At 43.3% G+C, this 568,329-nt stretch overlaps 4 protein-coding genes and 1 long non-coding RNA gene across 12 annotated transcripts; 2 read left to right on the top strand and 3 right to left on the bottom strand.

Annotated features, from left to right (window-relative positions):
* The first annotated feature begins 16,161 nt into the window (after positions 1-16,161).
* Positions 16,162-125,201, top strand: SLC16A2 (solute carrier family 16 member 2). The gene is made up of 7 exons (XM_054039395.1): positions 16,162-17,201; positions 96,617-96,761; positions 108,600-109,062; positions 110,454-110,597; positions 113,536-113,764; positions 115,243-115,419; positions 115,837-125,201. The coding sequence occupies exons 1-7, from the start codon at positions 16,721-16,723 to the stop codon at positions 115,881-115,883; spliced, it is 1,686 nt and encodes a 561-aa protein (XP_053895370.1). The 5' UTR covers positions 16,162-16,720; the 3' UTR covers positions 115,884-125,201.
* Positions 125,202-145,906: 20,705 nt separating this feature from the next.
* RLIM (ring finger protein, LIM domain interacting) lies at positions 145,907-165,046 on the bottom strand. 6 transcript variants are annotated; one of them, XM_054040462.1, is made up of 6 exons: positions 164,807-165,046; positions 162,014-162,131; positions 158,232-158,339; positions 155,691-155,883; positions 153,941-154,024; positions 145,907-152,798 (listed from the first exon to the last, which is right to left on the bottom strand). In XM_054040462.1, the coding sequence occupies exons 4-6, from the start codon at positions 155,857-155,859 to the stop codon at positions 151,258-151,260; spliced, it is 1,794 nt and encodes a 597-aa protein (XP_053896437.1). In that variant the 5' UTR covers positions 155,860-155,883; positions 158,232-158,339; positions 162,014-162,131; positions 164,807-165,046; the 3' UTR covers positions 145,907-151,257. The 6 variants fall into 6 exon arrangements, with proteins under 6 accessions (XP_053896437.1, XP_053896438.1, XP_053896435.1 ...); XM_054040463.1 differs by having other exon boundaries at positions 162,014-162,073; XM_054040460.1 differs by lacking the exon at positions 158,232-158,339 and having other exon boundaries at positions 162,014-162,134.
* A 122-nt stretch (positions 165,047-165,168) lies between these two features.
* Positions 165,169-214,029, top strand: LOC128843552 (uncharacterized). The gene is made up of 3 exons (XR_008446289.1): positions 165,169-165,255; positions 183,122-183,258; positions 213,961-214,029. It is a non-coding gene; the product is annotated as an uncharacterized LOC128843552 (long non-coding RNA).
* Positions 210,886-457,844, bottom strand: NEXMIF (neurite extension and migration factor). 3 transcript variants are annotated; one of them, XM_054040456.1, is made up of 5 exons: positions 457,502-457,844; positions 275,422-275,560; positions 230,992-231,116; positions 217,497-221,796; positions 210,886-216,891 (listed from the first exon to the last, which is right to left on the bottom strand). In XM_054040456.1, exons 3-5 carry the CDS (start codon positions 231,065-231,067, stop codon positions 216,741-216,743), a joined length of 4,527 nt encoding a protein of 1,508 aa, XP_053896431.1. In that variant the 5' UTR covers positions 231,068-231,116; positions 275,422-275,560; positions 457,502-457,844; the 3' UTR covers positions 210,886-216,740. The 3 variants fall into 3 exon arrangements, with proteins under 3 accessions (XP_053896431.1, XP_053896432.1, XP_053896433.1); XM_054040457.1 differs by lacking the exon at positions 457,502-457,844 and adding an exon at positions 305,909-305,934; XM_054040458.1 differs by lacking the exons at positions 275,422-275,560; positions 457,502-457,844 and adding an exon at positions 234,196-234,242.
* A 33,604-nt stretch (positions 457,845-491,448) lies between these two features.
* On the bottom strand, positions 491,449-561,682 carry ABCB7 (ATP binding cassette subfamily B member 7). Its single transcript, XM_054040000.1, has 16 exons — positions 561,510-561,682; positions 541,541-541,618; positions 537,571-537,657; positions 532,172-532,291; positions 521,450-521,582; positions 520,715-520,983; positions 519,529-519,617; positions 519,350-519,437; positions 517,706-517,880; positions 510,700-510,857; positions 509,973-510,136; positions 509,676-509,805; positions 509,030-509,201; positions 501,289-501,392; positions 498,702-498,809; positions 491,449-495,972 (listed from the first exon to the last, which is right to left on the bottom strand). The coding sequence occupies exons 1-16, from the start codon at positions 561,669-561,671 to the stop codon at positions 495,754-495,756; spliced, it is 2,256 nt and encodes a 751-aa protein (XP_053895975.1). The 5' UTR covers positions 561,672-561,682; the 3' UTR covers positions 491,449-495,753.
* Positions 561,683-568,329: the final 6,647 nt, after the last annotated feature.

Genomic DNA, 568,329 nt, shown 5'->3' with positions numbered 1-568,329 from the left:
GTTGGAAGGATAATAGATTTAGGTCCAGAAGGGAACACTATGATCATCTACTCTGACCTCCTGCATAACCCAAGCCACAGAACCTCATCTGGTAATTCTTGCATCAAACCCATAACACTAGTTTGAGCTATAGCATATCTTTTTGTAAAATAGCCAGCCTTGATTTAATCCACACATTTGGAGGTAAGTTGTTCCAGTGGTTAATTAATGATCTATAATGTGTAGGGGGGAAAGCTGCATGTTCCCGGGGAGTTCGATTTGTGTGACATATACTGGAGGTCTCATACTGCCAGTACTAAAACATCCTTGGAATTTCTAAATATTATAGATGACAATCTCCTAACTCAAAAAGTGTTTCATCTAACATGGGGGGATTCTATATTAAACCTCTTCTTGACAGACAAAGAGGAATTGATCACAGAAATAAAGATTAATGGCAACTTAGGTACAAGTGATCATGGCTTGATCACATTTATAATGTGCAAACAAAATAAAACCCAAACCAGTGATATATATACTCGGTGCTTTAAAAGGGCCAGTTTCACAAAGCTGAAACAATTATGAGTTAGATCAGCTGGGCGGAAGAACTTAATAAGAAAAATGTGACTGGTAGTTGGGAATTGTTTAAGAACACTTTATTAGATGCCCCAAAATCCACAATCCCACAATTGAAGAAGGCTGATTTAGAAGTGAAGTGAAGGCCGCCAGAACATTTTTTATATATATATATATAAAACAAATGGAAGAAACGGGAAATTGAAGGTAATGAATATAAATCAGAAGCTAGGAATTGCAGAAAATTGATAAGGGAAGCAAAGGGACACAAGAGGAAATCTATAGCCAGCAGAGTTAAGGACAATAAGAAGGAATTTTTAAAGTATATTAGGAACAAAAGAATCCTAATAAGGGTATTGGTCCATTACTAGATGGAAATGGTAAAATTATCAATAATACAGAAAAGGTAGACGTGTTCAATAAAATATTTCTGTTCTGTATTTGGGAAAAACAGATGATGTAGTCATAGTATATGATAACAGTCTTTCCATTCCACTAGTATATCAGCAGCTACTAAAGTTAGATATTTTTAAAGCAGCAGGTCCAGATAACTTGTATCTAAGGCTTGGTCTACACTCACCCCCCAAATCAAACTAAGGTACGCAACTTCAGCTACGTGAATAACGTAGCTGAAGTTCAAAGTACTTTAGTTCGATCTTACCTCGGTCCACACGCGGCAGGCAGGCTCCCCCGTCGACTCCGCGGTACTCCTCTCGTCTAGCTGGAGTACCGCAGTCGACGGCGAGCACTTCCGGGTTCGACTTATCGCGTCCAGACAAGACGCGATAAGTCGAACCCAGAACTTCGATTGCCAGCCACCAAACTAGCGGCTGGGTGTAGACATACCCTAAGAGTTTTAAAAGAGCTGGCTGAGGAGCTCGCTGAACCATTAATGCTGATTTTGCACTAAGTCTTGGAACCAGGGAAGTTATAGAAGACTGGAAGAAATCTAATGTTGTGTTAATATTTTAAAAGTGTAAATGGGCTAACCTGGGTAATTATAGGCCTGTCAGTCTGACATTGATTTCAGGCAAGATAATGGAGTGGCTGATATGGGACTCGATTAACAAAGAATCAAAGGAGGGTAATATATTTAATGCAAATCAACATGGGTTTATGGAAAATAGATCCTGTCAAACTAACTTGATATCTGTTTTGATGAGATTACAAGTTTGGTTAATAACCGTAATAGTGTTGATTTAATATTAATATTGATTGATTTAAACTTTTTCAAGGCATTTGACTTGGTACCACATGCCGTTTTGATTAAAAAACTAGAAAGGTATAAAATTAACATGGCAGATATGAAATGGATTAAAAACTGGCTAAATAATAGGTCTCAAAATGTAATTGTAAATGGGGAATCAACATCAAACAGGTGTGTTACTAGTGGGACCCCACAGGAATTGGCTCTTAGCCCTATGCTATTTAAATTTTTATTAATGATTCCTTTACGGAGTGACTGGAAGAGTAAATGTAATCCCAAGTAATTAATGATTTCCATTGAAATGCCTTGAGATTATCATCATTATCTCTATAATTAGCCTATCTGGTTTTCATTGTTATTGTTATATAAAATATTAATTTGTATTTTTTCCCATGTCTCCAATGCTCTGTCATCAGAGGTCCTTCGACCTCTGGAGTAGCTGTGGTACCTAGATCTCATGGAGACACTATCTTATTATTAGAGAAATAAAATGTAGATACTTTGAATGGTTGCAGTGATGAAAGAGTGTAGGGGCAGGGGATGGAATGAAACTGACCAGACTGCTCCTGCTCTAAACAAAACTTTGCACTCATGCATCTTTGTTAAAAAAAAAAAATCAAATTTCTGAAATACTATCAGAAATTGCCCTTCCTAATGTATGGCATTGAAAATATCGCAGCACCTCTTAGAGAAGGGCTTCCTCTGGCTGATTAAGATTACATGATACCTCCACTACACACAGAGAGAGTTAATAGGCAGTTGACATATTTATTCAAGAAATACAGCCAAGTTACTTTTCATTTGCTTTAATATTTATTTATTTTTATTTACTACTTTCCATTGCTCCGACACTGGAAAAATAACATTTCCGTCCCTCCCAGGCTTTGGCCCTTTGATTTTTGAACAGTGATGTTTTCCCCCATATGTTTCTTCTAATGGAGCTCAGACAGCCTGACTCTGCTGCATTTACTTCTCTGACTGTGTGTCAGTATCCATCACTGAGGATATTAGCCTAGCTCCACCTTCTGGCTATACATAGGAGAGCAGACAATATGGTGGCCTGTCTTTTAAACGTTTCATAGTAGCAGCCGTGTTAGTCTGTATCCGCAAAAAGAACAGGAGTACTTGTGGCACCTTAGAGACTAACAAATTTATTTGAGCATAAGCTTTCATGGGTTGCATCCGAAGAAGTGGGCTGTAGCCCACAAAAGCTTATGCTCAAATAAATTTGTTAGTCTCTAAGGTGCCACAAATACTCCTGTTCTTTTTGTCTTTTAAAGGGGCCTCAACCTCATTTGATTAAAGCCAATTTAAAATTATAGCAAAATTAAAAGTTCTGTTTTGGAAATGTTGGCCCTACAAGTCCTGATGAACAGTGATTGCTTTTTCTATTTTGATTACTCAGTAATAGCTGTGGGTTAAATCTATATGAGCAAAATTCATCCTTGGGGTAACTCCATTGCCTTATGTGGGAAAGACTGAATGAACCCAAGGCTATATAGGGTGCCATTTTCCAAAGTGTTCAGCATTGGCCTAGCTGAGCGCCTATCAAAGTCCAATAGCGGAGTGCTTTTGAATGTCACACCTTTAGAATCCATAGGACATTGCTTATCAGAATCAAACACTTTTAAGTTGTCAGTTTGTTTTGGCCAGATTACTTGGCAGGCTCCCTTTAAAGTTGCCTGTTTATCTGATAGTAAAGACAGTTGCATCAAAATATTACTGTATAATCTTGTGAAACCTGAATAAAATCAGTGCCATTTAGAATTTGTCAGGAAATGTTAATGTATTAGGGTATCATTAGTACACATTTTATTTATGGTATATGGATAGGGCAATACAGCAACAAATTACCTTTCCTTTAAAAGTAAAGGCGATCTCTCGATATGTTCAGGCATTCAGAGATCTAGTGTTCTTACTGGTATTTTTATTCCTGCAGCTCTTGCTCTCTGAACTCAGTGTTCCAATGCTCCTGCCAAGGAATGCTCTATCACTGTTTCTTCCCCCTCTGCCCCTGAAATCATTTACTCTACTGAGATCATGTATTTGTCGTCTTTGTCAGGCCAGATGTCGTGGCTGTTTTAAGGACAGCTGAAATCTAAAGAGAAAAGCATTGCTAATGACAGTCACAGTGGGGGAAAAAGTAACCCCGTGCAAGCATGTAAATTTCTCTTCTGGTAGCCACTTGCTAACATAATCGGTTTCCAAATGCTGACAACTTGTGCTGCTTGACCAAATGCAACATGCTGCTTTTGATGTCTGGTCAATGCAACTCTATTGCTGGGATAAAGTCGTAGTGCCAGGTCAAAAGTCTCTGCTGCTTCAGTGAAAATGAATTCATGTGGCAAAATGCTGTTAGGCTTCCTAAGAGGTTTGCATAAGATGTTCCTATGCAGTCACTTTTCATTTCTGAAAAACAACCAACCAACCAAAGTATTTTTGTGACTGCCAGTAACTTGGTGTAAGAAGAGGTTCTAGTAACACGAGAAAAGGTGAAATTTCTGAAACCAATGACAGTGGATGCACAGCATTGCTCCACCATAGTGACTGTAGAATGACTGGAGAACTGCTTGCCTTCTGCATGCCTCTGATAGCCACGATTTGCCACCATTCTTCAGGGACTTTTCCTGGGTCCGATCCAATTCTCACTGAATGCAATGGGAGTATTTCCATTGACGCTACCATGCAGGAGGCTGGCTCTGTAGCAGAGGGGTTCTTTTTCAGCACCACCCTTTCTCAAGTGATAAAACAAAGGAATCCGGTAAGAGTCAACGTGTAGCTCCTGGGCTTGCTTGGTAAAGCCTGAGTTCTGGAAGCTGCTATCACTGGGAAATCCTAGTGAGACAATGGCTGATTTGCCTCAAGATGGTGCCGATAGGTGCCAGTACAAAAACCTGGATAGACAGACTCTCCACCAACACTTTTAGTTACATGTGGCATTTAATGATACAGCTCTTAAAGGGACACTGTCAGGCTAAAAACATGGGTAAAATCCTGGCCCCACTGAAGTCAGTGGCAATGAGGCCAGGATTTCACCCCATGTGTTTAAAACAATGTTCTTTATTTGTGTTATTCATGATATGTTATTAGATTATTAGAAGCAGAGAGCTTTCAAAGTCTCCTATCCTTTATGTAGTTCACTTAGCTTGATCAAGGAAAATGGACTAGTTGGTTTCCCTTTTGTTTTTAGTCAGTTTCATTTTGTGATTCTAGCGCACTAGCTCAAGGCTAAATACTGTAGGGGGGTATTTGAATCCAAATAAAAACAGTTTTTAATTTTTAAAAAAATCTTGGAGACATGGAACTTTGCTGAAAATATCACAGTCCTAGCTCTATGACCTGCTCTGTAGGCCCCTCCATGCCGGACACAGCCCATCACCTCACCGTCAGGTTGATGTTGATTCTGATCTTCAAAGTCTTCAGTGGGACCCAGCTATGTAAATGACTGCATTACTCTCCACCATCCACTAAGACAGCTGTCTCTGGGACAATGCCGCTCATGCCCATGAAAGCTGGAAATAAAAAATACTCCAGTGAAAGGGTTTGGCTGTGAAATGAGCTTCCAGAGAAGATGAGGTTAACCCAGTGTCTGGCCACCCATAAGGCATGCAGCAAGACCTTCCCTTTTGACAAAGCCAGAATGATTTAGACAATCAAAATATAAAACACATAACCCCCCCCTAGGCTGAATCAGAGCCTTTTATAACCAGAGAAGGCTCCATGAAGTCAACTTGGGAACCCTTTATGCAGAACTCATTCACCTGAGCAGGTGATGGGTGCTATAGAAAACTAATAGGTTATGGGTGGGTGAGTGAGGGGGTGGGATTCCAAGGACAGCCACCAGTGGAAGAATTCCTGATTCAGATCTGGGGGAAACTGCAGGGACCTGTGGAAGTTAGATTATGACCAAGGGCACTTCACAGATGCCTTGATCTTCAGCAGATCCTTCTGCAACCCCCATGCCCCTTCCCTCACAAAATAAAGAATTTGGAGGTTCTCCTCATGAAGTTTACCTTCCCCTGGGGGGGGGGGGGCTTCTCCCACACTGCTTTTTACCAAACACAATTTGGGCCTAAATTAGCCTGCCTTCAAGGTCAGTGGAAAAGAAGAGTATAATGTTACTGGACATAATACCATAATGAAGGAGAACATCTATCTGTAGGAGCAACTTTTAATTTGCAGGATTTTTTTTTTGGTTAACTTCAATTATAAAGAACTTAAGCAAATTTCCCTTTTTGCTTTGGAATCACCCGGGGAAAGAGCATGGTGGTTACTCTAGTATTGGTCTTCAGGGAACTCAATGTCACTCAGATTTATTCTTGCTTTTCGTGACATGCACTGTAGAGCTGGAAAGTTTGTAGCATTATTCTAAAAATGTGGTGAGAGAATGTAACAGAAATTTTAACATCCATGGAGAAGATAATCATTTCTCCATGGAGCTACTAAGTGTCTGTGCAGAACCTAGCACAAGGGAGCCCTGGCTGATACTGTAATAAAAAATAATAAAAATGTATTCCTAATTCAAATGAGTTGGCACCCGTTGTCTCCAGCATCATCAGCCCTTGCTTTGGGATGTTGCCTCTTTCAGGGTCTACCCTAATTTTAAAGCAACAGTATTTTTATATATAACACAATGGAAGGGATTCCAGGCACAGCAGTAACTCCTTTGATGTGATATTGGCCAAAGAAGTTCACTGGTTATTTGGAAGCTTATTGGTGCAATAACATTGGCAAACAGCCCTGGTACCACTGTGGCAGGCCTCAGGAGAAATGATTCAAAAGCAGGTTGAACCTACTTTTGAAATGTGGCACCGAAACAATGGGATTATTTGCAGCTTGAACTCTAAACAGAGCGCCTATTTTTATCATAAATTCTTTCCAGGCCAGCCACTTACAGTCAATTCTGAGCAGGTCCCATTCCATCCAGCGGAGGATGCACAAACCTTCCGTGCACAGACATGTTACAGTGCAAACATGGAGTTAAGGAACAGCAGTCTACAAGTGGGAAGGGGATAAAACTGAAGATCCTAAAGCTGGGAGCAGGGCTGGCTCCAGGCACCAGCCGACCAAGCAGGTGCTTGGGACGGCACCTGGAGGAGGGCGGTGCTCCGGCCGGTCGGGGAGAGCAGGGCCCCGGCTGGGTTCGCCGCCCTCCCCGCCGGGGGCCGGGGGCGGCGGGAGGTTTTTTTGCCTGGGGCGGCAAAAAAGCCAGAGCCGGCCCTGGCTGGTAGGCTGACAAAAGATGGGGTTCACCATGAGGATTCTACAGGGAGAAGGAATTCAGGGAAGGGAGAAGATTATCTTTGCTTTTAAATACATTTAAATATAAACTGTGGAGCAAAATGGAGTCTGCAGAAGGGCTGTACTCCTGTCCTGGATGTCAGCAACAATGCCTTGGTGTGCTCTGTTCAAACTCAGTCTGACTGTCTCACACACAAGCATGGTTCAACAGCAATGTCAGAACAGTCAGGAATCTACTTCTGACATGTGGGAGAAAGCAGTCTGTAATGGAAAGTTTATAAGATCCAATAGTCACTGATTTGCAGGCTGGTGGAATGACAGCTCAGCAAGCAAACAAACAAACAAAAAACACAGCAACAACCAGAAAGAGAAGCTCTTTAAAAACTCAAATCAAGGCAAGGTCACATAAGCAAAACAAACATTTCCCCAGCTGGGGGATCATCCCACTCCTTAGAACCCAGTTAGTGCCCCATGTCTCCTCTCTCTTCTGTGGCCCTGCCTTGGACTATGCCTCTGCCAGGGAAGGAAACAGGGAAGCAGAGCTGACTCTGTGTGCACTGCTGTGGAGCAGATAATGCCACTGCACCCTGCCCCAATTACTTTTCCAGACATCTTGATTTAGTAATCCTGGAGGTAGAGAGAGATCATTATGGGGCTTGGATAGATATAATTTTAATCTGATAGCAGTCTGATACTGACACAAAAAGTAAGGCAAAGAAAGCATAAAGCTTGGCATACATTGAAATATAAATAACTTGAGACAAGCGGGCCTGAAGACCTACTTTAATACTGACACCCTTTGTGTGTAATTATTTCATAAAGGATAGAAATGGGAGATACTTTTTAAAACCAAATAAATGTAATGCCAAGCACATCCCCAGCAGGTTTTAATCAGCTGTAATGAATCTGTGGTTGCACGCTGTGACGAAGTGGAAATTCTCTGAAATATCTGTATTATTCCTAGGCATGCCTCAGTTTCTCTCCATACTTTGCATTGCTACCCAATGGATGCAAAAGGGTTAAAAAGCTGCCCTTGAGGCAGAGCAAGAAACATGATAGGTGTTGTGTCTGGGGTGGACTGAATGGGTTGTTAAAAGACTGGCAGAAGCAGACCTATATCAAGGGAGGGTCTGCAAAATCAATGGAAGCCCCAGTTGAAACTAGTGACACTTACCCATGGGAATCTCCGGCAGGTGGAATCTAGGAACTCAGCAAAGGTCTGCAGGAGTTGGACATGGGACAGAAAGTTTCAGTTGGCCAGGATAAGCATTAGCTTTTCAAAGAGACTCAGCAGTTCTCACCTGGGACCAACAGAGAGATGGAGAGACAGAGCAAGAAATGGATTCCATGGTAGCTTGGCTAGGTGAAGCATTGGCTTGGCTGGAATGGACTATATCTCAACCTGTATATCTCCATGCTAACCTAACGACTTCCCGCTGCAGTGTCCCAGTTGAACAATAAATCCTACTCTGTACTGAAAGGCTGCAAATACTGAGGTGCATTGGTCCCTGAAGAGTGTAAAAGTCTCTGACCAAGAGTCTACCACAGTTGGGCTCACTGGGCAGAGCTCATGGTGTGAAGTAGGAATGCTGGAGCCCAGAGGCCCAGTCTCAGAGGTGATGAGACCCTTTGGATCCATGACACATGCATACGGCCATGGTAACACATCACATTGTTTGTGCTTAACAAATAAACGAATAATGTTAATAACTCAGGACCATAGGGTCCCAAAAGCGCAGACCAATACATAATTCCTCTAGCTCTGGTTAAGCCTCAGGCTCTTAACCTTGCAAGGGGCCAGCCACTAGAGGGATACATGACCACATGCACTCAGCTCATGTATTACACAAGTTCACAAAACGTTTCCATTTTAAAAGACGCTGACAAGTTAAAAATCATATTCTAAAAAACAACAAACTAAATCAACATCCTGTGTTACATTTTGCCCTCTGTTCTATTTCTTTACTTTCTGCTCTTCACTCATCTTGGACAGTGAAAATAGATGCAGAACTGCCACTTTTGTTTACCGTCAGTTTTGCTTTATGGCTCTCATCCACAGTCCAAGGCTGAAATGTTTTGGCTGCGAACACAGCAGGGGAATGCTTGAATCCAAACATAAATCTGTTTTCACTGATTTTTGTTTGTTTGTATTCTTTTCCTGGAAAATGTTTCTGGTAAGATTATGTATCCTAAAACTTTTGCCTAACAAAACATGAGTGTTTGCCTGTGTCTTATGGTGTCTCATAAAGATATGGAAAATAATGTTATATCCTAAGGATACTCACAGCTATCTGTATTGATCATGAATGCAAGTACCTCTTCACTTGGAAAACTTAGCACCACATGACTACCTTTCACTTAGGGTTGGGCTAGTTAGGCCCTGATCCTGCAAAGGGATATCCAATCCCATTGAAGCCAATGGGACTCTGCAAATGTCCATATTTGGGGATCCCTTTAAAATACTGGGATGGTAGGCCCTGATCTTGCAAATGGCTCCATGAGGGTGGACCATGTGGTACTGGGATCTGTACCTTTAAGTGGTTTAGCTTCTCAGATAGGAAGTGTGTAGGATCAGTGCTGCAGAACCCCATCTTCAGTGATACAGAGGTAACTGGAACTGCATGACAGAAGCCAGAGGATCTCTTTCAGGCTTCTTGGGCCCAGAGTGATTGCTGGGCACTACATGGTACAAGGAATAAACAGAAATTAAAGAAAATAACTGGAGTGGAAGAATGGAACTGCTAACGGCTACATCAGAGCTGAAACTCTGGAAATAGGGCAGACAACTGGAAGATAGTTAAATAGCACTTCACTCTGTATCTGCAAGCAATGGGTGCCAGTGAAAAGGAAGCCAATCAGAAGGCAGCCTTATTTCTGAGATAGCAGGTTCTGATGCATCTGATGTGTTTAAGAGTCTTCAGTTAACTCAGGAACAAGAGGCTAACCACGAAAACTTGTAGAGTACAGCACTCCAAGCAAAAATGAAACCTATTCAGAGCTGTGTTTTTAACAAAAAGGTACAAAAAGAAACTATAGACGATATTGTGACTGATCTAAGGCTAAAGACCCAAGACTACTGGGAAACCCAGATATAACTCTTGATAAGGCAATTAGAATTTGCCAAGCAATGTAAGACACCCAGTCCAGAATGAAGCTTATGGCGGGTGGACAGTGCTCTGATACTAGAGACAGGATTGAGAATCCAAGCAGCACAAGAAAAGGGACCCAAGGCACAAAGACACGTGGTGCTCAAAGGCCATGTCTACACTATCGAACTTACAGCAGCACAGCTATACTGATGTAGCTGTAAAATCGCTCGTGTAGCTGCTCTGTGCCGATGGGGGAGAGCTCTCCCGTCAACATAATAAAACCACCTAAATGAGCAGCGGTACCTATGTCAGGAGGAGAAGCTTCTTTTCACACCTCTGAGCGACTTAAGTTTTGCCAACATAAGTGGTGGTGTAATCATGGGCAAAGTCAAGGCAGCCCAGAGCGCCGCACACACTGTGACAACCAGTACTAACCAGGGCGATACCTGGCATATGAGAAAAGATGGAAGAACTGCAATAGATTACAGCACTTTACAACAGCTTGTGAGCACCCAGCAGAGCCGGCACATAGTGGACAGAGAGGATGATGACAGCAGCTCAAGCTCAGATTAATTTTTTAGAGGGGCAATGAACAGACAACATTGCAGCAGACGACTGGACTATCATGCTGAAAGCAAATGGGCCATTTATTGATTTTAAGTTGAACACAGGTGCACAAGCCAATGTGGTGCAAGAAACAGTGATATTAACACTGAAAGAAAAGTCACAGGTAGTGAAAGGTAAATGGGTAAAACTCAGGGCTTACAGTGGTGAGGTGATTCCCAGTAAAGGAATATGTGAATTCAATGGAGGGGTAAATAAACTGGAAAAGATACAATCTGTAATAGTATCAAGGAAAAGAACATCTAGTATTAGGTTAAAAGCATGTCAAGTCCTTGCTCTCGTCAAGAGAGAGCACTCATTGGTGGGGCAGGGGACCAAAACTATTGAGGAAGAGTTTGAGGACATCTTAAAGGGGATAAGGAAGCTCTCAGCAGAGTACAGAACAGAGCTGAAAGAGCCCAACCGCTCCACCTTTCACACATGTGAGAAAGTTCTTCTCATCTTAATCCATTAATTCATGTCTGAATATTAGTGTCACTGTAGTTGAATTTTTGGAAGCCTTCATGATCCATTGCTAATTTTGAGCACTCAGCAGTGATCTGCTGCACACCATCATTCATCTCCTTGCTGGTCATCTCCTACTACGAAGACTCTCCATTCCTTCCATAATAACTTTCTCAAGGTTATTTCCATCTCTACATCTAATAACAATAAAGTACATAGGTTTGCAGCTGCTGATTTCTGGCATTAGAGTCTTCTTCTCTCCAATAATATTTCTAACATAGACATTCATCTTTTTTTTCTGTCCAGAAAATATGCAAGAGTCTTTGCCAGCACCATATTTCAAAAGCTTCAGTTTTCTTCTCGTCAGCATCATTAACTTCCCGCAATTCACATCCATAAATTGCTATGGAAAAAAATTGGCTTTTCACCAGTTGCATCTTCATGCATTTTGAGATGTTTCGGTTTTCCACACTTTCCTAAGGGAAGGCCCTAGGTGAGCCAGCCATCCCTAAAAAAGAAGATGAAAAAGAGATGCCAAGTCATCTCTTTACGCTGGGAATCATAGAACCAATAGAGTGGGTATACTTGTTGGTCATTGTAAAAAAAAAAAAAAAGGCCCCCAAAGAATTAACTAATTATGTAAAAATGGAACATTTCCCACTCCCTACAAGGGGAGAAATTTAGGAGGAGACGGCTAATGCCAAATATTTTTCTATACTGGATGCTTAAGCAGGGTTCTGGGTGGCACCCTGAGAAAAACAGTGCCTACGTCCGTGCTCACTCAGCACTCCCTGTTTCCACAGACTGCCATTTGGGTTGCTTCACCAGAAAACGCGACAAATTTCTGATAGTAGAGAGGATACTGAAGTCTACACAGCTGCTGTTTTGTTCTGGAGAAAAAAAATGAAGCGCCTTACCAGAGGGTCCAGGCAGCCCTGGAAAGAGCAATAGCTGCTGGACTAAAGCTAAACAAACAAAAATGTACATTCCATTGAACAGAAATAACGTACGTGGGCGAGAAGCTAACACAGCATGGTATAAAGGTGGAGAACCGTAAGGCTGAAGCCACCACCAACACGCCTGCCCCAACAGACAAGGACGGGGTACAAAGATTCCTCTGCATGGTGAACTATGTAGGGAAATTTGTGCCTAATGTAGCTGCTCAAACCAGCAACCTGAAAGTGCTACGGTGCAAAGACGTCCAATGAACATGGACTGCAAATTTTAATAAAGGATTTGAGAAACTGAAGGACTTAATTAAAGAGGCCCCAGTCCTGAGGTACTATAATGGGAAGTGCAAAACTAAGTCGTCCACAGATTCCTCCAAGGAGGTATTAGCACAGCCCTCTTACAAACAGCATGGTCAAAACAGGAGACTAATGGGTGACGTATCACAAATGCTAACAAAAACTGAGTGTCATATGCTCAAACAGAGAAGGAGGCTTTGGTCTCAGGCCATGGGTGTAAAGACTTGAATGTCTTCATTTATGGCAGGCCTGTGTTAGCTGAAAGTGACCATCAGTTACTTATTGCCATTGTCAAAAGAATACAGAGATTTTTTCTGCTACAAATGTATGTTTTCCAAATCAAATACATATCTGGGAGAGATTAGGGGGTGCAGATAAATTCTCTAAAGCATTTGACAAAAGTTGCAAGGGTGCAAAGTCCATAGCTAGATTTTGTACAGGTCAATCTGATTAAACAACCTGTCCAGTCTCAGACAAAATGTAGTCTGTGATTGCCAAAGCAACAGCTCAGGCTAAGACCCTGCATCAAGTGATTAAGGCTCTTAGCATAGGGTAGCCCCTATCACTCATTAAGGGGGGAACTCTCAGACCTAGATGGGATTTTGTTGACGCTATCTTTGTTTAAAGATGGTGATCCCTACAGTGTTACCGAAAAGTACAATAAAAAGGATACATGAACGTCATTTAGGGAATGACAAATCTAGAAGAAAGGCTAGAAACATTGTATATTACCCCGAAATAAACAGTGACACTGAGAAACCTGTCAAGGCTTATTGCATATGCCAAAAATAAGGCCAAGTCAAGCAAAAGAGCCCATTGTGGTAACTCAGGAAAAACTGGCCCTCTGGGCAAAAGTAAATGTAGATTCGTTTACACTGATTGGAAAAAACTATATACAGTACTTATTCTAGATTATTATTCTCACTTCTCTGAGATAGCTTTACTCAAAGACACTATAGCTAAATAGGTGATTGTGCATGTCAAGTCTGTTTTTATTAGACATGGTATACCTGACATAGTTACATCTGACAATGGGCCATGGGGGGTTGCAAGCTGTCTGCCTCCACCCCAAACCCCACTTTGCATCCAGCATTTATAATGGTGTTAAATATATTAAAAAGTGGCCCAGAGGCTTGCTGTGTGAAAGGGGTCACCAGTACAAAGGTTTGAGAACCACTGGTTTAAGTAGTTTGCAGTGAGGTTTGGGTTTAGACATGTAAGGGCTAGCTTATCGTCCCCAGTCCATTGATTTGGTGGAAAGTGGTGTTAAAATAATAAAGCAACTACTGAAAATGATTGCAGAGTCAGAATATGATCTGTACTTAGCACTGTGAAATGAAACACGGTTTGTTACCTGCAGACATTTGTTTAACAGAAAACTGAGAATGAGAATGCCTGTAATGATAGATGCAGTGTAGTTGTAGCCATGTTGGTCCAGGATATTTCGGAGACAAGGTGAGTGAGGTAATATCTTTTATTGGACCAACTTCTGTTGGTGAAAGAGACAAGCTTTCAAGTTACAGAGAAGAGCTCTGTGTAAGCTTGAAAGCTTGTCTCTCTCAACAACAGAAGCTGGCCCAATAAAAGATATTACCTCACCCAACTGCTATCTGTAATGATAGACACTGATAAAACCAAACCAAAAAAGCAATATGTTTTGAAATCCTGGGCGCTGCTACCACTTCATGAACATGATGCAATATCCATGATGTCACATGAGGTTGCCCTTCAGTCTTATGATTTTCACCCCAGACAGACATATGCTGAGGGGGAATGGGCAACACCTTCTCCTGCTTCCAGAAGGGAGGGAGGGAGGGAGAGAGGGGCCCTGAGTTTTCTGTTTTGCCTGAAGGGCTCAGTTAGGCAACAACCAGGTCATGACAACAAAGCTCCAGAACATAAAACTGCCTGAACAAATGGACTGGTATTTCAAAGGAGATCCACATGTCGAAGCAACAGTGCAAAGCACTTCAGAGATCAACTGAAAATTTAGTTAGTAAATTTAGTTAGTAGGTTGGATATAAGTATTAGAAATTGTGTATTACACAAGGGTTGTTAAGTGTTACTATTATCAAGTTTTGGCTGGGAAAGGAAGCTGTAATGTATTGGGGACTGTGTCTTTAAGAGGTTTAGCTTCTCAAACAGGAAGTCCGGGGGAGGAGCACTGCAGAGGGCCATGTCTGTGATGAAACAAAGGCAGTTGGAACCGTGTCTGTCACTGTATAAGGAAAAGGCTCTCACCCAAGCACTTTGGGCCCAGAGTGCTGAACACTAGAGACCTGTACACGTGCTCTGTGTCCAATGAAGTCTGTGCTGGTTCATGGAGCCCATATTCACTTGCAGGACTGGGGGCTTAGGTTGGTAAGCTCACTGGCTCAGCCACCTGTCAATTTACAGATTTCTATGTCTACATTTGCCCTACTATCTAGGCATGGGAACGAAGATAGGGTCTGATCCTGTGAATCCTTATACTGACTGGTAATCCTGATGTGAGTAGTCCTACATCATGTGTGAAGCTGTTTGCTGTATCAGGCCTACAAGCATCTATGGATACCTCTACGGACTATGAACATCCATATGGCACCGTATGGAAACTGGCAAAATAATAACAATCACTTGCTATGAATCCAGCAGCCAGGACCTTGTGCCTCAAACCCATCTGCTGGGCTGGCCCCTAACACACCTCATTTGCCCTCAGTACTGCAGTCTCTCCACCGGCCCCATGTGCCAGGGGTGGGAACTGGGGCTCTCAGGGAGGATTCAGCTGCAGGTAGTGGGCAAGGCACAGGTCTCTTGTGGTGAGGTGGGGCATTTACCCAGCTGGCAGGAGCAGCGAGTTATATGGGCCCATGGTGCCCATGCTCCAGGAATATTCAGGGTCCAGGGGCACAGCTCCACCAATGTTTGGTGCCGGGTCTCTTCCCCGGCCCTGCCTGCCGCCCCAATGCAATTCAAAAGGGCCCCCAGGCTATGGCGGCTTCCTGCCAGTCCTCATTCCATGCCACACCTGGAAGTGGCCAGCACGTCCCTGTGGCCCCATGTGTGTGTGTCTCTCTGCATACTGTCCTCGCCCTGAGCGCCAACTCTGCAGCTCCCGTTGGCTGGGAACTGTGGCCAATGGGAGCTCTGCGGGCGGTGACTGCAGGCAGCAGCATGCAGAAACCCCTTGGCCCCACAGCCGAGGAGCTGCTGCCAGAGGGGTGTGTGGGTCGCTTTCGGGAGCTGCCGGAGATAAGCGCCACATCCCAACCCCTTGCCCCAGCCCAGAACCTGCATCCAACTCCCTCCCAGAGCCCAACCCCTCACCCCTCCCAAACTCCCTCCCCGAACCTGCACCCCACAGCCCCTCCTGCACCCCAACTCCTTGCCCCAACCCAGAGCCCGCACCCAATCTCGCTCCAACTCCCTCCCAGAGCCTGCACCCTTCCCACACCCAAACTCCCTCTCAGAGCCTTAGGCAGGTGTGTGTGTGTGGGGCGGGACTTGGGCCCCTTCTGGGCACCACCAAAAGTTATACAAACCTGCCGCCCCTGCCAGCTGGCTGCCCTGGGGTGGCGGGGGGAGTCTTGGCAGCCCGTGCGGCGGCTCCGGGCCCTACGCCGTGCAGCTCTGCGCTCCACCAACAATGCCCTGATTGACTTCCCAAGGGGGCGGCGCCGGGCGGGCGGGCGCTGCCAATGAACTGCCCTAGGCAGGGCGCTCGGTCGGAGACGTTTGCGGGCTGGGGCAGCTGAATTACACTCTTGGGGAGGAAGGGGGCGGCGGTTGTTTTTAAAGCCCGTCTCTTCCCCCGCCCCCCCAGCAGGAGGTGGGCGGGCGCAGGGCTCCCCTCTGCAGCCTGGGGGAAGGGGAGCTGGCCCCTTTGCTTTCTGCGTGGGGATTCACCCGGCGGGCTGGGAGCACGAGCGAGCAGATCCCGGGGCTCTGCGCGCGTGTGGCGGACGCAGCTCGCCCGCCGCAGGGACACGCCGACTCCTGCGTTGTTTACCGTGCGAGGGGAGGCAGGAAATCAGAGGTGGGGGAAGCTGGGTAGAAGACCCCTTCCCCCTCCCACACCACGAGAAAACCAAGGTCCAGGCGCAGGGTCGGATCCGCCCGGCGGGGGTCTGGACCCGGCTGGCCGCTGAGCCCGACCCTCTCCCCACGCTGCGAGGGCGGGGAGCGCTGCGTCCGCGGGGCCGGAGGGCTTGTGTACCGCGGCTGTCCCCGCCCCCCTCCAGTTTGGGGCCGGTCCCCTTCACGCACTAACCCGCCTTGTCTCCCTGGCCTGCGGCAGCCGCCGGTGAAGGGCGCTGCGCGGCGGCGCCCGGGAGATGGAGGAGGATACAGCTGGGGGAGGAGAGGCGGGGAGGAGGCACCAGCCGGCGGCGGCGGGCGGAGGAGGAGCAGGCGAGCCGAGGGATGACAGGGGGAGCGGAGCGGGAGGAGGAGAGGGCATGTGGGACCAGCTGCTGGACGGGCTCCGCAGCCGGGATCAAAGAGGCAACAGCGGCGGCTGCAGCCCCTGCCCTAGCCCGGCCGAGATGGCGCTGCACAAGCAGGAGCAGGCGGTGTCCGAAGCGAAGGGGTCCAAGGCGGAGGAGGATGGCGAGGCAGCCGCGGCCATGGGGCTGCAGGGGGCCGGGTCGGGCTTCCAGCCTCCCGAAGGCGGCTTCGGCTGGATCGTGGTCTTCGCCGCCACCTGGTGCAACGGGTCCATCTTCGGCATCCAGAACTCCTTCGGGATCCTCTACGTGATGCTGCAGAGCGATCTGGGCGGCGGCGAGAAGGACCCCACGCTGGAGTTCAAAACAGGTAAGAAGGCAAAGGGGTCCCCCTCCCCGAGACTGGCCTCTCCCCGGCCCCGCTGGGCTCTGAGCGGCGTCTGGGGTGGCAGAGCCGGGGAGGGGAACTGATGGAAGGTGGCTGACTGAGGGATAAGTGGCTTGCACAAAAATCACCCCGTAACCAGATCTAAGGTCTTCCTGGGCCTGGCACCGCAAAGGGAACTGTATGTAACTTTGTCTGGTGTCAGGGACACACACACACGGCAGGGGCAGGGATGCCCTAGAAACGCCACGGTGAAAGTATCTTGTTTAAATAGAAGACATCAGATTGTCTGTCTGCTGTAGGAACAAGTTCCAGTCCAGGCTGTCACTCCTGCAGTGCTTCTGCCAGCATCGGTGCATTGGGAACTCCCCTTTCTGCTGCTTGGCTTTGGTTGGTTTATATCAGAACCTGCATGCTGTTTAAATCTAGGTGTCTCCTTGCAGCCGATGTAACTTGGGGGAGAGGGAGGAAGTTTGGGTTATAACCTGTATATTGCAACAAAGAATCCTGTGGCACCTTCTAGACTAACAGATGTATTGGAGCATAAGCTTTCTTGGGTGAATACTTACTTCATCAGATGCATGTATATTAAATGTCTTCCATTCTTGCAAAGATATCCCCAGGGAGTGAATCATGAAAACCAAATTAAATAAGAAAGCTCCATTGCTGTCCAGAGTGAAACAAACATTTCCAGAAAGAGGAAAGCTTGGAAATATTTTACTGGGGGGCATAGGCAACATATGAAGGTTGCATAAGCATTTGCATTCTGACCCTTTGTTTTGTCACTGCTTTAGAACTTCCACCTTTGGACTGAATTACCAGGCTTGTTCTGTGCCCAAAAGTGAATCTTTTTGGAAAGTTTCAGTGCAAAACAAACAAAAAAAAATCCCCCAAACAGTTTAGGTTTTTTTGCAGTGTGGCAGAAATGTATATTTTCTGCATTTATATTAAAAATATTCTGACCCTGTACAGTCAAATAGTTCCATGTTATCACAGGAATTGTTACTAGCTTTCTTCTTTCTTAAAAAGGAAAACAAAAAACATAACAAAAAACCCTGCCTAGGAAGTTTTATAAAAAAACCAACTGTTAAGAGACTATAGGATTGCATTGAAGCACAAAAAGGTCAAAATGATAAAGTTAAGGTTGCACATGTAACATGCCTTGTGCATATCCACTATGTGACTGTAATTAAAGATGATTTCTCAAATATAACCGTATTTTACAATCTTATGTGCATCTGTGTAGAACAATGTGCATGCCAATTAAGAAGACTATTAAAACAGTTTATATGAAGAGTGCACCATTAACTGTTCTTACAAAACATACTACAGAGTAAAAGGGAAACTTAACTGACATATAGGCCATCTGATTTTTTTTTCCCCCCCAGCTAAATAAGCTTTTTAACTGCCTCCTCTGAATTGCACCCCAGGAAGGCTGCTGACAAACTGCCTCAGTCCTGTAAAAATGCCTGTTAGTAATTTTAGTCACTTAAATTCAATAGGGATACTGACATAAGAAAAATTAGTCGCAGGATGAAGTGTTTGCAGGGTTGTGTCTTGTAAAGATAGAAAAGAGCCTGTACCTAAGTCAATTATTTATTTGTTTGTATCAGGGTAGCAGCTACAGGCCCCAGCTGAGATTTGTGGTTGTATTGTGCTAGTGACTGTCCCTGTCCCAAAGCTTATAATCAAATAGACAGGGGGGGAGGGATAGCTCAGTGGTTTGAGCACTGGCCTGCTAAACCCAGGGTTGTGAGTTCAATCCTTGAGGTGGCCACTTAGGGATCGGGGGCAAAAATCAGTACTTGGTCCTGCTAGTGAAGGCAGGGGGCTGGACTCGATGACCTTTCAAGGTCCCTTCCAGTTCTAGGAGATGGGATATCTCCATTATTATTATTATTATTATTATAATACATACAAAGTGTGGGAGAGGAAACAGACTTAGAGAAGTGAAATGACTTGCCTGAAGTCACACAGCAGGTCAGTATCACAGCTGAGAATAGAACCAGATCTCCCGACTCCCAGTCTGATGATCTATCCTCTAGAACCAGTGTTTCTCAAACTTTTTGATACCAGGAACTCGCTTGTTGCCTTCCTAAACTGTGTCAAGGAGATCTGAGGGACCATCACTGGTCCATGGACTGGTCGTTGAGAAACTCTGCTCTACTACAGTGCACTGATGTGCTAGATAGATTGACAATGAATGTACAGGAATGAAAGGAATTACAAGATGTTACACCTCTTAGATTCTAGAATTAACAGCATGATATTGTTGAGAAATAATATAATCATGTAATTAAAGATGGTAACATAGTGCATATCCACATGGCGGTAGAGTTAAAGATGTATGGATAATCTTAGCATTGTCACTTCTAGGCTATTAACAGTATAATGTTAACATGGGTTGTCTTTTAAATTGTAAGTGGTGGAATACACAATGAATCTCTGTGTTTATTCTTCAGGAAATCAACACTTAGTTATCTGTTTCCTTCTTGTGATCCTATCAACAAAACCCAAGGCACAGTTTTAAAAGAGATGATCTAACTAAGGATATTGAAAACTGACGTGATAAAGTGAAAAAAACTCTGCCATGGGCATGCGGGAGTAGGCCCCTGTTTCTTCTAACATGTGAGGGGGGTGGGGAAACAAACACCAACAGGTATGTAGAAAGAAAGAAGCCAACATAGGCGTCCGAGTCAATCCAGTGCTTTGTAATTAAATTGCCTATGTGACAAATGTGAATTTTGGTCTGTGTGCTTAGCGAAGAGACCGTTACTAATGCATATGCTCTGACCTGCTAGCTAATGTTGCCGTTATGTGTTAGTATATCAGTTCTCACTTGCTTTCCGATCACTGGACATGTACGTGGTACACTACGTACTAAACATGTGTACGAAATTCTAGCTTTCAGGGGGAAGGGAATGACTGCCCATGTGCAATGGAGGATTATTTATTTATTTATTTATTTAATCATCAGTTTATTTAAGTCTTGGTATTTTGGCATTTAAATGTACAGGCTCAGAGAGTCCATACACCTGCAATTCCAGCAGCCTGCTGAGGTCCCTCTGTGCTCAGACCTGAAGCTGGGACTCCATGGGTCAAGGGGAGGCACGTCTGGATAGGAGTGGAGATGGAGAGCAGCTACTCTGCTTGACATGTTCTACTCTATGCTTGGATTGCTTCGATGAATTACACCTGCTATCTAATGCTGCTAGAAGCAGCACTGAGTTTGGCCCATAGCTTCACTTCCCATCCCTTCTGACAAGGGAGCTGTATGGGACTACCTCCGTACCACCCCTCCTCCTCCATTCTTGGTTTCACAGACCACCTCCGTCCCTCTGGCAACATAATCAGGAAAGAATTTGTAGCTGTTTTTGGATTGCTAAGTGTTATGGTCTTCCTGAAAAGAATCACACTATCTATTTATGCTCTGCATTTCATCTCCCTTCTCAGCTGGCATGGTGCTCTGAGCTGGTAACAGAGCCAAAAGTGTGTGACTTGACAGCTTCCCATAGACCACCAGCAAGTACTCCACAGACCACAGTGTGAGAACCCCTAATAGATTAAGTACAGAACTAACAGTAACTCCTGCACTCTAATCCAGCTCTGCCACTGTGTCACTTTGTGGCCATAAGCAAGTCACTTAACCTCTCTCCCTCAGTTTCTCCATCTGTAAAATGGGGGCTAATACATACCTATCTTGTAGGTTTTTATAAGAATGATGTAATATTTGGGGAGCACTTTTAAGATTTAAAGGCAGAATAGTATTCCAGCCAAGTTATACTCCTGAAAAATAGGGCTTATATTTATATTAAAAGGGTGCTAACTCAAACTAAGCAATAGCAGCACAGGCACATGGCTGTATTTATCGAGGTTTATTTCTTGTTTGCATTGCATTTTCTTGTTTTTGATTTCATAAAATGTAGAATCCTTGGAGCTCAAATTTAGGGTCAGGCTGTAAAAACAACCTTCTTTCAACAACACAGTGAATGCATATCTCCTTTGTTTAAAGAAATATACTGTTGAGCATTATGTAAACAAGCAATCCAATGATGATCAGCATGTACTGCTGTGAATATCCAGCACACCCCTTGGCTACGTGCAGCAGGAGACAGGACTTTATAATGAGACACATTGGAGGTTTCATTTTGTGGAGAGGGAGGAGTATTGTAGAGAAAAATTGAAGCTAGAGTAAAATCTTTACCCAAGGGAAGAGCAAAAATCAGTCACTTCTAGCAGATGTGGCCTATAAGGAAGCATGGAGCAATAGTGTACCTTTGGAATACTTGAAAATGATAACGGTGATTAGACAATCTAGTAAAAAAAAAAAAAAAAAAGCCCTGGTCCTTATTCGGTTTGTTAAAGACTCCCTAGCATGCATCATGGGAGTGACTGACTCCCATTGTGGCCTTGGCTGAGTGTCCTCTCAGTGCCTCGGTTTCTCCTCCTGTAAAAAGGGAACAGTATTCCTATGTCTCTCACAGGTATTGTGAAAAGGATTAGTGAGTGGATGAAATGGGGATTCCTTTCCCATGGAAATGGATGTTAGGGCAGTGTCTTAATGCACTAGCTTTTCCCCTCTGGGGAAGCAAACCTAACCAGAAAAGCAGTTCTTCTAAAGGGTCCGTGTGCACTGGGTCTTCAGGACCCCTGACTGACCCATTTTAGATTGGAGGCTCTTAAACAAGAAGGGAGGTGCCTAGCTTTATTTAAATCTGTGACCCATCAAAATGCGACAGCTAAGGACAATTAGGCTAAAAGCCCAGGCCAGTTCTGGATTCTGCAGGTCAGACAGGGATGCCCCACCACACTGGGCACAGTTGAGGCAGCCAAGAGTTCCCAGCTGGTGTCACCCAAGCACAAGCAGTGTCCCTGATACGTGGGGCAGCAGGGTGCATTGGGCAGGAGAGGCACCTGTTTCCATTGCGTTTAATGAACACAGAATGTCAGTTGTGCGCATTGCTTGTGATTAACTTCAGTTCAAACATCCACTGAGGATCTGTTGTGGAATAGCAGGGAACCTGCTTATCTGCCATTCTGAAAGTGTGTCTTGTTTCTATAAATCCACCATAGGTGTTGCAGTTTCAGGGATTTAACAAGAGCTGGCAAGGCAGCTAGAAGGACTGCATTGATTTTTTTTCTCCCTTTTTATTTATTAAAATAATCTAGATACAGATTAACTTTATTTGCTTTACATTTTATGTTTCATTTGCCTTGAAATAGGAACTACAAGCACTTTGATAAATGGACTGTAAAGTTTGTCTGGTTTCTCCATAGCGCTCCCATAAGTGCCTCTGTAGCCTATTCCTCACAGCAGTAGTTCCTCAGTGTGTTGTGCAGCAGTCCCCTGACTGCCTTTTTGTACAAGAGATGGGACTATTTTGCCACTTTGTCCAAGGGTGGAAGAATATCCACTGTTACACCTCTGTGCAGAGTCAGACTTCTGATTCCAGAAGGTCCTATAAAGACCAAATGGTGTCTCTGAGTAAAAATGGAATTAAATACTTAACCATAGTGGTTCTTGCTCAGAATTAAATTGATCCCTGTATTTGTGGCTGGGGAAAAGACCTCTCCTAGGATATACTAGCAGGGAACTTTGTGGGGCTTTTCGGGTACATCATTGAGTAGGGATTGCTTCTTAAAATCAAGAGTGCATTTTCTACACCGTATAGTTTCTGTGATCATGTTGGAGGAATGTCCATCCTGTCCTCATCTTTTATGTTTAAGGCAGGATAGGGAATGAACCACCCATGAACAACCCTGCTTTGGCTAACAAGATGGATAAGGTGTCCCAATGGGCTTTTTTTTGTCTGGAAGGCTATAGGGCTTGTCATTGTTAGTTTGTTGTTGTTGTTGTTAATCTGAATTCCCCATTGAGATCTATGCGGATTTCTGCTTAAAAATTGATGCTGTGTTATGTCCTCTAATTCCTAGGATAGGTAAACTAGTTTGTCTAATCTGTCCTGCTTTATCAAAACTGCTGTGTGGAAGGGACAAACCAGGTGCATGTTACTGATAAAAATGGATCAGGGCTTCATCAGAACAGAGAAACCGAGCTAAGATCCTAATTCGGAGAAAAGTTTTAGTGAGAGGAGAAAACGTAGTTCTAACAGCCAAACTGTTTCGGTACTGAGAGTAAAAGAACAAGGAGCAGAAAGTAGGAACTGACTCATCTAATACATACAGAAAAGCTTTGCATACCTCGTTGTGGGGCCCTGCTGGCTCTGTGGGCTAGAAAGGGAAAACCCTAATGATACAGTGAATTCCGGGAGGTCATTTTTGAAAATGCACCCAAGTAAATTTTAGCAATATTTCATTGCACTGATGACTTCAAACCCTCTTTCAGATCCCTCACTGTACAGGGCTGTGTAAACTGCAGGAACAGTGTCGGAGTCAAACATCTGTCATTAAAGCACTCTTTATTTGTTGTGTAAATCTAAATTTAAAAAGAGGCTTCTGTCCAAGACTCTGGGATTTAAATTCAGGATCTGTTTGGAGGGGTGCTGGGGAGGAGGTTTTGTGGACACTTCAGCCAAATAGGAAAAACTAAAGAATATTTTTATGGAGGGGTGTGTGTGTGTGTATGTATGTATGTATATGTGTGTGTGTGTGTGTGTATATATATATAACTCTGTGAAAATATTCTTTAGTTTTTCCTATTTTATTTCATTCACACACACACTCTTAATGTCTTCCTTTCTTTGCCTATAGCTTAGTCACCCATTAGGCTAGTAAACCTATGACTTACATTGGGTGACAAAGAAAATAGCTCCATTTAGGGTATTTGCTAACATTGTAATCATGACATATAAGCCATTGTTTCACTCCTCCTTAATTCTGATATGAAAAAGTAATTTAAATTTCAAACATTTGAAGTGTCCCTGTGACAGATGATGAAAAGTAAACAGACTTTTAGTAAATTTGTTAACGCAAGGGATTAAATTTGATTTTAATATCTAGGACTTCTTATTTTTGTTGTTGTCCATATATTTCAAATACATTATAGAACCTGGGCTTCAGGTTTTACATGTTGTTTCTTAAAAAGGTCTTATCTGTCCTCTCCTGAAGGTGGCACTGTAGTTGTTGATGTGGAACAGTTTTTCAGATGGGCTCATTTCAGATGGACTTGACATCTTATATTAATTGCTCTAAGGCTATTGTATAACCAGTAGACTTCTGTCTGCTTTTCACCCATGGGCCTCAGAGCACTGTACAGACTTGAACTGATTACATTTCCACATCCTATGCTATAAGGTAGTAGCATTAGTCCCATTTTACAGATGTGTAAACAGATAGGGGAAGTCGCTACCCTTAAGTCCACACACTGAATCAGTAGATAGAACCCAAGTGTCCTGATTCCCAGGATCTTCTTTAACCATCAGATTTCATGGCATCTCCTAATGATTCTCCCTAGCAATCCTATTGCCTTTCACAGTTTTCCCTATGTTTTTTGTCTTCTCCGTCTTACTAATATTTCCCAACCTCTTCCTATAACTCCCACCGGATTTTTTTTTCAACCTTCTCCTCTTCGCTCTCCCTTCTTAATCCCCCATTCTTTAATTTCAATTTTCCTGAGGTCTGTCAGTGGTTCTGGATCAGGTTGTTAGTTGATCCTGCTGCAAAAACAATTAAGTAAACTAGATTTTTAAAGTTCGGTTTTAAGAATCAGAGTTCATTAGGAATGCATGAAGAGTTCTCATTAAAAATTATTTTTAACCACAGCTGTGAGTTCTTGGTTCTTTTGAGGGGCATGGGTTAGCCTTTGGCTGTACCTTGCATTGATGCTTATCCTCCTGGAGTGTAAATGGAATGAATAGACACAAATCTTTTGAATTTGATCAGCATAAAGGAGAATATTGCCCTTTGGTTGCACTTCATTTGACGTTCCCGTGAAATAATCTTAGGTGTAACTTCATTGCAGCAATTGGAGTAAAGTGAAAAGCTTTAAAACATCCCTCTTTATTTTGCAATAGCTAAAAATGCAAATATAAAACTAAAAGAACAAGACACAGGATTAATACGAGACTTTAATGATAACAAGCAAACTTGTATGTAAAAATTAATGCATTGCAGCATGAGAGAGTGGAGGAGTAGGTTGCACAAAGACAATTCTCAATTACTAGATTAACAATTCTAATAGAGTTGTTTACTCTCAAATTACCTCCCTCAGAGAGAGAGAGATAAAAACTTCAGTGCTGATGAGAAATAGGCAATGTGTTATTTAGAAATGCATATTGCAATGCTGCCAACTCTTTCAATCTTATTGTGAGGGTCATGATATTTGGTGTTCTTCTTAAAGCCCCAGCTCTTGGAGTCAAGTGATTATGTGAGAATCTTATCTGTCATTTAAAACAATAGTTCTTAGCTATCCTGGTTGTGGAGAAAAGCTTGAGAATGTGATCTGAGTGTACCCTACAATCCTGAAACCATAAGGGAGACAAAAAGGACCCTGGTATTTAATTATTTTAAATCTCATGATTTTTGTTATGCCTGACTCACAATTTTTTAACACTTGGCAGTGTTGGTGTTACTTGTTGGCAGTACCAGTGTTGGTTCCAGTCAACAAAATATAAGCATCTCCTGCTTTTTAGTAAATCTTCCATTCCCGCCATACCCTTCCCTTTTTATATAAGCTAACTTAAAGCCTGATCAAATTGTTAGACTCTGAAAATGGTGACAGCCCACCACTGGGAGCACCCTGCCTCTGGCTTTAATACCCTCCACTCCAGTGGTGAGACTGGACTATAGATAGGAACAGAGAACCCTATGCACAAAGGACCCTGTTTTTTTGTCTTTCTCTGGAGCATGGAGCACGGGTCACTTGCAGGTTTAAACTAGTGTAAATGGTGGATTCTCTGTAATATGAAGTCTTTAAATCATGATTTAAAGGATAAGGACTTCAGTAACTCAGCCAGAGGTTAGGGGGCTATTACAGGAGTCGGTGGGTGAGGTTCTGTGGCTGCCACGTAAAAGACCTTACTCCCAAAGAGCCCAGTGAAGTTATTTAACTATCTTAGATATGTGTGGCGGTGTGGTGAACTGGCTTTTTTTATGGTGTTGCTTTCTGAGGGCAGAGAGAGAATAAGGAACCCAGACTCAGAGTATTCTCCTTTTAGATTGGGTGGTAGAAACTGGAGGGCCTGATTCTGGTCTCATTTATACTGGTGTGAATCCAGAGTAACTCTAGTGAAGTAAATGGGATTTACTGTGGTGTAACTGCGAACACTGCCTGTCTCTCTTCTTTTCTTTTGGAGTTGGCTTCCTGAGAGTGATTAATGTAATTTTGTCTACCTGCAAAATTGTTACATTGCTTTGTTCTGGATGCATCTTCCTGTTCAGTGGCCAGGAGGATTTACTGGGCCTTGTTAACCTGATTGCGCGTGGATGCAAAGCAACTAGAGAGCCTTGTGCAGAAGACTGTGATCATTGGAAAATGAGAGTTGAAAATCCCAGAAACTCCAGCCCTAAGAAGACCTTAAAGCCACATACGGGGAAAAAGAGAAGGTTTGAATTCTAAGTCAGCCAATCTTCAAGAAATAATATTTGGCACAGAATTGTTACTTGCTTCTCTTGTGTGCGGGTGGCATAAATTACTAAAGCGTGTGTGGTTTGCCTGATTAATCTCTTGCTCAATACAAGCTCTGAACTGTATATCTAGTTTAAAAAGCCCAGGGATGTTGGAAGAATTCAAAATATCTGCTAAAAAATGTTGTCTGTCTTCAAGCTTTACCAACCTAGATAGCCCTGGCCTACCCATGAAACCCTGTAACTTTGTGTTCTAGTTCTGAGTAAGTTAGTTTCTTAGTATCTCAAATAAGTACCAGCTGTTCTCTGTAACCACAGATATTGATAGAATCTGAAATTTTGATATTGGAAAATTGATTTATGAATTATAAATAATTCTCTAAAGCCCTGACATGAATTCCTAAAGGGACAGGATAACACCAAGCCCTAAATTTTGCCGCTTTTATTTTAAGTGTTGGGAGAAAAGAAAAGCTAATTAAAAATGAAAAAAAAACAAAAACCACACCTATTTTCTAAAGTTCAGTGAAAACAACTTTAACCTTTTTTAATTTTATTTAAACCTTCCTCTGAATTATTGTGAAGCTAAACACAAGTGTGATGTTCTTGTTACTGCATGAGAACTGGAAAGTGAATTTGAATAGAGCTAGCAAGTGAAAGATGAACAATGAAATTAGACCTGTTCAGTGAGAAATGTCAACAATTAAGAGGATGACTTGGGTATCAAAATGACAAGCACCTTAGAAATACCTTAAAGAATACTATTGGGGAGCTTGTATCTTGATTACTGGAGTCAGCAAGCAGTCTGGAGTCATCGTAATATAACTGTTTCACTGTGCCTCAGTTTATTCATCTTTAAAATGGATATAATCCTGATTTCACAGCGAAGCTTTGAGTATGTCTACACTGCAATAAAACACTGGCTGCCCTGTGTCAGCTGACTCAGGCTACAGGCTATAAAATTGCATTGTACACTCTCAGGCTGAAGCCTGGGCTCTGGGACCCTCCCCGCTTACTCTGTACAGGTGTGTATGCAGGGATGCTGGAACTAGGAGTGCAGTGGTTTCCATCATATCCAGGGTTTACAGTTTTGTTCAATGGCTTTCCAACCCCCACTATAAAAATTGTTCCAACACCACTGTGTATGCACTACACAAGGTGCAAAACAATAGCAAATTATTAGGCCTTGTGATGTTAAAGCTGCAGTGTTCCTTCCTTGAAGGAAAGGTGCAGAATAAGACAAAATGTTGTTATAGCATCAAATGATCTAAGAAGGTTGAGTTAGTGCCCTAACATAGCCTTGCCAGCTGGTTCTGGGCTGAAGTGCAGATGTCCCTCTCTACCTGTAAGAGAAGGCAAAACCTATTTAACCCTATTGCAGGCCCATGAGAGGAAAAAGGGTGAAGCTACTTCCAATCGAGTGAAGATGTTCACATATACCATGAGAGTGTTGTCATGTTCCTGGTAACTGGTAATTGTTTGTAGGGGGCAGCATTTCTAATGGCGACTGGCAGATTGTATTTTTTGTTTCTTCCCCATGCCTTTGATTAATACATGATTTGTAACTGCACCTGTGCTAGCAATCACTTTGTGTGTTATGCCATGTCCTTTTGGGAGACTATTGCCATGCTGCGGGCAGGAGAACAATATGAGCTAGTTTGTACACAAGTTAGGGGCCTGCTACTTCAGACCCATACTTACACAGATAGGCCTGCTGAAATAACTGAGACTTCTTGAGAAGGTAAAGGTTTGTAGGATCAGACCCTTGGGCACTAGGCCTCAGAGGGGGTAGGGGATAGGGAAATGGCCACCGTTTACATACTGGGAAACTGAGGCACAGAGCAGTAAGTGACTTGCCCAAGGTCAAACAGTGGGAGAACCAGGAGTAAACCCTAAGAATAGCAACTCCCACTCTTGTGCTCGGTGTGAGACAACGCTTCCTACAGACTAGTAGTTAAATTAAATGTTCCATATCTGAGCCCTTACAGCTGCGGTCTTTTGGCACTGAGGCCCACTTGTTGTCATCAGTTTATTTTAGCATAGAGAGCAGTTGGGAGTGGGCGCCTGCTGGTGGGGCAAGAGAGAAATGTGTGTTGCTAATCAGAGGTCACAAGCATTGCTACTCTGTCCTGAAAGCATATTTCAGGTTAAAGGCCTACTAGGAAAATGGTGAACGTGGTTTACCAGTGAAAATGTCCAGTACTACAGTGTGTTTAAAGATCTGCTCAACTAATCCTACAATGGTATAATAAATTACGGATGTGTCCTTTAAGCCTGTACCCTATTCTCTTTATTAGTCCTAAATGTTGCGCCAAGAACCCTAGATCTGTGCGCTTGGTTCCTGGGTGGTGGGGGAGGCTTATACCTAGAAGAGCTCTTATGTTTATGAGGCAGGTGCTTTCTCCAATAGGTGTTGGGCATACGAGAAATGGGATGGACTGTGCGTGGCTAGAGTGGGGGTGAATATGGGGCAGTGGACCACTTTCTAGCGTTTCATTTTCATCTTGGAAAAATAATCTGGTTTTAATTTTAATGGCTTTTGACTGCCAAGCCAGTTTAGATCATCATGTTCTGCATCTCTCATACACAGACCAGTCTAGGCCATCCCCAGGGTCTCTTCCTCTCTATCTGTTAGAGAAAATACAAAAAGAAGAACAGGAGTACTTGTGGCACCTTAGAGACTAACAAATTTATTAGAGCATAAGCTTTCGTGGACTACAGCCCACTTCTTCGGATGCATATAGAATGGAACATATAATGAGGAGATATATATACACACATACAGAGAGCATAAACAGGTGGGAGTTGTCTTACTAACTCTGAGAGGCCAATTAATTAAGAGAAAAAAAAAAAAAAAAAAAAAAAAAAAAAAAAAAAAAAAAAACTTTTGAAGTGATAATCAAGCTAGCCGAGTACAGACAGTGTGATAAGAAGTGTGAGAGTACTTACAAGGGGAGATAGTCAACGTTTGTAATGGCTCAGCCATTCCCAGTCCTTATTCAAACCGGAGTTAATTGTGTCTAGTTTGCATATCAATTCTAGCTCTGCAGTCTCTCTTTGGAGTCTGTTTTTGAAGTTTTTCTGTTGTAATATAGCCACCCGCAGGTCTGTCACTGAATGACCAGACAGGTTAAAGTGTTCTCCCACTGGTTTTTGAGTATTTTGATTCCTGATGTCAGATTTGTGTCCATTAATTCTTTTGCGTAGAGACTGTCCGGTTTGGCCAATGTACATGGCAGAGGGGCATTGCTGGCACATGATGGCATAGATCACATTGGTAGATGTGCAGGTGAACGAGCCCCTGATGGTATGGCTGATGTGATTAGGTCCTATGATGATGTCACTTGAATAGATATGTGGACAGAGTTGGCATCGGGGTTTGTTACAAGGATAGGTTCCTGGGTTAGTGGTTTTGTTCAGTGATGTGTGGTTGCTGGTGAGTATTTGCTTTAGGTTGGGGGGTTGTCTGTAAGCGAGGACAGGTCTGTCTCCCAAGATCTGTGAGAGTAAAGGATCATCTTTCAGGATAGGTTGTAGATCTCTGATGATGCGCTGGAGAGGTTTTAGTTGGGGGCTGAAGGTGACAGCTAGTGGTGTTCTGTTATTTTCTTTGTTGGGCCTGTCTTGTAGGAGGTGACTTCTGGGTACTCGTCTGGCTCTGTCAATCTGTTTTTTCACTTCAGCAGGTGGGTATTGTAGTTTTAAGAATGCTTGATAGAGATCTTGTAGGTGCTTGTCTCTATCCGAGGGATTGGAGCAAATGCGGTTATATCTTAGAGCTTGGCTGTAGACAATGGATCGTGTGGTGTGTCCTGGATGGAAGCTGGAGGCATGTAGGTAAGTGTAGCGGTCAGTAGGTTTCCGGTATAGGGTGGTATTGATGTGACCATCGCTTATTAGCACAGTAGTGTCCAGGAAATGGACCGCTTGTGTGGATTGATCTAGGCTGAGGTTGATGGTGGGATGGAAATTATTGAAATCATGGTGAAATTCCTCAAGGGCTTCTTTTCCATGGGTCCAGATGATGAAGATGTCATCAATGTAGCGCAAGTAGAGTAGGGGCGTTAGGGGACGAGAGCTAAGGAAGCGTTGTTCTAAGTCAGCCATAAAAATGTTGGCATATTGTGGGGCCATGCGGGTACCCATAGCAGTGCCGCTGACTTGAAGGTATATATTGTCCCCAAATGTGAAATAGTTGTGGGTGAGGACAAAATCACAAAGTTCAGCCACCAGGTTAGCTGTGACATTATCAGGGATACTGTTCCTGATAGCTTGTAGTCCATCTACAAAATAAGAGAAAATACAGGTCACCCAGAGCCGCTTGCATATTCTGCAGTCCCTCAAACCTGCCTCCCTCCTCTACTGCCTCTAGCCTTCTGACCTATTGTCCTCTGCAAAGAGCAGCAAACTCTCAAGTACAGAAGCATTGACTGCAGAATGGAGCCATCCTGTGGCACAATCCTGGAATTATGCAGCATCTGAACAAAGAGGAAAATTGCTTAGCATTTGGTTGCATAATCAAGTAGGGTGTAGGGCTTTGCCGCTAAGTCAGAGGTGGGCAAACTACGGCCCACGGGACCCTCCTGCCTGGCCCCTGAGCTCCTGGCCCAGGAGGCTAGCCCCAGGCCCCTCCCCCGCTGTTCCCTTAGCCCCACAGCCTCAGCTCGCTGCGCTGCCAGCGCAATGCTGTGGGTGGCAGGGCTGCAAGCTCTTGCCAGGCAGCACAGCTGAAGAGACGTGGCCTGACCCAGTGCTGCATGGTGGCATGGCTGGCTCCAGCCGGACAGCGTAGCTGCCTGTCCTGGCACTCTGGGCAGCGTGGCTGTAGCGTTGCCAGCCACTGGTGCTCCAGGCAGTGCAGTAAGGGGGCAGGGAGCAGGGGGGGTTTGGATAGAGGGCAGGGGAATTCAGAGTGGTGGTTGGGGGCAGGGGTGTGGATCGGGGTCGGAGCTGTCAGAGGGCGGGTAACGGGGGTTGAATGGGGGCAGAGTCCCAGGGGGCAGTCAGGAAGGAGAGGAGGGGTTGGATGGGGCAGTCAGGGGCAGGGGTTCTGAAGGTGGTCAGGGAGAAGGGGTGGTTGGATGGGGCAGAGGTCCCGGGGGGCAGTCAGGAATGAGAGGAGGTTGGATGGGGCAGCAGGGGGCAGTGAGGGGTTGGGGGTCCGGGGGTGGCCAGGGGACAGGGACGGGCGGATGGGGCAGGGGTCCCGAAGGGGCCGTCGGGGCGAGAAGCTTGGGGGGGTTGGCTAGGAGGTGGAGGCCGTGCCATACCTGGCTGTTTGGGGAGGCACAGCCTCCCCCAACCGGCCCTCCATACAATTTCGGAAACTCAATGTGGCCCTCAGGCCAAAAAGTTTGCCCATCCCTGATCTAAGTGATGCTCATCCCAGCAGGTGTTTTCTGACCTACCCCCAATTCTTCCTGTAGTTACCAATGACTTGATTAACCCAGAGCAGGACTGTCCAAAAGTGTGCCAGGAGCACCTTGTATTCACCAAGTGCATATTCTGCTGAGGCTGCCTTTTATGGTACATATTACCCCTTGTGTCCTCTGACTTTGGCTATGATTTTGTTGTGAACAGGCTGGCAAGCTTGGATTAGAATTGACATTTTCATGGCAACTTAATAAGATCTCCTAATCTGTTGTGTGTGGTTTAGGAAAAACAAAACAAAAAAACCCCCCTAAACTCCACCCTAAGAAATGCAGTGTAGATGAGCATCGGCACTGAGGTTTTTTTTTCCTTTTCCTTGGGGGTGCTCCACCCCCGAGGCCCCGCCCTCGCTCTGCCTTTCCCGCCCCCCTCCCCGAGGCCCCCACCTGCTTGCTCCTCTCCACCCACCCCAAAGTCCTTCCCACAGCTGCCAACCAGCTGCTTGGCAGTGCCGCCAACCAGCTGTGGCTGGTGGGTGCTGAGCACCCACTATTTTTTTTCCATGGGTGCTCCAGCCCCCAGAGTGCCCCGAGGGCAAGCTCTGGCTCAGTGGGCTTTTAACGGCTTCCTTGCCTTATGGGCATGTGATGGGCTGTAGGCAGAGGAAAATCATAGTTTGTTTACTGCCATTCACGTCACAATGATGTTACAAAGCCAATGGGGAGCTAATCCCAATAGGTGATACTTGCTGCTAGCTGGTGTATCTTGCAGAATTTTGAGTATAGGATTGAGACAGTACCCTTTTTATCAGCAGACTCTAGATTTAGTGACGTGGGAACTTTTTTTTTACCCTAGTGACTGTCTTATATATTGTTGCTGGGTAAAGATCCAAATGTCAATGGCTAGAATGACAAGGTAGGTGAGGTGCTGTCTTTGACTGGACCAACCACAGTGCATTTTTTTCATATGACTGCTCTGTATGTGTGTGTGTTATAACATAGAACGTATGTTATAATAAAATCTATATCGTTTATACAGAACAATTCTGAGGCTTATGAACCTCAAAGTTGGAAAACTCATCTTAATTAATTGCAGATTCCTTTGTTTCCTTCAACCTAAGTGAGTTATCGCTTATTTTGTTGTTTTTGCTTTTTTCTTTTGTGAATGCCTGATTTCATTACTCTTGTATTGTGGTAGCACCTCGGGGCTGCAGCTCCATTGTGCTAGGTGCTGTACAAAACATAACAAAAAAGAGTCTCTGACCCAAGGAGTTTGCAGTTATAGTTATGTCCCTTGGAAACCTTTGTGAACTTGAAGTTATATACCTATGTTTATAAATATGTAGCTGCATTTTGGGGAGGGGTGTTCTGTATACACACACACATCATCTATGTATGTGGATATAATCTATATGCAGACACACACTATGATTTTATGGAAGGGTTTAGCACCCAAAATTCCAGTTGAAGTACATGGAAGCTCTAGGTGCTCAGTACTTCTGAAAATGAAGCCGGTATAGTACATGTGTATACATAGCATGTGTGTGTAAATGTTGCACACATTTTCCCTCAACCCAGATTTTTCTTAGCGCAATCTCAGACAAACTACAGTATGTACAGTAAATCTAAATATTTTGTTAGTAGACTAGAGGGGTGACTTGCTTTGCTGAGGGTTATTTCTGTTCATCCACCCTGAGTAGGTTGGGGATGTTGCAAAACCCACATTAAGTATGTTCTGAATTGCCGTAACATGCTTTCAATTGTAAGCGTTTCAAATATCACACAGTTACCTAGTATAACAGGTCTTGCCAGGTGCTGTAAACAAGCAGCTCATTAAAGAGATAGCAGCACAATTTTCCAGCGAGGTAGCATGGAGTCTTCCTGCATGAAAACTGTGTAGATATAAACAGAGCAGTGGATCTCATTTCACTTATTTATTCTTCCTTCTTGTAAGGGCCCCTGCAGCAGAGGTGCTGTCCTAGGATTCGTAAGAATCCCTTCCCCTTTTACAATCCTCCCCCTCCAGGCTCAGTCTCCAGCAGCTCCTTTCAGAACCTGTCTGTGCCTTTCCCAATGTAGTTGTTGTACAAATGTATATAGGATGGTGCAATCCCTGCCCTGATCAGCGTACACATCTTTCAGCAGTGGTCGCTGCTGAGTAATGTGACTTGGATGATCTCCCCATCCTAGCCCTCATGGCTCACAGGCTGGTGGTAGAACATGTTACTACCACAGTGTGCTCTGCATGGGAGCAAGAGCCAGGTCTATGAATCAAACTTGTGTGTGCTGCTTATGTGGTAATGCACAGCACTGGTACCTCTAGGCCAAGCTATTTCATTGTGTTTAAATGAACTGGTGTACTGGATCAAAGCCCTTTCCTTGGGGAAAGGGGAAGGAAGGAGCGTTTTGCTGAGAAGCTGGTTCCAGGTGGTAATCTATTAAAGATGACGCACTGTTGCAAAAAGCTGCCTGCACTGCAGGGCACGGGGAAAGGAGGAACATGGCATATAACCCTTATAGCTGTTAGCTAGGTCTATGCAACTGAGTGAGCACCTCGATTGTGTTTGCATTCTGCTGCCTCGCTCCCTTATGGTAAAGTTCTATGGAGTTTTAACGTGACTGAAACAAACAGGTTTCTATAGAAATCGCTGCTTCCAGGAATGCTTGGCCAGTCCATTCTTTAGTTTGAGGTAGTTTGGTGTTCAAATAGTCTATACTGGGTGTTCTCCACATTGCATAGCTCGCTGGTGCTTGTTGGACATTTCCTGCATCTGGAACAGTGCCTTACACCGAGAAAAAGAAACAATAGCACTCTCACAATCCCTGCAATGAAATGAGCGTTTCCAAATGCCTGTGTAATACCTAGCCCAATGCTTGTTGCGTGCTATATAAATTGTACTCTGGTGATGGTATACACAATGGAAACAGAACCATCTTTTGGGGAAGCCATTTCCCCTGTCCCAGCTCCTCATAAAATTGGTTGCACAGGCAACCTTAACCCTGGCATTTCCTAACTATTGAGTGCTTGTCTTTGCAACATGAATAATGTTCTTTTAACATAGGTTTTGTGTGTGTGTGTAATTATTTATATTACAGTAACACCTAGAGTCCCACATGAGATTGAACTGTATTGTGCTAAACATGCAAATTACACATAGGAAAAGACATTCCCTGCCCCCAAAAGCTACAATCTAAATAGACAAGACAGACTGAGGAAGTAATAGTATCCCTTTTATAGATGGAGAATTGTAGAGCAGAGAGATTGAGTGACTTGTCCAAGGTCAAGCGACAAGCCTGTAGCAGAGTTAGGAACCAGGCTTAGATCGTCTGGTTCCAAGTCCAGAGCCTTAACTGCAAGACCATTCTTTCTCTTGGAGATACTAATAAAGCACAGCATTAGTTAACTAAAATGTTAATTTGCTATTGTTGATACCTACACACCCATTGTTTCTTATAAAGGTCACCTAGTCTAACCAGCCTGTGTTTTTTGTTTTTTTTCAGTCTGTCACACCCACAAGACCTTGCCCCATCCCTCGGGTTGTTGAGCTGAGTGAATGGCGCAGTAGATTGGTTGTGTAGAGGAGAATTCTCTTATGCACCCCCTAATATAACCTCATTTGTGAATTATAAAGTGACATGAGTTGTTGCATAACGAGCAATGCAAACTCTTACTATTTGTTTGGCTCCAGATGAAGAGGGAACATCAACAGTCACAATGTTCCTGATCACTGGCCAACTAGTAATCCATGTATTTTAGTAAAAGCACGTTTATTTCTTAAGCTTTATGTAAATAATGGAAGCTGTGAGCAATAGGGGTTGGGGAGAAACTGGTCTAGGGACTAAGCTTACTTTAAAGTGAAACACGCCAAGCTGCTGAGCCTGGGGAGAGCTTAATTAAAATTGAAGGAGAAAAACTTCCAAAAAAAATTAGGTACTTAAATGGGACATTTTTGTTCTGGGTTCAGAAAGTTTCCTGTTGGTATCGGCTTTAATAAAACCAAACAGTCTCCATGAAAAGCAAATTGGAACTCTTAAAGAGGCACTTCACAGATGAAAATTTGTAACACTGTTGCTAGTAACACCTTATTATTGAAACAGAATTTTAACACACTAATTTATATTCATCCTTTCACACTGTTTCTTTGCTTGGACCTTGACCTTGCAATAAGATGCACACAGCTAAGAGCCCTGTGCCAGACCTCAGTGGGTCTCCACATGGGGGTAGGGCTCCACCCACTCACCTCTCGTTGTAGGATTGGGGCCTTGGACAGGTAAGTAACACCAAACTGAGGAATTTCACTTCCTGGTTCTGGTACGCTAGCCCAGCGTTCTTGGATTTGGGTTTCCTTCAATGCTGGAAAATGTTAAATGGTCTTTTGTTCTGCAAGTGATTTTTAGTGATTATTTAAATATTACTAATGAAAGCATATCTATTAGGTATTGTAAATTTAACACACACCAAAAAAACCCTTTCATTTTGATCTGGACTATAGTGGTAGTAACTGTTTAATGTGCTCACTTCCTTGGATATTTCCAAAGAGAGAATTTGGGAGGTTTTTAAAAAAACAAAAGGCGGAGAAGGGCTCCCATAAAATCCTGCATCCTGAAATACTTTGTTTCCAGCCTACCTTTGAGTGGAAATCAGCCACAAAATCATTTTTATATTGAAATTCAATTCGAAGAAGCTCTTAAACTAATTGGATGCCATGGAAAAACCACACTGTCCATGTACAAGTAGATCAAAGATCCTTATTTCGCCTCCTCCTTATAGTTGGAGCTGTGGTTTCTCTGGAGTACACTTCCTACAGCCTGCATAGAAGTAGGGTGACCAGATGTCCTGATTTTATAGGAACAGTCCTGATTTTGGGGTCTTTTTCTTATATAGGCTCATATTACCCCCCCACCCCCACCCCCTGTCCCAACTTTTCACACTTGCTGTCTGGTCACCCTACATAGAAGGCTGTCATGATGGCCGCCCTTTATAGGCCTGTTTGCCTCTTCTCTGTGTTAAGGTACATACTTTAGCTGCAGAGGACTTAATTTCTGGACTCCAGTGGATCTTAATGTTTTAACTAGTCATTATTGATTTGTCTTAATTAGTGTGTGTAAATTGCCAGGCTACTTACCACAATGCCCTGGTACCACCTGTGCAGATTGGAAGTTGCAGAGGTTTTTTGGAGCCGCAGAAGGGGGTCCCCAGGATCTCAGGTAGGATTATCAAATCTAGCTAGTCTTTGGTCTTTGAGTTTGGGACTTCAGGGTTAAGGTTTGCACTGCCTTGTTTGGGAAAATAGCGAGGAAGTGTTGTTGGGGGTTAGATGAGGGTACAGTTGGATTCAGTGTACTTGTCTCAGGGGCTCGTTAACCATGCTCATTACAGCTCATGAATGGGGGAAATGACTATGCTCTACCAGAGCCAGCTTCTCTTAATGTAATTTATGTGAGAGTTCAGTTAATCCAGGCAGTCACTTGGAATGTACAACGCTAAAGTGAACTAATCTTATTTTAAAAAAATATACTTTGTGTATATATAGATTTTCCTTAGGAGAGTCTTCTCCTTTAAGAGGTACGGATGGCCCAGATTTCCATAGCAGCAAGGAGCTATAATTTATCTTGGCGGGAGGGAGATTGTACAGTTACTGGATTATGGATAGAGTTGGGTATTAGAAGATCACCTGGTCAGAGCCATCCCGCCACCCTTGGGGAAGGTTGCCGTGAACTCCACCATCCCCAGAACCGATAGCCAACTGCGACCATGCCTTCCATGACCTCTGAGACACAATCTTAGCCTTAGTCATGAGCTTCAAAGGGCTCTTAAACAATGTAACCCCCCCCCCCTCCCGCAGTTATGCAAATACCCAGCCTTCTGAACATAAGCAGGGCCAGACTGGGTCAGAACAATGGTCCATCTAGCCCAGTATCCTGCCTTCTGCCAGGGGTCAATGCCAGGTGCTTCAGAATGAACAGAACAGGTAATTAATGAGTGATCTTTTACTATCATCCAGTCCTAGTTTCCGTCAATCAGAGGCTAGGGACACCCAGTGCATGGGGTTGCGTCCCTGACCATCTTGGCTAATAGTCATTGATGGACCTATTCCACATGAACTTAGAATCATAGGGCTGGAAAGTGCGAGAGGTCATCTAGTCCAGTCCCCTGGACTCATGGCAGAACTAAATATTATCTAGACCATCCCTGACATGGGTTTGTTTAACCTGCTCTTAAAAATCTCCAATGACGGAGATTCCACAACCTCGCTGGGCAATTTATTCCAGTGCTTAATCACCAACGAGGACCAGAAGAAGATCGTCATGATGGACACCACAGTGCCCTTTGAGAACAGGACCCCTGGCTTTCCATGACACCCGATCTCAAAAGCTGGAGAAATATGCCCCTTTGGCTGACACCCTGAGAGCTACGGGTTACGAGGTTCAAACTCACGTGCTGATCATTCGAGCCCTGGGCGCCTGAGACCCCGGTAACGAGCGAGTGCTGAGAGAATATGGAGTCGGTCAACACTACGCTTGGCTGATGCAGCAACTCATGGTGTCAGACGCCATCAGGTGGTCGAGGGACATCTACATAGAGCACATCATCGGACATCGGCAGTACTGGGAGGAATGAGCTGGAGTGCCAATGAGAAGCGCAGTTGGGAAAGTAACTCAAATACTTTCCTGATGCACTGTTTTTTTTTTCTAAATGGACAATGAATCCTAAATTCTCAATTACTGAGGGACAGTCTTCATTCATTGCTATATTTTGCTTTCCACCACCAACTCTCGTATAACTTTTTTCATGAGTAATGTACCCGAATACTTGGATGCTAAATATCTAAACTGTGTTCTTAAATTCATTCACTTAAATTTAGGTTATTGCTGATTATGCACTATATGTATCTTATGAGTTTAAAAACAAACTTGGTATTTGTGGATAATCTAAGCGCTATACCCAGATGTACAGACACTCTTTTCTCAACCTGTATATTCTATAATTTTAACATTAGCTTTAATAAAAATTTTAAATTTGTTTGTATCAACAGTTGTGCTCAGAGGTTCAATTTGGGACCCTGTTATGCAGGGCAGCACAAGGACATGTGCTCAGAGACAGTCTCTCTCTTGGAGAACTTACAATCCAAGGCTTTGATTTAGGAAAACGTCCCTCTGCAGCAGAGTGCATAAGTCTCACTGAAGTCAGTGCAACTTATGCACATGCTTAAAGTTAAGTATGTTTTTTTACGTGTTTTCCCAAATTAGAGCCTAAATACAGGCAATACATGACAGATGGGTGTAGACCAAGGTGACAGTCATAGAAATGCAAGTCTGCATACATTGTACACAAAGGTAATTTGGAGCCTTGATAGTACTTATTCTGTTTTTAAATATGATAAGCAAACAAGATAAATGACTTGCTAGCGAGCCCACTTGCCTGTTACATCCTGTACTGGATACACACCCCAGTCAGAGTATAGTTTATGGAAATTTGCAGTGATTCTAGCATCTTTCCTGTCCCACTTTGAATGAGCCAGAACTACATTAAGGTGGGAACTAATATGCAATTAAGTCTTCTTCCAAAATAAAAACTGGCAAACTCCTGCAGTCACCCCAGTGAAATGACTTTTTTAATTGACTTTTAGATGGCTGGTGGTTTTTTTTTCTTTTTAAAGTCTCCTGGCACTGAACAATTTTCTACATTCTACTCTGTTCCTGATTTACTTTCTGAAGTCAATTTTTCCATTCCTCAGGGAAACATTTATAGGATTTTGGAGGTGTTTTTTTTAATAGATCTGCAGTTATCGTGCCCAGAGAGCTTGCAGGTTCAGGCTGTGAACAGAGGCAAGTTACAGCAGGATCTATTGTAGCCAGAGCAGAACTATGCTGTCTATCATTGTTCGTAGTAGGCATGTAAAATATTAAACAGTTAAATGATAAGTATTAGTCTTACAGTTAATACATTGCAGTTAACTTTTAAAACAGATTGGTAAAATAATTCCATGACATTGTAATACCAAATGTGCACATGAAAAATGCTGCAGCAATACCAGCAAATATGTAGCAATTGTGTTTTGAGAATTGGGTTTTAAGTGTCATTATTTTATGTGGGACTTATTTTCTTGCCTGTGTATTTTTCTACATTTCATATATTCCGCATTGTTAGAACCATTTCTTTGGAACTGATGTCATACTTTGATAGCGTTAAACCTTCAGACAACAGCAAGCAGGTTATCACAATTTTGGTAACTACTTTTCCAGAGCAGTAAGCAAAACCCATAGTTTGAAGATGGAGCGATCGAAAAGGAGTAATGCTTGGAATCATTTCACAAAAATAACAGAAAACACCATTAACTGTAAACTGTGTAATACAGAGCTGAGGTATGCAAACAGCTCTGGAGCAATGCTGAACCATTTGAAGCTGAAACGTCCCTCCGTTTCATGTGACAAAGAATGCAAAAATCAAACAACACAGACTGTTTGTTTCTGACCGTTCAAAAAAAATGCAACACACAACATGCCGAAAAACTAACGGAGTTGTTATGCACCATGATCACTACAGATATGCTGCCTGTAAGTGTCGTTGAGGGTACAGGTTTTTGTGCATCGATGAGTTTTGGAGAACCTGAATACCATGTGCCTGTGAGACAGACTGTAACCCTGCAACCAGAGAAGTGCTATGAAGACTGTGTGAAGTCTCTCTGGGAAAAATTGGAAAATGCCGTTAAAGTAGCTTTCACCACTAACTGCTGGACAGCATTAACTACAGAAAGCTACATGACTGTCACTTGCCATTGTGTTGAAAATTGGGAGCTTTGATCCGCAGTTCTACAAACCGAAAGTGTGGCAGAACAACATACAGTGGAAAACCTTGCTGAAAAATTAAACACTACCATGAAAAGATGGGGTCTGGCAGGCAGTGTCTTGGCGTGAGTACCCAATAATGAAAACAACATTGTGCTTGCCAACACACCAAGGTATGTTACATGGGAATCTGTCAATTGTTTTGCCCAGACTTTGCAGCTAGCCATAAATGAGGCTCACCTGTAGTGGAACTCATAAGGAACAGCTGTGACAGTTCCACTACCTATGCATGGCTAGGGGTGAATTCCCCCTTGGGTCACAGCTGCCGCCCAAGGTGAATGTGGTTGGATTATTTAATTGTGAAGTGATTTCACTTGTGCCATGATATATGGAAACAAAGCTGCATCATTAATTTCTTTCTGTCTACTTGTCCTTGTGGTAAATTCCAAAAATCCAGTGAAAAGGAACTTTTTTGGGTGGCAGGAAGAATGGAATGGGGCCATCCCCTCCATTTTAAAAACAAACCCCCACGACCAACAACAAAAAACTTACTTACTAGACAAATATAGTGGCCAAGTTCTGCCTTCATTTGCTCCCCTTCTGATCACTCGGGTTGTACAGGATGTAATTCAGGCAAAATTTCCCCCTATACTTGTAACTTTCTATGGAGACTGGGATGAATAAGTTGTCCACCCCATAAACCAAATCTGCACTAAAGGCCAATCAGAATGTTTGTATTAACTGTCTAGCGATCAACCTTCATGCTTCTGCTGCCTCAAACTGCATAAGATAAGATAATTACATGGTTATTTAATCCTTGAGTAGAATTAAAAAAATAAAGTAATTGGGATAGAACATTGCCAGGGGATAAATCCATCCAGCCTTTTAAAAATAAACTTGGCTGGGCCTCCCCGTTTCCAAGTCTGTTATCCCGTGGCAGTGTTCTTCCCATTGCATTCAGGCTCAGGCATGCAATGAGTGCTCGCTCATTCTTAAGGCTTCTCTGTCCTTGTCATTGCAGCCAAGTAGCTTGCAGAAAAACGAGAGACGTGCAACCTGCTCTTGGACCGGATAGATTTTTCAGAAGCACCATCAACAAAACAGGAAACTTCTCCTTGCATTCAAACAAAGTTGATCTGAAACCAGCTGAAATGAGAGGAGCTAGGAGTTAAAGGGACGTTGCTGACCCCTTTCTTTATTGCTTTTTAATTTGTTTACTTGGCTCTCCATTGTCTATAATGCCATCTGAGTAGCTTGAAAATACAGTTTCCTTCCCCTCCAGTTATTCCTGTTCCACTTGGCAGGCATTGTTGGGTTTCTCCCTCGTGTGTCTCTCTTCCCAGCTTTTCACGTAAAAGAATTGTGGTCAACTTTGTGGAGTGAAATGGAGATTAAACCACCTGCAAATGTCTGTCAATATATTTCTGCTTACTGATAAATGACCACAAGTCATCAACTTCCCTGCTCTCAAAGCATGCACAGGCACTCCACTTAGCCTAGGTCAGTGGTCGGTCTCCAACCTTTTTATACCCAAGATCACTTTTTTAATCTAAAGGCAACCCAGGATCTTCCCTGCCCCATTCACTCCATTTCCCCCCGCCCTTCTCTCCATCGCTCGCTCTCCCCCACCCTCACTCACTTTCACTGGGCTGGGGCAGAGGGTTGGTGTTCAGGGAGGGGGGGGTTGCAGTGTGGGAGGCGCCTCTGGGCTGAGCCTGAGGTAGAGGTGAGGGGTGCAAGCTCTAGGAGGGAGTTTGGGTGCAGGAGGGAGCTCCAGGCTGGGGCAATGTGTTGGGGTACAGAAGGAGGTGCATGGTGCAGGCTCTGGGAGGGAGTTTGGGTGCAGGAGGGGCTCTGGGCTGGGGCAGAGTGTTGGGGTGCAGGAGGGGGTTCAGGGTGCAGAAAGGGATATGGGGTGCTGGCTCCAGGAGGAGGCTGGGGGTTGGGGTGTAGGAGGGGGCTCAGGGTGGGACTTGGGGTGCAGGGGGGGTTCGGGGTGCAAGAGGGGGTATGGGGTGCCAACTCCAGGATAGCCTCTGGGATGAGGGTTGGGGTGTGGCCTCCTGGCGGGCAGCACATACCTCTGACGGCTCCCAGCCAGTGGTGGGCGCAGCGAGGCTAAGGCAAGCTCCCTGCCTACCCTGGCCCCACACTTCTCCTGAAAGGGGCCAATGTCAGGGTGGCGGGGGGCACATGGCTGCGCACACTTCCCCTCTCTGTTAGCACCGCCCCCACAGCTCTCACGGCCAATGGGAGCTGCAGGGACGGTGCTTGCGGGCAGGAGCAGCATGCGAAAGGATACCCCTGTCCCCCTGGGGCCATGGGGCTGTGCTGGCTGCTTCCGGGAGTGGTATGGGGCCAGGGTAGGCAGGGAGTCTGCCTTAGCTGCAGCCACACTATGCTGCTGGACATCACGATTGACTGGGAGATCCTCTAGGATCGACCAGTTGATCACGATTGACCGGTTGGTGACCACTGGCCTGGATGAAGTGAATATCGAATGGCTAGTGAAGCTGTAAAGGAAGGGAAGCTGCCAGGGGGGCAATAGATGAGCAGAGGTGCTGCCAGGCAGGAGTGGTGCATTTGGCATTGGTGGTTGGGGGATTAGAACAGCAGAGGTACCTGTGGGACACCATTGAGATTCATCTGCAAAGCCCGGGGTGGAGAGCCGAGGACTGGAAGAGCAGATCAGGACTATGGTGCACTGGCTGAGCTGTACTTAGGGAAACTTACGCAGCACCTGTCTGTGCTGTGTCTGGCACAAGCTAATCGCTGGTACTGTTAGCCCCTTGCACTCTTAAGACTTAATTCACTCCTAAATTAAGTTTAAACCTACGGGACGTTTTGGTGGTTGTCTCTGTCTAATCATTAGCATCAGACCCAATCAGCTTTCTTCGTACAAGCAGATTAGGTACATACCATGCTATGGCACACTGGAATTTCAGCTGTAACCAGGGTTTGTGAGCCGTGTGTGTTCTGCACGTGGATGTGTTGCTAAACCCTCCATAGGGGGTATGGGGAGAGCTGGCAAATGCAAGAGTCTGTGCAGAGACGTTTCCTCCCATAAACCTTCTTTGCCTAGGCAGATACTCGGACAAAGGACTCCGTTCTCCCCCACCTGTGCACATGGCTGTTACAGGAGCCCACGTGTATATGCAGGAGGAGAGGTCTCTCCCAAGCCCTCCCGCAAACAGTCATCTGTGTGCTTACTTTCCATCAGAAACCTTTGCCCAGTCAGCAGGGGATCTGCGAATATCCACCTATGCCTTGGAGCAGTAAATGTCCCTTACAAATGAAATCTCTCCTGTCAAGTACCTGCAGTGCAATAGGAATTGAGATAGAGAGAAGATCCAGTTGGCAAAATATGAGCTGCTCTCTTTTTTTTAAACCAATGCATGTTCATTCCCTCACATACACACACCCTCCCTGCATTTGTGTATGCCTGTTCCCCACCCATCAGGTGCTAGAACACACCAGAGTCAGAGGCACTGTAACTAGCATACGGTGCATTCCTTCATTCTCTGGCTGCTGGGAGGTGTCTGCAACTTCCTTTGCCAGTGTTCAGCAACTTGCAGTGAAAGAGGATGCCCTGTAAACATTTTATCACAGCTACAGTTTCTGGTTTATTCACAGAAAGGTTGGCTGGTCTGAAAGCCAGGCGCTCCAAGTGCTTAGCACTGACTTTGATTCCTCTGTGGTCCTGGATATGTCCTAGAATTGTTTGCCTTGGTTTCCCCATCTGTGAAAAAGGGGGGAATACTTGGATCCCAGAGGCATAGTGAGGCTGTTCATAGTTTGCTTTGAATATGAGAGTTAAGAATTCATATCTATTCTGGTGTAACACAAAGCAGCAAGTGCACCACCAACCTCACTAGGTAACAGAGAACTTACTGATGCCCCGGTGGAAGACTTTCTACCCGGCCAAAGGAATGATTATTTTTGAATTCTTTGGGTCATAGACTCTGGAAGCTCCCCTTTCTGAAGAGGCTCTGGTGAGCGCACTGTGAAAGTTATTGAGAGTCACTTGACGGTTCATTCCACCCCCCCCATTTTTTGTGCCTCAAGGTATTTGAGCAAATCAGACCATAGCGATCATATGTGTGGGACAGCGGTGCACATACGTTCCTGATTCCATGTGAACACCCATCAAACTCTTTGACATAAGAAATCTCATCTCCATTCTTCGTCTCCCAAGATGTCCGGTTTCTCATACAAATCCAGCAAAAATAACTTTGAGCTTTTTACTGTATATTTAGTGCTAGCCAAAGATGCTGAGTTGACAGATCTGGAGACTAAAGTTGTCTGTTCATCCACAGCATAGGTATAATGTAGGCAGAAGTCATGCACTTCGCTCCCACTTTCACTGGTCCTCCCTTAGGCCACACCTGAGTTAGAGCTGAAGGAGAAGTTAATTTTCTATAGCCCAGTATTCTTGGCTTCTCTGTGAAGACAACCAACGAGGGCTCTAATTAATAGTGCTGAATGGGTTCCTATAGTGCGGGTCATCTGAGAATCTCAAAGTGCTGAACAGAGCTGGGTAAGTGTTATCCACATTTAAAGATGGAGAAACTGAGGCACAGAGAGGCTGTCCAGGTGACACCGAGTCAGTGATGGAGCTAGGAATAGAACCCAGGTCTCTTGGCTCCCTGCCCAGTTCAGCTGCTTGACATGGGAACAGGCAGCCTAGACACTCACTCCATTGAAAATCAGGCCTTTAAAAAGCTGTTTGTTTGTTTGTATCATAGCACTGAGGGGTCCTAGTCACGGACCAGACCCCATTGCTTTAGGTGTTATACAAACATCAGTAATGTTTGAGCTCTTTGAGAAATCCAACAAGTTTGATTATACCTTGATCAGTTTTGTGTATTTCTGCTCCTATCCATGCATGTTACCCATGCATTAAATAAGAGTTTGGTGCATGTGCTGGGGTCAGACTCAGCTGTTCCTTGCACTACCTGCCTTGCAGAACGTGGCACTCAGAATGTTTTTTAATTTGTGTTCTTAAAATCCCATGTTCTCCTATGTGACCAGTTTACTGGCGTGGATCGGAAGCTGAATCTGTGGTTTAGACTGGCTGTTAATGTGACTTACCTTATTTTGCTTAGGGAAGGCCCTTCTATTGGCCTTGCCTCGTGTCTCCTTGGTGTCCATCTCCCAATCCGTTCCCCATGAGAACAGAAAGCAGCCAGCAGATTTGGAAGCGGGTGAATAGTGGCTGGCAATCTTGCTATATGGATCACTCAGGTTGTGCATCTGACACCTTGCACTTTGAAGCATCCCAGGAACTGCCAGCCAGCCTAGAATGTTAGAGGTATGAGCCAGTGTCTGGAAAGATCAGCATGGGAGTGCCTGTGCACATACGGTGTTGTACCGTTACCAAGCTGGCTGAACATTGATATTGTTAATAATCCCATTTAATGGCTTGGGGACCTAGTGCGCCAATCTGGTCAATGATCCGCTTCTGGAGCTCCTGCTTTCCGCTCAGAAAGAAGAAGAAAATTTGTTTTCTGTTGTTGTGCAGTTTGATTTCCCAGGCTATGTAGCCAGCTGGTGTTTGTTTCTGAAAGATGGGATGAGGTAGAAAGAACACAGGCCATAAAATTTCAGGGTACAATTCAAGGTGCTGATCTACATCTTGCATGATTCTGACCCTCGCTACTTTAATAACTGCCTCCATCCCCATACCTCCTTGTGACCATCAGAATCTGCTGATGTGTATAATTATTGGCATTCTCCAGATTTGAACATCTGGGGATTGCTGGCAGGATGTCCTCATTGGAGAGCCCTCCGCTCTAAAACTCACTTCCCTGCCTGGTCTGATGGCAAAGCCAGAATCTTTTGACCTTCATGGTATCGTCTATTTACTCAGGCTTTTGTCTGAAGGCTTGATTTTTGAGGGTTAAGTCATTTCTTTTGACATTGGTCCATTAATGTTCCATTGATAAAGATTCCCAAGCCCCAGGGATAAGTGTGATTCTTGCATTATAAACAAAATGTCCATTAAAGGGACAGTCCAAAGTCCTTGACGCTATAAGGGCATTCTCCGTGAAAGCCTTCTAATATTCCAGATCCATCTCTTTTTTTGTTTGTTTGTTTCCAGACATCGTTATACCTTTTCTAAAGGCAATCTTTGCAGAAGCCATAAGTTTAATTAAAATAAATCAAACCAATATTGCTTTATTCTGTGGCACACAATTGGTGTTTGTTCTAGAAATGAAATTAAATGGTCACTTCACTGTGAAAAAGATGGTGAGTCTCAATTTTTTTAAGGGCCATTAAACTCTGCCTCCCTTCGGACCAGCAATCTGTCCAAAACTTGACTCCGATTCAAACAGCCCTAAATTTGGGAAAGCCCAGCTCCTGATCTCAGCTTTGTGGATAGGCCCAGTATGTAAAGTTAAAAACAAGACAAGCTCCTGGATCTGAACACCCATTAATTTTGATTAAGTCCAGATCTTAATTATTTATTATTTTATATATTTGCATTGCAATATCACCTAAATTCCCCAGCCCCACAGCACTTGCCATTGTACAAACACATAACAAAAAATGATTCCTGCCCCAAGGAGCTTATTGTCTAAGTTTAAGAAAATGGACAACAGGTAGTTACGATAAATAGATGGGAGGGCACACAAGGTAACAGTGTGACCGTTTTAAAATGCTCTGGCTCTTGCATATATGATTATCTATTAGAAATAGCAGTGTCCCAGTAAATTGAATGTTTCCAGGTGTTTGTTTAAAACAAACTCCATTTCATTAAGTTCCTGATTTCCCCGTGCAGAGATAAATGAAGATTGAAATGGATGGGGGAAGCTCATAATCCACCAGCCAAGGAGAAGGGAAGCACTGATTGTTGTTTTTTCATAAGTTTTAAGGTCAGAAGGGACCACTATGATCACCTAGTCTGACCTCCTGTGTAACAGAGGCCTTGGAATTTCACCCAATAATTCCTGCTTCAAGCCCTTACACCAGTGGTCCCCAACGTGGTGCCCGCGGGCACCATGGCACCTATGTGCGCCTGCCTACTGGCTGCCAGACAAGCGGCAATGTCAAGAAGCGGTGTCGCCGAAATGCCACTGATTTTCGGTGGCATTTTGGCAGCGACGCCTCTTGATGATGCTGCTGCTTGGCGACATTTTGGCGGCGACGCTTCTTGGCGTTGCCGCTTCTTGGCGGGCATTTTGGTGACTGCTTGTCCGGCGGCCACACTCCTCCGGTAGCTAGTCGTCCGGTGTCCGCCACACAGAAAGGTTGGGGACCACTGCCTTGCACTCTAGCTCCACCACAAGTTATCTCTAAACATCCATTCTAAAGGATTCAGTTGATGGAGAATCCACCATCTCCCTGGATATGTTGTTGCAGGAGTTAATACCCGGACTGTTGAAAAGGTGTCTGTCTTTATTTCTAGTCTGAAATTTGTTTAGCTTCAGCTTCCAGCCATGCCAGCTGTTTATCAAGGAGAGGGAGATCTCTTCTGCTCTAGGCCGTGGACAGGAGCTGTTCTCCTCTTTACTTGCCCATATGCCCCCCTTGTTTTCTCCTTCCTTTGGCTTTTCATTCCCTGGCCATAGCTTGGTGTCTCGATAGTCTTTCCACGGCCCATGTTTTTTCTCTATTTTTTCCCCACTGTGCTTTTCATATTTTCATCGCTCTCTATTGCCAAGAGATGTACCGGAGATGCAATTCTACTGCCTCAAATGACTTCTGCATCATAAATAGTTGGTGCACAGGTATTGGTGCTCTCAGATTTCATACTTCTGCAAAGACCTATTTAAAATAAAATATGGTTGACAGCTGCCTACTACTTCTAGTTGTCAGCTTTGTTTCTAAGTACTCTGCCTCATTTGTTTTTTTTAGAAATAACTACAATGAAAATGTCCCTTTAACATGAGAAGTTGAAAGCTGCTGAGGTAGAATTTTCAAGGCAGTGACCGAGGAGGGAGTCTTGTTTGGAATCTCTCTTCTCTTTGGGGCCAGGTCCTGGTTCCTGAGAGCCTTTTCAGGTTCCAGTGCTGCTGATATGTACATCTTGGATCTATATAGGGTGACCAGAGGTCCCGATTTTATAGAGACAGTCCCAATATTTGAGGCTTTGTCTTCTATGGTGCCTATTACCTCCCACCCCCGTCCTGATTTTTCACACTTGCTCTCTGGTCATCCTAGATATATATCTTTCCCTCACAAGGCGTGAAATCCTGGCCCCATTGAAGTCAATGGCAAAATTCCCATCAACTTCACTGGAGCGAGGATTTACCCAACGACTCTTCCTCCTCCTGGCGAGGATGCTAGCTGCAGCAGAAATTGAGGAGTTCTTGCAACTGGTACGTGAGACTGGGTAAAGATGTGATTTGTTTTGTAATGCTTTCACAATGCCATTAACTAAGCCCAGGCATTGGACACAAGCAGTTTGGCATACATCAGCTGTAACTGTTCACCTGGGGTTTCACCCCATGAAAGCTGTGGTCCCTAAATACTGTCTAATTCTGCTAAAATCATTTCTGTGCTGAAAGTACGATGTTGAGAAGCATACGGGAAGTCTCTCTAGTTTCTCCTTTTTTCTTTGTCTTGCAAGTCAGAAGATAGTGTAGTGATTTTGAAGTGTGTTTGTGTACAGTACAAACAGCAGACATGCATAGATCTGTGTGGGCATTCATGTCCTAATAACACTTGAGATCATGAAAACTCACTGTATTCTAAAATTCCAGTTTACTCTTTGCCATTTATACTGTCTCATTTCTTGCATTTCTCTCAACTTGGAGTCAAATAGACAAACCAAATTCACTTTCAGGTTCTCATGTACTGCTATAGTGCAATTCTGGAGAAGTTTGTCTTAAAGAACACATATTAAGGAAGTACTTTACTGAACTCAGGTTTGGTAAATTCAGGTTTTGTAAAAGGAAATGTTGAGGGCCGATTTGATCTATCACTGACCCTGAGCCAAAAAAATGGTTTTGTGTTTGTAAAATTAGAATCTGGACCACTGTAGAAGGAAGATGAAGAAGCACTAAGTGTAGACAAGTCAAGCCAGGGTTTGCAGCCATTGAATGGATTAGTCTTTACCTAGATTACAAGAAGGGGTAAACTTCAATTAGTCCAGTCAGGATCAGTGCTGGTGTAGCTACACTGAGAACCGATAGGACTATTCCTGAATGTAGACATGGTCTAATTCCAGATTGCACTCAAAGCACAGCGCCTCTCTCTCTCTGATGCCCTTAGGTAGCTCAGCAGTTACATATGGAAATACAGTTTTTCTTCGAGTGCTGCCCCTATATGTATTCCACTGTGGGTACACATGTGCTCCAGGCACCCCTAGTTAGAGAATTCTTGACAGCAGTGTCCATGGGTCCACGCATGCGCCCTCACTCCCTGATGACGTTAGCCGAGGAAATAAAGGGCAGAGCAGATGAACTGCCTCTCCAGTTCCTTCTTACTGCCACGTGGCTTGGGTCAGAACCTCCAGCGTCTGGAGCTTTATCTTCCTTTATTCTTTGATCTGTACATATATTTTGTGAATTATTTTAGAATTTTATCCATTAGTTTTTAGCTAAGTTTGATATTGAGGTACCTTGTCACAGGTACTGGACTGTGCCCAGGAATCCAGGCTTCAAAATCTGTTCCTCTTGCCCATGCTCCTTCTCAGTCAGTGACGAGCATCAATGCTGCCTGTACTGCCTTGGAAGCTCACATCTCGGCAAGCTGCAGTATCTGCTGCTCTTTCCCCAGTCAGACCCATGAGCGGTGGGAACTTCAGATGAAGAAGCACCTAATGGAGAAGGCCATGAGACCGCAGTCAGACCCAAGGTGGGGGACACCCTGCCATACATTGACCTGACTCAGCAAGGAGTACTTGTGACACCTTAGAGACTAACACATTTATTTGAGCATAAGCTTTCATGGGCTAAAACCCACTTCATCGGATGCATGCAATGGAAAATACAGTAGGAAGATATATATACACAGAGGACATGAAAAATGGGTGTTGCCATACCAACTCTAATGAGAGTAATCAATTAAGTAAGGTGCGGTATTATCAGCAGGAGGAAAAAAAACTTTTGTAGTGATAATCAGGATAGCCCATTTCCAACAGTTGACAAGAAGGTGTGACAGGTTTCAGAGTAGCAGCCGTGTTAGTCTGTATCCGCAAAAAGAAGAACAGGAGTACTTGTGGCACCTTAGAGACTAATAATGCTCTAATAAATTTGTTAGTCTCTAAGGTGCCACAAGTACTCCTGTTCTTCTTTTTAAGAAGGTGTGAGTAACAGTAGGGGGGAAAAATTAGCATGGAGAAATAGGTTTTACTTTGAGTAATGACCCATCCACTCCCAGTCTTTATTCAAGCCTAATTTAATTGTGTCCAGTTTGCAAATTAATTCCAATTCTGCAGTTTCTCGTTGGAGTCTGTTTTTTAAGTTTTTTTTGTTGGAGTATTGCGACTTTGAGGTCTGTAATTGAGTGACCAGAGAGGTTGAAGTGTTCTCCGACTGGTTTTTGAATGTTATAATTCTTGACGTTTGATTTGTGTCCATTTATTCTTTTGTGTAGAGACTGTCCGGTTTGGCCAATGTACATGTCAGAGGGGCATTGCTGGCACATGATGGCATATATCACACTGGCAGATGTGCAGGTGAACGAGCCTCTGATAGTGTGGCTGATGTGATTAGGTCCTATGATGGTGTTCCCTGAATAGATATGTGGACGGAGTTGTCAACAAGCTTTGTTGCAAGGATAGGTTCCTGGGTTAGTGTTTTTGTTGTGTGGTGTGTGGTTGCTGGTGAGTATTTGCTTCAGGTTGGGGGGCTGTCTTTAAGCGAGGACTGGCCTGTCTCCCAAGATCTGTGAGAGTGAGGGATCGTCCTTCAGAATAGGTTGTAGATCCTTGATGATGCACTGGAGGCATCTGGTAGGGAGTCAGTCCATCCCTTCCCTCAAAGAGGACTGCCAGATCTTCCTCCTGACCCAATGGAGGAGGAAGATTATGAACCATATCCAGTGTTTCCACTGGTACCAAAGAGATGGTCGTCATCCTCTCCAGATGAAGTAGTCACTCCAGTATTTCCATCCATCTCACCACCACCTCCATGCCCATACGCTGTTCCAGGGACTGCTATGTAGGGTTGCAGATGAGCTACAGATCTCCCTGGGGAAAGTTCAGGATCCTCAGCATAAACTCCTGGACATCCTCCAATCCTCCGGCTCCATCCAAATAGCGGGTCCTGCTAATGAAGCTATGCTTGAACCAGCTAGAACAGTCTGACATGCTCCAGTCACTTGCTCCCCTACCCCAAGAGGGAAGAAAAACTTATTTTGTCCCAGCCAAGGGGGTGTAATTTCTCTTTTCTCATCCTGCTCCTAACTTTTTGGTTGTCCAAGTTGCCACCGAGTTCTAAACAGCACCATTCTAGATGTGCTCTGGTTGATAAAGAGGGTAAACGACTTGATTTATTGGGAAGGAAGATCTTCACTTCTACTAGCCTGCATTTCAGAATAGGCAATTACCAAGCACTGATGGGTAAGTATGATTATCTGAACTATTCCAAATACATGAACTTCATTGACAAGCTTCCACAACTGGATAGAGCTCATTTTCAGGCCGTCATTGGAAGGCAAGTTGGTTGCCAGGATCACTCTTCAATCAGTGATAGATGCAGCAGATACATCTTCAAGGATGATGGCTACTGCCATTCCGATGCACCGTGAATCATGGCTTCACACTTCAGAATTTCCCAGGAGGTCCAGAACACTGGAGGACCCGCTCTTTGATGAAATTCACCTTTTTAACCAAAAGACAGATGAGTCCTCATACATGCAAAAGGATTCCAGGGCCACTCTCTGCTCCTTGGGAATAAATACACGTACCCCAAAGATAAAATTCCACAGGCAGTCATACAAGCCTAGACCGGTTTAACAGTTTTACCACCAGTGGCCTTATGAGCCAATGCTTAAGAGGCAAAGGATTCAGAAGTCCTGTTTCCCTGCACCTTCTGCAATGACATCATCATCCCAACCCCAGTCCCAGCTAAACAATATTTTTTATGGGAGTTTGAGAGCTGCAAACCAATGATGCCACTAACTGCTGATTCCCATGCACCCTTTGGGGATCCTCTAGCACTATTTTCCCACATCTGGAATGCAATAACAACTGACAATTGGGTACTAAACATCATCCATTCAGGCTATTCAATAGAATTTACTTTCCTGCCCCCTCCAAAACCCCCATCCCCACTCCTTTTCAGTGGCCAGTCTCGAGAGGAGAGTCTCAAACAAGAAGTAGAAGCACTCTTACAGCGAGGAGCAATAGAGTGGTTATTTTTCAGTACAAAGGAAAGGGTTTTTAACTCAACATACTGACTAGTATCCAAAAAGAAGGGAGGCAGGAGATCCATCTTTGATCTCAGCCGCTTTATTCACAAACTGATATCTTGCATGGTCACACTGGCATCTATAATCCCATCCCTGGGAGGGGGCATGTGATTATAGCTCCTGATATGAAGGACGCATACTTTCACATGGACGTTCACCCTGCCCACAGACATTTTCTCAGATTCATGGTGGGATCCAACCATTTTCAATACAGAGTACTCCCATATGGCCTTGCTACCACCCGTAGGTCTTCACCAAAGTCTTCTCAGTAGTAGCATCTCAGGACATGGTTTTTGAATGGGTGTCAATGTCAAGTCTAGAATGTTCATGCTCTGAAGCTGTGCAAAGCATCCTTACTAATAGTAGAAAAGGCTCCAACAGAAAATGCAACTTAACCAAGTGGAAGTGTTTATCTGGGCGCAGCAAAAACTTATATCCCCAGATGCTGCAGTTATTCTCTGTATTCAAGAATGCCTTCTTTCCCTCAAAACAGTCAGTCTTTCTATCAACTTTTTATGGGTCCACTTGGCAGCAATCAGTGCATACTTCCAGCTTCACATGGTTACTCAATTGTTGCTCACCAGGTTCTGGAAGGGTCTAATCAGAACTTTTCTGTCAGTAAGGAAACATGCTCTGCAATGGGACTTAAACCTGGTTCTTTCGGTGCTCACTGAGCCTCACTTTGAACCACTCGCAACATGTTCCATGTCTCTCCTGTCCATGAAGGTTGCATGCCTGGTAGCCATCACCTCAGCCAGGAGGGTGGGTGAGCTCAGAGCATTGATGGCAGATCTGCCTTACACCATGTTCCCTACAGACAAAGTTTCATTGCGTTTACGTACTAGGTTCACCCCCAAAGTAGCTTCAGAGTTTCCCCTGAACCAGTGAATCCACCGACCTGTATTTTTTTTCCAAAACCATATGCCTCTGGAGAGGAGAGGAGAGTTCAGTCCCTTGACATGCGACAAAACTTAGCCTTTTACCCGCAAAGGACAAAGTCAATCAGAAAGTCTCCCAGACTGTTTATCGCCATAGTGGAAGGAGTTAAAAGTCAAGCTATTGCCTCTCAGAGGGATCTCAAACAGATCTCAGGCTGCTATCAGGTGTCTAATCTTCCTTCCCCTCATGGGGTGAGGGCTACAAGAGCCCCAAGTGATGTCAATGGCATCACTCCAAGAAGTGCCTCTATTTGACATTTGCAAAGCAGCTACGTGGAGTTCCCTCCGCACATTCGTGAGACGTGCTTTAGTACAGGGGTCCTTCACTGATGCATCCTTTGGGATGGCAGGACTTCAAACGTCTCTGCCACCTGCATCCTTGCACCCTCCTCCTACTTGAGTCTGGCTTGTCAGTCACCCACAGTGGAATATATGTATGGGGACCAGCACACGAAGAAGAAGAGAAAGTTATTTGCTTTATAGCAATGGTTCTCCAATTTCCCCCCCTCCCCCCTCAAGGACCCTTTTGGCATCTGGCTAGATGTCCTGGGCCCCTTTCGTTTCCAGTACAACTGGAATGCCCCCACATGGGAGGTCATGCTGTGTGCAGGATGCCATTTTGTTCTCAGTGGTGGTCTCCATGCAGCAAAAGTGTCCCCGGCTCAAGGGGCACATAACACACAGCGGGCCCCAGTGGTCTGGGTACCCCACCTGGGGAACCACTGCCTTACAGTAACTAGAGTTCTTTGAGATGCATGGCCCCTATCTATATTCCATTACCCGCCCTCCTCACCTTCTGCTTCGGGTTGTTCTTGAAATCATGGTAGAGGTGGTCCGTTCTCTCTACCCTTTATCGCCTCACTTGGAGGCTCAAGGAAAGCGAAGGCGCATGCATGGAACCTGCTTTCAAGAATTTTCTGACTGCCAATTCCTGGAGTGCATGTGTACCCACAGTGGAATATAGATAGGGACTACATATCTCAAATAACTTCCAGTTACTGTGAGGTAAGTAACTTTCTCTTCCTACTTTAGGTACAAACTCTCTGGGGCAGGCACTATCTTTTTATTCTGTTTGTTCAGCTCCCAGCAAATGAGTGGGGCTCCTAGGCACTACCGCAGTACAAATGATAAAATACTATTCATAGTAAGGGACTGTAGCGAGGCGGTCTGGCTCCCCGCCACCACAGAGGGGGACGAGCCTCCATGGACACCAAAGTGGGCAGAGCCAGCAAACCCTGTGCCCGCCCCTCAGAGGTCAAGGCGCAGGACAGGAAGTATAAAAGCCCAGAGCTCACTTGAAGCTCAGCCACTGGAGAGACCAGACGCCTGTGGTGTAGCTCTCAGTGGAGAGACCACGGCGGTCGGCGGCCAAACCGAGGACTGGCCAGACCAGCCAACGCCTGATGCTAGCCCGAGCCCAGAGACGCTACCAAGCCTACCCCTGAGGAACCACCAGGCCTACCCTTTGCCAGTTACCCCGAGGAGCTGCCAAACCAGCCACTCACCAGCTACCCCGAGGAGCTCATGGTGTGTGACCCCATGGAGGACGCCGTCCGGACCTAGGAACCTCTAGAGGGGGAGGTAGGAAGTAGCCCGGGGGCAGCCAACCCGAGCCTGGCTGCAACACTGCCAGAGCCAATGTCCGTGTTGCGGTCAGGATACCCACTGACACAGCAGCGGGTCTTCTGCCGCTGCTAGGGCCCCGGGCTGGGACACAATGGAGTGGGTGGGCCTGCGTCCCCCCTGCCACCCACCTCGCGAGTGGCAGTCTCCCTCTCTCCCCGGCTGCTCAGAGCCAGGAGCCTGGGGATTTGCTGTTGAACCTGTTTGCTCAGCCCCTGCCTGAGGGCCTGAGCTACTGACTGTTGCCCTGCTGACCCGGGGCCTGGGCTTGCTCATATTGAACTGTTTGCTCAGTCCTTGCCAGAAGGCTGGAGCTGCTGACCATTTGCCGCACAGCCAAGCTAATTCCCCGACACACCTGACCCCAGTAGCGAGGCGGTCTGGCTCCCCGCCCCCCCCGAAGGGGGACGAGCCCTGGCCGAACCTCCCCACAGGGACTTTCAGAAATTATTGCCATGCTCTGAGCTCTCCTTGCCATCCCAGCTGTCAGGGCAGAGGTTTGTTTTCAAGGCAAGAACACTTTTGTGTGTGTGATAACAAACCTTAGCCTTTTACCCTTTCGACAAGCAAACCTGCCAAAAATGACACCTGCAGTGGGGCTGGGGTAGGGTGACCAGATGTCCCGATTTTATAGGGACAGTCCCGTTTTTGGTGGCTTTTTCTTATATAGGCACCTATTACCCCCCGACCCCCGTCCTGATTTTTTTACACTTGCTGTCTGGTCACCCTATGCGGGAAGGTAGGGTGACCAGATGAGAGGAACAAAATATCAGGACACCGGGGGGGGCGCGCGGGTCCGCCAGCGGGGAGAAAAAAAAAAAAAGCCGAGTGCTGCCGGCGGAGTGAAATATCGGGACAAATTGCGTCCTGACCAGAGATCGGTCAGGACACGGGACAAACACCAAAAAATCAGGACGGTCCCGATTTTATCGGGACGTCTGGTCACCCTAGGGGAAGGTGAGAACTAGACTTTATACTCACCTGCATTCTTGCCAGAGAAAAATGGAAACAGATTAATGATGTCTTTGCGTAGTGTTTTCTTATCCAAGAATTCTTCACCAACTCTAAAACGCAGCCACCAAAGCAGCATTGGGGAGGACATTTTTTACTCTGAGCAAAACGCTGCTCATATGAAAAGTATCATACGTGTTACAGGGGATCTGCATAGTTGAGCCTACTGCTTATGCTAAGCCAAGCAATCCCCTTCTGACTTGGAAATGCACCGCACTGCAAACGTTTTAGGCTTAGAAGCCTAAACAGTATACCAGTCACAGCTGGATGAAGCTCACACAGACATTCCTTGAACTACAGAGCAACTTTCTGGCAAGCTGCAGACACTAGTTTTCTCAATCTCCTACTTTCCCATGCAGGCCCTGTAGAAGTCAATCTGATTCTTCTCTCCGCGCACTTCCATAAGACATTCCTCAGGAGGGTTATGACCTTTGTGTTGAATTGACAGCATTGTCAACCATGGGTTGCTCCATTAGCTCAAGTGTGAGAGGCATGCTTTTTTGGATCCAGAAGGCCAGAATTCTGGGCCTCTCCCCCTGTGTCTGCGTAATTCCATATATCTGCTGACTTGGATTGATTACAGGACAACATCTAGGGTCGAGCAAGGGTTTGATTGCTCTGTCTGTGGCCAGTGCAATCTATGGCCCCTGTGCCGAGACTGCCAACAAACTAGCTGCTTTGTAGCAATTGTGAAGGCATCATTTTTCTTTCATAATGTGGCCACCCACCCATCCCCTTAGGAACTGGACTGAGGCCTGGGCTACATTGAGTTTTTTAGCCACAAGTACAGCTTAACCCCTGCATCCTAAGTGTAGACGAATTGCACCAGTGCAAGTCACCACTTATGCCAGTGCAGCATATCTGTGCTTGGGGTTTGCATGAGTGCCGTTCTATCAATGTATAAAAATCCCAGCATAGGCGAATCCCTGGGAGACACCCTCTCCTGACACCCCATTCACTACATCCATAAACGAGCAGCCAGCCACGTGAAATGTTAGAAATTTCCCCAGTTCCCCAACCTCTCTTTCTGGCTAACCTTGTGTGCGCAAATGCAGTTTCTCCCGCCTAAACCGGGCTGTCAGGACCAGTCTCCGGAATGTGAGTTACAAGGTAACAGCTTCCTTTCTCTGGCTTTGTGGTGTGTGTGTGTGTGTGTGTGTGTGCATCACTGCTGCAGCTGCACAAACTGGCCATCTGGAGCCCTGTGCAAACTGAGATGTAGCTCTTGATTTTAGTGACTCAATACCGTTCCCAGTCCTCCCTCCCCTCTGGTGGACCCTTGTGTGTCTCTGTTGCTCGCCCCCGCTTCCTCTGCGGTCAGGGGGGCATCCATTTGCTCTCTTCTGGATGGGCTTTGGTTTCCTAACTGTCTCTTTCCTTGATATTGCATTTCCCTAATTTCCATCGCACATTGCTCAGCTCCCAAGAATGTAGTTGTTAAATAACTCTGCTAGCATGTGTGCATGTGCGTGTCTTCTCTCCATTTTACACAGTGCTGCCTGAAACACAGTTAGCAGTGTCGGCCATACAAACCCTTTTAAATGAAAAGTGCTCCATAAAAATGTGGCAAGGGATGACTTTTATGAGGCGTGTTTGAGGGGGCTGGTGGAGAAGGAGAACCTCTCTGAAAAGATGTTAGTCAGGAAAATAGGACAGAAAATAATGAAATTTTGTAAGCATTTTCAGTGTTTCCTTTAAACTTTTTAAAAATCCAAGACTTATTGCATTGCTCCCAACTGAAATGACATCAGCAGGGTAGCTCTGAAAATCTCAGAATGAGGTTTATCCTCCGAGTTAGCATTTTAACAATCAGGGTCCCAGTTCAACAAAGCACTTAAGCATTCAGCTTTGCTGAGTCGGAGACTAGGTGGATCTGGTGGGTTTCTTGCCTTCCTCTAAAGTAACCAGCACTGGATGCATTTCTGGGATTAGCTGGAACTTTTATCAGCTCCAGTATGGCAGGGAGGTTGGATGGTAGATTGTGTGCACTGATGATCTCCTTTGGTATGGCTGGAGAAGGGAGGTGGGGCAAGATGAGTCATTGGTCTATTGTGGTGCAATACATTATGGGGTGGGCGTTGGGGAGCAAGGGAGAATCTCACTTCACAGCAGAGTCCACTGTGATCCCGCTGGGCATTGGTTTTTATCATGACTGAAGCACGTTTATGTTCTCTGCTTCCTAAATGCAACTCCTGTGTCCGCAGTAGATAGAGGGAGCTGGAATGGCCATAGACTCTCTGGCTGTAATTGTGTTTAATGGGCGTGTAAGATCCAGCCCATGAGGAACTCTCTCGGCATCAATCAAGGAAATGAAAGAAAAGCCAAAATCAGAACTACTTATTCCACTTCCTTCTCTCTCCTGCCACCCCCGCAACCCGCCTGAACACTGGGGACTGATAAAATGGAATCCGGATCTGAGCATGTGTTGGGTTTTGCATCCCAAGTCTATGCACTTAGGATTGTATTTTACAAATGTTCTGTGAAAGACGTGCTCTCAGAAACCTTTCATCCAGCTCTGTTTTTCTGTTCCCAATATCCTGGGCACCCTTTTGAACACTGAATCCAGAGGACGGAAAGGCTGTGTAGCTTGTTGGCAGTTCCTCTGTAGCTGGGCTTATTTCACGGTTGATCATTTTTTCTTTTGAAATAAGCTCCATTTTGAGGCAAGATAATTCCAGGGCAGTTTGGTACAGGAGAAAGGAGCTAGCCTGTCGGACAGCCCTGGAGATGAAATCCTCTCTCCAGCCACAGAACTGAGACAGCCTGAGCGGGGGCACTGGCAGAGTTATCTCCATCCACCCACCTGTGCTGCTCCAGCACCATAATACTTTAGCCATTTGCTTTTAGGCTTCCCTGTTAACTGATTCCGTCATGTTTTGGCATCCATCTTCGTTCCCAGAGGCACTCGGGCGGCTCCAGGCACTAGCGCAGCAAGCGTGTGCCTGGGGCGACAAGCCGCGGGGGGCGTCCTGCCGGTTGCTGTGAGGGCGGCAAGCAGGCGGCTTTCGGTGGCATGCCTGCGGGAGGTCCGCCGGTCCCGCGGCTTCGGCGGCAATTCGGCGGCGGGGATGCCGATGGTGCGGCACCGGTGGACCTCCCGCAGGCATGCCACCGAATCCGCGTGACCAGCGGACCTCCCGCAGGCACACCACCGAAAGCCGCCTGACTGCCGTGCTTGGGGCGGCAAAAACCATAGAGCCGCCGTGGAGGCACTGGAGTCTTGTGGCCTGTGTTTATCTTAGTCACATTCTGCATGTGAGGCTGCAGGAACATTACAAATGAAGGGTTTGAGCCACATCTGTCTGAGGGCCACTGGCTCTCCTCCGTGCCCACCTGTTCTAGTCCTTCTAGCCCTTTTGCAGCACAGCACTTCAGATAGTTTTGCTTAGGACTTGGCCCATCTCCTGCCTTCATCCCTATTTTCCTGCAGCAGTGACAGATGTATCTGAAAGCTGATGTCTGAGCCCTGGGCTTCTGTTTATGGGTTAGCTGCTACGCAGAGGGCTATCCTTATTACAGTGGTCTAAGTGGTCTGCTGCATTAAGAATATTGGCTTTGGGTCTGCCTTAAAAACTGGGACCTCAGTTAGGACCATGTGTGGCCGATAGACCACATTTTACCTACCTCTTTATCTTTCTTGGAGTCATAGATGGGAAAATCTTGTGCCAGCCCACTACAGTATAGACCGTAGGGAACTCTGTGATTGGCCCCTGGCCCTTGCATTGCTCTCCTGAGCTACCTAACGTTCAAAAAACCCAGGAGTCTGGATAAATACTCTGTGCTGCAGTGAGAGTCAAAGTAAGCACCAACAACCCAGGCCTTGGAATGCACCCGTGTGGGGTATTCCTTGTACATGTATGTTGGGGGAGTGTCCGAGGAAAGGTACGTAAGAGCACCCATAAGAGTGATTTTAGAAATATGAGTAATAATTAATAATGGCCCCGTCAAGTGAGCGCTTTGGAAAATTTGGTGACGGCTCTGCTGTTGCTGTGATCCCAGTGCACAAAAGGCTGGGGAGTTAGAACTGGAGACTGTGTGTGAAGCGTCAGTGGAGTGGAAGCTTGTTGTCTGAATTTTTCTAGTGCTCCATGAACAGTGCTAGGCAACAAACACGCTGACCCACTTTTGAAGGAGGATATTTTTGAGCTCTTGTGCTGTCGCTGCTGTTTTGATTTCTGCTCCGCCTGGGAGCACGCTGCTCATGGAGGTGTAAACATCCTGCAGATGGGCTTCGTAGTATCATTGTTTGGTATGATTTTCTGGTGCCTCCTCTATTTTGATTTTGTTATTTAAAATTACCAACTTGCTACTTCCGACTGGGGTTCTGGGAGTAACTTGGAGTGAGGGATCCAGTGTAAAAGTCATAGATTTCAAGGCCCAGGACTAGCAAGGCTGAGTATCTCTGGGCCCTAAAATGTTCTCTGCTTCCTGTCCAATATTTATAGCCTGTTCAGTGTGAGTGCCATGGTGATCAAAGAGCTGGTGTGCTGTGGGGTCAATGGAAAGACTCCCACTGACCTCTGTGGGCTTTGAATCAGGCCCGTTGTACATGGTAGCCCTTTTCACAGAGACAGCAAGCTTCCTCTCCTCAGATTCACTGCTGCTACTTCCTCTGGCACACCACTGCTCTTCTGTGCAAGCCCAGCATACAGCTACACCTTCTCCTCTAGGCCAGACAGCAGAGCCACTAAAAGCAGGCCCAGATGGCTGATTGTTCCCCTGGCCTAGCTCCCCTCCTATCCACTTGCCTCTCCCAAAGCAGCACCCTTATGTAACACATTCATGTGTTGCACACACCAGACACTTACTGTAGAAATCACATGCATATGGGGAGCCAGGGCTAGACGGTGTTCTTGCACTCTGGTAAATGCAGCCTTGTTCGGAGGATGTTCAGCAGAATTGAATCAATGACTCCACGTTGCTTATGCTAATTCAGTTCTGCTGACATTTTGCAAGCTTCTGAACTACCAAAGGAAAAGTTGGAATTCCAGAGTGGATTGAATCCTTCCTGGGAGTCCCATAAGACTGTGTCCCTAGTCTTTTTTTTATTTATTTATTTACTAGTATGTCTGATCTTGAGCAAATATAGCAAGAGCAATAGGAGATGCAACAGCAATAATTCCATGTTCAGAACTCCAGCTAATCAGCCAGGTCATGACTTCAGCTTCAGCCAGCAGTAGTGTCTCCCGCCGGCCTCTTCCCCAGTTCTATATTTATGCTGGTCTTAACCCCACCCAAAATGCACACTAAAAAGTCATTTTGTGTTTGGCTGGTCGTCCTAGGTACATTCTACCTAAGCAAGGGCCTAACAAAAGGAAAGTATTTGAAAGCCACTTCGGCTTCTTAGCGACCAAAATCCTGCGCTCCATGGATTGTTGCCATAGTTGTTCCTTGCTTCTTCCAGGAGGATGAGGGAGTTGGCACACATGCGCGCACAAAAGCCTATGGTTAAATAAACCCCCTTAATCTCTGGAGATGAGCAGCATCTATTTGGAGACCTCCTGCCTCTGCACTGGCTTGAAATGACCCTGCTGGCTCTGCAGGAGCTATGCTGCTAGGAACTCCCCCTACCACAGCTACCCATTCACCACTCCCCAGAGGTTTTTCTGTGTCCCAGAAAAGAAAGTGGCATAAGTCATTGTAGACTTCATTGCAATTTAGACTAGCTTCCTCTGCCTCCAGGTTGAGGGATGGAAGATAAATCTAGTAGAACTTGGCTGGGTCACCTTCCCTTGCCTCACCTCCTCTGTGGAGATGGAACCATGCAGAGAGGTTTCTATGCCTTTGGTGGGGAAAAGTAGAAACAGTCAGCTGAAGTGGCATTGCTTCTCTCCTTCCCTTGCAGCGTAGATGCAGGGGCACAGGTTCCTTTCCACATGAGGAAGTTGAGGGGAGCCTGTGAACCAAAGATAATGTCTGGTATTTTTATTTCAATACGTTATTAGCTTTTATTTTTTACCTCTGGTACAACAATGCAATATGTTTATTGGGCCCCCCAGTCACCCAGACAGAATGTCTGGTCTTTATTGGCCTCCAGAAAACTTTCTTCTTGGTGTTTTACTCTTTCCAATTTGGAAGGGAAAAAAAAGCTGTTTGTACAGTGGAAGGCAAAGTACGTTTCTTCCAGGGAAGCGCATTAACATTTGGCACAAAACAAAACACTTCACAGGGTAATGACTTTCAATCTGCCCTTAACTCACCTCTAGGGTTACCATATTTCAATACTGCAAAAAGAGGACACTCCATGTGGCCCCACCCCAACTCCGTCCCTTCCCCAAAGTCTCTGCCCCCTAGGGTGACCAGATCACCCAGGTCAAATATCGGGACGCGGGGCGGCAGAGCAAAAAAACCCAACAATTCCCCTCTTTCCCCACCCCCCACCATTCCTCCTCCCTCCGCAAGCGCTGGAGAGAGGCCCGGGAGACGCAGGGGGAGCGCGGGGCCGCGGTGAATGAGTCCGGCCTGGCCCCGAGCACAAGCAGGACTTGGGCGGTACCTGGAGGGAGAGTAGAGGGGCGGCCCCCGGGGCCAGGCGGCGGCTGTTCTCCCCACCTGGGCAGCCGGACTCGGGAGCAGCTGCTGCTGCAGCTCCCACTGTCGCGGGGGGAGGAAGCGGCCAAGCACGTGGCGCTCGGCGGCTGCGGCTCTGGCGCCTGGGCCCGAACCCCCCAAGCCCAGGCCTGCTGCGGGGACCCAGCAGTGCGCACGCTGCGCCCAGCCCCTGGCCAGTCGCGTCTGGGCTGCTGCCCAGCTGGTGCAATCCCCCGGGCAGCCCCGGCGCGGAGGCATCGGCAGCCCCGTTCGTTCCCCTGCGGGACCCGAGCAGGACGCGGGGGGCTGGGGCCTGCTGTCTCCACTCCGGGGCCACCCGCAGGATTGCACCAGCTGGGTCCCCGCAGCAAGCCCGGGCTCAGGGGGTTCATGCCCTGGGCGCCAGAACCGCAGCCGCCGAGCGCCACATGCTTGGCCGCTTCCCCTCGCGGCAGAGGGAGCTGCAGCAGCGGCTGCTCCCAAGTCCGGCTGCCCAGGTGTGGAGAACGAACAGCCGCCGCCTGGCCCCTGCAGGGAAGTTGCTTCGGCCCCCGCCGCGGTGGAGAGCAGTGGAAGCCGGGAAAGTTGGAGCCCGGGGAGGAGGCGGACCCCTTACCATGCCTCCCTATTTTCCCGGACATGTCCTGCTTTTTGGAAATTCCTCCCAGACGGGGATTTGAGGACCGAAAAGCCAGACATGTCCGGGAAAATCTAGACGTATGGTAACCCTACCTGACCAAACATTGCAACACAAAAGCTGTTGGCTCATCCTGCCCCATCTGTGTCTGATTTTCTTTGACCGAGCCTTACCTCAAGGCTCTCTTTCCCCTGAATCCTCCCAGACTCTTCTTACACTCATACACCTCCCAAACCAGGCCCCATAGACTACAACCAGCCCAGGAGCAACAGGCACGGGTCCCCATCCAAATCCCACTCAGCTAAGGGTCAAATTCAGCCCCCGCTGCCTGGTTTGCATGGGAAAGCAAGCCACTGGGGCGGAGGAAATTGGCTGCTGCTCTGGGCAAGTCTCTGTAGTAAGGATGCAAGGGAATAATAATAAAAAGAATCATCAGAAAATATCAGCTGTCAGTAGCCTGGGTCCCAGCCAGCGTGTTTGCTAGGAGAGATCAGAAACACTTAACATCGCTGCCTCCCTTGGTTTCATCCCCCCAGTGTTCACCTAGGCTGCCTGAGCAGTTCCAGGGCCCAAAAATGGAAAAAACGTACCTGCAAGAGACACAAGGTTGCCATCGTGCAGCCTGCTAGCCCTGTAGAGTCGCACCCTGGCTTGCCGGGCAATAATGTCCTGGCTAGACCAAGTCCCAAGAAAATCAGCAGCTCCCTGCTGCATGGTCCATGCACAGACAACTCTCCCTTCTCCCTCTGCCAGCGGAGGGTGTTTAGGGCTGGCTCTGGACAATGCCCAGCCAGGCTGAAGTTGCAGCTTACATGGGAAATGGTTCTTTGTTTCAGTGCAAGGAGTTGCAGAGGCAAAAGTTCAAATCAACAAAGTTAAGCAGAACCTTTCGCTCGTGACTAGCTGGCTTCATCTGCAAAGCACTGTGCAGACACAGGCCTTGATTTATCCTCTGGTCCTGGCAGCTTCTGCCCCGAGGGACCCAGATGTGGAGCCCCCCCAAGGATGGAAAGTCCACCTGGGGATTGGGGCAGTAGTAGGACAAGGTGCTTGCAAACTTAGCAGCAGCACGGTGGATGGGGCTGATCAATGAGGAGGTACTTCTGCTCCCAGTCACTGCAGCAGCGGGGGCAGCCTGGGCTCGGGGCCTCTCCCAGCTCCAGCAAGGGGTTGGGGCAGCCCAGGCTGGGGACTTCCATCCTTCCTCCCCTGCTCCAGCTGGGACTCAGGAATTCCACACACCCCTCCCCAACAGCCCAGGCTCCGAGCAGGCTGGGAACTGACTTTCTTCCACCCCAGCTGAGGCAGCCTGGGATCGGGACTTCTGCTCTGCCCTGCAGCCCTATCCTCCTGCTGCCCCAAAGTCCTACCGCGGCTCCCCGGGCTTCCTCATCCTGCGTCCCCTGGGGGCTTCCGCTCCTGCCAGCTGCAGCCAGGGCAGCGTGGGCTCAAGAATTCCACCCCCCTCCCCCTTCTTATCCCCCTCCCAACAGCTGAGGCAGCCCAGAGGCTCCAGACTTCTGCTCCCTGCTGCTGCCCGGGTTCGTAGATTCTGCATCTTCCTCCCTGCCCAGCAAAATGCCGGACATTTTGAGCTATTTAAAAATTCCACCCAGACGGCAATTTAAGATCTAAAAAGCCGGACATGTCCCGGGAAAATCCAGACACATGGTAACCCTACTCACCTCGCTGGGTTTAGATAATGCATGGGTCTGGGAAAGTAACTTTGTGTGAGCCCTACATTTACTCTGGAGGCTGCAATTCTTGGGCATTGTAGGGTGGGCCAAGAACCTTGATTTTGATATATTTGATTTTATTGGAATGGCATTGAGAACTTTCTTCTGATCCAGTACCATATCCATTTTATTCCTCTCCTGCATTGTGACTATAATCTCCCAGAACAGCTCTAGAGGTCAGTATGTAGAAAGAATATGCTATAAACTACATACTGTGGAAATGTTCTGTTACACTTCTGTTACATACAGGGCCCAACTAAATAAATGGCTTTATAGATGACTGTCAGTGGAGATAATCAACCATTTTTAATTGTTCTATGGATGACCAGCATCCAAGGTCCGTCTGCAGCAGCTTCAGATGTCTGATGACAGAGTGTGCCATAAAGCCTTCAGTGATGCTTTAACCACCAGCCAAAATGCAGGATCCACTGCTGAAAAATTCAACTTTAGGTTTCATCAGCCTAGAAAAACAGAATCCTCTCAAATGAAATTTCTCATCTTGCATCAGATTTTAAAATGAAAGGTGGGTGGTTTCTAACACACAGAGGAATAAGGTCAATTACTTCATAATTCAGCTTCCCCATTCTAATCTCTCCACAGTTCTGTCATAAACACATGGCATCAAAGGGGCATAACCTGTTTTCTTGTTTCAGGAAATATCTTCTTTAGTTTCAGTATATTCTTTAGTTACTGGGCTTTGCTTAACAGAATGGGACACTTCCCCAGGAACCATGTTCTAAGACAGCAGTTCTCAAACTGTGGGTCAGGACCCCATTTTAATGGGATCACCAGGGCCGGCTTAGACTTGCTGGGGCCCAGGGCCGAAGCCCGAGGGTTTCAGCCCTACGTGTTGGGACTCATGTTACAGGCTCCCTGCCTGGGTCTGAAGCCCTTAGGCTTCAGCTTTGCACCCCACCGCGGCCTCCCCCACCCCCTGGGTCAGTGGGGCTCAGGCGGGCTCAGACTTCGGTCCCCTGTCCTGGGATCATGTGGTAATTTTTATTGTCAGAAGGGGGTTGTGGTGCAATGAAGTTTGAGAACCCCTGGTTTAAGATATGCATCTTAAGTAATGGAACAACAGGAGATTAAAAATCAAAGGATTATTTTGATATCCTGTGATTTCCCCTCTGGATAGAAACTTTAAGAATAATGTCTAGGTCTTGTATAGTGCTTTTCATTAGTAAATCTCAATGTGCTTTACAAAGGAATATGATTCTCTATTTTATAGATGCATGGAGGTGAAGTGACTTATCCAAGGTTACCCAGCAGGCCAATGAACAGAGCCAAGAATAAAACCCAGGTCTCTTTAAACATTTGATTATATATTGCTCCATACATACAGCAGCAATCAGACTTGGTTGATCTATGCTCCACTTCTTAATGCCAACCAGATGTCAGACTTGGAGTGGACTTGTGCAGCTTGAATTCCCAGAGTTTGGTCACCATTATGTATTGACTGTAGCAGCTTGGGGCATTTTAAAAACCTTTTCCCCCATCTGCCCCCCTTTCTAAAATGGTTTTGGTTGCCTATGATCAGAGTTCAGTTGTATCATTGCAGCAGAGCTGAGGTAGAATACCACTTCCTGTTCCAGGGAATCGACACAAGCCCATCAGCCCCCCAGACCTCCCTACAGTTGCAACCAGATTCAACTCCAAGGGTTTGTCTACACTGCAGCTGGAAGGTGTAATTTCCAGTATGCCCATGCTAGCTCTGATCAAGCTACTGTGCTAAAAATAGAAGTGTAGTCATGGTAGTGCAAGCAGTGGGAGGGGCTCGCTGCTCCAAAGATAATCCCTTCTCAGATGTTAGGAATGTGCTTGGGTGGCTAGCTCCTCCCCCTTCTAGCTTTAGTGCCCTAGCTCAATCAGATTTAGCAAACTGGAAATTACACCTTCCAGCTCCAGTGTAGACACACCCAGTGGTGAGCTGGAGCTGGTTCGCACCAGTTCGTGCGAACCGGTTGTTAAATTTTGAAGCAGTTTTAGAACCGGTTGTTAACCCACTTCCCTGCGAGGAGGGGGCGCTGCGGCTTCAATGGGCTCTGGCCGGGAAGTGATGTAATTCCTCCTCCGGCCACCGGGGGCGCTGCACTGCGGGAGCCATGTGGGCCGCCGCCTGGCCCTGGGCATGGGCCCTGTTGCTGCTGCTGCTCCCCTGGCCAGGGGGCTGCCGCTGCTGCCTGGTGGGTCCCCGGCTGCTCTGCTGGGCCTGGACTGCATCCTGCTGCTCCGAGCTGCTCTCCCCGTGAGTACCTGCCACCCTGTCTCCAGCCAGCCCCGCATCCCCTGCTTGCAGCCAGCTCCTGCCCTGCCCGCACCAGCCCCACACCCCTTGCCCTGTCTCCAGCCAGCCCCACACCCCCCTGCCCTGCCTGCAGCCAGCCCCTATCTCCAGTCAGCCCCTGCCCTGCCCACAGACAGCCCTGCACCCCCTGCCTCACGCCCCTGTCTACAGCCGGCCCCACGTCCACTGGTGCCCTGCAGTTCCCAGGGCAGTAACCCCGTACACCTGCTTCAATGAGGGGGGCAGGGAGCAGCTGGGACTCACACATGTGCACACCCTAGGGTGACCAGACAGCAAGTGTGAAAAATCGGGACACGGGGTGGGGGGTAATAGGAGCCTATATAAGAAAAAGACCCAAAAATCAGGACTGTCCCTATAAAATCGGGACATCTGGTCACCCTAGCACACCCCCCAGGAAGTGGCGGGGACCTACACATGTGAAACGGAGCTCATTTCTAGTTCAGGCCCATCTTTTTAAAAAAGAACTTTAGGTAGGGTTAACATACATCCGTATTTTCCCAGACATGTCAGGCTTTTTGGTTCTTAAATCGCCGTCCCGGGAAAATACGGACGTATGGTAACCCTGTTGGTACAAAAAATACATACTGTGGCACATCCCTTAAATCAGAACTTTTTATAGGGAACCGGTTGTTAAGATTTTGGCAGCTCATCACTGGACACACCTTATTTGGATCTCATCCTTTTCAAGCCTAAGGCTCCGTGAACCTAGTTCTTGCACGAAGAATGAGCAGCCTCCTCTCTAAATGAACTCAAAAGCTTTTGTGCGGGCCTAGGGAGCATTCCTCAGCCAGCTGCAATGCATGCACTGCTGGTGTTGCAGACGGAGCCAAGAGCCTGCGTGTAACGTATGGATACGTGCAAGTTAATGGATGTCTGTCTTGTTTGTGAAGATGTCTTATTTGCCCAGAGGCAAAGGAACTTTAAAGATAATTGACGAAGTTTGAGAAAGGTCTCGTTTGAAAGCAGGCTAAGGCAGCTGCTGTTGCTGTGTAGATTTTTCCTTTCATTATATTTTCTACGTAACTGATTGTATCTTGAGGAGAATCCGGGGCTCATTAGTCTTAAGCAAATAACTTACATAATTAAAAGATTTCAATGGAAATTATTTTTGGGGGAGGGGTGTATCTGTTTAAGAGTTTATTAGGAGGGGAGGGAAGGAAACAGAGACCACTGTGTGTCTAACCCCTTAGCGCTGGAAATTGGGATGTCCCGTTCAGATTAGCTGCAGATCTGAGAGGAGCAGAGCTAAGTTCACTTCTTACTTTAATGCTCCTTTCCCAGCAACTTCTGCACTCCCTGCAACCTGCTCTGAACTAGATTCCTCCCTTTTACACACATACCACCTCCTCCATTACCAGTTGCACTAGCCGAAATTTGCAGGAGAGGGGTGCGCAATAGGAAGAATTGTCTGAGTAGGCACTTTCTTTTCTTTCCTTTTCTAACTTTGAGATCTGAGGAATTCGTGTATAAACCCCATTCCTCTTACTGCTGTCATCCATCTTCTCTGCCCTTCAGAAGCGCCACAACATCCTTAGTTTCATATTAGAAGGGGAACAGAATTGAAAGCCTCACTCTCCACTTCTTCCTGAGAATTTTGTTTTTTATTGTACATTCAAAGTTGCTGCAGTCACACACTTGCTAGTAATCGCCCCACTATTTAATTCATGACGTTTGTTAGGAATTTCTGCTTGAGTGCGCCACCTTTTTAACCCCAGAGTCTCAGTTCAAAGTCTTGCTTCCACTGTGGTCTCGTTCTCTCAGTGTTATCTTTGTGCAAAGGGGATGTGGCCTAAGGAGCAGAATAGGCCATGGGGAGTCAGGGCTCTCTTCACACAACACACAGTCAACCTGTGAAACTCATTGCTGGGGACGCTGTGAAGGCCAAAAGTGTAACCGGGTTCAAAAAAGAATTAGGTAAATGCATGGAGGAGGGGTTCAACAGTGGCTATTAGCCAACATGGACAGGGACTTAAGCCAATGCTCTATGTGTCCCTAAACCTCTGCCGGAAGCTGGGACTTGGACGACAGGCTGGATCACTTGTTAAACGCCCTGTTCTGTTCATTCCCTCTGAAGCGTCTGCCACTGTCAACTGTTGGCAGCCCGGGTACTGAGCTAGATGGACTATTGGTCTGACCCTATATGGCCGTTCTTCTATTCTGTACCTAATTCCGCCATTCAATCAATCCCTCAGTACCTCAGTTTCCCCATCTGTAAAATGAGGGTGGTAATAACACTTTCCTAATTGACAGGACTGTTGCAAGGCTTAATTTAATGTTTGTAACACACTTTTTGAGATCTTCAGGTAAAAGGTTTTAGAAGTGTTAAGTATGTCAAAGGTAATTTAACTCCTATCTTTTCCCTTGGCCCCTTTATATAATAATAAAATAAAAAAAAAGAGCAAGCGACAGTGAGGGGACAGAGAAAGACACCCTATAGAACAGAAGTGCCCAGCAGTGACTGCTGTGGAGATAATTATTTACAAATATGTCCTGTTGCTTCATTTTTGTTTTTCAATCAAAGGGAAAGGTCCTTAGAAGGAGAATCCTCAAAGAGGTTGTGTACCTTAGCTTTGCTTTCAGTAGGTTTTTCCATCTTCGGCCGCCGTTGGGCTATCCCTGCTTCACCATAGTGTCTCTGCTTCCACCTCTCCACCTTTTACATCTTCTGCAGATACTACTTCAGTTGTAACTGCCAGAAATACCCTTCCCCCCAACTGTCCACCCCAGTAGTCTTACTGCTGGTGCTCCCAGTCCTGTCTTGCTGTTCGGTTTAATGGAGAATTTCCTGTTGGTTCTTATCTGGCACAAGCAGTCGGTCTCCTATTGCTTCTTAGCGCTCAGGGTTATTATCCTGGATTCCTCTAATGATCCTTTCCAGCACTATGTAGTAGTGCACCCAGCATCTCCAGCATTTGCTGGTATGTCACGGAACTCTTGGTATTTTATGTTCTGTCGAACGAAGGAAGCACTAGGGTCCTGCTCGGAACAATACGTGGCCCTAATCTCCTGGGAGCCGGTGACCAAGACAGCTCCAAAACAGGAAATGATATTTTCGATTCAAATGTGACCATTCAGAGGGGCGGATGTTTGGATGGAGACGGATGTTGTTTTGGGGGCAGCCCCCGCTGACAAGGGCAAAGCATGTCAGTGCAGCTGAGACAGAATTCATAAATCCTTAAAGGTATTTTCTGTAGATTGAGATGGTTTCAGGGGAGCTACTATCAGAGTTACAGAGAGAAATAATCTTGGAACGATTGTTCATAGGTCACCCCACGGCCATAGTGACAGCAGGGGTGGAATTTAGATTAGCTGGATCCAGAAGGAGAGGTTATTTGAGCTAAAGGAGGATTTTTTTAACTGTTAACAGTATAGGGTGTATGACATACAGTTGCAGTCCTAGTTCCCTCTAGTAGATGGCAATGGTGCATATACACGCTAACATTTATATAGCTTTTAATGCACCGCTACCTCGATGTAACGCGATCTGATATAACACAAATTCGGATATAACGTGGTAAAGCAATGCTCTGGGGGGGATGGGGGGGGCTGCGCACTCCGATGGATCAAAGCAAGTTCAATATAACACGGTTTCACCTATAACGCAGTAGGATTTTTTGGCTCCCGAGGACAGCGTTCTATCGAGGTAGAGGTGTATATGTGGCTTTCTTCCAAGGATCCCAGAGCACCTTGCAAAGGGGAAGTAATTCTGTGCCCATTTTGCAGAAAGGGTGTTGAGAAACAGAAATTAAGTGACTTAGCCAAGGGCAGTCAGTGGTATTGATAGAAGTAATCTAGCTGCCCTATAACTGTCCCCAGCTCTAACCACTAGACTCACTGCCTTACAACAGAGAAATAAGCACTAAATGTTGTTTTCCTTGTGACAGCATACAGGCACTTGTCAGGGATCAAGACTGTTGAGCTGGGTGCTATACATGCCTGATAAAAGTAAAGACATTTTCTGTCCCAAGGATTTTACGGTCTTTGCACAAGACAATTAGTGGATACAACAAACAAATGGGCAGGGACTGGTGAGAAGAAGGGAACAGTGAAAGGATGATGTTGAGTATAAGTACAATAATTTGCAACAGAGATGCTTCCGTCCTCTTCCTCCCATCTCAGAAACAAAAGCTTCTCTGTAGCTGGAGGAATACAGATGTTTTCAAGTGGATCTAAAGAGTCTCCCAGCAACTCCTCCCCCCCAAACGAGTGATGCTCTGGCACATTTGTGCAGCTGAGCTATCTGGGCTCCATCCTGGCAGATGCTGGGTTGTTGGCTAGGTGAATATTAATAGTTCAGCTACAGGAGCTAATCTGCTGGTCCTCTAGGAAAGAGAGAATATTAGGTTTGGGGAGGATTTGTGAAGTTCACATTTACTATTTGAGGCTTGAACTACAAGTAACTTTAAAACATGTTCCCTTCTTGCAGAGCTACACGACACTGGGAGGGTAAAGTGTTTTCAGGCAGCACAGAAGAATGTTGTTTGCCAGCTAGATGCTAATGTTGTCCCCATCTATCTACTTCAGCACTGATGTCCCCTTCCCACTGCTTGATGGTAGGCCCTTTGCAACCTGGTACAGACTCTTGCTTGGTGATCTGCTTACTCTGCATGGAAAAAGTTGGATTTTGGTTTCTTTGCCCACTCAGTCATACACCAATGTACCTGTTCAGCTTCAGAGAACTTCTGGAAACTGCTACCAAACTGCTGGACTGTTTAGCTTCCCAGACAATCCTCGAAGTGCAAAACCGATTGGTCAAAATTATTCTGGTGACGTGCTTGTTGTGGGGTGTGTATCTAAGCAGGCAGATCAACTCCCAAACAAAATCTGTTTGACATCATTGAGGGGAAAAATGCATACGGGCTTTTCTTGTTTTGGGGTGGGTGGAGCTGCACTGTTAAACCGAATTTAGATTGACAGTCTCAGCATCTGAAGTTCCTCTTTCTACGGAATCCACACAGTACAGACAGAGCAATTCCAGCTTCCCCATGCTGCTCCATCAGTTTGGCTGCACCATGTCCTAGAAAGAACTTCCTCTGAACAACCTTCCTCACCCCACGCTCTCCAAATTTGTCAGTGGAATATTGGTACATCCTGTTGGCAGTTCCAGGAAATGCTGAATGCCAGTAAAGGGGTTGGTTACCACAGAAATTCAGAGATGTTCACATCATGTAAGCAAGAAACAATCATGGGAGGGTGCAGGGAAGGGCTTGTTCCAACAGTGGCAGGGAGGAGTGATATTTTGTTTTAATTGTGCTTTCCATTGAAATCACATCTCTAATCTCATTCTACTGGCTTGTGGACATTAGCTGTGTACTTAGGCTCTGACTTAGCTGCCTTAATAGAGCCTCTTGAGATGGAGGAGAGTCATTTCTCTTTGGGCAGTCCAACTGCCCAGAGCTGCAGCTCTTCTGTATGCAAGTCTGGCTTGGTACAGGATCTCGTTTGGCGTTTCTATTGGTGGTTTCTCTCCTCTTCCTATACTTGATCCTTCCAAGTGCTCCTTCCCTTGGGGAGGAATCAGAACTTGTTGGTGAAGGAATGTCAAGTCAGATCATGCAGTATTTGGCCATTATGCTCAATAGACCTAAAAGACCTGTTTTTCTTTTACTCTCTACCAACAATAATGCACTTTGGGGATAGAAGGTGGTTTATTTTTAAGCCATCTCAACATCATATATTAGTTCCTTGCTTTTCTCATTTTGGGCAGGGTCAAGCTGCCATCAGGAACTAGCTACTAGAGCAGATCTAACTCATGAGCTCGAGAACGACCTCACTTTATCCGCATCCTAATGTGCACGTTACTGGGGCTGGGTCCATAGGTGGCTGCTCTGCTAGACGGGCTGGAAGGCAGCCTCTCCTGAAGCCAGTGAGGCACGTCATTAATCAGAGGCTTTTTGAAGTGCTTTTTTCTACAGTGCATGTATTGGAGTTTAGCACAAAATAAACTCACCTCCCTGTTTCTTTTTCTTGCCTTCAGTGCTGCTGAGAAGTGTGTTCTGGTGAGAGGAAAATAGCGAAGTTGAGAATCACGTTGTTTAGGATCACATTCTATAATATTTTTTTGAAAAGCCAAACCAGGTAGACTATTACAGAAGTGTGACATCTTTTACCCTGGTCACACAGCATTTGTCTCCTTGGCCAAATACTTCAGTAGCACATTGCTGTAGTCGTCGTATTAGTTTGTTTTGGGTAACTTTTTTAAAAAAAAGATTTCTTAAAATATTAGTTATTGGAGAGAGAAACAATCCCTGGAATGATTTGGAATAAACCTGAGTTACATTGAGAGGAAAATTCTGCATTTCTTTTTTTTAATTATCCTGACCTCTCTTGAGCCAGTCCGCTCTTTGTTGTACCACCATCAAAGTGGTGGTTCTGCTTGATGCATCATTGCACATGTTTGGTGATGGGTGGCTGATGTTAGGAGAGTGGATGCAGATGGGGTTGCAATGGATGCCAAGTTTCCAAAGAGCTTTTGTTCAAGACTAGGGTGGCCTATCAGCATGCACAAGGCTATTTTAACTTGAAAAAGGCTAGTTTATAATTACCAAGACACATCCTGCGTGGTCCTGTTCTTCTGGAATGGGCAACTCTTGAAACAAGGGGTGTTTGTTTGTCTACCCTGCAGAGTTTGAGGATCCTGTTTTCTCCGTGTGACGGTCCTTTCTCAGTGGCCTCAAGCTAGAGCTGGTCAGGAATTTTTTGACGAAACATTTTTATCAGAAAATGTTGATTTGTTGAAACCCAAACTTTCCCCAGTAATGATCAGTTTGACAGGAAGGTTTCTCAGGACCAGGATGGAATTCCTCATCCAAATAGGAGAGATCCAGTCCAGAATAGCCAATAGCCCCTCTTCACCTGGGATTTCGGAGATCCAGGTTCAAGCCCCTGCTCTGAATCAGGCTGAGCAGGGACTTGAACCTGGGTCTCCCACATGCGAAGTGAACACCCTAAACACTGAGCTGTTGGCTATTCTGGGGTGACTGTTTTTTTACAAAAAACTTCTAGAGGCCTAGTTCTCATTCTGATGCAGACTGAAAACAAATTTCTCATTTTCTAACCGGTCCCATTCAAGGCATTTATGGTCCAGGTCACTTTAATTCCACCAGTGCGTTCTGCTTCCACCCCCATCCATTCTGGACTGACCTCTAACTAAAACTCCTGTCCCACTGCATTATGGATCTCCTGGAAATTTTTGAATGGATTATTAGGGGGGATCTCTGCTTTAGCTACTCCAGAGCCACGGCTAGGAACTAGGAGAAGATCTTCTCAGGGCATTGCTGCATTCATGACTTTGGAAACACAATAAAAATATATGGGTCTGGTCTGGGCCAGCAAGCTGCCAGGTTGAAAATCAACTAGGGGAACTACATGCTCCTGGTCTACACTTAAACATTTCACTGGCATAGCTGTGTCAGTTAGGAGAGGTGATTTGTTTTTAATTGGAAGAGCTATGTCAGTGAACACCCTGTTTTAGATGTAATTAACTGTGCTTATTCCCGTATAGCACTTGTCAGTCAGGGGAACCAGAATAATCTATACCAGCATAAGCACTTTTATACCTATGTGACTCTGCTCTCCTAGAGGGATTTGCTGTAGCTGTACCAGCAAAACCTTCCTAGATTATATAAAGCCATGATCTGAAAGAAGGCTTTCACCTTCCAGGGGTCCCATTATATGTCTACGTGAAAGAAAGGATTGGCCAGTACCCGAGCAGTGGAAGAATTGTCTTCAGAAGAGACTGACCCACATGTGATTCCTTCCTTCTGTTCTGTCTGATTTTTCTCCCCTCCCTGTGGGAGAAGGGTTTTTCTCCCCCCCTCCCCACCGCCCCCTCAAAATTGATTGCCACCTTGTTGGCATATGACAGGCATAATTTATGAGTGTGAGGAGGGTTTAATGAAAAGCAAGGGCTCGCTCTTCAGTGCCCTAGATCAGAAGAGCCACCTTTCCCCCTCCTTTTCAGCATGCATTCTACTGTGCGATAGAGACTCTGGTTGTTTGGGTTTTGTGTCCCTCTTAGGATAATTTGAGTTGACGAGAGCTACAGTAGCTGTGGTGCAAAAGAATGTGGGACCTAGATGAAGGGTCTGTTCTCTCTCTTAATAGCAAGAGTTTGGCAGGGAGTGAAATCTCGCTGTCTCTTCCAATTTGGAAAAGTGTATCAGTTTGCACTCGGTCCTCTATCTGGCCTAGTTAGCACCACCAGCTAAGGCCAAGTGTCTGTTGTGCTGCTGGATTTTGTGATGGGGGCAGTTGTCTGTTAAGAACTACACAGAGGCTGTTGGTTCATTTCACGTTGGCCCCCAGTGTCACTACTGACCTGCGCTGGATTTGAACCATTGACCTAGAAGTAACTCAGGTCAATGAGAAAATGGAGCTGTGAGATGCTTCTTTGATTTTCCCTGATGTGCTTCTGGAAGGAAGCCGTGACTTTGCTTTTCTGGCAGACTGTCACAAAGAAAAAAAGGTTACTGTGCATCAAGAGAAATGCTAAGTGGCTGATTTAGGTGAGACCTCAGGCAGTAAATGGAAGGGGGAAAGTAGGTTCTGCTGTTTCTGGGTTTACATCTACTGTGTGTAAATGCGGGTCCTAGAATGGGAGGCAAGGCACAATGTAAAAATCAACAGAAAGGATTATTCCCTGTGCTTTTACATCTGAAGGTCTCAAAGCCCTTCACAAAGGGAGTAGCTATAATTTTGTCCCCATTTTACAGATGGGGAAAACTGAGCCATAGGGAGGTGAAAGGTCTTACCCAAGTTCACCCTGTGAATCAGTGGCTGAGTTGAGATTATGGCCTGGTCCTAGGCTTTAACTACTACACCAGACTGTCTTCTTGCAGGGTTTGTCATGCGTTCTAGGTGGGCTCAGCCAGAAACCACCAAGGCTAGGAGCTTGAGATCCAAAACCAATAAAGATATCAAGCTGCTTTTTAAAGACTAGCTCCCCCGCCCCGCCCTGCTCTTTCTATCTCTCTGCCTCTCGTCCCACTATCCCTGTCCTGCCCTTCCTACCATCTTCCCTTTGTTTTTGCAAATACATAACTCTGCTCCACTGCAATAGCTTTTTGGGTCCAATGGTACTTCCTTAATAAGTGGGTTACGGAAGGGGGAAATTATGCTAATAATAATAATTAATAATAGTGTTTATTTAGCATCTTTCATCTGAGGATTTCAAAATGTCTAGCAAACCTTAACTCAGCTTTGCAGCGTCATTTCATTGAAATGCAGCCACCTTTTGGGGAGGAATGCTAACCACTTAAACAGTGCACAGCAACATTACACCACACTTCAGGACAACAACTGAAGAGGGATAGGATTTAAAAATTTTATTAAGATGATGTTAAAAAAAATAGTGAACAGAGTTTGAGCATAGAAGTTTCTGGTTATCAGGGAATAACATACAGCTTATAGAGGGTGCAAAGTTTGGTATAAGATAAGGTGGCATGAGGAATACATAATCTGCAATATCCCCGATTGGGAGTAAAAGGTTGATGGGTCAAAGTACAGACATTGGGATATGAGGGTATGAAATTCATAAAGTGGCTATGTTTGGGTGTGGATTATAATGAGTGGATATGATGATGAGGATGGATTGACCCTCATTTGGTGAGATTTAATGTTTAGGGAGTTTATGGTTCCAGTTCATATGATCCAACGGAGAAGATCACTTGGTCCCTTTCTCGTAGTGGGAGAACAATGTCACTCTGGCTCACGCCTCCTGGTACTGTCGGTGGCCGGTGATGTGCTCAATGTAGATGTCCCTGGACCATCGGATGGCGTCTGAGACCATGAGGCGCTGCATGAGACGTGCGTAGCGTCGACCGATCCTGCAGGTCCGCAGCACACGTACATCCAGCTTGAAATTGCTAAGCAATGTAGGTAGACAGGAATATGTGGATAATCAGTTCTACACAATTGCACTTTGGACATGGCTGTTTACTTTTGTTTAAAGAAACAATCAAATATCAGATGCTGGAGAACAGTTAAGAGATGTGGCCAGGACTGAAGACAAATCGTGTGTTGCCCTGTTGTTTCTATGCAGCATTATTCCTGTTTTTCCAGGTCACCTCTCCTCCCTGTGTTGAAGAGGCAATCTGAGGAGTCTTGCTATTTCAGCTGCTCAATAACACCTGCTTGTGTAAGAGCTAAATGGTGCTAAGGAAGGAGCAGTAAAACAGTGGAATGTGTTCCAGAATCCCCCAGTTGTTCGCTGTTTCCTGCTCGTCTGTCTCACAGCTGTCCTTGCTCACATGCAGTCAGAACTAGATCTTTTCAGGCCAGCCGATTGCACTGCTGTGCAGTTTCCAGTGCTAGTGCTCTTACTATATAGGCTAGCGTGGGCTGGGACTCCGCGTATTCAGTTGCTGCAGAGAGCGGTACTTGTGTAACTCAACACTGCCCCTTCTGGCCTGTTCAGTAGCAGTGTGTGTGTGGGGGGGGGGGTTAAGTCTCCAAGGGTGGTGGTGAGCCTAGAATGTAACACTGGGATTAACTAACGTTAATGCATTAACCCATGGAGTTGCCCAGTAACTATTAATTGCAGCAAAGAAGGGCAATCCTGCCATCCATTTGGCATGCAAACAAAAGCAACCATAGGAGAATCTCTGGGCTCAAACTGGGAGATGGAGGACCCCCATGGAGAGGAGGGTGAATGGCAATACTCAGACATAAGTGTCAAGCTAAACCATGTCCAGCTGAACAAAGTTTATACAGAGCTTTTAGATTAAGCACAGAGATAGCAGGTTAATCATAGTCGGGGCCGGCTCTAGCTTTTTTGCTGCCAAGCAGCAAAAAAAAGCGCCGCCCCCGAGCCCCCCCGCTGAGCGCCGCGCCGGAGCCCGCCCCCCCCCCCTTGCGCCAAGCGCCGCCGGAACCCCCCTCCAGCGCCGCGCCCGCGCCACACCCCCACCGAGCGCCGAGCCCTGCGCTGCCGCCCCCTCCCCCCCGAGCGCCGCGCCGCCGGAGCCCACTCCCGCCCCCCGCCGAGCGCTGCCGGAACCCCCCTCCAGCGCCACGTCCGCGCCGCCACCTCGCCGAGCCCCGCGCAACCGGAGCCCGCCCCCCAAGCGCCACGCCGCCAGAGCGCTCCCCCCGCCGCCCCTTACCAGGTGCCGCCCCAAGCATGTGCTTGGGTGCCTGTTGCCTGGAGCTGGCCCTGATGATAGTCAAAGGATGATGAAGTCTGTACAGGTCATCACTTTTTAAAGGCTGTACCTTTAAATAATCAATAGGCCATCACCAGGGGTTATTGCTGACTTGGACTGTTGTGTAAGGATAGGGTCAGACAGCAGAGTTAATTATTACTGCAGCATGGTTGGCTCTAAGTCCTGTCTGACTTTGGCAGTGGGGGCAGCTACTCCAACGGGCACATGCTGCTGCTGAGCAAGCACACTGGCCTCTGAGGGGGACAGGTACAACCCTAAAGCTTCGAAGGGTACGTCTACACAGCAAAACGACCCCACGGCAATGAGTCTCCGAGCCTGGGTCAGCTGACTCAGGCCTCAGGTACGGGGCTAAAAATAACAGTGTAGCTGTTCGGGCTTGGGCTGAATCCTGGCCTCTGAGGCCCTCCTCCTTTGCCACGTTTCAGACCCGGTGCTCCAGCAGGAACCTGAATGTCTACACTGCTCTTTTTAGCCACATAGCACAAGCCCCTTGAGACTGAGTCAGCTGACCCAGGCTCTGAGACTCACTGTTGCGGGTCTTTTTTTGCTGTCAGCGTACCCTAAAATTCTAGCTGAACTTCAGGGCCCTTCCTGCCCTCAGGGCACATTCCACTAAATAACATTGAGTTCCTGTAAAATACCATTCCCTTCCTGCAGGACAGGTTGGCATCAGCCATAAGGCTCCATTCCTACAGGTACTATGGTCGGATATGCTAGATCTGGCAGTCCTGCTGTGTGATGTGTCGGTGTCTGATTCTCATCCTGCTGATAGTACAAAATTTACCTCTGCCGATATGCACAGCTGCCCCCATAGGATTCTAGAATGAGCTTGTCAGGTGGGGTTGAACCTTTTTAAGCAGGTGGATTTTGCAGTCACAACGCACATGGTCTAGGTGCATGTGCTGCTCTTTAGCTTCTGCTTTAGACTCTGCTCACGTAGTTCTCCTGGTGTTGGATGCCAGCTCCATTCCACAGACAGACCTTCAGAGAGGCTACGTTACTAGGACCCTGGTGAATCTGGGTACTTTGATCGCAGCTGCTAGAGAAATCATTCTTCCATAGTGGAAACAGTCATTCTAATTCATTGTTCGTTGTTGGCTCCGTTCTGTCCTTGGGGCATTCCTGCTCGGAATGTGTGCTTCCAAAAGGAAGAGGTTGGAAACATTTGGGGGGAAACATGAAACCCTGCTGATGACTTTGAGAACTGAAGCTGATGAGAAAACTGCCTTATTTCACAAATCATCAGTGATGTTTTACTGTGTGGTGGAAATGTGCTTAGTACCACGCAGGACACAAACGAAATCAGGTCCTGTCCTGTCCCCAAAATGTTACAGTATACAAGGCAGAGCCAGATCAGAGCAGGTAACAGACCTAGGAGGCTGTCTTAACTGAGAGCAATCAATATTTTTTCAGTTTTCAACACCATCCTATAACAGGGTGGAGAATTTTTCATGTTCACAGAAACTTGGGCCCATAAAATTGCAATGGAGAATTAGGGGCTGCTCTTGGAAAATCTGGCCTCAGAAATTCCTCCCTTTTCATCTGCCTCATTCTCTTGCTTGATTCGTTCTGCAGCGTTTCAGTTCAGTGCTCCTGATATCATCAGTCCATCACTGTGCAAGTGAATGATGATGTTGCCAAAGTCTGCACAGAGAGGAAGTAACTCAGTGAGTGAATTTCCTTGGGGGAGCAGTCTGCTTAGAATGGAGATGTCTACTGACTGGGTGATCAGAAATGATGGGAAAGGGAAATAGTGGTAAAGAGCATGTGATTCAAACACAGGACCAGGAACCTGGACTGTCGAATTCTGTTCCTGGTTCTGCCACTGACATGAGAGAAACTCCGGTGCCCAAACTTGTGTCTCTCGGGTCCCCATCTGCTTCACACAGGTACAGCAAGGCTGGTGAAGCTCTTTGAGATCTCTAGTTAGCTGGAGCAACAGAAGTTCCCCATATTATAACAAATAGTATATAACTCAGTGTCTTGCAAAAGACGATATTCCTGTCACTGTTCTTGACTCAGGCGGTGGTCTTGTATTTTATTCTCTCAGGATATATTTTGAAAAGGGATTTGGGAACAGTGGGAAATAACAGGCAGAGAGAGAATTAAATGCAGAGTTTAATTCTTTAAATGTATGCACATTTGAGAGTGTGGGTTTGTGCCAAGATAGACTCAATCAGGAATAAACATGATTTTACATGAAAGGCTCATTAAGGATTTGAGTTCAGCATGTGGCAGAAGGGCATTTTTACCAATTAAAGTGGAACTTTTGTGTTTTTATTAAATGTTGTCATGGAGAAATGCGGTCTAGGGCTGATGACATTATGGGATATGTTCAGCAGGACAGGCAAGTGAAGAAGCCATGCACTGTCCAGCACTAACCAGCACCCTTTATACCCCGTTTGTGTGCGGAGATTTCGGTTTTTTAGACTAAAGTCAGCGTTGGTGAAATGTGCCAGTATAACAGCCCTGAAAAGTGAAGGCCTCTAGTTACCATGAGGACAGGTACATACTGGCAGCAGCAGCACCAGAAATGTCCCAGCATCATGGCTCATTGTGCTCTGGACAAGCCACATCTAAGGGCAGAAGAGTAGTTCAGTCTGCATAGCTTGTTCGTTATTAGCCCTCTGCTGAGATTCCCAGTTGGGGGTAGGGGGGAGTTGTGATGTGTGCATGAAGGACCTGATTTCCAGGGGCAATGAGCACCCGCAATTTTGTTTGAGGTAAATAGGAGCTATATAAATCCGGTCCCAGGAGCTCAATGGAGACACCAACATACTTTGCATTTAGGCCACTGATCAGTGGTCCCTTGTTAATATGTTTGTCACTTCCACCATGGGCTGGATTCAGCCTAGATGTGGACAGTTCTGTATCCCATTAAATAATAACAAATGCATGGGTGCTGGAACTAGGGGTGCTGCTGCACCCCCTGGCTTGAAGTGGATTCCATTATATACAGGGTTTACAGTTTGATTCAGTGGCTCTCAGCACTATATCCCCCACTATACAAACTGTTCAAGCACCTCTGAACAGATGCGATTGGGAAGTGGGAGAGCACTGTTGCAAAGAGCATACATCCTTTTGTGGGAAGTGTTCCGGACTCCCAAGCCTAGAATATGTGGCTCTGGATAATGGGAGGATTTTGTGGTGCCCGGTGGATTTGAGCCATTGAGTTTTGGAAAGATTGTGCTCTAACAGTCATATGGAAATTCATGTATATGCTAGAAAACATATTTACACTCGTAACTCCTGTTTGGTTTGTCGAGTAACTTTATCAGAGCAGGTTCACCCCTCACGTACTAAAGTTGAAACCAAAGGAAAACGCAGAAAATGAAATGTCAAGTCCCTTAATGTGCAACCTCCAGACACCCCCAAAAAACACACACTGTCCAAACAAAGATCTGTTGGCTTGATACTGTGCAGAAATGTACATAATGAAAACCCAGCCCACGTGAGCAAGGAGGCTTTGCTCTGCAGAGGAATCATGCTGCTCTTCATTGGTTTTGATCAATTTCAGGGGGATTCAGTCTCCAAGATCTTTTTGAGTCTACTTAAAGCTCAGAGAGAATCCCACTGCCCAAAGCTACCAAACCTAGCTTGGTGCAAGATAGTACCTCGGGTTTCCACCCCAAGCCATAATTCAACTCAGACTTGAGCCCGAACAGTATTTTGAACTAACGTGGGTTGATTTATAGTTTTGGGTGAAAACCATACGAGCTGTGGTTTGGGCTGAATTTCTCTTTGGGGCTTTGGTCAAACCTAAAACTCGGAGAAAAATTTGATGTGTGTGAACCTCATATGAAAAGACCTCTGCACCAGCCTCTGGCCAAATGAAACCACTGAGTTGTCTACATCTTTACTTAAGGAGGCCACAGCCTTGCTAATATTGGGAATTATTTCTCACATACACCGATATCCCTTACTTAGTGGTTAACGTAGGTTGAAACAGGAGGGGGAGCTCTCATACTACAGCCAAGGAAACAGGGAGTCAAGATGGAACAGTCTTTGTCCAAGCCATGAAAAGGGAGGGAGCTCCCCCTTATTTTAATCTCTTTGATAGCTGGGCTTCACCTCAAATTCCAGATCTGGGCTGTTCAAATGCCCAGAAGTGCAGGGATTTTCACATCTGTGGGGATGATTTAGGGTTATCTCTAATTATTTCCTGCATCCTTGCGGTGGCAGAGATCAGGGGAAGAGGCAATTTGATTTCTAGAAATATAACTGAAACTAATATAGGCTTCTCGGTTCCAAATCCGTAGGCTCCTGCAGCAGTTAAACATAGACAAATGGTCCTGTGCTTGGAGGATATGTGTTGCACACTTGATATATTTCAGTTTCTGGGAAGCAGTTTAATAATTCTGTTTTTTCATAGGACCGTGTAGTGGTGGTGATAGCTAAAGTCTTTAGTGCGTTAACACCCCTTCTATGGCTTTCACATTCTTCCTTAATCTGCTGTAATTCCTCCAAGAATGGGACATTGAAAATAGTTCTTTAGTCCTTCTTGGTCTCATGCTGACTTTCAGCAAGGAGGGTTGATTTGTTTGTTTGTTTTGCTCAGGAACAAACTAACAAGCTACAAACTAACAGCACGGGATGTTTGTAGATTTGAGTCAAAACTGCAAGGAAAAAATCCAATCAAATCCATGATTAGTAAACTGGCCATAATATCCGGCACTATAATAGTGCTTGAAGGCACTATAAATGGCTTCCAGGAGTTTCTGAAAACTGGTCACCTCAATTTTGGTCCATATTTTCCCATTGAGACCTCTGGTTTTAAGATGGGGGAGTCACAATTTCAGGGCACTTGAACTTTGTTGTTGTTGGCCTGAAACTAAGTTGAAAGATTCCTTCCTGTACTTACAAGGCCTCATCAGTGTGACAGTGACATGCTGAGGTACCCCAGTGTATGGTGGGCTGGGATCTTTTGTATGGAACGTGAGTGGATTAGATCTAATGAATAAAAGGGATGTTGATGAATTACTTAGACCCAAAATGTGGGGTGTTTATAAGCTTTGTGTGCATGCCTGTCTGCTGAACTCCAAACACGACAGCATTGTAAATGGGAATCAAAAGTGAAGCTGACCAGATCATTTTCACTGGCCAACTGGAGGTCTGTGTAAAAAGTAATTAGCCAGCAGCAATAACAGAGTAAATGTTCATGCCAGTTTTAAATGGCAGATACTTACCAGTGACACATGCAAGGACATTTCTGTTTGTTAAATAGGATTATTTATCTTGTTAGTTCCCCTTGGAGACAGGGACTGTGCCTTCCTCTCTGTCCAGTGACAAGCGCCCGCACTAAGCAATGAATCAATGCCTGGCTTTAAGCTGCCACCTGTGGCACGTTGTCAGAACCAGATGGACTGTCATCCCTTCTTGCGGGTTTGTCATCCCCTTCTCACATCCAAGAGTATCAGTATGCCTCTCTTTGAGGAAAACCATGCAATGGGACCTCCTCTGCTTACTATGCTTGGGGAAGCTGGGTCACTAGCTTCAGTTGTCAGCTAAACAAATTCACATTCTCTTTGGGCATTAAATAACAATGGGAACTTCCCCAAGGTGGGACTTGGGGCTTCCCTTACTAATATGAACGCTCCCCCTAAAGAGCCTGAATCAGCTCCCACTGCAGCAGGCTTTGCATTGAGCCCTAAGCACGCTTCATGTTTTGCTTTCTGGGAAGGCAGATGATGTGCTGAAGAACATCACAGTACTGCAATAACCTTGCTATTTTTTTTTAAGGGGAACAAGATGAAATAACGATTAGAAGACTAATGCTGATGGTGATTAGTTTGACAGTTGTTAGCTAAACAAAGGCATTTTATGGTTCATTAATTTTGATGCCTCATTCTCCAGTCCAGAAGTGCCAAGTTGTATGAGATCCCAGACCCACTTTGTGCTCTGATCTCTATAAAGATACAATTAATAAGTTGCTGGAGCTCCATCTTTCTTCCTTAGAGTTCTCTGTGTTTAAACTCCAGCATAAGAGCTGGCTAATATCTCCAGAGGAAAAGTACATGGCTTAGGTAAGTGCAGGAACGAACCAGTGGTTAGACTTCATCGTGCACTGTGCAATTGCTGGGAGATAGGGTTTTTAATGGTGTTCAAGCAGAGCTGTGGGGAGGGGGCGGTCATGGGAGAGCCAGGCTAAAACATCAGTTTTGAAAGCTAAGTGAGTTTGGCTGGAATGTGATTAGAAATGCAGTGGGTTCTTTTAAAGATCCACTTTTAAGCCATGTGTGTAGCTGCTGAGTGGTGATAATGAAGGCTGCTCTATCCTCCCCAGGGCCGGTTCCAGGCACCAGGCACCTAAGCACATGCTTGGGGCGGCACCTGGTAAGGGGCGGCGGGGGGAGCGCGGCACGGCGCGGCATTCCATGCGGGGGGGAGTGGGCGCTCCAGCGGCGCGGTGCTCGGCGGGGTTCCGGCGGTGCTCGGCGGGGGGCGGGGGCGGGTTCCGGCGGTGCAGCGCTCGGCGTGGGGGTGGCGCGGGGCTCGGGGGGGGGGGGTTCCGGCGGCACTCGGCGGGTGGGGGTGGGCTCCGGTGGCGTGGCGCTCGGCGGGGGGGGCGGCGCGGGGGACGGCGCTGGGGGGAGGGGTGTTCCAGCGGCGCTCGGCAGGGGGGCGGAGCTCGGCGGGGGGCTCGGGGGCAGCGCTTTTTTTTGCTGCTTGGGGCAGCAAAAAAGTTAGAGCCGGCCCTGATCCTCCCAGAACGCTGAGATGGGAGAGGAATACGCAAGTAGGAGAGGAGGGATGGGCTTATGGTTGGGGTTCTAGGCTGGGACTTTGGAGACTCAAGTTCAGTTCCCAGCTCTGCTACAGACGACCTGCCCAAAGTTACACAGGAAACTTGGTCTCTCTATGCCTCAGATAATACCACTGCCCTACCTCACATGAGGATGAATACATTAAAGACTGTGCTTAGATACTACAGTAACAAGGCCATGTAAGTACTTTAGATAGCTGAGACCATCTATTGAGGGGATACGTTCAGACTCCAGTTATAATGGTGCCACTTGCTATGTCACACTGTGTTAGCTGATTCTGTATTAGAATAGTCTCCATGTGTGCTGCCTTCTTGACTTCTGTGGAGAAATTATTTTAAAATTTAAGTATGGGAGGCCTGTTCATCCACCTTTAACCCTTAAAAGTGCACAGGGAATATTTGGTGGGAGAGGGGAAAATGCATTAGAAAGTAGAGTTGCAAATGACATACAGCTATTCCACCATCCATGCCTCTGTAAATACAGAAGCCCTTCAATATGCAACAAGGGAGGGGATGATCCACTGTTGTACAAAGAAGGGAATTTTAACAACTGCAGAAGTACCACAACGCCCACTGCTGAAATGCAGAGGTCAGCAGAATAAAACCATCCGTGATGGGTACACAAGTGTTGGGCTCAGGAGATGACCATCATTACTAGCTGGGAGATGATGATACAATGCAGTCTCTGATGATAGCATAGGATGACCAGATGGGCATTGCACCCAGGAAGCCGTTAAGCCATGCTCATTTTTTGCCAGATATATTTGTGTTGCAGTGCTGATCACTGGATCAGTCGTCATGTGAACATGGCTAGTATAACACCATCTGAGTTTGTGTAGCTTGCACGTTTTTTCCCCTGACCATATTGTCCAAATTGTTTCTTTATTGCACATGCAATCTGTGCCATAGGTAGGGCATTCAGGTTTCAGGTGTAAAATACCAGCAATCCTTCATTTCCTCCCTTTTCCTACTGGCCCTTCAGATTTGATTGTATCCATCTGTTCCAGCAAGGCCGCAAGCTACCATACAGTGTCAGCAAGGATTCTGGTAGTTCTCCAGCAGAGTCTCTGTGTCTGTCTCTCTCTCTCTCTCTCAGTCTGTCTCTCTCTCTCTCTCTCTCTCCCCCCTCCTTCCTCTCCCTGCCCCCCTTTGTCCCACCTCCCCCCTACCCCCCCCCCCCCAGCTATGAGGAGAGAAACAGATGTGGTCAGTCATACTGAGTTAAAAATGGATCCACACCAAAACTTCAGATCTGAGCACTTCTGAACTTGGAAGAAGTTTGAATGCAGACCCAAACTTTGCACATCAGGTCCAAATAGAAAACACATAAGAACGGCAATACTTGGTCAGACCAATGGTCCATCTATCCCAGTATCCTGTCTTTCAACAATGGCCAGTGCCAGATGCTTCAGAGGGAATGAGCAGAACAGGTAGTTATCAAATGATGGGTCCCCTGTCATCCAGTCCCAACTTCTGGCAGTTGGAGGTTGAGGGACACTCAGGTTGCATCCCTGACCATCTTGACTAATAGCCATTGATGGATCTCTTCTCCATGAACATATCTGATTCTTTTCAAACCCAGTTACGCTTTTGGCCTTCACAACATCCCCTGGCAAGGAGTTCCACAGGTTGACTGTTCATTGTGTGAAGAAGTACTTCCTTATATTTGTAAAAAGCAACAGAGGGTCCTGTGGCACCTTTAAGACTAACAGAAGTATTGGGAGCATAAGCTTTCGTGGGTAAGAACCTCACTTCTTCAGATGCAATGTTGCTTTTTACAGATTCAGACTAACACGGCTACCCCTCTGATACTTCCTTATATTTGTTTTAAACCTGCTGACTATTAATTTCAGTGCGTGACCCCCAGGCTCCTGTGTTATGTGAAGGGCTAAATAATACTTCCTTATTCACTTTCTCGACACGATTCAGGATTTTATAAATCTCTTATTGCATCCCCCCCACAGTTGTCTCTTTTCTGAGATGAACATTCCCAGTCTTTTTAATTTCTCCTCGTATGGAAGCTGTTCCATACCCTTAATCATTTTTGTTGCCCTTGGTAATTTTTCCAGTTTAATATATCACTGTTGAGGTGGGGCAATCAGAACTGCATGCAGTATTCAAGGTGTGGGCGTAACAGGGAGTTACATAGTGGGATTATGATATTCTCTGTTTTATACATGCTGGGCCTTGTTACCATGGGGTGCAAAGAGATCCATCTAAGCTTTCAGGGTCCTTTCGGACCCAGGCTTTGTATGTCAGGTCCATCTCTGCATTGAGAATGCCCTGGAAGGAAAAGCCCATTCTAGTCAAGACACGGTGCTGCTGTTTCAAACTGCAGCTTTTGATTAGGGCTATATTTGGAGCCCACTTAAATGGCTTTAGTGATTTCTAGTCTAGTACCAGATTGACAGCCCTAGAGATGGAAGCCACGTAACATGTACCGCATAGGCAAGCGGGGGGCCTCTAGGACTGAGTTCACTCTGCATTGCCCATTTGATCCTTCACCTCCCTACTGAGACTGCCAACCCATACGGCCAGTTAGTGCCAAAGGGTAGGGTTGGGTTTGACGATGTCTGCTAGAAACTGGACTGATTTCCTCTAATTCAGTGGTTCACAACCCACAGGCTACTTGCGGCCCAATCCGCACCCAGCTGCAGCACACGTGACATCCTCAGGGCAATGCAGGTAGTATGTATGTTGTGTGGATGCAGCCCACATAACACACAGAGAGCTGCATATGCAGCCCACAATGGTAAATAGGTTGAGAATCACTGCTCTATTTCATTTCATAGAGAACACCGAGCAGCCAGCAGAGTGCCACTATTTTGAGTTATGACTTTCTGGGGCTTGCTACAGGTGAAAAAGTCCATCCAGATCTCATTACCAGTGCCTTGAACTGCCAGCTTTCCTTTATACATTAAAGCATGGATAACTTCATATATTGAAACCTGTGTTGACAGCAGTTTCTTTTCCCAATATTTGTTGTTGTCACCAGTTTGACTACATCAGGAGCAGCAATGATGAGCGCACCAGTGTAGGCATAATTCCAAGTGATTGTTGGCCTTTCAGCTCTGTGTCCTCCTCTTACTCTGCAGAGAGCAGGTCTACATGACACAGCACCTAAAACATTAACAGCTGCCAGCATCTTCTTAACGCAACTCTGTCTACCCAGGGTGGTTCTGCACTGGTGGAGGTAAAAGTGGGAAATTTTAGGACAAGCTTTCAAGTGTGGACAAAGCTTGGGACAGGATCTGAAGTCACCTACCAATTCTTGAGCAGTCAAACTCCCATACTGTGGTCAGCGAAGGAGGTCTCTTCCCTTTGTTTTTCTCTGGAGATTATTTTATAATGAATAAAAAGACTAGATTTAGTGCATCCCTTGGCATAGTATTAATGATGTCTTTCTGAAAGCTTTGAAAACAGTGAGCTCAATACCAGAGGGAATTTGGATCCTTGTCTGTAAATGACTACAATATTTTTCCTTTGTTTCCTGTCCTGGAAAAATCATTTAAGACTAATTTTCTATTGTGCAACTTGCTAGCCTTGCCCTGTGCCCGTTGCAGCTCCATTCCTAGAAGCAAGAGCTGTTATATTATTGAAAGCCTGATTCAATTAAGTCAGAAAATGGGGGATGTGCACCTCTTTAAAAGTGTTTTTTCCTTTTGGAATAGATGGTTAGAAAGAAATGGAGAAGAAACAGCATGCCCTCCGTATCATGTGATTTAGAAATCCCCTGCAGATTTAACCTGCGGAGCAAGGTTTGCCTTTTGCTGTAGCAAATTTCGCTTGACGTTCAGCTCCCTGTCTGCTGGAGAAGAATGGGTTTCGTGATTCCTGTTAGCAAACACTTCAAGCACAAAAATGCAGAGCCTGTTCAAAACCACCCCCTTGATCATCAGTCCCAGGAATGGATGGACCCTGGAGACTGAGCTCACCTCTCACTTTGCGAGGTGTTGACTTTAGGTCAGGATTGAGTCATGTTGGTGGGTGGGGGGGGAGCTTGCACACGAACTGCTTGTCCTGTACCTTGCCTGCTGCCATGCACCCCATTCAATTGCTCACTGCAGTTTGTCTACGTTCCCCCTGGCTCTGTGGTGATGCTCTGTTTGCACCCTGTACTGGGTCCATTTCCCACTCCATTCCTATTAGCTTCGATGTGGGAAGGAGCTTTTTGGAAGCTTTCGATGTCCTGTTGGCTGCTGCATTGCCGTTCTGTGGTTTGAAATGCAGAGGGCCGCTGGTGGGACTGTTTCCACTGCAGTGTTCTGTAATGCTGCCCATTCTCCAGATTGTTGGAGGATATCCCCGCGTGTTCCTTCTCCAGCTCCATATTCGGGAGAGATCTCATCTAGGCACGCTGTGATTTACCCACCAAACATCCTGAGCATCAATCTAAGAACATCCCACTTGCTATGGAGAAAGTTTGGGGCTGCCTGTGAGGGCAAATCACAGCACAATCAGCTATCACAGTCTTGCTGCTGTTCTCTTCCCCCTGCAGGTGATTTTTGCCAGTCATTAACCTGCAGACTTGGACAAAGCAGCAGGCATCTTTAGCAAGGTAACTTTTAAAAGAATTCAGCCTTTGGTACTCATTTTAGTGAAAGTCGCCCCCCACGTGGCTGCTGATTTATTATCCTCAGGTGGAGACTATTGAGGAGGTTGAGTAAGAGCATACAGACGCAATTTGCTTTGCATGTAATTTGATACCAGATGCATCAAACTCATAGCCAGCAATTAGAACGTGACAATATGTCGGTTGCTGACTCTACCAGCTGCAGTATTGCCAAGCCCACATGTTAAAAATGTGAGTCGGTCCCCAAAAGATCATTTCATTGGCTTAATTTTTTGAGAGAGAATTTTTGTATTGGTTGCAAAGGCATCCTTTTGACTGGGTAAGGGGCAGATTTTGACCAAAAATTTTCATCAGGAAAACACATGCTAGGCCTCGTTCTCATGCGGTGTTGGGGATCAGACTAGAAACTGTCAGGATCCTTTGTTTAATGAACTTGCATCCACGTGCACTGAACACTTGGTTTCAGCTCTTTTGTATCTATTCCATTGCATTTGAAAGGCCAAGAGACACAAATGAAAACTTCTTAATATATTGAAATTACCTTTGTATTCCCATAAAGCGTGTCCTGTGTCACACAAGGGGCATTGCAGGGACACGACAGCTTACAAGGTTCTGCCTGTCAGTAGAGCACTGTTCTCTCCACTGCCTTTGTGAGCACACTTTGGTAATATCAGTCTTGTTTTCAGATGCTCACAGCGTGTCTGTTGGACTTGGAAGATTCTGAATGCCCAGCAGTCAGGCCTTTCTTCTCTCCAAAGGCTGACTCCAAAATAAACCCATTTACCATTTATCCCAGTAAATGTTTGAGCCTGAAAGGCCTTGAGACTGATCCAGTCTTAACCTAATTCCTGTCCAGATTTTGCACAATACTTAAATAAATTCCAATCTAGCTTTAAATTGGGTTTTGTCCAATTTTTGTACAACATACTTCATGCTCCACTGGAACATGGTATGTTGTTAAGATTCCATTAGTGTCCTGAGGATTGTGTTTATTTTTTATATATATATATATAACCCGGTGGATTTTGGGGGTGGGGTAGGAACTAACGGCCTAATCCAAAACCCACTGAAGTCAAAAGCAATACTCCTATTGACTTCAGGGGGGTTTGGATCAAGTTCTAAATTCACTAAGATTCTTGAGAGCTTCCAAGTGAAATCCTGGCCTGTACAGCAGACTAATAGATCCCAGTCTAGTTCCCAGTGAAGTGCAGGATGAATTTCCTGTTAATAGTGCTGCACTGGTCCCACAGAGATCAGCATTTTTAGGCTGCGGTGACCCAGAGGACCAGAACAGCTAAGACTCCACGAGAAGCTTAATTCCATTGTGGAGAGTTAAGATGGCTTTCCAATGGTCAGTTCTGCTTTAGCTCGTGCAGTAATAACAATGGACAGATACAAACACAGCACAAGAGCTGGTCTAGTGACATACTAACAGTTATGTTACTAAACAATGTGCTGGACATTTTTTTTTTTTAACTATTTTTTTTCCATCATCTTTGACCTTTCACCATGACTATCCTCTGACCTCTTGCTGAAATTAACAAGGCAAAACCGTCTTGGTTGTTAGACCCAATAGCCATCTTCAATTCAGTTGTTGCCTATTGAAATGGAGGGCTCAGCTCTACTTCTACGCTCCTGTGCATACCAATCCTGTGACTGTAAAATATAAGTTAACTGTTAATCCACTTGTCCCTATCCTCAGTTGGTGTTAAACACAAACCAGCATTAAATAGGCCTCAAGATTGGGAGTCAGCAACTTCTCCTGTTCTACTCCCAGGGGTGTCATTGTGATCTTGGACAAGGCACTTAACCAGTCTCTCCCTCACATTCCATGCCTGTGGAATTGAGATAGCAACAACGCTTCCCTGCTTCACAGAGACGTTGTAAGCATTACCTAGTTAATATTTGTAAAGCACTTTGAAAACAAAAAGCACCCTGGACGTGTTAATTATTATTATTACCTAGTTTATCTCCCTGTTATGGCAGAACACTATTTTTTTCCCCCTCTGCTTGTGGTAAGCAGTTTCTCTAAGGTGGAGTAATAGAGTAGGGGAATTTTTTGTTACAAATCTAGTATAAATTTTAGTTAAATAATGCCCCCCTTCACAAGTTACAATTTTTAGAACCTCAGAGCTGAGGCTGCTGATTCTCCTGGTTGAGGTTTGTTTGGAACTACCCATGTGAGTCTGAATTTTGGGCAGGATTTTTATACCAGTTACGCATGTATAAATCTGGAGTAACTGAGATCAGAATCTGGCCTATTTAAATGTAATACCTGGTTTTCTGCTTGCATTTCCATGTTTCTCAGATTCATTTCCCATCATAACCACAATACTCAGCAAACTTCAAACATGATGGAACCGTCAAATGTTTTATTGGTTTGGCTTAGAGGGAACATTTCCGGAAATATATTCTCCAATTTAATGAGCCTTTTTCATTCTGGCTCTTCCCCTCTGGCCCCTCCACCCTTTTTGTTTGGATGGCTCTTTGGAATGATGCCGTCTAATCCTATTAGAAGTACATTCGTTACACTGTGCACCTTGTTTATAGCCAAGAGTATTGGCTATAGAGGGAGGTCTCTCCTTCACTCTCTCTCTCTCCCTTTTTAATTTTGTTTTGTTCCAGTGCCAGATGGGAGTATTTTCAGGCTGAAGTGAGGCTTGGGGAACTCCTGCTGTGCCTCAGTTATTCTTCCCTTAAAGGATTTTTCCTCCATCTCAATTTATTGTCAGAACACTTTTTTGAATAAAGTGGTTTTTGAAAACCTATAATTAATTTGAAAAGGCCAGCTGTTCTCAGGCCTGAGAGTGCCTCTTTGTGTCGAGCTTTTTAGGAAAGAGGAAGGTATTGTTGGGGGGGGGTGGGGGGCGCTATCTTTAACTTTCTTTTTGTAAGGGACCTGGTTATTTTCAGAAGCTCTCACAGTTAAAGAAGGGCCAGTTGTATTGTACTTCTTTGGGTTCAGTTGTATGCTGGGGTGAAAAGATTTGCAGAGCCCTCACTGCAGGTGCAAGCAAATCCTTACATGCTGAATACTTGCTGAAGTTTGGCTTGGAGTGTAAGTGGGACCACTTGTGTAGGGCAAGTTTCTTGTTCAGTGGTCAGTGTTACAGTCTTAAAAGTTGCACTGTGGAGTCTGGTGCCCAGAAGTACATGACTCTGGAAGCTGCCATAAAGAAGCTTATTTCCACCAGTGCAAACCATGGTGATTTATAAGAGATCTTTCAGTAGTTTTAAGACCTATATTGTTGCATGCTATCATGCTAATGGATTCAGATATGGGTATATAGAAGGTACTCCAAACTGTGCACTTACTGAATTCCTGTGGTGCTCAGGAAAGATCATTCTACGGCTGTTGATCAAATACTACAGTTCAGCATTGTGGAAATTATTTATTTTCTCTTAAAAACACTTAAGAAATTCCATTTAAAAGTATTAACAATACCAAGTTAAGCACGCAGAAGTCAGAAAATGCCAGTGTTGTCCGCACAACCTTAAGTTTGCACCTTTGTGCAGCTACTAGATCTCCTTAGCTGGTGTAAAATAGTGTTAAGTGCATTGAAGGAAATTCAGCTACATCAATTTACACCAGCTGAAGAGCTGGCCTGTTGTCTTTAATTACATAATTGTACATTGTATTGTCTCTTCCCCCGCCCCCCCAGGACCCTGTCTCATTCATTATACAGGTTGGCTAATGAATGAGGCGGGGGTTGGTGTAGAGACTACTGGAAAGGAGACCACATGGTCAGCAATTAAAAGTACAATTTGTTAGGTCTGTTTTGAACAGCTGTTTAGCTCATTGCACACCATCTGACCTGAATGTTGAGGTGCCGCAGAAAGAATAACATGTGATTATGTAAATAAAGACTCTCATAGTTCATATTCATAAGGTGTCCTAAATTAAAATTATTTTGCTCTTTTTGAGTGCTTTATTTCGCAGCCTTGTTGTTGTTTTATGGACTAAGACAGGGGTCGGCAACGTTCGGCACGCGGCTCGCCAGGGTAAGCACCTTGGCGGGCCGGGCCAGTTTTATTTACCTGCTGACACGGCAGGTTCGGCCGATCGCGGCCCCCACTGGCCGCGGTTTGCCGTCCCGGGCCAATGGGGGCGGCGGGAAGCAGCGCGAGCGAACGATGTGCTGTCTGCGGTTTCTCGCTGCCCCCATTGGCCCGGGACAGCGAACCGCAGCCAGTGGGGGCCGTGATCGGCCGAACCTGCCGCGTCAGCAGGTAAATAAAACTGGCCCGGCCCACCAGGATGCTTACCCTGGCGAGCCGTGTGCCGAACGTTGCCAACCCCTGGACTAAGACATGTGATACCAACCTGACTGTGACTAATTTTGTATCCCATTATACTACTTTTGATAGGTAATTCTATAAATAAGAGCAGCCGTCTGCGTTTACACTACCTAGAATAAAATGCCAACTGCTTTCAATCCTTATGCATAAGCTAATCATCAGCTGAGGTCCAGAAGAAACTCCCCTCCCCCGTTACAATCCGACCAAGGATTGTAAATATTATACAGTTTTGTGCATTATCCAGTGGCTGTTGATTTGTGCCAGAGTGGCAGTTTCTATATTCTCTTCCTTCTTTCCTCAGAACTCTGTGCTCCAGACAGGAGACCTTTTCATGTAAGGGTTAATGTATTCTGCAGTGTATTTCTTGTGTGGTTCTCCTCACCATTTGTGGATGGAGGATTTTTTTTGAATATGTTACCTTTCTATATCTTCTCTTTTAAGGAAAGAATGGGTTTAAAGAGACCTTTAAAGACATCAAGCCCGACAGGCCCAAAATCTTTTTCAGCAGCAAAACCTTTTTAAAAAAAAAAAATAGTAGTTTCCTCCAAATTTGTGTAAGGAAAGATGGAAAAGAATGTGAGGCAGTGTTAAATCCATCATGGTCTGGTCCAAAGTGTATTGAAGTCACTGGAAAAACGCCCATTGACTCCAGTGGGCTTTAGATCATACCCCTGACAAAAGTCTTTCCTATGAAATCGGGGGCGTTGGGTTTGTTTTGTGATAATGGTCACGCATCTAATGTGGTTTTGTGCAGGTACTGTATATTGCCGTGTTCAAAACAAGGTGCATTCCTTGGAACAAAACACTGGCAAGAGATTTGTCAGTGAGCACAGCCCCAGACCGTGTGTGCTCTGTTTTATTATTCTTGGACCAAGCCAACATCTCTTGGTGGGGCTCAGATCTTGTTCTCTTAAGTTTTGCCATTTTTCTGTTTTTTGTTTCTGGGTGATGTGTAATTTGAGTGTCATTTAATTATTTACGAGCTTATGTTGTTTAGAAAATTGATGTTTGCTGCAATTAATATCTCTCAGTTGTTTTATGTAGGGTACATATTGTTGCTGGAGTAGGAAAGAACATTGCAATGAAAAGCCACCCGCAATGACGTCAGAAAACCCTTATGTCCTGCAGGGAAGTTTAGAAATCTCTGGCCCTTTAGGAAAATGAGTATTGATGGATAGTAATTGTAGCTAAAATATAGGGCTGAAAGCATTCAGGAAGGTTCCTAGGAGTTGAGGGTGCTTAGTACCTCAGGATATCAAGCCCATAAGTGTCCGAGACTAGGAAGATCTCATGTTCTTTCCTGGGTCTACATGTTTTTCTTACCAGTCCAGAATATCTTACGGACAGAAATCATAGCAGTGGAGACCTCAGTATGCTGACTATAGGACAAGCTAGATAAATGGAACAGAATCTGGGTTGCCTTACTAGAATACATAAACCCAGCAGAGGTGGATATAGCATAAACCTAGGCACACTTCCCTCACACAAACACCTACTTGTTCTGTCCACACAATAGGTACAATGAGGTCCGTGACAGTGCAAAGTTCTGTACATGCCAGGCTAGCATGCCTCAGCTATGGCCAGAAGGGACCGTGTCTCTTGAGAGAGTAGTGCAAGGATTGGCTGGCTGTGCAATGGAGATGGGACACTCTACTGAGACTACCAATAAAATCCTTTCCCCCACCACCACCATCGTCATCTGCTTTGGTCTCTCTTTCATTGGCATATTGTTTCCATAGCAGTTGCTGATCTTCACCTCCCTTTGTTTCTCTCCCTAGCGCTGGTTGGAGCCCTGGCCATGGGGATGATTTTCTTCTGCTCGCCTATTGTGAGTATCTTCACTGACCGGATTGGCTGCAGGACGACAGCAGCCTCGGGGGCAGCCATCGCTTTTATTGGACTCCTTTCCAGCTCTTTTACAAAGTAAGGCTGAAACTTGCTTGAGGTGGCATGTAACTTTCTGGCAAGCTTTTGTTTTTGACAAATCCGGTGCTAGTTTATTGCTGCCTTTTGGCAAGGTCAGGTGTAGTGGAAGAGGGCACTCTCCCTGCGCTTGCCACAGCCTGCCTACATACAATGAGTTGCTGTTCAAATTTCATCCCCCTTCCTGAAGTTTTTCTTTATCTTTGTCTTAAGGAGACACACCTTATCCTGAATTTCTTTAGAACTTGGCCGTGCCCAGGGTTTCTCCCTGCAGATCTGCTCCTACATCTCTCCTCTATCAGAGTTCTCAGCCTTTTATGCTCCTGAATTGGAATTTGAGACCTTCTGGTCTGATTTGCAGAGTGTCAGCAGAACAGCTTTGCACCTCCATACACGGTGATAGAACCAGAGGTACTGTCACAATCAGTTTAAAGGGGACCCAGTCAGATTCAAAATCATATTTTAAAAAAATTGATCTTAGATACTAGAAGTGAATTAACGTTTAAAATAAAACCTGACCCAAGTATGGCTGAAGTAAATAGCTTCCAGTGGAGCATAATAAACTGGGGATGTATAGAGACTGAAGCCTGTCTTTTTATCACCTGTCACAATGGAATCACAAACTTAATTTGCATGGGTTTTTTGGCTATCTGCAGTAGAAGGAAAATCAGGAATGTAAATGTGTTTTGAAGCAGAACATATTAGTCCGTTGGAATGTCTTTGTGTCTGCAACATGCTGCTTTAAAAAATACAGTAGTGTTATTAATTTTTTCGGCGCTTTTTAACTTCTGTGGGTTTCTGTCAGGACACAATTTCATTAACATTATAAAAATGTTTAGCAGGCTTTGATGGTACATTATACTGCTTCAACATCACAGATTTTCAGTTTGTTTGTGTGTGAGAGAGAAATTGATTATATATGAAAACAAACCCATTTGAAAATTGTTTAGTTTTAATTAAAACACTCCCCGTAACTGTTTAAAACCATACTTCTGTGAAAGGAGGTGACTTGGCTGCAGCATTCCATTTCACCACTCCCCAAGTGGGAACCCTTGACAGGAGGGGGCAATGAAGATAGCTGAGTGTCAGAGCAGCTGCATTTATGCCCAACTCTTCAGTCTCCTTTCTGCTTTGGCCTGGGAAAGGGCCCCAGTGGTCTCCCCAAGGAGACCCTTGAAACAGACATTTTAAAAAGAGGAGAGAGCTCTCCATGGGAAATTATGCCCCACAATCTAAGTACATCAAGGTGCTGTTCAGCTAGACATTGAATGTATAAGTGGAGGCGTGCATTGCTGGCTTCCTAAACGGCACCAGACGATGGAGTCGAGGCACCACATGTTGTCAAAAGTTCAGTGGCTGGTTGGTCCTAGATCAGTGCATTGAGGAATTTTGGCCTGAATTTTACCCATTTGTGATATTCCCCAAATCCTGCCCATAACTTGGTTTTCTACTAGCATGCTCCTGTATGTGCATGTACCCTCTACTGTGTGGAATCGGAACTGCTTCTTAGTGTGTCATAGAGCCTGTTCTAATAGAGGCCTTGTTAGGGTGACCAGACGTCCCGATTTTATCAGGACAGTCCCGATTTTAGGGGACTTGTCCCGCGTCCCGACCTTACATCGGTCGGGACGCACTTTGTCCTGATATTGGGGGACCGTGGCAACCTGGTACTGCCGGCACCGCTCACCTCTTCTTCCGGGCCCTGGGGCAGCGCAGCTGTGTTTCCGCCGGCCGGCAGGCACCTGCAAAGTGCTGCAGCCCCACTCCCCAGGCACGCACAGAGGCAGGGGCGAGGCTTGTAGGCACCGGCAGCGCCTTCCCCCCCCCCTGCCCCTGCCAACCCGACCCGCATGCGAGCTACGTGGACAGGAGCCAGAGGGACGCTCCCTCCTCCCCCTGCCGCCAGCCCTGTGAACATGGCTGCAGCACGGCTGCGCTTCTCCCTCCTGCTCCTCGCCCTAGTTGCCCTGCTCCTGCCTGCGCAGTGGCCCCTCTGCTTGGCCACCAAGCACCTGGACTGGCACTTCGCCGAGCGCAAGTGCTGCACCGACCCGGAGTGCAGCAGTAAGTGGGTGCAGGACGCTGGGGTCCCCGGACAGGACCTGCCTGCTGGATGCTGAGGCTAGCTCTGCGGGGGTGGGCTGTGCCAGGCAGGCTCTGGGAGGGAGGGAGGGCGGGGGGTCCGATGCCGCTCTGGGTAGCCCGTGCGGGGCGGGGTGATGATGCTGCAGCAGCAGCCCACAGAGGGCGAGGGACGGGAGACCCATGGGGAGGCCAGGGTGGAGGCAGTGCTCTCAGGGTCGGCCCTTGGGCAGGGCCATGGGGCCGCACCTGTGGGCACCGCGCACGTGGGCCATGATACGGCCGTGAACCAGACCCTTCTTCAGCCCTTTAAAGGGCCAGTAGCCCGGCGTCCCATCGGGCGGGTTCTCCCATGCGTGCTGGCCCAGCCTCAGTGCGGGGTGTGAGGGGAGGCGTGTGTTTGGCCTTCGGCTCCCCACCCCCATCTGCAGCGTTGGTACGTTCTGAGCGGAGCGGGAGGGGACGAGTGGCAGTTGGCCGAGAATGGGCGGCGGGAGGGGGCCGGGGGACGTGGCCTGAGCGCACTCTCTGGCGCTGGGTGGTGGGGGTGGGGTCCAGGCACGTGCGGGGGAGGGGCCGCCCAGGGCCCCACCACAAAGTGCGGTCAGTGTGCGCGAGGCAGCAGTTGGGGGGGCTTGCTCCTTTTTTTTGCTCTGGCTTTTTTTTTTTTGGCTGCGCTCCCCCCGCCCCCGGTGTCCCGATATTTCACTTCTGTCATCTGGTCACCCAAGCCTTGTCTACGCTGGCAAGTTTCTGCGCAGTAAAGCAGCTTTGAGCGCTGTAACTCCCGAGGTGTACACACTGCCAAGCCACTTAGTGCGCAGAAATTGCGCAGTTGCAGAGCTGTGTTTAAATAAATAAAAAACCCACCTCGACAACTTTTTGCTCCGGGGCTACAGCACCACGGTGCCAGTGTAGAGACCCTGGTCGATTACAGCACTGCAGTTGGCCTCCGGGAGGTGTCCCACAATGCCTGTTCTCACCTCTCTGGTCATCGGTTTGAACTCTACAGCCCTGCCCTCAGGTGACCAGTCATGAGCCCCACTCCTTAAATTCCTTGGGAATTTTGAAAGTCCCCTTCCTGTTTGCTCGGTGACTCGTGCAGAGGTCTCAGCGCATTTTTCCAAGTGACCATGTCTGCTCCACGCACCAGGCAATCCCCCACTTGGAAAAATGCCGAGCTGCTGGACCTCATCAGCATTTGGGGAGAGGAGGCTGTCCAGTTCCAGCTGCGCTCTCGCCATAGGAATCATGATACCTACGGACAGATTTCACGATGCATGACAGAAAGGGGCCATGACCGGGACACACTGCAATGCAGGGTCAAAGTGAAGGAGCTGTGAAACACCTACCACAAGGCACAGGACGCAAACTACCCCTCCAGTGCTGCGCCCACAAGCTGCCGGTTCTACAAAGAGTTGGACATGATACTTGGTGGTGACCCCACCTCCACTGCGAAGGCCATTGTGGATACTTCAGTGGCTTGCATGTCAGTCGAGAGTGGACTGAGTCAGGAGGAGGAAAACTTGAACGAGGATGTGGAGGGGGACCCAGAGGCAGAGGACGACTCGGAGATCAGAGATGCATGCAGCCAGGATCTCTCCTCTACTCCGGAGGAGGCTAGCCAGTCACAGCGGTCAGAGCTTGGCGAAGCACAAATGGGAGAGGAGGCCCTTGGTAAGTGGCTTTGATTTGGGGAAACGCTGAAGCGAGTTGTTGGGAGCAGGAGGGTTGCAGAAAGCAGGCTTGTGTCTGTATGATGCGCGTACCACCACATGCCTAGTCTGAGCGGCGGAACAGGCTGTTGATTGACTCCCTCACTTCATGGAAATCTGCCTCAGATCTCCACTAAACTTTCATAGAGATACTGGGCAATCGCTGCCGCGCGTTCTTTGGCAGAGCTGCTTTGTTTCTTCCCCATTAAGGGTATCTTTCCCATGCTACCCTGCCGTCACTGGAGGGGGGATCATTACTGCACACAGGCGAGCCGCATAAGGGCCAGGGTAGAAGCTGCAGTCTTGGAGAAGACCCTCCTTTGATTCCCTGCTCACCCTCAGCAGCGGAATATCTTCCATGTTGAACGCAGCCTATGGAAAATGTAGGGACAGTAATGATTATAAGGCCTACAGTGCTGGCTCTCCCCAAGAGCCATGTGCCCAGTGTACAGTACGGTCCTGGAACACTGATTTCCCCTGCCCCCGTGGTTACTCACCATTTTGGGGGTCTTGTGGCTCATGTGTGCTTGCCTGGGGTCAGCCAGTTAGTGACAGGTATGTGAATACTAGCTGTGTTTTTAAATCACTGAATCTGTGGTCTGTGTGTTGCAAACAATACTGCTTCTGTAAAATGTAGCATTTTGGCTTCACAGATACGGCCTGGGGAGCCCAGCCTCCCTCTTTATTGCTGGCTGAATGGCTGCGCAAAATTAGAAAGAAGCCACAAAAAAATAAAGAAAGGAGTTTCTGCGTGAAGTCACAATGCACTCTGTGGCTGAAAAACAAGAACTGAAGAAGTGGTGATACAGCGAGAAAAGGGACCTAAAGGAGACTGTGGTGTGCCAGAACAAAGCCACGGAGCGGCTCTTAAATGTTATGGAGCACTAAGTGGACACGCTCCAGGCGCTACTAGCATTGCAAACCGAACAGCTCCGCGCCTGCCCTCCCCTGCAGCCGCTGTCACAAACTCTTTCCCATGCACCCCCCAAACACCGCCAACACACTTTTATCATCCTCCTGACTCCAGTCTGTACTCTCTGCATTCCACTCCTGCCCTGTCACAGTCCAGTCCTGCAGACTCCCAGTACCCACTGCACTCAACACCCATCGCTCTGCAGTTTAGCCCTGCTGAAGAATAGTACCCGCTGCACTGTACTCCAAAGGACAAGGTTGCATATGATACCTGGACATACACAAATCTTTAACCACCCTGGGACCCTCCCTTCCCCCATCCCCGACAGTGCTGATGTGTTTTTTTGTTTGTCTCTCCCCTCCGGTTGTTGTTTTTTAATAAAAGAATTGTTTTGATTTGAAAGCAATCTTTATTCCATTAATTGAAAGCAAACAGAACCCTGTAAAGCAAGAGGCAATTTTCTTAAACCTTCACAGTGTATCATCTGCATCAATAACAGTCACCTGCTAGCATTACAAGCACTGCACCCCCAAGCATAGCAACAAATATTAGTGGCTTTCAGCTTCAAATTGCTGCCTCAAGGCATTCCTGATCTTTATGGCCCTGTGCTGTGCCCCTCTAATAGCCCTGGCCTCTGTTCAAATTCAGCCTCCAGGCGCGGAGCCTCAACGGTCCAGCCCTGAGTGAAGCTTTCACCCTTCCCGTCACAAATTATGGAGTGTACAGCATGCGGCTATAAGCATAGGAATATTGTTGTTGGCCAGGTCCAGTCTCCCATATAGGCAGCGCCAGCGGGCCTTTAAACAGCCAAAAGCACACTCAGCAGTCATTCTGCACTTGCTCAGCCTGTTGTTGAACCGCTTCTTCCTACTGTCAAGGTTCCCCCTGTATGGCTTCATAAGCCACGGCATTAAGGGGTATGCAGGGTCTCCCACGATCACAATGGGCATTCTGACTTCCCCTATGGTGATCATCTGGTCCGTGAAGAAAGTCCCTGCTTGCAGCTTCCTCAACAGACCAGTGTTCTGAAAGATCCATGCGTCATGCACCTTTCCAGACCAGCCTGCGTTAATGTCTTTGAAATGCCCACAGTGATCCACAAGCACCTGGAGAACCATAGAGAAATACCCCTTCCGATTAAGGTACTCGGTAGCTAGGTGGTCTGGTGCCAGAATTGGAATATGCATGCCATCTGTCACCCCTCTGCAGTTAGGGAAGCCCATTTATGCAAAGCTATCCACAAAGTCCCGCACGTTGCCCAGAGTCACGGTCTTTTGGACCAGGATGCGATTAATGGCCCTGCACACTTCCATCAACACGAATCCAACGGTCGACTTTCCCACTCCAAACTGGTTAGCAACTGATCAGTAGCAGTCTGGAGTAGCCAGCTTCCACAGTGCAATCACCACACACTTCAACAACAACAACAGGACAGTTCTCATTCTCGTGTCCTTACGCTGCAGGGCTGGGGCGAGCTCATCAAACAGTCCCATGTATGTGGCTTTCCTCATCCGAAAGCTCTGCAGCCGCTGCTTGTAATCCCAGATGTGCATGACGATGTGATCCCACCACTCAGTGCTTGTTTCCCGAGCCCAGAAGTGGCGTTCCACTGTGGTCAGCACCCCCGTGAATGCCACAAGCAATCTCGTGTCGTAGCTACTACGCATAGCAAGATCAATGTTGAACTCCTCTTGCCTTTGTAGTTTAAGGAATAACTCCACTGCCACTCGTGACGTGTTAGTGAGAGCGAGCAGTATATTGATCAACAGTGTGGGATCCATTCCTGCAGACCAAAGATGCAGAGCGTGCAGTACACAAACCATTGAAAGATGGCGCCAAATGCGGATGGAAGGGGATTGCTGGGATGCGAAGAAATGCATCACGGAGCATTGGGACAGGACCCAGGATGCCCCGTCACCCCCTCCGCCTCCCCACAACTCTTAGTGGCAGAAGAGAAAGAGGTGCTCTGTGGGATAGCTGCCCAGAGTGCACCACCCCAAATACCGATGCAAGTGCAGCAAGTGTGAACACACCATTGCACAGGCAGCTGATCTTGTGAACACACAACAGCGGTTTCCCTTCAGCATTCTCTGAGCAATGATGTAACTGCCGGCGATGTAACTCTGTCAGTGTAGACATACCCAGAGATTCTCTCTGGGAACATAAGCACCTTTGCTACCCAAAACTACCTTGTGGTGGCAAAGCTAGAACTCGGGTCCTCCTGCTCTAAAAGGATGAGCTGCTGCCTCTTGATATGGAAAAAACTGAAAGACCAGCCTACAGGAAATGTTGTATTCTATTTATTTATATTCTGGTGTGTGTATGTGTACACTATTTCCAGTGTAATGTCTTCCATGTCTTGTGTTGCACCCTACACCAAGGGAGCCCTCCCCCCGCACCCCATGATCTCACTTCATGTTTAAAAAAATTTTCAAATAAAACTATGCTATTTGAGAAGAGAGCCTGATAAATCCTATGCGGAATGCTGTATATGAATTCATGGCAGTGGAATAAATAGAACTGAAGTGCGGTTGTGGATTGCTTCAGAGAGATACAGCATTTTACCCCATCATTTCTTTTCCTCCCAAGTACTTCTACAAAAGTTTCAGATTTTTTTTCCTTCGCCGATAAAATGTTCGTACAAAGCAAAGTAACTCTTCAGACTAGGCCGCTTTTAGTTTGGGGTTTTTAAAGAAAAACAGAGATTCTTTCCATTAGGAGCACTTCAAAGGTGAAATGCGTATTTCCTGCTTTCTTAGTGGTGGTTTAAATTCCTTCAAATATCTTGTAAGGATAAAATCAAAGCCTTCTACAGCTGTGTCGCAGGGAGGGGGGCCCTTTTTATTGGACTGCCTTAGGCAAAGTCTAACAGAAGTCAGGGGAAGAGTGGTGAAGTTTAGCAGTTTCCATGTGCTCCATCAGGTTTGTAAAGTCCACTTCTGAAATTTGGAACTTCCAGCTTCCTCCCATAACAAGGGGATTTTTTTAAATATAGCCACACCACACAGTTTCAGGTGACATATGTTGTAGATTATATGCACATATTGCAGTTACTACACTGAAACAGACCAATGGTCAGTCTGCTGTAGAATCACAGAAACTGGAAACAGTAAAGAGCTGCTAGACCATCTGCCTATCAGTGCAGAATTGTTCCCTATTGTGCTTTGTCCAGGCCAGTTTTAAATGCCCCAAAAAATGGGGGCGGGAGGGGGCTTCCATCACTCTCTATGGCAATGTCTTTGACTGTGGGCAGTGTCCTATGTTAGTTCAGAGAAAGGTGTTTAAAAACGCTGCAGTACTAGGGTGGTTTTCACTTTGTTTTGGTACTCACAGCAGAGAGGAGAATCAGGATTGAGTTGATTTTATAAATCCGACCCAAACCTCCCCTTTTTGCAGATCTTTGTTTTCTGCATTGAAAGAGACACCCACTCCTCTTTCCCCGTAGCAGCCCTAGGGAATGAATGTACCAGTCACTTGCTATCACACCTCCTTGCTGAACAAGCCGAAATGTTACTGGGATGAGTTTTAATTCTGTGATGTGTTTCTCGGGCTGTACAAGAGGGAAGGAGGGAGGACAGTCCTCACAGTCAGATGGTAAAGAGGGGACAGGCAGATGGATAGGATCAAAGAGCAATTGACTCAAACCTTGGTCCATCCCTCGAACCAGAACTTATTAACATTTAGGGAACATTGTGTTCCCTTTTTTTTTTCCTCCTCCCCCATTTCCATGGGCCTCTGCATTTTCTGGTTCCCACTAGTGAAATATCAGTGCTGAGATAAGAGTTTCAACATTAGGGATGGGCCTGAACTAGCATCCCAATTCTGAACACCTATGAACGTGGTAGCGGTTCACCATCTGGATCCAAAATTTCCATATGCCCTACCTGGGCTGATCTAAAATGCCAGATCCAAACATCCCTGAATTTTAAGGTGTTTGAAATCCTAGTCCCTAATTTTGCAGTCTATTTCTGTCCGGGGCCACATAGTCATGAAATATTGGGAGTTCTACATGAAAACTGTTAAATAAACAGTGATTTCAAAGAAAAGCTTTGGGAGGTTGCCTTAATTGTCAGGGTTTTTCTTCCCTGTTCTAGCCCAGTAGCTGGTATACATTGTGGCAGTAATAGTAGTGGAGACTTTCAATTTTGGCTTTCAACAAGCATTGTTGCACTATTAATTAGTGGGAGGCTGCTGCAGCTCTAATGGGCTCTCAAGACGAGATAAACATCGGCTGTGTTTAATCTTCTTTTTATTCAATCTTAGCTGGATTTTGTTAAGCAAAGGCAGGAAACAATAGAATCAGAAACATTTAATATTCCAGTCGGGCTTTTCCCTTCCATAGATCAGGCCTCACCTAGAAACCCTTCTCTCCCTAACTTCTGCCCTTCTGTGGGCTGTTTGGTTTGGAGGTGTTCTGGAAGGGACAGATTTCCCTAGAGAGAGCGACACCCTTTTTCTACCCAGCTTGTACCCCTTGTCTTCCCCTTAGGCCTACATTTCAGTGATCTTCCTTGAACAGAGGATGGGTTATCATTGCTCCTATATCAGCCGGCAGGATCTCTGCTGCTGGGCCATGTGAACTGCTCTTTCCCCACGGCTGAGCAGCCTACATAGTACCATTGCATTGCTGTGAGCCCAGGGAATGAGCAATCAACCTTCGAATCAGACCCAGATGTGTTAGCGTGGGAGCACTTTATTCCCACCAGGGTCACCAATCTCTCCCTTCTCATCCCCTCCCTCCACTACCCAGTATGTGCATTGTGAAATAATCATGCGATGTCTGCATCAAAGTCTTTCATGTCAAATTGTTTCTCCTTCACCAGTGTGTTTTAGAAATGGAGTTTTTGCCCTGTGCTGTTACTGTTTCCTTTCATCATAAATATTGATAACCCAGTGAGGGATTAAATCACGGTTGACGGTCTTTATTTTAGAGGATGTTTTTTGGGGCTTTTTTTTTTTTTTTTTTTACTGTTGCTATGGTAACTCCAGAGCATTTTCTTTCATGCTTCCAATTTTTTTGTCAAGAAATCTTCTTTTCTCTTGCTTTCTGTGGTTGCTGCTTTTCTTTCTAAAATGTTTTCTTGTTGAGCAGTTAGGCAGGTTTCTGCTACAGGGAGAATGCAAGCATCACATGTTGTCATTGAGCGGATTCTCCTCTTAATATCATTTTCCCTTTAGTGCTTTCCATCCCAAAGGACCCCAGAAGCACAGACTGTCTGTACCTGCCAAGAACCACCTGCAGAGCCAGACGCTTCTCTGCAGGAATAGAAACAGTCTTTGGCACCAAAATCCCAGGCCTCTACCACATGGGCTAAAGGAGAGCTTGTTCAGTTGGGAGTTGTAAGTCTGGGGCAGCCAGTAGAGAGCGAGGTTATTGTAAATACTAAGCTGATGAAATATACCCCACTTCTAAAATGCAGCCACCTCTGAAGAGGACAGCAGCCAGCTCACAGCAAGGAGTTGAAAAGGAAAGTCCTGGACAAGCCTCTGCTCTTACAAATCAGTCTACAGGATATTTTAACACCTATGCAGAGCAGACAGGATCTGTGGTTTTAACCTCTCCACTCCTTCCAAACATGAAACTTGCTCCAGAGCTAGAAACCATTTTATCTCAGCTAAGGCTGCTAGCAGTGGATAATTTGGGGTTATGAAAGTGGTGGGGAAACCAGATGTCCTCCTAATGTCTGTATTCCACTTTAAATGGCTCAATCCCAGACTGCAGCGGCATTTGTGTGTTTTGTCAGAGCTTTGTCCCTGAAGCAGTTGTGCGAAGGGTAAGGGAATGGCTATGAAATTATTACTCATCAGTGCACCCTACTTCTGAGGTTTCTCTGATGTGGTTTGGTTTTGGAGGAGCTTGAAATTTGGCTTTTGTGAACGGTGGTTTGTCTTTGAGTAAGTTAATGTAGCAATTACGTCTTGCTGCACTAGCCGAGGAGACTGATTTGTAATGGAATTAATGATATACTTGTAAATATTTTCTGATTTCCCGTTGCTCTGTTTCTTCTGAGCAGGAATCTCCTCCCCTGCTTTATTACTAGCAATTGGAGATCTAAAAAATTTAATAAACTTTCATCCCAAAGGACTAGACACATGGTCTATAGGGCAATCATTTCACTCCCTACTAACATGCAGTCATCTCTGGAGTGGGTTACAGCAGCTGCTTAATAGCGCACAATAAAACTTCAGGGTAGAATTGAAGAAAACAATACCAGTTGAAATTACCAGAGGATTATAGAGCACAGAACTGGAATTTGGGCAGCAATGCTCATGTTCTCTTCTTGAAGCCAGAGGTTCTTTTAACCATTAGCCGTCAGGGCCTCCTGTTTTTAAATTGGGACTGGTTGAAAATTTTCAGTTGGAACTGGGTCTTCTTATGGAAAACTGAATCTTTGGCTAAATTTAAATTTTTTGCAAAAAGTTTCTTCTTTCCGTGGAAAAAAAAATTTTTTTTTTTTTTAAATCAAAAAACCAGATGCCTGAAAATCACAATATTCCAATTCAGATATGCTGCCATAGTGCCTCGTGGGAGTTGAAGTTCAGTTGCTTCATGGGACCATTCTCCTCCGAAGCCAGACTTCATCTCCCATGAGCAGGGGCGGCTCTATGTATTTCGCCACCCCAAGCACGGCAGTCAGGCAGCCTTCGGCGGCATGCCTGCGGGAAGTCCTCTGGTAACACGGATTTGGTAGCATGCCTGCAGGAGGTCCGCCAGTCCCGCGCCTTCGACATACCCGCCGCCGAATTGCCGCCGAAACCGCGGGACCGGCGGACCTCCCGCAGGCACGCTGCCGAAAGCAGCCTGACTGCCGCCCTCACGGCGACCGGCAGCCCACCCCCTGCAGCTTGCCACCCCAGGCACGCACTTGCTGCGCTGGTGCCTGGAGCCGCCCCTGCCCATGAGATGTAATGGGCCATCTGTAAAATGGAGATAAACCTTGCTTTGTCTATCTAGGTTATAAACTCTTCAGGGCAGCAACTGTCTGTTCCTATGTATCTGTACAGTGCCCAGCACAAAATAGGATCTGACCTTAACTAGAGACTCTAGGCTCTATTGGAAGATAATACACAGCAATATCTGTTACCCTTTGCAATTTTAACCAAGGTGGTGGTGTTTTTTGCCAATAGGTCCCTTGAAGTCCGCTATTTCACCTATGGAATCCTCTTTGGATGCGGCAGTTCCTTTGCTTTCCAGCCCTCCCTGGTCATCCTCGGCCACTACTTCAAACGCCGTCTAGGCTTGGTGAATGGCATCGTGGCCGGAGGGAGCTGCCTCTTCTCAATGTCCCTTCCCTTCTTTTTGAAAACAATCGGGAGCACCATCGGGCTAGCTCATACTTTCCAAGTTCTCAGCGCCTTTATGTTCATCCAGATTCTCTTGTCTCTGACTTTCCGGCCCATCTTGCCACCTTCTTGTGACTCTCACCAGGATAGGCAAGATAAACTGGCCAGCCGGAACATGAAACAGCAGTGCGGGTCTCAGATGCGGAAGTATTTCAACATGAGGGTTTTCCGGAGACAGACGTACCGAATTTGGGCTTTTGGGATTGCGACAGCCGTCCTGGGATACTTTGTACCTTACGTGCATCTGGTGAGAACATTCTAGGGGAGATAGAGGTGACCGCATGGGGGGCGGGAGGAGGGAATTATTTGTATCTCTGTCTTTTTGCAGCAGGTCTCATCCTCAAGTGTAGGCCCTTGCCCCACCCCACATCTTGGCTGTGCTCTGAGTGCTGTTGATGGGCTTCAGTAGGAGCCTTATCTCCAGTACTCAGCAAGAGGGAGAATCACCACAATGTGGGAGAGATGCAAGGAGGTGAGGGGAGAGACTACGGATATGGCTCCTTCCTAGAGATTCTAAGGTGGTGGGTGCCAGGCTGAAGGACCATTCCACAGTTCAGACAGATGGCTCTAGAGCCCCCTGAGCTATGAACAGTCACACCCAAGCATGTTTCCAGCTAAAAAGTCCCATTGATTAAAGTGCTGTAATTGCATGTAGTGCTTCACAAAGCCTCTGACGATACATGGCCCCTACTCCAAAGAGCTTCCACTCCTCCGTAGGGAACTCCCAATAGATGGCTCAAAATGGAGCAGGAGCTCAGGCCTAGGGAGCTATGGGGAGGCATTATGAGTGAGAAGGTCAGCACAGGGAGGCTTCAGGCAAGAAATGTTTTTTTACGGAGGAGTGGGAGGACGCTTGGCACGTGAAGTGGGATGGTTTTTCAAACGTGGGAGGGATGGGCCACGCTGAGAGCAGGGAGGTGAGAGGTCAAGGAGGACACAGGTTGAGAGGAAAACAGGAAAGGGTGGAGTGCAGTGCAAAGCTTCTCTTTGAACAGAAATAGCGAGAGGCAGGAGCCAGCTTTGGGGTGTGTCACTAATAGAGCATTCTGATTGGCTGAGCCTCCCCATGGACTTCATCTGTGTAGTAAGTCGTGGAAGGTACGACAGTTACCACATGCCACTGAAGTAGACTTCGGAGTCGGGAGGCTGAGGGACTTTAACCCCTTGAGTGCCTAGGTTAGAGCACTTGCTGCAGTTTACGAGAATAGGTTACCAAACTGACCCATCCGGCTCAAGTAGAGAACCGCCTAGGAAATGTAAGAGCCACCATGTAATGCATAACTTAGGTCCATGCTGTTGCCTTCATGGAATTGAAGCCATAATAAGCGGTGAGGGAAATAGGTCAGTGCAGTGACTGGGCATTACCGATAAGGTGGGCGATGGTGGTAGCCTGTTACGTAAGGGCTGCCATTATGTTTGGTGCTCTATAGTGGATCTAGCATTATGCAGCCATTGTCTAATACCAATTAATCCCTTGAGGGGAATTTTATACATGGTTATAATTAGTACCTAGAAATAGACATTCCTCTTAGAGATTTCTGTTTTAATGTTTGACAGTCCCAGCAAGTCCATTTTTGGTGTGTGTAATTAATAGGTTTATTGAGGATTAATGTCCTTCTTTTCCTCCCTGAACCCTAGATAAAGTATGTGGAGGAGGAGTTTAAGGAAAACGAAAAGGAATGGATTCTCTTGGTTTGCCTTGGAGCCACATCAGGGCTTGGGCGCTTGGTTTCTGGCCGGATTGGTGACTGCATTCCTGGACTGAAAAAGATTTTCTTGCAGGTATGCTATGCCTAATCCTCACAAAAGTGCATGCTAAAAATGACAGTTTTACTACCATGGGATGATTTGTCCATACAAATATCAGTACTCTGCACTTAGCACCTTTCATCCAGGGATCTCAGAGTGATTTACAAACAATTAACACTTCCAACCCCTTGAGAGGTAGAGAAATAATATAGGACTAGAACTCAGGCAGTCCTGACTCCTAGTGTCTTTCCCTGACCACTAGACACACTGCCTTCCTTGAGCACACCATTGAAATCAAGAGACTGATCCATCAGATAGCTCTTCTCAAGGCTTCTTAAAAGGCCTTTCTCAAGGTTTGGGTGTAGTCGCTCTGTTTTTCCTTGGAGAGGATCCCATGGCTTCATTGGGTTGACAGTAGGGGGTAACACTGGTGTCCTGTTCTGTATTCCTTACCATAATTTAAAAAAAAAAAAAAACACCATCCTGGTTCTGATAGTGAAGGGCTTGTCTACGCCATGTGGCAATGTGCACAACAGGGGTGTGATTTCTAAAGCACACTAACAGTTGAACACTAATTGGTCTGTGTAGCCCCTGCTGGTGCTCACTTAAGGTCCTTGCTGCTCTTTAAAGTGGTACTGTCAGCAGGGTCTCCATAGACCCAGTTAGTGCACAACACATTCGTGCGCTTTAGAAATCACACCCATTACTGCACCATGTAGGCAAGCCCCGTGACTGACTGACTGAGCTGCTGCTAGGTTTGCCTTCATGGTACCTAGCTGTTTCATTGGGATAACTAGAGTACGAGACTACTCTACACAAAACTATATTCTCCTCTCTCTTTCAGTGTCAGATTCAGCCCTGGTATAAGAGGAGCAACTCCCCTGGCTTCAAAGGAATTGCTCCCACTTATACTAGGGCAGAATTGAGCCCTTCTAAGCAGCATGGGCTAGAGTCACAAAAGGAGTTAGGTGCCTAAATCCCAGAAACAGGCCCAAATGGGATTGACAAAACCCCCGCTCAGGTGCCACTGAACCCTGTAGGCACCTAAATTCACTTAGCATCTCAAATTTTGCAGTAAAAGTGCCCTGAGCGCTTATATTTCTGCCTCTGCATATGCGTGTTGCAGCCCTAAGTCCCAGAGCAATGCACGGACTTGGGAGAGAGGCATTCCTCCACCTACTTCGCCTGCAGAGCCCAATCTGGTGCACGTGCGCAGAGCCCCCCTACCAGATCGGGCCCCTATAGGCAAGCTTTCACAAAACTGCTGGGGAAATGGGGGAAGAGGAGAAGGACCTCCCTCTGAACTTCTATGCCCAGTAGTTAAAATACTCACATTGGATGTGGGAAATCCTGGTTCAAGTCACCCCTCTGTCTAAGGGGAGGAAGGACTTTGAACAGGGATCTTCCATCTCTCAGGTAAGTGCCCTAGCCAATGGGCTGAAAGTTATGTGGGGGGGGGGCCTCTCTCCCCCTCCCCCCCCCAGTTTCTTGCAAAAACAGTGTAGGCAAAAACACCAAAAGAAGATTTGCAGTTGAGAATCCCAAGCAGAGGGAGGTGCCTCCCTGTAGTCTGAATTTAGGCACTAACTCCCTGAGGGGGCGGGGCTTAGGATACATCCTTTGCCTTGGCGCCTCCCATTGGCTTGCTTAGATGGAAAGCCACCTAGCTTACTGGCTTTTGAGAATCCCATTCCTAGGAGCCTAACTCAGGCTTTGTGAATCCCAGTGATTTTCTAGGCACCTAAAAGTTAGGCAAGTCAGTGCTGAGTGTAGCACCATCTATACTCCTTTGCGAATCTAGCCTCACGTGTAATGTCAGGTAGATCTGCAATGCGGGGCTAAAACACCTTTGTTCCTTATTGCCCTGGTATAGGTGTGTTTCCTCATTTCTGTTTGATTTTCTTTCTCCAAAAGCTAAAACCCTGAGTATCATTCCTGCCTTTTCTTTCTATAGTTTAGGCAGGAAAGGAAAGTACTAGTGTTATCTTTCAAACTAGATAGCTTTACCAAGACTAGAGGCTTGCGTGCAGTTCCAAGAACCAGGAGGTCTAAATATTTATTCTTGCAGCTGTGGCAAAGATCCTACAGGCTGTAAAAAGGTAACCAAATACAATAGGCAGTAATTGCATCCTTTTAAAGTCACCTTAATGAGGGCCTTTGTGTTGGGTAACTTTATTAACACTTAATAGGTTTGCTAATATGCTGGGCTTTTCTTCTCCTGCAAGTTTTTTTCCTTTTCATTATTTCCACAGACTCTTCATTCTCTGTAGTTAAGTGTTCTCTTTAGGTTTCTGGGCCATGTTACCTCAAGCATGTGGCATAGGGGAGGCAAAGTCAGAGCCTAGAGCCAGATTTTCTAAGGTATTTAGACTCCTACTGGCATTTTCAAAAGCGTCTACGTGAGTCAGGCAACCAATTAAGTTAGGTGCTGAATCTGCTTAGGTGCCTTTGCAAATGCTGTGAGGTGCCTACCTGCATTTTTTAAGTGCCTAAATGCCTTTGGAAATCTGGCCCTTTTGGATAAGTAGTGAGTGTTCCAAGGCACGGGGCAGGTGGGATGCCTGGAAGCAACATGTCAAGGTTAGGAGAGTGGCAAGCAATTGAGCAATTTAGTTGGAAGCAAATATCTGGGGCAGTCAAGAAGGTGTGGCCATTCCGGAGAGTGTGTGGGGTCTGGAAGAGAGATGGGTTGCTTATTGGATGTAGTACTTGGCAAGGTCAGTCCAGACACTTGTAGCCAGAAGGCTAGAGAGCTGGCAATGGGTTCCTAAATTATCTGCATAATTTCTCCAACAAGCTCTCTTCTCTTAAAAGGAAATGCTCTCAAGTCACCAAGGAAACTACAGACTGGAACTATGGGGAATAATATTCTGCCTCTAATGTCCCTGCTGCCCTTGGACTTGCATTAGGAAGGCATGATTTTGTTGTCTGTCACAGTTATCTTAGTGATGTCTATACTTTGCCTCTTCAGGTTGCCTCCTTTATGCTTCTGGGCCTCATGTGCATGATGATCCCTCAGTGCCAAGCGTTTGAGGGGGTCATTGTCGTCTGCCTCTTCCTCGGACTTTGTGATGGATTCTTTATAACCATCATGGCCCCCATAGCCTTTGAACTGGTTGGACCCATGCAAGCTTCTCAAGCCATTGGCTATCTCCTGGGACTTATGGCCATTCCAATGACAGCTGGCCCACCAATAGCAGGTCAGTAACCATCAGAACGTAGGGCCCTAGGATTTAGTTAGAATTCTGTCTTAAGTTTTTTGCATTAAATTATTGGAGGGGTGATGTGTTGTTAGAGGAGTAGGATTGTCACCTTCATCTGTTCTCATATTGTGTGATGCAGTTTCTTACATTTATTTGATCCTGTATCCACTTTGACTTTGGCTGAAATACGTCTACAATTAGCCCTTTTTTCCATTATTTGATTGCCAGTAGTTTTCCCTTCTGGCAGATGAATAATTGAAAAAATGAGCAGAGGATGATTCATTTTCAAGGCAATTTAGTCAAATTTTTTAGCACAATTAATAACAAAAGTGCCCAGAGTTAGTGAACATTCCAGTAATCTGGCAGAGAGCTGGACTTAAAGTTATGTAGGTGCCACTTATGAACTGCTCTCATATGACATTTAAGGTTGGAGTTTTGCCTTATCAGCAAAGGATAAGGCCCTAAACTGAGTCAAATCTAAAGATATACGCTTGGGCCCTGATCCTAGAAAGATTTGGACACATATTTAAGCATGGGAGTAGTCTCAAAGTTCTTAAAATTGAATGTGTGTGTAAACCCTCTGCAGGACAAGAAGAGCATCTGCAGTTGCACTAGCTAAGCTAAAAAATTAATGAAGGTTGTCAATCCGTAGACAACTGGGCACAAACTGATCACCAGCTGTTTTCAGGAAGAAACTCTGGCTGTTGCAGAATTATAAGCCTTATAGCACTATTCATCAGAAGCATCCTGAACTGGGTCTATCAGACACAGGATTAGGTGTCTTTCATTTATACAATTCCTATGTAGGAAAATTCCCAGCAGCCCCTTCCTAGTGAGTTTCCAACGGCCCTAGAATGATGCTGGCAGTAAATTCATCCATCTCAGAAGCCTGGCCATCTCAGAACTCACTGAACTAATAGAAGTGCAGAGTTATGACTGGGTTTGGAGGGATTCATTTATAATTGGTCAGTAGCTGTTCATTTCGTCCCTAACCAAAAAATTAACTAAAACATGCATCAGCAAACCAAATATTACAAAGGAAGGAAGTTAAGAACGAATCAATTGCACTTATAGATTGCCGTTACCCTCTTTACTTGTCATATTTGTTTGGCAATCAAGTATTTAAGAAATTTATCTGAAATGTCTGATTATTAAATACCTTGATTTTATTTTTGGGGTGAATCTGAGATTCTACCTTCAGCTCTGATTTAAATAACAATTTAGCATTTGAGATTTTGATTCTTAAATTTCTTAGTGTGAAAATGCCATTCTGATACAATTGTTTACATACCAGTGGGGAAGATCCCACCCTGTGGAACTAAACATCGATATTATTCCATGCTTTAAATATCAAACCCCTCCAAGTCTAATTTATGATGGAGTTGGAGAGAAACTAAGTTGTCTCCTCTTTTGATTTAGGAAGCTTAGATTAGCCATCATACTGAAGCAACAACCAATGTCCTTTTGTTTTTCAGGATACCTCCATGATTATTTTGGGAATTACTACCTAGCCTTTTACTTAGCTGGAGTTCCCCCAATTATTGGGGGCTTGGTCCTGTCTGTTGTTCCTCTGATCCATCAAAGAATGCTCAAGAAGCAGCAGATGGATTCTGGCAAAGACAAGATGTTGGTTTCAGAGACTGTCATGAACGGTGAGCTTCTTCCAGGCTGTCCTGCCACTGAGGCGCACGTATAAAGCCTTTCCCCATGCAGCCATCCACACCCAGACACACACACACACGCATTATCACCACCAGCATCTTCTCGCTTGACTGAGCACAGGCCCTTTTCTAAAAGGAGCGGGACCCTCCCAGATTGCAGATGAGCGGCACCAAATACATAAAGAAGAGAGTTCTCCTAGTTCCAAGCATGAGCTAGCGGAGCCATTTTTCAGGATGTTTTGATTTGAAAGTTGTGTCTTTCACCAGCACTTTTCTAAAGAAAATTCTCACTAGAACTCTAACTCCGTTTTCCCCCCAATTTTCTGTTTGTCACAGCAATGGTTTACAGTTAATTAAATGCCTTTAAAACAGGCTGTACATGGAGCTTGTTAACCCTTTTGATTTTAGTTTCAGATCCATCCCATCACACAGCGGTGTCAGTGCTGCTTGGATGATGCCTTGGAGTGGGATTCCATTCCATGCCACCTCAGTTTAATCTGCAATTAACAAATTCTCAGACTGTTTTTTGATCCCATGTGAAGGCAAAAGAATTCCAATGGGGGTAATCTTTGTATCTTTTGTGAGAGTGCTCTGTCTCTCCCTGTCCTTCAAAGAATCTATCTTTGAAGCTGTCAGCATGCTTTTATGGACCATCAGTTAATCTCGGTAGTATGGTCTGCCAGCAGACTCGAATTCCTGCTATTCATGTTAATGTATACTTGCTGTCCCATGTTAATGTACACCAAGAAGGGAACAGCCGCTTACTATCTAATCTTCTACCCAAATTGGCTGAGGACAGTGAAGGTAAGTTAACACATTGGCTACTTCAGATGTGAGTTTCACTGGTCTCAACACTCCTGTCTTTCCATCTGTTCTTGGAGTACGCTGCATTGCAGTGGAAGAATGCTTCTGACCACTTGCTGTGACTCAGTGTATTACTGGTCCCCACCAAAGGTTTAGGGCTTTGGGTAACTGCAGGAAAAAGAGAGGGGGCTGATAAAACAGAAAGGCAGAAAAGGAAGTAAAAAAAGAATGATTGGCTTTGCGCAGCTACTATGGATGGCCAGCTCCATCCATTCAAGCTTACTGCTTTGAAAGCCAGGAATCTGTACCATTTCCCAGTGCCTCAATCTGTCATTCATCTCCGATTTCTTGACCAGTAACTAAATTAGTAGGCTTCCAAGCCATCCATTGCGAGGGAAATTAATGGGGGCTGTCTTAGGATGCTGTAATCATTAAAATACTAAATTTGCAAGGCAACAAAATTACTAGCATTGAATCCTCCAAGAGGAACAGTTAGTCGGAGCTGAGTCCTGATGTTTACACAAGTCAGCATTGGCCTGAGCCATTCCCGTTGGTTAACTCCTCTTTTAGTATTATTTTTTTAACTAAGTTGCAGTATGTGAGTTAGTTTCGCTCAGAATTCTGAATCCCCTAGTGTACCTGTAGGGCTGTCAAAACATGTGCTGTGTGAGCAGAGGGGTAATGCACTGCCGTGCAGATGAACTCACGTGTGCCTGTTCTGTATTACTCAACAATAATCAACATGTCAGTGTTACGGGAGCTGTGGGAAAAGACCGAACATTTTTTAAAAGCCACATGGCTCCTTTTTTAAAAACAAAAAGTAGTCTGCTGCAGTATTTAACTCTGTGCTCATGCAGGAGCCCTGCAGTGGACAGAGTGAGAGCGGGGTTTGGGAGGGGCAGGGATTGTGCAGAGGCCAGCAGTTGAGCTGGCTGGGTGTCCTAAGTGATTTGCATTGTGAGAGAGAAGCATTCAGTCTTAGGGCTCGTCTACACTGGGAGGGTGGGAGGGGATCGATCTAATATATGCAACTTCAGCAACGCTATTTGCGTAGCTGAAGTCGAAGTATCTTGGTTCGACTTACCTGGCCGTCCTCACGGCAGCGAGTCGACCGCCACGGTTCCCCCGTCGACTCTGCTTACTCCTCCTGCCGAGGTGGAGTATGGGTGTCGATTCGGGGATCCATTTTATCGCGTCTAGATGAGACACGATAAATCAATCCCCGATAGATCGATTACTACCTGCCGATCTGGCGGGTAGTGTAGACGTGGCCTTAGTGCCACTGATGCAATATGTGGCTTTTATTCTCTGAACATTTGTGTGCTGTGAACGGCTCTGTGCTTGATGTAGGAAGAGTAGTGTCCGCTATCCAGCTGGATCGCTGCAAATCAAAATCGCCCGCAAGGCCTTGGTGACCTCTGCCCTCCTATGAGCTTGCAGAGAGAGAGCAAATTTGGCAGAAATAGAGAACTCTGGGGTTGCATTGAATCTAGTTCATAGAATCAAAGACTTCAATACATCTTGATCTCAGAGAGAAAGCGCAATAAAAATAAATACAGCAGAAGTGAATTCACAGCATGGAATGAAGGCAAAACTCAGCACTGCACAGAAGCTAGTTATCACCAGGGCAGGGGGGGGCAAATACAATATAGGGCTGATGAGAAAGGGAGCTTCCCTAGCTCCACATTTATGAAACCAGTAAGCTGCTTGTTAACCAAGAGAAATGAGGTTCCCTGTGGATCTATCTCCAGTGGGAGCCCTGAATATCTGATAGGAAATCTGAGTCACAGATGATTTTTCTAGGTTTCTGTATTGGTGATCAGTCAGTAGAGAGAGATATTGTTGGCCAAAAACAGAGAAATTGGGTTCTAGATGTGAAGTGATTATACATCTACAAACTTTTTTTTTTTACAAGCCATGAACTTCTTAAAAAAAAAAAAATAGCTACCGTTAGAAATGTTACAGCAAAAATTTAACAGATGGATATACTATGGTAGCCTTTCTTTATTCTCATTGTGAGTGAAGAGTTCTGTAACCTTAAGACAAAACACTGAGCCATAGACTTATCCCCAGTCCATGCCTACAGGTCCTGTTGACGTTCGCATCGGTCGGAGTTTGGCATATGGATTGAGGGCTCAATATGCCCCTTTTGCTTTACCAGCGTTGCCTGTATAAGCTAAGGTCTTGTGTTCTGATCTTTTGTAAATTTCAGTCCCTGTAATATCTGGAGAACTAAATGATATTTTGTAGCACTTACAACTTAACCCAAGCAAGATGTGTGTCTTTTTTCCCCCGTCCTCAAAAGATATGCATGCTTTTCTGTGACCTTATTTACTGTTATTCGATTCACATAGTCTAACATACGAAGCAAATTTGCTAAACTGATTTCTTATTTTGTGATGTGTATACCAGGAAGCAGGCGACACAGCAAGACTGGGCACATATCAGAGCCTGGGGAGATTGCGTCACCTGCATAGATGCTTGTTGAACAGGCTTGTACTTCATATCCGTGCCTTGATATGGGCCAGACTGTGATGCCCTTGTTCTTCTAATAGTCCCATCGACTTCAGTGGGATTTCACGATGGGAATTTTTTTATTCCATTGAAGTCAAAGGGACCATTGGTAAAGTAAGAGCATCACAGTCTGACCATAAATCTCCTAGGAGAAGAAGCGAAGAGGACTTTGCATTGCAAATCCCTTCATGTCCTGTGGGGGCAAGTGTATGTATGTCCTGCTGGGGTGGGGGGTGTCTTATGGGGCGGGGTGTGTGTGTGCGCGCGCGACGTCTCTGTTAGCTGAGGGTTTTTTTAGCTTATTCTCAATTTTGGGGCTTGAAGAGGTGGAAGGGGGGTTAATTTTAAAAAGAGGATATAACTGACCTGTAAAAGTACAAGCAGTGCTGTCTCAACACCAGCTCTGAAACAGTAAACAGATGCATGTCAGGGTTCATAAGTAATTGACTACACATACTGATATCAAACAATAAGGCACTCTGTGTCATCTGCAGATTAATTCTAAATAGTAATACTTTTCTGACTCCTAGGAGACCAATTATAGATAAGTCCAGAATTGTCTCAGAATTGCATGCCCCAATACTCTCCTTACCTGTAAAGATCTCCCATTGAGCGATAATCCACTTTCTGAAAACTCTCAAAGCACATGGGTTCTTATGTGCTAGAACAGGGGTTCTCAAACGGGGGGTCGGGACCCCTCGGGGTCACGAGGTTATTACATGGAGGGGTCACGAGCTGTCAACCTCCACCCCAAACTCCGCTTTGCCGCCAGCATTTATAATGGTGTTAAATATATTAAAAGTGTTTTTAATTTATAAGGGGGGTCCACTCAGAGTCTTGCTATGTGAAAGGGGTCACCAGTAAAAAAAAAAGTTTGAGAACCACTGTGCTAGAATATAACAGCACCATGAAATTATGATCCACTTTTTAAGAAGGTTTTAGCTTTCTGTATCATCAGAGGTAGCTAGTGTTCTCTGCAGGGTAGATGGGGAGTGCCATAGTAAAGATACACAAACTTAGTTTATCTAGATTTAGGGGGAAAGGGTGGGGGTTAGCAAACAGTAGTCTAACCTCAATATCTTTTCTGATTGTAGGCGCACTCTTAATCAATAATTAAGGGACCAAATTCTTCTACGGGAGAGATGTTTATTTGAAAAATTAGGGCAAAATTCTCCCCTCTCATGATTCATACATTGAAGCTAGACACTGATATTTGGTGCTTTGGACAAAACCGATGAGGGTAAGAAAGCCAAACATTGGAGCAGCCTTATGCCAGATAAAGGCAAAATTCTCTTCCTGCATCTAACTGTAAAATAAGCCTCTCTTATAGTTTAGTAAATTGCTTAATAATGGTAATAAGGTATGTCAGGCAGCCTCTAGAAATTGCACACTATTGATATGCAGTAGAGATGAGGCTGAACGTCTGAGTGGGGTTAATCTTGTAGCAATAGCATTAAATTCCCAGAAATTCCCTGCCCTTGCTTTGTGCCCATTGGGAGTCCACTGTTGCAAAGCCAAACTATGACTGCAAGCAGCTTCTCCAGTGTAGCCAAAATAAAGTGAGATGCATGGGCTGCTTTTCCCAGTGCATTGTCTGGGGAGCTAATATGCTTGTGGTTCCTGCTAAGGACTAGGTTCTGAAATTCCTACTGGGACAGAATTCCTGTTTGAAGTCAAACTTGCCAGAGTAAAAACGATAGGATCATCCCCTGGAGTGCAGTGTGACTTGATCCTCTTGTTCAGGGTGAAGTCATACTCCAGCTGACAGCGAAGACTTAATCCTTGCTTGTCCATTGCTCTGCAATCATTGCTCTGCAAAGTGTGGCAGCCCTATTTGGTTTTTTTTTTCTCATCAGTAGATAATTTAATAAAAGTATCTTCTTTCTGAATCAAATCAAATCTATGAATTGTGTCATGTCAGTGTGAGAGCAGAGGCCACCACCATGACAGCTTGAAATGTCTGTTTCCTGTTCCGTTTCATTTGGGGTGAGGAGTTTGCTAGGTGAAGCCTCTCTAGCACCAAAGCAGTATTGACCTTGGGGTATTAAGTGATAGTGCACAGGCTGCAGTTAATGAAATTTTCTTCTCTTTCAGCGATAAAACCATGGGAAAATCAAGCAGGGAAGGGGATAGGCTGTACTGTGTGTCACAATAGAGTTAGCAGTGGATCCAGAGAGAGCTGAAGACAAATGTATAATCCTATACTACAGTATGTCAGAATAGGCCATGGTGTAGGGACACACCAGTTAATTGGATTTTCCATTCTAAACCCTTACCTGCAAGATGCTCAATGGCTGCGGCTAAAAACTTCGTATATGAGATTTAACTCCTGCCACTCTGGGAGAAAACAGGATCCTAGCAGGGATCAAAGGATAAGGTATTTTTTAAAAATCTGTTTGTTTATATGAAAGTGGGAAAATGGGGAGGGGGGGTGTTACCATTTGTCGGTGATCTGGCTGTCCTTGGTATTTGCTGCACTCCATAATTGAAAAATAATTATTTTTAGAATTGATGTGCATAAGGTTGGGACTTTCTACATAAAAGAAACCATTTCGTCATCAATGACATTGAGGTTTTATGTTCAGTCAGGTTTTTTTAAGTTTCGTTTACCCTAAACACACGTTAAGAAATGAAATTCAGTTATCCACATTCTTAAAACTGCCTGTGGGTGAAATCTACCCATTACAGGATCTGTGGAAAACCATACAGGCCATTTATATCCCATGTAAGAGCTTCAGAGCATATGGAGTCTTTCAGAGGCCTTCTGTGCTGGGATGAATTTCATCTTCAGTACACACTGGTGGGCTAGAATGTCACTACCCAGTGATCACCCATTTCTTCAAGAAGTTTTTAGACCCATCTGTATTTCAGAGCTGGCATGAACACAGACTCAATGAAGGAGTCCAAGTTAAATACATACATACTTAATCTACCATGAAGGAGTCAAATTCTGCTCTCAATTACTATTGTGGTGTTACCAAAGTAAAAGTGAGTCACTGGGGTTGCATCATAATAACAGAGCAGAAAAAGACCCAATCTGTCTGTGTAGGTGAGTGCCTAGCACGTAACTGTGCTGAGGGCTGTCAGTATCTTATACGAACCAGTCAAGTTGCCTGTGTTGTTGCTGTTCTGCATTATGCCTGACTTGGTCAGCGTGAGTGTTGCCACTGACGTGCCTCAGAATGACCATGAGCTGAGCCAAAACCTCTGAACTAGGAGATCAGAACTTCAGTTCTGATTTATAATCTCTCTTGGGCGAAATCGTAACACTAATGTAGGTAAAGTTATTAACAAACAAATTATTTGTATTGCATTGCTTGATTCTTAGCTTCACTACTTTTCAGTGGGGCAGAATAACCTTTCCTCATCTAACTGGAAATGGAAAATATGAATGGGCTTAAAAGAGCTGAGGACATTCCCCAAACAAAGCAGTTCCTCATGTCTCTCCCTCCCCCCCATCCTCTCAGCATTCATTCACTAGAGCTGATGGCCAGTATTCCTCCCTAGAGAAAAACTAGCTTTCCGAAATGTCAAATTCTGTAATTTTAGGGCAACCCCTTCTAATTTCCAGCTGTCCTTTAACCTGCTGGAGGCTTTAGAAATATGCACTATACAAGTCATCCTTAAACATTCATCTGGCTGACAAGTCTGGGCAATACCAGCATTCTAAGGTTAAACACTAGTGGCTGTGGCTCTAATGCCTACTTGGTTCCTTTTTAATTTTTTTACATAGTTCCTTGGTTTTGATCCATTGCCTTGGTAAAATTGCTTATTGGGTCCCTAAGCCAGCAGATCAGACAGCACTAGTTCATAACAATTAAACCAGATGAGGCAGTTTCACACGTTATTTCCAGGGAGACCCTTTCAGAACTTGCTTACAGGGAAACTTCATTTATAAAGGAGCAAATTGGCAATCCCAAATTGTTCCAGTGCATAACAGTGCAAACCTCCCTGTATAGTGATATTATTATGCAGTGGGGAAATGATTTGAGTATCAGAAGGTTCCACTTTAGTCAGCCAGAGCCTATAATATGGTTTGCATTCTGGCTTGGGAGTTACTTCATACACGGACATCCCAGCTCATCTTTGGGAGCAGAGCATAGTTCTATATCTACTGAATCACTAGATTTGTCTCCCATTAATCATCATCGCTGGCATGACTTCCTGATGGCATTTGTGCACTTGAGACAGCAGGTGTTATTCTCCAGTGTGTTGCATCTTGTGGGGTCACATCTGTGCCAAGTTGGTGTCAGATGCCGCTGTTTTCACCGAGTGGCATTTGTGCAAATGGCGTCACAAGTCGCAAAGCAGTGGCCCCGGTGACTTTTGTTCTAGTGACATTGAGATGGCCTCTGAACTTACTTTAGCAGAATGATCCCCATGACAGTCTCATTTTTGTAAATAATATTTAAGTCGCTTTACTGTTGCCACCATGTACTCTTAGTCTCCAAAGAGCTGGAATACCGGGGACTCTAACCACACTCTGTCCTGTTGTGTTGGAGATTTTGCAGCCTTCTAATCAGGCTTATGAATCTGAATCATCTCTGAAATAAATGTTTTAAAAACAAAACTCTGTGCTGTTTGTTTACCGTTCAGTAACCTAATAGTAGCCTGCCAGCTCCATTTACCTCTTACACACATAGAGCTTTCCGAATCAAAGTGCTTTTCCCTTCAAGGGTACACATCTGTTGACAAAACATCTGCATTACTGATTGCAAATGCAGGACCTAATGAACAGAGCATGCACAGTGTATGCACTCTAGTCCTTGTCAAATGCAAGAGGTGCATATCAAACAAAAAAAATACATGGTTTTAGTATGTGAAAAATTTGCTTTTGAATTATGTTTTTTATATCTAAAGATTTTTTTCATTTTATGATGTACTTTCCAAAGTTCATTCCCTTAGCTACTTTCAGTTCCAACTGCCAAGACAATCGTAAATGTAAAGCATTAAGCATATTGTTAGTCTCTAGAGTTAGCCATTCTGTTTAGTAAGGAATAAAACTTTGTGTACAGTTTTTTGGGGGGAGGGGAATTGTTTTTTAATAGATGTGCAGGCTGATTGTTTACTGAAGTCAGATTTCTGCTTGGATTTGACACACTCCGCTTTTCATTGATCACAGACAGACTTCAAACTGTCTTTTTTGGTAGGATTTCCAGCCTTCCCTCAATCTGTGCATGAACTTTTGATCCTGAAATGGCTTTGTGCTTTCCAGAATCATCTTTCTGGAGTTTAAATGCATTTGGGTTTGTTGTTTTGTTGGCTTTTGAGCACATCAAATAAAATTGCCCTGTACTTTCCCAGCATATCCTATTTCACCAGACCCAGGAATTTCACGTAATGGAATTCATCAAAGCTGGAGGAGGGACTTTCCTTGGGAGATGTTGGGCAATTTGGAAACAATCCATTCTCCCCACTTGAAATCCAGCCACCTGAAAAGCAACTCTGTGTGTGAACACCAGAGGCTGAGGTTTGAATTTATGCTGTTGGGTAACAGATGAGACCGGTCATTTTAAAGCTGAGTTTCCGAATCCATTATGAAGATGTTCATAATCCTATAACGAATGGTCTCCAGGGCCCTCCCTGTGAAATCCGGGGTGATTGTTTAAAGGATGGTTTGGATTCTGTGCACGGGAATGTCTTTCAGGCCCCAGTGAGGTGGTGGGAGATGAGCCCTTCAGCATGCCTGTAAGGCATTTTGGAGGCTGGGATTCGTTGCTTTAGCCAGCTTTCCATGCTGATTTGCTGGTAAAACTTGCTTTGAGGGTGATGACCAGCAGTCCCCACCAGAAAGAGAGTGGATAAAATGCTTATTTGCCCTAGGTAGGCTTTACAAATCCTCCCATTTGTCCTCTACTTGGAGATCCAGCTCATCATCTGAAGGGTGTGGCCTGCCAGGTGCTGGAGCACCCTCAGCATCCATTGAAATTGCTTCAGGTCAATGGAAGCAGAGGGCATTCAGCATTTAGACCCCAATTTGGCAAAGTACTTAAGCATGTGCTTAAGTCCATCCCAAATTAGCAGAGCTCTTGTGTATGTTCTTAACTTAAAATTGAAGTCAATTCTGTCCAGTATAGATACGTGTTCCAGAATTAGTGCTAAGCACTTTTGCTGAATGGGGCTGGATTTTAAGCACATGCTTAACGTAAAGCAAGTACTTAAGTGCTTTGTTGAATCAGAGCCATATAGTGCTTGACAAAATCAGGCCCTTATGAGATCATGAGCTTCAGATAAAGAAATCTAATTTATAAAGCTAAAGGCCAGAGTTTGATGTCTCCTCCAGATAAATGTTTTATATTCCCTGAAGTTTTGTACTTGGAAGTGAAGTATTTGGATGTGTTTAAAATATGACTGTCCTTTTCAGATGTGAACTTCTGATTGTTGATATAAAAAAGCACATTTTTGTAAATGTTAATGTTTTAAGGAAGTGTAGAATTAAAAGAGATTAAAAAATTGGGCTTTCGCTTTTTTTCTCTCATTGCCATATTTCCCTTTCCCTCCTGATCTGCGCGCACCGCCTTTTTCTGCCTTCCCATAGATCCAGTGTGCAAACCCTGAGCCAAGCGAACTTCTCTCCCTGCGACAGATAAACTGATTTCAAAACACGCCTGCATTCAGTTGTGGAATTTTCAAAGATAAGGAACTTCAGAAATTACAATATAACACAGCATTTATTTTCTAGACTCTTTCATACAAACTGAAACAGCCCAAGGCACTTTGCAGAGGTAATTTAAAAAAAAATCCTGTAGGAAACTTTTCAATCCCCATTACGTTTTCTAGGCTTTTAGAATGTCTATGGAACTCCACAGTGGTTTCATCTCTACTAAATTCTGTAGCAGTTTTCTGGAGGGGCAGACTCATTAGCAGCGTGTTTTTGGAGGTTGTTTTTAACCTAGCCAGTTACTGGGCTCTGCTTTTGGCAGATTTCACACTGCAACTGTCAAATACTGACTCAACTACCCACACCAAAAAGGGTGGGGGTTGGGGGAACTGCGATTCATGGGGTTCTGACTTCTAGCCTTTCTGAATTTCTGGCTAAAGCATCCAACAATTGTGATCTGTTTTCCTCTATCAGTTGGCAGTGTTTCCTTGATTGCACATATTATTTCCTTGATCTGTATCCGTCCAGTCCTTCAGAGCACAGAACTGAAGTTTGTACACTACCTTTCTCAGAATACTGATTGCTGTACCCTGAAAGCACCCTGTCCAGCGAAGATGTGGGCTGCTTCCACTCCCTTTTACACAGGCTGAGTGGTCCAAAGGGAATGGAACTGGCCAGAGAATTTACCTCCCTAACTACCTTTCAGAGTGACTTTTGTTGCAGGTTCTCCAAACCCTTTACACACTGTTAGCTGATTTAAGCCTTGCAACAACCCTGTTTAGTAAATAGTTCAGCTGCAGAGAGATTAAAGTGTACATGTTGAAAAGGGGCCACTCACTCTCAGTGCTAAAATTCCTGAATACTCAACTTGAGCATCTATATACTCAGGCACCTACTATGAATGGATTCTTTTAAAAACATAGGCCCGTAACTATGTGACACACCAAGTCCATGGCAGAGCAGCTGACAGGCTCCAGGCATTCTGCACTAATGGCTAAAAATTCTGCTTCATGATTTACCTGCTAAATCACTGATGAAAAATGGAGAGAGAACCTTTTAGTGCTAGGCAGTGGGAAGAGGACCAAGATTTGTTGCAAAAGTCAAGCTGGGTAGAAGCCACTATTCTGGCCATTACCACTGATGATCAGGTGGGTAAGATATGAGAATTCCTTTCCCCAACTCTACCCATGCCATACCACCAGCTCCCCCTGCTGGCACGACTGCAAGTCTGCTTGTATGACCTCTGTGGAAAATTCAAACGTGGTGGCGACACAAGGCCAAGGTAATGAAGCAATGTATATAATATTGTCCACACTAGCATTTCCCCTTTCCACAACTTTTATTTTGTGACAGCTAAACATCTGTCAACAGAATAACCCAGAGTAGAGCAAGTCTGACCAGAGTGGGGGGGAGGAAATCCTTGTAGAAGCCACAATTATAAGTAAGAAAGATGTTACCAGTTAGAGCTGTGTGGAAATGCTCTAGGAACAAACCCACTGTGTTTCTGGAGTGGGTTGAAGACTTAAAGTAGTGCAAGCGGCCTATGTCCAAAAGCCACTCCTGTCATTTAAGAACACCACATAGTAAACATGTCCCATCTCGCTACATGTGGGGTAGTGCCAGGGCCGGCTCCAGGCACCAGCCCACCAAGCATGTGCTTGGGGCGGCGCCTGGAGGGGGGCGGCGTGGCGCTCCGGCCCGAGAGCTGGGCCGTGACTGGGCTTGCCGCCCTCCCCACGGCGCTCCAGCTACCAGGGAGAGCGGAGAGCCGCGGCGGGCTCTCTGCCCTGCTCCCCAGCACTCTGGCCACCGGGGAGAGCGGAGAGCCCCGGACGGGCTCGCCGCCCTCCCCCCGGCGCTCCAGCCTGTCGGGGATTTCGGGCCCGCGGCCGAGCTCGGCGTCCTCCCCTGCCGCGGCGGCAAAAAAGCCAGAGCCGGCCCTGGGTAGTGCTCTTTTTCTGTTGGCATTAATAACATATGGTAATTCCTCCCAAGGGCTAGCATCATTGTGTTGGGTGGGGTCAGAGTGTGTGTCTGAATTACCTCCTGTCACAAACCAGATTATAGAATTTTTCCTGGGGATTGGGTGATTAAACATAGTAGAAGCTGTAGTGGACTGTTATAGCAACAGCAGAACATTAAAGTTGTATGATGCCTGAAGTTAAACTTTGAAGAGAAATATAGTAACGTGGTAATTATTCTGCTGTGTCCTGTGTTTTAATTAGCAGCAGGTGAGAGCTGGTACACAGCTTAGCACTAACGGAAATCTTCATTAGAGAGATCAGACTGGTCATTTTTTAATCTTGCACCCATGCAAACCCACCAGTTTGGGATTAGTTTTTGCATATCCACAGATCAAAAGAAGTTTCAGGAGGAGGGAGTGGTAAATGTAGCTTCAAAGGGAATCTCATAGATAAGACAATCAAAACTAGCCTTTACCTAGGACTTTGTTGTGCAGGTTCTGGGGGGGGGGGGGGAAACAAGATGCCCTAACTGGTTAATTTTGTTTTCAATTTCTATGAATGGAAACACTGTAAATGCACCGTCATTTCATTTAATAAGCACAGTCCTCTTATTTTGGCTATCAGGAGGCTGCAGGGAAAGAAAAGTTAGACGCAAGCTGGGCGCTTGTATATTTTACTCCCCATTTTTTGCACACAGTTAACGCCTCTGGGAGAGACAACTCTGAGGTTTTTTTCTGGGTGCAGTATGTGCACTCACATTTTTGTGGATGCAACTTCTATCTCTGCCTGAAAATTTAGCCCCCTGCATACATCTATAGAGTTGCTTTGGTGACTTTTTTTTAAGCAACCCCATACATCCATTGATCTACTGGGTCCCCTTTTAAGGATATATACATAGAAAATGGCTACCCATACTCCTTGAGGGGATTACACATCTCACCATTAGGCAACAGTTTGCCCCATTAATGCCCAGCAGTGAACAGGCATAGGGCACTGAAGAAATAAAGACCAGGTGAGAATTCTGTGAAAGTGTAATGACTTCAATCATCAAAGCTAGCACCTGGAGAGGTGTTAGCCACAGGGCATAGTGCCAATGATGTAGTTTATAATCCTTTCCTTTCAGCTCAGCTCTGAACATAACCTGGATCACAGTCCCCGCACAATGCAGATCATATTAATGTATTTTGTTACTGTTTTAAACTACGGTAATGCGCCGCAGCCATGACAGCCAAAGCTAACACTGTTACTTACCCTTAAGCAGATCTGAGCAGGGCCTTGATGAGGAAAAACCTCGAGACTCTCATACGCTGTAGTAGCTAGAGGCCAGTAGTAGTTTATTTGCCTGTTTACAGAACAAGGTGTGTTGTAAGGATTCCCCAACTCACAATATAAAGCACTTTGCACAAGCCCGTTTCCATTTGAGGCAGGCAGAGTCATATTACCATTTCCGCATTAAGGGCTTGAGTTTAACCCTTGGGTTGTGCCCTTGAACGTTCAGAGCCAGCTTCATCCTTGACTGGGCTATCTGTCTAAGTACTTATTACCATAGTCTCTCAGTACCGCACAATCTTCAAAGCAGGTGGGGGAGGTAGGAAAATGCTATTAGCCCCATGTTAGAGATGAGGCACAGCACCATAGAGACAGGGCCAGTGCAACCCATTAGGCGACCTAGGCGGTCGCCTAGGGCACTAGCATTTGGGGGGCGGCATTTTCTTCGGCGGCGACCACAGCAGCCGGATCTTCGGCCACCCCGGTCGTAGTCAGCATTTCGGCGGAGGGAGATGGGGCGGGGGGGGGGGCGCGGGGAGAGCCACCTGCAGCAAGTAAGGGGGAGGCAGCACACTGTGGAACTTCCCGCCCTAGTTCACCTCTGCTCCGCTGCCTCCCATGAGCACGCCGCCCCGCTCTGCTTCTCTCCCTCCCAGGCTTGCGTCACCAAACAGCTGATTGTCCCACTTCCTTGGGGCGAGCCCAAACCACTTGGCTATAGCATCACTTGCTTGCCTTTTCTCATTCCCTTGTATTCCCCCCCCCCCACACACACACACACTCACTCACTCACTAACCGGGAGGCAGACATGCAGTTGAAATAGGTGTAAGCGGCTGCTCCAGAGCAGGGGCTTTGAAAACAGGTCTCCCCCAGCCCAGATAAGTGCTGTGTCTAAGGCCCGGGGGGGCTGGGCTTTTTCTCGGTGTAGCTTTGGGGTTGGTTTTGTTTTTTTCCCCCCAAGAAAGGGTTGATCTGAATTAGGTGCCTCATTCCAGGAGCAGGTTCACAGCTGAGAATCCCGACCAGATATAGGCTCTTTTCTCTATCCTGTCAGGTAGGTGCCAAAGGCCCAGAGCAATGGGAGTTGAGTTAAATACTTTTGTGGCTCTGGCCCCTAACCTCCCCCCAGTTCCTCTGCATTTCATGCCTAACTCACTTAGGCAGCTGAATACGCAGCTTGCAAGCATCTGAGAATTCTTTTCTTAGAAGCCTCATGTTTGGCAGACAATACCTGGGGAGGGTGGGCACCTAACCAATGCCACTGGGCAGCATGTGCCTAGCGCAGGGCACCTCAGTGTGTTGCAATACTGAGCAGAACCCAATCACCACCTGGGGGTTGGACTAGATGACCTCCCGAGGTCTCTTCCAACCCTGATATTTTATGAGTCTAAATACTGTTAAAAAAAAAAAAAAACAGGCCTAAGTGACTGGCCAAACACCTGTGGCACAGCAAGAACCAGAACCTAGGTTTCTGGCTCACAGCGTAGCAACTGGCCCAACCTGCCCTTCTGTTTGATGCTCACACCACTGTCACTGAAAAAGTACTTGTCCCTGGAGCTGCATGATGAACTCAGCTAACATGCATGACCACAATGGTATATTTGCCATAGACCTGGTCTAGGCTCCAGTTTATGCCTTATTTAGGGGACTGACAGCTCGAGCCCCACTGGCATGGGGGGTGGGGCAAGAAGTGGAAGATTGGACAAATGACCAGGGAGGAGTATAAAAATATTGCTCAGGCAGGCAGGAGTGAAATGAGGAAGGCCAAATCACACTTGGAGTTGCAGCTAGCAAGAGAGTTTAAGAGTAACAAGAAGGGTTTCTTCAGGTATATTAGCAACAAGAAGAAAGTCAAGGAAAGTCTGGGCCCCTTACTGCATGAGGAAGGCAACCTAGTAACAGAGGATGTGGAAAAAGCTAATGTACTCAATGATTTTTTTTGCCTCTGTCTTCACGAACAAGGTCACCTCCCAGCCTGCTGCACTGGGCAGCACAGTACTGGGAGGAGGTGACCAGCCCTCTGTGGAGAAAGAAGTGGTTCGGGACTATTTAGAAAAACTGGACGAGCACAAGTCCATGGGGCCGGATGCGCTGCATCCGAGGGTGCTAACGGAGTTGGTGGATGAGATTGCAGAGCCATTGCCCGTTATCTTTGAAAACTCATGGCGATCGGGGGAGGTCCCGGATGACTAGAAAAAGGCTAATGTAGTGCCCATCTTTAAAAAAGGGAAGGAGGAGGAGCCGGGGAACTACAGGCCAGTCAGATTCACCTCAGTCCCTGGAAAAATCGTGGAGCAGGTCCTCAAGGAATCAATTCTGAAGCCCTTAGAGGAGAGGAAAGTGATCAGGAACAGTCAGCATGGATTCACCAAGGGCAAGTCATGCCTGACTAACCTAATTGCCTTCTATGAGGCGATAACTGACTCTGTGGATGAGGGGAAAGCAGTGGATGTGTTATTCCTTGACTTTAGCAAAGTTTTTGATACAGTCTCCCACAGTATTCTTGCCAACAAGTTAAAGAAGTATGGGCTGGATGAATGGACTATAAGGTGGATAGAAAGCTGGCTAGATCGTCGGGTTCAATGGCAGTGATCAACGTCTCCAGGTCTAGTTGGCAGCCGGTTTCAAGTGGAGTGCCCAGGGGTCGGTCCTGGGGCCGGTTTTGTTCAATATCTTCATTAATGATCTGGAGGATGGCGTGGACTGCACTCTCAGCAAGTTTGCAGATGATACTAAACTGGGAGGCGTGGTAGATATGCTGGAGGGTAGGGATAGGATACAGAGGGACCTAGACAAATTAAAGGATTGGGCCAAAAGAAATCTGAGGAGGTTCAACAAGGACAAGTGCAGAGTCCTGCACTTAGGACGGAAGAATCCCATGCACTGCTACAGACTAGGGACCGAATGGCTAGGAAGCAGTTCTGCAGAAAAGGACCTAGGGGTTACAGTGGACGAGAAGCTGGATATGAGTCAACAGTGTGTCCTTGTTGCCAAGAAGGCTAACGGCATTTTGGGCTGTATAAGTAGGGGCATTGCCAGCAGATCGAGGGATGTGATCATTCCCCTCTATTCGACATTGGTGAGGCCTCATCTGGAGTACTGTGTCCAGTTTTGAGCCCCACACTACAAGAAGGATGTGGAAAAATTGGAAAGAGTCCAAGGAGGGCAACAAAAATGATTAGGGGGCTGGAACACATGACTTATGAGGAGAGGCTGAGGGAACTGGGATTGTTTAGTCTGCAGAAGAGAAGAATGAGGGGGGATTTGATAGCTGCTTTCAACTACCTGAAAGGGGGTTCCAAAGAGAATGGATCTAGACTGTTCTCAGTGGTACCTGATGACAGAACAAGGAGTAATGGTCTCAAGTTGCAGTTGGGGACGTTTAGGTTGGATATTAGGAAAAACTTTTTCACCAGGAGGCTGGTGAAGCACTGGAATGGGTTACCTAGGGAGGTGGTGGAATCTCCTTCCTTAGAGGTTTTTAAGGTCAGGCTTGACAAAGCCCTGGATGGGATGATTTAGTTGGGGATTGGTCCTGCTTTGAGCAGGGGTTGGACTAGATGATCTCCTGAGGTCCCTTCCAACCCTGATATTCTATGAGTCTATGATTCTATAACCCCAGCTCCAGCCCGGGCCGTAGCTGGAGGGGCGGGAGGTCGGGTCACTGCCCCGGCCCTAGCTATGGCCACTGACAGCTGAGGCCAAAGAAGTCATGGCGGTCTGATAAAGTCACGCAATCCCTAAATGTACCTATAGCATACCCTTATTCATGAGCCAAACAACATCATCCTCTCTGGGGGAAGGCCAGAATTCAACCTTACCTAGTAAGGTGCCACATAGGTCAAGTTAGCCAAAAAGCCTATTGCTGTCTGCCAGATTATGACTGTGCTGCACATTAAGGCGTGTCACTGAGTTGCATTTGTTTTGGCCAGTCAGGCGCTTATTCTGCCCTCCAGGCATATTGGCCAATAGGCATTGTACAGGCACAGGGCAATGACATGTTTATTAGCAGTGAACACTGGTATTATTGTACACAAATGCCTCACCTTTAGCATATTCCCAACCCAGTGCGTCTGCCTGGTATGAGGAAGCCAGAGCCACAGTGCATGATAGCATTTGTTCAGGAATTTCATAGATTCATAGATTCATAGATTATAGGACTGGAAGGGACCTCGAGAGGTCATCGAGTCCAGTCCCCTGCCCGCATGGCAGGACCAAATACTGCCTAGACCATCCCTAATAGACATTTATCTAACCTACTCTTAAATATCTCCAGAGACGGAGATTCCACAACCTCCCTAGGCAATTTGTTCCAGTGTTTAACCACCCTGACAGTTAGGAACTTTTTCCTAATGTCCAATCTAGACCTCCCTTGCTGCAGTTTAAACCCATTGTTTCTGGTTCTATCCTTAGAGGCTAAGGTGAACAAGTTCTCTCCCTCCTCCTTATGACACCCTTTTGTATACCTGAAAACTGCTATCATGTCCCCTCTCAGTCTTCTCTTTTCCAAACTAAACAAACCCAATTCTTTCAGCCTTCCTTCATAGGTCATGTTCTCAAGACCTTTAATCATTCTTGTTGCTCTTCTTTGGACCCTTTCCAGTTTCTCCACATCTTTTTTAAAATGCGGCGCCCAGAACTGGACACAATACTCCAGCTGAGGCCTAACCAGAGCAGAGTAGAGCGGAAGAATGACTTCTCGTGTCTTGCTCACAACACACCTGTTAATTCATACCATTTCATGGTAGTTGGAGCTAGATAAGCCCTTCCTAGTAAACTCATGGTTATTCATGCACTGTTCTTGGAAGGGGAGCAAAGGGTGCACTGACTTTGGACTATTGTTGAGGTTGGACTAGCGCCAGGTGTTTGACTCATAGACTTTAAGGTCAGACAAAATCAGCATGATCATTTAGTCTGACCTCTGGCACATTACAGGCCACAGACCCTTACCCACTCACTCCTGTAATAGACCCCTAACTTCTGGCTGCATTACGGAAGTCCTCAAATCATGGCTTAAAGACCTCAAGTTACAGAGAATTCACCATTTACACTAGTTTAAACCCAAAAGAGATGCAAGCTCCATGCTGCAGAGGAAGGTGAAAAAGACCCAGTGATGCTGCCAATCTGACCTGGGGGGAAATTCCTTCCCGACCACAAATATGGCAATCAATTAGGCCCTGAGCATGTGGGCAAGACCCACCAGCCAGACACCTGGGAAAAAATTTTCTGTAGTAACACAGAGCCCTTCCCCAGCTACAGTTCCATCACTGGCCATTAGAGATTTTTGCTGATAGATTGGCTACCTGCCATTGGAGGCAGTCTCATCATACCATTTCCTCCATAAACGTATCAAGCTCAGTCTTGAAACCAGTTATGTTTTTTTTGCCTTCCACTTCTCCCCGTGGAAGGTTGTTCCACAACTTCACTCCTCTGATTATTAGAAACCTTGATCTAATTTCAAGCCTAAACTTGCTCTTGTGGCCATATTAGTGCTTAACTTAACTAACTCCTTACTCTTCATTAGCCTCATTAAAAACTGAGGCAAAGTATTGTTTAGATGTTGAGCCATGGCTAGTTTAATCGCCACCCCATTCTCATTGGTTAGCAGTGCCCCTTCTTTCCTTGTTTTCTTCTTATTTATATGGCAATAGAATCTTTTACTAGTGGTTTTAATTCCCTTTGCAAGGTCCAACGCTGGTTGGCTTTTGGCAGTTCTCACTTTATCCCTACACTTTCTGTCCTCCAGGAGGTAGCTTTCCTCCCTCTCAGTGTTAAAGTCAGACATGGAGATTACATGAGCAGCTTCCACCCATCCCTGTGAAAAGCATCCCAGTATGTTTAGAATGTGTCCACACAGGCAAAAATACAGGCCATTTTTATACAATACAATGTGTTGGGGAGATGTATTCTAGGGAGTAAGAGGAAAAACAGATTTCCTGGGGAGGAGGGTGATTGAGTGGAGGATGTGTACTGGTAAGCTGCATGTCCACAAAGGCCTGTGTTTGGTAGCATGTCATCTAGGCCTGTAACCCAACCAGTCCATGCCTAGACTCTTCTCCTGCCATATCACCACGAGTAGAGGCATGGCTGTCATCACTCCACACCCCAGGGAGGTCACTTGCAGGCAAAACGTGCAGAAATTGAAGCCAGAGGAGTCCATCTCTCCTTGTTACATGTGTAAGCGGGGGAATGGTCCCACTATTGTGGGGAACTTTCCTGGCTTCTGCACTACCCCGGTGAAGTGGGCTAGCGAAAGGATCTGAGTCCTTGCTCCCACTTCCTTTACCCAGAGGCCTCCCTGCCCTTGAGGACTCCCCTTCCACTCTCCTGTCTGGCAGAGTCCTCGTAACCCCAACAAGGCTGGGCTCAGGATTCCTGGGGGGTCTCAACCCTCAACCCTGCTGTGGTCACCCAGGACAGGGGCTAGGGTGTCCCCACTCCAGGGTACTCTCTTTGCACTGGGCACCTCCCTGACCCACTGATTATTCCATACAATTTAAAGCAAATACAAGTTGTTTAATTAACAATTAACAAAAATAAGGAAAAATGGAAAAAGTTAAAGGAAAACACATCACCCCGCTCTGTGGCAGGGAACATTACAAACAGTGTCTCTGGAATGTCAGGGCAGTTCAGTGTCTGTTCCTTGTAGGGGCCCAGCTTCCTTCTCAGGCCCTGGCTGTGCTGCAGAGACGCTGTGGGTTGGGCACTTGCTCTGGTGGTGGCCACACGCTCTCAGGCTCTAGGTGGCAGGACCCTTTTTCCCAGCGTTGCCCTCGCCCTGACAGCGTTACGATCCCCCTCCAAGTCTGGCCTGCTGGGCCCACTGCCCAGGGTCCCCCTCACTCTCCCCAGCTGCTCACCACACCCAGCTCCGGACTGCTCCAGCCCCAGCCCCAGCTCCACACTGCCTCAGCACAGCTGCTGCTCTGCCTTCAGCTCCCTGGGCTGCTTCTCTGGCCTCTCTGGCTCTGGTTGCTACAGCTCTGCCCCCAGCACAGCTCTGCTCTGCAGCCTGCTTCTGTGACTCTGCTCCCAGCTCTGACCTGCTTCCTGGCTGCTTGTCTGGCCCCTCTGGCTCTGGTTGCTGCAGCTCTGCTCTCTCTGGGCTGTGCTCTGGCTTTGGGGCTGCAGCTCTGCTCCCAGCAGCTTAGCTCAGGCCCCTGCTCTCTCCTTAGCTCAGCCCCACTCTGTCTGACTCAGGCCATTCCAGTTCACACGGAGGACGGGACCCCCCTGGCCTCCTGACTCCCTGATTAGCTGCCCGCCCTGTCAATCAGGCTGATCTAGAGCATTGGCCTCTCCCCATTGTTCCTGGGGACAGTCAGTCTCAGGCTCCTGATTTGCCATCCACCCTTCCCCTTTTAGTGCTGGGAGCTAGCAACCAAAACACCCCCACTGAGTGTTAGTAAGGGGGCAACAGTCCCCTTACACATGCATCCTTTTCAGACCTGCTCCTGCTAATGCAAAGAACATGTGTGATAACAAACCTTTTAAGTGGCACTGAACACATTAAAGCTCTCTGCAAAATTGCCCTGGTATTTTAACTTTCAGTGAATCCATATGTAACATTAAATATTTAAAGAAAGAACCCCTTTAGCGGATACTGTCAAGACCCAGGCTCCACATTTAGCCTCTCTTTTCCTCACCATGATGCACACCTCTATATGGAGGCACAGAGCTTCCAAAAAACCACTTGCGTGGTGAGTTGTTTAACCTAAAAATACCTTGTATGGGTAAATGCTCTCCTGAAACTGGAAGATTTATCATAGCCCACCTTGAATCAAGGACTGAGCAGATGCCATCATCACTGGTGATTGGCCAGCCCAGAAGGCAAGGAATTCCTTCAGCACTGGCGTCCTTCTGTACTGCCACTCTGATTCAGTTCTTCAGAGTGGCCAGGGGATTGAGCTGGATGGTGCATGACCCCTTCTCCCCAAAGTACCACCTCGCTGGAGTATAAGTAGAGGGGCACAGCCCTGGCACAGGCAAGGCCACCTGAGTATATTACAACTTGACATAGTCATGACAGCTACAGACCCACAGTACGGCTTTACATGTTCATACCAGCTGCAGCCTGCAAGTGAAATACAGCTGGTGACTAATTATAACCCACCAAACTTGACCCTCTCACCCTTTTGTGAGCATAGTGAGCTCTTGCAGACAGAGCCATCATACAGTTTTAATGTCCTTTGATGTCTCATCTAAAGGCTGCACCTCCCCCCGCCTCCCTCCCCCCATCTGCTGGGGTATCCACCATGCCACCTATTTGCTCCCCAACACACTCCCCTGCAGTGTCATGCTCTGAGACAGGAGTGGCCAACCTGTGGCTCCAGAGCCACATGTGGCTCTTCAGAAGTTTTTTTTGTGGTTCCTTGTGTAAGACTCCAGGGCTGGAGCTACAGGCGCCGGGGGGTGCTCACTGCTCAACCCCTGGCTCTGCCCCCACTCCACCCATTCCTGCCCCCTGCCCTGTGCCTGAAGTGCCCTCGCTCCTCCTCCCCCCCCCCCCAGAGCCTCCTGCATGCCACAAAACAGCTGATTGGGAGGTGCGGGGAGGGAGAGGGAGGTGCTGATCGGTGGGGCTGCCGGTGGGTGGGAGGCGCTGGGAGCAGGGGTGGGGCAGCTGATGGGGGGCTGCTGATGTATTATTGTGGCTCTTTGGCAATGTACATTGTTGAATTCTGGCTTCTTCTCAGGCTCAGCTTGGCCACCTCTAGGATAGGGGGTTGCCTTTCTGCTGTACTTTTAAAACAACACACGACCACTTTGTACAGGTTAAAAATGACAACACATGTGCAATGCAGTGAAGGATTAAGTGTTATACCAATAGAAAAAAAAAACAGCAGGATCTTATTAAGAGGGATAAGGCAAAGATGCCACATTTATTGTAAATAGAATGATAAAGCAAAAGATAAAAGTAAACAAAGTTGTTTTGACTACTTATTCCTATCACTACTTATTCCTTACACACACACACATTCATTCACACAATCATCCATTCAAGTTCTGTATAGGTGTTAGTTACCAGCCTAGAAGTTGCTCATGCCAAGTTACTGGCCAGGTATCTTGGTCATGAGGATGGAGCTGAGTTTGTGTCAGGTATACCTGATGCTCCTGGAGGCTGGCAGCAGAACCAGAGACTCAAAATCCTCAGTCTTGAGAGTCCATTCTTATAGGAATTAGTTCCTATGTTAGTCTATGGGAGCTGTTTCATCCTGCTGTTGCTGACTCAATCAACAGATGGCACATTCCTAATGGCTCCATACTGTCCAAAGTTTGTTTCTCATCCTTCCAGCTGATGGGGTGGATCCCAGTTTACGCTCAGGGGGTTGTCTGGTGGTCCACTTGACACATTCTTCAGCCGATGGATACTCCCTTTCTAGGCTGGCACCTCCATAACCATTCATGTACATCAAGCATTCATCAGCATACATTCCATATCTTAACCATATTTTAATTTACTGTCTCCTCCACTTTCGGGGTGTGTGCTAATTCATTTGAGACTCCCGGCCCTTTAATCACAGAGGGTGGGGGTCTGTTCCTAGGAGCCGTTGCTGTTACAATGAAGTGAAAGTCTGTTAACGGCTTATAGTGTTTGTTTACATTGTATCAATTACAGAAAGTATCTTTCATAGGACAGATACAAGCAATGGTTTCTACAGACAGTAGCTTACAAGTTTTAACAGAAGACCCAAGAGATTTTTGTACTTGGTGAAACTGTTGGATTTTAAAGTGTGGGGGACAAATCACTGTTGGTACCTTCTTTAATATCTCTACATAATCCCCTGGAATTCAAAGAGGTCCATTGAAAAGGCAGCGATAGCAGGATTTCAGCTGCTGCCTTCATGGTCAGAGGGAAGCAGGATGTGTTTTGATTTCAAAGATGCTGCTGCAAACAGCTGACAGGTTGGTTGGTCCCCTAGGGTTGGTGCAGACTCACAAGAGAAATAGATGCACACTGAGGACAGATGCTGGCCCCATTCAGTCAGAGAAGAGAAAGTTGAGGCCCGGCCTCGGACTGCTTCAGAGGACAATGACCATTCTGGCTGGGCTGCCTCCCTTAGCAAGAAAATCAAGAACCCAGGCCCAGAGAGTGACCTGGGCAATGCAGTGAGAGCCGAGAGGGCTGATCATTCGTGAGTCTTTGGGAAGAAGACACACATCTAACATGGGCAGGAAGCTTTGAGGAAGAGCCCAGGCCGGGGGCTAGGGTAGTATAAAGAACCTGTCTGGGAAGCAGGGGTGACAGGAGAAGTTTGTTGAGGGGGAGGGGGCTCCCTCAAAACTTTTAGGTTGGAGAGTGTTGAAATGTTTATTATTTTAGATCTAGTTAGTTTTAATTTACATTTGTATGTTTTGTAGTAAATTAGGCCTCAGGACATTAGCTTTTCATTCAAAAGACAGCATCAAGTCCGTCTAATCAATCACAGCCCTGTTTGCTCCCACATTCGTAAAGTGACACACTCATTTTTGCCTCACTGTCAAACTTCCCCTCCTCCTGGTACAAGGGGTAGTCTGTGCCAGCTCACTCATGCTCACCATTCATTTAATCACTGTAAGCTGAACATGCTGTTCTAACATGCTTTTTTTACATCATCCACATGGGAACATCAGATTTTTATGTTGCCAGCTCTCCTAGCCCCTAATATGATATAAACAAATCCCTACATCAAGATTAGCTGGTGCAGGAGTACCAAAGGTTGCCATGGCAGCATATACTATCTTCATTCATTGTTCTGGAGTGAACAGAGGTTTCTTAGTTTAGTGCGTTGGCTTTATCACCACCTTGGCTAGTCACGTGGTTATGGGCTGTCTCTTCTCAGCTGTCACAGACATCACCAGCCCTGCAGAATCCAAACATTGCTTCCAACCACAGTGGAGTGAGTCAGCTTGCCTCGGGACCTGGCACACTTCCTCTGCAAGCTCTCAAAAAATTGCAAAGCTTAGAATATCTTCATTACAGTCAGCATTCTGCCTGCATGTGGTTCTTGTTTAAGGGTTTCAGTCAAATGAATATAATTCAAAAGATTGAAAGAGGTGTTATTCTGCTTTCCCCCAAACTCCCTCTATATTCCAGTCAAAGCCTCGGGGAAGCACCTCTCCCCCCATTCTGCACTGCTCACCATCCTACAAAGGAACTGCCGTATCATCTAAGACCCTTGGCCCCTCTAGTCCAGTATCTTGTCTTTTACAGCAGCCATTGCCAAATGCTTCAGACACACAATGGACAATATGCGCCCTTACCTTGGGATTTATGCCCTCTTTATCCCTGCTCCTGTCCTCTACTTTTCTTATCTCTTCTCCCCACCCTCTGTGATTGGAACAGTTTCTTGTCCTGTGGGTTAAATAGGAACAGACATTCTGGATTAAACCAGTCAGTCTTCTAGTCCAGGACCAGCTGCTTCAGAAGACAGAACAAAAACTTTGCAAAAGGCGGTTATAGAACCCTCAAGGATTTCCAACCCTTCTAAAACTCTTGTTACTCGCAATCTTTACTCTTGTAACTGTAGCTCCTGTCATTCTCCATGTAAATGCCCAATCCTTGCTGGAGTCATGTTAAACTCTCGGTCTCAGTAACATATTGCAACAGTGTAGGCTAATTGTGGTTTAGGTCAAAAAATATTTCCATGTGGCCAAAATGGAGCACTAGATTGTGGCTCAAGAGACTCAGTCACTATTCCCGGCCTTCCATTGGCCTATTGGGCAAGTCACGTCACTGACCCGTGCCTCAGTTTCCCCAGCTGGAAAATGCAGATAATGATACTGACCTCCTTTGTAAAGTGCTATATGATGAGCAGTTTTAAATGTTCTGACTTTTAATTACATTGGCTGTTCCCTTGCTCTTGGGTTATGTGTGGAAACTGCTGTTTATCCTAGCAGCATTCTACACTATTGGGCACACCTTTACTCTCATCTCCCTTCTTATTCATCTCTTCCTTAAGGTAAACACTCCTACTCTTCCCATAGAAGTTGCTGTATGCCTCCCTTTATTTTCATCATTTGTCTCTAGCCCCCTTCTCTGTGCACTCTATTTTTAGGAAGATGGGGTGACCACACCTAAACACAACATGGCCATTGAGGGGGTACAATCAACTCAATATATTTTCAGGAGTATTTTCTATTCCATTCTTAGTGTTTTGTTTACTTCTTCCACTGGCATTGCAAATTGAGCAGAGATCACCGGGGAGCTGTCAGTCATACAGACCAAGTCTTTTGAGTGGGTTACAGTTTACTTAGAACCCAACCACCTCTACAAAAAAAAGGTCAAATTATTCCAATGGACATTCATTCCCTTACATTTGTCAACACAATTTCAATTGCCATCATGTTGCCATTCATCCAGCTTTGTTAGGTGGCAAATATTTTCAGTAGCAGGAATACGGAGTCACAACAGTGTTCCTAAAACACCGAGATGTCCCATTGCCACTAAGAGGGTCTTGGCATACATCCTTGCTTGGGGTCAGGAGATAGAAACGTGTACACATTCAATTGCTTGAGTTTCAACAGGACTTTGACACAACTGGGTTAGACGCCTTTGAGAATGCCACTCAGTCTCATAGGAGATATTTTGGTTTGTAGACAGATCAAGTATGAATTTTTTCATGTAAACACTACAGTGCATCTTGTTCTCTATCCAGAGCCCTGCAGCTGAGATGGTGCTGGTTTTGTTTTGTTAGGGTCCAGATTTTGTTGCTTTAAGGAGAGAATGAGAAACAGAAGGCTTCCATAAGCAGACAATAAACCACTTTTTTCTTTTCAACATTTCATATAGCACGCTACCGAGGCCAAAATATTTGGGTGCAGATTGCCAAACAACACAAAGACCATGCATCTACTCATTAAACTAACTGAAAGCAGGATGTTTGTGCTAGAAATGCTTGCTTGTTTAAAGGTTTCACACTATAGCCTCTGTGCTCCTTCAGTTCATATTTGACAATCCAGAATCATTTTTAAAATTCAGGTAAGTATTTATCGAGTGCTTATGCTGCTATGGCACATTAGAAGGATACAAGTTTGGCTATTTGAGATCTCAAACTGCTGCCCTGAAAAACAGTTTCTGAAAACTTGTCCTAAGGCAGTAAAACAAAAATCTTCATGTCAAAATTGGTGAGTTTTCAACATCAGTAATACATTATAGTGACATCTTTTACAGTTGCACAAGACATCCCCCTAATGGTTGACATTTGCAATAACACTTGTTATATGATTAACAAACATTACTTCAATACCACTATAACATTGCTTCACACACTACAGCGTTGCCAACTCTTAAAATCTTATCATTAATCTCACTGTATTTGATGTTTTTCTTAAATCCCAGCTCCTGGATGCATGTGCTTAAGGGAGATATTCAAACCTTTTAAAATAATCAAAGCTAAGTTCCTAGTCCTCCTAGCTATTGAGAAAAGTTTGAAACCATAACCCAACTGCACCTAAAAGACAAACAAAACAAAAATGGCCCAATTTTATGATTTTTAAGCAAGTCTCATGGTTTTTGCACACCAAAGGTGTCAATATTGCATATATTTAATGCGACAATGTTTTTAATGTTGGAATTCATTAACTTAAAATAACGCTTCCTCCAGTTTAAGCTTTGTAGGAGTCTGAAGTGTTTTCACTCTAGAATTTCATGTACGGAAGGTAGCAGTCTTAGTTCTAAATTAGATTCCTATAAGTTAGATGGAAGAGAGCTGCTCAGATAACTTATCTAACCCCCTATGTATGATCAAACGTACCATCGCGCACAGTGTCTTCTCCTGGAGGTGGTAAATTATGGATTCTCCCTCAAGATAGATTGGAAAGCAAAGTGGTAGGAGGCTGTTGTAATTAAAAGCCATGCCTGTCCTCTTTCAAGGAGTGCTCTGCTATATTGAGTGTCCACCTAGCCCATGGCAAGTCCACCCTGAGTTTACATTCATTACAACAGAGGTTCCTACCTGTGATCCAGAGTTCTTGCAACTAGTTGAGTGAGAGCTTACTAGTGACAGGGTGTTTGTTTCCAAATGATAAATGGCATTAAAAGCCAAAAGTATATTAAATACTTCCCCCCTATAACTTTTCTATGTGCTTGTGGACTTGTCATAGGCATTTTACATGATTTGCAAAGGGAGACAGGCAGAGAAAAATAGCATTCATACTTTTCCCTGTGCCTATCCCCATCCCACAAGGAAATCTTGTTCTGCTCCTAATGCATAAGTGCAAAAGTCATTTTGCTATTAAAAGAGTTTTTGTTCTTATCCGTCTGCACTGTGAGCCTGAGGCGTTAGGCCCCTGACTGCATAGAGAGTCCACTGCTCCCTGAAGTACAGAGGGCACGATGGAAAGTCTTTCACAGTCCCTCATGGGAAGTTGAAACCCCTTTTAGAAGATGAGCACTTCAGAGCCCTGCATCAGTGAAGTTACAGGAAAACATTGCTCATTCATTTTGGAGTAAATTACAGTCCTGCTGTAGGTGTTAACAGCCTCAAGAACCTAAATCATCTTTCCCAGTTCACACAAGTGTTCTCCACTTAAAGCACCTATCAAACCTATGAGCAGCTTCCTTCCTTATGTTCTATACCCATGTGAAAGCACATCACAGAGCCACAACAGCACCTTCTCAGCGTTCACAACATCTGCCGCAAGATTGCAGCTCTCCCATCTCCCCTGCTCCATTGACAGTAAGATAACCAACATATACACCTGGGAGGTACATTCTCATGCCACTTTTGCAAAGATGTTGGAATTCATGGTAGAGAGAGACACTGAAGTGTGGCTCCAGCCACAAGAGATGAATAGCAATTGCACCCTTTATGATCTGATCCTGATCATATCTGGTACAGAGGAACAGGGAGACAGTCATCTCTAGATATTTATGTTGATTCAGAGCAGGACTACATGGAAGCAAGCCTGAAGGGGAGTGTAGAAGGACAATGCAAAGTTGAAGGTCATGGGCCTGAACAGAGACAGGGAGGAGCTAAATTATATAAGGGTTTGAAGACCAGAAAAAAGAGCTCAAAATTTGATGCAATGAAGGGACTGGAAAATAAGTTAGGTGGATAAAGTTTTTTGAGGAGTTTTTGAGACAGAAGGGGGATTCATAAGGAATAGATCAGGACTGCTCAAACTTGGGGGAGGGAGGGTCAGATCCACCCGATCCTGAGGGTTTTGGTAGCAGCTAGATGGGAGGGAGGTTCTGTTATAGAAAAAGATTGAGAAGGAGCTCAATGGACTAGACTAAAAATCACACAACAATATTAAAGATCAAATTTCAATCTATGAACCACTGAAGAGTTGTCCTCCTCTGGGACAACACAAATCACAAAACTCAGGATGAAGCTTATGAGAGTTAGGGATAAAGCACTCTTGGGCAAGGGGATCTCACTAGAAATAAAATTCCCGAGATTAGACAGATCCAAAACTAAACTATCCTTTAGGAAACACTCCAAATCCTTCCTCTTTCCACCATAGCAAGTACGTCATTTGCAACACTGACTATTCCATCCTATCAAAGCACACCCGCCCAATGATAAAAAGGTGAGGCTGAGTGCCCTGTAGTTCCCTGGATCCTCCTTTTTTCCTTTTTTAAAGATGGGCACATTAGCCTTTTTCCAGTCATCCGGGACCTCCCCCGATTGCCATGAGTTTTCAAAGATAATGGCCAATGGATCTGCAATCACAAGAAAACTTGTAACAAACCAACCAACAAGCCAAACAATCATAGGCCAAGCAGAGTTTTTACCCCCAAAAGTGAGGATAATCAAAGATTCCAGGATGTCACTATTGCTATTGATTTTACATGGAAAATGCTTGGATCCTATAGGGAAGGGTGCTAGTATAAAACCCTAAGATAGAGAGAAGTTAGACTATAGAGGACATTTTTCTTGAAGAATTTGGTGCTGGTAAAAAGACACCTTAAAAATGAAGTCTGCCCTATATAGAGTAGGTACTGTACAGACAGTAAGGTATAGAGTAAGGCAAGCTTCTCCTTGCAATCACATCAACACTGAGTGGGCAGGGCCATGAGAGATCAGTTTCAATGGCCATTCTATGTAGGAATTCTAACAAGAACAAACAATGCTAATTGTGATGGTGGTTTCTAATAATGTGGCTGTTGCCACTTCCCAACAGAGACCAACTCACTTCATATAATGAATATCAGTACCTATCGGAGGCACACTTGAACCAGTCATCTTGAAATAAAAGGAGGTGGGGATTATGATCCCCATCTGTGAAACGGAAACTGAGGGAGAAAAGCAAAGTGACTTGCCCAAGACTACAAAGACTGTAACAGAGCCAGGATTAGAACTCAAGACTTCCCAATTCCCAAGCCTTTGCCTTCAGAAAGATTAGATTATTTCCCTAATTAAACAGATAAATCATCCTTGAAGAGCACTGAAAGCATCTTCACACAGAGGACACCACTATTTTGCTTTGCAGTACACTTAAGGGTGCCACTTTTGGTCCAAACTGAACTCAATACTGTTAGTTTCTGATGCAAGACACCACTTTTATCAATAAATATCTGCACAAAGAAGTTTGAGAAATTGCACAAAGCAGTTAAATCCATCCTTCCTCCCACAGACATAGCTCTTATAACGTATGTCTATGTAAGCCTTCATATTATCCCACACAATCCTATCACTCTTTTCCTACTCCTCCCTTCCATTTTCTGTTACACCTTGTTGAACGCTGTCCTAATAAATACAATTAGACTTCCCCACCCTTTATTTCAGACATCATCCCATGTGTCCAGGATTGGTCATTGCTTCCTACTCATAGAGCATGCATGGAAAAGCACTGATAGTTTTCCACATCCTCCAAAAGGTATTTAGTTTCCTTCTCATTCAAGTGGAGCACTGCACACAGGTCAGAGATTAATTTTAAAAAGCAGCCTCTGGCCATACATGAATTTATGCAAACTTGGTAGTGTTTCTATGGCCCTCTGCATGTTTCTAGTTTGACTTTCACCGCTGAGACCAGGTCGCTGATTTCAGTTATTGAATAGCACCCACAAATCACAGCTACTATTTTGAAAGATGATTTAAAACTATGTCCTTGTATTCTATGCACCAACCGATTTAGTGAACTCTTGTATGTAATGAGATTTATTCCTTCAGTTTAGTATACAAAGAGGCAAATTCTTCTGACAAAAAAACATAGGTTGTTCCTATTCCTTTCCTGCTCTCCCACTTCATACAACAGGAAATAATGAAAAAAATGGATTCCTATCACATTTATCATGAGCTGTTAACCCTGGTAGTCTCAAATACATTCCCACTACAGAATGAACACACACACACACACACACACCCAGTCCCCAAGGAGCGATGATCAAGAACAAAATTATCACTTCATGCATTTTATTGAGTCTATTTAAATTTGCATTATGACATCTTACATAGGAAACAAACTCCTCCTAAATGTTAGCTATCAAATATGATCAAACTGTTTGATGACCTTTTAGAGTACCATTTTGTACTAAAGTCCAATATAAACAATGTAAAGCACTGTACAAAAAGGAAAATTGTTACATTCTCAGTTTAATACAGGGCTTCCCAGCCAACAGCCTAACAAATATAGGGAAGGGCTCTTGGGATTTTAATTTAAGTGACAAAAACCAGATAATGGAACCAAATAAGGTTCAATAATGGATTCGCCCATAAGAAAAAGGAAATCTCGGTGCAAAAGAGGTTGGGAAGCCCTGGTATAACAGAATCAAACTAATTTGTACACAACATAATTTAATGTGCTTTGAGTAAATTACATTACCATTAGATTTGCTTCTGTCTCCTTCCCCTCAGCAATGCAAGCCAAACAAAAATAAAGCCTCTTGCAAGTGAAAATTTCAAATATTTCTAACTGTGTTGCTCAATTCCCTTAACGTGGCTCCAAGTTAACACCTCCTGGGAGAAGCCAGATAACCTGGCACAGGCATTTCCATTACAACTGTGTACCTAATCAACTCAAGATCTGATCACGTATCCCTAATCAAGTCACTTAAATCCCCAGTTGTACTGAGGATGAACGGAAACACCAGATTCTTGCACAGAACACCACATTACAGTTATAGTAAGGGTCTCAACTTAACAATGCCAAGAAAAGTTAAGGCCGCAGCTAAACAGCTAAACCCAGCCAGCTGAACCTTGATATTGCAAAATGTGCGCTGATTAGGAACACACACTGTTGGAAGACCCATGGAATACCTAGGCACACTGGTACAAAATGGAAACCAATGGTCAGCTTTAACTAAATTTCTTTTCTCATCTTAAAATTAGACCCTAGTTACTATAACGCATCTCAGATCATGAATTTCCTCAAAGTGTAGGCAAGTATTTTAAGATACATTTCTTACTGAAATTATATTGGTGAAATGGTCCTTTGGACACTACATATTCGCATAATCCATGGATAGCAGACAGTCATTACCGTCCAGTGTGTCAACATTAGTTGAAAACACATTAATCTGCAAGTTGGCACAATGGCCAATCATGGCTTCTTCAAAATTGGTACAGTATCATGTTAGTGCAGCTGCTATGCATGCACACTAATACTTCCTATGGAAAGTCCTTAAGAAACTTTTAACGAGTAGTTTCTATGCATGCAGTGCAGCAACTACCCTGTCAAATAACACTATTTTCCAAACAAGGATCAGTTAACATAAATGAACTAACTGCCTGCAAAATACTATTTGCAAAAAGCTGTTTATTTTTACAAAAGTGCAAGTAAAAGAAGAACCCCAGTAAAAATCAGTCACTACTTTTCACAGTTCTTTCACTTAATGGATAAAACCCATTAAAAATGTCTACAAATTTGCAGTTTGATTAGAACTATATACTGCACTCTTACAAAACAAAAGATTGTGCACTCTTCTATGTTTTAAATACCTAGGGGTAATCCCAAACACCAGGAGGATGGCTGTCCACAATGTGCAAGAGTGTGTGTGTGTGTTTTTTGTTTTGTTTTGTTTTTTAACATCAGCTTTCCTTATACAAGCTCTAGCAGGAGAGCTCCTTCAAACACAAAACCAACTTAAACAGCAAAGAAATTAATGTTTTAATAAATAATGGAGTCAAAGATGTGTATTTCCCCAACTTTGAAGGAGGGTAAAAAAAGCTTCCTCAAGATGGCACCATAAACTAAGACGAGGAGAGCAGCAATGTATAAGGCGGCTACCAGAATCATTTAAATTTATTCATCTATGTACACGTGGGCATTAACCCTCCCCCCCCCCCCAAAAAAAAAGGTAACAGCTGTGTTTTAACCCTCTCAGTGGCCATGGGCATCCAGTAAAGTGCCTGTAAAAACAGTGCACATCCATCTACAATTCCAATGCTGAAAAAATAGGTTTAAGCTTAAGAAAGCTATAGGTGCAAATATGTTAAGAATGCTTGGCACCAAAAGGATTCATATATTTTTAAATAAGTTGATTCAAGAGAGACTAACTTTAGCTAATTGTGAGCACCTCACTAGAGACACTTTTATACTTTACCTATAATGCTTGCAATTTAATTTAAAATTGAAGTATTAATATTGGCTTTTAAAGCTTAATATAACTTTAATTTAAAGGAAAGAATGATGCCCATAAATTTCTTGTACTATACAGGAATTAACTAAATTATCTTATAATAATAGGGCCTGATCCAGCAACCCTTACTCAGATGAGAATTCCTGCTGCTGGATCAGGCCAATAATTTTCCAGATTTGTTTTGCACAATTCATAATAGGAAAGTATTCATAAACGCCATTGAGTTACTGGGTGTAGCTCAGAGCTCAGTTATACCATTGCTCATTTCCAGAACTGTTGTGGACGTTGGTAAATGCCTCATCTACGTAAGAGTTCCTCACTAACAGCAATATCTCTCTTGTCAATTGTTTGAAGTCAAAAGAAACAAACCCCATTGCTACTGGTATAGTAAGAGTTTAAAAAGGAATTTCATTATAAATAATTAAAACATTCGAAACATTCAAAGGATTCTTAATTGAGATGAACACTGGTTTCTGGTACCTTTTTGGGAACCTCAGACACTTTAACCATTGTTACAATTACATGAAGTTAAAACATTAAGGCATACCACTTTTAGGCAATCATAATAAAACTACAAGATGGTTGAACTGTATAGTTCTTGGAAACCAAGAACAATCTTAATTAAAAAAAAGAGTAACTGCTTAATGAGGTATTACAGTCTTCCTCCACTGTGTATCGCTTGTTGCTAATGGGCTCATATTATTCTCATTTCTGTCCTTAGTCCTCATAAGACATCTGATTTTAAAAAGCTAAAAGTGTATTTAGAAATCAGTAGCAAATACCACTATAAAATATTTCAATTTTAATTCTACAGTCCGAGTCAGCAAAGAGTGTTACTGAAAAATGCGAGTGATTGCATACACTTATGTGCACACTACAGAAAAGATTCAAAAATCAGGGTGTCCAATGTTTGAGAAGTAGTTTTGGCTTAAGATTCATTAGCTACATTCATGAATCAAAGTCCAACCAGTAACATTAATATCTAACCTCCAATTTTATAGATGAACACATCTCAGAGAGAGAACATTTGAGAGCATGTATTTGTTTATAAAGGTTTTAAAAACATACGATAAGGAACACCCTTACTAATGATGGAGCATTCCACCACAAGGGAAGTGAGCTCACAAGCCAGTCAGGATTCCCCATTGAACTGAGAACGACATGAAAATGCACTGTTAGAAAAACGGGAGGGCTCCAGAACACCCTGGAATCCTGAACTGACTGGTGAGTAGTTCAATTATAATGACTTAGCAGCTAGGATGACATTCTATGTAACCACCACTCAAACACTGAAGATTAGTTAATGTAAAAAAAAAAATATATATATAGGTCAGGTTTGGTTTTGTCATCTGAGTATCGAGCAACATTTTGGATCTAGCCAGCAAGAGCAGTTCATATCCCTAGTTAACAACTACTATATATATTTTTTTTTTACTTGAAATAGAACATTGCTTTCCTTGAGAAGCATGTAGCATTGGCAAAGCTACTAAAGAGTAAAGGTTTCTTGGGAATGGGGAAGAGGTTTCCCACCATGTAAAGACAGCTGAGGTATGAACATTTCCAAAGCAGACTTAAAATTGTGTAAATGCATTTATAAGATTTGAATTGTGATAAGCCCACACTAACTTTTAATACAAAACCCAAGTGGAATTTAGACAGTCTTTAACAATAAAGAAACATGCCTAATATTTTACTTTAAGGAAAGTAAGTTGCAAATTCAAACAACTTGAAATTTCATTTTTTAAATGTACTCCAGTAACCAATAATTTAAGATTGGCAATTCATTTGAGAAACTTCTGTTAGAAGATTATTTCTCAGTTACACCTAAACGTTAATTTCTCTACCATGGATACTTAGGTCACATGCAACTGCCATTGATTTTTGGAGGCCAGCATGTTAAATCATTAACAAAGCTCCAGAGATTACGAGGTCGTTAGGGTGGGAGGAGAAAATTAATTTGCCAACATTTGTCTGCTGAAAGTTACATACAGCTCCCTCAGTGATTAAAATACAGCTTAATACAAAATCCTTAATACAAAATTGGGCAAAATCCTCACTGAATGAAACTGGTACATACAAGTTTGTATCATTACACATCAGTAACCATACAAAGAAAAAACCAGTCTTCAGAGCAGGTTTCTATTTCTTTTTTTTATATCACCTTTTTTGGTGGCATTACTGAGCCAAGTCATTGCAATGATAACATTCCATTTCCATCAGTTTTAATGAAATTAAGAGGTCTAATTCTTAACTGTTTTATGTTACAGTAGCTGTTCACATAAATTAAATAGTACAGATATGCACTGCTCTTGACAATAACATTTACAAAAGCAGCTCGCTTGTATTTAGTTTGCTCTGTGTGTGGTGGGTCTTATATGAAAAGCATTCTCTTCATTTCTAAGCATGGTACAATTTTAATTCTTAATGCATTAGTACAACAGTGCACTGGAAAAGTACTGAGCTTCTACAAAAAAGCTTTACAATTGTAAAACAAAAATTGTGATTTTTTATTTAAACAAGCATAGGCAATTCTTATATTTCCACAAGATAAATATCCCGATTAAGCTATCAGCTCGCTCTACAGAGTGCCATAGTGATGGGCTGGAGACAGCTGTACAATGGGAAAAGGGCTAACATTAGTGTTATCTGCACTCATGTGTCCAAGAATACCCAATATGAAAATTAACCAAAATTATATTTAAGGGTGCAGTTGCATTAATTTCATATTCAGTGGGATAGCTGGGTTTGCTTTTAAAAATCCACTATGAAGCATGTGCTGTAGCTAGGATGACTTCTCAGATAAATTCCTTACAGGGATGAGTTGAGTGCTGAGGTCTTTAAGATTCACAATGCATTGGGGAGGGGATGGGGAAGGAGCTTAACAGTCTTGATGATAAAAAAAAATGAGAAATTTATAGCAAATAGGTATCTTTGGGGAAATAAAATTGTCTGAAATTCGAGACACTGAAACTGAATAGATTTGGAGACTGTAATTTAAAGAGATTCCCATTTTAAAAGCTTTAATTCTGAGAAAATGTTTCCATGAGGGACGAAGCAGCCAGACTCATTACTTTACATTGAAGCACCACTCAAAAGGTGGTCATAATGAAAGTGATCTTGTTGCCCATCACTATTACACCAGCTGTTCAGCCACAAATTCAGCTCTCATTTAGACAACACTTTCTCTGTTACCAGACGCTAAGACTGCTCTACGACAAATAGGACAAGTGGAATTTTCTGATAACCAGCGATCAATGCAGTGGACATGGTACTCATGGGAACAAGGCAGTTTACGAAGCTTGTTGCCCTCTGTGTATTCTGTAATACAGACACTACAGGTTTTCAGAGCATCGCTTTCACCAAAATTCCTCCATGCTAGGTTGTCAATTTGTTCTTTGGTGAGTCCTCTTGGCTGGTCATCATCATCCTCATTTAGTAGAAAAAACTGTGCTAGGCTAAGGAATGGTAAAGAGCCACTTTCTTCAAAAGTGACTGATCCCCTAGTATTCCGACCTTCCCGCCTAGCAGATGTTGAACCTCCTTCATTACTATTTTCATATACCTCCCCTGAGCTACCTTCAGTACTTTCATTGCGTGAACTAGTACTACCACTATCACCTCCATTCTGTAGCTCAGGAGCATCTACATTTTGGTTTGGGGCTGGGCCATTAGGATCTGCATCACCATCACTGTACATATAATAGTTTAATTCTCCAAAACCTGTCATTATCTGCCTTAGAATGGTCTGAATTGCAACCGATGTTGTCTCATTAAAGCCCGTGTTTATGATTCTACGAATAGGAATCCTAATGGTACTGACATAAGTTCTCACTCCAGCCCGTTCTGAACGTGAAAATGTACGCCTAAGCCCTCCACGTTCACTTTCATAAGTGACTGTATTGTTTGGTGTCTGGGACCTGGATCGGGTTCGGTTGGCTATGCTGTCTCTCTGCCGATATTCTCCTGGACGGACTCTTCTCACTTGAAGATCAAGAACTATAGTAGGTGGTCTCTGTCCAGGAGCTGCAGACTCACTGCTGCCATTTGTTTCTGAAGAACCTAATGCTGGAGGAGCAGGTCTTGTTTCAGGGGTTGAAAACAGAACTGCATTTTCACTTGTAATCTCAGTCCCCGTCGTATGTTGCCTTAACGTCACATGCTGTCTAGTTCTAGAACTTCCCTCAGATTCGTTTACGAGGGAATGATCAAGTGTCTGAGATGGCATATTATGAGGAGACCTGCGAGGAGTCTCACTTGCTGGATTAATAGGTGACCTACTTCTATCAGTCCTAGCCCGGGTTCTTCGTTGTTCTGGGCTCCTGCTTCTTGCTCTTCTCTGGCCTCTGAGAGGAGATGCTTCCTCAGTTGCTAACTCCTCAGAGGTACTTCTGTCTGAGCCAGGCTGCCTTACAGATGGCGATTCAGATCTTGGAGTCTCAGTGTCACTTTGGCTATTTTCCAAATCCTCACCATTAGAGGGCTCTACAGATTGCTCATTTTCAGCTTCTGGGTTTGGGTTCCCATTATTACGGTTGACATTTATTTCCAAACTGAATCTGAAATCACCACTGTTAGGGTTAGTCCGGCTCACTGCCCTCCAAGACTGGTTTCCTCTTTGCCCACTCCGTGTGGTATTTCCAGTCTGTCGTACTGAATTAAGCCAGTCTATTATGGAATCTCTATTAGAAACATCTTCTGTGGATTCTGCACCTGTCAAAAGAAAGGGAACTACCAAAATTAGAGAACTGAGGTAATTCTTAGATTAAATTTTCCAAAAATAAAATTCTTAATCAATCAAGTTACAGTTTTAAAATATTTAAGTCTTTTAAACACTGTAACTGTTTCATCCTTAACAGCTTGATAAGTGTTATGTCCACAAGAGCTTTTTCTTTGAGTGAGCATGAGTGGACATTTTTCTACTGCCAATAATTATATGCCTCTTTAGAAGTTGTAGCCAAATAGCAAACAAGTCATCAAAATAATTATTTCTTGTAACAACTAAATGGAAAGTCAGTTATGTTTCAATGGTAAAAAAAACATTAGATTAGATGTTTTTTACTTGCTCAAATACTGTCAATTCAATGGCCTAGTACAGCAGCAGTTAAATCACAAACCAAAGCCATGTCTACATAACAAGCGTACAGAGGCACAGCTGTACCGATACAGTTGTGATGCTGCAAGAGTACTTGTGTAGCCATATTATGCCAACAGGAGAGAGCTCTCCGGCCGACATAATAAAATCAGCTCAATGAACAGTGGTAGCTATGTCAGTGGGAGACACTCTCCCACCGACATAGTGCTGTGCACATGAGCGCTTATTATGTTAAAATTTATGTCATTCAGGGACAGTGTTATTTTCACATCTCTGAGCAATAAAAGTTTTGCTGACATAAGTGTTAGTGTAGACATTGCCTTAGTGGCCTGGAATACTTGAGTTTGCTAGACTAGAGAACCATTTAGCTAACAATGAACAATGACAGGGTTCAGTGGGACCTGTGTGTAAACCTTTATGCAGAGAGGCACTGTGGCAACCTTGAGATGGAAAGAGTAAAGGTGAGAAAATGCGGGAATCTCAGAAAGCACCCCTGTAAGGGAACAGAATGGAGAGAAATCTAAACAAAAAAAGAAATGCAGAAGCGATCACAGTGCAGCAAAATAGAAGCGTGATGTGTTCTAGCTGAAATCTCTTCAAAACTTTGATCTCTGAAGCAGAAATCAGATAATCTTCACTTAATTCTAAAACACTGCTCACCTCGCACCTGCCTAGGCTTAACATGTTCCATTCCTGCACTCAAGTTAAGATCTATATTGGGTGCTAAAGTTAAGAGCTTCCACAAATACAATATTTATACCTCTGTTCTCATCACCATTTTGCTGTGGTGGACCTTCTTTAACTTGATGTAGCCTTCTCATCAATTCTTCTTCAGTAATTTCACCTTAGGAAGCAAGCAAAGTTTTGCAAAACTATTTTAAAGGCAGATATATAAAGGCAAGAATAATCCATAGGCTAAGAGTTCTTACGCTTACAAAACTGTACTAACAAGATACTGACTGCTGCTAAGTGTTTGTTGAATTCTGACACACCACGATACCTATAAGTCGGGGTAGCCAAAGTATACCCCATAGTTCTCCAACACGATTGCCTTTAGGTAAGACTTGCTGAGGCTCCAGCTAACAGAGTTACAACCTGCTCAGAAGAAGATGGTGAAATGCTTGCTGGGTCTTGTAACCACATGTCAGCGGTATTCTCCATCCTATATCAATCAAGGCCTCATTTACATGAGAAAGTTGCACTGGTTATCTAAAAGTGTTATTTTAAACTGATTTAGTTAAACCAGTGCAAAAAAACCTCAGCAGACACATTTCAGATTAAGAGTTGTTTATTTCAGTTTAGCACAAGTCTATTAGGAATCAGTTTTATCTAAGCCAAAATAAGCCACTCTTATACTGAAATAAGACTGTTCACACCGGTTTAACTAAACCGGTTTTAAAATTACACCTTTAGTTAAACCAGTGCAACCTTCTTATTTAAAAACGGCCCAAGTGAGACTCAGATACCTGGCAAGATGCCAAGGCAGCCCTCAGTAGTGCAGACTTTGCAAGTCCCAGTGAACACTAACATTTTCTTAAAATTGAATTAGCACCATCTAGTTTAACCTAACAAGCTCGACACTATTCGTATTACCTTCAAGGAATGGCCTACTGTAGCGGTTTTCAAACTTCAGGTCGCGACCGAGTACTGGGTTGTGGAATGCAAGGCACTGGGTCACCTTGCTTAGCACACAGGGAGCCTGGTGCCTGGCCAGTAAAAACTAGTCCCTACCTGTTCTGAGTCTAACACCACGTTTGCCATGGAAGCAGCCAGGAGCAGATCCGGCTCCTAGGCAGGGGGGCCTCAGGGCTCCGCGCGCTTCCCACGCCCTGAGCAGCAGCTCCGCACTCCCATTGGCTGGTTCCCGGCCAATGGAAGCTGTGGGGCAGTGCCTGCGGACAAGAGACACGTGGAGCTGCTTGCCCTCCTCCGCCTAGGATTCGGACGTGCTGCTGGCCGCTTTCGGGGCACAGCACAGTCCGCGGTGACAGGACAGCCTGGAAGCCTGCTTCTGCACCCCGGCTGCATTGCTAACCAGGAGCCACCGGAGATAAGCTTGGACCCAAACTCCGCACCCCAATCCCCTCCATCAAAACCCAGAGCCCCTCCACCAAAACCCATGGCCCCTTCCTGTACCCCAAACGCCTCATCCCCAGCCCAGCCCAGAGTGTGCACCCACAGCCCAGAGCCCTAACCCCCTCCTGCACCCCAACCCTCTGCCCCAGCCCAGAGCTCCCTTCCACACCCTGAACCCCTCACCCCCACACCCCAACCATCTGCCCTAGCCCTAAGTCCCTCCGACACCCCAAACCCCTCATCCCCAGCTCTGTTGGGTCGCGGGCATCAAAAATTTTCTCCAACTGGGTCACCAGAAAAAAAGTTTGAAAACCACTGGTCTACTGTGTGCTCAATTAAGCAGAAGAACTACTCTCTACAATGGCATAAAATAGTACTAAAAATATAACATTTGTGAATTAAAGTTTTCATGCTACCTACATGTCGTAACATACCTGGTGTTCCTAGCAAATTGTTATCCCTCATAAGCCTATAGTCCTCTTCATTCAAGTTATTTACAAAGTGATAGAAAGCTTCTTCACGTTCTAATCGATCCAGCTGACTCCGGCGCTGTGCTTCTGAGTGATCAATACTTCCTTTATCGTTAGAATCTGAGCTTTCCATGTTGATGAAAGAGTGGGAAAGTATCTAAAAAGGAGAAGAAAACTACATATTTTGAAAACCATACATACAAAAACGAATAAAATAATCTGTAATGCTTATTCACACATTCAGTGGAATTCAGCACAATCTGTCATTGAACTTGACCCTGACAACACACACTTAATCGCTATCATATATTTAAATTATTTAAGGAGAAATTTAGTTTGTACTACAATTTAAATCACAACTTGGTTCAGCATTTAAATCAATAATTTTGAAAATGCAATATGTTTAGGGAAGCATCAAAATTACAGACCAAATCCTTCAGGCAATCTTTTGTGCACCCAACACTGCTCAGGAAGGAGACGTCTAAACCCCCTTATAGCATTCCCTGATGTTGCAGCTACTTGACAAAGCACAACCTAGAGCAGCCTAAAGGCTGGCTTAAAACAATCCTGTAAAGGACGTGAGTCATCTGAATCCAACACTATGTTCCTTTAGAAGACAATTTTAATAGGGTTAAGACTCCTAAACTCAAGCCTATAAGGAAACGAAGTGCCTCGTGTTACTCATCAGCAATCCTTCTGGACAATTAAGAGGAATAGCCAATCCCCAAAAGCCAAAAGAATTTGGAAGAAATGTGAAAACTAGGAAGTGGAATTACAGCATAGTAGATTGTGGGTGCCAGAGAACACCTTGCAATACAAAGATCATTCAGGTCCTCAGGAAAAAAAGGTTCTGTAGAATGAATTCTGGGATTTAATGCCAAAAGTAATTTATTAGACAGCAGTTCAACTATCAATTTTAATGAAAGTGGAATATGAGACCAAAAAGTCTTGTGTACCTGGCATATTGCCAGCTGTAAACAGGAATCCAATATATATGCATTCTCCCCACACTTTTCCTACTTCAGTTAGCTTAGAACCTCTAACATCTCTCAACATTAGTGAGAGATACAGCAGTATCTGCATTTGGTCAACGACAACAGTGAAAACATACCACCTCTGGAAAAATGATGTTAACCCTAAACCTATCCAAATGGAAGCCAAAACAAGGAAGCCTGGTTATTAATCAGTAAGCCTCACCAATCATGATGTCAAGCACTGTCTTGCACAACTGTGGGAATGCACCAATTCCTCATGTGGCTCATTATCTAGCTAGTTTTACACCTGGTGGAATGCTCCTATACAACATTTCCACCGGAAATGTTTCCTTTTTTTAAACAGCTCCTGAAGCCTCATGAACATACTGAAAGGGAGAAGGAGTGGAGTGGGGGGATTCTGTTTTGTGCTTTTTAATCGGAGAATTTCCAAATATAATAGGATCTGTTTCTCAGCCACTTGTCTAGTGCAGTGGTTTTCAACCTGTGGACCCTGGGGGTCCGCAGACTATGTCTAAGACTTCCAAAAGGGTCCGCACTTCCATTTGAAATTTTTAGAGGTCTGCAAATGAAAAAAGGTTGAAAACCACTGGTCTAGTGCTTGAAACTGATCCTCTTTTTGGTTTCTAAACAAAACTGTCAAGAAAAATCAGAACATCTCTACAGTTTAAATCATCATAAATAGAGGAGAGGTTTTGCATGATCTTCAAGGCCTATTTGTTTACACACATTAAGGTAACTTACACAAGAGTTACTGTGTTTGTTTTCTTCCCTCTCCAAGCCCAAAATTACATGTCAGATGTGGGAAATGTCATTATTGGAAGAAGGCCTCAGAGGAGGGTCTTGCATTTAGAGTCAACACTATTCGGGTTACTCCTGGAGGCTTGTCTACATTAGGGATTTTCACACTGGTATAGCTACACCAAAGTAGCTTCACCAGTGCAAACACCTAGTATAAACTCTGCACCAAGCCAGTTTATCCAGCTCCAAAAAACAGTTCTCTTCTACCTTAGCCATTGCAGAACCCTATACATTCTAGATGCCTATCACTAGGATACTAATAGTACTACAATGACAATAGGGTTTCCTTGGTTCTGCCTAGCTACGCAACAGGATTTCAATAGTGGCAGTAAAGCAGCACTATTTCCATATTACTATGCAACAGACTCCTATGGAAACAATAACTAGATACAGCTGTCCCTCAGGGATTTAATCACTGAGGCACACCATCCAAATTGTGTCTTGAGTGTAGTATACAATCTTGATGCCTAAAATGAGACCTAACCTCTAAAATGTGAACAGCACAGTAAGATATCATAAGCAGCATATTACCATAAAGCAAGAAATGCAAATAAGGGCAAGACACACCACGTCTGCCTATACATTATGATAGGCATAACTGTGGCATCCTATTAAACCTGCATAGGGGAGGCCATATATAGTATGTTTCACCTCAGTGAGTTTCCTTGCTTTTATTGCTTTAGGTCAACTTAACATGAGATTTTGTTCTTACCTGCGTAACACAACCTGAAATTTCCCTTCTTCTGTCAGCACAGAACTGGCGAGGGAGAGCAGAAATGTCTGGAGGAGCTCATGTCTCTAAGATGTAGTGAGTGCAGATCTGTTGATTATAGCCAACTTTAGTTTATCCAGTAATGAAACTGAACATCTTTATGGAAGCACAGTAAGATTTGTCTAAAGTTCGCTGGAAACAAGAGTCTGTACAGCTATTTGACTGAAACAAGTGAAAGTTTTCTTTAAAATGGTGATGGGAAGTGTTTTTCAGCAGCTGAATAACCAGATATTTTTGCAGTAAACTCTTAAATTGGTATGCCCACTCATTGAAAGTCAGTCAAGTGGATTCCCTGTAGTTACTCATTAACAATCCACTTAAAGGTGCCAGGCACAAATGACTAATGATGTCCTTACCATCAGTAGAAAGCAGCAGAGTCTAAGGAAAACAGTAAGCTTTAATAGCAAGAAATAACTATCTATAGTTCAAGATTTTATAATCTCCAAGGGAGGAATTATTTTATGGTCTCCGGGGTATAAATGATCGAGAACTAAAGATATTCATTTGGTATTGAAAAAAGTTGCCATTGTCAGTTACTTGCTCCACTACCAGTACTAAAATTATCAATTCATTGATACTGTGACTTTCTACTCAGGCCTAGTTGTCATACAAATGTAAGGATATAACTTAGAAGCCAATCTACGAAAGAGGGTCAGGCATCACAATTCAAGAATTTACTAAAGTAGCTGTTTAAGAAATTCACTTCGGACCCCATACAACAGTAAAATGCTTAAACTCTCAGTTCACCTTTATCTTTACTACCTTACACTTATATGGTACCTTCCATCTGAGGATAACAAGATTCTTCCCAGAAATAAGTGTTAATTGAGCAGATGGCACAATGACCTACCAACTAAGTCTTCCTTGTGTGAAAATAAATAAGCTGTTTCAGGACATAGTAAAATAACCCAAATGCTATCTGAGCTGAATTTACCTTAGTACATGTACTTCGCTTTCTGTAAGTGAATAAAACCCACCTAAAATTAAGTAGCAGTCAAGCATTCATTGCTGAAATCTGCAACTTGTATAAAGTAAAAGGAAACTTGACCCTAAAGGATCAAAGTCTTTCCTTTACACTGTTTGAAGAAAAATGAGTGATTTAAAAAAAATAAAGTTGTGCTCTTCATCAGCAATATGTAGTAGGTCTCAAAGTCCTTAGTAATAGGAGGAAAAAGACTATGACCAACCAAATTAATAAAACAGCAAGCACTGTTAAGAATTGGCTGGAAGGAGTTAATCTCCCCCAAAACGTCTTGTGTCTAAATGATTGATATTTTAAGATGAAATGAAAATATACGGGTTTCAATATTTAAGAGTGACATCATTTCATTTGGCATGTACTGGATATTTTCTAGAAAATTAGATTCCTATACAGTATGCAGATTTTTTAACTCTCTTCCCAGCAATTTAATTTATAACTCTGAATACACAAAAGGGATGGTTAATAGGTGGAAATAGTTTAGCAACTGTGCTCAACACAGGACTAATTTCTAAATAGTGATTACCTACTACAATACTTAATGAGCTATTACCAACTGATCCACTTCCATCCCACAGGAACTAGTCATCCTTTTTGGCAACCAGAGGCGAATTTGTTGTATCAGTGTAGAAGTCAGAGTTGCCCTTACTTAAACCAAACTTCAAGAAAAATGTACAAGACAAAACTCAGATGTTGACTTGAAAATATATACATTCCCTACCCCCCAAAGATCACCTAAATCTCTAATAGGACTATTAACCCTCTTTCTTGATGAAACTTCATCCTTAGCGCTCTGTCAAGAAAAGCTCTCCAACACCACATAATTCAGATGGAGAGAAATTAAAACTAGCTATTAGAATATTTTGAACTCCATTTCTCTCAAGGTACAAAAATATTTGCAAAACCTAAGTCATATTTTAAAGTGCCTTATTTACCATGATGTGACAACCAAATTAATGACTAGGCTTCAAAAAACAAACTACTACAATCTGTGCTCTTCTAAGATGCACAAGAGAAAAAACTAGTAAACAGTTTTAATGTAGCTATGTCAAACACCAATTACTTTATAGTTGTAATACATTAAGAAACCACACATTTCATGTGTTTTAACCTTGAAGTTTCATCATTGTTGTATCCTATAAATCCTTGCTCTCAAAAAACAGACCATAGAAAATGACTGTTGAGTGAACCCAATTACTAAGAGCATTAAAAACAAAACAAAAAACAAGCATGTGAGGGAGAGGGCTCACTGAGATTTGCACCCCAATCCTGTGACAAGATACACACAGATGGACCACTGTGTCTACCTATAGCCCTGCTGAAGACAATGAGTTTTCCACATAGATACAGAGGTCTGCCTGTATGCCTTGTACTGCGGGATCAGGGCTTTCAGTCCAGTCTGAATATCTACAGCGTAGAGGCAATAGGGGATTAAATTTTCAAATTTTTAGAAGTCTGCCTTACATGTTAGGCTTATTCTTTGCCTGTTGCTATTAACTCTAATGGATGTAGTATGAATGTATCCATCTGGACATTAAATGTGATGGATAGATACTTATCTTACCCCAAACATTACACCACTCAAATTTCACTGGTACACTCTTTGCCTTAAAAAAAAACACAAACCACTAAGCTGGAAAAATGTCAACTTGCCAAAGAACACCAAAAAAGTATTTTGTCTTTTTACAAAGTATTTGTATAAAATGCTATTTTAATAAAGGAACAAAGATGTTCCCAGAGCGCTAACGAGCAGGAGTCATAAGAATCAGAATGTCATTTTAATCATAGGTATGACATTGCAATAGAACATATGTCAACACTTTCACATATCCAATAAAATGTTTCACTCTTAGAACTTCACTGTCAACTCCGAGGGCTCAAAATGTTATAATTTTCCTTATTAAAATAGCATTTGTCACAAAGACATGTTGAAAATGAAAATAAATAAGACATTATGTTGCTTTTGGTCTTTAGATTATACCACAGAAGAGAAGACCTATTGGACATGAGGTATCACAAGAGGAGTCTCATGAAAATGGTTCTCTCTTGCTCTAAAAATGAGCATCCTGTAAGGTCAGCAAGCAAAACGCCCACTCTGAAGTTAGGAGGAAGCAGCACTGTGGTATGTCAGCAGCCAATGTCGTCACTGAAAGGGAGAGCAGCAAAAGTAGGGTAGCATCCTGGGGAGCCAGACCCGCAAAACTGATGACCGTCGAGTAGTGCTCAAGTTTCAGCAGAAACGGGACCTCCGGTTAATGGAAGCTCTAAATCAAACATAACCTGTAGAATTTCAATGCAAAAAACATGTAACTTCAACTCTTCTTTTAACTCCAGTTCATCCGCAAAATTGTTGCTATTACAGATTCTACTGGAGATAACAGGCCAATGCTATGCTGACAAACAACTGCAACCAATAAATGAGGATTACGGTACAAGCCTATCCTGGTTGCTGTCTAATTCATGAAATACTCCCAAATATAATTTTTTTTTTAAATAATACCTTATTAAATAACATTTAAGTTATATATTATGTTTAAATATAAAACCAAGCTGTATGTAAAACTACAATCTCATCATCTGATTTTGATGACAAATCAAGAAACAGAAATTCATGTAGCTTATTTATGAGATTATGGATAGAGATGCCTCTGGCATACTGAATTTGTAAGATTGTTCTTGTTGGACTTTTTTTTTAAAGTTATTAAAATTGAGGATAAAGTAAATGCATATTAATATATCTTACCTAATCAAGTGTTGCCACTTGACTTTTTAGCAATGAAGCTGCTCAGCTTTGCAGTCCTCACTGAAGGAAAGAGTTAAACATCAACACTTCAGATCAGCCAAGAAATACCAATTGGTGTCTGCTGACATAAACCAGGACAAGAAGATGAAATTGCAGCCTTATATGCATTTTATGTTTTTACGCACAGCCAAGTGTCTCATACATTCTGAAGAGAAAAGCAAATGGAAATGTTGTGACACTCCAAGTTACCTTTATATACCCATGGAAAGATCCATCCCTACATTAAAATTTAACACGGACATATTTTTAAAAAAATATGGGTTGCGAGATAGGTGCCTGTGCATAAGAAATTTAAAAGAAGAGATTCTGATGGTAAAAAGGTATAGATAAACGTGCTATGGTTTTTCCTTTCAATACTTTGATTGGTTTAGGTTTTTACAAGTTCCTGCCCCTCTTAGACGTCACCTAGAAGACGATTTAAAGGTGTGTTAGAACATGTTAGCTAACATGCTCTAAAAGTTTAGTGTAGACTATTCAACTAGTAAGTGATCAGTTAATCTAGTTGGGTTTCAATTAAATGAGTTTAGCATGGGTTAGACTATACAATGCCTTGTCTCCACTAGATTTGTTAGAACAGGGGTTCTCAAACTGGGGGTTGCAAGGTTATTACATGGGGGGTTGTGAGCTGTCAGCCTCCATCCCAAACCCTGCTTTGCCTCCAGCATTTATAATAATGTTAAATATATAAAAAAGTGGTTTTAATTTATAAGAGGGTCAGCTTGCTATGTGAAAGGGGTCACCATACACAAGTTTGAGAATCACTGTGTTAGAAAAGTGTTACTAACATTCCTACAGACATCTTTAAATCTTAGCCTAAATACATTCTTAAGAGCTTGTTTATACACAAGAATTGTACTGTTTAACTCCATAAGGGGCTACACCAGTATAAATATGGTGATTAAAAAAATCATGCCCTCAACCAAACAAACAAGTGCAAAAAATGTGTGAAGATTAGGCCCCAGGCTGTTCTGAGTTTGGTGGAAAGATAAAGAGTGCTGAAACTGTCAACTCTCTCTCTTCTGTGAGGTAGTTAATATGGACTGGACAACATGTTTATTATCCAGGCTAGGGACTTGCTATTTGTTTGATGGTCACATCACCTTATATAAATATTGGTGTGGTTAATTATATGACATTAAGAGCCAGAAGCACATACATTTTTAGTACTGCTAACTGGGGGAGGAGGGAAGAATGCAGTATTTATTTCCTTTGTAACCCATTTAACAAAATATGTTTTCCTCTTTTGATGAGCAGTTAGATCATCATTTCTGATTCCTTTACTTTCCAAGTGATGATTAACCGTTCCAAAATGGTAAACCTCTGCTGGGCATACAGAGGCACTTTTAAACACTGCGCTATCACCATAACATATCCAATCCCAGACTCTGGAAGAAGATATTTAACTTCATCTACAAAAGGAAGGAGCTACTGTTTAATTTTCATCTCTACCTATCAACTTATTGTGGTTGAAATGATTAGAAGATGGATGTTACAGCTTCTTTACTATTTCATAGTCACCTCCAACTTGAAATTAATCAATATAGCCAATAGTGCAGATGGGAAGTAAGTCTTAGGTGTAGTGCTGTCCATCTGATTATTGTTATTTGTGTACAACTTCAGTTTGAAAGCTTATTTATTCAACACTAAACAGGGTTCTTTGTTTATTCACTCCAGAAAATACAGACTGTATCCAATGTTCCAACTTAATTTCCTGGGGAAGTATTTTTGTTGAAACCCTTTTTGTAAATATATCAAATAGCTAGATAATGGATCAAGTCCATAAGATACAGACAGAATAGATTTTGGTCCTCCTTTGAGATGTATGACTACAAACAGCATAAGACATCCCAGGATGACCAGAGTTTTGAACCTCCATAAACATTCCTAAAAGTATAGATCATTTTTACATCCTCCTCAGAACATTTTTGGGGTGTGGTAAATAAAGGTAACTGGGAAGTAAGTGAGATTAGACAGATAAAATGGGGATCACAGTGCTATCAGTTTTCGTGGGTCACAAAACTATAAACAACGTGGACACTTGGAAAGAGAAGAGGCCCTCACAGAGAGTAACACGGACAGCCCTCTCCTCCTCTCTCCTCACGATGGGGCTCCTTACTCCTGGTGTGGGGAGGATAAAATGAAGGCTTGGGCCTGAGACACTATGGCTCCTTAAAGGAGACACTGGACAGGAGAGAGAGAGGCCCGAGTTTTCCTACAAACCCAAAGGTCTAGTTTTAAGGTTCAACCCCCTCAAACCCAGCTGGGTACAGCGGAGCGAGAAGCCCCGCAGCCCACGAGAGGGAGCTTGGCCCGGTGCCCTTCCGGGCTCACGCCGTGTGAAGGGGAAGGGCCCTGAGGTGTCAGTCCTTCCCTGCCCGAGAGGATGGGACAGGAAGTGAGGCTCCCCTGCTGCCGACAAGGACCCGCGCTCACACTTGGGGATGGGGTAGAGAGGACCCAGGGGTCGCCTCCGTGAAGACAGGGAGACCGAAAGGGCCTTCTGTCCTCCCTGCCCCAGGAGCGGGGATCCCACCCACCGCCTGGGCCCTCCTCCCAACTTCCCCGGCTAGGCAGGGTTGAGTATCAAAGGGGGGCAGAGGCTCGGGGACACAGACTCCCCCTCCCCGCCGGCAACCAGAGCGCCGCCGCCGCCGCCTCCTCCCCTGGGCCTGGGCCTCTCCCTCTCCCTTCCCTAGGCCATTTTGAAACTCTGCGTCCAGCCCCGATACTCACCCGGCGCCGCCAGGCTCCCTCCTCCCCCCCGGGTCTCGGTCCGTCGCTGGCCCCGGTGCTCAGCGGGCTCGGCCCTGGCTCGCCCTACTCCGTCCCTCCCCGAGCGGCAGCAGCGTCTCCTTCCCTCCCCCTCTCAGGCGGCCATTTTCTGCTCCATTGTTACCAGGGAAGTGGGGGGCCGGAAACAGGAGCGGCCGCCAGAGGAAGTGAAGGGAAACTCATTGCGCATGCTCACTCCTCTCCCGTACGCAAGGCGCCTTACACAAGCCGCCATAGAGCTTGGAGGACCGTGCAGAGAGAGCGGCCCCACTCACTGGCTAGGCAGCCATTTTGGATGGGGACAAGGAGGAGGGCGGGGCGTTGCGCGATGCCCTGAAGCGGTGGCGAGTGGCCGGTTAAATCTGAGCGGGGGCCGGACTGGATGCGTGCAGCTCCCGCCTGCACTCCCGGTGAGCGCGGGGCCCCAGCCCACGGGTCCTGCCTTGCACCCCGGCGCGGGGCGTTGTCCAGCCTCCGTCGCTGGCGCTCAGACAATCCCTGGTCTCTAAGGCGTCGGGTGAAAGACCCGGGTCGGTTGGGCTCCTGCACCAGGGGGATGGGCCACGGTGAACCTATGGTTGCAGGAAGGCTAATCCCAAATAAGGTTACCAACTTTGGTTGGACGAATTCCTGGAGGTTTCATCACATGACATTATCTTTAATTAAAGATTCATCTTTAATTCCTGGAGAATCCAGAACAGTCCTGGAGCGTTGGCAACCCTAATCCCAAACCCAGATCTTGGGCCAGGGAACTGCTTTATTTCATGCACTGAAGATTAAAATCCTTTGCTGGGTATGCCATAGGATGGGATGATATTAGAGTTGTAAATAAAAACGAGTGTTATAATACTGCAGGGTATATACCCACCCAAAACGTGGTGCCACACAAATTGACCCACTGGATGCATGTAGAAGCATAAAAATACATCGCAAAGAGCAATAACTGTAAGAAGGGCTGTTAATTCTTTCATTATTTGACCTGACTCCTGGTATCCTGCAGTTCATGATAAAATATCTGTGTGGTATTATTTCCCCTTCGTTTTTCATCCCAGTGGATTTTCTGTGCTATATGACTTACTCAGGAGAGGGGATGAGCTTGAATTTGCATGTTGTTCAGTTAGCTATGCAGATATGTGTGTGTGTTTATTAGCAGCCAGACTAAGTAGCCATTAACACCAAGTTTTGCCATTGCTGAATTCACATATATAGATTCATGAATATCCACCAACATTTAAGGTGTCTAAGGCACTTCTGGGATTTTCTGTGTCAACATAAGAAGTTTACAGTTTGGATTTCCAAACAACAGTGACTTGGAATGGCCAAGGAAGAGTTAACATTTGGTAGGCAGCACCGACTGTAACTAGGTGCGGGAGGGATAGGTCAGTGGTTTGAGCATTAACCTGCTAAACTCAGGGTTGTGAGTTCAATCCTTGAGGGGACCATTTAGGCAACTGGGGTAAAAACCTGTTTGGGGATTGGTCCTACTTTAAGTAGGGGGTTGGACTAGATGATCTCCTGAGGTCCCTTCTAACCCTGATATTCTATGATTGGCCTTCAGTGATTTGGGTTCTATTCCTAGGTTCACTACTAGCTTGTTGGGTGTTGCCAGTCACTTTGGGTTAGATTTGCTCCCCCTACTTTTAGGTGCCTAGAAAATCACTGGTATTCACAAAGCCTGACGTAGGCACCTAGGCTCCCTGCAAAATGAATGGGGTGATATAGGTCTCTTAGGACATGATCCACACAAGTCAACATACAGTAGCCAAGGGGAGGGGTGTATTCACCCACCTCTCCGAGGGAGTTTGGCACTTAAATCTGAACTGCAAGGAGGCACTTGGGAATCTGAGCTGCAAACCCTCTCTTGGTATTAGGATCCTATGCCATTTCTGCAGGATGTCCTTCCTCATACATTTTGGCCGAGCATTTAGGATACTCGTCTGGGATATGGGAGCGCTCTGATTCAAGTCCGTCTGGGGTGGGAGAAAGGATTTGAACAGGACTCTGCCATCTCTTAGGAGAGGGTCCTAACCACTTGGCTTGAAGATAGTCTGATGTGGGCAGTCCCTCAGGTCTTTCCTGTTGAAACTGTTCCACTGTAGATAAATAATTTAAGAAGTCACTGGAGCAGGAGGACTGGAGGCTGGGTTTCCCACTGCCCTCTTGAGTGCTCTTATCAGGCTACAGAGTCATTCTCATGTTTTCTCTCTCTCTCTCTCACACCCAGTGATTTTTTCAGGCAGAATGTGCACTTGAACCAGGTCATGTCCCAGGTGAGTACCTTAACCACAGGGCTAAAAATTATGAGGAAAGGCTTCTTCCACCCTCCAGTTGTTTTGTTTGGGTTTGCCTAAAGGGGTCCATAGGCAAATTCTTAACATGTTTACTGGATCAGGCCCCATAGGCAAGTTCTGTGGAAGAATACCTATCTTCTCCCGGTCCGTGCATCACTTTGGGGGTTAGGCATCCAGATACTTCAAATAAGGCTGCAGAGGACACTCTCAGAGACAGAAACATAGGCACCTACAGAACTTTTATTGCAGTATTTAGGCGCTGAGTGAATTCTGGCGCCTACAGCTGTCAAGGACAGCTGAGTTGGAGTTTAGAGAATCCCGGTGGGGCCTGATTCTGGGATTTAGGTGCCTAAAATGGTAGTTGGGCACACAAGTCCTTTTGTGAATCTTGTCCGTCAGTGCTCTGTGCCTCAGTTTCCCCATCTGAAAAATAGAGATAGTGATACTGACCTCCTTTGTAGAGCACTTTGAGATCTACTGATGAAAAACAGTCCATAAGAGCTACAAAATGAGTCCTCATTACTTGCATCCTGGGTCTGTCATATCTTGGTCATTCTTCTATCATCCTATTATGGGAGGTACAAGGAAATACTTATTCCCACAAGGCACATATGATGGATTATATCCCTGTGCTGTTCTTCCTTTTCCATAAGAATCCATTGCCACCATGTACGAGCCTTCCAGGACAAACATGCCTCACTTGTGACATCCTGCAAGAAAAATAAATCCAGTCAAGAGAAAAACAGACCACATAGGAGTGATGGAGAGAAGATCAGGGAAAGATTTATGGTCCCAGTTTTTATAGTGACCACAGAACTCATGTGGCTAAGTAGTTACAGAATTTGACCCGGGCAGGTGGGGAGGGGAAGGTTGGTCATGTTGAAGCTGACCTTAAAGAAGGGAAGTATCAAACAAATAAAAAACAGAGGGGTTCTCTGAGACGAACCCCTCTTAATGTCTTGGAAATAATCCTCAGAGATTTGGAAAGAGACAACTTCCAAAAAATACATCCCCAGTTTTAAACAAGACCACTTGCATGAAGTGACAGGATGCTTCAGGAAATGTGTGTACTTCCAGGAAGATCACAAAGAGAGCTGTATGTATTCTGCAAAGTGGCTAGATTGTTTGTTGTGGTGGTGTGTGTGATTGTAATATTAAAGGGAACAGTCTAGTTTTTGGAGATTAAATTTAGACTTTTTAAAAATTTAAAATTAGGAAGAAGATGGGGGGGAGGGAATTCATTTAACCTGAGTAGACATATTTTAAAATTTTCAGTAACATTCTCCTCTAGCTTTAAGAACCCCAAACATAATGACAATATTAGGCTAGTACCACTGCTAGAGAAAATAGACTGATCAGTTTTAGTGTGTGTTTTGAATCAGTTTAACTTCCTAGTAGGTAAGAAACAGTAAGTGAAATTAATTAGAATATATAGCAAAAATGACCAAGGTCCAAATTACTGTCCAAGGTGAGTGAAATTTTACAAAAAAAGTTTAAAAAAGGCATCTGATGAAAACTAAATTTAATATTTTCAAATTATTTTGCAGCTTTAATATGCCATGATGTTTTAGTAATACAGGGAAGAACATGCTTTTTTGAAATAGGTCTTATCTATGCACAGTATTTTTGAATGTAGACAAGTTAAAGCTCCTGTAATTAACTGGGGACACTGCAACCTCTACAGAAAGAGAAGCATAATGGGGTGTGCATCTAAGTTTCCTCTCACCTGTGCAGTTGGCTATCAAGGGCCATGAAGGAGGGGAAAGGCACCCCGGCCTGGCCTGGACCTGCTGGAGCTGCCATGGCCAGGGAGAGGCACCTCTTGCCTGGCCCCGAGTTGCTGTGATGAGAGAGGGCTGGGGGAGTCCTCTCTCCCTGCCTCAGCCCTGAGGCAGCGTGCACCCCAAGCCCCTCATTCCTGGCCCCACTCTGAAGCCCTCACCCCCCACACACACCCCAACCCTCTGCCCCAGCCTTGAGCCCCCTCCCGAGCTCCTCATTCCTAGCCTCACCCCAGAGCCTTCATCCCCAGCTGGAGCCCTCACCTCCCCACACTCCAACCATTGCCCCAGCGCTGAGCCCCCTCCCACACGCTGAACCCCTCATCCTCCACACCCCAACTCTCTGCCCCAGCCCTGAGCCCCCTCCCACACTCCAAACCCCTCAGCCCCACCCCCACCACACATCACTTCCATATTGGCACACACAACATTCATTCCGCACGTGCATGTAAAAAATTAGAGGGAACACTGGTGTGCTACGTGTATATATATGGATATAGATATAGAGTGTGTGTTTGTGTGTGTATATATACACAGACATACACTCTATATCTATATACACAGACATACATATACAGAGAGAGAGAGAGAGACCTTCTCATTCTTGGCAGCCATTTGTGATGTAAGAAAACTCATTCCATTATAACCATCAGTAATTCATTGACCAGGATATAAGCCCATTTAACTATTTTCACCTTTAATTTATTTTAGTATGAAAAGCTTTGTGCTGATAATACTAAAGACAGATGCTGAGTATGAGCCAATACTGGCAATTAGTAAATCAGCTGGGTATCTATCGGAGAACTCTACCAAACAGTCCTCAAAGAACAGGTAGAGACATAAGAGATGATCGGTCTGTGACCAGGTGATTTACACTTTTAAATGAATGCTGTATTTTATTTCCTCCCTCCCCTTTCTGTATTCTGATTAAGGTCATACAGTGGAGGCTAGCTGTGCTCTACAGACAGTAACCTAAGGCAGCAAAATATAAGGGACAGTAGACTATTCAGTAACTGTGGTTCAATGTCTTAATAGTTGAAGTGTCGTATTGAAGATCGTAGCTTCTGTTTCTGGAACTGCCACTGACCAGCTTGTGACAGATGGCAAATAATTTCCCCATCTACAAAATGGTTTTAATTAATCTTGATAAATTACTCTGAGATTCTCAAATGAAAGACACTAGAGAAATGAAAAGTATTATTTACTGTTTTTGTGGATGATTGCAGGCTGCTAGGGGAAGACAGTTGCCATTTTTCCAGGGGACCAAGAACTCCCTAGTGCTTGCTGTGTGCAGCAGATACCTGGGTCTCAGAGCCACTAGCGGATTTCAGTGCCCAATTGCTACTTTGAAAATCACAGGTTCTGTGTAGAAGTATCTTATTTCAAAGAGACTTCAGGAAAAAATAACTTTGCATAGAGAACTTCCTGGCATAGAGAAAGAATCCAAATCTACAATAAATCCAACGTGTAACTCATCTTAAAGTGTTTTTGATTTGATAATGTGTGTTCAGAGAAAGACAATTATAACACTTTTCACTGCTTAGTTTAATGTCTTTTCCTTCTGAGCTGGTAAATACATCTGCTTTTAAATCCCCTTGAGCCTCAAAATCTGGTTATTTGGTATACAGTGACAGATAAGAAAAGTGTCTTTCCCCCCCCCCCCCCCCCCAATGTATTAAAATTCAAGCACAACTCTTACTAATTTATTAACAGTATATATTAGCTAAGTAATAATCCCAAGTGCCGTGAGGGGAAAAATCCAAACCTCTTGGGAGCTTCTAAAACTGAAGCAAAAAAAATAAAATAAACTCAAATCCTGTACATAGTAGTAACAGTAGAGTCAGGAACTAAAACAGGTAAATGAAGTTGAACAACACTAATATGGCTTGCATCTAGCACATCTCAGGATGTGAATTTGTTAGATCTTGCAGTCTAAGGACCTGATGCTACAAACACTTCTGTAGATACATTTGTTTACTCATGTAAGCTGTCCTCCTAACTTGGAGTCTAAGTAGGCCTGGGTTTGAGCAGGTACATGGCTGTAATGGCACCAGCACCCATCTCTCGCACTCCCTCTTTGGCCGATATATGCCTGCAATCACTCAGTTTTGAACGGAGTGGCACCCACCTCTCACAGGCGCCCCCTTTCTGGTTGGGTGTGAGCCTATTTTTCTTTCTGTACTTACAATGGGGTGGAATGCCTCTCACAAGCATACCCCCCCACCGCTGGCGGCCAATACTTCTTTCAGTGGGTCTTCAGCGACCCAGCCCTCCAGGCGAGTCACACACACTGTCCCCCTTCTGAGGTATACAGTCTCTAGTTCTTTTTCACAGCCCTGGTATGGGGCCATAGCATCAAGGCTTACTCCCCAGAGGTACTACCTTCTTTGACAGCCCAAAGGGGCCAATCTCAGTACCCTTAGTTGGAGTCCTTTTGGCAGCATTCACCTAGGCTCAGTCTTCAGTCAGACTAGCAGGGCCCATCACAATACCCTGGCCTGGTCTGGCTAGGTTCTGGGGTCCCTGGGCTCAGCCTGCCTGCACTTACCTGTCCATGGTCCTGCTGCTCTTCCAGCCAACTGGTCTTCATCAGCCCTCTCTGGGTTCAGTCCTGCCTGCAGTGAGCTGTCCATGGTCCTGCTGCTCTTCCAGCCAGTCAGGCACCGAGTTCTCCCTCTTCAAGCTCTAGGAAGCAACTGACTGCTCTGCATCTGCTGCTTCCTTTTATATGGCCCTTCTGGCCATCTAGGCTGCCTGGAGGACTTGTCCTCTGCTCTTTTTTGGGGCGGGATTAGGCAGGGCCATGAGACCTCCAGCAGGTGGCCTATGAATCTAGTCCATCCCGTCACAGTGGCATTGATGATTTAGTCCCCTTTCCTTTTCTCCCCAAATTGTTACTGAACCAGTGCTTTCCTGGGGTGCTAACAGGCCCAGATGAATGAACAGACATGTACACATTTGAAAAATGTTCAAGAGTTATTCTGTACTCTAACTCTTTAGAACAACGGAGTGAGTTAAGGACAGAGCATTAGCCCTTATTCTGAATATGCGAGCATTGGCATTCTGGTTAATATTAGAAGGCTTGACATAAATACAGTGTTCCCTACCAGCCCCTCCTTCAGAAAGGACCTTAGGAGAGGCTTAAATAGGAAGAAATCCCTACAAGCTTATCCTCACTGATCATTCCCATTAGGGAGGTGGGGTTCTCCTATGAAATAGGTCACATGCCACCCCAATGCTCCACATATCTCAGAAGGTCAGCTAAAGTAAGGCTCCACCAAAAGGTGGCTTGGCAGGCTGCATTATTCTTCCACTGCCTACACTTCTCCCTTGGCCGGCTAAAAGAGGCTGGCTCTGAGTTGTGTGAGCAGGGCGAGGGGAGATGCTACCACAGAGGTATCTGAACCCACCCACCCACTTATGCCTGGGAAGGGGAGATCTGTGCACAGAAGGTCTTCTCTGAATGCAGATGCACATGTAGATAAGGGATGCACAGTCAGGCCCATTGTTACTGCTCTCTTACAGTCAGCACAGAAAATCTGCCTGTTGTTATACTAGCCATACATATTAGGTATAGATAACAAAAATAAATATATTTTTGAATAATAGTTTATTAAACTTTAGGTAAATGATCACACAAAACACAAGAATAAGATAAGTAATATTAAAGCATCACATTGCTGTGGAAAAAGCTCTTTTAAAATATAGGATTCCTTTGACTTAAGACTATGGTATTGGTCCATTACTAGATGGAAGTGGTAAAATTGTCAATAATAAAATGGAAATGGCAGAAGAAGTTCAATAAATTTTTCTGTTCTGTGTTTAGGAAAAAGCTAAATAATGTATTCCTCATATGATGATGATGAAATAGTTTCCGTTCCAACAAGAATTCAAGAGGATGTTCAAACAGCAGCTACTAAAGTTAGACATTTTCAAATCAGCAGGACTTGATAATTTGCATCCAAGAATTTTAAAAGAGGTGGCTGGAGAGCTCTCTGTATCATTAATGCTGATTGTTAATAAGATTTAGAACACGGGGAAGTTCTAGAGGACTGAAAGAAAGCTTATGTTGCTCTTATATTTATAAAGGGTAAACTGGATGACCTGGGAAATTATAGGCATGTCAGCCTGACATTGATCCTGGGCATCATGATGGAATGGCTGATGTGGGACTTGATTAATAAAGAATTGAAGGAGGGTACCATAATTAATGCCAATTAACAACAGTTTATGGAAAATAGATCTTGTCAAGCCAACTTGCTTTTTCTAATATGATTACAAGTTTGCTTGATATTGGTGTTGGTGTAATATACGTAGACTTCTGTAAGGCATTTGACTTGTTACTGCATGGTATTTTGATTAAGAAACTAGAATAATACAAAATCAACATGGCACACAAAAGGATTAAAAACTGGCTAACTGGCAAGTCTTGAAATATAATGTTAAATCATGCTCAAGCAGGTGTGTTTCTAGTGGAGTCCCATAGGGATCAGTTCTTGGCTCTATGTTCTTCATTCTTATTAGTGGCCGAGAAGAAGAAAACATAAAATAATTACTGATAAAGGTTGCTGGTGACACAAAGATTGTAAGATTGATAAATAATGAAGAGGATAGGTCACTGACACAGAGCGATCTAGATTGCTTGATAAACTGGGCTCAAACAAACAATATGCATTTCAATAAGGCCAAATGTAAAGTCATACATCTAGGAACAAATAATATAGGCTATCCTTACAAGACGGGGTACTCTGAAAAAGACTTGGAGATCATGGTGGATAATCAGCTGACCATAAACTTCCAGTGTGACTCTGTGGCCAAAAGAGCTAATGTGATCGTTGAGTGTGTAACCGTGCCTTAGTGGATCACAACAGAAAATGCCAAATTCAGGTCAAACTGTTGAGAAATAGGGCAGATACACCCCAAGACTGGTGGCTAATCCCCCATAGGATATATCAAACCAGCAACGAAAGTAAACTTCTGTTTCACCACACTGGCTAACAAGAAGTCATAAAAGCAGTTTCCTCAGGCATTCCAGTCCTGTATTGCCTCTGAAAACACTAGACTTAGAGATGAGTGGTTCTTTAAAACCAATCTCTTCACATAAAAGGTTCTTCTGATCCCAAAGGACCAGCCACACACCCAGGCCAATATATAACTCAGATCTTACCCAAAAATCATGCTGATGCCAATCCTTTAGTATTTAAAATCTAAAGGTTTATTTATAGAAAGAAAGAAAGGTGAGAGTTCAAATTGGTTAAAGGAATCAAATACATACAATAAATGCAAAGTTCTTGGTTCAGGCTTTTAGCAGAGATGGAATAAACTGCTGGTGAAGTCAAGTCAAGTCAAGTCTCTGGCTGTTTCCAAATCATTGGAAGGTCCTCAGTTCATTGGTTAGAATGTACCCATTAGTATAGTCCATAGTCCAGAGGTTTGGGCAGGATAAAGGCAAAACGGAGGGGTCTCCAGGGCCTTTTATATCTTCTGCCATGTGGAGGACAACCCATTGTTTTAAACAAAGCCCTCTGCACAGCTAGTGGAAAATTACAGGTGACGAGATCGTGTTTGGCGCCACATGCCCATGCATGAAGGTTTGGACACAGTAGAAGCCATTACCTATACCCCACACATTTCATTTGCAGGACAGTCCATTTAGTGTAGATGGGCGTCTCCCATGGTCCATTGTCAGTTAAGTGTTTCTTGATGAGCCACTTAGTTTGAATAGTCCCTCCAAGATATGCAGGCTAACTACCTTGTGGGCGTTACCCCAGGAGCAAACATTTGAAATCCAGGTATAGAGCCAATACTCAGAACTTCAAATACCAAAATGATACATGCATACAGATAGCATAATCATAACCAGGAAATCATAACCTTTTCATAGACATCTTACATGCCACATTTTGTACAAGATTTGTTGCAAATATATAACAGTGCTTGCAACAATGACCTATGTGATCATAGTTTAATCAGATAACGTCATAGGGTGTATAAACAGGAAACTGTAGAACAGGAGTAGGGAGATTATTACTAGCTCTGTAGTTGGTGACCACCACTGGAATACTGAGTCCAGTTCTGGTGTTCACAATTTAAGGAGGATGTTGATAAATTGAGGTGGGTTTAGAGAAGACCCATGAGAATGATTAAAGGATCGGAAAAGATACAAGGAGCTCAATCTGTTTATCTTAACAAAGAGAAAATTAGCAGGTGACTTGATCACAGTCTAAAAATACCTACATGGGAAACAGAAATTTGATAGAGAGCTCTTCAATCTAGTGGCTGAAGGTGTAGCAAGAAGTTCCAATGGCTAGAAGTTGAAGCGGTGCAGGTCTAGACTAGAAATATAGTGCAAATTTTTAATAATGAGGGTAATTAACCATTGGAACAATTTATCTAAGGGCGGTGGTGGCTTATCTGTCACTGGAGATTTCTAAAATCAAGATTGGAAGTTTTTAAGATATACTGCAGTTCAAACAGGAAGTAATTCAAGGAAGTCCTATGGGCTGTGTTATGCAGGAGGTCAGACTAGATCATGTTAGTCCCATCTGGTTTTATAATCTATAAATCTCTAAATAACATGGAGAGACTACTACCATAACTATTGCAAACATTGCCTCCATTTCTGCAACCCCTTTCGTGTATTCTTAACATTGCGCATGTGAGTAACAGGGAAGGTCAGATTTTTTAAAACTTTAAAAAGTGTGCTTTTAAAAAAGGTCACATTTTATGTTTATGCTCCGTATCAAGTTTTATTACTGAATTCAAAGAAATTGGAAGCGTTCCAAGCATTTCCATTTTGGGAGGTTCTTGGTTAAAAAGACACGGATACAAGCAACAGGATATCAATGTTTGAAACAACATCCAAATATAAAATGCTTTTCCATAATCTGTGTTCATACTGCATCCTTGCACTGTAACATTATTCCTCTGTTACAGGTTGCTGGGAGCCTTGTGTGACTATTAATGCAAAGTAATAGCAACTTTATTGAACAATTTGGCTGTGTGGATGGCTAGGTTGAACTCACTGAACACTCAGAAAGCATCTTGTCCGAGGGTGTGAAGTTGTTATTATCTATATTGCACCAACAGTGGGTCATGCCATTTATGCATGTTCTGAACCTTGTGCAAACCTGGGATGGATTTTTTTTTTTTTTTTTTTTTTTTTTTGAGGGGACTCTTACATTATTCCAAAAATCCTGGTCAGGAACAGAGAGGGGAATGTCCCAGGACATTTTACTATTCAGGCGTGATGCCTTCAGCCCAGATCCTCAAAGATGCCTAACTTCTGTAGAAATCAATGGGTGGTAGGTGTCTAAATTCCTTTGAAGATCTGGCCTTGCCTCTGTTTAAACCAAAAGGGCACTGGTCCCCACAGTCACTGAAAAATCCTTACACTTAGGTATCATTTACTGTTTACAACGTTATTTAGTATATATCTTGAGAGCATATAAATTAAATTTATACTGTCTGGTTAATTACATGAGTAATGGGGCAGTTCATATGGGTTTGCTTCTGCTCTGTTTTGCAGCTATTACAACAGTAAATGATAATTCCTCTCTCTACTTTGTGCTCTTTCTGGGAATATAAAATTATCTTGCCTCACGAAGCAGTGCTGAGCAGCTCATATGTCCAAACAGATAGGAGTCAAATGCCTGAGTTTAGAATGCGAAGTTATCTGCTGTGGCAGTGGGTGTGAACAAGTTCCCCAAGGCGATTTTCCAGTAATCCCATGACTGATTGAAATTAATGCAGAAAGAAATTCAGAGCAACACTAAAGAATCATGTCAAAGGCCTGGACTTTGGGGAGGAAATTTCTGGATGAGCTGTTATTAATCATTCTTTTTATTATATATGTTAATGGAATCTTAGAATTGTTTGATTTAATGGAAGGTTGCAAGGCAGTGTGGATCGTGGCAAATAGGTGTGTGTGTAGTACCACAGGCAGGGCCGGCTCCAGGCACCGAAGCACGTGCTTGGGGCGGCACCTGGTAAGGGGCGACGGGGGGAGCGCGGCATTCCATGGGGGCGGTGCTCCGGCGGTGCGGTGCTCGGCGGGGGGTAGTGCGGGCGCGGCAATGGGGGGGCGGTTCCAGTGGGGCGGCGGCGCGGGGCTCAGCGCTCGGGGGGGGGGTTCCGGCGGCGCTCGGCGGCGCTGGGGGGGGGCCTCCGGCGGCTCAGCGCGGGGGGGGGGGGTGTTCCTGCAGCGCTCGGCGGTGGCGGGCTCAGGGGCGGCGCTTTTTTTGCTGCTTGGGGCAGCAAAAAAGTTAGAGCCGACCCTGACCACAGGAGTTACAGAAGCTTTACAAGCATCACCCAATTAACCCTCCTCAGATCCCCTGAGGCCCAGAAAGGTGAAACAGTGTACCCATGGCCACACAGCAAGTTAGTGGCAGAGGAGGAAATAAACCTCAAGAGTACTTGGCTTACACCGCTAGGCCATTTCTCTGAGATAAAAGTAGCTAATATCTTGTGCGTCATTTTGATTATAGTTAGTATTTTATCATCCAATGTGACAGGCCAAAACTGAGATCAGAGTCACATGTTCAGACTCCACAATTTGTGTGGGTGCTCGATAGCATGAGTGTAAAATCCTTCAGCCTGTTCTAACTCATCAAAACATTAATAAATCCTATGGCACAGCAAGAATCACATATCAAAGCTCAGGATTTACAGATTAAATGCTTTAATGCTGGAGACAGAAGAGCCAGAAGGACGGTTTTAGACCTTCCCCTCCCTCTAATCTGAGCCCCCACAGCCACTGTGGGTTGATTTACAGTGTGGTCATTTTCCTGTTCTCTCTCCCGAATTAAATCATTTACAGAGTGAATTACTGCACTTCAGGCTAGAGGTGTAATTCTCAGATTGAGGAGACATACCCGTGCTAGCTCTGATTAAGCTAGCGGTGCCTAGCATGCTAAAAATTGAGTGTAGCTACAGCAGTGTGAGTGGCTTCACCCCAAGTATGCGCCGTCAGAGAGGCAGCTAGGTACATACTCAGGGCAGCTAGCACTGCTGCAGCTACATTCTATTTTTAGTGCACTAGCACTAGTGAACTAGGGTGAGCATGTCTCCTTGCGGTAGGAATCACACCTCAAGCTCAAGGTATAAATATGCCCAAAGTCTTTGAGCTTCGGAGCTTGGATCTTCTGGGGCTATAATGTTTAGCGAGTCAATTTAATAATATTTATTGGTGATTTAACACTTTTATTTACAACTAAATGAATAATTAAAACAATTCTTATTTTTCTATTCGTCCCTGGTACGATGGAGGCACAATGGAGTTATAAAGTCTGCACTCTATCCTGGGAGACTCAGCAGGTAATTTTGCAATCCCCAAGCCTCTTTAAGTGTGAGATAGGAGATTATTGATCCTGAAGCTCCTTGCAGATTTATTTCAGGTGGGGAGGGAGCTGCAGATGGCAGAGAAATCTCAGCAGAACTTGCCAGGCATAGATTCATGCTACTGCAATATGTTAACCCATCAGAGGTTAACTATCTAACTATAAAGGATATAGATAGATATATGCTGGGCAGTGTGTTATTTATTTTGGAATGCCTTTATTAAGGTTTTCAGCCTAAAGCTACAGGGCCCAATTCACCACAGCTTGTATAGTGATTTGAACTAGTGCAAAGTGAATTCAAATCAGAATGGTAGTGTTTTACACCAGCTTTGCACAGGTGTAAATGGCAACACAAGGTGCAGAGAACTAGTAAGCATTTGTTAAAAGAGCAATGTCAGACATCCCCCTGTATGACATGAATCTTTTATTGATCTTGGCCCAGATTTCATGATTGTATAATTATTGCCACTATACCTGCAATCGTGGCGATTGTGTTTGCAAACTAAATACACCTACAGTTCTAAAAAGTTTGGCCCTTATCCAGCCTTTCAATATTTCTATGACAATTTATCATACAAAGCTTACTCACTTGTAATTTACGAAGATAATGAAACATCTAATGATATTTTACCATTGGGGGATAATTATTGTACATTTCAGGAAAGTCCAGGTACTAACCATTTGAACTGGTTGCCTGTGGTTATGGTAGTAAGTACATGAATGCTTCCCAGGTTAAACAGTTGTACATTTTGGTACACACTTGGGGGCAGCAGTTACTCCACAGTCCAGTTTGAAACAATTTCTGTTATAGTCTCCAAATCAGCAAAGCACTTAAGCACATGCTTAACCATATGCATGTAGGTAATTACATCCCCATTCAGCAAAGCACTCAATCATACACTTAATTAAAAGTTTTAATTGGGGACTTCAGCACATGCTTAAAGTTAAGAACTTGCTTGAGTGCTTTGCTGAATAGGGATGGGATTATTACATGCTAAAGGTTTCTACAAAATTTAAGTGAATCAAGCAAGAACTTCAAGATGGTTCATAAAGACTGTGATTTGACTATAATTTGGAGCTTCCCACCACCACCACACACACCTATATAAGGGCCAAACAACCTGATCCTAACAAATTAGGTCTCATTATTATTCCCATTTTACAGATGGAGGAATTGACACACAAAAATAAGTGACTTAGCCAGCTTCATACATAACCTGCGGTAACGCTTACAACAGAACCCTGTGATAGCCCTGTGTCTTAACCACAAGCCTGTCCTTCCTTCAGCTAGCTAGTTTCTGATATGGCATCCACCACCATGGTATGTGAGCATCTGATTCTTAACAAATTATAAAGTGGATACACAAGATCTGTCGCCTTCCTTCCCTCCTGTCCCCAGTCTGCAAGTAGAGGAATGTGGGTGTTTAATTTTTTGATTATTTGGAGAGATGCTAAGTCAAATAAGTTGGTTTTGCAATTTGTTCTGAAGGAGCTGGATTTCTTGAATATGTTGATCTGTCTCAAACATGAGTGCCATACTTTTGGATCAGGCACTAAGAAAGTTCTGTCTCACATACACATGAGCCTGATCCTTAAAGCTGACAGTTCTGCTGCTCCAATAGAATATAGCACTTCAAGAAGGTCACAATCACACAGGGTGAAGTGGTCCATTTGGTAATTTGAGCAAGCATGAGGAAGTTGATCATGTCTGGGTAGCCTGTAAAAGGAGCAGAACTCTAGGGCAGTGTTCTTTTGGCGGACTGCTCTGTTCTGAAACAATTGTAGCTTTGTTTTAAAATCAGTCATTTCCTGTATTCAGAGAATTGCAGCAATCAAACTTGGAAATCACCACTGTTGGATCACCCTGGCCAAGGCCGAACCTCACAGCAGGGGGTGCAGTCTTCTCACCAGCCATAGCCAGAAAAGGATATTTGTCATCCCTAGGACCTTCTTACAGATATGGGAGATGAATGTCTATGGGATTTGCACAGGTCTGGGCATTGGAGATGGAAGAGCAACAGCCCATTATGTCATCTCAGCACAATGTCACTAACCCCTGACACATGTCCTGGCTGGAAGCCTGATTTGGAGGGATCCAGGATATGGGCAGTATCTACCTGGAGTTGAAGATGGCAGTAGGTAATGGCTCAAGACTGGGAGGCTAGATACCAGGAAGTAGTTGGTTTCATAAGTATTGGTCATATTATACCGTGCTTTTGAGGAGGGAGAAGGAGATTTTCTTCCTCAAAAGGTGTTGTTGATGTTCTTGGTAGGAGTCCCATATGTTCTTGACCTTCACAAGCCAAAAAGGGCTTGGATCAGTCTCAGGTGGTGCTTTGGCTTTCCTGCTAGGCTTCTAGTACTTCAGTGTTGTATGAATGGGCTAAATTCAGAGCGGGAATTTGTGAACTAGAATTTAGTGAAATAGCTCATGCAGCTTTTTTAGTAATCTGTATTCCACTACAGACTGGCTTGGAAAGACAAAAGGCTGAGTCACAGAGCTGAAGCCATGGGTCATCACTAATGCTTCTTAAGCCTGGATAACATTAATACCCAAATCTTATCACCTGCAGTAGGGACTACACTATACAAACATAATGAGCTCTACCTGGTTTTATTTCTAGTTTTTAAATTTGAGCCCACTCAAAATGTAAAGGGGAGACTCATAGAAATGTAGGGCTGATAGGGACCTCAGGGTCATCTAGTCCCTCCCCCTGCACTGAAGCAAAATTAAGTCTATCTAGACCAGGAGTTCTCAAACTGGGGGTCAGGACCCCTCAGGGGGTCACGAGATTATTACATGGGGGGGGGGTCACGAGCTGTCAGCCTCCACCCTAAACCCCGTTTTGCTTCCAGCATTTATAGTGGTGTTAAATATATTAAAAAGTGTTTTTAATTTATAAGGGGGGGGGGGTCGCACTCAGAGGCTTGCTATGTGAAAGGAGTCACCAGTACAGAAGTTTGAGAACCACTGATCTAGACAAACGATTGGAACCTATTCTTAAAATCCAACAATGACAGATTGATCAACACCTGGAGTCCAGCATTCATCAAAATGTTCCAGGAGACTATTCACACACACCCCATTATAATTCTTTCACGTAAGCCATAAAAAGAGATCATCCAAGACAGTTAAAATGATAGCTTGTTCTAATTTTGATCAATATGTCCTGATCATGAAAGAGGTGAAACAGCCATCTTTGGATTTTCACTTCTAAATTCATGATTGGTTTTTAACATGCAGTGTAGGAGATGCTGCATTTGTTCTCATCTATCTTTGCTCCTTTTTCTCTTTGCTTCGTCAGCAAGATTAATTCACAGCCCTTCCTGATTTCTCCCCATGCAAGATTGTGAAATTTTGGGATCCTGTCCTCTCATTTGTTTCATGGAAAATAATACTTGTAGGATGTTAATTCAGAACCAGACAGCAAACCCATTTACACAAGTAAAAAAAGCTTAAGGGGCATGGTCCCTGGAGCACTAGACACATTGTAGTAAGATTGCAATGCAAAGCATTCACAAGAATCCCTCCTGCCTGATGGTGGAATGTGAACACTTGCATCATGAAAAATAAGAAGCACAGACCCAGACCTAGTTAATGCATATGCTATTCCCAACCTTGCTGCCATCTGAAAACTCATCATAAGTTACTGCCGCAATAACTTGTGCAAATTGTGATTTTGTTTTTTGGGGTTCTTTGCTTATCAAAGAATTGCCACCATACAGGAGCAATGGAATGCTATTGTACGCATGTTCATATGACAATACAGAAAATGGCTTTGGGTAATGTCTTACAAACACAACTATGCCTGGGCCTCCTGCCATAGCAGTGGTACCATGTGTTGGAACTTTGGCCTAGACAGCTTCTCAATGGCATCACTGAAAGTTTCTACCTTTGTGCAATGGATTTTTTTTTTTTTTTTAAAGAGGTGAGCACTGGCAGCATATGCATCAGATGTCATATGTTGCAATACCTTGTGTATCTTTTTGTATTTCCAACACTCTGTTTTCCTGGGGAAAGAGAAACATTTGGCCTTTAAAAACTGGGGATTTAAAAGATCTCTTCAGATCTGGTGTACCAAATCTGTGGCCACTTGGTCACTTCATGGCTTGCATTTTGCTATATAGCATGGCCACATGGAAATACATGGGATATAAATGGCATCCTCTTGTTCCAAAAGCATTCGTACCTGAACTAAGGGAAAAATCTCGGTTGCCTCTCAGCTTTACAAGGAACATGACACATACATGAGCAGTTCTAATTTAATCCAGTAGAGAGCACTGGTGCATATGCACACCTGCCAGTACATTTTATAGTACTCTTTGCTTCGTCAACATTTCAATATAAAATGCTTAGTCTTTTCAGCCCTTGACACATTATGTAATCTTTTCTTTCAGTTAATATATTTGGAACACCTAGCAAACAAGATGTAGCCATACTTTTTCTCTGAGGACAATAGCAGGATTAAATGTTAAACTAAAGGAAGAAATAGAAATTAGCAGCTCTCTTTGTGCTGCACTGAGATGCCCTAAAGATTCAATAATTCGGTATTTATCAGTCTGAAATGCAGAAATGTCTGATGATTATATGAGGGAAAATAATGCAAACTGCCGACTTACAGATAAGAGCATATTTTTTGTAGCAGGCAACTGCTGAAACAAAATGCAGTGCTGAGTCAGGTGTGAGAAACAAGCACCGTTGAAGGCTACACAGATGTAGGCCTCTGTAGAGTACTTCAATTAATCTGTGCCTGCATAATCTATGTGGTCATAAACAGGAACAGAACTCAGTCCAAAATGCACTTCTACCATTTCAATCAAGGGAAAATCTCCATGAATAATACTTAAACTCTGTGCCTACAGGGTGACCAGGCAAGTGCTTGAGGAGCTCTGACATTCCAGCCAGTAGAGGGCAGTGGTGCACACATTGTAACCTCATGCAAAGAAGACTATGCAAAGAAGAAACCCTGTTGAGACAATCTTAGCATAACTCTGATCAGGTGAGCCAGGAAAATTTCCTTTTGACTCATCCATTAAACCTGCTGGCTTCAGCTTATAAGGGTCCTGCTTTGAGTCTAGGCTTCAGTTAGCATTAGGGTGAAAGGGTACATGCCAGGACGTGCAGGGGAGGAGAGACTGCATAAACCAGGACTGTTTAACCCCAAGAAGACAGCGACGACTTAGGGACACTTGAACAGGCTATTTTAAAACATGAAGGATTTTCATGGAACTGATCAGTCCCTCTTTTGTATCCTGTTATATAATGAGTTACTTGATGGAATTCTAGACCAGGGTGTTTAGACTAGTTAAAAATATGTTTTTCCTCACAGCATGTAGTCAGTCTGTGGAATTCATGGCTGCAGGGGGTCAGCCAGCCAACTATTAGGGGTGGATTGTAAAAGAGGCTGGATAATTGTTATCAAGCATTTGTAGACATGCAAATTAAAGATAGGTAATTACATTTTCATGGTTTGAGGCATAAACTGATCTATGAAGGGTCAAGAAGGGAATCCCTCCTTCTTCCACCTCCAATATACAGAATTTTACAGTTGGCTAGTTACACTATATCCACCTTCCTTAGAAGGTGGGATACAGGACTTGATGGACCACCGGCCTGATCAGGAATGGCAAATCTTATGTTCCTAACTATGATAATAATATTTTGTGATTATACAGAAATTTTCATCCATTGATCTCAAAGCACTTTACAAAAGGTGGGGTTGGCAAGTATCATTATCCCCCCTTTTACAGTTGGGAAAACTGAGAGATGAAGTCTCCTGTCACCCAGTGTGGGGGTGCCCTTTCCACTGGATGATGTTCTTGAGAGTTCTGAGTTCTTTCTACATAACCTATGGCCATGTTTAATTCCCAGAGCTATTTCCCTTTTACGCCTGTGTTTTAGCCTTGGGTATTGTATGGAAATTCACCATTCTCTTGGGGCTGAATTCAGACCTGATGTTAGCTAGCATAGCTCCCATTCAGTTTGGGTGAAATCCTGGCCCCACTGAAGTCAATAGCAAAACACCCATTGACTTTAATAGGGTCAGGACTACACCCTTTGTGGGGAGTTGTGTCCACTTACAGCTCAGAGTTGGGCTACCTGAGCGACGAAGCATCGTTCCTGCGTAAAATAAACCTTCTGCACATTTGATCCTATCCTCTCCAACCCAAAAAGACACACACAAGAAAATCTGCCACTGATTCACATGCCACTGACTGGGATTTCCTCACGGATGATCCTAGGAAAAAGAATTCCTGTCCTGTTAGAATGTGATGGGTCAGCAGACATTTCATAATAGAAGCCTCCACAAACCGTGACAGGATTATGCCTGGGCAATCGTGATTGTCTCTCCCTGACACAATTAAAATTAATTAAAGGTTAAATAGGGAGAAGAGGGAGAGCAAGTGAACTTGGAAGCAGTTTCATTATTTATTTATTTTTGTGTGGGTGGGAGCTGGGGACGGGGCTGGTAATTCAAATCAGTGTATAAGGAAAACACAATTAAAAAAAAAAAAGAAAGAAAGAAAGAGAGACTGGCCTGGAATGAATGTTGCCATTGCCAACTTGGCTGAATGTAGTGGGACTGTCATGATTCTGATTGGACCGTTCCACAGCTTATGAGGCTAAACTTAGCCGTACAGAACCCCTGTGATATCTGAAAATATTGTTAACACCATTTTAGAGAGGGAAGTTGAGACACAGCAGTCAAGTGATTTGCCCAAGATCACATAGGCTCCCTTTTGTGTTCCCATCATGAAAAGCCAGGCTACAGGCCCTCAATGGCAGAAATCAATGCAGACTGATGTTGCAACAGCACCAGGAACCGACAATCTCTGTTTTGCTAGGGAACTAGAGTTGGCCAGCACCTTCTTAAAATTATCTGGGGACCGGGCATGGCCAGCTAGCTTAGGCTACAAATGGCTTCAGTACATCTCCCAGGCAGCATCTCCAGGCATAGCTCCAAATTAAAGATGACCTCGCCTGGCAGAATGCTTACCCCTGCTTTGAGTAAACACTGAACTGCCATGAAGTGAATCAAGGCTACGGTATGCCAGAGGCAGGAAAGAGCCCAGGTCTGCTGATTCTAAGTCCTGTGCCTTCAACACAAGTTCATCCTTCCAGGTAAAACTATTCCAGACTGACTCCAGGGCAAGAAAATGTCTTCCAGGTTGCTGAAGGCTTTCGAGATCATTGTGTATGGCTATGTAACAAAAGAGCTGCAAAATCTAGGTACAACAGCACTGGTCTAGGATGAGGCGTGGAAGGCTAAATTTATAATTTGCTTGACTATGGAATGGAAACATGCAAATATTAAGTTGGATAAATATAGCATTCTACTGCACCTTCCTCCATTGCAAGGGAATCGGTAAGTCTGTACCCTCAGTGGACACATTTCTTTACATTAATTACACACACACACACACACAAAAGAACATTATTAAGGTTGCAAAGTTAAGCACCTAAAAGGTAGCAAATGACAGCATTAAGGTTGCCTGTGTAATCCTTAATTTGATCCCCGTATGTGGTTGTATTATAATGCGTTAATGTAATCCTGTTTGCAGAGGCCTATGTTAATACAAATTAGGAACCTTTTAGTTTGCCCCCACAGTGTCCACATGGGGACATTACAGCACAGAACTTTGGTGCACATTGCTAGTCATACCCCTATAGACCAAACTGCAGGGCATCATAGACAAGCCCTAAGCAAGGAACAGGGAGCCAGGATCTCCTGAAGTTTAACTCTGACTCTGAATACTTCTGAGGTTTTAGGCAATTCATTTAACTCTTCTTCCTCAGTTTCCCCATGTGTAAAATGGGGATCATAATTATTATAACTAGTACTAAAAGGGGTGCCTGGAGGCTTAATTAATTATTCACTCTACCTAGCTATCTACGCATTTCTACTATGCCAGTCCTTGCAGTATCTAGGCTCCAAATTAGAGTTTTAATTTTCAGGTGGCTCCTGGTTTGGACTATGTTCTGTTTGTATGTATGTTGCGGGGGGGAAAGACTAACGCAGCCTTGTGAATGTTGCACTGCACTCTCACGGGGGCAAGCCATGAGTGTCTGTGGCTAAACGTTCTAGAGCTGGATGCCTTTCACTGGAAATGCCCTGACTGCAGCTCAGCTGAGCTTTGGTTTGAGTGTGAACAGCTGCATCATACCTCCTGATCACAGGTATTATGTTGGACCCAGGGGGTTTCTGTTCTCTAGTTGGCTGTAAAAGCTTCATGCACACCTGTGATGCTATAGAAATAATTAATAATAAAGTACTTTGAAGCCAAAAGCATATCATATAAAGCATGGGTATTACAATTATTAGAATACCCCAAATCCTTATGAAAAATGGTAGCTCGAGCAGGGAAGGCCTGGATTTGCAACATATTTAGCATAGGAAAAACTCTTAGGGTTGCGGTTTATTAGCCCTAACAACAGTTTTCTGCTTCAGGTAAAATAATGGGCTAATATAGCTGGCTGTATAAGGCATTTTCTGCATTCAGGGTTGACTTAGTAGAACTGAAATGTGACCCTTACACTGTATTCTTGCAGGCAGCAGTACGCAGATGGTCCTGTTTGCTTTGTCTATTGGTGATTAAATCGTTCTGGAAACGCTGTAGACACACTTGCAGCAGTATAATCAGAGCCAGCGCTGGGCATAAACAGACTAAGCAATTGCTTAGGGCCTCAAGCAGCTCAAGGGAGCCCTCTATTAATTATTATGTGTTGTGGGGGTGGAGGGCCCAAAATCCTGCTTAGGGCCCTCAATGAGCTAGGACTGGCACAGAGTATAAGAGGCCTAAACATTTATTGTTCATGGAAACACTGTCGTTTTCAAGTTAGGAAAATAGTTAAGGCCAGCTCTTCTGGACGCCATACACACACACACATTTTTTCAAAGCAGTATAACCAAGATTAAAAAAATCACATATTTAAAATCCTTGCCTTCCACTTGAGGCCCCAATCCTGCAAACATTTAAGCACATGTCTAATTTTACTCTCATGAACATTCCCAACATTGTATTTGCTCAATTTAGATAATGGAACTAAAAGGGTCAATTTCACTCTTTGTTCCAGTTAGTTTCACTTTCTGGTTCTCATGCTGTTGCGTCTAGGATCACAACACTGCAGAAAAAGGTTTAATTAGAGAGACAGAGAGAGAGACACAGAGAGAGAGAGAGAGAGAGAGAGAGGTGTTGCACACACGTGCACACACACACACACACACAATGAAATCTGAAAATGATGCCTCAAGGTATGACACTGTAAACTGATGGAAAGAGTCAGAAGAAGAATCAAATTGCAGAAAAAATGTAAACAGAAAACTCTGCCACACCTTGGGCTCAACTTATTCCTTTGATGCTTGTGTACCCTATGAAAGACACTCTCTGGGCCTGATTCTTCACTGCCTTGTATAGTCATTTATTCCTGTGCAAAGAGGATTTGAAACACTTCCATTCTGATTTGATAACATTTTACACTCACTGCATGGGTGACAATGACCACACAAGGTTCAAGGGAGTGGAAAATCAGACCCCCATCTCCTGAGTAACCTTTGCGCGCGCGCGCACACACACACATTCCCAAAGCCAAGTTGAAGTTAACCCCTTGTTCACTGGAGACCAGGTAGTGCCTCTATTACAAGGGCATACAACTATGGGACCAGATTCACTAGTATTCTTCTGCTTCTTTATGTTGCTCCAGCTCTAGTTAAACTGAGGTTTACAGCTGCTTTGCATCACTGGAGTGGTGCAAAGAGTCCGGCACATACCAATGAATCTGGACCATGAAATTTAGTTTACAACCCTGTGACGTTATTGACATAAACTGGGACCGTATAGATCATTGTTGCAACCAAGGTCCTGTAGTGGCACCCAAATCTTGTATAAAGGGGGTCAAATGGGGTGTCTAGGACAAGGTTATGGTTTACTGGTTATGATTATGCTGTCTATATGTGTGTATCAGTTTTGTAGTTGAAGTTATGAATATTGGCTCTATACTGTCTGTATGGCGAATATTGGCTCTATACTGTCTGTATGGAAAACTTATGCTATGCTTCTGGGTGACATCCCAGACAAGCTGAGATTATCTCTGCCTAGCCTGCTTGATGGCCCATTAAGGACCATCAGCTATACAATGGACCCATTGAGAGAAGGCAGATACGCCTTGTAACTCAGCAAAGTATGCAGGGACTGGCCCATGTGACTCCAGACTCCATTTTGCTGTAATTTTCCACAGTAAGAACAAAGAGGTGTTCTTACACCTGGAAAAGTCTATATAAGGCTGATGCCTCATCTCCATCTGGTCTTCAATCCTGCTTCATACCTCTGGAGGAACTTTGCTACAAGCTGAAGCTTTGAACAAAGGACTGAGGACCCATCCCAGCGGGGGATGTATTCCAGAGACTTGATTTGAACCTGCAGTTTATTCCATCGCCGCTGCAAGCCTGAACCAAGAACTTTGCCATTACTGTATGTAATTGATTCCATTTAACCAATCCTAACTCTCATCTCTATCTTTTTCCTTTTATGAATAAACCTTTAGATTTTAGATTCTAAAGGATTGGCAGCAGCGTGATTTGTGGGTAATACCTGATTTGTATATTGACCTGGGTCTGGGGCTTGGTCCTTTGGGATCAGGAGAACCTTTTTTCTTTTACTGGGGTATTGGTTTTCATAACCATTTGTCCCCATAACGAGTGGCACTGGTGGGAGTACTGGGAAACTGGAGTGTCTAAGGAGATTGCTTGTGAGACTTGCGGTTAGCCAGTGGGGTGAGACCGAAGTCCTCCTAGTCTGGCTGGTTTGGTTTGCCTTAGAGGTGGAAAGAACCCCAGCCTTGGGCTGTAACTGCCCTGTTTGAGCAATTTGTCCTGAGTTGGCACTCTCAGTTGGGTTCCGCCAGAACCGCATTGTCACAAACCCTTAGCTGGCACTGCTGATACCAGTGCTCCTGAACATGTAGCAGCTTTGTTGAAGGATTTTGTTCCTCACTAAACTTTCCATGTCAGTAACCAAAGCCTGCAAGGCTCCAGTTGGAGCATTTCCTCTGTCACAGCTTCTCTTACATCCGAGCCTGTGTTTTAGCATATTTTAAATCATTTCCCTTGTGTTTTCCCTGAAGCTAACCATGTATTATATTAAGAAAAAATATGAGCAAGACGATGTGGAATGAAGGCTCCGGTTGCAACCTAAACTCGGCACTCCTTGGAAGTGTTAAAAAGCAGTGTGTAATGATATGGTAGATCATGTCTATGATAACATCACAATACGGGGTGAAAGCAGTCTGGGAGTCACAATTATGTATTGTTATTAATTATACATAATTTATAGTGTCTTTAACAACCACAAGCTTTACAGGAAGGATGGTCCAGTGGTTTGGCTACTAGCTGAGGGCTTGGGAGACCCAAGTTCAATTCCTTGCTCCATCCTAGACTTCATGTGGGACCTAGACAAGTCACTTAGCCTCTCAGTGCCACTTTTGCCCATGAGTATAATAGTACTTCCCTTCCTCTCAAGGGTGCTGTGAGGATAAATACATTAAAAACTGTGAGATGCTCAGATACTGTGGTACTGGGGACCTGACCTTAAAATAGTCAGTCTATACTGCCTTACTTTTCATCTTATTAAGGATCTTCTGTTACTTTATGCAGCAGGGCAAGGCAAATTCCATGGGATTATGCATAGGGGACTGATCTTTCTTGGGCCATCAGCCACTTGAGGTAAAATAGTAACTCTGTCCTTAAAATAGACATATATCCTCTTCTATGAACCAATCACTAGAGAGAGACAAAGACACTAACTCACACTAGGAGAGAGGGAGTAATTCCTTGCTTAACATTGTAGTTATGTTCCTGAAAAATGCGACTTTAAGTGAAACGATGTTAAGCAAATTCAATTTCCCCATAAGGATGAATGTAAATGGGGGGGTTAGGTTCCAGGGAAATTTTTTTCACCAGACAAAAGACTATATCTATATCTATATATCTAGATATCTATACATACACACAGTATAAGTTTAAACAAACAATTGAATATTGTACACATCAATGATGATTGTGAAGCTTGGTTGAGGTGGAAGTCAGAGGGTGGAAGAGGGTGGGATATTTCCCAGGGAATGCTTTACTGCTAAATGATGAACTAGCACTTGGCTGAGCCCTCAAGGGTTAACACATTGATGTTAATGTAGCCTCACATTCTACAAGGCAGCACAAATGGAGGGAGGGGAGACAGCATGGCAGACAGAGACAGAGATATACACCGTGTGTGTGTGAGAGAGAGAGAGAGATGCGCATTGCCCCTTTAAGTACACTGACCTCACTCTAAGTACATTGCCTTTTTAAGTAGATCAGCAAGTTGAGACAGAAGCTGCTGCCAGCAAGCTCCCTCCGTCCTGAGCCCTGTCATGTCCCCCCCCAGCTCTATGGAGATGGGGTAAGCAGGGGGGAGGGGGACACCCTGACATTAGCACCCCTCTTCCCCCCCTCCTCCTCCCTCCCTGCCTGCACACCAAGCAGGAAACTCCCGGGAACAGCTCCAAGGCAAAGGGCAGGAGCAGCACATGGCAGTGGGGGAAGGGACAGCTGAACTGCCGACAATTGATAGCTTGCTCAGCAGCTGCTGCACAGAGAACTTAGGAGAGCGGGGAACTGATATGGGGGCTGCCGGTCTGCCCTGGTTCCAAGCTCCCACCAACTGGCTCCAACGGGCTGCTCTTTCTGCAAGCAGTGGACAAAGCAGACGGCTGCCAACCAACGTTATAAGGGAGCATTGCACAACTTTAGACGAGCATAGTCTCTAATTGATCAGCAATGTAACAACAAAACAATGTTAACTGGGAGGACTTTAAGTGAGGAGTTACTGTACCTCCTCCCCAGGTGTGCCCAGTTGTATCTGCACCCTACACATACAGTGGCACAGTGTGTTCTGCTTCTGATAAGCACCTAGTTACTGTGGGGAGTAGATCTACTGGAGAAAGTGTATTTGAGGTCAGCGTGTAAGCATGCCGTGAGAAGGAAGTGAAATACACCAAATCCCACACCCCTAAATGTCTCAACACCAGGATAAGACCTCCGTCCTACACCAAAAGCAACAAGCACATGTGCCAACATCCATAGTTCAGTTGTGCACACGCATGACCAGATTAGTTAGCTGTTGACTTTATTAACCTACATTTTGTAGATTGGTTACACGCATCCATCTCAATATCAGCTACCTGCAGTGTAGTTGTAGTTGTGTCGGTCCCAGGATATTAGAGGGACAAAGTGGGTGAGGTAATACCAACAGAAGTTGGACCAATAAAAGATATTACCTCACTCATCTTGTCTCTCTGTTCAGCTACCTCTCAGTCTTGGGACCTGTCCTCCTGCGGCATGGAGAAGATAAACCAAACACCCATTTATGAATGTTCACAAACATTCTGCCTGACTCAAACCAGCTTTAGTTCCATTGACTTCAATGATTACATATGGCGTGAGCAAGAGCGGAACAAGGCTATATTTTAGCTGTATCTGACCATCTCTGCTTGAGAAAGTGACATGGGTCAGCTTCATTAAGTGCTGTAATGGTTTGTTATGGCAACGTGGGCTGCAGCTGCTTCTCAATATGTGCTAGCTCAGCAGGTTTGGGGACCAAATTATGCCCTCAGTTATGGGGCTACAACTCCCTGTAAAGTCAATGGGATTTATGTATGCTTGTCTGAAGGTAGAATTTGGCTTTTCATGTTTTGAGGGCATGAGATAAAGTAACTTATGAGTAGGACAGAGGTTTGGGAATGAGGACTGGAGTCCTGGCTTCTATGTCTGGTTCTGCCACTGACTCACCATGTGACCTTGGCCATTGCTTACTGTCTGATTTCAAGAATCGCATTCACAACTGTGGTTGTAAAAGCATGTGTATAATCGTATGCCTAAATTGACCAGTTCTGTTATGGCATGCAAATAGACAAGTGCAATTATCAGTAACTGCATGTACAAATAAGGCATATTTTTGTATGCACAACTGCACATCATTTCAAAATCAGCCCCTTAACTCTGTGCTGAGTTTATCCATCTGTATATGGTAGTGGAGATAGATAATATTTACAGTGCCTATCTCACGGGAGTGTTAAGAAGCCTAAATGAGGTTTCTAAAGCACTTGGATAGTCTCAGATGAACAGCACTATGTATGCATGATATTATTAGATAAAATAGTAATCATCATGTGTTAAACTAAAAGTCCTGTTGAGATATAAGGCTGCAAAAAACCAAAACAGCATTTTAAAAAGACCTGGTACACTTTTACTATTTCCCCCTCTGATCAATTGAAAACAATCAAACCAAAGTTGGTTGAAATAAAAACAGAAGCTTTCCACGTCCCAAGCTGAGAACTCAGCTGTTGAGCTTCCACATGATATAGAGTTTAACAACTAAGCTACAAAGCCTCCATAGAAGGCTTTAGAATGGAAGTGTTGACAGACCCTTTAGCCAGAGGAGTGCTTTGCAGGTGCCGCTTTGATAAAATCAAGACAGAGCCTGAGGGGTTTACATATAGGATAATGAATGTGGATGAGAAAGACAGGCAGACTAGCAGGGTGTAAATCAATTGAGGGGACCTGATGCTATTATCCAAAACACAAGCAGAAACTCAAGATGTCTTGTTTAAAAACCCGTGTGGGTCTGATGACTTTCATGATTCTCCTAATTAAACATTAGAATACATGGCTGCCTGCGACCAAATTTATACAATAAATTCTTACACCTACTGACTGTTCATCTTCTTCATTTTTCTTGTACTTCCAACAGAAGCCTTAGAATATTTCTGTCCTGGTTAGAGATCTGGTGAGGAGAGCAGGGAAAGAAGATTTAACACATCCCATTTGCTAAGCATTTAAATAACTGAATTCTCTTTGTAAGGCAGTGCATGGAAGGAAACCATTTTTCATGTCACAGCAGCTAGGATGATTATAATGGGTATTAAGGTAGCTTTGAGTCAAGGTACAGTAGAGTAGCCTCTAAGCAGAGGTAATCTCATAATAGAAAATTAGATTTTTAAATCTAATTCTTTCAAGAATACGTGCAGCAGTTTGGTGAGAAATGTTTGCTGCCTCTTGAACCGTGAACTAACCTGGGACTATTGCTTAGTCGATTGACATAGAGATAACCACGCTAAATATTGATGATACATTGCAAACTGATAGTACAAAATCAATTCTGTTACCAGCAGATGTTCCTAGTGAGTGTTAGTGAAAGGTGCTAGACAGACAACCCCAAAGACTGAAGTCCTCTCTTTAATCCACAGAACAGGTGCAGCATAGGCAGTGGCAGTATCAGCTTTCCCCTCATAGACCTGCCAATGCGCCCCTGGAGGGACATCCTTTAGAAGAAAGAAGGTAGATTAGCTTCACTGGCCCATTCTAGCTCTGCTCTCTCTCCTGGCACGGCCCTGAAGGAGCTCAACTGGTGTCAGTTGTGGTGGTGGTTTTTCTGATGTGGACATCCTTTCACTGGGAAATGGAATGAGACCCCAAACTCATTTCATATAGACTTCTGTACAGCCACTGGTTAATAACTATCAGTCACTACTGATCTGTGCTGCAAACCTGATTTTTTAAAAAACTGCTCTGTAATCCCTTCAGATAAGTGGTGATCCTACTGAGATACATTTATATAGGGCAAACTGAAAACCATATATATATTATCCTTTCATTTATGGCAAGTCCTCTAGAATTTAACAGAAAATTAAATGTTGTCTAGATTTTTTTTAAACATTGTGTAGAATTGAATGGAGAATTATATTCTTGCTACAGAATTCTGTAGGGTGGTAGAAAAAAATCCTTTAGAAAAAATATCAGGTTTTCAGAGTAATTTCTACAGAACCCTATCACATTCCATAGGATTTTTCCATACAGTTACCGTCATCAACCAGATGTATCTGCTCTAATTAGCAAGACTCAAAATTCTATGATACTAAATTACTTTCACACAAGATCTGATTCTCCCTTCGCTTACAAGCAGAAATCACTGGGCCTTGAGTTCAGAGAGATGATGTCTGAGTCAGAAATTATGAAAGTTTTAATTACAGTACTGTGAATTCAGCAGAAATGTGTTTGTGACAGAGTGCTGGAAGCTTACAGTGAGCCAGCACTCTGATCACTTAGGCGTCCATCAGTTCCCTGGGAGAAGACTGACTGGGGATATGCAAGCTAATTAGCTGATCAGGCTGGGAGGGCTAATGAACCAATTAGCCCCTCAGCTGAGGTACATAAGAAAGAGACAGGAAGAAAGTAGGGGGAGATGAACATTGAGGAAATGTTGAAAACACAAAAAGAGTTCCTAGCTGGAATTTTCAAAAAACTGATTGGGCCTTTTCACGATTAAATGTTATTAATATTTATGTAGTAACTGTATGAGTGACAACCTAGGAGAATTCTATAGCAATGTCATAAAAGGAATTACAGCATCAACTGATCTGGCCACCTACAAATTCTGAAATGGCCCCTGACTTAGAAATCCATTTTCCTGAGGAATGAGGGTTGCAAATTAGCAATCAAAGAAATAAATAAGGCATACAGGCAAGCAAAACACACCATGAATAGTAAAGACAATGAATTATAAAAGATGCAAGGCGATGTCACAAAGGATTATCAAAAAGACAAAAAAAGAAAATTGGAGAAATTTCTGTGGGAAATTGAACAAAGATTCAAAGCTTTCAGAAATATATAAGCAAATTCAAAGAATGAATGGGATTTGAAGAAAAAGTAAATGTTTAAATAAGGCCAGGTATACAATGAAATTGAGGTTTCCAACTTAGAAAGGCAGCCATTTTAGCAAAGGAATTCCAAAGGGTCAGTAGAGATATGAGGGGAAAAAGGAGGTTTATTGAGGAAAATGTGAACTATTAAATGGTTGGAGAAAAAATACTGATAAGGTATTAAACTAAAATTTTAGTATGCAGGAGCTTTTTGCAGCCATTGGAAAAAGGAAAACTACAGCTCCGGGTAAAGATAATATAAGTAATGAAATGCTTCAACACTTGTCAGAAGGGAGTCTAAAGGTTCTGTTGTGGTTATAGAATGATATATGGGGGAAAGGACTTCTGCCAATAGAATGGAAACAAGCATTGGTGATCCCAATTAGGAAATCAGGTAAAGCACATAAAAGATCTGATGCTTATAGGTAAGGTTATGTTTTAGTCATGGGTATTTTCAGTAAAAGTCATGGACAGGTCACGGGCAGTAAACAAAAATTCACGGCCCGTGATCTGTCCCTGACTTTTACTATATACCTCTGAATAAAACTTGTGGGTTTTTTTTTTTTTTGGGGGGGGGGGGGGGGCACCATGGGTTTTCTGATGGTGCGGTGCGGCAGGTGCTGGAGGGGGTGCTGCGGGGGGGGAGGGTTGGCAAGGCTGGGGCAGACTCCCTACTTGGCTCCTGAGCTCCACATGCTGCCTCTGCCCTGCCCCAAGCCCCGGTTCTGCAGCTCCCATTGGCTGGGAACCATGGCCAATGGGAGCTACGGGGGCGGTGCCTGCTGGTGGAGGCAGCACACGGAGCTCGGAGCTGAGGGAAGGGAGCCCCACACCCTAATCCCCAGTTCTGAGCCCCTCACACACAAACTCCTGCTGCTGGAGGGGGCGAGCCTCCCCCAGCAGCAGCAGCCGGTGCGCCTGTCCCAGGGGCTGCCCGAGCTGCTCATGTGGCCCCAGGGCCAGTTACACCAGCTGCTGCAGAAGTCATGGAGGTCATGTAAAGTCACAGAATCCGTGACTTCCATGACCTCCGTGACAAACACAGAGCCTTACTCATAGGCCTATTGCCTGCACATTGTGAGGAAAATCATGGAAAAAATGATAAATGTAAGACTAGCAGAATACTTGGAGAAAAATTTTATTATAACAGGTACAAAGTGGTTTCAGAAAAGGAAGATGTACAGTTGACCATATAGTGAGACTAGAAACAGAGGTACTAAAAAGCATAAGGACTCAGAACTTTATGATCAGTCTTTCTGGACATTGAAAAAGCATATGACATGCTATGGATGACAGGCCTCCTATATAAACTAGCCAAAATTGGAATGAAAGAGAGAATGTTGTTGTGGATAAGGGACCTTTTAAGGGACAAACTATACAATTCAAAGTGGGAACAGCTTTATCAAAAACTACAAGCTTACAAATGGAACTCCACAAGAGAGTATTATCAGCCCTACTTTGTTTTCCATTATGATAAATGACCTCCCAGAAAGAGTGTAGATGGGAATAGGTATTTCCCCTTTCACAGATGACTGTGCTATATGTACGAAGCCTAAAAGACTTAAAGTAACCATGGAAAAGACAAATGAAACACTCCTGAGAATTTCCAAGTGGGGTAATGATTGAAGATTTAAATTCTCACTTGCAAAAAATAAAGGGAATGCTTTTAACCAGGAAGAAAATTAGGGAAGCTTTGGACTTATTGCTTTATGGTGAAAAAATTCAGATAGTTGAAAAGTTTATGTTCCTGGGAACAGTGTTTGATAATAAATTAACTTGGAAAGGTTACATCGATATCATCATACAAAAAAGTGCAGAAGTAGGATGAACTTACTTAAAAGTATAGCTGGAAACAAATGGGGTGCTGATAAAAAAGTATTGACCATGATGTATAGAGCATTGATAAGAGCAGTTTTAGATTATGGCTGCCAAGCTTTTGGTTCAGTCTCAAAAACAACTCTTAGAAACTAGGAATTGCTGTCGGCCCAAGTTCTGTGATTGACATGATAATACCACCAGTGTGAGTGCTGCAAACAGCCCTGGAGAGGCACCTATAAATTGGAGGATAAAAGTATTAGATCTAACCTTTTGGGCAAAGGTAAAAGCCAGTCATGAAAACAGAAGTACACAACCAATTTATGAAGCTTGCTGGAAGCTTAGTAGGCAAAATTATGTGGGTTGCCACAGACTTCCTCATACTATCAAGGTCAAAAAATAGGTAAAGGAGAGAACTAAAAATGTTTAGTTATGGAAATGAAGTTACAACTGGGGCAGATATTCCTCCATTTATGGATTTGGAATTGTATGAAAAAACCTTGGGGGGGGGGGGGGAACCACACTAGTGACATTTCCTAATTTATTTATGAAAAATGGGACCAGCTTTGCCACGTCTGTACAAACAGATCAAAAGATGACAGCATGGGTAGAGTGGGAACAGCCTTCTAAGTTCCTAGTCTTGGAAAACAGAAATTTAAAAGGCTATTGAATTATGTGACTGTTCTGACAGCTGAACTAATGGGGATAATGGCACTAACCTGGGTAAGAGATATGCAACTGGCTGCAGCTGTAATTTTATCTGATTCCTTGTCAAGCATTATGACAATCAGAACAGGGACTTTGGAAAGCAGAAATGTAATAAGAAGTGAAATAATGTTCTTACCTACGGAAACAATGCAAGCAGGTATCTGTGTAACAATACAGTAGAACCTCAGAGTTACGAACACCTGGGGAATGGAGGCTATTCGTAACTCTGAAATGTTCGTAACTGAACAAAACATTATGGTTGTTCTTTCAAAAGTTTACAACTGAACATTGACTTAATACAGCTTTGAAACTTTACTCTGCAGAAGAAAAATGCTGCTTTTAATCCTAATTTAAATGAAACAATTTCCTTATCAAATCTTTTTTTTAAACTTTCCCTTTTTTTAGTAGTTTACATTTAACACAGTACTGTGTACTTGTGGTTTTGGGGTTTTTTGGGTCTCTGCTGCTGACTGATTAAATACTTCCAGTTTCAAATGAGGTGTGTGGTGGACTGGTCAGTTCATAACTCTGGTGTTCATAACTCTGAGGTTCTACTGTAGCATGGGTTCTGGTGCATATCAGAATACCTGGAAAGGAGATGGGTGACAAAGCAACAAAACAAGCTCTAAAAAAATGAGGAGGTGGATATTAAGATACCTTTAAGTAGACACAAATATAAACATGTGGTCATGAAGCTTAGGAAGGAATGGCAAGACGTACGGACTAAGAAAACAAAAGGACAAAGGTTTATGAAGTATGCTCAAAAACAAAAAAACGGTCATGATAGAAAAAATGGAGTCATTTTTAAAGTGTTAGTAGGTCATTGTGCCTGACATGATAAGTTAAACTTATTAAAAAGACAAAGATGGGCTCTGTGATGTGTTGAGCATGTTCTATGGCATTGTGGGCAATATTCTATGGTAAGAAAGTTTCTTTATGGAACATTGAATTGGCTTGGAATCAAAGATTTATCCCTAAAGGGAGTAGTGAGAATATCAAGGAAATGGAATAGTTATGGGGGTTGAGGGGCAGGCTTGCTGCATTTCTTTAAGGATACTAGGTTGAGGGAAAGGACATAGAAATAAATCTTGGCTAAAAATAAATGAAGATAGAGGTGTTCATAGCCTTGGGTGATGAGGCTGCTTGCCAAAAACAAACAAAGACGAAGTGTTTGGGGGAGTGTAGCGGGGTGGACACCCACTCCTGCCCTGAGGGGTTGGAAAAGCCCTGCAGAGGGCTGGGGCGGGGCAAGATAAAACCCTGGCTGATTGGGGGAAGTGGCTGCAGCTGGGCCACACCCTAATCAGAGCCCAGATGGCCGGTATAAAGAGGCTGGGAGCCAGGTGCTGGCTGCAGGGAGTGAAACAGAGTACCTGTAGTGGAGCAGGGCTGAGGAAAGGCTGAGGAGCTCCAGCCTGGATAGCCTCAGGCTGTGGCCTAGCCAAGGGGTACTGGGGGTTGCAGAGGGCAGCAGTCCAAACCCTCCTTGCCAGTGATGAGTGGCCTATACTGCAGTCTGCCCCAGAGAGGGGGGCTAGTTGGTGACTGGCAGTGGCCTAGTGCTGAGGCAAGGTGGGGATAGTGGGTGGGGGTTCCCCTGGGAGGGGAGACCTAGTGTGTGTGTGGGTATTGCCGGGGGCAGCACCCAGAGCAAAGGGCACCAGGGTCCTGGGAGGGACACGGGAGCTGAGAAGGAGAGAACGAGTCGGATCACCGGCCTGCAGAGGGTGCTCCAGAGGCTGGTGAGCTAATTCCATGGATGACCAGCAGGAGGCGCTGCAGGGGTGAGTCCAGCCCTCTTACATATGGTGGAGAATGCGGGCATAGCGGTCCACCCCCTGACACAAGGGGCAAGGCAAGGACAGCAGGACTATTGCCTGGACTGGGGAAACTGAGGAACGGGACAATGGATCCCATATACACTGGGGTATATTATGCGGAGACCGTGGAGGGCATGGGCCACAGAGTGCCAGGGCCAGGAGGCCTGTGGCGAAGGCTTGCTACGCCTGCGGTCAGGCTGGACATTTAAAACGGGACTGTCCCGACGGGGCTGGAGGCAGAGGACCTCATCCCGCAACGCGAGGGTGCCCGATCCCTCAAGTAGGCCGCAGGGGGAGGGAACCTCGGCGGCTGAGGGCATGTTGGGCCTGTGGGCGCAGGGAGCACCTGGAGCGGGAGTGCCCCAGCCCCAGGAATACAGCCCAGGGCAACCCAGGGAGAGTTGGCCCAGTGAAGGACAAAAGGAAAATACTGAGGCCCGGGACAGCACAGAGGTGGGATGCCTGCTGGGGCTGTAGGGAGCCTGGGCATATAAGGAGGCACTGCCCCCTCAGAAGAAGTGAGGAGAGGCCAGAGGAGGTGCCTGTGAGTCCAGAAGGGCCAAAACTGCGGGAGGCGGCGACCAGGATGGAGGGATCCCTGCGGGAGGCAGGAACCCAGACCGGCCTGGGGTTTGTTGCCGATGATGAGACCCAGACCGCGTGGACCCAGGAAGAGGCTGGGACCCAAGTGGTCCATGACCAGGCCGCCAAATGGACCCAGACCCTGAGGGTGGGGGGTCAGGAAGATGGCCTGGGGGACCAGGACCTGCGGACGCGGCTAGAGGCCGCGGAGCAGGCCTGGCGGACGGCAGAGTCGGGGCTCCACAAAGTCTGCCAGGAGAGGGAAGACCTGGCTGTCAAGCTCAAGGACAGTGAGGAGAAGCAGGCGCGGCTGACGGGACACCTCCGGACCACACAGGCCAGAAGGCCCCTTGATTCCCTGGGGTGGGAGTTTTAAGGGGGTAGGTGTGTAGCGGGGTGGACACCCGCTCCTGCCCTGAGGGGTTGGAAAAGCCCTGCAGAGGGTTGGGGCGGGGCAAGGTAAAACCCTGGCTGATTGGGGGAAGTGGCTGCAGCTGGGCCACATCCTAATCAGAGCCCAGATGGCCGGTATAAAGAGGCTGGTGAGCTAATTCCCTGGACGACCAGCAGGAGGCGTTGCAGGGGTGAGTCCAGGCCTCTTACAGGGAGAGAAAAGTCTTGGGCTAGCTGAGCCCAGTGTGGTCCGAGATCTCAAGGAAGGGAGTCTCCTGTTCCTCTCTTGGCCCATGGGAATTGGTTAGGTAGCGAGTCACTGTAATAATTTGCTGCACAAGACTATTGATGTTGGGAATGTAAATAAATCACACAAAGTTGCCACTTACTGGACAGACTCAGAGGTTTCTGGGGCATCAGAGGTTGGGGACAGAGCACTCCCATTACAACTAGGGGCTCAGCTGGTATCAGACTCCCCCAGCTGCGGTGATAGAGAAACCAAACGGGGAAAGCAGCTATGAGGATTCGGCATCTGGGCAATGGAGCAGACTCTGGAGTAGTTGGTGAAGCAGCTGAAGGAGCTGCAATAGACTATGCAGGTCTTTCAACAACCACACCATCCAGAGAGAGAGTCCCTGCTGGAGCAGGAAAAGGAATTTATCAGGAGCAAGCACAGTTGTTTCAGAAACTGGTGAGTCCCAGTATGGGGAACAGCAAGCAGACATGGGGTCAACCTGTGTAAAGTCAGACCTGCATTTCTAGTTACATTTGCAAGGGTGGCAATGGGAACTGTGTGGGACAGTGGAATGTGGGCCTGCTGGTTATCACCCTGTTTCGCAGAGAAGGGTCAAGTGGGCTACATGGCCCTGAGTGACAAACTCACCAGTGACTAGGATATTTTGAAGGTGGCTATATTAGACTGTCTACAGAGATGTACAGGCAGAAGTTTCAAGCCGCTAGGTGGGTGGAAGATGTACGGCCCAAGGCGTTCACCCAAAGATTAACGGATTGGGCTACCTGCTGGTTAAATCCAGGTATGCAGAGTGTGGGTGAAATTATGGACTCCATAATTCTGGATCAATTTCTACCTGAGAACCCCCATATCTGGGTTGGGCGGCATCAACCCACAATACTGGAAGTGGTGGTCTAACTCAGAGGAGTTTGAGGAAGCAGATTTCCCCTGAAAGTAGGTGTGCTTATTTAACAGACCAGAACAGGCAAAGAAGGTTGGAGAATTGGCAGGGGTAAAGCCTGCAGAGAAGAAAAGGGAAGAGACCCAGAGGAATTTGTTCAGGGAGTCAGGAAATTACCTGCTACCAATATGGGAGATTGGACCATATAAAAAGAGACTGCCCCTAAATGGATTGTAGGCTGACTGAATTTTATGATTGGATTGAGACATTGGGGGAGCAGTGGAGAAAAACACCAACAGTCTCTGGGAGGGTGGGGAGGAGATGGGAGAAGGGCCTAGTGGACAATGTCTCAGGGTGTTTGCTGGCTAGGAAAGATGTGGTAAAGCCACACTGGATCCTACCAGGGGAAAAGCTGACTCAGGAGTGTATCCAGGGGGAGAGAAAACTCTGCCCAATGGCTGAGATGCCCTGGGAGGTCTAGGGAAATTTCAGATTGAAGTGGGTTGGGGTAGTGGAGAGGCTGCCGCATCTGGTGGGGTTAGGAATGGACTAGAGCCCTTTCCCCTTTAGGAAGAAAGCAGGCATCCGGGGTCCACAGTGGAAGGGAACTAAGCTGCCAGAGAAGATGGGGTTCTCCATCTCTCCTACTTAAACCCTAAAAATTTTTAAATCAAAATGGGGGTCCTTGGGTCACTAAAGTTTGAGAACTGCTGCCCTAGACAACAGGATACAAGCCGGAGGGAAATGGAGATTCCCAAGGAGAAAATGGGGGAAAGAAAGAATTGGCTGAGCAGGCACTAGGAGGAAAAGGAAGTCTGAACGTATCTGAGAGGGATAGGCTGTTCCCAGGATGTTCACTACCAGGGCCCTGAGAGGAGAAACCCCGAGATACGTTGGTAGGAAAGGACGAGAGGCCATAGAGGGGAAAAAAAGATGATGAAGGCTTAGGACATAGCCTGCCCCAAAATAAAGAGAGGTGGGGGAAGAGAAGGAGAGAAACAGAAGGCGAGGAGAGCTTGGCAAAGGGAGTCCTCTGAGTAGATACACCTTCCTGTTTGTGAAATCGAATCACAAAAAGAGTTATATTCATATTCTAGCCCACAAAACTTAAATCTTGGGCCTAAATTACTTGAGTGTCTCTTAACATTTAATCTGTCTTTTCCAAGGGTGGAAAACAACATTCATAACATCCCTAAGGTCAGAAAGTGTTTATTGAAAATTAGTCAATACCATTTATGAAATGTTATGTTAGAATTCAGTTGCTTTCGCTCATTGATCCATAACTTGTGTTTGGAAAATTCAGATCAAAGAGTTATTAATAGCTATTTTTAGATGACAAGGCTTTGTTGTTATTGGTGTGTTTTAACATGATACCCATTTAACCTACCTTATTAGTACTGAAAATAACCAGCAACTTTTAGCTAAAGAAAATAAATATTGAGGGTTGGGTTTTTTCACAATGTAAGATCTTTAAACATGTTGATCAAACTCTGGCTGACCATTCCATTGACACATGCCAAAAAGAAGAGCAGTTTTATCTGTGTCTCACTCCAAATTACTCAGAAAGTCAACACTGTAGGTCTAGTTCAACATGAGCTTCTGTAGGGTGGGGTAGGACGTAACCGGTCAGTGGACATGGTCTGCTCTAAAAAAATAATCTGTATTCATGGGCTTCTGCAGGTGAGAACAGGGGTCCATGTTGGCCCCATTTTAGCAGGATCAATAAGTGTCTGTTTTGGGGGCCATATTGTGTATTTCCAAACTGTAATTGCTTTGAAATGGGATTACTTGGTTTCAGAATATTGATCTCAGAACTGTGATTCTGTGGGCAAACTGAGGTGGTTTCATACTGAGTGATACCAAAATTCATAAATAACTGCCTCATTTTGGGCCAGGTCAATAGGGATCGGACTACGCTGCTGCTGGAAGTGAGACAGCTTGTGGAGCTCGAGCTATCACACTAAACATAGCAATGTGGATGTTGCTGCACCGGCAGAGGCTCGGACTAATCACCCGAGCTCAGACCCAGGGGGTCTTGTGGGTCCAAGCTCAGGTGGCTAGCATGCTGCTATTTTTAACATACTAGCTCAAACCCTGCTAGCATGAGTCTGTCTACCCGGGCTGGGAGGCTGAGTAGACATATCCTAGGAGTCTTCACTTTAATGGGCTTCGAATCGGGTCCTGTAACAAACAAGAAATCTGGAGAACCATTGGAAGAGAAGGATTTCCCATTGGATTGTAGATCCAGTCATTTAAAGTGCTGCTCTGGGGAGAAATTGTGCTAATGAATCTCTAGCTCTAATTATCGTAAAACAAGGCAAATGGCCAGACTAAAAATACAGTCATAATTACTGGGTTTTTACCCACGAAAGCTTATGCCCAAATAAATCTGTTAGGTGCCACCGGACTCCTCATTGTTTTTGTGGATACAGACTAACACGGCTACCCCTCTGATAACTATGAAAAGGAGTTTTGGCCAAGTAATGCAGAATGATCTGATGTGGATCACAGAGACATTTTAAAGCAAGATTAAAACATTTTGTTAGCTAGCTTTCTACCGATAATTGATTTTCAATTTGCCAGTTTGAATACTGGGAAATGGGACAACACCAAGGAGATTCTTAATCTCTTTACATGGGCTTCGAATATTGAGTGTCGAGTGAGGTTGAATCTTAAACCTGTACTTGCTAAGCAGCTCCTTAATTCTGTCAGAATTGGTTAATTGGAATAGACCCAATAGCGTGGAATGAGAGTTTCCTTAGGTAACTGCTATAATTGTTATCAAATCAGTGTCTCAGAATCAATAATTCTTTGCTTCATGTTGTATATTTGTTCATAAACACTTACATGATTCCGTTTAACAAGTATGGATTATTATTATTATTACTAATTCTAAATAATTAGCTCAACAGAAGTTTACAGTAATTTGACCAATAGCTAAACTACTGAAAGTTCTGGGAGGCAGTGTTGTCTAGTACAGTGGCTCTCAACCAGGGGTCCAGGGCCAAAGCCAAAGCCCCACCTGACGGGGCTGAAGCCTGGGGCCCTTGAGCCCTGCCACCCAGGGCTGAAGCTGAAGCCTAAGCAACTTACCTCTACTTTTATATTCAGAAAACCGTTGCTGTTGCACACTTGGGCTGTGGAGTTTTCATAGCATGTGGCAGGGAGGGGCGCTCAGAGAGAGGTTGAGAACCACTGGTCTAGTAGTTACAGCAGACAGGACCTTTATTTACTATTTCCAGCTCTGCCATGGACTTACTCTCCCTCTTCCACTGCAGCAGATTCAAGTGTCTTGTCCTCACTTGAAGGTCCTTCACAACTCTGCCCTTTCCTGCTAATCTACTGTTGTATCTTATCTCATTGCCCCTTCACACCCTCCAGTCTGACAAAAATGCCATCCTTGGTCACCTATTTTTCTACCGCTCCAGTAACTGCCTTGGTGCTTTCTTCTGTCCTGCCTCTTACACATGGCGCACTCTGCCCAAACTAGCTCAGAAAGCTGCTACTCTGTCCTCCAAAACCCTCCTCAAGAGCCACTCCTACTATGACGCCTGATACATGCCAGCTGATAAAAGCTAGTGAGGAGATCAATTGGGATTCCTGCCATTGGTACTTTTTTTTTTTTTTTGGTTTGCTTATTCATGTCCTAAACCTAAAACAAAAATCAAACTTTGAATGGTTTTAAACAAGCTAATTTGCACATAACTACTCTGTGTAACCATGGTGTTCTTAACACGTTACCATCATCCTCTCCCCCCAGGACCTGCATTTGTTTGTTACACCCGGTTGTTGTATTTTGTCTTAAATTAGATTGACAGCCCTTGTCCCAAAAAGCATGTAAGTACTGTACAGCACTCAACACAATGGGGTCCCAGTTCTTATCGGAGCTTCTGGGTGCTACCATAATACGAAGAACAATCACTAATAGGACAATAGTAGCCATTACACCCCGAAACAAGGGTTTGCAGCACCTGGCCCATAGTTTCAAAGCCTTGTCCAAGTGACTGGCAATTGAGTGATTACAAGTTTAATTGAATCCTTCCTGGCTCAAGTAAATAGCTTTATACATTTGGACATACTGTTAGAATTTTTATTCCCCTCTCAGCATCAGGTTGGCTAATTGTGCCTAGAGCAGCTCTTTATGTATCATCACAGAGTAAGGCAAGATTGTTTGGTGAAAATCTACATTGAATCTGGAAAAAATGACTTCTAACTCAGATGTTAGGTGGTTTGGTTTTGTTTAATCAGTTGCTGCTTACTTTGATGGGCTAATAGACAACTAGACATCCAGAGAAAGTAACTCTGCTGGAGTGCTAAACCCTGGTCCTAACAAAGTCAAAAGCAAAGCTCCAATGAAACCAAAATTTGGGACAAAATAGCTTAAGATTTTTTGTCAAGTTTAAAAATGATGAAAACCTCCAGGCAGTTGAGATGCTTTATTGGGGTTTTGTTGTTTCTTTTTGTTTGTTTAAACTCGTTTAAAAAAAGCTGGGTAAACTAATGCAATGGCAATTTCACTGCTGGGGTCTGAAAGACCAAACCTATGTAAAGCAATGTAGGTATCTCCAGTGGGTGTTCTATCCCATCAAGGATGAGGACACAACAGAGGAAGAGGCTTCCCTGTCTTCATGAAGTACCAAAGTGGTGAGAAGCTGCAAAGCTTGATGACCATGCTAGGGAAATGGCCTCTTTACAAGAACAGTGTGCAGACTCCCCAGATAAGAGCTTAACATCCAGGGACAGTGTAGGTGTTAGCATCTTTTACCCTAAAATAGTGGGCGAAATTCTGATGCACGTCCAGAGTAACGCTCTTGAAGTCAGGGTTTACACCCATATAATTGAGGGCCCCTCCGCAACGTAGACAGGAGGAAATTCCACCAATTGAAATCCACTAAGTTCCCTACTTGTTCCTTTTTTGTGGGGGTTGAGCTTTTCTCACCTCAGTCTGCGAGAAGAAGCCAAGGCGTTCCATTCCCTGCATCTGCAGATCTTTGCCTCCACTTTGCTACTAGCCTTGCTGGTCCCCATAGGAGCTAAGCTTCCAGCTGTTCTCTTGACCGTGGCTGCCTAAAGTGGAATTCTGCAGCTCAGAGGGCAAAGCAGTACAAGATAACACAGCCTAAGGTTATAGTGACTTATATTGGGTTTTATCATAGTCCGGAGGGGGTGAAAATGGAGGAGCCCAGCCAGCTTCCCTACTCCATCCACTCCCAGGTCCAACCTTATTTCTTCAGCTCATTGGTGGCTCAACACCATGGAGTCCTGGGAGGAGCGGACTACTGGGGGAACATGCCTAAAGGACTTCCCCATGTACCCAGAAAAATCAAGTGATCATTGAAATCAGTCAACTACCATGCAGTGTGCAAAACCCAGTGAACTAACCATATCATCTTATCAATGGACCCTTTGTCTTCCCAGTCCCTTCTCCCCTCTTGTCTGTCGCCTCCTATCTGTTTTTAAGAAGTTTGGCTGTTTGGGGCAGGCATGTGTCTTTCATTTGTTCTCTAAGGCATTAGCACACTGCCAGGGGCTAATGAAGCAATAACAAAATTAAATATTATTAACAAACATCACCACATACCTCTGGAGGAAACAGTGAGCAGCCATGTAGGTGGAAGTAAGAATTGTCTTCAGGGGTGTAGAGAAGGCAGCGACCTTGTGTGCCCACAGGAAGGTATTTCATATGTGGGGCAGCATGGAAGAAGGCATGATAAGGAGCCTAACATGAATATAATGGACTATCAAGAGCAAGCAGGGCCGCCTTCTACATCACTACTGTGCTAAACAACGGGTTGGACTTGGGACACTGACACTGAGAACTGCGTGAGACCATTCATAATTATGCTCTGGGAGGCATTGCTGATTTGAGGCAAGCATGGCATGGGAGTCTTATGAGGGCAGAGGTCCAAGAGCTCATAGCAGGAATGAGTCTCAAGGCATAGCTGGCATTTAGTGAAGCAGCAATACTCACATTGTTTGGTTGCATTACTGCAGCAGGAACAAATTGGTGTTCTCATAGAAAAGGCTTGGGATGGCTCGCACATTTTTCATCCCTCTGTGGGCATGAGGCTTCCATCCTCCCCTTCCATCACAAATGTAAACAAGTATCTGTTGACAATGGCTATTTGTTCTGCCTTCGCATATCTGTTGAATAGTCTGAACAAAGGGTGACATAAAATGGATATGGATGTCCATGCAGAGGTTATATTTGCAGTCAGGAAAGAGGGCGGAGTAGTACAGTGTGGTAACACACTACCTTTCACTTCTGTTGGCCTCGCTTCAAATTTGGATGCACTCACATATGAAATGAAGGTAATGGGCTCAAGATGTTCTACCAGTATACGCTTTGGCACATACCACGAAAACTTCAAACAATACATTACTGGGAAAAACGCTTCTGGCAATCTAGAACATGCCAGCAAGCTAAGGCTTAATAAGCAACAGAAAGGTCAGCTACTGCAATCACAGTGTGATGCTGGAGTAAAGCAAAACGTTTGTATTTCCAGAGAGGGCACTGCTGAAAGCTGGGGAAGTGAAACCCAAGCTCACATTTCTGAGCTGGAAGGGTGCTAGAAGCTGGGGCGCCTGCTTAGCTGAAAGCGCCTCAGCACTTCTGCAAACCAATTCATACGCTAGCTGTGACAGTGGTTGCATGACGCTAGCAAACTGGAAGTAGGATATTCCCAGGAAAGAGAATCTGAAACTAAAGTGTCCTTGCACAACTTCTGCTTCAGTCATGTGTGTCCCTGTGTTCACATTCATTCAAAACTCTATGTGTAGTTTAGAAGATGGCTGAGATGTGCCATATGTACATAAACGGCGAGGTTCAGAGTCTGGTTTAAGGGTCCAGTCTGCTGCTAACAGCCCTAATGAATTCAATGGGGGTTAAAGGTGCAGGTCCACAGCCTGAGTGAGCAACTTTCATACTCAGGGTTAGAGCAAGTAGTAGAAAAAAATGTCTGCATAATCATCTGAATTCTAGAGTGAATTTTGATTCAACTCTCTTTATGACCCTTTTGTGTTTATTTGCTGCAGCCACTTGAGCACAGATTCATGCTGTATTGGTTAGTTCACGGGTTGGCAACGTTTGGCACGTGGCTCGACAGGGTAAGTACCCTGGCAGGCTGGGCCAGTTTATTTACCTGCTGACGCGGCAGGTTTGACCGATCGTGGCCCCCACTGGCCGTGGTTTGCCGTCCCGGGCCAATGGGGGCGGCGGGAAGCCGCGGCCAACACATTGCTCGCCCGCGCCACTTCTCACTGCCCCCATTGGCCCAGGACGGCGAACTGCGGCCAATGGGGGCCAGGATCGGCCAAACCTGCCGTGTCAGCAGGTAAATAAACTGGCCCGGCCCGCCAGGGTGCTTACCCTGGCGAGCCGCGTGCCAAACGTTGCCAACCCCTGGGTTAGTTTAATAAACCATCCAATCAGGGCATACAAACAATACCACATGATATATGTAATTATCCAATGCAGCTTGAAATTGTGACTATTCAGATCTTGCAAATGCTCTGCAGATGAAGAATTATTCTCTGAGGGTGAAATTCCCCACTGGGGTTCAGGGACAGCACAAGACCTCTCTACGACTTGAGCTGCACAGGGCTCTGCTGGTACAGCAGCTGTATATGGGTGCTTAACCACACCCCTACGCACACAGCCAGATTAAGGCACAGACACCACAGGTCCATGCCTACAGCCTCAGCTCCTGGAATCATGGGATTATGTTAGAATCTCAGTTTTCATATATTAAAAAAAAAAAAGTAAAGTTTCTTGCCTTCATGGGTGCAGAGAAAATCTCAAAAACATGAGCTGAGAGTAACTGGTGCAGCAATGTGTGCCTGAGTCTGCAGACAGTCTGAAATAATGGCTCTCAGGAGAGAACTGCCCATTATGTGGCTCCAGGCTCCTCCAAAACAGGCAGTGGACAGTTCTCTTGAAGCCATGGATGTTTTTTGCTCACAACATACTTTCCCAATCCAAATAAAGTTCTTACAAGTCACTCTTTGGAAAAGATACAGGATTCCTGGCTGCTAGGTGGGATTTTAAAGGCCCCACGGGAAAGTCTTGAAACCCTGTACTCTCTGGCACATGATCAGAACAATTTTTAAGAGGCAGCATTCTGACCCAAAATCCTTCAAAAACTGTGGTCAGTGCAAGGACTTTTTATGCAAAAGCAATAGTTAAGAGTCTAGCAGCTAGCTCTCCTAAGGCTCGGACATTCATCCTCTCCCCACAACACAGCAGAGGATGAACATATACCAGAGAAACTTGGTGTTACTGCTGAATGTCTCCCCCATGTCCCTCTTGTGGCTCACAAATCCAGTTGGAAAGATCTAATTTGCTAACACATTTTCCAAATTATTGCAATCAAAATTAAATATTTATAAAAAGAAATTAAATGTGATTTTAAAAGAAAAGCCGTTCGTACAAGTGACAGAATACAGACCAGACATCATCTTTTCACACAGTATTATGTGATCTTTAACTTTTACCTGGACAGCGCTCCCTCCACCCCCATTAGATGGCCAGAATATACTGTGTGTAACATTCCTTCAGCACTTCTAATAGTGCAACACTTCTTCATACTGCACTGCAGCCAGTAGGGGATACAACCCCCCCAGTCTTCTGACTTACAAGTAAAGGTGCTCCCAACTGAGTCACACCAACTCAACATTTAGGCCCTCATCTAGCAAAGCACTTAGATGTGCTTAAGTTTAAGTAAATGAGTTGTCCCAATGAACCTACACACACCCTTAAAGTTAATCACCTGCTCAATTGCTTTGCTGGAATAAGTCCTAGGTGAGGAAAAGGGAAGTAGCGGCAGAGTCTCAGCAGCCATCCCAGCACACCCACAATCCGACTCCAGCTGCCTTCACGGGGGGTAGCATGGCTGGGAATACTGAACAGCTCAGAGAGGGAAGTGCACCTCTGTGCAGCAGATAGCACCTGAAATACTGTCTTGGGGGAGCAGATGCTAATCCTTTGCTTGCCCAACTCCCCTGTAAGTCTTATGCCTGCTCTCGGCCACAATGCTCGGTGGGTGCTGCATCTCTAGAGCTTGTCCAAAGAAAAGCAGGCAGAGGGGGACTTCAATCTTGAAAATGTAGCCCCATTTTTAGACCAACTACAAACCTTTTCCAATTTTGATGAACTTTCAAATTTCAAAGAAACTGGGGAAAAAAATTCAGAATCTTTATGAATTCTCTCCCTCCTCCTCCCCCCCATCCCCAAACCAGCTCTATGCAGTTCGTCACCACCCTCCCAGCACACTTCTAGGAGCCTTATGGCCCACAGACTTTAACACGAGCCCAGTTAAACTGACCATTAAAAGTTTATAATCAGGAGTGCGCAAGAGACTCCATTACTCATTTCTTTCTAACAATAATGATTTCTAATATTACAATTTCTAATATTCAATAAATGAGTTTAATTTCTTTTTTCATACATGATCTTAAAATGAGATTTTTAATTTTTTTATTTATTCCATAAACAATATAACAAAACTCAGCAAGTTAACAATATGACGTTTTCACCATACAGAGTCAGTCACAAATATTTAAAACCTTTGCAACAAGAACAACAAAACCAAAAATATTACAAGAATAATTTACAAGAGGATCTATAAAACAGCGAAGCGCTCACAAATTTTCCAGTTTCCTTTACACAATATCACTACACTCTTTCACAACATTTCTTTTTATTACAAAATTCCCAACAAAAGTTTAATTTTTTTCTTTGTATTTTGGTTTTTAAAACCAGAAACTTTTAAGTATACATCCTTTTATTAACACCCGGAGGTGCAAAAAAAAGGAAACCTCACACATACAAACACTTCACAGCACTTTTCTAAGAAAAATATACACTTACAAAATATTTTACAAATTGGCACACTTAAAAATATACAAGATTTTGTAGGCGTCTTAGAGTGATCCTTAAGAATTATACTTCAATTGACTCTACAGAATATTTATAAAGCTTATTCTAAAAGAAAAAAGGCAAATAATTTCCAAATATGTTAAAATTGTAGTGTAAAATGTTAAACAGAAATGGATATGTTACATTCATAAAAAGGGCCATTTACTATTTCTGAAATGCTCAAGGGGGATAAAAGTTATTTTTAGCACCATAAAACAGTAGCAACATACTAAAGAGGTGCCTCTAGTTCTATGGAAGTTAACTTAAGGAGCAGTACATTCAAATCTCTGTAGGCAGCAGTCAAAATGTTTACAGCCAGTGCTGCAGGCAGAGAAACAGAGCATCTCCTTAGATTTCTACCCTGCTTCCCACTGGGAGTAAAAGACAAAAGGAGTTTAACTGGTATCGTTCTTTTTTTAATTTTATTTTTAAAAAATCTTCCCTTTGTGCTTTTGAAACGTACATTTTTCTATCGAAGGGCAGCAGTGAATACAAATTTTATTTCTTGTTTCCTTTTGCACCAAGTCTTCAAAGGCTCAGCAAACGTGTCTAGCAACCCAACTATCCTGTAAGATTGAGGGCACCCTCCTTTTTATAGATCCAAATTCTCTTAGATGGCTGTTACTCCATTGTCATTAGTGTCACTTGTTTACCTGAGAAACAGATTTTAAAAGCCTTGCTTCTACCACTGACATTGTACGCTATTTATTTATTTTTTGCATTATTTTACACACTGAAAAGATAAGGAGGCACATTCTCAAATAAGGTGTCAGTGGCTTGAGCCATGCAACTTCCACCAGACTTTCGGGAAGCTGTACAGAAAAAGTCCAGTGCACCAAGTTGAGAAAGTACAGACCAAGGGCCTGATCCTGTACCAACTGAAGTCTATGGACCTGGTTCTCTTCTCATTTACACCGACTTCAATGGAGTTTTTGACTTACACCACTGTAAAGCGTTGATCCAGCAAAGCAGATAAGAATGCTTTAAGCATGTGACTAGTCCATGGGACCTGTCATGTTTGGTCAAGTACTTAAAGTTAAGCATGTGCTTAAGTGCTTCACTAGACTGGGGCCTAAGTGAAAGACGACTCTAATCCAATGGGTGCCACTGCTGAAAATGTCTTTATTTTGATTAATGGTAGGTTGAGCTATAATACCAAAAAATAGCAGTAAACTTGACTTTTTAAACAAAAAAGTTACACCCATGGCAATTGTTTCACAAAGCAAGCATCATCCAACGGATCCCAACACAATTTTTTCCCCTCTCTGCTCAGGCCCTGATTCAGCAAGATAGAAAAGCACATGCCAAAGTTTAAGCACAGGAGTAGCCCTATTGGCTATAATTGGACGATTCACATGGTTAAGTGCATTGCTGAATCTGGGTTCTAATTCATGATTTTGGTTCCTTATTCAAGTAACACTATGATAAAGGGGGGGGCACGAGTGGGGGTGAATACATAATTTTATGCTTTATGATTATTCAAGTTCCCCATTATTAATCTTTTTTGTCTTTACAAAACCTCTATATGCAAGTACCGCTAACAAAACTAGGGACATTGGGGGTTGTAATTTAAAATCAGGTTGTCATGGGCATTTATTTTGAAAAGAAATATTCCTCATAGTGTATTTATAAAAAGAAAATGGAGAATTTGCCTATAAATGCAGGAGGCACCAGTCCCGCTAGAACCAGGATTAGCAAATGCAGCATTCTCCTCACCTTGACTCTGTCCAGCACAGGGATTTTTCTCACTTCAATTCTTGGAATTGGAATGAGAGCAAATGAAATTGGGCCACATTAAACTGACCCGGTTTATGCCAATCTAAGCCAGGCTGATAATGGGAATGGGTCCTTTTAAATTGAGTTTTGTCCCTTTATGTATTCTAATTTATCTGATGATTATAATTCACCAAAACGGAAATCTGCCAGAGTTGCAGTACAGTGCATCGTAAGAGAATGAGGATACTATACAATTTATATAGCATCCTTCATACAAAGGATCATAAAATGCATTTATAGTAAGAGTCAAACAAGATACACTGAAAACAGGGACCTCAAAGTAAGCTGTAAAAGGGAATGGCTTAGTGGCTTGTAGCAAACATTCTACATTGATGAGCCAAAACAAATAAAATAGTGGAACTGTGAAGGAGGCAGATTAAAAGGATGCAGAGTGGAGATGGGAGGGGATATAAAGAGTGGGAATGGTGGAGTGAATCCTTGGAGATGAAAAAATGGCAAGAGGCCAGTTAGTGACAGGATCCTGGAGAGGGGACTCTAGCTGCAATATTTTGGACCTTCCAGAATTTTTGAGCGTAGGAATATGCAAGAGGGAAATGCGCTAATCGGGATAATAGAATAATAAGTGGTGAAAGCAGGAATTAACTTTTTGACAAGGAACAAGATAAAGAGATTATGAAAATGTTCTCGAGGTAGCTTTAGGCAGGCGCACAGAAAAGGTAAACAAGGGTAGAGGACAAAAATTTGGTTCAGGGAGAATTTCAAGATTTCTGGCTTTGGAAGCCAAGTTAAGGAGTTTGTTAGCAGAGGGACAGTGGAGTCACAGGTGGAGCAGGGTCAATGTTTTACCCCAAAGGACTTTTGTTTTTCAGGCATTCAGTGGCAAGGAATGATTGCGCAGTCTAAGAATGACAGAGTCAAGGAGGCCAGAGAGATGGGAGACAGAAGGCTAAGAGAGTGAGTCAAGGGAGATGGAATCTGCAATTAATATTGTACTGAAATGTATGGTAATTGAGTATTCATGGAGTTTGCAAGATACAATACAATAATTGATATGTTTTATGTACTGTATTCATGTCCTATTGCACATTTCTCAAATGCCATAAATATTGCTGTATGTTTCAGTTCCATGTACCTTATTATGAGTCACACAATTGTATGTTAAACACACGTAACACAATGAAAACCAACCGAAATGTGCTTTCAAATGGCAGGTCTGAGTCAAAGAGCAGGGAACTGCCATTTCCTAGAACTGGGCCTGACCTGGCTCCATAGGAGCAGCAGCCTAAACATCCAAAAGAGCGGAGATCGCAGGTTCCTACCCCTCCCACCCACCACGTGCAGAACGGGAAACAGCTCTAGAAAATCATAGTTAGCAACCCTTATTTTAGAGAGCATTTAATCTCTGATACATAAATACAAAATACAACTAGACTTTGTAATTACATATGCCTGGACTGCCTCTTCGGGATCCAGATGTGGACCGGACCCTTTGTATCTGAATGTCTCCACCTGTGACACTGATTGAGAGAAAGAGTGCTGCCTCTTCCCACACAGCACCGGGGCCCCATGGATATGGAGAAGGGCAGGAAACTGGCTGTGCTCTGTGACTCCATTCTCTGCCACAGTAGACATCCAAGCAGGAATTAATACTGTTTAACACAGCTCTTAGTTCCCTTCCAGATTGCTACTATGTAGCCACAAAGAGAGCCAAGCAGTGGAAACATGGCTTAAGCAAAGCCATGCACCTAAGGGTGAGGCCCAGCAGAGCTATCCCTGTAGAGAGCTTTTGCTTTAGCAGTTCTGGGGTTCCTTAGACCTCACTCCCCACTTGCTGGATTTTCTGTGGGATGCTGCACTCTAGCTTGTGTCCCATAAATCAACAGTTACTATGAGATTGCAGAGCTACCATACTGTGATCCAGAGTCACTCATAACAATAAATAATGTTATTTTTCAGGACAAATCAACTAATATGATACTTTCAGAGTAATTACAAAGCAGATTAGTAATTAAGTAAAATAACGTGTTATTAAAGAAATGAGGCTAAACTAAAACCCCAGTATCTGAATAACCCCAAATGCTAAGAGCGTTTGGATCCAGGTCAGAAGTTTGCAACTCAGTCCCATCTCTAATTTTCAATACTAATAAAGTGGGGAATAATTTAATATAAAAATGTATAGCCACCTCCAACTCTGCCATTAACATTACAGAAAAAAACCAGACTATATCAAAAACACTTCCATGTACTGCAAACACAAAGTCTATCCCTATCTACTTTGAAATGCCACCTCAATACTTATGAATATGTTGAGGAAGTGATCTCCTATTAGATTGCTACTAAGGCCCCTCTCCTTGTACCCATAATTTTCTATTGCATAAATATGTGACCTAACCTTACTTTCCTCTGCTCTCATTAGCTCTCAGTTAGCAGGTCTCTTGCATATCAAGGTTTCATAATAAATCAGCAGCAAAATGCACAGGCTCTCAGTTGCACAAGGAAAATAAGTGAATTTTTGTTTTGTTTTCTTCTCTTGAGGGTGAGGGCATGGTGGGGTACAAATAAGGCCTTCTGAAAATACTTTTACCATTCAATACTTATCACTGTCTTAATATAGTCCAGTTGTGTATGATCTGGCCTCGATTTGGTGAGATCACAAATATTTCCATTTTCTCTTTTATTATGTACCGAGTCAAAGAAAAAAACTGTTGCACTGAAAATTGTTTTCATTTTAAAATTTCAAACAATATTGGCATTGCAAAGTTAAACACTTAGAAAACACCAAAGCTGTGATATGAGAGCACTTCTGACAGGATCAGCGTAAAAATGTTTAAGAAACTTCTCAAATAAAAGTAAATAGCAATAAATGTATGAAATGTAGTAGTTCTAATTTTATAACTATTTTAGCATTTATCCCAGATTATTATAAAATATATAAAACTGAGATACAAAGTATCAGCAATATAACTTTGCACTTTAAATGATCTTCAGCTACAGGTTTTGCTTTAAGAAAACAGACACTTGAAAAGCAGCTGTTCTGTAGTCTCTAAATGCAGACACTTGAGTCCCTGTCAAACTTACCTTGAGTGATTTTTTCTGAATTCCTCCAACATTTCAACTTTCTCCTAGAATGAAACTCAAAATTTCATCATTATGGTTTTTTTGCTCATGTTTCTAAAGAAAGGACATTAACATTTCTCAGCTTCAGTTTTAAAGTTCTTTTTTTGTGTGTGTGAGCTTTAAACCACAGGGCAAATCCATGAAATGAGGTAAGTAAATTTGGCACACTTTTAGTTATGTCCATCAAACTTTTGGTAAGTTGTATAAGTGAACAACATCATTTTCACTGTGAGTTACAGGTGCTTCCAAAGGGGGTGGTTAATACATAATCACTGGAATGTTTATAGTAAATCAAAAGGCATAGTTCCAGAAAACACTCACAACCCAATGTTGATAGAGAAGTAAAAATATGTACAATACAGTCACTTGTTCATAGTTTGGCACAATTTTTGTTGTTGTTGTGGGTAATAGTGCATAAACTACTGTACAACAGTATGACTTTTAAAAGTCTTTCACAGAGAATACCAGATTAGGTTTGCTTTCAAAGAATAAATTCCCACAATTTCAAACTCTTCATTTCAGCACTTACATTTCAACATACCACAAGGCATATTTTGAAAGAAACAAACAAAAACCAAAAAAACCAAACATCAAACGTCTTTCTAGAAAAAGGAGTCTCTTCTTCAAACACAGGTAAAACCAAAAATGTTGTTTCTGCTTTAAGAAGAATGTAGTCTGATTCCCTGCAGAAAAATCAAACATTTTATGCCATCTTAGTTAGCTTGTGTGGAGTCACCACAACAGGATCATATGCTCTAAACTCTGATACAGTAGATGAAGCTTTATGATACAGGTTATGATATAAACAGCAGAGGGGGCTAGAAAGCACTCAAAATTGCCACATGAAGCTCAATTATGAATGAGTTTTCATTTTCAAACTAAAGAGCCTTTAGTTAGATATCTTGGCTTTTGGATGCATAACCTCTTTTTTGTGTTTTGTTTTATACAAAATGTTCAAAAAAAAAGTCTTTTCTTTTCAAAATCATTAAAAAGAGCATGTAATTGTTTTTTTTTTTTTCAATAAATAAGTAATTAAAAACTGAAGAAGCCAAACAGCAGAAAAGAGTAGCCTTGTTAGTTTTTTAACCCCAGCCAAGCCAGAAAACGGGTCATTCTTTTAGGTAGCTTGCAAGTAATAAGTATTTTCATGCACTTAAAAAAAATTGTAAAAGGGGAATGTCTCTTTCATGCAACTCTTGCTTTCAGGAAGGAAAAAATGAGGAACGGCAGGCTTAGCAGGTAGTAGGAAAGTTAAGGGTGCATTCCAGCCAGTTTGGTGCAGCATTACCTCAGTTTTTCAAAAGAAGCTGTCACAGATGGGTCCTTATGGTTCTGTTCACGGTCTGTTCGCTTTACTTTACAGTTCTCATCCCTCAGTGATTTAGAACTTGATTTATGACGGTACAGCTTTTTATGGGTAGGTCCATTATTGCCTAAAGTGCTCAGGTTACTATAGCTTTTATCAAAAAAGGGAGAGTGAATGTCTAGATTGTACCCAGTTGAACAGTTGGGGCGACTGGGATCACAAGTTGTGGCTTTGCCATTATTTTTGCTTGAGCCCTTGTTGCTTGACTTGTGATTCTTCGCAGTTCCCGGGGAATTACCATTTCCCTTTTTCTTGGACTCTTGTGATGTCCCTGCCAAAATTTTAAGAGTTTTCAATTTCAGGCTGTTAGATTCAGGCGACCGGAATATATCTGGGACGCTGTTGTGGCCTACAGGCCCCCATAAAGGTTCGATTGAGGCCATCATAAATCTCTGAACATCTGCCATTCCAGATGCAATGTTAGATAAAATATTGGAAGGTTCCTCAAATTCCCTTTGATCATCATCAAGGAGGTTGTTAGTGTTTGCTATGCTAGTTTCGGACCAGCCTGTACTATTGTCTTTTCTTAGTGACCATTCACCAGATAGTCCATTATGCTTCCCTATCTTTACAGAGGTTGGGCTGCGGTGCTGAATGCATTCAGCTAGTGCCTTTGTTGTTGAGGCTGTATTATTTAACTGATTGACTGTCCTGCTGCCAACTGCTTGAGCCTTTTCACCATTGACTCCAGCTGCATTTTTCCCTTTCCTTGTTGACTTGGGAGTCTGCCTGGAATTCTTACTTTGTGGTTTATCAGTTCCTTTGTTAGTTTTCGGAGATTTTTTCCTAGTGTTTTTCTGGGGAGAACTTTGGTTTGTACCTACATTCTTGCTGGATGAACTTTTCCTCTTAGATTTTGACACTTTGCTATTGGTGCTAATTTGACCAGATGGCTCATTAAATGTTGACAAGCATGGACTTTTTTCAAGGAGGCTAACAGAATCTTCATCATTGAACATATGGAACTGAAACTGATGATTATTTAAAGTAAACCCATTATCTGCCTGATCTTGGGTCTGGAGAACCCCACAGTTCCACTTGACCTTATCAGTATTGCTTAGCACAGTCTGAGTGGTCTCCTGAAAACCTTTCAGATTGCCTAGCGATTTGGTATCTGACACGGTTATCTGAGGGGAAAGGTTGGGGGTGTCGGGAGGAGACATTTCCGAAAGCGAGGACTGACGGAACTTATCAGGTGTGAAGTTGGAGATGTCTAAAAGGTCCGTAGACTCTTTCAAAGGGGTTATTTCATCTATGCTTTGTTGGATCACTAGCTTGGGACTGCAGTGGGCCAAGAAATCATCATTAATATCATCTTCGCCATCCTTTTCACAAGACTTTAGACTTAAAGAACTGTAATTGCTCGAACTAACTGACAATGAGCCCACTGAATCAAAACTAATGAGTCTGCCATCATCTGTACTTAGTGTACCTCGTTGGAAATGAAAGCGCCCCTCTCCATTATTAAAATGACATGACTGATAAGAATCATCAGACTGCCCTTGTTGGTTATCCGGCACATATTTTTTTTGGTATAGCAATTTGCTGCTATTCAGATTTACTTGACTGTATCCAGAGGCTGGGAGGTTGTCTGCTCCTGCTGAGCCACCAAACTCATTTGATAATGCAGAAGCCTCCCTCATGTCACTTGCAAATTCCTGATGGTTGCTGCTGGCAGCCTTGTTTGTTGGCCACATACTATTGAAGTTGCTCTGCTCGATTTCTAAGTGGCCAGGTGACTGCTGCAGTTCAGATTCAGAAGGCGGGGACAGCACACAACTCTGGGCTGTCGGCAGAGCAGAGAACTGCTTTTCTGCCTGAACAATGCTTGGGAGGGAATGCTGCTGTTCAGGGGGATGCTGGGTGAAGTATGAGATACCAGTGTTACTTGACAAATCAGAAGCGTCTAACAATGTCTGCAGATACCCACCGGGGATCAGGGGTACATTGGTGGTGATATTAGCAGGTGGTAGAGGCTTGTCCGGAGAGCAAGTGGCTGGCAGGAAAGTAGAATTTTTAGCAACCTTATCCTCATGGCACTCAGAAATATGGGAGCTGTCTGAAGCACAAGGAATATTTTCATCCTTCAAACTAGCTGCTGTGTCCTGATTTTCCAAGGCGGGGGAGATTTCTCCCATATTTGTGGCAGCTTTGATTTTCTTGCATTTCAACCTGGCTTCACTTTTGAATTTGATTCGGCGTAGCACTTTCCTCTCTGTCCCCTTATATTCCCTGTCCTGTGATTTGTACTTCACTGAGGCAATGCCTGTGATGTCATTTAAATGTAATCCGTTTGCACAGCTGGGGGTAGCGATGGCTAATGTCTGCATCCCTTTCAGGCCTGCATCCTCTTTACTGCTGCAAGGCTGCTTCTGATCAGAGGAACAGGAGCCCGGTTTGTTCACTGATTGCTCAATGGCTTTAATTCTTTGAATCCTGTGCCTGTTTGCTAGTTTGCATTTTCGCTTTCTTGGGTGAGGGAGGAATGAGACATCCGAGCCATTAAGATAGAAATTCTGTTTGTGATAGAGAGATGATCTAAGATAATCCATGCGGCTCTGCTGCCTCTCTTGCCAGAAGCCCTTCAGTGGGGCCAGTTTTTCATACTTGCTGAGCAGTTCCTCACTTAGGGTAACAGTTGTCTCATTGGCATCGACTTTACTGAGCTTCACCAGCATATGCTTCTCCCCTTTAAATCTGTTGATGATGATGTACTTGATGATAACTGGGGGCTCCTTGCGAGAGACTTTTCGCCTTTTCTTTGGGCACCATTCATCGTCATCTTCCTCTTTGGGTCCGTCCGGGAGCCACTCTTTCTTATCCAGAATCTTCTCACTCTCAATGGAATCCACATCGTACAAATAATCATCGCTGTATCGCACTTTCCTCTTTGCCCGCAGCCCATAGTTCTGCTGAATGAAGGAATTGGAATGTTCCCTGGACAGGTACCTGCTACAGTCCTTTATATCCCGCAGCACGTCATCCGAGGACTCCGTGCAGGTGCTGTCATCGCTGAACTCCCCAGAGTCCTCTGTGGAATTAACAGAGTCCAAGAAGTGGCTCCTTTTAGAGCCTATATATTGCACCACCTCTGTACTGTTGCAAGTTTTATTTAAGGCAGCTTTCTCCTCCTCCTCCTCCTCTCCGTCCTCCTCCTCTCCGTCCTCCTCTTCCTCCCCCCAAATGATGCCCTCTTCGGATTTGAATTGGGAAGGGTCAGCACCACCACCAGCCCCCCTCTTCAGGGTGCTCTTGCTGTCCCTTTTAGTGCAGTTGCCAAACACGCTGGGAAAGAAGTTGAACTGGGCATCCTCTTGCAGGGCGTTGGTCTTCTCCCTCACGTTGTCTTGGAAAGATTCATATCTAATCTTTAAGGAGCAGACGTCACTTCCCAAGGTTGAATCATCATCATCAAACATGTAATTATCCACGTCTTCCTCAGAAAACAGGTTTACAGAGAGCTCATTTTTGGAGCAAAGGTCAAGCAGCTCAATTTTACTTTCACTAATGAAAGATTCGAAATAGCCCCACTCCTGGTTGGGATTTGTTAGCAAAGGTTCCTCACCATTGCATTTGTCTGATAGTAATCCCTCGTAATAATTTTTCTGAGTGGGGTCCTCTGAATCACTGTCAGATTTCTCTGCATCTCTTTTGTCTGCTGCCCTCGATTTATGCATAGGGAAGCTTAAAAGCTGGTCTGAAAGCAGTTGATCCCCATATCTCATGGTTTCTCCTGTGCTCATGCAGTGAATCCCTATATCAGAGACTGAACAGGTGTCATAATCCCTATTTATATCACCCACTTTCAAGCTTATTCCCGGCTCTGCATCAATGCCGTCCTTTGATTCAATAAAGCAGCCTAGACAGGTCCGGCTTGGCTGCATCAAGCAGTCACCAGTCAGAGCTGACATGCCTCCGGGCTCCATAATTGTGAATGGAGCCTTCTCACAATCGCCTGGCAGAGACCAGGAGCTCATGCCCTTTGTAACACAAGATGTAAGAGAAATAGCGTGTGCGGACGAGTCATCTGAAGTGTGCTCAGGTACATCAGTGAGTCTCAGAGGAGAAGGAGGGCTCAACAAACAGGGCTTCTTTGAAGTCAGAGGAGGCAGCACTCGGTGGCACACTTGATTTTCCTTCTGAGCTATTGCCAAGGCTGAAAATGTAACCGCAGCATCTGCAGCAGTGCAAGGCTTCTCATCACTGTCTGGGTCATGTGATTCTGGAGGAATTGAAAGAAAAAGGGAGAGTGGAAGGGAGGGAAAAGAAGAGAGTTAGTTTAAGAACCTTGGGATTCTGATCTGACTCTTTTCCCCTCCTCTTGCTATGTTTTGGGAGATGACTTTTGCAAACAAATAAATTCTTTGAAAAACAGCAGTGTTTTGCTTGCAAGACTGCAATGTTTAATTTGTGTAACTAATTGATTCTGTGATGTACAAAAAATACAAACATACTACCCCTTGTAGCCTCCTTGCACATGAACAGGGTTATATTTAAAATACATTGATACTTGTTTGTTTAAAAAAAACAACAACATGTTGCTAAGTTGATACTGTTATGTCAAATCTGTGTAAAATGTAGGTTGTAAAAAAAATCAAAGTTTAATAGAAATGTTCCTATTAATATTTTAAAAAATGTAATTGTAATGGAAATAGGTACTTAAATATTTTGCAGATGTGGGTTGCAAACACATCTGCAAATTGTCAGTGCTCAAGAGTTAGAAAGTTACCCTAATTTAAAACTGGCATTGTTCAAGCTGAGAGAAATGCAAAAAGTAAAACAAATACTATAAAGCAATAAAAGTAAATTAGATTTTTAAAATTCTTTTCATTTTTGTAATCAATAAGATTATTTTATAGTGACATAGGTAAGGAATTATTTTAAATAAGATTTTTAACCTGATAGTGTCCCTTTAAAAAAAAATTATAAATACAGACCTTTGATATCTAGAGAGAATTTAAGTTGTTGTATCCTTGAGCATGCACTGATCTCTGAGTAAGAAGAAAAAAAAATATATATATACACACACACACACACACACACACACACACACACACACACACACACACAATGAATGGTCTCTTCTATTAATGTGGAGACAGATTCTGATACCCTTTCTCATGTTCAGTCATCACTTACATCTTAGGTAGACCCACTGAAATCAAATGGATTACTCAAGGCATAAAGGTCTACTCAATACTAGTGAGGGTGGCAGAATCTGACCCATACTAAAGTACTAAATACAAAAAGACGTAACCGACAATGCGTCTATAAAAAATTTGTGAGTCTAGTGGAAATGGTTCAAAATGCCAAGAAAAGGACAAACACTGTAAAAGGACTTATGCATATGGAAAGATTCGAGATCCATGCAATCTACTATAGTCACCTTTTTACACTGAAACTGATGAGAAACAACTAATTTAATGTATTTATGCCAATTTACATTAGCTGAGGATCTAGCCCATAATGTGTTTATGTAAATACCCAGAGTTATAAAATACAATATAAAGTAAAGAACAAATGTGTTATCGCACTGTTAATGAGGAGAAAACTAGGACACAAAAGTCAAGAAACTCAGAAGATGAAGGTTTTCAAGGCAGCACTAACTCAGGCACATCACACACTTGTGCATTTATTTAGTAACTTATAGGCAAAATTCTGGGGCTGTTGGAAGGTCCACAGTGCAGGGGTCAAGATATGAATCTCCATATTCCCCTGCACTCCCTGCAGACTAGCTCTGCAGTGACTCTGGGTATGTCTACACTTAAAACACTGCAGCGGCGCAAGTGCACTTCTGTAGCACTTCAGTGTGGACACTACCTACGTGGATGGGAGGGGTTCTCCCGTCGGCACAGGTAATCCACCTTCCCGAGAGGCAGTAGCCTGGTCAACTGAAGAATTCTTCCCTCAACCTAGAGCTGGTCTACACCAGGGGCTAGGTCAATATAGCTACATCTCTCAGAGGTGTGGATTTTTCACACCCGAGAGACGTAGCTATCCCAAAGTAAATTCCTAGTGCAGACCAGGCCTCTATCTGCAGGTGCCTTGAGGAAGACGTATGGCCAGGGGATCTCCCATTCTGTGGATCTATTGATATACAAAAATCATGCAGTGAATCCCTATATCAGAGACTGAACAGGTGTCATAATCCCTATTTATATCACCCACTTCCAAGCTTATTCCCGGCTCTGCATCAATGCCGTCCTAGGGAGATCAGTGGCCTGTGGCTAATATTCCTGCCAACATCCTGCAGTAATGGCCTTAGGAGCGCTGCTAAGCCAACAACTGCAGGATGGGGTTGAGGGTTCTGGACCTCAGGGCAGGTCTACATTGAAAACTTACATCGGCATAGCTATGTCTCTGACCTAGCCTCCGGTGTAGACAGCACAAGGTCAACAGAGGAATTCTTCCATCAACATAGATACCGCTTCTTGGGGAGGTGGATTAACTACGGCGACAGGACAACCCCTCCCCCTTTGCTGTTGTGAAGGTCTACACTGATGTGCTACAGTGGCACAGCTGCAGCTGTGAAACTGGTATGTGGTCAAATCAGGCTCAAAGGGCTTAAGGCAGCTCCACACGATTGGCAGTGTTAAGGGTTGAGCCACCTTTAGCTTTAAAGCCTTAAGCAGGTAAGGGCAACCTAAAGCTAAAGCGATTCAGCATGCACCCAGCCTTCCGAGTAACGCTACCTTCGGGGCCCTGTGGAAATGAAATGTTTTACACACACACACAGGCACATTACACTCCACCTTTAAACATATATAGTTTTAAAGCTATTGAGCTGACTTGCCTGAAATGTGGTTCACTTTTCCTTTTTTAGAGAGGACTAAAAAACAACTGAGCCATTTTGAGTTTAAGGGTGCAAAAATTTCTATTGGATTATATGGGATTATATATGCATCTTTTGGGCCAGCTCCATTAACTTCAAAACAAATGAACAAATTCAGCTCCAACTTAAAAAAAAAAAATCAACTTTGAGCTGACAGCATGGGAAATTGAGGCCCAAAGGAATATGTCTGTGAAAGTTACAAGGACATGAACAAGGGGAGTTAAAATGACAACGGGAACTCAGTCTTAAAACATTCACTACCAACTATATAATCTCCTTTTTTTTAGACCTACACCTGTAAAAATGAGCTTGTCTCCTGTGAGGTGCAAATCCTGAAAAATGGATTTTCCAGGGACTGTATGGTGCTAAAGATCATATTCAGTTAAAAGGTGTATTTACCCAATGGACTGTAATGGCTTCAATGAACAGAGTGGCTGAGAGCCAAGAAGAGCATTTCAGACTTACCTATGGATTTTCTGGCTTTTGTCACAGTTTTTGGTCACAATTTTAACATTATTTCAGTATTTTCTGGTAACATGTTAACTCAAAAGCTGAGTGAAAACACAGTAGCCCAAATACTCATCTACAGCCAAGGAGAGTGCAATATAGCTGTGGAGAGGGAGGGGTGCAAAAGAGGCCTCCTTTGCACTCCCAAGTTCTCAGCCTGTTTCATGCCAGGCCAATCCCTACCTGTAAATTAGAGCTACCTAAAGGCTACTCTAAATTATACTGGATGCCAATGTCCCCAACGGGTCAGTAAAGCAGTAAGGAGGGATTGGTAGGATATAGAGAAGCCCTGGCTACCACCATAATGAACATGCAAACATAAGAACAGCTATACTGGGTCAGACCAATGGTCCATCTAGACCAATATCCTATCTTCTGACAGTGGCCAATGCCAGAGGCTTCAAAGCGAATGAACAGAACAGGGCAATCATCGAATGATCCATCTCGTCATCCACTCCCAGCTTCTGGCAGTCAAAGGCTAGTGATACCCAGAGCATGGAATTGCATCCCTAACCATCTTGGCTAATAGCCATTGATGGATCTCTCCTCCATGAACTTATTTAGTTCTTTTTTGAACTGTGTTATAGTTTTGGCCTTCAAAACATCCCCTGGCAATGATTTCCATAGGTTGACTGTGTGTTGTGTGAAGAAGTAATTCCTTTTGTTTGTTTTAAACCTGCTGCCCTTCATTTTCATTGGGTGACCTGTAGTTCTTGTGAAGGAGTAAATATTATTCCTTATTCACTTTCTCCACGCCATCCATGATTTTATATACCTCTATCATATCCCCCCTTAATCGTCTCTTTTCCAAGCTGAAAAGTCGCTCCTCAAATGGAAGCTGTTCCACACCCTTAATCATTTTTATTGCCTTTCTCTGTACCACTTCCAAGTCTAACACATCTTTTTTGAGATGGTGCAAACAGAACTACACACAGTATTCAAGGTGTGGGCATACCATGGATTTTTATAGTGGCATTATATTTTCTATCGTATTATCTATCCCTTTCCTAATGATTCCTAACATTCTGCTAGCTTTTTTGACTGCTGCTGTATATTGAGCATATGTTTTCAGAGAACTATCTACAATGACTCCAAAATCTTTTTTAAGTGGTAACAGCTAATTTAGATCCCATCATTTTGTGCGTGTAGTTGGGATTCTGTTTTCCAATGCACATTACTTTGCATTTATCAACAGAGCCCTGCAAATTCATAGATTCATAGATTCTAGGACTGGAAGGGACCTCGAGAGGTCATCGAGTCCAGTCCCCTGCCCGCATGGCAGGACCAAATACTGTCTAGAACATCCCTGATAGACATTTATCTAACCTACTCTTAAATATCTCCAGAGATGGAGATTCCACAACCTCCCTAGGCAATTTGTTCCAGTGTTTAACCACCCTGACAGTTAGGAACTTTTTCCTAATGTCCAACCTAGACCTCCCTTGCTGCAGTTTAAACCCATTGCTTCTGGTTCTATCCTTAGAGGCTAAGGTGAACAAGTTTTCTCCCTCCTCCTTATGACACCCTTTTAAATACCTGAAAACTGCTATCATGTCCCCTCTCAGTCTTCTCTTTTCCAAACTAAACAAACCCAATTCTTTCAGCCTTCCTTCATAGGTCATGTTCTCAAGACCTTTAATCATTCTTGTTGCTCTTCTCTGGACCCTTTCCAATTTCTCCACATCTTTTTTAAAATGAGGTGCCAAGAACTGGACACAATACTCCAGCTAAATCTGTGGATATCTGCAGACTATGTTTGTGGATCACAGATCAGATGCGGATCCAAATGCGCAGGGCTCTGTTTATCAACACTGAATTTCATCTGCCATTTTGTTGCCCAGTCACCCAGTTTTGTGAGATCCCTTTGTAACTCTTCACAGACATCTTTGGACTTAACTATCTTGAGTAATTTTGTATCATCTGCAAATTTTGCCCCCCCATTGTTTACCCCTTTTTCCAGATCATTTATGAATATACTGAACAGCCCTGGTCCCAGTACAGATCCTTGGGGGACCCCGCTATTTACCTCTCTCAACTGAGAGACCTGACCATTTATTCCTACTCTTTATTTCCTACCTTCTGAACAGTTACTGATCCATGACAGGACCTTCCCTCCTATCCCAAGACTGCTTACATTGCTTAAGAGCCTTCGGTGAGGAATATTGTCAAAGGCTTTTTGAAAGTCCAATCACCTGGTACAGAAGCTGATTTAAGTGGTGAAAAGTTACATACAACACGTATTAGTCCTGCAATTTCATATCTGAGTTCCTTCAGAAGGGAGATGATGATGGCATAAGAACTGCCATGCTGACTCTAAGTCACAATCCCCTACACCAGGGGTGCCCAACCTGAGCCTGAGAAGGAGCCAGAATTTACCAGTGTAAATTGCCAAAGAACCACAGTAATACATCAGCAGCCCCCCCATCAGCTTCCCCAGCGCCTTCCACCCACCGGCAGCCCTGCTGGTCAGCGCCTCCCCCTCCCTCCCGGCACCTCCTGATCAGCTGTTTTGTGGTATGCAGGAGGCTCTGGGGAATAGGGGGGGAGGAGCGAGGGCACAGCAGGCTCAGGGGAGGGGGCAGGAAGGGGTGGAGCGGGGGCTGGGCCTGTGGCAGAGCCAGGGGTTGAGCAGTGAGCACCCCCTGACCCATTGGAAAGTTGGCGCCTGTAGCTCCAGCCCCGGAGTCGCTGCCTATACAAGGAGCCGCATATTCACTTCTGAAGAGCCGCATGTGGCTCCGGAGGTTGGCCACCCCTTCCCTACACTATAGTGATCCTCGCATAGCCAGAGACACTGCTGTCAGCACGTAACCTGCTTTTGGTTCAGCATCAAGTGACTGCACAGCATTGGAAGATCTGGGCCAAAACCTTTAGAAAATTCACAGCTATACTACAGTATTTAATTAAGACATTTTCCTATTTCTGTTTGTTTAACTGCATTTCATGGAAGTTGTATCAGATTCTACAAATCAAATCAGTTTCTATTGACAAGGTAACCATTGATTCTGCTTGGTAGCAGTAGATTAGGCACAGGCATAATGGCCAGGAAATCTCTTTGTAGCTCTAGCAACTGTCACCCACTATTACTTTACAGACTGTTTGCATGTATCTGATAAAGAATAAGATTGGCTGAAACTGACAGATATATTCTGAATTCTGTCATGCTAGAAATCACAAATGTGTGTTTCATTTCTCACTACTCTATCCGGTAACACCAGTGCTGTTCACCTATACATCTGGATTTACTCTGGATTTATATCTGTGGGGAAGAGAACAGAATTTGCACCTACAGGCTTTTGCTATAACACAACTATCAAATTCATTTTGGTAGGGTACAAGGATCTGAGCCTACACCACCACACAGCATCGGGCCCTCAAAGATCCAATATGATCAAATATCAACAGTCAGTAGAATTGAAAGGCATTTTAAACAGAAACATGCAATTAACCATGTATGTTTAAATAGATTTTAGAGATGCTGCAAAGAATGAAAATGCCAGTTTTTGTCGCAGTGCTAGGAACTTGAAAGCTAAATGACTTCAGCAAATGCTCAGAGGAATTTTAATTTGAATCACAAAATCATAGAACTGGAAGGGACCTCAAGAGGTCATCTACTCCAGTCCCCTACACTCATGGCAGGACTAATTATCTAGACCATTCCTGACAGGTGTTTGTCTAACCTGCTCTTAAAAATCTCCAATGATGGAGATTCTACACCAGGGGCGGGCAAACTTTTTGGCCTGAGGGCCACATTGGGTTTCTGAAATTGTATGGAGGATCGGTTAGGGGACGCTGTGCCTCCCCAAACAGTCAGGCATGGCCCAGCCTCCACCCCCTATACAACCCCCCCTGCTTCTTGCCCCCTGATGGCCTCCCTATTCCCTGTCCCCTGACAGCCCCCCCCCGGGACCCCTGCCCCATCCACCCCTCCCTGTCCCCTGACGCCCCATCCAACCCTTCCTCTCATTCCTAACTGCCCCCTGGGCACCCCTGCCCCATCCAGCCACCCCTTCTCCCTGACCGCCCCTGGCACCCCTACCCCTGACTGCCCCCTGCCGCCCCATCCAACCCTCCTCTCCTTCCTGACTGCCCCCCCAGGACCCCTGCCCCTATTCAACCCCCGTTCCCTGCCCTCTGACTGCCCCGACCCCTATCCACACCCCTGATCACCATGCCTAACTCCCCTGCCCTCTATCCAACTCTCCTGCTCCCTGCCCCCTTACCACGCTGCCTGGAGCACCAGTGGCTGGCGGTACTACAGCCGCACCGCCCAGAGCACAAGGACAGTCAGCCATGCTGCCCGGCTGGAGCCAGCCACGCCACCGCGCAGCACAGAGCACCGGGTCAGGCTGTGGCTCTGTTACTGCACTGCCCGGCCCGGCAAGAGCTCGCAGCCCCACCACCCAGAGTATTGCGCCGGCGGCACAGTGAGCTGAGGCTGCAGGGGAGGGGGAACAGCAGGGGAGGGGCCGGGGGCGAGCCTCCCGGGGCAGGAGCTCAGAGGCTGGGCAGGAGGGTCCCATGGGCCGGATGTGGCCCGCAGGCCGTAGTATGCCCACCTCTGGTCTACAACCTCCCTAGGCAATTTATTCCAGTGCTTCACCACCCTGACAGTTGGGAAGTTTTTCCTAATGTCCAACCTAAACTGCCCTTGCTGCAATTTAAGCCCATTGCTTCTTGTCCTATCCTCAGAGGTTAAGAAAAACAATTTTTCTTCCTTCTCCTTATAACAAGCTTTTACATACTTTAAAACTGTTATGTCCCCTCTCAGTCTTCTCTTTTCCAGACTAAACAAACCCAGTTTTTTCACTCTTGCCTCATAGGTCATGTTTTCTAGACCTTTAATCATTTTTGTTACTCTTCTCTGGAATCTCTCCAATTTGTCCACATCCTTCCTGAAATGTAGCGCCCAGAACTGGACACAATACTCCAGTTGAGGCCTAATCAGCATAGAATAAAGCAGAAGAATTACTTCTCATGTCTTGCTTACAACACTCCTGCTAATACATCCCAGAATGATGTTAATTGTTTTTGCAAGTGTTACACTGTTGACTTATATTTAGCTTGTGATTCACTGATCCCCAGATTCCTTTCGCAGTACTCCTTTCTAGGCAGTCATTTCCCATTTTGTATGTGTGCAACTGATTGTTCCTTCCTAAATGGAGTACTTTGCATTTGTCTTTATTGAATTTCATCCTATTTACTTCAGACCATTTCTCCCGATCATTTTGAATGTTAATCCTATCCTCCAAAGCACTTGCAACCCCTCCCAGTTTGGTATCATCTGCAAACTTTATAAGTGTACTCTCTATATCATTATCTAAATCATTGATGAAGATCTTGAACAGAACCGGACCCAGAACAGATCCATGCAGGACCCCCTAGTTATGCCCTTCTAGCCTGACTGAACCACTGATAACTACTCTCTGGGAACAGTTTTCCAACCAATTATGCACCCACCTTATAGAAGCTCCATCAGGTTTGCAGGCAAGCATAGCACTGAAGAAGACTTTTAATTAGTTATTGCTTTTGAAAGCAACTATGGAGCAGTTGAAAATGACCAAAGACAAAGCTAGATACAGGAAATTTTGGGCATGTTCCTGAAAGATGCAAATCATTTTCCACTGATTTCAATGGGAGCTGAAATTACTCAGCAGGTCTCAGGATCATGACTTTACCAGTAGCATGTGTTTATGCACAGAAGAGGTGCCTAGAATTCTAATGTGACCTTGGGACAGCAAGTTGGAGGGGTCATGCTGCCAAAATGGTCACAACAGCATGTGCAGTACCAAAAAACAATAAACTCCAAAAAAAAAAAAAAAAAAAAATCACAATTCAGATCTATGTGTGTGTGGGCATGCACATATGTGTGGGGGGGAAAGCAGCAGTTGTTGCTTAGGGTTTAAAAACTGAAGATTCATAGCTGCAGCAACATATTTGCACAAAATATCCATCTGCCCCACTGCTCTACATTTTGAAGATGTCTGCAAAACTCAGAAATTAAATACATGAACTAGGAAAATAGGTTGGCTTGATGTTATCACTGCTGCTTCATGTGCTGTAATTAGATTTCCTTACCATTTTCTTTCACCCCATTAATCAGGATAGTTTCATGGTCTTCTGAGGCACAATCCTTATCTTGTTGGTCATCCATCAATTTAACCTCTTATTGTTCATTCCATGCCCCGCTGCATCTGGCCAACCTGTACATTTCCAAAAACATAATTACAGTCATTAAAATTCCTGAAATAAGCTCACAGAACTGTGAATAAAAGAAAAAAGCATTACACACACCTACTAACCCGGTTTAGGAGGACAAACACTATTTATTATAACAAAGTAGCTATCATATTTTCACTCTTCTACTCCAAAAGCTCCCCCAGTCCAATGTATTTCAATGGAGTTAAAAAGAGATGTCTCCATTTTCTTCCCAAAAGAATAACAAGCATCAGTAACACCATGTCTTTGCATTTGTTGAGGAATTTTTCACTACAATCAAGAATTTTACTTCAGTGCAAATCCAAATTTCAGTGGCTCCCCAGAGAGGATGACTTGGTTAAAATGAGACTCCCAGCTTATGGACCCCGACATCATTCCCAGCACCTGTGCTGTGGCTGCCAAAATGTTTCATTCAGTGGGCCAGGGAGCCCAGTAAAAGATCTATTGACATATTTTAATCAAAGAGGCTCCCCATATTTTTAGTAAAATTTCCCAGTCATAAACTATGCGTCATTTGGAGTATTTGCATGCAACTTTAGGAAGATTAACTTTTAAGTATGACAGATGCTCTACATTTTTCAGTTACAGGCTGCTTAATAATGTCGCCTGCCTGTTAAACATGCATTCAGGAGATACACAGTCTAAAGTAGTAAGTGGGCCAGCTTGACTTCTTTGGAATGGGCCGCTTGCTGTGTGAGGAATCTTTGGTGGGAGGAGTACTGCAGTTTGGTAAGGAGCTTAAACACACCATGCACTGACATTAAACAAATCCATTCTGTCCATCTCTTGTGGTTTTCCGGGTGGAAGAAATGTGCAATGATCATTCATTTCAAATAACCACAGATTAGGGTTGCCAACTTTCTAATTGCACAAAACCGAACACCCCTGCCCCACCCCTTTCCTGAGTCCACACCCTTTCCTGAGGTTCCACCTCCTGCCCTACCCCTTCCCTGAAGCCCCGCCACCACTCACTACATTCCCCCTCCCTCAGTGGCTTGCTCTCCCGCATCCTCACTTTCACTGGGCTGGGGGAGGGGTTTGGGGTGCAGGAGGGGGCTCTGGGTTTGGGGCAGGGGCTCAGGGATGGGGTTGGGGTGCGGACTTACCTCGGGTGGCTCCCAATCAGCGGCGCAGCAAGGCTAAGGCAGGCTCCCTGCCTGTCCTGGCTCTGCACAGTGATCCGGAAGCAGCCAGCAGGTCTGGCTCCTAGGTGGAGGTGCGCAAGTGGCTCTGCCCGCGGCTCTCACTCGCAGGCACCACTCCCACAGCTCCCATTGGCCATGGTTCCCAGCCAGTGGGAGTGCCGAGCTAGTGCTCGGGGTGGGGGCAGCGTGCAGAGCCCTGTGACCCCCCCCTGCCTAGGAGCCAGACCTGCTGGCCGCTTCCGGGGCGCAGCGCGGTGCCAGGACAGGTAGGGACTAGCCTTCCTTAGGCCCACAGCACCACCGACTGGACTTTTAACTGGACTGGAGCTGCCAGGATCCCTTTTCAACTGGGCGTTGCAGTCCAAAACCTGACACCAGGCAACCTACCACAGGTGAGTATAGTTGGATGACTGCACATTCAGCTATCCACACACATATTTGAACTGCTTGCTTGCTCATTTCAAAGCACCACGAATATGTATGTGCGTGTGGATGATCTCACATTCTGATCAGGTATTTGGAATGCTGCACACTGTAATAAATACCCCTATTTATTTGAATCTGCCATCATCTCTGGTGTGTAGTGGTGATTCTCTAACTTGCACAGAGGCCAGTCAGCACAGGATGGAGAAGCTGAAGCCAGCTCCCTGACAGCTAACCTCCACCCCTATCTAAGTACATTTGTCATTCACACTGCACACCACATTTCTCCAGAAAGAAAACACCGATCCAGACACAGAGCACTGGCAAGCTTGGACAGCATGATTCCAGGCCTTTTTTAAAAAGGCCCCACTACCCCCACTGGGATTTAATTTAGGTGAATACATGAACGACCATAACTGGGAACGTTTCCCCACACATTTGTTTCCTGCAGTTTTATTCTATATCTTCCCATTGGCCCTACTAATGAGCTGTATGTAAGCTGCAGGCCATTGAATTGAGGAGTAAGATAACAATGCAACATCTGACACTGATTCTCCTATTTAAACTTTCCATCAGTTGTTCTCCAAATCAGATCATCAAAAAAATTCAAAATGTGCTTTTTTTCTGTTTTGTAAACCAAGGGGATGCTCAACAAGGCTTATGCAGACTGGTATTCCTGTAGTAGAGGTAGCTCTCTCCAAAGACAGAATGTGGACAGACATGAAAGCAATATTCCCGAGGTCAAGTTCTGTTGGACAGGCTCAGTGTTACTGTCTCACAAAGAAGGTTCTCTAAATAGTATTAATCTCTCACAGCCTCTCTCTGTCCTATAGGCAATAATGATATTGCCATGTATATAGAATCTTATTGTGTAGAAAAATCCTTTGATCAGTTTCCTTCAAGGAAGCACTTGTTCCTTTTCCTATAAACTTAACAGAAAGCATGGCTAAAATCTACATTTACTTATTTTGCAGGGGCTGAAATCAAACCTAGGGCAGAGGAAGGAACATCCCCAAGTTATAAGATTAAAATATCTGGACTACTTTCTACATTTGTCACCTACCAGGTAATCTGAAGGCCTAAAGTGCTAGCTGTGTTATCAGTTACTATACATGTGGAGCCTGATTTTGCTCCCACTAGTATTAGTTTTACACTGATAAACTCCATTGACTTCAACTGAAATGCTACTGAGTTACGCGTGAGAGCAGAATTTGTCCACTTGCTTAATTTCTCGTGAAGGTGTCACAGTGTATTTTGCTTCTCCTCTACTAGACTCAATGAGGCACTTGAGTATCCTTGACAGATATACACATGGAGAGGACCTTCTCGGACTGGGAGGGTCAGCCACTTCTTTGCTCCAAGGCTCCAGTGTCCCAGTAGGGGAAATGGGCAGGCTAGTGGCAGGAGCAGGCATGCCAGGGTGAGGCAAAGGAAGCACCTCTTTCCCAGCCAGCTCTTGGTCCCACAGTGATTCACCAGAAACATATCAGATCACCTGGGATTGTGTGATCTTGTCTGTGGAAACCCCAGTTCTGCTCGGAGTCCTTGGCTGATGATTGGGCAGGAGGCTGCCCAGTGCTAGAGCTGGTTCAGGGGCAAAGGGCCTCTGCACAGATGGCCCTGATCTCTTGTAGATCTTTGGGGATTCTCCAGGTTCACTGCAGGGCCCTGTGGCCTGTTCCACAAAGGGCAAAACCTGCTCCCTCAAATGACTGACTGGGAACAAATAATGCAATGGGATATTTGGAGAGATTTCCCCCTCCTCCCGCCGAGGCCCCTCCAGCAGGTTTTACAATGGGAGGAGGGGTGATCTGGCTCACAGTATTTTCAGGCACAGCAGTGCTGGTCTCGGGGATGTCTTGCAAGTGCGTACAGTGGATGAAGATAAAGAAAACCAACAGCCATGTCATCTAGCGTCTGGCTGCTGATATATATGTCCACAGCTCGATGCGGATCTCCTGACTCAACCTTCCCACGTGCCAGCATTATCTTCTGAGGCCAAATACATCTCCAAGCATGGAAAAATCCATCCTGGAAAATAAATATTCTACTGTGGGTATGAACTGCCTGGAAAATGGAAACTGATCTATAGCTATCAAGTCAGCTTTATAAATAGAGATAAGATACACATACCTATACACACACAGAGGCCAATATTAGGTAGGTAGATGATGGGGTGGTGATAGCTCCATAGTTAAGGCTGCAACAGGGTTTTAGTTTAAAGCTGAATATACGGAGGGTCAGTAGCCCTCAGATGAGACCCAGCAAAGCAATTCCAATATTCAAATACCTATTGAAGTGTCCATTGCTTGTGTTTGTTGTGGATAGGGAATTGAGGGAAATCTTTTTTACGGAGAGGAGGAGAAAAAAACACCACCATGGGAGATCCGATTTTCTGCAACAGAGCTGTAAATAAGTGCAAGTGTTGGAGAGAGGTTTGTATGTGCAGTTAGGTCTTAGAGAAAAGCTCCAGAGAAATTAATTACATGTCAAAGCCTCTGACGCCTCTGACAGGACTTAGAAGAATTAGGATACTTTTGAATGAAAACATATACTTTAAAAAACACACCAAGTAAATGTCTCCAAGATATTTATGCACTGTAAAGTAACAGAGCAAGAGAGCCCAGGTTTCCCCACAGTAAAAACAGACACAGCACACTCTGTGTTCTCATTAATAACAAAGTCTTCCCTCTTCTTGGAGGGCTGTATTCATTAGGCCTTTCACAGAATAAAAAAACATGAATTGCAAAGCCCTCTCTAGCTAGGGCTCTAGGGCAGGTGCTTCTTCCGCAGGCATCAAACTGTAGCAAGTGAAAAAAGAAACAAAGCAGTCCAAAATATAGATACATTTCCTTCCCAGCTATGAGGGCTGGAGTCCTTCTCGTAGACTTTCTGTCCTCCCATTTCCCTTACTAAGCAAAATCAGCGTATTGTATACCTCCTGCTAGGTTAGCTGAAACGTAGCAAGGGCCACCTGCCAAGCAAATCCAACTTCAAACCCCTTTGCTGGATCTGGAGATGTTCCTGTGGAAGATACAAGATACTGAATTCTCTTCAGAGAGCATCTTGGGGCAATCAGCTACCAACCCTGAACTCCGAAGTACCCTTGTACTCAAAGCACCAGTATACCCAGTCCCAGACACAGAAACTGAAGGACCTTATTTTCCTTCTAATTTCTAAGGCTGTCATAATCATCCTTCAACTAGTTCAAGTATTCTACTTGATCCTTGATATTTATAATAAATTGATATCTTGTGTGTGACTATATTTAATATTTTCATTTGCCAATAGACAGGGGATCTCAGTCTGTCATTTGTTCCATTCCAGGGTACCTTAAAATGCCTAGTATAAAAGAATCCACTCCTAATAGAGGTGGAAGAAATAAAAATGGATGCCCTGGAACTGGAAGTACTTCTTCTGCTTGCTTTATTTTACCAATGGTGTTGGCTTTATTTATAATAGAGGTGCCCACATTTTCCCCAGCAACTTGCCAGGAACCAGAGGACCCAATAAAATCGAACAGATTGCACCCACCCTCATCTTTAATAAGATGATCCAGACTGCAGAAAATACAGGTTGCAACATCCAATTTAGCCAGCCATTCAGATCAGGATGAACATAGTGTACTAGGAACAGTAATCTCTGTAGCCAGTATATCTGTGTTAAAGCTTCGTCCAGCCATAGGCTGCATGGTAGAGCACCATAAGCCACCTTTTGGCTACCTGATGCACAACTTTGAGTTGCAGTGATTCTGGAGCATGAAGACAACCTTATAAAGCAGGAGAGCTGTTTGTGTGTAAAGTTGCTATAATTGTGATTCATGATTTGATATAATTTTCGTTACATGATCATGTAGCGTTTCTCAAATAATACAATATCCTACTTGTTCCCTATAATCTTAGGCACACAGGGAGCATCTTGCAGCAGTGTGCATGCCAGACAAACAGAATCCACAAGAATCTTGTATAGGAAATGCATACACTATTCATCAGATTATGCATACTTTCAACACAGAGAAATAGTTTCAATTTAGACGACGTAGTTGGGCCAACAGAATTTACAGGTAAGGTAGCTTCACAGTCTTATCCCCTGAACTAAATTTGAAGAAGGCTATGCAGCTGACTGAAAATTCCTTTTCAATCAGGTATGTAAGGTAAATTCATGGATGCTAACAAAATGATTAAAATCCATACCTTAGAGCAGGGGTGGCCAACCTGAGTCTGAGAAGGAACCAGAATTTACCAATGTGCATTGCCAAAGAGCCACAGTAACACGTCAGCAGCCCCCCATCAGTTCCCCCTGCCCCCAGTGTCTCCCACCCGCCAGCAGCACCGCTGATCAGCACCTAACCCTCCATCCCTGCACCTCCCGCCCGCCGTGATCAGCTGTTTTGTGGTGTGCAGGAGGCTCGGGGGGGGGGGGGGGGGGAGGGGAGGAGGAGGAGCAAGGGCACAGCAGACTCAGGGGAAGGGATGGGGGCTTTGGGGGAAGGAGTGGAGTGGAGCGGGGCCAGGGCCTGGGGCAGAGCCAGGGGTTGAGCAGTGAGCACCCTGTAGCACATTGGAAAGTTGACACCTGTAGCTCCAGCACCGGAGTTGGTGCCTATGCAAGGAGCCGCATATTAACCTCTGAAGAGCCACATGTGGCCACCCCTGCCTTAGAGAGAAGAGAATTTATCATATCTTATAAAAACTAAGTCAATAAAGATCAGATGCCCCACACATTTTTATGTAATGATGCAGAAAAATGTTGCTTTATTTGAGGAAATAGTATGCTTTTAAAGTCTGTTTTTTAAGGCAAAATACTGGGTTAGGGCAGATTGTAGCCTGTAAGATATCAGTCTAGCTCGCCATCTGTATCCAGGTAACAATGTGGAATGCAAATATTTAAGGGGGAGGGAGGAGAGAATCTGGACAGCTGCCCCAACTGCCTGGGAAGCAATGTTTAGTTAAGTCTCGGATATCACTGAAAGAAGATGTGGAGATGTCACCCTGTGGCTGAAACATTTTTCTGCATGTTAAATATTCACCCCTGGGTCTCAAATGTGGAATCCTAATGCTCTGGTACTGCTCTAGCTTTAGACAATGTGAGATTCCTTTCTGTGACTCTGAGTGCCTCCTCATCAGCCTTCTTTTATTCATAATCATAGGAATATTGGTCATATCCACTGCTGAATCCCCAAATGATAATGCTACGATCTGAGAATCTCAAAAAGTGTCCCCTGCATTAATGAACTGAGCCATAAAACAACCTTGTGGAGCCGGAAAACAGTATTATCCCCATTTTACAGATGGGGAAACTGAGGCACAAAACAGTGACATGACTTGCTCAAGAAAACGCAGCAGATCTGGGAGTAGGACCCAGAAGACCACTAGATCACATTGATTTCCAGACCACCTTTTCTAGTCTCACCGAATGGCTAATTTCCAGTATCACTATGTATGCTACAGTGTGTGTGAAAGTATATACATTTATATGTCCATCCTAACCATCTGCATCCCAGCCAGTCAAAAAACATCATCTCTTCACAGCAAGAGAACTAGTGACATCATGGCTATGTTTTCTGTGAGCAGTGCCCTTTTCTGGGGTCTAGACTCCTTCGATTTAGGTAACAAAAGAGATGTCTGATGCACTAAACTCATTATCTTTCATGAGCCACAGGTACACAGTTTACTGCTAAGCTCTGAGCCTGAGACAGCTATTAGTTGTCTAAAATGCATGCCTGGCTAGCACAGCACCTTCCTTTTTGTGTTGGTGGTGAGTAGGCGGTCCTTAATGATCTGGCAAACATCCTTAGCATAGTCCCCTTGTAATTGTATCATCAGTACCTTGCGTGGATTCACACACACAGCTCGTTCACACTGACACTTTGCTGGTCCTATAACCATTTTCTTCCCCACTGACGGTCATTCAGCATCAATTATTTTTTTGTTTGATTAAACTTTTTCAAACGAAGAGGAAGTCAGTAAATTTCACCACTCTCCCTATATAAAGCAACAAGCGGGGGGTAGGGTGGGAGGGAGATCATAAACAAAGGCATTTATCAGCTTTTGCTGGAGGTGTTCGTCTTTGCATATTGAGTAGCAGTGCTGTAATTGTTTCATTAGAAGGACTCCGGTTCGGCCTGCAGCACTAACAGTGTTTAGAGTACAGAGGAAAAAATACTACAGGCAACACCACAGCAAAGATCAATTGATAACTGCGCCGTGCCCGACATTAGTTAATACATCGCAGCTTTATTCACTTAAGGCAGCCAAAGAATCATCCCTCAGTAAAAATAAAAATCTGGATCCATGCACACAGTATTGGTGCAGAGCAAGAAATGATGGAATAGAAAGATGAAGGATGTACTGTATATGCCTTACATCGCCACTGCTACACTTGCAAGTCATTTCCCACTTCTAAGGCCTGGTCCACACTAACCCCCCACTTCGGACTAAGGTACGCAAATTCAGCTACGTTAATAACGTAGGTGAATTCCAAGTACCTTAGTCCGAACTTACCGCGGGTCCAGACACTGCAGGCAGACTCCCCCGTCGATGCCGCGTACTCCTCTCGCTGAGCTGGAGTACCGGCGTCGACGGCAAGCACTTCCGGGATCGTTTTATCGTATCTAGACAAGACGCGATAAATCGATCCCAGAAGATCAATCGCTTACATCCGGACCAGGAAGTAAGTATAGACGTACCCTTAGTATTTGACTTTACTCAAAGCAAGCTTTTGCATGTTGGCTGAAAACTAACTAATTTGTCTCTGCCGAGCTTTCTCTAAGGCTGGCAGAGAAGTAATCTCAAGGAGACTTTGCATTGGGTTTATAACAGTATTCTAGGTAAGTCAGCAGCACTGATGCAAACACAGGGATTGTAAATATATAAATAAATTTAAAAACAAAGTGAAAGATGCTTTTAAAAATGGTTTTAATCCCCTCTTACTGCTGGAGGAAGTTCTGAGCCCCAGCTCACAAAGAATTCTGTAGAGATAGCATCAGACACAAACTGAAAGCAACCTAGTAAATGTTAAACTAATTGTGAATTCAAGGTTACATGCTGGTTCCCCTGGAAAAACAAAATAAGATCTTGGTTAACTCATCATCTGCAATAAAACTGAATCTGCTAGAATAGCTTGTAGATTCTGACAAGGCAGACTAAACATTTGCAAGGAAAATATGCCTGTGCTTCAAAGACAGAGTAATCATGACACACAGACCAATAAGGCTGATTCTACCTGGTGACTGAGCATTAATAATCCTCCAACAAAGAGCACACTGGAACCACAGTCAAATTACTGCTTCCCTCATCCCCCTCTTCCCAAACTTGTATTGCTCTGTATAAACGGGCATTATGGAAGAAGAAATGTGACTCCTAGATGAAGGCTCTATATGGGAGGGTAGCCAGGATAACTCCATGTGTCCAGGGACTCAGACAACTGCTACTAATATGCAGCAAACATTTTATAACAGCAGTACACGACACTACCTAACAGTTCATTTCCAACGCACCGCACCAACCTTAACTAATTTATCCTCACAATAGTTTAATATGTAGATCAGGCCATTATGTAAACAGAATTTTATCACAGGAACATCTTTGTGGGACCCTTTGTTAAATTAATGGGAGGTTGGCTGCATGACACTAGTTTCAAGACGAGGAAACCTTTGATGGATGGAGTAAAACATTAGGGGCCTCAATCATCCTGTACTTTTGTTGTCATTTACAAATGTGCCACCAAATGAGAATTCTCCATTCAGTCAGGTAACAAGGTGTTAGGGTTTCCTTCGTACTTTGAACTCTGGGGTACAGATGTGGGGATCCGCATGAAAGACCCCCTAAGCTTATTTTTACCAGCTTAGGTTAAAAACTTTTCGAAGGCACAATTTTTTTTTTGTCCTTTGATGAGTACTGCTGCCACCATCAAGTGATTTAGACAAAGATTTAGGAAAAGAACCACTTGGAGTTCCTTTTCCCCCCAAAATATCCCCCCCAAGTCCCCTCACCCCCTTTCCTGGGGAGGCTTGAGAGTAACCAAGGTGAGCACAGACCAGACCCTTGGGTTTTTATTGGTTCTTTTGGTTAGGTGCCAACTAGGTTATTTGCGCTTCTTAACCCTTTACAGGTAAAGGAGGGATTTTATGCTACCCGTAAGCTATATGTTTATGACACAAGGTAACTCTGGATGTTGTAATGTGACAGCACAAGGTGCAAGGTAGGGATGAATCAGGCTTTTAGCCTCTAGTCTCATGATGAAAACTCACCTGAGAAGTGGCTGTGTGGTGCAGCTGTATCGTGGTGCATTACTGAGTAGCTCATAGATCGAGAAATCACCACTAATGCAAATGGCCAAATCTGGACCAAAAAAAAATCCAGCTTCTAAACTCTAACTAGATGTTTTTATATGGCTCATGCACATATTTAAGACCTAACAAAAGAATATGAGCTTCCATTGCAGTGGCCAAAAGGGTGATCATTGGATACATAAATGGGAATCTCAAGTAAGAGTAGAGAGATTATTTTAACTCTGCACTTGGCCCTGAGGAGAGTGCTGCTGGAATACTGTGTCCAGTTCTGGTGTCCACAAATTCAAGAAGGATGTTGATAAACTGTAGGAGGGCTTAGAGAAGAGCCACGAGAAGCCCTAAAGTCTACACTTAAAATTTAGGTCAACATAGGTATGATGCTGACAGGTGTGAAAAATCCACATCCCTGAGTGCTGTAGCTATGCTACCTAACCCCTGGGGCAGACACAGCTAGGTCATTGGAAGAATGCTTCCATCAATCTATCTACTATCACTTGGGGAAGTGGTATTCCTACAGTGAAGGGAAGAAAAGTCGATGTAGGCCTACAGAGTTACGTCACCATACCTATGCTGTTATAGTCCCTGTTAGGATAGTCATGGCCCAAGAAGCTCCCCTTAAATATCTACTGCTGCTGCTGGGAAAAGAGAGGTGTGAGAGAAACTACCTCTGGTACCATGGCAGCCGAAAGAGGACCCTACCAGCAAAAAGTCTGTGAAGAAGCAGGGATAGAAAGCTCACAACGCTGTATTTTTAATTAAGCTTTCCCACCAGGTGAGTTTTTGAAAGCTCTTTCAGAGGCAGCATTCACCCAGTCACTCACCCAGAATCAAGGCACTTCAAGGGATTTAACAAAATCCATACAATACCTCGATCTTTTCATACTGCCTTTTAAGCTTACCTTTTTATTCACCTATCCTCAATTAAAAGGCCTGTGAGGCAGAGGCCTTGAGGATATTATGGCAGCCGTTGCAGGTTACACAAAAAACTGTACAAACAACTCAAGTCCTCATTCAGATTTTTAGAACTGTTTTTTTGGATGGTAGCAGCCGATTATGTGGGGCTTTCATCTATTTTGAGCTCAAATTGATTGGCAATTTTGAAGAATGTGTTGCAAATTGCTATGCTAATCATGGTAAATCAAGCCATGTAACTATATTAAAATAACATTAGCACTGAGACAGAAACTGAGAAAACCAAGGAAATGCTGAGTTAAGGTTTCTTGCTCTGGAATCTTCATCTTGCCCACTTGTGCCTTGATATTTTCTGCCATTATGTGTTGTGAGATTCTAGAAGGCTGCTCATCCATTCGTCATTATAATGCTTAGGAACATAAAGAATGTCTTACATTTTCAAAGCAGTGGGGGAATATTTTCAGAAAAGTGAGTTTTTGTGACACCCACGATTTTGCACCCACACTTGAATAGCGGGCACCAATCTTGGTACTTTTGCTTCAACCTACCTAATCACAGGCACAAATTAGAGAGTCAGGGGTGCAGGTCTGTGGCCACCATATATTTAAAATGAAGATGTAAAATGCACCCAGAAAAGATCTTTTGCCTGGCCATAAAAGTCGATGTATACCCCATACGGTAAACCCATAGCTGGAGAGTCTGGGGAAGGAAAAGTATTCGAGGTTCCCTTCACACTGAGTTTCCTCAAATTCTTGTGTTGGGGGTATACAGGGTTGCAACTTGCCAAAGAAGCTGGGGATCTGCCAGAGGAATATTGCAATCTGCATGGAGGCCCTGTACGTCTGCATCCCCTCTCCTGCAACTTGGCAGTGTGCTCCAAATGCTGCCAGAAAACCGCAAAGAGGTGGCCTCCTCTACAAACTCCCCTTTAAGGAGGCTTCCCCAGCATGGAGGGACTCCAGATAAATAGCGGTACAGCCTCAGAGTACGTTACCTTTTGCAGATTCCCAATGGTTTGTAGGGAGAGGTGTGGATCTGCCCTGCCCTCCTACATGCATTCCAAACCCCACAGAGAGTACTCTGCAGGGCCCCAGAAAGAAGTGGAATGTGCTATGGAGATAGCTGGCCTCTGCCCTTTCTGATGGGCCAAAGGAGATCAGAGTGTCCCTTCCTCATGCAGCACTCGGGAACAAACTGGGCTCTAACTAATTAATCTCCATAAAACACCTTTTTGAGGGATGTTATCTCCATTTTGCTGGGGAGGATACTGAGGCACAGAGTTGCCAAGAATCACAATACTTCTATGACATGGTTTGGGACAAGGCTACTCTTCTGAACCTGTTTACTGGCATCAAAGAAATATTGGCTACAATGGATCAAATCTTAGGTCAAACACTACATGTTTGCTGGTATAGCTTAATTTGGTATAATTTAAAACTAACCCAAAACTAAGGTCACTTTAATTCTGAATCAGATTGTCCCCACAGGGGTTTAATGCACTCTAACTAGTCTACTTTTAATTCACACCTTTAGTTAATTTGGATTAACTGTCCTGTGTTTCCCTGTGTAGCCAAGCCCTTGTACACTAGCATACAGTACTGAATACAAGTGTCACACATGTAGGGTGACCAGACATCTCGATATTATTGGGACAGTCCCGATTTTAGGGGACTTGTCCCGCGTTCGACCTTACAGGAGCGCCGCGTGCTGCAGGGGCGGGGCTTGCAGGCGCCTGGAGTGAGCAGAGAGCCCTCCACACCCCCCACCCGACCCGCAACCCTAGGAGCCATGGGGACCAGCCTGCCGGATGCTTCCCCGGTCAGGAGCCACCTCAGGTGAGCACTGCCGGGACTCCCCACCTCGCCCCTGGCAGGTCCCTCTGGCTCTTAGGGTAGGGGGGCTCTGCGTGCTGCGGTGCCTGCAAGCCCTGCTCTGCGGCTCTAGCAGCTCCCATTGGCGCCTTTTCCGGCCAATGGGAGCCACGGAGCTCGCGCTTGTGGTGGGCGCAGCATGTGGAGAGTCTGGAGACTCCCCTTGCTGCTCTCACCCTAGGAGCCAGAGACCTCCCAGCAGGGCTGGTGAGTGCGGCCAGGGAAGGGGGCAGGGTGTGGTGGAGTGAGTGTCTGGGAGGTGTGTTTGGCATGCTGGGCTGTGAGGGTGCAGGGGGCCCTGGGCAGTGGGGGAGGTATGCGTGTTTTGGGGTGCTAGACAGTGGATGCCTGTTGGGGGGTGCTGGGCAGTGGGGAAAATCTGTGTGTGTCAGGGCACTAGGCAGTGCGGGTCTGTGTGGGGCATTGCGTAGTCGTGGTGGTGCAGCTGTGGGGAAGGGCACTGGGAGGGAGGGGAAATCTGTGAATATTGGGAAACTGGTGAGTGGGGTTCTGTGTGGGGTGCTGGGTGGCTGTAGGCAGGGGGGCGCTGGGCAGGGTGTGTGCGCACAGCACTGTGCCTTTGTGGTGGAATGGCTGTAAGGGGGCTCTGGGCATAGTGGATCCAGGGGAGCTGTGTGGTGCAGCATGGGCCCACCCCCAACAGGAAGGGACACGCTGATACCACAGGGCCAGGTGGACCAGTGTGCCTCTGGCTCCGGTCGGGGCTGTGCACTGTGTCTGTCTGTCTCCCCTCCTCTCCCCCCCGCTCACCCAATGTGTCCTGATATTTCACTCTTGCGATCTGGTCACCCTACACACATGGTGCATCTCCAAAGAATAACTCCAGTATGTTGACAGGCTCTCTTCCTTTTCCTTTCAGCAAACAGTATTTCCTCTCGATGGTGACTGGATCATTGGGCTCAAGTGGCTCAGTGGCATTAGGTCACTGCTAGTACTGTGCTATCAGAGTATATTTCTGTTCTACACAGCTGTTGCTCCCTATTGCATTGATATGCTAATATTCCATTACTATGTCCCCCTTATGTATTCTTTGTGTAGCTTGGGGGGGAAATGACCTCCTTATTCTCACTCTTAAGATATGATTGGGTATGAGAGGTGAAGTACTGCTGAATTTATGCTAGGATTTAAAGGGTTGCTGTCAACTTGTAACTCTCAAAGTATTTCAGTTTTTTTACCTCTGTTAACAATCTAACAATACTACAGAAGTGAAAGATTTTTAAGTATCTAATTTCAGTATTATTAGCTCTCTTGATTTTATCGTAAGTTTCATATTTCGTGTTGCATTTAAAGCCCCAACTCCTGGAGTCAAGCAGTTACATGAGAATCACATCTTTCCTTTAAAACAAAAAGTACATTTCTAGCCCTTGTGGCTGCAGAGAAAAGCACGAACACATGACCCAAGTATAATCTTAAAGGCTCAAAAAAAACAGAAGGCAAATAATAAGCACCCAAAATGTACTTTTAAAAAAATTATGATTAAATTTCATGATTTTTGAATGATCTGGCAGTTGACAATAGTATTATTTACTTTTAAACATTTATCCAGTGTATTTACTTTTTACATTTCACTCAGTTCAGTGAAACTCAGCCTGTCAGTTTCACTTTCTAGTCTCATGCCTTAGCACGCTGTCATTATGTTTGGGGATCTAAAACTGCAGGACAATATATTTAATTCATCCTGTTTTTATTGACAGTCAAAATAAATAAATAAAATGTTTTGATAATGTTTCAAATTAGATTTTGTACATTTAAAAAAAAATACCATCTCCATTTTGCACAAAAGGACTAAATCTCTTCTCTGCCTGTGTATTTTTTCATACTACAACTAATACATAATAATTATCATTATTTTTTAAAAAATGGTTTACTGAAGCTTATTTAAAGAAATACATTCCTGAAAATTTTCAAGTTTTTAACATTTAGAAGCTTTCTATTCAAACCAAAAATAAAATAAAATCTAGAACAGATTAAAAATCTACCCTTTAAAAAAATTCAACTCTAAAATAGCTCAATGGATTGAAACCATTTTTGTATGATTTTTTTTAAAAATTGCATCTGGGCTGACAGCTTGAACACGGAGTTGCAGTCCAATGAAATAGAAATGCCAACTCAATCTTAACCGTAGTGTTGCTACCAGTTGCTATAATGATCTTAATCAAAGAGTATTGTGATAAAAAAGAACTCTGGTTTGACTGCCTTTGGCACGTCCTAGTTATCACAGTGTCCAAATTTCACATTATGCATTCAGAGAAGTAAAACTCCTTCCCAGAAAATTCCATATTGAATTTTTCTTTTTAGTCAAACATAAGCATATAGCACTTCTACCTTTCTTAAAATCTTTGTGATCACTCAAAATGTTCAGAAAAGTAAATGAATAGTAGAAACCATAGTCAATCCATGCTAAATTCCAGAGGAAATGCTTTGAGCAATGACAACTTTATGTTCATTGTGCTGAAAATAAAGTTCCATTTTATCCCCTTATTCTGAAAGGACAACTGGAGAAAAGACAAAAATATGTTGAATTTGATTACACTACATATATGCAGCAGATACTCCAACTACTTGGTGAGTTTACAGCGTATGTATGTATGTAAGTCTAACTTGCGAACACATGGGGGAAAACAGTACAACAACCCTAGATAAACAGGTCAAAGAGCAAAATGAAAACGAAGAACATCTCGAAGACATTGAAGAAACTGAAGTGCCAGTAGTCTGGGTCCATATTTTAAAGAACAACATTGTTAGCAAAGAAGCTGAAGAGATGATCTGAGGCCCACGGTCAACCTTGGACAGATAACACCAGAGGTTAGAGAGAGACTTTTCTCCTCAAAGGACCTGATCAAGGCAGTTAATAATAAACTTAAGTCTGAATTTATTCATATTTTGTAAACTTGAACAGTGAGCCAGCATCTTTTCCCAGGCAGAGCCCCTGCTTGCCAAGATTCAGCACAAAAAGTACTTTTTATAGTCTAGTTGGAGATGCTGCAACTCACTATAATGGGCTTTGCACTTTTATAACCATCTCTTAATTAATGCGACATCTTAGGCAAGTCAGCATTTCCCTCTTTAAATGATGCTATTCAACTTGTTCTCCCTCAATCACTATTTGGGTTTGCAGAGGTACTGCCAAAATCAAACGCAAACTTAATCGTTGGATGGGATTATTTTTTTAAAATCCTTCCATATTTTCTGATGATAATACCATGCTAAGCAAATAGCCACACACCAAGCCAACCCTTGCTGTGCTTATTCAAATAATACCACTGACCACAGCATCTCCTCCATTGGCTAATCACAGGACTTGGCCCAATGTATTTAAACTCCCACAATCACTACCATATGTTACCATCTCCCTACACCCACAGACTGAGTGAGACCTATTCACTGCTGAGTAGAACATCCCATTTTATAAACTCCTGTGTAAGTGTGTCTCATGCATGCACACATGGAGAGTTCATTGCAGTATAATCTCCAATTACCTGGTTCAAGTTCTGATGATATTTCTGCAGCTCTTGTGCCTCCCTTAGACAAAGATGGGAAGAAGGATTGATGAAGACATGAGACTGGGAGATCAGGGTTCTATTCCTGCTTTGTACTTCCTCTGTGACCTTAGTCAAGTCACTACCTCTGTGTACTGTAGTTTCCTAATGTGTAAAATGTGGCTAATACTAATTCCCTTCCTCATATTGAGGATTAATTGCTTATCAAGAAATTTAATATAATCATATAGAAGGCACCATATTCACTCAAAATACTGTTGGTAAACAAGATTCAGAGCTCACATGTAAATAGCTGCAATGCTATTCAAACATATCAATAATATTGTAATTTTACACTAAGGAGAACATCTTTGCTTCACACAAACATTCTTATGATTGCACCATGTATATTTATTAAGAGAAGCAAGTTGTACATGTATTAGTAGGCGTAATATGTTTAAGAGACACTCTTGAATAGATTTCAATCCAAAATTTGGGCTTAATAAATATCAGGTTTTTACAAAGCCTAATATCAAGAGGACACTTTATTTGTTATTTATTAGCTTCAATTAAAACAGCTTTTTTAATTTAAATCCCCCCCCCAGTGTTTTCAACCTGAAAAATGCAGCATTGTGCTAGTGCATGAGAGCCAGAAAGTAACACAGATTAGAAACTGATGAGAATCAAAAGTTGAATTGGTCTATATTCATTGTCCAAGATCAGTGAAGTGCAAAAAGTAATCAATCAGCCTCAATAGTGAAAAGAAAATTAGATTATTAAAACTGAAAGAGTTTTAAAATCTATCTAAGGGGTTCAGATTTTTAACCAGAGAGTGCCCCTTCTAATCTGATTTATTAGAGTAAACTATGGATATAGGTACTAATGAAGAGGAGTTATTCGCATACAAAGAAACAAACCTTTGGAGTAACATTTCTTGGTGTCATTTCTTCTTTTCATAAGGTGAAAAGTAAATTATGCTATTTTCCCAGGTGCCATTAAATTATGCCAAGCTGGAGTGTCAAAAACTGACGCCATCCTATACAGACACTTATTGTTCACCCTCATTTTCACCTTTTTAACTTTTGTGTATAAATTACAAATCAAGACTCTCCTCCATGCTTCCACTAAAGGGAACTGCTTTAGTGAGGATGCATGACTTGGACTAAAGCCTAGCGGTGAACAATTGTCACCTGTCAAATTGTATGCTACAGTTCCTCAGTTTATCCACTGACCCCAACACACGGCTGGCCTGCTATTTATCACTCCAAGCTACAACACTATTGACATACAAAGTTCAGACAAAGAGAGAAAAATCAAATGTTGCATCAATTTAAAGCCCCCTCCAACCTACTACAACCATTCCTGGTTTCCATAAGCCAATAAGCCTATTGCAAATTATGGTCCAAATTCTCCTCTAGTTTACACTGGTGTAACACTGGAGTAGCTCCACTGACACCAACGTAACGGAGAGCAGAATATGCCCCTCTCTGTTTAAAGGTGTTTTACATGTTATCATCTGGATCATTTGACTTTCTTGCATAAAAACTGCTGTAGTCTGTACAAAAAAAAAAAAAAAAAAAATCAAGCAATTATGCTACTTCACCGAGAGCTTTGATTTTTGCAGTTGGTGAAAAATCCTATGATTTATTGTTAGATTTATGAGACTAACACAGAGACTTGCAAAGGTTTGGAGGTGGGGTAGTCTAGCTTTCAGTCCTGTATGTAAAAAGCAGATTTCCTTAGAAATTCACAGCCTCACAGACATTACTATAGAGGAGCAGGAGACATTTTTGCCCTTTCCTAGCAGCTTATATATTATTCCTTTAAAAAAAAAAATGTTCAGAGAAATGTGGTGCCTTTATTCCCTTTTGTTGTTTAAACCTTTTTTCACGACACCACACAATGAGCTTTCTTAGGGAAGTAGAACACTATCTTCTCCTAAGACCACAGTGAAGCAGTTACAGCTTCAGTGCGGTGAGAGGAAGGCGCGGGGGGGGAGAAAGACTGAGAATGAGTGAGGGTACAATAGGGAACATGAATTACTGAGGAAAAAATGAAATCAAGTGTGAGTATAATTGCAAAGCATCAGCTTACTTCCGGCACTGGGGAAAAAAGGGAATTATATACGATTCAGGAGCATGACAAAGAATCCCTTCAACGAGTTGTCTTTTATCACAACTTCACTGGTATACAGCACAGGGAGAAATTGCATCATGTCAGTAGCAAGTTTATAAAGATAAACTGGCTCTGCAGAGAGTAGAAAGATGCTGGAAGTTACCTTGTGTTTTGTTTATCACATTGCAATAAATCCTCCAAGAACAACATAAAGAGGATATTAGAGATAAAAGATACAGATGCACTTAAAAGGTCAGTTCCCATAATTCTGAGGCTCAAACCAAAGAGTATGGCCCACAGCATGCAATAAATCTAGAGCATTCTTAGGCAAAGGTCCAAAGCTGTTTGGTTTGTTGGGTGTTTGTTCTAGAGACAATGAGAGTGCATAACCTAAGTATTACACACTCACATATGCTGAGCACAAACATCAAACAAGGACACTTCATTTAGACACCCTAACTCTTCATCTGGGCTCTCAACCTCAAATTTAGGCACCCAAATATCCATTTTTTAAGTATGAATTTGAGCTTTCACATGCTGAAATGAAGAAAACTAGTTTAGGCTATGGATTTAAAACTGGGGTCACCATTCCAAGTATCATGAAAACCGTGGACATTTTCCTATGCAATAAAACCTGGAATTTCACAAGATAGCAGTTTAATTTCTGAATTATTACACATCTAATATGCCAACTGTGTACAACTGAGTGAGTGTGACACTACCTTCTGGGGCTGGCCCAAGGAAAAGAACAATGACCCCCAGCTATTTCTGTCAAAGCTAGAGGCATGTTTTTAGAGCTGAAGGCAGAGGGTTCCAATCTCAACTCTGCCAGGAACTGATAAATCTTTACCAAGTCCCTACTCAGGCAAAACTCCTAGTGAAGGAAAATACCTAGTCCTTGCTCAGAACTCCCAATGAATGAGTTAGAAATCTCAGGGTTAGTGCTCCTGGTAATGGAATAAGAATACAATATTTTTTCAGTGCTACCTTCAGAACTTGTTGAGTACAGTGGTGGTGTTACTTTATTTAAGGTCTTTTCCTGCTTGCCTTTGTACTTTCCCCACAACGAACTGCTTCTGGTTTAAATGCAAATAGTGAAGATGTAGTCATAGGATCTGTTTTTAAATTCCAAAAGAGGAGACTTCTAAGTTTATCTCAGAAGGACACTGGAAAGATGAATAGAGAGAAATTATGCAGAGAAAGAGAAAATATTCAAAGAGTAGAATTACGCATGCATAATTGCATGGCTCCCTAGGGTGCATGGACAAGCGCATGCAGTCACTTTGTGAAATAATTTCCCACAACTACTGTATCCTAATTATACTGCCCTAAGTGGAGAAAAGCTAATTTTTAAACAGTCCTGATGGGGTAACTGGGAGAGCCATGAGGAGGTTTTAACCCCTTATCTACTGCTGCAGGTTTCCAGGCAGAGAAGCAAACACAAAAGAAGTATGAAATGCAAGCATGATGATGCATCTTTATTTGTTAATTTAAAGGTGTCCTGTAACATACAAGAGAGACCCCGACCAAGTATCAAGAACTTCTGGTTTCTGAATTAGCTGAGACAAGGAACAGATACAAAGAAATGGGCCTGAATCAGAACACTGGGCTTGAACTCCTCTTGGACTGGGGAGATGACTGGATTCAGACCCAAACTTTGGCTCCATTTGCTCTCGAAAGACAAGCTAACTTCTGTTTTGCTAACGTTATGTGAAGCCCTGCATGAAATGGGTTGAAAATTAATATGATGTAGGGGGATGTACTGTCATCTCCTAAGAAGTGAAATGGAAGGAGGGTGAAATTCTGGTCCTATTGAAGTAGATAGCAAAACGCCCATTGACTTCAGTGAGGTCAGGATTTCATCAGGCAGATTAAAGGGGAGAAGTTACGGAGCACTGGAAGAAGAAAAGACACACCCTGTAAAAGCTTCCTGCAGTATCTAATGAATATAGTATTCTTCCCCTAAGACCTAACTCCACTCAAGTTTTTGTAGCATCTTTTCACCCAAAAGGACCCCAAACCACTTTACACATTCTATACCTTTATATAGAAGAATCACTTCATCCACCACTGAAATGTAGCCACCTCTGGGTGCTACAAAGCAGCTGTTTAATGGCATATCTCAATATTAGACAATGATTTAGGACAGTAAGGACCTATTCCAATGCCAGCTGAACTCAAGGTAGTTTTCATGCTTACACATGAAGCAAGTGGTTCCAGGTACAGACATGCTAAGGTACTTCTTGTTTTAATATAGTTATTACATCTTACAGTTTGTACAAATAGGTAGCACTACACACAAGCATACGGGATGGATAAAAACACACTATAACCATACTGAGCAAAGGAGCATGTTTTCCTGTGTGTGCCTGTATACCTCCCAGTAAGATGACAGGAAATATGTGTCTGAATTGAAAGCAAGCTACTCCGTGTTCCACATAATGTAAAGCTTGCTAACATCCTCCTTCCAATGACTCACTGAGACCCAACTGTTTATGATAGCTATGAAGTCAACATAGTTCACTTGGTTCATTTTATTAAAAAGCACTAAAATTACTTTAAATTAATTACTTGTTCTATGCTTCAACTCCACATAAAGTTCAAAGAGAAAATAGAAAGAAACAGTAAGACAACTCCAGCTTAAAATAAGAAAAAGTGAGACAACACGTGCTTCCCATGTTGCCTTTTGATTTCCTCTGAGTCAAAAGTCTCCATAAACTGCGTTCTATTATTGCCAACTTCTATGAATCTAAATTAAGTAAAAATATTGCCTGAAATCTTTCAGCTCCCATAATTTTACTAAACTTTTCTCCATTAATCCATATGCCTCTGTTCTTTTGTGATTTTTTTTCAGCTGCAAATAGATATTGCAAAAATACCATGAAGTCACTAAAGTGTTTCAGTTGTTATTTTTCTTTATTGGCACAGATGTTAATTTCTTTTTAAATCAAAATTATAATCTGATGCTGCTAAAGAAACCTTCTCCTCAATTCTCCCCAATACAATACTGCCAAAGTGTGTAAATGTTTGTTATTTCTCTAAAGGACACCCCCACCCCCGCCCAAAAAACACAGCATTAACAAGTTCTGAAGAATATGACTTCAAACTATTCTTTATATTAACTTGATTCCTAGATTCGTTGCTCTGGGTGAGAAAAGAGAATCTTCTCACTCCCAATTTCATTATTTTGAGTCCTCTGGGTATTCTGTTCTTTGCATTTCTCAAATTGCTCATTTGGGGAGCTTTTCCCATCTTTTTCTCCCCAATTGCAAAATCCTCCATGCAGTCTGCTCTTTTGAAGCAAGAATTAGGGCTATTAGTCTTGGCAACGTAAGCCAAATGCTTCAGGTCTAGCAAATGTACCTATCTATTCAGAAATTCATTCTCTCTTCTAAAAGATCATCTCCAAAATTTCATCTTTATTCATAGATTCATGGAGGATAAGGCTAGAAGGGACCATTTCATCTAGCCTGACCTCTTGTATAGCACAGGCCATTAAATTCCATCCAGTTACCCCTGTATTGAGCCCAATAACTTATGTTTGACTAAAGCTTACCTTCCAGAAAGGCAGCCAGTGTTGATTTGAAGATATCAAGAGATCCACCATTTCCCATGACCGTTTGTTTCAATGGTTAATTATCTTCACTGTTAAAAAATTGTACCCAATTTCTAATCAGAATTTTTCTAGCTTCAGTTTCTAGTCATTGTTTTTTGTTGGGCTTTTCTCTGCTAGGTTAGAGAGCTCTTTAGTACCCAGTATTTTCTCCCCAAGAAGGAACTTATACACTGTAATCAAGTCATCTCTCAAATCTTTGAGATAAACCGTTTGAGCTCTTTAAATCTCTCGCTGTAAGGCATTTCCCCAGCTCCCAAATCATTTTTGTGGCTCTTTTCTGCACCCGCTCCATTAGTTCAACATCCTTTTAAAAATGTGTACCCCAGAACTGGTCTCCTCAATGCCATATTCAGAGGTAAAATCATCTCTGTACTCCCATTCCCATTTACACCCCCCAAGGATCACATTAGCCTGTTTTGCCATGACCTTGCACTTAGAGCTCATGTTGACTTGCTTGTCCACTCTGACCCCTAAATCATTTTCAGAGTCACTGTTCTGCAGATACAATCTCCCTTTCTTGTAGGTAGGGCTTGCATTCCTTGTTCTAGAGCTATAAATGTGCATTTGCCTGTATTAAAAAGCATTTTGTTTGAATGGGCTCAGGTTATCAAGCGATCCAGATCACTCTGTATGACTCCACGTCCTCTTCATTATTTACCACTCTCCCAATCTTTGTCTCACCCACACTTTTTATCAACAGTGATTTTATATGTACATCCACACTGTTGAGGACAATGTTGAATAGTGTTGGGCCTAGTTCTGAACCCTGTAGAACCCCACTAGGAACACCCTCATTCATTGATGATCATCCTTTTACAACTACTTTTTGATATCTGTCAGTTAGCCAGTTTTTAATCCATTTAATGTGCACTCTATTGATACTGTAGACTGCCATACTTAACTCAGAATATTGTGCGGTACCAAGACAAGTCTAGGAATTTACTCCTACACAGTTATCTCTATCAATCTAACTTGTAATCTCATGAAAGAATGAAATTAGTTTTTTTAACAAGGCCTATTTTCCATAAAAACATATTCATCTATGTTTAAATACATTTGACATCTTTTTAGTCCAGATACCTAAAGAATCTACATTCCAGTCAATTTCACTGATGAAATGCTTAAGTTTAGAGTCATGGTCATTTAGGTGGGCCTGAAATTTGCTTGTTTAATGCTCCAGGTGCAGAAATATCATCAGAAGTATCTGAAAGCAAATGCACGAGCCCCTAATCAGTTATATCAAGGCGCAACTTTATTAACGGTCAATAAGTAGCAGCCTCTGAGGCTAGCCACTAGATGGAGACATGACTGCATGTGCTAAGTCAGTGTATTACACATGCATGTATTTAGCAAGCACATTTAGGGATCTGGCATCTTCATGATGAATTTTACTCCTGGAGGAATTCTGCACCAAAAAATTAAAAATTCTGCACATAATATTTTAAAAATCTGCAAATTTTATTTGTAAAATAACACTACATAATCACACCATTTTCAATTATTTTGTTAATTTATTTCAAAATACCTATTAGCAAGTATGTCTGTAACAATACAGAGACACAAAAATTTCCCCCCAGGAATAGAGAGTTAAAGAAACTCCTATGACAACCCAATTCCTGTTTCTCTGCCCCCTTCTCTCCACAGAACCCAGCCCGAGGGCCAAACACCCACAATTCCTCCCCCCCCCCCCCCCCACAGCCAATATACCCAAACCCCCTACCCTCCAGAGCCCAACTGTGGGGCCTCCCCTTGCCCAGATACCCGGCACCCCTTCCTCCCCAGAGCCCAGCCATAAGGCCCCACCCTGCCCAGATACCTGCACTCCTACTCTTCAGAGCCCAGGGATCCAGAGGGAGAAACAACCTGATGCTGGATCCCATGCTTGCAGTGAATTTTCTGTGCGCTGCCATCTCCTTCCCTCAGGGCATGTGGGGAACTGCAGCTGCTGGGAACCCTCTAGCTCCCTCCCCACCACCTCAGCAAGGTCTTCTATGTGCAAGCTGAGCTCTGCCAGGGCCAGTGGCCCCTAGTGGCGGCCAGTAGCATTACAGCGCATTTCTGTGGGGGAAAGGAAATTCTGCATGCACAACATTAATTTCTGCAAAAGTCTGCATTGCGCAGTGGTGCATAATTCCCCCAGGAGCAGAATTTTAAGTCGGAAGCTCAGCAAACCAACTATAGTTACTGCATTTTTTCCAAGTTGTAAATTATTTCCCAAGTTTATATTTGCTTCTAACTTTTTTGTCACTAAAGTAAACCCTGAATTTTAAATATTCAAGCCAAACAGCACAATTACGTTTTGGCTAAATTAGGAGCAGTAGCTACAGCCCCTTAACCTTTTCCTGTTGTGTAAGGCCATTCAAACTACATCCATTTGCACTGTAACACAACCCCCAGACCGCCACCACTGAAATAGACCTATTACCCAGGTGAATTACATTGCCTTCTACATTTAAATCTTTCCATGCTGGTCACCATAACTTCTGTATTGTGGCAGTATTCACTGAACACCAGCATTTAAAATCAGACACACCAGCTACGGGACATAGCATTGCATATCTGTTTTATGTCATATACCTGGCATGTGATGCAGTACTAGTGATGACTCATGCTTGTGAGCTGTATTTGGGTTATATCCTCTGCAGCCATGACCACATACACTTGAGCAGGTATGATATTACATCTAAAGACTTGTCTAAATGAACTTTTAGTTTGCGGCAAGCCGGGGTGTGAATCTATCCCACACTAGCATGCTGCATATTAACTATCCATGTGGATCCTGCTGCCACACACTAACAGTTTCATGGTGTGCTTTGGTCTATGTCACTTTGAAACGGGACTAGATCAAAGTGTGCTAAGGCAGTGGTTCTCAACCAGGGGTTCGGGGCCCCCTGGGGGTCCGTGAGCAGGTTTCAGGGGGTCCTCAAGCATGGCCAGCATTAGACTCACTGGGGCCCAAGGCAGAAAGTCAAAGCCCCACTGCATGGGGCTGAAGCCTGGGGCCCTGAGCCCCGCCCCAGGTAACTGCTTTGCTTGCTACCCCCTAACACCGGCCCTGGCTTTTATACGCAGAAAACCAGTTGTTGGGTCGTGAAGTTTTTATAGCATGTGGGGGGGGGGGACCTCAAAGAAAAAAAGTTGAGAACCCCCCTGTGCTAAGGAACTGTTGGTGCACATCAACAAGGTTCACACGGACAATCAGTGCGTGGCACACTAGTGCAAGGTAGTGTTACAGCTCTGCTTGCCACGAACTAAATGTTTGTGTAGTCATGGCCTATCAGAGGTTAGTGGTTTACATTTACGAAGTGGGCGGAGTGCACACAAGTACATGGTATTGTACAAAAATAAGGACATATCTATAGAAATTGACTTCCTTTAGCACTGGGGGTGGGGAGAGAAACCTTGTGAGCAATAACACTGGTCTACAATTTTTGAGAAGTCGTCTGCTTCAGAGATAAAATGTGCTATTTATTATGTATTTTGATGTGCTGAATTCAAATATGACAATTAAAACAACTGATTGGCTACTGTTTCTAAGATATTTAAGTTTTTACATTTTATGTCTATGTATATTGTGTAGATAGTAGAGTTTTAATTACAAATTGTAAACCTAGGTCTTTTCATGTGTTTATGGTTGCTTTACATGATAATATTTCACCTGTCCTGTTTACGTAACACTTTAAAAATCAGCAAAAGGGTTATATAAATAAAATTTATTATGAAACAAAAGGCGAAAAACTATTATGTTCATAGTTTAGTCCTATTCAGTGTCTACTCGGCGCTTCTTGGCTTGTCTCTTGTATTCATTAAATGGAGCATCTCTTGTCACTGTCCAGCAATAGTCTGCAAGCATTGATGGGCTCCATTTGCCCTGATCGCATTTCTCCATTGTTGCAATGTCCTGGTGAAATCGCTCGCCGTGCTCGTCGCTCAGTGCTCCACAGTTCGGGGGAAAAAAATCTAGATGAGAGTGCAAAAAATGTACCTTTAGTGACATGTTGCAACCAAGGCTTTTGTATGCCTTGAGCAGGTTTTCCACCAACAACCTGTAGTTGTCTGCCTTGTTGTTTCTGAGAAAATTTATTGCCACTAACTGGAAGGCTTTCCATGTCGTCTTTTCCTTGCCACGCAGTGCATGGTCAAATGCATCATCTCGAAGAAGTTCACGAATCTGAGGACCAACAAAGACACCTTCCTTTATCTCAGCTTCACTTAACCTTGGAAATTTTCCACGGAGGTACTTGAAAGCTGCTTGTGTTTTGCCAATGGCCTTGACAAAGCTCTTCATCAGACCCAGCTTGATGTGTAAAGGTGGTAAGAAAATCTTCCTTGATTCAACAAGTGGTGGATGCTGAACACTTTTCCTCCCAGGCTCCAATGACTGTCAGAGTGGCCAATCTTTCTTGATGTAGTGGGAATCTCTTGCACGACTATCCCATTCGCAGAGAAAACAGCAGTACTTTGTGTATCCAGTCTGCAGACCAAGCAAGAGAGCAACAACCTTCAAATCGCCACAAAGCTGCCACTGATGTTGGTCATAGTTTATGCACCTCAAAAGTTGTTTCATGTTGTCATAGGTTTCCTTCATATGGACTGCATGACCAACTGGAATTGATGGCAAAACATTGCCATTATGCAGTAAAACAGCTTTAAGACTCATCTTCGATGAATCAATGAACAGTCTCCACTCATCTGGATCGTGAACGAGGTTGAGGGCTGCCATCACACCATCGATGTTGTTGCAGGCTACAAGATTACCTTCCATGAAGAAGAATGGAACAAGATCCTTTTGACGGTCACGGAACATGGAAACCCTAACATCACCTGCTAGGAGATTCCACTGATGTAGTCTGGAGCCCAACAGCTCTGCCTTACTCTTGGGTAGTTCCAAATCCCTGACAAGGTCATTCAGTTCACCTTGTGTTATGAGGTGTGGTTCAGAGGAGGAGGATGGGAGAAAATGTGGGTCCTGTGACATTGATGGTTCAGGACCAGAAGTTTCATCCTCTTCCTCGTCTGATTCAAGTGAGAATGATTCTGGTGCATCAGGAACCGGCAATCCTTCTCCGTGGGGTACTGGGCGTATAGCTGATGGAATCTTTGGATAATGCACAGTCCACTTTTTCTTGTTTGACACACCTTTCCCAACTGGAGGCACCATGCAGAAGTAACAATTGCTGGTATGATCTGTTGGCTCTCTCCAAATCATTGGCACTGCAAAAGGCATAGATTTCCTTTTCCTGTTCAACAACTGGCGAAGATTTGTTGCACAAGTGTTGCAGCATATGTGTGGGGCCCACCTCTTGTCCTGATCTCCAATTTTGCAGCCAAAATAAAGGGGATAGGCTTTCTGAACCATAGAGGTTATACTGCACTTTTGTGATGCAAAAGTCACTTCACCACAAACATAGCAGAAGTTATCTGCACTGTTCACACAAGTACGAGGCATCTCTGCTCACTTTGGCTAAACAGAAATGTGTCCCTTTGCAAAATCAAACACTGACAAATAAGAGAGCACGACACTGTATGATTTCTAGAGCTGATATAGGGCAATTTGTTCAGCAGAGTGATGTAAGCTTCATTATGATTGCATCATCCATGACTTCTAGGAATAACATGATGCAATTCATATCCTGTATGACGCAATACCAGCTTCAGATTTCATCATTCATTGTTTTGCCTAAAAAGTAAGTACTGTCCAAACCCAGTCATAGATTTATTCATAGATCCAGTCAAAGATGTATTTTAGTCATTTCTGGTTTAAATTGAGATCCCTTCCCTTTATAACTCACTTATCCTCCGCCATTCCCAAGTCAAGGGTCGTATATACTGACCCATTAGCATATCTTGAAAACTAGAGCCAATCAACAATTTTAAGCATCATTTTCGTTCTCAGTGACCCAGAATTAGTAAAGTTGGACTACATTTATTTCAGAAGCATTTTGGCTGTAGAGCAGTGTAATGTTCAAAACTGAACTAAAGAATGTGTCTGGGGATTAGGAATGGGATGGGGACTAGAAATGGGATAGTTGGAGCCCTTCACCTGTTCAAATCCAATACTAGGTTGGTAGTGATCAAAAGCTGTCCCTATTGATATTGGGAATCAGTCCAGTTCCTGGTATCCAGTTAACAAACGTTTACCATTAAGGTTTGTTGGAAGTCTCAGCAGAAATCTCAAGGACACAGTGGGCGCATGGAGACTGAACAAACCTCTCTCACTTAAAGGTGGAACTGCCACAAAAGAATGCCCTGGGGAAGCTTGCCTTGCCAGTACCCATCCTGTACCTATGCTCTGTGGATGGTCTCTAGAGCTGTCAACAAAGTACCCGTTAACAACACTAAATTCACATGATTATTTCTCAAGTGCCCTAAGGAGTGCTAGGAACCACAGAAAAACAAGTAAAGATTCCACGAGTGTATAATCTAAATTCAAAATGGCATAGTGAAGGTCATTAACACACAATGGGATTAGGTGGCCACGCTTGACAGGAAGGACTAGGCTGACAACAGTAAGATCCTGCAATTAGTAAGATGTGTGCACAGCTGGGTGGTTCCGTTTATTACTCTTCTGCTTCCTTCTTCTTATAGGTGTGATGGCAGAATAGTTTTTAGGAGTGATCTGATTGTGAAGAAGGTGGCTTGATGAACGGGTTCAAGTGTAATAGGAAGCTGTATACTGGAAAGAGGCATGCAAATGTCAGAGAGAAAGAGACAAAGGGATATTCATCACTGGCAGAACAGTGTGTGGGGCGGGAGGAGGGGGGAATCAAAAGAAGATTGGATTCAAGTTGAAGGCGGGTATTGCAAGTTGTAGGGCTTCGAAGGCAAGAACAGGAAGCTGGAATCCAGTGTAGGTTGCAATGAGGAACCAGTGAAGTGACTCAAATATACAGGATACATCAGTGGTTCTCAAACTTGTGTACTGGTGACCCCTTTCACATAGCAAGCCTCTGAGTGCGACCCCCCCTTATAAATTAAAAATACCTTTTTATGTATTTAACACCATTAAAAATGCTGGAGGCAAAGTGGAGTTTAGGGTGGAGGCTGACAGCTCTCAACCACCCCAAGTAATAATCTCATGACCCCCTGAGGGGTCCCAAGCCCCAGTTTGAGAACCCCTGGAATACACCATCACAGTTACAAAAGAGAAAACAAAGTAAGACTGTCTACACTACACCTTAAGTTGGAAGAACTTGTGTCACTCAGGGGTGTGAATCAACCACCCCCTTGAGCGACATAAGTTACACGGACATAAGCACCAGTATGGACAGCACTATATTGGCAGGAAAGCTTCTCCCACCGATATAGCTTCTGCCACTTGCGGAAGTACTTTTATTATGCTGATGGGAGCGCTCTCCCGTCGGCATAGAGCGTTTTCCCCGAACATGCTGCAGCTGCACTGTACGTATAGACATGCCCTAAGATCAGACTCAGGCAGCTTTAGAGCTTTCCCTACTGATTTATAAACTGGTTGAAAGGGACTTGGAGGAATGAGGACAAATCCCATCTATTTGTTTAGCTCAGTCCTCAGGGTCTCCTGGACACAAACGACCATCTCAAATTGTACCACATCAGAGCATGGAGGTTCTGTGATGAGAAATCTTGCCCATTATGAACTGAACCAGGCACCATCATATTGAAATATTAACCTAGAGGTGAAGAGCGGGTGTTCTACCGTTCCACCATTGGAGTTTCAATTTGGTGAACACAACATTGTGGCAAGATGGCAAGATCCTGATACAGCAGCACTCAAGATATATGTTGCTTCTGAATGTAAATACGTAAGTATGTGGGTTGAAGGGAAGGGGGTAGGAAAGAGAATAGGAAACAAAGAAACATCACAGTCTACAGCCAATATTGTACTGACTTTTGTAAAGCAGAATCTAAGCAATCACATATTGATGCGTAAAGCAACCTACAGATACACAGCATTATTTGTTATTTACTAACTCTTCCTTTTTTCTCTCTGCCCACAGCAAGTGCCAAGCCATATGTCCATGTTCATACAGAAAAGAGGTGGAAGGTGATTGTATGAAAGAGAATTCCTATCTAACCTTTTCATTCTATGTAGTGTAATGAAACAGCTGTTGCAGGGATTCCTAGCCTTTTCCACACTGGGATTCCCCTCCCATGACCCCCTGACATCTGTTCATGACACTCAGGTTGAGAGCTCATTAGCTAGTGGGTAATCTCTGCCGGCTTGAATCACAACTCGTCAATGAGGCACCTTAGAGACTAACAAATTTATTTGGGCATAAGCTTTCGTGGGCTAAAACCCACTTCATCAGATGCATTCAGTGGAAAATACAGTAGGAAGATATATATACACAGAGAACATGAAAAAAAAAAAGGGTGTTGCCATACCAGCTATAACGAGACTAATCAATTAAGATGGGCTATTATCAGCAGGAGAAAAAAATACTTTCCAGGAAATGGGCCATCCTGATTACCACTACAAAAGTTTTTTTTTCTCCTGCTGATAATAGCCCATCTTAATTGATTAGTCTCGGTATAGCTGGTATGGCAACACCCATTTTTTTCATGTTCTCTGTGTATATATATCTTCCTACTGTATTTTCCACTGAATGCATCTGATGAAGTGGGTTTTAGCCCACGAAAGCTTATGCCCAAATAAATTTGTTAGTCTCTAAGGTGCCACAAGTACTCCTGTTCTTTTTGCTGATCCAGACTAACACCACTCTGAAACTCCTCAATGGTGTGCTGTAGGCTGTATACTGCAAACCTCAGCTAATGGAGATTCTCCTTCAGTTCAGGTGATGGGGTCTGTGTTTTTGGAACATAAGGATCTAAGTTCTAACTCCACTATCTGCCTTGAAGTTCCAGGGGATTTTGGTGTGCACCATAGAGATGACTTTGAAGTTGTGAGTTGCTAAGAATTTGGCACAACACTCTTTGACAAATCCAATAACCAATAGCCCATTTTTTAAATGGTCTTTTCTGTTAACAGCTAAATCTCTGAAAAGCTGCTAGTTAAACCAAAGTCACCAAAACATAAAAACAATCACTCCAGCACCTCTCGAGACAAACCCTTTGTGGACATAGAACTGTCAGCATGGTGCTCTACACAATCTCGTCTGCACATACACTGCACCCTGCACCTGTGACTAGCCAGCAATATACATATGGCTGCACAGAAAGTAAAGAGAAAACTAAAATCCCATAAAAGGAGAAAAGTTAACAAGCTGCAACGCAGAGGTTCACCATCCGCAAAAGTGACGAGCAATATAGAAAGAAGGTCCATATTAGAAACCAGATCCTGTTGCTAGGCTTTTAATTTCTTCATTGACTTTAATTAAACTAACAGACTGAAGATACTGTATATTTTTCCTCCCCCCCCTTCACCAGGTAGGATAATCTAAGAGCTCACAGCTAAAGCAAAGAGACATGAGAAACTGAAAAATTAAGAAGCACAGCAGACAGCATCATAAAGGGGAAAGAACGTTTATCAAATGTTTTTAAAACAATTCAGTTTTAAAGCAATTTGTGTGCAGTGGTACTGAGTGTTCTTAACTGGAGAAAGCAGAGAGCAGGCTGGATCAACTGAGGGGTGGAAGTGGGTGCAGGGAGACAGGAGCAGTAGAGTGTGGCGGTGAGGCTAATAGCATTGTAGCAATTTATTCACTGAGAAATACTGCAGAGTGATGCAGAGGTCTGTGTAGAAGATAGCAGAGAGTTCAGCAATGCCACAATGTGACAGAGAGAGACAGAGGGAGCGAGTGAGACTGACTCGAGAGTGATGGAGAAGAGAGAATGGAAACTAAACACCTTAGGGAATATGGGAACCCCCCCTCCAAATAAATACAATTGATCAGGCCCCCATGGAAAAAATCTGTGGTAGAACAAAGGATATACCAAAAATGCTGTGTGATAATACTTGCTGAGTTACCAAGAAATTATCTTTGATGGGGATGTGGATTTCTTCCCCATGGAATGAGCAGGGGACATGGCCCTCCTGCCTCACCAAGATACATGACCTGTAGGCAACTACAAAAGGTAGGAGCATTCGTACGCAGAGAGACTGCTGTTCCATCCTATAAGCCCCTTTTCCTTTTGGGACACTTCATGGAATAGTCCTCATTTTTTCAGTCACAGCCTGGCCCTGTATTTTCCCCTTTGCAACAAAGCTCCATCTGAAACCATGTCACAAATGTCTCCCCTCTCACATCTGCCCCGCCTCCACATTTGCTAGTACAGGAGTCGGTAACCTACGGCACACGTGCTAAACACGGCACGCAAGCCGATTTTGAGTGGCATGCTGCCGAGGTCCCGGCCCCCAGCACCACTCAGCCCCCCCGCCCACTGTTCTCCCCTGCGGAGGCAGAAGCTTGGTCCTGCAGCAGCCAAGCTTCCCCCCCTCCTCCGCTTCTTCCCCCAGCGTGGTGCTTTCCTGCCCTTCCCCCTCCCTCTCCCTGCCGCTGATCAGCTGATCATCCTTGGGAGGGGGAGGGGAAGGGGGACGAGTGGCAGCGTGCTCCCTGCTCCGTAGAGGAGTCAGAGAAGAGATAGGGACGGGACCGTGGGGAAGGGGGTGAAACAGGGCATATCCCTTCCAGCCCCCTGCCATGAGCCGCTCAGGGCAGGGGGCTGGGCGCACCCCCACAAGCCGAGCACCCCAGCCCTCTGCCCTGACCCCCCCCACACACCCCCAGCCCTCTGCCCTGTACCCCCACACCTCCCCCCAGCCCTCTGCCCTGAACCCCCCCACACCCAGCCTTCTGCCCTGCACCCCCCACACACTCAGCCCTCTGCCCTGACCCCTGAACCCCCCCACACACCCAGCCTTCTGCCCTGCACCCCCACACCTCCCAGCCCTCTGCTCTGACCCCTGAACCCCCCCACACCCTCACTGCCCTCTGCCCTGACCCCTGAAGCCCCCCCACACACCCAGCCCTCTGCCCTGAACCCCCCCCACACCCAGCCTTCTGCCCTGCACCCCCCACACACTCAGCCCTCTGCCCTGACCCCTGAACCCCCCCACACACACACAGTCTTCTGCCCTGCACCCCCACAGCCCCCATCACTCTGCCCTGACCCCTGAGGTCTGGGGTCCCTGCTGCCGGCCCCACTCAGCCCACTGCAGGCCTAGGTGAACAGAACCCCAGGCTGGCAGCGGGCTGAGCAGGCTGGCGGTGTAAGATCAGCATTTTAATTTAATTTTAAATGAAGCTTCTTAAACATTTTGAACACTTTGTTTACTTTACATACAACAATAGTTTAGTTATACAATATAGACTTATAGAGAGAGACCTTCTAAAAAATGTTAACATGTATTACCGGCACGCGAAACCTTAAATTAAAGTGAATAAATGAAGACTCGGCACACCACTTCTGAAAGGCTGCCTACCCCTGTGCTAGTACATTGCTGAGACCCCCCAAGAATTATTCCCCCAGGTATTTCCAAGGTGGGGGTGATGCCACAAAGAGTTTCTCTCTCTCTCCTTATTGCACCACTCCCCAGCCTACCCATATCCACCCTAAGTAGATAGGGAATCCCAACATGCCGAGTTCACACAGACGGGCTTATGGCGAGGCTGGAGAGAGGTGAGTAGCTGACAATGCTAAGACTCAGTTCTTCTGCATGTTCCAGACTCTGCAACTTTCTTCACTTCCCTGGCAAAATCTTGAAGGTGACTGATCTTGCCCCAAGTCCCTTCCCTTCCCAGGCAATAGTTTCTCCTTTCCCACCTCTGCAAACTTCTCTGACTCGCTATCAGTTGCTAATGAAACATAATAAATTGTTATTAGTGCCAAATTTATATTAGGAACCTTAGAGATAAGACCGGGTCCCTGTCCCCAAGAAAAGACAGTGAAAATGCAGCCAACACATAGATAAAGGAAGGATGCTGGAATGGTACAATAAACAAAGGGACTGAGCAGGGAAGCTTGGGACACATCTCGTTATGCCAACAATTTGTATATTTATTTATTTAGGATAAATAAAAGTAACAAGATTAGCAGTATACGGAGGATGTCTTTGGGCCTGATCCTTTGTTGATCACACAGAGGACTGTTGTATCCTTCCAGAGATCTACTGAAGTCAGTGGAGCTCCCTGCAGGTGCAGCAGTTGCAACGCAGAATCAGTCCTTTGCTGTACTGCTGTCCTGCCACTTCACCAAATCGCCCTTCCCTTCCTCTTTTCCCAGTTATTCGCCTTCATGGTATAACTGAAAGAATCAGTCTATTTATAGTATTTCTAAAGTCCCCATTGCAATGATATTTACCCACCAGATTATTCTCCCTGTATGGCATCTGTATGACAACAAATGCAGTTTTTCACTGCATTGCTGCAGTGGCTGGCTGTGTGTTACTTTTGAAGGTACATGTTTTATTTTCATCTCTGAAAACCTCCCCCTGGTTCTAAAAGCAATGGAACAGTCCACTATTTAAACTTCCATCCCTTAGAGAATTCTGCAGTTGCGAAAACGGGTTGAATTTGATTAAACCTTTGGAATCCCTCCAATATTTCCACTTATTCCATCTGTAGAAACACTCTACTGGCACTTGGCACATTTATAGCATTAACTGCCTTCTAAATCAGCAGCAGTTCTGCCTAATAATTTGGCATTTGCACATGCCTTGTAAATTACAAATGTTGCATCCTTGGGTATGAGGAGTTTTCCCCCAAAAAAACCATTAGCTGTCTGCAGAAATTCTGGAGGAAGAAAATGTCTCTTTGTTTTGGCAAAGGACAATCTCACAAACAAACAAAAAAGGCATAAAGTGGGTATGAAATTAACGCTACATCTCATGTCGGAGAAATAGAGAGCAACCCAATGAGACCAGCTGGCTCCTAACAACATATTGCCATGAGGCCCTCTTTTCTGTTTTGAAGCTTGTTAGCTGGCATTATTCAATTCAGAATCAAGGGCTAGCATTTAAGCTGTAACTTGCGTGATTCAGGACTGCAAGAGGTGCTGTGTGGCAGGGAAGCAGCCCCTCCACTGGAATAAATAAAATTCAGAAAATGAAAAATCTATATGCTTTGATACTATTGCCTCCCCAAACCAGAGAGACCAGGCTTGGAATGACCAGCAGGTCCACATCAAGTCACAGAATAGTAGGAAGCTGATCAGCAAGATCAACAGTGGTTTGTTTGTTCCTCAAGCATGAATGAGGAGCCGGAGCAGGTCTACAGCTGTAGCCTCCCTATCTCTCCTCTTTCAGATGTCAAAATTGTTGGGGGAAAAATCACCTTCTTCCCACAGCTCTCTGAGAATGTCATTCTGCTTTCAAATGCCTTCCTGACTTCTCCTCTCTAGTCGTGTCCAGTTCCAACTCCTTCCGTGACTGATGGATTCTGTCAGGACAGAAACTATACGTTCTAGAAAACATGTGCCTCACCACCAACAAATGCAAGGAAATTCAACAAATTAAGTGCCAGCTCATGCCCCTCTGCAGAGCTTCTCCCCTGTCAGCATATCAGATCTTGTTTATTCTTGGCATCCTACGCTCTGGCCCTTTCTCTCTGATGCTGCTGTTGTCTCAGTACTTTTTTATTTTCAACTATTTTAAGGAACTCTGCTCCTGCACCCCACCCCTACAATATGCCCTATCAATTTCGATACACACTATGATTCTGAGGAAAACATTGTTACAAATCTAGGGTCACCTAAGAACTCCACGGCTGTCACTATGCTGCACATCATGAGCGGCTGGAATGTGACAGCAGCACCGGGGACAGAACTCGGGTCTTTGTGCTCCAAAAGCACAGGTCATTATTGCCAGAGCTGAAAAAACACTCTGTTAGCTCACCTCTTTGCTGTATAGAGCCTATGACACACAGCTGAACCACTGTGATTCCATCCAGAAGGAAGCAGTGACACACACTAGCAAGTTCATTATTATTTTTTAAATTAGTGACAAACACTTAGATTAGGTCTCCTGTTCTATCATTTATAAAATTACCTTGAGTTTTTCTATTTCTCTTTTATCTTGTTTTTTACTTTTATTATTTTTTGCTTATTTTAAAACAAAAATATGAAAAGGTGGACAGTTACACAGGGTTGTGATTTACTTCCAGCCAAACACCTACTATCATCTCACTGCAAAAATATGAATCTAGAATCTCTCTCATGGCCACATGGTCTCTTTTTGTATTTGTAGTAAGGTCTATGAATTGTACATGTCCCAAGCTCCACATCATACAAATACAGTATGTACCTACCAGGATATGTCTACACTGCAAACACAGGGTGCGACTGTAGCTTGGGTAGACGTACCTGAGCTAGTTTTAATTTAGTGAGCTTGAGTAGCGCAGCAGTGAAGCCACAGAAACATGGGCTTCAACACAGACTATACAAGCCTGCCCGGAACCCTGGGTAATCAGTCAGGCGTCACTGCTCCAGTACCCAAACTCGCTCAGGTATGTCTATATAAGCTGCAATCACACTTGTAATTGCAGTGTAGACATACCCTAGGAAGTGCAACGCAGAACTCACAGCCCAGGGGGAGGAAGGGCTAACATGCCTTTAAATCACCTTTGCACCCTTCCGACCCCTGGGCTGCTCCAGGGGACTGGAGAGCCCCATACATAACTTAAACAGACCTGGGGCACTAAGTCATAGCATCCTTCCTGAATTGCCCTGTGGACCACAATGCCTCGCAGAATGTTTGCAGCACTGCATGCTGAGGCCCTGCCCCCTACACTAGGGCTTGCATGGATGTCCCTAGGGGGCAGCCTTATGGCTTTCTTCCACAGTTCCTATGCCAGCAGAACTCCCTCTCCCCTCACAGCGAAGCCAGGACTTTTAAGACTCCTTGCACCGCTTCAGTCTTTTTATCTGGCATAAAGGGGCCAGAAGGAGGATGAGGATTTCACCTTGTGTGCCTTATGGAATACACAGTGTTCTGAAACTGTTGTGAGAAAGTGTAACATGACCTGAACTCTATATTTTTATAAACAGGGCTCTCAGAGTATAATAGGCAATAGCCTTTGTTGTCCCTAGGGATCACCTTCTTCCATATCTTATATGGGAAACAGACATGTCTCACAACTACATAGCTATACTGCACTTGATGAAAATGTCTGCTCTCTCACCAAAAAAAAAAAAAAAAAAAAAAAAAAATCTATCTGCAGCTAGCAGTCAGTGATGCATACTAGATGTCTGCCTTCTCAACATGGGAGCAAAAGGGCAAACGAATCACATTACACTCCATGAATAAAGACCGAGTCTTAATGCAACAGCTACTTAATGATTTAATTTTCAATACACTAGACAGTTTGGCCTCATTTTCAAAAGTGCCGAGCACCCACAACTCCCACTGAAGCCAATTGGAAATGCAGGTTCTCAGCACTTCTGGGACCCAGAATGCTTGTGAAAGTTCTCTAACCTGAAAAAAAAAAAAAAGAAACACCCTCCCACCACAATAAATAAATAAATAAATAAAATAAATTCAGAGCATGTATTAGAGATGAGTCTGAAGTTCAGATCCAGATCTGCATTTGAACTATCTGGGGCATTCTAACCTGGGATTCTGGTTCAGGCCCATATCTAGTAATGCAGAAATTGCGCTTTGCAGAATCCCCTAAATCATTCTTCTACTTCAACTGGAAGCAAAGGAGATGCTGTGCCAAATTCTGCCCTCAGTTATCTGTGCAAACCAACTGATTTGTGACTGAGGGCAGAATTTGTCCCCCTGTTTTCCTAGCCATGGTCACAAATAAGAAAGGAGAGTGGTTTCAGCTTTCTCTGAGGTGATTTTATCAGGCTTGGTTTTGGACACACTGTATGCACAAGTTAAATAAGATAATGTGCAAACCACTAGAAACAAAGAAAATAGCATTTTAAACTACTGTGTGGTATTATTGACAAGGTTTTGTTCACAGAGTTCTTAAAAAAAAAAAAAAAAAAAAAAAAAACAGAAGCAGTGTGTGAAGGAGGAATGGGAGAACAAATCTACACCAGTCAGGCAGGACTTGGCTAAGACCTAAACACCACGGTGATAGCTTGCTTTGGAGAGACCAGGGTTAGACAATATGATGGTTTGCTTTCCAAACCAAACCCAGCCACTTTGGAAAGAACGCCTCTTAAGATTTAAATACCCCAACAATTTGTTTGCTTTTTTAAATGTCCCCCATCCTAAGGCAGACTGACAACCTCTCCCACACAAAAGCTGGGCAACCCTTCAAACCAAGCAATCATTATTATTTATTATTGGCCTTGCTATAGTGCCTAGGAGCCCTAGTGACAGACCAGGACCTCATTGCACTAGGTGCTGTACAAACAGAACAAGACAGTCCCTGCCCCAAAGAGTTTACAGTGTAAGTACAACACTAGCGATAACAGATGGATACAGGCAGATGGAATGGGACTAGGCAACAATGTGAAAAATATTGGTCAACATGATATGCAGTGGTCTTGGTAGATCCGCAGCCTAACCATGGTCAAGGTTCTTGTAGGCATTGTGGCAAAATAGGGTTTTAAGGAGAGATCTGAAGGATAACGAGGCAGTGTTGCAGACATTTATGGGGAGTAAGAGAGAAAACACAAAGGTGCGTGTTTAAAAACTGAAAAGATGGGTGATGGAGGCTGGCATCATGGGCTGATCAGAGTTTGGAGCAGACATCTCAACAGGGAATGAGAGATGATGAGTAAAGGGAAGACAAGCAGCTTATGTTTGATGTGAGGGAGAAGGAGGAGGGGCACTGAGGGGATGCACAGAGATGGGTGATGTGGTCAAAGTGATGGGACATGAAAATGAGCTTTGCAGTAGCATTCTGAATGGATATGGGGCAAGGTTGCATTGATCAAAGCCAGAGAACAGGATGTTGCAGTAATGGAGATGTGAGATGATGTGATCCTGGATGAGAGTTTTAGCTATGTGGATGGATAGGAAAAGCCGTATCTTAGAGATGTTACGTAGAAAGAATCTGCAAGATTTAGACACAGCCTGGATGTGAGGATCTAGAGAGAAGCCTGAGTCAAAGGGTATGTCTTCACTAACTGCTGGATCGGCGGGCAGCGATCGATCCAGCGGGGGTCGATTTATCGCGTCTAGTCTAGACGCGATAAATTGACCCCCGAGCGCTCTCCCATCGACTCCTGTACTCCCACTTGGCAAGAGGCGCAGGCAGAGTTGATGGGGGAGCGGTAGCAGTTGACACACCACAGTGAAGACACCATGGTAAGTCAATCTAAGTAACTTAGATCAATCTCCCCTTCTCCTCCCCCGCTCCCCCAGTGTAGACCAGGCCAAAGGTGACACCCTGGTTAAGGGCTGGAGTGACAGGCAGGGTGGTGGTGTTGTGATCATGTGATCATATTGTGGTCATTGTGACTGAGAAAGGCGCCAGCGGGAAGGGCTTGGAGGGAAAAGACTAAGAGCTCTGTTTTGGCTGTGTTGAGCTCTGACTTCTTTATGTGTGTGGACAAGGAGAATGTGTTGCACCTTGCTCTTCCTGATGACTTAGCACCATTCTTCTCAGTCAGCAGGAAACTCACCTTGTCAATATTCCCATTTTTATTTGAAAAATTCTTAATGGGATAAGCCCTCAAAACAAAACCAGCCTCTTGCATGTCAAAAGAAGTCAGATGCAAAGTATTTACTGCCAACACTTCTCCCCTCACCCTAAAGGGCTGATTAATTTTATCCCTTAGGGCATCTATCATTTCACATCCCACATAATTTTTTTTCCTGCTGGCACTGCCTTATTTTCACACATCAAGAGAGTATGTGCAGACACAAACCAATTCACAACTTGGAGTAATTGTTTGAGAAACAAACAGCAGTTTCACCAGGGTCCTAACAAGAATATTATGAATTGATGCTTTTCATCTCTTCATTATCTTTCTGCAAGAGTCGGCTGGCATCACGTGTTCTCTGCCTCTGTGCAGTGACATTGGAACTTGTCATCCCTCCCATCTGTAACAGACTGTTTGGGAGGCAGCAGCCACTTACAATGTAACAATCGGAGGCCCTTGCTAAGCTGGAGAGACTTTCAAAAGAAACAGAACATAAGCCAGAGAGGAGTATTCTGCTGGTATGTGCATCATGGCCCCCTCATTTATATTTGTATGTTGCTGTGAAAATAAAGCCGTAAGCTGAGGTTTTCAGTGGCTAAACATCTCTTCTGTTTAAAACAGCTGCTGAATTTTAATCAGAACCTAAAAACCAAAATCACAACCCTGGCTCATGCATTACATCCCATCAAAATATTTTAAGTGCTTCCATGTTCCATTTCTGTGGGGATTTTTTAGTTTTTATTGTTTGGTTGGGTTTTGAAATTAGACCTTTTGTGCTGGCTTTAAAGAATCTGCATTCAGAGTCATGCTGCAAGATTTTAGCCCTGTGTATAAGTGAGAGACCTTCTCAGGGTTGAGAGTCAGTGATCTTCATTTTAAGGAAAAAAACTTGAAATGTACTTGCCTATGAAATGGCTAGTGCTAATGCCACATGATTGAAACCACCCCCATCTGGAAGAGAAATAATGTATCCATCACAAGGCTGGAAATTTACAAGAAATATCAAAAACGGATTCAGGCAAAACTGTTCGCATTTTTCAAACCTTACTGAACAACATACAAATAATGCACAAATCTAGAGAGTGGGATCAAAAATAATTGAAGCAATTAGGGGATGATTTTTAAGACAGTTACAAAGGGTGATAAAGTTATCAAGTAACTAGCCAGTGTTACTAAGAGAGGCTGTGAAAGCAAGCGTGTGTGCGCGTGTGCACGAGAGAGAGACAGAATGAGAGAATGAAAAAGAAAATTAATAGATAGGTTATTGATTCTGATCCACACTCCTGCAACTATACACAACAAACAGGTGTGTAATTTAGTTTTTAATTTTCGTCTTGAACATTCAGCTGTGAATTGTAGCTATTTGGTCTTTCAATGGGGTTAGGCTCTATGCTGGTGGGCTGGGCTCTCAGTTCTTTCTGTCAGAAAAGAAGCACCTCCACCACTAGTTAAACTGGCAAATGCGTTCTTGTATCCAATGATTCCACAACAAGTGGCCATGACACAACTTGCTCCTTTCAGTGCCAGGGGTTCTCACCCTTTCTCTTTCTGAGTCCCCCCCCCCCCTCAACATATTATAAAAACTCCACAGTCCACCTGTGCCACGGCAACATTTTTCTGCATATAAAGGGCAGGGCCAGTGTTGGGGGGTAGCAAGCAGGGCAACTGCCCAGGGCCCCATGCCACAAGGGCCCCCGCAAAGCTACATTGCTAGGCTTCGGCTTCAGCCCTGGGTGGCAGAGCTCAGGGCCTCGGGCTTCAGACCCATGCAGTGTGACTTCAGTTTTCTGCCCTGAGCGTCTAATGCTCGTCCTGCTTGGCAGATCCCCTGAAACCTGCTTGCTGCCCCCAGGGGCCCCTGGTTGAAAACCACTGCTGTAGAAGAGAGGAAAAAGAGTTCTTAAGCAGAAACTAAGAATCTAAAATGGCCTGGGACCTGGTTATGCACCTGACCAGTTCTCATCGTTTCCCTGTCAAGGTAGTTAATGTCAATCAGGAGATTCTTGCTGCCAGAGCCTATGATTGGACTCCATCCTCACTGCAGGGCTTTCTCAGAAGTGAGAACTCTCACAAGCTCCTAAATCTGGCAGCTGTCAGGGCTCGATGCAACATGCATTTCTTCTGCTTAGGGTTCATGTTAGTATTTTGTTTCTACTTCATGCTTTGGCAAATGGCCTCTCTAACATTTGACTCTCTGTAACTGCAGTGCTTCACTACCACAGCCACAGGATCTAGTGAGAAGAAAAACACCAAAGGACCTAGTTGCAGGCATCAGTGGTTTGCAAGTGCCCTTGTCTTGTCCAGTGGGCGTTACTGCAGCAAATAGAAATTGCAAGCAGAGGCCGAATGGTAATGAGTCAGCCAGGCAGAAAGGCATGAGAACAAAATGAATGGAAAGGCAATAAACCTGTAATATTTCACCATCCGTACTGAATTCCCGGATAACCTCAATCTATGAGTGTTATAGGAGATGAGTGTCTATGAGTGTCCCTGGAGATGTAGTTACAGTACATTAATGACATCACCAATGAAGAGAAACAGCAAAGTGAATGCACTTTCTCTCCACTGTGGTGAAACCATCATGAGAGAGGGATGGTGCAGCTGGCACCCCGGCCTCTTTGTGGATTCTTAAGCCCCTCCGATTCTCCTGCAGTTATTAGATAACTTCCAATTGAGCAAAGAAAGTGCTCCCAGGGTTTACTGGCTTCCCTCAAGGAAACAGGAGTAAGGGAAGTCATGAGGCAATGCCAAGCAGTGACAAAGGCCCTGATTCAGAACAGGGCTGCCCAGAGGATTCAGGGAGCCTGGGGCAAAACAATTTTGGGGGCCCCTTCCATAAAAAAAGTTGCAATACTATAGAATACTATATTCTCATGGGGGCCCCTGTGGGGCCTGGGGCAAATTGCCCCACTTACCCCCCCCCCCCCCCCGCCGGCCCTGATTCAGAAAAGCATCCCTATTTAGGAAGGGCATTTAAGTAAAGGCTTAAACGCTTCCTGCACAAGATCCATATTTGTGAAATACTTGGGGATGAGGGAACAGAAAAACACAGAGGTCTCAGAGCTTAGGAGAGAAGTAAATACCATGTGGTATGGTATTCAATGAATTAAATGTAAAAAATTACACACACACACACACACACACACACACACACACACACACACACACACACACACACACACACACACACGAGGCATTCTCTGGAAATAGCTAGGAAAGCAACCCAAAGTTTAGAATCAGAGAAAAGGAAGTTTAAAGCAGGGAAAGGAGATTTCCCTGCTTCTCTTTGACACACACAGAGTGCAATAGTTCATCTCAGGGAGATAGTAGGGGAGACCCTATTACTCAGGATATTTAAAACTTAGATTGGACAAAGCTCTAGAAATTGTACAATAAATAACCACCCTGTGCTTGATTTCCCCGGGGATGGATTCACTAGGGACCCAAATGGGCCACATTTTTTAAAACACTCTCTAAGTTTGCACTCACAAATTAAATTATTTAGACATCTAACTAGCTGACTGTACCCAAAAACCAGGCAGAAAATCCACAGTCAATCTTTTGCACCACAGTGCCAAGTATACATTCGTACAAAATATAACCACTTACTGGCTTTGTCTGGAAGTTAGTCACATAGCACTACATTGGCACATGCTAATCACCTGACCAAATGGAGTCCTGCTTTCTTTCATATTTTCTAGGCACTCTTGCATTTGTCCCTATAGCCTACTTGGTGCAGAAATAACAATGACCAAAAAAAGCTGATTCCCTATTAGCAACACAGAAATCTCAGGCAGCCAATTAGAACAGAGCTCTTTAAAGAGCTATAAAACCAAGATTTTTGTATTGAGATACATGCCACAGATGGCATACCAGATGAGGATTAATTTATGAATCATGTTTCTTAAATGATATGGTCTACCTTTCCAGTTCCATATTTTCCTTTTTTGACTTGAAGCAGGGATTTAAGTTCCCCTCCCAGCTATGAATTTTTTATGAACAAGCATTACAAAAATAGTAGTAACGAAGCCCAAACCCCAACGACATATGGCAAAATTTTCCAGGTGAACAACTGTGCAACCTATCTACCTATGAATGGGTATGTGAGGAAATATAGATATTTGCATGCTCATACCTTGTTCCATCTTTGAAAATTTGTTCTCCAACACTTAGAGACCACTAATCCTAAATAATGCTTTCTAGCAACTTTATTTCAGACAAGATCCTGATTTACAAAGGCGGGGTAATAGATCATTATTATACCTTGATTTTTTTCCTTTCATGTGGAAAGGAAAGTTCAGTATAAATAAGTCTCCTAAGATGTATATTTCCAGTTAGATTGCATCCTGATCTGATGCATATTGCAAGTTGATTCTTTTGCTATCTTTTATCCTTTTGACCTTTGAAAGCATTTTTGGAAGATCCAGTGACATCTGATAATTAAAAGACATTAATCTCTCACTGATGAAGTGAGAAAGACATTCATTTTTAGGTTCCTCCGTTAAAAAATTTACCAAAACCCACAACAGTGGAAGATTTCAGAATAGGGAGTCACAACATTCCACAAAATGCAAATAAAATGCTAATGATCAGTTACCCCATCCCACGTCCAAGTTGCAATGTAAAAGAAAAACACACAACAGAACTGTGTACCAAAAAGAGAAAGTTCAAAGCTCTGAAGTACTCCCTCTTTGTAAAGGTTTCCTCAGTTAAGACAAGATTCTGTCATCCTTGTAAACCACATCACCATGTTTCTTGTGAGAACAGTTGTTTTCAGTCACGCATCCATCTTGGCGATACATACAAGTTAAGTTGCCTCATGGCTCATCTCTATATTACCCTCTACTCAACACCAAGGATTTAGCTTGTTTTCTAGACCTCATGTTAGAATGAGGGGAGAGAAGGAAAAGGATAAAAAAGCATCACTTACCCTTAAATTATTTCAACACCATCCCGCTTTCCCTGTTTTGTTTATGATGTGGGCCTCCCTTTTGGTTACTTTTTCCAGATTTGGTCTTTGGGTAGGTGAAGAGGAGAGTGGAAGGGTTTATACTTGCTGATGAAGGAGACTGTAAAACAAAAAGTGATTTAGTGCAAAATAGTCCCCTATGTACATACATATCAGATTACTGACACCTACATCAATGCAATGCTTTCTACTGTTTTTATGCACACATACAAACATCACACGGATCAAGGAAAATGCAGTTGTCAGTTATTTGGAGGGGGAGGGGAAAGAGCGATTTATAAAAAAATACAACCAAAAAACCCCAGCTTTTAAAATGCCAACAAAGGAAGCTTCTGCTGCTCTTTAGCAAGATACCAGCCAGTGCACTGGGCAACTGTGCATAAGAGGGTCTGCCCTCAGAACTTGCCCTCTCTAGGCAGATATAGAGATGTACTCCACCAGCTGGAGATGAAATAGCAGGATGAGGTGCATTGGTCTTCAGCACCTCATGCTGGACAATTTATTAAGCAGCATGGGTGGCAGAAGAAACCATCTACACATTTTTTGCTGAACAAATATAGTGGCACAATAGGGGCCATACTGAGAGAGCAAAAGGAAAATTAAGAGCTGAAGAGACAAAAAAAGATGAACAGAAAGGAACTGCTGGACACTAAGCTAATGCTTAGAGCCCAGGGCAAGATCAAACCAATCTGTGTCAAAAGGCTTTCATAAACTCTATTCATTGAGCAAAGGTAGGTATGGGAAACTGCTCAAGTCAGGCGAAAGGGCAGAAAATTCTGGAATTTCAGCTCTTCCCCCACCCCTAGCAAATGGACAAAAGGTTCTTCCACACTACATTCAAACGTCAACAGGCATCAAATGCAAGCATTCGTCCAAATCTTCTCGCAACAAAAGGCTGCATATCGTGGAGTGAAATTAACTATGGACAACATTTTGGGCTCCACGAGTACCCCCAAAGCTACATTTTATGTCACACCATCTGCTTTAACTGCAGAATTTCTTACAAGTGATTATTTTCCCCAAATACCCACAGACCCATGCATCTATTTAAACACCCAGACAATCAGGCTATAAAAAGTCACAGGGTAAATAGCTGCTGTACAAATAAATGTGAGGGGTTTTTTTTTGGGGGGGGGGGAGTCTTAAACAACATTTTTGATGTATGACAGAAGATTAATTTTTACACCTCCACCCCTCTCTCCACGCTTGGCTCACACCTGGACTCTTAAGGCAACATAGTGCCTGGGAGAAATGTCTTGGGCTATTTCCTTGACACTGATCTCCACCAATCATGATTTATTTTTCTATTGCACAGTTTTAGGTCCTTAAAATGTAACTTTATTTTTAGATGGTTGAAAGAAGAATGGAGATGAGAAATGATTGATTTCAGGGTTATTTGATGTCATTAAAACTGTCCAACCTTTTGTATCCCATTAAAATCTCAGACACGCCCAGAGTCGTTTTCCCCCCAACCCCACGATTAATATACACAGCTCCAAAGACAACAACAAATCTTTACATACGTCCTTGGCTAAGTTAGGTTGTAAGGTACTAGAGGTAAGGATTGTGTTGATTTGCACTGTACAGCACCATATTTACTGGTGACACCATAAGAAAATGTATAATCAGAAATATTAAACAGAGCTCACAACAAACAGCTAATGGTTACATAACATAGCACTTTTCAATAGACCTCAAAGCACTTTGCAAAGCTGGGAAGCTTTCCATTCCCATTTGACAGAACAGGGAAGCTCAAGCACAGCTGAAGAACTGAGGTTAAGGTCAGGGGCAGAGCTGGGAATCAGTCCCTGGCCTCCTGACTTCTTACCCAGCGCCCTATCTGCTGGAACACATTACCACATTAGTGCTTTTAAAGAGAATTGTTATTATGAGCAAAAGTAATATAGACTCCCTGCAAATTATATTTTTAGTACAGAGAATAAATAATTTAAACACTTAAAAAAAAACACCCTCGGCCTAATAATTGCTGAAAGAGGTGATAAAGCTGTATAGAATCATAGAATATCAGAGTTGGAAGGGACCTCATCTAGTCCAGCCCCCTGCTCAAAGCAGGACAAATCCCCAGACAGGTTTTTTTTTTACACCCCAGTTCCCTAAATGGCCCCCTCAAGGATTGAACTCACAACCCTGGGTTTAGCAAGCCACTGCTCAAACCACTGAGCTATCCCTCCCCTCATAAATGATAGCATCTTACTGCACCCATTAAGGGGAATGCTTGCATGGCTGCAGTCTCACTAATTTTCCTAGTGAGATTTTTAGCTCCCCTGTTGCAATACAGAATAGCTCGTTGGGGGCAATTGGGTTGAGGGTGTGCAACCACCTACAGGCAATTCAGGGAACATGCACACCTATCAGAATCATTTCCAGATTTGCTGTCATTACTCCTGCTCTCAAGCTACTAGATAAAAGGTAAAGCTAAAAAAGTAGGTAATTTGAATTACTCATGGACAGCAGAAAACTGAAGCTATAATTTCTCACGTTTTTAATGGGTGTAGGTGTTTATATGTGAATACACTTGGAAAACAGACAAACCTGATGCCTGGAAAGAGGTCTTCTTAAAAAGAATTCAGGGAAAAGGCAGCACATGTAGTCTCTGTTCTACCCCTCGGAATTTCTGTAGAGGCCATTGTTAGCATGTAACTCGGTTACTGATTGCAGATCATCCCAAGGGTCACTTGGGATGGGTCACGTTTGTGGCTTTAGATTAACCCAAAGGAGCAATGGGATGAATGAGCCCGTGGAGCAGCTGAACTAAGCAGAAAAACTCCCATGGGGACTAAAGAATATATTTTTGGTATCTGCTATTTTAAACGAAAGGTCAGAGTCCAGAGTCCTAAGTGAGGGTTGATTTGTGGGAGAGAGAGAGAGTTAAGAAAGCTGTTATGATGATTGGAGCTGGTGTGCAATAGGCCAGATGGAAAGATGGATCTGATATATCTGAAACCCAAGGCACAAATGGCCCTAGTAAAAAGAACATCAGAAGATTAAGTACTATAACTTGAACCCTGACACGTAATTAACCATATTCTTGTGTCCTGGGGTTGCGCATCCTCCCCCAAAGATTCATCTAGCTTTCATAATATTATCTTTAATGTTTGGAAACTGGGTGTCCCAGGGAATGGGTAAGAGGATACAGAGTCTTTCACCAGGAAGTTGTTAGTCTGAGTCTAAGTCCGGTCAGCAGTGATATGACCTAATGGCTATTCACTGATGTATCTGAAGGAGGTCTCAATCCTCTTCCAGTGGATAGGTTTCGAAATAACACACAACAGAGATGCTAAGAACTGAATGGGCCATGGAGATGCAAATCTCCTCCTACTCAGAGTAAAAATCAATATGAGCACGCAGGCACGTCAGACTGGAAGCTCTTTGGGGGCAGGAACTGTTTATTTATTCTGTGTCTGTACATCACTAGCACAATGGGGTGCCGGTCCATGACTAGGGCTCTGTCGGACATGCTACGATAATACAAATAAATAAACAAACACGAGGGACATTTCCACTGTTGTTGTCTGTGCCAAACCTAGTTTGCCACTGAATAAAGTATTTCAGGTCTCCTGCCAGTTCAGTACCTTTCACCAATGCTAAATTAGTTGTGAAAATGTTTAGGCTGTGATTCTCAAAGGAGTCTAAAGGAGCAGTAGATGCCCAAATCCCACTGGATTTTAATGGGCTTGTGCACATAAATCTCCTAAGATTTGTCTACACTGCAACTAGAAGTGTGGTTGCAGCACCAGTAGACACCAGCTTTAATCTAGCTAGCGTGGGCCTCCTAGCAGGCTGTACAAGCCTGGCTGGGACACTCGGTGCTTCCTGAGGTGGCTAGCCTGCACTGAAGTCTGTGCCGCCACCGCTCCACTACTATTGGTACTGGTGCTTAGCTTTGGGCCCCCCCACGTCTCCTCTGGCTTGATTAAAACTAGCTCAGGTATGTTGACGCGTGCCACACACACTGATTGCAGTATAGCCATACCCTGAGGCTCCTTTAAAAGTCACAACCTTCAAGTCTCAAGTTGAAGTTTAACTTCCAGTGCACATCAAAACAACATTTGAAAGAGAGTTCCCCCAACTTGCTTATTACAACAGCCACAAGCAGGAAAACATCCATTACAAACAAGCACTTTGGCTGGTTTTTTTATGACCTTAGCTGCAATCCAACATATAGGTCCCATTATAAAAGTGCTATTTTATCACATGCCACTCTACAGAGAGAAGATACAAATAAAGTCTTTCAAGGGAAATTGGGGGAGGTTATTTTTGTTGTTGCTACCTTTGCTATTTGAGTAGCATAGCAGGTGCTGTTGGCCTTTTTAGCAGGCTGACAGGCCTCAAGGCAGGGACAGCTTCACAGGTTTGGCCATGTGCACTCCAGTTTGAAAATAAATCTAACCTTCCAATGTCTGTTTCTGTGCCATCATTCCTCCCTGGAAAAATCTGTGTGCCTGGAAGAGTTTCCCAGAGGTCTGTTGTACCTTCCCTTGTCAGAAGCTCATTACAGCATGTTTATGAAGGGTAGGGGCAGAAAGGGTCTTGGGAGTTGCAATCCCAACAATCATCCATGCCAAACCCCAGCAGCTAATTACAAAACATGATGAAATTACAGAAAAAGAATCTAGCTTTATTGGTGTATGTTTCTCTCTATATAAGACAGAGACTGACCTTCAGACAGATGGGTGATAGGTACAATATAGATTAGAGGATGGGTGTGATAGGCACACAGACACAAGGAATGTGTTTGCATGTGTAGTACCATATTTTTGGCACCAAGGTATGCCAAGAACACGGAACGTACTTTATTCTGTACACTCATTTTCCCGTCAAGACATGCACAGCTTTGTAATACTATAAATCCATCTGACCTTGGACTCTCATGGGCTTGGTAAGACCACAGGGAGAAAGGCGCTTGGCAATTTTTTTCTGCCCCTGAAATTCACTGAGCTTAAAGTTAGTCTTGTATAGGATCTCCAGTCATATTTCAGCTTAACCACTAAGTTCAAGTTATTTGGGAGGAGGGGGGCGGATGGGATAGAGGGGAAAACAGCAAAGAAAACCTTTGAGTTTTCAGAGTGAGTTCAAAGATGCTGCATGGGAATTTGGTTTCCTGAACTCAGAAGTTCCATTTTTGCTTAGCCTGACCTGACACCAAGAAACCTCACCGAAGTTTACAGTGCAACAGGTTTCAGCATGTTGTAGATGAAGCAGGAGGAGCTGGTGTAGGTTTCTTGTCCAACATTTGAAATTACACATCTTTCTCCCCAGTCCTTTGCTCCCCACCTTGGAGGTATAGGGACTTGTTCTGGGGCTCAGCCATGGTGATCTCTGGCAGGATTCCAACACTGCACAGATGGCCATGATTTGGTTACCCTGTGCTAAATCCAATCTGCACAGGCTTTGCACATACCAAGTTCTAAAGCAAAATGAACATTTGTTCTACAACAAAACACACTGCAAGTGGCCCTTAACCAATTTTAACTGTTGCTACAGACAGATAAGACCAGGGTAGCACATATCACACCCTGTTGTTAGTGCAAGCTCCGCGCTGCTAAACGTATGAGTGGCAATGCAGACAGATCTATATTTTGTATTTCAGTATAAATTATAGAGCAGCATAATAGAACTGAAGAGACAGCTTTGCTCTTCCCTGCATCAGTTCTTTCACATTTTGAAGCCCATTAAATTTCTTCCCATTTAGTTGCTTTATTTTGTGTTTTTGCTGCATAAAATTGTTCCACATTCAAGAAGCAATGAAGCTGAATAAATAATCACCAACTTCCATGAAAAGCCTCCAAGAGCTGTTATGTAAAGCAGAGGGGTGTCAGCAGATAGAGACGACTCTAGAACAACCTGAGGTTTAGTATTCTATGTCAGCTTGACACACAGGGGAAATAACCCTTTAATCCAGTGCAGTGTATTTCATTTGCCGTAGTGTTATCCAGTTCGAAGATGTTATGAAAGGCATCCCCAGAGAGATTTAAGACTTCAAAAACATCCCGCGTTTGAACTTAATTCCACTATTCCAAAAGGCTGTAGCAATGGAAGATGACCTTTTATGTACCTCACATGCCAGGAACTGTTCTGTCTCATAATGTCATGCCAAATTAGAATGGTCTCCTCTTGGGCTTTTTTTTTTTTAATTAAAAGCATCTGTCACTACTAATGACACAGCATAAAAAAAATCAATAAAATAGGCTAAAAATGGTGACATCAGGAGAGATTGGTAGGCCCAGGGAACTGGTAATCAGGAATAGGGTCTTTCACACCTTTGACTTTACCAGGTCAAATCCAAATCCACGCCAGGTCACTAGTGAATGAATGTTGTTACCATCTGACCAGTGTTGGTGAAATGGACCCATGATCTCCATCCAACTCTTAATGGAGAGATACCACAAAAATCATCATCACACTTGGCAGCTCTGCTGAGAATCTCCATAGAAAAGAATCCAAAGACTGAGTGGAACATGGAGACTGCCGTACCATCTCAGACTTAGGGGTGATCCTTCCAAGAGTTGAGGTGCAGTGTAGGAAAAGCTGATGCTACCACAGCATGTGCTGTACCTATTCAGTGCATAGGGATAATGACCTCAGGCTCAAAGACTGTTAATTTAGCTACTTTCTTCAACATTAAAGACAATCTCCCTGCCACACATTGCAGCAAAAGATTGGGCAGGTAGATTGGACAGTGCCTCTTGTCATCTTAGGCTATGTCTACACTACAACCGGATCGATGCTTTGGTGATCGATGCACTGGGGGTCGATTTAGCGGGTCTAGTGCAGACCCACCTGTTGGTGTCACTAGGCATCACCCTAGGTAACTCAGGGGGGTGGAAGACCACGAGATTCGATGAAGCCCCCCCGCTCTAGGCCAAAGTGAACCAAAGCCCCTCTATGTTAAACTTTACTAACTTCACAGGCCAGCAGCTGGAAAGCGGTAATGATAAGGGGAACCTACATGCTTCTAGCTGAAGGACAAAATAACTTGCAGAAGGGAACATTGCAAACAAGCTACACAGGCAAGGTCGTTTAATGTAACTGCTACAGGGGGCGAAGGTAGGGAAGGAAGGAAAGGATAAAAAGGGGAAAACTGCTTGTATCAGCGCGCTTGATTTGAGACATGCTGGTCTCCTAGTGCCTATTCAGAGCTCTTGAATAAACTTTGTCTGCTTCTCCACCCTGGTGTGTTCATTGGCGCGAAGCACACCGGGCAACAAACCCCGCTGTTGCCCCCTCGGGCCCTCTGGGCCGGCAACAGTTTTGGCATCCCTGGGTGGGCTCGAGGCTGAAATTTAGCCTTGCCTGGATCCCTCCTGGCGGTCAACGGGTTGCGGCGACGACCGACGCCCAGTACGCACCAGTGACTTCATCGGGGGCCTCGGTGGAGACGTGGTTTGATTGACCCCGGAGGGCACAATGGTGCAACGCGCTCGGATGGTGGAGAAGCGGTTGCGGGCGACGGTGCGGAACCGGTCCCTTGGATAAGGTAGGAACAGTCCAGAGGTGTGGACTTTTGCCTGTTAGGACCTGGGGATGCCCAGTGTCACCCTAGGCCATGGGGCAGGGACAGAGTATGACAGGCAGGGCATGGTGTACACCCTTAGAATGCATTCTAGCAAATTGGAAAGTGTTTTGACGCAAATCCAATAACTAAAAGTATATTAAAAAGGTTCTGTACAGTAGACTGGCCTCAATATCAGCTAGAGGACCAGGAAAGGTGGCCACCGGAAGGATCACTTAATTATAACATGATTCTTCAATTACTCCTGTTTTGTCAGCGAACGGGTAAATGGAACCAACATATGCATGCGCAATTGTTTATGGCTTTACGAAATAGAACAGATATTTTGCAAAAGTGTAATTTGACTCTGACAGGTTCGGTAGTAGCTACTGTTAGTCCCCAGAACCCCCCCCCCCCCCCACAGCTGTAATGGCAGGTCCGGTGTCCCCTTCAGCTATAACACCCCCACCATATAAAGAAAGGGTGTCTCGGGTTCCAGAAATCACCCCTCGGTGGGATTTTATCCATTGATCACCGAGACCGTGGTGTCCAGACATGGCTCGGATAGGAATCAGGCCATTACTATGCAGGTTTACACCCATGTGCCTTTTAACCTAGTCGACCTAGCAGCCTTTAAGGCACAGGCAGGGGAATTTTCCACGAACCAAGCAAGTTTATCTCAGTTTTTGAAGGGCGTCTGGCCAGCCACAAGCCTGACTGGGATGGCTGTAATATCCTCATGTTGTCTGAGGTGGAGCGGAATCAGGTTATGTCCAAAGCAAGGGAGGAGGCACAGCGGAGACATGACCTGGATCCAAATCAAGTCCCGGGCCTGCGGACATGGTCCCCCTAGCAGATCCCAGGTGGAACCCTAATGACCCCGTGGGCCAAACCCATCTCACCTCCTACAAAGAACTGCTTTTACATGGTCTCCGCCATTCGGCTGTCCGACAACAATTGGGCCAGGCCATATGCGCTAATACAGGAGCCAAAGGAAAGTCCAGTTGCTTTTCTGCAACGTATTAGGGACACTATCCGACAAACTACTAATGCAAATCCCGACAATCAAGCAACTGAGGCAATTATTGACCTCCACTGAGGTCACCACTGGAGTTCCTCAAGGTTCAGTTTTGGGTCCCATTTTATTTAATCTATTTATTACTGACCTCGGAACCAAATGTAGGAGTGGGCTGATAAAGTTTGCGGATGACATAAAGTTGGGAGGTATTGCCAACTTGGAGGAGGATCGGGATATTCTGCAGGGAGACTTGAATGACCTTGTAAATTGGAGTAACAGAAATAGGATGAAATTTAATAGTGAAAAGTGTAAGGTGATGCATTTAGGGATGACTAACAAGAATTTTAGTTACAAGCTGGGGACGCATCGGTTGGAAGTAACGGAGGAGGAGAAAGGCCTCGGAGTCCTGGTAGACCGCAGGATGACTATGAGTCGGCAATGTGACGTAGCAGTGAAAAAAGCCAATGCGGTCTTGGGATGCATTAGGCGAGGTATATCTAGTAGGGAAAAGGAGGTGCTGCTTCCGTTGTACAAGGCACTGGTGAGACCCGGGGGGGGGAGGGATAGCTCAGTGGTTTGAGCATTGACCTGCTAAACCCAGGGTTGGGAGTTCAATCCTTGAGGGGGCCACTTGGGGATCTGGGGCAAAATCAGTACTTGGTCCTGCTAGTGAAGGCAGGGGGCTGGACTCAATGACCTTTCAAGGTCCCTTCCAGTTCTAGGAGATGGGATATCTCCATTAATTATTATAAAGATTATTATTATTATTACCTCATTTGGAGTACTGTGTGCAGTTCTGGTCTCCCATGTTTAAAAAGGATGAACGCAAACTGGAACGGGTACAGAGAAAGGCCACTAGGATGATCAGAGGAATGGAAAACCTGTTGTATGAAAGGAGCTCGGTTTGTTTAGCCTAACCAAAAGAAGGCTGAGGGGGGATATGATTGCTCTCTTTAAATATATCAGAGGGATAAATACCAGGGAGGGAGAGGAATTATTTCAGCTCAGTACTAATGTGGACATGAAAACGAATGGCTATAAACTGGCCGTGGGGAAGTTTAGGCTTGAAATTAGACGAAGGTTTCTAACCATCAGAGGGGTGAAATATTGGAACAGCCTTCTGAGGGAAACGGTGGAGGCGAAGGACCTGTCTGGTTTTAAGACTAAGCTAGATAAGTTTATGGAGGGAATGGTTTAATGGGATAACGTGATTTTAGTTAAATCAACAGCGTGCCATTGCTGGTAATGGTAAATAGTATCATTGGCCAATGAGGGTCTGGCTGGAGAATCTTGCCTACATGCTCGGGGTTCTACTGATCGCCATATTTGGGGTCAGGAAGAAATTTTCCTCCAGGGTAGATTGGCAGAGGCCCTGGAGGTTTTTCACCTTCCTCCGCAGCATGGGGCGGGGGTCGCTAGCTGGAGGATTCTCTGCAACTTGAAGTCTTTAAATCACAGAATTTGGGGACTTCAACAGCAGAGTCAAGGGAAAGGGGTTGGGTCAGCTTTTGTGGCCTGCATCATGCGGGGGGTCAGACTAGATGATCATAATGGTCCCTTCTGACCTTAAAGTCTATGAGTCTATTATAAAGGGTATTTTTACCAGCCATGCGGCCCCTGACATTAAAAGGAAACTACAGAAAAAGGAGGATTTAATGGGCATGTCCATGGCACAGATCCTGGAAACCGCAAATAGGGCTCATACCCTTAGAGAGGGAGAAAAAGAAAAGAGGCAAATTAAAATGATGGTAGCGGCAGTGCAGGCCAGCACTAAGGAAAGGCCACGGGAAGGTGGCAGGGGCCGGGGAGTAAGGGCCCGCAGGAAAGGCATCTGGGTCGCAATCAGTGTGCTATATGCCGGCAGGAGGGACACTGGAAAAATGACTGCCCCGAGAGGGAAAGCGCCCCTATGATGGCGGCGGAGGATCACGAATAGGGGTGTCAGGGGAGACGGACCATCCTGCCCCCGGAACCCCGAGTAAAAATGCGGGTGGGAAATTCGGAAATAGACTTTTTGGTAGACTCTGGGGCGGCACGAACCGCCGTAAACCAACCCCTTCAGCTGCCTGTGGCGGAGTCCCTCACCGTGGTGGGTGCCACAGGGAAAGGAACCAAGTGTCCAGTGTATGCCCCAGCGGAATGCGCTTTGGGAAACAGAACTCTCTCTCACAAACTGGTCTACCTCCCCGATTGTTCAACGCCTCTACTGGGACGGGACCTGCTTTGTCGCTTAGGCGCCACCCTGCATTTCACCCAAGATGAAGTAACTCTTACCTTACCCCCCGAGAATGCCTGGATAATGACCCTGGCAATAGAGCCCTCAGCCATGCAAGCCCCAGAGTGGAGCCAGAGGGAGGACCAGGTATATCCTCTGGTATGGGCGTCTGGGGTCCCAGGAAAGGCAGCCCATCAAACTCCTGCTAATGTTCAGCTCTTGCCAGGAAAAGGCCCGGTGCGAATCCGGCAGTATCCGATCAAAAGGGAAGCCAGAGAGGGACTGCAAGAGACTATAGACCGGTTCCTAAAGTACGGGGTACTTCGAAAATGCGAGTCAGCTTGGAACACTCCCATCTTGCCTGTACAAAAGCCTAATGGCACATATCGGCTGGTCCAGGACCTGAGGGCGGTTAATGCGTGGGTTAAGACTCTGCACCCCCTTGTTCCAAACCTGTATACGCTGTTGACCTCTATAGGGGGGCAGTATACCCATTTTTCGGTTCTGGATTTAAAAGACGCTTTCTTCACGATTCCGGTCGACATTCAATCTCAGGAGATTTTCTCCAGTGAGTGGGAGGACAAAAGAAGGGTTACAAAACAGCTTTGCTGGACAGTGTTGGCCCAGGGATTTAAAAATTCCCCCACCCTGTTTGGCCAGGCCCTGGCCAGAGATTTGGAGGAATGGGACAATGAGGACAAGGTCCTCCTCCTGCAATAAGTAGATGACTTGTTAATTGCCGCTGTGGGTCTAACCCCTTGCCTTAAAGCCACTGTGAGCCTCTTGAACTTTGTTGGACTCCGAGGATACCGAGTAGCACGGAGTAAGGGTCAAATTGCCCTCCCAGAAGTACAATACTTAGGGTTTCACATAAGGCAGGGGGAGTGTCAGCTTTCAAACGAAAGGAAGGAAGCTATCTGCCAAGTTCCTATCCCAAGCAATTGTAAACGGCTTAGGAAGTTTCTGGGTATGGCGGGCTTTTGCAGAATATGGATCCCAGAGTTCGGACTGTGGGCTAAACCGTTGTACGAATGCGTTAAGAGAGTGGATCATGACTCCTTTCATTGGTCCTCAGAAGCCGACAAGGCATTTAAGGTTTTAAAAAGGAAACTGATGGAAGCCCCAGCCCTGGGTCTGCCAGACCTCTCTAAGCCATTTCAACTGTACGTACATGAACGAAAAGGGGTTGCCCTGGGAGTGCTTACTCAGTTATTAGGCACCTGGAAATGTCCTGTGGCCTACTTTTCCAAACAACTGGATCAAATTGCCCAGAGGTGGCCGGCATGTTTACGGGCGGTCGCAGCAACTGCCCTAGTGCTTGGGGAGCTGAAAAACTGACACTGGGGGGAATTGTGCAAGTGTATAGTCCCCATATGGTCCAAGCCCTACTGGACACTAAGGGTGGTCTCTGGCTTACCCAGGCTCGGGTAGCCCGGTATCAGGCCAAACTTTTAGAAAATCCTGAAGTTATCCTACAGACCTGCCCCTCCCTCAACCCAGCCACCATGTTGCCAGAAACAGAGGAACAGGAACACGACTGTTTGGATATCACAGACGCCCAATACTCCAGCCACCCGGACTTAAAAGATCAACCGCTCCCAAATGCAGATTGTGAGTGGTATACCGATGGCAGTAGTACTGTTATAGACAGGCAAAGGAGGGTGGGTTATGCTGTCGTGACCCTCTACGATACTGTGGAAGCTGAGGGTTTGCCTGCCGGGACATCAGTCCAGCTGGTTGAATTGGTAGCCTTAACCCGTGCACTTGAACGGTCAAAAGGGAAAAGAGTTAACATTTTTGCTGATTCCAGATATGCTTTTGGAGTGCTACACGCTCATGCAGGTCTGTGGAAGCAGAGAGGAATGCTGACAGCCCAAGGCTCTCTGGTCAAACATGGACCCAGATTCTCCGGCTCCTGGAAGCTGTACAACTCCCCTCAGCAGTGGCGGTGGTACACTGTAAGGCTCATCAAAGGGAAGATCAAGATGTGGCTAGGGGTAATGCCAGGGCGGAGAGGGAGGCCAAGTGAGCTGCTATCCTGGAACCACTGGAAGCTGAAGATGCCCATATGCATGCTCTCATCCCATCAGTAGGTGAGCTTGCAGCCCCTCAGTACTCCCATGATGAAAGAAAACTGGCCGACAAACTCGGTCTCCAGGAAAAGGAGGGATGGCTCCACTCCACGGAAGGAAAAATCCTCCTACCGAAGGACCTGATCCAGCCGGTGCTGTAGCAGTTGCATCAAACCACCCATGCTGGCAGGGAGGCTCTTACCCAGCTTATGAGTAAATATTTTCTAACCTCTGGACTTAGACTCATAGCATCCCGGGTACAGGCTGAATGTCTGCTCTGCCAAAAGAATAACCCTCGACCGGGAGTGTCAGTGCCACCAGCCACTCTGGAACCTACCCCAGGCCTGGGATTGGTTTGGCAAATAGATTTTACTGAGTTCTCCCGGACCCAAGAGTTCAGATACCTCCTCGTCTTGGTGGGATTGATTCAGCGGATGACTCGAAGCCTTCCCATGCCATAACAACACTGCCAAAACGGTGGCCCTCAAATTTGTCAAGGAAATCATTCCCCGCTTTGGGCTCCCCCAGTGGATGGAATCTGACAATGGAACACACTTCACGTCACAAGTCGTTCAAAAGATATTGGATGCCCTACAGATCCCCTGGAAGCTCCACACGCTATGGTGACCGCAGGCCAGTGAGGTAGTGGAGCGTACAAATCAGACTCTTAAGCGACACCTCTCAAAGGTCTGTCAGGAGGCTTCTCTTCGATGGCCTGATGCTTTGCCCCTTGTTTTGCTCCACGTCCGCGCTCTCCCTAACGGCAGATTAGGGCTCAGTCCCTTCGAGATTATGTTTGGAAGGGCATGGCCTCTGAACGGTACACTGGTTCTGGCAGGGGAGTGGGAAATGGGGTACGGTTTCTTATCTCAGTACATGTGCTCTCTGTCTGCTGTTCTTTCTTCTCTCCACAGGTACACCAAAGATTCACAGCCTCTTCTGCTGGATGCCCCGATCCACTCCTTGCAGCCAGGCGATTCCGTACTCGTTCGGACCTGGAAAGACGAGCCTCTCCAAGAGCAGTGGAAGGGACCCCACACCATCCTGTTGGTTTCCCATACAGCAGCAAAGGTCGAAGGACACAAGAACTGGATTCATCACTCCCATCTGAAAGCAGTGCCTACTCCCGAACAGTGGACCGTCCAGCCTGCTGAAAAAACTTCCAGCGACGATCTGGGACTTAAACTGTTATTTAAGCGACAATAAGGTTTGCTGGGAATGCCTTGTGCTCCCTTTGGACAGTCGCAGCGCACTCTCCACGAGAACTCTGAGCATTGGTTATGTTTGTTTTCAGGTGGCCAGCCTAACCTATTGGCCTGGTCCCTTTTGTTTCTAATCTGTCTGCTGTTGGTAATTATTCTTTTATGGGCATTTGGGGAATTGTAATTACAGCATGGGTTCAGGTCCAGGGTCTGCCACCATGCTGCTTTGTGCCATGGGAGCATTCCTCTCGTTAACTCCAGTTTCCCCCCAAGCACATGCGGGATGGGAAGGAATCCCTAACAACTTGGAAACAAACACGTATGAAGCCCTGAAGGTTGCCTTTGCCCGGGAATTCAATCTCTCCAATTGTTGGATATGTTCCCAAATCCCTCACCATTCGGCAGGGCTACCCTGGAGAGCCATTCCCCAAAATTGGTCCGACACCTGTCAGCTCTGGCTGGCGTGGAACTCTTCTAAACTTGGGGACGAAGCAGTAAAACAAAACTGCACCTCAGAAGCCCCCTTTAGCCTGCTAGGAAATGACACCTGGAGGCCATTTAGTAATGCTACCACCATTCCACAAGCCATTAAATTAGCCTCATCCCCTGTGGGCCTGTTATGTTACCAAGAATCTAAGCAAAACAACACCGGCACTCTTCCCTGGTGGTTTGCCGGCAACAGTACCTGCCAATACTACCTGTCCCCTGATGCCAACACCAGTATGTCCCTGTATAACGCCACAGGTCACCACGTGGGCGACGTGCCCCAAACCTTTTCACAATACTCAGCAAGCCTAAGTAAAAGCAGCAACAATTCCATGTTAGGGAATGGCCAAATGTATTATATATGTGGCCACAGCGCCTATAAGACACTGCCCAACCGCTGGTATGGTAGCTGTTATCTAGGGTTTCTGGCCCCTCCCCTGTGAATTCTCCCCCAGGCCCCAAGTAGCCGTCCCCGACGACGCCGGTGTCTATATGCCACCACTGAACCTACTAGTGAAGGAGATCGACTTGGTATGATTCTCCTCCCGTCCTATGGCATGGGACGACTGGCCCAGCTCTATAAAAGGCTCTCTGTATTCCTTACCCAGTGTGCCAATGACACCCTGGCCATAGAAAAAGGCATAAGCTCCGAGCTGTACCAGCTTCGATTGCTGGCTCTGCAAAATCACCAGGCCCTGGATTATGTCCTGGCCTCCCAGGGCGGAGCACGTGCCCTTATCGGTAATGAATGCTGCACATACGTCCCAAATAACGCAGAGGACATTAACAAGCACATCCTGTCCTCTGAACAGGCCTTCAATCAGTGGAAGGCCCAGGAACAGGAATCCACTCTATTTGATACCCTCTGGAGCTGGCTCCCTAGCCTAGGGGGCTTGGCAGGTGATCTTGTCCGCCTCCTGCTTACTGGTCTCGTACTTTGTTTCCTCACCCTAGCTCTCTTCTCATGCCTGAAATGTTGAATGGTTAAAGTATGTACCACCTCTAGAAGTCAAGACACTTCCTTTTTCCCTTTAATGAATGATCTTAAGACCATGGCCTTAAATCACATTTTGTCCTCAAATTATGAGAAAACTCAAGCCGGTGCCTTTTGAGTGTTCTCAAAGGAGGGAGTTGTTGGTGTCACTAGGCATCACCCTAGGTAACTCGGGGGGGGGGGGGGTGGAAGACCACAAGAGTCGACGAAGCCCCCCCACTCTAGGCCAAAGTGAACCAACCTCAGAGGCCAGCAGCTGGAAAGCGGTAGTGATAAGGGGAACCTACATGCTTCTAGCTGAAGGACAAAATAACTTGCAGAAGGCAAAATAACTTGTAGCGAACAAGCTACACAGCCAAGGTCGTTTAATGTAACTGCTACGGGGCGGGGGGGGAGGTAGGGAAGGAAGGGGGGGGAGGAAGGAAAGGTTAAAAAGGGAAAAACTGCTTGTATCAGTGCGCTTGATTTGAGACATGCTGGTCTCCTAGTGCCTATTCAGAGCTCTTGAATAAACTTTGTCTGCTTCTCCACCCTGGTGTGTTCATTGGTGCGAAGCACACCGGGCAACGAACCCCGCTGTTGCCCCCTTGGGCTCTCTGTGCCAGCAACATGCCAAATTGACTGCAGATCGCTCTCCGGTTGACCCTGGAACTCCACTCCAAATGAGAAGAGTAAGGTAAGTCGATGGGAGAGTGTCTCCCATCAACCCAAGCTACGTTGACTCGAGCTACATTATTCACGTAGTTGGAGTAGCATAACTTATGTCGACTTACTGCGGTAGTATAGACTTATCCTTAGTCACTGTACTGTAGGAAAAAATATAACAGATCTCAAAAAGCTCAAACCCAATGCTGGTCTTGAATATATAGTTACTTTGATTTTAAAATGATAGTGATTGTATGGTAATAAAATAGAAATTGACAATTAAAAAATTAACTGAGGTGACAGAATTATATGACAATACTTGCTGAATGGTGCTTAATCAACACTAAATGCTTTACTGAGCAACTGGTATTATTTAATAGTGGCCATCTTATTAAAACAAGCTTTTGGGGACCTGCTTTAAAGTGGTTCTTTAATATTAAATATGTCCACTAATTATATTATTTTGAATTGAACTGTAATATTTTAGTTTTGATTCATTCAAAGACCATTTCATGGAAAAAATGGTTACTAACCTTTCGTAACTGTTGCTCTTTGAGATGTGTTGCTCATGTCCATTTCATTTCTGTTTTTAATTAATTGTAAATTTGTATTTTTTAAAAATGTTACTCCTACACAAAATATACTAGCTTCTTGGCAAAATTCTTCATGATATAAAATTATTTTGCCTGTTAAATGTTGTACAAATAGCTTTATTGTATTATTAGTACTAAAAATGTTCAGTCAGCACTGCTGAAAAAATATAAACTAAATATGTCAGGGATACATCACTTTCTAGTCTTACTATTTTTTAAATGCCTTATTTCTCAGTAGATAAGTAAAAAATCTTTAGCACCTGACTCAGTGAGAGGCTCATTTACTCATGCAAATTTGAAACCAAGTGTCATAATACAATGAAATTATAAAAACATATCAAAAAGAAGTTAGCAAGTCACTAAATTTAGCTCCTAATGGAGTTCAATCTGCCTTACACTGCTTTATGTTAATGTGAATAGCTACAGCACTCTGTAAACATCAGAGTGCAGTTTAGAAATCATTATAGGTGCATTGTATTTTGGAGAGAAGTCTTTCAGGTTTACAGGATCCTACATCTTGAATTAAGTGAGAGCTGAATTTTGATCCTAGCAGAGATTAGAAATATGCTTAGTAAAAATAAATTAAAATGCACTGTAATTATCTCACTATAAGTGCTCAGTTGTACATATGCCATCATCCAGACATGATTTTAGTTAACCTCTTTGCAATTGCTGATACAAGTGCTGAACCCGGAATTATTACAGGCGAGATATTTTGCACTAGTATGGGTCTTCTAACTCAGTACAAAATATCAGGGACTGATCTTCTGAAGTGCTGAGCACCTCCTGCCTGGTGCTGAATGCCCTCAACTCCCTCAGAAGTCAATGAGAGTTAAGGACACTCTGCACCTTACAAGCTCCAACTATAAATGTGACCACTAATGGCAGATGAAAAATTTGTACTCCCTGAATGAATTACAGCAACCCCAGTTTTAAGGCATGATCTAGATTCCTAGCTATAATATTCTTCTCCACTTGCTAAAGCTTTTTCTACACTACCACTTTTGTCAGGAAGACTTGTCAGTCAGGAGTGTGGGGGAAAAAAAACACCACACCTCTGACCAACGTAAGTTTCACCTGCAAAAGTGCTTGTGTGGACAGCACTATGTCAGCAGGAGAGGCTCTCCTGCCAACACAGCTAATGCCGCTCGTTGGGAGTGGTTTAATTATGCTGGAAGAAGAGCTCTCTCCTGCAGTCAAAGAGCGGCTACACGGGAGACCTTACAGCGGTGTCCCATAGTGTAGACATAGCCTGAGAATCCTACAGCAGCACTGGCACTGCCTCTGAAAAAAAAAAAAAAAAAAAAAAAAAAAAGGCAGCCCAACTATCTTCTAGGATAGGACAAGAGCAAAGGAGATAAAGGATCAGAGAAGACTGAAATTAAAACGGCCATGTGATATGGGCCACATGTAATTGCTCATTTAATATTTCTCACTGAGGCCTGGTCTACACTAGGCGTTTATGTCGAAGTTAGCGCCGTTACATCGAATTAACCCTGCACCCGTCCACACTGCGAAGGTATTTAGTTCGACATAGAGGTCTCTTTAATTCGACTTCTGTACTCCTCCCCGACGAGGGGAGTAGCGCTAAATTCGACATGGCCATGTCGAATTACGCTAGGTGTGGATGGAAATCGACGCTAATAGCTCCGGGAGCTATCCCACAGTGCACCACTCTGTTGACGCTCTGGACAGCAGTACGAGCTCGGATGCTCTGAACTGCCACACAGGAAAAGCCCCGGGAAAATTTGAATTTGAATTCCTTTTCCTGTCTGGCCAGTTTGAATCTCATTTCCTGTCTGGACATCGTGGCGAGCTCAGCAGCACTGGCAACGATGCAGAGCTCTCCAGCAGTGATGGCCGTGCAATCTCAGAATAGAAAGAGGGCCCCAGCATGGACTGATCGGGAAGTCTTGGATCTCATCGCTGTGTGGGGCGATGAGTCCGTGCTTTCCGAGCTGCGATCCAAAAGACGGAATGCAAAGATCTACGAGAAGATCTCTAAAGACATGGCAGAGAGAGGATACAGCCGGGATGTAACGCAGTGCCGCGTGAAAATCAAGGAGCTGAGACAAGGCTACCAGAAGACCAAAGAGGCAAACGGACGCTCCGGATCCCATCCCCAGACATCCCGTTTCTACGAGGCACTGCATTCCATCCTCGGTGCGGCCGCCACCACTACCCCACCAGTGACCGTGGACTCTGAGGATGGGATAGTGTCCACGGCTGGATCCTCGGACATGTTAGCGGACGGGGAAGATGAGGAAGGAGATGAGGAGGACGAGGCAGTCGACAGCGCTCACAACGCTGATTTCCCCGACAGCCAGGATCTCTTCATCACCCTTACAGAGATCCCCTACCAACCCTCCCCAGCCGTTACCCCGGACACAGAATCTGGGGAAGGATCAGCCAGTAAGTGTTGTAAAAATCTAAACATTTATTTGTAACAGAACAGGAATATTAACAATTTAAAAAATGGGTTTCTCATGATTAGTTTGATTAGCTTAACGGTTCAGTCATGGGCAGTGCAACTATTGAAAAAAAATCTAGCAATGTCCGGTTTTGCATGATTGTCCTGCCCAAGCCGCTCTACTGGTTAGTCACTGCTACAGCAGCTACAGTAAAATGCGGTCTATATGTCCGGGGATGGAGCAGAAATCCTCCTGTGACATCTCGAGGAAGCTCTCCTGGAGGTAATTGGAAATCCGCTGCATTAGGTTCTTGGGGAGAGCGGCCTTATTGGGTCCTCCGTAGTAGGACACGTTGCCACGCCACGAGACTATCAAGTACTCTGGAATCATTGCTCTGCACAGCATGGCGGCATACGGCCCTGGTCTTTGCAGGCTTTCCCGGAGCATTCTCTCTTTCTCGCTGTCAGAGATCCTCATGAGGGTGATGTCGCTCATGATGACCTGCTTTGAATGAGGTAGGGGAATGTTAGTGTTGGGACTGCTTTGCCGTTCCTTTACAGAACTGTAACCGCTGGTTTGCAGCCACGCGGTGGAGGCGGGAGAGGGGCAGCCGAAAGGGATCGTTCCCGGGGACAGCCGCGAGGGTGTGGGACAGGAGCAGACTTCCTGCTTGCCGAATTGCTGGCAGCAGGGACCGACATTGATTTCAATGTGAAATGAGGCCATTGCTAATATTAAAGTTTTAAGCTGCCACAAGTCTACGGCTTACCATGTCTGCCTGCAACAGAAATTCCGTTCTCCTGAGAGGCTTCTCAAATGTGCTGTAGAAGACCCCAGGCACTGAATGCGAAGGCCGAGAATTCGACCTTGTGCTGAGTGCGCATGTGAGAGGTGCTGTGCATGGTCTTGTTAACAGAGAAAGACTATGTTCTTTGTTCACAACTACATTTATCTTTCTGAGGAATTCACTCCCTTTTTCCCATTCCCACAGCCCCATCTGCGACTGTCTCACAACCTAGCCTGTCATCACACTCCCAGAGGCTAGCGCGGATTAGGCATAAGAAGAAGAGGACACGGGAGGACATGTTCTCGGAGCTTATAGCCTGCTCCAGAGCCCAGGCAGCACAGCAGACCCAGTGGCGGGAGAACTTGACCCGAATGCACCAAGCCAACATGGATCGGGAGGAGAGGTGGCGTCAGGAAGACCAGCAGGCGACTCAAACCCTGCTTGGACTAATGAGGGAGCAAACGGACACGCTCCGGCGCCTTGTGGATGTTCTGCAGGAACGGAGGCAGGAGGACAGAGCCCCGCTGCAGTCCATCTCTAACCGCCCTCCCCCGCCACCAAGTCCCATACTCCCCTCACCCAAAGTGCACAGAAGGAGAGGCGGCAGAGTCCCTGCTAACTCTCACTCCACCCCTGCAGAGAGCTCGAGCAGCAGAAGGCTCTCATTCCCCAAAATTTGACAAGTTCTTTCCTTCCCGCCTGACACAAGCCCCCGTCCAAGTTTCACTTTCCCAGTTCCATGTTTGGTTGATAATAAAAAATACGTTTCTGTTAACTACTGTTTCCATCATGTTCTTTTGCAGGAGGGGGGGATAGGGGGTTGGTAATTCGACAGGACAGTCACCTTTGGCAGGGTATATAGTCGGGGGCAGGCACAGCAGCAGGGCACATACATAGTGCAGTGATGCAGTGACCAGTTACCCTGGTTAGTCTGGGAGGTTGTTTTCATGTTATGTGGTGGGGGGTGGGTTGCTCTGTGACTTTGTGGCAGGGGAGGGCAGTTACAGATCTTAAGCGGCGGTCCTTAGGCAGGATCACAGAGCCACACAGCAGGGGATCTGTAACCGTCCTCCCCCTGCCACAAAGTCACATAGACCCCCCCATACACACAGTCCCTATCAGGAGGGGTGACAGGCTCCGTTGAAACAACCATCCCACCGCAGCGGAGCCTGTCAATCCTTGAGTTTAGAAGCTGCATTCGCGCCACTACAGTACACCCGCTCCGCACCACAGTCTGCGTCCCAGTTTTAAAAAATTCCCGCGAATACAGTATTAAAGAAAACGGTGTGCTTTAACAAAGTAGAACTATTTTTATTTTGAAACGTGTGTTGGAAGTGGGGTGAAGGGGGTATGTAACTGGATAGGATAGTCAACATTAACTGGGCAAAGAAATGGGGGCAGGTTTAGCTTCTCAATACACAAACTTTAAAGTCACAGGTTACCCTGCTCACTCAGGAACTTTGCTTTCAAAGCCTCCCGGATGCACAGCGCTTCCCGCTGGTCTCTTCTAATCGCCCGGCTGTCTGGCTGTGAGTAATCAGCAGCCAGGCTATTTTCCTCAACCTCCCACCCCGCCATAAAGGTCTCCCCCTTGCTCTCACAGAGATTGTGGAGCACACAGCAAGCTGCAATAACAATGGGGATATTGGTTTCGCTGAGATCACAGCGAGTCAGTAAGCTTCTCCATCTCCCCTTGAGACGGCCAAAAGCACACTCCACCACCATTCTGCACTTGCTCAGCCGGTAGTTGAAGAGTTCTTTTTCAGTGTCCAGGGCGCCAGTATAGGGCTTCATGAGCCAGGGCATTAGCGGGTAGGCTGGGTCCCCGAGGATGACTATAGGCATTCTCCACATCCCCAAGAGTTATTTTGTGGTCCGGGAAGTAAATACCTTGCTGCAGCCGTCTAAACAGACCAGAGTTCCTGAAAACACGAGCGTCATGAACCTTGCCCGGCCATCCCACGTAGATGTTGGTAAAACGTCCCCTGTGGTCCACCAGTGCTTGCAGCACCATGGAAAAGTATCCCTTTCTGTTAATGTACTGGCTGGCCTGGTGTTCCGGTGCCAGGATAGGGATGTGAGTTCCATCTATGGCCCCACCGCAGTTTGGGAATCCCATCGCTGCGAAGCCATCTATGATCGCCTCCACGTTTCCCAGGGTGACTACCTTTGGCAGCAGTACATCAACGATTGCCTTGGCTACTTGCATCACAACAACCCCCACGGTAGATTTGCCCACCCCAAACTGGTTCGCGACTGACCGGTAGCTGTCTGGCGTTGCAAGCTTCCACAGGGCTATGGCCACTCGCTTCTGGACAGTCAGGGCTGCTCGCATCCGGGTGTCATTGCGCTTCAGGGCAGGGGACAGCAACTCACAAAGTTCCAGGAAAGTTCCCTTCCGCATGCGAAAGTTTCGCAGCCACTGGGATTCATCCCAGACCTGCAGCACTATGCGGTCCCACCACTCAGTGCTTGTTTCCCGTGCCCAGAATCTCCTTTCGACGGCATCAACATGACCCATTGCCACCGTGATGTTCTCGGCGCTGGGTCCCCTGCTTTCTGAGAGGTCTGTGCTACTCTCAGACTTCAGGCCATCACCGCGTTGACGTAGCCTCCTCGCCTGACTTTTCTGCATCTGCCTCAGGGAAAGGTGTATGATAAGTTGCGAGGCGTTGAGAGCGGCCACAACTGCAGTGATGGTTGCAGCAGGCTCCATGCTCGCAGTGCTGTGGCGTCCGCGCTGTCACTGACTAGAAAAGTGCGCGAACTGATTTCCCGCCGGCGCTTTCAGGGAGGGAGGGCGGGAGTGATGGACGGATGACGACAGTTACCCAAAAGCACCCTGGACACCTTTTTTTTACCCAGAAGGCATTTGCGGCTCCACCCAGAATTCCAATGGGCAGCGGGGACTCCGGGAACTGTGGGATAGCTGACCACAGTGCACCACTTCCAATGTCGACGCTTTCCCCGTTAGTGTGGACTCACAAAGTCGAATTACTGTCCTTAGTGTGGACACACACGTTCGACTTTGCAATATCGATTCCAAAAATTCGATTTAAGTAAAATCGAACTACTCTCGTAGTGTAGACAAGGCCTGATATAGCATCAATATTGTGCTATGCACTTCAGGAATGCTAAAGGCAAAAGATCTCTTTCCTGCGGAGTTTTCCTGTAATTTAAGTAGACAGTTTATAGGAGTTTATGATTTAAGTATCCCCCTGTCGGAGACCCAGGTTTGGTTCCTGGCCTCTAAGACCCCAGACTGATAAGAGCCCTGGAAGTTCTGCAGAGACAACATGTCTTGACCACATATGACTTTTAAAGAGAAGAGAGAGACCCACTGTCTATATGTGTAGTCCTTCTTGGCTTGAAGGGTGATGGCTGCAGCATTAAGTCTTGGCCACATAGGTGTCATGGGAAGGGGAAAAATTAGGCTCTTCAGTGCTCCTCCCAACCTCCCGGAGAAAGATGAAAATCAGGCAATGGGGTGGATACAGGCACGAGATCCATGAAAATGTACTGAATTCCAGTGAGGACTAGACCAATGATTCACTGCATAGTCCTTAGGTAAGTCTGTTAATCTTCCTGAACTTCTATCAATCTATAAGGTAAAAGCAGAGGCATCAATAAAAAAATATAACCTAGCTGTGATTTCTTCTCTCTGCTGGAAATATACATATCTTTATGTATATATAAATATACAGACTATCTGTATGACCTGAATGACTGTGGTAGATCTGTACTTTAACCATAATATCATCCATTTCTCCTAATGGATATGACAACAAGGTGTGGGGAAGGAGAGATGTTCTATATAAATATATATATATATTTTATATATTTCACATACTATTTGGAGTGTGACATTGCACTACATTTCACTCTACAGTCTGAATTTTATTTTTATCCTGAGTTAGATTTGAATCAGGGTTTGCAAAAGACAAAACAACACACTGTAATCATCCAGTGTGCCAATTAAGCTAAAACATACCCTGAAAATTAAAATTAAATGCCAAAGCTATGAAAAGAAACAGACAGTTTTCTCAGGAAAGAAATTAAAGAGAACATGTTCTTGGCAGTCCAAAAATGTATCCAAAGCAGTTATATAACTTACTATCATCCCTCACATCTGCATACTATGTGTCTTCATCAAATTCTGTATGTTTGTGCACATTTATAATCAAGAATTATTGAAGTTGATTCCATAAATTTCATTTAGTTGTTCACTGCTGCTATTTGTTTCCAAGGCAACAAATGCACTTTGCCCAAGCTGCTCAGTAAATCATGATTGTTCTGAATTTGGGGGTCCTTGCCCCTTGTGCTGTGGAATGGATGCACTTCTACTGGCAAATAACGTGCCAGCACTTAGGCTGCAATAATTAGCCACAGATTTGGTTGAATTTTTTTTAAATGAAGCTATGCTATGAAAGAAAAATGCAAAAGCAAATATGGACTGTGGGCTGCCATGTATGGACAGCTACTCTTTGCTGACAGGAAAGAGACTCATGCAAAGCTTCCATCATACCTAATTTGCACCTAGGGTTGCTAGTGGTTGAGAAATCCGTTTTCAAATTCAGGAGTCAAGGCTAGTTCTGTCATTTTTGTCCTTTCCATCACAGAGGATGCAAAAGGATAAAATAAAACAGAAAACCAATGAAAAACATTTGAAATGACAAACATGTACAACATAGCATCTACCTCATTATCGTTATTTGCTGTAATGCCCATCCCTCATTCCTTACTTCACCTTTCTTTGTCTGTTATCTTCATTTCTTATGGTTGGCTAATTAAACACCTAGTGCCTGGTCCCAGTATTTTCAGCTCTCATTAAAGTCAAACAGGCACTCAGCACTTTGCAAGATTTTCATCTTCAGACAGGAAGATTTTGGGAAGCAGGGTCTTTTATTTCTGAAAAACACCATGCAAACTGAAGATGCTTATAATAGAATGGCAGTGTCTTCTGTTGACACACCCTGTTCGCAGGTGTTGGAACCCTACACGGACATGCTAATTTAGGCCTTATTTACATAGAAGTTTGCACCAAGTTCTTACTAATTTGCTATAGCAGGTGCAGCTCCTTAACTCCACCCTGGCTCTATAGGTGGGAGTGGCTCTCTGAGCAGAGGGATTAAAGCTTCTGAGACAGAGAGGCCCTTTTGGGAAATTTAGGAACAGCCTATTTTAGGGCAGAAACGGAGCTTTATTTGGTGTTATTGTTATTTCAACTGCTAATATAAAAGAACTCCAAGAGTGTGGGTGAGTTTGGGCACTAATCCTGATTATTGTTGTTCCAGGATATATAGTAGCATAAAGACTGTGCCCATTAACAGTGTGATGTAAATATTAAAAATAATAAATAACTAGAATGCCATACACACACATCCCCTTTATACTGCAAACCCATGATACAAATCATGGATGATACATCCTGTTCTGGATATCATAGGTAAAACATATTTTAAATAAATGGTTGCAGAGAAAAGAAAAGCTCAGAATTTCAGAAAGACAAGTGGGACAACATAAATCCAGAAACTAAATGCTGGGACTAAATGGAGTTAAAACATGTTTAATATTCCTGCAAACTTCTCAGGAGAAAAGCTTGCATGAAAAGCCATTAGCTCAGCATATTTGAAAACTAAAACAGCCTTGTACCAATGCCTACATATTATGGATATTGGACGTTTTAGAGAGGCAAAATACTTATTCTTGTCCACTTTGTAATAAGCAACATCTCAGTGACTGCAGAAATACTGTGTAAGAGACAGTGGGGACTCACCCTTACCTAGCAAGGGTATTGATGCTGTTTGGCATAGTCTGCAACTACTAAAACTGAAATGTATCAATGCACCGTAGAGAACATAGGACCCCGATTTACTCTAGTGTAAATGGAGATCAGAATCTGTGGAGCTACTGAAGATTTACTCTGGTGGAAATGAGATCAGGCTCTATCACACTGTGTCTCATCACTTGCAAAAACTCTTTGCTGCCTAGTACAGTCCCACTACCATGGATATTATTCCCAAAGTGATTAACAGAGACAATATTCCTGATGACAATAGCCACTTATTATTTTCAAATGCTGACAAGTCTTAAGCTTTCTGCTTTGATTATAAGTGTGATTCTACATTTAAATGATAGACACAAAGAATTTGCCATACCAGACTGGCTCAATGATCCATCAAGTCAAGCATGCAGCCTCTAGCAGTGTGGCTATGCCTTCTGAAGAAAGTAATATAATCCCTTTACTGCTCCTGGCCAACTGCACAGTGTAGGGAACTGTGAGGACACTTCTTTTCTGATCTCTGCAGCAATCAGCTACTGCCCTGAAGCATGTGAATTGATTGCTCTTATTAACAGTGTTATTATTGGCTATGAAATTATCCATCCCCTTCTTAAATCCACTGAGATCATCTGACTCTATTACACACTTTTAACATTGGATTCTAGCCTGTCACATGTCATGTTATTGATTATCCAGCAGCGATAAGGCTAGAAAATGATCAATAGAAATGGAAACAATATCATTTCAATTTAAGTAGCAGGAAAAAATAGCCTTTTCATTGTCATATTATCTCAAGAATAGAACTCACTTCTATGAAAGGGCGCAGAATCAAAATAACTAGAAATCTTCAAGTTGCGCTAGAAAACACTTGAGCCAGAAATTATTATTATTATTATTATTAGCATGTTTATTATGGTAGTGCCTATGGGCCAACCAGAAGTGGGGCCCCACTGTGCTAGGTGCTGTACAAACAGTATATTAGATGGCCCCTGTCCCAAAAATTCAACTACTGCAAAACCCCCCCCCCAAAAACAGAGATGTATTGGAGGATTGACTATGCACCTGAAACAGTTCTACTGATAGCATCACTATTAATAAATATAATGTAAATGGGAGTTACCTTGTGATAACAGCCAGTAAGTATAACCAAACTCCTCTAATAGCAACAAATGAAATCCATTCTATAAAGTCATATTTTTGAACATGAAACAAAAATATCATTGCACTCTTCAGACACCAAAGTGACAAACTGTATTAAAGAATCCAATTAAAGGATCTCTTCAGCTTTTCAGTTGTACAGTCTAACCCCTTTATTCATGACAGCATTTCCTGATATTATATGAGCATGAAAAATAATATGTACCAATAGCACCTTCTTCATTTCATACCACAATAAATGAAAAGCAACTCAGAGGACCCACTCCATGTGCAAGACAAAACGTTCTCATTCAAGAGCAGCATTAGAAATGCATGCTCCAGCACTTGGACAAAGGTCGTACAATATTTTTATATTCAATGATTTTAGCTGCTCAGGAAATATTCTCTGGTCATTACTATAAAAGCAGGAGTTCTCTTTGAGCAGCTTATTAATAGCCATAGGTAACACTTGTCCGCTGGGGGGGGAGGAGCATCCATTTTTACCAGCCTTTGCAAGTGCTACATTCTTTTCCACAGTCTTTCGCTTGCACTTTCAAAATTGGCTTCCCCCCTCCATTCTTAGTCCAGGCAGCTGGGGGAAGGGAGTTTTTGCAATCAGCTCTTACACACTCTGTGAAGAATGGCAGGAAAGTAAATTTCCCTTGCCAGCTGTTTAAAAGAGATTATCAAGGTTGAAGGGCCCAAAATTAAACCTATCCGGGCAAATTCTTTTTGGGTTACACACATGGTCCCTCATTATCTGCAATGAATTGGAATGCAAGCAACAGAGAGCGGGTTGTGTTTTAATATGCCCTCCTGGATGTAAAAACATGTGCGCGTGCACGCGTGCATGCACACACAAAAATAAATATTATCTGCTGAGTGAAAAAAAAAAAATCTACAATGCAGCCATGCATGTGCACGTCACACAAGCACCTGTAAATCACACTCCCCCATTGCCCTCCTGCTGGGTCCATTCTTAGGAAGCAACAGAGATTTGAAATGCTCTCCAAAGGCTCTATTTGTCAATGAAGGCTGTGTGAGCTACCTGGGCTGCAGAGGTTACTTCCTGGTCACAGGAGGTACTTTGCCTTCAGAAACAACAACATAATGGCAATTTCAGCTTTCTGAGGTCACCTAACTTGCCCTCTGCCCAAGTATTGGTGTCACCAAATCTGCCTCACTCCAACCACACTAGTTTTGGAATTTCCCCCCTACCAGAAAATAGCTATCAGAAGGGAAGGGAGGAGATTTCTCCTTTCAACTCAAACGCTTTTCAATCAGTCCGAGCAGGAGGATTTTTCCCTAGTTGCCTCCAAAACTCAGACAACTCAACGCTGAGGCAAGGGGAGAGAAGAGAGAGAGGCAGACAGCCAAGCTCAGGACCTGTGCTCCTGGAGTGACTTCCCTGAAAAGCTGGAGTTGGTGATGAAGAACCAGGCTCAGCAATGAGTGCCGGCCCAGTTTGCTTTCATGAGCCCCCCAGCCTGTGAGCAATTCCCTGCTGCATGCAGGTGGCTTCTCTCATTATTTGTTGTACTTGGTTTTTTGCTTGGGCCAAACTCTCCACTGAGCAAGTCGGCCCATTGAACAGCCCAACATATACAACATCTCAGGGCCTATGCACCTCAGAAGAACACGTACAACTAAGGCTACCTGAAAAAAAATTCACTGGGCTGCAATCGCTGTAGCATATTAAACTGGAATCTCCACTGGCTCCATGGTGTGGCATATATTCAAATCATGCCAAAGTAAAACCATAGGCAGCAATGCCAGTACGGGAGCTGGAACTTTAAGAGGGCTGCAGTCCTCATTTTGGAAAGCTTTTTTTTTTTTTTTTTTTTCTTCTTTTTAAAACAACACTCCAGTAATCAAGTGAACTGTAAAAGCATTTATTTTTGTTCTCTTTGTACAGGCCCTAGCACAATGGGGTCCTGGTCCATGCTTAGGGATCCAAGGTGCTGCGGTGATACAAATAATTATTTTAAGGGTAGGGCAATTTTCAGACTTGTTAATTACAGTTGGGTCCCTTTAAGGTAAGATATTCAAAGCTGTAAGTAAATATGGTTGTCTAGTACTGACCTTACTAGAATTCATTTGCACCATCCATCAAAGACACAAAACAAGTTATTCCAAAGAGACAGTTTATTATGCAGGAACATATGCAAGGCAAAACATTTTTCTTATTTAAAATTTGCAATGACCTTTATCCAACCTCCACAGAGATTCTACAAATGTGTAAAGGACAATGGCACAACAAGGAACTGGTGCACATATGGGCACTTGTGAATGGATTTACTTGATATACAATTATTTTAACAAGCCCAAAAGTAGTAGTTGCAATGTCCTGGGATGTCAGCATAATCTGCTGTGGTTTTTAGTCTTTGAGAATAAAAGGCTTTTGTACATTTTTAAGCACGAGAAATCTTATAATGATGGCTACTTGCTGCATGCAATTTGTTTGTATACAGAACAGAAAATAGAGGAAGAATTAATTTCCTCAATGGAGTCAGGAGGAAAGCACAGGGCCTACATGTCAGAAATTCCTCTCTTCTAATCCTGGCTCTGCCACCAATTCACTATTCAGACTTATTACAAAGTAGCAGCCGTGTTAGTCTGTATCCGCAAAAAGAACAGGAGTACTTGTGGCACCTTAGAGACTAACAAATTTATTTCAGCCTAAGCTTCCGTGGGCTACAGCCCACTTCTTCGGATGCATAGAGTGGACTAAGTTCTTTATTCAGACTTAGTTCACTTTTCCTGGTGTCAGGTTCTGCATAGGTAAAATGGGGGTAACAGTTCTCACCACCCCTGCAGGGTGTTTACAACAGCTAATAATAATTAACATTTGTAATGCACTTGGAAGAAGTGATAAGCAGCATCACCTAGCTATCCCAGGCATTTCGAATTCACTCCTCCCCTTGGCTTGTAGGCGCCAGTTAATGTTAGAGACTGAAGGAAAGGTGCTGTACTAACTTGGAAGCCATTCAGGCTGTTTGTGGAAGGGAGGTATGCAGGATACAAGGCACAACAGGGAACACGGGGGAGGAATGTGGCTCCTATGGCCAGTAGGGGAAGTGAGACTGAGTATCTCACCAACCCAAAGTGTGAAAACCAAGGAGATGGGTAATTAAGTAATTCAGGACCCCATCTACACACTACTCATGTTTTCCACTACAGCACTGTATGTATAAACATGGTTTCAGCCTCATCAATACATTTCCATCACCCCCATCTCTCATTATGTCCACACTCGTGCTAACTAACATGGAGCTATAGTTCCAACCACAAGTAAAATAAACAAAGGAGCACATACATGCACCGATTTGAACAGTGTAATTTCTACATAAAAATTCATACCAACTCTAGAGCAATTATAAGCATGGATCAGCTGTTCACACATGCTTCCCTAAGCATTACAGAAAACTGTCAGAGCTGCCGTGTGCAACCTGACATCACCCCTCACTTACCGTTCATGCATACACCAATACAAAACCACATACCAAACTGCATGGAAAGGCAATTTATGAAAGCCACATTAACCCGATATTAATCATCAAAACACAGGAAACTAGGTTAGAGTTCAATGATACCTGTAGGTGTCCAAGATGAGGGTGGAACCACCTGGATACCTGGTGGTGAAAAGTAGGTAGTTGAGGGTGAGAAGGAGAACTGATGAGTGCAGGGTAGATGTTTCCTCTTTTTATGGTCTGGGTTCATGCAACATGAAATCTAGCAACCTAAACTCAGTGTAAGCAAAGATTTTTGGGGGGAGGAGATTGTTAATAAATCTGATTTTTAATGAACAGCTGCCCCTTCCACTGAAGGAATCGTACACCCACTCTGGCGTGTATGGGAGCAATGGCATGCTGAAGTATCCAGGGCTCTAAAAAGAAACCATGCAGACAATAAACAGAACTGATATACAAGTCATACAAATGCACGGAGCTGGGACTAAAACCCCTTGGTCCTTTAGCATCTTAAAACATAACCTCACTTGGGCAAAAGGAGAACGTCCCTGCTTTGTAGTAATTTCTCTCTCTTTTGTGGGCCTGCCTACTAGAGAGTAACAACACTCACTCACTCACATAAACAAAGCTAGGACATTACATTAGTATAACTGGAACCTCAGCATCATCCAATTTACTATATAGTCAAGCTGACTAGTTAGGACCTTTCACTGTTCACAAGCTCTGCAACAATTCCCTCAATATTTCAGGCATTTGTGATTCTGACTCTAGGTTTGGCCCTTCTGCTGAGAGTGTGTGTGTGCATGCCTGCCTGCCTGCCTATATGCAACTGGGTCTATCTATATTTGTCGAAGAATGAAGGAACTCATGCAGGGTTTTGGCAAGATGAAAGGGAAAATAATTAATTAAATACGTTTTAAAAAACATCACAATTTTTTGATGTTATTCAGATTAGCACCCATCCCAAGATTACACTCAATCTAAAATGTGCTGCCTCTCTTCAGACATGGTTAGCTTTGCACATAAAGCCTTGAAGATGTCAAATTCCATGCCAACCTAATAAAATTAAAATAAGTAAATTCAATACGACTAAAATGATGCAGACCTTTGGAAAAGAACCTCTTCAATACCTTATTTTGTGCAAACTTCCCTCCATCTAATCCAACATCATCATTCCCCGAGGCAAGTTGTAGCTAACTGAGGGCCTCTTATTTGGGAGTGGGGCTATGGATATCTCACTTCCTGGAGCATTTTCAGGTTCAAGCACTTACATTGCAAGCTCCTGGGAGCAGAGTCTGTGTAGAGCAAGTTCTCTAGTACATTGTGGCTATTGTGTGTCACCTCACAGGCAGAATCCAGACCAAGAGCTATGTATCCAGCCCAGAGAAACTTCCCCCAAAGCAAGAGTGATCCTCTGGTGGGAAACAAAAGAAACATTTCTATGGCAGGTTGATTAAAAAAGCCAATAAATAGGAGCTCTTTGAAGCTGTTCATATGTTTGGAATGTTAGAATAAGTTCCAGCAGAGATAGATTAATGAGATATCAATGGTGCATGATAAATGTAATTTATCACATGGCTCTGCAATTTATTACATTGCTATTGCCATTATATATAAGACAGTCACATACACACACAAACAAACACACATATACCTCCTCCTAAGCATTTCTTTGGCCAGAATCCTAAGGCTTATAAGCCAGTGCTACAACAACAGTGAGAGCAACGGAAATAAGTCTCTTTATTAGCACTTCATTATGCTAATAATGTTATATTAATAAAATGTTCTATTACAATATCCCCACTACCTTTCTCCTTTCATTACATGCAGATTTTATGATGTTACACACAGGAAAAATACCCCTTTCTCTGACCTTTCTTCAATAGCTTGTTCTTTATTTCTATTCAACCAGGATCCCTGCTGAGTTCTAAACAGCAAGGAGTGGATATCTGACTGTTCTCCTGCAATCCAACTCTTCCTACAGAACTCCAGTTCTGTACTGATGCTATTTCTCATACCCAAACTTTGGTTTCTGAACAATCACATTCATGCGCCATGACTTGATGTAGCAATAGCATGACAAGGAAAAGATGCAGCATCATTGAAAAAAGCGTGCTGTTTGACTTATTCTTACTCTCAATCACCACCACTAGCATTTAGATCTAGTGTATTATCTATACTACCTACTATGTACCATTAATTTCATATTGAGTTTTCTTTAGGAAAATTTTTTTGGGATGATAAACTTGCAGCTAAAGAGAAAAACTACAATTACACTTTTCAACCATGAAAAGTAAATCACATGGTGCTGAAATCCCAGCAGAAAACACAGATTAATTAAAATCTGCACTTTCTAAATCTGTTATTCAACTAAACACAGCTGTTAAAAAATGATGTCTTTGCTATAATTTTTATGTACATTCATACCACTGAAATACAGTGAGAAAAAATTAGGGGGATTTGGTTAGCTATTGAAATGGTATAAGAAAAGGAAGTGTATATCTATATATCTCTCTCTCTCTCTCTCTATATATACATGTACTATTATGACATGGAACATTTTTTATGCCAAGCATAACAGGGTGGCAAATAAACTACTTTTGAGCAATAAAAAGTGTTACACAAAGGAACAGATTTTGAAATCGAAGCATTAGGATGTAAGGCAAAGTCCATGATGTGGAAGACATAATCCAGGAAGTGCAACTTTGCTGGTTCGGGTACATACACAGGATGAATGAAGAGGGCCTGCAAAGAGAGCATCATGGCAGGAGAGGGTGGTAGGAATGAGACCTCGAGGAAAGTTAAAGAGGTGATGAATGGATTGCATCAAAGAAGACAGTAAGTAGGTGGACCTTAGTGCTGCCTTAGACAGACAAAAATGGTGGATGCGTATGCAACGACCCAACCCCAGAGGGTGGGAGGAAGAGGACGAGAAGTCATAGTAGTAGTAACAGGGTGGCAGGCTCTTTTTGCGTGCACTCTGTTAGCAGGTTTTGGAACCCAGCATGGAGATGTTGATTGACTCCTGCTGAATCATTATGGCAGGTTCAGCTTGTTAAATCCACTAGGGATATAGGATGGCTCTCTGGGAAAGAGATCACTAGTGGCTAGGGCAGAGAGAACTCCACAGGGAAATCCTAGGAAGAGCCAAGAAAGTTGAGGTGGAGGTTTTCAATGGAAACTCAGATAACAAGAATGAAGAGAACTCCCAAGAAGGGGTTAAGTTTACACTAAATATAGTGGGACAGCTCCTCATCTGGTGTCAAATAACAGATTCATTGAAGTCAATGAAACCATGCTGGGTTACACCAGCTGAGGATCTAGCCCTCTGTCCACAGATTCTGTTTAAAGCAGGTTGGGAACTCCACCTACTTCCATCATGGGACCAATGTTACAGTCTAGAGCAGTGTTTCCCAAACTTGGGACGCTGCTTGTGTAGGGAAAGCCCCTGGCGGGCCGGGCCGGTTTGTTTACCTGCCCCGTCCGCAGGTTCGGCCGATTGCGGCTCCCACTGGCCGCAGTTCGCTGCTCCAGGCCAATGGGGGCTGTGGGAAGCGATGCGGGCCGAGGGATGTGCTGGCCACCGCTTCCAGCAGCTCCCATTGGCCTGGAGCAGCGAACCACACCCGGTGGGAACCACGATCGGCCAAATCTGTGGACAGGGCAGGTAAACAAACAGGCCCGGCCCGCCAGGGGCTTTCCCTACACAAGCGGTGTCCCAAGTTTGGGAAACACTGGTCTAGAGCAAGGAATGCTGGGTCAAGGAGCATGTTTGCACAATGCATAAATAGTAATATTTATCCAGTCGTAACTCCAGTTCCTGCTGTTCCCAAGTAATGGCCACCTGTAAATTGGAGATAAGGCTTGCCTACTTCACAGGGGTGGTGAGGGAATTAATTCATTAACACATAAAATGCTTTGAAATCCTAATGCTAAATGTACTACAATGGCTCCCCAGGGGCTTGATCCAAAGTCCATTAAAGTCAATGGAAAGACTTTCATTGACTTCAGTGAGCTTTGGGTCAGGCTCTATTTGTGTAGAGAGTCACTTTATTAACCAGTGTCTAATGCAATCCCTTGGGGAAGCACATTGAGCCTGAACGATGGTATATGAAACAGACCTCAGTGCTTGCTGTGAAAACGCCCCAAAGCCCCTCTCTAACTACTCTCATCCTCTGACTCAATGGAAGGTTTTGCACACAGTATGCAAAACTGGCAGAGTACAGCTCCCAGTGACACATTGTCATGTGTGAAAAAAACATGACAGGCCTGAAACAAAAGCTCTCTCTTTTTTTTTTTTTTTTTTAATCCCCAAGTCTACATCAACGATCAAAGTAGAGAGCTGCTTGCTCTGTCACTGAGGGAGGTGAAATTGCCATGATTTGAACACAACCTAAAATGCACTCTGCAATTCAACTCAGTCATTATAAACATACTTCACAGCTCTGACACAGCTGTTCCTCCCCTATGGAACAGAAAATAATATTCAAACCTCACTTCTTTTTAGAGAGGGAGAAAGCATGGAAGAGCCCATCCCTCCCCTGAATCTTTCAGAAATAATTTCAGCTTAATATATAATTAGTATTATATAATATAGCAATATATTAATATTAGCAATAATTCTTTGCCTTTATATTAGCATACAAAGCTCCTAATAATCTAGGCTCACTTCTCCTCAAAACCGCTCCATACCATGAGCATTGGATAGGAGCTCAAGTGTTAAGGCCCAACCTCGGTGTTATGATAATTGAGCGAGATTGCACTGACATGACAAGTTGTACATTTGTACCCACTCTCACTAGGGATGAATTTGGTCCATAGTGAAGGACTTGGAACCATGGCCTTATACTGTGGGAAAGCTGCCAAGTGAACCCCACAGTCAGATTGTAAATTCTAAATCACAGATTGCTCGTGTCTTTATGCAAAACTTTAAATGCAGATTTATGGTAGTCTTCTAATGCCCACTAATATAACATGTGGCCATAAATTAGAACATATGAAACTGGAGACAAGTTTGTAAATGTGTTTAGTATTTATGAGCTTTTAATCAGTAATAAGAACATCTGTTTTGAAATCAAAAACCCCATTTTAAGAAAAGCAAAATTTGGAAGAAAAACATGATGATACATTTTATGAAGTTTTTTCCATAAAAGCTCTCAAAAGGTTCACTTGACAAAAATCCTTTAAAAACTCAAAGTCCTAAGGAATCATAGGAACTTCCATTCTATCGTATGGCAATGTATAGTCAGCTCTGTGTAAAAGGTGTATAAGGTGGGGTGAGCTATTGTTTCAGAAACTGGATGGAACATGACAGAGCACTGCTTGACAAATTTTGTTGTTGCTGGCTTTTGAACTGAACACCTTGATCGCTACATAAGATTGCTGTTATCTAACCATCTACCTACCCACATTTAGCATACAACCCTTTTACAACTTCCTGAAAAAAGAGGACCTAAGGGAAGAAACACAATTAAAACCAAATGTGCACCATTAAAGAATAGAAGTTATATTATTGTCAGGATAAGCAACGTACCTCCTATAATCTCCTATTACAGGGTGAAGGTTTTAATAAAAAGAAATATGAAGTGCTCACATATTTATCTTTTCTCAGAGCCAGAGATGGTTTAATTAGTTTGATCTCTCATAAACCGGGGGGAAAAACACCATTAAAGCAGTACCCCACTGGTGAATGATACAACCGTGACATCTACTAAAAAAGATTTTATTGAAGAAAGACACCTAGGCTTTTCCACCTCCTCCTCAAATACAATTTCTTCATAATTCCATCCTGAGCAATTCCTTTCAGCTGCCTCGTTTAAATCAGCAGCATTCCTAGTTTTCCTCTCCCTTTCAACTGCTCAAATAAAATAAATAAATAAATAAATAAATAACAATAATAAAAGAGGTGAAAGAACAGTTAGTCATTTTCCAGTAACTGTGGTTCTTGGAGATGTGTTGTGCACACAGATTCCACCTCGGTGTACATGCACCCCATGTGCATGAGATCGGGTTCTTTAGAATAGCAGTGTCCATTGGGGCCAGGTGTACAGCCCAAGTATCCTCTCACTCCTCTTAGCCATAACAGGGAGGGCAGCCGCAACCTGCACTCAGTTCCTTCACTAGTCAGAATTCCACAGGAGCAGGACTCTAGCCAGCAGAGGAGGAGGGCAGGCTGTGGAATCTGAGTGGACAACATACCCAGTTACAATAGGGTAAATAACTACTTTCTTCTTTGAGTGACGGTCCACACAGATTCTACTCTTGGTGACTAACACATGCAGATGCCTCAGTGCTTGGAGGTGGGTGAGCAGAGGCCTACTTCAACAGCGAATGCAGGAGAGACCTACCAAAATTAGCATCTGATCTAGAAGCTTGCACTAGGGAATAATGAATGGGAAAGGTGTGGAATGAACTTTGCATTGTTGCTAGGCGTATCTCCAATGTGGTATGAATGCTACCTTATCCAGGTGGGTCTTTCTAAGGCAAAACATAACAAGTCTGATTCCTGATCCAGGCTGAGATGGATCTCTGGTATGATAAGGATTACCCCTTTCAGCACAGGTCACAAAGAGTCTAGGTGCACATCTGAATGGCTTAGTTCTATGCAAATAAAATGACAATGGTCTCATGGCATCCAAGAAGTGCAATCTCATTTCACGGGGGGTGCAATGTGGTTTAGGGAAGAAATATGGGAGTCAGTAGACTGATTGACGTGGAAGCTGAAAACCAATGCATTGGCCAGATAGAAAATCTCTTCTGTTTGGCTTTGTATGACAGTCTGGTTGAAGGTTTCCCGCCTTGGAGCATGAAGTCATGAACCAAAGCAGAATAGCTTTTTTCAGTAAGCAGCAGCCACCTTCCAGATTGTTAGGTGCAGTGATGTCGGATCCAAGTGAAGGATCCAGCCATTGTTCTGTGAGATCAGATCTAGTAGGACCAGTAAGGTGATGGGTTGCCATGCTGACAGATTCACAAGGCCAGAGTATCAAAACTGCATGGCCCATGCTGGGGCTATCATGATAACCTGACACATGTTGCCTCCGTTTCCTCAAGACCTTAAGCATCATGGGTATCAGTGGAAAAGCGTACAGCAGTCCAGAATCCCACTGGATGAGAAAGACATCTGAGAAGAAGCCCAAACTCATGCCTCCCCTAGAACCCAACCTTGGGCACTGGCTGTAGTGACATATTACAAATAGGTCCACCTGTGGGAATCCCCATCTGCAAAAGATATTTAGAAGGACTGACGTCTTGAGGAATCACTAACAGTTCTTGGGTACGTTTCTGTGGAGGTGCTCTGCCAGTGTGTTCTGGAGGCTGGAGAGGTGTAGAACTACTGATGTAACATGACAATGAATGCACCTATCACGGATATGTCCGGCTTCCTGGCAAAAGTGAGAGGATCTGGCTCCCCCTCACCTGTTGATGCAGCGCATTGTGAGTTGACCCATATAAGGTTGCAGAAACATGTGTGACTTCTCCTGTATAACCACCAGTGGTATAGCCCAGTCATTCTTAAACTAGGGCCACCGCTTGTTCAGAGAAAATCCCTGGCAGGCCGGGCTGGTTTGTTTACCGGCCGCGTCCACAGGTTCGGCCGATCGTGGCTCCAGGCCAATGGGGGCTGCGGGAAGGGCGGACAGCACGTCCCTTGGCGCGCGCTGCTTCCTGCAGCCCCCATTGGCCTGGATGCCCCTATCGTATGGCAATGTATAGTCAGCTATATGTAAAAGGTGTATAAGGTGGGGTGAGCTATTGTTTCAGAAACTGGATGGAACATGACAGAGCACTTGGCGAGAAGGATCTAGCTCTGGAGACTGAATGAAGCCACCTTTCTATCAGAGGGGTTCACGCCCCAGGGAATCCGTAGGGCCGTGGTCGGTATGGATAGTGAGAGGGCGCATCAGTGGGATGCTCTCTACATGTCCCTGATGATCTTCTGGTGCCCCTCAGGGATTCTTCCCAGGCCTCTGTGCCAGACTCCCACTGTGCCGCCCGTGGAGGACCAGGGTGACCTCTAGTCTGGTACCACTCCCACTAAAAGGTCTCTTAGATGGTACCACCATAGAGAGTGTGTGAGCTGCTGAAACAGAAGACTCCAGTGGTACTGAGGAAAGGGGTCTCTGTATGGGATCGCTCAATGCAGTGATTCCCAGTGCCAGTGTGGATGCTGCCAAGATGCTCAGTACTGGCATAGTTGATGCTAGTGTCTTCCTATCCATACTGAGGGAAGCATGGTCCTTGGAATAGGAAGAGACCATCAGCACCAACTTTGATTTCAGTGCTTGGGCATCAGTACAGGACTTCACGTTAAGGCTTCTGGAGGAATGACCCGTATGAGAGGCTCTCTGTCCTTTTGTTTTGAGAAGGGAATCAGTGCCAGCCCGAGTCCAAAGAATGGGGCTCCATACAGTTCCTTTCTGAATGCATCACCAGTGCAGCTGATGAGGAAGGCTTAAGTAAAATGGCCTGGGAGCCTGGAGTGGCATCTCGGTTCAAGAGGACACTGGCTGCATGGGATTTGCAGGATACCTAGAGTTTTTCTCTGAGGATCTACCAATGAATCTTCCACGAGAGCTTTAGCTTCAGCCCTCTCACCTTCTGGGTCCTCTTAGAGAAGGCTTTGCAGATCAAGCAGTACACTGGAGCATGACTCCCTCCAAGGCACTACAGCCTTCCAATATTCCCATCATTCACAGGCGTAGCAGTGTTGCAGGATAGGCACATCTTAAAGCCCTGTGATTTAGGGTCAGATGTTTCAGGCTATTGTATGGTGGTGGGAGAGGGAGGTGCTTGTACCAGGAAGGGTCAATTACAGGGGAGAGATCCCTTATAAAACAGAAACCCTATCACTACTCTGTTCTAAAATGAAGTCTCTAAAGCCAACTGTCAAAGAAAACCTACCAGCACTAAACTGACACTAACAAACTTTTCCTATGTGTAGAAAAAGTGCTAGCTACTGTGATGTCCCAGGTCTTGAACCCAGGCATCTCCTGACCGCGGTCACATTCTGGGCTCCACCTGATGGCTACCAGGTAGGCTGGGAAGTTACTAGGGCTATAGCTCCACCCAAGGCATCAGCCACGGAACTTCTGACTGGAGGATCGCTCGGCTCCACTAGTTGGTCCAATTACGCTATTTAAGCCAGGAAGAGGAACAGGAAGTTTGGCCAAGTAACAAGATGGTTTCCTGTTATGGCTGCACTGAACCCTGCTTGTGCCTGCCTCTTGCACCCAATGCTGTTCCTGGTTCCTGCCTTTGCTCCTGTTCCCACTGTGTTCCTGCTCCATGCTTGATCCTTGCCACTCTCCTGCCCTTACGCCCTGCCTCCAATCCTCAATGATCAGTCCTGGCTCTGACCCTGGCCTCCGACTTCTGACCTTGACCCCTGGCTCTGGCATTTGGTATCTGACCTCAGCTTTGATTCCTGGTTCTGACTCTGGCTTGACCACTAGCTCTGGTAACTGGCAGCTGACTTTAGTGCTGACCCTTGGCTTCGTTCCCCAACCTGGACACCCACTAGACCCGACTCCACCTCTGACTACTAGGCCAGACTGCCTACATCCCAGTCCATAAAAGCTAAACACCAAAAGCAAGGAACGCAGACACTACAGGGTTCTGTCTGACACCACAGGCAGTAGGAAGGAAATTAATCCAGGCTGTAGTCACCCTACCCATTATATCCTCAGCTGTGGGGAGTGAGAGGGTATGCAGGGCACAAGCACAACCCCGGCGGAAACAGCTATTCAAAAGAATCCAATTTCATGCACATAAAGCCCATGCCAACCCTGAATACACGGTTGGTGGACAACACATCTTAAAGAACATACGTTTAGTTAGCCCGTGATCATTCATTACATTCCTTGAAAAAAATCAATTTGGACTAAATATTGTCACAACATAATCCATCTGTTAAAATATATAATTTTTTATAACAACACATTTGGAATTCAACAACAAAAGTGAGAATTACAAACAAGGAGTCCATAATAAGCCTTGATATAATTATTAAGTAAGATAAACTGGCCTTGGTATTCAGTGCAAGAAAGTTATTTGTGCCTTAATGAGAATGAAATGTAAAACGCATCTGTAATTTGCACTGAAATATATCACAGAAAGTCAGTTCAGTCCACATTACTTTGCCAACACTGTTCTCTTTATTACGTGTGTTTGCAAAATGCTTCTTAGTTCCAGCCCTCAAGATATATAAAAACATGGTTATATTTTGGTATCTTATGTGTTTGTATGGTTTATTTTACCAATTGAAAGGTGGTTGTTTTGGGAACTTGGTTCATTGCATTGAGGTTTAGTACATTAATTCCCATCCATTTGTATATTCCAGTATCATTACATCAGGCTTTTTTTTACTCTAAATTCCCCTCTATCTGCCATAATAATGAGCTTTGTGCTGGTCTCACGTGCTAGCCCATGTTTTAGCTTGAACTGCTCTACAGCCAGAGTCAATGTATTAATAAGGGAAGCTCAAGCTTCACCCTGGGTAAGAGCTAGCACAACTGAATGTGAGGTGGAGGGCACTGGCTAGCACAGCAAAGTTTTTCATCTGGTAGTATGGATTACCTGAAAAGATTGGAACCCACTACATTTCAGTTCCTTAATGACACATAAGATTACTAATATGAGTGAAGTGGAGTATACAAAAATAATCAGTGTCAAAACGGTGTAATTACTAACAAAGACCAAAAGGTGTTGAGAAATCAGATATTGGGGTGGAAGAAATAATGGGAAATAGTTAATATTTCTTCTATGGGATCTCACTGGAATGGAAGCTCTTCAGATAACAAGAGGTTATTAGTATATTCACAGTTAAATCTATCAAGTTAAACTGGCTCAGTTTGTAAGGGGGAAGGGAGATGCCAGGTTGTTTTAAACAGAGAGTTGCTAAACTTCCCTATGTACTTAATCAAATTGAACATGCCAAGCACCCGACTGAGCGAACTGGGCTTTTGTGACATGAAGAAACAGCCTATAGAATCTCAAAAATGTTGTCACATGGTTTGGGAGGGAGGGAGGTTTTTATGTAAGGGGAATGGAGGAATAGTCCAAGCATCAGAAACACATATTGAACTAGAAATGCCTGCAAGTCATGACCTACAAGTAGGATAATTGAAAGGTATTGCACGTAGGTTCTCTTCTTCCCATAGGTGCCACCACAATCAGTGGAATCATTATCCAGAGCAGTAGAACTCCAATATGATTTGTACAAGTACATTATTTGCAACAAGATCTGTACTTAGTTTCAAGGCAAGCTCCCTTTGCTCTATGCCTGCCCCAATCCTATCCACTCTTCCAGTGACCATCTCCTTTCACTTTGCTACCCTGCTATTTTCTTCGAAGTGTGTCCTTCTGATTCTCCTGCTGGGCCAGAAGCCCTAAGAATGCATGTCTGGAGACAGCACCTTCTCTTCACTTCTCTGCATTTGTTATAACACACTGGCACCACTTAGGACCTCCAGCAAAAAAAGCACAAGCACTGATTCTACTGAGATAAGCACAGTATAACCTATATAGAATTGTACAGAATAGTGCCTCTTGGGCTAAAGGAATAACACTCCTTTAGCTGTAGGGAGCACTGTTGTTGCAGCCATGTTGGTCCTGGGATATTAGAGAGACAAGCTGAGTGAGGTAATACCTTTTATTGGATCAACTTCTCTTGGTGAGAGAGACAAGCTTGTCTCCCTTACCAACAGAAGCTGGTCCAATAAAAGATATTACCTCAATAAGCCAATATGTTTTACACATTCTTTCTGAGTCAGTCCTGGAATGCTGTATGACTGAAACATGACCATATATATTATTAATATTGCCATTGTTAGACTATTGCAACAAATTTTACACAAAGTATGTCATTTAAGGTGTCACTGGAAAAGTTACGATTTGCACAATAAGATTACTCTGCTTGTATGCATGTATCATCTTTGTATCTAAAGTTATAAATATTGACTATATACCTGTATTTCAAATGTGTTTGCTCCTGCGGTAACACCCACAAGGTAATTTACATCCAGTCTGGCCAGAACATTGTGAATGAACTATTAAGGAACACTTAGCTCACAATGAACCATAGAAGAAGCTCACAGCTCAGTGAGCCTTCCTGTGGACTCTTTAGCAGAAGATGGGTAATGACCAGTCCTATGAGTCATCGAAGCATGCAATGTGACTAGTTCATGTGAACCTGGACTCCATCTTGTGCCTGTAATTTTCCACAAATTAAGACTGACAGCAGTCCCTCCACATGGGAGAAGATATAAAAAACCCTGGAAGCATCTCCATTTTGCCTCTTTCCTGCTCTGATCTCTGGACTTACTAACAGGAGCATTACAACCAATGGACTGAGGACCTTCCAATCTTTTGGAAGTTACCAGAGACTTTATAAGCCAGCAGTCTGTAACATCACTGCTACAAACTTAATCCAGGAATTTTGCAATTATTGTATGTATGTGATTTCTTTGACCATTTTAACTCTCTCCTTATTCTTTTCTCTTACAAATAAACCTTTAGATATTAGAGCAGGGGTTCCCAAACTCTGGTACAGGTACCCTTAGGGGTACGTGAGACATCTCTGGGGGATATGCAAGAGAAATTGTGTAATGGAGGGTTTTATTTATTTATTATTTCATCATTTTCATAATAGGCTATTCAGACAAAGGTTTAAAACTCTGTGGGAATTTGTTATATAAAATACAGTCATTAATTTACTTCAAGTTGTACCAATGAGAACATAGAGACACAGATGTTACAGAGCTCTCACCTCCAATCACCATACAGTGCGGGTTCAGTTGCCCAGCAACTGTCCAGTCTAAGTGAGCTCAGAACTAAGTCAGGGTTGTTGGTTTTTTTGTTATATACATTGCTCTGTAACTATATCTGTACATAACAGTGAAATATGGGCAGATGGCTAAAGACAGGTAGCGTTAAGAAGACACAAAGTATCAGTGATGAGAAGGGGTACGCGGGCAGCTGGTAGAGCTGGAAAGAAAGAAAAGTTTGGGAACCGCTGTATTAGAGGATTGGCAACAGCGTGATTACTGGGTAAGATCTGAGTTATATATTGACCTGGGTATGTGGCTGGTCCTTTGGGATCAAAAGAATCCTTTGTTTGATTAAACTGGTTTTAAATAACCACTCAACGTGTAGTATCTGGGTGGTAAAACAAGTGCTGGGATGCCTACGGAGACTGCAGTTTGGACTTGTTAACCCGTGTGGCGAGACAGAAGTTTACTTTTGTTGCTGGTTTGGTATTTCTTATGGAAGAATAACTACCAGTTTTGGGGTGAGTCTGCCCTATTTCTCAGCAGTTTGGTATCCTCAGCTGTGACCCAGAGACAACTCCCCCATTCACTGCTACAGAGGACCGACAAACCAGGAAGGGCAGTGAGAAAGATACATCCCTTAAAATGTTCTATCTTCCAGACCCAATTCTTTGGAAGCACCAATTAAGATTTCTGAATGGTTTTATGCCTTATATGTTAAATTAGGAGCTATTCAATAAGGAGCCTACTCCAGCTTGTCAATAATAAAGGGAAGGAAGAGATGGAGAGACAAATGCAAAGGGGGTGGGAGAGATGGATCTCAACCAAAAATACTAGGATTGAACACTCCTAAACTATGGGGAACTGTAAACTCAGTTTTGAAGCTTTGTAGCTTGGACCTATTTTGCAAAACCCTAATGTGGTCCTTATATTTCCTGTAGCAGCACAGTGAGTACAGAGAGGTACCAGGGGTTAAGATGGGAAAGAAGAGGATAAAAAACAAACACCCACTGAGCATCTCCTTAACAGAGTCTCCTTACAAATCCAAAACCTGTTCTCTTCCCAGTTTCCACATGAAAGCAGATGAACTTCTTATTCATTTCTGTTGTAGCCTTTTGCTGGACTTAAATAATTGCCAACTGCTACTTCGGCAACAAGTCCAAATGATCAGAGGAGTGATTCGCCTTATGCATTGACAGCTCTAGAGTTGGGTTAAAAAAAAGTTAATCTCTAATCAGTCTTCTCATGCTCTTCCTTTCATTGTAGCATATGCCTCTTGCTAGTCTAAGACCTTGGCCTCTCAGGGCATTCACAACTCTATACCTGTGTTCTTGGATTCTTCTCTTTTTTTAAAAAAATTGGTCTTTTCACTCACGCAAGGAGTTAGTAACTAGCGAACAAGAGGGGCTTTGCACCTCCATGCTCTGCTGTGTTAAAAATTGATTTAGCATAATGGTTTCAGAGAGATTAAAATCCAATTTTGTAAATCAAAGAGGGAACCTTGCTGACTCACCACTACAGAAGGAAAAAAATAACCTGCTGGATTCTTAGACCCACAGTAGTAGTTCTGATTTATTGACACTATTAATGCAGAGACACTAATTGAGAAATCAAAAGTATATTTTAATAAGCTGCACATTACTACAAACAGCAGTTCTTTATCCTCATACCAATACTGAGATAAGATTATTTTGATTTTAGATGTAGAAGAACCTAAAAGACGACAAATAGCAGTTTTGGGGCTCAACCAGTGCTTGTATTTGTATTTATGTTACAAGTGGCTTTTTCAATGGCTCAGGGAGCCATTCATGGGGCAAAAACAACATGAGGCCCCATCTCTTTGAAGTATTGCTCCCATCTGGAAAAGGACAAGTCCGTGTATTATTGCAGCCCCCTAAATTGGTTCCTAGGCATACAAAAAATAGCTCAGGAGAAACACAAATACAAATGAACAGAAATACAAATCCCAAGCCCTGAATAGACCCTAACAGAAACCCAGAAGATTATATAGTTTAATGACAACACACAAACTCTGAGAATCACACATTTGTCTTCTTATATTGAACATTTGGTTCTAGCTGAAAAGATAAAAGTCACAACTTTGGAATCATTTACACAAAGTGCCTTTGAGAGTTATAGCATTTTGTTTGTTTCAGATTAATGCAGACATACTCAACATCTCCTGGTGTGTATGACACAGCAAGAAGATGGTAGGTGAGGCAGACAACCCAGTATTCACTAGCTCCATTATACAAAATTCATATAATTTCTTGATCAACATCAAGTATAGAGACCTTATCTGTAGCTCCTCACACAAAAAAAGCTATATGAACCTTAAACAGCTCCTGATGTTTCATGGAGGAGAAACATATGTATATATAAACAATTCAGCACACATGTTCATCAGACTGGCTGGCTATTCTCTTCGGAGATACCTGACACCTTTCCTCACCCCCCCGCCCTATTTTTATTAAGAACCTTTAAATGCAAAAGCATCCCTGCACCTTAAGAATTCTTTTGCTGATGTTTGGCACCAAGGGTCTGATTTCAATGGAAGTTTGAAGATACTCTACAAAATGTAGCCCTGTCGAAAGGGATGGTCTTGTTATAGGCAGGGCCGGCTTTAGAAAGAGCGGGGCCCGATTCCTGGGGGCGGGGCTTGCGGCAAGCCCCGCCCCAAGGAATCGGGCCGCGTTCCGGCCAGAGCTCCGGCCAGGGTCACGGGGCTTGGGTCCGGCCCGGAGCCGAGCTGCGGGGGCCAGAGCAGAGACGAGCAGCGGGGGCGGGCCGGCCCGGGGGCGGGCCGGCCCGGAGCCGAGCTGAGGGGGCCGGGCCCGAGCCGAGCCGCGCCGAGGGGGCCGGGCCCGAGCCACGCCGCAGGGGCTGGAGCCGAGCCACGGGGGCCGGGCCGGAGCCGAGCCGGAGCCGAGCCAGGTCAGAGCCGCTGAGGCCGGGGGTGCTCGGCCGGGGCCGGGCCGGCACACTCGGCCAGAACCGGGGCCAGAGTGAGCTGCTTGGCCGGGGCTGGACTGGACCGCGCCGCGCCTCCCCGGAGCCCTTCTTGCGCCCCCGCCACTCCAGCTTACCTGGTGCTGCCTGCCTGCCCGACTCTGCTTCTTTTCAGACTTCCCACGAACCTCTGATTCGCGGGAAGCAGGGGAGGGGGAGGAGCAGGGGGCAGAGCATGCAGGGGAGGGGAAAAGGGAGAAGTGAGCTGGGGGCGGGGTGGAGAACTGCGGCGCGGGGCCCTCTTTGCGCGGGGCCCGATTCAGCCAAATTGGCTGAATCAGCCTAAAGCCGGCCCTGGTTACAGGGTAAAATCCAGGAGGTTTTGGTAACTGGGAAAATAGAGAATGTCAGCTAATCATAGGGGTGATCTGGAAGGTTTTCTCCACCTGGGAAGCTGTAAAGAACAAGTAGCCATAGGCTTCTCATTGAGGGTAGTAGGTTTAGGAGGAGTTAATGGTTGGAGTGGTGGGTTTGGGCATTAGTGAAGTGGTTGTGCACTCATTAGACAACACATTCTAATCAAACTCTGTGTCCTCTACGACCACCATGCAGTGCAACTTTCAGAGCATGCAAAATTTGAAAGGGGGCTAGTAAGGAGGCCACCAGATCAGCAGGAGTTATTCCAATGATATCTGAAAGGTAGCAGAGGTGGGGAGGATTTCCACACACATTAAGGTGCATATCTTACTAGTTGTGCACTTAAATAGGTACCTAATCCAAATTCTGCCTGCATGTTTTCTCCTTCTAACCAACATTAAAGATGGCATCAGCAAGCTCCTTGCACTGCAGAATGCCCCAGTATCAGTCATATTTTCTATTTGCTCAGGCACTGTAGAAAGGTGATGCAGTTAGGCTCTGCAGCCACATGTCTCCTGCCAGCTGATACAACAAAAAAGCTTTGCCATCCCCTTTTAAAGCAAGAGTGCAAACAAGAATTTATCCCTGGGGGAAGGAGGGAGTGGAATCAATCAGGATGAAGCCGGGGACTGAGGGGAATGGTGGACTAAACAAATGTTCCTCCTTTCCCTCAGTTAGTGCCACTTTACAAGAAAAGACAATCTAGGTGGCTGTCTTCTAAGGCACGGGTCCTCAACCTGGAGTTGTGTCAAGGTTTTGGGATCATGACCACTCTGACTTACCCATAATATTAAATGGGAAGGGTGGCCTGGCCAGACCTAAACTACATAAGGGATTCCCCAGTAGGAAAAAGATTGTGAACCACTGTTCTAAGGGGAAATTGCCAGGGTCATTCAGTATCTTCTTTACTGGGAAAGGACCAGGATATAATGAGACAAGACTCAGGCCTGGTCTGATCCCTGATGACAGCGGGGATCATCTACAGCCAAGAGTCTGCTACTGAGAATTCTATGGCCCTGCAAGTGCACACCTCCATCAGTCAATTGCAGCAGTCATGCTGGAGTGCCAAGAGATGAAGTCTCAGATAACTTTACCCTGGCCCACTGAAAGGCCAGAACCTTGAAAAGGACCAGTACTGGATTGGGAACCAATCTAGAGCATGGAGCACAGACATGATGTAATCAGGAAAAGTAGATATTTAATTAAAACATTCATTAAGAAAGACTAATGCTGTTAGTCAATATTCACTTTTGTTTTATTGGGGGGTGGGAGGCAAGGATATACAATAAACAATTCTGTTTTGTGTTAGGATATATTTAGTACAGTATTTATAAAGTACAGCTCCTTCAGAGATTTTTTTAAATGAAATGCATTTCCTTGTGCAAAGGAGAACAAATTGCTACTTAAACTTTCTTCTATTGTCTATTTGCCTGCAATTTCCACCTCATTTACAGCCTTTTTGTGTCTGCCCTTTTGTTTAGTTTTACCTTTGACATTCTCTTAATTTCTCTTCAGAGATACCTGACACCTTTACATTAAACCCACAATACATCTAATGCATGCATTTTTGATAGAATGGCTTCTAACACTAATAGCTTTGAAGCAAAGTTGAGAAAGATGACGTTCTCTGCCAGTATGTACATTCCTGAAAATAATTTCTCAATTACATACTCAGGATCTTTAACTGCAGGTAGTGTTGACAAGTGGTTAGAGCCTAGTGATTAGGGCTGGATGAATTTTTTCAGTAAACAGTATATTTGTCAAAAACTGCATGTTTTGGTTGAATTAAACTATTAGTGAACTTGGGTCAAATTCAGCAAATAGCTTCAGCCAAATAAAAAATAAAAACAATTTTTTGAAAAAGTTGGGACAGTTTCAACTTTTTGTTTGAAATGACTATTTGTTTTGAAGTTTAGCTACATTTGTTTGTTTTTTAGATTAAGGGTAAAACAACTGAAAATGTTCCACATCAAAACACTGCAAAAAATTCATTGGAGTCAGCAAAAACATGTTCTTTGACTCAACCCCCCCTTTTTTTTTCTCCTTTTCCATTTTTGTTTTCGCAAGAAAAAATTTAAAATGTCAGTTTTGATTCGATCCAAAATGAATTTGGTCACCTAACTGAAAAATCAGTTATTCGCTCAGCTCTACTAGCAGTCTTTGACCTTTGCAACTCTGTCACTGACTCAGGCCTGGTCTACACTACAGAGTTAGGTTGACATAAGGTAGGGTTACCATATTTCAGCAAGAAAAAAAGAGGACGGGAGGAGCCCCACCCTAGCCCCGCCCCTGCCCCTCCCACTTCCCGCCCCCCCAGAACCCCCAACCCTCCCCCCGTTCCTTGTCCCCTGACTGCCCCCTCCTGGGACCCCTGCCCCTAACTGCCCCCCAGGACTCCACTCCCTATCTAAGCCTCCCTGCCTCATGTCCCCTGACTGCCCCAACCCTTATCCACACCCCCACCCCCAGACAGACCCCTGGGACTCCCACGCCCCATCCAACCACTCCCCACCCCCTGACAGCCCCCCCCCAGAACTCCCAACCCATCTAAACCCCTCTGCTCCCTGTCCCCTGACTGCTCCGATCCATCTCCCCACCCCTGCCACCTGACAGCCCCCCCCAGAACTCCCAAACACTCCCCCCCTGCTCTTTGTCCCCTGACTGCCCCCTCCTGGGACCCCTGCTCCTAACTGCCCTCCAGAACCCCACCCCCTACCTAAGACTCCCTGTTCCTTGTCCCCTAACTGCCCCCTCCTAAGACCCCCCCCAACTGCCCCCCAGGACCCTACCCCCTACCTGTACCCTGACTGCCCAAAACTTTCTCCACTCCCCCCAAAAAGCCCCCCCCATTTCTTGACTGCCACCTCCAGAACCTTCCTGCCCCCTGACCTCCTTACCCTGCTGCTCAGAACAGAGTGTTGGGCTCTGTGCAGCCGAGCCGGACACGTGGCTGAGCTCCCCAGCACAACAAAACCCGGTCCCTGGCCCTGCACAACAAAACCCGGTCCCTGGCCCTACACAGTGCTGCCGGACTGGGCTGCAAGGGAGCTGCCGGCTCAGAATGCAGGGCGGATCCGGCTCCTCTACAGCTGCTCCTGAGTCCAGCCCGGGACTTCCCTGCAGCCCTCCCAGCCGCTCGCTCTGCTCTGCGGGGGGGAAATCCCGGACATTGTGAGTGCTTTACAAATTCCCCCCGGACGCTATTTTTAGCACAAAAAGGAGGACATGTCCGGGTAAATCCGGACGAATGGTAACCCTAACATAAGGCAACTTACATCGACCTAACTCTGTAAGCGTCTAAATTAAAATGTAGCTCCCACCGATGTAAGTCGACCGCTACGCCAGCTTAATAACTCCAACTCCGCGAGAGGCGTAGCGCGTAGGTCGATGTAGCTAGGGTGATACAGTGTCTGTGTAGATGCTGCGTCACTTACATCACGTGTTGGCTGTGAGCCCCACTGTCCAGGGCTGACAGCTCAGTCTGTCAGCCCCTGCCGGGAGGTCCAGCTATCAGCCCCTACTGGTGGGTTTCCAGCTGTGAGCCCTGTGTGGGGCTCCAGCTGTCAGTGCACCACAAAGGTAAGTCAGTGGAAGCGCTCCTGGTGAGGACGCGCACCACTGACAGAAGGAGCATAGCTAGTGTGGATGTGAAACACCGCTTTAATTACTGTGGTGGCTGTATGTCAACTTAAGTCGACTTAATTTTGTAGTGTAGACATGCCCTCAACTCTGATCTTCCCCAACTGCAAAATGGAGATAAAACACTCACTTATCTCAAAAGAATGTTGGGAGCAGACATGGCAAATCCACGAAAAAAACATAGAAGTTGGGCTTGTTTTTGGCTGAACTGGCTTGTGACTTGCTTGTTGGCTAGTTTTTGGCTTGTAGCTTCTTTTTTTTTGATCAGCTCCCGGCAAGCAAGGGCAAGGGGCAAGCAAGGGGGGGGGGGAGAGAGTCAGAGATGCACAGTGGGCCCACCACAGTACCAGACTACATGCCGGGGGGGGAATGAAGTCACATAGAGTGTTGGGGTTCTTAGGGATTGGCTTGTTTTGGCCTTGTTTTGAAATGGAATTAGCATGATTTTTGGCTTTTTTGTGAAAGTCAGGGTGCTTATTTACCGCATGAAAGTTGGCAACTGTGGTTGTGAGGCTTCATTACTTAATTTTGGGAAGTTCTGAGATCCTTCAGCGGAAAAAATCACGCATAAAAAAAGTAATCAAAAATAATACAATAATGAGCTGTGAGATGAAGGACCTGTTTAAAGTGATCCATCCTCAGAGGTTAGCAGACCCTAGCCATTTCCAGAGGACTCTAAGGGGAAGCACTGTTCCACAGATACACCACACTGTCAACAGTTTGGTCGGATTTTATAACAATCTTTTGTCCTTAATCATCGATTTAGTTGTCCCTAGGCATCCTCTTCCCTGGCTTAGTTCTCACATTGACTCTGATTTAGGAATGCCCTATGACACCTGCAGGAGGAAGGTAAGGCAGCTCACAAGCTGATGGTGGAAATCTCATTCAACTGGCTGTATTCACATTTATATTTAAACTTTATGCCGTGGCTGTGCAGGAGGCAAAGCAGAATTTCTTTTGTCTCTACAACCAGACCGATGAATTCAGAGTCAGCAGATTGTTTCAACTAGCGGACAGCCTCGTTAATTTGAGATGTTTCCATGCCATAGCTCACATGAAACACTCTGGTCATGAGGAAACATCACGTTACTCTGTGGGTAAAACTGTGCTATCAAAGCTTGAGCATTTGAATATTGGTAGAAGTCCCCGGTCAAATACTAATTTGTTTCTGAATTTGAAATTCGGGAATAATTTCTTCTACAATTTGCTCATCTCAGCCTGGAAGCCCCTCCCTGACCCAGTCAGACATGCCAGCTTCATTTCAGTTCCTCCTTCTTCCAGAGCTCGTTTCCCTCTTCAGGACTCAATTACTCCATTTTGTTGGCTTTCATTCCCCACTCCTCTGCATTGACTGTCTGCGTTTACATTGTCTGTCTAGAATGAGAACTCTTCAGGGCAGGGACTTTGTCTACACTGCAGCAGGGAGGTGTGACGCCCAGCACAGGTAGACATCTCGTGCTAGCTCTACTCGAGCTAGTGTTTTGAAAATAGCAGCACTAGTGGCAGCTCAGGTGAGCTTGGACTCGGGCAGCGAGCCTGAGCCATTGCCTATGCCACAACATCCACACTGCTATTTTTTAGCGCACTAGGTCAAACAGAGCTAGCGAAAGTCTGTCTACCCACACTGGCAAACATCTCCCAGCTGCAGTGTGGACATCGCCCTAGAGTTCTTGGTCAATCCCTGATGATGACCCAGGGGTCAACATATTGGTGCTACACAAACAACAGCAATAAGAAGAATCTCCCCCAACTACTAAGCTTTCACACAGTGCAGAGGCTGGGAGTTTTCTGCAGTCACAGATCAAGAAAAGAGCAATTTTAAAAATGTCATTCTGAAAAGTATTATGCCCATCACCCCAAATCTCAGTGGGTCACACACATTCTACAAGAGGTAACACTCCACTTTGTTTGCAGAATAAAGTGAAAAGGGTATTTTTTTTTCTCTTTTAAATGTTTGTTTACTCTCTCCAACACTCATTCACTCTCACTTTCTCCCATCCTGATCTCCTAAAACCGAGCCAGCTGTTCAGTTTTGCTCCCTAGGCAGGACAATCTGCCCATTTTGCTTTGCTTTTAATAAGAAAAAAGGAAAGAAGGGAGGGAGGGATAAAAACCAAAGACAGCCAGAACTTGGCATCCCCATCAAACGTACTCTCATGTCATTAAAATAAAATTAAAAAAAAAAAATACTCTTGGCTGAGATAATGGCCAATCCCTGGGAATTTCCAACTGTTTCTTTGGGCTGCAGATTGGCGGCAGGGCCTGGCTAGCGTTAGACACAGCAGCACCTGGACCAAACATGCATTCCTTAGCAATGAATTCCTCGGCTTGTGGCACTAACTCCACTTCCATGCTAAACTCTTCCTGCTGGGAATACAGAACATGGATGACACAGTATATAGCTTGAAACTCTAAGGTAGGGTAGGATTTGATTTTCACCTACTATATTAAATTTTTGCTAATTGTTTTTAACATAGTTTTTCCAGAAGTCTTCATAGCTTAATTCCTTATGGGTGTTCTTTCTGGAGATTTACTGAAGGACAGAAGGAAAATTTTATCTAACTACACACCAGTGACATAATTGTTATTGGCTTATATAGCAAATGCATACAAGTGGATTTTCCGTTTGTTTTTATTTTCTCCCACTTACTGCTTTAATCAAAGTTTTTAAATTAATGAAAACCAGGAGAAATAGGCTGCAGTTCTATAAATACTCTGAAACACAGAAACTGGATGTGGTGTAATGCAGTCCAGTCTTTTATAATTAGTGCCTTGGAAAGTGTGATGAAAACTGAAGCACTTGCCCTCAAGTTTAAACACAATAAACAGCTACTGTCTATTGTTTTAAACCAAGATATGTTGCAGTCACAGACCAAGAAACAAACTCATTTTTAAAACCCCCAATGAGCTATAACCATCAGAACTTAACACATTTCTACTCTTCTAACATGACAGATTAAGATACAGATCTATATCTCTATGCTACAGTATATACACCATGTATATGTTTTCATCATTATCTATTAATATGAGAGAATGAAAGGTGGAGCGGTGGCATTATATGTCAAAATTAATTATAATGCCAGCGAGCTACAATTTAACAATGAAGAGAAGGCTGATGAAATTATTTGAGTTAGATTATAAAAGATTAAACTAAACCGAAAGAGACAGTGGTTGTCTGCTACAGATTTGGAGCTGGACTGGAGGAGAGCAAGAATGAAAAATTCCTGAACCAATTTGCAGGGCACTAAAATTCATGGGATGTCGGACTCGGGTGAGAGCCGGATATATATTGGGTACAGCCAAACATGCATCAAATATACTCCTTATTTATAGAGAAGATAATTTTGAGCTCCAAAAAGTGGAGACCAATTAGAATAGAAAATATCCTGGCTCTACTTCTTACCAAGAACTCACTCAGATAACAGAAGAAACAGGAGTACTTGTGGCATCTTAGAGACTAACACATTTATTTCAGCATAAGCTTTCGTGGGCTACAGCTCACTTCTTCAGATGCATGGAGTGGAACACACAGACAGAAGATATTTATACATACAGAGAACATGAAAAGGTGGAAGTACGCATACCAATTGTAAGAGGCCAATCAATTGAGATGAGCTATCAGTAGCAGCAGAAGAAAAAACTTTGAAGTGATAATCAAGATGACCCATAGAAGGTATGAGGAGAACTTAACATGGGGGGTAAAAAATTCAGATAACAGAGAAGTTTAGAACCAGAGACCACAAGCTGTGTCCAGACAGAATAGTAAAGAATGAGTCCCCAGAGTGAAGCTGTACAGGTTATTATATTTCAAAGGAAGCGAATAATTTTGAAGTAATTTAGGATCTAGTTGTGTGAGGTATCCTTGCCATCTATCACAATCAAGCACCTCTAGGGTAAGGCCACTGGAAAAAAAATATTAAATGCCATCTGTGTGGAAGATGTTGAGGAATCATAAAGAAACCATAATTAATGTGACACTCTCTAAAAAGGAAGAGTGGAGGAAATGAGAGGTAGTCAATGTGGCTTCCCAAGTCAGAAACCAATGTGGCTCAAAGATCTGGAGTTTAAGGGGGGGCGACGCCCTTGCACCACGGATAAAGGGGAAAGAAACCAAACAAGAGAACATACAGTCACTTACATCTCACAGAGAAAAAGATAATGTGAACAACAAAATACAGTATGAGTAAACGCTAGCCAAAAAAATTAAAGGACTAAGAAAGATTTTTATAAATATATCGAGGGAAAAGGAGAAAATAGACCCATTAATAAATGAGGAGAGCAATGAAATTAATTACTGAGGTGACATGGCTGAGATGCTAAATTCCTTTATTAAATTTGTCTTCAACTAGAAAATAAATAGAAGTTGTTTGCAAAATTAGGAAGTCAAAAAGATAAAAATTGCTATTGTTAAAAGAGGAGGTAGGGGAAATATTTTGAAAATGTAAACATATATAAAATCAGCCAGTCTGTGCAATTAGCAAAAGAAATGTTCCATATAACTATTCTTGAACAAATACCAGAAAATTGGAGAAAAGCAAATTTAGTGCACATCCTCAAAACATGAAATCAGAGTGATTCCTGGGAACTACTGGCCCATATATCTAACTTCTATCCCTAATAAAATAACTGAGCTAATATTAAGAAAAAATATTTCTAAAGGGTTATAGAACCATGAGATGTAAACAGCACTGGTTTATAGAAAATAGCTCTTATCGTGCAAACATAATTGCTGTTTGTTTTGTTAGAGCTGGAGAATTAATGGATGAAGGCAAAGCAGTGGCTATTATATACTTGGATTATAGTATAGTTTCTGAGACCCAGAGCACGTCCTGCAAGATTCTGAGCCCCCTTAACTCCCAGTGCCTTTGGTGGGAATTAAGTTGCTTAATATCTCAAAGAACCAGACCTAATCAACAAAACATTGTTCTTAAAGGGCCTGAACCAAAACCCGCTGAAGACACTGGGACCCTTTCCATTGACTTTAGTGGGCTCTGGATCAGACCTGAAATAGTCGGCTTGAATCTTATCACTTTCAGATGATTTCAAACAAAGGGTTAAAAAAAAACCAAGTACTGACTTGGAGAAAGCTGTATATGTATCATAGGGATCTGTGTTAGGTTCAGTGTTAATATCTTTCCTAATAATACAGAAGAGTAAACAGCATGGTTAATTAAAATTCACTGATTATAATAAAGTAGACAGAGCTGTGAATACTGCCGAGGACCAACGAAGGGACATTGAGAGGATAGGTACACTTTATAAATCTTAAATAATAATAATAATAAAAATGGCATCTCTTCTCTAAGTGCCAGCTGGTCAATTTCAGGAGCGATATCCCTGCCTGTTTAAAGAAAGTTTCCAACTCTCCCAGATTAGAAACACAGACAGAAAATAACAAAGTGAGATTTCACTTGGAAAAATGCAAATGAATATATTCCCTTCAATATCATCCAAAACACAGATATTTTACAAGAGGCAGATACCTGGAAAGCAGTAATCCAGAGAGGAACTTTGGAGAGATAGTAGGCAGGAAATTAGACATGAATTTGCAATATGATATGATAGTAAAAAAGTGTAATTTTAGGCTGAATAAGCACAGACTGCATATCACACAACAGAAAGCTATAGTTCCTCTCTCTAGATGTAATTAGACCATGCATGGAATAATGTGTTTATTTCTGGTCACTCTGTGACCAGAAACATATTGACAAATTGAAAGGAGTTCAGACAACAACAAAAATGATTGGAGATTTGAAAGGAAGGAGTCATAAGGAAAGATCAAAAGGATTCAATATGTCCGAGTTGTAAAAGCAACAGCATAGGGTGGGGGGGAAACATGAAAGCAATCAACATATATTTGAAAGGTGTAAACATCAAGCAAAAAAACAAAACAAAAAACCTAGATTATTTAGAATAGTAGAAGGGGATACAATGAGTAGAAGCAGGATGAAATTAAGTAAGAAAAAATTTAAGATAAATATCAAGGAAATCATCTTGATTTATTAGGAGGCATGCCAGACTCAAGGGAAGTGGTGGATGCAAATTCATCCATTGCTTGAGAGAGTTAAAACAGACTTGACAAAACACCAATAAATGAACAATAAGGAACAATCCTGCCTGGGCTAGGAAATGGAGCTGATAACATAGTAGTTCTTTTCCTGTTCCAGCTTCTGCGGGCCTGATTCTCTTCTCACACCGGTATACCAGTGTAACCCCACTGATTTCAATGGAAATATTCCAGCTTTGTACCAGAGGAGAATCAGGCCCACTGATTTTAAAACAGTAATGCTATGCATGAAAGGCACCCACACTATGGCTAAACAACTTTAAAGCAAAAGGACCAAATTCTGCCCTCATTTCCACCACAAACTCCAGCCAGTCTCTAATGTTATGAAGTATTTAAGATCTTTCATCTTCAGTTTTTACTGATTTTCACCCAAATTTTGGAAGTGCGAAAACTCCCAGCCCCCACTTCCCCCACCCTAGAAAGAGAGATGGTAGCTCAGAACCTGGGCTGCCCATGACACTGACTCGCCATCTCTCCTTCTGGAGCAGGCCTAGGAGTGGAAGAGGTGGAGAAGGCAGTGTGAGGAGATGGTGCCTTCATCTCCCCACCACCTTTTCTGCTTCCGAGCCCGCTCCAGGAGGAGAGATGGCAGCCCAGGTTACGGAACCACCATTTCTCCTTCCGGAGAGGGAAGCTGAGTCAGAAGCTACTCACCCTCTGGAACAACTCAAACACTGACGTATGTATTGTTGTCAATCACAGGTCCACTACATACACATTACCAGCTTTACAGCTAGCATGGATAGTTATCAGCATTCAAAGCAAACAAAAATTAGTGAACCACTTTTCTTGCTAAAATGGGTTGAAAATGAAAAACTGTATCTGACTAAATTTCGGATCATAAGGGGTTTGTGAACGTTTAAAAAAAAAACAAAAAAAAACACAGTAATATTTACCATAATGTTTATCCAGAAAACAGCGGAGTTAATTTTTTGCACAGATTTCCACCCATTTTTTAATTTTTGTAATAAATACTGATAAATTCCTAGCAAAAACAGTCTAAAGTGCAGGGCCAACCACTGAGAGCATGAGTATGACCATTTAAAGGAGGCTGCTATTCCCAAAATATCTACCACTAAACATGGGAAATGCTTCTTCTAATCAACTAAACCAGGGGTAGGCAACCTATGGCACGCGTGCCGAAGGCGGCACGCGAGCGAATTTTCAGTGGCACTCACACTGCCTGGGTCCTGGCCACCGGTCCAGGGGGCTCTGCATTTTAATTTAATTTTAAATGAAGCTTCTTAAACATTTTAAAAACCTTATTTACTTTACATACAACAATAGTTTAGTTATATATTATAGATTTAGAGAAAGAGACCTTCTAAAAACGTTAAAATGTGTTACTGGCATGCAAAACCCTAAATTAGAGTGAATAAATGAAGACTCGGCACACCACTTCTGAAAGGTTGCCGACCCCTGAACTAAACCATAGACACGCTTCTCAGAATTTAGCAAAGCATTTGGGAATAATCCCACAGTCCTTACCAGAGAACATTTTTCCTAAAGTCAATGGGGAGTTTTGCCTGAGCAAGGCCTGTATGGGTCAGGTTCAGGCTCCCTGTTTGGGAGAAAATAAATATGTTGCCAGATACATCACGACCATGGTAGCTAACACAGTGACTGCTACTACCTTAAATCAACACTATATTAAAGGAAGATAATTACAAATTATATTAAACCCAAGACAAACCCAGAGCATCTTTCAAGGGACGCCGTCATAAAAATCTGACCTACCTTTTGCCAGCTGTCCCATGTTGTAGGTCTTACCTTAATGATTGAAAAATGCAATTTCCTTCTTCAGTGCATCTTTAAGGTGGCAAACAGAAAAATAAACATGCCAAGAGATTCACTGCAACAAACCACTGTACCCTGTGTCCCTGTGCTATGACAAGCAATCTCATTTCAGCACCAGTTTGTCTTCAGGAAGTGGCACAGCAAGTCTGCCTTGATTGTGTGCTCTTCTAATTCCCGCTCCAACAAGATCAGTGGATAAAATATGATACAGTTTTGTTCTTCTTAAAGAAGGACCTTTGAGATTAAAGCAATGTTAAGGGAGAGGAAGGTGTAAAGAGAGATCCATGGTCTAGTGGTCTGAATACAAACCTAGGTATCAGTAATTCCTGAGTTCTAATCCAGTCCATTGCCAGGGACAGAGTCCATGTTTCTGGACTCGTAGCCCTTCGCAAGGTCCACAGTTAAACAGCTTCCTTATATGACATTTCCCACTGCATGACTATCTGAAAACTACAATAAAAGAAATGGCAAGAGAGGTCAGTTAATACTAAAGAGAATGCATGCCACATGGCTATATACCCAAAGCAATACTGTCATGCTTACATATCATAATATAGCTTATTGATGTGCTTTAGACTGGGTCAGCTGTACATTCAGTGGTCCCCTTTCTCTTTCAAAACAGTCTGAATTAGACCAAGGAAAAACACTGCAGTTAGCTGGCAGCTTATGTGCTGCCCAGGCACTGACTCATTATCATGACAAAGGAAGGTTTGAACATCTTTCAGCAAACATGATGGCTCCCTTCTAGCATCTGTTTGAAAATTTGGCAATAAATGTCTCAGGCGCCTGATAACCTGTTTACTCAGAGTCAGGAGAATAACATGAAATGGACTTGGAGCTCTTTCATCAATACTTATCGGAATCCTCCCTGCCTCCCACCAACCACACACCCCCCCACCTCAATGTTTAAAGTGGTCTGAAAAAAAAGCATGTGTGTATTGGGGGTGGGAGGTGTCTATCATACTCTGGGAGCAGCATCTTTGTTAAGACAATGCTTAAAGTGCATCCCTCATTGACCCAGCTCAGTTAATTTCCCCTCTGCCCCTCAAGTTTTTGGGCCCCTTGCAAACTTCCAAGCACTGCACCCTGTCCATCTCCAGTAGATGGAACGCAGCTGGTCCCTTTGCAGACCTTGCTAAGGACAGCAACTTTTAGTTATGCTCCCTCCCCAAAATGCCACTGGGAATGAGGGAAATATTCTACAGCACGAAGATACCAATGATTCATGCCTCCAGAAGACACATTTTCAGTTTATCTCGACCCAGCATCTAGTTTTGCACCTGCAGGTTTGAGGGATGCAGTTTTAGAAGCTGCTTTTGGAAAATGTGGCCACAGAAATTTCAATGAAGTAAACACAGAGATATCAATCACTGCTGATCTGATGCCATGAAAGGGTAATATTTACTACCTTATACTGAGCACTTCTCTATAGACACCACTCAGAAGGATGCCCTTGTCTCTAGACGTTACCCCTTCATGCAATCAATGAAAAACATCCTTGGCAAGTCGATAACTTTAGAAAGAACAATACAAGAAATAAGTATTATGGAAAGAAGAACAGGAACATTGGAAGAATCTTAAGTTATTTAGCCCATTTGTAGGATCCCTATCTCCAAGCAGCTAAGACTAGAAACCAACGTACAGAACATCGCAATTCAACTAAAGAATTGCCCAGATCAAAGACATGGCCAGAAAGAATCAAGGAATGTGTCAGAGAGAGAAACCCAGCGAAACACCTCCTCTACAACTCATTCAAATGACATGGGGGAAGAGGTGAAGGGGATGGAAGGTTTAGAAATACATGAGAGGACGAGGGTCCAGCACAGTCAAGGATAGTGAGCCAAAACCATATTTGGTATTTTTGCCCAGCCTAGTCTCTCTGATTTCTTTTCTAAGGGGTATTCTCCACACTTGTGCTTTCTGCTATAGGTTTAATATTAGACAAATCAGTCACTACCATAAGGCTCTAAATTCCTTATGTGCTATTCTAAGAACTAAACTCACTGGCTTGTCTGATGCTGATGTATTCCTCTACCTGTCCAGGCAGTCAGGAGGTGCTGCTGGTAGCATTCTGCCTCCAAAAAAGAAAGGTTGTGGTTTCAGTCTCACAGCAGACCCTGGCATCACACCCACTGATGACACTACAGTGCAGTACTGAGAGAGGGTTGCTACATTCTTAGAAGTACAGTTTCTTTAATCCAAAAACACTTCTTCCCCTCTAGAGTGGATGCCCAGGTGGATCTCCTGGCACTTTCGGATAGATTCAGTTCCTCAGCCAGCAGATCCTCCCCCAATAAAACAATTTCAAATGACCATGGTTGTGCCAATGTCATTATGGAGATAATAACAGATGCTGTATCTGTTCATAGTCACCCTAATATAACTATCACTGATCATGTGCAGTTATCCTCAGATAGACTTCCCTTTACAGCATTATTTCAGGTTTGGAATATTACAAAAAGACTATCTGTAAAAAGGGAAATTTTAGTTTTACCTTGAAAATTGCCCCTCTACAAGCAGCCTGCTAGTCTGGAACCTGAGCTGTGCTTAATAGTACTCAGGTGACATCTGAAGGAGTTATTAAGTTGAGAGACAAGGAATGTTGCTTTGGAACATATTCCCCAGAATGCAACATCCCACAAGCCGAATCTGCTGGCATACTGACATTGATTCTATGTTGTCAAGTTAAGGAGTGGACTGATCGCTAGGTTACTGTCTGGCAATTCTCCTCCTTAGAAACAGACTCTCCTTTTGCCCATAAAGTGGCCATGCCTTTAAAGAAATGAACCTGACACTCTTCTGCTATGTACTTTGATAAGACTCAATGGGATCTTTTACCCACCTTTCTTGCACTATGAGCAGCACATAGATGAAAACAAATATGGTGAGGGAAGAGTCAGCCTGGCTTTTGTAAAGGGAAATCATGCCTCACCAACCTACTGGAATTCTTTAAGGGAGTCAATAAACATGTGGACATGGATGATCCAGTGCATAGAGAAGAAACTCATTGTGGAGAAACTAAATGGATTTTTTGCTTCAGTCTTCACGGCTGAGGATGTTAGGAAGATTCCCAAACATGAGCCGTCCTTTGTAGGTGACAAATCTGAGGAACTGTCATAGATTGAAGTGTCACTAGAGGAGGTTTTGGAATTAATTGATAAACTCAACATTAACAAGTCACCGGGACCAGATGGCATTCACCCAAGAGTTCTGAAAGAACTCAAATGTGAAGTCGCGGAACTATTAACTAAGGTTTGTAACCTGTCCTTTAAATTGGCTTCTGTACCCAATGACTGGAAATTAGCTAATGTAACACCAATATTTAAAAAGGGCTCTAGAGGTCATCCCGGCAATTACAGACCGGTAAGTCTAACGTTGGTACTGGGCAAATTAGTCGAAACAATAGTAAAGAATAAAATTGTCAGACACATAGAAAAACAAACTGTTGAGCAATAGTCAACATGGTTTCTGTAAAGGGAAATCGTGTCTTACTAATCTATTAGAGTTCTTTGAAGGGGTCAACAAACCTGTGGACAAGGGGGATCCAGTGGACATAGTGTACTTAGATTTCCAGAAAGCCTTTGACAAGGTCCCTCACCAAAGGCTCTTACGTAAATTAAGCTGTCGTGGGATAAAAGGGAAGGTCCTTTCATGTATTGAGAACTGGTTAAAAGACAGGGAACAAAGGGTAGGAATTAATGGTAAATTCTCAGAATGGAGAGGGGTAACTAGTGGTGTTCCCCAAGGGTCAGTCCTAGGACCAATCCTATTCAACTTATTCATAAATGATCTGGAGAAAGGGGTAAACAGTGAGGTGGCAAACTTTGCAGATGATACTAAACTGCTCAAGAGAGTTAAGACCAAAGCAGACTGTGAAGAACTTCAAAAAAGATCTCACAAAACTAAGTGATTGGGCAACAAAATTGCAAATGAAATGTAATGTAGATAAATGTAAAGTAATGCACATTGGAAAAAATAACCCCAACTATACATACAATATGATGGGGGCTAATTTAGCTACAACAACTCAGAAAAAAGATCTTGGAGTCATCGTGGATAGTTCTTTAAAGATGTCCACACCACGTGCAGAGGCGGTCAAAAAAGCAAACAGGATGTTAGGAATCATTAAAAAGGGGATAGAGAATAAGACTGAGAATATATTATTGCCCTTATATAAATCAATGGTACACCCAAATCTCAAATACTGCGTACAGATGTGGTGTCCTCATCTCAAAAAAGATATACTGGCACTAGAAAAGGTTCAGAAAAGGGCAACTAAAATTATTAGGAGTTTGGAACGGGTCCCGTATGAGGAGAGATTAAAGAGGCTAGGATTCTTCAGATTGGAAAAGAGGAGACTAAGGGGGAATATGATAGAGGTATATAAAATCATGAGTGATGTGGAGAAATAAGGAAAAGTTATTTACTTATTCCCATAATACAAGAACTAGGGGTCACGAAATGAAATTAATAGGCAACAGGTTTAAAACAAATAAAAGGAAGTTCTTCTTCACGCAGTGCACAGTCAACTTGTGGAACTCCTTACCTGAGGAGGTTGTGAAGGCTAGGACTATAACAGCATTTAAAAGAGAACAGGATAAATTCATGGTGGTTAAGTCCATTAATGGCTATTAGCCAGGATGGGTAAGGAATGGTGTCCCTAGCCTCTGTTTGTCAGAGGATGGAGATGGATGGCAGGAGAGAGATCACTTGATCATTGCCTGTTAGGTTCACTCCCTCTGGGGCACCTGGCATTGGCCACTGTCGGTAGACAGGATAATGGGCTAGATGGACCTTTGGTCTGACCCGGTATGGCCATTCTTATGTTCTTATATGGTGTACTTTGACTTTCAGATTGCCTTTGACAAGGTCCCTCACCAAATGCTCTTAAACAAAGTGGGCTGTCATGGGATAAAAAGGAAGGTCCTCTCATGGATCAGTAACTGGTTAAAAGATATGAAACAAAGGCTAGGAATAAATGGTCAGGTCTCACAGTTGAGAGAGGTAAATAGCAGGATCCCCCAAGGATCTGTATTGGGACCAGGGCTGTTCAATACATTCATAAATGATCTGTTAAAAAGGGTAAGCAATGAGGTGGCAAAGTTTGCAGATGATACAAAATTACTCAAGATAGTTAAGTCCAAAGATGACTGTGAAGAGTTCCAAAGGGATCTCACTAAACCAAGTGACTGGGTAAGACAATGGCAGATGAAATTCAATATTAATAAACACAAAATAACGCACATTGAAAAATATAATCCCAACTATACATACAAAATGATGGTGGTTACCACTCAAGAAAGAGCTATTGTGGATAGTTCTCTGAAAACATCCGTTCGATGTGCAGTGGCAGTAAAAAAGCTAACAGAATGTCAGGAACCATTAGGAAAGGGATAGCTAAATTTGAGAGTGTCTGTGGCATGCAGCAAAGGCATCAGAAAGCTGATAGATTATTATTATGAGAACTGATCAAATCTTGTTCATTGAAACAATTTTTCTCCAAATGAAAAATAGCTTTTTGACAACATGAAAATTTTTGCAGTTTTTGTTTTCATCAACTTTTTCTGTATTTTCAACTAAATGAAAAATGAAAAGGTGACTGTTTTTGGACACACACCCTCCCCCCCGCAAATTAATTTTTTGATATCCTTTTAAAGGGGGGAAATGGGAGGAAAGAAAGGGTGAAGGATGAAAAACTCCAAACTGAAAAAAAACTTTTTGTTTAGTCAAAAGAAAAGAAATGATTCTTTGAAAATTTTTAATAAAAAGAATTCTTAATTTTGTTCTAATTTTTCATGAAAAATATATAGCTTTTGCACCAGCTCTAGTTACAACCAATCATATCACCATTTGGGAAGGGTCAGCAGAGAAAAATTATTTTTTAAGGAAAGCTGTTTTCATGAAAATACATAAAGTAATGGAGAAAGAAGACGTCACAACCCAAAATGAGAGAAATGGCTTCTTAAGTAGATTTCTTTCGCTATGGGTACCAAGAGGCATTAATTACTTATTTGCACACGTTTTCACTTTTAAAGGCCATTTGTGCATTTATTTAGATTGCAGATAATTTGCAATCTAAAATGCATTTTTACACCCACAAAAAAATAAAATGTTGCTTGTAGGAATAGAGAGATTTTCTTGCAGTGATTGTGATTCTAAGACTTAATTATCTCAGCATAGAACTGCAGGTATCAATGCTTCAGAGATAAAGAACAAACAAGGTAATTATTCCCAGAATTCCTCCTTTTCTCTCTAATTGCAGGGGTTACAAACGTGCCAAGGTCAAAAAATGTCTAATAAAGAGATTTATTTTCAATTGGAATGCACAGGTAACCTTGCACTGTAATAGCAGAAGAGCAATGGTGTGAAACTTAGAAGTGCCAAAATTAACGCATGGCTAAAGATCATGTCTGAAAGTACAAGGAATAAAATTAACATGCATCCTTCCCAACTCACTCGCATCACCTCTTTACTCCTGCTGTATTCTGCTGAGCTGCATCACATGCACCCTGCATGGAGATTTTTACCTATTTAAATACATCCTGTTTATATTAGAGATAACCCCAAGCTGCAAAGTTTAGCTATGGATCTATAATCTTCCAGGGTTTGTTCAGACGTAGAGTTTTGGTCCAAGCCCGTCTCTAATATGAATGTATTAGGTTAGATGGGGAGGCAACACATCACCAATGTTAAGGGAGCATTTGAGGATTCTGGAGCCAATTTAGGACAGCACTTACGTACATGCTCAAGTCCAATGGACTTTACCTTAATCAGGGCCTTTGTGAAGTACTGAGATGTCTCCACACAGCACCTGGAAGGACCAGGCTCTGAAACCATATATTTAAAACACAGAGTATTAAGGAAATGCAAGCATAAAGATTCTCGTAGCAATGCTGTATCATCCCCATGGTATCCACTTACTATTTACAAGCCTAACTGATTATCTGAAATACTATATAGAGGCAATCTTGAGGAGTCAGCATGCTTTGAGAACCTTAAATTTGCAGCCCTTATTCCATTCAAGTAAATTTTTCATTTAAATGTTCTTGTGTTTTTTTTTTTAATCAAAAAACTCTGAACAATAAGTTACTGTGAGAAACTGTATTTTACACAACTTCGTAACCTGTGACTAGATATACCCCTGCTCCAGTACAATAGGTTACATCACTCCTGCAACTCCATTAGTTTTAAATTATGCTGCAGTAAAAAGACAGGAAAAGTGTCACTGAAGCATTAAGGAGCTGTGCCATTCCTTAATACCACATACAATGCCCTGGCTAAAGATCTAATGGAACATTTCCCCCCGTGCATGTGCTAAAGCAAATTTTTAATTGCTTATAACATGGACTTCAATCCTGCAATGAGCACATGCAGATGACCCTATTCATCCACACGGCGCTCACTACAGGATTAAAGCATAAATTACTTTTAAAATATTCCTCAGTGATCACTAACTATATGTACAGTTTGAAGTTTTACATTTTAGCTATTTTCAAGATATGTGCAAAATGTCGTGATCTTTGTAACTGGAAACATATATTGTTCCCTCACCCAATTCAGCTTATGTAGAACAGCTGTATAGATTTTACTCCAGATTCTTCTAGAAAAGTCTATCTTATGAAAGGTGAAATGTATTTGTTAGATAACACTGTATGTCTCTGGCATTTTTCAAACTGGGCATCTCAAAATTCACTGCAAATATGCGTTAATTAAACCTTCCATTCCCAAGTGAATTAAGTATTACTTGCTTTGTTTTGCAAATGGAGGTACCAAGCAATAGAAGTTAAGTGACTTGCCTACGGTCACACAGTGAGTCAGTGGCAGAATCATTCTGCTATCCTTTTCTAGACAATATCCTGTGCAATTTATACCCCCCCAAAAATGGACACATCCACAACAGCATTTTTTGCTGCTGCCTCCCCGGCTTTCCCTTCCCTCCCTGTCTAATGAACTCCTCTATGGAATTCTCAGTCAGACTCCACCTCAATCTACAAGGAAATCTGACCCAAAAGATGTAAGTTTAAAACACTTGGGAAGACAACAGATATTGTGATCCATCTCTAACTCATAAGCAAAGCCAACATTCCTAAAATAAGGAATAGGAGCCATCTGGTATTCAGTCCACACAAGGTGCACCTCTCTTGTTCTCTCTGATTTATAATATGCTGTATACTATAATTCTACAACACGGGTGAACAAACCAGCAGTGAGCAGGGACATACCTTGACCAGGAGACAAGATTCCCTTTTTCCAGCTTAATCATCATCTACCTTACAACCAGCTCTGGCAGCAAAAATTGAATCATCACTATGTTCAGGAACAGAGGCACATTAATAGCAGAGGTGCCAGCTGCAGACTGAAACCTAGCTGGATCACACAATTCCCTTTCTGCAGCCAGTTCCAAGGAAAGTATTCGAGTACAAGAGCACAGCAGTGCTCGATTGTTTCGATAGCTGCAGGAGTCTGACTCTCAGACTCCAACTACACTGGAGATTCAGCTGTTTTACCTGACTAAAACAGCTTGCCTGGCCAGCAGTGTAGTGTGCAGCCATTCTGAAATAGTGTTCTAGATTAGAGGCCCAATTCTGCATACTCTCCATGCTCAGAACTCCCAGTATAGTCAATGGGTGTTCAGCATGTGGAAGGCTTCCAGTATCAGGCCCTAGAGGTACAACTAGTCTACAACAAGGTTTTAAAATTATGAAGTGTCAGGCAGACTATGTTAGCGCAAAGCAGTTTCAAATCAGATAATTGGCTAATATGGTATAATCCCCCGGCTAAATATGAGAGAAGGAAATAGACAGAAGGACAGGTGTGTGGGGAGTGAGGGGGGAAATGTAGAAGGAAAGACAGAAGAATGAGAATGGGTGAGAGACAACAGTGACAGATCTCTGCACAGATCTCACTACACAGGTCACCAGAATTTGCATTTTGCTAACCCCATGGACCACCAACCAACAAATAAATTGGTTCACCCTGAGTAATTAGTATGTCAAGTATGGTGTCACTGCTGCAGCTGTTACAGACCTAATGGCATTAGGCTCTGACTCAGAGTGGCTTTCTTTACGCCAGGATATTTTGACAGTGAGTGCAATCCTAGCATTATTACCAACATTACCAAGGAAATGAAGAGGTAACAATGCAGGCTGAAGCAAAGCTTACCTGGGAAATTAAAAGTGAACAGTGCTTCTTTATATTGCTACGCTACCTACCCAACCCCTGGTCCACAGTTTCCTAGGGATAGAAACCTATTCTTAACTGAGGCTCCTATATTTCAATGATAGTTCTCCAGTTCTCCTCAGAGAGTGACTGCACAGAGTGAGATTTCTGTTATCATTGTGGTTGGTGGTGGCAGGTGGTGGTGTTAAACCGTGCTCATTTATTGATTTATGTCTGAAAAAAACTTCAACAGGTGCATACTCCTGTTTCTGGAGAGGAATCTTTCACAGTCTTCTTAAGGGGAGAATTATTTTGAAACATTCTATATGAAGTACTCCCAGCACGGAACCAGATTATGCACCTTGTGTGCCAAGAAGGCATGACGAAAACAGTAAAAAATTAAGGTTCCCTCCTTCTCTAAAAATATTTCTCCTGAATCAAGGAGGATTCTGGACAATCAGCACAGGAGATGGATACCTGACTTGGCCTTCTTGAGAGCTGAGTAATGAGGCAATACAAGTTTTATTTCCTCTCCTTGTTTGATGCTACTTATGTTTACACACGGAGAAAAGAAGAATGTCATCAATACAGAACATTAGTTCTCAGATACTAGAGTTGCTGGTGCATTTGAAATGTGACAGACATTAAAATGAATTGATTTCTATATTACAATCTTGACCTTTCATACAGACTGAGCCATTCCCAAACCATTTTACTAACATTACTGAATGGAAAGTATACAGAAGAACCTTGCTAACTCACTCAATGATTAGGAGACCATTGGATTTCCCATGAGGCAAGAGTAATGTCCAGATCACCAAATGTTGATGATAATATTTTACATTCCCATATTACATTAAACTATATCTTCATCCAGGGAAAATGAAATGCAAGCACCCTGGGGTGGAGGTAGCACAGGCAATATACTGCTACACTGGTCACTGCACAGCTGCATGGGAAGGAAAAATTATGGCCAATCATTACCTTCATCAAAAATAACAGATTCTATATCATGTAACTTGAGGGGCAGCTCTGTGTAGCTCGAAAGCTTGTCTCTTCACCAACAAATGTTGGTCCAGTAACTCACCCACCTTGTCTCTCTTATATCCTAGGACCAACAAGGCTAAAACAACTCTGCAAACACAGGATTTATAATGTCTATCCAGACCAGAAAGGACCTTGTGAACAATTTTCAGAGACACTGAGTACATGCAGTTCCTATTAAACTTTGCCAAAAGACCCACACACAGTAAAATGCAGGATACTAAGGCCAGGTCTACACTACAGAGTTAGAGCGATGTAAGGGAGCTTACGTCAACCTAACTGCGTAAGCGTACACACTCCAGCATTTCTCCCACCGCTGTAACTCGCCTGCTACGCCGACCAAATAAATCCATCTCAGTGAGAGGCGTAAGGCTTAGTTTGATGTAGTTTGGGCGACATACAGAGACTGCATTACTTACATATCCTGACAGCGGGAGGCATGAAATTGACAAGAATGGTCAATTTCACTGCTGGTAGGTTCCCTGTTTAGAAATTGAGCCCCCACGGCAGGGGCGGTGTTCTAGCTGTGAGTCCTGCAATCCTGCCATGGCTGAGAACCCGGGCTGTGGGCTCTGCGTGGAGCTCACACCTGGGAGCCTCACTGCCCAACGCTATGAGCTCCCTGGGGAGCTGGGAGTCCAGGGCTCTCAATGCTGGGCAGCCGGGCTCCCAGCGCCCCACACTGCCCTCTTAAGTCAGTGCAAGCACTCCTGGTGAGGACACGTACCACCGGCAGAAGGAGGGTAATGTGGACGTGAAAAAACGCAGTAATTACCTAACATAGGTTAACTTAATTATGTATTGTAGACAAGGCCTTAGATTATGTTATTTGGAAGAACAAAGGGATGTAACAATCTTGCCAGGATTTGAACCTGCCATTCTTGAGTCTAGATATTTCAAACCTGCTACTTTGGACACTAAGCCATTCCCTCTAGGGATGTACAGACACATCAATAATGATTTACAAGTATTCTCCTGTACACACATACACAGAGGTTGAGCTAAGCACCACAACCAATAGGCAAGTCCTCATTTAGACTGAGGAGAGAAAGTGAGGAGGAAAAGTAAATTTAGGGGAAAGGCAGCGGATTTACAATAGACAACCATACAAAATGGAACATTTTCTTTGTAGTTAGAAAATATAGAAGTTTTACCTCTCAACTAATTACACCTCTACCCCGATACAACGCGACCCAATATAACACGAATTCGGATATAACACGGTAAAGCAGTGCTCCAGGGGGGCGGGGCTGCGCACTCCGGTGGATCAAAGCAAGTTCGATATAACGCAGTTTCACCTATAACGCAGTAAGATTTTTTGGCTCCCGAAGACAGAGTTATATCGAGGTAGAGGTGAATTTTTAAAAAGGAAATACTATAAAGAAAAAAAGTAGTTGTTCTAGGTTGCAACCCATAGTAGTTTCAGTCCAGAGTAAAATGTCAAGGTGAGTTACAGCCTGCTCCAAACTTACTGAAAATAGGCAGACCTTTAATACATCAATGCTAGGAGGTGGACCCTCGTATAATAAATAATACAGTTTCAAGAGGGTCTTTTAAGATCATAATTCCAGCAGCATGAAGCTCTCTCCACCTGCTGCACGACACAGCATCATTTTCACCAGTTCATATTGCCTTTAATACAGACAGGAGCAAATTCCTGTCTGGTGTAAGCCCCTTCCCTTAACACTAGGGATAGATTTGGTCTGATGTTTCTAAACGTGACTGAGTAAATGTATATATTTTTCCGGAGCAATACTGTGATAAGATGGCCAAATACTCACAAAACCACACAAAGAGGAGGAATAAGGAGACCACTCCAAAGAGAGCATGTGGCTATAGAATCACAGATTCCAAGACCAGAAAGGACCATTGCGATCACCCTGGATAACACAGGCCATAGAAGTTCTCCAAAATAATTCTGAGAGTGTGTTTTTTAGAAAAATATCCAATCTTGATTTTAAAATTGCCAGTGATGAAGAATCAAAAATAACTGTTGGTAAATTGTTCCAATACTTAATTACCCTCGCTGGTAAAAATTTACTCCTTTTTGCCCTGTCTGAATGTTACTAGCTTCAACTTCCAGCCATTGGATCCTCAGGTCTGAAACAGTTTAGCCCAAAGGCCATAGAAAGACAACAGCATTGTGTGAGCAGAAGAGAACAGTTATGGGTCAAAAAAAAAAAATTGGGATATAAATGCATTTGCTAATTCATTTCTATGAAAATGTAAATTGGGTAAAAAAAAATAAAACAAACAGAAGAGGCCTAATTATTTATACAGGCATTTTAATCAAACAATGAATAGCACACAGCAACCTTCTACATCAATTAATAAAGCTGGCTTCTGCAAAACAAAAGAGTTACACCATGTGCCCTAATTATAAAATCCAGCCTGGAGATGCTTTGCGGCCCCCCCCCCCCACACACACACACACCTGGCTTAATAAATACCCACTGCATTCCTGAGCTAAGGACACTCGTTAGCCCCACACTCTATTTACAAATTCATTATTGCACTGCATATTTACTAATGTCTCCGACAGTAGGAGTGGTCGTAATGCAGCACTCTGAGGCGAAACAGCAGCTAATTGAATGCAGGGAAGGGGAGGGAGGGGGATTCTGTCTCTTTCTCTCTGTACGGGAGGCAGCTGCTTCCACTTAAGCTCAGCACATTTCACTAGATGAGGATAAAACAGGGGCTATTAGATGTTTGCATTAGATTCCAGGGAGCCACCTCTATGTTTTGTACTAACAAAGCATGCTTTACAATGTATTTCTTTATGTCTTACCTTGGGCTTCACTTGATCAAACAACATTCACCAACATAACATATGTGACCAAACTGGCTAATGATGAGCTGTCACCTTTTTGACAAATCAGTGCATATGCCTTCTGAAAGCAGATATATCGAGAGAAGCCCCGATGCCTTACACACACAAATACAATGCAGGGTTTTTATGTGAGCCTCAGAAGGACTGGTGCAGAATAGAGGGTTCAGTAGTTTCTTGCTGCAGATAAACAATGAGCTAAACAGCCTATAATGTGTTAAATGTTATTTTCCCCTAATCTGGTGGTGGTGGATTTTGTTGTTTTAGCAGCAAAAGGCGACATATAGATTGTCACAGCTGTCACAGAGTAACAAATACAACACGGGTTATGATAATCGGTTGCTTGCTAATATACAATGAAAAAGCCATTATGGGGGTTTCTTTATGATCCAGAAATATGCACTTTGAGCTGCAGGGGAGATGAAGGCACGCGGCACTGTGCTGGATCTCCTCTGCAGTCAGGAGCAGACTCACTATGGAGTAACAGCTCCCTCCACAATCATAGGTCCCATTCCTTTTTAAAAGAAGAATGGAGCAGCATATACACCAGTGGTGGGCAACCTGTGGCCCATCAGGGTAAGCTGATTGAGGGCTGTGAGACATTTTGCGGATGTTGACCGTCCGCAGGCATGGCCCCCTGCAGCTCCCAGTGGTCGCAGTTCCCGACCAATGGGAGTTGCAGGAGGCGGCAGGCCACAGGGGCTGTAAAAGAGGGCTAATGATACTTATTTGTGGAAAGTACTTTGAGATCTATAGATGAAAAGCACCATTAAGTATCACACTATATAAACACTAAGAATGAAGTAAAAGTAAGATGACAAATTCATTCACTCACACAAATGGAGAATTTTCTTCTGTATCAGGGACCAACCCTATTCAGGAGGACCTTTGTATGTTGATTCTTTAGCAGAATTGGACCCTTAAACGAGAGCTAAAGATTAATAAATCAAGGAGAAATAAACCCCGAACCCCAACGCCTCAAGGATCTTGCTCATTTACTAGAACCTTGACACAAATGAGTAGTTCTGGTTTAGGAGAGTTGTCGCATGCGTTAGGAGTCTGCATATGAATAATTTTGTATCCTGACACCCACAGTACATTATCTACAAACTTACTCACTCTCTTTCTCGGTACTATGGCTGGTAAGTAGTGACAAGAAAGAACAAAAATATTTATCTCTCGGCTTCCAAAAATCGTCCTTATTTTTTCTGGATGTTTAAAATTATTTCATCCCTAAGCCAAACTTTGAGGTTAAAAGGAGCATGTTGTGCCCTTCACAATTTTAAAAATGTGGTCAGCAACTTTGTAAGTTGAAGCTGCAAAGCTTCTTGGCTTAATCATGCTTGCAAGTGGGTCCAGATATAAACAGTCAAATGAATTAATTTTAGTACTCAAACATACTGAATGTAATCAGGTATTGTTCAAGGCCATTTATTTTGTTGTATGATAAAAAAAAAAAAAAACTTTATTAATGCCGGTCTGATTTTCCTGGAGAGAATCCCTCAACGAAAAAAGCCCTCCAAATTTTCAGAACCAAACAAAGAAAATATTCAAAAATGTACCTGTCAGTTTATGTTGCATAGTAAACTGTGCTTCAAAGAGAAATCATGTTGTACACTCAGCGTCTGTAATTAGAAATTACCAACATGAATCATGTTTTGGTTTTGATTGTGTGTAGGTGCTTTAATGCCCTAAATGTGACATGCCAAAGTTTCAACAATACACTTTTCATCAGTGGCTTAGGAAAAAAACCACCAACAAAGCACCAAAAGAATATTTGATAAAAACTGTAGGACAGAAAACTTTCGCTTCTCCCTGTATCTTGACACTGGAATTCCAAGAGCTAATGGAAAACAATAAAAGCCAATGAGCTGCTTACTTCTAACTCCAAAAGATGCGGTGTGTGATACAGATTTCTGTAGTACACACAGCTGTCTCCTGACAGTGGTTTTTCTTGACACTGATGTTCCAGAGAAGTAACCCAGTTAAGCACTATTAAATAATAAATAATAGATATTTTTAAAAGGCTAGCAGGTTCCTTGTACCACCCATCACAGTCCTCACTGTATCACCCATCATGGATACCTTCATTGAAGTGGTTGAAAGCAGAGATAAAACTCATTCCCTTCTGGTCTAAAAGAGCACCACAGCTCAATTGGAACTAAAGGAGAATCTCTATTTGATGTAGGAATATTAGGCTTTTACGGTCCCTTACTGCACACTGTGAAGCAGGTCTGATCCCCTCCAATTTATCCTCCTCTTCTATATCTTGTTAAAAAGTTCTTATTAATTATTTAATAGTATACTGTAAGAATACCAATAACAATTCTCTAATAAAAAATTTTTGACTTGTAATTCTTTGGCTATTTAGGAGGATATCAGATAATTACAAATGAAATCTACCTTTGAACAGTAGACCATAAATGGGTGAGTTGCAAGCAGTGAAATAACACAGAGAATAGATGTTTTCCATCACCAAATGTCCCGAAGGACCTTTCCTGCTAAATGCTTCAATTTCAGATGTACATGTTTAAAATCTCTTTCTGGGTTACGCTGCACATTTTACAGGTAAGAGAGACTAGCTGCTAACCTGAAATGTGATTCAGAGGAGGGAGATGCTACAAACAGGGTTTCTTTTTCAGTTACCAGCATGACTTCTCTTCTTTGTGATTTAGAGATACTTAAAAACAAGTAGGTTAATGAAGCAACAATACACTGACTGTGGAGTGCCGATTAACACAAACTTCAGGAGCGTCATGAGGCTATTCAGCACAAAGGCAATATCCAAAAGATTTGATTGGGATTATAAAATTGGCCTTAAAAAGTAACAATCATGTTTATTTATTTAATATTCCACATAAAATAATTCCTGGGGATAACTGTGTGTCACCATAATCAGGATACGTTTTAAAACATATCTATTAATCTATATAGTATACTTTTTAATTCCTTTTACCTTATTGTGTTAGATTTTTGGCATTTCCCCACCCTCTCTTTCCTCCAAAAAGCTTGGTTAGCAGTTCAATTAAAGAGAGGTTTGGTCTAATGATTGGATCACATGATTGGAGCATCAAGATTTTCAGAGTTCTAAACCTGCTTCTGACGCTTCACCTCTCTGCCTCAGTTTCCTTATCTGTAAAGCAGGGATAATAAAAAGTGCACATCATTCAAACCTTCTAAGAAAACATGATGTGCCAACTAATACATAACAGCAAACTGACTAAGCCATTTGAGGTTACTACGGGCATCAGACAGGGATGTCTTGTGTCACCCATGATCTTTATACTAGTAATGAGAAAGACCACAGAACAACCAAGGGGCACACAATGGATTAACACAAAAGTCAGAGGACCTTGACTTTGCAGATGACATCAACTTGCTATCCCATACCCATAGAGACATTCAACCCAAAACAAAGGATCTCCAGGCCTATGCACAATTAGTAAAACTGAAAATCAGAGAAAATTAAAACCATGAGAATCAACACATAACAAAAAAACACCAACACCACTTTCTGGTCTGACACAGAAGAGGTCTGATATTTCATATATCCTGGCAGCACTGTAAGTACATTAGGTGGAACAGATGAAGACATTGATGCCAGAATAGTGAAAGCCAGATATGTCTTTGTAACTCTAAAGGCAATCTGGAGACACAGAAATTTTGCCCTTCAGACTAAACTTTGAATATTTGACACCACTGTAATAGTCAGTCGTACTATATGGCACTGAAACTTGGAGACTTATTAAGACCTTACTTATCTAAACTCCATTTTCATAAGCAGCTGCCTTAGACAAATCCTCAGTATCAGATGGCCAGAATAAAAACTCAAATGAAGAATTCTGGAATAGGACAAAATAGAAACTGATAGGACAGGAAATTACGGAACAAAAATGGAGATGGCTAACGCATACATGGAAGAAAGACCCAAATAACACGACACAGGCGTTGAACTGGACCACTCCAGGCCAAGAGGCAATGAGGCACACCAAGTATAACAAATTCACAGCAAAAATAAATTGAAAGCTATCAAAATGACACTGAAAGAAGCTAATAGTGCAACAGAAGACCAGCAAAGATGGAAGGCAGTGATGAAGGCCCTACGTTCCACATAGAATAAAGAGGCATGAGAGAGAGAGAGAGAGAGAGAGAGAGAGAACACCCCACAGAGGAATTGTGAGGATTAATCGTGACAATGTTTGTAAAGTGCTTTGAACATGAAAATATGAAGTGCTAAGCATTAATATAATTCCATTTTCAAGGGAATTAAGCAGACAATAGGGCCCTACACCTGAGAGAAAAAAATGCTAGTTAGAAATGGAAGCGTATGCGTGGCCTTCCTCAGCACTGATCTCCCACAGCTCTGCACATCAACCTGTTAATTTCTCAGAATATTTGCTGAGGCCTGCGGCTCAGTCAGGCCTAGCACAGGACTGAAATATTAAGCTGTCATTTTGTCTGTGATTGTGATGGAGTCGCAACTTGAAAAGACTTTCTGAACTACATCAGCAATGGTAGAGCCCAAAACAACCCAGTGTGTTTTAAGCTAATTTCTTTTAATGTGTTTATTTGTATTAATTTAAAATTGTATCTAATTGTATGCCTGCTGTGTGTGCGCGTGCATGTGTGTACAGAACTTAGACAGTGTTCATTTCTACAGTCTCATTTGAGCACCTGAAGCTGGTGCCTACCCATATGAAATCTCCTGTTGCACACCGTTTAATCTATAAGAAACTAAAATCTGTTAGTGAAAGCATATGGCTCACTTTTGGGTTAGCAACAGAGGGTCCTGTGGCACCTTTAAGACTAACAGAAGTATTGGGAGCATAAGCTTTGGTGGGTAAGAACCTCACTTCTTCAGATGCAAGAAGTGAGGTTTTACCCACCAAAGCTTATGCTCCCAATACATCTGTTAGTCTTAAAGGTGCCACAGGACCCTCTGTTGCTTTTTACAGATTCAGACTAACACGGCTACCCCTCTGATACTTTTGGGTTAGCATTATTAAAGTAGGTATTAGATTTACAAAAATGTGTTTTGTGATAATGAAATGCGTGTACGGCCTTGCATGTATTAATCTCACTCATATAATCTGTACCCCATGCTATAAATATAATTATATTAAGGCTTTGTCTACTCTATGCAGCTCTCAGTGAGACGGCTGTGCCGCTACAGCCACGCCGCTAAAAGGCGCGCAGTGTAGCTGCTGTTTGTCGGCGGGAAAAAACATCCACCCCCAACGAGTGGCGGTATCTTTGTCGGCAGGAGAGCGCTCCTGCCGCCAAAATGCTGTTCACACCGGTGCTTTTTCTCGGCAAAACTTTGTCTTTCGGGGTGTGTAGACAAAGCCTAAGTGTTTTCATTGCAAACCTCTGTAACTGTGTAACTCACCAAACAGAAAGAAGCATTAATTAATGTAAAGGCAGGCTTCCTACAGAATGCATTAGGTCCTGCACACAAGAAGGCCTATTGAACCAAATGAGCCATTATGAACCATCAAAGAACAGGTTTCAGAATAGCAGCCATGTTAGTCTGTATCCGCAAAAAGAACAGGAGTACTTGTGGCACCTTAGAGACTAACAAATTTATTTCAGCATAAGCTTTCGTGGGCTACAGCCCACTTCTTCGGATGCATCAAAGAACAAGGACTTTGTTAATTGTTCCTCCACACACACCCTTGAAGAGCAGACATGCATGAGACTCCCCTCATCAACTTGAACTCTGGGGGAAGGAATAAAAATCCGTGTCAGGAAGAAGAGACTGGATCTCTATGCTCCTTGGACTTTGGGAGGACAAGATTTCTAAGGGTATGTTTACACTAGCAAGTTTCTGCGTCTCAAGTTATACCACTTTTATTAAAACGCTGGAATTAAACTGCTGTTGCGTGTCCACACTGCGATCCTTGTGACATTGGAGAGCATCCACATTAGCCGCTCTTGCAACGGCAAAGACAGCAGTGCATTGTGGTAGCTATCCCGCGGGGTGCTTTGGGAAGGGTTGGCAATACCTCATGGGGCAGGCACAGTGTCACATGATGCAGGTTTCCCAATCTCATTGTTCCAGGGGCATCCTACTACATTGCCAGCTACTTTTCAACTGAAGTGGGGAGGGGAGGGAGAGAGAGAGTGTGTGTGTGTGTGTGTGTGGAGGGGGGGAGAGAGAGAGAGATAGTATGTTTTGGGGGACAGAGAGTGTGTCAGCATGCTGTCTTGTAAGTTCAGACATGGGCAGGAAGCAACCAGTCCTGAGGCAGGGGAAGGGGGAAACCCCAACATCAGCCCCTGCCTCCCTCCCTGGGCTCTCTGCACAGCACACTCTCTCTCTCTCTCACACACACACACACACACACACACACACACACACACACACCCCCTCTGTGTTCAACAGCACGAGCATGCCACATTAATGGTTTGCTTTGTGTCCCAGAGCAGATCAGCACAGCACACATGGGCTGTCAGAAACGGTGCTTTGAAAGGGGAGGGGCGCATGTCTCCAGGGCAGCCGAGTTCAAAACAATGAGCAGAACAGTCACTTGAGGCATTATGGGACAGCTCCAGAGGCCAATTACAGCGCAGAAAGCAATCAAGTGTCTACACTGGCAATAGACCGCTGGAGCCTCTGCGCAAATAGCCTTGTGACTCTCGTCAAGGTGGGTTTTTTTGCAGCGCTGCAACTGAGGAGTTTCAGCGCACAGAGTGGCTTGACAGCGTGTACACACGTCTGCAGTTTGACTGCAAAAAGCTGCTTTACTGCGTAGAAACTTGCCAGTGTAGACAAGCCCTAGGCAAAGCTAGGGATCCCCAGCTCCTTGTCCTCAGTTAGCCCTAAAGGACCTACAGAGTTTGATTATTATAGAAGCTTCTACCACCCTTTGGGACCTAAGTCTGTAACTCAGTTGTGTATGTCTACCTACTTTAAGCTGGTAAATAATGCTCTTATTTATTTTTTGGGCTTAATAAATCTTTACTTAGTTGATTACAGGATTGACTACAAGCGTTGTCTTTGGTATAGGACCTAAGGTGCAACCGACCTGGAGTAAGTCACTGGCTCTTTGGAACTGGGAGTAACCTGAATATTGTTGGGATTTTTGGTATAAGGGACCATCTATCACAAAGGCAAGCTCACTTGGGTGGCAAGATAGACTGGAGTACTCAAGGGGACTGTCTGTGACTCCATGTTAATGCTGTTATAGTACTTGAGGAGTTCACACTTGATTGGTGAAATCGAAGTATAGAACTCACAACCAGTTTGGGGTTTGTTCCCTGCTTCTGCCTTGAGGTTGGCATTCATACTCCTGAGCCACTACAGACAGCTTGACAACCTTCCCTAACGCAAACACACGGCAACATCTAGATTTAAAAAACCCTCAAACTCCAATCCAAAGAAGCCACTTAACTTCACACACGTCTCCTCCTGGAGAGCGGATGAGAGAACAAACACATGACAGGCACTGGTGAGACCTCATCTGGACTACTGTGTGCAATTCTGGTCTCCCATGTTTAAGAAAAATTAATTAAAATTGGAACAGATGCAGAAAAGGGCTACTAGAATGATCCAAGGAATGGAAAACCCACCTTATAAGAGGATACTCAGAGAGCTTGGATTGTTTAGCCCAACCAAACGAAGGCTGAGGAAAGATATAATTGCTCTCTATAAATACATCAGAGGAATAAATACCAGGGAGGGAAAGGAGTTATTTAAGTTAAGCACCAATGTTGACACAAGAATAAATGGATATAAACTGGCCATCAACAAGTTTAGGCTTGAAATTAGCCTTGGGCGGAAGGGGCGGGGGGGTCAGCCTCCCCCAGCCAGCCCTTCCATGCTGTCCAGTCCACGCCGCCCAGGGCTTCAGCGGCGATTTAAATGGCCTGGGGCTCCAGCCACTGCCACCATAGTGGCAGCCAGGAGCCCCGGTCCCTTTTAAATTTCCGGCCACAGGGCAGCTGCCTCCCTCCTCCCCCCACACACACCATCAGCGGCCCGGGGGTGGAGGGGGAGGTGGCAAAAGGGGCAGTGACATTAAAGCACTGCCGTGGTGTGCTTTAATGTGGGCTGTGTATGGGCCAGTACTGGCCACTTCTTACTGGTACACTCACTGTACTAGCCCACTTTCACCTCTGCCAGCCAGCCATGCTGATAAGCACAGTACAAGATCCAATATAGAACAGAAACACAGGGAAAGTGCATCCTCCATTGACTGGTTGGCAGGCTCAGCAGAGGACTGAAAAAGCCATGGAGACTGAACACCCCTCTCACTCCCAAGAGTGGGTCCTTCAAAGTCAGGACTGAGCCATATTGATGGAATGGGCGGAAACTTACTCCTCTGTGGACCATGCTGCGCTTGGTTTATGAACAGAGGGGTTTGTCTTCTTCCTGGCTGCCAGACTGGTACCTTTGGTCAGCACTGATTTCACCAAAAATTATTTTAAAAGTTAAGTAGAATGTGATAGGTATTGAGCACTCTGAATTCATTACTATGAAGCTCAGGCTGGTTAAGAAGCAAAAAAGAGAAAGGCTACACAATTTGGCTTTGGCTCCCAGCCTTCCCACAGTCTGGAGGTGTCCCATCAGAGGTTTTGTTTCAGGCTCATCCTTAGTCAATAAACAAGCACATGAGGAGGGAGGTATCACCGTGCAAAGGAGTGATGCCACATGTTCTTCTCTGCCTAACCTGTTCAGCTTTTTCATGCTTTATACTACAATCCACCAAATGTACAATAGTGAAAAACCTTCCCCCTCCCCCAACTTTTAATGGGTACGCATTGGGGGTGGAGAAGAAGGGGGGAAAGCCACAAATAAATATAAAGAAAAGATAAAAATGTGCAGGGGGAGATTTATAAGAGCAAATATTTTATCAGCTCTTGCTTTATTATTATTGTTATCACAAACAATAGATCAGCACAATGTTATTATCAAAGGCACCAGCTCATTTATAGTGACTAACCAGGGCAAATAGGGACAACAGTTTTAATGAAGCAAGGAGGCCTGCAACTTAAACTGAATTCTCGGAAAGAACACAAAGAATGCAGCTGTAGCAGAAAGAGTAAACTATGATCATAATGACAGAGTCAGTTGCTTTATCATGGCTGCTACACAGAATCTAATGAAACATGCTCCTCAGGGTAGCTGACATCAAGGTCTCTCTTCCCAGCATTCAGTTTCACTGCAACTCCTTGCATCTCACTAGCTGCTTACATACAGTGCTCTCTTTTACAATCCCACCCCTTCCCCAGTCCCACCAAGCTATGAATCAGATTTTCACCAACCATACAAAAAGGGGAAAAAAAAATCAATAATGAACCAACTTATCAGGGTTCACAGACAACTGTGAACTGTGAGCATGTGGAGGATAAATGGGCCACAGGTCAAGGTCACACCACACATGTCAATTAGTAAGAGGTGTCTACATTTTGCTGTCTATTGTATTATTGGAAAAGCTGAGTGTTTTGTTAAAGGCAATGGGTAACACTTAACAGGATGGAAGGAAGGCTCGAAACAAGCAGCCTTTCCTATTCCCTATATAATGCTACATATTTAGGGGAAGTAATGGCAAAGGCTATCTTAAAAGTTTGCTTCTGAATGCGTGCTGATGAACATGAAAAATAAGCAGCTGCTGGATGACCCATTGTAATCGCTTGGGATATCACATCCCAATTTCTGAACAGGGCTTTGGAATAGTCAAAAAAGAGGCTGCCACCAGAGACTACATTCTAGGTTTTAAGCCCAATACTGTGCATACTAATCAGGTAGTATATATATGTGTATACATGCGATCAATAAAGCTTGTCATTATGACCTGCCTTGATTTAAAGAGTTACAATAACCTTGGACTCAACTAGAGTGTAATATTATTTGCAGTTACCAGGGAGGAATGACCGTCTAGCATTTTTATACTATACTCAACAATATGGCTAAATTCATTACTGGCAGTAAAGCAATTTTAATTTTAGTTAGAAATTCTAAAGTCATACTTGTTACCATAGAGCAGGGGTGTGCAGATGTTTTGGCCTGAGGGCCACATCAGGGTTGTGAATCGGTATGGAAGGCCGGGTAGGGAAGGCTGTGCCTCCCCAAACAGCCTGGCCCCTACCCCCATCTGCCCTCTCCCACTTCCCACCCCCTGACTGCCCCCCTCAGAACTCCCAAACCATCCAACCCCCCCCCCACTCCTTGTCCCCTGACCGCCCCTAACCGCCCCTTGGGACCCCACCCCATCTAACCCCCCGTCCCTGTCCCCTCCCAGGACCCCCTACCCCTAACCATCCCCCCGGGACCCCACCCCCTATCCAACCCCTCCCTCCCAGCCCCTTTTGGAATGTGGCCCTGCGAACATGGGCGGAGGACTCAGGAGGAGCAGGCGCAGCCGGAGAGAAGTGGTGGTTTCCCCTTCAAAGTGCTGCTTCTCTCCGGCCGGCTGCGCGGCTGCCCGGTGCGCCTCCCGAGTCCTCCAGTCGTGTTCCCCGCGCTCCCGCCATCTGCACCTCCCGCCTGCTCCCCTGCCCCCGCAGTGCAGCCCTTCCCCCCCACAGGGGGTGCGTTGATGCTGAGCTGCCCGAGTGCCCAGCCCTGGGGCCCCCTGTTGTTGGGGGGCCCGTGCAGGGCACCCTGTGTTCATCTGCCCCTGAGCCGCGCCGCCCAGCCGGAGCCAGCCACGCCACCACACTGGCGGCATGGCGAGCTGAGGCTGTGGGTGAGGGGGGGCAGCAAGGGACGGGCCGGGGGCTAGCCTCCCCAGCCGGGAGCTCAGGGGCCAGGCAGAACAGTCCCGTGGGCTGGATGTGAACTGCGGGCTGTAGTTTGCCCACCTCTGCCATAGAGCCATTGAGAGCTGCCACTGAGATAGGTAGACCCAGGCAGACTGTCTATAATTGTGGAGAAAAACACAGTTAGGGGACTGGTGAGAGAGAAAACAATCTTGAATAACAGGTTCACAGCCTTGCCAAGCTACACTGGCAGGTGAGAATTGAGGTTCCAAACAAGCCCTTTGTATGCTGGTTGGACATAGCAGTGTCCAAGGCTTATACACATGTATTTACAGTCTGGCTAATATAAGGGGACAGGCATAACTCAGATGGACCCACTATGCTGCATAAATGAGTGCTTCCTACAATGAGATCTTCTCAAGTGCAAGTTATAATTGTGTACATATTGTAAATGGCAGTGGTACATACTTGTAATACAAATGTAAAATATCTTAGGAGGCCAGTTCTAAAACACAATAAAGTACTCTGATTGCCTCTGACTTAAGTACCTACCAGTCCTGATTACAGCTAGGAGACTTGTCATCTTATTAGGGGGTTCAGCAGGGTCACTGGTATTATCCTTACTGGATTTTTCAGTTGGTATCATACAATTTCACCACACAAGTGACAGATCACATTTTAACACCATTTCTAAGTACACACTTTCCTCCCTCCCTGCAGACTGTTTTCTGACCCCTCAGGAACTTTTGTTGAGATGTGGAATGCATTTAGCCCCTCAACAAAGCTTCATGAAAGAGCACATTTAATCAGCACAGCCTTGATTTATATGTCTGCTTCTTACAAGGCCCAATTTCCGATGCTGAAATTCTGATTTGCCATCACAACCTTTAGACCTACAGCCAAAGAATGTCATTTTTAATGCCGCTCATTTGGCAAACCACAAAGAGAGCTCACAAATCCAATGAAGGAGATAAAAAAACCACAACAACTCAGGCCTGCTGCATAGCAATGGGAAAAAACACATAGTAAATCAACCATTTGACCACTGAGCAAGTGCCAGCATTCACTGGGAACCTGGCTAGAGGCGACACTTTTTCAAATTATTCACAAAGCGTTGCTTCAATTTGCTTTTTAACCGAACAGAGCTTTGACGTCAGCGCTTGCTGGCAAAATATTCACTGAGAATATCTGAGTACCTGGAGTGTTGCAGCTGCACACATATCTGGAGAGGTTTAAATTCAGTGGAACATTGAGGATTCAAACTTTGACTGGGAGAGCCATTGTGAGTGACTGAATTATATGAATTAGCTAGTAAGAGAACAAGCCCTGGATTTATTTAAAAATAAAAAAGCAAGGATGCCGCACCACAGCACTGATTAAGTATCGTGCATGACCAATTATTTTTCTTACTCCATCGCCTCTGACGCTCTTGTTTCATCTGCCTGTTACATCCTGTCATTTATACAGCAAGCTCTTTGGAGCAGGGACCATGATTTACTGTATGCTTATACAGCACCTAGCGTAAGAACATAAGAATGGCCATACTGGGTCAGACCAAGGATCTAGCCCAGTATCCTATCTTGCGACAGTGGCCAAAGCCAGGTGCTTCAGAAGGAATGAACAGAACAGATAATCATCAATCATCACCTATTCCCAGCTTCTTGCAAACATAGATTAGGGGCATCATCCTGGCTAATAGTCATTGATGAACCTATCCTCCAGGAATTTATCTAGTTCTTTTTTGAACCCTATTATAGTCTTGGCCTTCACAACATCCTCTGGCAAGGAGTTCCACAGGTTAATGGTGTGTTGTGTGAAAAAATACTTCCTTTTGTTTGTTTTAAACCTGCTGCCTATTAAATATGCCTATTAAATATGCTGTGAGCATGACTGGGTCCAACCTGGTTGCTACTACAATTTAAATGTTAAAAACCAATAGTTTACCTTGATCATTGTTTAATGATGCAAGCATTATTTGAGGTTGGTGCTTCCCTAGTGGCTGGGCTGGTTCTTCTGAGTCCACTTAGAGTTATCTCCTTCTGATCAGGGACAATGCAGGAGAAGGAAAGCACGGAGGGCTACGTTTCAATTAGAGGACCAAACATGATAAGCAAATGTATGTAAAGGTATCTACACACTGCAGTGATTGGCTCTTTAAAACTGTGTATAATAACAATAGTTTCATTTTAATAGTTTATGTTAAAATTTCATGATGTGCCAGCAAATGCACTGCAGTTTGGTTAACAAACCAATGACCAGTTAGAAACAGCATGGCTCTCATTATGCTACATGCCATGGCCCCCCAGTTCACAGTTACATCTGGGCTAGAACTCAAATCCTCCCATTCTACAAGTATGTCTGATCCAAAGGAGTCTCTCTTGGTGGTGAAGTCTCTGTGGCACACAATTGAGCAGTTCTAATTCCATCTGCTAGGGAGCAGTGATGCACATACCTGCAAGCTAGCTCATTTCTGCCTCTCTTTCTAAATATTTGTTGAGACGTAGGAAGGCACCATCCATTTTTCTGTAAATAAAGTGTTGGGGGTGGGAAAGTTAGCAAGGCTCGACCAACAGTCTGCTCTAATTATTGGAGATCGGATTTATTTTTTAAGAAGTTCATACCAGTCTTCTGGGCGGGATCTGTGTTTTATTCTTTTGAATGTGAAAAGTACAAGGTATTTTTTAAGTCATGCCCATGCTTTTGTAATGTATTTCTCTCTTCTGCCCCCATGTTTGGAAGACATCGCCTTCATTTCATCCCAAATTATAATTATCTAAATGTAGGAGGTATGAGGAGGAGGAGAAGCCAAAGTAGCCATATTATACACTCATACACACACTAAAACAAGTATAAATTAGAGCTGTCCTTATTCTGCCATAACCACAACAGTTTGCATTTCTATAGCATCAAGTCTATTAAGCATTATTTTCCCCATTTTTCACTAGGGTAAACTGAGGCATCAAGAGATCACACAATCTCAAGGTCACATGATGAGAATGTGGCATAGCCATGGTAATTCAATCCTATGCCTTGACCTCAAACCCTTCCTTTCCTTCTTTACAAGAGTTCTATTTTTCATCCATTGTACTGTAGTTTCTGCCTGGGCATGGCTTTTTTCCCTCAATTCCCCCATAGCTCACTTGAAGGTAGACGTGGGGGAAGGGGCTGCTTACAAATAAGCTGTAAAACCAACATAAAGGAGCAAGAGAAGACCATGTGATACCATGCATGGGTGGCAAGGTGGTGCTGCACCAGTGACCCCTACTATTTACACTGGTTAAGCTCTTCTTCCATCTTTAATGTGATGGGACATATGGCATATAGCTGGTTGCATCTGACTGCTGGGCAGAGCGTCTTGCTACACCCCTGATGCGGGGCTCTTTCATTCACATAGAATGGTCTTCAATGTCGGAGGGGAATGGAACTGTTTACAAAGGGAAATCTGTGGACTTCTTTGAAAATTTAGGCTTAGAGCCACCAATGTTCCACCAACCTTTGCATAAGGACTATCATGGTGGTAGTTCTCCATCTATGACCAAACGCAGGCAAAGGCCCCACTATGTACTTCCAGTTGCATATTATGAGGTGGGAGAGAAGCACTTAGCCTAATTCTTCCCTTTTTTTCCCCCCTTATGCCCCAAAATTTACTGTGCATCAAGCCAAAAATATATTAATGTGCGGAGAAAGCACCAACCAGTCACAGCGCTAAGACACATACAGACTTATGTTTCGAACTGAAATTTCCTTTGCACCAAATGTGTATGTTTTATAGATTTCTACCATAGCATGACTTTCATCCCTTCCTCCTCACAGCTCCTACTTGTCTCATGGTGTGAGATTGAAGTAGACAAGTGTGAAAGAATCATATAGGGCTCAACATCATTAGGCTCATTTTGAAAGCATAAGAGCTGACAGGTCTGAGGAAGCAACTTCCTGTTTCCCTCTGGGGCCCAGATTTGGGTGCAGGGAGGGTTGGGGAGAGGAAGAAAGATCTTTCAGAAAATAAAACCAGAGGAATGGTTTGCAGTTTTTTTCTGCAGTCTTGGGGCAGTTGTAAGGATAGCAGGCAGCAGAATTACAAAGGATTAAATAACTAATAAACCCTCAAATTAAACAAAGCCAAACAACAAAAACACAGTGAAAGTTCACCCTATCAGAACTACTGTGCTGGGTGAAATATTAACACATTCACACTTGAAAGTTGCGAAAGGGTCAGAACTATCCCCTGTTTAAAATGTATCGTTGTTACACGATATCAGATTTCAAGGCAGAATGTATCCTGCAGACAAGCATAAGAAAATAGCTGAGTAGGTGTCATAACACAAACATCCATTTATTTCCTGCCAAATTAGATCAATGTCCTCTCTCCACAAAAGAATGCTCCCTGCAAAGTGTTCAAGTTCACCTTATATACATCAGAACAGGTCGCAAAATCAAACAGCACCATAGCATACAAACAGTGTTTCTATTGTAAAATTGGCTCAGTTGCATCTCTCAGGACACTTGTATTTAATTTAAATCTCCAATATTTGTACAAAAAAAAAAAAAGGACAAGAAAATCCCCAATTAAAACTAACACAAATCCCACCCCCAGGTGAAAGCCTAACAAATGGACCTTGCACCATACCCTAAAGGTCAACAAACCAGATCTGGCAGTCAATTCCAAAGTCAAGGGCCCTCCAATAAGAACGACTTGCTCCCAGCACCCAGTGACTGTAAAGCTAGTGGCTGTTATCTTGAGCAGCCTCGCTAATCTCATCTGCTGCAGTGGCTCAGGGCGGGAAGGGTGGTGTTTTAGGGCCAGGATGCAAACTTCAGCTGAAAGTCAACACCTTGAACTGCACCCAGAAATGAAAAGTAAGCTGTTGAAGAACAAGTCTAATTTTTGTTCCCTGCAACTAACACCATTGAACAAGCAGGCAGCTACATTCTCTACCAGCTGTAGCTTCGAACTGGCCATCCAGAATTGCCCTGGCAATTACAGCAGCAAGGCCTGAACCCAAAAGGAAAGGTCACCAATGGCTAATCAGGCAAAAGTGGCACTTTGGGCCACCAATGCCAGCTAGTGGCTCAAAGACAGATGGGGGTCCAAAAGCCCTCCAAAACTGTGAATCTTTTGGACACAAACACACCCCTCTAGTAGGTTTGGTGGGCATTCTAAGGATCAGTTCATCTTGTTAATTCCAGTCTCCTGGCCAAATTCCCAAGTGGGTTACATTCTGCTTCTGAAATTCCCACATCCTTGTCCTCCTTCACTTCCTGTTCTAAATGGTGGCATAGTGCTAAAGCATTTGGTTAAACTGTTCTCACACTCTACCCTGTTCTAAAGGATTTCTCTTTGAGGGCCTGAAGTGCGCCCTATGTAGAGTTTGCATCTCTGCTCAATTCAGCGTTAACGTTCTTCAGAATAGAAAGCTCTATATGAACATAAGATCTTCAGCATTACTCATAGCATTGCCATTAGAACTAGATAAATTCATGGAGGTTAAGTCCAGTAATGGCTATTAGCCAGGATGGGTAAGGAATGGTATCCCTAGCCTCTGTTTGTCAGAGGGTGGAGATGGATGGCAGTAGAGAGATCACTTGATCGTTACCTGTTAGGTTCACTCCCTCTGGGGCATCTGGCATTGGCCACTGTCGGCAGACAGGATACTGGGCTGGATGGACCTTTGGTCTGACCCAGTATGGCCGTTCTTATGTTCTTAACAACAAATCCAAGATGACGACACTGAGGGAGGGAGTAAAGATAGCTGCAAATGCTGTTCAGTTTAGTACTACACAGTATCAACAGTTCTCGTGTTTCTTTTGGGAGTCTCATGATATTTGTTGTTTTTCTTAAAGCCTCAGTTCCCAGATGTGTGAATAAGTGGGAAACAGAGTTTTCATTTTTTTTAAAAAATAGTAACTTTCTAAGCCTCTTGGTTGCAGAGAAAATCTTGAAAACGAGACCCAAGTTCACTCTAAGTAAAAAGCAACCAACTTTTATTAATTTTGTAAAAATCTCATGAGTTTGGGGGTCTGACTCATGATTTTTGAAAGCATGTCAATATTGGTTACACTGGGAAAATATACAAAATTTCAGTTTGTAGCCCAGTATCAAATTTCTGGATAACCAATCAGTGGTAAGATACAGACATTCCAGACCATTCTTACACCTTAGAAATGTAGTAGCATTAAAGGGATAAGAGGTAGGACAAAAGAGCTTCCAGGTAATATGATTAGTGGCCTGAACAGGCCAGGAATTCCTGGATACTAATCCCAGCTCAGAGTGGCACAGTATGCTTGGTCTTTGGCAAATCACTTTGGCCTAATTTTTTCAAAAGTGATGAGTGATTCTGGATGCCTCAATTTTTAGGTACCCAACATGAGACCTCAACCACCTGATTTCTAGAGAATGGACGTTCAGCATTTTATGAAATCAAGCCCCTCCTATCTCAATCTGAATTCTCAAAAACAGATAGCCAGAATCACTAGTTACTTTTGAAAAATCTGGGCCTTTATCTTTCTGTGCCACGGGTCTCCTTCTGTAAAATAGGAATGTTTCCTTAACTACAGTTCTGTAGTGCACAGATGGTTGATTAGTTAATGTTTGCTAAGTCCTCTGAAGTGGAAAAGTTCTGTATATAAAACCTACCAAGCTATTTAAACATCTGTCAGTTGTTGGCCCTACCTGCACCCCAATGTCATTTTAAGATGTCCTGACTATCAAGGTAAAATCTTGACAGGAAGCAACCCTGCTATTAGGTCGCTTGCCAGAAAACTCAACTGTTAATAGATCTGTGTAGCAAAGGAAGCCTCTGCAGAAACTGTTTCATGTGTCTCTCTACATGTCAGGCTCTCTCTCTTTTTTCTTTTATCTTCAGATTTAGATAATTCTCATTAAAAGCAAGGCGGTCGTTTTGGCAAAATTACCATAATGTCTCTTGATGGACTTTTAAGTTATCTCCTGTTTGTTATACAGTGCTTTGAATCGTGTGTTTTGCCAAGAAATGAAACCTTGTTTATTCTTGTATTAGGAAGACAAAGTGTTTCCCACTTAAAGATTTAGTCTCTCTTTAAATGTGCAATGTAGCAGAAGCTGAGTGGCGCAAGTGAAAGGAAGAGACTCCTAACTGCAATTGAATTTCAATTTCATTGATTAGTAGTATCACCGATGTAAAGAGATTTAATGCCCAGGCTAGTGTAAATTGGATTCAAATTGCTATCTCTGTATAAAAAGGGGTCTCACATAAAGGATTAAATGAAGGCCAAGGTTTCACAATGAGCCCACTGGCTTATACACAATCAGCTTTGTGTACTCATTAGAAAAGGGAGCTAATCACCCCAGTTTGTGCTGGTTTCAGAGCTGCGAACAAAAAAGACTCTGACCTCCCACTGAGAGTCAAAGACAAAATATCCCTTTTTCTCACATTTACAACTACCACACATTTTGTGTCCCCAAAATTTAATGATCTGACTGAACCACAATAAAAATTAGCTACTGCAAGGAAGGGGAGTTCAGCTACCTACCATTTCACGACTTGATGCAGTTTAATGAAGAGAGAGAGAAAAAATAAGAAAGGTAGGCTAGGAAAATTAAACATCTGTCCAGGAAAGTGTCTGAACAGTGACCTAGTTTTGTCACAGTAAGTGGCTTGTTTGTAAATGTACTGCAAGCATGTACAACACAACAATCATATAGAATTCCAAAGCAATCTCACTGGTAATCAAAGAGACCTTCTCCATTTTAAAAGGCAAGTATAAACATATTTACACACTTGCTGGCACACCACACAAAATCAAAGGAGTTCACTGACAGTCACATACAGCAGGAAAGACATAGGGTTCGATGCTCCCCTCTGCTTTTTGCTGGTTGAGGAGAGATAAAGCTGGCTGAACCACGTGGTGAGGCACAGAGAGGGAGAGCAGTAGCTACACTGCATGCTTCCCTCACGCCCTGAGCCCACAGGAGCTACTCTGCAGCCATACTGCCGTAGTCGGAGCTCTGCAAGTTGGAAGGAGGCATGCTGCAGACGGACCATGGAGCCAGGTGAGCAGCTTCTGTACACAGCATGTTCCTCTTCTAACCTGTCAGGCTCTGAGCAGAAATCTAATCAGGAATTAAATGGCATCCCACTGATCTTGGGCTGTACAAAGATGTACAACTTTTATTATAGTCTTTTCATTTTGAGGTTATAAGTGCTTTAAAAATGTTTATGCTGTATCTACCGCTGAAAGGTAGGGACCTCTAGGACAGAAGATGGCAACTGTTCAGCAGTGCACAGTAATTGTATGGCAGATTAGGGCAGGAACTGAGTACCACCATACGCCTGGATTTCTCGAACCACATCTATGGACCACATCCTAACACAGCACATGCACCTCCTTCCCATTCGCAGTCTTGTAATATCCCTGTGGCATCACTCACGTGAACCGTACTATCAGAAAAGTTTTTATGCATTTTCAGGGTGATAAGCGTTTTCTCCGTTTTGGAAAAAAAGTCAATCATGCTGTCTCCTTTTGCTCCTCATTTCATCTCCCCCTCCCCTCTGTTCTGTTTCTCTCCAATGTGAGCGAGGAGGAGAGTCAGCACCATGCGACAAGTCAGCTTCCTGCACACACCTGTGCCACATGCAACTGAAATCGCAGGGGATATTTAAGTCAGCAAAAAGGAATCAAGCATATTAGAATGTAGACAGCACACTGGGATCCAAGATCCCACTCAGTAACTTATGAAAAATGCCATGGAGTCTTTAATGACCATAAAGTGGTCCCATGACCTCTGTTTTACATCTCCCTCAAAGCATGGCACCTCCAATGTTAGCATTAGTATCTTACAGTGCCTGAAAGCGTGTGAGAGGCCGTAGAGCACAAGTGATACACATAGTCATTGCACCAAAGAGCTTACAATCTAATTTCAGTTCAAACCCTGTTTAACTTGCAAAGTCTAATGAGATCAGTACAGCAAGGTACAGCTAAAAGTAATTTGCCTCTCTTCCTCTCTTGCACCATGTTTTTCACTTTGTGTTTGTACAGTGTCTAGCACAATGGGGTCCAGATCCTGGTATGGGCCTCTACCTGCAATCTTAATACAAATAGTAAACAATAATACTGTGACACTGGCAATCATTTCTAGTAGCACAAGTAAAAAGAGGAGCATTACCCTGTGTCAGAGATAGTAAAATGGAGTTATACTCATAAAACTTTCTACCAAGACAAATTAATCAAACAGGAGCATCGCGGTGATTATCCCGCTGACCCCATATAAACTTCATTCATTTCACTTACTGTAACTTTTAGGTAAATTTAAAAAAATATAATTAATGTAAGAAAAGATGGAATCTCTTAAATATGCAAACTCTGAGTTGAGTTATTCTTCTGCTTGAGTACAATGCAGTCTGTCATATAGTCCGCCAACACAGGTAGCAGCAGACTAAAGAAAAATAAAGGCCCAACTGCTAACAACTGGCCCTCACCCTACTACGAAAAAGTAAGGCTCAAAGACCCTAGACAATCCCAGTAGATGGGACTGATTAATACAATCTGCTTACAATGCATTATTGCCACCTTATGAGACCTATATCAGCTGAACAGCAAAGGGAAACAAAAATCAAACAATTCACCCCTTTCCTTTCCAAATTCCAGGACTACAATTTGGACGTTTAAGAACTCTACAGTATCAATACACAAAAAACTCTGTTGTGAGACAGTCAAGACTGCTCAACACACAACATACTTGGCACAAAAAGCACAAATACAAGAAAATGAAAAATTAAACCACTTACAGCATATACCCCATCCACCACAGACCAACAACTTACTATCCCCACAGACCACTCAGTACAACCTTAACTCTGCCCTCTCAACCTTTGAGATATTCCTTCCTAAGACTGCTAGCTGTAGCTGGTATCAGAGGGGTAGCCGTGTTAGTCTGGCGTCTGACGAAGTGGGTATTCACTCATGAAAGCTTATGCTCCAATATGTCTGTTAGTCTATAACAGGGTCAGCAAAGATTGGCACGCGGCTCGCCAGGGTAAGCACTTGGCGGGCCGGGCCAGTATATTTACCTGCTGACGCGGCAGGTTCGGCCGATCGCGGCCCCCACTGGCCGCGGTTCGCCGTCCCGGGCCAATGGGGGCGGCGAGCGATGTGCTGGCCGCGGCTTCCCGACGCCCCATTGGCCAGGGACGGCGAACCGCGGCCAGTGGGCGCCGCGATCGGCTGAACCTGCCGCATCAGCAGGTAAATAAACTGGCCCGGCCTGCCTGGATGCTTACCCTGGCGAGCCGCGTGCCAAACGTTGCCAACTCCTGGTCTATAAGGTGCCACAGGACTTTCTAGTTGTGGATGTTTGCTATAATTGGGTGTGTGGGGAGGAAGACGTTTGGTAAAGGAGGCAATGGAAATTCTGGCATCCCTGGGTCTGGGAGGACGACAGAAATTTCCCAGGGGTGGTTTCACTATTTAAGTATCAGGAGGAGTTGGGAAAGGGTGGTGGCCCCATATGGGGGAGTGGTTCTGGAGCTCTTCCATAGAAGTGCAGCTGTTGATTAGAAAATATTTTATCCATCAGCAGCTGCTTTTGTCAGGCAAATAAAAGCTTCTGTCAATAGCTGCACATAAAACCTTTGTTGCTGTAGGACAAAATATGACATAAATGTGCAGCTCCTGACAGAGACTAGACTGAGTGTGTACAATGGAGAAGATTTTATCCATCAGCTACCTATTGGCACATAAAACTTTCAGTTGCAACAAGTAGGCTAAAAGTAAACTTAAATCGATTTTCCTTCTTTCTTTAAAAAACCTACTCATTACACTAGATCTACTCAAGACTCATTTCTCTGCCAATTTTTCCATAAATAGAAAATGATTAAATAAAAGATATCAGTTGATAACAATTAAATAAATTAAAAAAAAAAACCACCTCAGACTGCCGGGGACAAATTTAATCCATGGCCCAATTTCAGCGTTTCCTTATGAAATTTTATTAACAGAAATTAAGCCAAAACTACAGAGAAAATTCAAAGGGCATGAAAACTATCTGTGAGATTCCAGACTGAAACTCCACATACATTTAGAGAAAAAGCAGAAATGTATTCCCCTTTTTAAGCCCATTTCAGAACACAACCTTAACTATTATGGAGCAACAACCAGTACCTCAATAACATGGACCTGTTTCAAAAAAATGTCGTATATGTCAAGATACAAACAATGTATAGGTACCATGAAGGCATAACTAGATAGGATAACAGAGGAACACGATGCACTGTGAGACACTGAAGTTGTCTCTCTCATAAAGTCTTTTATCCCAGAGTTTATCCAGCCCCACCAGCACTTCACAACTGGTGAGTGAATCTCTCTGGTTTTCCTAACTCTACGGTCCTAAAGTTCCCCACCAACATGATAAATCTCAGTCTGAATTTATATCCCAGATCATCATTTGAATTTCTACATGGTTTACATCCCAGGTTTTTGGCACTCTGAGCAAGAATAGCATTGGGCCCACTGATTGTTATCTCTGTGACTTCAATTTTCCTCTGAGCCTCTTGCAATCTTAAACCAATGCTTTCCAACTTCTTATCCACTGCAGCAAGAATAGCATCTTGCTTTTCTGTAATGTCTGCCAAGTTCTTAGCAAGTCCAGGAATGCTTGATAAGCCAAATCCATGCCTCCTGATGGTTTGAAACTGAAAGCAGTCAGGCCTGACCCTCCCAGTGAGGGAAAGCTTGAAAGTGAAATATCAAATCTACAGTGCCTCCAGTTTTACTCTGTTTTTTTCCATCAGCAGCTGCTATTATTATAACTGAAAACAAGCAGGAACTAAAACCTCAAATTACCAGGATAAGAGTGAGCACTAAGAACTGCACACCACTAAAAGTTGTCCACCATCATGACCCATCCAACCAACCTTCTTTAAGATACATAATTTAGTTGCAGTCAAGCCAGATTGAGCTTTTGGGTTCTCTAGTTATGGAGTGCAAGTGCCAAATATTATATTCCCATTCCAGATGTAATGTAGCAAGACAAACTGAGAGAACAATATAATCTCTTTGGCTTTCAGAGCTATCAGAGGTCAGGAAAGAGTTTGATGATACAGGACTGTTTCCTGCTGTGCTTTCAATTGTTTAAAGAACCAAACTATTACCATCACTTCTCTGCCTTCAGTCATGTAGATTCAAAGTATATAATATATATATTTCATACCAGCAGATGTCTTCATAAATCATGTTAAATTAGAAAATAAATGCCTGAATATAAACACACACATGCTATTTTCCTCATGGTTATATGTTCACTGGTTTCCTTTTTAATGAAAAACTCTTTCCCACCACCCTTGGGTGCAGGAATGGTGACATCTCAGTGGAATACATGGGTTTTTTTTGACATTTCTCTCCACATACTATCCTCAGTCCCAGTAGTAGTGTTGATCTCTTTTATTGTTTTAAAGCTACACAGTCATTTGTCAGTGAACTGTCAGAAACCAACCAGTTTTGTCTCTGGAATTAAATGGTATCATCCTTAAAAGGGAGGTAGGGTTTTTTGTTTGTTTGTTTTGTTTGTTTGTTTGTTTTACAGGGGGGAGGGTAAAACAGAAAACATGTTGTGTCTTTTAAAAATTAAAATTATTTTTGAGTAAAATATGTTTCTTCCATTAACTTCAGAATACAAGTCAGACAGAAATCACATATGCTCTGGAAAACCTCAGTGCGTATTTAAGGAGAGATAAAAATACCACATCCTATCCATCGTCTGCCGACAGAACTAGCTGGGTTCTAAATCATTGTCCCTGCTAACAGCAAAACAAAAGGTTGAGGTGGGAAGAGAATGTCTGGTGGGGAGGGAAGAAGCTGGAAACTTAACCACCTTGGTTCTCTTAAAGCTTCTTCCTGCTATCCCCAAATGTTCTTGCACCTCCAAAAATGCCTGTGGGCGAACAAGACAGTGAACAGATTTGAAAATAAATACTGGGGTTGGGGAAAGGAAAACGGGGGAAGGAGCAAGCTCTTTAAGAGCCACTTCTAGAAAATGGAACACTATGCTGAAGTAATCTTCAGCCTTAGGAGAAAGAGTCCCATTCTCTTTCAAAGGGACTTGTGCTCCTGAGTCACTTAGACACTTCTGAAAATTCTACTCCACCTTTAATGTTCCAATTAGCTCCTGACAGAAAGAGATTTTTAAAATTATTATTGGGCCTGGAAACAGAAGAGCTAAAAGGGACTAAGGGTACGTCTATACTTACCTCCGGGTTCGGCGGTAAGCAATCCATCTTCTGGGATCGATTTATCGTGTCTTGTCTAGACGCGATAAATCGATCCCGGAAGTGCTCGCCGTCGACACCGGTACTCCTGCTCCGCAAGAGGAGTACGACAGGGGAGCCTGCCTGCCGTGTGTGGACCCGTGGTAAGTACCTTGTAGTTTGAACTAAGATACTTCAACTTCAGCTACGTTAGTCACGTAGCTGAAGTTGCGTATCTTAGTTCGAACTGGGGGGGTTAGTGTGGACCAGCCCTCAGGCATGGGTATTCACCATTCTGAAGGGCACTGTCCATACTGATCAGACCCTTGTTTCTAGCACTGTCCCATAAGATCCTTGAAGAAATTAATGGCGGACAAAATGTAGACCAAATACAAGGATATTACTCCATGAAGTACTCACACTGAGCGTGAAACACAAAAAGGCAGAGTCAGAGCCTGATATTTTTTTTAATGGGTTAGGTAATTACCTGTTACTGCTCCCCTTGCCCTCAATGGGAGTAAAATTGGGCTCAGCATTTGTAGTTGTGCACACTAAGGCAGAAGCAAGTAATCAAATTTCATGCATAGAGAGTCCAGGGCTCTATCCTGCAAAGTGCTGGCAATTCTTGCCCTCATTCAGCAAAGCACTCAAGCACGTACTTACTTTTAAAGCATGTAAGTAGTCTCATTGATTTCAAATGGGATATACTTGGTGCTTAAAGTTAAGCATGTGCTTAAGTCATAGGCTGGTTCCGGGACAAACAGCTAAGCACTCTGTAGGCTCAAGCCCAAACAGAGTTCCACAGGAGTCAGGAAAGAAATTCCCACACACATACAGCATTGCAAAATTGGACAAGTGCATTAGGTGAGGGGAAGGTTTCTTCCCGTAGTGTCTGAAGCATAAGATACTACCCATTGCTGGAGGCAGCATACAACCTATCAATGGTCTCATCCAATGTTGTCCTTCATATTTACTTTGTATTCAGGTAAACATGTGGCACAGTAAGAAATCAGGGTCAGACAGAACCAATTAGGTTCTGAGAGTCCAATCTTCAATTATACCCTTAAGGAGTTTAAAGCATTTGTGGCTAGAATTAGTGGACGTCTCATCCTATTTACATAATGTCTGACCTAATTTTGTGTTCACTGAGTATTTAATTACAGCAGACTGAATACAAAAATGACTCAAAACACTCTCAGAGCTAATAATTAATGTTTTAATTGTGATTTATTTTTCATGTGTAGCATTTTGCCTTTACATATTTGAAGTATAAATAAAGAAAACGCAGTACTTCTTTTGGATCCAGTTCTGAATGGACTGTGCCTGCACAGCTAGGTGCCCCTCCTTCCATGTGGCAGTCAGGAGTTTTGTATTTCACACTATCATAAAATTAATAATTCCAGTCCATTTTGTGAACCTCTATCAGTGCACTTATATGGTTCTGTCCCTCTGGGACAGGGCCTTGTCAAGCACTGGAGCATCATCTGTTTGCCTCAGGCAGAACCGAGAAACAACGGTGTTGAAAAGAATTCAAGCACAGCTGCTCAACAATTACTGTTGCAGCACAAGACAAAATGTCTGTATGAGTAGCATCTAACTATTAATCAGTGTTTATCCGATATTTAATGGGAACCTCCTTAATAAGTGTGCATTTTCCACCCATGGGGTTACATTAACACACTATTCTAGGGAATTATTACTCCTATTCTTCAACATTTCTTGAGGAGGTGTGGGAATACCTTTACAAACACTAAACAAAAATGTGTTTTAAAAGGGAAAGAGCATTTGATGTAACCATTTCAAAATATATTTGTTAAAAATGGTTCACTCTTGGAAAATAATTAGAAGGGTGGCAAAAACTATTGCTTTTACACATTGAAATAAGGCATTTCTTAATATACCCGTAACACAGTCTGCAATATGTTACTACTATATTGCAACAGAAGAATATCAGTCTTGCTGCAGCCTTTTAAAATATAAATATTGGGTTAAGAAATGACTCACATAATGATTGCTAGTTGCAAATTAAATCATACCAGCACCACCAGAAAATGCAATCCTTTGTCATTAGGATTTTTTTCTAGACAAATAAATCGCAGCTATAGAATGATTGTCTCACGGACAAAAGCCCTTTTTGGTTTATTTTCATTTTTAATAAAGTCAGATTTAAGGAATTTTAAGAAATCTTTCAAGTAGAGGTTTACTATAAATAAAACCAAGTATTAGTATGTAAACCACTGTTCCAATACAGCCATGTGACACTCAAAACATATTCAATGCGTTAATCTCACCTAACACAAACCACCATTTGTTTTCATCTTAAACCTACGAGTCAGAGGCAATTAACTCTGCTTTCATGGATTATATTCTGTTATACTGAAATGATAACCCCTCTTCCTTCCAACTCTTCCGCTGACAAAAATAATGATCAACAGAAAGTCCAATATTTCATGTAAGTAAATAGGCAATCTTATGCCAAACAAACAAGAAAAAAATGATAAGAGATTCACAGGCAGTTTTATAAATGGTCTGTCAGCTGGCCTGGCAATGCTTTTAAGATCAATAGTTATAACTATACTCAGCACTTATCTCTCTAGGCATTTATACTATGTTCATCACGCTGGTATCTGAGCTCAACATAAGAAAAGAAGAAAGTGGTGCATATATAGAATATTGAATCTTCAAAGTGTTTTACAACCACTAGCTAATATTCACAATACTTCTGTGACATCTTAGATGGAGAAACTTAAGCATATAACTTAAGTGAGTGACTTCCAGCCTGAGTGCTGCTATTAGAAAACAGGTATTTATTAAACCAGATACTTACATGGCTATGCCCAGGACAGTCATGGGAGGTATGAGTTCAGAAGCAACCTCAGGATGGTTGTTGTTGTGGAACTTTGGTGCCATGGTTAGTTATCTGGACTCCAGAGTAGGGATGAAAAGAGTATGGCTGCCTAATCTTTCTTTGCTTGAATGCAAAGTAGGTCACCAATCAGAAAAAGTTACAACAGCAGACATCTAATGGAAAGGAAGGAGAGCTGTAGGTGAAAATGGCAATAAAATAAAAGAGATCTGTTTGTGCCATCCTTTGATTAGATGGCAAGAGAGCCCCTCCAACTGAATGCCTGGAAGACTTCAGTGAGAGATACCAACCACACTGCCTAGAACAGGGGTTCTCAAACTTTTACTTTACGACCCCCCCCCCACCCCCCAACATGCAATAAAAACTCCACAGCCAACCTGTGCCACAATAACTGGTTTTCTGCATAAAAAAAGCCAGGGCTGGCATTGGGAGTAGCAAGTAGGGCAACTGCCTGGGGCCCCATGCTACAGGGGCCCCCACAAAGTTAGATTGCACAGGCTTTGGCTTTAGCCCTGGGTGGCAGGGCTCAGGGCCCTGGACTTCAGCCCCATGCACTGGGACTTCAGCTTTCTGCCCTGGGCCCCAGCGAGTCTAACGCTGGCCCTGCTTGGTGGCCCCCCTGAAACCTGCCCCAGGCCCCTGGTTGAGAACCACTGCCTAGAACACATTCTTTAATATAATGTCCTTACTGGTTTGTTTTTAATTCCTCAGACTGGCTTCATTATTATTTTTCTTAAATGGAAATTAGATCTTCATCAACCTTGAATACTCAGACTATCTTTATCGGCGATACATACTTATCTACAGAGCCTTGCTGGGCTTTAGAGAGGATTGTTTGAAAAGCACTTGGAAACTAAAAGTGTTCTACTAGTGCTAAGCATGATTAATATACACAATCTGCAACCAATTTCTGATTTTACTTTTAATTATAAAACACCTGTATAATATTACACCTAATGGACGCCCATGATAGACCCTTCAGAGAAACTGACCATAAGGAGCCTGATTTTCTTGACCTTCCAGAGCCATTACATTCCCAAACCACCCCATTGTTGAGGGTTTTTTTTAAAATGGTAGCTACATAATGATCTGCACTGACAAGTTGCCAAGGACAGGTGTTTTACCCAATAATTAACCATTTTAGAACAAATTGCTTCTGACTAGCACTCAAGCACCTTTTTTTCAATACATCAGTTGCAGAACTCTCCAGCCACTTTTGTTTACAGAGTAGATGCAAGGTCTGTAAGCATTTGTGGGGAGGAATAAATCATCAGAACCATTTCACCCATGAGATTGTTTATTAAGGGAGATTCAGAAGACAGTAGTTAATGAACAATGAGGAAGCTCTGCCCTCTGACCTCAATGATTCTTGAGTGGTTGCACCCTGGTGCCCTGTTGCATCCACCTCAGCCCAAACCTCTCCACTTTAACAGTTTAAAGCAATCTTTTTGTCTTCCACAGGGCTAATAGGAGTAACAAGCTGTTTTTGTCAGTAAAGCACATGGATATGACTCATTACATTCAGGGAGCACATCTGATGAGTAAGAAGGTATCATTATTCATAACGTAATGCCTAGAGGCTCCAATCTCAGCTGGGGCTCCATTGTGCTAGGCACTGCATATAGGATGTGACCACACTAAGAAGACTATAACCACGTTGGCATAGCCCTGTAGTGTAGATGCAGCCCACACCAACAGAAGGGTTTTTTCTATTAGTGGAGGAATACCACCTCCCAGAATAAAGCCAGTTACGTTGATGGAAGCTTTCTTCCATGGACATAGCTGTGTCCACACTTGTGATTATGTCATGTTACGTCATGTTGCTCCATTGGTGAGGGATATGTTTTTTTCACACTCCTCACTGACATAGCTATGCCGATACAACTTTTCACTGTAGCCCACGCCCTAGTGAGAGATGATCACTGCCCCAAAGAGCGCATCATCTAAACAGACAAGACAGACAACCCGCTAACAAGTATTAAAACTACAAATTCCTTTGTCTTCACTAAGATTTTATCTCATGTTAGTTATTATTAATAGTAGAAGTCCCAATCATGGTCCAGGACCCCACTGTGCTAGGCATTGTATACACAGAACAAAAAGACAGTCCCTTGCATAGGCACCAAATCCGTGGGTGTTCAGGGGCTCAAACACCCACGGAAAAAAAATAGGAGGTGCACAGCAGCCACACTGGTTCTCGCCCCAGAGCTCACCACTGCCGATCAGCTGTTCGGCAGGGCCCCGGGCTCACTGCCACCAATCAGTTGTTTGATGGGGCCGTCGTCACCAACTAGCTATTTAGCAGGGCCCTGGGTCTCAACGATGATGATCAACTTTTTGGCGGTGGAGGCACTTGGGGAAGGGTGGGTGGAGAAGAAGGAGTGGCAGGCAGACGGAGCCTTGAGGGGGAGGAGCAGGTCCAGGAAGAGGCGGAGTGAGGGTAGGGCCTTGAGGGAAGGGCAGAGCAGGGGTGGGGCCTCTGGGAAGAGGTGGAGGGAGGGCAGGGCCTTAGGGTAGATTGGGGGTGGAGTCCTTGCTTGTAGTCCCTTGCCTTACAATCCAAGTGTAAGACAAGAGACAACAGATGGACTAGGACAGATCGGGGAGTCCAAGGAAACAATGAGACAGTATTAGTCAGCATGACACGCTGTGGTGTCAGCACACCAGCAGCCTAACCGTTGTCAAATTTTTTGGAGGCATCACTGCAAGGGAGAGTTTTGAGGAGGGATGTGAAGATGAATAATGAGGTCACTTTGCAGGTGTCTACAGGGAACTCCTCCCAGACATGAGGGACAGCCTGTGAGAAAGCACCAAGCTGCTTATTTGAACATTTAACAAACAGATGATGGAGTCTGATATCATGGAGTAATCGGAGGCTGGAACAGATGAATGAGAGATGATAGGAAGGGTGGGAATAGGCCGTGAAGAGCCTTGTAAGTGAAGACAAGTAGCTTATGTTTGATGCAATAGGGAAGGAGAGGCTGTGGAGAGATGACATGATCAATGCAACGGAATAGGAAAATGATATTTGCATCAGCATTCTAAATGAAGAGGCAAGATTGCATTTGTCAAGAGAGAAGCATTTGCCAGAGAGCAGAATATTGCCGTAATCAAGGTTCCACATGTTTGCTAGTGAAGACAGACCCTTATAGTCTAAGTGCACATCACAAAAAGACCGGGATGTCAAAGTGACTGAGTGACACTGAGCAAGAGTTCTGATAGTTTTAATTATGTTTAGAGTTTTTTGTTTGTCTGCTTTGTTAATCTTTCTTTAAAAGACAACTCTTCCCAAAAGCCAGTAAACTCTAATCTTCTACTTACAAAGGGACAGTAGAGAGGGTGGAAGGAGCAGATCAGGGAGCAGGTTCCAGTGGAGTGGGGCAGCAGAAGAGAAGACATAGAAATAAGAGTCAGAGAAGGGATTGAAGGGAAAGATTAGTCATGCAAAACAAAGAGGAGGCTTCAAATAGGCGTTCCATGTGCTAAGCACATGCAGGGGCAGACCCTTAATTTGGAGCATGGTGAACTATCTGCACTTTTAATTTGGCTGGGTGTCTGGTGAGAAACTGAATCAGAAGAGACTGGATGTATGTCACAGATCCATAGCGGTTACATTTGTAGCTTTCGGAGGGGGCAGAGGAAAAGGCCACTTCCACCTCCCCGCCCCCATTAACCTCTGACTTCTAGATTAAAAGAAAAGCATACACGAGACGTGGGTGTGGATACAAAGTGAAGTACATGTGGGGGTGGGGAGGTGGGAAAAATTCTAGCCCTAACAAAAGCAACTGTTTGTTTCAAGTAATCCTTTCCCCTGCTGTATGTCTATCTAAATTCCTAAATAATCATTTATTGAAAAATATACTATTATTTATTGAATATTAGATATATTGTAACTTGCCTGGCATTCATAGTTTATGAATTAAATCCAAATATATTCAAAACTGATTCAAAATTAAAAAAATTCCAAAGTAACATTTGTTCTTGGATCCTAAACAAAATAAATAATAATAATAATAATAATAAAGACGATCCTTTGTATTTTCAAAATTAAAATGCTGGTGGCTGCTTTAATCTTCCCAACAAACATTTATGAAAATTGATTTTTAACCATCTTAGCATCTTTAATCTTCATGATGTTTGGTATATCACATTTCTTTGACAACTAATCCATCAAAGTCATCAGACCTTTTGTAAAGCTGCCAGTTCAGTCTCACTTCCCCTCATTCAACAATGGTTTATTTTCTGAAGAAACTTACCTGTTAATAACATGAAAACGTATAAAAAGAGGACAAGAAAAGAGAAGGGGGGGAGGAGAGAGAGAGAATGCAGCCAGCACAATATACTGCTACTTAGGAGTATCAACAGAAAATCCCTGGCTTCTAGTCAGTGGAGCATATGGTATGTCAAGGTAACTCAGTATCCAATGAGAAAAAACAGAGAATGAACAGGTCCACAGAATTCTGTTACTAATCAACCTAAGAGGCAACAGTAGCAGCAGCACTATCTGGAATGAATAAAGACAACTGGCTACCTTTCCTGACAGTGGAAACGTAGTGAAGAGAGCTGTTTTTGAGACACACAAGCTGTTGGTTAAGCTAAGCAGCCTCCAGAAGTGCACCAGCAGAGATAAAGCTGGGAGTACATAACTACCTGTCCTTGACCTGGTGTTCACAACCTAGGAAGCAGGCAACACACACTAAGCGGGGAAAGCATAGCTCATTAAAAATGGCATACAGTGAGAGTAGGAAGACAAAAACATTGAAAGCAAACAGCAGCACCATGGAGCTACTCAAAGAAATGCATTTCTCAAAGCCACCTTAAAAATCCCAGCAAATCTCTCTCCAACACCATACTGAAATCCATGCACTTCAGGGACCCCCCCTACCCAGATCCAGGGCCTCCAGTGAAATTTTATACCACAGACAGGTAGTTCCTTCTATCAGGCTCTGCTGCCCTGAAAAGCATGGAGGCATTCAAAGAGAGATTGATTTCCTTAACACGAAGTGCACAGACTAATTCCATTATTTTCAATGGAGCTGTGTTTGAAATGTCCATTCAAGTGTAATGGTACCTTCTGGGAAAAAAAGAGAAGGAATTAATTTTTTTTTCTTTACACGCTGCGATGATTGACTTAGTAAAAAAAAAAAAAAAAACCTACTAAACTCAGTAAAATAACCCTTGGGGTCTAAAAAGTTTCAAAACCACAGCAGCAGATATTTTGTGCTAAAGCAAATTTGGTATCACCTTACACCAATGCCCAACCTGCCATGTACCCATGGGCACTCTGAAGCAATGTCTGCTGCTGCCATACTTCTGCATCACTCCTGGAAGTGCGGCTCTCGTTGGGCAGCTGTACCACTAGAAATGACATCTCACTATGCTAGCTAATTGGTGATACCAATTCTGCAAGTACAGGTTTGGAGGGGTGAGAAAGTACTTCAGTGAGCAAGAAAGATGACATGGCTAGAAGCTGAAGTAGTTAAGCAAAAATACCAACCTACAGACCGTTCCTGTACGTAAAAGCTACCCAAGCGAAACTTGTCCCAACCCACCATTTCTATAGTCACAAAAAGGGTCTAAGTATTTCAATTCTGAGACTCTGAACGGTCAGTTTTTGATGACCAGATGCCCTTAGGCTGGTTGGCAGAAATGCATAACAGGAGATGATAAAATTCTCTAACACTGAAGTCCAAGGTAAGGCTTTCTGGTTACCTGGGACTCCTACGAATACAGCATTATTCCTTCCTTAATTTATATAGTTGGATTTTTGCAGAGGCCATTCCTAAATTTGGCCATTACTTTCAACCTTCCTTGGTAGTATCTTTTAAGTACTATTTATCATCTATGATTAGATTTGGGTGGGTAAAAGATTCTAAGCAAGCGTTTCACACAGTGTTAGTGATCATAATTTGTTTAGCTAACATTTCCTGCTGTTGCAATTGGATACAGCAAACTGTTTTTGTGCTGCTGTGTAATCTTAAAAGGTTGTTGAAATCCACCCCAGAGGAGGCTGCATTCAGAGTTCTGGGTAAACTATCTATACATAGCTTGTGAAGTACTTTGTGAGACTTTCAGATAAAAAGCACTATATACGTGTAAGATATTACTATACTAACACTGAAAAGGAAGAAAGCTTTCGTAAAAGTACCATACAGTCTTCTCTCCTCATTTCTATGGTTTATACCCTGTAGTTCTGCTCCAGAAATTATTCCAGCTCACTTTGTCAGTGACACATTTCAGTAAAATGATTGTGGTTTTATGAGCAACTTGAAGTATAAAACTTTAAATGGAAAGCTAGAAAGCAAACATTTCACCCTGGAATAAAATGCATCCAGCTCCAGATTGAAATACTCTCATTTGTTAAAACTGTGTTTTCATTTTGTAAACATAATATAGAACAACAGAATTCACAGCAAAAAATAAGTTGATCAGAGGAGAATGTTAGCAGTGACTATAATTGAGTCACACATACACCTACACCCTGAAGAAAAGGCCTGATACCAACAGGGTTAAATCAAGAATCTCTCTTTTTACCATCTAGAGGGAATTTTGATTGGGTTCCTTTGCAGGGCTCAGCAGATAACAGATTAGATTAGAACCTGGACAAAGAAAAAATTAGGAGACTCACAGACTTTTTATTTAATAATATAAATAATGCTCAAACTTACAAAAAAAAAACCCCTCAACAGACTACAAAGGGAGAAACTAGCTTATGGGAACAGAAGTGTCTTCAATGAGAAGCAATAAAATAACACAGATCTTATTTATGGAGTGTTGCGCCATTATACCAATGGGTACATCTTCACAGTTATTCCTACTTGCTCTTATTCTAATGAACCTTGTTTACGCCAGTTGTGTGCACCTCCAGACAAAAATGGCCCTTCAGCTACTGTACATCTTATTTGTCCTTGCTTCTGGAATAAGCACTCACAGCAATGAGTGTTTAAAACAGTGCACAATTCAACAGAAACACCCCCTTAGGTGGTCTATGCATATAAATAAGTATATAGTTTGCTTTTTTCATAAAAAGACACCCTGCAGGTTTCAAGCTTTTCTCTCTGAGAGAGATATTCTCAGGCAACAATGCTGATTTGGTGTAAGCTGATCCGTATCACTGAATTCTGCCTTTGTTTTTGGCAGTCTTCTTTCAAGGTGACTAAATTAAAGTGAAAGTATAATTCCCACAAACCCTAAAAGGGGGGGAAGGTTGTTTTGCAAAATCTAAAAGGCTAAATAAGAGGAAGCAAACCTTCAAGCTAAAGAGTTAGCTTAAAAAATAATCATGCCACAACAGAATGTGATTGGAAATATTGGAGGTGGAAAGACTACACTAGCCATGAGAAGAAAGAAAGAAAAAAAAGCTGCCTGAATCACATTCATTCTGACAAAATATTTCAAGAGTGAGATTACAAATAACATTCAAGAAGCTACTTCTTGAGCTCTGTCAATATAATGAAACCATTTCAGTGAAATTTGCCCAAAAGAAAAAGTGATGGTGACATTAGCACAATAGTGTGAAGATGTTGCTGAGAGATGCAGTAGGTCAGCACCAATTTTATCAACAGCAGGAAACACAAAGATCAGTCATATCACAGATCACATTGTTGCCAAAAGTAAGTGAGATATATACACACAAGTGTACACAAAAACACGTGGATATTAGTCTAAAATGTATGAAACCTAAAAGAGCTAAGGCAAGACATAGCTGAAGCCTACACTTATGTGAAACCTGAAATGGAGAGTGCAACTGCTCTTAAATGCCATGCATACACATCTACAGCAAGAGACAATAACAAATATATTAAGCACTGGGGGGTGGTCAATGGTCCCATTAAAATGAAAAATTGCAACTAGACCTTCAACTAAGATGGTTCCAGAGTTCATTTGCTACATCATTCCCTCAAAGACCAGTTTGCCTAACAGCTTTGGCCTTAAAATAAAATTGTCAGTCCCAAAACAGTCTCAGTAGCAGTTGGATCCTCCCACTACTCCCCAACTCCAGTGGATCTGTTAATGGATGTCTCAAAGCATGATACCCCCCTCTCCTGCAGCAAGACTCTGTACATTTGGGAGGTCTTAGGAATATCTAGACCAATTCCTTTATGGAAGTGCTTAAAATTGGCCAGGTTGTCTCTTCTGCCTGAAGGAGTGCTGTGCCACAGAAGCTGGAAAATGAAGTCACATACTTTGTGAGTTAGTGGGAATACATGAAACACAGACCACAAAAGTAGGACATCTGTATGGAAAGCTGAGCATCAATAACTAGGCCAGAGAGGGCATAGCCTTGGCTACTAATGTTGCATCATGCTAAGGTTCCGGGGATCACAGGACAAGCCTTAGGAGATATTCCTTCTTTAATGGCATGCATTACAGACTCAAAGCTAGACTACTACAAACTAAAATGACCGCTGCATAAAGCACAAAACTCCACATATCCAAGATTAGCATAGGGATAAATGATGAGATTTGCTGTGCTATATACAAAAGCCAAAATCACCAGTGCATTTACAGTTCAATATTCTCCTAATCCCATCTTTATTTCTAGTGCACAAATAAAGTTCATTACAAATTATTTTCTTTAGAAACCTACTAGCAACTGGAAATAATTCATGAATATGCTGTTCATGTTTATACATCCTTGACACCCAGTGTAAACATCAAAACAAGGAATTCAGTCAGTAACATTTGTTGTAATACATAGAATTTACAGAGAGAAGTGAGGTTATCATAAATACTACTAGTAAATTCCCTCAGTGCCATCTTTCATATTGTTATATATACGCAAATACATACACACACATTTTATACTGACTTCTCAGTTTCTCACTTTCCATTACTAGATTACACCTCTACCCAGATATAATGCAACCCAATATAACATGAATTCTGATACAACACGGTAAAGCAGTGCTCCGGGGGGGCGGGGCTGCGCACTCCAGCGGATCAAAGCAAGTTCGATAGAACGCGGTTTCACCTATAAAACGGTAAGATTTTTTGGCTCCCGAGGACAGCATTATCGAGGTAGAGGTGTATGTACTACACTGTAATGTGTGCATGTGTGTACATATATCAGTAACAAATAATTGAAAACTTGATTTAAAAATACATATTTTATTTAAATTTATTGAGAAAAGTTATTTTTAAACATTGTCAAATAGCTATTATATTGTATTATTATATTATATATTCTTCACTGCTGTTCTAATAAGTTATTCAAAACAAATGTTACATCCTCTTTTGGTTCATTTCACACCATCCAATCTGCCCACCAAATGAGGCAAAGGTCTTGCAGAAACAACATATGTGACTGTGTAATTACAAACTGTAGCACAATCACATTTACAAAGGGGCAGAGTTGAGATTGTATTCTAACCTTAACTTTGGTGTTTCCTGACTTGAGCCCTTAACTTTGTTAGTTTAAGATTTTCTTGTAAAATTATTGTATAACATTTCCTATATTTTTTTTAAAGAAAAAAAATCCTAAAAAGGACATTTACTATTGGCCTAGACAGCTTTGCTAGACAATCCCACAATTTCAGAAGCAAAATTGGATTGGTTCCTCATAAAAATAAATAAACAAACAAAAAACCACATACCCACCACTTCACATAAAAAGTTCCCTTCCCTCTTTACAGCATGTGATGTTAACTGTACAGTGCATTAGACAGCCCTATCTTCTTTACTGTTCAGTAACCACTAAGTATAGTGGTTGTGTATAACTTGCTACAACTTTACATTCAGACAGTGACTTTAGCATAGAGTACATGTGAGTATTAAATAGCAAAGTTCTACAAGGTGACACACAGGGGACAGTTTTGGTGGATGCTGGGGACAGAAAGAGTGAGAAGGGTGCACTAGTCCCCTCTCTCCTTCACAAACATGGTGGGTCACACTCCACGTGAGTAGGAGATGCTAGTTCAAATATCACTGCACCTGAGCAGCCCCATGGAAGGAGTGGAAAGAAGGGCAAGAGTCCAGCCTATGACAAACCTGGTGGTGGAGGGTCTTGAGTCACATACATGTGTCCGCCAGACCTGCTGGCAATTTTACTAGTTCAGCTGGCCGATGGCTCCTTCAGGTGATTAAAACTGGGCATGGATTTTTATAAAACCACAGAAGATGCCCACATGTCCTGCTGGATTTCAGGGATACCCTAAGTAAGTAGCAACTAACCCTGCCTTACTCACTGCACATGTGCATCAGACACCATCTTGGCCAATATACTGGGAATTGAACAGGAGACCTACAAAGCTAAAAGCAGGAGCTGCTACAGTTTGAGCTAGAGCTAGGGCTCTCTAAGTGCAGCTGTAACAACTCATATCATTTGCAGATCAGGTACATAGGGGGACTTCTAACATATACTCACTGGTGTTTTACACATGCACAATTTTCTCAGTTGCACATGCACAGCATTTTTAAGCATAGTTATAATTTTTATCAACAGGGAAATTTGTATGTCTGCTCTAAATTGTTGCTTGGTAGAATTTCTCGATTTAATAGTTGAATGCCAATTATTTAATGCTAAATTCAGTGTTTAAACTGAGAGATATGGCAGGTTATAAAAAAAATAATAATAATCACAAACCATTCCCAGAGAGTAGTTATCAGTGGTTATATCAAGTGGGGTCCTGAAGGGATCCGTTCTAGATCTGGTTCTGTTCAATACCTTCATCAATGATTTAGATAATGGCATGGAGAGTACACTTACAAAGTTTGTGAATGATAACAAGCTGGGAGGGGTTGTGAGTGTTCTGGAGGATAGGATTAAAATTCAAAATGATCTGGACAAACTGGAGAAATGGTCTGAAGTAAATAGGATTAAATTCAATAAGGACAAATGCAAAGTACTCCACTTAGGAAGGAACAATCAGTTGCACACATACAAAATGGAAAATGACTCCCTAGGAAGGAGTACTGCAGAAAAGGATCTGGGGGGTCATAGTGAATCACAAGCTACATATGAGTCAACAGTGTTACACTGTTGCAAAAAAAAAAAAAAAAGCAAACATCATTATGGAATGTATTAGCAGTTTTGTAAGCATGACACAAGAAGTAATTCTTTCACTCTACTCCACACTCATTAGGCCTCAACAGGAGTATTGTGTCCAGTTCTGGGTGCCACATTTTAGGAAAGATAAGGACAAATTGGAGAAAGTCCAGAAAAGAGCAACAAAAATAATTAAAGGGGTCCCCCGCAGCTCCAAGTTGCTGTGGGGCCATACCTCCTGGCTGCCACAGGCAGCAGAAGACCACCAGAGCTCCCAGCCATTGTGAGGAGCAGGGGACCCTGAAGCTCCCAGCCACCGCAGGTGGGGGGAGATCCTGAAGCTTCTGGCCACCATGGGCAGTGGGGGGCCTCCATGCAGGTCCCGGACGACGCAGGTGGTGGGGCCCCCCCGGAGCTCCCAGCAGCCGCTGGTGCCGTAGCTCCAGGCCGCCGCAGGTAACGGGGACCCTCCCCCGCATCTCCTGGCCACTGTGGGCATCAGGGCCCCCAGACACAGCTCTGAGCTGCCATGGGCAGTGGAGGCTCCCCACCCCGCATCTCCTGATCACTGCAGACAGTGGGGGCCTCCCACAGCTTCTGAGCTGCCACAGGCGGCGGGGCCACAGCTCCTGGCCGCTGTGGGCAGCAAGGGCCCCTGGAGCTCCTGGCAAATGTGGATGGTGGGGGCCCCCCAGAGCTCTGAGCTGCCGAGGGCAGCGGGAATCCTTCAAAGCTCCCGGCCGCCATGAGTGGTGGGGGTACCCTGGAGCTTCAAGCCGGGGGACCCTGGAGCTCTGAGCCCCCACAGGCAGAGCTCGGAGCTGCCCCGCAGCTGCCCAACTCTGCGGGCAGTGTGGGACCCGGCAGCTGAGCTCCTCATTTTGTCTGGGATATTTTTAGTGAAAGTCAGGGACAGGTCATGGGCTTCCGTGAATTTTTCTTTATTGCCCATGACCTGTCCCTGACTTTCCCTAAAAATATCCCTGACAAAATCTTAGCCTTACCAATGAGAGAAGACTGAAAAAATTGATTTTGTTTAGTCTGGAAAAGGGAAGACTATGGGGGAACATGATAGCAGTTTTTAAGTGCAATAGAACCTCAGCGTTATGAACACCAAAGTTATGAACTCACCGGTCAACCACACACCTCATTTGGAACCAGAAGTATGCAATCAGGCAGCAGCAGAGACCAAAAAAAAAAAAAAAAAAAGCAAATACAGTACAGTACTGTGTTAAATGTTAACTACTAAAAAAAAGGGGAAAGCAGCATATTTCTTCTGTGTAGTCATGTTTCAAAGTTGTATTAAGTCAAATGTTCAGTTGTAAACTTTTGAAAGAACCATAAAGTTTTGTTCAGAGTTATGAACATTTCAGAGTTACAAACAACCTCCATTCCCAAGGTGTTTGTAACTCTGAGGTTCTACTGTACATAAAAGGTTGTTATAAGGAGGAGGGAGAAAAAAATGTTTTCTTTTACCTCTGAGGATAGGACAAGAAACAACGTGGGGCTTAAATTGCAGCAAGAGTGGTTTAGGTTGAACATTAGGAAAAACTTCCTAACTGCCAGGGTAGTTATACACTGGAATAAATTGCCTAGAGAGGTTGTGGAATCTCTGTCACTGCAGATTTTTAAGAGCAGGTTAGACAAACACCTAACAAACACCTGTCAGAGATGGTCTAAAACAGGGGTAGCGAATAGGTGGATCGCAGGCCAAATCCGGACCGCCAGATACTTTTGAACGGACCACGAAATCTTTGTATTTATTATCATTGGGTTTTTTTATTATTTTCTCTCGAGTCTGGACCTTGACTATACCTTGACCAAGAAATGTGGACCTTGCCAAAAAATAATTAACCACCTCTGGTCTACAAGATAATACTTAGTCCTGCCTTGAGTGCAGGAGACTGGACTAGAAGACCTTTCAAGGTGCCTTCCAATATTACGATTCTATGATTTTATTGCCGTTTGAAACACAGTTCAACATATACAACTTTACAAATGAAATAATTAACTCCTACAGCCCCAAAATAAAAACTAGAATACATATTTAAACAATTGAGAATGAAGGTTGGAACCCTATCACTAATAAAAAAGAAAGCATATAATAGCTTATCGTAAGTGATATCTCCATAGCTTTTGATCACATTAATTATTTCCAGTTTGACCTCTCTCTCAGTTAATCGTTTCTAATCTTCCCTGCTAAACTGGCATAGAGTTGAATAAAGCTTTTTGGTGCCCATTTGTTCTACCACATGACATCACAAGATGCCTGCCAATAACACAGAGATGCCTAAAAGCTTTGAAATTCTTGGCTTTAGAACTCCAGGTTTTCTGAGAACTGTTAATTTATTTTGGCTAAAATCCTAGCTTTTGGCTCAACTAGAAAAAAGTATCTCACACAGTAATTAAACTTGTAGTGGACAATACTGAGGCAATGAGAGAGAACTCCAAAAAGAATATATTGTCTAGTCACGTCTTACTGAGGTTTCTGTTTTTGCAGCCATGACAAGAAGAGCGCAGGAGATGTGCAACAAGAGTGCAATTTAAATTCTAATTAGACAATTAGGGGAAAAGAAATGGTGTTTTTGTCAGACAAAGCTTTATATATTATTATAAAATTAGAAAAAGCTTAGCCACCAGCATAGAATGCTCAGCCATCAATTAACAAAATATAGTTTAAATTCAGTCCACGTAAAGTTTCAGTGAGACAAGGTGGGTGAAGGAATATCTTTTATTGGACCAACTTCTGTTGGTGAGAGAGACAAGCACGCTTACACAGAGCTCTTCTTCAGATCCTGGGACCAACCTACTTACAACAACACTGCATACATAACATTCAGTGTAACTCATTAGATTTTATAGCAGCAACCAAATTAGCTTTTTTTTTTTTTTTTTTTTTAAGGCAAAGCTTCACATGATCTCAAATGTATCCCTTTGGTAGTATAAAGCACAAGTCAGGAGAAACCTCACCTCTCACACCTGTGTGGTTGATTCTCCATGGAACAGAGATAAAACTAGAGGACTTCACAAAGCCTGTTTCCCCGACTCTCCAAAATGTCAAGGATGAAGTCTGGGCCTCCAGCCTGCTCTCTCTCTCCAGGTATGGCAGTATTTCACTGCACTGCTGTGTCACTTGGGGACCAGGGCGAGGAGAATAAAAATGGTCCAAAACTGCAGGTTCAAATATGTTAGAAAATAATCTGCAAAAATAGCTGGTCCTTTTAAGAAATACAATTCTTCATGGAAACAGACGCTCTCAATTCCAGCAGAAAAAAAAAAGCAGACTCATATTACTGAAGGAAATGTTGATATATTTAGGATTTTATAGTTCTAACCTTCAAAAAAAGAAAGTAGCAGTCACTGGTCACCTAAACCGTCTCAAATCCTTCCACTTTCTCATCGTTCTCTTCAGTGGCTCTGTAAATATTTGAGCAATAAAAAGGTACTGTACAGTGTTTTGGTTTTATTATTATTATTGTGCATCTAAAATTACAGACACCCATGACTCAAAACACCTGCACATATAAAGAATATACTTCAAAGCATTTAGGTGTGGAAGCAAGAATGGAACAGTACGGTATATTTCAGCATCTGTGTATTCCAAAATTACTGTATACTAGCAAATATCAGATTGGCCATTTCTAATCTCTGTTTCATCCAAAACAGTTCCCACTTAGACTATCTGATTTGGAGCTAAATGTTAATTAACAAACCCTAACCTGGAAGATCCACTTCTCCATATAACACTATCCAGCAAAGCAGTGAATTGTTATCTACAGAGTCTAGGAGACAACTCTACAAAAGAACAGAATAGAATATTTTACATAAAGAAAAAAGTTATGCAGCCTCAAAATGTTAAAGGGATGGACTACCAAAAAGCAGCCCTATAGAAAGCAGTTATAGATATCTAGTGGGTCTGTCTCAGAAAGTAAGAGGTGGCGAGCATCAAACTATATAAAAGGAAAGATTATGGTCTCACAAAAAAACAACATTGTTTTAAAAGTTAACAAACATGAACCTGACTTTGCTATTTTAACTCAAAGTGCTTAATTCCTATAACAAATTGAAAAGCCATTATGGGTGGGAAATATGTATAGTACCAAAAGTAAAATACAATCACTTTTCATAAGTGACTGTTAAGTCAATTGGTCCTTCTGCCTCCTGAATCTGTTTTCTTACTCCAGACCTTGTATATTTCAATACAAAAGATAAAAATCCACAACATTCATTCTAAGTATCCGCTTCTCCAAAGCATCTTTTATGATCAAAGATGAGCCCAAACACTAAGTCCAAACCTGACTGAATTCCTGGGGAAGTTCAGATTCTACCTTGACCTCCCAATCCAAACTTCATGATTTGAGATCATCTCTGTTAGCGCCTGCATACTGGTACACTAATCCTAGCCCATGTTTCCCTCTACTTCTACCTATTCAGTCACTTCTTCTTGGCTTTTTGATTAAGATCAAACATAGCTCCCATACCCATCTCTGTAACTTTTTCCACTGTACCCAAAATGCATGGCATTCCTTCCCCATCTAGGTTCACTAAACCAACACCCTCTCTCCTTGTTCTAAAGTCTCCCTAAAGACTATGGGGCAGATACTCAACTGGTGTAAATTGTCACTGAACTCAATGTAACTATGAAAATTTACATCAGCTGAGCATCTAATACTGTTTTCTTCCACTGCCTGCAAAAAAGACCATCAAACATTTCAAAATTTAAAATCACCATCAAGAATTCCCCCCTCTGGACTTTCCAGTGCAAACTGTCATAGCAATGAATGCCTTATAGATTGTGTGCCTTGTGGCAAGGACCATCTTTACAGCACACTATTATTTATTTAAAATAATACTAGGTCATCATCCAAAATGCCCAATATTGGTCTGGTCAGCAAGGGAAACTATATTCTTTCCTTGGAGGTGAATGCACTCCTAATAGGGTAATTCTATCTTTAACTTCTAAGACACAAAAGGTTATTTTTATTATTCAAACCAAACTTCCAGACAACACAAAAACTGGGTTAAAGCTGAAGTTAAACACTCACCTTTGAAAGTCTGATCCTTTCGAGCAGCACCATTCAGACCTACACAGTGAGTATCTTAATCAAGACTTCAAAATAAAATCTCAATATTTAATCCTTAATCCTACCATTCATCAAAACTTGAAAAAATATGTAGTTTGCATGGAAGAAAAAAAAGATTTTAGCTTTCCCTCAGTTTGAGAAAGTAAAGGATAATCTACAATGATTAAGAAAGTTTTGATGGTTTAACGTGCTCAAGTTGTCATTTTATTTTTATATTAGCCACATTTTATTAAATGACTTGTCTCAAAGATAAGACAGATTTATACAAAAAAGATTATTACTATTTCCTGTCTTAAGAACAGGTGCATTTTCAGCATACATAGCTTACTAACCAATATTCACTGTAGTCGATTTAAAATTTAGACATGAACAAGTTCTAATTGAGTTTGTCCTTGAAAATTAATACAGTTCCAACAAAGATGTCTATTTGTTTAGATATCACCTGTATAAAGATCATTAATAACACAACAGAAGATAGGTCAAATCTAAGGGAAATGTGCAAATACAGGCAAAATAACAAAGGGATATCAACTCCTTACGATGCAGGACCAGTTTGTATCTCACCAACTATAAATTCCAAGGGTTAGAGTCTGTCTTGTGTCTCTCAACCCAGGAGGAAGGGGCAGCTAAGGTGGCACTAAGCAGTGTCTTGTGTTTTCAGCCTCCCAGTCCTTAGCTATCTGGGGCCGGGGCAGCACACATTATGATTTAGACAGTCCTGTAAGGATGTCTACATTGTAACAGCCTCCCGACCCTGCCCTAAACTCAGAATTTCTGCAGATTTGCATGCTGTAGCCCCACCCACAACAGGCCTCTCCCCTCTCCAGGCTAGTCCCTATGGCAGGGCTTGCCACGGGGACCCAGCTTCAGAAGATAGCCTGTAATAGTTTCCCTCAGTTCCTGCACCAGGAGAATTCTCCTTCAGCTGGGTCCTTTTACCTGGCATAGAGTACAACCGAGAATGCTGTACATGCTCAAATTCCATACAAAGCATTACAATTTATGAAACATTTAAGATAATGGGACATCATGAACTTGAAATCTAGTCAATTTTTTTTTAAAGAGTTAAACAGTTTCAGATGTTACATCAGCCTCAAGTCACTTTACCAATTTTTGTGCTTTCAGAAACACCTTTTCTATTTTTTAAAATGTTTCTCTTTCCCTGTTGTATGTGAATGACCCACAGAAATAAAGGGGGAAACTTATTATTATACCAGGTTGGAAGCTGCGAAACTCAGTATACAAACGCACAAAATAAATTAGAAAAAAAGAATTTTTACCCTCTGAGCACTTTCAGTTACAGTAACTGCAGGTCTTACTTGCAACAGTATGTAAACAAACAAACAAACAAACAAAAAAAGTCAAAAAGAAATTGTGATTTTTAAGTTGACTGATCCCTGTAAAGTAATTGTACAGTTGCATCAGGCAAGGCCCAAATACACAGTATGCATTTATAACGGGAAATGGTATTGTAAATTATATTCCCAGGTACAGAAACGAGGAAGAGAAGAAAATTAGAGGTCAGGATTTTTGTTTAGTTTTGTGATTTTGTCGTCTTTTAACTCTAGATAGCTGATTCTTTAAAATGGATACTCTTTTCTAAGGCTCTCAAACCCACACACCGCCCAGCAAAATGAAAGGTGTCATTATGCCTGTGAGGGTTTACAGCAGGCTGCAAAAGAGCGGAACCTAAGGACATGATAACCATGTTGTCTCTGAATATTTTTTGTGAAGACTATCCTGAGCCACAAAGTTTGGATTGTGATCTACCTTCCCCCGCAAAGTCTGAGCTGTTCAGAGGAAGGTCAAGGATTTACCAGTTTTTTGTTTTGCTTGTATGCCAGTCTAAAACCTATTCATTCCTTTATTTGTATTTAGCAAAATATATGAAATCTGAGATTTTATTTAAACCACATATGGCACTATGCTCCCCTCACCCAATATTTTTAGAATATAAAAGCAGGAGAACGGCCATACTGGGTCAAACCAATAGTCCATCTAGCCCAGCATCCTATTTTCGAACAGTAGCTGGTGCCAGATGCTTCAGAGGGAATGAACAGAACAGGGCAATTTATTGAGAGATCAATCCCCTGTCATTCAGCGGTTGCATCCCTGGCCATCTTGACTAATAGCCATGGTTAGGGAGTTCCTCCAAGAACTTATTCTAATTTTTTTAAACACAGTTATACTTTTGGCCTTCACAACATCCCCTATCAACAAGTTCCACAGGTTGACTGTGCATTCTGTAAAGAAGGACTTCCTTACATTTGTTGTAAACCTGCTGCCTCTAAATTTCATTGGATGACTCCCTCGTTCTTGTGCTGTGTGAAGGGGTAAAGAACACTTCCTTGTTCATTTTCTTCATACCATTCGTGATTTTCTTTTCTATTTCTAACATTTGTCTCTTTTCTAAACTGAACAGCCCCGGTCTTTTTAATCTCTTATGGAAGCTGTTACATGCCCTTAATCATTTTTATTGCCCTTCTCTATACTATTTCCAGTTTCAATATATCTTATTGAGAGGTGGTGACCAGAACTGCACACAATATACAAGATGGGAGTGTATCATGGATTTATATAGTGGCATTATAATATTTTCTGTCTTATTATCTATCCCTTAATGGTTCCTAACATTCTATAAGCTTTCTTCACTGCTACTGCACATCGAGTTGAAGTTTTCAAAGAACTATCCACCCTGACTCCAAGATCTCTTTTTTGAGTGGCAACAGCTAATTTAGAACCAGTCATTTTGTTCATATAGTTGGGATTATATTTGCCAATGTGCATTACTTTGCATTTCACAACATTAAATTTCATCTGCCATTTTCTTGCCCAGTCACCCAGTTTTGTGAGATCCCTTCAGAATTCTTCGCAGTCAGCTTTGGACTTAACTATCTTGAGTAATTTTGTATCATCTGCAAATTGCCAACTCACCATTACCCCAAATCAGTTATGAATATTCTGAACAGTACTGGACCTAGTACAGATCCTTGGGGGACTCCACTATTTACCTCTCTCCACTGTGAAAATGGTCTTTCTTTCCTATCTTTTAACTAGGTACTGATCCATGAGAAGGCCTTCCTTCTTACCCCATAACTGCTTACTTTGATTAATAGCCTTTGGAGATGGACCTTGTCAAAGGGTATCTGAGTACACTCTATCCACTGGATCAACCTTGTCCACATGTTTGTTGACCCCCTCAAAGAATTCTACTAGATTGGTGAAGCATGATTTCCCTTTACAAAAGCTGTGTTGACTCTTCCCCAACATACCATTTTCATCTATGTGTCTGATCATTCTATTCTTTACTTTGGTTTCAACTAATTTGCCTGATAATGAAGTTAAGCTTACTGGCCTATAATTGCCAGGATTGCCTCTGGAGCCTTTTTTAATAATCAGTGCTACAATAGCTATCCGTCTGTTATCTGGTACAGAGGCTGATTTAAGTGATAGATTACATACCACAGTTAGTAGTTCTTCAATTTCATATTTGAAGTTGAATATTCAGAATGCTTGAGAATACCATCTGGTCCTGGTCACTTATTACTGTTTAATTTACCAATTTGTTCCAAATCCTCCTCTAATGACACCTCAATCTGGGGCAGTTCCTCAGATTTGTCACCTAAAAAGAATGGCTCGGGTATGGGAATCTCCCTCACACCCTCTGCAGTAAAGACTGATGCAAAGAATTAAATTAGCAGCTTATCTGTAACGGCCTCGTCTTCCTTGAGTGCTCCTGTGGCACATCGATTGTCCAGTGGCCCCACTGCCTGTTTGGCAGGCTTCCTGCTTCTGATGTACTTTAAACAAATTGTTGCTGTTAGATTTTGTGTCTTTTGCTAGTTGCTCTTCAAATTCTTTCTTGACCTGCCTAATTATACTTTTACACCTTACTTGCCAGAGTTTATGTTCCTTTCTATTTTCCTCAGTAGGATTTTACTTCCAATTTTAAAAGATGTCATTTTGTCTCTAACAACCTCTTCTACTCTGCTTTTTAGCCAGGGTGGCATTTTTTTTGGTCCTCTTACAGATACTCTTACGCCAGATTAAAAAGCAAAACAGTAAGAGGACCAAAAAAATGCCACCCTGACTAAAGAGTAGAAGAGGTGGTTAGAGACAAAATATATATAGTTTGAGCCTCTGTTATGGCGTTTTTAAAATGTTTCCATGCAGCTTGCAGACATTTCACTTGTGACTGTTCCTTTTAACTGTCTAACTAGCCTCATTTTTGTGTAGTTCCCCTTTCCCCCCACCCTTACAAGGATGTCAAATCTAATTACATTATGGTTGCTATTACCAACCAGTTCAGCTATATTCAGCTCTTGGACCATACCCTATGCATCACTTAGGACAAAATTAAGAATTCTCTCCCCCTCAAATGGGTTCCAAGACTACCTGCTCCAAGAAGCAGTCATACAGTGCCACTCTCCCTCCAACGTGACCTACTCTGTCTTTCCTATATATTTTGTACCCTGGTATTACCATGTCCCTTTGATTATCATTGTTCCATTGAGTTTCTGTGATGCCTATTATATCAATATCCTCACTTAATACCAGGCACTCAAGTTCGCCCATTTTCGTATTTAGACTTTTTGCATTTGTGTAAATCACTTATAAAATTTGTCACTTTTTAGTTGTCTGCCTTCATGTGATGTAACTGAATAGGACGCTTTTTCTTTTGACTGTTTCTCTTCAGCTCCTGTCTGTACTTTATATCCTAGTAAAGAGGAGAGGCTACAAGTTGATAGAGTGTCCCTTTAGTAAATCCTCCCCAAGGGATATGTCTGTCAAACCATGGGCTCCACCACACCAGTCGCCTTTCCCCCAGCCTTTAGTTTAAAAAGTAAATCCACAACCTTTTCAATTTTACATGCCAGCAATCTGGTTCCATTTTGGTGTAGGAGAAGCCCATCCTTCCCGTACAGGCTCCTCCTTTCCTAAAAGGGTCCCCAGTTCCTAATAAACCTAAATCCCTCTTTCTGAACACCACTGTCTCATCCATGCATTGAGACCGTTTTACCTGTCTAACTGGCCCTGCACCTGGAACAGGAAGCATTTCAGAGAGATCCTGGGCTTTAATCTCTCACCAGCAGGCTAAATTTGGCCTCCAGGCCTCTCTGCTACATGTTTCACGACCACTGGCTCCTCCCCAGCACTGCACATAAGTCTGTCTAGATCAGGGGTCGGTAACCTTTCAGAAGTGTTGTGTCGAGTCTTCATTTATTCACTCTAATTTGAGGTTTTGTGTGCCAGTAATACATTTTAACGTTTTTAGAAGGTCTCTTTCTATAAGTCTATAATATATAACTAAACTATTGTTGTATGTAAAGTAAATAAGGGTTTTAAATTTTTTAAGAAGCTTCATTTAAAATTAAATTAAAATGCAGAGCCCCCCGGATTGGTGGCCAGGACCCAGGCAGTGTGAGTGCCACTGAAAATCAGCTCACTTGCCGCCTTCGGCACACGTGCCATAGGTTGCCTACCCCTCGCCTAGATGTCTCAAGAGGTCTGCAGCCTTTGCACCCAGCAGGCAATTCACCAAGCAGTTCTCCCAGACATCACAAACTCAACAATCTCTATTTCTAATAATCGAATCCCCCATTACTATTCTATTACTTGTTTCTTCCTAATAACTCGGGTTATTAGTGCAAGATGATACCATACCACCATCTGGAAGGAGAGCCCCAACTATGGGATAGTTTCCCTCCGCTCCCACTTGATGCTCTCCTTCCCTGAGACTTTCATCCTCACCAACAGCACAGAGGCCGTCAAACTGGGGATGGAATTGCTTTACTGTATCCCAGAAAGTCTCATCTACATACCTCTCCTCTCTGTCTCCCTTAGTTCCTCCAGTTCAGCCACTCTGATCTCAAGAGCCCATACTCTGTTTTTGAAGGCCATGAGCCCCTTGCACCAAATGCACACATGGCAGCTGTGCACAAGATAGATAATCATACAGACTGCATTCAGTGCAATGAACTGGACAGCCCCCACTCTGCTGCTGGACTTCTGCTTGCAGGATGTTTACTCTTGTAGGGGCTTTTGTTTGTTTCTTTGTTCTTTGTGTGTGGTTTCTTTTTCACTGTATGTGAAAGAGAGAATAGAGACAAATACAGTAAAAATATTATGTGAATGGTTTTTTGGGGGGGAAGGGTGCGGTGTTATTGGCCTACCTTACAGAATGTTTATTAGGTGTATCTGGCTCTCAATGTTCCCTCACTAAACTCCCCTGTTTGCTGCTCCTATTCACTAACTCCTCTCTTTAACACAATTGTGGTTTTTTTTTTTAAATGCTAAAAGGGTCCCACTATAGACTTATCGCAAAGGAAAAAAAAGCTGGAAATTGTACACATCAGTGATTTAGGCAGAGAGTTTAGTGAAGAGTGTAGAATTCATCGTTGTTCTTCTAAACAAACTGTCTTGTTTCATTAGCTAGGCAGTACATTGGTTTCACATGGCTAGATAATCATATTCTGTTCAAGTGTAGGGAGATCGTGTAAAATCAAAATACAGCACCTTGGACTCATTTATGTCTCTTCAAGAGAAGACAGTTCCACTGCCCCAGCCCTGTGAAAGTGAGTATGGGTGGGGGAGAGCGAGGGAGGGATGGAGTGAGTGGGGCAGGGCTTAGGGCCAGGGGGCGGGGCTTCAGGGAAGGGAAGGGGTAGAGCCTGGGTTACACTTAAATTCAAAGTGATCTTGTGCGTAAAAAGGTTGGAGACCACTGCACTAGAGGAATCTGACAAATTATTCCACTCCTTGTCAACTTGGGGAATGGTAATAGGGCTTCTCTCTCCACTCCATGCAACTGCAAGCGGGTATTGAGCTTCATTTGCAAGGGCACCTCTAAGGCCATGTTTACTCGCAATGGGAGACAGCTATTAGATGACTGGCATGTCTCCTCTTCATTCCACCTGGAGAAACTTTCACCCTTTTTCCTCTGCTGAACAAGGCTCCAGTTTAGCAAAGAATTTTTAAGCACACGTTTAATTTTAAGCACATGTTGAACACCCTCCTTCTTCAGTAAGCCTTTAAGCACATATGTAAATCCATTTAAGGCAATGGGATTTATGCACATACTCAAAATACTTTACTGAACAGGGATGGGATTACTCAAATGCATGAAGTTCTTCCCAAAATTGGTACCCCAGAGCAGGAGGAGGAAGGTGATAAATGCTGAATTCCAAGGTTAACACCTAATAAATAGCTGACATTCTTCACATTCCAAGGCTGCATCTTCACTGCAAAAAGTGAATGTGGAGCTACAGATAATTATCTCAATGTAAAATTCTAGTGGAGACAGGTAGCTTTTATCTCAGTGAATTAGTAGGGTTCAACCCTGTACTCACACTTGGGGTTTAAAGTTTTTACCTCCTTTTAGCTAGTCGAGATAAAAACCACACCCCAAAGATTTAGCACAGGCGAACTCCTTTTCACCATTTCACTAAAGCAATGTTTATCATGAGCAGGCTCTGCTACGTAACACAAGACAAGGTTTGACCTCTTTACAAAAATATTTTGTGTTGGAGCATAATTGTGAACAACTGATGGTCAGCATTGTGTCCTCTAAGTCAGTTGTTCACAATCCTGTTTCAAACATGTTACATTTTTGCAATGTACACAAACCCCATAGATAAACAAATACTGAATTCTCTTTTACCAGGAAGGGAAGTGCATTTATACATGTTCTCATATCATCAAAAAAACCTTGCCATCACATGATCTTATTGACCCGGGGGAGGGGGGGGGTATTGATCATCTGGCCTTCAAACAACCCCCAACCTCTCCAAGCTCATTGCTCCCCACAGACCAGTACACACCAACTCAAAAAGTAGCACCAGAACCTACCATAGCAAATGCAAAACCTGCAGTAATATCTCCACTGCTACAATGATCAATACCCCCAACACCACACTTTTCAAGATCTATGGGTTCTACATATGCCTATCACAACAGGTGGTGTACCTCATCCAGTGCACTAAATGATCCAATAACTATGTGAATGAAACAAAATAATCACTCTCAAATGATCTCGCACAGAAAAATGATAAAACACAAAAACTCCATGTCACCCATAGGCAAACACTTTTCACAAAATGATCACTCAGTCCTCGTCCTCAAAGGAGACCTCCACACCTTCAAAAGACGAGCGAGGGGACTTAAATTCCTAACTCTGTTAGATACCAAAAATCATGGACTCAATACAGACACCGGATTTATGGCTCATTACAACAATCTGTAACCCACGAACACTTCTTTGTCCTCCGACTGTAGAGGTGTTAACTCTCCGACTCACCTTGAATGATCTTTCGCAACAGTTGTTAACTCCTTATCTGTTCCACTTCCTATTGAGCTGTGACACTGAGTAGCATTCCCAGGTCTGAAGAAAAGCCGTGTGTAAGCGCCAAAGCTTGTCTCTTTCACCAACAGATCTGGTCCAATAAGGCTATGGCTACACTGGCGCTTTACAGCGCTGCAACTTTCTTGCTCAGGGGTGTGACAAAACACCCCCCTGAGCGCAGCAAGTTACAGCGCTGGAGGTGGAGTACCTGCAGTGCTGGGAGAGCTCTCTCCCAGCGCTGGTGTGCGACCACACTCGCACTTCAAAGCGCTGCTGCGGGAGCGCTCCCGCGGCAGCGCTTTGGAGTTTCGAATGCAGCCACGGCCTAAAAGATATTACCTCACCCACCTTGTCTCTCTAATGTCTATACAAAAGCAACCAACCATAGATGACTGAATTGTCCATCAGTTAGGGAGGACTGATTTATTATTTTTAAAAGTGAACTGACCGGGGACCATTCAGTTGTCCATCAGCTCCTATGCAACTCCGTGATCTTATTTACATTACTCTTAGAGACAAGGAGGGTGAGGTATCTTTTTATTGGACCAACTTCTGTTGGTGAAAGAGAGAAGCTTTTGAGCACCACAGAGCTCTTCTTCAGGTCTCTCTCATATCCTGGGACCAACAATGCTACAAGAACACTTTCATTGCCCTTCTTACACACACTCACTTGTGTCTTATCTCAGATGAAAAGACAAACTCTTTGGAGAAGGAACCACATCTATCTACACCTCGCAAATTGATACCTCCAATCTTGAATGGGGTTTGTGGGTGCTACTGCAGTACAAATAATACACAACAATGAAATAATAAATTCTGAAGCATTGTTACATGTAGGGGGACACTATCAATGTGGTGGGTTTTTTTCCTCTTTTTTAAATGACTAATTTTGGCTGGGATTTTCAGAAGGCAGTTGGCATCCAAATGGTATGTAGCTCCATTAGGCTCCTCTGAAGTCCCAACATTAAAAAAAATCCAGCTGCTGTTGAGAACTCCTCTAAGTAGTAAATCCTGAATTTTTGCATAAATCCTTAAAAAATGTGTATAAGGGATTTTCCACTCTTCTTTTGATGTTTCTAAAAGTCCTTTCAGAAGGGAGAAAATGACTGATAATACAGGAAAACAGTGAAACTGTCCATACACAAAGAACCGTCAAAAGCACAGATTAAAAGTAGACTAAAAAAAATTGCTAATTTCTTTCTATCACAATAACTTCGGGTGTTGGAAGTAACCATAGTACCTACAAAACTTTCAGGCAAAAAGTGATTTGCATGTTGATGTCTCTTTAACCCCCAGTTAGTGGAAACGGAGGAAGATGAACGAGAAGTCTCATGCTGAGAGATAGGGTGCCTTTATGCATATTTATCATGAGCTAATACCTTTATGAAAGTCCTTGGAAATACTGCTTTAAAGATGGAATGCAAAGCAAAAAAAAAAAAAGTGAGTTTTGACCTTTGCTAGCTCTTTATGTAGTATCAAGACCAACTCAAACGTCTTGTTTCTTCTCTCTTAAAAACAAAACATTTTTTCCTTTTGCTCTTACATTGGAATATCAGGCCCTTGTTTTTCCTCTCTTTGCTAAAAGATCCTGGAGGACTTGAATAAAGATGTCAACATCAAGCTGTAACCCAAAGTAGGTCTACACTGCAGCTGGGAGCAGGCCTCCCACCCCAGGTAGACAGATGTCCTATTGTCTGTTCAAGTTGTCTGCTAAAAATAGCAGCGTGGACTTAACAGCACAGGCAGTGGCATGGACTATCCACTCCCGTTTAGACCCAGGGGCTCAGGCAGGCCAATAGGCGCCGACTCTGTGGGTGCTCCGGGGCCGGAGCACTCAAGGGGAAAAAATGGTGGAACCCCCTTATCAGCTCAGCCACACCCTCCCCAGCGCTTCCCACCCGCCGGTGGGCCCCACGGATTAGCGCCTCCCCCTCCCTCCCCACCCCTCCTGCTCACCGCAATCAGCTGTTTCATGGCACACAGGAGGCTCTTGGTGGGAGAGGGGAGGAGCAAGGATGTGGCGCACTCAGGGGAGGGGGCAGAACTGGGCAGGAAGAGGCGGGGCAGGGCTGGGGCAGGAAGAGGCAGGGTGGGAGCGGGGCTTGGGGGAAGGAGTGGAGTGGAGGCGGGGCCTAGGCCATAGCCAGAGATGAAGAACCCCCTGGCACTTTGGAAAGTCAGCGCCTGTGGGCAGACCTATACTCCAGCGGCTAGCCCATGTCGCAACATCCATGCTCTCTTTTAGCTCACTAGCTTAAACAGAGCTAGCATGTGTCTGTCTAGCTTGGCTGGGAGGCACACTCCCCGTTGCAGTGCAGACACACCCTAAGCTGCAGCAATCCCTCCTGCAATGAGAGATTCTGCATGCCCTTCCTCCCACTCTTTAGAAAGCAAAGACCTAAAATCTTACAAATATAAGACTACACTCAAAACGCTACAGCCGGCACAGTTGGAGGGCTGCAGCTGCACCGCTGTAGCGTTTCATGTAGACACTCACTACAGCAACAGGAGGGATTCTCTTGTCGTGGTAGTTCGTCCTAGATCGACACATTGCTGTCTACACCAAGAGTTAGGTCGGTTTAACTACGTTGCTTGGGGGTATGGATTTTTCACACCCACCTGTAAGTGACATAGTTGGGTCAACCTAACTTTTCTGTGGAGACCAGGAAGAAACAGGCAGAGGGGAAAAAAATTGTTGAAGAAAAGTGTGTAGCCACCTAGATGCAGCATGAAGTAGCAGCAAAAGCAAAATAAAATGTTTGCTTTCAGCTTTGCAGTTCACCATTAAGTAAAGACTTGGTACTGAATTAGAGAGAGTAAAGCAAGCCAAAGAGAAGAGATTCCAAAAGAAGTGCAAGTATTGAGGCTACATAATAACAAGCTAGGGAGCCCAATAAAGACTTTCGGAAGGCTAGGGGGGAAATCACTTAAGACAATTTCGTGATTATAGAAACTTCAAATACTGAATTATCCTGCAGCAGTTTCCTTGCGCTCTTCCCCTCCCCTGCAAAATAAAGTTTAAACCTGAGCACAAGCTAACAGTAACTGCAATTAAACTCTCTCCGTCACAAGCTTTGGTTTCCAGAACAAAGGTAAATCAGGATGGAGAAACAAAAATTGCTACAATTAACATGGTGAAAAGCCTTGATGTGACAAAAAGCTTTTCTGTTGTATGTGCTTCACCAAGTTAAGTTTGGGGTTTTGTTGATTTTATTTTTTAAGTTCCCAAGAGGGCAGGATATAATGAAACACAACCTACTTATTCTCAAAGTTCTCTCAGGCATTTCATCCTATTATACCATCCAAATGAAGTTTTAGTGTTTAAACATTTCACACACATCCTCCCTTCCTCCCTCCACGTTCCCCACTGTTTCAATGGTGAAAATCTCCAGGAAAAAAGCACTGAGAGCAGCACAATGCACATACCCAACATACCTAAGACAAGACTAAGGGTTTTTCTTTTTCCTTTGGTCACATCCTAAAGAGCCTCAACTCCCAATTATCTACAATTCCTTTTAGCTGTAGTTCCATTGTTTAGGTCTGTAGCTTTTCATACACCCAATAGAACATGAAGAGGTCTATCACAGCGCAGACCAAACTTTATACACCACACATGTAAAAGGCCTATTAAAACATGAGGATAGTTGACTATTTTACACACCAAAATAAAATATCCACCACAGAATCCACCCTTCACTTACAGGAATATTCTGAGATACTTCAGACATACATTTCAATATATTCTGTTTTGGCTCAGCGGAATTAAATAAATTCAATTTTTGACCATATCGAAGGTTTAGTTATGAATTAGGTAATTTTCATTTTTGCTGACAAATGTTTGTAAACTTATGCGGAGTACTTTTTTTGTTACTGACTGAATTAAATGCAAGCGCCAGATTTGGTATGCTGCCATGCCGCCACTCACCAGAGTGGCTGTTTATACGTTCCCCTACACCACGGGAGTGTCTCCTGTCACTGCTGCTTTCCTGGTCACCTCCAATGGTCTGTCTGTCAGTAGCTAGGGATGGGGAGTCAGCTGCCACCAGTCTTTCAGCTGCCAGGGATAGGGGCCCCAGATGTTCTTCTAGTATCTACGAGTGGGCCCCAACACCTCCCCCAGGAGCGGGGCCCTCCTAGGACAGCCAGAGAGCACCCTGCTTGAGTGACAGCAAAGGACACACACACACACACACACACACACACACACACACACTCTCCTCTGATCAAGTGGATGGGGAATGAGATCTCTCTCTCTTTCTGAATGGACCCTAACCCACCTGAAGAGAGGCCTTAGCCTGACCAGAGATTATAGAGCTGCGATGACAAGCTCCCCCACCATCCCAGCAGATGGTTTTTATGGGAGGAGCTCATGCCATCACCTCCCCAAACACTGGCAGAGCCACAGTATAACGGCAGGGCTCCATCTCCTTAACTCAGCCCTGGTGACGACTTTACACTGGTGCCCCATGCAAACAATTCCCTTTCAGGGGCAATTCAAGGGTTTGATGTATTCATTTACAATTAATAAACTGGGCCTTTTAGACCTCTAGACACATGCATGTAACTAACACCAAAAAAGGACTAAACCAACAAAGCATCCACTATAGAGCACTAAGAGGAAAAAAAATTAAGTGAGAATGACCCAGTTATCCAAGAGACCGCATCTCTCTCCGTACCCCATCATGGGGGTTAAAATCTGCTGGGCTGCTCTTGTTGACAGTCCTTGGGGTGTCATTGTTCAAGACGAAAGGCAGGGCATTCTCAATGGAAAGCTCCTGCCTGTCAAGCACATCGCAGCCACAGTTTGGCAATCTTTAGAGCTCAATACAAGCCATATTTACAGAAACAAGCTATTGGTTATTAATAATACATAGCTCTTAGGCAGTGCTTTTCATCAATAGTTTTCAAAGCACTTTACAAAGGAGGCAAGTATCATTATCACCATTTTACAGATTGGGAAACTGAGATAGAGAGCTGAACTGACTTGCCCAGTCACTCAGCAGACCATTTGCAGAGCCAAGAACAGGTCTCCTGAGTCCCAGTCCAGTGCCCTATATTCTAGTCCACACTACCAACCTTAGCCTTCAAAACCAAGTATAGTTATTAATCTACACAGTATTGCCTGTGACAAAGACCATTTTACGTCATGTCAGTTTTAACTGATAAGATGTACAGATGCCAAAGCAAAACTCTGCCGAAAAAGAAAAGTATAAATCAAGAATATCAGACTAGATGATCAAAATGGTCCCTTCTGGCCTTGTAATCTATGAATCATAATTCTGTCCTCCTCTAACAGGATTGGTGTTCAGCACCAAACAGATAATCAAGTGCTCAGATGGGTTTAAGAGTTTTAAAGCCAGACATCTGTAATAAAAGCTATCACAATCAACAAACTATTAAGAAGAGCAGTAATGGGATTATCTGCCAACACAAACAAAAGGATAAATACAAGCAAAACCCATCAGTCCCTGAACTATAATTCTTGTGTATTTAAAAATCAGACTATGGCAAGGAGATTAAAAAGTCTCAGGATCAAATAAAAAGTTATTGATTGTCAAATTTTTACTTTAAAACAAAATACATGTTTAAGATCACACCTGAAACGTACTGCAGTAGTAGACCAGAGCTGCTGAGAAATTGTACTTTCCCCCTTCACATCAGTTGGCCCGGGGTGGGTGGGGGAGCATCGGAGGCATTGCTAGGGGGAAGTGACTGAAGGCTAAAGCTCACCTTACTCACTCTCACAACCATTACAACTATTTGATTTCACTAAGCACATACATGATATTTGCAGAAACCCTCAGCGAAAGGATCACAGATGCCAACCCCTAACATTGAAAGACAGGTCAACTCCTGCCTGGGTCTGGCTCAGCATGACAATAAGGAATAGTTCAGATTACAGCTGAAGCCATGCTAACAACAGCAATATTGCCCTTCCAGAGAATTTGAGATTTCGGATGCCAACACTTCTTGCAACATATGGGGCGTATTCATAAGTACTGCAGTACACAGAGAACTTCTACTGCATTAGAAGAAGGAATGTTAAAACAAAGAGTGATTGATTATCTTTCAATTATCTCTGCTGTTCCTACAATCCATTTGAAAATAAAGTTCTATATCTTAAATGTAACAATATTAGTGAGAGTTTTATTGTATCTTTACATTGAAAATGTCCAGTACTTACATTTTACAGAGAAAGAGATCTGAAATGTTCACAGAGATCCCATTTTCCCCATTCCCCACACACTCGGATGCACCCAACACACCTGGGTGAATGGAGGGAAGGGGAAAAGGAATGTATGGTTTTATATTGTTTCACAGCCGCACTTGCCAGCACCTCCTTTATCTTTTTGTGTGTTCAATAAGGTTGCCAAGACTGAATCAAGATGAAAAACTTCAAGCTTGATACAATAACACTGACTTCACTTCAGTTTCAATCTAATTGCTGGATTCATTTGAGTGCACAGAGAGAAAGGGGGACCCAGAAGGGCGGAGAAACTGTTTGCAGCTCCCACTTAATTCAATGGGAACCATGCTTCAGGTCCGGTGTAAATGCAACTCTGTGAACCCAAAGAGATGATTTTCATTGCTGCTCACATTAAATATCCATCCAACCATTACTAAAAGTCCACAGCTGCATGTCCGATGTCTGTCTCTTAGGGTCTGAACCACTGCCTGCTAAAGTCTGTGAAAAGACTTAATGTGCATTGCATCAGGCCCTCACTGCACAAAGAACCTAAAGGATGCCTTCAAGACTGGTAGGGTAGCCATGTGAAGGCAGGCCTCAGAGGAAGGTACATTGCAGCCTCTCAGATAAAGAAAGAATTTCAGAGGGCTACTTCCCCAAGAATAGTGGGAATTCAAGCACCACCTCCCCACATAAAACATCATTCAAATTGCAACACTCTCCACACTAAGGTTTTCTCCCTTTCAGGCAACTCTCCTGATCGAAGGCTCTAAACCCACTGGTTACAAACTCCCCTGAAGTCCATTGAAATTTCTCTCTCTCTCTCTGTACAGCACATACAATTATTAGCTCCCAAAGAAGAAGTATATAATAGAACAGAAGGCTCCATATTCATTTTCTTATGCAACTGTGCCTTTCTGCACACATGACTGAGGAGATTTTCTGCAAACAGTTTAGCTATCCACCTAATGCTTACTTAATGGAAGTGTTTTCAGAAAAACACTACAAGAATTTTCAAATAGAAACAATTAGCATTCACAGTAATTTGCATCTACTTTTCCCCCGTAAAAGCTGTGTGCTCTGCTTTAACATTAACCCCTACGTGTTCATTTAAGACTTGCGCAGGGGATTCAGCCACACAACTCCCATTAGAGTCCACAGGAGTAATTAAAGTCAATGATGAAAAGATTATACAGCAATTCTTGCAATTTAAGGGTATCAGTCTTTGTTTTTAAATGCATATTATGTCAGCAAAATGAGCAGCTCCGTCATGCTACAAGAATTCTCACCCGCACTTTTAAATATTGTTTTCCAATTCATTCTCATAGGCATCCACATAGCTATGCAATAGAATAGGGTTTAACTTAACTAGAAAAATAATTCATTGATTCATTCCCCCTTCACTTAAAGTACTTTGTATACATTAAAGGCTGAGGCCAAATGGCCAAAGATCCTAGGGACGCTGATAAACAGCCTCCAATAGCCTGTATTTTTGATGGATACCCATTTCAAGGCCTGGTACCTCATGAACCTTTATGCCCAGAAACTCATGCAGTATACCATCGAAAAACTGGGAATTGTGACTTTCCATGTTGTAATACAATAACTTTGAGGGTTCATTAAAAATCAAGCCGCATATCCCATACATTGGATTATACTCTTGCATGTCCATTGAGTCCTGTGCTCATAAACTAGCATGTGACCCAGGCCAATCTGCCCCGGGGACAGGCAATATTCACCAAGCTATGAAGTATACACAAAGGTGAGTGGTTGCAGGGTAAAGACAGGACTCACAAAATAATTCCTGTGAAACGGGATTGCACAGCGAAGATGCAGAAGAAAGCCCTATCTCATTCAACACACCCAGTGCCCACCTCAATGAGGCAAGGCTGCATAGAAGTCCTTGGCAGTAGAGAGAGGGAATAGATGCTTGTGAAAACACAGTTTAATACTTCAGCCTAGCAAACCATTTCACAGGATGGACTTTATATCCCAATTTTCTTTTTTAAAACCCTACAAAATTCCATACACAAAGAAAATCTATGTTTAAATAACATTAAGACTGTATAGCACTCAGAATCTGAAGCTGTCAAAATTAAGGCCAGCTGTGTAATCTTAATTCTGACCACTCCTTTACATGCATTACAATACAGTCTTTATGTGATCACATATTACCTTTTCTACAGGATCACTGCCTCCTTCAGTATGCAGGTTGGAATGCGAGCATGGAGTGAAGCAGGGACATATAACGAATGAGAAAGATTTACTCATCTGTGCCTTACTTGGTACTTAATTCTATTTTCAATGATGATATGGCAAATTCTGAATTTACACGGGTGTTACAGAGACATTGTTTGGGTCCTCAGTGGACAGGATGGATGATGTGTTGTAAATTAGGCAGGAATCCAGGGGACCCGTCTCATTCAGTTTGCAGTTTGGATAGTTTGCAACGAATGAGGCTGGAGTCCAGTACCCCTTGAACAGCAAGGATAGAAATAAATTTGAACACTGTCCAAATAGTTTGTGATCAGTCAGTTAAAGGTTATATTGTAATGAGAAGCCAACTTAATGGGGTAAGCAACCTAAATGCTCTTAACGTGTTTTGTTGTTTTGGTCTGGTTTTTGAAAATGGAATGTATCATTAAAAATACAGAAAGCAACCAAATAATATTCTGTGGATAGAGTCACATTTCAACAATTTAAGAACAAAATATACAACATGCTGAACAATATCAGCCCCATAGAGCCATCTCCCAGGCAAGGCACACATATTCCTCTCCATCACCCCCACTTACTTGGGAAAGTCAACAGACTCTGGCACAGGACAGTGAGAAAAATGGATGTTAAAGCAGAACACGAAGCCACTGAACACCCAGCTTCCCATTCCCAGAACATCCAGTATGATGACTGAGAGCAAGAATAACCCATACAATCTCAAATGAAACAACTGTGCATAAGGAGAGAGAGAGATTGATTTCATAGGTAGACAGGGCTCAAAAACCATGATGGGAACCTATGCACAAATGATTCCTACTCTTAGCAGAAACGGCATATGTGAGAACACTTGCGTAGAACTATTCTCAGAGAGGATATCAGAGCATACCACGTAATGCCTCTTTTGCAGCATATTTATATATATGGTCACATTTTGTACATTTTGGCCCTATTTATTCTCTCACACAAAAACCTTGTGAGTCTGCATAGCCATTTGTAGTAAATAGAAATATCATATTTTGCCCACTACTTGATGTAGCTCCTCAATTGCTTCCTGTGTAATAACTAGGGTTACCATTCGTCCGGATTTACCCGGACATGTCCTCCTTTTTGTGCTAAAAATAGCGTCCGGGGGGAATTTGTAAAGCACTCACAATGTCCGGGATTTCCCCCCTCCCCCGGAGCGGCTGGGAGGGCTGCAGGAAAGTCCCGGGCTGGACTCCGGAGCAGCTGGAGAGGAGCTCCGCCCTGCATTCTGAGCAAGTGTCTCAGCACAAAGTGCAGCCCTCCCCTTTTGCAACTGGGAGCGGTTACTGCCATGCAGCGTAGCAAAACGGGAGCGAGAGCACTTTGTGCTGATACAAGGGCAGCTTTCCCCTGCAACCCGGTCCGGGCCAGGGACCGGGTTTTGTTGTGCAGGGCCAGGGACCGGGTTTTGTTGTGCTGGGGAGCTTAGCCACGTGTCCGGCTCGCACAGAGCCCAACACCCTGTTCTGAGCAGCAGGGTAAGGGGGGCAGGAGAAGGGGCAGGGAGGTTCTGGAGGGGGCAGTCAAGAAACGGGGGGGGGCTTTTTGGGGGGAGTGGAGAAAGTTTTGGGCAGTCAGGGTACAGGTAGGGGGTAGGGTCCTGGTGGGCAGTTGGGGGGGGGTCTTAGGAGGGGGCAGTTAGGGGACAAGGAACAGGGAGTCTTAGGTAGGGGGTGGGGTTCTGGAGGGAAGTTAGGAGCAGGGGTCCCAGGAGGGGGCAGTCAGGGGACAAGGAGCGGGGGGGTAGGGGGCTGGGAGTTCTGGGGGGGGCTGTCAGGGGGCAGGAGTGGGGAGAGGGATCGGAGCAGTCAGGGGACAGGGAGCAGAGGGGTTTAGATGGGTTGGGAGTTCTGGGGGGGGCTGTCAGGGGGCAGGAGTGGGGAGAGGGATCGGAGCAGTCAGGGGACAGGGAGCAGAGGGGTTTAGATGGGTTGGGAGTTCTGGGGGGGGCTGTCAGGGGGCAGGAGTGCGGAGAGGGATCGGAGCAGTCAGGGGACAGGGAGCAGAGGGGTTTAGATGGGTTGGGAGTTCTGGGGGGGAGCTGTCAGGGGGCAGGAGTGGGGAGAGGGATCGGAGCAGTCGGGACAGGGAGCAGAGGGGTTTAGATGGGTTGGGAGTTCTGGGGGGGGCTGTCAGGGGGTGGGGAGTGGTTGGATGGGGCGTGGGAGTCCCAGGGGTCTGTCTGGGGGTGGGGGTGTGGATAAAGGTTGGGGCAGTCATGGGACAAGAGGCAGGGAGGCTTAGATAGTCCTGGGGGGCAGTTAGGGGCAGGGGTCCCAGGAGGGGGTAGTCAGGGGACAAGGAACGGGGGGAGGGTTGGGAGGGCAGGGGGGGCGGGAAGTGGGAGGGGCAGGGGCGGGGCTAGGGCGGGGCTTCTCCCATCCTCTTTTTTGCTCGCTGAAATATGGTAACCCTAGTAATAACTTTAATACTGGATAGATTAGGATGGTCACTGTAATTCCATCCAGTACAGAGCAACCATGCAGGATAATATCCTCTGAAAGCTGCAAGCTACACCATTCCCCCATTTCTTCTTACCAGCTCAATTAAAGACATGCTCAACCGCTGACAAGCAAAATTCAGTGGTCTGTAGTCACTGAAATTTATTATAATCTGGTTTGGAACTACTTCTGGATCCTCAATATTCTATTTCTTTTTTAATGTAAATGTTTAAAATCCACCAAAGAACTGACGACAAGAACAGTCACTGTCATTTTGGTGTTGGACATGGGCCATAAGCTCTTCAAACTGTTTTGCAAGAAGAGCCACCAGTAGCTACAATACACTGGGGTACATGTATCTTCCTGCTAACAGTTTCAATGGAGTTTATGCCCAGACCGTGAAACAAACAGGAAAAAGTAGGCATGTTGCCTTTTGTTGAATTAGAAAAACTGCAGGACACAATGTATGCTAGAGAGTGAAATTCAGAAGACTAACATTTTTCAAACGTCAGATGATTTAACTAGGGTTACCATATTTCAACACTGAAAAAAGAGGACACTCCACGGGGGCCTGGCCCTGCCCCAACTCTGCCCCTTCCCCACCCCCGCCCCAGCCCCTGCCCCAACTCTGCCTCCTGCATTCGCCCTCCTCCCTCCCCCTCTGATCTTGGTTGGGGGTTGCTAAGTGCTTCCGTGCTCCCCACTCGCCCTGCAGCCTCTGTGACCCCTGCTCCCCACTCACCCTGCAGCCCCTGTACCCCCCGCCACTGCAGCCTCTGCGCCCCCCGCCTGCCCTGCCCCTGCACCCCCTGCCCCTGCAGCCTCTGTGACCCCTGCTCCTCACTTGCCCTGCACCCCCTGCCCCTGCAGCCTCTGCGCCCCTGGCCTGCCCTGCCTCTGCAGCCCCCCCCGCCCCTACAGCCTCTGAGACCCCTGCTCCCCACTCGCCCTGCAGCCCCTGCACCCCCCCACCTGCCCTGCCCCTGCAGCCTCTATGCCCCCACCTGCCCTGTTCCCCCGCTCACCCGGCAGCCTCTGCCTGCTGGGGGCTTCAGACGCTCGGCAGCGCGGGTCCCTGCAGCCCCGGCCGCAGCTTCCTTCCTGCCGCCGAGCACGTTCCCCGGTTCCAAGCTGCGCGGGGCAACGGGGCCACAGGAAGGGTCCCCCAGTGGCCGGGGGGGTCCCCGCCCGCAAGGGAAGCCCGAGGCCCCCCACCCGTTCCCCTGTTCCCCCGGATGGGGATTTGAGCACCAAAAAGCCAGACATGTCCGGGGAAATCCGGACGTATGGTAACCCTAATTTAACAAAAAATTTAAAATAAAAACAACCACCTTTTAAGGAACAGGTTTCTTCCATATGACTGTTCCCTTTTAATGTATCTGCTTATATTTGTGTGTTTTTTCCTTCATGGTGCAACACTCATGGCTCCTCTTGATTAATTAAGAGCCAACAAGGTGCTCCATACCATACAAAACACAGAGGAATCCCACAAAAAGGAAAATACAATTCATCTTTTGCTTGCTCCGTTAAGCCCTGGTTCAGCACAGCACTTAAACACATGCCTAATGGCCTTACTCACTAATTTGCAAAATACACACATTTGGAATGTGTCTTCCAGTTATGACAGTGAAAAAGAGAAGTTCTACTATACTTAATGAAAAGCTCTTTCACACAGTAGCACTTCTCAAAGCACTTCCCAAACATTAACTTATCCTCACAATACTCCTTTAAGACTGCTAAGAATTATTAGCTCCATTTTACAGAAGAGAAACTAAGAGTTAAGGACCCAGCCCTGAACTATATCCTCTTCCTGTATCTTACCCAACTAACATGAGTTTGGCAACTGCAACTACCAAATGCATGCCAAACACTGGATATTTCTGAAGCAAAGGCATCTGGTGGTCAATTTCTCTATTTAACATGCCTTCCTCCTCCCTCCTGGCTTTACTGCCAGCTGCAGTACAGTGCAGAAAGAGCTTTGTATACTGCCTGGAATACTGCTTTTTTCTTTTAAATCCATCTAACTGTGAACTACTAGAACTGAATAAAGATCCCATTCCTGTTCTGTTCAGTGCTTTATTTCTGGTCAAGACAGGGACGATTTCAGAGCCTATGTACTTATAAGTTTCAGTCTTCAATTTGTAAAGCTGTCTACCTGCCATGGAGCAGCCAGCCTCATCCTGCATGCTAGACACTTGTGATGAATTGACTTTGTGAATCATGAGTTCAAAGCTAGTTTCTTTCTTCATCTCCACCTATAAAGGCCTCTGTCAGGTGACTGACAACCCAAGGAGGTTAATTTTTTTGTTGTTGATGCAGTGGGAATGGCGGTCTTGCTTTCAAGATCTGAATGTGGGAAACAATAAATGGATAAATACCTGCATTAATTTCAAAAGTACTGATTGGAGGAAAACAATGTTGCATTTTTTAAAAGGTCACTGGCTGTGCAATCATACATTTTGCATGGGATAAAGTGATTCCTGTGACATGGTAAACAGTGGAAGAAGTGACTAGAATGTACAACAATATATGTAGTAAAATTCCAGTACCAAATGCAAAGAGGCAAAATCAGCACACCCTTTAAGTTACGAGTTTTGGTTTGTATCTGAAGCAACTTTTTACATGATTACAGATTAATAACTAATAAATATCTAAAAATACACCTTTTTCAGAAAGGTACCCCAGGCAGATTCAAGTTGACACATACTGTATCAGTGACAACACAGAATAAAGGCTTAAGCAAAAATATATACTAAAATTGTCACCATTTTTGATTGGTTGAAGTAATTTACTCTAGTAATGCTGTCATGCTGTGAAAATGATATTTTGTCTGTAAGCAATATAGAACTATCAAACATACGTAGTGCAAAAGTAGAATATTTAAGGTCTCCCCGGTGCACTGCTCTGCTTAGCCAAAAACGCAGGAAGAAATCAGCATTTATGCTTGTATGGAAGGCTCAAATATTATTTCCCTCCCATCCCCACCAAGATGCATTCAGAAAACAATTGTTAACCATGAGATAGTGTTTATAGTGCAGAGATGAAAGAGACAGATAAAAAAACATTTAAGCAAAAACACAAACTGCTACCCCATTATAAAATCTATTAAAACACCACCTCTAGGTGTGAACCTTGGGTTGCTCACTGAACCATGAGAGTTATTTGGTACACAAAAGAAACTGGAACCTTAGTGACTCCCATGCCCACACACGGGGGTGTTTCCAGAACATTAAGAATCTGAGCAGTACCCTCCAATGCATTTACCAGACTGTCACCACAAAGCTAAAGGCACATGTGGGTTCTTTTTTTTCCTGTAGGTGGAAAAATAATCTGACCAAGAATTAAGTTCAAATGGACACCCTCAGGAATGAGTAGCCTCCAAAGCAGGAGAGAAGACTGGGGAAGAGGAAGCAGGAAGATATGTTTCCCTTTACTGTTATAAGGTGTAACAACTTCTCCATCATGACAGATTTTTTTTTAAGCTATAACACATTCATAACACTAATTGATTTTCATAGGGAAGAGAGCAGATGAGGTCTCTTTGGGAACTGCCTGCTACATTTCTGCTTGAAAGGAGATCACTGCTAGTGTGCCTCAGCTCCTTCATAAAAAATTTAATTAACAATATCTCCAAGAACGAAACCACGGTTAGGTCTCCAGCTATCATGTGACTCCCGGCACTCTGATGCAGTGTGACAAATTAAACCTAAGCAAATGATACCTGTCGTATGTTAGGTAGCCTGTGCATTATTGTCTGGATAGAGTCTTTGGGGAGAGGGGTGGAATGTAAAGAAAAATGCGCACCCGCACACACACACACATAAAAGGATAAAGAGATGCCTGCATCTTAGCCTGGTAGTGACAAGTTGTTTTCCTATGTGCCATTTCTGATGGTTACACATTTTTAGCTGTGATCAGATGGCTCTGCCAGAAAGCAAATACTTAACAACCCATGATTCCAGTAGATCTTCATAAAAATTATATTTTAGAAACAGCAGAAATTGCAAATATGAGCCCTTTGCTCTTGAATATACAGGGATGGCTATGTAAATGGGAACTCGTGTGTCCCTCAGGAGAGGCGCTGCACCATCATGACTAAATGATGCCAGAAATAGAAAACCACAATGTGCAGCTCTGGAAGTTCCATCTGGCATAGCAATGGAGGAGAGAAGACAGGAGTGTGGATTTTTCTGTTTTTTCCACCACCACACCCTCCCCCCCCCTTAACCTTTTGAAACTTCCATTCTAAAGGGATTTGTTTCTTCAGCAAAAAAAGAAAACAGTGAGAAAGGAACCTGAAAATATCAATGCAACAGCAAAAGATCCAATACTATAAACAGATTGTTAAAATCACTTCTAATGTCTAGGTACAAGATCCATGTTTGCACTGAGATGATATCCAGAAGCTTACATCAATACCTTTTAAAATTCTCTTAACTGCATAGTAATTAGTGCTGATTTACAAGATATTTCAAGACGGCCACTGGATATCATCAGTGCTGTATTTTTAGCCCTTGTTTTGTTATAATTTAAAAACTCGTACCATTGCATATAGGATACCAATAAGCTTGATTTATTATCTATAATGTCAAAATTGAAAAGGTTAATCACCATTATTAGTCAGTGAAAATTAGGAGAGTCAGAGATTATCACTTGAATACTGAAGACGACACAGGGTTCAGAGTCTAAAAAGAAAAATTAGACACAATCGGGCACCATTCACATTCACCAGATGGCAGTATGTATTCCATCCAAGCATTATGTCCTTAAACAGTGTTCCTCACTTTTGTAATTGAATACACTTGCAACCCAATCATCATTCTGTAGAAAAATTAGAGAATGTCAACTGTCTCCATGAAGTGAAGACTATACTGAAAAGCACACTATATATTTATTTTTAAAAGGTAGTATCCCTGGTCTGCCCGGAACCAATGTCACTGAACGATGCTAAGGGGCCCTATGCGAAGTATGCCATCTTTTAGATGAAACATGAAACACAGATCCAGACAACTTGCACTCATTAAACATCGGTTTCATTAAACATCACATGCAACTTTAAGGATGTATATGGGTGTAAAACCTTGTGTCCTGGCTCAATTCCAATTCATAACTAAGCAGTTACATTTCCCAGGACTAAAGGTAGGTCTACACTTCTGGCAGCATGTAAAGTACAGATACGTCACACTCAGCTAGCATGGGTATAAACAGCAATGTAGACGGTGAGGCACTGCTTAGGCAAGTAGAGTACAGACTAGGGTTGCCAGCTTTCTATTTGCAGAAAACCAAACACTCTTGCCCCGCCCCCTGCCCCGTCCCTTTTCCGAGACCATGCCCCCCACTCACTCCACCCCCTCCCTCCATCGCTCGCTCTCCCCCACCCTCGCTCATGTGCTCATTTTCACCAGCGTGGGGCAGGGGGTTGGGCTGGATTGGATTGGGTTGGGTTGGGCTGGGGGAAGTGGCGGTGAGGGCTCCTGCTGCGGGTATGGGCTCTGGGGTGGGGCCAGAGATGAGGGGCATGGGGTGCAGGAGAGGGCTCCTGGCTGGGGCAAGGGGTTAGGGTGTGGGAGAGGGCTCTGGACTGAGGAGGGGGTTGGGGTGCAGGAGGAGGTATGGGCTCCGGGGAGGGGGTGCGGGCTCCACGGTGGGGCCAGAAATGAGGGGTTCAGGATGCAGGAGGGGGATCCGGGATGGGGTGGGGTTTGGGCCTCTGGGATGGGGCCAGAGATGAGGCTTTGGGGTGCAGGAGGGAGCTCTGGATTGGGGTACAGGAGGGGGTGCGGTCTCAGGGCAGCGCTTACCTCAGGCGACTCTCGGGAAGCTGCCGGCATCTCCTTCTGGCTCCTAAGCAGAGGCACAACCACATGGCTCTCTGCGCTGCCTGTGCCTGCAGGCACCGCCCCCTCAGTTCCCATTGGCTGCAGTTCCTGGCCAATGGGAGCAGCTGAGCTGGCTCTGGGGGCAGGGGCAGCGCGCAGAGCCCCCATGGCTGTCCCTCCGCCTAGGAGGCGGATGGAGATGCCAGCAGCTTCTCTGGAGTCGCACGGAGCCGGGTAGGGATCCTGCCTGCGCCGCTGACCAGACTTTTAACAGTCCAGTCAGCCGTGTGAAAACTGGACACCTGGCAACCCTAGTACAGACACATCAGAACCACAGGGTATTGTCTACATGGCTTTCTATACACCCAAGCAGTGCCTCCCATGTCTACACTGATATTTTTAGCAGTGTAATGTCCCGCTGCTGAAGCCTTTCCACACCCCAGTGAAGGCTCTGGAAGTAATCCATTGCTAGACTGGAGGCAATGGGGAAAGACTCCAGCAACTCCCCTGCCCACACTCCGCCCCCCCAGGACCACACTGGGGCCACACCACCCACCTTCCCGGGGCTGGGGAGGCTGTGGCAGCACCACGCGCTCTCCCTCCCGGCGCTCTGGGACTGGGGAGGCTGCAGCAGTGCTGCCATGCGCTTTCCCTCCTGGCACACTCTCCCTCACGTGGAAGGGGAAGGGCTGGGGGTAGCCTTCCTCAGCCAGTGATTCACCCGCCGCCCATGTGGCACCAGGCAATTGCGCCCGCCCGCAGGGCCCACCCCAAAGCACGGGGCCCAGAGCAGTTGCCCCGGTTCGCCATCCCCTAGGAAGGTGTTGTAGTAACCAGGCAAGGTACTAACAAACTTCAACAGGACTTTTATTTTTAAAGTGGAAGCCTCTTTACCAAGCTGCTGCTGCACCCTCCGTAGCTCTCACTCAGCCTCCTCAACTCCTCCCTCCTCCTTCCTGTTTCCTGTCCTTTCAGACTCCCAACAGCCAGTGCTCCCAGTTCTAATAATTACAAGCAACATCTAAACACCACAGAAGGCTCTGCCTCCATGCCACTGCAAGTGGAGACAAGGCCTCAATGCACCCTACAGTTTCCGTTGGATACCGTATTCTTCACTTTGTGTCCTAAACTGTTGAGCTGAATTACTGTGCACAGTTAAACAGCTGATTTGATTCACTTCAGAGGTGGCTGCATTTCAGGCGTGGACTGATTCCTAGGTATTGTCTGCTTCTCAGTTTAAGTTTGAAAGGTTTTTTTAGGCAGAGAAAACATTACAAGTATATCATCTTCTGCTAACATTTTTGGCACCCTAGTGTTTGTATAGTAGCACTCAACTGCTATTTAAAAAAAATACTAATGGAATTTGAGAATTGTTATACTTTTAGTTAATATACCCATTGTAACTTTACTCAGAAACTCCTGAAAACTAGAATGTTGGCAGATAGTAGTTAGTTCCAGTTCCTGAATGTCTTACTGCATCATTAACCATTTTGTAGTTACAGAAAAGGGACCAAATTCGCTGCTTGCAGATGCAGACACAATTCCATTACAGACAAAAGCATTGTGCCTACTTACACCAGTGGCAGATTTGTATTAATCACCAGTGATTCAGATGTGAAAATCCTAGACAGGGAAAAGGTTTCAAAATTGCAGAGGGAGGAAACTAGTATTTTGCAACAGCAAATGAAAATACAAATCAAAAAAAGGATACGGAAGAGGAGAGGCACATTTTACCCACAGGAAGTTAATAAATCAACATTCAGAATCAGATAGCTGGATTTTTTTTAAAGAGGGGACAGAATTAAAAAATAAATCACTGTGTACTGTCCCTAATTTATAACAAACGTTAATGGGCATTCGTATTATAAGTCTGTCATAGCATTTCTCTATAAAACCCTATTTTCACGGGGGTTATAAATCTGCTGTGAACATTTGCTTGGGACTGAAATGTGGCATAGAAATTCAAAACCTTGGACTATATGTTGGAATTACAAAAAATTTCTAAGCAGGAATTAAATTGCAACTGCAAAAAAAAAAAAAAAAAATCCAGACTGTAGTTCCAAGCAGGTTTTTGTGTGTTTATAACCCCTAAATGTGTCTCGTCTTGCAGTGATTAGTCAAGAATATGGTATAGGTCCTCTGAGTGTATGTTTGTTGGTTTAGGGTATATTGGGTGGGGAAAGAGCTTGAATAGGAGAGAAAATTATAAAACAAACATTCATAATGAATGTGATCAATTTTTAAGTAACAGGAATATTTGAAAACGCATTTGTTGGGTAGATTATATACTTTTATTGTGCCCATAACAGATGGCTTAGTTTTATCATTTTTCATTTTATTAATAATGTGACCTACACATTATTCTGAATTGGTCTCCTTTTCACAGAAGGTAGAGTTGGAAAGTAGCACCCTGTGCAGGACTATTTTTTTAATCCTGCTTCTGTCCCACCCTGCAATATTCACTCCCACCTGCTCCAACGTTGTTTCTTGCTTTTTATACTGCTCCCACTGACAAAAACCTTAGATCCCGCAAGAGAGCGCCCATGCTACCAAAAAAAAAAAAACACCTGTCAGATAATATATTATATAAACAGAATTCAGACACAATTTTTATCACTAAAAGAATAAAACAAATCTTGCTTAAACCATGTAAAAATACTTTAGCTCCTGCTATAATAAATATTTAATATCTTTCTATCCCTCACTTAAATTTAAGTATTAAAACCTTTATTTAAAAGAAAAGAAAAACTTGATTTACATCGCTGAAATTCTATTTATGAAACTCACAGAGATTTAGAGTTTTCCCACAAATTACCAGAGTCTCTTGGTTTTTTTGCCCACCCAATCCCACCTGCAATAAAATTTTACCCACTCTGCTATTAAGGCAGTGGATCTTGTGGGACCTGCAGATCCCAGCCCCACTGTAAGGCTCTATTGGAAAGCCCTTTTTGGTTTTAGATTAGTCATTAATATTTGAGACCAGGCATGCATGTACAGCAAATATTTTTGTTCCCTCTTTCTATCTTTTAAGTATAAACCAAGCCCATGCTAAGGAATACATAGAAATAAATGTAACACCCAAGATCAGCATAACGGCTCCAAAAACACAAAAGTCAGAAATGGGTTAACAGGCCTCACTTTGGAAAAGCATTGTGAAGATACGGGATAGCCAGCAAGGCTCTTGTCTTCAAAAGCTCACTTTTATATATTCCTGTCAAGGGGGCTGGTGACCCTCAATGCATGCTGAAGGTCAGCTTGGCATGCACAAAATCCAGTATATGAAGCTTTGGTTCCTCTATCAGTCATTTAAAATGTGTGTAAAAGCTCCTGAAACGATATGGCTCCCAAAGAGCCCAAGAAAACTACACACATTTTTAAAGTTCTCTCTCTCTCTCTCTGTATCTCTATCGCTCTCTCTCAAAAAAAATATGCTATCGGGGGGGGGGGGAGGAGAATAGAACCATATGCATTCAAGTAATCTTAAGAGATGGAAACTCAGCAATACAACAGTTAATCTCTGAACGTAACTCACCCTGTTATGCTGAGATTTTGCTGGGATCTCACTGAAGAGCGGGTAATTCTTACATACCATATGTTCTGTAATTGCTCATAACAACACAGAGAGGGTGAGCAGAGGATGGAATTCCATCTTCATTGCTGAACTTCCTTCCGTCTCTGCATAGACAGAGTCTGAATTTTAAAAGAAAGTAGAGTCAAGTAGACCGAGCAGGTGTCTGGCTGTTGAGACTCCTGAATTTTACTCCTAGATCTGTCCATTTAACTTTTAGTCAATTTAATGAAGTCTCCTAGCCTCCTAAGTCTCAATTTCTCTATCTCACAGTGGTGTCATGAAGTAGCAGTAGAGTTTTTAAAGAGTTTTTAAGATCTAGGAATGAGAGGTGTTATGTAAGGGCTTGATTCTCCTCCCCAAAATAAAAGCTCCCGTCAAATTCAATGGGAATAAGATTAGACTCGTGTTCATCAGGAAAAATGTTTTCACCAAGTTACCTAGCATGTGGTATCTAACAGGAGGTAAAATCCTAGTAAAGACAAGGCAGTTTGTAGTTTTAACATATTAGTAGGTTGAGGTAATCCCAAAGCTTCCCCCCTTAGTGTTTACCTCTACCTGCTAACATGTGTGATACCCACAAATTGTCTTACCTTCAGCAGGATTTTTCCACACAACAACTAACTCTAGTGAACATATAGTGAGAAAACACCCTTTTCTCTCCTCTGTGGACATACCTTTAGTGGACATTGTTATTGTTACTGTAATTGGTGATTTAACACACGCTTAGTGTTGGGGTCATTATATGCATCGGTCAAATGTGACTGGCAATATCCAATAGCCATTTTAAATTTGCAGCCAAAACCTCTAGGTATCAAGAATGCTATAATTTATTTCTTGGCTTCTCTGTTTTTATTCAAAGTAGAATTCAGTCAACATTAAATAAGGTCAATAAACAAAAATGAAACAAAAATGCTCACTACTAGTAAGATTAGTGGTCTAATAAAGCAATAAAAATATACTGAAATAGTAGAAAGAAAAAAAGCACAGTTTAAAATCAATACAAACCAATAAATACTCATGCCCCATCTAACTCCACTTTACTGAGCACCTGAACATTTGAAAGTCACCATTCTGAGGATTTTCACTATAGAAATTCACTGTTGACTTAAAATACAATAAAACTCAGATACATTTTTAATAGTTTGTATCTCATTCATCATAACAACATCTGGGCAAGTTTTCAAAATAAAAGGACCATACCCAACTTGAAATCTAGTCAGTTTAAAAAATGAGTTTCAGACAGTACATCTGCCCCAACATCCTCAGAATTTATGTGGTTTTACAGATCACATTTTCCCCAGTTTAAAAGTGTTTTTTCTCTACTGTTGTGTGAAAAACCTACACAAAACAGGAGAAACTGACTATACATAGGAAACATGGAAATTAACTGTACAGGTATTTTCAAATGCACAAAAATACCCTGAAGAGAAAGATTCCCCTCCCCCATTTTAGATGTTACATATTAACACTGGTAAGGGTAAGTAAAAATAGTTCACACAGAAGTGCAATTTTGAAGATGATTGTCCCTTTAAAAACAGTATTTGTTGCTAACAACTGAACATAACATATTTTCCATCCACTACCACACCCTTGCCTCAGTGTACAATAAATACTCACTCAGATTAGTACAAAATAGATTAAAGTGGTGGGCATGGCACTGTCTCCTAAAGGCCACCAGAACTGTGGCTGCATGCAGCTCTTTTGCAGCCCACAGGACAGATTCTTTCATTCTAATAGGAAATACCACCATTTTTGCCTGGCATGCAGAGAAGAGGCTAGGGGAGAAAAGTGTGTCAAATGGAGTCATCACAGCAACAGAAATGAGAAAGTATGTTGCCTTCATATTGCATTGCTTCAGGGTGGGTAGGTGTGGGTGTGAAAAAGCTAAGGTAACTACATTCCAGTTCCACAAATAATCCCAAACTCCCTCATAATCCCAGATGGATGTTTCTGCTAAAATTATCATCAGAGAATTAGTTAACAAAATTGACTTTTAAGACCAAATTTTTAAAAAGAAGCTTAAGCATGCATGTATTGCACAACTGTGCACCACATTTTCTCTCAGTTACCATGCATGCACACAGAAATCAGGTGATTGTGAAAACAAGTGGCCACTTTGATGTCAAAACATCCATTTAAGAGAGCTGCTTTGTATGCTAAATTATTGTTAAATCATTGTAGTTGGGCATGCAAAAATAGGCAAGTTTCACAAGCAGAAGAGAAAATGCATATTGCAAGTGGCTTCTCTTCTCCTGTTTAAAAGTTTGGACCATAAACTGTCATAACTAGGTTTCAGAGTTAACACACAATTGACAAGAACCTCTCAAAGCTACTGTCACAATCTATCTGCAGCTTCAGACAACACTGCAAAATGGATTAACAATTTATTTCACGTTTTGAAGGTCATATTCACAGCCATAAGGGCTATAAATTTAATTCTACTTTAAAATAAATATTAAATCCTGAAGAAACTGACAGGGTCACTGGAAAATTGCTTATATGGAGAACCACAAAATAGCTGCTTCATATAACCCTTGGTCATTGTAATGAATCAATATATGATGATAGAAAGTCCTGCTGATGCAATGCCATGATACAAACATCACAACTCCTAGCAGCAATGCTGCAGGACAAAGTAGCTTCTCAGCTCCATATAGCCAAATATCACTGCTATAAACATTCTGCTTACACACATGAAAAATGGCAAAGCAAAGTTTAGACATATAAAAGTTTGTAAGTTGGGACATTATGAAGCAAACCAGTTGTTATTTGCTAAAATGTGTTAATCCCTGCAGGAATTTTGCCAGTGTAGCTTGTACATTTCCAATCTTCAAGTCTAACCACAGTCTTTAGCGGTTTCAGTGTTTCATAAAGACAAAGATAGTGGACACTAAGGGCTGGAATACAGAATGTTACAAAGAGGAGATAATACATGCACACAGCATGCACGCCACACTCAAACACTGTTTATCAGATTGTAGCAGCACTGCGGCATCCAGTAGAGTAGATATGCTGCTGTTCTGCTCACATTTTAATGTGCCATCTTGCAGTAGATGCCTGCACAGCAGAGTAAATACAATCTCTATATATACCCTGCGTAGGCGTCCGGGGTTATTTCTGACTGTCATTATACTTCACTGCCAACTTAAAATGTAAAAAAATAAATAAACAACAATCCTCAAAATGATTTAATTCCGATTTTATAATTATTTCCAGATCCTTTTCATTATGCAATTTCAAGTGTTCATTGAAAGCTTTTCCTTTTGCAAAGTTTTTCTTGAAGCAAGACAACCAAACCAGACACAGCTAAACCTTCTCCCTCCCCTGCTTTGATATAAACACAGACATGAATAACATTCAGAACATTTAGCCCCAAGAACAGTTTAATAATAATGCTGCAGCTCACTTTATATGGAGGAAGCTAAAAAAGAAACATAAAGGCTTAATGGGTACAAATATTGTGCTTCAATTGCAATAAATAAATCATGCTGAACTGGAGAAATGTAGTGATAGCAACATTCTGAATGATATGGGTTCTGGTAACCCTCAAGCTAGAGCCGATTAGGTTTTGTTACATAGGTCCTTTGTGTATTTTTGTGCTGCTATACCAGTTAAATTGACCTCTGCAGGCATGTGTGTTGCTTGTATTGTTTAATGGCTTCACATTTTAGCTTAACTTAAGCCACACACACACACACACACTAGGGTTACCATATTCTGTGCCTCCAAATGGAGGACACTCCACGGCCCCCGGCCCCGCCCCAGCCCCGCCCATACCCCCGCCCCCTCCCAAAAGTCTCCGCCCCCTCCCCTGCTTCCCGCGAACATTTGATTCGCGGGAAGCCTGAAGCAGGTAAGGGGGGTGTGGGGGGGAGGAGGCGCGGCCCAGGCTGGCCCCCCGGCGGCTCCAGCCTGGGTCGGCTCGGGCCCTGGGGTGCCGGCCCCGGCCGACCACCCCCAGCCCGCCCAGCACTGCCGGCCCCCGGCTCCCCGGCGCACCCCCCGGCTCCCCGCCGGCCCGGTTGACCTGCTCCCCGCCGGCCCGGCTCCCCGCGGGCCCGGCTGACCTGCTCCCCGCGGGCCCGGCTGACCTGCTCCCCGCCGGCCCGGCTCCCCGCGGGCCTGGCTCCCCGCCGGCCCGGCTGACCGGCTCCCAGCCCGGACCCCGGCCCGGCACCGCGCCCCCGGCTCCCCGTCCGGCCCCGCGCCCCCGGCTCCCCGTCCGGCCCCGCGCCCGGCACTGCGCCCCTAGTTCCCGGCCCGGCACCATGCCCCCGGCCCCGCACCGGCCCCGCACCGCCGGCCCCGGCCGAGCACCACCCAGCCCTCCCGATTTTCCCGGACATGCCCGGCTTTTGGGGATTTCCCCCCGGACGGGGATTTGAGCCCCCAAAAGCCGGACATGTCCGGGAAAATCCGGACGTATGGTAACCCTAACACACACACACACACACACCCCACCACCACCAAATCCCAGTCTTTGTATTTGCTAAGATTATCTGTGACAAAGGAAAGGTAGCTGAACATAAACACCATGAACTGAAATCCAGGGAACTCTGAGCAATTGGTGCAGAGGCAGAACACCACTTTGGCTGCTAAATGGGAGGCTTGGGCCAAGAATGGAGTTAGATTTGTTGGCAGTTGTGTGCGTTGGGCAGAAGTGTTATTCGGTAGCCAGCAGAGTTGCCATACTGGATCTAATCATTAGTCCCACTGATGCAGTATCCCACACCTCTGAGAGCCACCAATAAGGGATGTTTCAGCAGAAGATGGAAAGCCCCTAGAATGCAACAAGGAAATTGTGCAATGCCGTAAATTGGGGGAAATTCCTTCCTGACCTCTTGTGGTGATCAGCTAATACCCCAAAGCCTGAGATATAATTACCCATATAGAGCTGGCGTTACTACAAATATGACTGGTTGCAGTCACAGTATTTGACTCATTGACCTCTTTGTGGCAGTGAATTCCAGAGTCTGACCACACATTGTGGCTTTCCCGTATTTTTATCTATTTAAACCTGCCATTAATGTAGTCAATGGACACCTCATTCTTGTAGTAGGGGACAACACAAAAGGGGCCTGAGCAGTTTTCACTATGGCCTTCATCCTCTCAAAGAGACACCAACCATACAATATGTACCAGGCTCATAAAGGATAGCACTACCACATCAAATTGGCCATTTATTCCCTTCTTTGTTTGGAGGGAAGATGTTGTGAGAGTTGCCACTGGAAAGACAGTGGTGCAGAAGAGAAGATTTGGAAAGCCAGGTAGAAAAAAATCTGGTACAAAATTTGTTCATGCTGAAACACCTTTATTTGCTCAGTTAGAATGTCTTGACCTTAGGGAAACCTCATTAAGTAGCTGAAGGGAAGTTTCAGCCAAGTTCTAAATATGTATTTTTCTCTGGAGCTTCTAGGAAGCAGAATTAGTAAACTTGGCTACAGGCCATAAAACATAATTACTTATGTGAAATTGTTTAAGTATGTAACTACAATTACTAATAGACGAGCCTAGCGCCACAAATATGAAGGGATTCCGTAGACTAGCAGCCTAGATGCAGACAGAAAGCTAAAGATAATTCCTGAAGGAATAAGCATCTCTTTAAGGAAAAACTTTAGAAAAGAATTTCTATTTAATGGGGATATAATATCAAAGTTCAATCAGGTTCTGATAAGGAAGGTGAGCAGCAAGGGTACATTTTGAAACGTGGCAGCTTTTTGGCACCATGCAGAAGAAAGGGAAGAACAATCTATTTCCACAGTAATAACCAATCTCCTTCTTTCAGAAAATTCAATGGTCAGTGGCAAACTAGTTTTCACTGGAGACACAAAAGCCTGGGGCTTAAACCATAGAGAAACTTCAGAGACACTGCAGAGCAATAAAAAACCTTCAAGATATTAAAATAAAAGAATGGTGTATTAAGTGATGTGGTAAATGCAATTTGTCATTTAGCGCTGTGAATCTATGGATTTTAATGACAGGGTCTCATTTACATTTAACGATCAGTGTACTAGAACGTTTCTTGGAAACTGTGGATATTTTCCTGTCTCAGTAGGAATATATAGAAATTTCTTCTCAACCAACACTTGAATGAAAGGATTCTGCCCTGAAATCTTAATCCTGTAAGTTCTCTCTAGAGCCATATGAATATCAACATACTGAACTACAGTCCAGACAAGTCAGCTTCTCCACAAATCAAAGATGTTTTGGACAATTATGTATTAGCAATATTTTTCCTCCTAAATCATCTCTTAAAGCAACCAACATTTTATTGCTTAATGACCATTTATACTATATATATATGCTTTAAAAACATTAAAATAAGAATATCTTGTTTTTAATATGACATTTAAGGTGGGTTTTTCCAAAACCACTTCAAGTGACTTAGGAACACAGGTCCCATTGACCTTTTCTGGGACTTGTGCTCCTATATCACATAGGTGCTTTTTAAAATCTCCCCTTAATCTCAAAGTATTATGCATATTCAACAGATCATACATGCACACAGGAATCACTTCACCAGACTTTGCAGTGCAACCACTTCTAGGTAAATAGCAACAAATATTTCACATTGTACAGCGGCACTGTGCAGTTTTCGGTCAGAAAATTAAGAAGAATTCCAAATCCAACTGAAACTATAAAGGAAAATGTAGGGAGGCAGAATGTAATGACCCAAGTTGAATCTGAAATGACCTTAGGCTGCATCAACAATGGCAAAAGTGGAACCCGTAATTCTCTATCAGTACTGCTCTACAAAGGTTGCAACAGTGCAGGCTGTAGGATAGACAGACCTTAGATAGGTTCAGGCATTTTGACACAGTGTAGCGTTTGGTTCCAGACTATGCTCTAGCTTCTAAAGTTGCTACCACCAGAGATGATGTGCCCTAGTCTTGCTAGTACAGATACAACTTTACTCTTGCCAACCGTGACCACATTTGAGCCTTGTTTACATTGATTTTTTTCTGAAATTCTCCTACCAGTTCCACCAGTGCTAGCAGTCATGGATGTACTGGTATAGACTGGGCACAAGCAATTTTAAATCACCATGTCATCCAGTCATGCTCAGAGCATCATTAGATGACACAGTGGCAAAGTTGCTAACAGCCACTCTGCTATAGCCACTGCATCATTATCTCAGGCCTTGTCTACACTACGAGAGTAGTTCGATTTTACTTAAATCGAATTTTTGGAATCGATATTGCAAAGTCGAACGTGTGTGTCCACACTAAGGACAGTAATTCGACTTTGTGAGTCCACACTAACGGGGAAAGCGTCGACATTGGAAGTGGTGCACTGTGGTCAGCTATCCCACAGTTCCCGGAGTCCCCGCTGCCCATTGGAATTCTGGGTGGAGCCGCAAATGCCTTCTGGGTAAAAAAAATGTGTCCAGGGTGCTTTTGGGTAACTGTCGTCATCCGTCCATCACTCCCGCCCTCCCTCCCTGAAAGCGCCGGCGGGAAATCAGTTCGCGCACTTTTCTAGTCAGTGACAGCGCGGACGCCACAGCACTGCGAGCATGGAGCCTGCTGCAACCATCACTGCAGTTGTGGCCGCTCTCAACGCCTCGCAACTTATCATACACCTTTCCCTGAGGCAGATGCAGAAAAGTCAGGCGAGGAGGCTACGTCAACGCGGTGATGGCCTGAAGTCTGAGAGTAGCACAGACCTCTCAGAAAGCAGGGGACCCAGCGCCGAGAACATCACGGTGGCAATGGGTCATGTTGATGCCGTGGAACGGCGATTCTGGGCACGGGAAACAAGCACTGAGTGGTGGGACCGCATAGTGCTGCAGGTCTGGGATGAATCCCAGTGGCTGCGAAACTTTCGCATGCGGAAGGGAACTTTCCTGGAACTTTGTGAGTTGCTGTCCCCTGCCCTGAAGCGCAATGACACCCGGATGCGAGCAGCCCTGACTGTCCAGAAGCAAGTGGCCATAGCCCTGTGGAAGCTTGCAACGCCAGACAGCTACCGGTCAGTCGCGAACCAGTTTGGGGTGGGCAAATCTACCGTGGGGGTTGTTGTGATGCAAGTAGCCAAGGCAATCGTTGATGTACTGCTGCCAAAGGTAGTGACCCTGGGAAACGTGGAGGCGATCATAGATGGCTTCGCAGCGATGGGATTCCCAAACTGCGGTGGGGCCATAGATGGAACTCACATCCCTATCCTGGCACCGGAACACCAGGCCAGCCAGTACATTAACAGAAAGGGCTACTTTTCCATGGTGCTGCAAGCACTGGTGGACCACAGGGGACGTTTTACCAACATCTACGTGGGATGGCCGGGCAAGGTTCATGACGCTCGTGTTTTCAGGAACTCTGGTCTGTTTAGACGGCTGCAGCAAGGTATTTACTTCCCGGACCACAAAATAACTCTTGGGGATGTGGAGATGCCTATAGTCATCCTCGGGGACCCAGCCTACCCGCTAATGCCCTGGCTCATGAAGCCCTATACTGGCGCCCTGGACACTGAAAAAGAACTCTTCAACTACCGGCTGAGCAAGTGCAGAATGGTGGTGGAGTGTGCTTTTGGCCGTCTCAAGGGGAGATGGAGAAGCTTACTGACTCGCTGTGATCTCAGCGAAACCAATATCCCCATTGTTATTGCAGCTTGCTGTGTGCTCCACAATCTCTGTGAGAGCAAGGGGGAGACCTTTATGGCGGGGTGGGAGGTTGAGGAAAATAGCCTGGCTGCTGATTACTCACAGCCAGACAGCCGGGCGATTAGAAGAGACCAGCGGGAAGCGCTGTGCATCCGGAAGGCTTTGAAAGCAAAGTTCCTGAGTGAGCAGGGTAACCTGTGACTTTAAAGTTTGTGTATTGAGAAGCTAAACCTGCCCCCGTTTCTTTACCCAGTTAATGTTGACTATCCTATCCAGTTACATACCCCCTTCACCCCACTTCCAACACACGTTTCAAAATAAAAATAGTTCTACTTTGTTAAAGCACACCGTTTTCTTTAATACTGTATTTGCGGGAATTTTTTAAAACTGGGACGCAGACTGTGGTGCGGAGCGGGTGTACTGTAGTGGCGCGAATGCAGCTTCTAAACTCAAGGATTGACAGGCTCCGCTGCGGTGGGATGGTTGTTTCAACGGAGCCTGTCACCCCTCCTGATAGGGACTGTGTGTATGGGGGGGTCTATGTGACTTTGTGGCAGGGGGAGGACGGTTACAGATCCCCTGCTGTGTGGCTCTGTGATCCTGCCTAAGGACCGCCGCTTAAGATCTGTAACTGCCCTCTCCTGCCACAAAGTCACAGAGCAACCCACCCCCCACCACATAACATGAAAACAACCTCCCAGACTAACCAGGGTAACTAGTCACTGCATCACTGCACTATGTATGTGCCCTGCTGCTGTGCCTGCCCCCGACTATATACCCTGCCAAAGGTGACTGTCCTGTCGAATTACCAACCCCCATCCCCCCCTCCTCCAAAAGAACATGATGGAAACAGTAGTTAACAGAAACGTATTTTTTATTATCAACCAAACATGGAACTGGGAAAGTGAAACTTGGACGGGGGCTTGTGTCAGGCGGGAAGGAAAGAACTTGTCAAATTTTGGGGAATGAGAGCCTTCTGCTGCTCGAGCTCTCTGCAGGGGTGGAGTGAGAGTTAGCAGGGACTCTGCCGCCTCTCCTTCTGTGCACTTTGGGTGAGGGGAGTATGGGACTTGGTGGCGGGGGAGGGCGGTTAGAGATGGACTGCAGCGGGGCTCTGTCCTCCTGCCTCCGTTCCTGCAGAACATCCACAAGGCGCCAGAGCGTGTCCGTTTGCTCCCTCATTAGTCCAAGCAGGGTTTGAGTCGCCTGCTGGTCTTCCTGACGCCACCTCTCCTCCCGATCCATGTTGGCTTGGTGCATTCGGGTCAAGTTCTCCCGCCACTGGGTCTGCTGTGCTGCCTGGGCTCTGGAGCAGGCTATAAGCTCCGAGAACATGTCCTCCCGTGTCCTCTTCTTCTTATGCCTAATCCGCGCTAGCCTCTAGGAGTGTGATGACAGGCTAGGTTGTGAGACAGTCGCAGATGGGGCTGTGGGAATGGGAAAAAGGGAGTGAATTCCTCAGAAAGATAAATGTAGTTGTGAACAAAGAACATAGTCTTTCTCTGTTAACAAGACCATGCACAGCACCTATCACATGCGCACTCAGCACAAGGTCGAATTCTCAGCCTTCGCATTCAGTGCCTGGGGTCTTCTACAGCACATTTGAGAAGCCTCTCAGGAGAACGGAATTTCTGTTGCAGGCAGACATGGTAAGCCGTAGACTTGTGGCAGCTTAAAACTTTAATATTAGCAATGGCCTCATTTCACATTGAAATCAATGTCGGTCCCTGCTGCCAGCAATTCGGCAAGCAGGAAGTCTGCTCCTGTCCCACACCCTCGCGGCTGTCCCCGGGAACGATCCCTTTCGGCTGCCCCTCTCCCGCCTCCACCGCGTGGCTGCAAACCAGCGGTTACAGTTCTGTAAAGGAACGGCAAAGCAGTCCCAACACTAACATTCCCCTACCTCATTCAAAGCAGGTCATCATGAGCGACATCACCCTCATGAGGATCTCTGACAGCGAGAAAGAGAGAATGCTCCGGGAAAGCCTGCAAAGACCAGGGCCGTATGCCGCCATGCTGTGCAGAGCAATGATTCCAGAGTACTTGATAGTCTCGTGGCGTGGCAACGTGTCCTACTACGGAGGACCCAATAAGGCCGCTCTCCCCAAGAACCTAATGCAGCGGATTTCCAATTACCTCCAGGAGAGCTTCCTCGAGATGTCACAGGAGGATTTCTGCTCCATCCCCGGACATATAGACCGCATTTTACTGTAGCTGCTGTAGCAGTGACTAACCAGTAGAGCGGCTTGGGCAGGACAATCATGCAAAACCGGACATTGCTAGATTTTTTTTCAATAGTTGCACTGCCCATGACTGAACCGTTAAGCTAATCAAACTAATCATGAGAAATCCATTTTTTAAATTGTTAATATTCCTGTTCTGTTACAAATAAATGTTTAGATTTTTACAACACTTACTGGCTGATCCTTCCCCAGATTCTGTGTCCGGGGTAACGGCTGGGGAGGGTTGGTAGGGGATCTCTGTAAGGGTGATGAAGAGATCCTGGCTGTCGGGGAAATCAGCGTTGTGAGCGCTGTCGACTGCCTTGTCCTCCTCATCTCCTTCCTCATCTTCCCCGTCCGCTAACATGTCCGAGGATCCAGCCGTGGACACTATCCCATCCTCAGAGTCCACGGTCACTGGTGGGGTAGTGGTGGCAGCCGCACCGAGGATGGAATGCAGTGCCTCGTAGAAACGGGATGTCTGGGGATGGGATCCGGAGCGTCCGTTTGCCTCTTTGGTCTTCTGGTAGCCTTGTCTCAGCTCCTTGATTTTCACGCGGCACTGCATTACATCCCGGCTGTATCCTCTCTCTGCCATGTCTTTAGAGATCTTCTCGTAGATCTTTGCATTCCGTCTTTTGGATCGCAGCTTGGAAAGCACGGACTCATCGCCCCACACAGCGATGAGATCCAAGACTTCCCGATCAGTCCATGCTGGGGCCCTCTTTCTATTCTGAGATTGCACGGCCATCACTGCTGGAGAGCTCTGCATCGTTGCCAGTGCTGCTGAGCTCGCCACGATGTCCAGACAGGAAATGAGATTCAAACTGGCCAGACAGGAAAAGGAATTCAAATTCAAATTTTCCCGGGGCTTTTCCTGTGTGGCAGTTCAGAGCATCCGAGCTCGTACTGCTGTCCAGAGCGTCAACAGAGTGGTGCACTGTGGGATAGCTCCCGGAGCTATTAGCGTCGATTTCCATCCACACCTAGCCTAATTCGACATGGCCATGTCGAATTTAGCGCTACTCCCCTCGTCGGGGAGGAGTACAGAAGTCGAATTAAAGAGACCTCTATGTCGAACTAAATACCTTCGCGGTGTGGACGGGTGCAGGGTTAATTCGATGTAACGGCGCTAACTTCGACATAAACGCCTAGTGTAGACCAGGCCTCAGTCAGTGAAGTTGAACTGGACATAAATGCAATGGTGGAAAATTTTAAGACACTTGCTAGTGTAGATGCAGCTTTAAGTGTTAGTGTAGACTGGACAAACCTGTTTTCAATAGCCTTTCAGCCAACACGGGTTCAGGATTTCTCAAGCAGCATGGAGATGGTTTTGTCTGGTCTACACCACTTTCAATTCTGGTTCAGGAATGAACAGCTGCTGAACACCATCCTCAATAATGGATCAGTTTCTAACTGGGCTACAGAGAGATTAGTCTAAGCACGTGATTGGGAACTAGGAGTTCCTGAGCTTTTCTCCAGACTCATACTAACTCTCTCTGTGACCACATATGGCCCGATGTCAATGGGAGATGTGTATGCTCAGCACTTTCGAAAAATCAGCCATTAACTTCCCTACCTCAGTTCCCCCATCCGTAACATGGGAATAAAATACTCATTTGTGGAGATTTGTTAGTATCTAAAAAGTGCTATAAGAACTGTTATTATTATTATAACAAATTCAGCTAAAATCGACAACAAGGCAAAATAGGCACCAAGACCTTTTAAACACTTACATGTAATTGCGTAGACATTTGCTGTTTCTCTCTTATGATTCTAAAAGTCACAAAAAAGGATTATTTTTTTTTATGAAGGGTAGTAAATGGAATTTGTTCATAGCTGGTTTGAAAGATGGATTATTCTTTGTTAGTTATACAAAACCCAAAAGCATGTGAGGTTCCTTGCAGGTAAGATGAAGAAAAGCTCATGCCCCAAATAGCTCACAATCAGTTTACAATCAGGTTTTTAAACAGACCTACTTTTTGATTCCTTCCTCCTCCTCCACGTAAAACTGTAAAATGATCACTTTTGAATTATGCTGACTTTCTGATTTCTTGTACATTTCTGTGCATTTATGGCTTGGTCCTACTCTAATTTAAATCAATGGCAAAACTCCCATTGATTTTAATGGTGTAGGATCACAACAGGGAAGCTTGTCCTTTGCCTGTCTGCTGTTTTGTTCTTAATGCAAGTGCAGAGACTACTAGGCACAGGATGCCAGAGCAACAAACACTTACAGGCAAGCAACGGGCAAGTTTCCCTGTCATGATGCTGTGCCAATGTGCTCATCCATCCTTGAGCTTGGACATCCTTGCTCTTTCAGTAATGGAACATATAACCAAACCATACTTGCTGTTACCAAATTAAGTAGTGAGCTTTTGATACAGACACCCAAAACTGCTAGCTTCACTTCCACTGAAGAGCAATACTGGCAGCCTAGAAACAAAAAGCTTATGCACTAAACCATTCTGATGCCTGGCTACCCTGTCAAATCATTTCTAACCCTTAATTAAAATGACTATTGTTGATAGTGTAAAATGAACTTAGGTTCTAGTCTCGTTTGGTAAAAGTCCCATTCTCAGACACATTTATGATCCATTCAGAGATTCCCTCAAGAGAACGCATCTGAGCTAGAATGACTCAGGACTCTACCGTTCTCACTGAAAACATGCTGGTCAATCCACTTAATCCTTAATTAGGTTGTTATTTTTAATGTATGTCACCAATAATCATTTTAGGAAAAACATGTAATATCCGGTTTCAGAGTGGTAGCCGTGTTAGTCTGTATCAGAAAAACAACGAGGAGTCCTTGTGGCACCTTAGAGACTAACAAATTTATTTGGGCATAAGCTTTCGTGGGCTAGAACCCACTTCATCGGATGCATCTACACGAACATTCCACAAAAAGATGGACTACAAGCCATCAGGAATAGCATTCCTGATACCATCACGGCAAAGCTGGTGGCTGAACCTTGTGACTTTGTCCTCACCCACAACTATTTCAGATTTGAGGACAACTTATACCTTCAAGCTAGCGGCATTGCTATGGGTACCTGCATGGCCCACATTATGCCAACATTTTTATGGCTGACTTAGAACAACACTTCCTCAGCTCTCGTCCCCTTTCGCCCCCACTCTACTTGTGCTACATTGATGACATCATCATCTGGACCCTTGAGGAATTCCACCAAGATTTCAACAATTTCCACCCCACCATCAACCTCAGCCTGGACCAGTCCACACAAGAGGTCCACTTCCTAGACACTACAGTGCTAATAAGCGATGGTCACATAAACACCACCCTATACCGGAAACCTGCTGACTGCTATACTTACCGACATTCCTCCAGCTTTCATCCAGACCACATCACAAGATCCATTGTCTACAGCCAAGCTCTAAGATACAACCGCATTTGCTCCAATCCCTCAGACAGAGACAAACACCTACAGGATTCTATCAAGCATTCTTAAAACTACAATACCCACCTGGTGAAGTGAAGAAACAGATTGACAGAGCCAGAAGGGTACCCAGAAGTCATCTTCTACAAGACAGGCCCAACAAAGAAAGCAACAGAACGCCACTAGCCATCACCTACAGCCCATACTAAAACCTCTCCAGTGCATCATCAAGAATCTACAATCTATCCTGAAGGACAATCCCTCACTCTCACAGACCTTGGGAGACAGGCCAGTGCTTGCTTACGGACAGCCCCTCAACCTGAAGCAAATACTCACCAGCAATTACTCACCACACAGCAAAAACACCAACCCAGGAACCAAACCCTGCAACAAACCCCGGTGCCAACTCTGTCCACATATATATTCAAGGGACACCATCATAGGACCTAACCACATCAGCCACACCATCAGGGGCTTGTTCACCTGCACATCTATCAATGTGATCTATGCCATCATGTGCCAGCAATGCCCGTCTGCCATGTACATTGGCCAAACCGGACAGTCTCTACGCAAAAGAATAAATGGACACAAATCTGACATCAGGAATTATAACATTCAAAAACCAGTAGGAGAACACTCCAATCTCTCTGGTCACTCAACAACAATAGAAGTGGCAATTCTCCAACAACAAAAAACCTTCAAAAACAGACTCCAACGTGACACTGCAGAACTGGAATTAATTTGCAAACTGGACACCATCAGATTTGGCCTGAATAAAGACTGGGAGTCGTTGGGTCATTACAAAACCTAAACCTAATTTCCCCAATACTAATTTCTCCCTGCAGTTACTCACACCTTCTTGTCAACTGTCTGAAATGGGCCACTCTCATTACCACTTCAAAAGCTGCATCTGATGAAGTGGGTTCTAGCCCACGAAAGCTTATGCCCAAATAGATTTGTTAGTCTCTAAGGTGCCACAAGGACTCCTCGTTGTTGTTGTTGTTTATGTAATATCAGATGTCATGCCACTAAGGGCTTGTTTATATACAAAAGTTATACCGCTTTAACTATACCAGTATAACCCCCCAGTAAAGATTCAGTTATACTGTTTTGATGGCTATTATACAAGTATATCTTATTCCTGTATGGGAAGGGGAATAAGCTGTACCAGAGTAAGGCACTTTTAATACTTACTGCTTTAACTGGGTCCACACTAGGGATTGTACCAGTATAACTATTTAGATTAAAAAAAAAAAAGTCACACCCCTATACCAGTGTGGAGACCTGGCCTAAACATTTGCAGTAGAGAAGACCAAAACCTGCTTTGAGCCAAATAAATGGGGGGAGGGATAGCTCAGTGGTTTGAGCATTCGCCTGCTAAACCCAGGGTTGTGAGTTCAATCCTTGAAGGGGCCACTTAGGGATCTGGGGCAAAATCAGTACTTGGTCCTGCTAATGAAGGCAGGGGGCTGGACTCAATGACCTTTCAAGGTCCCTTCCAGTTCTAGGAGATAGGATATCTCCATTAATTTATTTATTTATAAAAGTATGGACAAGCTTCAAGAAAGGCTTGTCTACATGGTCCCACATTTTGGAGTACGCGGGTGTGAACTGCAGCCCCCACTTCATGCTGTGCTGTAAGGACCCCTCGTGGACGCTGCTGGTGTTGTGTCAAAGAGAGGACTAAATTAACCTGAAGTAGGTACCTTTTCATTTGTGCCAGCAGCATCCAAATGGCATTGTTACAGTGCAGAACGCTAATGTATGCTGCAATTCACAACCCAGCAGACCGAACTGCAGGGCTGTGTAGACTTGACCTCATTCTCACTTTGCTAATCTACAAAACCACTTATTTTCACCCAAATAAATAAACCAGCAGTCTCACTCTACTTCTCAGAGTGCTACAGTGGAGGCTGCTAACAGACTGGGAAATGAGAGTGCTCAGCACCTTACAAAATTAGGCCCTTACTAAGCCTTTGCTGCTTCCACTAAATATACTGAAGTATATATACTTGGATAGCGTGTGGTACAATCTCCATGTAAGGGCTAGTCTACACACTCTTCGCTTAAGTAGATTCCTTATCTAGGTGATAAGTGTAAACAGATTTAAGTGCATCCACACAAGGGTTTGCACCAGTTTGAGTAATTCCATTTAAAAACTGTATAATTTTAGTTAAGCCATTGCACCTTTTGCATGCTGACAAGGCCTAAAACGAAAATGCACTTGTCATACTAAATGAACTAGTGTATTTTGTGTCACAGAATCCTTTATATCATCATGTTTGTTCACCAAATAACAAAATGTCCATTAGTGAGAGAATTAGAGGGTTTTAATGGAATCTGAATTTTAATTACCTGAATGTTTTTAAAAACATCTTCCACAATAAGCAAAATTTTACTTCCAAAAGCCAAACATTGAGATATCATAGATGAAAACCCTTAAAAATGATAGGGCCAAGGAGCGCTTATTTTTTAAATGATAAAACATTCACTCTGTTCCAGGACTGAACAGTAAAGCTTGTATCTCATTTAATTACACTTATTTAATCACTTGCACATGTGTTTCCTATCCTGAGGAGATCCTGCATGCAATCCACAGCACCTCAGACCAAAGTCTGCCACTGAATTCTTCACATCTGCCTTATGCATTCCAATCATCAGAATGTGCAGTTAGTATGCCATTAGGAATTATACAACTAATTGCCCAAGTGGATAGGCTGAATTATTTTAGAAAAGTTTAACTATGTATTTTGTAAAATAATGCAAGTCATGATGAAATACAGCAAAGATCCTTGCAACAAAAGTCCTCAGTGTGCCATGAAGCTCCTCATCCTCTGTCAGATGAATGGATTTGGTTGGGGTTTTTTTAAGTCATACCCATATTTTGTATACAAATGACGCTAGTAGTACGTTTCCAGGTGCACTCAACTTGTATACTAATCTTGGACTTCTGAATTTCTTTTAGCATTACAGCTCTGCTCCATGTTTGTCAAATACAGATGAAATAAAAAAAATAATCAGAATATCACATAACGAAGTATATTTCAATAAAATAAAATAAATCATATTCCCATATCACAGTAACCGCAGTATTGGTACAGTAGATTGAAAAAAATAACTATTGTTTATTGTTCTGTTTTCTACTTTAGATTCAATAATGTTTGTATTAGTTCTAATATTTCCAATTAGTTGCTCTACTGTTAGAAGAACTAAAAGGGTAGTAATGAGTATTTTGGTTTCATTTCCCTTCTAGGGTTTCCCTTTAATGAAGAAAACATTTACCTGACAATTTGCTCTTGGGATTAAGTAAAAGGCATTCACTTGTCTTCTAAATGTGAGAAGTATATTGTTCAAGACATTCTGTTAAAAACAGCCACTCAACCCAGTCAAAGGCCTTCCCTGCATCAATAAATAACAAGGCAAGTTTATTTTACTTTGTTGAATGAATAGAATTCAATATACGTTATAGATTATGTGAAGAATGTCTTCTGCGCATATGAAGTCTGACCGATATTTATCACTTGTTTGATTATAGTCTCCATTCTAATTATCAAATTTTAGCATAAATGTTAATATCTATTGTACCTTTAGAAGAGAAATGAGTTCATAGGATCCACAATTATTCATAGGTGTATGGTCCCTGTGTATCACTGTGATGGTAGCTGGCTGCATACTTTCCAGGAGACTATCCTTTTCTAGATTTCAGTAGGACTCTACTTAATATGGACATATGTTCAGTTCTTGCATAACATTTTTAAAGAATTTGGGTGTATAAACATCTGCTCTTGGGTTTAAAATTGTTGATAGCCCTTTTGTCGTCTGCTTCCGATACTGGCACCTCTAATGCACCAAAATTGCCTTGTCTTTTTAAAAATAGCAATTTTACTTTAAACTCTGCTATATCTGCTCTGTATTTGCATCCTGTGATATATACAAATTGGCATGGAAATCCAGAAAGGCAGATTTAATAGATCTAGGATCTTAGAAGAAAAACTACAATGGTTTATGATCTGGAACACACACCTTACTATGAGCGTTTAAAGAAACTCAATTTATTTAGCTTATTGAAGGGAAGGCTAAGAGAGGACTTGATCATGGTTTACTGTTACCTATACAGGCAAAAGATTTCTGAGAGCAGAAATCTCTTTAATCTAGCAAACAAAGGCATAACAAGACCCAATAGCTGGAAGTTGAAGACAGAAAAGTTCAAACTAGAAATAAGACACTTTAAAAAAAAACCAAAACAAAACAAAAAAAAAAAACAGTGAAGATAGTTAACCACTGGAACAGATTACCAAGTGATGTAGTAATTTCTCCATCGCTTGAAGTCAAGATTGGATCTCTTTCTAAAACATATATTCACATTCAACCAAAAGTTATTAGGACAGATGAAGAATCAGCGGTGAAGTTCTATGTCCTGTGTTACACAAATCAGATTAGATGATCATAACGGTTCCTTTCAGCCTTAAAAAAATCCATTAACCTAGAATTTCTTACCTTATCCCTTTCAGTTTCTGACAACTATCAGTGTTGCCAACTCTTGTGATTTTATCACTAGTCCCCTGACTTTTTATGTATTTATTAATGCTCCAACTCCTGGAGGAACATGATTAGGCGAAAATATCAGCTTCTCTCCCCCTCCTGCCAAAGTAAGTTTCTAGCAGTCATATTTGTGGAGAAAACCTTAGAAATGTGAACCGAGTGGACCTTAAAGACTAAAAAACTAGAAGGCAAATAAAAAGAAATCAACCATGGGCAGCAGGTATCATAGGCTGGGGGAGGCTGGGCCTCCCCAAACAGCCTAGCATAGCCCTGCCTCTGCTCCATCCCTAGAACCATTCCTGCAGTTCCTTCCCAGTTCCTGATCTTCTGTAGCCCAGGCTGGCTAGGGCATGCTACCAGGACTTGGGGTGCCTGGCGCTGGGGCCAGGGCCACGCCATCCACCTGGCGCTCAGGGCCTGTGCCAGTTGAGGGCTCACCTGGAGCTCAGGGGCTGGGGGTGGCCGTCCCACCCGGCCACCTGGAGCTCCGGGGTTGAGGGCACTTGGACGGCCCATGGCTGGGGTGCGGGAGGGTGCTCTGGGCTCCTGTGGGGGAAGGGGCAGAAGGAACGGGGGGGGGGTTGGGGGCTAGCCTCCCCAAGAGACAGTTCACCGGCTGCCCATGATCCCAACACAAGACCAGCCAATAAACTGGAATTCCATTTCATGAAAAACATTTAAGTTTCGATCTTAGGTTACTTTCTCCATTGGGACAAAAAACAGAGAGATCCATCCCAGAATAGCCAATAGTCCAGTGGTTAGGGCACTCACCTGGGATATGGGAGACCCAGGCTCTGCCCAATTCAGAGCAGGATGATATGTCCTATTCACTAGACCAGAGGTTCCCAAACTTTTCTTATTGCATACCTCCTTCCTTCCAGATCTACCAAATGCCCATGTACCCCCTTCCAGATCTGCCAGCTGCCTACATAGCCCTCCCCTTCTCATCACCAATACTTCATGTGTTCTTCTTAACACTACCTGTCTTTAGCCATCTGGCCATATTTCACTGTTACGTACAGATATAGTTATAGTGCAACATATACAACCAAAAAAGCCCCTAAGAGCTGAACTCAGTTAAACTGGACAGGCGCTGAGCAACTGAACCCAAGCTGTACAGTGATTGGCGGTGAAGGCTCTATAAGTCAGTGTCTCCGTGAACCTGATTTCTCATTGGTACATCTTGAAGTAAATTAACTACTGTATTTTATATAATAAATTCCCACAGAGTTTTAAAGCTTCATCTGAATATACTATACTGAGCCTAATATAAAAATGCAATATAGGGCTATACATACTATAGTTTGAGACGTCCTGCACTAGACTATAGACTCAGCCTCTCTTATTCCAAGTGGAACAACTCCAACAGGAGAGATTGAGAGAGAACTGCTTTAGAACAGCCAATAGCCTGATGGTTACAATGCTCAGCTGGGATATGGGAAAACCAAGTTCAAGTCCCTGATGTGGTGCCCAAATCACTGGGCAATAGAGTCAATCTGTTTCTCTGGCCCAATGAATATGTATTTATTTATGGAAAGTTCCACAGGAGAGACAGAGATCTCCACCCCGTGAATTTGGAACTTCCACATGCCAAGTAAGTGCCCTAATCACTACCAACCATTAATTTTTAAAAATTTCTGCTTTTTAAACGCTTGGGTTTGGCAATACTGCAATTTGCTTTCTTATGAACTTTCCTTCTCAAGGAGATATGCTGGTATTTTATGAGCTTTGTTGCCCTTGACATAAGCTAACGTTATTTGCCACTCTGCCCAATCCCAGCATAGTATAGTAACTTCTCCCCTTTCATCTGTATGTGCTATGTATTGATTCTGATTTTCTGTATGTGACACTCTATACCTTGGGGGAGCCCCCTGTAACTCCCATATTCCGCATCTATATATAATTGTGATATTGCATATAGAGTATGCCTTGTAAGGTATCATGGGAAAGGTTATGATCAGCTGAAACCCACTGTTCCATCTAAATATGTATATCATCAACACACAAGCAGTTATGAGATTCTGTTGTATAGTTGTCACTAAAATATGCTGTGGGTTTGGGAAGCCCCGGATACTAGCTCCCCAAAGACGATAACCAGGGGGATAACCAATGCCTGGGCGGGTGTCGAACAACCATCAACAGCCATTGTCCAGCAAGGGAGCTACAATGCAATGACTCACTTGCACAAGGCCACACCAGGGGAATTGCTCAACCTTGTCTGGTGACTCAGCAATGCCCACCAGACATGCCTGGACTTGTGTTCTCCAAGCACATGGACTAAGGGTATAAAACAGAACACAGGGGCCCCATGCTTCGCCTTTTCTCCTCCCCTCACCTATGCTGCAAGCAACAAGGACACTTAGAAGACTGAAGACTCTGACAGAGGAGACTGGCCCAGGTTTCCAGGGTGAAACCTGGGTACTATGAACTGCAATATCCAGTGGGGTGAGAAAAACTGCTTAATCTAGATATTGCCCAGTCTAATAGGGTTGAGAGGTTAGACTACATGCTTATATTTTATTTTGGTAACTAACTCTGACCTTTTACCTATCACTTATAATAATCTACAATCTATCTTTTCTAATCAATAAACTTATTTTACTGTTTATCTTTACCAGTGAGTTTACATGAAGTGTTCAGTAAATTTGTTTAGGTTTACAAAGGCTGGTGTATATCCACTTTCCACTGATGAAGTGGGCACCAATTAATAAACTTGCATTGCTCAAGAAAGAGTCTTGACCAGTGCAAGACAGTATATTCCTAGGGTACGAGGCTGGGAGTTGGGGGCGATTTGGCTGGTGCCTCTCTCTCTGGGATTCCTGAGTGGCTCTAGGAACATTCATGCAATCTAGCTGGGTGTGGGGCTCCACGTGCTGTCATGCTGAGTGATAACAGCACCCGGAGAGGTTTTCTGCTTGTCACTAGCAAAGCATTGTGAGAGATAACCCAGATTGGAGAGATAAGGGGGCACAGTGGTCCCATGGTCCCAGGTTGTACCCCAGGGATCCCATCACACTGTATACTTATGAGGACTTCTAGACTTTGTACCTTGCTTCATTTTTTTCCTTAGGACATTAGACCTTATCAAGCAACCTCCTTTGAGTTAAAACTCTGGCCACTTCCCATCAGTAGCATTATCCATATAATTCAGTTCTCTATATTCAAGGTTAATTTTTGTGACTATCTTTCAATCCCCAGTGCTTTCCTCCTCTGCAGTTTGTACAGCTGCCCATACAGAGGGACATAATCTGACAGATACTATTGTTAATGTCAATTTTATATACCATATATAGATGTTTACAGCCTACAAACACCAGATCCATTCTGGAGTAAGAATACTGACTCTTTCTGCATAGATCTGCTAACAATATTTCAGTCATTTTTCCTCCCCTACACTTCTGTTTTTTTTTAAATCACCCTGTCTATCTTTAGTTCTGGGACCCAATTAAAGTCCCCTATCACAAATAATGTGAGGAGCAAGACCTAACTAGAAATTAGTATTGAACTGATTTTTTTCATTGGGAGCATACAGATTTATATAAAGGTAATTTCTCACCCATTTATAATTCCAAAGACAAGCATATATCTAATACAGACCTCATTTGATTTTTTAAAAAGTATTACAAGCCTGATTCACCACTGCATTACTGTAGTCTTGCACTAGTATAACTTTCACTAAACCAGTGTAAAATTGGTGTAACACAGGGCAAATCCAGTCCTATTTGTAATGGGAGATTTATTCTGATTAGGTTAGCCAACCCCTCTGTTTTCTCTTACAAACTGCAGAAGATACATTTCCAATAGCTGACTCTTCTTCAGAGATGAGTTTCTCACCTTCAATATCTAGATGCAACTTTTTAAAGGTAATTTGATATCTCTTCCCCACCTCTAGTCCCCCTTGATTGGGTTATTAAATCTATTAACATTCAAGATACCATTATATAAGTACTGCTACTCACCATTATGTGGTAGAATTAGAGAGAGAGCTATTAGAATCAAAGTTTGTCTTGTTTCCTCTAATTCTCAGATATGAACTCAGATACCAGGGAGAGAGAAAACCTTTATCAAATCATCTGGAGCTTTTAACAGTGGAGAAAAAAAGAAAAGTGGATAAAGGTTCGGGGGGTGAGGGAGGAGTCAGAGAAGTGAGCACACAAGGAAAATGAAAAAGTATACTTTATATATATTTGTTAGATAAAGGGATACATGATACATTTTTCTCCCCTTCAGGGTGAATAAATTACTCTCTCACCCCTAATTTTGTTCTTGTTTTCCCAATCCTTATATTTTATCCTACCCCTACCTCCCCACTTTAGAACTTTACAATCTGAGTAGGATCAGGCTTGATCAGTACTTAAATGGGAATCCACCACCCAGCCTGAATGCTACAAAAAGTGCTGGTGGTGACACTCCTCTCTCTTATCTTAGGCTGAGAACTGGCTCCTCCCCAGATTATTTTCAGGTACCACTGCTGGAAGTGCCATTTTTCTCACATGAAAGTGGCCCTGACCAACAGTGGTTATTAAAAAGACCTCTGCACCTTTAACGGGAAGAGAGAGCTTGTGGTTAAAGTACTTCATCAGCATCTTGGAATTAAGCCAGACAACCCCTTGTGAGAAAGGAAACATTTCCATTTTACAAATAGGAAAATAGAAGGTCAGAAAGTTTTACAGGCCAAGGTTTTCAAGAAGCCTTTGATTTTTTCCAGTGTTCAGATGCCCAAGTTGAGATGCCTTAGGTCTGGTTTTCAGAGGTGCAGAGCACTTGGAGCTCTCATTGACTTCACCTGGAGTTGCATGTTGTGACCACAGATAAAAGTCGTATACAAAGTGTGTCTAGTTGGGCTCACAAAAATTAGGGCACCCAACATCTGACATTACTTTGGAAAATGATGACCTTTAAGAGAGATGCCTAAAGTCACACTGGAAGTTTGTGGCAGAGTAAGAGTTAGAATGCAGACCTCCTGGCAGACACTCCGGTGCGATAGCCACAAGGCCATCACATTTACATGCCTCTTAGCACATTTATTTCTCAACTTTTCCAAAAGGTTCTGCTATCACTGTAAGATCTTTAAGGCGTCACACAATGTAAATGCATTCTTTAAATAGGCTTACTGTAATATCTATCACATATTCACTTAAGTGAATCTCACTGCATAAATGAGCCATGGATAGCACCCAGTTAGGGAATAAGTAACTACAGAAGTAGCAGCAGCACAGGGTTTTTCACATCCCACTCACCTTTCAATTGTGGTTCATAGACTTCTGTAGTAATGACATATTACTGAATGTTTTGATTTTCGAGCACAGACTTATTACAAATTCATACTGCATACTGTATATGGAAAGAGCAAAAGGATGCAACACAGAAGTAACAAGAAAAGGCGAGGAATCAACACTAGCATGAGAAGAAACCCTTTTTTCAAAAGGAGAAATTGAAAATTGTATATTTTAAGGTAATAGATATATTAGTTATAATACTTGGCACTTAGAGCACTTTTCATCTTCAAAGCACTTTACAAACTTTAACCAGTCTTCACAATACCTGTGGGAAGTTGATACGTAAGTATTACTAATTTCGTTTTACAAATGGGGTTACTGGGGCAGAGCAGTTATGATACTTGCCTAAAGCCACAGACGAAGTCAATGAAAGGGCTAGGATTGGAATTCAGGGATTTCTGGCTCCTATGCTCAGACCACTGAGTGATGTCTCTAAGTATTAGATTTATACCTCCTCCCACAGCCCTCATCAGTTTATCCCCACCCTGCCTGTCCAATACACTATCACAATGCCAACTCCAGCCTTTGTTCCACCAATGGCCCCAGCCTCGATCATCTACTTCTCCAGCAAACGATTATCGCTTTCTCACTTGCCGCCACTCACAGGTGGGAAAAGCTCCCAGTGAGAATCCATAAGCCACCACCTTCTTGCCCACCTCAAAACTCACCTCTTCTGTAATGCATACTGGAAACTGCAATCTGATAACAGCTAGGCAGGTGGAGAGCTGTGATCACTGCTACCGATAGCTAAGAACTGTGCACTTTCTATTACATTATTCATTAATCTGTCTCTCCCACTCAGCCTGCTTATCCACCTAATCTACCTGTTCTGTCCTGTGTTTTTGGACTATAAGCTCTTTTCTATTCTATATGGGTTCTTATATTGTGCACTCATTGCTGTAGTATCTGAGTGCCTTCCAGCAGTGTATTAAGTAATGAGACTAATATCTGTCACATGTTAATTCTCTCATCCTCTCCCCGGGGGAGAAGTGTGTGCAATGGCGGATTTTATATAAATACATTGCTATGTATTTATTAGAGAAGGCAAGGTAAAAGAGATCATATAATCATAGACTCATAGACCTGGAAGGGACCTCAAGAAGTCATCTAGTCAAGTCCCTTGCATTAATGGCAGGACTAAGTATTACGTAGGTCAGGGGTCGGCAACGTTTAGCACGCAGCTTGCCAGGGTAAGCACCCTGGCGGGCCGGGCCAGTTTATTTACCTGCTGATGCAGCAGGTTCAGCCGATCACGGCCCCCACTGGCTGCGGTTCGCTGTCTCGGGCCAATGGGGGCGGCGGGAAGCGGCGCGGGCGAGGGATGTGCTTACCCTGGCGAGCTGCGTGCCAAACGTTGCCGACCCCTGACCTAGACCATCCCTGACAGGTGTTTGTCTAACTGAGTTTTGCTCTTAGAACAGAAGGTGGTGAGGTTCATTCCACAGTTTTAGGCTAGCCCACAAGAAAACTCTGTCTCCTGCATAAACTAGCTTTACCTTTATTGTAAAAAGTTCCACTATTCCAGAGGAGCAAAGTTGTTGACCACAGTCTTCACCATGGAGCTCTGGTTGATCTTTTAGATTCCCTGGGCGTAGGCTACTGAGTGCCTTGAAGATAAGGACAGAGACCTTGAACTTGATTCAATGTTCTATGATAAGCTAGTGTAGGGAGCAGAGAACAGGTCTGATGTGCACAGAGTAGACTGTGTTCTTGAAGAGATGCACTGCAACATTCTGTACCAGATGGAGTTTTTTAACTGCTGATGTCTTCATTCGGGTATATCGCATTGCTGCAGTCCAGAGGAGAGGTGACAAAGGCATGGATAACTGAAGCCAGGTCTTTATTCAGCAGGATGAATAATGGCGATAGTAGGAAGCATTATTTTTTGGATGCTGCTACATGAGAGCTTAGGAAAGGAACGGAATCCAGGAGCACTCTCAAGCTATGGACTGAATTGACCAATTGGGGTTGTGTACCTTCAACCAAAGGAGACTGCATCATGGCTTAAAATGCTTCAGAATGTTTTCCTCTGCCCCACAGCATAACATCCATCTCGCCTGCGTTCAGCTTCAACCTTAGAGGCAGAGACTGGTGTTCGTAATATGCCTCCCACAATGGGGTTCAACCTACCTGTGGTCTTTAGGTGCTACTGCAATATACAAGTTAAATGAATAATAAAACAACATTTAAACAAAAGGAGCAAAAACCTAGCCATGAACCTCAAACTAAGATTTCGGTCAATCTCTAACAATAGTCAATCAAATCTACAGTTATTGTGTTACATCGATCCTTAACGTAACTCCACTGAAGTCAGTGATGCCACACAGGAATGAATTTGGCCCACCACTTGTATTTAGCCAAACAATTGGCTATATACATATGAGACATATGTATAATACACAACGAAAACTGAAATATAACACAGATAGTAAATAGATTTGTCAGAAGTGTTACCAGCCCTAATCAGCTGATTATACACTCAGGAATAATGCTATTAAAATGGATAAGATCACCCACCAACTACAATCACAATCTTCCCATGTCCAAAAGCCAAGATCCTCTTCAATTAATTGTTTAAAAAAACTGCAATTGTTAAATGTAATTTTCAGCTAGCAGGGTTCCCCCTCCCCTTAATATATTCCATTCACGTGTATTCCCTACAGTACCTGACTGGCTCAGCAATTTTCTCTCCCTTCCACATGTACCCAGACATTAGATTTTACACCTAATCCCATCATATAACTCCCCAGGAGAACCCTGTTAGGCAACTGCCATTTAAATGAGTTCTGAGTGGATTGTTCCTTTGCTCTACCTTGCACCAAACCATGCCTTGCTCGTACATGTAGGGTAGTCCCACTGAAGTCAGTGGAACTATTTATGAGGATAAGTCCAGCAGAGTTTGGCCCATAAAAAGACACCTCTGGCAAGATGTGGGCGCTCTGTCTTCATATATAAATTTATTTCATCATACAACACTGAACTGTTTTAGATAGATTTAGATAGGAGAGAACAGTTTCCCCACATTTGTAGCACAGTTTCAGCTGTTAAAGAGACTGTGAACTTTCCTTTAACACACATTTAAACTGATACAACTTTAATTAAAAAAGTAATTTTGAAAATTGCTTGTGCAGTGTGCAAGGTGGTGTTCAGACAGCATCTCTGATCCCTGGAGTTCTGCAGCCTTGAGTTTAATAAACTGAATTTTCAAAAAGTAAACACAGCTTCACATCAGCATGAACCTTCCATTTTAGACAAATATTTTTCAGCTATTTCTTTTTATCCAGGAGATGGAATTTTTGCTCCACCCCATCCACTTCACACTGTGCTGTAGTTCGCTACTTACTGGGGAGCTGGGCATAAGGTTACAATAGAAAAAGTAAAAGACTGTCAAACTGTAGCTTCACCTAGCTACCAAAACAGATGCCTTGCCTTTATCACAATGATACAAGCAGCCAGCGAGGGTGCCCTGTACCACACACAAGATCATCAAGTTGACACCCTGAGCCAGTCCAAACCCTGGTTATATAATAGAAAGTCCATTGGGAACCTAATGCCTACCCATCCCTCCCATGCCCCCCCTTGGCAGCTGCACAGTCTGCAGGTGCTTCTTTCCAGCCTGCTAGTACTGCTATAAATTAAAGTTTACATTGCTTCATTTCTTGTTTTCAGGGGCGATAATTTGGCTGGGGAAAACTAAGGCAGTTTGCTCCAGGTAAAAGCTAGGCAAACATAATTCCTGCTCAAAGGAGGGCTTTTGTTGTTTTTATCACTGGTTGTTTTGCTTTGTAAGTATTTTTAAATAAATCCTTTCAATTACCTGTAGCGTATCAAGAGTGCAAAAGGATGTCTAATGAATGAAGGTTTATTTTTGCCATCAATTTATCACAAACGGTTTAGGATAGGCAGTATATCCAACAGAGTCCAGGACTGGGGCAAATCAGGACTTCTGGGTCCAATTCATGACTGTGCGATTCTGAGTAAATCATTTAACTTTTCTGTGGCTCAGTTCTCTCACTAACAAATTAGGTTGGGGTGGGTGGTAAGGCTTACTTAATTTGTGTTTAGAATTTGAAAACCTCCACTGAAAGGTACTGAGCTGGAAATACCAAGTATTTAGTTTTTAAAAAACAAACAAACAAACATTTACCATTTTCACACATTTTGGATTTTTTTAAATCTTATAAACTTTTAATGCTATTGAGAACACCTAAAAGAAAGGGCTTTCTGTTTTCAAATCTGTTCCGTCTGGCAATTGCAAAACTGCATGTAATTTTGAACCCACACTGAGTTTCGGTCAATTTTTAAAAGCTGTATTTCTTAAGTCAAATCCACAATAGGTAAGAGGCCCTTTGAAATAATTTATGTACTTTGTTTTTAATGACAGAACTGTGCATGCTTAAAGTTCACTACTGCACAGAGGCAGTAATTTATCATCCTAATGTAACTTACTTTTCAATATGATTTCAGAATCTGCTATGAAGTTTGCTTTGGTAGAATTTGTCTCTCGGGGAATAAAATTAAAGAAATGGTTGATTTCATACTATTATGTATATAGCCAAGAATTCCAAGTTATGGGAGGAGTGTTATTTTGTGCAAGAAAAAAAAAATATGCTGAAATTTTTGTGGGTGAGTGGTAACAGAGTTATCTTCTAGAGGGATACCCAACACATCTATCCTGGGATCCGAAGGAGAGTATTCCTCTGGTTCCAGTACCCTCCAAATGTTTTAAGCAGTACACAGTGTTCTAGCTATAAGACTTCTCCAGTCTTTAGTGCTCCAAATTTAAGAGCTAATAGCCCAGGACGCCATTCTGCCCCTAAACATGGCAAAAGGGTCTTTCAAGTTACTAATGAAGTTCAGATGTATAGCAGTACTTCAGAGACTAATGGGTTACTTAAGTATTGAGAGTTACCACCTCGACTTTTTATTTACTTGTACTTGAGATTTAAGTGTGACTGTACCAGTTGCATTCACCACATGCACAAGCTTAACGCAGTTGAACATACTGCACACACTGTAATATCCCCTTTCGTTTGAATGTCACTGAGTAGAAAGAATATTGGCACCAGAACTCACGTGTGGCACACTGCCATCGGCAGAATTAATTTTGTGGTTTATTACATGTTGAAACGGGGAAAAGCAACCCAAAGGTTTCATATAAAATTTAAGAATTACACAATCAGTAAGCATTTGGAATATGATTTGTGCGCTCCACCATGCACAAGCTTATTGATCAGTGCACAGATGAAGACTTTCAGTACTGTATTGTACAGTCAGTGCTGAAGTATAACGATGCAGTATTTCCTTCTCCTGCCCTGTCACCAACACTGAAATTTCTGACCTGCTACCTCCTTGAAACCCCTCTACCTATTCCTTTTCAGTAGCTTTCTCCACCCCATTCTTGTGTCTCTCCTCTTCCTATAGTTTCAGAAAATGGCTGGCAAAAGGTCAGGGTTGGTCTTGGGTGCCTATGAAGATAAAAAGCTGATCACAGATTTTTTTGTTCAAAATCTCTAGACTTTTTGTGGCAATGATAACCTCCAAAATCTAAACTGATTGCTATGGTTGAAGGTTTAAATCATGGCCTTCCAAAATCTGTCCTGGACTAGCCTTTGAAATTCTGAGCTATCTGTAGCTGAAGAGGGGGAGCTGAAAAATTTACTACAGTAGCACCCCCCAACATCCTAAAAAGACTATGTGGGTCTTTTTGGTTAACAGTAATAAAACTTCTGCCAGTCGTTATTGCAAGGAAGATTGGGATGCCACAGAGTTTGCTTAATACATTAATCTGAAGTCAATAATTCCACAGACCAGTCACCATGTAATGGTCAATATGTCAATCACAAGCTAATGCTATTTGTAACTCTTCATCACTACTAATAGCAATCTACCTGCCAGAGCCCCTAAAGAGCAAATCTCACATCACATTCTACTGGCTAGTCGGCACTCTTTTCTAATCAATCTATAAAGCACGAGTAAGACTGTACACAAGTAGCAAATTTATATAAATGTGACACTGTATAAAATACAATCTCTACATTGATTGTAGACTTGGACCATGGAACTCGCCGCTATGTTAGACATCATGGAGCTGAGAGGAATTAATCAATCTGATCTAAAAACTTACCCTTTTACTGATCTTTTCAAAACAGATACTTTCTGCAATACAATGGATTATCTAGAAACTAATTTAAACTCAATAAGGCTAGTGTTTATAATAAACAAAATAGGAAAGGCCAGGGTTCAAATATAAAAAAAGTTAGGCAAGGGATTAATATAAATTAAAGAGATAGAGGCACAATAAATAAGAATCATCTTATTGAAATCTTATTACTAGATCTCAGTCAAATGACCTGACCAGAGGAATAAGACAATTAGGTAGGTAAAGATTACTGGGATAGGAGAAGTTATTTTTTCTACAGAGCAGCTGATCAAAGAAACTCTTTGAACTCCATTTTATGGATGAAGAAGACTAAGATTTTGTTGCAATTAAAAACTCTCCGACTTATACAGTAGTTGCAGCTGATGAGTTTTAATGCATCTTGTCATAGCTGGTTGGGCTCTTTTTCCTTTACTTCTGTTAATCTTTAGATGTTTTAGGTTATTAATAGTCACATGTTTCAATATTATACATTAACTGTTCTGTTGGAATCAGAACCATCACAGAGTCCACTATATTTTTGCCCACATCAGTAGTGTCAACTAGATGTTGCATCTCAACATTATCTAATTATATCGCAAAAATTTACAACACACTACTACACAATGGATTTATTTTAAAAAGACAGAAGACCTTGATGTTATATGGGGCCATTTTAAAGTAAAAGTATCCAACTACACACTATGAAGTCACTGCACATTGCTCCAACAAAAAAAATGTGTGGTCAGCAACAAATTTTTTAAAATATATGTAAACAGAGGGATAAGTGGTCAGGACACCAGAAATACCCCTTCACGTTTAAAAACAAAATAAACAAAAAAGTTAAGTGCCACAGCATCTTTTGGAATCAGAAAATTCTGACACTGCCCTCTCTAAATCACTAAAGGCATATTAAATACCAATTATAGATATCTGTCCACCCAATATTCAGGTTTAATTAACTAGCTAGCTGTGACTATGCTATCAAATACACCCACAATGATTTGTCAAAAAATTCCACCCCTACTCTATTATTTGCATTAACAAATCTGAGACACTTCTTAAAAATCAAACTCTTAATTTTTACTTGCTCAGCTATCAGAGACAGCCAAGAGGGACTTCTGTTTAATATCTCATCTGCAGGACAGCACCAGTCAGCCATCGGTATTGCACCAAAATGTCAGCATGAGCCTTAAATCTGGATTTAGGACTTTAAGCCATGACCTTGTGGCCTGTAGAAAACCATGCTACCAACAAAGCCATACTGACACTTCATTCCTTTCATCTTTGCTAATTCCCCAAACATACACCCTTGTTTCAGTGAAGCAGTTAAAGAATTTGTTGTAGTTATTCAACAACTATGAAGGTCAGATATCATCCTGACTGGAAAAGTCCCTCCACCCCCAAGGCTGCATGTGTTTCTGCTTGTTTGAAGCTACCAACTTAGGTCACAGGGGAAATGGCAGTTAAAACAGAGATTTGGAAGGAATCTAACAGACCAGACCAGAAGACCTGGCTATTCCAGCAGATGGGAAAGAACCAGTCTTGATATGCAAAACTAGTAGTTTCTGTTAAAAGGCTAAAAATTAAAACATAAAAAAGAGCTTCAATAACACTTCTGAAGAAAAAAAATAAAGCTTTGGAAGCTTTAGATTTGAAGCCTCACAAGCTTCTTATGAAAAATGCAAGCTTTGAAAAAAGTTCTGAAGATTTAATATTTTTACTTTGGGTTCTTCTTCTGCCAATTGACTATTGATGCTGTAACTAATAAAAAAATAATTAATACCAATAAATAGGCTTTTCATAAGGCCTCAGCTCTTCTTCCCCATCACAGACTCCAGTTAGTCACTTGTGCATTGTACAGGAAACAAAATCTGTGGACTTTCTAGTTTCTACTCTTGGCTGTTTTGCACTGTGACTTTCATGTGTACGTGCCTCTGGGAGAAAACTTTGAAGGGTGGGAAAGAGAATTTGGCCTTTTCCAAGTTTGTGGCTCCAAATGCAGCTCTGAAACACTGTATGGCATAACAAACAAGAGAATTCTATAATACTGGGGATTTTATGGACCACATTTTCAAAAGAGCTCAGGTCTCACTTAGGCAAGTAAATATACAGATTTTCAAAAGAACTCAACATTCAGCAGCTCCCAGTCTTCCGCATGGAAGCTGCTGGGTACTGGATACCTTTGAAAATCTAGTCATTTACAGGGTTGCACGTGAGCCAAACTCTATTGAAAATCTCTCTCTAAACGTGTGCATGTCCTCACAACTGCAGCTCTTGCATGAGAAGTGCAGACCACCACCTCTCTGTACACTCCAGAAATAATTGCATCATGATGGTAAAACCCACATATGTATAGAACTTCTAAAAGAGTAGGGTTGCCAAATCTCCAGGATCGTCCTGGGGTCTCCAGGAATTAAAGATGAATCTTTAATTAAAGATGATGTCATGTGATGAAGCCTCCAGGAATACGTCCAACCCAAACTGGGAACCCTATAAAGGAGAGAAAGACTGGAAATGTCTCCAAATACTAATCATATTTCCAAAAACCCCATTGCTCCCCTCCTGCACTAGGAACTATAGAATAATTTCAAAGCTTAACCATAAAAAAATCCCACAAAACAGTAAATACCACTTTCATACAATTAAACAGTAACTCCACCACTAAGGAAATCCCACATGGGATGAAGGGAACATGAAAATATTCTGTACAGAAAGGGTAACAATGTTTGTAATTATAGATAGGGCTGAACCAGAACACCTGATACATAACCTCACCATTCTGCCAATCTTAGGGAAGTCCAGATCCATCTATGAACTAAACTTTGCAATTCAGGCCACTGTGTAACAAGCCAAACTGGAAAACAAACTCTTCCACCTTCTGAGGAAGTTCACATCTGAATTCAAACTTCACTTAGAGATAATAAAGTGTTATTACCACTGTACAAGGCACTGGTGAGACCTCATCTGGAATACTGTGTGCAGTTCTGGTCTCCCATGCTTAAAAAAGATTAATTCAAACTGGAACAGGTATAGAGAAGGGGTACTAAGATGACTAGAGGAATGGAAAACCTGCCTTATGAGAGGAAACTTGCAGAGCGCGGCTCATTGAAGCTAACAAAACAAAGGCTGTGGGGAGATACGATTGTCCTCTATAAATACATCAGAGGGATAAACAACAGGGAGGGAAAGGAGTTATTTAATTTAGGGCCAATTTTGGTACAAGAACAGATGGATATAAACTGGCCATCAACAAGTTTAGGCTTGAAATTAGGTAAAGGTTTCTAACCATCAGAGGAGTGAAGTTCTGGAACAGCCTTCCAAGGGGAGCAGTGGGGGCAAAAAACTAATTTGTTTCAAGACTTAGCTTGATAAGTTTGTGGAGGAGATGATACTATGAGGTTGCCTACAAAGGCATATCGCCCAACCATGACTGCTATTAGCAAATATCTTCAACAGTCAGAGTTGGGACACTAGATGGAGCGGGCTGAGTTACTCCAGAGAATTCTTTTCCAGGTGGTCTTGTTCGTAGATTTCACCCACATGCTCATGATCATCTTTGGAGTCAGGAGGGAATTTTCCCCCAGGTCAGATTAACAGAGACTGGGGAAATTTTTGTTTTCATCTGCAGTGTGGTGCGTGGGTCACTTGCTGCTTTGAACTAGAGTAAATGGTGGATTTTCTGTAACTGAAGTCTTTAAATCAAGATTTGAGGACTTCAGTAACAAAACAAGAGCTAAAGGTATAAACCTCCATGCTTCAGGGCAGAAGCCAACTTCTAACTATTTAGGGTTAGAAGGAAACTTTCTCTGAGGGCAGGTTACCCTAGAAATGCCTACTGCATGGTTTCTTTCACCTTCTTATGAGGAAGCTGCTTCTGGCCACTCTCAGTGACAGATAATGGACTGAACAGATGGACCATAGGCACGGTATGGCAATTGGTTATATTTATATCATTCAAACAGCTGCAGCAAAATCACAATATAGAAACAGAACAATTTTTCATATACCCAGAATTAAGCGATTTTACAACCCTCCAGATCTCTATAATCATCTCATGTAAAAGACATACAGAAACACCTTCAATATGCAAGCAGGCCTAAAGATTAAATTAAAAGTTTTAACATGATCTGACAAATACGCTGGATGAAAGATATCCTTTGCTACATATGCTGAATGAAGACATTGCTACAGAAATATTAGAGACTGACTGGTCTAGACCTTGCTATCTGTCACTCAGGAGACATCCATTTGCAACAGAGTCACACAAATGCAGTCTTACCTAGACTTTATTATTCCCCTGGAATTGCTAACAAAATATAGCTAGCACTACTATCTAACTGTCCAAAATGTTACTCATCAAAGGCAACTCTATTTTGTTATTTGTGGGAATGCCCCATTATGTATAATTTATGGGTGCACGTTCAAAACTGTTTTATAGAAATGATGGGTACTTCAATAACTTTCACGCCAACTCTATGTTTGTTAGGGATCAGCAAAGCTAGTAAAGTCACTGGGTGTGAAACTGACGTTATCAACACATTTACACTGATAGCAAAACAGCTTGCCCTAAATTTATGGATATCTTATGCAAAATCCATGTATGACATCTGGAAACCAGAACTAATTAATTACCTTAAACTTGCTAAGCTTAGCCACTCGCTACAGGACAACACAACTCATTATTTAATATTGTATTGCAGCAGCATCTAGCAGCCATAAGATCAGGGCCGGCTCTAGGCACCAGCAAAACAAGCTGGTGCTTGGAGCGGCACATTTTTAGGGGCAGCATGGCCGGCACCAGAATGCCGCCCCTAAAGATGTGCCCCGGCCACCCTTGCTCACCTCCGCTGCTGCCACAGCGCGCGAAACAGCTGATTTGCACGCCGCTGCTCCCCCTCCCTCCCAGACTCTCAAACCTGGGAGGGAGGGGGAGATCCCGAGCGGCCGCGGCAGGCGAAACAGCTGATTCGCGCACCGCTTCTCCCCCTCCCTCCTAGGCTTGAGAGCCTGGGGGGAGGAGGCAGGGCTGGGGATTTGGGGAAGGGGCGGAGCTGAGGCGGGGCCGGGGGTGGGGTAAGAAAAAAATGGGGGGGAGGGGGTTTGCCAAAATTGTTTCTGCTTGGGGCGGCAAAAATCCTAGAGCCAGCCCTGCATAAGATGAAGACCCCGTTGTGCAAGACACACAGTACATATAATAAATAAGACAAGCTCCTACCGCAAACACCTTGCAATCTTGGTATATCATGAGTTAATGGCAAGAATGGAGGGAGTGGGAGGTCTGACAAGGTATCAGTGAAACATGGTTCACTTGGTTTTATGCAATATGGCTCATTTATTCACTACTGGATGGTTCCACAAAATCAAGAATCTCCACCATCTTACTGTATGCATGGGTACCGATTGTAAAACCAATCCCAAACTGGGATAAACTACTCCAGATCTACAACAGACTAAATATACACTCTTCTCCAGTTGAGCGTATAAAATCTTGTAATAAGTTAACTATTTCAGAGTTATTAACCCCTTACTCCTGATTCTTAATATATTTTGATAATCCCTGAAAACGGTCATTACTAAGCAGCAGTGGAAATTTTATTTTGTTTTTTTCCCCACACAGACTACCTACCTACCTTAGGGTTTTAAACTTCAGCCCACCACTGTAGTATCTGAGTACACACCACATAAAACAGATTGGGAATAGCAAGGTATTAGCTGACTTCATGGGATCCCTGGCTCCTCTCCCTTTTGGGGATAGATTTTTGGTTGGTTCATTTGTCTGTTTCTGGTTGGCTGGTTGTTCTTTTTGATGGGAGGGGAGGTAAGAGACTGGTTATTCTTTTCTAGTTTGGGTTTTTGTGTTTGACTGTAGGGGACTACTGGCGGGAGTGTTGGTGTTGTGAATGTCATTCTCACAAAGGCTCTCTCAGAGTAGAAGGTTTTTCAGCATTTCCTAAAAATGGTTGGATTCTTGATCTGTCTAATCTCGTCTGGAAAGTCATTCCATAGGCTGATCCCCTGAACTGAGAATTCTTTGTCCCCATTCTTGTGTGCTTCATCCTTGGCTTTGCATGCGCGCAACACATACTCACTCTTTTATTTTCTTTCCAGACATATTTTGGACGGATAAAAACAGAAAGATTACACACACACAGAGAGATATTTGTTTGTGGTTCATACACAAATATCCATCAGGAGTCGTCATCTCAGGAAGGGAGTATTCCATAAAAGTACTGTCTGCCTTACATTTCACATATATACTTACTACTACCTGCTTTGCACCAGCTTGAAAAGTTCACGTCTATCCGTCAAGACCTTTTTCACTGAAAAGACACCTCCCAATCCAGAACAATACCCACATGCATCTGACGAAGTGGGTATTCACCCACGAAAGCTTATGCTCCAATACCTCTGATAGTCTATAAGGTGCCACAGGACTCTTTGTCGCTTTTTACAGAACAAGACTAACACGGCTACCCCTCTGATACTTAACAATTAGGAAGGTTAGCTAAGCCACTGTTATAAGCAACTTGGTAAGGTACAGAGATGGAAGCTTCTTAGGTTGCGGGGGAAACATGAATGGTGAAGTTGTTCTCCTTTTTTGTCTTCCTTTTACATTTCTGTTGTGTGTAGAAACATTTGAACTGGCACTCTTTATTTTCAGCCGGATACACAATTTGAAAGATATTGTACTGCTGTGTAGGCCAACTAGGGTCTGCCATTCTTCCTTAGTAGCACTTTGGGGGAAATAATTATTCACAAAAACTGCCATCATAAACAGAGAAACCAAAATCAATGTAGCTGTGTATGGACCATTGCCACTGCAAAGCAAATACTCAATCAAGACATGGATCAGTGAGAATTATATCACTGGGAATCCTTAAGCACATCTTCGTGTATTTTTAATATCTATCTTATCACTTGCTGATCTCTCCTCCCCCCACTTCGAAACACACATACATGCACCTTCAAGACCTCCCTTTTATCAGGGGTTTGGGCATAAGATTCATATAAACAGCAGGAGAGATCTTAAATGCACTACTAGGTTTATTGCCTTTTTTTTAAAAATAAAGCATTGGTGCATAGCAGATTTATTCATTGAACAGGTTGATTTATTTAACAGACTTGACATACGTCAAACCCCACCATGTGCTTACATAATTGTTATCCATTTAACAGGTCTGTTCTTTTGTCAAATATTTGTTTAAAAAGTGGTTCACTGAAGATTGCTGCCTTGTGCACAGTTCACATATTTTAACAAATGTATTCTTGTATTAGGTATCAGCTGAAGTAACTTAATTGCATCCTCCCTGCTTGAGTGCTGTCATTTCCCCCTCACCCCATACCTAAACAAACAAACAAAAAAAAAGTGTGTGTGAGTGTGCGTGCGGGTGCATACACAACCACACACACTTTCTAGCAGAGATATTTTGCTGTTGGCACAGTGGTTACTGCATTACCATACTGTTCCACTGATAACAGCAGGTACCTAAAAACACAGCGAACACAAATCTGAATACCAGGATGTTGATGGATGTGAATAGATTGCAAGCAAGCTGACCAGAGAGTCCAGGAAGGGGCAAAAAGGATGAACAGACCACCAAGTACGGATGGGGGAAGGCTCAGAATAGATTCCCAAGGCCAAATAATTTTAAGATTGCCCTCTCACACTTACACGTCTTTCCTCTTCCTCACCCCGATACACACACACAAAATCCTTTCACCTGGTGAATGTGTACTCTGCATAGTTTCAGCAGGGGGTAAAATACTGGATAACATTTAGAGACAAAATATACAGCCTTTGCTTTAGTCACTAGTCCATTAGAACTGGTTTGGGTTACTATATTGCAAACGTGCCATTTTCAAATTGCACAATTAATTTTGAACATCATGGTTTAATTTTTTTTTAAATCAGATATTAAAAACAGACACCTCATATAGTACACTTAGTAAGCAAAATACATTACTGTTGTCACTCTTGCACAAATGCACAAACAGTTCAGAACTGAAGACACTGAAATAAAAATATATGAGCCCAATTTTCAATTGCTCACTAGACAGATGGTTAATTATATTCACAGCCGCATTTTTCACTGGGATAGAGTTTCAGACAATGAGCCAGTTTTATTTGATTAGCCAGTTTTCTAGTTTAATATGTGAAATGACAGTTTCTTTAGTGCTTTTTTGTTCCTTGCTAAAAATAAGGTTTCTGTGTAAATTCTTCCACCATTCAAAACCTCATTGCTGTAAATAAAAACCTGGTCATATGTTAACCAGTGTGTAAGTAGTGTAAGGAAGACACAGAAAATACAAATGGCCTACAGTAGTTCGGATGATACTGATTTGTAGAACCTTTTTCCTCCCACTGTGGAATATTTTAGTTCCTACCAGAATTCTCATCAGTGTTGAAATGCATGAAAATAAAGTAGCTTACATCCAATCTTTTTCAAAGTGCTTTAAAACCATATTTTTACCAAAATTTAGTTTACCAGAGATTCAGAGACAAATTAAATACTAGAATACCCAATAGCAAATATATTTGCTAAACAGTTCCCTGTAAACACAAACAATAAATGTACTAAACAAATAATAATAAATGCCCAAAGACAGAAAGACTTACAACTAGTACACTGTCGTGTAATTTTTAAAATAAAAACTTCTAGAAGTATTCAAAAATTCAAAGGACAAATTTTTGGCTGAAAAAAACACAAGTCTAATTTCATTCCTAAACTAGTAGTTTCCACAGCAGAAAATCTATTCATTTGTGATATTCACACACTTTCGATGACCCCCGAGCCTTTGACAATTTGATCCAGGTCTCTCTTTTCTTTCCCCTCAGAACATGTATTAAAGCAACTAATTAATTATTGTAAGCCTTTGCCCTAAATTCCACTTTCAATATTTTAAGAAAAGAGACATAAGTCAGGAGCAAAAGAATGGAGACTAAATATTTTCCTCTCTGGAAAATTCACTCTGGATTGATTGGAATGGGGAGGGTTAAACTTAACTCATGCCCCGCCACCCCCCAAGTCGCCTTGAAACCTTCTCCGCTTTCCCACTGCTCACTAGATACACAGCAAAGGTTGGAGGAATTTGATTGACACAATTTATGTTTCCCTCCTGGCAAGAGACGGCAACAAGACAGACCTTTTCTCAAACATGCAATTTCTAATCATCATCATCATCACCACACACACACACACACACACACACACCCTATCGGAGCCGTGCAAGCAGCCGGCTGGGGGCTGCGTGTGCTTGCGCTATTCTCCCCGAATAGGAAAAGGCCTTTTCAGGATGGCAGGGCTGAGTGGGGGCTCCCGGAGAGCGCTGGATCCCCCCGCCCCGGCCCCAAAGAGAAACTCCAGCAAGCGAAGCCCGCACGGCTGCTGGGTGCAGAGACTTACCTTGGCGGCGAGCCCGCGAGGGGGGCCGGGGAGCGTGGGGCTGGCTGGGGGCCACCCCCCCTGCCTCCAGCAGGCAAGGCTGGGGATTGCGGCGGCGGCTGCTGCAGTCACCGCCGCTCCATGAGCCCGGCTCTCCCGTGCGTGCAGGTGGACGCGCCTGCCTCCCTCCTCCGGGGGGTGATGGAGCCAGCGCTTCCCCGCGCCTCTCAGCGCCCGGCGCGGCTCACGGCAGCCCCCATGGCCCCGCAGCCATGCCGGGGTCCCTGGCCGCCGAGCCCCCCCGCCCGCTCCCGCTTGCAGTCACCCGGCGCTTGCCGGCTGCCCCCTGCTTTGCTGCGGGGGGGGCGGGTGGCTCCCTCCTCCCCTCCGCCTCCTCCTCCTCCGCCGCGGCTGTTTCTTCCTCTCCTCCTCCTCCGCCCCCACCCAGGTTGCTTTTTCCCATTCAGAAGGTGCCTACAGCGCTGCTGTCGCCGCTGCCATTGTCTCCTCTGCCGCTGGACCGACTCTCTCCCCCTCCCCCCTCCCACCACCACCTTGCTTTCCCCGGGAGCGCGCAACGCGCGGCCACCTGTCATAAAGGGCGCGCACCCCCGGCGCTGCGGAGCGCGCCCGAGTGCTGGTGCACGGCAGCGGAGCCGGAGGGAGCGCGCGCGCGCTGCGAGGCTACCCCGGCTGGTTGCGTGAGCAGTGAGTGTGCAGCAGGGCTGTCCCCTGGGGCAGCGAGCGGGGAGGGCGCGTAGAAATCAGTGACTCACACCCAGAGTGGAGGGGAGCCTCAGGAACCCAGTGGATCTAAGCCCCCGTGGGAACGATGGAGGGGAGGCTTTGCCGCACATCAGAGGATGGGGGCATCAGGCCCCACATGCCATGGGATTTTCCCTTGCTGCCCTCTCCAAAGCCCCTGCGTACTGGACAGTGTGCGCCCATTGCCGCACGGCTGGAGGGTGAGGGACCTTCCCCCAGAAGGCTCCCCCCGCCCCCGTTCCATAAGGATAGCTACCATACTTTGAGAAGGGCTGGCCGCCTCTTGGAAGGTGCAGGACAGAGCAGGGGCCCTCCCACCCCAGTGTGGCCACCTGACGGGCTAGAGAAAGGTGTAAGGCAGGCAGGTGGAGTGCAAGGCTTCCTCCTCTCAATGGGACTTGGTGCCAATTTGCATCACCCTCTCCTGTCCCATCTAGAGTTCCCTCACTCCTAGGTCATAGAATAGAATCATAGAATATCAGAGTTGGAAGGGACCTCAAGAGGTCATCTAGTCCAACCCCCTGGTCAAAGCCCCTCAGTCCGCCCCTGCAGCACCCCTTGTTATACCACGTCTAGGCCCTTATATGCTCTGTGACTGTACCCCAAAAGGCTAAAGACAGCTGCTACTCCAGTTCTGTCCTTAGGGTGACCAGATACAAGTGTGAAAAATCGGGATGGGGGTAGGGGGTAATAGGTGCCTATATAAGAATAAGCCCCAAATATCAGGACTGTCCCTATAAAATCAGGACATCTGGTCACCCTATCTGGGCTCTAAGTCAGCTGTGCTGCCAATGCTTCTCATTCTGATTTGTAGTATCCTATTCCATGCCTGAGCTCCCACACTGCTTTACCAATATACCTCCCCTTCAACCTCCACTCCAGTTCCCACCCACCCGCCTTTCTGCCCATTCCATTTCTGTCCCTGATACAGCTCTGTCAATGCATCTCTCAATCCTAATTTGCAGCACCTTCTCCTATTCCAGCCCTGGATTCTCACCCACAGCTCTTCCAGCGCACCTGAACTCTGCTTTGAACACCCCTATTGTTTTTCCAGTTACATTGTTCCCCCATGAACCAAGAGTGCTACAGGTGTAAAGTTATGCCAGATTGCAGGGGTACTTCGTGAATTGTTTTTCCACAGGAGAAAGCTGATATGAGTGCATTATTGCATCTCAGTATTTTTGATGCAAAACTCCGAAGCAAAGCTGGAAGATTCAGGAATCAAAATTAGCTACATGACATCAGAATAAGAAGGAACTTTTTAAAGAAAACCCTATAACTGTAAGAAAGTGGATTTTAGGCAAAATAAAATTCCACCCTGAATTTTCAAATGGAGAAGTGAAAGATGCCAACAGAGCAAAAAGCAAAGTGTTTGTTCGCAAATATGAACGCTGTATGTGCTCTGTACCTTTGTTTTGCTGTGTTGCAGATGATCAGTTCTGGCATCACACTTAGTTGAGGAAAAGGTGCAGACCTTGAGAGTGAATAAAGTCTTATTTATCAGCACAAAAGCTTCTTAATGGCCCCACCTGCCTCAACTCTGGCCTTGCAGGATCCCCTTTAGGGATGGGAAAGCCTTTCATTCTCCAAGAATTGACCTCAGTGCTGAGGTTGGCAAAGGAGCCAACTGTCATGATGGGTTTTGTGATATGGACACCTGTTCACTGGGGTAGGGTGTGGGATTTTAGCTCAATGGTATGATCCACATATACTGCTTCAGATCAGTGCAGGTAAGAACTGTGGAGCCAGAACCTAAGAAAGAGACCTATTACATCTATCAGTGTTCCTACAGCAAGGCCCCTAGCTCCTGTTGTTGTTAAAGATACAGAGAAGCCTACCGGAATTGACTTAGCCCTGTCCTTCACATATTGCAACATCTTGATTCCATAGAGTTATTGATGTCAGCCTCATATTGCATGTGACCTATGCAGAGTATCATTGCATATGGAAAGAAAGGAATCCAGAAAAAATGCATAAAGAGGGTAAATCAAGGTTTAAATTAAAAAATATATATATATACTCTGCAGTAACCACAGCGGTGGGTCTTCCAGTAAGGTAATTTGGATAAAAAGGGTTCTGGAAATGAAAATCCATTAGTCTACCTGCCAAAATCAGGAGGGACAACATGTTCATGAAGATAGATTTGAAACTAAATTAGGGACCTCTTGAAACGCAGGAACAGCAAATTGATGATATAATTATTATAGTACTTCTTGAAAGGGGTGGGAAGGTGGAGAGAGAAAATCACTCACTGCAAAAATGAAAGACAAGCATTATATAAAAATAGATAGGGAGGTCAATATTTCGTTTGTACAAGTCAACTTTTATTCTGCAGTAGTTCTTTTGCAGGAGGAATTACATGACACACTGTCAGGTAAAAACAACGAGGAGTCCTTGTGGCACCTTAGAGACTAACAAATTTACTGAAAACTGTCAGGTAGTTTGCATTGAACATTTAAGCACTACAAACGTTTATATGTGGACAAGAGATGGTTATCCATTAGGAATAGAAGTGTTATGTTGTTTTTTTAATTATCCAATTATTAATACACAAAAACATCTAAAATATGACATTTTACCTTCACACGTTCATTTAAATTAAGAGGCTGCTTTATTTTTCAATATTGTTTATCACTATAAGTGTTCAGTTATGAGACCCTGTACCTCACTTTGTCACTAGGGGACAGATTTCTAAGAAGGTGCTATCGAGCATGAGTAAGGTTATTCTACAAGTGGTCCCATTGACTTCAGGGGGACCCTCTGTGGAGTAAGGTTCAACTCACTCGGAGTAAGGGTATAGGTTCTCAACCGGGGGAGGTCACAGACAAGTGTTTTTGGGAGATCATGACCACCCTGACCCTTTTCATATTGCAAATTGAAGGAAGTATCACAGTATGGAAAAAGTTGAGAACCACTGAGAATCAGAACATGGCCCTATATATTTAGTTAATTTAAAATAGATGCATCTGTTTTCACAGGACCATGTAAATAGCTTCAGCACTATTAGCACTGAGAGTATGTGGCACAGACAGGCATCTGCAGCACTGATAGAGTCAGACACACAGCATATCCTGTAACTAATGCACTGGGAATTGAAGCATAGATTACTATTACAACTTCTGACCCACTGGGAAGTTTTAATAGGTAGAAAATAGGGCTGGAAATAAGCATTATAAATGTAATTAATAAAATATTAAGATATTCTCCAGGTTTAATTAAATCTTTTATTACATTTGAAAGTATGTTATTACCAACCTGTTCCTTACTTACAGAAGATTCTCAGTTTCCTTATTTCTACTTTTAGTTTTCACAAGATTCTACTGCCATCTTCCCACAATGGACAATACAATATATTAAATCCAAACAAAACAACATTATGGTTGTGTTTTTAAAACACAGACGTCAGGCCCTCGAAATTGTGGTTCTCCTGGCATTTGCAGCTGGGGACCCTTGTGTATCTGTAGAATTAAAAAAAACAATACTGCTTAGCCCCTTTGTGTAGTGCTCTGTCATCATAACACTTTACAAATCAACTAGCCTTCAACACTTTTATATTGCAGGCCATTTTCATGATAATTTTGTACTCATTTCTGGAAGCATCGAGGACGTGCTAGTTGTTGTACATCCATAAATGACTCTGTCCCCACCACAACAAGCTCACACTCTAAAAATGTTATCTCCATTTGTAGAAATGGAGGCAGAGGTGTTAAGTGATTTGACCAAGGCACAGAGGAAGTCATGATCGGAGCTGGGATTAGGCGCACAGGAAGTCCTAACTCCCACTCTTGTGCTCAGTTATACCTCTCTCAAGTATTATTATTGTGCACCAGGATCAAGATACAGATGCTGTGGGAATCATAACTTCTAGTCCTCTACATTCTGAACATTTGAAATCTCACCCATAAATTTGTTATTTTCTTCCCATTTAATTTCATTGATAGAAAGAGTTAAAGAAATATAAATATGAGTAATAAATCAGGAGCACTGCAGGGTCACAAGAGAAAAAAAGTGACAGTGCCTCTGGCAGTACTCAGTAAAATAAATAGGTTTGAATTTGTTAATTAGATCTCTCACTCATTTCAAAAATGTGTTCTGGGGGGTTTTCACCCTCTATCATTCCCTGCCCTGCATAACTCCTTCATTTCCCTTCCCAGCACAGTCACATACATGCCGCTAACTTCAAAGTGGCATTGGAAAGAGACAAGCAAATCTGGCAGCTTCTCTGCTAGGTCATTCTGCCAGCAATTTCACATGCGCTGCAACATTGAATGCTGGGGTGGTGCACCTCACCAAGCATGGAACATTTGCAAACAGCAACACTGGGTAACCAATATCAAATTTGGCAGTTATTGAACAACTTCTGTTGCCTTTAAGAATGAGAGAGAGAGATGATGTTATGCAGGGGAAGGCAGGTACCATGGTGATTAGCAGAGTATAACCAGCTAGATGAGGTTAGAGGCATGGGAAGAGCTTTCTTGCAGTTGAAGAGCTATGTTCCATTAAATAAACATTCTGCCTGGATCCAGTTTAGAAAATGATGACTCAGGTATTTTTTAAGTATTCAGGTATTTACCAAGAACACAAATGCAAGGCTCAGTGATTATCCTCGGGCTGTGGATTCAGTGTAGCATCTTGGGTTTCATTCAGCCACAAGCTAATAATTTAAGATACTTCATTGACAATGTTACTGTAGTATTAGCAAACCAGCAGCATCTAATTCCACACAGCAGTCTGAGCAATCTTCAAAATTAACAATCTGTGGACGGTGATCTTTTATGTACTGCCATAAACGGATGTAAAAAGTGCAGAGTTTTGCTGGAAGCGCAGCTACATGCCGTAGCTGGATATTAATTTTCCAGACTGTCAAATAAGAGACTCAGGTGTGAGAGCAGGATTCTGAGAACACTCTTCTTGGCAGGAAAAGACCAACAAAACTCAGAGCTAGGAAAGGTATCAGTGCCATTCACTGCTTCACTCTGCTCTCCTGACCTTGCCAGTACCATGCAGCTGCAACATGCATTGTTGTAGCCAGTAGCTACAAATCAGACTTTTACATCGGTCTTTGAATAGTTAACAATACCATGCAATTTTAAAATAAGTAATGTCCCTACTCATGCTGATTTAAATGTATGATACGAAGGAATTAAGCCCCTTAACTTCTATGCTCACTGAAAAAGGCAGTGAGGTTGATAGTGGAATCAATTTACCTTTCAAGAATTCTCCCTAAGTTGTTCTTCTAAATTGTATAGATGGTGATTGAAATTCCCCAAAAGTCCAACTTTCCCCTCAAATAATCCATCTTCTTCTGATGTGTCGTCCTGCATACAGTTTGTAATCCCTAGACTTTGAGAATCATTGACAATTTTCATATCACCAGTTTGAAACAAAGCAGACTCTTTATTTTACAACCTTTTAGGCCTTCTCTACACTACCTCTGAAATCAGGCTAACAATAGCCGTGGTTACTGCTAGCACATTTCCCCCAACCAGTTGTGACAGAGCAGAATATGGCTGCATCAGATTATGGCTCCATTCTGTAGTCTGCGTTGAACACACATCTAAATTTACCTTAGGGCAGCCTATTGTAATGTCTTACAGATTGCGGGCTTGACCAGGATAGGTGCTCACACCCAGGGCCGGCTCTAGGCACCAGCAGAACAAGCTGGTGCTTGGGGCGGCACATTTTTAGGGGCGGCATGGCCGGCGCCAGAATGCCGCCCCTAAAAATGTGCCCCGGCCACCCTCGCTCACTTCTGCTGCTGCTGCCACGGTGCGCGCCGCTACTCGCCCCCCCTCCCAGGCTCTCAAACCTGGGAGGAAGGGGGAAACTCCGAGTGGCTGCGGCGTGGGCGCCGCTTCTCCCCATCCCTCTCAGGCTCTCAAGCCTGGGAGGGAGGGGGAGCAGCCGCGCGCGAATCAGCTGTTTCACGTGCCGCGGCGGTTCGGGGTCTCCCCCTCCCTCCCAGGCTCTCAAACCTGGGAGGGAGGGGGAGATCCCGAGCGTCCGTTTCGCGCGTCTCCCAGGGGGAGACTCCGAGTGGCCGCGGCGCGGGCGCCGCTTCTCCCCCTCCCTCCCTCCTAGGCTTGGGGGGAGGAGCCTGGGGGGAGGAGGTAGGGCTGGGGATTTGGGGAAGGGGCGGAGTTGAGGCGGGGCCGGGGGTGGGGTAATTAAAGAACGCGGGGGGGGGGGGGGGTGGCCAAAATTGTGTTTGCTTTGGGCGGCAAAAATCCTAGAGCCAGCCCTGCTCACACCTAATTGAAGAACTGTTACTGACCATCAAGACTGCAATCTGGGACATTCAACTTCGACTGTCTCAACTGCTGGCCTATCCCCAAGGAATAATGATTTTTCTACACGGGGGGGGAGGGGGAGAGCTTGCCGTGGTGGGGACAGCATGACAAGCAGGGGCTGAAGCAGGACTAATTAGGCACATGTCATGGAGGAGACACCCAACTTAAGAGCAGGGTTCTGCTGTTTGAAAGGGTGATTAACCATTTCCCCCAACACAGACACACAAGCAACCCCAAGAGACTTGCAGGAGGAACTCCACCCAGCTGATAAATCTCAGCTTCACAGAAGGGGTGAGATCAGGTCAGAGGCGGGAGGGCCTCTGCACTGTTATTTTCTTGTGAAAGATTTGTAACTCTCAAGTATAAAGTCACTGTGGTTAAGAAATTGCTTTGCTAAGTCTCTGTTCCTTGCTTCCTTCCATGTTGTCCCCAAAGGGGTTAAACTAAAAGCTCAGAGTGCCCTCTCTATTCCTTGATATGCTGTTCAGTCAGCAGAAGATAAAAAAATCTCTTTCGCATAGATAGATGGGATCAGGACCGGCTCTGGCTTTTTTGCTGCCCTAGGCAAAAAAGCCACCCGCCGCCCCCCCCCCTCCCCCCAGCATGGCAGGGGAGGGCGCCAAGCCCGGCCGCAGGCCCGCAATCCCTGACCGGCCGGAGCGCCAGGGGGAGGGTGGCGAGCCCGCCGTGGCTCCGCTCTCCCTGGCGGCCAGAGCACCAGGAGCAGGGTGGAGAGCCCCCGGCGGCCGGAGCACCGCGGGGAGGGTGGCGAGCCCAGTCTCGGCCCCGCTCTCGGGCCGGAGCGCCCCGCCACCCCCCTCCAGGCGCCGCCCCAAGCACACGCTTGGTGGGCTGGTGCCTGGAGCCGGCCCTGGATGGGATTAGACTACCAACCTGCAAAAGTTGCTCCCTCCCCTCTCTCAGTCTGGGACCTCACATCCTCTAAGGGTTCTCCAGCCTGAAATAATGTTAAAACCAATACTAGTAACACCACAGCCACATGCTGAACACAACTAGGTCCCAAAACCAATTTTTTTTGTAAATGCATTAAGTCTGAAATCATTACCATAGTGTGCCTAGGTGCTGGTAACCTGACTAGCAGCAACTTCTGAACAAGCCAGTGTATAGAGATAAAATGAAGGCATACAAAGTTGATAAAAGTATCGACCAGTGGCCTTGCCATGATGCAGAATGTAAAGGGGGGATTATTTTCTTTCTTTCCATGTACAAACAACATGCTTTTGTTTGTTTTTGTCAGGATCTTCCAGCTCTGCTGGACTCAGGCAGCCATCCAGGCCTCTTGGGGAGAGGACCCTGAACCAATGGGGCTAACCTGCAACATCAAATGCATAGTGACTTTGGGCACAGATCAGATGAACATTACTTCTAGGGGAATTCTGTGCCACTGTGTGTGCACATAATTAATAAGCCATGCATATTTTTAATTTTTTGCACAGAAAACAGCTTCTACCAGAAAGTTGCTGCAGTTCCACCTTTTGCCCACCAGATGGCAATATAGTGCTAGAACAGAGCAGCAGCTCCCAGCCAGCTAGGGAAGAGAAAGAGCCTGCCTTCTTTACACTGCCTGTCGGGCCAGGTCAGGAGATAGTGGCTATAGGGAGACAGAGAGCTCATAAGGGCTAGTGGAGGAGGACAGACTGGGGCAGGGGCTGAATCGGGGTGGAGGTGCAGTCCACGTGGTGACAGGGTGGCTGAGTGGGGGCATAGACACATGGAGGAGGGGGTGCAGGGCCACATAAGAACATAAGAATGGCCATACTGGGTCAGACCAAAGGTCCATCCAGCCCAGTATCCTGTCTACCAACAGTGACCAATGCCAGGTGCCCCAGAAGGAGTGAACCTAACAGGTAATGATCAAGTGATCTCTCTCCTGCCATCCATCTCCACACTCTGACAAACAGAGGCTAGGGACACCATTCCTTACCCATCCTAGCTAATAGCCATTAATTTATCTAGTTCTCTTTTAAACCCTGTTATAGTCCTAGCCTTCACAACCTCCTCAGGCAAGGAGTTCTACAGGTTGACTGTGCTCTGTATGAAGAACTTCCTTTTATTTGTTTTAAACCTGCTGCCCATTAATTTTATTTGGTGGCCTCTAGTTCTTATATTATGAGAACAAGTAAATAACATTTCCTTATTCACTTTCTCCACACCACTCATGATTTTATATACCTCTACCATATCCCCCTTTAGTTTACTCTTTTCCAAACTGAAAAGTCCTAGCCTCTTTAATCTCTCTTCATATGGGACCTGTTCCAAACCCTAATCATTTTAGTTGCCCATCTCTGAACCTTTTCTAATGCCAGTATATCTTTTTTGAGATGAGACCACCACATCTGTACGCAGTATTCAAGATGTGGGCGTACCATGGATTTATATAAGGGCAATAAGATATTCTCCCTCTTATTCTCTATTCCTTTTTGAATGATTCCTAACATCCTGTTTGCTTTTTTGACTGCCGCTGCACACTGCGTGGACGTCTTCAGCGAACTATCCACAATGACTCCAAGATCTCTTTCCTGATTAGTTGTAGCTAAATTAGCCCCATCATATTGTATGTATAGTTGGGGTTATTTTTTCCAAATGTGCATTACTTTATATTTATCCACATTACATTTCATTTGCTATTTTGTTGCCCAATCACTTAGTTTTGTGAGATCTTTTTGAAGTTCTTCACAGTCTGCTTTGGTCTTAACTATCTTGAGCGGTTTAGTATCATCTGCAAACTTTGCCACCTCACTGTTTACCCCTTTCTCCAGATCATTTATGAATAAGTTGAATAGGATTGGTCCTAGGACTGACCCTTGGGGAACACCACTAGTTACCCCTCTCCATGCGGAAAAGTTACCATTTATTCCTACCCTTTGTTCCCAGTCTTTTAACCAGTTCTCAATCCATGATGACAGGGGGAGTAAGTGTTTTGGTGGGGGTGGAGGAACACATGAGGACAGGGGGTGCAGGGACACATGGGGATTGGGGCAGATGTGCCTGACTGAATGGGACAGGCTAGGGGTCAGCCAGTGTCTGCATGGGGGAAGCTCCCTAACAATCCCTCCCCACCCCCAAAAAACCCTGTTCCATACTTTTCCCACCCATACCCAACAACCCTCCACCTTCCTACCCAGGCTCCTTTCCAGAAATTTACTTCCCTCTCCCTCAGCTCCTCCGTTACCCCTGACTCCCCCAAACCTTTGCACTGCTTCTGAGAGTTCTGTATTAATATGCCTAGTAAGGAATCTATTTGTCAAAAAATCATTCCCTGAATCTTTTTTGTTGTCTGTAGTGCTACAGACATACTTGCTGACAGGTATTTTGAAATAAATTACCACAAATAATTGGAACTGGTGTGATTATATTGTTATTTTGACAAATAAAATATGCAGACTTTTACCGAATTTGAAAATATTGTGCATAGAATTTTTAATTTGTTGGCATAGAATTCCCCCAGAAAGGAGGAGCAGGACAAGGAGAGGGAGAAAGCCAAGAGTGAGATGGGATGCTCCCTAAAGTTACTTAGGGTTGTGAGGCACCTCATCACTGCCACCTGCTCTTAGTGAGAAGCACTCTTGTCTCTGTCTGATGTAGATCAGCTCCCTGAAACCACCAGCCTCTGGCAGCACAACCACTACCATCCAGGCCTCCGCAGGCCTCACTCTCTCTGTACAGGTAACAGTGGCAGATTAGCCACTGGGCCAACGGGACCCGTGCCCGGGGCCCCAGCCAATTGGGGGGCCCTGGAAAAATGGGTGCCCCACTTCCTCCACCTGCCTGGCACTCCAGCCAGGGTCAGGGCACAGGGGCTTGCCCCCCTCTACTCCGCACTCCTGCCAGGCTGCAGGGTCAGGGTCAGGGCATGGGGGCTTGCCAGGAGTGCTGGGCAGGCAGTGGGGGGAAGCCCCTGTGTGCTGGGCTGGTGAGGGAAAGCTCCCGCTCCCTGGTATGAGCGCTGGGGTGTGGGGCTGGAACTGCAGGTGCAAGGGATAGGGAGGGGCCCCCACTTGCTCTGGTGAAGGGCCCCAACGCACCCTAATCCACCTCTGACAGATAGTGATAGCTACATACGAACCTGTGAGTCCTCAGAGTGTTCCCTGCAGTGTCCAAGCCCTTATCCATTGAACACTCACAGAATAACCAGGTCCGCTGTCCTCAAAGGAACAGTACGCACCAGCATGTAAGATTCTACTGAGGACCAGCACTTCACTTAATACCACACCACTTAAACTTATTCTTGTTTTCACTATAAATATATCTATCATCAAAGAGATAGAGACTCAAGTAATAGTGAGTAAGAATATTGGAGTCACATGGTTACATATAAAAAAAATCATAATATGCTTCTAGAGCAGAGGTTGGCAAACTACGGTCCGCGGGCTGCATCCGGCCCACCAGCTGTTTTCATCCGGCCCTCAAGCTCCCGCTGGGGAGCAGGGTCTGGGGCTTGCCCCGCTCTGGCACTCTAGCCGGGGAGCAGGGTCGGAGGCTGGTCTGGGAGGGAGTTTGGGTGAGGGAGAAGGTTTGGGGTGCAGGCCCTAGGCTGGGGTAGGGGATTGGAGTGCAGGCTCTGGGAGGGAGTGTGGAGAGGGGGGGTGCAGGTTCTGGGAGGGATTTTGGGGATGGGAGGGGTGAGGGCTGTGGGTTGTGGCTGCAGATGAAGGGTTTGGAGTGTGGGAGGGGCTCAGGGCGAGAGCTCTGGGACTGGAGATGAGGGGTTTGGGGTGGTGGAGGGGGCTCAGGGCTGGGGCAGAGGGTTGGGGTGCAGGCAGTGAGAGCTCTGGCTGGGACTGAGGATAAGGTGTTTGGGGTGCTGGAGGGGCTCAGGGCTAGGGTAGAGGGTGCAGTGGGGGGGTGAAAGCTCTGACTGGGGGTGTGGGCTCTGGGGTGGGACAGGGCTGGAGATGAGTTTGGGGTGCAGGCAGGCAGGCTGCTCCGGGACAGGGGCCAGAGAGGAGGACTCCTCCCAGCCCTTTCCCTGCTGGCAGCAGCGAGCTCTGGGGAAGGAGCCCCCCTTTCCCACCCCCCCAGCAGCACACTCACCCCAACCACTGTCACTGCATATGCTCCTAGAACCTCTCTCAGGTCCAGGAATCTCCCTCGTCTCACCCATGGTGGGTGCCAGGGGGTGCTGCCTGCGCCTCCTCCCCTGCTGTTGCCCCTGACTGTAGCCTCCCTGGAGTTGAAGGATGGGGCTGCCCCTTGCCCAGCGTGGGGCAGGAGCGGTGGGCGGGGGGCACCCTGTGCTGCTGGAGGGTCCCATTGAAAAATAAAAGGGTCTGAGGGGGAAGGGCAGGCTCAGAGTGAGTCTGCCCTGGCAGTGAGATGGGGAGGCACTAGGACCCTGTGGCAGCAGTTGCTGCAGGGAGGTAGGATGGAGCTGCTCTGCTCTGGGTCCAGGGCGGGGGGATTGGGGAGAAGCAAGTCAGGGCCGGCGGACACTCGGAGAGGAGTAGGTGGGGCCGGGGGGAGATCACCCCGGTTAGAAATATCTCTATGCCTGCCAGCGGCTTTTTTTTTCTCCACCATTTTTGTGCGCCTGCGGCAAGTGCCTCACTCACCTCACCCTTGTTACGGCACTGCCAAGGAGTGCTGCTGTTCCTGGATTTCCTTCAAAGGAATCTGTAAAGCCTCCTCTGTGCATTTCATCAAGTCCGAAAGGCCTTGAAGTCATCCATGGAGGATGATGGAGGTGGCCTAGCTGCCGCCCCTAGGGTGAAAGAAGATGAGGTGTCTCCTCAGTTCTCAACTCTTGTTCCTCTAGTTGCTCCTCTTGAGTACAGTGAGGAGGATCCTGACTTAGTGGATGAGTTTCCTGGTAGGACTGCTTCACTCTGTAGACATGGCCCCCATAAGCAGCCCAGGAGAAAAAAGCCAGATCTCATGGGTGCTCTCGCTAGGGCTATCAGGTCAGTGTTCGTTAGCTTCTGGGGTCTGCTCCTCAGGGAAGACCTTGAGGAGAGGAGGGTGGAACGGATGGGTGGTAGGGGACTGAATAGCGACCTCAGAGCCAGAGACAGCATCAGAGTTTAAGGGCAGAAGGGACCCCTAGATCTAGTCTGACCTCCTGTATGTCTCGGGCCATCAACCCCACCCTGCACCCACAGACCAAACCCAACAACTGAAGTGTGACCAAAATATTACAGCCCACAGGAGACAGACTATTATGTCAGGAAGAGAACTGAAGGGATCAGTGCCCCAGGCCCCTGCAATGGTAAAGAAATGGTTAGAGAGAACGAGCCTGGCAAGTGATGTGTACCCACATGCTGCACAGGAAGGTGAAAACCCCCAAGGTTACTGCCAATCTCATATATAGAGATCAGTTAGACCCTCAGTATGTGAGCAAGAACCATCCAGCCAAGCACCTGAGAGAGAGAAAGAAAGAAAATATGCTCAGTGCCACCTCAGAGCCCTGGCCCTCCCCACCCAATATCTCATTGCCAGCCATGACTATCCATGATGCTTCAGAGGAAGGAGATAAAACCCCACCCAGAATACACGGGGTGGGGGGAGGGGGCAGAAGAGAATCCCTTCCTGACCCCAGCCATGACCAGCTGAAGCCCTGAAGCAAGAGCATTGTGAACATAAGACAAACTGCAAGTAAGCCCCAGGAATGTAGGCCTTGTCCCTTACCATCACAAGCAACCTCATCATACAGTTGCACTCAAATTTATCCATTTCTCTTTTAAAACTAATCCAGTTCTTTCCTCTCCACAACTCCTACTGGGAGGCTGTTCCAGAAACTCACCCTCTCTCATGTCTAGGGGGGAGCTAAATGAGTCTGTGCATTGTATTGGTATCAAATGACAAGGAAGGTCCAGCCATGTGATGGTACTGATAGGAGGATCTTTACTTGAGGCAGCAGTGATACCTATGAGTTGCTGGGTCAAGGTATGAGACAGGTACTGGCAGGAAGATTCTCCTGGTGCTTCTTCTAGGAGGCAGGAGGAAGACTAACTCCTCCATAACACAAAGGTCCTCATAAGAGAGGAATCTGCCAGTTGAGAAGGCCCAAGAAAACAATGGGCCTGGTTTTCAAAGAAGAACGATGAGACGAGGGACCCCACCCAAAACACAAACTGTGCTAGAAAAGGCAAATTAACAACAAAATAACTAAAAGAAAACTATAAAACAAAAATCAAGTGTAAAAAGGGGCAGAGGAATTACTGTGTCAACTAGATAGTGGATGCCACAGAACTCCATCCTGAGTCTAAAGCAGTTGAGAGGGAACTGGAGTGGTGCAGGTCTGCTCCTCTCTATACACCCTCACACTGGAGCATGAGTAGGCATATGGCACAGTCACTGCTAGCAAAAAAATCTGACAGTGTATGGGCATGTGCATGTCCTCACATGGAGCACCCACAAGGACAAGAACTGGAAGAAGCAGCTCAAAATGTCTCCCATACATATTTGAAGATGAAGAACCCAGTTACATGCCATGCCAGCACTCCTGTCTAACTGAGAAGAGTGGCACAAACCTTGCTGGTTCTTCCTACACATTTTTCTCCAAGATCCCAGTTTATTCACTACAGAAGCTGTGGTTCCACAGATAGGTGTTAACCAATAACCTTCCCATTATAATTCTCACTATAGTCTATAACATAGGGATCATTTATTGGAAACAAGGGCAGAGTGAACAACATGGTTTTTTTTTTTTGGTTGAGTTAAGATTACAGGCCTGATGCATTAGAGTTTATGCCCTCAGCCTTAGATTTTTATGTTAAAATATCTGATATTACCACATTTTTCATTATTATTTGTGGCACTAAATACTACAGTGCACAGTGCCAGATGGCTTGTATTCAGCATAAAAATAATGCAAGGCCCATACGAGAAAGGCTCAGCGAGACTATAACAGCATGTATTCATCCTGCTTCCCTAATGCACGTAGTTAAAACATTAGACTTAAAATCTGGTTTTCCACTTTAGAAGTGGAATAGCATATTGTGGAAATTATTTATGAATTCAAATTTATTTCAAACATTATTTGTATGTTTCTAAGGTCTTGGCATAACAGAGGAGCAAATATTCTTTCACTCTTTGGGAGGTTATTCTGCCTTTTAGCCCCAAGTGAAGAAAGCTGAATTGTTTTAAAATGCATTAGGAACAGAAGCAAAAACCTTTTTGCAGAGATTGTTATTGGTAAAAGCTACTTTTTTTTAAATGTATAAACAGCTTGAGTTCTAAACTTAACCAGATGGAAACGTGCCTACAAAGAGTTGGATGTAATTCAGAAGAGACTGACAGCCAATAGATGAGCCAATTTAGACCAACATATGCCAAAAATGGTCAATCATGTTATCTTAAGTGTGACTGTGCTGTGGCAGATGCCAACTCTATCCAAACAATTTTAAGTGTCTTTTTGGAAGACAGAATTATTTTACACACACGTAAAATAATTCACCATAATGCTTGATTTTTCTGGAAATACTCCACCTAGTTTCAGCATTTTCACAGTTTTTTTATTTTATTATTATTATTAAAGGATGATAAATCCTCTTATGGCCTTCTAACTAACTAAATGCTGTGCAATCCATCAAAGACTGGTTTAAAAAAAAAACCACACACACTTCACTGACAATCCCCAATTTAGTTTAATATCAAATACAAGAAAAGCTTTGCACTCATACAAATCAATTTAGTGTCTGTCTTAAAAAGAAATGCTCACTGTTGAAAGCCTTGAAAACAAAAGAAACACTAGTGAGATAATAGTAGAGTACAGATTAAGTGTGCTCCGCGCCCCTCGCCAGTCCCTTAAAAACAGGCTAAAATCAGAATTAAAGAATCTTTGTGGGGAATGATCCAGACTAGAAGAAAAAGATTTTTCTGCACAATTCATAGTCTATTAGGAGGCCACCAAATTACTGAGAAGTACATCTGACCTTCTGCAGATACTAAGGTACCTTGCTACTAACCCATCTCAGGCTATATCAGAGAAGGCCTCTCAGATGCCTCCATTATAATGATTGCACTCCCTCTAGTGAATGCAACACTAGCATGATTATTTTTCTGTTATCTAAACTGAATTAGATGAGTCAAAAAGATGGAAAAGACCTATTTGGTCATAAATCTGTCCTGACAGTGCAGTTTGTTTCCTTTGGAGTACTCTCCAGTGCTTTGCATAGGTTAGGTTTTAGGCCCCGAGTGCATTGAAATCACAGTCCTGTCACTGAACCCAGTTACATCTCAGTTGTCCCACAATCTTACAAACCTGGTCCCTATTTAAACTGTCACCTGGACATTAGCTGAGTTTCCCAAGTAAGCTACAGAGTTAACATTTCAGGTGAGCTATGCCAGCTGCTAGGTTAGATTTGCTTTCTTTATTTTCCCAACACTTTTACTAGGTGACACATCTTAAGACATCTCGCTTCATTGTCTCCAACAATATTTGACTACCAACAAATATACAAATGATAGTCCCTGATGATGGGTTTTGCAAACACCTAATGGGTCATGTGGACACTTATTTACTCAAAGCGGGATTAATTTAAAATAGGCCAACCAACAGCAAATAAACTTTTGGTCACTACTGCTCTGGTATGGATTTGAATCACAATCCTCAAAATAATGGCTCATTATCTTGTCATTAGCCTCCTGAGTTGAGCAGTTCTTACATAGTTGTTTTAATTCCCAACTCTCTATTTATCTTTTGTTTTTATGATGCATGTGATTTACTGTAAACTATTTTTCTGTTTGCATTGATTAACTATGGTGTGTGTGTACTATATCAGTGTACACGAACATACTCAAAATACATGATGGTGGGGTAATAATGTTTTAGCCACATGAGTTTGGGATTGGGTGCATTACTCACAAGATAATCGACATAGTTCACTCACGAGTTTTGATAAAATCTTGATACCACATCACTCTTCCATGGAGTATTCTATACAAGTCATATATTACAAGGTGTTTGGAGCATAAAAACTGTGAGGTGCTCAGATATATGCTCATGGGGACCACTGAGTACCTCAGATGGATAGGTGCTTTAATTACCAAATGGCACAGGGCATACAAAGAAAGGTTTAAAAATGTCTCAAGTGTTCTACAATCACTTTTTAGTACAAAATATTTAATGGCACTGGAGTCCAGTATCTTGGAGAAGTTTTACCATTGATTTCTGCGAGAGCAAAGTTAGGCCACTGCTGGGTGCGTTTGAAAATTCCTACATTAAAGCTATAGCTATAAAACCTGCTAATGACCCAGAACTAAATCGTGCCTATCCTGAACCTCAAGCTGGTGTAATTTTGGGGTAAAATTCCTGTTTGATGAAGAAAGATTTCTCTGGCAGGTTAAAACAACAGCTGTTTAGTATTGTTCAGGGGTTGAAATGTCAGAATAAATTCCAGGGGGATGGATAGCAATGAGTTGGTGAGGTGGTCAAAGGTGCATATTTAAATTTACTTATAACGCGACTTTGCACCTTTGCATATAGATAGAGCTTCCACATATATATTTGGGTGGGTAGATATTCACAGTATCAACACTAAGCCAACATCTGGTGTTTTTATAGGAAACTAGTTTTCAATGGGGCATAACTCTGCCAAAATGATTCTTTTCATAAGATTGTTTGGTGCCACTTTTAACAAAGCTATGTTTGGCCAGTCTGGAAGTGATATGTAGTAACATGATCCCATATGTAGAAAATTAGGAACCTATATGGCCCTAACAATGCATAAAATTTACCATACAAAAGACAGCACTGAAAAGGCTGCAGTAATTAGCTGCCTCGTATTTCAGTGTCTGCCTGCCTGAAATGGAGAAAGCAGACCGCATGTCATAGCTCACTGAGCAGTATTTTATAAAATAAACCTCTCCCCACATGAATGCAGAGTCTGCTACATGAGAAGCACAAACCTAACACAGGGTCCCATTGTCCAACATCCCTTCCTAGCCAGGTCACCTTATAGAAGATTACTTTGAAAGACAGCACTCCTTTGTAGAATGCTAGGAAGAATCAGCCCTGGGAGAGAAGCTGGTAACGTTTCTCCAAGTTTGACAGGAAACCTTTTGGGGAGGATTATATTACTGTCTAGCTAGGAAAGAAAAAGAAGAGGCAGAGCAGGGGTAGATAATATGAGTAAGGAGCAACCATCTCACCATAGGCAGTAGTTTCAAGGAAGAGACCTGCAAACCATGGCTGGTATGCGTGTAAGACAAACAGACAGAACTATACCCAAATATGGGAGATTTCTCTTTGTTTGATTTAAAGTTGTAAGTTTCAAGGTTAAAAGAACTATAAAAGGTTTCGCTACATTCTGAGAGATGAACCTTAAATTAAGCAGCATTACATCTCTGCAGTTATACCGCGTTATATCCGAATTCGTGTTATATCGGGTCGGGTTATATTGGGGTAGAGGTGTATAGTATATCTCTGCCGAGGTTTATGAAATAGGTGTTTGTGTAAGGCACTTTCATCACTTCCCCACACAACACTATCTGCAGAATTTAGAAGTAGCAAATTAAAGGGGCTTGAATTTTGAAACTGGCTAATTTAAATATTTCCATTTGCTGATAGAACAAACTAAGATAAGTTAGACGTATTCAAGTCAGCAGGGCCTGATGAAATTCACCCAAGGGTACTTAAATAACTAGCTGAAGCAATCTCAAAACCATTAGCAATTATCTTCGCAAACTCAAGGATGGGTTAGGTCCCAGGCAACTGGAGAAGGGCAAACAGTACCTATCTTTAAAAAGGGGAACAAAGAGGCCTGAGACCAGTCAGCTCAATTTCAATACCTGGAAAGATACTGGAACATAATCAATCAATTTGCAAGCACCTAGAAGATAATAGTGTTACAAATAATAGCCAACATGGATTTGTCAAGAACAAAGCATGCCAAACCAACCTACTTTCCTTTTTTGACAGGATTACTGTTTTAGTGGATTCGAGGAAGCTGTAGACATGTTTTATTTTTCTGTAAGGCTTTTGCTGACAGTCCCTCATGCTATCCTCATACGCAAACTAGAGGAATGTGGTTTAGATTAAATTACTATAAGGTGGATTTTTTTTCCCAATCAGTTATGAATGTTCAAGAAGTACTTATCAATGGTTTGCTCTCAAACTGGGAGTCTGTATCTAATCGGGTCCCATGAGGGTTTGTCTTGGGTCTGGTACTATTCAATACTTTAATTAATGACTTGAATAATGGAGTGGAAAGTACACTTCTAAAATTTGCGGATGATGCCAAACTTTGGAGGATGGGCTTAGAATTCAAAACAACCCTGACAAATTGGAGAATTGGTCTGAAATCAACAAGATGAAATTCAACAAAGGCAAGTCCAAAGTACTACACTTAGGACAGTGATCAATTGCTCTCCATGTCCACTGAAGGTAGCACAAGAAGATATGGGCTTAATTTGCAGCAAGGGAGATTTAGGTTAGATATTAGGAAAAGCTTTCTAGCCATAAGTGTAGTTAAGCACTTGAATATGCTTCTAAGAGAGGTTATGGAATACCAGTGTTTGGAGGTTTTTAAGAAGAAGTCAGACAAACATCCGTCAGGGAATGGTCTAGATATATTTGATCCTGCCTCAATGCAGGGGAGCTGAATTAGATGACCTCTCAATGTCCCTTCCAGCTCTACATTTCTAGGATTCTATGAAACTTAAGAGTCTGTCCTGAAAAACTATTTCCTTTCAAATGAGGAATAGGACGGAGGGGAAAAGACTCCTGGTTTTTGTTTCAATTAGTCTTTTTGCTGAGCTTGAGTAGTACATACACACCATCTTTGCTACAGCTTCACTGCTCTGTTCACACTCCAGCCTGCAGCCTCCTCAATTTCAGCTTTGCTGCTGTTACTGGTAGGAAGCCTTATAGGCGGGGCATAAGTCATTAACAGTGGGTATGTCTACACTACAAAATTAGGTTGATTTTATTTAAGTTGACATTGAGCCTCTGATTTAAGCAAGTCTATTCTGCATGTCCCCCACTATGCACATTGTATTGGCGGAGCACATCCTCACTAGCAGGGCTTGCATCGACTCATGGAGCGCTGCACTCTGGGTAGCTATCCCACAGGCATGGAGCTCAGTGCAATGTTGGGTTGGGCTTGCAATGCCTCATGGGACCAAAACATTTGCACAGGTGGCTATGGGAACAGAGCATTAGCCTTCCATGATGCACTTACCTCCTTCCTTCCTTCCCTGAAATCAACAGCAAACAAACCAAGTCTTTTTTGCGACTTTTTCCTAAGCCTGGGTTACCCATGCAGACGCCATAATACGGCAATCATGGATCCCACTCAGCTGTACACTGTTGTTGTGAGCACTACAAACACCTCACGCCTTATCCTGTAGCATTTGCTCAGTTGAAACAGGAGCCGCCGCACGGAACAATGTGATGCCATGCAAGCAGCCCTCCTGGAAGCCATGCAGCACAGCAATTCGCAGATGTGGGTGATAGTTATGTATCACCTTGACACGGTGGAGCGCCGCTTCTGGGGCCAGGAAACAAAGCACTGATTGGTGGGGCCGCATAGTTATGCGGCTATGGGATGACAAGCAGTGGCTGCAGAACTTTCGAATGTGCAAGAGTTTTCACCAGCCCTGAAGTGCAGCAATACTAAAATCAAAGCTGCTCTGACAGTTGAAGCGAGTGGCAATAGCTCTGTGGAAACTTGCAACGCTAGACTGCTACCGGTCAGTGGGGAATCAATTTGGAGTGGGTAAATCTACTGTGGAGTCTGCTGTGATCCAAGTTGCCAGGGCAATCAATAGACTTCTGCTTAGAAGGGTAGTGACTCTGGGAAACGTGCAGGACATAGTGGGTGGTTTTGCTGCGATGAGGTTCCCTAACTGCAGTGGGGCAACAGATGGAACGCATATCCCTATCTTGGCACCAGACCACCTTGCCCAAGGACGACTTACACAATCGTTCCGTTCCAGAAAGCCTTGTGTAACCCGAATTTTACGTAAGTCAGAAATGTACACTGTGCAACCATAAAAAACAAACGATTACAACAAAAATATTGCATTTACTTTAATCCTGTTGTTATCCTGGCACACTGAAGGCTGCACTTTGGTGGTGGAGGACAATGAGCTTAATTTGTAGATGAGAAAGGAGGAGGAGGAGACCGGCATTATGGCGGGAGAGAGGAATAGCTCAGTGGTTATGAGCATTGGCCTGCTAAACCCAGGGTTGTGAGTTCAATCCTGGAGGGGGCCATTTAGGGATCTGGGGCAAAAATCTGTCTGGGGATTGGTCCTGCTTTGAGCAGGAGATTGGACTAGATGACCTCCTGAGGTCCCTTCCAACCCTGATATTCTATGATTACATCATCGGGGTCGTCAGAGAGGGCTTTAGAGGTAGAAGGCTGTGGAGATGTGGACATTGCAGGCCTTTCAACCTTCCTTACAAACTTATTGAGAGAGGACTAGATAGTGGCCTTTTTCTTCTCTTCATAGATCTGTCTATAACAGGCCAGCGTTTTGTCAATGCCTCTGTTCACTTTCAAGAATCATGAGGAATTGGGGTCCTGCTTCATTATGACTGTTGATTTTAAAGGAGCAGAGCCTTTCACATGCTCTTTTATGCGTGCAGTATCATTCAAAATACTTTTCACTGTTGAGGTAGCCAAATCGAGTTCAAGAGCAATTGATGACAGGTTTTGTCCGCCTTCATACTTTTTCACTATTTTCATTTTCTGCTCTAAATCAGTCTTTTTGCTTACGAACTGGTCCTGCACTCTTGCTATCACTTGGCGCTTTCCAAGCATGATTTGAATGAAATAATAGGGTGAAATAACTGAAATACAGTATCACTGAAATAACACGAGACTGAGAGGCTGTGAGAGCGCAAAGCCTTCCCTTGTAGGAGATGCTACTGCTGTATTCCTCTGCACACTGCACTGCAGTGCTTTGCATTTCTGTACGCTACGCAATATTTTCTGCAACTCAAAAATTTTATTTATGCCTTATGGAACTTTTTGCGTAAGGTCGAATTTGCGTAAGTCGGGTCTTGCATAACCCAGGGAGTGTCTGTACATAAATCGAAAGGGGTACTTCTCAATAGTGTTGCAAGTGCTGGTGGATCACAAGGGCTGTTTCACCTACATCAATGTGGGGTGGTCGGGAAAGGTGTATGATGTGCACATCTTTAGGAACTCTGGTCTGTTTAGAAAGCTGCAAGCAGGAACTTTCTTTCCAGAGTGCAAAATAACCATTGGTGATGTTGAAATGCCAGTAATGATCCTCGGAGATCCAGCCCACCCCTTGCTCCCATGGCTCAGGAAGCTGTACAGATGCAGCCTGGACAGCAGTAAGGAGCAGTTCAACCATAGGCTGAGCAAGTGCAGATGGTGGTGGAATGTGCCTTTGGATGTTTAAAAGTCCGCTGACGTAGTTTGATTACTAGGTTAGACTTCAGTGAAAGCAATATCCCCATTGTCGTTGCTGAGTGCTCCATAATATCTGCGAAACAAAGGGAGAAAAATTTCTGACAGGGGGTGGGGGTGGGGGAGGCAGATTGCATGGCAGCCAATTTTGAGCAGCCAGACACCAGGTCAATAAGAGCATACTGAGGTGTGCTGCATCTCGGTGAGGCTTTGAAAACTAGTTTGATCAATGACCCACAGTAACATGACACTTGTGTGTTGTTCCTTACCTAGCTGTCCCCTTCATTGCATGTACTCCCTTGTAAACTACAGCCCTGCTAGCTGCTGTGTGCTGAATGAATAAAGAGCCTTTTCTCCTCAATCCATTCATTTTTATTATGCTCACAAACACAGAGACAGCAAAGAAAAGGAAGATAACCTGGGGGAAAAGGGCTGATAACACTGGGGGGGCGGGGGAGGGACGGGAAAAACAAGCGCAGAAGGATGTGGAACTTGGTGACGATGGCAGCAGGTTCACCATAGGCTGCAGCGGGATTCTAGCGTCCAGCTGCCTTTCTTGAACCTCAACATGTCTGATTGCTCCCTCATCACCCACACCATCTCATGCTGCATGTCACACTCGTGTTCCCCGTATGCTCTTCTGTCCTCACGGTCATTGTGTAGGCTCTCTGACAATGCAATCCTCCATGCGCTGAGCTTTGTCTTGTCACTCTTGGAGGCACACATTAACTCATTAAATATGTCCTCCCGAGTCTTCTTTTTCTGCCTTCTAATCTGGGAAAGTCTCTGTCCCAGTGTAGAGGATCTGCTTACGGACAAGGTTTCACCTGCAAAGAACACAAAGCATGAGGGTAGCATTGACAGTGCATACATAGATTTAACCTTGCACCAGAAACTTTTTATAAAAGAAACCCCTCAATGCACTTCCATGCAAGCCACAACTTAACCAGAACCACTGACTACTGCAAGAGTCCGTTTGCTGCTCCGGCCATGATGAGTAAGGCCACGAGGCATGGGCGAGAGGTCTTGTGCTGCAGCTTTTGTTAAGACATGCTTGGGATCAATGGTTGCAATCTCAGCACAACCCCCTTTCCCATAGCAACCTGGATGGTGCTTGCGGACAGGCACCAGCGTAAAGACCCACAAATAGTTTGATTGTTACAAAAGCAGCACTGGCTGGGGTGGAAGGGAGACTAACAGGAAGCGTGCCCTGCCCCCCTTTTAAATGCTGGCTGCAATACGCGGTGATCCATTCCAACCACAGCCAGGGCACACTTGGGAAAGTGTGGTTGTGTGACCCAAACAGGGGCAGATTACTTATCAAATTGCTTGTGGTTCAAGGACTAGCATTTAAAACCTTCTCCTGTTTCCCCTAGGTGACCATATGCGATATCACTCTCCTGAGGGTAACAGAGGTGGAGAGGGAGCAGATGCTGCAAGCATCTGGGTACAGACCTGGTCCTTATGCTGCAACACTGCCAGAAGAGTTACTACTGGAGTGGTGCGGGAAAGTTTCCTATGTGGTGGACGACATAAGGCAGCTCTTCCCAGAAAGCTTCTGCAAAGGATTGCAGAGTACCTCCATGAAAGCTTCCTAGAGATCTCCAGGGATCATTCCTGGGCCATCCCTGGGCACATAAACAGTCTTTTCTGGAGAGCACCCTCTGTGTAGCTGGAGTGGCCGCCGATAACTTCTATCCCAATTTTTAAATTCAGATTTAAAAATAATAGCATGTAACCCCTACAGTCTGATTGAAAATGTGTACTCACCAGAGTGCCTTCCCCAGCATCATGCTCCGCCGACAACACTGGTCTACAATTTTTGAGAAGTCGTCTGCTTCAGAGATAAAATGTGCTATTTATTATGTATTTTGATGTGCTGAATTCAAATATGACAATTAAAACAACTGATTGGCTACTGTTTCTAAGATATTTAAGTTTTTACATTTTATGTCTATGTATATTGTGTAGATAGTAGAGTTTTAATCATAAATTGTAAACCTAGGTCATTTCATGTGTTTATGGTTGCTTTACATGATAATATTTCACCTGTCCTGTTTATGTAACACTTTAAAAATCAGCAAAAGGGTTATATAAATAACATTTATTATGAAACAAAAGGCAAAAAACTATTATGTACATAGTTTAGTCCTATTCAGTGTCTACTCGGCGCTTCTTGGCTTGTCTCTTGTATTCATTAAATGGAGCATCTCGTCACTGTCCAACAATAGTCTGCAAGCATTGATGGACTCCATTTGCCCTGATAGCGTTTCTCCGTTGTTGCAATGTCCTGGTGAAATCGCTCGCTGTGCTCGTCACTCACTGCTCCGCAGTTCGGTGGAAAAAAAATCTAGATGAGAGTGCAAAAAATGTATCTTTAGTGACACGTTGCAACCAAGGCTTTTGTATGCCTTGAGGAGGTTTTCCACCAACAACCTGTAGTTGTCTGCTTTGTTGTTTCCGAGAAAATTTATTGCCACTAACTGGAAGGCTTTCCATGCCGTCTTTTCCTTGCCACACAGTGCATGGTCAAATGCATCATCCCGAAGAAGTTCATGAATCTGAGGACCAACAAAGACACCTTCCTTTATCTTAGCTTCACTTAACCTTGGAAATTTTCCACGGAGGTACTTGAAAGCTGCTTGTGTTTTGTCAATGGCCTTGACAAAGTTCTTTATCAGACCCAGCTTGATGTGTAAGGGTAGTAACAAAATCTTCCTTGATTCAACAAGTGGTGGATGCTGAACACTTTTCCTCCCAGGCTCCAATAACTGTCGGAGTGGCCAATCTTTCTTGATGTAGTGGGAATCTCTTGCACGACTATCCCATTCGCAGAGAAAACAGCAGTACTTTGTGTATCCAGTCGGCAGACCAAGCAAGAGAGCAACAACCTTCAAATCGCCACAAAGCTGCCACTGATGTTGGTCATAGTTTATGCACCTCAAAAGTTGTTTCATATTGTCATAGGTTTCCTTCATATGGACTGCATGACCAACTGGAATTGATGGCAAAACATTGCCATTATGCAGTAAAACAGCTTTAAGACTCGTCTTCGATGAATCAATGAACAGTCTCCACTCATCTGGATCGTGAACGATGTTGAGGGCTGCCATCACACCATCGATGTTGTTGCAGGCTACAAGATCACCTTCCATGAAGAAGAATGGGACAAAATCCTTTTGACAGTCATGGAACATGGAAACCCTAACATCACCTGCCAGGAGATTCCACTGCTGTAGTCTGGAGCCCAACAGCTCTGCCTTACTCTTGGGTAGTTCCAAATCCCTGACAAGGTCATTCAGTTCACCTTGTGTTATGAGGTTTGGTTCAGAGGAGGATGATGGGAGAAAATGTGGGTCCTGTGACATTGATGGTTCAGGACCAGAAGTTTCATCTTCTTCCTCTTCCTCGTCTGACTCAAGTGAGAATGATTCTGGTGCATCAGGAACCGGCAGTCCTTCTCCGTGGGGTACTGGGCGTATAGCTGATGGAATCTTTGGATAATGCACAGTCCACTTTTTCTTCTTTGATACACCTTTCCCAACTGGAGGCACCATGCAGAAGTAACAATTGCTGGAACTATCTGTTGGCTCTCTCCAAATCATTGGCACTGCAAAAGGCATAGATTTCCTTTTCCTGTTCAACCACTGGCAAAGATTTGCTGCACAAGTGTTGCAGCATATGTGTGGGGCCCATCTCTTGTCCTGATCTCCAATTTTGCAGCCAAAATAAAGGTGATAGGCTTTCTTAACCATAGTGGTTATACTGCGCTTTTGTGATGCAAAAGTCACTTCACCACAAACATAGCAGAAGTTATCTGCACTGTTCACACAAGTACGAGCCATCTCTGCTCACTTTGGCTAAACAGAAATGTGTCCCTTTGCAAAATCAAACACTGACAAATAAGAGAGCACGACACTGTATGATTTCTAGAGCGGATATAGGGCAATTTGTTCAGCAGAGTGATGTAAGCTTCGTTATGACTGCATCATCCATGACTTCTAGGAATAACATGATGCAATTCATATAATGTATGACGCAATACCAGCTTCAGATTGCATCATTCATTGTTTTGCCTAAAAAGCAAGTACTGTCCAAACCAGTCATAGATTTATTCATAGATCCAGTCAAAGATGTAGTTTAGTCATTTCTGGTTTAAATTGAGATCCCTTCCCTTTATAACTCACTTATCCTCCGCCATTCCCAAGTCAAGGGTCGTATATACTGATCTATTAGCATATCTTGAAAACTAGAGCCAATCAACAATTTTAAGCATCATTTTTGTTCTCAGTGACCCAGAATTAGTAAAGTTTGACTACATTTATTTCAGAAGCATTTTGGCTGTAGAGCAGTGCAATTGGTCCTGTGAGGGGATGGACTCCAGAGTTAAAAAAAGTTCTTGGCTGTCGGGAAGAATGGATCCTCCGCTTGCCTGTTGCGCATTCTCCTCCTCCTCCTCAACAAAGTCCTCCTTGTTGTTGCCCAAGGTCACCCGGGGCTCCTGGGAGGTATCCACAGAGCGTTTTGGGGGTAGTGGTGGGGTTGCCACCTAGAATGGCATGCAGCGCCTCATAGAAGCAGCATGTCTGTGGCTCAGAACCAGAGCGACTGTGCACCTCCCTTGTCTTCTGGTACACTTGCCAAAGCTCCTTTATTGTCATGTGACACTGCTGTGTGTCCCTGGTGTAGCCCTTCTCCCCTGTGCCTTGCACAATTTTGGCATAGATGTCAGCGTTTCTTCTACTGGTTCGGAGCTCTGCCTGCACAGACTCTTCTTCCCACACAGCAGTAAGATCCATCACCTCCTGTGTGCTCCATGCTGGAGCGCGTTTGCAGCCTTGCACATCCATCATCAGCTGTGCTGACGAGCTCTCCACGCCAATCAAACAGGAAATGAAAATTCAGAAGTTCCTGGGGCTTTAACGGGGGGGCGGAGCAGCTGTTTCCTGTGTACTTGGCTGAATGGCAGTGGAGTTGAAAGTGCTCTTCAGAGCAGTCACAGCAGAGCACTGTGGGACACCTCCTGGAGGCCAATTAATTCTAATTACACAGCGCAGTGTCTACACTATTCCCATATTGACGCATGAATGTCGACTGAAGTGCTACGCCTCTTGCTGAGGTGGAGTATGGAAGTCGACTTTACAAGCCCTATAGGTCGGTGGAAGGGACTCAATAGCGCAGAGATATATATTATTAATTAGACCTAACGTGGCATAAGTTGACCTAACTTTGTAGTGTAGACCAGGCCAGTGAAACTGACTATACACAAAGTGCTGTCAAAGTACACACAAGTAAAACTGAGGGAAAATTTCATTAATATTTTTCACGTATAGTCCTCTATAAATCCACACACAGTTACACAGGTAACCATTTTCAAAATAAGTGGTTTTTTTGTGTGCATTCAGGGATACCGTTTTAAGGATGTTGGTAGTTGTGAATCCTCCTAAGCCTCACTTTGAGTATTTTTCAGATGTGTCAGGACATCACATTATTGTTTGAAACTTTGTAACAGTTAGGGCCAACTTCTGTTTATTGAAGTCACTGGATTTACTCTGATTTACAAGCAGCATAATGTAGCAGATTCTCACGCTCCTTTGGATTAAATGGAGTGACTTGCCACATGAAATGTAAAATTTGGCTGAAGCTGCTCCTGTTACCCACATGAAAGTTAAAGATTATATAAATATAGTCCAGACCCTGGCATATTTAAGAAAGGGTTTAACACAGGCTTCCTTCTGTTCTTTGGCTCTGCATTACATCCTCTGCTGAGCCAGCTAGTGTCTGACACTATGTCATAGTGAGCCAAAATCATCCTGGTCTAACTCTGTTAATTTGAATGGGTTGATATTAGAGATGTATTTGTGAAAACTACTGAATTAGGAGCATCTATTGTGGGAGAGGTACATGCATCCACATACTTCTGATGCCACCTTTCCATATAGGCAGAGTTACATCAATGCAATTTAGCAAGTACATACATAGTTTACACATACAACAGCTTGAGATTTTAGCAGCCTAGATGTTAGTACTCTTGACAGAACACTAAGCTTCTAACGGGTTTATAAGTAATCGCTATACAGTTATAATTTAAAATGGAATTTTGCTTACATTTTAGGTGAGATGGTGCAATCCTGTGTCCAAACACCCACAAAAATCTTGCTACCAACGTAAAAGCTCAGTGTGGGCCTAGAAAAATCAATTCAAAGTTTGCATGGGGTATAACAATAGTAACTCAGGTCTGAAATACATTTGTCCCCCCAAAATAGTAACATTCCTGAAGTACATGGAGTTAATGGTGTCAATAAACCATGCCATTAGTTACCTTTTAAATGGCCAGCAAACACTGAAGTTATCAACATGACATTATAGAATTTGACTTATGATGAAAACATTCTCGTCTCATTTCTTCTTTGCTTGAGAAATAACTTTTCAAATAATTGAAGAAATAAAGGCAATCTAAGCATTCTTAGACAAATGCATGTAAGCAGATGAACATACATTCAAATGATGTAACAAGCTGATGTACAGCATCCACAAACTTATTTTTCTTTTCATACTTCAAGTAAAATCTCCACCCCCGCTCCCTAGATGACCACGTTGAAAGCTTTGCAGAACACATTTTAGGCTGGTGTGACATAAGTGTTTTACTTGACAATTTTATTAATGGCTACAGAACACTGAAAACCAGGAATGACTGAGGATGGCACATTAGTCTTTCAACTCCTGAGATCAACTTTAAATCCTGCCTTAGGTCACAATTGAAGATTTTTGTTTTTCTTCCTCTTCCCTCACATCAAAACCACCATGCAATTTGGTACAATTGGCTGTCACTACTTAAGACCGACCTAGCGTTGGAACAATATTGGGGTATCAGAGGTCAAGATTAAATTGGAGAGCTGTTTGTAGGGAAACTGTATAGCACCTCTGTGCACTCTCCGTGGCTTCAGCAAGTTGTACGAATCCCTTACTTTTATAAGTTATCAAGTCACTCACAAAAGTGCTTGCCTGGAAGACCATTTGGAAGTTCAACTAGAGCAGAATGCAGCTGTCTGCATGATTGGTAGCATAAGTGGCTCAAACTGCACTGGTTCTCTGTTTGCTTTCAGTAGCAATTTAAGGTGCTGATCTATGCAGTACTCCATAGCTTGGGTCCTGGCTATAGAGGAGTCTGTCTCTCTCCCTATGTGCCATCATAGGTGGTGTGGTCTGCTGGAGCTCTTAAGCTATCAGACCCTGCTGTTAAACAGGAAGCTGAGGCCTGGGCACTCTGAGTGGGAAGATCCTCATCTCTGGAACAAATGCAGTCTGTTCACATTCACATCAGCGTAAGGCTCAGCCCCTTTCTCAGGCTTTCGCCAGCATGTGCTAGGCGTGCTAGGCAGAGACGGGCTCCACCTAACGAAGAGAGGGAAGAGCATCTTCGCCAGCAGGCTGGCTAACCTAGTGAGGAGGGCTTTAAACTAGGTTCACCGGGGGAAGGAGACCAAAGCCCTGAGGTAAGTGGGGAAATGGGATCCTGGGAGGAAGCACAAGCAGGAGAGCGCAACAGGGGAGGACTCCTGTCTCATGCTGAGAAAGAGGGACGATCGTTGAGTTATCTTAAGTGCCTATACACAAATGCAAGAAGCCTGGGAAACAAGCAGGGAGAACTGGAAGTCCTGGCACAGTCAGGGAACTATGATGTGATTGGAATAACAGAGACTTGGTGGGATAACTCACATGACTGGAGTACTGTCATGGATGGATATAAACTGTTCAGGAAGGACAGGCAGGGCAGAAAAGGTGGGGGAGTTGCGTTGTATGTAAGAGAGGAGTATGACTGCTCAGAGCTCCGGTATGATACTGCAGAAAAACCTGAGAGTCTCTGGATAAAGTTGAGAAGTGTGAGCAACAAGGGTGATGTCGTGGTTGGAGTCTGCTATAGACCACCAGACCAGGGGGATGAGGTGGACGAGGCTTTCTTCTGGCAACTAGCAGAAGTTGCTAGATCACAGGCCCTGGTTCTCATGGGAGACTTTAATCACCCTGATATCTGCTGGGAGAGCAATACAGCGGTGCACAGGCAATCCAGGAAATTTTTGGAAAGTGTAGGGGACAATTTCCTGGTGCAAGTGCTGGAGGAACCAACTAGGGGCAAAGCTTTTCTTGACCTGCTGCTCACAAACAGGGAAGAACTAGTAGGGGAAGCAAAAGTGGATGGGAACCTGGGAGGCAGTGACCATGAGATGGTCGAGTTCAGGATCCTGACACAAGGAAGAAAGGAGAGCAGCAGAATACGGACCCTGGACTTCAGAAAAGCAGACTTTGACTCCCTCAGGGAACAGATGGGCAGGATCCCCTGGGAGAATAACATGAAGGGCAAAGGGGTCCAGGAGAGCTGGCTGTATTTTAAAGAATCCTTATTGAGGTTGCAGGAACAAACCATCCCGATGTGTAGAAAGAATAGTAAATATGGCAGGCGACCAGCTTGGCTAAACAGTGAAATCCTTGCTGATCTTAAACGCAAAAAAGAGGCTTATAAGGAGTGGAAGATTGGACAAATGACCAGGGAGGAGTATAAAAATATTGCTCAGGCGTGCAGGAGTGAAATCAGGAAGGCCAAATCACACTTGGAGTTGCAGTTAGCAAGAGATGTTAAGAGTAACAAGAAGGGTTTCTTCAGGTATGTTAGCAACAAGAAGAAAATCAAGGAAAGTGTGGGCCCCTTACTGAATGAAGGAGGCAACCTAGTGACCGAGGATGTGGAAAAAGCTAATGTACTCAATGATTTTTTTGCCTCTGTCTTCACGCACAAGGTCAGCTCCCAGATTGGTGCACTGGGCAGTACAGCATGGGGAGAAGGTGACCAACCCTCTGTGGAGAAAGAAGTGGTTCGGGACTATTTAGAAAAACTGGACGTGCACAAGTCCATGGGGCCGGATGCGCTGCATCCGAGGGTGCTAAAGGAGTTGGCGGGTGAGATTGCAGAGCCATTAGCCATTATTTTTGAAAACTCATGGCGATCGGGGGAGGTCCCAGATGACTGGAAAAAGGCTAATGTAGTGCCCATCTTTAAAAAAGGGAAGAAGGAGGATCCGGGGAACTACAGGCCAGTCAGCCTCACCTCAGTCCCTGGAAAAATCATGGAGCAGGTCCTCAAGGAATCAATTATGAAACATTTAGAGGAGAGGAAAGTGATCAGGAACAGTCAGCATGGATTCACGAAGGGGAAGTCGTGCCTGACTAACCTAATTGCCTTCTATGATGAGATAACTGGCTCTGTGGATGAGGGGAAAGCAGTGGATGTGTTATTTCTTGACTTTAGCAAAGCTTTTGATACTGTCTCCTACAGTATTCTTGCCACCAAGTTAAAGAAGTATGGGCTGGATGAATGGACTGTAAGGTGGATAGAAAGCTGGCTAGATCGTCGGGCTCAACGGGTAGTGATCAATGGCTCCATGTCTAGTTGGCAGCCGGTTTCAAGTGGAGTGCCCCAAGGGTCGGTCCTGGGGCCGGTTTTGTTTAATATCTTTATTAATGATCTGGAGGATGGTGTGGACTGCACTCTCAGCAAGTTTGCAGATGACACTAAACTAGGAGGCGTGGTAGATACACTAGAGGGTAGGGATCGGATACAGAGGGACCTAGACAAATTAGAGGATTGGGCAGAAAAAAACCTGATGAGGTTCAACAAGGACAAGTGCAGAGTCCTGCACTTAGGACGGAAGAATCCCATGCACTGCTACAGACTAGGGACCGAATGGCTAGGTAGCAGTTCTGCTGAAAAGGACCTAGGGGTCACAGTGGACGAGAAGCTGGATATGAGTCAACAGTGTGCTCTTGTTGCCAAGAAGGCTAACGGCATTTTGGGCTGTATAAGTAGGGGCATTGCCAGCAGATCGAGGAACGTGATCGTTCCCCTTTATTCGACATTGGTGAGGCCTCATCTGGAATACTGTGTCCAGTTTTGGTCCCCACACTACAAGAAGGATGTGGAAAAATTGGAAAGAGTCCAGCGGAGGGCAACAAAAATGATTAGGGGTCTGGAGCACATGACTTATGAGGAGAGGCTGAGAGAACTGGGATTGTTTAGTCTCCAGAAGAGAAGAATGAGGGGGGATTTGATAGCAGCCTTCAACTACCTGAAGGGGGGTTCCAAAGAGGATGGAGCTCGGCTGTTCTCAGTGGTGGCAGATGACAGAACAAGGAGCAATGGTCTCAAGTTGCAGTGGGGGAGGTCCAGGTTGGATATCAGGAAAAACTATTTCACTAGGAGGGTGGTGAAACACTGGAATGCGTTACCTAGGGAGGTGGTGGAGTCTCCTTCCTTGGAGGTTTTTAAGGCCCGGCTTGACAAAGCCCTGGCTGGGATGATTTAGCTGGGAATTGGTCCTGCTTTGAGCAGGGGGTTGGACTAGATGACCTCTTGAGGTCCCTTCCAACTCTGATATTCTATGATTCTATGATTCTATGATTCTATGTGTAGTAAGTATACAGTTTAGTGGATACTCTTCCCATGTTGACATTGGCCAACAAGTTATGTAAGATGGCTTAATATCTTTCAGGGCTTCAACTGTTACAGGGCTTAATCTCAACTTTGCTAGACTCTAAAAATCATGGACTGAATAGACAGACTTGTAATAAACCATAAATCCAATCTAAAACCCACTAAACCCTGCTCCCTCCCATGACTGGAGAGGTGTTAACAAGCCACTTCACCTTGAATGATCCCTTGAAATATGTCCTGACTACTTTATGCTAAACAATCTGTTCCACCTTGTATTTAGCTGTGACACTCGAAGTACATTTTCCAGACCTGAAGAAGAGCTCGGTGTAAACTTGAGCGCGTGTCTCTCTCAGCAACAGAAGATGGTCCAATAAAAGATATTACCTCACCCACCTTGTCTCACAGGGCACTTCAGATATTTCAAAAATTGAGCGTACAGTGAATAGAGCCAACAACTCTGATGACTGTAATTGTAGTTTTATAATACTTTAGTAATTGTAGTATTTTGCCATCACCATCACACTTTGTGGTGCACCTATACACGATACTACTGCTGAATCCACCAATTTAGGCTTCATTTTGTGGCTTTTGAAAATAAAGATCCCACTCCTTCTCAAGAAATCTGATCTCCCTATTAGAAAGCAGTAAAGATACAGACAAAGTGTCAAAACTTCTAGTATCCTGTGTTGGCTTGAGCCATAACTCCTAGCAAAACAGATTAAAAAAAAAAAATCCTTAAACTTTTCAAATGTTCCAATGGACCAAACTACCATCTGATAAATGTAAGATGAAAGACACAGGAAATTCTCCACTGTGGAATAGAAGAATCAACAAAACATTGAGCAGCCATCTCTGAGACCACTGTTTAAACACAAATGAGATTCTAAATGAGAAGCATGGTAATCTCAAAACAATTCCTAATTTATGTAACAATCCAGCAGTTTATAATCTTAAATTACTGTTTTCTTTGATGCACACATGTAACTCAAATTAGCATTAATGGAAGTTACGCGGATACACAGAAAGAAAAAAATATACTTAAATTTATTCTCTACAAATTAATTTCTACACTTTTTTGTCAGTCAACATTTGTAGAACATTTCTGCATACTATTATTAAAAGATGTGGTAAATGAAACTTTAGAAATAACAGCTGGAGGACGCTATATTCAAACTCAAACAATCCATTTCAGGATCACTCTCCTTCATTCCAGTAATACAGCACTCTCTGCAAGACAATGCAGAGCTCAAACACCCTAACTATATAATGAAGTGATACCATGGCATGTGGCTAGTGCAACTCAAGTGTGTTCAACATAATGCATCAGCACAACTACATGATAAATTGGGTTGCAGTAAGTATATTTCATACTTCCATTTCCAACGGGAAAGCTAGAACTACAGATGCACAGAGAAACAGTGAGTAGAGAGCTTTTGAGTCTCAAGAGAGTATGGCTCAACAGCTATTGTAAACAATAAGTGCTGGAGGAGTTGATGGGGAGGGGGTGGGAGTATTTAGCTGTAAATGTATGTAAGAAATATACGAATGATGCATGATTTTAAACTAAAAAAAAAAAAGAAGCTTTTACTAAGAAAACATGGATATTCTTCAGTATGACCTAGCTAATACAGAAGCTCTTTATGGAGTCAAACAATTGTTTTTGTTTTTCTTCGAACAATAAATAAGTGTGTATGGTGGGGTGATAGAGGAAAATTTGGGTGCACAATATCAACTTACCTTTCTCTGACTGATCATCCAAAATTTCTGATTACCTAATACTATCCTAAAGCAATATAACTAGCAATCAACGTCACTGATGTTACTGAGGACGGCAAACAATTACTTTTACTAAGAAACAATTTGAAGCTCTCTTCTGAGTGGATGCAGGGCAACACTCCCACAGCTTCTATTAAAATCATATCTGTTCTTATTCTGAGCATCTTACTGACAAACTATTGGTTTCTCCCGGGAACTGCTGTAAAGCTGTAAGCATCGTTTCAACAGGACACACATTTCTATTCACAAGATAAATCATTTAATTAGTAATAATTACCTATGCACAGATTAACAATGGAGTTACGGTAAGGAGTTTTCCAGCTGAAAGTTTATACAACATGGTTTTAACTGGCTTTTGATGGACATTGAGTATCTTATCTGTAATGTACGATTAACATTTTATTTTCCCATACTGTAAAGAAAACTGACAATTTCACATCTGAATTTCAAACATATTTAAATGCTGTTATGGATTAGTAGTGACAGAATAGCCAGGCATAAAACTGTGAAACCACCTGCACTGCAGAATTATAAATTCACATTTGTAAAGACCCCAAATTTGCTAACCGTAGCAAATTATAACAGTAACTAGAGACATTTATGTATTTATCTTTATATTCTCTGTTCAGACAGCTTTTGCTTGGGAACAAAAAATAAATCTAAAGTCAAGATGTTTAGAGCTGTTAGGCTGATTCTTGCTTTGAGAAGCAGTCATTTTAAACAATTAGGATATGCATCTCAAACAAGTATACATATCTAGAAATAATTAACACAATTGAAGAGGTGCAAGTTCTTCTAGAAACAAAAAATGAATTTAAGTAGCATTATTTAGTCCAGACTTTTTCATGCCAACATGGCAAGCTTTGGTTTTATAACTGTTGCGGACTGGTTTAATTTTTACCAGTGACCTGTGCCCAGACCACAAGACTTCCAAACATTATGTAAAGATGCTGTTTTAGAACAGTGATGTATCAGTTTTGCTACCCCCCATGTTAACAGCACCTACAGCTGTTCACAGCAGCTATGAGAAGGTTTCAAAATGAACCAATTTTCCCACCAGAGACTGTAAATTAGGGATTTTAACAGGACATCCTCTGCCCCAAAACTTGGCACACCTCTCTGTATTTGTTCAAGTCCTCCTAAGCTGTGATTCTTCAGGTCAGCAAGTACTCTAAAAGGCCTGTTTAGAATAGCCAATGTAAATGCATGACACATGAATACACAAATCCAATCCTAACAAATTCAGAACCAAAGTTTTACATCTCTAATAAACACGAAGATTAATAAGTGAAATGCTACTACTCCTTTGACATTCCTGCTCACCAGGCAAGACATAATACTCATTTTGGTCTCACATCTGTTCGATGGAGTAACGCAGAGCTGGAGCAGTGGCAAAACCAAGTCAATTTGTAACCCGCCAGCTTTCCAACAATTATCTGTTTCTAAGTAAATTCTCTTCTCTTTTAGGTACAGGAGAATATATAGGACATGGGGAAAAAAATCTCACTTATCACTAAAATCAGTTTAGAGGCCTTCCCAATCTCCTACATTCCCCGCCCTCTCCAAACTGATGGTGGTGATGTGCAGTTTAGCAATAGCCACACCTCTGCTCCAAACCCTTTACAAAATTAACAACATAACCTTCATGGTATTTGCTGGCTAAAAAGATCACCCTTTCCTACAATGGCAAACACACACAAAGTTCTGGAGTACACGGACACACAAAACTTTGTGCAACTGATTAAGACACGTCAGCTTCATTACAGCACTTACTTAGCTGCCAAAGCAGGTTTCCTGTATCATATATTCTAGCAAAGGAATTATTGGTTTGTTTCAGATACTTTCAAGATAATGCTAGTGTTAGATCTATTTTTAGGCAATGAACAGACTATATAAACCTGGTAATATGTGGGCAATTGTCCATTCAGAAAAACTTGTAACCACAATTGAATTCACATCACAATCACTAAAACATGTAAACGTCAAGTAATGTGTCAAAGCAACGAAGGTGTTTAAGAAAATATTGAAACGTTATTAAATATAGCTTTTGTACATAATTCAGTACATACAGCAGTAGATACTGCATAAGTTATTTAATTTAAAAAATCTAGTTGAGTTATTTGAAGTCACATCATATATGAAAGGGAGAAAGTCTCAAAAGGGACTTTTATTAACCCTTTGCTAACTGTTTCTGGCAGTTGAGATTATTATATTGTTTGTCGTTCTTGTACTGCTAAAACAAATTTAAAAAGGAGACGTTCCATTAGGGAAAATAAAAGAGAGCCCCTAAATAGAAATAATTCTGAACTGTCACCACAGATCACCATGATTTTACCTTGATTCTGCACACCAAGGCTGAAGGTCATTCATCTTTGTATTTTGACACTCTCTTTACAGTAATTTTTAATTGAGCATATGTTACGTATTGGCACAGATTATTTTTCTCTTACATAATTTTAAGAGAGAGAATGAGACTAGCCAAAAAGGAAGAAATCAAAAGCGCAGCCTCCTTTACTTTGACAAGTTTTTTGTAGCTAGCTTGATGACAGGTTCAGCTAAAATGAATGTTACAGCATCAAAAAAAAGTAAATTTACATTTGCAGCCACATTTTAATAAGCGTTCAGTAACTTTGGGTTCTTCACTTTCTGGGCATCCACCTGGAGGCACCTACATGCTCAATTTTCAGAGGTAAACAGGACCTGCAGCTCCCATTAACGTCAAAAAAATCAAGCACAAGTTAGGCACCCAAATTAGTGAAAACTGAAAATTCTGGCTTTGGTCTTGTTCTTTACCTTATTTTACTCATTTGGAAGAAGTTAATTTCCAGTTTTATTAGGAAGTGAATTCCTTAACAAATCTTTAAGGTGACCTGAAATATTCTGCCGCCAAGACTTGAGTTCAACATCCAAGGTTCTCCTCCAACAGTTAAGCCCTTAGTTCAGAGTTGGGCAAACTACGGCCCGCGGGACTCTCCTGCTCGTCCTCTGAGCTCCTGCCCTGGGAGGCTTGCCTCCGGCTCCTCCCCTGCTATTCCCCCTCCCCAAAATTTGATTTTGCTACTAGAGGATTTTTGCTTTGTTGTTCTTAAAAAGGAAACGCGTTATGTCAAGCCAGAGAGTCATTTAATAGAACTAAGTACATCTTATTTTTTAGCATACACATTCAAGTTAACTGAATCACATTAAAAATATAAAACACCTTTGCCAGCCATCAATAGTGGAAAATAAACGAAGAACAAGTCTGTTTACCACTTAATGATACAGTTCAAATAATTCCATCTTTGCCAGCTGAATGATCTAGGTCATTTGACAAGTGATTGCCAGTAAAATGTATAAATGTCTGAAACATCCATAAAAATATGCCTTGTTAATTAGCAATAAATTGAGTTTTTCAAAAGCTCTCACGCACCTCATTAAATATTAGAGATTCTGACAATGTAGAAATAAATCCTTTGGTTAGAGAAGTTATGCTGCGTTGAGATACCGTAAAAAACCAAAACCAACCAGGAAGTGTCTGAATTGTTTATGTTTTCAAATCACAGCTGTGCTTCAGTGCAGTCTTGTATCACCCTTTAACCAGCAGCAGAAATTTAATCCTGCATCGCACATTTAGCAGGAACAGTTTCCACAGCCCTTCACACTGTTGATAATTTCCTCTTGTAGTTTCTTCCTTTCCTCTTCTTTGGACATATGGTTATTTCTCTCTTCCCATTTCTGGTTGATATTACTATTTAGTATTCTGCTGCTCTGTGTGTGCCACATCTCATAGTAGAGACTGCTGGGACTGGCAAGAAGATCTAAATGGCTACCACGCTCAGCAACTTTACCCTGTAAAATATATATATAAAGTTAGTGATTGAACGCTATCAGACCTTTAGCTCAGGGGTTCTCAAACTTCACTGCACCGCAACCCCATTCTGACAACAGAGAGAGAAGGGGAGAGAGAGAAGAGCCTGAGTCCGCTCTGGGTGGTGGTGGTGGGCGGCAAAGCCTATGCCTGAGCCCCGCCGCCCCAGGCAGGGGGGCCAGAGCTGAAGCCAAAGCCTGAGCCCCGCTGCCCAGGACTGAAGCCAAAGCCTGATCCCGGCCGCCCAGGACTGAAGCCCCTGGGTTTTGGCCCCGGGTTGTGGGGCTCGAGCTTCGGCTCAAGCCCAAGCAAGTTAACACCAGCCCTGGCAACCCCATTAAAACGGGGTTGCGACCCACTTTGGGGTCCCGAGCCCCAGTTTGAGACCCACTGCTCTAGAGTATGAAGGTGACAAAAGCATGGGCCAGACACTTTCACAGTGTAGATCACAGAAATCCTCCTCTTTAATAAGGAGGTGAAACCCCCAGAGACAGGTTCAGATAGAGGGAGCACTGTATGTACGGACTCAGGCCACACTCCATGTTAAAGACGAAGAACTGCAATCTTCTCCGGGTTATAAAAAAATAGGTGTAGACCTCAGGTCTCCGTTGGGCAAAGTTCACGGCTTGATTACATGAAAAACTACCAGTTTAAACTAGAGATACAACTTAAAATAGGTTTAGCACTATATATAAAAGAGTTAGGATTTATTATAATTATTAAACTAGTGCATATGCCAAATTTGCCTTATCTTGACTTAGTTTAAATTGCCTAGGAATAAATTTATGCTAAACTGAATTAAGCCATTATTAAACCAAAAATAAGAACGTCCACACAAGGATTTGCACAATTAAACCAAATTGATTTAAAACCAGATTTAAGTTAAATTGGTGCAAACTCTGTGTTTTGCTAAGGCCTCAGTTGTTCCTATGAGAGAAAGTTCAGTCACTAAAATTATATTGGCCACTAAGTATGCATGTGCTCTCTGTGGGTCCAAAAACTAAGCTCACTTATTAGACTGCATAATAATCAAAATAACACGTTTGTAGCTTTTACTGATTAATATAAAGAGAAAATACTCAACCCTGTGATGTAATATTTACATCATGCAGCAAAACGGTTATACAATTTTCCAGCTCCTTCTCCTTTCCTGATCCTTATTTAATTGGCTGCCATTATTGTACCCTGCACACAAGTGTCAACTATGTTTCATGAACCAGTCTGCCAGCAGGGAGTGATGCATCATGTTGGCTGACTGAGCACATCACTCAGTCTCTATTGAAGCAGGAGCTTGGAAAAGCAAGACAACTGATGAACCTAAGCATCCCAGCTGCTCAGCTAACACTAATGAACTAGTTTAATTGTGTTTCTTTTTAAATCCAACAATTATACTATAATACAAAACACACTCTTACTGTGTTGTGATACATTATATAATTCACAGATTGGCTCATTACATATGGTTATAAACCACACTAAATGTTGCGCTAGGTGTGACTTTTTATAGAAAAGTAGAGCCACATGAATGTATACTATTTAAATGCTTAGCAAAAGCAGCAAACAGCAGACAGGTGAGAAGTGAGTTTACTCCATTATCTAATTTTGTCCCTGCCATCTGAATCTCAATGATATTGAGAAATACCATTAACTCCCTTCAAAAGTTTCTTGTTTAAGAAATTCCAGCACAATCATTTAACATACCAAAGAAATATCTGTCTGTTTTCTTCTAGATATATACATTTTAATATTTTAGACACTGAAGATTTCAATGAATTCAAGCATATGAATAGCAAATAAAATAGATGAACAGCAAATTTAAGAAGATCCATAATTGGCAGACTAAACCTAAATCACTAATATCTACTGAGATATCAATTTTAAAAAGCTATTAAGTGATTTTTAGGGGCACTCATTTTAACTTTGTTACTCACATTGTAACAGAGAGGAAGTTGAACAGCACAGAGCAGTCAGAGTATGAGGTGGCGGCTGAACAGTGATATTAATCGGATATTGAAAGGGTCTCTTTTTGGGGGTGGAGAGAAAGACAGAGGGAATAATTACAATTTTCTAGAGCTACCAGCCACAATAGAGTGGTGCTCAGATTTCTACCATAATTAGATTGAACAATCCTGCAACAATTTTATCTGCAGAAACACAGCACACACTGCTCTCTTTTCTATTGAAAATGAGAAACCAGGGATGTATCTGAAAAATGGCCACTCTTATTGGGCGATGAAAATGAAACATAAATTGGGGGAACACATTAGGAATCCAACATGACAGGAATCCATAATAGAGGTAAATTGTACACCACCTTAAACCAACACCACATTGCCCAGTGAATCGGATTTACAGTAATCCACTTAAAACACTAGTAACTACATGTAGTTAAAAGTATTATACAAGCGCACTACAACATATAAAAACTAGGCATTCATATGTACAGATACACTAAATTTCTGCCATTAATAAGTTGTATTTGTTGCAAGAAAAATGACTATGTAAGAGAAACTTGGGGTAGATTTTTCAGACATGGTTAATTTCCGACAAAGGCAGTTCAGTTCTGTATACTCAGAAATAATTTGTAGATTTCAAACACACACACACACACACACACACACACACACACACACACACACACACACACAGTGTCACTAAAACATTCACATCATGTCAAAGTTGAATTACAGAGGGTGATATAGTCTCTCACCTGATCCAGGACAAGGATTTCATCTGCATCAACTACTGTTGACAATCTGTGTGCAATGAAAACAGTTGTTCTGTGCTTTACCAGGTCCCTCATGGCACTGAGAATGTTCTGCAAATTAAAAACGTACATCTATATATATACACACATTTAAGAGGAAATAAAATCAGATTGTGTAACATGTCAAAAGAAGTTTTAATGAATGCTGAAGAATGTCTTCAAAGCCCCAAATTGAAAAATAGCTGGAACTATTTATGGAAGAAGCAACACAATGCCTAGAATAAGACATTAGTAGCTCTGTGAAAGTCCTCAAAGTAGAGCTTCGCAGTGTGAAGGAAAGCCAAGGGAGGTTACACTTCTCTATGAAATTTAAACATCTCAAGGGGGTAGAGGAAGGGAACTGTTTGCTCACCTTCAGAAAAAAACGTTTATAGTTTGACTGTACAAGAAACAGTGCTGATCGCTGTGGCATGTGCAGGTATAGTGTTTTACTTTCCAAATCAACAAAAATTAAAGAACAGCCAAGACTGTGGGTATGTCTACACTAAGGAGATTATACCGGTATAACTATGCCACGGGAGCCATGTTCACATAACCTGCTTACATCTGAAGAAGTGAGGTTTTTTTACGCACGAAAGCTTATGCCCAGGCTACCCAGTGATACTTTCTGCCACATATTTGTAGCCTGTGCTGATGAAAGGGGATTTTCCATTGGTGTAGGAACACCATCTCCCCAAATAATGGCAGTTAGGTTGACAGAAGTATTAGGTTGACAGAAATATTCTTAATTGACATAGCTGCATCTACGGGGGTTAGGTCAACATAGCTACATCGATCCGGGGTGTGGATTTTTCACACCGTGGCTGAAGTACCTACAAATGACCTAAATTTTAAATGTAAACCCTGGCCTGTGTCAACAAGGAACACAAAAATCCCCAAAACCACAATAGCCCAAGGAAATATTTATTATCTACAGCCATCCCCATCAAGTCAGAAGCAGTGTTTCCTTTTCCATCTTCATGAGCTGCAATACCTCAGATGCAGAAGTGTGATTTAAAGCTATGTCTACAATGTAATAAAAGACCTGCAGCATGACCACAGATAGCCCAGGTCAGCTGACTATGGGTTTGAGAGTAGGTGCCCTGGGTGTTTTACCACAGTGTAGACATACACAAGTTGGCTTAGGGTAACTGCTACACAAGCTGGGATATGCATTTTCTTTTCTTTAAATAAAGCTAGCCTCTGTCAGAAAACATTGTGATTACAAGATATACATTTCTGGAAAGAACTCATTTTTATTTGCTGCCTTTAAAGTGCAGCTGTGTTGTGCAAACATTCCGCTTTGTTTGGCAACCTTGTAATAAATATAGCAAAATGAGAGGGAAAAAAGTAGTAGTCTTCAGAAATCTTTGTCACAAATGATAAAAACACAAGTCCAGGGAAGTGGTTTACTTCAGACAGGGGGATTATTTATATTATACACCATAAGCATGTACCAAGTGTACATTAAATGACTTCCCTATGTAAAATAAGCGCAATCTAGTGATCGGCGGTCAAAGTATGCCAAATAATCTACACAAGTGGAAACAATTTGCAAACAGCATTCTTTTAGCTCTAGTTTTAGAAAATGCGATTAGTTCACGAAATTACTGTTACTGCTGAGATTTTTGTATTTAGTACAAAGATGTGGTTATGAAGTCTGATGCAGTTGCTGTGGTAGTGTCATGACATCTGTGTCACAACAGTCTCATATTTCACAGCCCTTCCTATGAAATGAATATAAATTAATACCAGCAGTGTAGGTTATGCATACCTGACTTGCATCTCAGTATGACGCTCCACAATGAACGAAAGGTTTTCTATTTTGCATTATGTCACAATCATTTAAATTACTTCTATTGTAATGAATATTAAATAACACCCAAATTCCTCTATTTAAAGTGGACTGTAGGCTTCATACACCATGAGTACATTAGCAACTGCAACACTTTCAAATGATGTGGGCTTACTGCTGCAACAGGATGTCACGCTGTAAAACAGGACAGTAGTTCAGATGTGGACCTGACATTGCTGGCTCTGGCTCAGAGTTGGTTGGGAATCTCAAGGTACATCTATGCTGCAATAAGAGACCTGTGGCCTGGCTACGGCTGGCTGGGTCAGCTGACTTGGGTTCTGCAGGACACAGGCTCATGAGGCTATAAAATTGCAATTCAGAGTTTGGGCTTGGGGTGGAGCCCAGGCTCTCAGACCGTGCGATGGGGGAGGGTCTCAGAGACCAGGCTTCAGCCCCAGGCCAAATGTCTACACTGCAATTTTATAGCCCCGCAAGCCCAGGCCAGAGTCAGCTAACCTGGGCTCAGAGCAGTGCCATGGGTTTTTTAATCTCAGTGTAGACATACCCTTAGTGTCTCAACTTTTGACCTATGGGGAAAGATTCTTTAGTCTTCTCAATGAGAAGACTAAAGAATGGCATTTGAATAGCTAGACAAAAAGCAAACATGACAAAAACTCTTCTGGGAGGAGGTTGGAGGGCCAGCAAAGTTGGACAGAATGCAGCTGAAAAGGCTTTAGATTCTTTATCCTAATTTACCTCTTCTGTAATTGAATCTAAAGATGATGTGGCTTCATCGTAGAGAATAATAGGAGGATTCTTTAAGATGGCTCTGGCAATAGCGACTCTTTGCTTTTCCCCTCCTGAACAACAGAGAAGGAAAAAAAGGTTATTTTTGCCTTGATCACCATGGCATGGTATTTTAACACCTGTGATAAAGAGAGAGACCTACAAATAGGATACATCTGAAGTACATCTTTCATTCGGCTTTGCCATGCAAACATTTCATATAAAAAGAGAGGGATTACAGCCACATTACAAGAAACCTCCACCCATTTTGCTCAGCAGAATCTTGAAGCTTACCTGATAATTTTCACATGGGACTAAAGTCCATTTGAGGTTGAAATGACAATTGGAATTATTACACTTCTGGCTGTCACCAGCAGCCATTTTCTGAATAGTGACACCAGAAGTATTAGTCAAATGTAAAACTGATTTCAATTTTGAAATCAGTGTTAAAGCTGGACAGAAAGTAACCTTCCAAACACAATTTAGTGGGGGCAAAAAGTGCTCAAGTGTAAAAAGAGTGCCCAGTGGTACTTTGAAATAATACTTAGCTCTTACATAGCTCTTTTTATTTCATGTACAGATCTTCAAAGAGCATTAAAAAGGAAGCTAAGAATCATTATTCCCATTTTTTCAGATGGGGAAACAGATACAGAGAGGCAAAGTGACTAGTGCAAGATCAGACAGGTCAGTAGCAGAGCCAGGAATAGACCTCAATCTTTTGATTCCAGTTTGTAGGATACTGAATTGGTTTCATGCTGCTTCTGACTCAGGACTATACGCTCATATACAATATTCCATGCCTAAAATAGCCTCCATCGTCACATGAGCCATGCAACATTACATGCTGCCACCAAATCTCTCTCACAACTCACTTCCGGCTAGCCTTCCACTATTTGCCTTTACTCGGGTGCTCCCTAAAAATCCAATATGGTTATGTAAACATGATTCTTCAACTGCCTGCAGCAGCCTCAAGTTCTTGCATACACAACACCTAACACCCCCCAATAGATGATCCCCTAAGCACCCTCTTTTTCTACCTTGTGGTTCTGTTGTTCACCAATCCCCACATTCTATATCTTGGGGGAGTGTCCTGGAACCCCCATATCCTCCATTTTTATATAATCATGATCTTACATATAAAGCATGCCTTGTAAAGTATCAGGGGGAAGGTTATGATCTGCTGAAAGTCATTTCTCTATCCATATATGTGTATCATTGGTGCATGTGAAGTTATGAGAATTGTGTTGTATGGTGGTCACTAAAACATGCTGTAAGTTGGGGAATCAGCCAGATATTAGCTCCCCAGAGGCAACAGCAAGGAAAGTAACCAACACCCAGGCAGGATGTCAATCAACCCATCAACAACCATTGTCCAGCAAGGGAGCTACAATGCAATGACTCACCTGAATGGGGCCCACACTAGGGGAATTGCTCAGCCTTGCCTGGAGACTCAGCAATGTCACCCAGACATGCCTGGCCTTGTGTTTTCCAAGCACATGGACTGAGGGTATAAAACCAAACACAGGGGGCTCATACTGGACCTTTTCTCCTTCACCCACCTACGCTGCAAGCAACAAGGATACTCTGACGACTCCAACTGAGGGAACTTGCCCAGATTTCAAAGGTGAAATCTGTATATTAAGGACTGCAATATCCAGTGGGGTGAGAAAAACTGCTTTGTCTAGTTGTTACCCAGTCTAATAAGGTTGAGAGTTTAGACTGCGTGCTTATATTTTATTTCTTATGGTAACTATCACTTAAAATCTGTTTTTTGTAATCAATACATTTGTTTTATTGTACATCTTCACCGGTGCGTTTGTATGAAGCATGTGGCAAATCTGCTCAGGTTTTGCAATGACTGGTGTAGATCCATTTTCCATTGATAAAGTGATGAACCAATTAATAAATTTGCACTGCTCGTTTTGAGCAGTGCAAGACGGTATATTCCTGGGGTACAGTGCTGGGAGGATTTGGCTCTGGTGCCTCTCTCTGTGTGATTTATGAGTGGCTCTGGGAGCATTCATGAAATCTAGCTAGGTGTGTGGGGCTCCACATGCTGGTGTGCTGAGCGATCACAGCTCCTGGAGGGGCTTGCTGCTCGTCACTAGTAAGGCATTGTGAGGGACAGCCCAGGCTGGAGAGAGTTAAGGGGGAACAGTGGTCCCACAGTCCCAGGCTGCACCCCAGGGATCCCATCAGATCCACCATCTCGTCTTGATATAACCCTTATTTATTGTGTAATCTGTGTATATAAGAATGTGGTCAAACTGAGCAATAAACTGAAGTTGCACTATTTTCCCAAGATGTTATTTTTACTTCTCTCTTTTAAGAAATATCTAGTATGAAGAATATCACTGTTTGCTAGAACCCATGATTGAAAAGCATGCAGTGATCCCATAATTGGTGGCCTTCTCTTATGCAGCTGGTTTGCAGCATATTCAGTTGCTTCATGTTTTTCTTTATGCACAATCCAACAAAGCAGTGTTCAGTGAATATTTTTAAAATGCTTTTGTATTTGTAATGCTTAATACTGTAGACAAATAAAAGCCAGGTTTATATCAATGTTTAAAATTTAAATTTATATTGCCTGCATAGGCTAAAGCTGTTTTGATATTTGTTGTTCACTCTCTATGTAAACAGTTAGTTTACAAAGTTTACTGTCCATTAAGCATTTACTCATTGCATTTAATGAATATAGAAGTTTCCATTTTAACAAACACTGTTCCCCACTGCACCTTTTATTTCAGCATTACACAAGTGAGGAGAATCATCATGCAATATTTGTAATGTTTCCTTCATCACATTAAAATCTATAGACACATACATACAACAGATAGATATTTCTTCTTGTTAAAGCTAATTTGCTGACTTAGAGAGATGTCAATTCACTGACTTGACTGAATGTTGCCCACATTAAGCACAGGCTACTTAGTTACCCATTTTAAAAAAGTTTTAAACTCTCTAAGTGCGCTGTTGGCTTGCTACAATTTACATCCCACAATTTTACAATGATCACCACTGGATTACTTGAACAAAAGGATCTTTTACTACAGCAAGTAAGCCATTTGCATACAGAATTCTAACCGTGCGCTCCACTCCACAGGATGAACATCTATGAGAATGAGGGCTCATAATTACATTTCCCCAGATTTCTAATGAAAAATGCTGCCACGCATTTTCCATCTGGAAGTCCATTATTTCTCTCTCCCCTCCACCGAAGCTTAATTTTTAATATCACCAGTAGGGTAGCCTACCTTTCTTTTACTGAAACATCCTTTGTTTATGAACAGTGGCCCCTCAAACTCAGCTTCTCCCCTTGTTAAAATGAAGTATGTGGATTTCAATGCAGCCCACTTAAAGTACAGAGTGTACTCACTGTCTTCCCCCTAGTTTTCCCTTGCTCCCTCTACTAGAATGCTTTGGGGGAAAAAACCTCCCGGGAAAGGATTGAGTATTTTCCCTCAGGAAATGTGAGGCTGAACTTATTGTTTTAAGCTCTAATGAACTAAAGCACATAAGCATTTGGGGAAGCGGGTCTGGTTTCCATTTCACAATTCCAGAAAAATATGAAACTTCAAAGTCATTATCACATTGATAGTACTCAAATGGAGCTACTTCGTAAAGTCAGAGGTTTATCTATAAAAGTGAACTAGTGACAAAAGTGAACTAGTGACAAGGTGTATCAAGTCCATTAAACAAACAAGGGGTTTGCAGCACAATAGATGGAGTTTAGCTTCACAACTTTCATTAACACTGAAAATATAGCTCTAACTAATAAAACATGTTCTATCAGAATCCAGATGAAAGAGAGAGTTTGAAACATTAAAGCCCAAAATTGTCAACTAATTTTCAAATGCCTCTCTTTAAGGATTCCAATTTGAGAGAGGTTGGGTCCCGAAAGGTGCTGAACACACACAACTTCAATAGAGTTCAATTCAATGTGCCATTTAAGCACCCAAAATTAGTGGGTATTTCTGGAAGTATTGGCTTAAGCCTCCCTGGCACCTTGATCATATGTAAAAGTTATGATACATGTTAACGACTACTGTCCACATTCTAATACTCACCTAATTTAGTGTCCGAAGTAAATGAGTAGGGAAACAGAACTAGGGAAATACAACCTAGATGGAGCTACCATAAGGTGGGGTGCATAACTGGTTGGAAAACCGTTCCCAGAGAGTAATCATCAGTGGTTCACAGTCAAGATGGAAAGAGATATTGAGAGGGGTCCGACAGGGACCAATTCTGAGTTCTGTTCTGTTCAATAGCTTCATCAATGATTTAGATAATGGCATAGAGAGTACAGTTATAAAGTTTGCACAAGCTCTGAGAGTTGCAAGTGCTTTGGAGGATAGAATTAAAATTCAAAATGATCTGGACAAACTGGAGAAATGGTTTGAACTGAAGTAAATAGGATGGAAGTCAATAAGGACAAATGCAAAGTACTCCACTTAGGAAGGAACCATCAGTTGCACACATACAAAATGGGAAATGACTGCCTAGGAAGGAGCACTGCGGAAAGGAATCTGGGGATCAGTGAATCACAAGCTAAATATAAGTCAACAGTGTAACACTTGCAAAAACAGTGAACATCATTCTGGGCTGTATTAGCGGGAGTGTTGTAAGCAAGACACGAGAAGTAATTCTTCTGCTCTACTCTGCGCTGATTAGGCTTCAATTGGAGTACTGTGTCCAGTTCTGGGCACCACATTTCAGGAAAGATGTGGACAAATTGGAGAAAGTCCAGAGAAGAGCAACAAAATGATTAAAGGTCGAGAAAAATATGACCTATGAGGGAAGAGTGAAAAAATTGGGTTTGTTTAGTCTGGAGAAGAGATGACAGAGGGGACATGATAAAAAGCGGTTACAAGGAGGAGGGAGAAAAATTATTGTTCTTAACCTCTGAGGATAGGATAAGAAGCAAGGGGTTTAAATTGCAGCTAGGGCAGTTTAGGTTGGACATTAGGAAAAACTTCTTAACTGTCAGGGTGATTAAGCACTGGAATAAATTGGAGGTTGTGGAATCTCCATCATTGGAGATTTTTAAGCGCAGGTTACACAAACACTTGTCAAGGATGGTCAAGATAATACTTAGTCCTACCATGAGTGCAGGAGACTGGGCTAGATGATCTCTCAAGGTCCCTTCCAGTCCTACGATTCTATGATCGGAGCTGCTGTTCACTCCAATGTCAAAGGCACATCCTCAACTGCTTCTTTGCCAACTAGTAAATTCAAATCACTCTGATTTTTACTGATACATTATTTTTCAAACACCAAAGACCAAATAATAATAATTTTAAAATTGCATTTTTTCACCGCAATTTAAGTGCTTCTTCCACAAAAAAACTTGTGTTGTGTGTGTAGTCAAGATCACCATGGTGACAGTGCAAAGTGTAAAATGGAGTAAATGTTTCCTCAACTTTCAAAAAGGCTTCTGCCCAAGAGTCTCAAGGTCAGAAAGGCAAGAACTTCTCCCCATAACTAACGGGAGAAGTGTCTTTCAAGACACAAAATTTGATTTTACAACAGGCATTTCTGACGGTGGGGCCATCGTTTGAAGTTACAAGGTTTGAGATATTAGCAGTATTGGAGAAAACAGTGTAAGAATAAAGCAAGCTTGCATCCTGCAAGTCATACACAATGTTACTGGCCAAAATGTTTTTATCCCTATCTGCTAGGTTCTACATCATTCTGTCTCGCTTATATCTCATCTTTCTCTACTCCCTCACTCAGCCCTTGGGCTATACATATCCTGCTTCCCTTCAAGTGTCCACAAATGCCTTCGTGCTTTCTCCTGCACCTAGAATGCCCTCCCCAACCATCTATGCACACAGCCTCCGTGTCATGCAATCACTCTTTTCTGATAACCGACTTCTCTCCACCTCTCCAGTAATGCCCCACACTTTCACGTTATTCTAATGAAGTTCTTTTAAAAAAAGGGGAACAAAACCCTCCTTGTGAAATAAGGCAAATGTTCAAATATGCCAATTTTCAGATATTAACTTTAAAGTTTAAACAAAATATATGAGAAGTTTAAACTTCATCAAGTGGCTTTTAGTCATGGACAAAAGCACTTCTTTCTTTGGGAACTTTTAGATTACTGAGATGATAATATGGCTGTGAATAGATAAGTTATTTTCTTTCAACATGCACCTTAAGAACAATGCACACACTGCTGCATACATTGGCATATGGATTTGGTCAGAAGCAGATGTTGCCTTACATCTTTGAAACCTATAACAGAAAATGGATTCAGGCACCTATGAGTTTTGTCATCACCACACCTTGCACTTTCCAGAATATCCACCAACAAGGAAAATCAATTCCATTAGCAGAATAAGCAGGGAATACTTCATGAAATCGCTACAACATTCCACTTTCACGCAGCTATCTATTATAAAACATTTGTAAGCACCATAAGAATACAGACTACTACGTAAAATGTAACATTTTTTCTTTTGTTACGATTGTTTCATCCCGCAAGATAAACATGGATTTCAGTTTTGCATTATTCATCATATACAATTCATAGGTTAATAATGTTGACAATGTCTTGAGTACAAATCTAACAGCTTATTTCCAAACAAAACTTTTAGGTTTAAAATTGGCTAAGGTTGAAACACTCAATGAAAAACATGTACGCGTGCACAAACACACCAATAAAAACACAAAATTCTACATCTTAAAACCCCACATCCACCCACCCCAAAAGTCCTACAAATAAACAAGGTAAGGCATCCAGACATTTCCCAACTGCCATGCAGTCAGTCATCTATCACTTGCTATCACCCACTTAACTCTGTCCCAGTAAGGATGCCAGCCTTCCACCCCAACTTTCCTCAAACATGCATATGCGTAATTTTACAGAACTGTACAGAAGGGGCAGTGGTGGGAAGCGAGAGGAGATAGTCAGGTCTGAATGTGGTATGGAGGTGGTAGGTGGAAGTTTGGCAGGGTGATGCTGAAAAGCTGGCATCCCTACTGAGTTAAGGTTGTGGTACATTCTCTGGCATGTGTATTGTGGTTGTGCTGCTGGGTGAGATGTGTCTCTCTGGGTGGAGCTGCACAGGGTATGTTAACTTTTTATTTCCTTGCTTTTTGGGTTTTATATTAGGTGTGTTATATAGCCAATACACATTGCAATCTGTCAGTTAAGGTTATGTATTAATTTATCTCAAATTCAAAATAGCAAGTTACCATAAAATTATAAAATCCCTTTTACTATGAAAAGGATCAATTTCCAATATACTGTACCAACATACTTCATAACAGCACTCACACACACACACACACACACACAAAAAAAGTAGTAGCTGCACATTTATATTTAAAAATCCAAACTTGGAAGGTCTACACACACTTGTGTAAACCTACAATACAACATAAGCAGCAACACACATCATCAAACCAAACACACCAGACATTCCAATTCTGTTCATACACATTCTTCTACTACCCTCACACATCACACTAGAAGGAAAAAAAGTCTATGTAATTCTGACATTACTTAATGTTCCCTGAAAATATATTCCTTTAAATACCTTCTAGAATACAGAGGTCTTGAGCCACTGGTATTAATATTTAACTCTACACTTATTACATGCCAGCTAAGAACTTCAAATTAATGACATCTCGGGGCGATGTGTGAACTGTGTACACAGTTTGGAGCTAGCAAAAATGGTGCAAAGAATGTACAGATTTACAGATTTACCTGAGAGCTTGAGTCCTCGTTCACCAACTTGTGTGTTGTACCCATTGGGCATTCGGGTAATAGCATCATGGATTCCTGCCAACTTTGCTACTGCATACACCTCTTCTGCTGATGCACCAATATTACCATACAAGAGGTTGTAGTAGATGGTGTTATGGAATAGAACGGCATCCTACAATTGTAAAGAGTATTTTAAATATGAAAATATGATTGATACTTCATGGGTGCAGGTTGGAAAAAAAAAAATCAATACAGATTAGTTTATACTCTTCCACTGAGCCCTTAAGGGAAAAATGTTTCTGGGAAAATGCAATTGGATGTTTCAATATCGTGAACAGATATAAAATGTATTTTGAGTTAAATCATTAAGATCTTTATAATACATGCTCTAGTTTTACCATCTTGCAACAAGTGTTAATGACTATGTAAAACATCGTGCAAGAAACCTCTTCATTTCCAGTAGTAACATCTCCTTGATGTTTCAAATATTAAAAGTTACAAGGGTTCCTGAAATACTGAAGCAACAGAGACTTTCAAATTAAGCCTGACAACACAACTGTGCAAACCTTGTCTTCCATTTGAACCAGAGCTTCTGAATATCAAGTTACACTATCAAGGACATCTGGGATATTATAAAACACTATACCTGAGGTACAACGCCTATAGCCTTCCTCAGGCTTTCCAAGCTGATGTCTTGTATATTCTGACCAGCAACATAAATATTTCCTTTCTGGGGTTCAAAGAAGCGGAATAGTAATCTTACTATTGTGCTTTTTCTAAAATTGAGAGAAGGGTTGAAATGAAGGTTAAATTTTACTTTAGCATTTGTAAAGCTCAATCAATATAAAAGTATCACACAAAAAAAAAATCACCAAAGCAGAATAAAATCATATTTTCAAACTCTAATCAATGATGCAGAATTTGGCACAGTCCATTTACCCACCCTGACCCACTACCTCCTACAATGGCCACTTTCTTTCCTGCAGGGACTTCAAAAGACACTCCATTAAGGACTTTCTGCCCCTCAAGGTATTCAAAATACACGTTATCAAAGGCGATGGTAGCAGTCTGTGGTGTGATGTGCAGCGGTGGAGCCAGCTCTTTGTCCTATTAAAAAAAGAGTGCCACTTTACACACTGCTCAGAATGTATTTCAAACAGCTTAACAAGCTTAACAGTCAATTTCCTAATTCAAAAAGTGAAAGGCAGATGCTTTAGCTTTAACAAGTTAAAAATTATTTATTTCAGCCATACATGTGAAGATTGTGTTTCATTCCTCTCCTCCCTGAAGGTCAAAAATTTCCCTTCTGATCATTCAGCTTCTAGGCAGCTTTTTGGCATAATAAATTCTGCATCATTAATTACAACTAAAAGACTTAAGAGCATGGTGCAAACACTAAAATAAAAAAATCTCAATACCAAGACAGCTTCTCTGTGAAATAACATTCTCTTTTACTAAAAGGCTCTGCAAGTTAAAAGCAAAAGCTATTCTACTAACTGCACTTAACACACAGAATGAACAGAGCTTTCTTACACAGCATCTCCTTGTAAAATAGAAATTAGCGCTGAAAGGTAACAGAGGATGAAGGGAGAACATTGCCAGGAAAAAAATACCCTATTAATGCTGAAGTACTTGGTAACTTTTTTTAAAGTACTTTCTAAATTACTTACTTTAATTCTTGTGTCTACGCTAAGCAGTGTAAACAAGGTGTTCATATCTATGAGAGCTTGCCTAGTCTCTCTGTACACTGTTCCCAGGAAGTTAAGTGGTAGAGAAAGCTGGAATAGCAGTCCATTCACCATTACCAGATCCCCAACTGTCAAGTTCCCTTAAAATAAAAATAGGGGAGAGACAGCATTTATGTTAAATATTTTACCAGCATGGCACATAAATATTTTAGGGCTGTTAGTGTGAAATCCAGCATAGTCTGTGCTATACACCTCTACCCCGATATAACGCGACCCGATATAACACGAATTTGGATATAACGCGGTAAAGCAGTGCTCCGAGGGGGCGGGGCTGCGCACTCTGGCGGATCAAAGCAAGTTCAATATAACGCGGTTTCACCTATAACGCGGTAAGATTTTTTGGTTCCCGAGGACAGCGTTATATCGGGGTAGAGATGTACCACATTTACAATAGGACACAACTGTTTAACAACACAAAAGAAAAGTCATTCTTGGAGGAGCACAGTTTGTCCAGTGAAGTGCCACAGTCGTCACTTATGCTGATTTCATTAAGATATTACATTATTTGGAAAAAGAGGCAGATAGCATAGTTATAAAATCACAGAAAATTCTAGACCAGGAGATGTTGCAAACTCCACTGTTTCTCTCTTTTCAATGGGTTCTAAAAGACCTTAGAAATATAGACAAGAAACAACCAAAGGAACCTAGATATAGGGGCATCATTTCATGGACCAGAGAGGGAACATTAATTTTCTGTGTGGCTCTGGTGAGACCACACCTAGAATACTGTGTGACACTATGAGGAACTCAGTACCAAATACATTGAGCAGGAAGATATTCAAAGAACAGCCAAAAATACAGACAGGCCTGGGAGGAAAAACTAAGAAGTGGTCAATCTTCAGATGTTCTGAATTTACACTTGGCCAAGGAGAATGGACAGGAAAGGGCTTCAAGCCACTTTTCCACTCCCCTGTTTTTAGGCCAGCTGGGAGCTGCCCTACATTACAGTGGTTACAATAGCCAGACACTGCACCAGCCAAGGATCTGTCACAATGCTGTGCACTCCACTACACTGCCTCCCTTCCTCTGGCATATCCCTTATGTGTGGGAAGAAGGGCAGGCAAACAGACAAAGATATGCCAGCGTTTGCCACCCAAGGATTCCCATGTCAAGAGAAATCTTTGCTTACTCCATCATTCTGGTGCTTTGTAATGCCTGAGATATTTTAGTTCCGCTTAACTAAAACAATGACCAAATGGGGTCATTCTGCTGCCATATTAGTCTACAAGTATTTAATGGTTATTCCATCTTATCTGAGATGGAAGAGGTATTGTTTTGTGTGAGGGATGGAAATGAGTAAAGAAAGATAAAATATGTAGAAACATTTCCGTACTGGGAATCTATTAGATTGGGGAATAGCCTTCTGAGACTAGTGGTCATTTAAAACTAGATAAGACAAAGTACTAGAGTACAGTACATAGTGTAGGGAAACAATCTTGCATGGGTAGAGGATGGACAAGTCAACCTAACAGAAAGGATTTTCCCCTTTTAAAAAATATTTTCAGTAACAAAACAAAATGCCCAGCAAAAAGCCACACGCATCAATAAATATAATAGTCATATTTTGTAATTCTTCAGTACATACTATGAAAGGCAAGATTTACAAGTGTACTGCTAAGTTATGTTTCCTACTAAATCTTTTTCTATCTAAATGTCAGATTCTTTAGACTAATAGTTACCAGCATGTGCCATAACACTAAATGACTCTAGACAGTTCTATCAGGTATAGGATCTACCTCCAGAGAAGGGCTTCTCAAACACAGAGCTAGGCTACGCCTAGCCGCTCTAAGCTGATGGGAGAGAGCTCTCCCATCGACTTAATTAATCCACCCACAACAAGGGGGGGGTAGTTATGTTGGTAGAAGAAACTGAGGGAGGTGGCCTATTCACACCCCTGAGTGACATAAGTGGTAGTGTATACATAGCCCTAGTATCATCTCAGAATGAATGAGCACAGATGAGCAACTGATGGGTGCAAAAACTTCTGTAATAGGTCACCATTATGCCCATGTCTTTCCATGAACTTACATATCCTAGAGAAACCCAGAATCCCTAGAAAAGACAGTACATTCAACATGAGTTACTTTTCCAACTACAGATCTCAGAACCATCACTGTCTGTGGCAGGGCTTTAGAGCGGGGCCCAGAGCTGGAGCGTGGAGAAGCTCCGGAGCTGCAGGTTTTTGCCTGAAGCTGGAGCGGAGCCGGAGCACAGCTCCAAAGCCCTGGTCTGTGGATTTTGTAATAATGAATGGAGGTTTTTAGCATAAGTTAATTCACCCTTAGAAATGCGTAAAATTTCCCTGACCACTATAAAATATTTCACTTCAATTTAAACTATTGGTACAATTTATAAAAAAACATTAATGCAAATATTAGGAAGGCTTTAAACTAGGTTCGAAGGGGGCAGGTGACCAAAGCCCACAGGAAAGTCAAAAACATGGAGACCTGAGAAAAGGGTCAGAATTTGGGAGGAGCATGAGCTGTTATAGCAGGGATAAAAGAGAGACAAGACAGAACGGGGGGGGTGAGAGGGGGAGAGAGAAACACGCACAAAGCAGTATCTTGTCTATATACTAATGTGAGAAGTATGGGGAATAAACAGAAAGAACTCGAAATGCTAGTATATAAACACAACTATGACATAGTTGGCATCACAGAAATTTGGTGGGATAATACACGTGACTGGAATATTGGTATAGAAGGGTACAGCTTGCTCAGGAAGGACAGGTGGGGAAAAAAGGTAGATGTTGCCTTATATATTAAAAATGTAAACACTTGGACTCAGGTTGAGATGGAAACAGGAGACAGACTTGTTGAAAGTCTCTGGGGAAGGATAAAAGGGGTAAAAAAACAAGGGTGATGTCATGGTAGGGGTCTACTACAGACCACCTAACCAGGAAGAAGAGGTGGATGAGGCTTTTTTTAAACAACTAACAAAATCATCCAAAGCACAGGACTTGGTGGTGATGGGGACTTCAACTACTCACACATCTGTTAGGAAAATAACACATCAGGGCATGATTATCCAAAAAGTTCTTGGAATGTATTGGAGACAATTTTTTTATTTCAGAAGGTAGAGAAAGCTTCTAGGGGAGAGGCTGTTCTAGATTTGATTTTAACAAATAAGGAGGAACTGATTGAGAATTTGAAAGTGGAAGGCAGCTTGGGTGAAAGTGATCATGAAATGATAGCGTTCATGATTCTAAGGAATGGTAAGAGGGAGAACAGCACAATAAAGATAATGGATTTCAAGAAGGCAGACTTTAGCAAACTCAGGGAGTTGGTAGGTAAGATCCCATGGAAAGCAAGTCTAAGGGGAAAAACAATTGAAGACAGTTGGCAGTTTTTCAAAGAGACATTATTAAGAGCACAAGAGCAAACTATCCCATTAGGTAGGAAAGATAGGAAGTATGGCAAGAGACCACTCTGGCTTAACCAGGTGATGTTCAATAATTTGAAATGCAAAAAAGAGTCCTACAAAAAGTGGAATCTAGGTCAAATTACAAAAGATGAATATAAAACAACACAAGTATGTAAGGACAAAATTAGAAAGGCCAAGGCACAAAACAAGATCAAACTAGCTAGAGACAAAGGGTAACAAGAAAACATTCTACAAATACATTAGAAGCAAGAGGAAGACCAAGGACAGGGTAGGCCTGTTACTCAATAAGGGGGGGAAAAACAGTAACAGAAAATGTGGAAATGGCAGAAGTGCTTAATGATTTCTTTGTTTCAGTTTTCACCAAGAAGGTTGGTGGTGACTGAATGTCTAACATAGTGAATGCCAGTGAAAATGAGGTAGGATCAGAGGGTAAAATAGGGAAAGAACAAATTAAAAATTACTTAGACAAGTTAAATGTCTTCAAGTCACCAGGTCCAGCTGAAATGCATCCTAGAACACTCAAGGAGCTGATTGAGGAGATATCGGCGCCATTAGCAATTATCTTTGAAAAGTCATGGAAGACAGGAGAGAAGACTGGCACTATATTTGCCCTTTTCCAATCTATAAAAAGGGAAATAAGGGCAACCTGGAGAATTACAGACCAGTCATCTTAACTTCTGTACACTGAAAGATAATGGAGCAAATAATTAAGCAATCAATTTGCAAACATCTAAAAGATAACATGATAAGTAGCAGTCAGCATGGATTTGTCAAGAACAAATCGTGTCAAAACAACCTGATAGTTTTCTTTGACAGGGTAACATGCCTTGTGGTTAGGGGGGAAGTGGTAGACATGGTATATCTTGACTTTAGTAAAGCTTTCGATACTGTCTCGCATGACCTTCTCATAAACAAACTAGGGAAATGCAACCTATAATGCTACTATAAGGTGGGTGCAAAAATAGTTGGAACACCATTCCCAGAGAATAGTTATCAGTGGTTCACAGTCATGCTGCAAGGGCATAATGAGTGGGGTTCCACAGGAATCAGTTCTGGGTTCGGTTCTGTTCAATATCTTCATTAATGATTTAGATAATGGCATAGAGAGTACAGTTATAAAGTTTGCAGATGATACCAAGCTTTGAGGTGTTGCAAGTGCTTTGGAGGATAGAATTAAAATTCAAAATGATCTGGACAAATTGGAGAAATGGTTTGAACTGAAGTAAATAGGACGGAAGTCAATAAGGACAAATGCAACGTACTCCATTTAGGAAGGAACAATCAGTTGCATACATGCAAAAGGGGAAATGACCGCCTAGGAAGGAGTACCGCAGAAAAGGATCTGGGGGTCATAGTGGACCATAAGCTAAGTATAAGTCACCAGCATAACAGTTACAAAAAAAAAGCGAACATCATTCTGGCATGTATTAGCAGGAGTGTTGTAAACAAGACATGAGACGTAATTCTTCCGCTCTACTCCGCGCTGATTAGGCCTCAACTGGAGTATTGTTCAGTACTAATTCTGGGTGCCACATTTCAGGAAAGATGTGGACAAATTGGAGAAAGTCCAGAGAAGAGCAACAAAAATGATTAAAGGTCTAGAAAACATGACCTATGAGGGAAGATTGAAAACATTGGGACATAACAGTTTTCAAGTACATAAAAGATTGTTACAAGGAGGAGGGAGAAAAATTGTTCTTAACCTCTGAGGCTAGGACAAGAAGCAATGGGCTTAAATTACAGCAAGGGAGGTTTATGTTGGACACTAGGAAAACTTCCTAACTGTCAGGGTGGTTAAGCACTGGAATAAATTGCCTAGGGTGGTTGTGGAATCTCCATCACTGGATATTTTTAAGAGCAGGTTAGATAAACACCTGTCAGGAATGGTCTATAATACTTAGTCCTGCTATGAGTGCAGGGGACTGGACTAGATTATCTCTCGAGGTCCTTCCAGTCCTATGATTCTTCAGTGATTCAACTCAAACTGGAGGTCCAAGAAAAGATCTCTCCCTCCTCCCCCCAAGTGTAAACTGCATTAACAGAGAATTAACATTTAAATTAATGGACATAATTTTCAATGGAGCAAGATTCTGACAATTTGATGGAAAGCTTCAGTTGCCCTGTAAACAACATAACAGAACAGCGTTTTCATACAGTTAGTACTCCAGATGACTGGGATTTTTTTTTAAATTGCAGAATACTTGTATTTAACTTCAAGAATGTCACAGATGCAAGTGATTATTCACCTTCTTGAGGCAGTGAATTTGCAAGTATAATATGGTCTCCTCCTTTAAAGAGAAGAACCAGTTTCTAAAGCACAGGTCTCTCACTACCACACACATACATGACAGAATGAAGATATAATGGTATCAGATGAGAAGGCGGATCGGCGGGTAGTGATCAATCCCCGATCGCTCTGCCATTGACTCCTGTACTCCACTGCGGCGAGAGGCGGAGTCGACAGGGGAGCAGAGGCAGTCGACCCCATGCCGTGAGGACGCAAGGTAAGTTGACCTAAGATATGTTGACTTCAGCTACACTATTCTCATAGCTGAAGTTGCGTATCTTAGGTCAATCCCCCCAGTGTAGACCAGGCCTTAGAACAGTGGTTCCTAAACTGGGGTTCGTGAACCCCTAGGGATTCACGAAATGTTACAGGGGGTTCTCAGGAAAAAAATCCCGAATGGCGGACAGAGCTGTCCCTAGGGGTCCCAGGCAGCACGGGACCAGCAGCCCGGAGCCCCAGGGACTTCCAAGAGCTATGCAGATCAAAGCAAGCGTATCTATCACACTGAGGAGATTTAAACTTCAAGACTCCTTATAAGAAATGGAAAGCGAGGTGAATAATTTTTTGCTGTTTTTAAAATTAAATAGGCTACTAGTATTGTTTTTAAAATTATTATGAAGAACAAGTTTAGGCTTTGTTGTAACGTGCGTTGTTTGCCTGGACTGCTCAAGACCTGAATGTTGTGTATGAGGAACTCTTTGAGTTGGCTTCTTAAATACCTTCATGCTGTTTCACATCTGATACTCCTTGATGAAACCTAGGAGTTTTGTCTTATAAGAGGCTTAAGCAAAGTGATACAAGCTACAAAAGTGAGATCTTGGAAGAGTGTTGCCGTTTTCATCATGTAATAAAATACTATAATGATAAATAATAAATAGTGTGTAATAAGCATGTCATAAAAACAAATTTTATACTTCCAAGATCACTGCTTTTATACTTTATCCTCAGGTAAGGGAGAAAATCCCTGGAAATATTCATTTTTAGGAGGGGGTTTGTGAGACTGGACATTTTAGTGAAAGGGGTTCACGGGTTGTTAAAGTTTGGGAACCACTGCCTTAAAATGTTAGCTACATGAAAGAGAGAAAAACTAAAAGAAAACGTTACCAAAAAATAGAACCAAACATCCACCCCAAAACAACAAGAATTTAAAATTACAGCATCAGTAGCAGTAATATCAGTCTTTCTAAAATACTTTAATCCAGTTCAATTATTAATGCAAAGGGGAACTTGCATTTTACTTGGAGTCAGATCAATTACCTGCAACAATTCCCTGACTAGCAAGCACCATAATGGCTGTTAAGCCAACGCTGAATATAGCGCTTTGCCCAAAGTTCAGCATAGCTAAGGTAGAGGTAGTCTTCAGTGAGGCATTTTCATAGGTCTTCAAAAATCCATCATATCGCTGGGCTTCATATTTTTCATTATTGAAATACTACAAGATAGATAAAGGTAGAAAGTTGTGACATTCTCAAAATTGTACTTGAGTCAGTGTACTTTAGCTAAACTGAAGATTATTTGTAACATGTTACATCAGCCAGGGCTTCAAAAATTTATTAGATATCTACTCGGTGGGAGATTAAACCTAATACCCAGAGACAGGTCCAAAAGGTGAGGATACAGAAGCCCAACCAGCAAGGGCCAGGGCCATGACCTGGTGAGAAGACCAGAGCCCACTTGGCATCTACACCAGATTGCTGTTCTGGGACCTAGCTCGGGTGCTTCATCTTTTGTGTTGGTTAACCATCTCCTCTATCTGCCAGAACTTCCCTAATGCTGTGAGGATGGCACGGTCCTCATGATTTTACTCCTCATCCAATCTCCATTGATGGGTCCTTCTCCACAGATCACTTCGCTACTTGTCTCTCTTTCTACTTATAGCTTTCCCAAGCAGTAGAAGCATGAAACTGATACGACTCTGGACAGTTTCAGGGTTGCCCACAGAAATCTGTGCCGGCCCCTTTTCACTACTGCTATTTACTCTTTTTCATGCAGATACTGTGGTTGAGGTACAGTGTTAGGAACAGTGCACATGCACTAGAATTGTCCATCTGCTGACTCAGAAAGACACCATCAAAATGGTTTACATTCAGAAGATGTTTTTTGCAACCATAAAGGATAGAGGATTTTTGTTTTGTTTTTAACGGACGTTTAAAATTTGCAGAAATTTTCATTTTAGGCTCAAGCACTCACTAGGGAAAATTTCCCACTTGTCACTGAGGAATGGATTTGTCAATCCCTGAACACAGTTTTCACACTACCTAGTTTAGACCATTATCCATTTTAAGAGAACTATGTTTTTACAACATATTATTGGTCTGAATATGTGATCATATGGCCTCACTTCACCTAGGCTGGAAATGAACACCAAAAAGCAACACTTCCCCCAAGCCAGCTTTCTGCTTCTACAAATGCCCAAAGAAACATTTCTTGCACATCAATTTAGAAATTAGCTTGGGCATCTAGTTCTCAGACTGTGGTCCATGGACTACCAATGGTTTTCATGTCCCTTCATGGTAGTCTTCCTGCAGCATAACACATCTGAGGTCCATGCATTGGGGGATTATGACAGGACATAATCCATGTGAGGATCTCTCTTTTACAAAAGTGCTCCACAGACAGGAAAAATTGGAGAACAGTTGGAATAAGTTATTCCCCAGACTTTATCATTCATAATTTAGACTCTGTTTTAACTGCAACTATCAAGAAATGGAGCTGTAGTTCCAAAAAGTGGAGGATATTGTAAGCCAAAAAATGAAGGAGAATAGGGGACAGGGATTGATACTAAAAGTTGCTCTCTCAAACTGAACACCCCTAAACTCAGTTTGAATATATAGATGTTAGTAGGTAATTATATTGTATACCATAATGTTCAAGATGGTAAAAAGAGATTTAATGTCTTACCTTCACAGTTTCATAATTTAACAGCGAGTCAATTGCAGCATTACCTGCATCGTTATCTGCTTTGTTCATTTCTATTCTAAATTTAGTCCTGTAAAATAAAGGTTTTCACAGTCAAAGAGTATTGGTTGCAGTGAGAAGAATAATCTTTGAATCCTGACCTGCTTTGAGGAATGCCTTACCTCCACTGTGTAACTCCTATCGTGAATGCTGTATATGCACCGAGTGTCCCCAGGGCTACAAATGCAAATGGTGCACCGCATTTATAATACTGGAAGGAAAAAATGCTAATCGTCAGTATGACTTAATACACCAATATTATTTCAAAAGTATCACAGCATCCAAAAGTTGGGTAGGTCCCTCCCAAAGCAGATTAAAAGACACAGCCCTTGCCCTGAACAGCTTATAAAATAATATCAGGCTTGATCTAACCAGGGTAACAGGAAGGGAGCTGGCAAAGGAAGGACAGAGGTAACATTAATAAGATAATGAAACAACTCAGCAAGGGCTAGTGCACAAAATGGTAAGGAAGGGCTTTTAAAACTTCTTGTCTTAAAAGAATAAAGTAATTGAGTGTCTTAGTTTGCAAATTTCTTGAAGGCTTTGCAAAAAAGGTGAGTCTTGATTGACAGAGTAACGGCCTTGGAAGGATGTTTCCACTGTAACCCACTCTTAGTATGTATGCATAGCTTTTGGAGACCTTGAGAAAGAAAGGCTGTAGAAGGCTGCGAGAGAAGCAGATGAATGGGGTATCAAGGCTGATGTCTCTGGCAAGGTGGATATAATCAAATGATAGCAAGATAGAAATTCACAACTTTCTAGGTTGAAACAGTTAATCAAACTATTTAAACAAAAATGTTCGTAAGGTGTAGAATCAAATATTCATGTAATAACCCAAGATAAGGGACAACACATACAAAAAAATAATACTGAAGACAAAAGGCTAAAAATTAAATTAAAACTCATAGGTTTTTTCCTGTATTCATCCAGTTTGTTTACTTTACGCATTTGACACAACTTTATGTATAGTCATTTTGCCCTTTTGACTTTGTGGGTTTTTCCACACAACAGGAGAGACAGAAAACATATAAAAAATCATATAAATGTGACTGTAAAAAACTACAAATTAGAAGGGTATTCAGAGGCAAGTATTGTACCTAACGTTAGTTTAAAATAAACAAGTTTAAAATAACTAACTTTAAAACTGATAGTGTGCTCTCCTTTAAGTTTTCAGTACAGCTACCTGGCAAATGCTGTGTTTATTTAGTAAGTTTTGTTGCAAAAAACTTAAATGTTCGATATTATTCCCAAAAAGTGAGGCATGATCCTTCCAATTTACAGAATGCCTCATGAAAAAGAAACACTTACCAGAATTCCACTCACAAGTGCCATTTCAAATACGGTGGGTCCCAGATTAAATACTAAAGCACTCAGCACAAAGCTGATGCCCCTTGTTCCCCTGTCAATAGCTTTTGACAGAGCTCCTGTCTGTCTGTCCAGGTGGAAACCCAAATCCAGGTTATGCAGATGGAGAAAGACATTCTTTGCTATCCTTCTGATAGAATTTTGGGCTACTTTCCCAAATACTGCATTTCTCGCTTCATTAAATAAGGCAGCCCCAGCTCTTGACACACCATCTGAAGGAGGATAATAAAAGAACATTTTTTAAAGTCACTTATTTTACTCAACTCCAAAACTGCCTTGATAAATAAATATGACAGAAGTTAAGATGTTGTTCCTCCCCTGTATACGACAGCTTTTATGCAAAGGGTAAATCATAGCATTTATTGCTCCAAGATTTCATGTACTTTGGGGGTTTATTCATTTTTAATTTGGCTTTTGTTTGTATAAATCTACTGGGGTGGGTCAACTTGTCAAAGGAGGATTCATTATTGGAAATAATTTCTATAAGCAGCATTTTTTTCAGAACTGGGGTAACAGAACTAAGGCCACAGAAGGCTTGATATCAACAAAAGTAGGAAAATATAATATTAGAATAACCATCTCCAATGCTTAGCAGCTAAAAAGGTCATGAGCTCTAATATTCCAAAACCTTACTGAAGAAAGTCAACACCTGTCGACAGATTAAGGAATCACACTTACAGCCAATCAGAACAGCTGTTGCCATGGTTGCAACTGTATGTGGTGCATCACTCAGGTTCAGCATGTTTCCAGACATCTGGTTGAGGTTGTCTACTGCATATTTAAACATGAAGGGAACCACTATATTCATGCCCTAAAAGCATAAAAACAGCAATTACCTAGGATGTGCTAAAATGTTTATTTATAAAGTATACATATTTCCCTTGAAATAACTACAATTATTGCATTTGGTTATTAACCACTTAGTGCCAGTGGGATGGCTCTCCTGATTTCAAAAACAATATTCTCTGCATTAGGAATTTTCAACTTCCAAGATAGAAGGATTACTTCATGCTTCCCACTAGCTCCTTTTAAAGATCAGCTTTTGTCCTAACTAAATGGTTCACTGAAAAAACACTTGAATTCATTATGAAGACTCATTCAAACAATGGCAAGACTGAGAGACGATAAAGTATCAAGATAAAGTATCACGACTGCACAGTGTACATTTACAACAGGGGTGAAAGTAACTTAAAGACTTACCGGTACTCCGGAGTCCTTAGGAGGGGGTGGGGCCTCAACCAGAGGAGGCGTGGCCTTTAAATCCCAGGTGCTTTAAATCAGGATTTAAAGGGCCCTGGGCTGGGGTAGCAGCAGCTGGGGGCCCCGGGGGTGATTTAAAGGGCCCAGGGCCTCAGCTGCCACTACCACAGCGGAGCCCCCGGCCCTTTAAATCACCATCAGAGGAGGCTCCTGGCTGCCGCAGCTACCCCAGGACCCCGGTCTCTGGCGGAGCTTTAAAGGGCTTGGGGCTAGGCTGCAGTAGCAGCAGCCAGGAGCCCTTGGGCCTTTAAATCACCACCAGAGCCCCCCTGCTGCCTCCCCAGAGCTCCGGCAGCAGGGCTCTGGCGGCAATTTAAAGGGCCCCAGGCTCCAGCTGCTGCTGGGTGCCCCAGGCCCTTTAAATTGCTGCCAGAGGAAGCCAATCCGCCCTGGTACGGCGCACCGGCTCTTGCCTTTCACCTCTGATTTACAGTGTCATTAAATTATGAAAGAATTTTAGCTAAAAATACTGCAAGGTAAAACAGTGGAAATGGTCAGTGGAGTGAGCTACTCATTAAAAAAAAAAGGTTAACTCTGGACCAGTTTCAGAGAGGTGTTGAATACCTGAAATTCCCACTGACTTCAAACAAAGTTGAGAGGTCGGTCCTTTGTCTTGTCCAACAGTATTATCACTTCTTATTTATATGGTGCTCTCAATTTTCAAGGTGATTTCAAAGTTTAATCTTTTTACCTAGGTTAATCTAACTATTCTCCACAGTAATGTAACATAGTTCCCTTAACGATCTACAAATGCATTACGTAACAAGTCACTTTGACATGAAATATTCAAATCATAGCATATATGGTATGCTACTGAATATTCTGTAAGAGGGGGGAAAACAATGGAATTTGCTGTACATATAAGAAAGAAGAAGGCTGATTAAGTTGATAAAGGATTTCTTAGGAATTTTCACTTGCATACATTAAAAGCTAAAACATGAAGATTCTGTAAGGCTTAAGAAAACAAATATCCCAAATCTTGTTAATGTTCCATTATTATGCCATTCATTTATAGCAACTATAAAGACGTTACTGTCAACAGCCTTAAATTTTATCTCCAACTGATAAAATTATTCAGGGATTTAAATTGTTTTTAACAATGAAGGTTTCAAACTAAGATATATGAGTTTCTTAGCAACTGAACAGATGCCTTACGACTCAATATCTTTAACACACGCCAGATGTTAAGATACCTTTACAATGAACTGACTTTGCATAGATGCTTTGCAACTAGAAAAAAAAAAAGGCAATGAAAAACAAATTAATCTTACAGGTAGATCACCTATCAACTTTCAGTGCGTTATCTAGTTAGTATCAGGAGAGGTGATTTGTAAATGAAGCAGACCAGCCCCTCTTCAATTACAAAAATTCCAGTTCTCCACCCCAAATGCATAGTAATATAACAGCATCTAGAGGCCTTAATCCTGATTGGGCTCCATTGTGTTAGGGACTGTACAGACTAACTAGACATCCAAGCAATGAACACTAAAGTTTTCAGTGAAAAGGGATAAAAATCGCACTGCAGCACAAGTTTAAGAATAGGTTTTTATAACATACACTAAAAACATCTAACGTTGCAAAAGTTTACAACGATAAAAATTGTTAGCAAAGGGGACAATAGAAGTTTGTCCACTGGAAGAAAATGGAGCTTTGAAGGTGCCAGTTTTTGATAGGATTCAAGGAAAATTATTTCAAGGGATTTCGTTTGGGTTTTTATTTTTACTTCTAAAAAAGGAACCATAATTTGCCTAAAACTCAACTGTGAAAAAACCCTCAAAATACAGCACGATATAGATAATCCAGAGAAGAGACTATCTAGATGCATTTATATTGATTAGCTCATAGCAAATTCTGACAGAAGGCCTGATCCTGAAGTCCTTGCTCATGATAAGCTCCTTACTCCTAGTAAGGAGTGCAGGACTGGGTACCAAATCAGCAACTCTTACTCCCTTTCCAATAGTTTGCAATTGTGGAATTTTTCATAAAAATAAAGACGCAAACCTCAATTTGTATGCAAAAAGCTAACAATATCTCCCAAATGGCTATAGTGACTGGCCTCTCCAGTAGCTGGCAGAGAAAGAATAAACAGGTCATTGTAGTTAAGATAAACTTTAGATGCACTAAAAAACAAAAAACCCAACCCTGAAGAACTGTGGATGTGCTAAAGATTTTTTAAGCTTTAAAGTAGAAATATAGTTTTGGAATCCAAATTTCCACATATACCCTTCAAAAAATGAGTCACTCCCTTTGGAGTTACTTGTCTTGAAACTCAATTTTCTGTAGTATTTAGTTTTTAATAAGGCACAGTATTATACCATCTGTGTTACAGTGATGACCACCACTGTAAAATGCAGGTTTTCCTGGAAGACCCTAATCAGTAAAAAAGAAATGTATTGTAATGTAGATTGCCCTGATTTGCTGCAGATTCTCTCAAATCCCTCTGCAAGGATTTTACTTTTCAACGGGCTACACTGTATGATGTTTTAAAGTACACTTAAAACAGTATCTGCAGTTCTATTTCTAACTAAAACAGTTTATTCCTTATACTGCAGTTCTCAACTTGCAATTGTCAACAGATTAGTATACAATTTTGCATTCTTGCAAACTAATATACGGTAATTCAACCCAAAAGACTGTTTTAATAAAATGTAAAGGTGTGCCTCAGGTTACCATTGTTCTGACTCCCTGAGGGTGAAACTTGAATAAGAAAGCACAGTATTATATTTCATTCATAATCAACTCAGTCTATATTCACATCACCTTATTTGTTTTTTGTTTTGTTTTGTTTGTAGATAAAGAAATTTGTTAATCTCACTAGGATTAGAGAGAGAGAGAGAGAGAGAGTCTGTGTGTGTTGGTCATTAAAACAGGTCTTTTCTCAGTGTGGTAAACTAACATGAAATCATGTTCACATAACGGGAACTAAATTTAAATCGCTTAAATTCTAGACAAACTCATCTACCCCTTTAGTAGGCTTAATTTGCTGGAACAGAATTCAAAAGCTCTAATTGAATCTGGATATTCTGTACCAAAGAAGCCTGCTATACCAGATAAACAGATGAGTTAATCTTTATATGTTCTCTGAACTTTTGCATTGCTACAAGTGCCAATGCCACCTATGGGATCGATCCCTCAGGAAAAAAACTGTAGAGTCTTCCTACAGAATTATTTTCTTGCATAACTCTCAAATAATATACTCTTTAGAAACATCTCTTTTTAAAGAGATTGGTTGTTAATTTTATTTTTATAATGCAAATGTACACACGTCAAGTTTTTACACAATGGTAAAACTAGTGAGAATAATTCTTATTAAAGGACTCAACCCAAGCATTCATAGAACTCTGTATATTTTTACCATACAAATTTTGAAATAAAAGCTGTGGTCCAAATTCACTGATGGTGTAAGCAGGTGCGACTTCATTTGCTTCAATAAAGTCACCCCTTTTTATACTGCTGTTTAATTTGAGCTTGTAAGAATTGTACAATTAAGCACAAGTTTCAGGGTAGCAGTTAATACTCAACTACAAAATTATAAATAAGGTTTAAATGTTTTTAAAATAAGATTGTATTACTTTAAAGGCAGCACAGCACCATCTACAGAACAGAAAAGCACACAAAACAGAAGTTTGAGGTTTTGCGAATTAACATAAATAAATCCAAATTACTTCCTTCTATCCAGTCCCCAGTGCATCCTGTCTTCTCTTTTGATCTTAGATTGTAAGCTCTTTAGGGCAGAGACAGTCACATTTGTGTCTTGTACATTCCAGTGTTCTTTTCTTAATAGATGATGATGATGATGATGGGAGAACAACTGAGATCAAGTAATGTGATAAAAACAGTCCAAGGTTAACTCTTTTTTCACATAGACTCAGACTAATAGATTTTAAGGTCAGAAGGGACCACTATGATCTAGTCTGACCTCCTGCACAACGCAGGCCACAGAATCTCACCCACCCACTACTGTAACAAATCCTAACCTATGCCTGAGTTATTGAAGTCCTCAAATACGGGTTTAAAGACCTCAAGGTGCAGAGAATCCTCCAGCAAGTGACCCATGCCCCACGCTCCAGAGGAAGGCGAAAAACCTCCAGGGCCTCTGCCAATCTTCCAAGTCTATGTAACTTAGACACAATGTTCAAACAGTTATTTAACTTGAAATGCTGATCTAGTTATAAATTAGCTTTAGAGCTGTCTGCAATACTAAAAGGGTCTGTAATATTTGTGTATAAAAAGCAGAGCATAGGATACAACACACCAGATAGAGATCAGTCAAGTCTGGTACCCAGGAAATTTTGAACACAGTAAGTGTAGTGGTCAAGGGGCAGCACAAAGTGCTATGTGCGGGTGAGTGAGCTTTGATCGCCCATCTCTCGACCAGCTTGAAGGCCCTCCTTTCCCCCACTTCTGCATTTCAGTGACAACTCCGCTGGTGGTCACAAGGAGCAGAAACAGCACCAACCCTTGTAGAGGAACGGGTGCTGTGATACAGTGCTGCAAGATAGATTTAGAAACAGGGAAGGACGACAGAAATTATGGGCTACTTGAAGCTAACTGAGGGTTTTGAAACTTCTCCTTTCCACAGCAGGGGACAGGGAATTAATGTTGAAATATATTTCACTTCAGACTTCTCAAAAAACAAACAAGATCTCAGAAGAAAGGGGTTAATGAGCCCATCTGACTCCAGGTAACAACAGCAGGTGCTCAGATACTACTATAATGGGGACCATATACAAACCTGATTTATGAGGTAGATATAAGTAACATACACTTGTAAGTTCCATCAGCATTCAACACCTGTTCCTTGCCCTTTTAGCCAAACCATTTCCCCCCAAACATGGAAAATTAACAGTCAGTAGAAATACAGATAGTGTGAAAGATTTCTCCAGCTCATGAATAACGCATATTGAGTCCATGAGCAAGAGGCCAAAAAATTGCAGATTTGACAGAGGCGACAGGATTCTTGTCAAATCCATGAGTTTAATCTGGTTCCTAAGGATACTTTATGCATCTGAGATGGAGCGGGAAGAAGGAGGAGGAAAGGGCAAGTGAAGGAGCCAAAATAAACACGCGAGGCAACAGAAGACAGAACTGGGCGAGGAAATGTGTAGGAATTAATGCCGACTACATAAAACCTTGAGCAAGTTATCCAGTATATCTAAAATGTATTTATAGTTTATTTATTAGGGAACTCTCCCCTCCCATTGCACCCAAAGACTCTGAGTTTAGATGTTTTAAAGATTCAGAATTTAAAACATATCAAAGGTCTACATAACAATACTTCTGAAAAAAGGCCTTATTAGCCTCAGAGCAGATCTTTGCCTGTCAGCCCCTTTTAGTCCTCCAATCATGAAGAACTGCACAAATAATTATTTTTATAGCAGCATTTAATATATATAAATGTGAAGAGGAAAAAGAACCAAAAATAAGATAATTTTTCCAGTGACAAGCAACCCAGTCCTGAAATAGGGACAGAGATAGGCTGTAACTGTAGGCTCTTCAGTAGCCACAATGCAACCTTGCCTATTTAGTTTTGTGGTTGAGTTGCACTGAACTTGAACATTTCAAAAGGAACAAAATTGGGAAAACCCACAAACCTCCCTGCCTTCCCACCCCAAACAACTGGGCTTTACAAAATACCCATTCTAAGGATACAAGTTCTCTGGAAGTGCGGTGGGGCGGCTGCCACACCCCCATGCTAGAGGGGGCTGCAGCAGGCCAGTGGGCCTGCGCAGACGAACAGCCAGTAGGAAGAGGGCTTATTGGGAGCCAATCAGGGCCCAGATTGGAGACAGCCAATCAGGGCCAGGCTCAGCCCTATAAGAAGGTTGCTCAGGGAGAGAGCATGGAGGAAGGTCTGTCTCCAGAGCAGGAGACCAGCACCTCGGACAGAGCAGTGCTGGGCAGGCTCAGGGGGGAGCACAGTAGGCCTCCAGCCCAATAACTACCAGACTGTGGGCCCCGAGCGAAAGGGCCTAGAGGGTGCGAGGGGCCAGAGGGGAAGTGGCCCAGGGACAGCTGCACAAGGGGAGAGAAGGAGGGCAGGGAGGCTGCCACTGGGGTCCCTGGATCAGGGCCCAGAGTAGTGGGCGGGCCTGGCCCCCAGCCCCCTTCCCCCTTCTACTGCACCTGGCCATGCAGTAGGGTGGCTGAGACAAACTGCAACTGGCCCTTGAGACAAGGGACTAGATTTTGGAGGTAGTGGTTGGCCACTGAGGCCAGTGCAAGGATTGCTGAACAACCCCCCCCAGAAGGGGGTGAGGATGGACTAGGGGGCACTGCTGGAGGGCAGTGTCCTGAAGAGGACGCTGCCGAACAGGGAGCAACGCGGGCGCAGACCACAACTGAGGAGTAGAGGACGGACGGGACACCACCAGCAGACGGTGCTCCCCATGGACTGAGCTAATTCCCGGAACAACCAGTTGGAGGCGCCACAGTGGTGAGTCCCAACCCTGTCACAGGAAGCAAACACGTTTACAGTGGACAAAGTGAACCAGGTCTGCACTTAACATAATGGGACTCAGATACATCAGAGTTCTTACGCTAATAGAGTTTTATAATCATATGCACAATAATCTGTTTGATCAGAGATTAACAAATATAAGTAAGTGATCACACGAATGAACAGGACCAAGCCAATCTAATGCAGAGGTTGCACAATGTTTTTGTTTTTTTTTCCCCCCTCCCCCCGCATACAAGGTTCAGGGAGGTTACAGATTAATTAAATGAAAATTGGTTTATTTTCTGGAGGGATTTAACAGTGCTGGGGGGGGAAAAAGGCAGAAGCTAAGAAAGCCAGTACTACCTGAGACATCACAGTGAGACTGTGCAGGAGCTAGTTTTGGTAGAGACAGAATATGGCAACTAGGATGAGTATTAAGAACGGGAAAGAAATTGTCCATGGAGTTTTTAAGCTGGTCCACCCACAATAAATATTCTGTTCTCATAAAACAGCATGAACCGGGAACCAGTAAAACTAGATAATTAGCTCCACCGGTGACCAAAAAGCATTGCAAGAGTCTGCATGAAGTAAGGAAAAAACAAATCTCAACTGGTGACTCCACACTAAAAAACCTGCTATGAGACTTCTGTGACTGAGCATGAGAACCGGATAGTATTTTGCCTCCTTGGTGCCACAATGAAAGAATAGCTTTGGAAGCATTTGTTAACTTGAGATTGTTCTTTCTACTCAGAAGCCACTCATTCCGGGAAAAGGTGGTTGCTTGCCACTGGCATTGGCAATTTAATAGGATCTCCTAGTTGAGCTGAGGCAAATACTGGGCACTTTTGTAAACTGTGCATATTGCTGTTTATGCACTTGTGTTCGGGGCATATGTGGACTTAACAAGAAGTGTGAATAATACTCAACTACTGGTGGCAGAGCACCCTGGGCATCAATTCATCTCACTGCATCCAAGAAACTACCTGGAACACCTCAAGTTGAAAAGCCCATTCCAGAAGCAGCATACCATGCTGCCATATAGGGGATCAGACTTAGGAGTGTCACACTGTTCTAGGCAACGTGCAGGAGGTCAGACTAGATGATCATGCTGATCCTGTCTAGGCTTAGTCTGAGATGTACTGCCCTTGGGGCTGGGAATACTTCAGATTACCTTCAAGCATCCCATCTCTGACTCAAATCTGAAGCACTATTATTAACAGGTTTTAAAAGGAGTCACAGCCAGCATTCCTCAGACATAGGAAGAGCCGTCATCTCAGATGTGTAGGGGGATTCAGAATAACCCCCTAAACAAAAACAAAGAACATGTACGCCAGGTAAGTACCACTATGTGGCCTACTCTCTTGTTCCACCTGCAGCATATCATGCCATCTGCTACTAGTATCTGTATTTTGAGCGGGTTGTGAACACAATTTACCAAAGTTCAAAGTACAGTTTCAAATACTGTTGCATGTTATGCACTGGCATAAAAAAAAACGGGTGGAGGGGTCTCAACTATACATGTATGCCACCCTCAACACTGTCAGCTGTGTTATCAGTAACTTCCTGTGCAACAACTGGAAAACAGAAGATCTATTGTAGAAAACATGCTGCCATTTGAGAGAAAGAGAGTGATCGAGATCACTGGCAAGACAAAGCTGCAGGTCAAGATATTGCCTCTCCACTCCAGTTCAATTAAACAAACATATTTCTCTTCCAAATACTCTCCTTTTATCACCTCTATGCCTCAAGTTTGTTTCTTCAACCCTCCTTTCATGTTGCTGAATGCTGATAAGACAATACTTAGTTTAGCCAGTTTTAGCACTGAAGCTCATTTCTCAGTAAGAGCTTGTCTCGATGGGGAAATTGATCGGAATAACTCCCTGCGTGGATACTCTTATTTTGGAACGGCTGTTGCAGAATAGCTTATTCCGGTCAATTTTTCTTGTAGACTAGCCCTGAAATAGACACTTTCTGCACAGCAAAACCTTTTCTTTCTTTCTTCCATTTGCTAGAATTTAGCTTATCCCAGCTGCAACCTAATTTTAGCCTTATGTATGGTAAATAATTGCCTACAGACAGTAGGTAGCTACTTAGAGCCACTAGTTTCACTGAAAAGATTAGAATTTGCTTCCCAACACTTAGCAGTCACAGGAGATTTGTGTTTTTCTATGGCAAGAGAATCTATATATGGAGAGAATTAGCATGTGTTCCTCTGCCTTATTCCTACAAAACTACTGCCAACTTAGGACTGTACCCTCCAACGATCTGGTGGATATTTGTGAGGATGCTTCAAAGCCTCAAAAAGCCTAGAAGTAGGTAAAGCAAATTTACTGTGTTCTAGCACACAAATAATTCTCTCAAAAACAGAAGTAAAATAAAGGTGAAATCACTACCGTTGCCTTGTAATAGACCTGAATGTTTTTTCTTTTACTTTTAAACTAATTTTTATGAGGGATAGTACTATGATCAGCAACAATACAGCAATACACATAGTCTAATACAAAGAGAAGCAAATTCAACAGTATTGACCTTCTGGGTGCTACAGCAGTTTTATGCCCCAGAGAGCTCTCCTAATCCACTGACACCCACAGCAAGACAACAGGGAAGAACTGGGTCTGCAAGCGTCCTCCTTACCAGTTTAGGAGGAGCTGCCTCAGGACACCAGGATGCCACCACTTCTCTCTATTGCCTGGCTGAGCTAAGCCAACAACTTTCTAGTGGCAATGGCACCTGCCAAATACCGCACCATGCTATCATTCCCTGAAGCTCTCCTTTTGTAACTTTCAGCCACATGACTGAAGTATTGTGATCCTCCTACCATCTGCATTTTCAGGTCATTTGCCCAGGACCAAAATTACAAGGATTAGGGGGAAATTCCAATTTCCATATTCCAGTAGTTCCCAAACTTGTTCCGCCGCTAGTGCAGGGAAAGCCCCTGGTGAGCCGGGTCGGTCTGTGTACCTGCCGCATCCAGCAGCTCCCATTGGCCCGGAGCAGCGAACCGCGGCCACTGGGAGCTGCAATCATCCGAACCTGCGGACGTGGCAGGTACACAAACCAGCCCAGCCCGCCAGGGGCTTTGCCTGCACAAGCAGCAGAACAAGTTTGGGAATCACTTGCATACTCAATTGCCATATTCAATTCTACATTTTGTGACCATCAAGTGCTATGCCAGCTCCTTACCCCTCAAAAGCTTCTATTCTCCCAACGCCACCGATCTGTTTCAACCCACCAATCACATATCACACCTTGGTTCTCTTCCTTGCTGCCTCAATTTCTCTGCCTTTCTCTTCATCCTCTGTCTCCCCGCACTCTTTCACCCCTTTCACTATGTGCGATTCCTTTCTCATCTCCCCTTCCCGCACTTACAAATGCTCTATCATAATTTAACTGATTAAGTGGTGAGAAAATTGTGAGATCAACTAACCCGATCAATCCAAATCATGTGTTTGATCTCAACTAATCCCTCCCAACCTCACGCCCAGGCCAGCCCCAGGACCCGGAGTTTTTTTATCTATACATTATAAGCACCTCAACAAACAGAAACAGTACACCTGTGCTGTATGCTACGTACATCTTTGTGTTGTATGACAAATACTAAATTGCAGGTCTCCTTGCAAAAGTAACAGCAACATTAATGCTTCCTGACTGCAATGAGCTACAGCAAAGCCATCACAATTCAGCAAAGTAACATTTCTTACCTTTGCACCTGCCAAAAATCCTAGAGAGATGACAACTCTGGCTCGTAGGTCTGGTCTGTCTTTGGGCCATACATAAGATAACATTGCCCTGATAATCTTCCCAGCATCTATCTCTTTCAGCTATTGAGAAAAACCCATACATCATATTAGAAGAGATACAGAAATACATTTCAAAATGCACTATTTAATAAACATCAGAATGAAAGAAGCAAAATATAAATCAGAACAAAAGTTACATTCACTAACCAAGGCGAGTTTTATGCAAAATACCTGAAAAAACTATTCAGGAGTTTCAAGACATTAGGAAATTAAGTATTTTTCTTTTAAAAGTTGTCCTGAAGGTAATAAAATCTACAAAACTATAAAAACAAGACGAGGAAAGAATTACAATCTACAGGTTCACAAGCCAGTTATTTCACCTAAAATGGTTTACTGTTTAACACCCCAATTTTAACCCCAAAAAGTATTCTCTTCCAGTCATGAATCCTCCAGTTGTAGAGTATGCATTTAAATACCAGTGCTAAAAAACAGCATTATTAAAGGCATGACAGAATTGTGTCTTAACCTAAAAATATTGTATATATGATACAGGAGGAAAATGATTTCTATACTCAAATATTTGAGAGTTAGAAACTGTAGAATGACATAAAAAATGTAATGCCATTTAGGAAAACATTTGGACTTTTCCAGAGGAAACAAGAGTTGTTGCCTCAGCAAATGACTGGGTAGAAGTATGTCACAGGAGTTAAAATACATCTTATTGGCTTGCCATTGTTTTTGTAGCTCTCCTTTTCAGAAGCTTCTGTACTCTAACATAAGGGGCTATTCAATGAAATTGAAAGGTAGGAAATTCAAAACTGACAAAAGGAAACACTTTTTCACTCATTATCTGAATAGACCACGGAACTCAGTGCCACATGTGTTGCTGAGACCAAGACTTTTGCAAGATTCAAAGATGGACTGGACTCCGATATAGATAACAAGAATAATCAGAGTTACAGTGCTAAAATTAAAACTTTGGACGGGATCTAAACTCTCATTTCACCATTTAAAACAATCTATTAGGGTTTAGGACAAAACCTATATGAGGGGTAGACTATGCCACATGTTTACTGGGGAGAGGGGGAAGGTATTTTAACTGCCTCTAAAGTATCAGGTACTGGCCACTGTCAGAGAATAATGGGTTAGGCAAACAATGTTTCTGACAGAATAAGGCAATTCATATGTTCCTATTTTTGTGAATATTGTCTTATGTAATTGTTATATAATAATTTTGATAAATTTAAGTGAATGCAATACTTGTACTTAGTGATAGAAATGTCCAGTGTGTAACTGTATATTCCCTATCATTTTATTTGTATTAATAGTTTTAATTTTATTTGATAATGGGAAAGAAAACTACAAAAATGTTAACTTAAAGTGTCCGCAGGTATGACAGCATGTGAAGTATTAAGTATTTCCAACAGTCTAGGGGCTAATTTATATAGCACCAGAAACTTATAAGGGGCTGGTGCTGAACTGTGCTGAATATGCACATGCGCCAAACAGCTTAAAGTGTAACTACACGAACAGGTACAATACAGAGAACAGTAACAGTTAATCATCGCTCCAACGCTTCATGGAACAAGTGGATTTTTCAAGACTTTTGAACGAAGTGTGGGGACTTGGCACATATTTCCTGGGAGACGGTTCCAAGTACCCGGGACAGCATGAAAGAGAAAACAAAATCAGGAGTACGGTGAGACAAAAGGGATCAAGGCAAGAGAGAGGTCTGCATGGACTATAGGAAACATGAGAATTAAGAGTTAAGAGCTAAGTGCATCATTAGATATATAAAAATAAATGCAAGTTTCAAAGATTCAGTTTCTGAGCGTACAGGAACTCAAATGCATCTGAAATTAAGTATTTTTGCTAGAGGTTCAAGATTTTTAAACATTCATATTTTAAACTAAAATAATGCTAAGCAAATGTAATTTAGTTGCATTACCATAAACTGAAATGTTTCAAGTACTTAATCATTTAACAAGCTTCATGTCACTTATCCCTCTGTACAGAATAGTGACAAGGACTCTTGCTCTACCTACCTAAAAAAGGTGTTTATTTTCTTTAAGGATATTCTACAGTGTACATTGGGATTCTTTCAATTGGTACACATTGAAGTTATGGCTAAGAGCAAAACCAAACAAAAACAAACCCCAAAACTGTTCTGGTTGGGTTAATTGTGTGTAAAATGTCACTTCATTTAACAGAATGGTCTCTGAAATTGGGTAATCATGCATTATGAGGTCACTTAGCTGTACATGACTACAGTTTAGTTTAAACAGTACTGTAAAGCTTTTGCTGATCTTTTATTTTATATCCTCCCACTCCCACCCTGAAGCCTCTCTTTAAACCAAGGACAAATCCAGCATTCAGATGAGAGACTAAATCTTTCTGAAAATAGCCAAGATGTTTTTATAGTGAGATGGTTTAGTGGCTAAAGCAGAGAGCTTTTTTCTTGAATTCCAAAGAAGTCTACCTGCTATACAAAATCATATAAAAATGTGTGCCTTACTTCAGACTCTAATGTAACATACAGTACTACACTGACAACCAACAACTCCTCCTCCTTCAGCACTGGACACCCGGGGTAATCTTGAAAAACAGAAAGGTTATCCAAAGCTGAAGGGAAGCCGGCCTAGGAAGTAAACTAAATTACCCATCACCTCTGTATGGGTTAATCTTTCCATTTCAGGCTACGTTTGTTGGAAAACGTTTATTTGCCCTTTTCTGGATGAATTTTTACTAAACAGATTGTCCATGAAAATAGATGGATTTTACAATATAATTCTGTATTTCCCACACTGGAGCATACTTTATGCATTCCCTCCGCCCCTTCCATCAATTTCAGGAGAAAGACATAAGTTAGATTTAAAATTCACTGTGAAAGCCAAGTTTGAATCAGAGGGAAAAGGTGGGGGGTTTTTTTGTTAAGAGAAAAGACTGCTGAAGCAACCTGGAGAAACCAATATCAAACTTAAGCCTATAATTTAACAGAAAAATCCAGCTTGCTTTATGTTTCGAGTCTCATCTTTAATGGCAATCAGAATAGAAAAGTTAATAAGATACATTGGCAACTGCTGACATTACATACAGTACCTGAGCAATATAAGTACCCTCCATACAGCCTTTAACAAGGGATATATTGATAATTCATAAATCAGTAGAGGGTGTAAAATAACATTTCTGCTTACCCTAGCTACACAGAAGAGAGGAGATATTTGCAGCAGCATATGCATAAATCCTCCCTTTGTAGCGAAGGATATGCATAAATAGCCTTGTATTTAAACTGAAAAGATTTTTTTTTTAAGCACCATTAATGGGTTGGAAGGAACAAACTGGTGCCATGTTAATATGAAACCTACTAGAGCAACTGGAGTGGTTCTAATTATATGTTGCTATTGGCTAGAGAGACTTTTTACAGGAAAGATGTTAGAGAGAAAAAATGAAAAGGAAATATAAAGGCTGCAAACAAGGAATTCAGCTTGGCTCCTTGAGGGCTTTGAATGGTTACAAAACCAAAACAGTCTATTCAGAATAGAGTGAGAAGGCAGCAAGTGATTTGCAGTGGCCTTGCAAAGGATCAAAAAAAAATATCAAAAGATGCACCAAATATGCATTACATCAAAGTTCAACATAAAATTAACATAGATATAATTATAGATGTATAGAAACATGAATGTGACTGCAGAAGATATACAAGTCACAAGGTTAGGAATATTTTTTAAAAATTAAGTCTGTTAAAGGTGACCAGTAAAGGAAAAAAGGGATTGTGTATATCATTGACACCAAAGGGCTTTCTTTGAGTATTTTTGCCCATGCCATCCTTTTGGAAGGAGAACTTACTATCGTCTCCAATGGTCTTCCAGTCTCTGCTGTGTCTCTGTGATAGTGTAGAATTCAATCACTGGACCATTAAGCCAGTGTTAATAGTATAACAAGTTTTGGTACATAATCTCATAGGATGACCAGCAAAGGGAAAACATATACACCAGACATGTCAACATGCTTATTGTTATAGGAAGGGGCTGATAGTGCCACCTCTTAAGGTTGCCTGATACTTTCCATTATAAGACCCTGTTTTCAGTTCCTTACAACTTTGCTGAATTTTAATCATTTGGGCTGAAATTATACATACTGGTGTCTGCCTCTGGCTAAATTTTGGGGGAAATTTCAGTCAAAGCTCTTCAGCAGTTTCTAAGCATGAAGCTAGGGAAAAATATATTGTTTTGTCCATGTTAAATTCTGGTAACCTATTTTTTTGAACAACTCTAGTATCCCCATGCTTTGGAGTTGGGACTTGTGGTCGGAATGCCTTTGTGATGTGCCTTTTGCTTGTCCCTGGGAAAATCTGCCCAAATTTGGTGAAGCCATAAACCTCTAAAAATCAAATAAAATAAAATCACAGTTTGCACATGCTTTGTATAGAGACTTCTTAGATTTTAACTGTTACAATTTCTTAAGAGTCCATCCTGGTTAAGTATGCTTGAGCCTCCCACAACCTCTAGTGCTGATCAGATTGGGCACGAGCCAAGCCCTCACAGTAAGTGAGGCTGCTCTAGCCCAGGGCTAAAGGGGTGAAGACACTTTCCCTATAATGGCTGCTCCAGGATGGGATGGGGCTGTGCTCTGGAACTAAGAGCAGGGACCTGTCTCTTCTGTCAATGATTACTCTTATCCCCTCTGCACCCTGGCAGCATAGAGGAAGGAGCAATCTGACTCAAAAAGCAAACTGAAATAAACAGAAATTATACACAAAGAATCAATGTTAAATGAATATTCAAGTTGCAATGGAAAAATTAGAAAGTGTCAGAATTAAGGTTGCCTGTGAAACATTTAATTAAAGGGATAATGACTTTATAAACTAACAAGTTTTTTTGATTTTTTTTATTGCTGCAGTGAGTGAAGGTAGAGTGAGTGATTCACTGACTTGTACCCACAAGCATATTCCTTCTACACCAAATGTCAAGTCCTAGAAATGCCACTGACAAGCAGGAATAAGAGAACATATTAAAGTATAATGGAACGTATCTGTCGTGAAAAGTCTAAAACACCTGAGGCTAATTTCAAGTCAACATCTGTGACACTTTGGTGACTATTTATTTATAGAAAGCCAGAGAATTTGTGGGAAAATAAGCAGATAAAATCATTACCAGTGCTGGGTAATTTAAAAGCTACTAATCCAAGGTTTACAACTAACTGTATTTATTAGCCAACAGTCTAAAAATTAAACTAAGTAGCCATCTGTGGGAAACATTTGCTGTTTTCAATTGTTAAATGTTTGAAAAGGCTGAACATACATTTGATTTATACAGCATCCTGAACCGAGTTTGAGTAATATTGTTTAATCAAGCTTTTACCCCTTGCTTTGGATCTGTGTGGAGTCCTCCACCTGCATGACCATGCCAACATGTTCTCTTATCTATCAGTGGCCCGCACTGGAGATTCTGTGTAAAAAAATAAATATCAATTATACAGCGACTACAAGAATCACAGACTTCAAAAATGATGAACAAAACATAAATTCTGAATTACAGTGACAATCAGAATAGAGCTGAAGATCTAGTAGCACAGGGCCGTCATCCAGAGAAATGGAGATTATGCCTCAAGAACAGTACCTTGCTCCTGAAGCTGGCATGCAAAGGCAATAGACTTTTAACAGTTACATGTCAAAATACTTTAGAGCAGAAACTGTCTCTAAGAGTTACAGAAAGATCTCTAAACCCTTTAAGTACATATCCACTCTGTAAAATGACTATGTAAAAATGGCACCTTCTTCTTCAACAGACCTGCTTCCAGTGCACATGGAGCATACTACCTGCTGATCTTAGAGACAAAGGTATGTTTTTAATGCTTTTCATTCCTGTCGATCTTGCCAAGATCTTGTATACACATAAAGCTTGCCAGGTTTAACTAAGGTCTACTTTAAACTTTTTTTTTTTTTTTTTTTTTAAATTTATTAAACCCATGCAAAAACCTATGTGGACATATTTATAAGCCAGGTGTAGACTGAAATATCAATTTAGTTTAGTAAGCAACTGATTCAAGATAAGGTGAATTAATAAAAGGCAGGTGTAAACCAAACTAAGTAGACCCTTTAACTCAGTGGTGGGCAACCTGAGGCCTGCATGCAGCCCATCAGTGTAATCTGCTGGCGGGCTGTGAGTTTGTTTACACTGAACATCCGCAGGCACAGCCGCCCGCAATTCCCAGTGGCCGCGGTTCGCCGTTCCCGCCCTGCCCAGCCAGAGCAGCTGTGGTCCAGGCAGCAGTCCCCGCCCTGCTGGAGGAGCCACAGTTTGTGGCCCCCGGCGGCTGGAGCTGCTGGCCCCAGCCCCATCGCCCCTCCTTCCATACCTCCTCCAACAGCAGACCCCCAGCACACCCAGCGCTGTCCTCCCCGCCCCCCCATTTAAACAGGTATTTTTAGTATGTTATGGACAGGTCACAGGCCGTGAATTTTTGTTTATTGGCCATACCTGTCCATGACTTTTACTAAAAATACGCATGATTAAATTGTAGCCTTAATCATAAACAGGTTATAAGCTCAATGGTCATTGTTTAATTACATCATAAATTAAATACATGAATTGCAATTTACTTGTATCCGATTAAGTCATCCAAATGTCATCTGATTTATTTTTTTAAGCTATACATACCTTCCCTTTATGGGTAAGGGAATGCATTTTTACAAAGCCGCTTTTCAAGCCCAACTGCACTTTCAATAAAGTGCTTAAAACCACTGCATTAGACTGGAATTCTGCGATCAATTTGGCAAGTATCATAATAATGACACTTAGAGCTTCACAAGTGCTTCCAAGTACTGCGCAAAGCATTAACCCACAACACCTCTTTGAGGTGGGCAAATATTACTATCCCCACTTTGCAGATAGGAAAACTGAGTAGAGAGATTAAATGACCTGCGCAAGGGCAAGGAGAGAGAGAGAGAGAGAGTGTCAGTGACAGAGATGGAACTGGGGATCAATAACTCCTGAATGCTACTCTACTAGACCTTTCTTATTAAAAAACTCTACAGTAAAACACAGTTAATTAGATTGCAAAATCAAGCACTTGAAAGTGACTACAGGCCAAATTTAAAGTTGTCGATGAAATCTTAATTCTGTCCCTTTGTGTGTCCAATCTCTGCACTGAATGAGCAGGATTCCTGCGGAAAAAACAGTATATGATCATGTCATTAAAAACTATATTGTAATCCATATGTACAAAGGGGCATAATTAAGATTGCATGGGTAACTCCAAGTGGCATTTCCTAAACTATGAGTGCTTGAATTTGCAACCCAAATAATGGTCTTTTAACGCATTTCCTAGATGTTTAAAAAAATATAAAAACAATGTTACACACCACTGTAATAATCTCCCCATCATGCATCAGCAAGAATCCTGAGCCTGCAGCAGGGCAGCAGAGACTTCTACCACGGTGGTTCTCAAACTTTTGTACTGGTGACCCCTTTAACATAGCAAGCCTCTGAGTGCGACCCCGCTTATAAATCAAAAATACTTTTTTATATGTTTAACACCATTATAAATGCTGGAGGCAAAGTGGTGTTTGGGGTGGAGGCTGACAGCTCATGACCCTCCAAGTAATAATCTCGTGACCCCCAGTTTGAGAACCCCTGTTCTACTACTTCAGTTACATGGCCCATATGGTGCTCCCAAAAAGGGGGATAAGAAGCAGGGGCCACATGCCAGGTCTGAGGAGTGCAGGTTGAGGTAGTCCGGGCTGGTCCAGTTCCTTGCTGCTCCCAGACATTGCCAGTATAGTGTGTTGTGTGCTGCAGTGGTAGTGTGAACCGGTTTGGGTTTTTTAAAATCGTGTTCAGTTATTTTAGCATACTAGAAAAATTTTCCGGATGAATACAAGTGAGAAACGGGAAATGATGATTTAACAGTTTATAATTCAGCTAAACTGAATGGAATTTAATAGGACAAAGAAGTCACTTTGCTAACCGAGTGATTTCTCCTTAACTTTGAAGGCCTGCTGAAAACAATGGAGGTAGAGAGTCTTAAAAAAAAAAAAAAAAAAAAAAAAAAAAAAAGGTAGCAAGAATCTTTTACAATGGAAAAAGTTAGGCAACCTAAATATAAGGGGAAGCTACCAAGCAATATTATGGACTCTCATATATAATGTATATGAGAGGTAGCATGATCTAATATATTAGAATTCAGAAGTCCCTGACTCACAATTCCATTTCTGTCACTCACTTTTATAAACTCAAAGGGTAAAATTTAAAAAAAAACCACCACCTAAGTCAGTGAGGCGCTTTTAAATCCCACTGAACAGCAATGGGTTTTAGGCTCCTAAACCACTTAGGTGCATTTGAAATGATAACCAAAAATAATTAAAGAGTATTTAAAGAAGAGACATATTGTGGGATATAAGGGTACGTTCAGACTACCCGCCGGATCGGCGGGTAGCAATCGATATATCGCGTCTCGTCTAGACGCGATATATCGATCCCCGAATATGCTCCGATCGACTCCGGAACTCCACCAGGGCGAGCGGCGGTAGTGGAGTTGACAGGGGAGCCGCGGCCATCAATCCCGCACCGTGAGGACTGGAAGTAAGTCGAAATAAGATATGTCGACTTCAGCTACGCTATTCCTGTAGCTGAAGTTGTGTATCATGTAAGCATGTAAGCATCGACACCCCTCCCTCCCTCCCCAGTGTAGACCAGGCCAAACTGTAACATTAAGAGGTGAGAATTTAGATGAATTTCCTGGTCTTACTACATCCTACAATTTTACATATTTCTCTGTGTCATTATTAGCAGACGAAGACTAAAAACAAAAAAACATTTCCCTTATGTTTACATTAGTGATACAGAAAGCAACCCTCACACAGATGAAAACCTGTCATACTGCTCTCCCCCAGAGGTGCCAATAAATTTTCAAAGTTTCTTTATGCTCCACAAGCTAAGCATATTTTTGGCGTAATAAAGCTTTACATATTTGAGAAAATTCAGATTTCCATACATTGTCAGACATAAAACCGCAGGATAAATTTGAATGTCAACAAGCTACAAGTACATTTCTAAAAGCTTTCTGAAAACATTACTATGTTGGCACTGATTTTTAGAGATTTAGAAAGACATTTCAAAGGGGGAAGACTATCAAGATTTCAGCAGAGATTCTCTCTCCATTTCCAGAGGCAGAAACATAATTTGCCATTTATCTAGTAGTACTTAGAAATCATAAAAAGGTGAAATCATATAAAGGATGTAAAATACGCAGCATAAATTGGAAGATGCTCAAGGGATAGAATTTTCCCGCCCTGAGAGAGTAGGAGGAGGAAAGACTGCTTAATCCTACCTTTGCAGCATCTAATAATTGTCTTGAATAGCCACTCCCCAAACTCTGCCATGTAGCTTGTCTGAATGTCTTGGGAATCTGCAGGAAAGAAGAAAAAAGAGAGGATTGAGTAATTAAGAGTGTATACTTCGTGTTTAGGGAATATTTCACCTAGTTCGTGTAAACATGCATAACACGAGAACTAAACAAAGACAGTGGTTGACAAGTGACCAAAGAAAAAATAAGATGAAAACAACTGGTGGGGAGCAGGTGCAAAATAAATTGCTTTCAACTATTAAAAATGCAAAATGTCAACAAACCTTTCCTCCATCTCCACCCACACTCTCACTAGGCTTCCGATCCTTTGTTCCTTGAAAGCCCTTAAGTCCTTCTTCTCTTCTCATTCTGTTTTGTTCTCAGATGGCCTTTGCATTCTTTTCAAATATCCCCTTTTGTTCTGTTTTCCATTATGTTTTATTCTTATCCTTGTTGCCCTCCTTGTTTTCATTCCCTCTTACCTCATATACTACGCTTGTACGTTGGACCAAAAGGCTAGCAAAAGCTACAACTCTGCCTGGGAACGGCTGCCACTGCTATGAAGCTGAACATGACTGGGTTGCAATTTTTTTCAGATGGGATATAAAATACACCATATTTATTCACAAATATGGGAATCTGCATAGGCATAACATAGGTTACTAGCAGATGCTGTCACATGGAACGCTGTATTCTAAGTGCTGTAGGACACAGATCTTGTCTGCCTACCCTTCTGAAGTTCCTAGAACGCTTTGGATGCTACAGAAACAGTAACTAATAGTCTTAAACCTGGATGGCTGTTTTCATTACACTCTTCCTTTCAATAAGAATGGTGACCAATGTCCTCCCAGGCAACAGCAGACAGGGGGCACTCAGTGTGCTTCCATAACATAACTGGTATATTTCAGCCAGGAAATACGTTCTCTACCCCAGTGATTGTTTCTGAAATCAGTCCTGATACTCCTAAAGCACCTGGCTAGTATTCCACCATAAACCAGTCTCCTACAGCTCTGTTGCGATACTAGCTGCACAGCATGCACAATATAGATCAATACTGTACAGCAGAATAGCAAAAGAGCAGTCATTGGCTCAAGGCAAAGAACAAACGTCAAGAAAATGAACTCTTAAGAAAAACATTTTTAACCTTAACAAATAGCAGCATGGCCTTCTGTATATTTTCTACACATTGCCTTAAACCTTCTTTTTGCACTTGTCCTAAGTCACATAGTACATTACAAATTGCTGAAGAAAAACAACCAAGTGAAGCTAACTTCTTCACCACATAATACTTGCCCATTTTAACACATCTTATTGTATTATATCCTGCTGTAACAGGGTGGCTACCCCGCTCCTAAAATAGAAGGGGTTAAAAGTAGCCCTGGAGAGGGTTGTGCCTGGGGATGGCTGATTGGGGAAGCAGCTGCAGCTGGGCCACGCCCCAATCAGGCCACAGCTGGCCCTTATAAAAAGGCCAGTGAGCCAGGAGCTGGCACAGTCTCCCTCTAGCTGAGGAGGGAGATGGACCTAGCTGCCTGAGTCCTAAAGGGTACTGGAGTGAAGCAGGGCTGGGGAAAGGCCAGAGGAGCAGGGGAGCTCCAGGCTGGCAACTCCCCAGGCTGCAGGGCCTGGTTCTAGGCCCATGGAGGTACTGGGAGGTAGAGGAAGGCAGTAGGTCCGAATCCCCTTGCCTATAATGAGTGGCTTTTACACTGCAGTCTGCCCCAGGGAGCGGGGGCTTGATGATGACTGGCAGTAGCCCACGACTGAGGCAAGGTGGGGATAGAGGGTTGGGGGTTCCCCTGGGTGGGGGAGACCCTGAGACTGTGGGGGTATTGCCGGGGGCAGCACCCCAAAGATAAAAGGGCACCGGAGTCTGGGAAGGACACAGGGCTGGAAACAAGCAGGACACCAGCGTGCAGAGGGCGCTCCGAGGGCTGGAGAGCTAATTCCCTGAGAGGACCAGCAGGAGGCACCGCGCCACCTGCATATAGGATGGGATGAAGTATTTTTGGAATTAAACATTTTATTAATTATTTTTAAAGATGTATCACACACTTATGGCACTTAATGTAGAAAATGGCTTTCTAGTTATGCATGCCATTCATATACGCCAATGTGATCCATTCCAGCACCACACCTCAGCAGAGAAAAGTAAAACATGGTTTTCTTTAAATCTCTATGAGAATATCCTGTTTGCAACCCAAGAGTTTACTGGAACATGGGGTTGATACACCAAGGAGTTTGTCTCAGATTTATGCTGTAGTGCTTATGAAAAGTGTCAGCATGACATCCATGTTTCTAGCATTAGAGTCTTGACTAAAGGACACGAAGACATGCTGATCTTTAAGCATAACAGTTTTTGCAAACAATTTTCCAACTATTGCTTAGCATGATGGGTGGGCAAGGCACTCACTATATAAGAGAATAAGAAATGAGATAAAGGGTCAAAATAAGATAAAAGGTAAAAATGTACAATTTTCAAAAACATGCAAGTCGTAATGACTTTCAATAGAACTTAGGGTAAACTTTGCAAAAGTGCTTCAATGACTTAGAAGCCTACGTTCCTGCCCAGAATAGCTTTCAGTCTTAACAGTCAATTTTTCAAGGCATTCCCTGCAGAATCCACCCCTCTCTCCAGCCAATCTTTATAAAGCAGTACACAGAGACAAGCTAATAAATCTGACATGCCAGTGGTCTAATGTGGTACTGGAAATCCTAAGCACCCAGTCATAGAGGTCAACATTTTCAAAAATGAATGCCTAAAGTTAGGCTCCTAAATAAGTGGTCTGATTTTCAGAAGTGCTAAGCCCCAAGCAACCGCCACTGACATCAACATTCACAAAGAGAATTTATCATTTTATGTTTCAAATAGGAAGCAAGATCACAGAAGTTGGCAGGGGTAGCCCCCAGCGCAGTAATAGTATCTGTAACTAGTTTTAACTCTCGTTTTAAACTGATGAGATTGCAAGTTGACATGGTCTCTTTAAATAAGTATATAACAAGCCAAATCATGTCAAATACTCAAACCTGTGGTTGCCTATACAACTGTGTTTGAAATCCATGCTCTGACACACACAAAAACCTGTCCACGGTGGTCATGGAAACAGCACTAGAAATTTGTTTCCAACAACTTTGTTTAATCATGGTCATAAATAGCATAAGTCTGATCCCATTGGGAACAAAGCCTTCGGAAGGTCCCATCTCAGTTGCAACACTGTAATGTCCTCATATGATTAAGAGACTGTTTGGTCTTGCCAATGAAGATGGATCTTATCACCGTAGATGTGTTTTTACTGTGCAACTGAAATGTGTTACTGCTACAGCAGCAGGAAAAAAACTCAAATCTTGGCAGACATTTGATATTTCTTTAGATTTATAATAAACTCTTCACAGAGACAGCCATCCTCCACAAAGAACTCCCTCCAAGTAGCCACCTTCTGTTTATATCGACAAGAGCTCAAGCACTTCCACAGACCAACTGAGGAAGCATGGCATAGGAACAGAAACAATTTCAATGGTAACCAGGTGTCAAACCATTTAGGGCTCTATAAATTGATGTCAACAGAAACAAGAGCAGACCCTATTGCTCTGATGTGGTGTGCTCTCCATCCCATAAACAGGCCATGCATGGCATTCTGTACTAGCTTCGGTTTCCAAGTGGTCTCTGTGCATAACCACATATAGAGACATTACAGCAATCTAATCTAACTGTAGCAGAAGCTGTAATAAGAGTACAGATACCTTTTAAAAAAAAAAAAAAAAAAAGCATTCGTGGCAACAGCCACTACCTGGGCATCCAGCAGCAGACCAAGATGTACCACCCCTAATTTGCATATTTATGCTACAAATGGCAGCCGAACTCCCTAATTCAGGTGCAGTGATTAAGTTAGGACAGCACTCATGACTGCTTGCCCAAATCTGTTAACACTGCCTTCTTGTTTGGATTAAACCAACGTTTCTCAAATGTGGCCACCGTGGCTGCATGTAGCCACCAGGGGCTTTTCGTGTGTCCACGACACCCTCCTGGGCTGTGACTGGGGAAGGGGGGGCGGCGTGCGCAAAGCATCGGCCCCTTCCCCTCCCTCCTGGTTGCTCCTGGATGTGCCACCCTGCCACCGCCTCTGGAGAGAGGTGGGGCACAACGCTGCAGGAGCAAAGTGAGTTCTTGACCCACCCTGGGGAAGGGGGGGGGGGGGGGGTTGGGCAGCCGGCTCCAGCAGCAGGACTTCAGGAACCTGACTATGCAGCCCCAGGCTCCAACCGCAGGGCAGCAGGTATTGACCCCCCCGCCTCTGGCCATGCAGCCCTGGCCTCCAGCTGTGGGGCTTCAGCCTCCAGACCCTGGTTCCAGCTTCATGGCAGCAGGCACTGGGTCCCGGCTCCAGTCCCGAGCACTGGCCACAGGCGCCGACCCCTAGCCCACGTTGCACGGCAGTGGGCTCCAAGCTACCCTTGGGGCTGAGGAACAATTGCCCACTATGGGGTTGTCTCAAATACTTAAGACTGGAACCTCTCAAAAGCAATGCTATAATCTCCTGTTTAGGTCTGCAAGAAGCATGTAAATTAACATTCAGAGTGATCAAGCATATGAACACTAAATATTAAATCCAGAATGTTTTTGCTCATAGTGTGTTCATGGGAGTAGAGGGGTGTGGAGCTATAACCACCTATGGGGGAAAAAAATTCACAGCCACCATTCTGAGAAAGAGCTAGATTGTTTATATAGTGCAGTAAATGTGCATGATCTTTTGTAGACAAAATCAATCTCATTTCTATTCCCAAAAACAATTACATTAAATTACATTTAAATTAATGATTTTCTTTGTATTACACAAATTTTACAAACTCAGTTGTGGAGTATATGTAAAGAAGTGTTTATTTACAAGCTTTTATTGCAGCTCTCCTAGATTACATTTCCTTAATACAGGAGTTTCTATTTTCGTTGAAATAACTAATGTCAGGGCTGTCCTGTCTCAGGACAGATCCTACCTTCCCTCAGTTTGGACTGTTGAAGAGGCAGCCCCTATGTATAAACTGACCCATGGCCAGATGTATTAGAGGCTGCCAAGGAAACAGGAAGAAAACATTTTTTTTTGTTTTTTGTTTTAAACAAACCACCTGTTGCTTTATCTACTGCTGCAGAAACACATATGCAGGGGGGGGAAAAGAGGTGGCTCTAGGATTATACCGCTTTCTTTTGCCTCCCAGCCCTGCTCTTCTTTTCTACTCACTCTCTGTAGAGTGGGAAAAACTGCCCTCTTATAATGATAATTTAAACTTACATAGCACCTTTCAATTAAACATTACTTAAATAAGCCATACAACACCTCTGCAATTAGGGAAAGATCCCAATGTACAGATAAAGGAATGGAAGCACAGAGCTCACAGGATTTGTCTTAGGTCATACAGAAATATCTGTGAGGGAGCTGGGAATTCCAGTTCTCTTGAGTCCCAATCCTATGTCTTACGGATAGACTATCTTTCCTCTCAAGCTTCTCTTTGAAAAATTCGGTATCAGCATGGAGGCCAAAGATTAAACTAGCATGGGCAGCCCCCGCCCAGCAGTCAGGAATAGACAGTGTTGAGGCAACCTAGGGAGGTAGGACATAAGTTTGTATTGCTGCTTTCCATGCTGTACCTGCTCCCCGGATAGCAGACTTCAGTCTCCAGTGCTTTCAGTCTACCATGACTTCCTATCAACAGAAGTATATCACAAAGAAAAAATGTCTGTGCCTTTTTATGGTCCTTTATGATATACAAAGATGGCCCTTTGTTTTTGAATATGTCTGCTTGTTTTTTACTTCACAAATTGCACAGGCTACCTTAATTCTGGCATTTCCTAACTTCTGAATGTTCGACTTTGAAATATTAATATACTTTTAGTGCCATTTTTTGGATACAATACTACACAGTTTCAGTGATGAAACATAGGTTTAGTATTGATTGTACTTGAAAACTATCTATTCCTACAGCGTCATGACTGTTAAATGTTATAAATATCTTGTTTAACACATCAGAGCATTGAATGCAAAGAACAATCAAGATTACCAAGAAGCATTTGTTCCAGGTCAAATCTAATGTTTACAAACTTTTCTGCTGAGTTTCCAACAAACTATTCCAGACAGCATTATGCTATGCTGCCACTTTTGACCAATGGTTACCTGCATAACTAAGATATGTTAGGAATGAATCCAAATACTGAGGAAGTATATGAGAATCTTACCACTGGCTTTCCTGGGGAGTTATACTGGGTCCTTAAAAGCAAGAGAGGAAAAAAATGTAATAGGAGGGAGGAAGCAAGGAAAGAGTGTATATGAACGAATGGGAGGAAGAATGTGAATGAGAAGGAAAGCGATAGAGTGAAAGGAAAGAGTTAAAAGAAGCATCTGAGTGAATGAGTGTAAATGCCAACTGTAACAGTGAATGAGAAGATATGTGGGAGTAAACAAGAGTGGCAAATGCACTGAGAAAAGAAAGAGTGAATGATAATTGTTGGATTGAATTTAGATGAGAGGGAAAGAGGAGAGTGGGAATGGAAGACAGTGCATGAGAGTTTGGGAATGGGGAGAAGTCAACTGATCAGACTGGGCTTTTCAGTATATTAAGCTTAGGCAGGCAGTCACTCTGTACGCAGAAAAATAAAACTCAAGAGAACATTGGTTAAAATTAGTAATTTTGCATGAGAATAACTTCATTTCCTCATATGATGAAATTTTATTATTTAGCAATAATTACAAGAATTAAATTCACAAGGGAGGTTGCTAGTTATCAATGTGATCCCTTCGGAAAGGCTCTTCTAAAAAGACATGCACAAATGTTGATGAAGAACACCAGAACCCACTAATGGCTTAAAAATACATGGATTTCTATATTAGGAAACTCATGAGATTGTTTTTAAATTGACTGATTCTTAAAAATGGCAAAAGTTGTTTCACCATTGTAGAAGGGGCCATCAAAAATAACCTTTTAAAAATTAAAGCTATATGCATTTTACCAAAATATCTTCAGCTAAGTAGTTTACATTACAACAGAAAGATGACAAATTTTCCTTATTTTGCTGTTTATACTGACTTAAATGAGAGCTGCAGCTCGTTCGGACCTCTGAAAAAGACTTCTCAAGCTGGACACCGAAAATCTGAGACCAGTTCTGAAAAATGTAATTGCATGTCTCTTCGTTTCATCTGTAGTTTTTAGAGAAGGCTTATGCTGGCTGATGCTGTATATTTAAGAGAGAAGGTGGGTGAGGTAATATTTTTTTTAATCGGACCAACTTCTGCTGGTGGAAGAGACAAGCTTTTGAGCTTCACAGAGCTCTTCTTCAGATCTAGAAAATGTAACCAGCGTGTCACAGCTAAACAGGTGGAACAGGTTGTTAAGCATAAGGGGTTAACACACATTACCGAGGAATATCAAGACTCACAAACCATCTCAAACCACTCACCGCATAAAGGGCCAGTTTCCTCCAGGACGCAACCGACTTCCTCCAGAAACTCCACAATATTAACAATTTCCCTCAGAACACATTCCTTCCCACCATGTATGTCCCTTTCCTATACACCAATATCCTCACTGTGATGGCATCACAGCCTGCCTAAAGACAATGGACAATACTCAGATATGCACCTCAAAGACGTCACCAAACTAATCCATTTCATTCTCACCCACACTACTTTACATTTAACACCACACAGTTTGTCCAAACCACGGGAACAGTCCCGGGTACTGAGATGGTTTCTCAATATGCCAACCTCTTCATGGGACATGAAGCAAGAATTTTTGGGAAAATGCACCATAAAACCTGTGATATACATTGATGACACTTTCATTCTCTGGACAGATGACCGAACTCCCTCACACATTTCCACCACAACTTCAACAGCCACCATTTGGTTTCTTTGGTGAGACATGTCTACTGGGAAATGGCCTGAGGCCATCAAAAATCACTTCACAGTCCATTAAACCATCCGCAGGTGATAATCCAAGTGTGTTCTGCTGCACAGGACTGATCCTGGGCAACGTACAGGCAATTCTCCCTTACTCCAAAAACCTTGTCTCTGAGTACATAAAGAGAAAGGAATATTTTCCCCCTGGTTATGCAAGTGTGGGTGGGTCATCAGTCATGTTTTAATTACTCTAATTCTGGGTGGTCAGGGAAGGTGCATGATACTTGCATCTTTAAGAATACAGGTCTTTTTGAAAAGATGCGAGCACAGATTAGCATATTCACATTGGTGGGGCTAAAATACAAACTGTGTTTCTCAGATGCCCAGCCCCGCCTTTGCTTCCCTGACTCATGAAACCATACACCTGGCACCAAGATAAGAACAAGGAAAGATTTAATTACCACCTAAGTATATGCAAGATCACAGTGGAGCATGTGTTCGGCAGATTAAAGGGTCAATGTCTTATGAATAGCCTGGATCTCAGAGAGCCAAATGTTCTTGTTACTGCTGCATAACGTGTTTTACATAAATTTGCAAGGCTATGGGGGAAAATGGTATTGGGGGGGACACACGACTGATTTTGAGGAACCTGACATGGGCAATTAGCTTCATCAGCAGGTCAGTTTTGTCAGTAGGTCTTAAAACTGGGTGTGGACACATGCAAGGCTGTGCCAACAGAAGACAAGTTTTACCAGTAAACTTTGTAGTGTAGACGAGGTCTTAGAACAGGTGACAAAAACAAACAAATAAATTTAATTGAAATAGCACCTTCAGTCATTAATCTTTGTTGTGACTGCTTATTAGAAACCAAGAGCTATAGAAAGCAAGTTTAAAAAAAAACACTCTTGTATGAATGAAAAAAATGTAGATCTTATCACATATTCCACATTGTACCTGGAACAGCAAGATAAGAAGAAAAATTGAGGAAAATTGAAGTTAGTCTATTTCTGCTTTTTGCAGTTCTACTTTCCAGTAACGTACATGGTCTTACTTTTACTGTTGACAACGTGGACTTTGAAGGGAACCCCTAAGCATACTACTTGACTCATCCAGATTAATCATATAACAATTTGCCTTAGTCGCAGGACTGCTGCTCTTTCTGATCATATTCTTTATTCCCTTTATGTTTCTTCTAGACTGAATAATCTTTTTTATTATAGGCTTTGTTTCAGGTAAACTGCTTTGGGAATGGTCCTAAACTCCCTAAAGACTGCATTTCCATTTACTTGGGTCATTTTTCAAGCTCACTACGTAGGCCAACATTTTGGTCTTTACCGGTAGTAATATCCAGCAGATGTCATAAGTCAAACAGGAGCTCTGACAGGAAGCACTTGGAAGGGTGAAATGGAGAAGTTATATTTGTGGAAACAAAATTAATCTCAATGTTAAGGTTTGGAGTCTGGACACAGTTCCACACTATGCTGTGCATAGAAGAGGCTTAAGAAAATTATTTACTATGTCTGTTTTCCCCTTAGAATCCATTCCTCTCTCCAGGATGCAAAAGTTAACATCTTTTTGCACTCTGTTTTGAAGCAACAAGCCTCTGAACAGCTACTGAACTAGGTAGGTGAGAGACTGGAGACATGAATCACTATTATTTGTATTCGTGTATCACCCAAATGTCTCAATTAAAATAGATCCCCATGGGCTAGACAATGCACAACATACATACAAATACTGCTCTACCCTAAAGAACTTACAACTAAAGAAAGAAAAAAAATTCAAGTTGAGGGAAATGAATACAACATGAATGCAAAATAATGAGGGTGGTGATGGGCAAACATTTTAATAATGTGGAACTAATGATAAGTTATTAAGGTTTAAACCTTGCTTTATTACTTTTAGCCTTGCCTTTTCCCCATATATTTAACCCTAGCCTTTTTCTATTTTTAAAGTAACGTGAGTGGGGAGTGACAGTTCTTGCAGAAGTTGCTAAAACATGCATTAATGTCTTTACTTTCAAGGTTCTTCAAGGCCTACACCCACCCTACCTATCATCGCTCATTCAGTATAAAGAGTTTGACTCCTGCCTGATGCCAGCCTCCATTGCTCACTTGTTATACAGTATTTTAAAACAAGCACTTTTGTGCTTGTCTCCTATGCTGCCCCTCACGCTTAGGAGGAGTTCCCTGTAAACATCCTGAAAGCCATTTCAAATCCCTCCTTAAAACTCACTTTTTCTGTGAGTTCTACAAAAACTTGACAACAGATAATGTGCTGAGACCATAAGAATGGCCCAACTGGGTCAGACCATAGGACCATCTAGCTCAGTATCCTGTCTTCTAACAGTGGCCAGTGCCAGGTGCCCAAGAGGAAATGAACAGAATAGGTAATCCTCAACCGATCCTGCCCCTATCACCCATTTCCAGCTTCTGGCACACAGATATGTACTACCTATGGTGATGGACAATATTGTCTCATTGCTTCTTTACGCTCCCCCATCTGTCTGTGACCATCTCTCGTCTTATACTTAGATTATAAACTCTTTGGGTGAATGCCCATCTTTTGTTCTGTGTTTCTACAGCATCTAGACCATGAGGTCCTGGTCCGTAACTACAGATCCTTGGCATTACAATAACAAATTATTATTAAAAAAAAGTTGGACGAATAAACAAAATAGTGCTTTAGATTAATTATTCCTTCCTTTACTAGTTCTTCAAGCGTCACACCGATTGCCTAAACTCAATCTCACTCAACAATACAAGGGTCAGAATAATAATAGTTTTGGGGTTTTTTTGAACAGTTGTGGACTGCTTACAAACTGTAAGGTAATGACAGAAATGAAAGTCTGATGAGGTTACTCTATGCAATACATCCAGGCGTTCTCAAACTGGGGGTCGGGACCCTCCCAGGGGGTCACGAGGTTATTACAGGGGGGGGTGGGGTTGCGAGCTGTCGGCCTCCACACCTAACCCTGCTTTGCCTCCTGCATTTATAATGGTGTTAAATATATTTAAAAGTATTTTTAATTTATTTGGGGGGGGGCGCACTCAGATGTTTGCTATGTGAAAGGGGTCACCAGTACAAAAGTTTGAGAACCACTGACACAGATGGCAGTTTTTTATCACTTGGTAATCTGGAGGCTTTTGCAAGATATCATGCCACATCACACTCATTTCATTAACTAAAAATGTATGCCTACTTCACTACAAAGCAAAAAGCCTAAGACTACATTCCCACTTATGCATCACTCTTTGAAATCATCTTCCTGTTAAAAATCTTCTAAAGATGTAACTTTTCAAGATCATTCAAAATAGACCAACAATGAATGTTTCAAGTTGATGAATTCATTTTATTTTTTGTTTTAAATCCATTGTGCATAAATATTGCACAGGTTTTAGAATAGTGCTGCAGTACCTCATTACAAAAGGACAGGATATGGACCAAGTTTCTGCCTTACCTCTGAATTTCTTGTCTTGCACAAGTTTAAAAACAAGACCCCTATCATCATCTGAACATAGTCTTTTGTCATTTAATTTATTTCCGTCCAGCCATTTTATCGATCTAAGCAAATAATAAGAACTTTATTCTGGTCTGTGATAGAATTATGTCTGTCACAGGCATTTAATCAGAACCAATGGTAATGAAAAGCTAGTCAAATAATGTACTTCTGCAATAAATATAGGTTTAAGATTATTATCAAACTGAAATAATAGCTACTCAAGAGTTTTTCAAGGATCGTTCATTCATTTTAACATTTAGATGCAGTAACATTTGAGATGTGTTCAAAATACTCTTACTTTACAATTCTGCTTTGCATTTCTACAATTTTGATTGGCTCATAAATGGAAACAGACTACCAAGAATTTTATTTGGGAACCAAAAAAAAAAAAAAAGAGAGAGAGAAAAGAAAAGTTACTTTGCAACATCTACTGGAATGTATTACCAAAGATATCCATAGCGGAGAGCAGGAATTTTGACTTGTATATTAGTAATATAACTGGTACCTCTATATGAGTAAATGATTGTCTCAGTTGTCTTTGGACAACATAAACACAAGAATACAGCAAAGCATTTTCTGCACCACTCTGGCATTTCAGCAGCAGGGGGAGGGGTGCTTCCCTGTTACAGTTCATTGTTTCAATGGAACTGAACTTTCATTTAGGACTTGGCCACAAAATTCTAATGGAAGGGAATAAGAATTGTCTGGACTTCAAAGGTGACTTGATGTTTAGATTTCACCTTCTACATTATGCCTATGCAAGTTATAGAATGATGTACTTTTTAAAGATATAAATAAGTGTGGGAAAAGGGAGAGAGAATTACTGAACAAATGTCAGGAAATAGAGATAAGAATGGAAAATGTCAAGATGCAAAAAAACAGCAATAGAAGTAGATAAAATAGAGTATGCTGCTGACCAAATTAGAAAAAAGCCAGTACAAATTATTTGCTTTCTGAAAATACTTTTAAAAATACCCAAGGTAAAGTACATGTCCAAAATATATGTATTCTAGCACTTAAGAAGCACATAGAAGTTAACTATGCAGTAGATTATCAACAGAGATCTCTTAATCCCATGTTTAAAAGGGGAAGTTTATTTCAAAATCAGATAGGCACTTAACGGGTATCAAACAATGAAGCCTTTCCACACCGTTACTGCTTGGCAATGCTGTTGACTTCTTGATGAGAAAAAGCGTAGCTGGATACAACACAGGCATCACAAGGCTCAACAATACATTAGAAGATCTGGATATTGCTAATGACATAAGTCTTCTCAGTGACAGCTCAACCAACATGCAAGTAAAGACCTAAAGACTGTCCAGCGTTGTCAAAAAGGCCAGGCTAATAATCAGTTATGAAGAAAAAAATTCAACGAGAACTCCAGCAACTCGCAATTCTAATATCACTTTGGAAGGCAAAGGAATACAGGAAGTGAATCAACTAGCATACCTTGACAGTAACGTTCAAGCCACAGGGATGTCCAGAAAGAAATAGTATCATGAATTGGCAAAGCAGCAGCTGCATACACTACCTTAAACAAGATTTGGTCATCAAAAATCTACAGTTAAAAGATGAAATTCTGAATCTTCCACTCAAATGTTATTTCTGTCTGAACACATGGATATGAAAGCTGGAAATCCAAAAAATACAGATATCCAAATGTCTTTGAAAGCAAATGCCTTAGAAAAATACTAGGTATTAAATGGAATGAATAACAAATGCCGAGATTCGTCAAAGTGCAACAGCCCATTATCTCTAAAAGTATCCAGAAAAGATGGTAACAGTTGGGACATAAGTTAATAATGAAGCCAGAGCTCGTGCCACAGTAGGAATACCACTGGGCAGCTGAAGAAGGAATGATAGAGGATCGTTCATGCCATAAGTGATATGTAATAGCATGGGAAGGATTCAGACTTACCCGGAAGTTAACAGACTTCAGGTACTCAGCTCAATCTCAACCTATACACTAAATTTGGAACTACTATTTAATAATCTGCAGGATACACTATACCTATATATGTTTATTTAATCAGTTTTAACATACATTTATTCAGATAATTTATTTTTACATATTGATTATGTTAGAAAATGGTGAGTGATACTTATTCATTAGAGTATTCATTTTTTACTTGTGATATCTGTCAAGCTGCATTTGGATGGAAATTGGAATTAAATTAAAAATGCACAAAATCAGAATTTTATTTATTTAGTTAGTTAAATAAAGCTAGATTAAATGTACTGGATACATGAGAAAAAATAAGTTTATCAAAACATGTTCTGCATTTAAAACTAATTGATTTATCAAATCAGGAAGTATTATCAGAAGTTGAATTTATTGTTTCTGGTTGCCATGTCCTTCAAGACTTTAGAACTAGAACTCATACTTGTTTTTATTTACAGATTGAAAGAGGAAAAGAAGCTTTCCCAATCAGTTTCTCAACTTTGAATGAACTAGTCCTTTTACTAAACTGACTGAATAAACTGAAAAAGAATAAAATATTTTCTGCACCCACTAAAAGGTGACAGCTGTCAAAAGCTGGTTTAGCACTTCAAACTCTGGTCCCAGGGGCTTAGCCAGTGACTTCCATGAGTTCAGTGGTTTGAGTTTCTTTTAAAACTTCGGCAGCAAACATATATTGCTTGATTTTTTTTTTAAATTTAACTTTAATTATTTTAGTGGATCATAGCAAGCTTAGGCCTTAGCATAGGCCACCATAAAAATAAACCTATTTAAAATTGAAATTAACAAGAACTTATTTCAACAATTCTACAGTTAAATTTTTTCAGACTTTGTTTCATTAAAAATGTTGATATTTTGATCTTTCATTTCAATTCAGGGCAAAACACAATTGTTGAAATATCAGAATTTCCTCTGAGGCAGAAATTCTGATTTTCTCTCAGCTGTAGCTAAACAAGATTGTCCCTTAACCCAGTTAAAAACTATTCCAATTTGTAGACTAAATCTTAACTGTGTTTCATAAGCAGGGTTACGCTAGCATCTGACTGGAATTACTGTATTACAGAGTGGTGCTTGTAAAAGAAAATTAGCTACCACAGGGCTTCCTGGCCCTTTTAGCAGACACTCTTAACGGTTGCCTTTTTTCCTTTTTATAGTTACTCTGGCTGCTACTGAATTTAATCTTTAACACTGAAGGGCAAAATTCTGATTTTAATAGAGTTAACAACAGGGAGTTAGACTGTAAATAGGTTTTCAGCCAGTCTACATTACAGCAGCTTTTATGATGATTTGCTTTAAAAAAATTAAAACTAGATCCGCTATGATTGGTGTTACAATATTTTATAAATAGCAATAATAAATATGTAAAAATTATAATATTCTCTGGAAAATACACCATGAACTATACTAAAAAAAGTCATGTGATGGCAAGAAAGAAGAGAGGTGTAAAACAGTATTTGGCAAACTTTCAACATTATTTTAATAGATAATACCTAGTCCTGCCATGAGTGCAGGGGACTGGACTAGATAGCTTCTCAAGGTCCCTTCCAGTCCTATGATTAAGTGAAAAAATCAAAGTAAATATTAACTCAATCAACCAGTTTTAACAGCTGGTCAAATACTATTCTATCAAATTATACATTCAGTAAGTATTTTTCTACTATTCAACAAGCTCAACACATTTTTAAAATGTATTAAACAAAGATGGTAGTTATAATTAAATACAACAGCAGACATTATAATACAGTAAAAGCTGTGTTACCAACCAAAACACTCTAAAAACCAGCATTTCTAATCTTCATAGAAAGTCCAGTTTATAGCCTGATAGGCACCGGGCCGGCAGGCTCTCTACCTGGCACCGCGTGGCTCCCCGGAAGTGGCAACATGTCCCTGCTGCTCCTAGGCGTAGGAATGACATGATGGGTTCAGAGTGTGGAAGGGGGAGCAGGGCTGGGTGCTGGGGCATGGGACACAGGTTCTGGGAGGGAGTTTAGGTGCGGGGAACTGGGGCAGGTGGTTGGGACTTGGGAGGGGTTTCAGGATGCCGGGTGGTGCTCACCTTGGGCGGCTCCCCACAAGCGGCAACCTGGTCCTGCTGCTCCCAGGCGAAGGCACAGCTAGGCAGCTCTGTGCACTGCCTCCACATGCAGACACCACCCCTGCAGCTCCCATTGGCTGTGGTTCCCAGCCAAAGAAAGCTGCAGAGCCAGCACTTGGGGCGGGGGCAGCGCACAGAGCCACACCTTGGCCTAGGAAAAGCAGAGACAGCTCGCCGCTTGCAGGGAGCCACCCCAGGTGAGTGCCCCCCAGATCTGGCACCCTGAAACCCCTTCCTCATTGCAACCCCCTGCCCCGAGCCCCCTCTCGCACCCAAACTCCCTCCCAGAGCCCACGTCCCATACCCCTCCCATGCCCCAACCCTGCACTGCCTGCCGCACCCAAACTCCCTCCCCCTTAGTTAACCGGAATTTTTCACTTACCAGCACCCCCCATTTCCCCAACATGCTGGATAAATAAGCTTTTACTGTAGACTGTTTTACTCCTTTTTGAGTACGAGTGTGGTTTGGGTTGGTAACCTACTAGCCAGTGTGAAAGGATTTGATTTTTTTTTAAATACAGACTCCTAGAACTGGTCACAACTAGTTACATATTTTTGTTTTTTAAAAGTTCTTTTACTTTTTATACACTTGTGTTTAAAAGCCTGAGAGAGTTAGAATCTGAGTTCACAGTTTAGACAGGGCCATAACCTCAGAGATGGCCTCTCTCCTTATCAGGGCACAAATAATTTAAGGAATTATAGTAGGGCTGTCAAGGGATTTAAGAAATTTATCACAATTAATCGCTCAATTAAAAAAAAATCATGATTAATCACACTGTTTAACAATAATAGAATACCATTTATTTAAATATTTTTGGTATTTTCTACATATATTTTCAAATATATTTATTTCAATTACAACCCAGAATACAAAGTATACAGTGCTCACTTTATATTTATCTTTGATTACAAGTATTTGCACTGTAAAAAAACAAAAGAAATAGTACTTTTCAATTCACCTAATACAAGTACTATAGTGCAATCTCTTTATTATGAAAGTTGAACTTACAAATGTAGAATTATGTACAAAAAAATGCATTCAAAAATAAAACAATGTAAAATTTTAGAGCCTGCAAGTCCACTCAGTCCTACTTCTTGTTCAGCCAATTGCTCAAACTAGTTTGTTTACATTTGCAGGAGATAATGCTGCCCGCCTCTTGTTTACGTCACCTGAAAGGGAGAACAGACATTCGCATGGCACTGTTGTAGCCGGCGTTGCAAGATGTTTACGTGCCAGATGCGCTAAAGTTTCGTATGTCCCTTCATGCTTCAATCACCATTCCAGGGGACATGTGTCCATGCTGATGACAGGTTCTGCTCGATAAGGATACAAAGCAGTGTGGACCGACGCATGTTCATTTTCATTATCTGAGTCAGATGCAACCAGCAGAAGTTGATTTTCTTCTTTGGTGGTTCGGGTTTTGTAATTTCCGTATCAGAGTGTTGCTCTTTTAAGACTTCTGAAAGCATGCTTCGTCCCTCTCAGATTTCGGAAGGAACGTCTGATTCTTAAACCTTGGGTTGAGTGCTGTCTTTAGAAATCTCACATTGGTAGCTTCTTTGCATTTTGTCAAATCTGCAGTGAACGTGTTCATAAAACTAACACGTGCTGGGTCATCATCTGAGACTGCTATAACAAGAAATATATGGCAGAATGTGGATAAAACAGAGCAGGGGACATACAATTCTCCCTGAAGGAGTTAAGTCACAAATTTAATTAACGCATTTTTTTTTAACAACCGTTATCAGCATGGAAGTGCATCCTCTGGAATGGTGGCCGAAGCATGAAGGGGCATACGAATGTTTAATTCTCAATTACTGAGGTTCATTGATATACTTTGCTTTCCATAACCAAATCTCTGTATAACTTTTCATGAGTGATGTACCCGAATATTCAGATTCTAATATCTAAACTGTATTGCTAAATCTATTCACCTAAATTTGGGTTATTGCTGATTATGCACTATATGTATCTTATGATTTTAAAAACAAACATTGTATTTGTGGATAATCTAAGCACTATACCCAGATGTACAGACACACTTTTCTCAACCTGTATAGTATATAATTTTAACATTAGCTTTAATAAATGTTTTATATCTGGCACGTAAATACCTTGCAATGCCAGCTATAAAAGTGCAATGCAAATGCCTGTTCTCAGTTTCTGGTGACATTTTAAATAGGAAGAGGGCAGCATTATCTCCTGTAAATGTAAACAAATTTGTTTGTCTTAGCAATTGGCTGAAAAAGAAGTAGGACTGAATGGACTTGTAGCCTCTGAAGTTTTACACTGTTTTCTTTTTGAGTGCAGATATGGAACAAAAAAATAAATCTACATTTGTAAGTTGCACTTTCAGTACTTGTATGCGACGAATCGAAAAATACAATTTATTTTGTTTAGCATTTTTACAGTGCAAATAATCAAAAATAATATACACTTTGATTTCAATTACAATACAGAATACAACATATATGCAAATGTGGAAAACATCCAAAATATTTAATAATAAATTTCAATTAGTATTCTATTGTTTAACAGTGTGATTAAAAAAATAATCATAATTAATCAGTTTTAATTGCGATTAATTTTTTGAGTTAATCACCATGGATTTGTGTCTCCAGAGATAACATGCTTGTTAACAGCAAAAACGTTTTAAAATAAATAAATACATAGAGGTGAGAAATAACAGACCTCAATCCTATTGTCCCTCTGCAAATTTGTGTACACAGAGTCAATCCCTTACCCCTCTCTAAAAGTGCAGTTTCAAAAAGTTCAATGAATAGAAGATTGGTGGGGGGAAGAATAGATCTGGACAAGGAGAAGTCATCTGGAGATAAATGTGAGAAGGGAGAGAGAGACAGTAGAAAAAAGTGAAACTGTTTGAGCAGCATATTGCAGAATGCACTTTTATGTAGAAATCCATGATTGAACCAAATCCACCCTGAACAAAACTTTGTTTTAAATATTTGTTTAAGTTATAAACACTTCACAATTAAAAAATCAGTTATTATTACTTCAGAAAGCTTCCAACTTTGTTTTAAAAACAGAACTAAAAGTGCATCAAAATTAACAGCCACAGATATAAATATAATAGAGAACACAGTATTTACATGGCTGTCAGAAGGCCCAAATCTGTTCAAGCCAGTGTAATTAGTACTAGGTCCTCAGTTACCCACTACAGAATAAGCAACAACTGTCTACTCAGGTCTCCCTACATTCACAAATAAAGAACATATCAGATATTAAACGGATAAGAACAGATATAAGTTAGAAAAAATTTTCACTTCAAGGTCCCAGAAACACAGACAAGGTTTTCACCTCGAGGCCAAAAGACCAAAAACATCAAAACACTTGATCACGGCCTTGTGTAGACCAAGAGACTACTTACACTTGATCTTAGCTCTAGCTCCGGCAAGTTCCCCACTTTGTCGACTTCACTTAAATTTTCTTCACCAGAATAACCTTATGAGGTACAATTATTGATTACATGATGGTCGGGGGTGGAGCATAGGGAAAACAAATTGACTCAGAAATGAGAAGCTGGGGATGGACAACAGGGGGTGGGTGGATCACTTGATGATTACCTGTTCTGTTCATTCCCTCTGGGGCACTTGGCATTAGCTACTGTCACGGGATATTGGGCTAGATCAGTGGTTCTCAAACTTTTGTACTGGTGACCCCTTTCACACAGCAAGCCTTTGAGTGCGACCCCCCCCTTATAAATTAAAAACACTTTAAAATATATTTAATACCATTATAAATGCTGGAGGCAAAGCGGGGTTTGGGGTGGAGCCTAACAGTTCGTGACCCCCATATAATAACCTCATGACCTCCTGAGGGGTCCCAACCCCCAGTTTGAGAAACCCTGGGCTAGACGGACCTCTGATCTGACCCACTATGGCCGTTCTTAGGCTTTGTACATTCATCCACTCACACATAAAATATGCGGCTACAAAAAAAATTCTGGAAAACTACAGGGCAATAGAATGAAGAGACCCAAGGAAAAAAAAAAAGCAATTAAAAAAAAAACACTGTTGAAAGCAGTAACAGAGCAAAGGAGGCTCAGAAGGAAAAGGACAAACTAAACCTTCCCACCAGCCGTGGTTTATCAGTAAAAAAAAGGCAGAAACACGCAGGGCACCAAATTCCCCTAAAAACGCCCAACACCCCTATACAGAAACTCACTACCTGCTTGGCCCTAGCCTCCTCTGCCCCTGCTGCCCTCAGCCCTGCGTCCTTGCCCCGTCCCCTGCAATCCTGACCCCAGCGCCCCTTCCCCACAGGGGCGCCAAGCAGCAGTCCCATGCCGACGAGCGAGCCCCCTTGTTCCCCAGGGGCCCAGCCCCATCGGCCTTGCCCCTCGCACCCCCAGCCCCTTGCTCCCCACTGCCGACTATCCCCCACTCGAGCCTGCGTGAGCCCTGCCCGCCCCACAGACCCCTCTCCTCCCTTTGCCCGGCGCTCCCCCGGCTCCCGCCGTGTCCTCCCCGCTAGCGCCCGGTCCCCGCCGCACCTGATAGATCCGCGGGGAGGGCTGGCTCCGCTTCAGCCCGCTGCCGGCTGTCCAGCCGTGGACGCAGGCCGCCGGCTGCCGGAGCAGGGAAGCTGCCAGCAGCCTGCGCCGATGGAAGGCGGCGAGAGCCGCCAGGCTCCGCGGAGCCCCCAACAACGCCATCTTGAAAGCAAGAGAGAAGACAGAGAGGATTGTGGGATACTGGCGGACTAGATCGGGGTGGGGGAGAAGGAGCGAGGGCGAGAGTTCTCATGCCCCCCTCACCTGACCTGGCCTGGCCTAGTACCGGAAATGGAGCCTGCTCTAGAGTAGTGTTGGTGGGAACCAGGCCAAGGGTTTCAATCCATCTCTCCCACCTATGCTGAGAAACCCCTGTGCCTGCTGCAGAGCCACTGGTGATCCCGCTAATCGTGTTCCAAGCCCCAATGGGAGACTGCCACAGGCAGTTCCTTGGCCCGGTCCACAAATCTCCATGGCAGCTGGATAGTGAGAGGTTACCCAGGCAGGGAGCCATCCTGGGCTCCTTAGGCGGGGATTGATGCAGTGTGGCTGCATGATCTGTCCCGGAGCTGTCAGCACCGCTGCCTGCTGCCCCATTTCTCATTTTCACAAAACAAGTTTTCTAACCTGGCGGCTATGGTGGACTTTGGGCGCCTGAGCAAGCCACTGGCCTTCCAAACTAGTGAAACTGACCATAGATTACGTGACCATATTAGCAGTCACACAAAGCTTCTCTTTCCAACCCCCAGGGAATAGGATGACTAGATGCACCAGGACAATGGAATGTACTAGTTTTTAAGGACATGATCTGCCTCTCAGACTGGGGGGGGATAGGGAAGAGTGTGTATCTGTCCTGTACTTTAAGGAAATTCCTTAGTAAAGAGTCTCCAAGCCCCAGCATATTCCTCTAGCAGGGGAAGACAGGAGCAGGACAGAAGCTCTTTCCCCCTTCTCTCCAAGGTATTAAAACCTTTCCAGGGTAGTTTCTTGGTTCTTCCATAAACTTCCATCTTGAGTTACAGCACTCCCCATTCCTGCAAGGTATAGTGTAACTGATTTTATTCTAGTCCCCCTTTCTGATATTCCTAGTTGTGGAGTGGATCATCAGGACAGTGGGACCCTCAAAACCAAATACACCTGAATCCACATATTAGTCTTAATCACCCATCCCTAACAACGCCATCATTTTAGGATTAATGTTTTGGCTGTTTTTAAAGTCTTCTTCTATCGTAAGGGAGGTTGTTTCTTTCAAGGAGACATTTAACAATCTAACTCCAAATCTCTTTTATTCAAACTGTCACAGAGCATGATAGCTCCATAAAACCAGGAGGAGTATCCAGACTCTGACACGAGTGTCCATTTCGGGCAACTTCTGTGAGCCCAGCAGGGCCAACTTTATTGATTGCAGTAGCTACCCTCAACTTGATTGCAGAGTGGGCTCTCTCTTAATGCAAGAGGCCTGAAAATGGAAGTGTAAAATCTGGACTGAGAAGATATTGCTTGTATTAAGATAGGTCCCCTGTATGTAAAGATCTGTCGTCTCTGTATAGAACTGAGTCTATAGTCAAGATAGGTATAGCTGTGAGCCACCCAATAGAACTCCTTGGGCAAGTGAAACTTTGTTTACTTCAGCGCAACTTTGGTTTCTCTGAGATCAAATCAACATGGTAATAATAGGTCCCTAATTCAATACCACTCTGAAAATTGAGGAAATTAGGGAATGTGCCATAGATTACAACAGTGTATTTACTCTCATCTGATTGGCATGCAGGGCCATGATGAAGCTGTAACTCTGTGTGACATTATTAATCACACAAAGATCTCTTCAAAGCTACCGGAGCTTGACTGTTGCTGTTGCTGCCTTCAGGGAGAGTTGTGAGCTCAGTTAGGGAGACAGCCTGACAGCAAAAAGAAAAAAAAAGAAAGAGGCCTGGCTTAAAACTGATTTTAATGAGGTAGGTTTCTCAGGAATTACTAGGCTGCACTATGACATCCAACATTGCTTCGGACCAAGGTTCACTTCAAACTATATAGGTGACATTTCTCTGTTACTAATCGGATTCTTCATCATAATCATATTTGGCAGTATTTGGTCTGAACAGTGCCACCTAGTGTAATCCTGCAAGAAAATAAGTTATAATTTAGCAGCAGAATAGAATAATAATACTGTATTACAAGATTACTTTGCACAGCTCTAGTACCTTTTAACTGGGGACCTAAATCACTTGACAAACATTAATTATTCAAGTCTCACAACTCCACAGTGAGGCAATGGTATTATTAGAGCCCTTTAATGTAAATTGAAACAGAGAGAGAATAAGAGGTTACTTGAGGTCACACATTGAGTCAGTGGCCTGTAATATAATTTAGGAGAACCACTGAAGTTAGAGATGGAAAGATGCAGGAGATCATCCAGTTCATATCCCTGCCAGTGCTGAACTTTTCCCTACAGGCACTTTCTTATGTTTTGTCTAATTCTACTCCTAAAATTCCAAATCAAGCCCTAGTTTTGTAAGGAATATTTGTAGACATTCCATATAAGGAATGTGTATGAGAATTCGGAGTGGTTTGATTGAACTCCCAAGCTGGAGATATAGCCATAGCTCTGAGATCAAAAATAATATTAGGAGACTGGAGAGATTCATTTGTGAAAAGAGATTAAAAGAGCTAAATATTAACAGCTTGGTTTACAGATAACTAAGGGGATACAATAAAAAAATAAACATTAAGGAAGGAGAGGAATTATTTACAGTGACACATGAGTGAATTACAAGGAGTAATGAGATCACAGTAAGTATGGAAAAATTAAGACTGAATAGTAGGAGAAAACTCTTATGGTGCGATGTGATAGGCAATGGAATGGAATCGCAAGGAAAGTAGTAGAATCCCTATCACTTGGGAACAGAGTGGATTATTTAAAACCAAGTGGAACACCCTCAATTTAAATCAATTTTAATATAACCATTAAAACATTGCTTTACAATTAAATAGAGCCTTTATGATAGATTTGGTGGGTTTTTTTGCTACCTCGAAGGGTACACTATAACTATATACATTTATTTAAGCAATTATATAGTTTAATATTTTCAGATTCTTAATTGCACAATTTTAGTATGTTAGAAAATAGTGAGTGATATATTACTTTTTTGCTAGATAATTAAGTTTTTGCTCATGATTTGTGTCAAGCTGCATTAGGATGGTGACTAGAATTTAATTAAACACACCAAACAGCATATACAATTTATTAAACAAAACAACCTTAAATTTTTTGGATACATAAACTTCCCTTATCAAAATATGTTTCCCATTTACAACTAAATGATTTATTAAACAGAGGGATTAACTGTAGCCAGTGAATTTAACTGATTATTTCAGGTCACCTTGGGAAAATTTTCCTCAGAACATAATAATGGCCATACTATGTTAGACCAATGATCCATCTAGCCCACTATCCTTGTCTTCTGACAGAGGTGGTGCCATATGCTTGAAGAGGAATCAACACCACAGGGCAGTTTATCAAGTGATCCATCCCCGGCCATCTGCTCCCAGCTTCCGGCAGTCAGAGGTGTGGGCACACCCAGAGGGTGGGGTTGCATCCCTGACCATCTTGGCTAATAGCTATTGATGGACCTATCCTCCAAGAACTTATCTAATTATTTTTTTAACTCAGTTATGCTTTTGGCCTTCACAACATCACCAGCAACGAGTTCCACAGGTTGACTGTATGTTGTGTGAAGAAGTACTTCTTTATGTTTGTTTTAAACCTGATGCCTATTAATGTCATTGGGTAACCAGTGGGTCTTTTGTTATGTGAAGGGGTAAATAACACTTCCTTATTCACTTTCTACACACCAATCATGATTTATAGACATCTATCATCTCCCTCTCAATTGTGTATTTTCTAAGCAGACCAGTGCCAGTCTTTAATCTCTCCTCATATGGAAGCTGTTCCATACCCCTAGTCATTTTTGTTTCCCTTCTCCGTACTTTTTTCAATACTAATATATCCTTTTTGAGATGGGTGTGACCAGAACTGCATGCGGTATTCAAGGTACAGGGAAACTACAGATTTACATAGTGGCATTATGATATTTTCTGTCTTATTTTCTATTCATTTCCTAACAGTTCCTAACATTGTTAGCTTTTTTGACTGTTACTGCACATTGAGCAGATGTTTTTGGAGAACTATCCATAATAACTTCAAGATCTCTTTCTTGAGTGGTAACAGCTAATTTAGACCCCCATCATTTTGTATGTATAGTTGGGATTATGTTTTCCAATATGCATTACTTTGCATTTATCAACATTGAATTTCATCAGCCATTTTGTTGCCCCATCACCCAGTTTTGTGAGACCCCTTTGTAGCTCTTCACAGTCAGATTTGGATGAAACTATTGTGAGTAATTTTGTGTCATCTGCCTCACTTGCCCAGCTCACTATTTATCCCTTTTTCCAGATAATTGTTTGAATATGTTAAACAGCATAGATCACTACAGATCCTTGGGGGACCCCACTATTTACGTCTCTCCACTGTGAAAACTGATCATTCATTCCTACCTTTGTTGTCTACCTTTGAAACAGTTAGTAATTGATGAGAGGACATTCCCTCTTATCCCATGACTGCCTACTTTGCTCAAGAGCCTTTTTTTGTGTGGGAGGAACCTTGTCAAAGGCTTTCTGAAAGTCCAAGGAAACTACATCCACTGAATCACCGTAATCCATGTGTTTGTTACCCCCCTCAAATAATTGTTTATTTATGAGAATTCTTTTCTTTACTATAGTTTCAACCAATTTGCCTGGTCCTGAAGTTAGTCTTACCAGCCTGTAATTGCCAGGGTTGCCTCTTTAAAAATCAGCATCACATTAGCTCTCTGCCAATTATCTGGTACAGAGTTTGATTTAACCAAGGCCTGGTCTACACTACGAGTTTAGGTCGCCTTTAACAGCATTAAATCGAATTAAGCCTGGACACGTTCACACGACGAAGCCCTTTCTTTCGACTTAAGGGGCCCTTTAAACCGGTTTCTTTACTCCACCTCCGACGAGGGGATTAGCTATAAAATCGGCCTTAGCGGGTCGGAATTGGGGTAGTGTGGACGGAATTCGACGTTATTGGCCTCCGGGAGCTATCCCACAGTGCTTCATTGTGACCGCTCTGGACAGCACTCTCAACTCAGATGCACTGACCAGGTAGACAGGAAAAGCCCCGCGAACATTTGAATTTCATTTCCTGTTTGCCCAGCGTGGAGAGCACAGGTAACCGTGATGGAGTCCCAGGATCGCAAAAGAGCTCCAGCATGGACCGAACGGGAGGTACGGGATCTGCTCGCCATATGGGGAGATGAATCAGTGCTAGCTGAACTCAGTAGCAGTAAAAGAAATGGCAAAATATTAGAAAATGTCTCCAAGGCCATGAAGGACAGAGGCCATAACAGGGACGCACAGCAGTGCTGCGTGAAAATTAAGGAGCTAAGGCAAGCCTACCGCAAAGCCAGAGAGGCAAATGGAAGGTCCGGGGCACAGCCGCAAACATGCCGCTTCTACGCGGAGCTGCATGCCATGCTAGGGGATGCAGCCACCACTACCCCACCCGTGTGCTATGACTCCTTCACTGGAGAAACATACAGGGAAGAGGGTTCGGGGTACGAGGAAAAGGAGGATGAAGATAATGGGGATAGCTCACAGCAGCAAGGAAGCGGAGAAACCGGTTTCCCCAACAGCCAGGATATGTTTATCACCCTGGACCTGGAGCCAGTAACCCCCGAACTCACCCAAGGCATGCGCCCAGACCCTGAGGGCACACGGGGACCTCTAGTGAGTGTACCTTTGTAAATATTACACATGGTTTAAAAGCAAGCGTGTTTAATGATTAATGATTAATTTGTCCTGGCAATCGCAGCCAGTACAGCTACTGGAAAAGTCTGTTAACGTGTATGGGGATGGAGTGGAAATCCTCCAGGGACATCTCCAGAAGGCTCTCCTTCATGTACTCCCAAAGCCTTTGCAAAAGGTTTCTGGGGAGGGCTGCCTTATCCCGTCCGCCATGGTAGGACACTTTACCACGCCAGGCCAGTAGCACGTAGTCTGGAATCATTGCATAACAAAACATGGCAGCCGTATGGTCCCGGTGTTTGCTGGCATGCAGACAACATCCATTCCTTATCGCTCTTTGTTATCCTCAGGAGAGTGATATCATTCACGGTCACCTGGGTTGAAATGGGGTGATTTTATTAAGGGGACATTCAGACGTGCCTGTTCCTGCTCGGCTGATGTCATAACTATAAAGGGAAGGGTAACAGCTGTCTTGTGTACAGTACTATAAAATCCCTCCTGGCCAGAGACTCCAAAATCCTTTTCCCTGTAAAGGGTTAAGAAGCTCAGGTAACCTGGCTGACACCTGACGCAGAGGACCAATAAGGGGACAAGATACTTTCAAATCTGGGGGGGGGGGGGGGAGAAGGCTTTTGTTTGTGCTCTTTGTTTGGGAAGTTGTTCGCTCTTGGGACTGAGAGGGACCAGACATCAATCCAGGTTCTCCAAATCTTTCTGAACAAGTGTCTCATATTTCAAACTTGTAAGTAAACAGCCAGGCAAGGAGTGTTAGTTTATCTTTGTTTTCTCAACTTGTAAATGTACCTTTACTAGAGTGTTTATGTGTTTGCTGTACTTTGAACCTAAGGCTAGAGGGGGGTCCTCTGAGCTCTTCAAGTTTGATTACCCTGTAAAGTTATTTTTCCATCCTGATTTTACAGAGAGGATTGATTTTTCCTTGTTTTAAGATCCAAGGGCGTTGGATATTGATCCACCAGGAGTTGGTAGG

The sequence above is a fragment of the Malaclemys terrapin genome, chromosome 9 (assembly GCF_027887155.1).
Source record: "Malaclemys terrapin pileata isolate rMalTer1 chromosome 9, rMalTer1.hap1, whole genome shotgun sequence".
Lineage (NCBI taxonomy): Eukaryota > Metazoa > Chordata > Testudines > Emydidae > Malaclemys > Malaclemys terrapin.
This window is presented reverse-complemented; position numbering and strand designations above follow the sequence as displayed.

Bases quoted from the DNA above. Each gene is read 5' to 3' on its own strand.
- RLIM (XM_054040460.1), bottom strand. From the start codon at position 155,859: ATGGAAAGCTCAGATTCTAACGATAAAGGAAGTATTGATCACTCAGAA. The intron at 154,025-155,690 runs GTATGTTACGAC...TTGCTTCCTAAG, and splicing joins CAATTTGCTAGGAACACCAG to GTGAAATTACTGAAGAAGAA. The intron at 152,799-153,940 runs GTATAAATATTG...TTCTTTTGACAG, and splicing joins AAATGGTGATGAGAACAGAG to GTGCAGAATCCACAGAAGAT.
- ABCB7 (XM_054040000.1), bottom strand. From the start codon at position 561,671: ATGGCGTTGTTGGGGGCTCCGCGGAGCCTGGCGGCTCTCGCCGCCTTC. The intron at 541,619-561,509 runs GTGCGGCGGGGA...TCTTTCCTGCAG, and splicing joins CCTCCCCGCGGATCTATCAG to ATTCCCAAGACATTCAGACA. The intron at 501,393-509,029 runs GTAAATCTGTAA...TCTGTTGTTCAG, and splicing joins ACGAGGACTCAAGCTCTCAG to GAGGGGAAAAGCAAAGAGTC.
- NEXMIF (XM_054040456.1), bottom strand. From the start codon at position 231,067: ATGGATGACCAACAAGATAAGGATTGTGCCTCAGAAGACCATGAAACT. The intron at 221,797-230,991 runs GTAAGGAAATCT...CAATTCCTCCAG, and splicing joins TAATGGGGTGAAAGAAAATG to AATCACATGACCCAGACAGT. The intron at 216,892-217,496 runs GTAATGCTGCAC...ATTTTTCTGCAG, and splicing joins GCTTCTTTTGAAAAACTGAG to GGAATCAGACTACATTCTTC.
- SLC16A2 (XM_054039395.1), top strand. From the start codon at position 16,721: ATGGAGGAGGATACAGCTGGGGGAGGAGAGGCGGGGAGGAGGCACCAG. The intron at 17,202-96,616 runs GTAAGAAGGCAA...TTCTCTCCCTAG, and splicing joins CACGCTGGAGTTCAAAACAG to CGCTGGTTGGAGCCCTGGCC. The intron at 109,063-110,453 runs GTGAGAACATTC...CCTGAACCCTAG, and splicing joins TTGTACCTTACGTGCATCTG to ATAAAGTATGTGGAGGAGGA.